Source organism: Euleptes europaea, chromosome 2 (genome assembly GCF_029931775.1).
Source record: "Euleptes europaea isolate rEulEur1 chromosome 2, rEulEur1.hap1, whole genome shotgun sequence".
Taxonomy (NCBI): Eukaryota; Metazoa; Chordata; class Lepidosauria; order Squamata; family Sphaerodactylidae; genus Euleptes; species Euleptes europaea.
In genome coordinates, this window is record NC_079313.1 from 78,094,371 (window position 1) to 78,635,336 (window position 540,966).

At 43.8% G+C, this 540,966-nt stretch overlaps 4 protein-coding genes across 6 annotated transcripts in view; 2 read left to right on the forward strand and 2 right to left on the reverse strand.

Moving 5' to 3' along the window:
• RNF220 (ring finger protein 220) overlaps nt 1–8,557 on the reverse strand; it is a 337,388-nt gene extending 328,831 nt beyond the window's left edge. For 2 of the 3 annotated variants that reach the window (XM_056845154.1, XM_056845153.1), the window contains exon 1: nt 7,882–8,557. In XM_056845154.1, the coding sequence (XP_056701132.1) occupies nt 7,882–8,506 (625 nt within the window). In that variant the 5' untranslated portion in view covers nt 8,507–8,557. The remainder of the gene's footprint in view (nt 1–7,881) is intronic. The other variant, XM_056845155.1, reaches the window with a different exon arrangement.
• Nucleotides 8,558–51,612: 43,055 nt separating this feature from the next.
• Nucleotides 51,613–317,157, forward strand: ERI3 (ERI1 exoribonuclease family member 3). The gene is made up of 9 exons (XM_056844793.1): nt 51,613–51,678; nt 56,293–56,365; nt 73,633–73,904; nt 88,513–88,629; nt 97,446–97,505; nt 112,047–112,138; nt 150,912–150,984; nt 225,698–225,797; nt 316,146–317,157. The coding sequence occupies exons 1-9, from the start codon at nt 51,613–51,615 to the stop codon at nt 316,226–316,228; spliced, it is 936 nt and encodes a 311-aa protein (XP_056700771.1). The 3' UTR covers nt 316,229–317,157.
• A 5,289-nt stretch (nt 317,158–322,446) lies between these two features.
• Nucleotides 322,447–363,955, reverse strand: DMAP1 (DNA methyltransferase 1 associated protein 1). The gene is made up of 10 exons (XM_056845378.1): nt 363,849–363,955; nt 362,127–362,218; nt 359,552–359,747; nt 357,974–358,132; nt 356,888–357,055; nt 350,940–351,125; nt 344,901–344,972; nt 329,049–329,121; nt 327,853–328,136; nt 322,447–322,521 (listed from the first exon to the last, which is right to left on the reverse strand). Exons 1-10 carry the CDS (start codon nt 363,948–363,950, stop codon nt 322,462–322,464), a joined length of 1,392 nt encoding a protein of 463 aa, XP_056701356.1. The 5' UTR covers nt 363,951–363,955; the 3' UTR covers nt 322,447–322,461.
• Nucleotides 363,956–487,726: 123,771 nt separating this feature from the next.
• KLF18 (KLF transcription factor 18) lies at nt 487,727–492,403 on the forward strand. Its single transcript, XM_056845260.1, has 3 exons — nt 487,727–487,819; nt 489,960–490,935; nt 492,203–492,403. Exons 1-3 carry the CDS (start codon nt 487,727–487,729, stop codon nt 492,376–492,378), a joined length of 1,245 nt encoding a protein of 414 aa, XP_056701238.1. The 3' UTR covers nt 492,379–492,403.
• Nucleotides 492,404–540,966: the final 48,563 nt, after the last annotated feature.

The following is a 540,966-nucleotide window of genomic DNA, read 5'->3' on the forward strand; positions in this document are numbered from 1 at the left end:
AAGTAGTCCAGACTGGGTATCAGTAACATGATATCCTGTCTCACACAACAGATTGGGGGTGGTATGTGGATATAACCATACTGCTACTTGTCATATATTTTTCAATGAGACTGATCATTTTTGCCAGTCATCACTAGGGCCATCAAGGGACGTCACTGGCACTGTCCAATAAGTGTCTATGACACTCATTCAGCCAACCATATTCCACGTAAAATATCCAATTGCAACAGATACCGTTTATGAGGAAAGGAATGTATTCTCCCAGTGACAAAACTGTGATTTCAGGCTGAGAACATTTACTATCCCCACAGCTGAAATGCTACATTGAGAGCAAGCATGTCTAAATCCCCTGCAACAGATATGCGACAAATGTAGCCAATCTTCTGAAAAGATTTCAACCAGCTATGTTACACTGATTTTATAGTATTATTATATTCACCAACAGCTTTTGAATTAAGTGGGCTAAAAATCAAATTAAAGGCAAAAACTCCTATAATTATTACAGTTCCTTGCTGAAGGTGGCAATGTCTTATATTTTAAATCAAAAACAGTAAATTAAATTTGAGGGGTTGGAGGCAAACTGTGTTCTAAGAATACCAATTTGCATGTCGCATTTGCTCATTTTATTTTATAATTGCATTGTGGATTTATTTATGTATTAGTATAATTACCTGTTGTGTGAATGTTTTTACATGTCAGGAGCATATGGCCTATTCGCAGCCCACCACTTCCCAGGAAACTTATGAAATCCTGGTGGACCAAGAAAATATAACAGTAAAATTAAATAACCCATGGTCAGACACAATCCTAGCTGCTTCTTTAACTCCTACTTTTCCATAATTCATAGCCATTCATAAATTTTTTTTAATGTACTGTTTAGGGATAACATCAAGGTGTCACCTGGAGTTCTCCTGGTATTGCAACTGCTCTCTAGACTACAGAGACCAGTTCCCCTGGAGGAAATGGCAGCTTCAGAAGGGGGACTCCATTGGCACCACATCCCTGCTGAGCTCCTTCCTCTCCACCTTCTCCAGACACCACCCTAAATATCCAGGAATTTGCCAAGCTGGAGCTTGACAACCCTATGTTAGCAATTATTTATCTTGTCCAGTAGTCACATCTGCCAGAGCTGACCAGTGAAGACAACCCAAGATATTTAGGTTGCCCGAGAAAGAAAATCCAAATGGTGTCCCCCATCCCATTACCATGGTCATAAAAATTAATTAGTTGATAATTTGCTACCCTTTAATGATACCTCAAAACCTTTTGCTTGGGATGGGTCCTTTCACCTGCTGGGTGATAGGGCTGGGCTGGCTGACCTTGTTGGAGGTCATTATCCCTGGTTTACATATGAAAAAACTGGGCCACACAAGATATGACTTTTGCTCTCTTGAGTCTAATTCATCTCTGGTGATTCTTCACTCCCAGTGCACTGAGGTCCCAAGAAAAAGTTTCCTTCCTGTGCTTTGAGAAATTAAACCTTAGTAACAGAAACTTCCAGCTGAACTCAGCAGGACGGCAGGACAGCACCAGGTTAGAGGGCATGTGTTTAGGGTGGCAAAAAAGGCAGGATTTGCTAATTAAACAAATGAGATTAAGAGTTCATCCTGCCCACAGATATTAAATCCATAAGCGTTCATGCAAATACAAACACAAACACACAGTGGAAAGAAGGACAATAAACGTTTAGTGCCCATATGTGCCCCCTTCCCAGTTGTGGACAAATAAACACAACGTTTAATTCTTGCTCAGTGCTCCTTGGAGCTGCAGTTATAAGCCCCTCAGAGTTCCCCATAAAACAGCAACAAGCAGGAGTCCAAAAGGAAAGCAAAGACACTGCTAAATCACTGGTATTTCCCAACAAATGAGAAATCTGGCCGGGTGGTAGAGGCTGTGTGGGGAAACATTTCAGAGGCTCAAACAACCTCGGCCCTCCCCCACAAATGATCAATTAAAAGCCGTCCTTCTGCCAAGAGCCAGGCGAAGACAGGCAAGCGACTGCCGCAAAAGAAAACGGTTGTCCCGATCGGTTCTGCATGACAATTGACGGGAAGGGGCAGGCAGCAAGGCCCATCCTCTCACCATGGTGATTAGGCATTCCAAGTGTGCAAGATAGCCCCAGCTAGCATAAAGGGAAAGAGAAGCTGGAGACCAGCGGATGCGAGCCAGGGCCAGATGGTCCTGCAGCCGGCAGAACAGGAGCAGCTCACACCCAGGCCCTCCGCCACTTTAACGGCCCAAACATTTCTTTATTCCAACAGGACAATTAAACAGAGCAACATGACAAGAAACCCCGGCAACAGTTTGCCGAGGGGGGAGGAAAGGAAAAGGGTAGCCAAAATGCAGAGATAAAGGTGTAGGAAACAGGCAGCCAATGTGCTTCAGGCTGAATCCGAGGCAAGGTCTGTCAAGCCAGTGCAAATCAGCAACGGCTCTGCTGAAATGGGGAGGGGGGGATTTCCACCAGCAAATTCTCAAAAGCTGACCCTTCAAAATTCTCAAAAGCTGACTATCTATTTCCATACCTTGCAATCTTGTTTTTATTAAGCCAAAACTCACCTTGCACATCCACACACGTACACACAGGTTATGCCCTGTGGAGCTCAGGTTGTTGAATCCATTACACATTTTTTGTTTTCCTTTAAGATGTATGCTGAGCAAAAAGCAAATACGTTAGCTCCACTTATGGCTATCTTTCCAACCCCGTCTGTGAATTATTATCTGTTTAAACCTCCTTTCGGGGTCTGACAACAGGACTACAGAGAAACAGTGGCAACATTCATTTCATGGGCACTAAAACATTGTTATGAAGTCCTGAAGCTACCCTGACTGAGTGGGTTCAAGAGGACTGATATAATTCTGATAGTGGCCTTATTAATTCACTAATTAACTTTTAAAATGTATTAGTTCCATCCTTTTATGATGTAAACTTTTGAAATTGAATTGTGCGTATGTACTTATTGTATTTTACTGAATGACTACATTAGGCCTAACCTGAGTAAGTCCAACAAGCTGTTGCGCTTTATGGGCTATTTTGTGTGTGTGTGTGTGTGTGTGTGTGTGTGTGTGGCTATTTCACTATGCCTGTAAATAATCCCGATTTTAGTGGTGTGTAATAGGTGTTAGCAAAATGGCCTTACTACCTTTCTAGCCCCTAACTGAGTATTTCTAGAAAGTGCCATGTTATCACAGCAAATGCGCTTGGCTTATAGCAGTGAACCAAAATCAAGCTTCACATGTACATTTTGTGCTGGAATAATTAACTCCCATACCCCAGTCATGCTACAGACTCATGTATAAACACCTGGACAGCATGTGCTCTGCTGAGGTAGCCAGAGCTGAGATTAAGCTTGAGCTCTGCTCTCTGTGTTATAGTTGTATAAAAAGCTAAGAAAAAACATGAATTTATACATTATTAATAATTCCTGCTTGGCACATAAACAGAACAGCACTTTGACTTGTTCTCAGATGTTTCCATTCATTAGTTTCAAAGCTACAAGTTGCTTAAGTGATTTTCAAAAGCAGCCCAAATTCGACAGCCAAACAAGTTAATCTCCTACTGTGATGCAAAATTGTGAGGAAAAACTGAAGTATAAACAAGTTGATGGTGCCTCATTCTCCAACCCTCTTACCTAGATTTGCCATTTGTGCACATGTCTCAGTACAGGGCCCTTAAAAACGATGTCCACAGTTTGTATATTGTGTTAAAAAACAAATAGACCAGATACCAGAAGAGGCTTTGGGAATGAATTCATACGATTCTCTAAGTAATGAATTTAAGGGTACTGTGAGCTGACTTTACATATTTGGAAAACAAAGCTCAGAAAACCTGGCTTTGATCATGAGACTCCACTTTTTCAACATCGTAACTTAAACAAGATAGACATCGAGACTGAAGTGACCCAGAGAAACAGGAAAAAGTGTTATTTGTAGACTAAAAATGAAGGCAAGAGAGTGTAACTAACTCTGGGCATACAGGAGAGAGCATGGTCTGGAGTTTCCCTAAACGAACAAAGGACAGAATGACAACGAGCAAGCAGCTTTGTCAAGCAAGAAAAATTTGTTCTGCACAATCCAGAAACTGCTGTGGGCCCATCTAGTGGTTCCCTAAGCTGAGAGGAAACACTGCAGAGACTGATCTGGCAGGAACAGCGGTCAGGGCAGTTTATTTTAGAAGGCAGAGAATAAGGGGATGGGTTGTTGTTTTAAGGTATCTGTCACACAGGAATGCAGCGTTTATATTGATTTCTGCTATAAATGTTCGTATTACTGAGGATATATTTATTGGAAGAGCCCCATGGAATGTGTTCACCGATGCTTGCGCAACACACATGCGGTGTAAGCAGTGTTCCATAAACGTCATTGGCTTTCTCAAATGAACATCTGAACAGAGACAGCCGCACAAAACATGTGTTTCAACAAATGATCCTGCATCTTCGCACCCAAATCTTGCAGTCTATGTTCTGAGTTCCCGGGAGCACAGGAACCAGAATCCAAAGGGAAAAGAAACATATGCTAGTGCACTGATAAACTCTCTCTAGGAAGATTTGTAAAATAACCACTAGCACAAATATGTTCTATTCCTGTAGCGTCTTCCCACAAAATAAAAATTATACCTATTCTTGAGGCAAATACTCATTTGGCGTACAATTGTAATTTGCTGACTCCAGTTTTAAATCTGCAGTTAATCCCAATAAATTATGAAATTTCTTGAGGATTAAAAACTCATGTTTTGGAGGGAGAACCCAAAACAGTTATACCAACGTAAATATTAAAACAACTTTTCAGGTAGGTAAGGAATCAATCCATATTTACTCCACTAGTTTAAAGATATGAGGATCAATCCCTGTGGGACTATACATAATCTTACCATTAGTAATTAACAAATGGAAGTAGATGCCTATATGTATATTGATATATTTCCCTTAACTTTATCCTCTTAGTACTGTAGAACTAACGTTGGACAGCATTTCTTCTAATAAGAAAAACACCCCTTTTCCAGGAGCTTTAAAACTCAGTTTTGCATTCTTTCTTAAAAATCAAAGGAACCAGCTAGTGAAAATTCCAACTTTGAAATTACAAGAAGTAAACAAAAAAATGAATACAGCTTGTTGGTGCCGGCACAAGGAATGTCATGTGTTGCAATTAAAGTTATTCACCCGTCATGTGGTCTGATTCCATTGCAGTATTTGGGAGAATACAAATAAACAGTAGAGCCCTGCAATTCTGTAGGGTGTCTATTAGAGGCATAAAGGCTGTGCTGATCAGATGAATTTTACTACCCCGTCGATACACTTTTGCCGACCAGCCTGTCTATACAACCATTTCTCTGCAATGTATGTTAGGAAGGTGGTGAAAGGATCCTTGTTTCACCGAAAGGTTTGTATATACTGTTTATGCAAGGAAAATGAGACAGCTTTTCAGGGGTCAGTGGCCAGGTATTTATAAAGGCCCAGAAAGACACATTTACATACATGCAAATATGCGTGCATGCCTCTGCTTCTGTAAAAAAAAAACATGGAACCACTCAAACGCAAGGTCAGCCCTTTGACCCATTCTATAAATTACCAAGAATCTTTTGCACATATTGAACCCATACTCTGTTCTTACCCTAGATACTGGAATGCCCTAAATATATGTTCAACAAAATCATGCCTAAGCATGTCAAGGGTATTTGAAGGTCATAATTAGGTTTAACCATGCAACCATACGTTCATGCCCCATAAGCACACAGATAATATTACATTAATACAGTATGTCTTCAACCCCTTTAACCAGGCAAGAGTAAAAATTCAGCCCCCTAAACTAAACCTAGTCCATCTCCAAAATTTTATACTTTATGCATGCTTGTTGCATGTAAAGTCTATTTTCATCTGGCTCCAGTTAAAGCATTATAAATTCAAACCAATTTCTATTTTTTTTCAAGGGAATGCAAGCAAAATCAAGAAATAAAACTTTCTAAACCGTGACATTCTTTTAGTACAATTTGCAATTTTTTTATCCTGTCTTTCATGCTATAAAGTCTGTTTCTATAATTCCTTCTTCAAGCCCTTGTTCTCTAAAGGGTTTTTACATGGTTTGCCTATATACTATCCAAAAATTCAAGACTTCTGACAACAAAATCAGTGAAAGAAAGATTTAGTTTTTTCTGAACAAAAGACATGAGACATGTGCATGTGTTGTACATAATGCACGTAAACATATGTCCTTGCCATTCCATCTCTTCTACATGTTGTCCAGTTACTAATGGAAGGGTTTACACTTCTTTATACCACTATCTGACAGATGTATGTTAGCAAGATGGAACGTTCCATCCACTCTCATGTATTTAATCAGGAGACCAGCTTTTTAAGTGTCATCTTCCAGTGTCCACGTTTCATATCTACAAGCAGATTACACTGATAGTGGAGAGCACCATAAGCTGTTACTATAAGTTCTTTTTTTACTAATGATAACCTCAACTCTTTCTTTTCGGCTCCTATTAATATCCTCACACACACACACACACACATTTAACTGTTGCACTCAAGTATTAAAGGCAAAAAAAAAGAATCCCCTCATGCAAGCCCTTCTCACACAGTTTAAGTCATACTAGGGAAAAAGAGAGCACGTTTGTAGGGCAACGTGTAGCTTCTGTCTTTAAGAGAGAATCATTCCACACTTACAAACGTTGACATAAAAGACACACTCATGGCATATTTCAAAACCAAAGAGCGATGGATTTACAAGGCAGGTTGATTTTATGGTGACTTTTATTGACAAGGTATGCGGGCTTTCAGCAGATGCCTCCTAGCACCGGGAAGTTAACACAGTGCCTAATTCAAGGAGACAGCCCGAGGAAGCAGCACCGACAGGGGAGAGAGCGCAACAACGTCTCTATTACTCTCCTCGGCATCATAAAGGAGAGGAAGAAAAATGGTATCCAAGGGGGAACTGGGAAGCTGCGTGCAGTTTTTTTGGGGGGGATCACTGCTTCTCCCTTTTCTCCGCCCCCCCCTCTGATAAGCTAAAGATGAGGGAGGGGGCAAGAGTCCACAAGAATGAACAAAGGGACCCACATGGAAAAACAACCTTTGCTCAGTATCTAAGCTGTACTTGCATGAGGAAACTAGTACCAGTCAAACTCTGCCTTATCTTCTGTTTCCTAGATGGGGTACCATTTGATCTACTTTCCACACAGCGAGGCATCTCACAGCAGTTAATGAGGAAGCGGGTCAGCTGGGAGGTTGGAGAGGCTGCTGCAACAGGCGCTGCTCTTATAATGAACCTTGTACAAGCTAGCTTTTGCAAGGCCCCTGGTCTGCAAAAGGTGCTTTCATTTCCAAAATTTAGACAATGCCTGAAAACACTGCAAACCGTTTTAGGAGGTATAAGAGCTTGGCGTTCCAAGGTCAAAGACCATGCCTTCTTTCTTTCTCTAACACAGGGTTTCAGCTTATGTTAAATATCTAATAATTATACTTACACACTGATATGAGGGGCAACGTCTGGGATGCTAGTTACAAGAAGCCAATGTGTGAGGAAAGGGTTAGGGGGATTTTTAACTGCAGAACAGTATTTTTCAAAGAAAACGTAAGCTCCCTAAAAGAAACGTTTCTGGGTAACTACAAAGGACAACTTTGAACACACTAGTAACACAAAATCTCTCTTCCTCCTCTGTAGCGCTGGCAATATTCGGCAGCACAGCACCCCAATCTAGGCTGAGGAGAACAGCTTCCTTTTACAGCTTCCCTTCAATCCGCCTCCCTCTGCAATCCATCAACATCCACTTAAAGAAAACAAGACCACAAATATCATGTGCTTCTTTAATGTATCCTGGTGTTAGAGAACACACCTGTTGATTATTTCAACAGCCCAGCTAAGCAAAGTTAAGGTACTTACATCTATCGTTTCGGTCCTCAGGGCTAGATGAGGTCTCCCGGTCTGAAATGAGGCCAGAGACGGCAAAGATCTTTTTCCCTGTGTCATCGACTTTGAGGGAGCCAGGGGAGCCTGATGGGAGCTGGGCTCCAAACTCATACTCCTTGCCATCAGCGTCTGAGAAGCGGAGGTGGGGAGAGTCAGTATCATGGCAGTTCTTCAGGCGTTTGGCAGGTGTAAAAGCTGACTGGTAACTCTCCCTGTCCTCAGTGGAGGCAAAGGGACGGAAGGCCCCAACACCACTGTGGTTCAGCATACTTATTGGGGTGCAGTCCAGATTGGGGGGAGCAAACTGAGGGTGGAGATGAAGCAAGGAGGGTGGAAAATCGCGGTTGGTGAATGCTGCTGGCACCCCACCTTGCCGGTGATACATGGAGGCGAAAGTATAGGAGCCATTGGTGAATGGGATGTGAACTTCCTTGTCCACTGACACAGGAACGCCGAAGGGCCTTGGCTGTTGGCAAGGGATGGAAGCATCGCGGCTGGCTTCAGCGGTGGAAGCAAGAACCATGAGGGCTGGAGATGCCAGAGGATTGGGAAGGTAGGAGGAGTTTTCCATCTTGAAGGCTGCCCGGTGTAAGTCCATCGGAGACTCTTTCTTTGACAGGGCCACACGGGATATGGTCTTCCCTGGATGGAAAGCAAAACAACGTCTGGGGTAGAGCTGAAGGATTTCACTGGGACCTCATCACCATCTCAAAGCTGTGGAGAAACAGGAGGAAAAGAGGGGGGGGAACAGAGGTTGTCATTCTTTGGTGGCCAGCTGTCCAGGATGAACAAGAAAACTGCTTGAACCAGAAGCAAACCTCCCTGTAATCTCTTGTAGGAAACTAGCAGGAAACTACAAATATCTAGAAGTGCCTCTGACTCCCTCTAAGGGTGTGTCTGCACAAACCTTTCTCTTGCTCCCGATTCAGCGCTTTCACACTAAACTTGAGTTCAAGAGAAGAGCTCTCAAAGGATGATTTCGCGTGGCATACCAACAGTATGCAACCTGGCCTCAGTATTGTCTTCTTCTGCCATACAGAAGAGCAGTGGACTGGGGCAAGTTCAGATTGAGGAACGTGTGTCTGGCAGGGATCAGAGGTTCTGACTAAGTCGCTTTAACCCCCTCTACACCCAAGACCCATTAAAAAAAAATAGCAGCCTCTGAAGAGCAGGAAAAGGGCAACCTACCTACCTCCAACCAAAGAAAAAGTCATGTGAAAAATAAATAATCTTGGAATGTGAAAATCAATGGTGGGAACTTCGGTGCCCCAATCCAAAAACTAATTTCTAATAAAATTCTTCAAAATTACTACAAATGAACATTCCTACAGATATTTATACAGCCTGCAATGCATAAACAATCTAAGTGTCATTTCTGTTTTTTGTTGTAGAAGCAATGGATACATAGATTTTAGATTATATGCTGGAATAAACAACATGCTCTCTGTACATATTTCTAAATACTCCCCCCATCCTTCCTTTGATCTTCTTTTTTGTAAAGCAAGCAATACAGAACTTCATCAATAAAGTGCCTGGCATCTCTGACAATATTTAAAATCATAATGGGTGCTTGTGCCATCTGATCTCTCGCAAGCATCTGCCTTTCAGGTCGAGGACAGCACAAAACGGATCAGTAATTTTACTTCCTAATGCGCTCGTGCTTAAGTAGATTTGCAAACAGCCCTGGATGTACCATTAACATTTAGAGGAAAAAATACTAACACAATTTCTGGGCATGCTTGTCCTTTGCAGCTTCTTACAAATTGCAAGGAACAAATCACAACACCAAACAAAACAACACCAGAACAAAAATATCAGTGCACTTGTACATGTCGGTTTGGGAGAAATAGTCTTTCCTCCCAAACCTTTGAGATGAAATCAGAATTATTTGTCTCCTACTTCATAGCAAGCCCATAATCCTTTTTTAAGCGTCTACTGCCAACTATTCAGGGTGGCACAATATGCTTTAATATATGAGGACTGTTACTCTAAAACAATATACTAGCCTTGCCGCACTCAAAAGGACACAAAAAATTCATATAATAAAAAAGCTGTTAGAAAATGTGGCTGTTAGTTCCAAGAAGGTCAGACACAGCAAATAAAACCTACTGAAAGAGTCCCTTTTCTAATGGAGTGGCTTTTGTATTCTGTGAATGAGCAAGCCTAGGTTAACAAACTCTATGGCATTCTGGCTGTGCCTTTCATGGAGTCCTTTTCTCCCATCCTGTACCAAGGCACTCAGCATACTGAAGATCAGTGGGCATCATTTCTTGCTTCTTCCTCATTTGGCTCTCCTGCCAGGACAAATCTGGGCTAAATCGCCAGATCACAGATCTCATCTCAACAAAGTTCAGTCTCTTCCAAATGTAAAATATCTTTTATGCCAAGTTTTAACCCAGGGGCAGCCTGGCCAGCGTTCATTCCGTTGCTGTTCTCTTGCTACTTTCTGCACAATTGGTTTCTCAAAAAAGCAAACAAATGTTAAGACCAACCATCGCAACAATTGCCCAATTGGGGTGGAGAAATTGTATAATTATGCCCAGCTATTTTGAAAGAGAAAAACAAACAATATATAGAAATGCACTATGAACTGGCCTATAACACCAGTACAAATTCTCCCCAATTTAAATGGGGGGGGGAGGGTCAAGAGTGCGCTGCTGATGCGTCGGTGCCTGCTTTTCTATTTTTACTTGCACTGTCACCTCATTACGTTAAATGTATTTCATAAATTAGTAATCTGGAAGCCACACTTGACACTCCTTGTAGGATACTGTGAATCACTCCAACCACCTTATTCATTTGCAAACTTCATTACATAGAGAATAAATCAACACACTGTAATATTGCGTCAGGCCAAGTTTAATTTTTTCTCTCTCCTGAAGACTCGCATTCTCTCCCATTTTCGCCTCATCTCTTACCTCCTTCCCGCCATCCTTTTGCCCCACCCTGTGATTCCCTACTGCCACCATCATTAGGAGCATGTACAGATGAGGCTGCGGCAAGGCCAGTCATTATGAAAATCTATAGTTAATACACTCCCAATGTCAAAATGTCATCGGTTTTTAAATATGCAACCCAAAATAAGAAAACTAACTGGCCTGCTTAATTAAAAAAATATGGATTGCAGAATAACCAGTCTGATGAAGCATTCAGATGACGGGAAGGGAATGGGCACAAGCAAAGTAAGTAACTGTTACTTTTCTGCCTCTATGCTGATTTTTTTAATTTAGCACCCTGTGCAAATCCAGATTAAAATAACTCTAGCTATTGATCCAAGCAGTGGAATTGACATTAATTTTAGTTCACTTCTCACTTTGCAAAGGGATCAATAGGAAGTAATAACAGCTGACATCCTCGCTGAAAGGAAGAGAAAAGACGGTCTAGCGACAGAAATCGAAAAGCAACCAAATAAATCAGCAGATACTTTTCCACGGCATCAGACAAACTCCAAACAGATTGCAAAAAGTCTTTGTTGAATTAACTAAACAAGGAGTGGGGGAGGCCGAGGGGGTGGAGATAAATCTATGAAGCTACATAAACTGTCCACTGGGTATCAGGTTAGACGAGTAGAGAAAAACCATATACTGATTTCTAATATTATTAAAATCACCACACACTTGATTTTTAAAAAATCTTTCTTTTTAAGGCACCCATATACCACCCATCATTCCCAACGATTGCTAAATGGAACATGAAGCGGCAAGACCAATAGGACCTGAATGAAAACCCTTCAGGCTTGATCTACAACAAAACTGCATCCAAGAGCAAAATCTCACAAGCAAAGTCCACTTGAGCTTTAGGTTTCTCTGCTTATTCGTTCTTATAATGCTATTTTAACTACCCAGGAAGAGAATCTGCTGAAAGGAAGCCAGTCTAAGGTCATTCAGAATTTACCAATTTTTCTCCTAGCCAGCAGGCAACTGGATAAAGCAGTGCTGGCCCACAGCTGCAGGTAGAAAACCTATTTTACAGTGTAAATTACATGTAATAACATAGAGCTTAAAATACTAAAAGCACTAGAGTTTATGTGCAACAAATGACTTGTGCATTGTTACTTTAAAAACTCATTCTCCCAGACAAACTGAAACAAGTAAAAAATTGTGTGGTCTTTATTTCAAAATTTTAAATTAATGGAATTAAAATCATCATTTTCTCTGCTGTCTGGAGAGGGGAAGGGGGAAAAGCTTTCAAAACGAACAGAACAAAATATTCTTTTTATAAAACAACCCACGACTTCTGGAAAGAGGGGATGAAGAAGGGATCTTTGGATACTCCGGGTTGTTATTACTTTTTCCATCTCATAATTTTAAAAGGAGGACTGTAGAAATATATTCCTAGTTAGAAAATCCCGATTTAAAAAACCCAAAAACAACTCAGTTGGGGGATTAAAGTGCTCAAATGGATTATGCGTTTGAACTAAACTGGATTTCCTATTCCAATGAAAACAAATGCATGATCGAGAACCAGAAGGAAGGGATCCCAGGACATCATCAAGAAATCACAGAAATTATATGCGTCTCTTGTAGATAAATACCAGGGGGATGCTGGCGCTGCGGACTGGCCAACGAGATTATGAGACCAACTGCCGTAGGTGGGGGTGGGAAAAGGGGACTGCCGGTTCGGGACCTAGGAATACCTATCCGGGAAGTACGAAGAGCAGCCACGAAAGCCACGGCGGATCAGGACCCCCTGGTGCAACAACAAAGCAACCGCCTTGCCTTCCCCAACTGGTTTGCAACTCCCCCCCCCCCCCGGCAACAAAAGCAAGCAAAGGCAAATAACCCATAGGGATGCCAAAGAGCAATAATCTGGGCTGCAAAGGACACTTTGAGGAGTTGCTGAGCCGTACACAGCTTTCCATCATACACTCCATCCCAACAAAACACAGATTTTTTACTCCCAATAAAAAAAAAACAGTTATAAAAGTCTACGCGCGTGAAAGGCGTTTTGGGGAAACTATTTGGGCGGATCAACAAAAAGTAACCAGCCTCGGATCTGAAGTGACCCTGCGTCCCACCCTCTACTCCCGGTCCGGAAAGGTCCCTCAAAAGGCGAGGTGTGGACTCCGAGGGCGTCTGCCGGATCCCCAGCTCAGGGAAAAGACTAAAGCAAACTATTCAAACTCCGCTTTCTTGACCTAGGATTGGTTTGGACATGGGATATTAGCCCCGCTTTCCGCTCCTGGCAAAAGGAAACAAACGCGGTTTTAATTGCAAGGCGAAAAAAATTAACCCGCACTTGTCTGACTTTCCGCAGTTGCAAAATTAGAACAGGTGTCTGTCCTTTCCAGCACGGAAGAAGAGGGGGATTTAGTAGAATTGCAAACAAGGGCACCCACACAAAAACGCGCTTCCCCACCTTTCCCGCTCCCTTCAACGAAAGGAGAAAAGCGGGACAAGACAAGAAAATCTCCGAAGTCCGTTTGGGAGCGAATTCCCGCATCCTTTCGCCCCCCGCAACGTGCCCGCCCTGCCATGCCCGGGCACTTCCCCACCGGCCACGCAAAGCTTCTGCACCGGCAAAACAATAATTGTGCGCAATCGGTTAACAACAGCCTGGCCAAGATGCCAAGATTTTCCCTCCCTCCCAGCAACGTGTGCGGGGAGGCCAGTAAAATCCCCCCCACCTCAATGTCCAGGGTCCGCTCGGGGCTCTTTTTCTCCCCTGAAACAGCAAACAAAAGCCCATCAAGCGCGAGGATGACTCGAGCCGTTTGCATTTATTGTTACGATCCCTTCCCTGTACATTTCCTGTCTGGAAGGCGAACGCCTTGAATGCAACCCTTGAATTGGACATTGCCTAATGATTGCATTGTGCCCTGGCAGATGGTTTGTGTGTGTGTGTGTGTGTGTGTGTGTATTTCGATCTGCAAGGTGAGGAATTATTTCCCCTTCCTCGCAACCTCTGTACCGACTGACTTCCTCGGCCGGCTGTTGCTTTATTTCAAAAGCTCGTCCTTTCTCGACTGCCGGCCTGAAAAGGTGCAGAAAGTTTTTCCGAAAGGTCCCCTGCTCTGTATGCATCGCCCACTTCCTCTCGCCAAGGACTTCCAGCCGGGTTTGCTGTTTGCGCGCTGCACCGACGCTTTGGCTCTACAGGGCAGCTTCGCCTCTGCTATTGCTTGCAAAAATAACCGCAAACATCCAAGCGGTAATTTATTTAGTTTTTGCATCTCGCAAAAAAAAATTAAAAAAATTGCAGGCGAGTGAGCTGCTTTGAAGGAAGGAAAGTTGTTCCATTGAACTTTAACCATGCCTCCCAATTACAAACATTTCAAATTCGGCGCACAGGAAGAAAAAAATCCCCCCCCCCACAACACAATAAAGGTGAAAAGTTCTTAACTGCAAATGTCTAATTTCGAATACGGTCAAATCAAAGTTCGCGCGCGCCCTGATTCCCTAGTAAAACTGAAAGCTAATGGAAAAGATTATCAGGGCTGCAGGCGGAGGTCATTGAGCACACGGTGAAATGGGGACTTTTTCGGAAACCCGTGGGCTTTCACCCCAAAAGTGTTGCTTTTTTTAAACGAAGCGGGAGACGAACCGGGTTTCCCCCCTCGACAAAAGTTGCGCTTTGGTTTTGTTTAGGGAAATTGCGTGGTTGCAGCCAGAGACTCTGGGACATGCGAGGGGAAAGCCGGGAAGGACCTCCGTGGCTGCGCATGCAACGCTCCCTCGCCCCCCCCGCCTCCCTTTTAATTTCTATATGTTGTTTGCGCTAATTGGAAGCGCGCGGATTTCGCTCTGCGTTTCGCAGGGCTTCTTCCCCCGGCACCTGATCTCTCCCCCCCCCCATCGCCCTCCCCCGTGTTGTCTGCTTCCCACCCCCTCCCCGGGAAAAATAAACAACAGGAGGAGGAGAGTCCCAGGATCTCAGCCACGCTTCGAGGGGGAGGGAGCACCGTATCGATCTGACTTTTAATACCCGCTCATTTAAGACACCCCCCCCCGCCCGGACCCCCGATAAGCAGCCGGCTCCGCTTGAACTTCGCGATGGGGCGCGGGGAGAAACACCGCCGCCAACTTGTCTCGCGGAAAGTTTTTGACTTTTCGAAACACCCGAGCCTGGATGGGCAGGGGGAGCGAAAAAAGAGCGCTCGGGGCCGATCCGGATCCCGGAGACCCGGGGCTGCAAAGTTCGCTCGACCCGAGCGCGGGCGAGCGCGCGCGCCCACGGCCACGCGCGCGCGCCCAGCCTCCCGGGCAGGCACCCCTGGGGTCTCCGATACTCACCGCGGGAATCCCTGGGGAGGCGGCTTCCCCGTTGCACTTCAGGCCGGGGCGGGCGCCTGAGCTCTTGCATGGGGCGGAGAGCCCGGCGCGTGTGGGCGAGGGCGGCGGGGAGCGAGCGAGCCTGACACGGCCGCCGGGAGCCAGGCGAGGCGCAGCGCTGCCTCTCCGAGCCGCCTCTAATCAGTGAATGAGCCTCCACTCGCCCGGGGACTCCGCGCTCCTCTCGCACACTCACACACGCGCGCGCTCGCTCTCAAACACACACGCACACACACACACACCCCGCCGGCGGGAGAACGGAATACATTAGGGCGAGGGGGAAGCCTGGGAAATGAAGTCCGCAGCTGGGGCGCACCGCTGCGCGGGGACGGGGCCTCCCTCGGTAGGGAGCGGCGCCCAAGTTTGGCGGGACCTTTGCCTGGGCGGTTTTCGGGGCTCTAAGCGATACGGGACTGGGCCCTCTGCACAAGCAGCGGCGAGCTGGTTTGGGGCCTTTCTCCTGCCTTCTCTTCCCCAGCAACCACTTTCACAAGTGAGACTTTGCACTCCGCTTGTGATGCCCTTTCAGCTCTAGGCTAGTGCGAATGTCTCCCGTTTCTCTTCCGTGCCTATCCCAGGTTTCACATTCGCGCATAGCACTATTAGGATGGGAAAGGTTCAGGGCATTTTTCACATGTGAGATGTATCAGTTATCGTTTAGATCTGCCAGTAATTCTCGAGTAGAACCTACTCCGTAGAGACTCTTATAATGCTTTGTGTGAAAAAGCTGTATGTATACCGTTTCTCTTCCATGCCTATCCCAGATTTCACATTCACACATAGCACTTTTAGGATGGGAAAGGTTCAGGGCATTTTTCACATGTGTTCACATGTGAGATGTATCGGTTATCGTTTAGATCTGCCAGTAATTCTCAAGTAGAACCTACTCTGTAGGCACTCTTATAATGCTTTGTGTGAAAAAGTTGTAAAGGCATTCCAGAGTAAAGACATTCCAGATCACCCACAAAGTTCTGGATTTTAATAATGAGAGAGAAAGACCTTTGAGCTACAGGGCCCTACTCAATAGGAGTGACTGCTGTTGGAATATTCTTTTTCTATAATGTCTGGACTAGATTTGCTAACTGTCTGGGGAGCGTAGACTAAATTATCCTTCCTGGCCACCTAACCTGTTCCAACACTGATAAAATTATAGATTGAAAAAGATACTAACATTGGTGCAATTCTCAGGACACTTATTCTAGAATAATCCTACTGAGAACTACTTGGAATGAGCAATCTGCATATCACAGCCTGAATGTCTTACAATGTAAACAAAGCATTATAGCCTTCTAAATCCATTGAAATCAATGGGTTTAGACTTCACTGAAGTCAATGGATTTAGAAAGGGGTAACTCTAACTATACTGAGAGTCATGGACATTGACTCAGCTTCTAATGATTTAAGGTAACTGAATGTGAGGATGCTGTCCTACCAACCTTATCTGGCAGCTGTTGACCCTTGATCGTTTTAAGTCTGGTTGTTTCATGCACCTGGTGGCAGTGAGTTCCACAGTCCTGCATAGAAAAATGTTTTCTTCCTTCACATAATGTGCATACTAATTTAATCTGGCACTTCTAGTTCTAGTGCAATGTATAATTGTTATTTTCTTTCACTGTATCTTTGTTTGACTTCTTCCTGAATTTGATTCATAACACAATCTCATACACAGAACAACCACCAGCTATCTGCCATCTAAATCTTAAAACACATACATAGAAATACTTACTGTGCCAGTTACAGTGCCATCCTAAGCATCCAAGTCCATTAACTCCAACGAGTTAAGAAGGGTGTAACTTTTAGGATTCCTCTGACAGTTCTCTGTGCTAAGCACTTCACACTTTTTTTTTCAATACCTGCTTTCCAGTGGTGTTCATCACTTTCTGTAAAAGTTTAATGCACCACCAGGATACAGGATACAGTGAGAGGCAAGAAAACAGATTTAGAAGAAGGCTAAACGCTATATTTCATTGCATGTACAAAAACTTCCTCAGTGTGTTTTATATTCACGCACATAAAGACTTCTGCCAAGACACAAATTAATAATTTAAACCACATCCTGATTCTTCTGTGCCAGTCTTGTAGATCAGTAACAGGATTTATCTGAACAGAAATGACTATTTGCATATACTGGCATTATAGGAGTGCAAACTACCTCCCTTCCCACTATGATCCTCATTCAGAGTTATGCTGCCACTAAACACTGGAGCCCATAAGCAGATATTAGGTTCAGCCACACAATATGTGTCATAATCTAATCAGTCTTCTTCTGAGCATGTACAGAGAGCCTTTTCTTCACTGATGAATAAGTGCAAGCTGTTCACACAGATGTGATTGGGATCTGACGTCCAGGTGTTTGGGCAGATTTCTCCGACATTCACGTTTTAGAAAGCAACTACTGTCATAAATAAAGCAAAGCAAACAGGAGAAAACTTAAAACTTAATTTTAGGTTTTTATCTTAGTTTTTCAGGGCTGCACTATTAAATTAAAAGGCATATTTTGTTTTGTTCTCATCGGATTGTGTACTAATGTGCATATATAAACTGTGCAGTACTTTACAGTGCTTCTGACCTGAAAAGAAAGGCTGTGTGTGTATATTCTTCAAAAGTGATCTAAAACTCTATAGAGCACATAAAGTAAATAAATCCATTTATATAAGAAAGTTGACTTCTTGACCTTCGAAGTACAATTCTAACTGTGTTTACTCATTGAATTCAGGAGGACTTATTGCCAGCTAAATATGCATAGGATTGCAGCACTAGAAACATCGTTTCTAAACTATACTTCTTGAACCAAAAGTATGGTATAATGCTATGTAAAGTGGTAAATGGAAGGTTGTGTCATTACAAGGTGTGAAAGGGTGATAAGGCCAAGTGGTTCCTTCACTAGAGCTCTTTTCCTGGGTCATGATAATAGGACCAGCCAAGCACTTGTGCTCAAAAAGCATGGCCTCTATTACGTTCCTCTATGATGAAAAGACTTTGCGAATTGTCAAATTAATGAAATAGCTGTTGGCAGGATTCGATACCTAGTTTTATGAGCAGTTTGTTTCTTTTATAAACTTATTAGTAACTTTTCAACTAACAAGGTTCTAAAAGCAACTTACAAAAAGGAAAAAAACACCATATTAAATCACGAAGAAGGTAAGCAACAAAAACACACACAATTAAAAAAATAAACATATCACTAGTAAATGACCAATTTAATAAAGTTATTGTCCATAAAATTTGTTTTCACCCACCAGCTATAACAAATAATAAAATTAGCAATTTTAGTTCGTTTGTTTTTTTGCCATTAAGCCACAGATGACTTTCGGTGAACCGTAGGGTTTTCAAGGTAAGAGACGTTCAGAGATGGTTTGCCATTGCCCTGCCTCCATGTCACACCATCCAAATACTTGCCAGGGCTGAAGCTGAGTGTGTGTGTCTGGTCCAAGGTCACTCAGCAAGTTTCCATGACAGAGTGGGATTTGAACCTGGGTTTCCCAGATCCTAGTCAGACACTTTAACCACTACACCAAAACTGTCTCTCTAATCTTAGTATCTGTCAATAAAAATAAGGTGTGTAAAGTGCCGTCAAGTCACAGCCGACTTATGGCGACCCCTTTTGGGGTTTTCATGACAAGAGACTGACAGAGATGGTTTGCCAGTGCCTTCCTCTGCACAGTAACCCTGTTATTCCTTGGTGGTCTCCCATCCAAATACTAAACAGGGCTGACCCTGCTTAGCTTCTGAGAACTGACGAGATCAGGCTAGCTTGGGCCATCCAGGTCAGGGCAAGAGGCTTATACCAGTGATATAAAACATTTTGCTACAGGAGAGAATACAAAGAAGGTCATTAACAAGCATAAGCAAATACATAGAACATTTGACATGTTAGGCAATTAATTTTCCTGCTTTTCATGTTTTAATTAGTTAAAATTCTATCAATATTGCTAAATATTAATATTTTAAGGAAATATAAGTATTACTAATTATTTATTGTCCATAAAATAATTTTAAAAGAACTAAAAGAAACATACCTAAATTAGTTTAAAACAATCGGACCCATGCTTAAACCCTTTCACAGGGAACACTTTAAATTAAAACGATACTTTCATCAGATATTAAGGAAGACAACTATCTCATTTATAAGGCCATGCATTTTTATCTACCTGTGTATCATTACAGCAGTTTTCTGTCACCTGTATATTGTACTATATTAATGTGTCATATACATTAACTGTACACACATTTTCTTCTTGTTTTCTCCATTTGTTCCTTAGCCTGAATCTTTCTTTCCAGAATGGAAATGTAGATCTTCCTCATTCAGATATTCTGAAATGTTAAGCATTTGTTATATTTTACAACTATGTACACATTTTATTCTTATTGAAGAAAAATACATTTATGGTTTCTAACAGAGACAGCATTTTAATAAAAGATATAAACTTGTGAAGCAAAATTACATTGACTTCCACAATCTCTTGTCACACAGGGTGCCCTCTTTTTAGGGAGGACATTTTCACTGTTTTTAAAGGTGAGGAACAATTTTCATGGTAAACAGCAAACTCTGGAGTACTTGAACCACCAGCCCTTTAGTCACTGCATCTTGTTGAAAAACCAAAGGCCCCACTGGGTAACGGTACTAGCTGTCTTTGCCTTGATTGCCACACTCCATTGTGATTGGTCATGGTTCTTTCCTGTTCCTATAAAACTCCCCCATCCTGTTAGCAAATTGTATTGGTGCACCAAAGCACTTCACAAACATAGCTTACAGATAGGGTTGCCAACTGACTGATAGCTGTAGATCTGCTATTACAACTGATCTCCAGGTGACGGAGATCAGTTCACCTGGAGAAAATGGCTGCTGTGGGAGGTGGACTGTATGGCAATATACCCCACTGAAGCCCCTCCCCAAACCCTGCCCTCCTTAGGCTCTACCCCAAAAATCTCCAGGTATTTCTCACCCTGGAGCTGGCAACCCTACTTACAGATGTCTACAGATGTTGCGGTTAAGAGCAGTGGACTATAATCTGGAAAACCAGGTTTGATTCCCAGCTTCTCCACATGAGCGGCAGACTCTAATCTGGTGAACTGGATCGGTTTCCCCACTCCTACACATGAAGCCTGCTGGGTGACCTTGGGCTAGTCACAGTTCTCTCAGAACTCTCTCAGCCCCACTTACCTCACAAGGTGTCTGCTGTAGGGAGAGGAAGGGAAGACAATTGTAAGCCAGTTTGAGTCTCCTTAAAAGGTAGAGAAAATTGGGGTATAAAAACCAACTACCTTTTTGATGTCCTGTTCCTGTAAGCTTTCTTCTATCTAGTTCCTTAGCTTCATCAGTTCCACTTTCTTCTCCCATGTCTGCACCAGCCTTGTCTGTCTCGGGGCCTAACTATCCTGGATCCCCTCAAGCAAACATGTGCTGGGAGTTTCTGGCTGAAACTTAGATTCTTAAGACTGGGACCATGGTGCATGGAGACAGAGGGTTTAAGCCTTTCCTCCATGCCATTTTCCTACCCTGAAATGACCCTACTGGGGAAACTTATGGGTAGCCTATTGATGGAGGTGTAGCCCATCAGTACACATAAGTTTCCCCAGGGAGTAAATAGTGGCACTGCAGGGCCATTTCAGATCAGGAAAATGGCACAAGGGGAAGGTTTAAGCCCACTTTCTCCATATAAACTCAGGCCCCCATGCCTGAAAAACTAAGGTTCAAATGGGAACTCGCAGAGTATGTATGCTTGACAGGCCCTGGGGTGGGCCACACACCTTATTTAAATACCTCATCCCAACTCACTCTGAGGAAAGGCCCAACCTTTCTTCTTTTCTTGAGCGCCCTAATAATGGGAGACCTCATCAGTGGATGATACTCCTCATCAAACTATCCACAGTTAGCTAGACTAGCATATCCTTTCTTGATATTCACCTGATCACTATTACTGCATTCATAGATTTTGCCATGGAAAATAATACTGGCCAGATACATGATCTGTTGAAATCAGCTATAATTATTTTGACTTCCACACACTTGGGATAAACCTGAAAACAAGTAGAATTTGGTGTGTGCAGGAAATACAATCTCAAATAAGATGATCTCAGCACGATTTACTCTTTACTTTGGGTTTGCCCATCTCTAGGGCCAATATGAACCACCCACTTTATATCACCTCAGAGACAGACTGCTTACTTCATCAATACCCTTCTCTGGCCTGTGTGTGATTCAGCTTTGGAATAATGGGAATAAAAGAAGTCAAGTAATGTGCTGTCTCCTATTACATACAATATTCCAAAATAAAAATGATACAGCATTCCAAACTTCTGAAATCAGTCAGATGCTTGTGGCTTTGGGGGGGGGGGAGACCTCTCCAGGCACTTTGCTTCTTCCTTGTTAACAGCAGCAGCTGCACCATTCCTAAAGGACACACTACTGCAAAGTCTCAGCACAGGCAATGTGACTCAAAACGTATCTGTGGAATTAGAACTCTGCATAGAAAGCCAAATTGCATGGTGTCTGCTACAATAATAAAGAACATTTTGGTTTCTTCTGCAAAAGACTTTTCAAAGTTGGCCCCAGTGAGTAATGTGCAAGTACCTTAAACTGCAGCATTGCTGAAGCAAATTGGGTGTTGTCCTGAGCAGTCCCCTGGGACACCATAGAAGAGCGGAATACAAATGTAATAACGCTTTTTGAATGAGAAGTCTCAGTCTATCATATAACGTCAAGTCACATAGCATTACAATAACATTTTGAAGTTGCCAAGCAATTTTTAAAAGTCCATTTATGGATATTTCAGAGGTAGGCATGTAAAATGGGGAAGGGGACCATGATCCGTGAGTTCCTTGGAGGAAGAGTAGAATAAAAATAAAATTAATAAACACTTGTGACCTAAGACTAGAGACATTCAGCCATCAAAACACTGTGCCATACTCCCTCATCCTCATTGATATTAGTATAAAAAGGTTGTGTATTCTCAAGACTAAAATTGTGAACAGTAGTAGACTAAAGTTGCCAGCAGCTCTTCCAACAAATTCAGGTAGGCAACATAGAACATGTTTTTGATTGTGTCCTCATTTTATTTGGAATATATTGGCAAGGGAAAAATGTTTAAGGTCTGATATACAGAATTATAGGGAACAACCACCATGACTGGCCTTACTACGATGCAAAGTGAAGTGGTTTCAGATTTCAGGCCCTGTGAGAATAATGAACTGGTGACTTCAGGAACATCCTGTGGTGATTCAGCCTGTGTGACAGCACTCAGCTCTGGTCAAAGGAGGGCACTGTAGCCAGGAAAATGAGGCACTCATTCAAGGAAGCCTTCATATACCAATATACCAGAGAAGGTCAGGTGAACCCCTCTAGCCCTGATAAAAGTTCCCACGTGAGGCTTGCTTGCTGGTCCAAACAAGTAAGAAAGTTGCCCTTACATGTTTGTTTATATTAAAATGTTCATTAGCTGCCTTTCTTCCTTACAAAGCAAAAGGTGGCTTATAGATAAAATATATACAGTAAAATACATTAAAAAAAACATAAAAACCAAAATTTAAAATCACAATTCAGGACTGCCAGTAAACTTAACCAAATATAGTCCTAAATAAAGTAGCATTACGAAGTTGCATACCTGGCTTTTTAAGGGGAAGTATAACCCCATTCAAGACAGGAGATACCTGAAGTCCCTAGTCTGCCTTTCTCCAAACCCAGAGAACCTCCGTCTTGTCAGGATTAAGTTTCAGCTTGTTCACCCTCATGCAGCCCATTACTGACTCCCAGCACAGGTTCAGAACATCAACAGCATCCTTGGAATTAGGGGGGAAAGAAAGGTATAGATTTGTATCATCCACATATTAGTGACACCACAGCCCAAACTTTCTGATGACCTCTCCCAGCAGCTTCACATAGATATTAAATATTATGGGGGATAAGATTTAACCCTGCAGAACCCCACAGGCCAACAGTTATGGGGCAGAGTAGGAATCCCCCATGACTACCTTCTGAGACTGACCCCTGGACTTAAATCACGCTTGCTCTTTAGAATCATAATCACAAATGATTCCTATGAGAAGAAAAATGGGAGGAGCCCAAAGAAGCCAGGCTGGCTTCATAAACAGCTTTCTAAAGATTTGAGAAATAAAAAAGACTCATTTAGGAAAGGGAAGGAGGGCCTTATAACCAAGAATGAATATAAACAAATAACTAGTGCTTGTAGGGAGAGTGATAGAAAAGCTAAAGCACAGTATGAGCTTATGCTAACGAGAGATGCTAAACACAGCAAAAAGGGTTATTTTGTTATGTTTAAAGTAAGAAAAAGAGCAAGGACATGGTAAGCCCATTGGGGGGACAGGAAAGTGAAATTGTAACAGGTGACGAAGAGAGGCAGAACTGCTCAATTCCTACTGTTCTTCAGTCTTCTCTTGCGAGGGGAATGGTGCTCAACATAGCAAAAAAGAACACATGATGAGGGAAGGGAGTTGAAACCTAGGACTGGCACAGGGGTAGAGTACATAAACACCTAGTTTCTTTAAATGAAACTAAGTCCTCAGGGCCAGATCAATTACATTGAAGGGTACTAAAAGAACTCACAGATGTAATTTCTGAGCCTCTGTCCATTATTTTGGAGAATTCTAGAACAGATGAGGTGCCAGAAGATTGGAGGTTTTCAAGAAGGAGGAAAAGGAGAATTCTGGTAACTACTGACCCATCAGCTTGACGTCAATGCCTGGAAAGGTTTTAGAACAAATCATCAGTCAGTCCTTGAGCATTTAGCAAGGATGGCTGTGATTAACTAACAGCCAGCATGGATTTCTCGAGAACAAGTCATGTCAGACTAATCTCATGTCTTTTTTTGAGAAGGTTACTACCTTGCTGGATCAGGGAATGCTGTAGACATCGTTTATATTGATTTCGGTAAGGCTTTTGATAAGGTTCCACATAGTATTCTTATGGACAAGTCGGTAATATGTGCTTTAGATCCTATTACTTTTAGGTAGATCTGTAACCGGTTGGCAGATCGCACCCTAACAGTGCATGTTAATGGTTCCTCTTGGAGAGGAATGACAAGTGGAGTGCCTCAGGGATCTGTCTTGGAACCTGTGTTGTTCAACATCTTTATATATGATTTGGATGAAGGAATAGAAGGGATGCTTATTAAATTTGCAGATGATACAAAAATTGGGAGGGGTAGCAAATATGGTAGAAGCCAGAGACAGGATACAGGATGATCTTGACAGGCTGGAAAACTGGGCTAAAACTAATAAAATGAATTTCAACAGAGATAAATGTGAAGTACTGCATTTAGGTAGAAAAAATCAAATGCATAAATATAGGATGAGGGAGACTTGTCTTGGCAGTAGTATGTGTGAAAGGGATCTAGGGGTCTTAGTAGTCCATACACTGAACATGAGTCAGAAGTGTGATGCTGTAGCTAAAAAGGCAAATGTGATGTTGGGCTGTATTAACAGAAGTATAGAGTCCCGATCATGCGAAGTGATGGTATCGTTTTATTCTGCTCTGATTAGACCTCACCTAGAGTATTGTGCTCAGTTTTGGACACCACAATTTAAGAAGGATTTATACAAGCTAGAATGTGTCCAGAGGAGGGCAACAAAGATGGTGAGGGGTTTGCAGACCAAGTCCTATGAGAAAAGGTTGAAGGAGCTCGGTAGGTCTAGACTGGAGACAACTGAGGTGATATGATAGTTGTCTACAAGTATTTGAGGGGCTGTCATATAGAGGATGGTGCAGAGTTGTTTTCTGTTGCCCCAGAAGGTTGGGCCAGAACCAACGGGTTGAAATTAAATCAAAAGAGTTTTCAGCCAAATATTAGGAAGAACTTTCTGACAGAGTGGTTCCTGAGTGGAACAGGCTTCTTCGGCAAATGGTGGGTTCTCCTTTTTTGGAGGTTTTTCAGCTGAGGCTAGAAAGTCATCTGACAACAATGCTGATTCTGTGAACTTAGGCAGATCATGAGAGGGAGGACAGGAAGAGTTGTGTTAGTGCTTGGATCTTGTGGCCCTTTCTTAAATGCCCAGGGTAATGCCAATTGCCACTTCGGGGTCAGGAAGCAATTTCCTCCAGGCCAGATTGGCCAGGGATCCTGGAGTTGTTGTTGTTGTTTTTTTTGGCCATCTTCTGGGCATGGAGCAGGGATCACTGGGGGTATGGGGGTAGTTGTGAATTTCCTGCATTGTGCAGGGGGTTGGACTAGATGACCCTTGAGGTCCCTTCCAACTCTATGTTTCTATAGTTCTGTGATTCTAGAATGGCCTCACTTAAGCAGGATTTGACATGCAGAGTTCTGGTACCACAAAAGACCACAAATTGCCAGACATGAAATTAAATATTATATTCACTGTTTGGATTTCTCATCTCAGATGTTGAAATATCTTAGGCCAGTCTTGACAATAATCCAACTTAACCTCACATGGGTCAGTTTACGCTGACTATACCATTCAGCACTGAGGTAAACCTGCTTATTTCTATTAATTTCAGAGGTCTTTAACATACTTAAGTCTGATGTATTGTGGCCTCTGTCTTTTATTCTCTATAACAGATATTTTTATTTGAATTTTTAATAACAATAAAAACAAAAAATGGTAGAATGGTTAACAGAACTGGGGAGCATTCCTCTGCTAGTTAGATATAAGTGCAAAGGTAAGCATTCACACATTCTATAAAAGTATTGCACTTGTAAAGTATCATATCACAAGCTGATCAAGCCAGAAAGATTTATATATCTGGGCATATAGAGATCTCTGTTGACATGGGCTATAAAAGTGCTCCATTTTATATAAGGGGTTTGAATATACCCCTTACAAGCTTTAGCTGGAAGGTCAATTTGCCATGTGTGCCAAGACCCATGCACAATTACACCATGAACTGAGCGTCGAGGAGTCTGAGGATCCCAATTGTTTAACAACTTAAAACCTGGCAGCTGTAATAAAACTGAGAATCATATATTTACACGGAATATTCCCAGTACTTCAGCTTGAAAAAGACCCCAGAAATGCTCAGATCTGAAAAGAGCCATTTGTTATTTTATTTATTTAAGGATAAGCCTTTGTCCAGAGTTAGACTGTTTTGTTGTATTTCTGCCACATGTGAGAATATTAGTAGAGGTCTCCTTTTAAATTATTGGATAATATCTGTGATTTTAATTAGTTAAGTTTGAATTTTTCATTGGATCCTACCTTGAACTATTTGTATCAGCCTGTGAAAATAAAAACTTTTAAACCTGTAATCTAAAGTCCAGTACTGAATAACTATATAATTTGTTTTCATGATTTAATTTTAAAAATCCATCCCCAATATGTAAATATTTATATTATAGTTTAGATCATACAAGTTATAGAAGTGTAATCATAGTTATGCTAACAAAATTCTCAGAAGCGTTCAGAATGACAATGTTTGATGACAACTGGAATACTCAGCATAGGACTGCAGAATGATTGGGCAAAACATGTCCACCATAGGTGAAGAAACAGGGCAGGGAGTGAGGGAATGTGGGTAAGGCTTTATTGACCTCTGTCCAGGGGAAATGTATTTATATTTCTCCTTTCCTGAGCTTTTGCAGTGTCTGCCAGGGCACCTATACGTCTTTCATACATTAGATGTCAGCAATATGACATAGAAACTCCTATGGACTGGTACATATATCAACACAAGTCCATTGACTGGAACAACATTAAAGAGTTATATCTAAAACATATAAAGCTTCAAATATAAGTCCCACTGAAATGCCATGAACCTTCTTTGAAGTACACATGCTTAGGATCACTATCTGTGGTTGTGTGTGTACATGGGTGAGATAATGAATCTCATTAATGGATTTTCTGAATCAAAATTTGTTACGCTTTCAAACTGTATGTGTCACTTAACTGAAATAAATAATCCTTTTGAGCATACGCTTGTGCAGTAGTGGTCAACAGAGTGACACAATTCTAAGTGCATTGATTTAACAGACAGAAGAATGTAACGGCTGAGGATTGCACTGTTACAGTACATTCCTAAGGAGAGTTACTCCAGTCTAAGCCTATTCATTTTGATGGGCTTAGACTGGAGTAACTCTCCTTAGGAATGCTACTTTGACATTCTACTATAGTAGTGACAAGTAATTTTGACTAAAAAGTATCACGGTTTAGGATTCTCTCATTCCTAGACATTATATAGATACTATGTTTATCATTTTATACTTTATTGTAATGTATTTTAAATGTTTTGAGCCACTCTGGGCCCAGCCTTGGCTGGGGTAAGAGCGGGGTACAAATTCAATAAAATATAAAATAAATAAAAATCAGAAATCTATAACCTCTTTACAGAATTCACTGCAAGAGTATATGCTTTGTAGATATATTGGGCTGAGAACTGAGAGATGCTGTGTTTTAGAAAATATATATATAAAGAATTTGTTATATATGTGTATATATATCTGTCCAAGGAAAGTTAGCCAAAGAGCAATGACCAGGGCTAGACAACCTTTTTGAAACCTACCTATGAAACTGAGTCGGTGGGAGGGTGGGTGAGAGAGAAACTGACTATATTTGGCCAGACAGAAGTATTTTATATTATTTTTATTTAGAAAATGTTAATGGCATCTCTCCAGACCTGCTTGAGGCAGCTCCCAACAATAAAACAAATACAAGCATAAAATAAAAATAAAACATAAAACAATCCAAGTAAATAATGAACAACTTACCAATAAATACCAGCACTAAAAGTAAGCCATGGAATAAAAGCACAAAATAAAAGAACAGTCTACAATTATATTGATAAAACACTCTTCAGGCTAAAAGCAGATTTGGAACCCCTTTGTTCAAAGCCTGGGTAAAGAGAAATACTTTGGTTTGGCCCTTAAAGGAAAGTGAAACAGACACCAGGTGAACTTCAAGAGGAAGGGCATTCCAAAGACTAAAGGAGGGCATTCCAAAGACCCTAACAGCACCGCCAGCATCTCAGCAGCCTTGGACTGTGCTGGTGGCTGTGCAAGTCTGTGAGGTGATAGACATAAGGTCTGGCCACTGTGGTTCATACCTTGGTAACATCTAGATTAGATTACTGCAGTGCACTGTACATGGAAAAGCATTCGAAAACCTCTGCTGGCACAGAAACCTTCAGCCAGGATGTTAACTGGTATGGGTTGTAGGGACCTTATCACTCCAGTTTGGGGCCATCTGGCCCCTGATTTGTTTCAGGGGCTCAATTTGGTGCTGACCTTTACAGCCCTACACAGTTTTGGACCAGCATACCCAAAGGACAGCCTACTCCCACATGAACCTACCTGACCACGATGTTCATCTTCTAAGGCCCTGCTTTGGGTGCCCTACCCACCAGGGCTGCCACCCTCCAAGTGGTGGCTGACGATCTCCCGCTATTACAACTGATCTACAGCTGATAGAGATCAGTTCACCTGGAGAAAATGGCCACTTTGGCAATTGGACTATGGCATTGAAACCCTCCCCTCTCTAAACCCCACCCTCCTCAGGCTCCATCCCCAAAATCTCCAGGTATTTCCCAACCCTAGTGCCCGCACCCAAGTATTTCCCAACCCTAGTGCCCACACCTTCATCTGTGGCCCCACTGGTTGGAATGGAATTATATTAACGTAAATATGCTTAGAAACATCCAAGTAACTACAGAAAAAGTAAAATTAATCAAGTTTTGCTTCAGAAAGAAAACAGATAGGAGGATGAGACATTTGTCTTCCTCACTCCCTTCACCCTCTCCTTCCCCATCCAGCCCCTTATGTTTGGCCTCTAATCATTCCCGAGCCATCACTCACTCCCAAATCATCCCACTTTTCCCCATAGCCCATGTACCTATTTTCCCACCTTCACATACTGAAGGAGACACCTGTTGTTCTTGTTCTACGTTTGAAAATAGAAATTGTTGTTAAAATAATGAATAACCTTTTTCTTCAGAAAATACTAGTTAAGTACATGCACATTTCTATTGATTCTATATTAATAATGTTCTGAAAGAAAAATCACCTCTGAAGAGCTTTGGGAAAACAATTTTCTCTCAGCCTTTGTTCCTTATCTGTGAAACAGGATAGACAGTGAACTGCTTCACAGAGTTGTCCTGAGGGCAAACAAGAAAAAGACTGTAAAGCACTTTGTGCATTAAAGTGCTATCAAATCATAAGGAACAATGCTTCACTCAGCAGAGCTTAACCTAATCTATAAAAAGGGCCATCTCAGTAATTGAGAATAGCTACCAAAAGAGAGAGGAATGAGAACAGAGATGACAAAAATGGAGGAGAGAAGAGACTAGTGTCAAATGACCTGGATAAGACCCAGAAATGTAAGGAAACTGAAGGAAAAGTAGTCAAGGATCAAACAAGTAAAGAGGAGGAGGAACATAACAGTTATCCATGGGGTAAATATAATTATTTGCATAACTGTTTAATATGGTCTGTAATCCTGCACTCCAGTCCAGAAACATGTCTTTTTGTGATTGCACAATGCAAGGGCCCCCTGGCAAACAAGTATATAACTGTATAGCTATAAATACTAGTGTGCATGTGAAGCCCAGAGTTGTAGTTATTAGAATATTTGAATTAAACTCACTTCGGGCCTGGCAGCTTCTTTCAGTCTAACGTACCTCACTAGATCACAATATCTGAAGAAGTGAGCTGTGACTCACGAGAGCTCATACTCTATCAGAAATTTTGTTAGTCTTCAAGGTGCTACTGGACTCTTGCTCTTTTGTTTTAATACCACACTAGGTTGTCCTAAGGATACTGTGAATAATGATAAAACTATATACACTGCCATGGGCTACTTCGAGCAAAGGTGGGGTGAAAACATAGATGGCTGGGGGTCATCCTGTATTTCTGTTAGGAAAAAAAAGGTAAAAATACTAAAAATAAAAACTTCTCTATTTTTTCTTTAGAGTTGTGTCTGGGGTTGGGGGGCCCACCCCTAAACTCACCTACATCAGAGGAGACTAGGGTTGCCACCTCCAGGTTGGGAAATACTTGGAGATTTTAAGGGTGGAGTCTAAGGAAGGTGAGGTTTGGGGAGGAGAGGGACCTCAGTGGGTTTAATGCCATTGAGCCCACCTTACAGAGTGGCCATTTTCTCCCGGTGAACTGCTCTCTGTCACCTGGAGATCAGTTGTAAGAGCGAGAGATCTCCAGCCACCACCTGGAGGTTGGAAGTCCTATAGGAGATGCTGTTGGGGGATGGCCCCATTCAGGCACCACTGAAGCAGGTAGCCCAACCAGAGGCTGTGGGGAAGGAAGCTATGGAGAGGTCATGCCTGCAGCAGTCTCAGAGCCTGGCAGGGCCAGCATAACCCTCAGAAGGGAGGTAGGGCTCAGGTAGCAGACTGCGCCTGGGAACAAGCCAGAGGAGAAGGCTGGCAGAAGCTTGGGCCTCCTGGGGCCTGTGCAGGAAGGAACACCAACCACTGAAAATCTCAGGGGCGGGAGGGCCACTGACCCTCCACTGACCATTAGTTTGCCCCTGAAGAGAGGGCAATGGAGGATTCCAAAGTCAGCCCACCCACCCCAGGCAATCCTTTATTAGGCCAGCCCAGGGAAGGCCAAGGAGGAAGGGCCAGGCCACTGCCAAGGTATTGTGGGAGACACGCTTGGCAAGAGAAAGAGAGGAAACAGGTTAAAAGCCCCCACCCCCAACTCTAGAATGAGCCTCTTCTCAGACTTGGCCAGAGAAAGGAAGCTGGAGGGTACTGCAGCCCCAGACTCCACCCCAGCACTGGAGGATTCTGACAATTTGGTGCACAAAGTAAAAAAAAAAAAAAAAAGTGGTATTTTTTCCTGCTTAACCATTTATTTTCTCCTAGCCCATTTTTGTCTCCTAGGTTGCATTAAAAAATGAGTGCTTAGTAAGTATGTAGACTTAGTTTGATCCTAAGAGGTTCACCACTGAGTTTGAAGCACAAATTTCAAGTTGGAGGGAGTTATTCTTGCCTTGATGAAAGCTTTTGTCAGTCTGCTTTTGAAGGCCTTCTGACTTATTAAAGATGTATCTTACATTATTTGGACACACCTGTAACACAAACACTAAACACATATTATAAGTACAAGTAATATTGTGCCAAAAGAAAATGTTTCTAGTGATTTTTTTTATTTCTTAATTTAAAAAAATATACTCTGTGGATGTATAACATCCCTTTGTGAAACAGTGGTTTCCGACGAGGGTCCCAAGAGTTTTGGACAAATGATTTCCATACACAGGAGGCAGCTGTCTAAATACATGGCAGGAACCAATATATGTACATCTGGATGTAAGATGGCTCCACTGTTGGTAGACCAAGTCTTTAACACACATCCTTCTCAAAATATAAGGCTTTGTCAGCAAATCTGGAATGTTAACAAAGTATCAGATCAAGTGAAAGAACACAAAAGAGGAGGTGATGCAGCATTTAATTCCTACTTAGAAGGCTGCTTTTAATAACAGTCTGCTGGTAATAACCCTGTGGTGAAAGAAGAACACTGCACATGCTCAGAGTCATTCTTCTCCAGGCACCCAGGATCAGGAATCAGTTATTGTCACATAAATTATGGGTGGTTTTGAATTATCCAAAGACAACATAAGTCCAAGATGCCAGTGATTTCATGCCAATCTGTATGATAGTAACTAAAATCTTATTGTTCCGCTTTTCAAAATAACACCCATAATTTTCTAGTCCAGGGTAGATTAAGGATCACTTCAAACATTAAATTTTTAATGTACAGATTAAAACAAAACAATAGCCTATTTTGTGGTTGGGTTCAGGATACCCCAGTGGAAAGACAAATAACAGAATTCAGAGGCAGAAATACTCACAGGTTATAGATTAAAGGATCTATTTGGGCTCATGACAGGTTTAGGAACAGACAATCTCAAGAAGTACTGTCATTGGTAAACGAGCTATCAAGACTAAAGTAAGGCAATGAAATAGGTGCTTCAAATACCAACAAAGACCATAAGACAAGAAAATTCCCTGTAAGGTAAGATGCGAACATCCATCTCTGTCTCCTCCCCATACCTTAGTTGTGACCTACAAAGGTAAACTGTAATAGGGTCTTACCTGTTGTATAGGCAAAATAGCAAAATAGCCTTACGGTGCATTCCTAAGGAGAGTTACTCCAGTCTAATCCCATTGAAATTAATGGGCTTAGACTAGAATAACTCTCCTGGTCTCTGTTTTCTGTGACTTGAGGAGACCAAGGATGAGTAGAACTCAAGGGACCAGGTGGAGCCTGATTCACACAACCAATTTGATAAAATGTTGAAGTGGTCATGTCAGTTAATTGCAATTTTTTCTCAGCCTGGTGACTGGAGGGATGACCAATCACATTGTATAAATTACCATAGATGTAGGTTGAGCCACCATATCAATAATGCTGGAGTATTCCCAAGACAGGTCACTATATATGAAAGTATAACATGTTGTCTTCAATGCTATGCCGAAGCAGTTCTGGGAACTGGGATTGAGTTTCTAGATATAGCAAATCCCTGGCACCTACATGTATAGACAAACGAATCTACTGCATAGCATAGATAACTCTCAGGTTCCAGTATCTAACACCCATTTCCAAATAACTTGCAAAAATGTGTAGTGCAATTTAAGCAATCAAGCTGATCGATCAAGTTTCTATTTGTGAGAATAATCTGGGTGCATTAAATGTATCTGTGGGAAACTATGCATAATAATAAGATGTTTTATATATCACTTTGGGACTGCAAGCTGAAGTTACTTACTTGAAAGTAAATAGAACTAATTCTTATGGATTTCAGTTACAAGTAAACATGAACAGCATTGGTCTGAAAGAGGGGAACCCTGGGTTTGGAGAAAGTGCTAGCTGGAACAGGGATCTTTGTTTTTAGCAAAATGCAAATACATTAATTATCCTCTTCATATGGCTTATAGCTGAGCACTAGCAAACAAAAAAAGCCAGTTTGGAGGTAAACACTGGTTCAAATCAAGTTCTGTCTTATGGACTGTTTTTAAAAGACCATTACTCACTAAAGTAATGTGTCTGCTCCATGCCCTCTGCTGGAAGGAATCAGAAGTTAGGAACCAGGGTGTGTAGTCTAAGTTCCAAAAATTAGGGATGGTATGGAGGTCTAAAACTTTAAAGATAGTATTCTTGATTCTCTGTGGGTCTCTGATGATCTGGTGCGCAAATCTTGCATGGGCACTGTCACAACAAAAAATGGCAGTGCCCAAGCTCTTGTAGTGATAGGGTGATCTGCAGTGGATGGGTAGGAATCCTGGAGAAAGGAGCTACTTGGTTTCCAACTTACAGCTCAATACCAGAGGTTGAGTAGATCCTGTTATCTTAACCTGTCCTCTTCCTCCCAGCCTCGCAGAACGGGCTTGCCAGGGGTAACATTTCATAGGTGGTGTGTGTCATAGAGTTTAAATGCCCATTCATAAATACATTAACAACTAAACTATAGGGAAAATAATATTTGAAGTCAATGGCTATGCTCATTTTGCATAACAGTTTCAACAACTTCATTTGTTTTAGTATAAACATACATTTGCAATCTTTCACATATAGAAATAAAGTCTTATTACTTAAATCTAACTGGTGCTCTTATAAGAACCTAAGAACAGAAGAAGTGCCCAGTGGATCAGAACAGTGGTCCATCTAGTCCAGCACCATGTTTCACAGAGTGGCCAACCTGTTACCCTGGAGGGCAAACACGGAATAAAGGCTAAGGCTTTCCCCTGCCTCCTAGCACTGGTATTCAGAGGTATGCTGCTTCTGAATATGGAGGCTCCCTTCAGTCACCATGGCTAGTGGCCATTGATGGACCTCTAACCCCTTTTTAAAGCTTTCTGTGCTCATGGCCATCACTACCTTCCCTAGTCAAAAAGGGCAAGAGTCCAGTAGCACCTTAAAGACTAACAAAAATATTTTCTGGTAGGGTATGAGCTTTCGTGAGCCACAGCTCACTTCTTCAGATACCTGTGAACTACCTTCTGTGAACTACCTTCCCTGGCAGTGAATGTCACAATTTAGTTACTCTGTGACCATTTATTCATGGTCAATTTTGATGCCCACTCAAAGCTCTTTCTTAAAATGCGATTTTAAAAATGCCTATTCCCGACACAAAAGGAGAAATTCCACCCCCAATACTCGCCTGCTCCTTTGTTCTTGATGGCTAACGCGCAGTCCCTTCCAGAATGCCGGTTCAGCATGTAAAATTCAAAAAAATATGCGGGGCAATTCAGCCTGGAATGCGCTGCTAATTACCATGAATAAATGGCCATTGAGTAAAGTATTTATTTTTGTCTGTAAACCTGTTTCATAACAATTTAATTGGATGCCCCCAAGTTCTAGTATTATCCACTTTCTCCACTCCATGTTTAATTTAATAAACTTATTTCATATCTCCTCTTAGCCATCTTTTTTTCTAGACTGAAAAGTCCCCAAGTTTCCTCATAGGAAATATTCTCCAACCCCCTAATAATCTTGGTTGCTCTCCTTTGTAGTTTTTCCAGTTCTGCAACATCCTGTTTGAGATAGTACGATCAGAACACACCCATTTCCTTTAAAACCAGCCATAGCTTTTCATGATCCACACAGTCAAAAGCTTTGCTGTAATCTATGAAACACAAGCTGATTTTCTTCTGAAATTCTCTCGTATGCTCCAGTAACCAGCGTATGTTTGCAATATGATCTCTAGTGCCTCTTCCTTTTCTGAAACCAGCTTGAACATCAGGCATTTCTCATTCCATATATGGTAACAGCCTTTGCTGTAAGATTTTGAGCATCACTTTATTTGCATGAGAAATTAATGCGATGGTCCGATAGTTGCTGCAATCTTTGATGTCTCCTTTCTTGGGAATTGGAATGTAAATGGATCGTTTCCAGTCTGTGGGCCATTGTTTTGTTTTCCATATCTGTGGGCATATTCTTGTCAAAATTTTGATGGAGTCAGTTTCTGTGGCTTGGAATAGCTCTATTGATATCCCATCTGTTCCTGGTGATTTGTTTCTCCCGATTGCTCTCAATGCAGCTTTCACTTCACTTTCTAAAACTATAGGTTCTTCTTCAAAAGAGTGCTAGTAAAGCTCAAAACTGATTGTTTATAGTTTAGCAAAGTAGCCTCCAGGAAAAGGATGTCCATATTTGGTAATGCAAAGAGAGGCCACTGAGCATGTGCAGTAAAAATGCTGACTGCTTGAAAAGTAAAACTGCTGACTGTATAAGAATTAGTTTCTTACTTAGTTGAAATTAAAGGTGCCTGAAATCGAATAAATACAGGCACAGAAAGGCTAGAAATTCAGACCTCTCTCAGAGGATCTCAAGAAGAGGCTGTTGGTATGTATGGCTTTACAAATATATTATTCTAGATATTGTGAATTAGATACTTTGAACTAAATCAGACTTATTTGACTGTTACATTTTAAGTATTGGATTTTAAAACAATAGTATGTAGAACTTGCTTGCTTTACAGTATACATTGTTACAATACATTGTTACTGAATATGAAGACTTTGTAATACTTGCATATACACATATACATTAAAGTATATCAATAAAAGACTTGCTTTTTTAAAGTAGGTAAAGTAGTTGAGTCCTGCTTAGTAGGTGACTAGCTGAATAAGATAACATACCACTTCTCAGGAAGGGGTCAATTCTAAGAGCTTAGTCACTCGAAAGGCACTGACCCGCTTCAACCAGTGTTTAGCTTCCAAGATCTGAAGATCGGGCTAGCCTGGACCACCCAGGTCAAGGCTGCCACTACGCTATTCAGCCCCAATTCCAAACCATTTATGAACAAATTAAATAGCACTGGTCCCAGTACTGATCATTTTGGGACCCCACTGCTCACTTCCCTCCATTGCAAGAACTGCCCATTTATTTCTACTCTGCTCTCTGCCGTTTAACCAATTTTTAATTCTTAAGAGGACATGTTATTCTATTCCATGTCTGCCAAGCTTACTGAAGAGTCTTTGGTGGAGTACCTTTTCAAAAGCCTTTTGAAAGTCCAAGTACATAATGTCTACCAGATTGCCCTTATCCACATGCTTGTTATTCTGCTCAAAAAACTCCAAGAAGTTCGGTGAGGCAGGACTTCCCTTTGCAGAAGCCATGTTGATTTCCCGTCAGTAGTTGTTCCTCAATATGCTTAATAATTCTCTTTAATAACAATTTCTACTAATTTACCCAGAATAGATGTTGGACTGACTAGCCCGTAACTAACTTACATTTCATCATGTATCAATCACATACAAATCTTGAGCCTTGCTTAAAACCAAGTACAGAGTTGCTACACTTCTAGTTGGTTCTGTGACCAACTGCTCCAGTGCAGTCATTTATGACTTCTAGAAAGCTTGTTTCTATGGCATGACTTAAGCACATATTTGTCCACTCAATGTGAGGGTAGTTGAAGTCACCACATTCTCCCCTTTAGTCATCACTGGCCCTTTCCATCTTAAGGAACCTGGTTTTGGTTAGGAGGATGATAGTACACTCCAATTTTAAGTGATCTTTAGGGCCTTGATATCTCTATCCATAGTGATTCTGTGGGGGAGTTTCTTCCACTAATGTTTTCTAGCTTACTTGATATATAGAGCAACACTACCTCCAGCATCCTTCCCTGTCACATGAACACACATGAAGCTGCCTTATACCGAATCAGACCCTTGGTCCATCGAAGTCAGTATTATCTACTCAGACTGGCAGCGGCTCTCCAGGGTCTCAGGCAGGGGTCTTTCACATCACCTACTTGCCTAGTCCCTTTAACTGGAGATGCCGGGGGATTGAACCTGGGATCTTCTGCATGCCAAGCAGATGCTTTACCACTGAGCCACAGCCCCTGTCCCGTCTATAGAATTTATATTCAGGGATAACAGAGTAGTGTTGATTTTCCCCATTCTACCAAGTTTCTGAAATGTCCAATATAACTACATTGTCATTTAGCACCAAGTACTCAAGCTCCCCAATCTTGGCTCGGGGGCTTCTAGCATTGGCATACAGATACCTGTATCTTATTTTCCTTTCTAAGGATCCCTGCCTCCCTCAGCCCTCTGGTTTCCTCAGATGGCCCTCCTTTACTGCCCCATTCTCATTCTCGAGTTCTAGTCCTCTCCTGACAATACTTTCCCAACAATTTTCCACACCATCCCTTAGGGATGATCATTCTAAACCAGAGGCTCTCCAGCTCATTTTGGCTTTCCCTCATAAGATAGTTTAAAAACTGCTCTGTCGCCTTTTTGATATTAGGTTCCAGCAGCCTGGTCCCCTTTTGGTTCAGGGAAGCCCATCGCTTCTGTACAGGTTAGGCTAACCTGGTAGGAACAGTGTGGTTTCTTTTGTGTTACTTTGGAGAGACTGGACTGTAGCTCAGATCATATGCTTTGCATGAAGAAAGTCAGACATTAGCATGCATCGTCTTTTATTTGTTCCATTATTTCCTTCTCCTTGCTCTCTCTGTATGCCCCTTCTTTTCCTTCCCCACCAATCTAGCTTTGTAATCTTCCCAGCATTGTATGTTTTTTTTTTAAATGGTAGCTCTGAAAAACCCAAATATAGGCCTTTTTCAGAGACCTGTTTCATCTCTAATTGGAAAACGCAGGCAAAACTCAGGGAAACGCAGGGGGAAAGAGAGGTGACTTCTGACGGTCGGAGATGACATGCATAATCAAAACAAAGACCTGAAGTCATCGGAGGGGTGACCGAGAGGGAACAGCCATGCATAAAAGCCAATAGACTTTTTTATACCTGAGACCCACATAGTATAAGGCAGCTTCATATATACACCTGATAATACTACTGTAGTTATCAGCACATATTAAGCAGTCAACATTTGTTTTAGAAAGGGGATTTGTGCATTTAGCATACATACTTAGTATATATAAACAATTAACATGGCCCTAACAATGGCTAGGTAGTGTGTGGAATCAGTGAGCTGGCCAGAGGTACTCTTAAGAAATAATCCCACATGATCTGAAACAGGGGCAGGGCTCCCTAAATTAAATCTCTACTGAGTATCTGGAGCAGGAATAGGTCAGTGAAAGGGATAAGAAAAAAGATCCTTCCTGCAAGAATAATCTTGAATATCCTTTAGTCTTGGTACACAGATCTTCATGTGCTGCAGAAAAATATATACACTCAGTTGCACACAAGAATCTTTGTACAGTCACCCACCAAACAGATGGGTGGAACTGGCAGACGTCTAGTAAGTTTCCAGGCCAAGCACAAAATGTTTGAGAAACACTACCTTAATGAAAACAAGTCCAGGTTTACTCTTCCATATGACACTGAATTGTCTGAAACCCAACTATAGCACAACCCTAAAGGCCTGAAAAGCACAAAGAAAATAAAACTATTACTTTAGTTAAAGCAAAGGTATAATCCTTTAGGAATTCCAGCTACTGACCTGTGCACGATTACATCCAAGAATGTGCAGAGGATAAAATGCTGCCTTGCTCAGAGCCTAAATACAGGAGAAAAGCAGGTGGAAAAAAATTACAGTTAATCTGAGGAAAGAGTGAAGCAATACAAGTCATCAGTGATCCTTTTTGACCTGCCACCCAATCTTTGTCCATTTTTATATAGGCATCATGGGAGCACTTGAAGGGAGGACAAAGAAGTGTTTCAATAAAGGAATTATTGTGATTTGATTTGGAGAGTGGGTATGATTTGTCATTTTTTTCATGTTTGGGAATGACAACCCCATGAAGTCAAGCATTTTATCTGTGCTTTTTGCAAGGGCACTAAGTTAACATGGGTGAGCTCATCCAAATCTCCAAATACTCCCACTTTAAGGAATCTCAAACCAGCTGTGTTGTGGGGGAGAAAGGGAAGGTGTTTGTAAGCTGCTTTGACACTCCTTACAGTAAAGTGGGATATAAAAATGAACTCTTCTTCTAGAACTGATTGTGATTTAAAAACATGAGGAAAACCCAACCTATACCCATTCAAAATACGAGTCTATGTATGGCAAACAGATTCTGGGATTAAGCCCTGATGAATTCTGGCTAATTCAGACCTGCATAGGACATGAAGATTGATAGGGCATGTCTTTGTCCACATGGGGTAGGCTTGTAAGTGACCCAGAAAGAGACTTGTGGCAAATCCCATTTCTGTCTCCTCCTCCAAAGGAATGTTCTAGCAGCCAGTCAGCAAGTGTCCCATATGGATCTATTGCAATGCACTAATTACAGATTCCATCCGTTGTGCATTAAGTGGATACAACGGGAGCCAGCCCAAGGGCACCAGACTCTTTGCCTTAATTTGTGCTATGTGCCACTCTCTCTTGCTGCAGGCAAAAGTAATTTCCCTAGCCTGGAAATGTGATTTAATTTGGCCTTGTTCACTCAGGATCAACTTTTCTTACATTTCCACTCCTAATTTCAGTGGGACTACAAGAAATTAGTTTGACTCACAATGATGGTCTTTCAGCTGTACTTTTCTAGTGCCCTCTGCATCTGCCAGTTGCTTCACCAATTGCATGTAGACTTCTGTTTTGCTTTCTTGCAAGCTGGGTGCCCAAAGATTGGGTGGAAAAGATCTTAATCATGTACAGAAAAATGTTTATTTTAAGGTGCTAATGTCATTATTAAAAACATTTAAAAAATTAGATTAAAAGCACAAATGGCAACTAATACATGTTTTTAATAATGGCATTAACACCTTAAAATAAACTTTTCTATACACAATTGAGTTTTTTTCCACCCAACCTTTGGGCACCCAGCTTTGTTTACAGGTTGGGTTTTTCTTTCCCCCGTTGTTTCTGTCCGTTGCTTTCTTGCAAGACACCATTGCCTAGGCACACAGATTATCAAGAATTATTTGAAGCAAACCTGACCTGGATAACTTCAGGAGTACAATGGGTTAAAGCAGCTGACAAGTGACATAAGAATTGTACTGTCTACAACACAGACCTTTTTTCCCCTGAAGCATTTTCAGAGGCGACTCGAACAGTTTACTTCCAATATGGTTTACATCACTAGAAAGGCATGTACAATAGACATAATTGTGCACCAACATAAGATAATCAAAAGGGAACTAAAATCCAGTGCTCCCCCAAATAAACCACATTTAAACATTTAGAGGAGGGAATCTCAGAATGCACCAAACACCCTATTGTCAAAAAGCAAGAAGATTAGGAGAAAGCTTTGATAAGACAACTTTCATAAAGAGTGTACTAAAAACTGAGCTCAGGGTGGTCAGGAATGTAATTTACTGGGGCTTATAACATGTGTGATGTCATGGTGGACAAAATATCTTTAACAGCAGCAATACTCTTTATAGGCAAAGGTATGTAAGCGGCACATACCAATATTTTGCAATAATGCTATAACAAAAATCCAGTAAAACTGAAGTAGGAACTGCTAACATGAACATACTTAATATTATATGGGGGGGGGGAGGATGAGGCTGTGATGCAGACCAGTCTGCAGCTGTGTAGAGGTCATGCTAGGGTTGCCAGGTCCCACTTTGCCACTGGCAGGAGGTTTTGGGGCGGAGCCTGAGGAAGGTGGGGTTTGGAGAGGGGAGGGACTTCAGTGCCATAGTCCAATTCTCAAAGCAGCCATTTTCTCCAGGTCGCGGGAGATCAGTTGTAATAGCAGGAGATCTCCAGCTAGTACCTGGAGTACCTAGGTCATGCATACATGATAATGTCCTGTTATCAGGGCTACCTCATTCTGAGAGATTGTTTCCTTGTGTCAGACCAGCTCACAGCAACCAAACACCCTAAGCCAGTGATGGCGAACCTTTTAGAGACCGAGTGCCCAAACTGCAACCAAAAACCCACTTATTTATCGCCGAGTGCCAATGCGGCAATTTAACCTGAATGCCACCCCCAGAGGGGGCCCAGAGGGAGAGGCTAGGGTTGCCAAGTTCCTCTTCACCATGAGTGGGAGGTTTTGGGGTGGCGCCTGAGGAGGGCGGGGTTTGGGGAAGGACTTCAGTGCCATAGAGTCCAATTGCCAAAGTGGCAATTTTTTCCAGGGGAACTAATCTCTATTGGTTGGAGATCACCTGTAATAGCAGATCTCCAGCTAGTACCTGGAGATTGGCAACTAGTTCCTTAGTGTTTTCTCTCTACATATCAAGACAAATGGAAAGGTGTTTGGAGGATAGCTTGTGGGCACTTCAAAGGTGGAATAGGACTGCACTCCCCTCCGCCCGCACAGACCCAGAGGGTGCCGGAGAAGCCGCTGGAGGGAAAGAAGGAAGGAAGGAAGGAAGGAAGGAAGGAAGGAAGGAAGGAAGGAAGGAAGGGAAGGGAGGGGGAAAGGGAAGGAAGGGAGGGAGAGAGAGAAAGAAAGAAAAAGAGAGAGAAAGGGAGAAAGAAATGGAGCAAGGGAGAGAAAGAAAAGGACAGAGGGAGACAGAAAAAGAAAGAGGCCATTTATGCATGGGAGGTTTTGCCTTGGATTTGCCACTCGGTGGGCCGCGGTGGCAGGCTTGTGAGAGGTGAGCAGGGTGGGGCAGAGGGCGCCTCCTTCGCACCCACCGACCAGCCATGCCCCTCCGCCCACACAGGCCCAGAGGGCGCCGGAGAAGCCGCCGGCCATGCCGAGTGTGAGCGCCCGGCTTCTGTTCCCCGCTCTCCCACCCGCCTGGCCGGCCGCGCACGCTCCAGCGGCGGCAATGGCGGCAGCTTCTGTGGGAGAGTCCGGGGGCCACCGCCAATGATGTCGGAGGTTCCCCACCCCTGGGCTACAGCCTCCCCCATCTGGGGCGGGGCAGAGCCGGAAAGGCCAGCGGCTTGGAGGAACCGTGCGTGCCGGCAGAAAGGGCTACGCGTGCCGGAAGTGGCACCCGTGCCATAGGTTCGCCAACACGGCCCTAAGCTAAAAAGGCTTAAAAATACAGTTCCAGTAAGGGTTCAAAGCACATAAAAACAAAACTAACTTCCTAGATACACTTACTGAAGGTACCTACAGCATAGATGTTAAGTTCTTGAAGCACTGACAAATTCAGTTCAAAATTAAGCAACCTAATCCAACAGATGTAATGGCAAAGTAACACTACAGAGGCAAAAATATCAGGTAAAGGTAAGAGGTAAAGGAAGTAATAGTCTATAAGGATAGTCTACATTTATAGGAAACATGGGCCACTGGTCTCCTGACCTTCTTCAACCAATCAGGATACTGTCCCGAGAGAGCTTTCTGGAAGATGAGCAGAACTCTCCACCCTAACTGTTACATATCAAATCAGTAAATGAATTAGCAGGGTTGTTGGACACCTGTAAATTGGCCTTCAGCTGGTAATGGTCAGCACTGATCTCACCAGTTGCTGACACCTGGTATCCACTGAGCTAAGAACAGAAAAAAATCTTGGGCATGGAATTTTACTCAAAGAAAGCTCATTCCCTTAACACCTTTATCCAGCCATGCATTCAGAAAACTAAGTGCCATTAAGTTTTCTTAAGAGGAAGTGGCAATTTCTACCAACTCCTACTGGGCTCCATTGACCCTCAGGAGTAAAATAGAGGGGAGGCTCAGGGGGCTGCAGTGGGAGAAACGAATCAGCTGAAATCACCCCCCCCCCAAGAAAACATACATGCCCAAGTTTTTGGAATATGTTTGGATACAACCCAATGGTACTAATAGCAATGTTGAGCTATGTGGAGCAAACCTTATAAGATTAGAATGTAGTCTTGAGCTGGATTTGTTTCTTGGGTTGTCCTGATTTATTCATTTGCTGATTTATTATTTTGATGCCAATGCTTAACAAACAATTCCTGAGGGAGAGTACAATAAAACCAAAGAAAAAATCACAATTAAGAATGGTAAAATCAACACCTTAAAACAAAAAATCAAACTAAATGATACAAAAACATTCAAGGCAACTTAAAAAAAATTATCCCTCACCAAATGGCCAATAATAAAATTGTAAAATATCATCTAAAACTCAACTGATGATGCACTAGGTGAACAAGTATGGGGAGATAATTCCACAGATGGAAGGACCTGTTTGTCAACCATATACCTTACTTCAGTTGACGAAGGCACATAATTGTCCAATAGTTAACATTGTCCAGATGCAAGGAGTATTTCTTCAGGAGAGGTCTCACAACCACCTTTTTCATAAGAATCCTTTTGTTCAAGAAAGCAGTCTCCCAGTTACTTTGTACTGTGTAGCTAGAATTTCAGAGCTATTGACAATGGGCGAAAACGCACGGGAGGTTTTGCCTTTGGGTTTGCAACTCTCTCAATGCACATTTCCCCCAGCCAGATTCTCAAAACTCAACAATAAGCCCCCAGGCAGAGTTTTGAGAATTCAGATGGGGAAAATGTGCATCGAGAGAGTGGCAAATCCAAGGCAAAACCTTCCGCCCAATGAGGTGACAAGCTCAATCAGGAAAACCACACGAGGAAACTCCTACTGAACTGTTGGATGTCCCATTCAGTTGTTGCCTGAATGTGTTGTCCCTCCCAACAGAAAACTGCCGCAGGCAAAAAAAAATTAATGTGTCAGGGAGAAAGGCCCCAGCATAGGTTCCCTCCCAACACACTGCTGTTGTAAGTATACAAAACTTTCTTATATGGTGGAAAGTTCAGACATGCAGCCTCCCAACCCACAGTCTGATGGTAAATGTGTTCTGTGTGACTGTTCTGATATATGTTTTGATTCTAGCAATGCTAAGCACATTGGCAACTTCTTAGTAAACATGTTTAGGATCACAGAGCACATATCTTGTATAAGGAAAGAAGGGTGAATTTGCGAAAACATAAACGCTTGCACTTGAACCAGAGTGTTCCAACACAGGTGCTTCTTCCGTTGTTAATAACTATTTTAATTAATCATTTATTACAATACTTATTAAAAGTTTTCATAAGGCTCAGAATGCTAGGCAATGTATTTGTGGGTCCTTTGAGACATTGAAAACTCTTCATTAATCCCCTTAGTCCCAGCAGAGTGGGATTCAGAGAGGCCACACACACACATATGACATTTGCCACAGAGAATTTTTCTTGTGTAAAATGGCCTTTAGAAAGAGTAAGAGGTCTTAAGCTATCACTCAGCTAGAATTTAGCAGCTAGTCCAGTTAAGGCAATCTTTTCAGGAGTTTCTTCTTAATACTGTGTGGCCTTTCCTGCCAGGATATGCTGGCAATTTCCATCTGTGTATCATTTGCAGGTTTATCTAAGGGGACTTTCTGCTTATTGTGGTGAACAGCAGTATGTTACTCTGAATGCAAAGAGAAAGACATAAATAGCAGTGAAGAAAGAGGGTAATAAGAAAAATATTAAACTGCACAGTGGAAATCCCAGGGGAATTACTATTGCAATAACTGACCTCCAATATAGTGCCATTTATTTCACGCCATGGCAGGTTTATAGGTGCTTGTAGGGCTGCAGACGAACACCAATTTGCTTCTGCAGTTTGTTTTGATAACTGAAACTTTCAATAAATCTGTATTAAAATCAAAGTGAAAATTAAATAGACCCAAGTTGGTGGCATGAGGGATAAGGTAGCATATTACTACATTGGCCTATTCAGTCAGAGACATCTGTCTCTTAGTTCAGTTGCAGGTCACAAAAGTGATGATTTTTAGGATCCAGGGTACATCCCTGGATGGCAGCCAGCCAGCAGAACTAAAGAATACAGTGGGGATACCTTGTTGCTTTATCAGCACAATAAACAACAGTGTTTCACCAACCAAAAAGCCCTGTCCCCTGGCAAGTTGTTCCTACTAAAGTCGCCTGTGTGGGCTGCCAACAGATGATACGATTAATCCAAATAGATTCAGTTCCGCTCCAAAAGCCAGGACTTTCGTTCTTCCATAGGAAGTATCCTAGGAGCTTAAAAGTAGCCTCCTCCATCTTTTCAAGAGTCCCTTTCTATAAATCCTGTTAGTCTACCAGGGCCAATTTGGGATTCAGACTGGATGCTAACTTTGTAAGGACTAACTCTGAACCATGGGAAATTAGGACCACCAGAGACATGGAGCTTTAGAAAAGAGAAGGTATATTGGTTAACTTAGGGAGGGCCAGCATGTTTTGACAGAGGCCCCTATATTCTCCATATAATAGTATAAACATAAGTTAATTTTTTTGTGCAACCTGACTCCTTCCAGGGTGATCAGCCTTTATCAAAGTCAGTTGCCAATAGCAGTAACTGTTTCACTGCTATGGAGATACATGTTCTGAGAATAAAAAACAAACACACAACAAAAAATATATAACATTCAGGTATGAGATGGTGTAGGTTCAGATGACTTGGATTTGTGATATCTAAAGAACCACCCCACCAATGTGTTCTTTTCTCTGCTCTGAGGCCATACAATGTGGCTCTATGCGATCCCACACTATCACAGGTCCATCTAGAGCAGGGGTTGGGAAACCTTTTTTCTGCCAAGGGCCATTTGGATATTTATAACATCATTCGTGGGCCATACAAAATCATCAACTTAAAAATTAGCCTGCTATATTTGGTCAAACAATTAACTCACCCCTAAAGAGCCAAGGTCATTCCCCCCAAACCCCCTTTTTAAACACAGGGAGGAGGGATTCGAGATCCATTTGCGCCGGTTTGCTTCATGGGTCAGTCACAAGGATCTCCAGGAGCATCCGGGAGGGAGACCAGCTGGCGAGCAGGCAGTGGTTCCTCTCCGCCTGGGAAGGGGAGGTAGGCAGGAATCCATCTGGTTTCAGGCTACAGGTTTGCTGGCTGCGGGTGCAGCACATGCCCCCCAGTGGCAGTGGTGGCGGTTTCCCGGCGCTTTGCCTCCCGGCCGGCTCTTTACAACACTTCCCCCCGACTGGAGAGCAAGAGGTTTCAGGAGCTCCCTTACAAAGCGGCACCACTGAAGGCTCGTCGCTAGGTGTGGAAGAAGGCGAGGAAATTTCTTTAAGGCCAACCCGCCGGAGCACGGCAGGTGGACCGGGTGGCCAGCGGCCAGGCCACCTTAAGAAGGAAGTGGGCTGAGAGCCCATGAGGCAACCTGAGGGAAGCTGTTTGACTCTTTTCCCATTGCTACAGAGAAACGTCTGTTTATGCATGGGAGGTTTTGCCTTGGATTTGCTGCTCTCTAGATGTTTGCCTTGGCAGGGCCAGGCCAAATGATTTTGCGGGCCTTAAATGGCCCGTGGGCCGGACGTTTCCCACCCCTGAAGGAACTTGCTTCAAGGTCTTCTTGGTGGGCATCTTTAAATTGTAGACCTCTGATCCTTAGAAGCTTTATTAGTTCCTTTGCTACAACCTGATGGCTTTTAAAGAGTGATTTGTTCTGGAGGGACTCCGAGTAGGATTGGTATTTGTTTTCATTTGGGTGTCAGGATTTTGTTTGTTAAGAACTATTCTCTGTTTTGCATGTGTAACTTTGTGAACTCTCTCGAGTATTTTAATGATCGGAAAGGGAACATAAAATCATCAAAACTGTTGAAAGCCAATTTTATTTTCCTTGCAACCTCACCTTGATAAAAATAATAGGGAGGCCTACCAGGGTCCTGAATATGTACATGTTCCAATCCACATGACACTAGTTGGCTATCCCTGAAATAAAGGACATATTTGCATAATTGTCCACTGCTACATTGTGCTGTCACCTCTGCATAGGGTTGCCAACCACCAGGTACTAGCTGGAGATCTCCTGTTATTACAACTGATCTCCAGCAGATACAGATCAGTCCGTCTGGAGAAAATGGCTGCTTTAGCAATTGGACTCTATGGTATTGAAGTCCCTCCCCTCCCTAAACCCTGCCCTCCTCAGGCTCTGCCCCAAAAATGGTGAGCAAGAAAGTCACACCAGAACCTGTTCATACATTTCTCTCTCCTTCTCACTGAAGGCAATTGTGTCTTGAGGCCTCCATTCCAGCACACTTACCAAATTAATTGCATTTGAAGCATTTGATGTAAACACATCTCTGTAGCAAGCCTGTTCAGTTTTACAACCAACCACTGCAAGTTTAGGAAACAAAGAATTAGAAAGCTCCGTGACTTGACTACTCTAATGCAGAGTTAAGAAAAACCTCTTGTGCGTAGACTCCTACATCCCTCAGCCTGAATCCACCGAGAAAGAGTTCTGCCGCAATGAAAACCCAACACGTATTTTGAGAAGTTAATACAAGTCCAACCTGGACTGAAAATCATATGACTCTGAACAGCTCAAATCCAGCTGTAACCAATTACCATAAATTTTAACTATTTGGATCTAAAACTAATAACTTCCAATAACTCATATGAAGACACACATCTACATAGTAGCTCAATGGCCTACTCATGGAGCTAACCATATATCTGCAGGATAGGGCTGCTAACCTCCAGGTAGGGCCTGGAGATCTCCCAGAATTACAACTGATATCCAGACAATAGAGATCAATTGCCTTGGAGAAAATGGCTGCTTTAGAGAGCAGACTGTATGGCATTATATCCTCCTAAGGTTCCTCCCCCCCAAACCCTCCCCACCAAGGCTCCACCTCCAAATCTCCAGGAATTTCCCCAATATGGAAATTAGCAACCTTACTCCAGCTCCTGGTTCTTATACTGTAATAGCTAATTCAATACCCACATTGTGTATGTATAACTGCAGCAACTATCTGACCATTACATTAATTTCTCATGTGAGTAAAGCATTGCTCAAAATCTTACAAGACTATTACCATATATGGAATGAGAAATTCCAGATGTTCAAGCTGCATTCAGAAAAGGAAGAAGCACTCGAGATCATCTAGCAAATTTACATTGGTTACTAGAGCATAATTTTAGAAGAAAATCAGCTTGTGTTTCATAGATTACAGCAAAGTGTTTGACTATGTGGATCATTAATAGCTATGGTTGGTTTTAAAAGAAATGGGTATGCCACAACATCTGAGTGTTTTGATGAACTACTTGTATTCTGGACAAGAGGCTACTGTTGGAAATTGTTCAAAATTTTCTATTCCGTGGCTCCATCATCAAGCAAAAGGGAGACTGAAACCAAGAAATTAAAAGGAGACTGAGATTGGGAAGAGCAGTCACGAAGAAGGTAGAAAATTTCCTTAAGTGTAAAGATGTGTCCCTGGTGACCAAGATCAAGATAATTCATACCATAATATTTCCCATTACTATGTATGGGTGTGAAAGTTGGACAATGAAGAAAGCTGACAGGAAGAAAGTTGATTCATTTGAAATGTGGTGTTGGGGGAGAGTTTTACAGATACCTTGGACCACCAAAAAGGCAAATAAGTGGGTTCTAAATCACATAAAGCCTGAACTCTCCCTAGAAGCTAAAATGAACAACAGAGGCTATCCTACTTTGGTCACATTATGAGAAGACCCTGGAAAAGACAATAGTGCTAGGAAAAGTTGAAGGCAGTAGGGAGGAATAAGTCCCAACATGAGATGGATTGACTCCATAAAGGAAGCCACAACCCTCAGTTTGCAAGACCTGAGCAAGGCTGTTAACGATAGGATGTTTCAGAGGCCATTATTTCATAGGGTTGCCATAAGTTGTAAGCGACTTAAAGGCACTTAACACACATACTGCAACTAAATGATGCAGGATGATCTTGACAGGCTGGAGAAATGGGCTAGAATAAAATGCACTTCAACAAAGACAAATGTAAAGTTCTGCATTTAGGTAGGAAAAAATCAAATGCATAATTATAGGAAGGGGGAGACTTGTTTGAGCAGTAGTGTGTGTGAAAAGGATCTTGGGGTCTTAGTAGACCAAACTCTGAACATGAGTCAGCAATGTGATGCTGTAACTAAAAAGGCAGATGCAGTCTTGGGCTGCATCAACAGAAGTATAGTGTACAGATCACGCGAAGTGATGGTATCGCTTTACTCTGCTCTGGTTAGACCTCAACTAGAGTACTGTGTTCAGTTTTGGGCACCACAATTTAAGAAAGATGTAGACAAGCTGGAACGTGTCCAGAGAAGGGTAACAAAGATGGTGAGGGGTCTGGAGACCAAGTCCTATGAGGAAAGGTTGAAGGAGCTGGGTATGTTTAGCCTGAAGAGGAGAAGACTAAGAGGGGATATGATAACCATGTTCAAGTACTTGAAGGGCTGTCATATAGAGGAGGGTGCCGACTTGTTTTCTGTTGCTCAAGAAGGTCGGACCAGAATCAACGGGTTGAAATTAAATCAAAAGAGTTTCCGTCTAGACATAAGAATTTTCTAACAGTTAGAGTGGTTCCTCAGTGGAACAGGCTTCCTCGGGAGGTGGTAAGCTCTCCTTCCCTGGAGGTTTTTAAGAAGAGGTTAGATGGCCATCTGTCAGCAATGCTGATTCTGTGACCTTAGGCAGATGATGAGAGGGAGGGCATCTTGGCCATCTTCTGGTCACTAGGGGTGTGGAGGGGGGAGGTAGTTGTGAATTTCCTGCATTATGCAGGGGGTTGGACTTGATGGCCCTGGTGGCCCCTTCCAACTCTATGATTCTAGGATTCTAAATGGTTATGCTGGGAAGCAAGGACCAATAGCGGCAGGTTGGTTCAGGTCACTGCTATTTTCTACTTCCTTCAGCCTTTGTAGCTTTCTGTTACCTATATAATGGTTCGGGTTTCAACTTTGTGTACAGTAGTGAGAATTTGTTGCTCAAGCAAAAATGGTGGGGCACGGGGCAAACTTTGCAAAGATACATTGCAAAGATCACACTAAAGATTCTGAACACAGCCACTTCGCCAATGCATTTCAAAGGAGGAGGATGGGGGTGACCCAGACCCCATAACTCCGGACCCCCTGACCCAGTCTTTACCAAATAATACAAGATTACTCCTTGTGGATATTGGAGGCATCACCACAGTATGGCCAGGGAGAGCGGGGTAACAAGTGGAAATAATAATAAATAAATATTTATCTTCAGCAAAAGAAGTTATACTGGCATGTTGAATCTGTTTTTAGAAACCAAATGGGGTAATTCATCTGCCTGACACATGGTTATTGCAGTACTCAGAGTTTAACTCTAGCTGGGAGAGACCTTAGGTGATAGGAGGCCTTTGACAGTGACATTCTGAGGCATTGGTAGCAATCTCCTCTGAAACAAAGATGCTACCTTTTCCTGGCAGGACTTGTTAATAACTTTTCTGGATGCATGACTCCCCATTATTCCTTGTTGCTCCATGACCCCCTTGTCTCCAAGTGTGTTTCTCCATTGTTCTCTGGCCTTTGATTTCCCCCCCCCCATACAAGAGGTCTTACATAGGCCACAGCTGAACCCAGACCCTGTGAAACTTCTAGTAAGAACTCTTGACTTCATTATGACAGCACCATGCAAGATACTTCATGATCCTATAAGACTTGTGTCTTACATGACATTGAGGTCCCAACATTCCACAAGAAATTGCAGTCTTCTACACATATGTAGGAATCCATGGCAGTGCCAAATATATGGATGCCTATCCTGTCTTATCTCAACGTAATTGAAGGCTGCTTGTCTGCTCCTCTTCAGCTGTTTACAAGCTGTAAGTCCATGGTGTCCTGAAGAAACACTAACTATTGCACTAGAATTAGTCAAATGCAGTAGGTAGCCAGAAAGTCAGTACTAATATCTGCCAGTTTGAAACAGCACACAGAGTTGCCTCACCCTGTACAATGTGCCTCACCCTGTACAATTTTCCTAACCACAGCCTGTTCTCCTCACTCCATTCATTAATGGCGCTGCAACTGGGAAAACCCTAGAGGAGGAATGCAGATCTTCTCCTATTAGAAGCAGCAAAGTAAAATTCTGCCTTAAGCAAAGTATCACTTGAACTGGCATAGTTCTGGAAAATATGAACAAAAAGCTGTTGGAGCAACAAGTCTAATTAATATATTTTGATTATGTAAGCTTTAATTAGTTTACAAATGGGAGACTCCATTATGAAAGTTTAACTGATGATGTGAGCAAGTCAGCTTTTCTGTGTGGTTCTCACCTACAATTGCCAGCTGTTGTTTATGCATTCCTAGACTTGCCTATACACTGGCAAGACTTGGAACAAATGAGTGACAGCCAGAGTATAAGACTATGCTAAGGACGTAATCATGCAATCTGGAGGTTCCCTTTAGTCAATATGGCTGGTACCCACTAATAGACTGATCCTCCATGAATCTGTATCATTCCCTTTTAAAGCTGTGTATGCCTGTGGCCATCATTACATCTGCCAAGGCTGACCCCCTCTTGGACTGAGAGAATTGTTTCCCTGTCTCGAACCTGAGACCCTGGAACAAGCCTCTCTGTTCATAATGTAATCAAGCTCAGCCTGGGTTTGGACAACTAGACTCACAGCAACACACCATAAAGCAAAAAGGCTTTATTGTAAAGAAAGTAAAGAAAAATATTTCAAAAACAATTTAGCTCCAGTGAAGGGTTCAAGCACTCAAAAATAACAAAGATATCTTCCTAAATATAATTACTGAATAGGATTTGTGCAGTGCAGGTCTTAACTTCTGAAAGCTTTATCAAATTCAGCCCAAAAGCAAGCAGCATAATCCATAAATGATGAGACAAAGGATGGGAAAGGGAATAGCTTGAGGGGAAAGAATAAGGCCTAGCATGATATAGTACATTTTATAGAAAACGTAGTCACTGATCTTCTGACATCTTTCAACCAATTACTATGGTGTCTCCAAAGGGTCTTCTGGAAGAGCAAGTTCCCCCTCTCACCTTGTTCCAGCTGAAACCAGTGAGCTAATTAGTAGGCCTGATAGGGGACGTACTAAAATGTATGCTTACCCATTGAGAATAGTGGAGACCACGCCTGCCATATTGGCAACTGTGATTTCATTGTTCCGTATTGGCGCGGGTGCTCGGTCTGCTCCCTGTTGGCATGGGTGTCCTCATTCGTTCCCCACAGGCACGGGTGTCCTCATTCATTCCCCATGGACACGTGTGGTTTCCACCATTTACAATGGGCAAGTATGCATTCTCTATGGGCAGTCATGTATTGTCTATGGGCAAGCGCTGTTCCTAGTTCTCTAAGGGCAGTCATGTATTGTGCATGGGCAAGAGCTGTTCTTAGTTTTAGTACATCCCTTTTTAAGGCCTAACAAAAGCCTAATCGGTACGAAACTGCAGCCCTAGAGCTATGGTTTAAGTCTGAGGGAAATGTAACCCATCAAGTTCCTAACAGGCCCTTATTAAAGCTAGTAGTCTCTCTAAAATGGCTGAACAACAAACCTTCCAGGAGAGTGCGTTAGACTCAATAAATCCACGAAAACCTTATGCAGACCAGAGAACATAAGAAAACACCAAACTGCCACAAAAAACCTCTCTCTAAAGACAACAATGAGAATGATGACAACAACAAAGCAGGTCCTCTCCCCAAGCAATCAAATCACCCCCTCCTTTCAGGTGAAAGCCAGCAATGAGGCAGAGAAACCCCCAAAATTCAAATAGAACCACCAAGCATTGGAGAAATGGAAGCAGGGCCCTCCAAAATAATAAAATAACCCCCTCAAACTAACAACCCCACCACTAAACCCCCACCAACCAACAGGCCAAGGTCTGTTGGCTTCTAGATAAATTCAGAAAATAAGCCCCACATACTACAACTTGCTTAAAAGGAAAATGATGATATCTCAAATCCTTTGATGCCTTCTTCTCCAGGCAGCAGGCAACCAATCCAAGCAGCAGGTTGTAATTCAGCAGGTCAGGACGAGGCACCAGGACACAGAGGGAGAATCAGGGAGCAAAAACTAAAGCCAAGCTTTGCCACCACACTCTCTCAAATCTCTGTAAGGAATGGCCTGGTTTGGGAACCAGACTGGCTTTTCTAGACTTCTGCCAAGCACAGAAAGGTTTGAAAATAATGCCAGCCAAAAAACACCTTCTGTGATTGGTGAAAGAACGCTGTTCTTCCTTACCTGGGTTCCTATTGGCCACTAAGAATTTCTGCCCCTCCTCTCTAGGTTGTCCTCTGTTGCAATCCAGGTAGATTGCACCAGCTGGCCACAGGGGAAGGGCCAATGAGCCAATGGAGGGAGCAGGCATCTTGGAGTGGCCAATAGCAAAGCTCACTGGAGCTTCCCATGTGGTCAATGGTATTGCTGCAAAGCCAGCTGGTGTAATTTACCTGGATTGCAACAGAGGGCAATTTAGAGAGGAGGAGGAGGAGGGCCAGGAATTCTTAGTGACCAATAGGAACCCTAGTAAGGAAGAACAGTGTTCTTTCACCTATCACAGAAGGTGTTTTTGGGCTGGCATTATTTTCAAACTTTTCTGTGCTTACTCAAAGTCTATAAAAGCAGGTCTAGTTTCTAGACCAGGCTGTTTGAAAGAGTTTGGTTGCATACCTTGGCTTTAGCTTCTGCTGCCTGATTCTTCTTCTGCAATCCTGGATCCTAGTGCCTCATCTGCTGGATTACAACCTGCTGTTTGGGTTGGATTCCTTCCTGCCTGGAGATGAAAACACTGAAGGGTTTGAGATATCATTCTTTTCCTTTTAAACATGGTGTTGTACTCTGGGCTTATTTTCTAAATTTTGCTAGAAGCCAGCAGGCCTTGGCCGGTTGGTGGTGGTGGGAGGGGGGTTACTAGTTTGAGGAGGTGACTTGATTATTTTGGGTGGGAGGCCCTGCTTTCATTTCTCCACTGCTTGCTATTTCAAAGTTGCATTGTTTGCATTTTGGGGTTTTCTCTGCTTCAGATCTTGCTGGCTTTCACCTGAAAGGAGGGGGTGATTTGATTGTTGGGGGGACACTGCTTTGTTGTTGAATTTAGAGAGAGGGGTTTCTGGTAGTTTGGTGCCTTCTGGTGTGAACTTTGAAATGTTTTCCTATGGGGAATGGGGACCCCATAAAATTGGACCCCCTGACCCAATCTTCACCAAACTTTGGGATTCATGCAAGGAGAGTTCCTTCAAGCTACCCTGAAAATTTGGGAACTCTACCTCCAAAAGTGGCCCCACAGGAGCTTCAAACAAAACCACGCTCGCCAATAGGGAACAGTGAGACCACGCTTGCCAATTATTCCCTATTGGCAAGTGTTCCCTCATGCATTCCCCGTTGGCCAGCGTGGTCTAAGGGTTCCCCGCTGGCTGGCGTGGTCTCCACTATTCCCAATGGGCAAGCATGCATTCTCTATGGGCAGTCAGGTATTGTCTATGTGCAAGCGCTGATCCTAGTTTTAGTACGTCCTGCTTGACAGAACGACTTTAGTGGACCAAAGGTCTGTGTATAGGGGTTGCCAACATCTGTTGTTAGCTGAACAGAGAAAATATCCTGCTTAGTCAGAGCTCTTTACCTTGATAACATCTCTTGGCAGCAAATTTCACATTTTAGTCACTCATTGTGTAAAGACATATTTCCTTTTGTCCATCCTGAACCTACTGCTCATAAGCTTCATTGAATGCCCTGGAATTCTAGCATGAGAGAGGGAGAAAAATTCTCTCCTTCCACTCTCTCTACCATGTGCATAATTTAATAAACTTCTATCATTCCTCCCCCCCCCCCATGGTTTCTCTTTTCTGAATTGAAAAATCCCAGACTCTTCAGCCTTTTCATATAGGAAAGTGCTCCAGCCCCTTAATCTTCTTGGTTGCCCTCTTCTGTACCTTTTCCAGCTCTACAATGTCCTTTTAGCCACACGGCGACCAGAACTGCACATAGTATTCCAAATGTGGCAGCACCCCCAATCTATACTAGGCCATTACAATTTTGGCTGTTTTATTTTCAGTCCCTTTCCTAATAATACCCAGCACACAGTTAACCTTTTTCTGTGTTGTGGCATACTGGCTTGACATTTCAATTGAGCTATCCACTACGATCCCAAGGTCTCTTTCCCTCTCAGACCCAGCAAGTTCAGACCACGTTAGCATTCACTTAAAGTTGTGATTTTTTTGCTCCAGTGTATATCGCCTTACACTTACCCATTACTGAACTGAACTTGCCACACTGTTGCCCACTCACCCAATTTGTGGAGATTGTCTTGGAGCTCTTCACAGTCAGCCCTGGTTTTTATCATCCTGAATATTTTTGTGTCATCTGAAAAATTGCTGATTACACTGCTCACCCCAGTTCCAGATCATTTATGAACAAAGTAATCAGCACCCGCCCTAATATTGACCCTTGTGAGACCCCACTGCTTACTTCCCTCTATTGTGAGCAGTCCATTTATTCCTACTTTCTGCTTCCTGTTGTTTAAGCAATTTTTAATTCATAAGACCCATCCTCTTATCCCATGATTGCTAAGCTACTGATGAGTCTTTGGTGAGGTACCTTGTCAAAAGCCTTTTGAAAGTCCAAGCGTATAATGCCTACGCACGTTACTGTTACCTACATGTTTGTTTGCTTTCTCAAAGAAAGCAGCTGCATTTTGCACTAACTGACGTTTTTTGGTTTTTTTCAAGGGCAGCCCTATGTAGAGCATACAACAATCCAGCCTCGAGGTTGCTTAAATGTGGATCAGGGTGCCTAGATTGGCCAGGTATACATTTTACATCCATGTGAGATGGAGGTGAAAGAAAGCACTTTTTTGCTACTACACCTATGATGTTCTCAAACAGGGGGTCTTCATCCAACAGAACAACCAGACTCTTAAATTCTGCAGAAAACAGAACACCTCATTCAAAGGAGATATTAGAATATCACTCAAACCATCACTATTGACAACCAGCATCAGGCTTATCTGGATTCTGTTTATGTTTGTTCTAAACCATTAGGTTAAGCAGACACTGACTTTTAAGTTATTTTTATATACATCTTTATATCACATTTTAAGTATAATGCTTTTGGAACAAAAATATGAATTTATCAAAACTGAAAATGCAAAGCAAACTATTTTAGATTTCAGTGGGGATAACTAACTTTTTAATAATTATAAAACTGTCTTAAAATTCTTAGATGTAGTTAAGTTCCTCCGAGTTTAGTGGGACTTTTTTCCAAAGAGGATTTTTATTGTTATGATTGATATCAAGAGGCTGTAGGCAAACAAGCGGGTCCACAGTTTTATAATTAACTTGATATTGAAATGTCCCCACCTAGCCCTACTTGGGATTCTAAAGCAAATTTATTTGGAAGTTTATTTATTTGGAAAACCAGTTCCAAATATTAAGGCGCATGCTGACATGAAACTTGCTATTCATAGGAAAATTTTAGACCATGACATCAGTCTGCATTCCTTCGGTGCGTCCCTCCTGCGCTTCCATGAGAGGGGAAACGAACTCTAATATGCTCCCACGGAGAACTATCCCCGCCTTCTCACCGGAGGGAAAACTACGTTTCCCATAATGCCACAGCGGCGAATGCCGCGCGGTGAGTTTACGACACGCATGTCCAAACCCAGGAAATCCGCCCACTAGGGCGGGAGCTGCAGCGCTGATTGGTCAGTACAGCTGTCGCTTACAGTGAGTTCGAGGGTCAGGGGGCGCGAAGGTGAGTGGCTGCTGTTGGGGACTCGTGGTGCTGAGGGATGGGGTGGCCGGGACTGTCCTGGGGGGCGGGGGTGTTGGGGGGTTGCTAAGAGGGGTGTGTCGGGTGTGTGAGGAGGGGAGGGTTATGCTGGATGGGCGTCCTGAAGCGGGGTTGGGGCCTAAGGCCAGTGCTGGGGGCGCGGTGCAGGATGTATTGGGGGGGGGGATGGGGCTCGGCCTTGAGCGATGGGCTGCAGGGATCGGAGCCGGATTGGGGATGTGAGGGCGCCAGTATCCCAGTCAGTGAGGGAGGGCGCGCCCGAGGCGCAGTGGGAGAGCGGGTTTGGTAAAGGATGCCTTGAGACAGAATGGAAAAGCTCAGTAAGGCCCACTTGACAAAGTGCATTGGTCTTGCACGGCGTGCACTAGCCCGGCATATGTGTGTATATATATTTCCGGGAGAATTCGGATAGGGAGTGGCAAGCACGGGTGATAACATTTGCTGCAGGATTCTCTCAGCCATAAGATCTCTATGTTGTTTTGGGCATGGGATTGTGTCAAAACTACTCTAAGAAATTACACTGAAGCAAGGTTTAAGTGGGTTATGGATAGCTGCTAGGATAGTCAGAAAGTATGTGTAGCTTTCCTGAGAGAGCGAATGGGGAGTGTGGACAGGTAACAGGAGGGATTGCAGGTGGTATAGGTGTAGGGTGTGCGGAGTTGTTGGTATGCGTAGCAGAGCAAGTTTCCAGTAATTTCAGGAAAAACTTGGAATTGGAAGGCACTTGCAGTGTACTCAAACCTCTCCACATATCAACTGTATATTTGAACTTGTTTATTTGGGAGTATAAATGTGTACCTGTTAAGATAGGTAGAAGCTGGCTATTTTTTAAAAGGTAGAAGCTGGCTATTTTTTAAAAGGTAAATATGTGTCTTGGGAAAAGCATGGATGAGGAGGCTGCTGCTGGGCACTTGGGGTACAATTCATTTAATTCAACAGGATTTTCTTCTGAGGAAATGTTCTTAGGATCTCATATGTGTTTGCTTCCATGGTATACTCCACTAGTGTGGTGGGGGAACAAAAAAAGGATCTTTTGGCAAGGCAACAAAGATACCCGCTTGATAATATGATAGTGATAGAGTCTAAAATACACAATTCCTTCACTCTGGCCAGTATTGATCAAGTGAAATCTAGATAGTTAAAATAATGTGTATGTATTGTTATGTCAATACAGGTTTTGGATCAGATTAAACAAACTTTCAGGGTATATTCTGCTTGCCCCAGGGAAATGTCTGTAAAAATTCAGGGATAAGGGTATGTTTTGAAACAAGGTGAGTACCCCCAAGTAAAATCATAGGCAATCTATCAGTCCTGGCAAATGGAATATACAAATTTGGTCATTCTGTTCATCCAAGAGTACAATCTAGCCACTTTTATTCAGGAAAATTTCTATATAAATGTGTACTTTTAGGGTATTCCCAGTTCACACCAAGGAAGGTTTCTGTCCAAAAATTCAGCAGTGGGAGGTTCTGAGAGAGGAGCTGGGTATCTTTGTGAAAGCTTCAGGTACTATTTCCCTTAGTGGCTAATTTCATGATAGGTAATGACTGCTAATTTTGCTTTGTGCATTTTGCAGATCTGGAACAATCCACTGAGAGAGATTACATTGAAGTTGAGTTGTCATCATCTATGATTCTGTCAGAAAGAAAGACATCATTGGCACTTCTGACTTTGCTGAGTCCTCTCCACTGCCACTGTTGAGATTTTTTGTTTGTTTGTATAAGGTGTCAAGAAGAAAAAGACCAGTTTCTTGTACCTTTTAATGAAAGCTGCATGCCAAAAATTTGGCCACCTTTACAGAATAGAATGCTGTGCCAAAGGAAATATGATGTATAGATCTCTTGGATGATGGAACCTGTACACTTTAATTATTAGGGAAGCAATTGGGAAAGTATCATGAAAAGTGCAAACAAATTATGATGCTCAAAAGTCTGTAAGGTCAGGTATAAAAAAGCAAACTGGCTGACCTGTGAGATTAGGTATGCTACCATTTAGTTCAAAATTGACCAGAACATCCTGGAATGATCCTGATGGGGGGGATCTCCCTTTTCTAATAAGGGGGAAGAAGAGAACATCTTGGCATCATCATTGATTCCTGGCACTGAACCCACTATTCACAGCCTTATACAACGACAGGATGATGTACCACTTGAAAACAGATGTGGTGGGGTTAAAAGCCAAGTACCAAAAAAAGTTACATAGAGAATTAGTGCAATACTTGCAGGACAAATATATATGCAGTGGAGTATCAGCTTCCTTTAAGGTAGCATATCTTGCAAAGGTTGTTCCTCTTGGTGTATCAACACAAGCGTGAGATGGGAATACAGGCAGAAAAAAAGGTATCAGGACACATAATTTGTCCCTGGACTCAGCACAGACAAATTGGGCCATTAAACTATTCTGAAGAAGATGTTCATGATAAGTTGAAGATGCTGTGCTATTGGTGGTTTCTCTGTTAGGCTGGGAGGCTGCTGTTTTGCATAGAGACCTTTTTAGTGAGTTCCTGAAATGCATATGTGCATCCTCCAAGTACTGTACCAATTCTGCCATAACATCATACACAGTTTGATTAATTTTGAACTAGATAATGATATTCCTCATTTTGCAGGTCAGCTAGTTTGAAGCTTTATGCTCAATCTCCCAGCTTTTTGAGCAATCGTTCTTGCACACTTTAGAATACTTTGCCAATGACAAACACTGTTTTCATCATCATAGTGTCCCCTTTGCTTGGCCAAAACACTGTGTCCTGCAAATGTAGCCAATTTTTTGGCATGTAGCTTTCATATTTAATGGTACAAATGGTTGATGGGTAACTTGCTGGCAGAGGTGGGGACTCATTAGGATCAGCAGTGCCAACATGTTCATGCTTTCTTTTTGACATCTCAAGTAATGACAACTTCAGTGTATCCTCTTTAGTGGTTTGTTTCAGATTTGCCGCTTTAAAGCAAAATTATTAGCCATTATCTATTATAAAATTATCTATCAAGGAAAACTTTACCCTTGACTTTCGCAGGGATACCCAGTTCCTCTTTCAGATCCTCCCACTGCTGAATGATTGGACAAAAATCTTTCTTGGTATAAACTGAACGTACCCTGAAAACCCCTATGTATAGACTAAGTAGGTAACTCTGTATGTGTAGAAAAAGTTTTACAGATTTTGCATCCTGAATTGTATTCTTTAATTAACTAAGCTAAAGAGGCTAAATTATGCTCTTGGATAGATAGCATGCCTATGTTTGTATGTTCTACTTACTGGGATTAATTTGCCTTATTCGTTGGTTTGCCCATGATTTTTCATGGGTGCTCCTCCACCATTTCAAAACACATCCTGAATTTTTAGACAGAAACCTTGCTTGGTCTAAGCCAAATGTACCCTGAAAATCAGGATAGAATCAGATTAACTGATTATTTTTCCTGTGTAGGTATAAGATGCAAGAAGTGATATTTCTCACATTTCTTTGTTGTTCTCCTATCCCACTACATTGGCAATATTTCCATTTATAGGATTAGGAAAGTTCAAATTATTTATCAGTATAATGTGAGTATGATGCCTAGCTTGCCAAACTAGATATGTGTTAAAGGTAAAGGACCCTGTGCAAGCACCCGGTCATTACTGACCCATGGGGTGACGTCACATCCTGACGTTTACTAGGCAGACTATGTTTACGGGGTGGTTTGCCGTTGCCTTCCCCAGTCATCTACACTTTACCCCCAGCAAACTGGGTACTCATTTTACCGACCTCAGAAGGATGGAAGGCTGAGTCAACCTTGAGCCGGCTACCTGAAACCGACTTCCGTAGGGATCGAACTCAGGTCATGAGCAGAGCTTTTGACTGCAGTACTGCAGCTTACCACTCTGCACCATGGCGCTCTCTAGATATGTGTCAGAGGTCTTTATATTAGCTTTTTTGGAGGGTGGTAACTTTCCTGATCAACATAAAGAAGTTTGTTAATTGATCTCCTGGCTTTTCAGGAAATGTCATTTGAATATGAAGCCAAGGCTTTGGTGGAATGGGTTTGGATTTAACATTTATGAAAGTCACTGTGGAGGAGGATGGAGTAGGTGGCTTTTAACAATGGAATTGCTTGTGATGGAAACATTTAGATCTGTAGTGAAAACCATGCATCCTATGGTCTGCATCCCACTTATATGAAGGTTTTGGCTTATTTAGATAATATCTCTATCTAAATCTTTTGAGTTAAATTTACAGAGATAAATCTGTATGTTTTGTCATAAGAATCTTGTTTCCCACTTCCATCATTATTCTTAATTTTAGATATATCAGAAACTCGTTGAGCATTGCCAGCCTTGTGAGATGTTTCTATTATTCTAAGGTGTTTCATAATTTCTGCTGTCAAGGCACATCTTGTACATTTATTTGTTTGCTGAAGAACTCCTGTATGGTTCAGAGGATTTTGGATAATGTTATAGGTCACACACTAGGTTCACTCAGGGTTCCGGCTAAACCTGTAAAGCCTTACTGCACCCCCACAAGTATTGAGACTATACCCCTGAATGTGCCCAACTCATAAAACATTGTTGATAATAGGTAAGACATGTTTCAAGTAATTTTGTCTACCATTACTGATCTTGTCAGTGAGGAACTTGTCCAGCAAGGAACAACTTGAGGAACTCATGTTCAGTTTCTAAGGATTCTTGAGGTTCCCTGGAGCACATGCTTAAATAACTCCACTAGCTTGTTCTTCAGGATCTGTTCTGAAAGTTGCACATGGCAAAAGCTAAGCTGATAAATAATGTCTGTCGAGTTTCTAAAAATAGTTACACTAAGGAACATTTTCCTGTTTTTGTAGTATTTTTCTTTTCAAGAACCCATTTAGTTTTTTTTTTTTAGGGATTCAACATGCTTGTGTGTAAATCTGGCATGTGAGATCTTGCTCATTAAGTTCTTTTAAAATAATCCATGTGCCAAAGATAGTTAACTGGATTGGTCGCTGAAGAATGGTAAAAATGTTTGGCTTTAGATATGCTTCAAAAAGTTCAGAATATTAGGCTGTTCTTTAAAAAACAACTCCGCCCCCCAACTCTTAAATTGTTGTGTGGAACAGCTACATTGCTGCACTGTTCTATAGAGAGGCTTCTTTATAGTAGGCATTGCTTTATAATGGGTCACCTCTACATTTCTTGTGTGTGAAATGTTTAATAAATGCCATACTTTGACCATTGTGGTTCACTCTTTCCAAAAAAGACTACAGCAGTAGTCAAGACTAGAGTCTGGAACCTCTTTTATTACAAATAAAAAATCATGATCTATTATTTTAAAAACCTCTTGGTAATCTGTGTGTATATTATGATTGTGTAGGTCCTTTCCTTTTCCTTATTTATGTGTCCTCCTCCCCTTTTTGGATCAGGGACATTGACTGTGCCAGCCTGTGAAGAGTTACACCCTTCTAAATCCATTGAAGTCATTGGGCTTAGACAAGTGTACTTAGGATTTTGTGAGTTGAAGTACTGTCTCAATAATGTGTATTTAAAATGCCGGCAGTAGTGCTAATTGTTTGCATGCAACACTGACAATGGAACATTTTAACATACTAATTTTTCTTGACAAATCAGTAGCAGAGCTAAGAATATGCCTGTGAACTAGGTAGATTGTGAGAATGTTAATGTTTTAAAAATATTGTTAGTTCAAATGGCTGCTTTGTTAAATGAAATTTACCTCTGTACCTCTGTACACATCTGTCCTTTCAAGAGCAAAAAAGTTCGACTGTTTCCTATTCTAACAGGATCTCTTAGAATTCTGGTTCTTAAAAGGAGTGCTTGAGAAGAGATTGTCAAAATGCACTGGACACTTTTCAAAACAATTTGGCCCCAATCTGAGGCTTTCTTTTCTCGTTGCCTTTTTTATAGATCTGTATGTTCCCACAGTAGTATAGGAGGTGCTTCTCGATGTTGTCTTTGAACATCACTTCAGTAATGTCTAGATGGGGGAACTGCATGGATAAGTAGAATATGGCTTATCCCCAAGGAGTGGGCTGACATTTCTGTAGGAGGCAGTCATGTCATTCATCTTGACATGCGATTCCTCCATGTAGATGTTACTGGTATGGCATGAGAAGATGATACAGGCTGACGTATTCCGCTTTGCATTCTGCCTTGGTAATATGTGGCTAGGCTTTGTGTTGTTCCTATATAAGGGTGTTATTTTTGTAGCAATCATATAATGATAATCAAGTGCACCTCATTCACATCTCTGGTTGCTTGTGCTAATAAAAATGTGTACGCAAATGGTCTTTTCTTCTCTGGTGTGTGTACAATATAGTAGAAAATTTTAAAATTATAAACCTTACATGCTGGAGTTCTTTGGAGAGTGTAGGCGTGGCCATTTGTTCTGATGACAAAGCAGTATCTTCGTAATATTTTGTACACTCACAGGGTTTGCTTACTGAAATCTTACCCTTAAACAATTTTAATTGTAAACAAATTTAATTATAGTCTATCTAGTTACAAACTCCATGGTTTGCACTACCTTGAACTGGTCTAATGACCATTAATGAGCTCCCAGTACATTAAAAGAGCTATGGGTACTCTAAAGATACTGTCTTGTTGGGTATTAGAACAGGTGAATTTAGAAATGGTAAAGTATAGTAACAGAACTATACTTAATAGTTCTTTGGTGGGTCCCCTTCAGATGTGTTCAGCCATAAAAAGGCTGTCTTCCTTCCCTGAGCCTGGCTTGTACTGGGAAAGGGTAGGGTAGACACAGAATAAAATAAAAATTAAAAAGATGGTTAGGTAGAGTGGTCTGCCCTTCCATATTGTACATTCCTACTGTAGATGAGAGCAGTGGTCCATGCAGCCCAGCATCTCTTTGTGAAAATGGTCAGTGTTTGGATTCTTCAGTGGAAGTGTAGAACAAAGAATGTAAACAAAGACCTGTTCCAGCCATCCTCGTTATACTTGGCCATTGATGTGTGTCTCTCCATCCATCCCTATTAGGGTATGATGCTTCCTCATGCCGGGTATGCCAATTATCTTCATTTTATAGCTGTGTTTACATCCTTCCTTAAAAATACTTATAATGGACATTAATATGATAAGCACATTATTCATATATACCCTACAAGAAAGATGCTCATGTGCATGAACTGGGCTGTTTAGTAATGAAAACAATCTAGTCCCACCCCCTGAGTTGAGGCTTGTTTACGCATAAATATTTTCCACTGTAGGACTGTTAGTCTATGGAAACAGACATGATCCTGCCATAAGCAGGGAACAGTGCAGGAGCTGGTGTCACTGTGCTTGGAGAGGCGCTTCCAGTAGTTGCAAGACACTGCTTTTGAGTGATGATCTCACATCCGAGTCCTCCATTCCTTGCCCTCTTCCTCTCAAATCTTTATATAAATTTTGGGTTGATCAAAATACTGTAGTCTAGAGGGATAGCACAGCAAAGCCTTTTGTGGCACCTTAGTAGCCGTACAGATTGGCCAGTTGTTTGAGGTGGTAGTGAAGCCACTTGTTCCTATTGGCTTGACGGATGTGACACCTTAGAAATTGCATAGTGGGCAGTGAAAGTGACACTGGGTTAGCAATCGAGGTGAGTCTCAGTGTTTTCTTTTCTTTTGTGGGCTGTGTCCAAAGCTGATGTGTCTAGGTTACACTCTCTCTACAAGGAAGATCTTGCACTAAGAAGAAATGGAGGTGATGCTCTTGGACTGGTTTGTATTGTGAAGATCTAAATATCTTGCCATTTGACTTAACACTTACTTAATGGTGACTGGAGCATAAAGGATGCAGGGGAAATAGATTTTGTCAAAAAACAAACAAACCATACAGCAACTAACTACAGGATGATGCCAGCAAAACCACTTCAGCTGACTGCTCTATGAATTTATCTGTTTTTTGCTGAACACCAGCTATTGGAATTATCTGCCTCAATTTTGTCGATGCATGGGTTTGATTTGTTTTAATTACACTTGCTTGTAAAATTTAAATATTCGTATTATGCACCAAGATCCCATAAACCTAAGATTCATAAGCTTGCTTGTCTCTGCAAAAATTAGTTGCATACCTATCAACTCCACCCCCCTTTCTTTCTTTTTGGGAGGGAACTACAAGGCAGATATTATACATTTCTCATCGGGCAGGCAGGGTCTCTCTTCTGCCATCAGTAGAGGAAGGGGCTTGGAGAGTCTTGATTTCTCTCTTTCCTGAAGTGGCAAGTTTTTTTCTCTCTTCCTTCTTTAAAAACACATGAACACACATGGTATTCCTCCTGTTTCCCTTACTTCAGGTATGTGCTGGTTCAAGCTTCAAGACAGTCTTGGTGCCAGTATCTCTTCAGTTGAAGCCTTGTATAATGGCAACATAGGGAGCAATCCTAAGAATGTCAACTGAGTAGTAAATCCCATTTTAATTAATGGCCCTTATTCTTTAAAAAGGGTTATCAGGATTGCAGCTGTAATGCTGTGTAAGAGATACCTTATTGAATCTAGCTCAATATTAGTGCTTAATTTGAACCAGAGTTTACCTGGGCTTAGCCCTGCAAATTAGCTTCTGTATGTGAAGCAGCTGATCTTGCCTTGCTGATGTGTTTGGGGTGTAGAGTAGTTCTTGGCCACCAGCAGCCACAAAGTAATGCCCTCAATAAGAAAGCTGAAGCTTGATTATCTCACTTTAATGGTCTTTGGTATTTCCATTTCTCCACAGGTTTGTGTAATCTCTTTTTAAAAACCAGTGTAGCATTGTTAGCTGTCCATATTTCCAGTGTCTGTGAATCCTACAAGTCGTCTGAGTGCTGTGCAGCTTTTTAATTTTATATGCAACAAATTTAAAACAATTTGGGGTGGATCATATCTAATGCAAGTGGAGCAGCACTTACGGAAGTGAACTTTCTTGCCTTTCTTTCCTGCTGCAGCTTGCTGTGCTCCCGGGGCTTGGCAGATGCCCAGGAACAGCATGGGGATGAAGAGGCAATACAGTGGGAGAAGGGAAAATCACCCCCTTTTTTTCTGCTGGCAGAAGTGGCTGGGACCAGACATATAGTGTCCAAATCATGTGAAGCGATAGTATCGCTTTACTTTGCTCTGGTTAGACCTCACCTAGAGTATTGTGTTCACTTTGGGGCACCACAGTTTAAGAAGGATGTAGACAAGATGGAACGTGTTTAGAGGAGGGCAACAAAGATGGTGAGGGGTCTGGAGACCAAGTCCTATGAGGAAAGGCTGAAAGAGCTGGGTATGTTTAGCCTGAAGAGGAGGTGACAGAGGGGATATGATAGCTATCTTCAAGTATTTGAAGGACTGTCATATAGAGGATGGTGCTGAGTTGTTTTCTGTTGCCCCAGAAGGTTGGACCAGAACCAACGGGTTGAAATTAAATCAAGAGTTTCCGGCTAAACATTAGGAAGAACGTTCTAACAGAGCAGTTCCTCAGTGGAACAGGCTTCCTCGGGAGGTGGTGGGCTCTCCTTTCCTGGAGGTTTTTAAGCAGAGGCTAATGGCCATCTGTCAGCAGTGCTGATTTTATTACCTTAGGCAGATCATGAGAGGGAGTGCAGGGAAGTTTGCATCTGTGTTTGGCTCTCATGGCCCTTTCTTGCATGCCCAGGGTAGTGCCGATCACCAGTTTAGGCACAGGAAGCAATTTTGCTCCAGGCCAGACTGGCCAGAGATCCTGGTTTGTTTTTTTGTTTTTTTTGGCCATCTGGGCATTGAGTAAGGGTCACTAGAGGTGTGGGGGGAGGTAGTTGTGAATTTCCTGCATTGTGCAGGGGATTGAACTAGATGACCCTGGTGGACCCTTCCAACTCTATGATTCTAAGACCAGCAATCCATAGTTAATTTTGCTGAGTTTTCTGTATCTGGTATTATAAACAGTCAATAAAAGTTTCCAAATTGTCATGTCGTGTTCAGAACCCTTAAAAAACCCATGGCTGTTTTTCTGAATTGTAAATGTTTTCCTTTTGTTAACCCCCCCCCCTCCCGGTATGGTAAGATTATTCATTAGGTAGTATTTCTGTTGTCCTCAGTTCATTTTTTTTCCATTTTCTGAGCTATGCATAAATAAGATGTGGATATGGCATTGATTAGGGACATTTGCCTTCATGTAAACAGAGCAGCAGAAGCACTTTTCTGATACACTAATGACCCAGATATCTGATTAGCTTGGCTTGGTTGCTAGACTGCCACAAGAAATCTAACCCACCATTTTTTGTTTCGCTTTCTAACATTTTGTAAGAAAAAGTTGATGATTACAGCAGACAAAGCTGCAAGCAAAATGCAACAATCTATAATAGTCTATGAAAATCTCATATCTCGTCCCTCCGGGTGGATACTGCCTGAGTTATTGGGTGTAGCTAGTTTGAATGTTGTATGTTTTCAATGTGACACCACTGAATCTGCAGAACTGCTTCAGGACATGTCAGCCACATTTCATAGCCATACGGAGCTGGAACAGTGGGCTATGTTGCAGGTTATAATCTGGCCCTGGACATGCAAGAAATACATTCACAGGGAGAATTATTTAACTGGTGAATACAACTGGAATGCAATAAATGTCTATGTAACTATTTGGCTGATACTCTTATGCACACTTTGTATGTAAGGTCAGACCGGTCCAGAAAGAAATATTTAGACTTTAAACATATTTTAATAACAATCTGATATAGCCACAGACTACGTTTGGAATTCATCTCTAAATGCATACCTGGGCTGTTACAAGATTGTTTTATCTGTTGATTCATGTGTATCTGTGCATAATATGTTTTACTAGATGACTGATGAAGGCCTGGGGGCCGAAATGCGTTTGGCATGTGGTTTTAGATATCACCCTTGTATTTGTTGCCATATGGGCTTGTTTTTAATATATGCACGAGCACTTTATAATAAATATATTTCATGGTTTAATTGAGTTCTTTTCCACCCAACCTTTGGGTACCCAGGTTCATTGGATGTTGCCCATCCAAATATTAACCAGGGCAGGCCTTGCTTAGCTTCTGAGATCTGATGAGATCAGACTAGCCTGCGGCTATCCTGGTCAGGTGAGCTGCTATGCCTGAGGATAAACAAAAGAAGCATCCTGTAGCACCTTATCTGGGGATTGGTCTCTGGCCAGTTTTGAGCCCCAGCATCTCTTTTTCAAGAAAACTGGCTCTGAGCTTAGGGGATCACAATGTGTTTCTCTTCTGTGTGTTTCTGTTATGACTTACATCACTTTATTTTATCTTTTTACATGACTACTTGTGGGACCAAATGCAATAACAGAATAATGAAACCACACAGTAAAACACATTAAAATAGCCAATCAAGTCCTAGAAAGGGCAGCCACATCATATGTCACATTGGGAGCTAGTTGTCGGTCTAGCAGGGTAAGCAGTGCTGGAGACTTGCTTTCTCTGTCTTCAAGAATGCAAGGGAACATGACAGTATGAACAAGCCTTAAATCTGGTTTGGAATACCTTCACTCCCACTTCAGTAAGAGAAGTATTGCTGTCTTGCTGATATTTATATGGAGAGCTGGGATATGAACATTTTAAATAAATAAGCATAATTTTACAGCTAATCTGGTTTAGCTGGAAGCAGGGAAAGGGTTGATATTCTCTTAGCCTCCATAACAATTTCAGTGTAAGATTCAGTGCAGCGGCTTCTACATTAAAACATATCGGCAAAACAGTGATTTTAAGTGGATGTGGATGGGTAAACTTGGATGTATTTATTGGATATATTAGCTATAATAGCTGTGTCCTTACCTTGTTGTTCTGTGTACTTTTCTGTATACTTGGTGAGGTCAGGTCTTTGCCACAATAAAATATTACGGAGTAGCTGCTTTCCTCCAGAACATTACATCTGCCTGATAGCCCCACAGCTACACAGCTTGGCAGCTTTGAAGATTTAAAAGGCATCTTTCTCAAATACATGTTACTCCATGATGGGTTGGAAGTGACTGTTACTAACTTCTATTTGGCTGTAATGCATTTATTAATGACAATAAAATGTGCTAGATGGCAAGATGGTAGTTATGGCAGGGAACCTTTAGGATAAATACAATGTTAGGCTAGAAGGGCAGCTGCTTATTATTTTTGTAGCTTGGCTTTCCAGTTTCTGAGACTTGATCTGTTGCTTTATAGAGCCAACATCCTTCTCTTCTGCTGTTCGTGCCCCCCCCCCCAGTGTTAACTCACCTCATTGTGAACCAGCTTATTCAGTAAGAATCTCAGCTTGCAAAGTGGTCCAGTCTTTAACCTTTCCTCATACAATGGGTGACTGTCTTCCTAACCAAAAATCCTTCTGCTGTAAGGTTGTAAAATGTGTATTTACTTGACCTGTTCATCTGCAATTATTTTCTAATCTAGTCCTTTGCTGGTCTCTCAGGTAAATAGAGCTTTAAATGTTCTTCAAGGCATATTATTTACCTCATTAAGTGGGCATTTTGGCGCGTGCATTATTTACCTGATGGAGTAGCAGCTATAGAGAAGCAGTTGCTATCTGTTGTGTAAATAACTCCTAATTTTCAGAGGCTGGTCCTCCTGTCTTTGTCCTTTGGTGTAAGTCTTTCCTACTCTGCATAATGTTCTTCAAAGGGTGCTTCCTGTCCTTCATTGCAGCAGGAAGGCATTAATAATGTGCATACCAAAGGAAGGGATGTCTAAGGTTCTTTACTTCTGCATTGCAGGCATCCTCTTTCTTTCAGGATAAACTTCATGGCCAGATAAAATCAAGTGTAAAGGTACTGCTATTGACACCTATTTGTACACGTGAATAATTCTATAGGCGAGCCACTATTATTGGGTCTAGTAAATACTTACAATTAACGTGTGTGCTTTCTTTAACATTTTACAGTGTTGAATAATCTGATCATATGTTTTCACTGTAGTAAGAAGATTCTTATAAGTTTTACAGTGCAATCTTCAACAGAGTGGCACTCATTGATATCAATGGGCTTAGAAGGGGGTAACTCTGTTTTTGTTCTTTATTTTGCCTTCAAATCACAGCTGACTTATGGTGACCCTGTAGGGTTTTCAAGGCAAGAGATGTTCAGAGGTGGTTTGCCTTTGCCTGACTCTGTGTAGCGACCTAGGACTTCCTTGGTGGTCTCCCATCCAAATAGTAACCAGGGCTAACCCTGCTTAGCTTCCAAGATCTGATGAGATCAGGCTAGCCTGGGCTATCCAAGTCAGGGCACCTCTGTTTAGTACTGTGCTTTTAATTTTTTTATAACCCATTTGAGATCATGATTTGTAAGGTCAAGCAATCTAAGCAAGCCCCTAATTCATGTCCAGCATCCCATTCACGTTACTATTGGGAACGGTATAGAATAGCAGCTTTGTTATTCCCAGCTTTAGGACCTGGGAATGGAAAGGTGCTCTGGATTGTGAATCTTAGGAAGAATATTGAAAAGATTTTCTTTTGGCAGGGAGAGTAAATTGTTGGTCAGAGTCTTGTTTGGCATTAGGTTTACTGGTGCCTTGTGGGTAGCATGAGTAGTTCATTTCATGAAGCCTGTCTTTAACCTGTTCTTGCCTTAGTCTTCTGTTGTATAAACTACTATTGTGGAGTTGTACCATATGTACAATTTGCTAGTGATAAAAGCATTAATTAATCAGTATTTGTTTTAGACAGGAGCTAATCCTGTGGAAAATAGTTCATAACAATGCCAATAGCAGTGACTATTTTTAATGAAAAAAGTTGTCCTTCTTCCCAGGAGTTAAGGGCAGCATACATAGACTGCCTGTATTGTATCTCACAACAAGTCTGTGAAGTAGTTTGCATTGACAAACAGTAACTGGCTCAACTTCCTGGCTGACTAGAGATATGAGCTTTGGTATCTTTAGCCTGTCCAACACTGCCAATTATTCCACATTGGTTGCTTGTGAACTTTTTGATTCAGATTATATTATAGTGATATTTTAAAAGTTATGAACGGTTATTGTGTTATTATTTAGTTAAGAACTTGCATTGGATTAGTGTGTCTGTGTGCATGTTCCTAGAGACTAGTGTGGGGATAAAACCAAGTGGAGCCCATCCGCGGTCCTTGAACAGTCTTCCCTGTTAATGTGTATGGAAGGAAATATCTGATTTATAGAGATTACAGTGGTCAGATCATTCTGGTTGGTGTCCTCCTTCCTCCCTGTGTGCAGAGCTGTGGCAGCCATATCTTTTCACTGTTCTTCACAGGAAAGTAGTGGTTAAGGTGTTGGATTAGGATCTGTGAAACCCAGGTTCAGCTCCCCACTTGACCCATGGAAACATGCTGGGTGACCTTGGGCCAGTCACACACTCAGTCTCGACCCTGGCAAGTATTTGGATGGGAGACCTCCAAGGAATACTAGGGTCGTGACATGGAGGCAGGCAATGGCAAACCACCTCTGAACATCTCTTGCCTTGAAAATCCTATGGGGTTACCATAAGTCAGCTGTGACTTTACAGTAAAAAAAAAAAAGGGTTAAGTGAAGAAGTTCATAGAGGTTTAGAGCCTAGGGCTATGTTATCCAATATGTAGATAACATTCAACTGTACTTAAAAAAAAAAAAACCTAAACCAATGCCTGGAAGTGGTGATCCATTGGTTAAGGTAGAACAAGCTGAAACTGAATCCAGGAATGATGGCAGTTATGCTGGTAGAGAAGGCTGATTGCCTGTGCTTTTCACCAATACATGTTGATGGTGTGATAGCCCTCTTCTCTGACTTGATGAACAGCCTAGGAGCAATATTAGATAGATAAATGCTCTTAGAAAAGGAGTTAACTAGGATTGCTGTCTGTTATCTGCACTGAGTGTGCCATCTGGCCCCAAATCTTGATTGTGTTAGCCTTTCCATTCTGATCCATGCTGCTGTAACCTCAAGGCTAGATTATAGTAATATGTTATATGTGGGGCTGCCCTTGAAAACTGTTCAGAAACTTCAGTTGGTTCAGAATGCTGCTGCTAGAATATTGACCGGTTTGCACTAGTATTGTACCTGTGCCCTGGTAGCTTTGTTGGGCACCAATTTGTTTCCTGGCACAATTCAAGTGGCTTGTTATCTTTAAAGCCCTTCATAGCCTGAGACCTATATATCTAGAGGACCGCCTTTCCCTTTATGATCCCATGCACTTCCTGATTACCTTAGTGAACTATTTGGGAGGTCTCCTCAATTACAGCCCATGCATGCTCATTGTCAGTGGCTGTGCCCACACTTCGGAATAGCCTGCCAGATATGGTATGGAAAGCTCCCATACTCATTCTCCTCTGTAAAACATTCAAGGTGGAATTATTTTGACATGTCTTTGGCAGAAGTAATAAATAAATGTCTCTCATTGGCAGTTGGTGGCGGTATGTATTGTAGGAGCTTCAATTTTAACTTGATGTACATTATTTTACATGTATTCAGCCCTCTTACTGCCTATGTACATAGTAGCGACCTCTTTGGATTTTATGTTTTTTATACCTTTTATACTTGTTTTAATGTATTTTATACCTTTATATTTGGAATTTCTGGTTTTAATATTGATAGGGTTTTAGTCAACTGTTGACAATTCTATTCTTCTGTATATGATTGGCTGTGCCATATTAATAAATGACTGACATGTGTTCAACTATATTTTTAACTGTATGCTTATATGTTGCATCTGCCTTGGACAATATAGAAAAGCAGGATATAAATACTTTAAATAAATAAATGTAGTGAATATTGATGTATATTCTGACAAAGGATTTTTTGAAGTGTTAACTTGAAAACACTGTAATCATGTGTAATATATACTCTATGGCCATTGCACAGCATCTGAATCTCAAATACTAATGTTGTAAGGATTATAAAAATTCAGTCCAGATTGGTATAACTATGAGATCAAGGTCCTTATCAGGACAGAGTCAAAGTTAAAAAGGATGAAAAGATAATTTTCCCTACCCAAAAGCACAACCATCCACCCCAAATCAGTTTATGCAATCCAGATCAGAGCATGAAATGAGCAGACAACAGGGTAGTAGAAAGCAGTAGCTACAGATCTTGTGCAACTGAGCCAAGCCATGGGGTGTCAAGGAAGGCAAACAGGTGTGACATGGGGGAAATTATTTCTTAATTGGAAGTGCAGCAGTTGGACAGTCACTGAATGCAAGGCTAGTATTGTGCCAGTGTAGCGGTGTGGTTAATACTGGAGTTTATACATCAAGAACCAAATATACATTAGACATTGATAGTATACAAAAGCAAGTATCTGTATTTAAGGACAGAGGCATATAGCATGGAGAAGAAAATTCTCCTAGGAGTAGTCAAAGGAGTGTATTCATAGTGTTCTCAAAAAGGCTTGTCCACATTGCTTTGCCTCTCAGCTGGTAACGTGGTTTGCTGTGGTTCCTGTGGATTCTTTTTGGGGTTTCTTTGGCTTACAGCCCTCCACATGGCTGCTCCAATGAGTGGCAGTTGAGTTTATACTGGCGATATAATTCCCCCTTCTTTTTCTGTATTCACTATCCTATATAGAAACTCAAAATATCCCCTCTGTTGTGCTACTCTAATTTGTATTTTAATAAGTTAAGACTGCTGATTAATTAGCAAACCTTTTGTTGATTCACAGCCTTAGATTAATCTCTTTGTCAACAGCTGAGTAGCTGCCAGCGCAAATCTTAATCTAGTTTGTAGTGGAATGTGAAACGAGCTTCTGGATTTCAGGGTTTGTACATGATTCTAGAATAGATGCTTCTGGATCTAGAATAGATGTTTCTGGATCTAGAATAGATGCTTCCGTTATTTTCCTATGCTAAAGTCTGCTTCCAGTATTGATATGTCCTTTAATTGCTAAACTTCCTTTGAGGTAATGTTGTTTTATATTCCTAATAATCTGCCATAGTATCTTCCAGTGGTTGCTTCTCATCCCTGTGGTGTTTACACGTTCTTTTGGTGGGAAGTTAAAACCGTTTTATTTTGCTGAGCACTAGGGAAGGCAGATGTATAAAGTGTTACAGCTTCGAACTCTGCTCCTGCTTTTACAGTTTTATTTAATACTTTAGTTTTTTAGGTTTATATTTTAAGTTATTTTTGTTACGGCCGTGGGTACGTTGTTAGAAAGGCAGGGTATAAATATATTGTAATGGCCTTTGGCCATATGCAATGAATTTTATTACTACCACAAAAGTATATTAAATATGTAAATACATGTTAAGTTAATAAGAGGTATTTTCTAGTTCTCTGTCCAAGTTCAAAAAGGAATTTGTAATTTTGTTTCCATGTTGGTAATGAAAGTAAAATATTGTGCTTATGGGAGTAACATCAGGTTCTCTTTTCTTTTGAAGTTCCAGATGCTGCTAGGTGTTCAATGATAGTACTTCTCCATACCACAGCAGGAAAGCTTCACCTGAAATTACTCTCTCGAGTGAGGAATACTCTGCACTCCCCTCTACTGCGTGGCATTTTCCAGGGGTGCGGCTCCACTACAACCGGGAAACTGGCGTCTCACGGCTTTGCTTCCATGGCAGCAATGTCATCCTTTCCCCCACAGAGGTATCACTACTTCCTAGTGCTGGATTTTGAGGCCACGTGTGACAAACCGCAGATCCACCCCCAGGTAATTGCTTGGTTCCACTTGGGCTTGCCTTAAAAGGGACACGCTTTGCAATCTGTATCTTGTCACCTCTGAAGGGTAGGTCATTATTACTTCCCTTTTGTAGATGAGTGTGACATCTGAGAACCCAAGATGATCTCGGAGTTGTGTGGCTGAGATGGAATTTGAACTCTGGTTTGACAAACTGACCTTTAAAAGGCTTGCTAAATTTTTATTTTTTCCAGGGGGAGCCACTAGTTTCCCACTGGATAGTGTTGAACCTGGACCTGAGAGAGCTCAGTTCTGTGCTGATTTGAGGGGTCAGTGTTAGCTTTGGGTGAGGTACTTTTGCACATTCTGTTCTTTAAGATTAGAAATCGCTTGCTTCACAAGAGTGGTATGAGGATAGATAAATGAAAATTGTATTTTGCAATTTAAAGTGCCAAATCTGTAACAATACATTTTCCTTTCTCTATTCACTTTTGCTACTGTTCTCTACCGTTCCTTCAATTTGAGGAATTGGGGAAGTTCTGAAGCATTCCTGCACTTCCCATGCTAAGAAAGAAAGCAAGGGCCCAGGAACTAAGCTAATCTCAGACCTGTGATAATGCATTGGTTATCCTCAGCCCTGGCTTTACACTTTTCTGTGTGGGTTGTTAACATTCCTGAAGTTGCAACATTGTAATGTAACTTCAGCTGGCTGGATTCTGCTGGGGTGGTAGAATTAACACCTCAAGGTGTTAACTCAGAAGACTGATATTTGTATCATGTCAAATATAACTTCTAACTATTATGGGGCTCTGGTACATCTTTTAAAATGCATTTATTTTTATTTAGGAGTTCTGTTGTACATAAGCTAAATGGTATATAAAGGGAAAGGAAAAACCCTTCTTAACACAGGCAGGAAAAGATTACATTGACAGTGACTGTCATAGGCCAAATGATTAGCTTAATTTAGAGTTAGAACATGCTGACAGTATATGAGCACCATAATAACATCTCTCCGGTGTGATTGCTGGGGAATAGGGTTTTGTGTGTATGTGTGTATATGAGACTATTACCAAAACAGAACTACGGTACTTGATAATACATACTTCTAGTTTGGATCAATCTCTTGACATCCTTTACCACCTGTAAAGCTGCTGCTGTGATTTGGGTTGCTCTCAGGAGCAATATGCCATGCAGCACAGGGTAGGGGAAGGTCCATTTCTGCCAACTCTGTAAATTTGTGGGAGCTTGAACCCAACACACAGTTTTGCTGTAACACGTTTTGATTTTCGGCATAGCCACCTCTAAGTGTTGAATTTGAATTAGGGGTCATCACAATCAGTTATTTTTTCCAATTTCTAGAAGTAGAGTCTAGAAATCCAGTTCAAGTTCACACTCTCATAATATGCTACTGAAAGAGCCCCTTTTCTGTAGTCTTTCCAGGAAAAAGAAGGGGGATAGGATGTGAAAATCACACTGTGATTTTCTTGATATGAGATACTATCTGTCTGTGGGCCATCTTGATTGCATAGCAGCTTCTACTATACTGCCCTCTTGGAACTGGCATTGTGCCATTCTTTGAAGCATGTTTTTGAAACCTCATAGGCCATATGCATGGGAGATTTTGCCTTGGATTTGCCGCTCAATAGGTGTACATTTTTCGCATTCCAATTCTCAAAACTCAGAAATATGCCCCCATGCAGAGTTTTGAGAATTCGGATGGGGAAAATGTGCAAATCCAAGGCAAAACCATCCATGCATAAATGGCCATAGTTTCAGACAAGTTTGGGTTCAAATTTTATAACAGAAAATTCTGCAAAATATTCTGCAACTAGAAAATCAAAATTCTGTGGCTAGAATATAGCTTAACAGCCAGACATGTTTATGCTTACTTTATTTTCTTAATTCCCACCATGGTATTTATACTTTGAAAGTTGCTCTGGCAGGAAGGTGGTGTGCTAGAAGGAAAAGGAAAGAAAACCTCTAAGGTTTTGGGAGGAAATGTGTGTGGAAGTCAAAGGTAAAATTGCTGGAGCCGTAGAAAGGTATGTCCATTCTTTCCTTTGTGAAATTTAGAAGCCCCAACAGAATGAACCTCTCTTGGCTTCACATTCTTCTTCTAAATGTGAATAACACATATGCATTTTAAAGATTCCTTCATAGCTACAAGTTTTACTTTAAAAAAATGAAAGGGGTGAATCTCAGGATATTGCATATGCCCGTTATATTATGCTGCTTAGATTTCTGTGCTGTTATGGCTAAGGAAACCTCTGTCCTTAATATTTTGGATCAGAAAATATTGCTAAATAAAAATGATTCTTCCCTATACTCAAGATAGTAATCAACATCTGCAGTTGTGGGTTTCAGTCAAACAGTGTAAGATGGTTGACTTAATTCAAGTTTGCACTTCAGAGCTTTGAGTCAATAAAGTTGATTAGTGCATTTTCTTTCACTGAAAAATAGGTTCATTCCCACATGTATTAAAATTAAAAAGATGTGATGTTGCCTGAGGTACTTTTCCTGAAATATTTTAAATTTCTAATAGGGGAAAAGTTGGCGGGATAGTTGCTCTTAATTTTGGGGCTATTTCCTGCTTCTAGTTCTGTCTATTGGCTTGGCTTAAAGAAAGCCCTTATAAGGACTGCAGCCAGGGGCACTGCAGCTCATTATGTAGCTGTCTTGAAGATGTGCCTTCCTTTGTTGCTTTGCCTTGTTGAGAGTCAATGGCCCAATTAACCTGAAATAAATTTGATTAAAAAACAAAAACACCTTTCCGATCTCCTGTAGTCCTGGGTTAGGGGAAGCACAGTTGATTAAAAAAAAGTAATTCTATGGAAATGCCTTAACAGCTCCCTGGGTGAGATGCCAGGCTATATCCTGTGCACCCAGCCTCCAGTGCAAAGACCTGTCAAAGCTGTAAATTGACTACTATGTCCCTTTGTATATGTGGTTGGCCTGTATGCATTTTGATGCAAAACCATGATGCATGTGGAGCTAGTTTACAGCTGGCAGTAAAAATGGAGCATGAGCGGAATATGATTACTACAGCTTTAAGGGGCTGTGTCCCCCAAGTCCTTGCTGTGGAATGTAACAATATGTGCGGTTGCAGCTTTGCTGTATATTTTGTGGGGAAGACAGTGCATTAAGGTGGGGTGTTATTCAGCTGGATTGTTTCATCAACTGTGTCTGTAGCTTGCCTGCTCTGTGCATGTCTGTGCTCTATCATGTAGAGGAACTAAAGGGACTATCCTCAAAACATCTTACTAAAAATTGAGAACTTGTTCCCTGTGTCAGAGTAATATTTCTTTACTGATGTGCATTTAATGCATGTCTGGAGACAGGCTTCTGGTGAGCAAGCTGGTGCATAGGTTGTCTCATGAATTATCTACCCTGTGCTTGCTGAATCCTTAGCTGGGAGCTGTGTAAGAACTAGAAGCAGAGCTGGACTTCAGAGCACAGGTTAAAAAGCTGAAACATCCAAGCTAACCAGCCTTTGATCCTATAAACCTGTAGATAAAGGTAAAACACCAGGATATGACAGGGTTTGGCCTTGGAAATCCTGATTTTTTTTTAAAGAAAGGAATAAATATTACAGCATCACATTTACTTGTATGAGAACATCAAGAATCATGCATTGGTCTGGCATACAGGATTAGGACCAGGTTTCAGAATAAGGGGGAATGTTGAGCAGAACATAAGTGAGATCTAGAGCATTTTGTCTAGAACCAGTTAAGTAGAACCATATATGATGAAAGTATCGATCCTCCTTTCCCTGCAGTCTCTCTCTTTTGTACCTTGGAGCATGTCTAGCAGTCGTGAAATTCACTTGTTCACTGGGCCAACTGAGACAGCTCAGTGTGGAGGATCCCAGTGAGAAATCCATCCTGTTTCTGTTTTGCGGTTCTTATTCTCTCACAAGAAGTCAGTTTCAATAATGCAGCAAGTTCTGTTTGAACTCTTATCTCCCTGTGGTCAAACTTGCTCTGAAGGTTCCTTAACTGATACTCACTGGACTATCTGATGATGCAAGTACATTCATGAGCTAGCCTAGTGAAGGACAATCTCCTTTTGTCCTCTGTGGTTGAGGGATGATTCATATGTTACATGTGTGGTTCCACATATACATGTGCCAAGAAGCCATAAAAACTCTGTGGTGGTTTGCATTCATACTTTACATTTTTAGGTGCACACGTAAAATATCTAAAAGAAGTAAGAAAACAGACCTTATTCATTATTGAGCTGTCCGGCTCGGTATTGAGGTTCCCACGATTATTAGTTTTGAGGGAACTTAATGTCCTTGTGGACACTTCCACAGTCGACTTTGGACTTCTTGGTCTCCATGGTGGCCTTGGGTCTCCCAAGTTGTATCTGGCCCTACACATTAAGTAGGCCACACACTGCATTTAATTTTAGGTGCAGGTGTAGATCCTGGGCCAATTCAGACCGAATTGGTGCCATGGTCGGATCAATTCATGCTGAATGCCCAATTGAGAATGCCAGTCCCTCCCTGTAAGTGCAGCAAGCTGATTTATGCTCACCTGTGGAGACTTATGGATCCAATTGGTTTTCAGAATGCTCTGAAGAAGTATAAATTAGCCAGTGATTCACTAGATGGCCTGGTTGAGGATTGGAACAATTGACTTTCAGAAGAGCTGAGGATACAAAAGTGGGTTCTTAGATGGCTAGAGCGATCTTGGCGATGCACTTGCAACAGGGACCTAAGAACATCTTATAGAGTGTTTATGAGAACCTATGAGATGGCAGTGAAGGCAGTGAAAAAGGTATACTTTTCTGCCTCCCTTGCATCCACTAGCTCTCGCCCAGTATGATTGTGTAGGGTGGTTTGGACACTGACTTCCCTACCTGGATAGTGCCAAAATAGTAGGAATTTGGCTTTTGCGAGTTTTTTAGCGGATAAAGTCTTATCTCTCAGCCATGACCACCCAACCAATACAGTAAATGAACTGGAGGCTCCGTGGCCATTTTCTGACCCAATTTTGGACCGCTTTAGCTGGCTCACGCAGTCTGATGTCAAAAGGATTCTTTCTGCTATGAAGCCTACCACATACACTCTGGACTATTGCCCGACCTGGTTGGTGAAGGCCAGTTCAGAGTTGGTACAAGACCCTCTCAGAAATATTATTAAATGTTCCTTCTCTGAGGGAGTTTTCTTCAGGTCACTTAAGGAGGCGGTTGTGAGGCCCCTCCTTAAAAATTGATCTGACCTGGCCAACTCCTCCCTGATCTCGAATCTTTCATTCCTGGGTAAGGTAGTGGAGAGAGCGGTGGCTGAGAATCTCCAGAAATTCCACATCAGCTCTTGATCCTTTCCAGTCGGGCTTCCAGCCTGGTCATGGGACTGAAACTACCCTGGTTGCCCTCACAGATGATCTCCACAGACAAATGAATCTAAGCGGGTTGGCGCTGTTGATTGTACTCAGTTTTTCAGTAGCATTCAATATGATCACCATCTGTTAAACCATCACCTCTTTGACCTTGGACTTTGGGTGAGGTGGCTTTACATTGGTTTTCCTCCTTTCTGCAGGGTCGGGAACAAAGGGTGGCACTTGTTGCCCGGGAGGCTGCTATTCCTCCCATACAGCTCCCCTTCTTTCACACGGAGCTCCTCCGTGTTACCGCTCCCGTTGCTTCCAACCCATGAGCCTAAATTTGGTATTTGCTTGAATAGTAACCTGCATGTGTCATGGAGATACTACATTTTGATGTTCCCTGTCTGAAATCTTGTCATTTTGCAAATGGCTATGAAATGTCTCTGATCTGATCCTGCAGTATAGGTTTAGCCAAGATATTATGACAAATGTAAGGGAACGAAGAATAAAGAGATGCTGTGGAATGGCCATTATTGGACTTCTAAAGAAGTGAGTATTAAGCACATGTTAGGGTGCCTCCTCTAGCATCTCTCAGAGTTAATGAATTGGATTAATGATCCCTGTGAAATAGTAAAGAGTGTGGTTGACTAAGTACAGACAAAAAGCATAGAATTAAAATCTTTTGCTGTAAACGTTAGCATCTAGTTGTTCTTGTTTATCTGGTTCTTTATCACATGGCACTTTGTTCCCAGTGCCAATTTGTGCAGCATTTTCCCTCCCTAACATTTTCTTATTTTGGTTCTTAGAATACATGGCATTTTCAATTTAATTGTGTGGGCAAATAGGTATGTGTGTGTGATTCCGTTGCATTTCTTTGACAAATGTAATTTGGTCTTGGATACTCTCTTGAAAGGTTTGTCAGTGGACCAGATTAACAAACCTCCTTTAGATGTGCAGAGCCAGACCATTGCATAGTGTATGTGTGTATGGGATACTTAGCCATCCGTCATTAAGCAAATGTAGCCAGTGGATTTTTTCTTCTATAACTGCTCTTTGGAGCAGTTACTATGGTCAGTTTTGCAGAAATGTTGAAGTTGGATGAGTAGGAACTGTCTAGCCATGTTGTCCATTACCCCTGGAGGCCAGTGTAGGACTGTTCAACTCAGCCAGTTCTCATTAAAATAATAATTAAAAACTCAGTAGGCCAGTTCTATCCACATGCTGTCCCTTCTTCTAATTGCCTTGGAAGAAAGTGTGGGGGAAAGAACTCAAGCCTTCTGCGAGCTCTGATTCTTCTGCTTTCCCCCTCCCCAAACTTGGAGGCATCAACTCTCATCTGTCAAAGTGTAAATCAGCAATTAAAACACAAACAGCGAAATGCCAAAGATGACCTGGAGCACAAAGCAACTGACAAACAAGTCCGGACAAATCGGCGGATAATTTATAAGCATTGCCCTAAAATCTAATTATTTGGCAATTCGAATTTGCAGCCAGCCAGGGCTGTGCAATAAATTTAACCCGCCATAAATTATTTAGGAGCAGCCCATGGTGTAAATCAAAAACACAAGTGTTTGTTTAAGAAACAAGCTCCTTGTGCATAAAATGACTTTTTTTTTGTCTTTTGAAAAGAAGAAAAATTGTTGAACAAAATGAGCTGCTGCCACAGACCCCTGCTTTCCTCTTAGAGGTGTAAACAGGCTGTCTTTTAAACAGAGGACAACACTGCCCTTTCTCTTATCAGACACATCTCTCAGTATCAGCAGCACTCGGCTCTTTCTTTATTGCACTGGGAACAGTCCACTTTGATTTTCCTGTAGCATCTTTCATCCCTTTATATTTATTAAAAATTTTTTTTGCAGGAATGGGAGAAAATAAATTATTCTCAATTGCAACTGAATGGGGTAATTTTATCCACCGCCAATAAACATATACTGGTCTTGGAGTGTGTCCTGCCCACTGCTCAAGCAGACTTTTGAGAGCCTGAATGTTCCTATGCGAATTTTATTTCTGTAATCTAATAAGGGTTCTAATATTATGGACACAGTGTTTCCCTGTGAATATTAGTGTGTTTCTTTTTGCTTTGTTCCCAACCAAGAGGTTTTTCAGGAGGGTCTCAAGTAGTTTATACTTGCATCCTTCCCTTTCTGGGGAATAAAGCTCACAATTTCTGGACCCTTAATTCACATTTTTCCTTTCCCTCATCTCAACAACATTGTGCATTGTGCCTGGAGTTTTTTGTTTAGGAGGGTGGAGTGAAACAGGTTGGGTTTATAGTAGTGAAATCACAGGCCCTCGTGAATTTTCCTGATCCCTTAGAAAGGGAAGTCCTTTTAAGTTTTCAACAGGCCAGTTGAGATTCAGTGTCCCATCTGTTTCTTGACAAGTTTTCCTTGCATAGGCAATTTGTACAAGGTGGCTACAGGCCTGTGTGTGTGTGTTTTCCTCTGAGGGTGGCAAGTCTGAAACTTCATGGGCTGCCAGCATTTTAGCATGCAAGTACTACAGGCTTTTATATACATAAAGATTTAAACCAGGCGTGTTGGCTAAAAGGTATTTATAATTTGAACTTTTTTATTTATACCTCTGTGTATTTACCTGGTTTGTGGTACTTTTGACAGGTTAAAATTGGTTTGAGAAACTGTCTTCCTACAATATAAATGCAAATGCCTGTGCCGATGAGCTGAAGCTATGTGCAGAATTCTTCAATACAAATCGGTATATACAAATTTCATGACAGTGGGCAGGGGAGTAAAAAGCTTATTATTTTACCACCAGCAATTTGAATATTTGCTTTCCTTTTTAGTTAGGCTTGCAGCAGTGCACATCAGGGGGCAGAAACAAGATTGGGTTTCTTTATTCTTAGGGAAGGTATGGATAATTTTTTAATGGTGTTTGTACTATTATCTGTTGTGGAGAGCTTACACTGGCATTTTGGTAAATTCCTAGAGTGGGCATAGACTAGGCTGACGAGAGTCTTAAATAGGAGAGTTAGGACATCCTACCGTTGGTAACTGGGAAGGTAACTGGGATTAGTATTAGAGATGTGTGCGGAATTCTTTACCCAGATGGTAGATTAGTAAAATGTGAGGGGAATCTTCTTTTTTTAAAGCATAAATGGTTAGCGGCTAAGAGAATGAGAGTTGGGTGTCTGTGTTTAAGGTGAAAGGGTAAAGGTGGAATGTACTTTCAGAGTACCACAGATTCAGGGTGTACATTGGTATCACCAAGCTAGTTCAGCCAGAAATGCTTTTAACTGCCTCTCATTTTGTGTCACTGTCGCAGCAACGTTTTCTGAGGTACTTTCCCTCTGGCCAGACTAACTTTTTGCAGCCATATCTTACCCTCTCTTCTAAAAACTCTTTCTTCCCTCCATTCTTTGAAATTAGATTGACAGTGAGCGTAGTATAGTACTTTAAGGCTGGCTAAGTTGCCAGTCTGTGTCTATGTGCTCTAAAAACCAGCCTGTTCAGTTGTTTGGTTAAGTGCTTACCATTTCATAACAGCGCCTAATGAAATTCTAGATCTGTAATAACATTTTGGATATCTAAAACAAACCATATGCTTGTAAAAAAGTGGAAACAGATCGGCTTTAAGCCATAAATTCTGGGTAATGGAGCGCTTTTTTTTCCTCTTTATGTTTGATAGATATTTTTGTTTCCGCAGGAATGTCAGCTCCTAATTTCATGATGTATCATGGGTTTAGAAAAATTGAATTTAATAAAGGCACAAGATGAATGGCAGCTTTAAAGGTCCCAACACTTGTCTTTATTAGCAGGACGGACGGCGGGCTCCCCAAATGCCGCCGCTCTCCAAATAGAAGTTTAAATGGAAAGTATCACAGAGTGTCGCAGGTTACATTTCATTGCAGGGCTGGTTAACGTTGCTAGTGAGCGCTAGTGCTGATTTCATAGGGCTGGTATCTGTTGCTGTAGATACCGGTGGAGCAAACATTGCCACTTTGCCAGAGCCTGGAAAAAGTCTCTGTCTCTCTTCCTCCCTCTCCCCGCCATTGGGATAACTTCCTTTTGGGAAGGTCTTTTTTGCTCATTTTGAGAACTGAACATGAAAGCGAAGAATAAAGAGGGTGGGGGTAGGAAAGTAAAGCCATTGATCTTTCCCCCAAGGCATCTGATTTCTTTGTCAGCCTTTTTTTGTAGTTTTCATAAGCCTGCAATCGTTTGAACAGTCATAAAATTTTCAGACTTGTTCGGTATTTTATTTCCTCTAGCTGTTTTAATCCTACCCTCCTCTTTGCCTGTTTCCCACCATCTCAGTGTATGGGATCATTTGGCACCTTGATACAATGAAGCTTGCCAGCAGGGTCATAGAACTGTTCTGTTAGGAGTAGGGGTAGATGGAGACTTAGGCAGGCCTGATATTGTTAAGAGGAAACTCTAGCACAGATAGGACTGTTCCACTGCATGAGTTATATCATTTGAAAATCCAGGGCAGGATGGAATTGAAGGGGCGAGTAGGTTTTTTGTTTTTATACGAGTGTCCATACATTTATTTAGAGCATTTCTATGTTGACTCTTCAGAGTCTTGCTCAAGATGGCTCACAATCAAAAACCACAATACAAACACAAGCCATTAAAAACAATACCCATACCCTGTTGTTCTTGGGAGCAGTTTCCTGAGCTGTAGCACAGGTAGTTGGGTGTTTTGTTTTCATGACTTCTGTTCTTCTCCCTGCTCTACCATAAACTTTACATAATTGTCAAAATAAGCTAATAAGAGGCTGCAACTGTGGATTATGACTAGGGCTGCCAACCTCCAGGTGGCACCTGCAGATCTCCTGCTATTACATTCGACCTCTGGACAACCAAGATCAGTTGCCCTGGAGGAAATGACTGCTTTGGAGAGTGGACGCTATGACATTATACGCTGCTGAGGTCCCTCCCCTCCTCAAACCCCACCCTTCTCCAAAATCTGTAGGTATTTCCCAGCCCAGAGCTGGCAACCCTATATGACGTATGGCTGAAGTATGTTGAAACTGAAGCTTATCTGTTGTATTGACCTGCTGTTCCCAGGCTTCAGCACTGCAAAAAAAATTCTCTCCACTGTATTGGGGATTATGTGAAATCTGAGAAGGAAGAAAAATAGTAAAAAGTTTTATCTTGGATTTTGTCATTGTCCTCATCTGGAATTATCAGGTACTAGAGTTTTAGTTGGTGAGTTATATTCTCCCTTCTTCTAAGGATGCCAGATAAAGATCAGGGAAAAAAGAAGGCAAGCTATCAACTGAGCTTGAGAACTAGGGAAAGATATACTATATATTTGTATTCCTTTACAAATGGAGACTAATTGTCTTTTTTTATATGCAGTTTGGTATGCAGCTGCTCTTGGGTGAGAAGGTACAAGCGTTTCAGTTTTCAGAGCAGTTATGTGAAAATGCCTGTTTATAGCAGCTTTTAGAGACAGAAATTTTAATTTTTTTCCTTTGTGTACCCCTGATAGTTGCCAAGTCTAGGCTGGGAAATACTTGGAGATTTTGAGAGTGAATGCAGGGATTTAGGGGGGGGAGGGACCTCATTGATATATAATGCCATGGAGTCCACCCTCCAAAGCCACCATTTTCTCCAGGAGAACTGATCTCCGTTGCCTGGGGATCAGTTGTAATAGTAGGAGACCTCCAGGCAGAACCTGGAGGTTAGCACCCTAACCACAGGGATGGAAAAGATTTGTAATTTACTGTTCCACTTTTCACTCAAAGATCCGCTAGTTAGGGAGGGTTCACATTCTACCTTAGATATAATGGTATAGAAGTCCATCTCTTTTCATTCTCCCTCCTTTTTTGCAACTCTGGTACATGAAGGAAAATAATCTCGTTTTTAAACCACTATAACTAGGACATTCTTCATCTGATTTCTCTGAAAATTTGATGGGTTCTACCTCTAATTTGAGATCCTTCATAAAAGATTTCATACTGATAGGAAGTCACAGCTTTGAGCTCAGTTTTTGTGGTTTTATCTCCCTCTGCTCCGATTTGAATGGCTGTAGATGACCTCTGTTCTATAACTTACCCATGCTGTGTAACTTTTACAACTATACAGTATATTTTTGCCAGGTGTATCCTCGTGGTATACCTGAATTTTGGGGATAATTCCTAGTCTTCTGCCAGAAAAAAGGGGCCAGAAAAACTGGCACGTAATTTTGCTGGCCTCTAGCTAAAACTTTTTAAAGTGCTATAATTCAACCATCTGATTTCCATGATAACTTTCGTATTCATAGGACAACCTCGTATCCGTTTTAGAAGGAATGTTTTTTTTCTTTATAATAGTTAGTACAGCCCTACCAACCACTTTCCAGTTTTCTAAGTGACAGTGCTCTGACTGCGGTCTCTGCTGGATGTGGTTGGTAGGGCAGCCGCCCTTTGTTTCTAATAGTACTGGTGTCATTTATTTTAGCCTACTGCCCTGCCAAGCAGGCTTTTGATTGAAGTATTTATGGGATTTTGTCATGGTTCCTTTTTTTCTTCAAATGGAGAAGTACATGTTTGATATACTAATATTGTTTTATCTTTTCAGTCTATTGTGCTGATGTCATTACCTCACATTAAATGGTAAAGGTAGTCCCTTGTGCAAGCACCGGGCCATTGCTGACCCATGGGGTGACGTTACATCCCGGCGTTTACTAGGCAGACTATGTTTACGGGGTGGTTTGCCATTACCTCACATCAGGACCTCAAAAATATTAATTACGTATTGGGCAGCAAAGTCAAGGTTAGGTTTTTGCTTCCCTCCGCAGCAGCAGTTGGATTCTTCGCAGGCAAATGTTGTTCAGTGGAGGGTTTTATTTATTTATTTCACTATGATTTTTTGTCTTCCAGATGTTTTCAGGCAGGTTTTTGTTGTTGTTTTTAAACTAATTCTATTCATGTTTTAAAAATTTATGGAAGCACTAATAAAAATGTCAAAGTGGTAAAAATGTTAGCTTTTGCTGTGCTTTGATTAAATTTTGCAAACTGTTTTTGAATATTAAAAAGCAATTTTTTTCATTCTCTCTTCTCTCCACAAGTGATTTGAGAGGCTCGATGCTTGGCTATCACTCAGTAGGCTCATTTGCACTCCAGAGCCCCAGCATCATGCTTCTCTATTAAATAACACAGACAAATTATCCTTTAAAGACACGAAACAAATTGTCACTCCTCTTACATTAAACTCGGGAGGAGGTGGAGAGGGGAGGAAAGAAACAAAGGATTTTATTGCTTGTATCCCTTGGTTGCTGTGGTTTTTTTTTAATTTCATGTGTATATTTTAATAATTGCCAGATCCATCGTAACAGGGCTTGCTTAAACTTTTTATTAACAAGCTCATGTAAATTTTTGATATCTGATCATTCATATAGTTGAACATTCTCTTGGTGTTTCTCTTTCCCTCTATCAGTATAAATTTGCCACAGAAAATAGTCATGGATATTACGCGTATGGTTATGTATGGGAGTGGAGCAGAAGCAGACTTTCCATGTTGTTGGAGTCACAAAGGCTTAAGTGAAATGAAGTACACGGCACCTTCAGTTTCTAGATTTTGGCACACGGAATTCAGTGTAATATGTAATGGGATGGCACTGGAATTTGAGAGTTGCAACTTGTTTGAAAAATAAATGTATACATATGTAACTTGTGTAGGTTCCATAAGAATATGGCGAATAAGCCCTGCTTTCCATAGCTCTGAGATGCTGTTTCAGATTAGACGTTTATAGTGCTATCTTAAACAGAGTTAACACATTTCTAAATCCATTGAAAGTGGGCTTAGATGGGTGTAACAGTTTAGGATTGTACTGTTAGGTTGTTTCTTACTACGGTTTGGATATTATTATTAGCTTATGAATTGGCGTGGTACTTACTTAAAATTCAGTGATCAGGATTGCTTTTGGAGGTATATATTGCCAGAGAGCAAAGCTGAAGTGCATATTATGTTAGCTGTACACATTTGGAACTCTGGTTCTAAATTCGTGTTCTTAGAAGTAAGCCTCATTGATTTCAGTAGAACTTTTTTCTATGTAAGAGCACTCAGAATTGCAGACATAAACCATCCAGTCGCCAGTAGAATTGTACCAGCGGCAGTTCTTTTTCTTTTTGTCAACAGCTTTGAAAATACAGGTCAGTTAACATGGTCTGTAGCTGTGATTCAGCATCCTCAAGTGACATGTCAAAAGGATCCATAAATCTTCGATAGTGGTGCCTGTCTCCTGTAAACTGGGAAAAACTTCCTGCAGAGACCATTGTTCAACATCACTTTGTAACCCTAGTTGTAATATTGTCAGGAGATAACCTCTAGCAAGTTATGATGTATTGCAAATAATTTCTTTTTCAGTAGGCTAAGGGAGAAGATGTTTCGGGTGGGTGGGTGATAGAGGAATAAACAGATCTGATATCGTAGACTCCCAAATCCTGACACTATCTTGCCAAAATTGTGAGATTAATTTAGCAGCCACCTGTAATCCTTGCAAGCTACATTTTTCAGGGCTTCTTAAACTTTTTCCACTCGTAACCTCTTTTCACCTGAGAAATTTTTACACGACTCCGTGTATATAGGTATATAAAATAGGTATACAAATCAAACATGTACTGATAATGAATCATAAATTTATTTTAAAACAATTCTTTGGTATACATATACTTTTACCATTTACCATTGCCAATTTTTTCGCGACCCCCACATTCAGGTACGCAACCCCATATGGGGTCGTGACCCACAGTTTAAGAAGCTTTGCAGCTCATTCCTGAAAGGAATGCCTGCACTGGGCTTAGGAGGCAAACTAGTGGCATTCTTCTTGTTACATAACTACATGTACTTCCATGGAGTTGTAGCTTGACTTTAGTGTTTTTGCATTTTTTAAAGATCTATTTGAAATTACAAGATAGGATAAGCTGGGGGCCTGAGAAGAATCATTGGAAGAGGAAACAATTTGGAACTGCTACTTATTACTCTCCTGTCTCGGATTTTTTAAGCTTTCAGGGACTTGAGATTGTTACCCCTCCCTATGTGAGGTTTATTGTTGTATGGTTTTTACTGGTCGGATTGACTGAACCAATAAATTATTATTATAAACCCCTCCCCTTTCTGTATAACTGACTCTTAACTGTTCTCCTGTGGTCCTTGAGCCAGATTAATTCTAGTCCTGCTATTTTAAGTGGTTTTTATGTCACATTTCCCTGTATTTCTAGGAGTCCCCTGAATATACTGACTCCTCTAGCTTGACTGTGGGTGGCTTGGTTTTATTTCCTTTGTGATTGATATGAGGCCAACCAATTTATTAAGTGTAGTGTTTTTTTCCATTGGACTCATTAACATTTCATCTTCTTATTCCAGGAGATCATTGAGTTCCCCATCCTGAAGCTAAATGGCAGGACAATGGAGATCGAATCCACCTTCCACATGTACGTGCAGCCAGTGGTCCATCCACAGCTTACACCCTTCTGCACAGAGGTAAATTTTCCTGGAGTTGAATGTTACCTCGTGGGGCATAGTACCTTCTCGAAACATTTACAATGCTAGGTTTTAGTTAAAGTTGCTGAAATATCTCTTAACCTGCTCCTCCTTTTAACTAGAACATTAGAATTCACTAGTCCAATGATTCTCAAATTTTAGTAAGTTGAGGAGCCCCAGTCTGATTAATATTTTTTCATGGATGGACGAGCCCTACCCTACTTTCTCACCAACACATACTACACATTGGGCATCCCCTTTTCAAAGTGTGTGCAGCATGCCTCATAAGACTTGTGAAGGCTTCTATCCTCTCAATAACGTAGTGAGACTGTTTATCAGTTACATTTGATAAGCAAGTTTAAGATAGTGTTTTTATCATTTATGTTTGGTCTACAAGGGATTTGCTGATTCTCTTCTCCCATCGCATACCCCCTTTCATCACCCACATTGTAAGTGCAGACTTGATGGGGGCAGGCACGTGGCATAATGCAGCAGGACAGAAGAGGGTAGATGATTCTATCACTGTGATGAGAAAGCAGAATTCTGTGATGAGAAAGCAGAATTTGCCCCAATTCCCCTTTCCATTCAACTTTTAACAGTGTCATTCTAAGCTGTGTTACACGCTTCTAAGTCCACTGAAGTCAATTGGCTAAGAAGAAGGTAACTGCTTAGGACAATACTGTAAATCTGTGAAAGTCCTTTACGGTAAGAAAGCTGGATAAGTTAGCAAAATCATAGTTGTGTGGTGAATGACTGCAGCAAGCAACATAATTCTTGGGGTCATATAATTAATTTCTCATTCTCCTAGCACTTACTTCCGCTGCATCCTCTGCCTCTGCCACATAACCAGCTTTTCTTACAAGCTTTTGTCTAAACAGCTGTAACAGCAGACCCCTTCTATTTATGTTTCTGCAAAAGCACTGATTTTGCTAAATACCAGTAAAAGGCTTTGTCTCTGCACCTCTACTTATAAATGGTATGCTTTATAGGCCTCTTTGTCTGCACATAAAGGCTAGGCCCGACTATCTGATGGTACGCCAGAGACAAGTGCTTATGTAATCAGCAAACTGTCTTGGGCTAGAAATACGATGGCGTATGAGATAAACGCCAGAGGAAAATCCATGTTGTTGACATTGCCTTGAAGCTTGTCCAGTGTGTTGCTTTCTTCTGTCTTTGCACTAGGGAAAGCAGTAGTGCTTGCTGTGGCCCAGGCAGTCATAAGTGGGAAATGGACTAATTGAATTCTTAACTTTCTGCAAACCTGTCTTGAAAATACATCCTTGATGACTGAAGCAAAGTAGCTTTTTAGAAATATATCTTGCTAGGGTGTGCTTGAGCTAGAATGTAGTTCCTTGCTTACATATTTTTTGACTGTTTTCCATCTAAATGTACAAGCTTCCTCAACAGGGAGAGCTAGGAGATATGGGTCACTATACCACAATATTCTCCTGTGGTAAAAGCCTTCTGGCTTACTTCCTCCCATCTGTTCTCAAAGCCAGGAAGGGAGACTTCAAATACTGTAGGCAGCTGGCTGATTTTTTGTCCCGCTACCTGATATTATAAAGTAGCTGTTTTCCCCACTTGGCAATAATTGTATTAAAAAGTTGTAGCTGGGTTATTTTCTATTCTTTGTGGTGCCATTCTAAGTCACCCCCTCCTTAAATCTTATTCTCAGTTCTAATTAGAGTAAAACAGCTTGTCAGCGCAGCTAAACCCCAAGGCGCCTGGCATCCTGGTCAAAGTCTGACCATTCTGATTACTGGACAGTTTAACAGTATGGTCGATGAACAGGTCTCTGCCCAACTTTCCATTGGACCAAGTAAAATGGAACGAACTCCAAATTCCTGCTGAAAAGTAAGCCAGTGGGATAACTTGGCCCAGGGTTAAATTTTTCTGTAAGAAGCTCCCCCCCCCCAAAAAAAACACTTTTTGCACTTTGTTCCTGAGCATTGTAGAAGTCATATGGAGGGGCAGGCACCCAGCCATTTCACTGGATACAAGGTATATAATGGTGAAATCCTATGTAGAGATACTCTAGTCTAAACCCATTGAAATACATAAGGTTGCACTGTTACATTATTGGACAGCACTAGCTAGTAGTTACACATTGTGGTTTTATTTTAACTGTTTTGCCTCTGGATATAAGACTTGAGGCAGTTGATTCTCATAATTAGATCTGTACTTATGCCAAACACCTATCCGTTTTATCCTTTCTCTACCTTGTACCAAAGTAAGCGTCTTACTTTTTATTGGGAATAACTCTGCTATGTTGACACAGGTCCTCTGGCACTGTTCTGGAGTGTCAGTAGGTGGCGGTATGGACACCTGATTCAATTAACTATTTCTGTACCTTGTGGCAGCTGACAAACACCTCCCTCCTCACGTTAGGTTTCCCTCCCAGCTTGTTTCATGTTTCACCCCAGCCTGAGGGAAGGGCTGTTCCTCCATGTCTTCACACTCTTATAAAATGTAAGCTTCATGTCAGGTCCCCTCCTTTTGAACTATAAAATAACCAATTTGGTTGTGAAATGTGCTTCATTTTGGACATAATAGGATTGCCAGCTGTCTAACAGCTTAAGAACATAAGAAGAGCTTGCTCAATAAGTCCAGTAGTTCATATAGTCCATCATCCTGTTTGACACAGCTGCCATCCAGTTGCCTTGCAGGGCAAAAAGGGCACAGAACTGGTATTCACAGGTGTGTTGCCTCTGGATATGGCGGTTTCCTTCTGTCACCATGACTAGTAGCCATTGATGGACTGCTCCTCCATGAATCTGTCTAATCTCCCTTTAGAGTGATCTGTGCTTATGGCCATCGCTACCTCCACTTGACAGTAAATTCCACAGTTGAATTAAAGTAAAGAAGTATTTCCTTTGTCTGTTCTGATTGTATTTCCCAACAATTTCACTGGGTGCCCCCAAGTTCTAGTATTATGGGAGAGGGAGAAGAAGTTTCCTTTATCCACTTTCTTCGTCCCATGAATAATTTTATAAACCTCTATCGTGTCTCCCTTTAGCCATATTTTTTTCTTGTCCTAGATTCTCCAGTCTTTGTAGGAAAGGCGCTCCAACCCACTGATCATCTTGGTTGCCCTCCTTTGTACTTTTTCTAGTTCTGGAATGTCCTTTTTGAGATACAGTGACCAGAACTGCACACAGTATTCCAAACAAGAGCCAAATGAGAGTCCATCGTGTGGCCACCACCATTTTAGAAACAGTTTTAAAAAATTGCTGCAAGGCCCCAATCCGAATTTGGTGTGTGGCATCCCTTGGAGCTCTTCTCTTCCGCCCCCTGCTTTTTCAAATGCCAAAGCAGCCATGGGGGGCGGGTAGGTTCATGTTTAGTTAGGCTCTAAGACCATGCCATAGCTTTATACAATGGGTGTTTTCTTTTCAGTCCCTGCCCTAATAATTTTTAGCATGGAGTTAGCCTTTTTCACTGGGTCAAGATTTTCAGTGAGTATTCCATAACAACCCCAACATCTCTTTCAGTCTCAATCCCAGCCACTTCAGACCTCATCAGCATATATTAAACTTATTTGTGTTCCAGTGTGCCTCACCTTACGCGTACTGATATTGAATTTCATTTGCCACATGGTTGCCCACTCACACAATTTAGAGAGATCTTCCCATAGTTGTTTACAATCTGCCTTGCTTTTTACAATCCTGAATAATTTGGTATCATCTGCAACTTGGCTACTATACTACTCAGCACCAATTCCAAATAACGTCTGAGCAAATCAAATAGTACTGGTCCAAATACCAATATTTGTGGGACCACACTACTCACTTTTCTCCATTTTGAGAACTGTCCATTTATTCCTACTCTCCGCTTTCTGCCTTTTAACCACTTCTAATCCATAAGAGGACATATTATCTTATCCCATGATTGCTAAGGTTACTTAGGAGCTTAATTTCAGGTATCCTGTTAATTTTATAACAGTTAACTTGATTGCAGTTTCCAGTTCCTTTTGCTGCTTTTCAACTGGCATCTTGCACAAGATAATGCACAATTATATAAGGCCTCCTACATATTTGTTTTGAACTTCTGTTTTTTGATGTTTGGCCCCTCAGAAAAACAATGACGATAACCTTTCCTTTTGTCTTGACTTCATACCAGGCCATTCCTGTTTAAATCTACATGGCACAGACTAGAAGTGTATTGTGTAGGTTAAACAGCTTGTGATGTGTAGATAATTAGTTTTGTGTTGTGTATGTGAAATAGCTGTTGATCTTGTCAAGATCCTGATGCTGGAGTGGCAGAAATAGTCCAAAAGTCAGAACGAGTATTATGCAGGGGACTCAATGACAGGCATCTTTCCCCCTCCAATAGCACTTCTATTGGCAGATTCTTGTTATTGAGTCAAGACACTTTGTAAACTTGTTCCTTTCATATACAAACTTCCTAGGTACAGGAGGTGGTTGGTAGAATAAATTCCCTGAATATAAGTGAGGAGAATGGGGGAAAGGGGGAGCATGGGTGTATGCATGATGTGTTCTCAGCAAGATTATCTTCTCTGAGTTTCAACTTGTGGACTGTTTTCTGTGATGGATAAGAGAGCTAAAGGGAAAGTACAAGTAGGACACAATCACACAGTTGTGTGTCTGTTGACAAAATCCTATGTCTCTGCTCAGCATTGTATATGAAACTTCTCCAGGTTTCAGAATAGAAAACACAACCCAGTTTGGTGGGTGTGACAAAAAGTGATGCCAAAAACCATTTACAAATTACTTACATAAACAAATGCTTAGGCTGTATCTGTTCATTGTGTGAGATCCAGAATGCTGTAACCACTCTGCTTGCCTGTGAGTGTTCCGCCCCTTTCTAAGGTAGCCCCTCTTGCTCCCTCAAAGCCCCCTCAAGGTTGGAGGGTTCGTTTACACACTATGTATTGTGTGATGGGCTGCTACCAGAAGGAAATATCTTTGCTTTCTCTAACATGCACAATAAAGTGATTTTCATTTGCACATCGAGGGGTGTGCATGTGTATGCTTGGATCCCAACATGTATGACTGGGTCCGTTCCACTCCAGTCTTCCTCTAAAGTAATTAATGGTAAATGGCAATGTGTTCTCAAGCAGAGTTACACTCTTCTAAGGCAATTAAAGTCAGTGGACTTAGAGTGCAATCCTACACAGAGTTACACTGTTCTAAGGGGACAAGCTTAAGCAGGTCTACATGGGAGTAAGTCCCATCTTAATCAAAGACACTTTCTCCCAGGAAGGTGTACTAACGATTGCAGTGTATGTTATCTACTTATACTTTCTATAGTCTAAAAAACTAATATAAAAGGGAGAAAGGAACCAAGGAGATAACAAAATAGTTGACTTCATAAATCTGTTTTCCGTTCCAGAGCATGGGAGCCCTGGGGGCAGCTGCTATTACCAAATTAAATTGTGGATTAATATAAAAACAGTTTAAAGAATGCAAAATCCAGTCTTTCTGCCCCCTTCTCTCTTTAAAATTTCACCTAATAATGACTTGATGAACTTCGGGAGTCCACCTAGAGAAACTCTGCATTCAGAAAATTAAAAATTTTCCCCTAAAAGGTGTATATTACCATTCTGTGTAAGTTACTGTGAGAAATTAATCTTCCCATTATAAGAAGCTTATTCAGCTAGTCAGGTATTTGGTATTCATTAAACGTAATTACAGTTTAATTGGAGTTTGATCTCCTCCCTCCCATTCCAATGCCAGCCATTCAAATGGGGAAGCCAGCTTGCAGGTGCATTGTGTTTTCTATATAAATGGCACCAACAGTGGTACTTTGCAAAGTAATTCAAGCAAAAGGCTGGTCTTTACCCCCAGGGAGTTAGTCTAAAATGAGAGGCAGGACCCTCTGTTGCCACTGTAGGGAGAGTGGCAGAGCTAAGCTCTTCTTTCAAACGGTGACAGCTCATTAACCCTAACTCTTTTGACCTTTTAAAACCCCCATCCTTCCTGCCAAGCTATCTTGTACTGCTGTAGCACAGCTCAGTAGTGAAAATGTGTGTGTGTGTGTGTGGGGGGGTTCTAGGCTGTGACAGTGTCTGGAGCAATTGCCATTGCACCTCTTCTATGCAGCTGCAGTGGTGAATAAGAGTGTGGACCAGGGTGGAGGTACAATAGTGGTAGAGAGCAGTGCAGGAACAGGGAGTGTGTGGATGCTGTTCCCATGCTGCTTGCTACCACTGCCACAGTGGGGACATGTTTTTATGCCCCTATCTGGAAGCAGACTTAGTTCTAATTTTGGATCAAGGATAACTTTTAAAGCCAAAATCTTCATGGAAAGGTAGGTTTTGAGCTGAGATATGAAAGAAGGGCGAGGTTGCCTTATATAGGAATTCTTGAAAGGATAGGGGTTTCTTATGATACATGATGGCTTTTAGCTAGTGTGAAAAAATGACTCTCAAGCCATGCTCCCTCGGGTCCCAGGAGGTCAGAAAAACCCACAGCTGTCCCAAGCCTGCTTGCGACACCACTCTTTCCCCTTACTCTGGGCTGGGGGAAACAGACCTCTCTGGGTGGAAACTGCTGCGACCAGCAAATATGAGAGTATCTCTGACTAGATGGATTTGCACATCTAGCACTCTGTAGCTGCATTACAGTTTAGAGACTCCATCTAGTTGCTGCATATCCTGTTTTGCTTGCACTAGCTAGTGCAGGGTTCATCTGTCACATTTTCACAATTTCAAGCTATTGGGCTTAAGGGACAGCGGGCTCACCTGCTGCCTCTCCCCTTTACCACTCTTTAGATAGCAAGACTGAATCGGTGTGGTTTGTTTACAGAGATGATGCTTAGAGTGTTGCAAATTTTTAAAAAGTTGAATAAACAAAAATAAAAAGAGTACACATGGTATCCTCAAGCACCAGGCTGAGCAAGGATACAAAGAAAAAGTGAAAACATGCAATCCTCTAAACCTCAATCTCTGTTCTTATCCTAAACAATGTTGCTGCTAGGGTAGGCATGTAAATATTGGAAGTTGCAGAATTCCATCATAACCTTAGTTTTCAGAGTTAGAATTTTCCCCAGTTGTCTCCTTAACACATAGTGATGATGGGATCCCTAGATAAAAGAGTCCGTTGGGGCTTGAAACTCCATGGCTACAAACCCAAAGATAAGAGAGCTTCTTCCTTGTGTCCTGAGAATTTATAATCTCCCCTTTGAAAGACCGCCCCACCTTGTCTTCCTGTGTTGAAAGGAAGAAATTCCTATATAGGCTTTTGGCTCTTCCAGTCTTGTTCCTGTTAGTTGTGACATTATAGCAAGGTGCAAGATGGTAAAACTTTTGTTCTTATTTTGGCCAGAGCTATTAGCATAACTAAGAGCTTGGTGAGCTTTGTGCTTGGGAGAGAGAGATGACTCATCTCTTGTAGCTTAAGGAGGGTAGCTATGTTGGTCTGCCATAGAAGAGCTAGATTAGAGTCCAGTCGCACCTCAAAGACCAACAAGATTTCCAGGGTATAAGCTTTTGAAAGTCAAAGCTCCCCTTGTCAGATACCTGAGTTTAGGCCTAATAGTAGGCACATAGGTGGTCTTTGAAATAAATAGGAACTCTTTTCTTTGACCCCGCCCCCATGCAAGTATTTGCAGAATACTGACAACACTCTCCTCTGTCCTTGTGGGATTTGTAATACAAAATGCACTAGCTTTTAAAAATGCAAAGGTTCTCTTAAAATAGAATTTGCAAATGTCTATAATGCAAGTATAGCTTTACACTTTATTCTGATGTTTTGATACTTGTTCCTGCATCCCTTGAGAAAATGCAGTGCCTGTGCCCTGAGCTTCTCTGTTTCTCAGAGAGATTTATTTTATTTATCTATTTATGGCCCTTTTCTCTCATATTAATCAGCATTGTATGGGACTGCCTGAAGACACCTTGGGCTGTAAAATGTAAATGAGGCATGCGGTGGAAAAGTGCATTGAAAAGAGTTGCACACTAAAACGGGAAGTATTTTACTTATTCTATTAGAGCACCAACTGCAGGGCTTGAGGTATAGATCTTGTTCTCCTAACTATGAATTGTCTGTTCTGGAGTCTGTGTCCATGAAGCACTCACTGTGTTGGGTCTGTGTTGGGTATCTGCACACCATATTGTCTTTCTCCTGTGGACAGCAGGTGGGTTACCTTCTGTTTTCCATTGTATGCATGAGGGAACTATATTGTAAGTAAGCAAAATAGTTTTGCCTGCTACCGTCACACATTGAGATTGCATAGTGTGGCTGAATCTGTGGGTCTTTTCTTACTGGCTTGGGACCAGAGTAATTGGTGGTATGGGTCATACTAAAAATGTAAGTCCAAGAAGCAAGCATGGAGGTTACTGAGTCCAACTTCTTGAATGGAAAGAGCAGGACCCTCCCTGTTCAATACCCTTAATAGATCAGTCCACATTAGATTATTGTGCGCAGCAAGAAGAAAGGCGTTGAGGACAAAGTAGACCATGCCTGGACAAAAATAAGAAAATAATGTTAGTAAAACAAATTTAGATGTCTCAGTCCAGAGAGCCACATCCCAGCTTACACAGCAGAAGGCTCAAGAGCCCAAATACAATGATCTATATTTGAATTCCATATGAAAGCTGAGCCCATATAGTTAAGGCCTTCAGGCTACTATTTCTCAAATGTTTCTTGCTTGGATGAATGTAAGATTTTGCTATTATTCTTTATTGTGAGCAGACCCCTCATCTAGATTTCTGTGATTGCCTGTGCTTGGGTTCTATTTATGTAGAGCACAAGTTTTGGAAAGTCAGTCAGAGGAACAGAAGGAAATGGTCCATTCTTTTTCTTGTAGTCCTTTCAGTATACTGATTTTCATTTTCTGCATTTCCTTTGTTTCAGCTGACTGGAATTATTCAAGCCATGGTGGATGGGCAGCCCAGTCTGCAGCAAGTGCTTGAGGTAAGTAGAATAACCTTTAGTTCCTGACCTCTGACACCTCCTCTCCCCTCCCCCTTCCTCTTCCTGTGTATTGAACTATGTAATTTGACTATGATTACAGCTTCATTAGAATAACATTTGCTGTCACATAAGTGACATGCTGCTGAAAATATTGAACCATTGATCTGTCATTTCCAGCTGTTCATGTCAAAGGTACAGACAGAATGTCCAGACTCCTGCCAGAAGTCATGATGGGAGGTGTGTGTGTGGGGGAACTCTCTCACTGGAGATGTTCTTCAGGGATCAGCAATGCTGCATGAAAGATGATAAATTAATGTACATATTTACTTAAATGCTCAGTAATAAAGCACAGTGGAAGGAATAATGTCCCTGAAATCTTATCTGTGAGGGTTTTGAATAGTGGAGATAGCCTTAATAGTGCCATCTGCTTAATGCTGAATTCCTGCAGCATTTAAGCCTTAATTAGCTGAAAGTACTTTTGCAATCAATAGCTTTTGTTATTTGGCAACTATGGATCTTCCAGGAGGAGATCCTATTGTGGCTTCACTTCAATGCATTGCTCCCATCTGGATTTGTTCCTAATAGTTCTTAATCAAAATAATTACAAGTAGGACTTGTGTAAGGAAATCTGATTAAAGGTTAAAGTTGCTGTTTTTTGCCTCAGGGACAGTTTGGAACCTCCTTTGAGGGGGAAGGGAGCAGCAGGATTTCTCTGAATGATGTTCTCTATATTGCTCAATTTAACACAAAAGACTGTTAATGACTAATGAAGAGAGTCTTAGTAGTTGTCCATGGGACCCCTCTTCCCGTGGTTATGTCCGCTGATGAGGTCGTAAGTACTGCCGAATCTGGTTGATTAGTTAGCACTCTTACTCTACAATAGCGCACTGGAAGATGGACATAGGAATTTGTGTATGGTGTCCAAAACAAAATGATTAAACTTCCATTCAAAAAGATGAGGCTACTGCATTAAGCTAGCACTTGGAAAATTACATCTCCATGGCAGAGTTGATGTTCAGTTTCACAAATGTCTCCTGAGTGATAACATCCCTATGTCCCCCTTTACATCAGTAGTTTCTAGTCTTGTACTGTACCGTGGTGTTACCCGAATTGCTCTTTAATTGGGGAAATTAGCTTAGCAATCGGTAACTATGTATTTTTATAGCGAGATCGCACTCAACTCTACCAGAATCCGTTTAATGAGACCTTGAATAAAGACAGAGACTAGGAAGTCCAAATTAAATAGTGTTTATATATTCAAGCATTCAGTTATGCATACACACATACAGAGAATCTAGGAAATAAACAGAGGAATAAAAGAGACTTTCGCCATGTGACAGGCCGAGGAGGAAATATACTGCACCTCTCTTGCAGATTAGTTGTCCGTCCTGAATTCCATGCAGCTTTGGGGGATAAAAAGGGGACAGGGGGGGCTAGGTGTCCAAGCATGAACACCCCCTCTGGCAGAGTGCCAGGCAGTATGGAGGGGAAGGCCCAAGGGAGAGAGAGAGTGGGCTGGGAGCATTGCAGTTATACTGTTTTTCTGGGGGCGGGGAGAACTCCTCCTAGGTTCCCAGGTGGCAAAAAGGTGACAAAGGATTAAGCTGTGGGGTAGTGAGAATTTGGAAATCTATTATAATTCCAATGGCTTTTGCAATCCCAGGAGAAGTCAGGAGTCTCACTGATTGGCTTAATGGCTTGAAACAAAAGGTGCGATCACTGCTAATGTCTGGAGATCGTTGCTGAAGAGCGAGTCATTGTTATCTTAATGTCTGCTGAATGGCTTTGCTGAACTAGTCCGATGTTGCAAGAGGGGGGGTGTGTGCTGGTGCAGGCTACATGCCTGGACATATTCCCTACCATATGGCTTTCACTAGAGCAGGATACACAGGAACATGGATGCCCTCTGGTTTGCTGGAGGGACTGCTTTGGCTGCTGCTCTTTGACTGCTGGTTTCGAGGGATGAAGAGAAGTCCTTTCCATGGCGGCACAGGCTTGCCACTTGGTCTGGAGAGGCTGCTGCACACATCTGCCGGGGTTGCCATGACCAGTCCAGGAGATTGGCAACCCGTTAGGCTACAGTTCCCCCCCTTGTTGACGTCGACACTTCTAGTGGAGATGTCAACACAACTGGAGAAGACGACCTGGATACTTGCTTGAAGACCTTGATTGAAAATGCATAAACCTGAGATGCACAAGCCAAAGGGGTCTGGGAACCATTTGACTAATCTAAAACCAGGCCAGATTAAAAAGGGGACTGCCTATGGAACTCAGTACACTTTAGAGAGGAATATGAATTCTTGAATTTGCAAGCCTATTTAAAACAACTACATTGGATGGCTCAATGCAGCAGGTTCAATTTTCAATACATTCAATACTGATAAACAGCAAATAAAGCAATGCTCTTACTAAACTCAAATTACATTTCTAAACTATGAAACTAAAATAGTGAGATAGACAGCTGGTGATTTGCTTAAGGTGCCTTGGAAAAGGAAAGAACAAACCAAAACATCACCCCCCCTGGAGTCCAAAAAGAGCTCAAAGTTCTACAGTCAGGGAAGGGTTAAACAAAATCTTAATGGTTGCTTTCAGCCAGCTGGAATTGGTTCTTCTTCTCGAGACAGATTGGCTCAGGCATTGCACATCTCATTTTCATTAATGATCATATGCCTTGCAAGAAAACGATTTTTTTTTGGAAAAAAAATAAAGACTTAAACCTCAAAGAAAATTCACACGGAAAGTGCATGTCTCTAGTTGTAGGGGACTAGGGTCTTATGCTTGAAAGGTTACTACACAATGATATAAAAACATATGGGAGATTCACAGACTTAAACTAGGCAAAACAAACATAGTGGCTCCAAGGGGCAATCCCTTGCAGCCTGTATTGTACACATTGAAGAATACACATATGAAATCACCCCTCTCCCTCCTTGGTGAGAGCAATCAAAGCAATGCCCGCTGGATCTTGGATGTTTTCTTTGGGGCATGTCCAGGTCTGTCCAGGAGGTTGGCACAAGAGGGAGCCCTGGATATTAATATCAGCGCAGGGTCCCACTTGAACCGGTTACAGCAATGCATAGATACGAGGGTTACACAGAAACTGACTGCTCCCCTGGCTATATGGAAGGAGGAGACACTTGGTTTTAAAGCAGAGATCCAGTTTTTAATCATGCCCTGTTAGCAAGGAAAGATTTCTTAGTTGTTCCCTTCCCTGTGCATTCTCGCAAGCCCATTGTTGATTACCCTCCCTCCTTTGGCGACCTTTGGGGCACCTTGCCAGCAGGCTGGCTTGCAGCAGGATTGTTGCTGACCAGGAGTCTCCTGCCTGGAGGTGGCATAGAGGAACAAAGGAGGAGCATACAGCAGGGAGTTCCAGTAGTAGTGGTGGGTGCTCGGGAGCAGAGGCTTGCATACTTAACAATATTACTTAGACACATTGATGGATTGGGGGGGGTGCTCTGCACTAGCATTGCACCTGAAAGCAGAGTCAATAAAACTTAAAAAAAAAATCATTGGAGCGGAGAGAGCTGAATGCAGTCAGCTCTTCCAGTAGAAGGGGCCCTTGCAGGGAGAAATCTAGTCAAAAGGGGCTAGCAGGCATCCATACCTAGCATTGGTTGCTGAGAGCAGAGTTGCAAAGCTAAAATAGAGCATGAAGACATTTTGTTCCTCTTTCCCTTGTTTCCCAAGGGGAGGGAGTACCTGGTTGCTTTTAGGTTTCTTACAAAGCAGGCAGGTATTCATATGATAGAGACAAGTGTTGTTAGGAACAGGTTAGAAAATATCAGGGAGCAGCCTTCTGTAGGCTGCCATTAATAACCAAAGACAGTACACACATTGTAGTAAGCATAAAGCATTGAGGTTTCTTAAAGGAGAGAAAGTTGAACACTGTAAACAGAACACAATTGGTGGGGGGTTACTCTTCTTCCCGGTTCTCCTGGTTGGTTGGCATGGACAAGACTGTTAATGAATACCAGGTAATTGTATTACAAGATCACAAGAGGGGAAGGAAGAGACCCTTCCAGTGGCGGTTTGCTTCTCCACCCCCCTTCATATCCCAGATAGCCTTGTTAGCATGCCAGGGAATGAAGAAGCTAGGTTGAAACAAACAAAAAGCAGGGCTTTTCAAAATTCTCAAAAATAACTTCAAAAACAGAAAAAAGACCAAAATCATACAACAATTCAAAAGAAAATGAACCCAGCTCAAAATCTGATATTTCTCTCTTCAAAAAAGTCCAAAGTCAAAAACTTCAAATCAACATCAAATCGAGTAAAAACTTCAACTCGACTTCAAATCAGGTATAAACTTCAAATATTTCTCAACTTTAAAGAGTTCCAAATTCAAAAATAAAAATGGTTCAAAAATAAAAAGTAGATTGGAGATCTTCTCCCCCCCTCCTTTCCTCTGAATGTATGAGGAGGAAAGGATTGTTTCCGTGAGGTGCACCCCGCGCCAGAAGGCTTTGCGGCACCACTGGACATGTGCAGAGTGTACTTTGAAAGCTGGGGTGGGTTCCAGTTTGTCTAAAGAGCGAGGGGAGGGAGAGCAATGGGGCTTCCCCTGTTCCTAATGAGATTTTGGTGAGTCTTGATACTCAGGGGTTATCCACACAAAAAATCGAATTCAAAACTGTTTACCAAATTAAAGCAAAAATCCATCTTTTAAAAATAGAGCACCTGGCTTTCTCGTTTAGTGAGGTCCTGGTGTGAGTTTGCTAAAACTGAGCAAATCACAAGGTTCCTGCAGGGGGAGGAATCCAAAAAAAGGGACACAAGGCGATGGTGCCTTGGTGCTTGTGCAGAGCGCACTATGTACATTGAGCTGCATTAATGGGATCTGCCATGACAGGCCAGAACCAAAACGTGCAACTAAAATGAGAGCTTGGGGGCTGCTTCAGGGGGCTAGAGAGAACCCGGGTTGCTGTTTTCCTGGAAACAACCCTAACATTTTAGAGGAACAAAAATAAAAATAAAATGGGGGGGGGGAATCCTATTGCTTGGATTACAGATTATTACCATGTTGGATGAACTCATTCAGCTGCTGCATCATTTAGGATTGCAGCCCCACCTTATTTGTAGTCACCACTGAGACCATCTTATTCATGTACACTTCAAAACTTTTCACTGACCTTATAACAATACAATCCTTTTTGGCCGCTGCTTATGGGCTGCAGTCCCAAAGCATTAGCCATACTTTTATCTATTATATTCTAAACACCTTCTTTCCTCACACCATGTCAACATACTTTCACCTTCATGTTTCTTCAACACAGTAATAATAGCTATAAAACCGAATGAAGTGGGGCTGGGAGCTGTGGGGGGAGGGGCGGAGCACGTGGGGCTCACCCCCCTTCATTATTCACTTTTCACATATTTACAAAAGGCAGAATCTAGGTTTACAAATATACTACCATTTACTAAACAAAAGATTTTTACTGCGCAGTAAAATTAACCTTATATTTATTCTACGAGCACATGGAAATAATTTTCTCTTTCTTTCCCAGGTACCTCGGGAAAGCATTCATACAGACACACATGCTAGTTTCACTTGCAAACATACAGGCACTTGGGGAGGCGCGCTCCCTTGCATATTTCCATTTGGTGCCCCATGCCAATTTTGCGCAAACCGCATTGTACTTTTGGGAAACCAAGGCAGATGTTTCTGTGAGATTGGCCGGATCTTCACAAAAGCATGTACCCTAAATATCGATTTATCATATTTACCACACACGCAACTCTATTTCCTGTAGGAGAAAAACACGTTACATAACTATCCTTTTCCTGTGCCAGATAGACTTCTCTGACCCATGGAGGTTTCATTACAACTGCACATCATGACATACAAGAAAACTGCAAACTCTTCAAATAGAAAAATCATTAAACTAAAGGTGATCACCATGGGGTACCGGATTATATCTGCAGATTGCTAGCAATAACACAACTAGATCGATTAGGTCAAGATAACACAGTCACACTTTCAAGAAAGGTACACACTTAAGAAAGAAACACAAAATTAGAGAAACCAAGAAGCTGTTCCACTAGGGTGCTTGTTTAGAACAGCTCTATAAATTTGTTTGCTGCAAAACAAAGTTGAAAACATTTGAACTATCAACAATAACTTAGAATGAATTTAAAACGTTAGACTCAAAGTAAAAGGATTAAAGCAAAATACAACACATGAGGTATTAGCTTCTTTCAGAACACCTATAAAATAAAAATCATGGCACACGAACTATATTCCTAATGAGGTTGCATCTCTGTGCCTACACAGAGTTCCTTTTAGAAGACAGGCAGAGGAGTCTGTGTATATCCAAGTGAATTCTGTAAAGCAAGGGTTAAATAAAACACAAATTCAAGACTTTGCCATGTTTGTGGTGGCTTCTTCCACCAGGGCTGTGGTCCTTTCCATGTATTGAGTGGGTCCAGTAAGAAAAAAGGTGTGTTCTGGACCCGTGCTTTCCAGCCTTTCTCTTGCACTAAGGGTGAATAGCTCTCCCAAATATGCTGCTTCAGTCCTGGGAGGCTCTGAGGCATAGTTTTTGTGTTGGTCCTTGAAGGTTCCACTTTGCATCCTCTCCCATTTAGGCTTGTAAGGTTGGGAAGAGGAAGAGGCTGACTTGAGTCAGAATTCTGGTCTGACTGAATGGCTGGTTTGCACTTAATTTTCTTTTCCAGGGCACTTGGAAGTGAGGAGCCTGCCTGAGATTTGGCAGGCAGTCCTGTTTCTTTCAGGACTACCTCTGCCACTGGAAATCCTGCTTTTGCTTTGCCACCTTGTAACATTTTTGACTCAATTTCCAAGTAGGATTTCTCTAGAGTTTGTAATCTAGCCTCTGTGGTTCTATGGCACTCCAGAACACTTTGCAGTTGTGATTTTAAATTGTTAGTCTCCACTCTGTTCCTTTCTAGTTGGAGATGTGTTGTATCAAAGTCAGTTTGGATTTGTTCTGTGGCTTTAAGAACATCGGAGTCCTGATTTTTCTTGGTGAGACTCTCAGTCTCCAAATCTCGTTCCTTGGTAAACTTTGTTAATTCCTGGATTTTATTTTCCCTATGGGCTAGTTCCAATTTAAGAGCCTTGTTCACTTCCGTTAAGGTTTTTAGCTGGTTCTGGGTTCGAATTAGTCTTTTGATTCTGTCCATTCCCTTAAGGGGAAGACCTTTAGTGGTAGGGTCAGTGGTTGGAGCGGGGCTGTCTAGATCAGCAAGAGCGCGGAGTAAGACCGCTGTGGGCTGCATGCAAAAGCTCTCCATGTTTGCCCCTCTGCTTCGCAAGCGACCCCATGCCATTGATCGAAGGGGATCCTGACCTGCAGCGGAGGAGGGCTTATACACAGAAGACCTGCGTTGCTGTGGGAATTCTGCTTTGTGCCCTGTCTCTGCAGGCAAGGAGGGAGCGTTTGGAAGGGAGTTGGCTGGGCGAGAGTCGCCTGTGGGGTAGGGTTTCCGAGAATGGAAGGAAGAAGGCTGCGAGTGTTTAAAACGCGAGCCTCTTTCTCTCCAGCCTCGGCTTGCCCCTTTTCCCTGAACTTGGTTCCAACCTCTCTTTTGTGAATGCTGTGGAGTCTGATGTGGGCTGAATTGAGAGTGGGGGCTGTCATTGGAATAGGTGACTACCTGGATTTGTTCTGGAGGGTGCTTTTCTCTCTCGGCACTTCGGGCTTGTTTTATTCTAAGAAGTCTAGCAGCCTCCCAAATTTTCCGTTTTACTCCTTCCCAGGGCGTGTCACCCACAGATATCAGGCCGGCAATAACTCTGGTGTCGGGGTCCAAATTGTCTACTAATGCCACTGTGAAGTTTTTATCATTGTAGTCCGGCTCCCCATGTTGATTGTTAATGACAATTTTAGCTAAGCGTGCCAGGAGCTGTTTGCGCATTACATATGCCTCAGGTTCCTCTTCTGGGTCTTGGTACTCCTTCCAAAAGAGGGCTGGGAGTGATTCTCCAGGTTTAATGAATTCCAGCACTTCCCTCATCCAGACCAGCACTGGTTTGTTACGCAATCCACGGAAGGCAATGAATGAGAAGAGCCGTGCCTGCTCCTGGAGAGGGGTGCATTGTAGAGCTAACGCTGTTAAGTCGGCCTCATGAGCCGTGGGGTATGAGGCGGAGACTATCGTGAACCAGGAGACTGCTGTATCTTGGTTAAAGGGGCCCACATAGGAGGCTATGGTTTCCAGCTCCTCCTTGGTCCACTGTCTTGTTTCCTTAACCTGCTTTTGGACATGCTCTTCCTCTCCGGTGGTGACTTGGACCACTCGGGACCTGATTGGGTTAACAGGGAGGGGACCCTCTATGGCGGCTTCTTGTGGGGCGTGCGCTAAAGTTTCCTGTGTCCCTGCCTCATGGATGATCGAGTGCATGGGGAGAGCGTTCAGTATTTGGGGGTGCACCGTGCTGATCAGTGAATGTTGGAGCTCCAGCTTTTGTTTTAGAGCGTGAATCTCCTTCTGGCATGCTTCATGGGAAGCAGCCTCAAAATTTTGGTTGGCTTGCTCTGCCAGGTACTTTGCGGCCTGGGCTGCACGGGCGTGCTTGTTTTTAATTTCTTCTACCTGGTTCTCCAACTCCCTAATTTGCGATATTAGAGCATCTTTTTCCTTGATGCGTTCTAACATGGCTACAGCTACTGTTTGGTTCTCAGTGGCTAATCTCTGGATTTTATCTTCTTTTTTCTGCAAGAGGACATCCTTTTGTTGTACTTGGGCAAAAACCTTCCTGGTTTCATTTAACATGGATATGCAGTCTTGGAGGGCTGTGTACAGTCCCCAAGCTATATATTTATCTTTCTGTGAAGAGGACGGCTTGTCCTTCTCGCAGAAGGCATTGATCGCGTTATGCAAGGTTGCAATTGGGTTCTCGGTGCAAAAGCTACTTTCTTCCCACGGACAATCACCCTTCTTAGCAAGCCACCTTGCCACACGTGGGAGGCTACTCTGCTGTTTGAACATCTTGTTCACTAGTTACTTTCTTCCCCGGGCGGAAGTGGCGTGAAAAGTTCAATCCTCTCCTTTCTTCACCCTTTAGGAGCTCTACTCCGGGTGGAGATGGTTCAAAAACAGTTCAGTCCCTTCCTCCTAACCCTTGACGGGGCTTAAAAATGCTCCCCGGGCGGAAATGGCGTAAAAAACCTAAGTCTCTCCTGGCTTTACCCTTAAGGAGCTCTACTCCAGGCGGAGAGTTTCAGGCAGTTTAATCCTTTCCTCCTAACCCTTGGTGGGGCTTAATTTCAAAAATGCACCTTCTGGAAAGCTGAGCCCTCGCTCGCCGGCTATACCCGTCACTTTCCAAGAAGAGGGGGGGGGGAGGAATCAGGTGACTCGCTTCTCCTGTCCTCGGCCGCAGTCAGGACTCTCCTGTCCGTCTGCTATTTAATTTCCCTTTCTGAGTCAGTGAGCGCAGGCAGTCTAGGTCGCCTGACCCCTCACGTCTTTGGGGAAGTTGGGGCGGTGAGCGCAGGCAGTCTAGGTCGCCTGACCCCTCACGTTTCTGGGGAAGTTGGGGCGGTGAGCGCAGGCAGTCTAGGTTGCCTGACCCCTCACGTTTCTGGGGAAGTTTGCTTTACTCACTCTCTGGAAAATCTTGCCACCCACCAGGATTCCTACCTGTGTCGGGCAAGGCTATTTTAGTTTGGGGGGGGGGCATAAGCTATGTCCTTTGCTTAGCCTTTTCTGCAAAGTCTCTGCAAAGGGGCTCAGCCCTAGAGACTATTTCCTTGGCACCTGGCCAGCACAAAACAGAACAACAACTACTCAGGCTCTCTGGCAGTTTAAAAGGGGTAGCCTTGCCTATCTCCTTCAGCTAAGGGTCCCTGACAATTCAAACTGCTCTCCTGGCTCTCCTGGCCAGTTTGAAATGGACTCCTGCTTTATTTACTAAGCAGGCTTCCACTGGGCAGATTCTGCAGTGTTTAGAATCTGGGCTCTCCTGGCCGCTTAAAAGAAACTGGGGGCAGGTATTTTAACCCTAGCAAAATGGGGGGGGGTTTTTCCTATCGAGCTATCTTCCAGAAAGGGGATATTATATTTGCCTACATGTAGGTGCAGGATGTCTACGTGCAAAACCTACTCTGCAGTAACCCATCCCAGATAGCCATTCAAAATGGGGAATCTCAAGAAAGAGATGCGGTTCCCAGGGCGACACACACCCGTCTCCCTTGCATTGCCGGGAAGGTGGCCCGGCGGGCGGCTGAGACGAGTGGTGGGCAGAGATGAAGGGGGGAAAAGCCAACCCACAAAACAGTGCTCTCTAGAGCCACACACACATACACACACACACTGTCATTTTACGTGACAATTGGTTTTTGGTGAAAAACTGGTCAAAATTCAAAGCGTCTCAAAAACTTTTTCCTACGTCTACACGCTAAATACACACGTGTCGACTCATGTGCACTCAGACGTGTAGGAGTGCCCGCATTCCTCCACCAGTAATCTGTTACCCGAATTGCTCTTTAATTGGGGAAATTAGCTTAGCAATCGGTAACTATGTATTTTTATAGCGAGATCGCACTCAACTCTACCAGAATCCGTTTAATGAGACCTTGAATAAAGACAGAGACTAGGAAGTCCAAATTAAATAGTGTTTATATATTCAAGCATTCAGTTATGCATACACACATACAGAGAATCTAGGAAATAAGCAGAGGAATAAAAGAGACTTTCGCCATGTGACAGGCCGAGGAGGAAATATACTGCACCTCTCTTGCAGATTAGTTGTCCGTCCTGAATTCCATGCAGCTTTGGGGGATAAAAAGGGGACAGGGGGGGCTAGGTGTCCAAGCATGAACACCCCCTCTGGCAGAGTGCCAGGCAGTATGGAGGGGAAGGCCCAAGGGAGAGAGAGAGTGGGCTGGGAGCATTGCAGTTATACTGTTTTTCTGGGGGCGGGGAGAACTCCTCCTAGGTTCCCAGGTGGCAAAAAGGTGACAAAGGATTAAGCTGTGGGGTAGTGAGAATTTGGAAATCTATTATAATTCCAATGGCTTTTGCAATCCCAGGAGAAGTCAGGAGTCTCACTGATTGGCTTAATGGCTTGAAACAAAAGGTGCGATCACTGCTAATGTCTGGAGATCGTTGCTGAAGAGCGAGTCATTGTTATCTTAATGTCTGCTGAATGGCTTTGCTGAACTAGTCCGATGTTGCAAGAGGGGGGGTGTGTGCTGGTGCAGGCTACATGCCTGGACATATTCCCTACCATATGGCTTTCACTAGAGCAGGATACACAGGAACATGGATGCCCTCTGGTTTGCTGGAGGGACTGCTTTGGCTGCTGCTCTTTGACTGCTGGTTTCGAGGGATGAAGAGAAGTCCTTTCCATGGCGGCACAGGCTTGCCACTTGGTCTGGAGAGGCTGCTGCACACATCTGCCGGGGTTGCCATGACCAGTCCAGGAGATTGGCAACCCGTTAGGCTACAGTGGGCATGAATGGCACAGATTAATTCCTATTTTCCAATTTTGCTGACTTTCCTGCTCCCCCTTTCTTTATGTAGTGACCTTCTTAGATAGAAGAGCCTCTCTGCTGTTTAAGTCATAACTAAGTACCCATGTGCTTAATGGAGAGTTTTGCTCTCTTTAGAGTTTTTAATTGTTCTCCTGCCAGTGCTGTTCTGGGTAAAAAAAATCTAGCCCTGATTGGCCCCATGCCAAATTTCCATGGGAAAATGAGCCCAGTCAGGGTCCAAGATGGGCACTGTTCAAAATTTATACACTGAATGCGCACAGTTCCTGAACTTGTTCAACAGGGGGCTGCTGGCAATTGAATTTTTAGTCCCATATAGGGAATGTGAGCCAGGACGATTGGATCCAGTGGATGGATCAGGAAACTTGTAAATGAACTAGGGACCTGTTCAGTTTTAGTTGTGTTAGGGAATTGTCTGTTGCTTTTCTTTTCTTGATTTCCTTTTAAGCCGTTTGCCCAGTGTTTTGGCCAAAGACTAATACGTTTCTTTTGATGAGCGAGCATGCAGCTTAAATTCCAGCCCGGCAAATGCAGTGCCCCAGCACCTTCCGTGCTAAACAACCAGCTGCCTTATGCCTCTTTGAATCTGTGCTGAGCTGCCCATCTCATTGCACTGGCTTTTGGGCAGACTCCGTTCGCTTTGTCCTGACTTGATTTTTATGCAAGCTTTCCGTCATTTTGAGATGCCTTTCTGTTAGACAAGCAGCGAACAACTTTTTTTGTACCTTTTGTTTTTTGTCTGTTGAATGCAATCTTGGCCTTATGATAATGGAGGAACTGAAGGGGAGTGATCTGGGCACTCTCCAGGGACCCCCAAATGAGATTGGTGGCAGCAAATTACTGTGCATGATCTGCTCTGATGGTAACAGGGAGAAGAAAGAGGCGAGATGGGAACGAGGGAGTGCAGATGTGTCTGTCAGCCAGGAAGGTGCTCCTCAACTAGTTGCCAACCATCACCAAGCATTGTGATTCTGTTAATGTGTTTTTAGGTTGCAGAGAAAATGAGTCGGCTTAAGGACTGAAAACTGATGTTCTGTATGACTTCTTGTGTGCCTGTTGTGTTCTCTTACTTTTTGAACTCTTTTGTTCTCTTTTCTTTTTTCTCTTTTACCACATTTCCTCTTAACATTATAATCAGAATTAATTACTTGCATTGAATAAGTGTGTACATATGTAGCACTGCATAAACAGTCCAGGTTCAAAGCTTGGACATACCCTGAAGGATTTATGACTTTTTCAGCATGGTGTAGGGGTTAAGACTGGTGGACTCTAATCTGGAGAATCGGTTTGATTTCCCTTCCCGCTCCTCTACATGAACAGTGGACTCAAATCTGGAGGATCGGGTTCGATTCCTCATTCCTCCACATGAAGCCTGCTGGGTGACCTTGGGCCAGTCACAGTTCTCTCAGAACTCTTTCACCCCACCTACCTCACAAGGTGTCTGTTGTGAGGAGGGGAAGGGAAGGTGATTGTAAGCCTCTTTAAGACTCCTTCAAGGTCGAGAAAAATGGGGTCTAAAAACCAACTCTTGTTTCCCTTTGAATGTGAAATTCTTGTGCTGTTATCACAGACTCCTTTTGAAATTCCTTTCAGTTTCATAAGAGGATTCTTATGCCTCATGGGAGAGGTAATGTTTGTGGTACCCATGTCCAGAATTCTGTTGCTGTTCAGAGCTAATCGTCAGAGGGTAGCCATGTTTGTCTGCAGTGGAATAGCTAGATTCGAGTCCAGTAGCACCTTAAAGACCAACAGGATTTTGTGGGGTATAAGCTTTTGAGAGTCAAAGCTCCTTTTGTCAGATAGGAAAATCTTGTTGGTCTCTTAGGTGCTAATGGACTCAAACCTAGCGAAACTAGGCATGCAGTTCTTTAGGTCCAGGCCACAATGAATAATTTGTTCTGGAATTGGAATGAAGGCTTACCCGATACGGTTTTTGAGGATTGATTCACATGTTAGCCTGAAGTGTTCTTCATCTTGGCATCTTCCTTGTGGGTTTGAAGGGATGTGTGGAAACAGATTTTACAAGCTAGAGATTTTGTAGTCTTTCATAGGAATAAGTTACCTGTTCTTTGTTGCAGGATGCCACTGTCTCATGTAGAATGTGGTCAGGGAATCGAATGTAATGTCCTGTGTCTGTGATGCTGGTTAGTTTCTTTAGTTTTTATGTGCAAAAGCTTGTCTTTCAAGCTTCTAGGAAGTGAAGAGAGGCAAGCTGCAAGTTAATGTATTTTAACACAGAGTGTCAGTCATAGTACATCTGTGTCTGAACAGGGATACTTACACAGATCTCCCTCATCTGAGAGATGGTCCATGTTTCACATCTATAAAATAGTTACAGCATTTGCCCTTAAATAAGCTTTGCAGGAATTGTAAAAACCCTTGAAGTAGTGATAAATCTGGTTGGGGAGACATGGGGAGGTAGATTTTTGGGTTGGTTGTTCCATTGAAAAGAGGGGTCTGGTGCCCATTAAAGGACATAAAGTGGTAGTTATGGTAATAATGAAGCAATGGGGGAATTGTAGAAAGGAAAGTATCTGCTTGGGTAGTCTTCTCACCACCATTATGTAGTTGGTTAGTATAGGAATCCCTGCTATGTTGTTCTTTTGTTCTCCACTTGATGACTGGTAGGACCCCTTTGTAAGCGTCTTACTTTATTCAGAATCTGAGCATGCTTTGATAAGCAACTGCTAGTTTGGGGGGGTAAGTTAAACTCAGACCTGCTTTACTTGTCTCTTGTATTTTGGAGGAGAGTCAGGGTGCACAGGAAATGGCCAAGCAATATTATTGTCCCATAAATACTGTGTGAGGGCCAATCTGTAAGCAGAAATGTTGTGACGCCTGATAAGATCTCCCCTTCTTTGGCTGTTTGATGTCTCCTATCAGAAATCTTCAAAGGTTCAAGCATACTTTCATAGAAGTGAGGAGGAGAACAGAACTGAGATGGAGGTGGGAGGGAGGAGAAGCCATGTCGGATAAGATCACAATTTTCTCCTTTTGTGATTGTGAAGCTTATCGGCATTTAACTGTTGCGTCTCTTTCCATGTTTCAGAAAGCTCATCTCCTTTCCATCTATTTATTTTAGAGGGTCGATGAGTGGATGGCAAAGGAAGGCCTCTTGGATCCCAGCGTCAAGTCGATTTTTGTAACCTGTGGAGACTGGGACTTGAAAGTAATGTGAGTATTGGATGGACTGCTGTGCATTTTTGGTGTGACCACTCTTACCCCTGGCAAGGTTTCCTTCTGCAGTTGGATATTAATGTGTCTCTTATTTTTGGGATACAGAGGATACAGTACAATACAATATCTTCATATCTTTTCAGCTGCTGTAGTGCTGTTTGGGATCAACCATCTTCAGACAGTGTCTTTCTAACACATTCAGCTGCTGTCATATAATTTCTGACTCCCGCTACATTGGTTTTCCCACTTGCTTGTGCATTAATGCTTGACAACCCCGGAGGCATAACTGTGGGGCATGCCAAGTGAAGAAAGAAAGGTGGCATCCATCTGTTGCTTGGTCAAGTACATAGTTGCTGAGTGCATTCCCAAAAAAGAATTTAAATTATGGGCTTTAATGCATTTCTGCTTTTAGCAACATTGTGAACATTCAGGGATGCAAGATAGAAAGAGAAGCATTTTCTCATAGGCTTGAATCAAATGTCTGTCAGTGAGACCTTTTCCTTCAGGAATGGTGACTATGTAAGTTTGAAGGCAAAGGAATGTTGCATTTCATACTAGAGAAGAGAGATATTTATAGGATAGATATGGTTTCTAAGTTCCTGAATAAGACTGCACTAGAGAAGTGGGCAGATGTGAGATGCAATTCAACAAGGACAAGTGCAGACGTCTACACCTAGGTAACAAAAATGAGAAATATACATACTGGATGGGGGATATACATCTGGGTAGAAGTGTGCGTGAACAAAATATAGGGTTACGGGTGGACAGTAAGCTGAATATGAGCAGTTAGTGTGATGCAATGGCAAAAAAGACTAATGCGGTCTTGGGGTGTATCAACAGGAGCATAACATCCAAATTGCAAGATGTCATAGTCCCGCTATATACTGCATTGGTCAGGCTGCACCTGGAATAGTGTGTGCAGTTTTGGAGGCCTCATTTCAAAAAGGATGTGGACAGAATGGAGCGGCTGCAAAGGAAAGCACCGAGGATGGTCAGGGGCCTGGAGACAAACCCTATGCAGAAAGGCTGAGGGACTTGGGAATGTTTCATCTGGAGAAGAGGAGGTGGGGGGACATGACTGCTCTCTTTAAGTATTTCAAAGGTTGTCACTTAGAGGAGGGTAAGGAGCTGTTTCAGTTGGCAGCAGAGGATAGGACTCGCAATAATGAGTATAAATTACAGGTGGAAAGGTACCGGCTGGACATTAGGAATTTTTTTTTTACAGTGAGTAGTTCAGCAGTGGAATCAACTGCCAAGGAAGGTGGCAGTCTTCAAGCAGTGGCTGGACGAATACTTGTTAGGGATACTCTAGGCCAGTGATGGCTAACCTTTTAGAGACCGAGTGCCCAAACTGCAACCCAAAACCCACTTATTTATCGCAAAGTGCCAGCACAGCTAGAAGTCCACATGGGGCTAGGGGTTGCCAGGTCCCTCTTTGCCACCTGCAGGAGGTTTTTGGGGCGGAGCCTGAGGGACTTCAATGCCATAGAGTCCAATTGCCAAAGCGGCCATTTTCTCCAGATGAACTGAAATAGCAAATCTCCTGCTACTACCTGGAGGTTGGCAACCCTGCATAAGTGGCCGAGTGGGGGAAGGAAAGCAGCTGGAGCATAGCCCCCACCCCTTCAGTTTGGTTCTTTTTCCAACTGTTATCTTCATACGAATTTTAAAAGACTGTTATGTGGGGGGGGGCTGATGGTGGGGACAGCCCTCTGCACATGCTCAGAGGCACCTTTGGTTGCATGAACGAGCAGAGTGGAAACCTGAGCTAAGCGAAGGCTCCAGCACAAACGCCAGGTGGGCCCCCGTTTGGCCCTCACCGCCAACCCCCCCGCTGCAGTCACCAACCAGCCCGCCGCAGACAGCCGCCCAGGCATCCCACTCCCGGTCCATCCCCATCCCGGCTCTGCATCTTCCAGTCCTTGGCAGAAAGCTCGTCGTTGTCTTCACTTCAGGAGCGCGCAGCCAGCAACTGGGAAGAAGGCGCTGGGAAGGAGCCCGGAGCTTCCCGGAGGAGCCGGGAAGGCACCGCTGGTCCCCAGCCTCCTCAGCCGGGGGAACGAACTCAGGCGAACTCTGTGCTGGGGCGACGGCGCGCGTGCCCACAGAGAGGGCTCTGAGTGTCACCTCTGGCACTCGTGCCATAGGTTCGCCACCACTGCTCTAGGCCAGGGGTGTTGAACTCATTTGTTATGAGGGCTGGATATGGCATAAATGTCACTTATGCCTGGCCATTTGTATCATAAAATTTAGTGCCAGGTACCGGAGATATAAACTTTATAGAAGACATAGGCAAAGCTAATTAATTATTGTTTCCTTAAAATACAAACAAGCTTAAAACAATAATACTGGTAAATAAAAGAAAATACTGTAAGAGTGTTATTATTTTATGCATGTTTGTATTTTAAGTAAAAAAATAATATCGTGAATTGGCTTTGCCTGTGTCTTCTATGAAGTTTGTATCTCAGGCCACTGGCATTAATTTTTTTAAAATTTTAAACTGGGATTGGGGTGGCTGCCTTGGCTGGCAAGCGTGCAGCGGACTCGCCAGTCCAGATCTGGACTAGGGGAGGGGTGGCTGCCTTGGCTGGTGAGCCCACAGCCCTCCCCCAGTCCAGATAGACAGGGAGAGACACAGAAAAAGAGAAAGAGAAAGAAAGAAAAAGAGGGAGAGAGAGAGACAGAAAGAGAAAGAAAAAGGGAGAAAGAGAGGGAGAGAAAGGGAAGAAGAGAGAGAAGGAGAGAGAGAAAGAGGGAGAGAGAGAAAGTGAGAAGAGAGAAAGAAAAAGAAAGATAGAGGGAGAGAAAGAGGGATGGGGGAGGTAGCTGGCTGGGCTCACATGGCCACTGCAGCCTTGCTTAGCCCAGAAAAGGATGGGGGAGGGTTGCTGGCTGGGTTTGTGGGGCTGCTTTGGCCCCAGAAAGCCCAGAACGGGATGGGGGATAGTTGCTGGCTGGGCTGGTGAAACTGCTGCGGCCTCGCTTAGCCCAGAAAAGGATGGGGGAAGGGTTGCTGGCTGGGCTTGTGGGGCTGCCCTGGCCCTGGGAAGCCCAAACAGGGATGAGGAAAGGTTGCAGGCTGGGCTTGCGAGACCGCTGCGGCCTCACGTAGCCCAAAAAGGGATGGGAGGGGGGAATGGGCTGGCTGCTTTGGCTCCACAGGCCAGAGAAAAGCCCTCGGCGGGTCGCATCTGACCTGTGGGCTGTTACCTTGACACCCCTGCTCTAGGCTGATCCTGTATTGAGCAGGTGGTTGTACTAGAATACTAGATGACCTGTATGGCCACTTCCAATTCTATGATTCCATGACTGTTCTTCTACAGTCAGATTTATAGGGAGAAGGAGGATTTTCACAAGCATCTTGAAGGGACATTGGCTACTGTACATTAATGTTAAATTAAAAGTTAAGTGAATCCAGATCATAGAACCTGACATGTCTTTAATCTAGAAAGCCCTTTATGTATAACAGACAGAATTTTTTTGAACATGCTAATAAATCGGGTAAATTATGAGCATGGCAAATTAAATCTAAGGAGAAGAAATTACCAATATTAAAAATCAAGAGGGATGGGAAAATAATAACTGATAAACAAAAAATTATGGACATATTTAGAGATTATTATGCGAATTTATATAAACAAAAAGTAGAGCTAGAGAGGGAAATGGATAGTTATTTAAATAAATTTAACTGGGATCAGATATCGCAAGAACATAAAGATTTATTGGATTCTGCTATAACTATGGAGGAATTAAAAACAGCTATTGGAAAAAGTAAACTAAATAAATCACCAGGAGAAGATGGTTTTACAGCAATTTATTATAAAACTTTTATAGAACAATTAGTTCCATATTTGTTAAAAGTGATGAATCAATGTTTGCAGACGGGGTCCATGCCACAAACCTGGAAACAAGCAAATATAGTGTTAATTCCAAAACCAAACTCAGATTTACTGGATGTTAAAAATTACAGACCAATTTCCTTATTAAACAATGATTATAAATTATTTGTAGCTATTTTGGCAAACAGACTTAAAACTGTATTGAATCAGGTTATACATGAAGATCAGGCTGGCTTTCTTCCAGGAAGACAAATTAATCAAAATGTTAGAACAGTGTTAGATATTTTGGAATATGCAGAATCTACTACTGAACCTATTGCAATGATTTTTTTAGATGCAGAAAAAGCATTTGATAATGTTAATTGGAAATTTATGAAAAAAGTAATAGAATATATGGGTTTTGGAAAAAAATTTCAAACAGCTATTGATAAAATTTATACTCATCAAACAGCTAGATTGTTAATTAATGGGAGTATGACGTCACAATTTGAAATCCAAAAGGGTACAAGACAAGGATGTCCGTTGTCCCCATTATTGTTTATATTAATATTAGAAGTATTATTGTGTAAGATTAGAAATAATATAGAATTAACTGGTTGTAAAGTTGGGAAAAATCATTTTAAGGTTAAAGCATATGCTGATGATTTAGTTTGTTTTTTATCTAATCCTAATGATCAAATTGAAGAATGGAATAAAACTTTGGAGGTTTATGGAAAACTTGCAGGTTTCAAAATAAATAAAAATAAAACGAAAATATTGGTGAAGAAACTGACGTTATTGCAGCAGCAAGAACTATCACAACATTCAGGATTTTCAATTGAATCGAAAATAAAGTATTTGGGTATATGGTTAACCCCTAATAATCTTAATTTATTTAAAAATAATTATGTTAAATTATGGCAAGAAATTAATAAAGACTTAGAAAATTGGAGCAAAATACCATTAACATTATGGGGAAGAATTGCCGTGGTAAAAATGATGGTTTTGCCTAAAATGCTTTTTCTGTTTCAAAATTTACCAATTATAAAAGGGGTTAAAATATTTAAAATTTGGAGAAGAGATATTTTAAATTTTTTATGGGGAAAGAAAAAGCATAGGATTGCATACAATAATTTAATTGAATCAAAAAAAACAGGAGGGTTAGGGTTACCGGATTTAAGAATGTATTATGAAGCAGCCTGTTTTACTTGGTTAAAGACTTGGATATTATTAGAAAATATTAAACTTTTAGAATTAGAAGGCTTTAATCTACGTTTTGGATGGCATGCATATATATGGTATGAAAAGGAAAAGGTAAATAAAGATTTTAATATTCATATTATTAGAAAAGGATTATTCCAAGTCTGGAAAAAATATAAAAGGACTTTGGAATTTAGGACTCCAGGATGGATTAACCCAATCGAAGCATTTATGAAAAGAGGAATCCATCTAAACTTAGACATAGAAAGATATAGTGAAATTATAAAATTTAATGAAGGAGGATGGGAGTTAAAAAGTAAGGAAGAACTTAATATTAAAGATTGGTTTATGTATTATAAATTAAAAGAGATATTTAATAAAGATAATCAATTGGGTTTTAATAAATCTAAATCTAACTTAGAAAAAATATTAATGAAAGGAAATAAAGGCTTGATTGGTAGAATATATAAAATATTAAGTGAAATTAATTTAGAACAGGAAAGAATTAAACCAGTAATGGTGAAATGGATGAGAGAATTAGGATATAATATAGATTTAGACATCTGGGAAAATTTATGGAAAAGAGAGTTTAAATTCACAATTACGAATGAAATTAGGGAAAACTTATATAAAATGTTTTATAGACGGTATATAACACCGGTGATAATAGCTAAAATGAAGAAAGGGGAGACGGATTTATGTTGGAAATGTGGAAAGGAAAGAGGTACCTTTATGCATGTATGGTGGACTTGTAAAAAAATTAAAAAATTTTGGAAAAAAGTTGTTAGGGAAACTAACAACTTGATTAATACTACAGTGAAAAGAAAACCGGCATTTTGTTTAATGGGAATCCCACAAGGAAATTTGAATAATAATGATAGAATTATATGTCAATATAGTTTTGCTGCTGCAAGAATTGTAATTGCAAAAATTTGGAAGCAAGTGAATAAACCTCTAATAATTGATTGGAGAGAGAAATTATGGACATATATGAGGATGGCCAAATTAACGGAATTCCTTCATGGAAAGGATATGGAAGAATTTAAAAACATGTGGAAAAAGGCCGCCTCATATTGGGATAAACTGGCAAAAACGGATTTTATTAAATTATTTAGTGAGTTATAGAAATTAGCAATTTTAAAATATTTTTATATTTTATAGTAATAAATAAGTTTGAAACTGTCATAGCACTTCTTCGGAAGTCAGGTGAAGGGTCACAAAAGGTGGTGGGTGGTGGGAAAAGGGGTATCTTAATAGAGTTAATAGTGATATTTTGAATTGTATTAATGAATATATACGGATACTCCTGGTTTTTTCTTACTGTTACTTTGGTTATTATAATTATTATTTTTGTTGTTGTAATTTTTTATGTTGTTAAAAAATTAATAAAAATTTATATATATATAAAAAAAAATCTAGAAAGCCCTGTATGGTTTGAGACTTGGCTAAGTATGAGATATACTTTCCCCCTAGGCATCTTTGTTGGGAGATAAGCTAGAATACTCCATTTAATGGCAATACAATTTAATGTCTGAGGAGCTGATGACAGGGTGCCTTCAAAAAGCCTAGCACCTATCACAATTGTGGGTTATTGATCTGCAAATAATGGTACAAGGCATGTCTATTTAGGCTGCCATATACTGATGGCATATGTTGGACTATTGAGACACGTGCTATACGTAGTTCCTTTGAAGGGATCCTGGAAACTTCAGTTTGTGTAGAATGTAGCAGCCTGCCTGCTGGGTGATAGTGAGTGGTATTTGCACAGGACCAATTTTACAATATCTGAATTGGTTCCTTATGTGTTGGATCCTTAGGGTTTAATGCTGACTAGCTTAGAAAAAAGGCAGGGGTAAGGGGAGGCATGATAGAGATTTATAAAATTATGCATGGTGTGGAGAGAGTGGGTGAAGGAAAGACACGGACGCTGTGTCTTGATTGGTGAGAGAACCAGCTCTGCCATCTGAGTGGAGCTCTCAGGTTTTTATTAAGAAAGACACATAATGAATAGCAAGGTTGATCAGTATTTTAGACAATGGAACTTAGGCAAGGCATACCACGATTAATGATTAATAAGATCAAGGCATAGAGAAGACAATGAAACATTCCTTTCTGAGGACAGCATTCCTCAAGCAAACACTGGCTGTCTGTTACATAGGATGATGAGCTTAGTAGACTTTAATCTCTTTAGAGTTGCTAATCCCTTTAAGGTTGCTCCACTGAGGTCATTATGCAGCTAGTGAACTTTGCACTGTACTATGTGACCAGTATTGAAAGTGGACTTTGGCCGGGAGCTTTCCAGAGACCTAGAGTTTGTTATAACCAATATTTCAATATGGCAAGAATCAGGGTTCTGAGGAACCAATATTAAAATGGCGAGGGTGTGCCCAACCGCCAATTAATTTGGCTTCAAAAATCCCTACAAGTGGGCAACGAGAAGCTTTTATCCCTCTCATAATACTAGAACGTGGAGTCATGTTCATGGAGGACAGGGCTATCCATGGCTACTAGTCAAAATGGCTACTAGTCATGATGCATACCTATTCTCTCCAGTATCAGAGGAGCATGCCCATTATATTAGGTGCTGTGGAACACAGGCAGGATAAAGCTGCTGCAGTTGTCTTGCTTGTGGGCTTCCTAGAGGCACGTGGTTGGCCACTGTGTAAACAGATGGCTGGACTTGATTGGCCTTAGTCTGATCCAGCATGGCCTTTCTTATGTTCTTATCCTTTGAATCACAAGCACAAGAGTGCTTGTGGATGTTACTCTTCCCAACTTCTTTTTTGTTGTAGCAGCCTCCTTAAACCTGTATACAGCTGATGCTCAGAGTCATGTAAGCCTTGTGAATAAAATGTGATGGGGCGTGGCGGGGGTAGGGTAACTGGATGACATTGCTTCTCCTTATGGTGGAGTTTCCATTGATATAAGAAGCATCATCCGTTCAAGAGAGAAGTTGGGGTGATGTTTTCTGATCTTCCGTCTTAATAGTAGCCCCCCCGCAATCCATGACATTTTGAAGGTCTCAGGTGACGTCTCTCCTGGGAGAAAGGGGAAGTGGGAAATATATATGACTGTGAATGCTTCTGCTTGAAGTTTAAAGACTCCAAGCCACTATGTTTCCAAGTGCAATTCAGGGCGCTGGGTTTTATCTAGGACCCACGCACTTAAAGGACCACTTCTACTTACATTGACCTGCTTGGCATATTAGGTTGTTCCAGCCCCTTCTTTTACAGATGTCCTCCTTTTGGAAGGTAAATTTGGTTTCCATAAGATCCTCTTCCTGTGACCCTCAGGGTTGCCCCACCTTCCCAAATAGATTGGCAGGAGGTGTTGCCAATCAAGTGTGACTGAGTGAGGTAAGCCTTCAGCCTTGCTCTCTACCTTCCTTAAATGGCTGCCCTGCCTCCCCCCAGCTGGCTCGTGCCAGCACATTAAATCTTAGGGCTGCCCCATGTGGCAGCTGTTCCTCCCTCACCTGGCCCTGCTGAGTTGGGCATGCTGCAGGCTTCATGGGCAGACCTGGCTTCAACAAGCCTACCACCTGGAGGGCACACTGCCCTGCTGTGTCAACTGTGCCCTACTGTAATCTTAAATAAATGAAAATAAAGTATGGAAGGTTTATATCTGTAGTAGTGTTACCAAATTATGATTTTTATGTTATTATTTTGTCTTATGACATGACTCGTAATTTCTTTTGCATGGGGTAGCCTCCTAATTTTCTTCTCCCCTCCTTCCTCCTTGTACACAAAAAATGTGCATGTCAATAAATACTCTTGTTAAAACTTTCAGTGGTCGCATGGTCAACCCTGAGATAGCTCAGAGCTAATGGTGTGAAGAAACTAAGCTTTCTAGTGTCACCTTTCTCTGATTCTTTTCTCCTTTCCAAGCAGTATTCAGTGGATGAATGTGCTTAGCTGTGTGAGAGTGCAGACACAGCCTCCCAGAAGCCTGATATCAGGGATTTTTTTTAGTCATCTTGAAACCATGTCAATCTATTCCAAACTTAAAAGGTAAAACTTACTTAATTCAATGTTGTGGCACATTTTATGTCTTGTTTAGATTGTGCCTGGCTTGTATTGAGGTCTGAGTATGGCCTTTTACGCATTCTCATTTTCTTCGTGTCTAACTTCCTATTTCTTCGGGGGGGGGGGTTCTTGTTATTCATGCATTTTGCTCCCTCTGATGGTCAATTTGACAACACACTGCTTTAAATGAAGCATTTTTCCCTGTAGTTTATATCAGCAGCTTTTTGTGCTTCATAAAAACAGGTGTTATATGGAATTAGCCTCTAGAGGGAGCAAAACATGTGCATAACTGAAAAAACTTCCCGAAGAAACAAAGTTAGATGCGAGGAAACTGAGAATGCATAAAAGGCCTGTGCTCATCATGTTTTGGCTTGGAGTGAAAGTTTCTCCCAAGTCAGTGAACCTGGAGGGTCCATTTCCCTCTTGTATAGTTGTAGTCTTGCAATGCACTTCCTTTTTCCTTCTAATACATTGTGGTCTGGACTGAGTGGGTTGATCTGTCAGGGACCAGTGAGTTGTTGATTTCACCTTAGGCAGAACATTTTACTACTAGATTACCTTTTGTATCATTCCATGCCCATTACAGCTGTGGTTTGCTGGGGTCTGATTTTCTTTCAAATGGGATGTTTGCATAGGTTGTTGAGTGCTGGATCCTGCATGTGTCTCCAGTTCCCAAGCAAGTTTTTTAGAACCTTCCAAGGGAAGCATATTTGGTTTTGAGCACACATGTTACTGTCAGTAATATCTGCCCTTACAGAAAGTAACTGGATTCCTATGACGCAGAATCGGTCTCTTCCAAGCAGAATGCTGATAGTTTTCTTACAAGGAAAATGTGTAGGCTTGACATATACAATGTTAACCAGACATCCACAACTTGTTAGCAGCTCAGCTTGGCTTTCAGTCTGATGTGATTTTCTCCCTATCTGAAGAGGCATATTGTCTGAGAAGGTACATGGGTATTCTGTTCTGCATTTAGAGGCTCTTCACCCTGTTACCTCCTTGACCTGATTCATGCAAACTTGAAAAATGGGGAGTGAGCTGGCAACAAGAATCCCAATGGAGTACAGAATAATTGCTTCCCTGTATCTCAGTCATATATAGGTACGGCTAGCTTTTACACCTCATAGTCTAACATTAATTGACTTTCTCCCTGATACTGTCTTCTGAACTTTTCAAGAAAACAGCTTGGAGAGTACACTTGGTGCCCAGGAGAATGATGGCACTTGCTGATATGTTTCCTGGCACTCTTTGCTGTTTGAGTCTTGGAGAGAAAAGGGTCTTGAATGAAACTGATAGAAAAAAGTCTCTTCTTACCAGTTGACTGACTAGCAAAAATGCTGGGTTCATCTCAGACAGGTGGGTCAGAGTCTTGCCCTTTTGGCTGGGCTAGAGTACGTCAGGGCATGGAATTCTCAAAGCACATACAATATAGCTCCCTTGCTGGAGTGAAGTTTGATAAGCGCCTGGATGGAAGGTCTCCTGGAAATCCTGTGTATTTGTCTTGAGATCATGATGGAAGAAAGGTGAGATATAAATGTAGTGAAGTAAAATAAAATCCCTCCATTCTTCATTGCTAGTACTGGAATTCAGATTTTCCCTGGGGACTGAATTAAGGCTCTGTACATAAGGACACATTTTGTTCTCTGCATGATATTCTATCAATTGTTGGTATTTCAATTCTTAGTGTCTGGCTTTAAATGTGCAGTGCATTATTGTATTACCTTGCTGGGCAGATTGAGGCTGTAGAAGGTGAAATTACATGTAATGCCTTGATAAGTAGCCAAATATATCTTAGTCTGAATCTCGGTGTGTGGTTTTTGGGGAAAGGGCAGGAGGGAGAATCAGAATGGCATTGGTGCTGGATTCTCTTTTGCCACAAGCAAAATAGTTTACACTTAATGAATGTCTTCTGCCCTTGTGTGCCTGTTGCCTCCTGCTGCACCTTTTCCTACCACTCCAGTGTTAAAGGCAAAAGCTGCACACCAGTTACAAGAGTAATTGTAAAAAATTAAATAAACATGCATACAGTTGTGTGATTTCCCATAATTGTTTGGAATTCTGTGATCTAGTTGGCCAGTTCCAAAGTTCTTCAGAAGGTCATTTAATTCTGTCCAGTGTGGACAGTAATGCTCAGCTGTAGTGGCTTATCCAGTTTCTGTCATCACATTTTAAGGATGACACTGCAAACTGGGCACAATTTGGAAAAGCACAACAAAGATGAAAAAATTTGGAATGCAAAGGCTGAGGAGCACTGTCATTGACATTTTTGGGGTAGATTTGCCATTTGCTAATAGAATGTGAGCCCTGACCAGGATAGGCCAGGCTAGCCAGAGCTCGTCAGATCTCAGAAGTCTGGTCGACCCTGGCAAGTATTTGGATGGGAGACCTCCAAGGAATACTAGGGTCGTGACATGGAGGCAGGCAATGGCAAGGCACCTCTGAAAGTCTCTTGCCTTGAAAACCCTACTGGGGTCGCCATAAGTGAGATGTGGCTTGACAGCAGAAAAGAAAAAAGGGGAAAAAAAGAATGTGGGAACGGCTGCCATAGAGAAGAGAGACCAGGATCATTAAATGTAGAGCAAGGACAAGAAATGGTGGGTTCAAGTGATAGCAAAGCAGTTTGTTAGCTAGCAGCAAAATGCCTTATTGTCCATAAGCCTTTAAGCATTTGTCTGTGTTCTTTATGTCCAGGAAATCCTGTCTAGTCTGCTTCTTGATAAAAGATTCCTGAGATCTTTGTATTTTGGGGGGGAAATACATGCTACATTATATTGTCGAAGGCTTTCACGGTCAGAGTTCATTGGTTCTTGTAGGTTATCTGGGCTGTGTAACCGTGGTCTTGGTATTTTCTTTCCTGACGTTTCGCCAGCAGCTGTGGCAGGCATCTTCAGAGGAGTAACACTGAAGTTACTTCTCTGAAAATGCCTGCCACAGCTGCTGGTGAAACGTCAGGAAAGAAAATACCAAGACCACGGTTACACAGCCCGGATAACCTACAAGAACCACATGATACATGATTTAAGTTTTGGTGCCCAGCCAGGGAATACCATGCCGTGGAGCCTTCTTGAGTGCGCTAACATGCTGTATGTTCATGTGGGTGTATTTTTCACATTTCTGCCCACGAAGATGCGATGAGAGACTCACTATTTTTTCCTTTCTAATTTCTTCCATTTTACAAAATAGTTTCAGAGGCTGATCCATAGTTATCTTATTGTACAAAGTGGGAAATGCATGAAATTGTGATTCCAGCTTTGCCAAAGCAGAGGCTTCAGTGGCAAGACGATAGCGAATAGCCCATCACTTCATCCCAGTTAAGATTTGCTGCAGCCGCGGAGTGGCATCACATCCGATTAGCTGCATGTCAGACAACACGGCTTGAGCTTGAGTGAGGGAGCGCTCCCTGCCAATCCTGACTCGTCTCATTTCCCCGTTACTTTTATCAATCACTACAAATGCCGAAGCTCCCCCCTGAACTAATTAAGTTTGCATGTGTTTAGACACATTGCCAAATAAGATTTAGCAAAGCAGAACTGAGCTACATCTCTTTTCAAATGGGAGGCTCGCTGAGCAGAAATGCTGCCTCAAGGACCAAAAGAGGTATAGTAGCTCAGGGATGTGCAGCATACCTAGAATGTATTGCTCTGTGTAGTTCAATTGTTCCCTAAGAGTACTCTGGTGGGGACAAACTAGTGCGCCATTATACTGTGCAAAGGATAAACAACCGTTTTGCTTATGACGAAGTGGTGTACGTGAGTTTACAGAAGGCATATTGGTTCAAAGCCAGATGTGATAAAAGTTAAAGGCCAGATTATTGAGTAAATTGCAAGCATACCATTGCAGGCTTAATGGGCATTAACCATCTGATTCTAGATAAATGTTGGGCATCTAGGTGATGTGCATCTGAAAATATTTGTGCAACACTACAAGGGAACCTTTTTATACCTGGCATCTGAAACAAACAGCAAAAACACATTTGGTGCCTAACTTTTTAGTTATTTCTATTCTTAGAATAACCTCGGGCTGTTACCTACCTGTATTAGCTTGAATTTTATTTAATCTCATCCATTTGATGGGAAGAACATAGCATACCTGGCATGTTTTTATTTGCTTTAATGGTAATTAAGCTTACCAGGGATCTGAGATGTCAGGGTACCTATTAAGAAGGAACAGGTATAGAGCACTCACAAAATGCCTTAAATGCTGATGAGACAGTTGCAGTGGGACTGGACTTCCTGCGGTGAATTTAGCTGCTTTGGGTGGGATTGAATGGGTATTGCGCAAGAATCTGATGGCTAGATGGAACTGTCTCAGATTGAGTTCTGGTAATGGCTTTCTGTAATAGGACTTGATGGAGGTCAGAGAGGAATAGGAGACAGGTTTGGAGGTGGAGCTTGGATGGGAAAGCAAAGAATCCTGATTGGTCCGACTCCTGACTGATTGAAGGTTGCAGGGGACAGGAAAAGGAAGATGAGGAGGGTATGTAAACAAATTTCCTTGTAAACGACGCCATAATAGTAAAGTGGAGGATGAGCTCTCACATTTAAATAAGCATCCACAATAGATGACTAGTTCTGAAAGTGTCAAGTGTCATATGTTTGTGTTTTCTTAGGAGTACCCCTTATTAGTGTGTGAATAGGAAGTTAAATGCTGGGGAGACTGTTGTTCTCCATAGTGTGCTTTGGAGGTTCTGGGGTGAGCCTACAGATAAAGAATGCTGTCCACAGTGGTCTGTGATTGGGAGAGTGAGTGTGTTACTGTTCTCAAGAGGATTGACTTGCTGAAGACGCAGTAATTCTGTACATTAGCAATGTCTTGTGATGCTTCAGGGATCATTAGTTGTTGCCATCAGATCCAATCAGCATGGTGTAGTGCAGAGGTGTCCAAACTTTTTTCAAAGAGGGCCAGATTTGATGAAGTGAACATGCGTGAGGGCTGACCATTTTGCCTGACATTCTTTGAACCATTAAAATTAAATGCAAATTAACTATTTTATGCAAGGTTTATTGCAAACGGCATACTTTTCATTTCGTCACATGGATGACAAATCTAAACAGGTGTTAAATCACTCTGCCTTTCATATCTGAAGGCCAGATGAAAAAAAATCCAGGAAGCTGAAATATATGTCAGGAACACTGTAAAGTACATTACATATTATTGGTAATAAAGGTTGTCTGTCAACTTTTAGGTTCAAAAAATATGACCAGGAACATAACACCAGGTATACACGTTGTGTCCAAATATATTTATACCTGATTTAGACCAACTGACATTAACTGAGATTTTACAATGTATTCATCCCAATTGGAAAAAAAACTTGCCCGCACTAATGTGAAGGGTGAAACTGAGATCTGGACTGCAGCACATAGGCTAGGTCTGGTTCAAAGGCAGTGGTTTTGATTCGCAAAATGTCACGCAGGTGAGAGTCACTTAGATCTTGTCCTCACGCGGTTCTTGTTAAAGTTCATAGCAGAGAATGTCTTCTCACACAAATATATTGAGCCAATGGGGCTCAATTTTCTTAGCCAATGGGGAGGGTCACAAACTATTGGAGTAGCACACCCATGTGCCCCTGCTCCCCCCCCCACCGGGTGTAGCCTCCTCCATAGTCAGAAGAGTGCATCTGCACACAGGCAGGAAGATCCACTCCCAGCTTACTCCCCCTCCGTCCCCTTGCCCGTGGCCCAGCTGCCAGCGACCCACCCCCGGTTCCTGCCTCCCACATTCTTCCCTTCGTCGCCTTCCTGCCCTCGGAGCATCTTTCCTCGCTGAGGCATCTTCCTACCTCACTCGCCTCGTCACTCCAGGCTTTTTTCTCCCAACAGAAAACGGACCTCCACAAATCCAATGGTGGAAAAGACGCGGGAACCCTCCTCATGCTTGTCAACCACAGCAAGGAATAGACTGGGGGTGCATCACAGAGGTGTCGGAGAGAACGGCTTCCTACTGGAAACCGGAAGTAAGGCGAGGGCCTAGCTCCTAAAATAAAGTAGCGTGGGGGCCCGTGGGTGGTGGTGGGGAGGGGCCTCCCGTCCTCCCGCCCACCAGCTGGCTGGCGGCATCCCAGCCGGCTCCTGGGGCGCATGGGCTCTGCGCCGGGCTCCCGCGGTGCTGGGCGGTGGCGGGTAGGGGCCTCCCGCCCCCCAGCTGGCTGACGCCTTTAAAGCTGGTTCCCCTGGCGCATCAGCTCCGCGCCCGGCTCCCGCTGCGCTGGGTGGCTGCTGGGAGGGGCCTCCCGCCCCCCAGCTGGCTGGCGGTGTCCCAGCCGGCTCCCGGGGTGGCCCTGCTCCGCGCCCTGCTGCCACTGCGCTGGGCGGCTGAGAGGGGCCTCCCGCCCCCAGCTGGCTGGCGACTTTAAAGCCGGCTCCCCTGGCGCGCTGGCTCCGCACCCGGCTCCCGCAGCGCTGGGGGGCAGAGGGGGGAGACCCCCGCCCCCCAGCTGGCTGCAGACTCCGCTCCGAGCTCCTGTGGCTGGGGGGGAGGGCCCCCGCCCCCCCAGGGTGGCCCGGCTCCGCGCCCCACTGCCGCTGCGCTGGGCAGCTGGGAGGGGCCTCCCACCCCCCCCAGCTGGCTGGCGGCTTTAAAGCTGGCTCCCTTGGCACGCCGGCTCCGCACCCGGCTCCCGCTGTGCTGGGCGGCTGCTGGGAGGGGCCTCCCGCCCCCCAGCTGGCTGGCGGCTTCCTAGCCGGCTCCCGGGGCGCACCGGCTCTGCGCTGGGCTGCCGCAGCCGGGGGTCGGCCGTGGCTCCCAGGGCCTCTCGGCAGCTTTGCCCTTCTCCCCGGGGGCCGGATTCAACCGGTCCGCGGGCCGGACTTTGGACATGCCTGGTGTAGTGGTTAAGAGCAGAAAGCTCTAATCTGGAGAACCGGGTTTGATTCCCCACCCCTCTACATGCAACTTTCTGGATGACCTTGGGCTAGTCACAGTTCTCTCAGAACTCTCAGTCCCACCTACCTCACAAGGTGTCTGTCGTGGGAAGGGGAAAGATAGGCGATTGTAAGCCGCTTTGAGACTCCTAAAGGTAGAGAAAAGCTTGGTATAAAAACCATATAGGCATTAGATAATGTCCAGCAGTGTTGTATGATGTCATCTTGTATGATGTCTGCCAAGGTATTATAAGCCTAGCTGCGATGGGATGTGCATTGTGATATACCCTGGAAGATGCTATTCTCTGTGGCTGTTATACTGTGGTGAGAAAGAAGTTGTTGCTTCTGTATCCAGTCTGTGTGCTTGGCTGGATCACCAGGTTTCTGGCCCCAGTTGGATAAGGACTAACAAAGAGATGGCTGTTCTCATCCTGCTCACTCTCCTTTCCTTGTTAAAATGCAATTTTTTTAACGAGGAAAAGGCTTCTGAGTGGGAACATCACCTTTCTGAAGGCTTGTCCTGACAAAAGCATTTCATGTCAACACAGTCTCATGTCAACTTTGGCAAATATGAGTCACTCATTCTAAAATCTTCCCCCACTAAGGAAAAGAAAAGAAGCCCATGCACCGAAGAGGAAATGAATCATACTCCACAGTGTGAATACATCATGACAGCAGTGGATCTAATGAGAGAGAGCCATTCATTCCAGGTGTAAAGCTTCCTCCATCGACACAGAATGATATTAATTAAAGAAAAGCTACCTGAACCTGAAGATAAGAGGCACAGGACCTGCCAGGCTGAAATGTGCATGGGGATTCAGCCTTATTAAGCTCATGGAACCTTAAGCCTGAGAGCAGGTGCTGTGGGAAGGGGGTTCTTTTGGTTTGTGCACAAGGCGTTGAGAATTAAAAACTCTGGGTCCAGGCTTGGACTAAGTAGGTTCCATTCTTGAAAACAAGTTATCTATGGGATTTGCAAAACTGTAATGTACATCAGTTGTCATGAGAGTGAGTTGTGTATCACATGATACTGTAACATCATTGCTTGGAGGACCAGATGGCAGAGTAGCTTCTAAATCTTCATACTTAGCTCACTGGGCCACAGTTGGACTTTGTGGCAGATTCTTCGCTGTCCCCATAGTATTGTGGGGCATAGTATTTTTTTCTGAAAGTAAAACAAGACCTTATGTAATACCTTCTATCTGCTATACCTTGATGCATTGTGCTGCTTCCTAGAGCACACACAAAATCTAACCAATCTCGCTTCATCATTATAAAGAACAAGAAGTGGAGGCTAGAGATTTCAACTTTGTTGAATTTTGTGAAAGTCCACATTGAGGTGTTAAGTGCCGTCAAGTCGCTTCCGACTCATGGCGACTCTATGAATGAAAGTCCTCCAAAATATCCTATCTTTGACAGCCTTGCTCAGATCTTGCAAATTGAGGGCCGTGGCTTCCTTTATTGAGTCAGTCCATCTCTTGTTGGGTCTTCCTCTTTTCCTGCTGCCCTCAACTTTTCCTAGCATGACTGTCTTTTCCAGTAACTCTTGTCATCTCATGATGTGACCAAAATATGATAGCCGCAGTTTAGTCATTTTAGCTTCTAGGGTCAGTTCAGGCTTGATTTGATCTATAACCCACTGATTTGTTTTTTGGTAGTCCACGGTATCCGTAACACTCTCCTCCAACACCACATTTCAAAAGAATCTATTTTCTTCCTATAGCTTTCTTCACTGTCCAGCTTTCACACCCATACACAGTAATAGGAAATACGATGGCATGAATTAATCTAGTCTTGGTGGCCAGTGACACATTCTTACACTTCAGAATCTTTTCTATCTCCTTCATGGCTGCCCTTCCTAGTCTCAATCTCCTTCTGATTTCTTGGCTGCAGTCTCCCTTTTGGTTGATGATGGAGCCAAGGAATAGGAAGTCTTCAACCATTTCAATTTCCTCATTGTCAACCTTAAAGTTGTGTACCGTATTTTTCGCTCCATAAGACGCGCTTTTTTCCTCCTCAAAAGTGAGGGGAAATGTCTGTGCGTCTTATGGAGTGAATGCCGGCTGGGCTCGTGTGCTTCGGGACGGCGCGAGCCTGCGTTCCCTGTCCCGACGGCCAGCTGGAAGGTGGGCGGGGCCGCACAGAGCCTCGCGTGTGCGTCGGCACGAGCGGGAATGCCGGCTTGCGCCGTCCCGACACGCATGCGCGGCTCTGTGCGGCACCGCCTGCCTCCCAGCTGGCCGTCGGGGCGGGGAACGCCAGCTCGCGCCGTCCCAACATGCACGCGCGGCTCTGTGTGGCCCCACCCGCCTCCCAGCTGGCCGTCAGGGTGGGGAAGGCCGTCTTGCGCTGTCCCGACGCGCACACGCCCAGTCAGCATTCACTCCATAAGACAAGTTTTTAGAGGAGGAAAACAAGATTTTTTCTTGTTTTCCTCCTCTAAAAACTAGGTGCGTCTTATGGTCAGGTGCGTCCTATGGAGCGAAAAATACGGTAATTCTCCTATAGTCATTACTTTTGTTTTCTTGATGTTCAGCTGTAGTCCTGCTTTGGCACTTTCTCTTTTAACTTTCAGCAGTAGTCGTTTCAAATCTTCACTATTTTCTGCCAATAATGTAGTGTCATCGGCATATCTCAAATTATTACTGTTCCTCCCTCCAATTTTCATTCCACCTTCATCTAAATCTAATCCAGCTTTCCTAATTATATGTTCTGCATATAGATTGAAGAGATAGGGAGATAAAATACATCCTTGTCTGACACCTTTGCCAATTGGAAACCATTCCGTTTCTCCATATTCTGTTCTAACTGTGGCCTCTTGTCCAGAGTACAGGTTGCGCATCAAAACAATAAGATGTAGAGGCACACCCATTTCCTTTAAAACCAGCCATAGCTTTTCGTGATCCACACAGTCAAAAGCTTTGCTGTAATCTATGAAACACAAGCTGATTTTCTTCTGAAATTCTCTCATATGCTCCAGTAAGCAGCGTATATTTGCAATATGATCTCTAGTGCCTCTTCCTTTTCTGAAACCAGCTTGAACATCAGGCGTTTCTTGTTCCATATATGGTAACAGCCTTTGCTGTAAGATTTTGAGCATCACTTTACTTGCGTGAGAAATTAATGTGATAGTCCGATAGTTGCTGCAATCTTTGATGTCTCCTTTCTTGGGAATTGGAATGTAAATGGGTCGTTTCCAGTCTGTGGGCCATTGTTTTGTTTTCCATATCTGTTGGCATATTCTTGTTTAAATTGGCATCTCCTTAATGAAGTGCTTGGGCCCCATATCTGTCAAACCCCCCCCCCCCCCCGGTTACAACTTGCATATTACCTTGAGAAGGTGTTCAGTACATGCAGGAAACTGGGTGACATGCTGAATCTGCCTGCATCATGGAGAACCTTTGGTTTATGTCAGTTTAATCTGATAGTTGCTATATTGGATCAACCAATTCAGATATGTAGGTACACAGAGCAAGATACCAACATATTCACAAGCCCAGAATGATGGTTATAACCACCTTCTGTTGATAATCCCCAGGATCTTGTGATCAGAAGGATACTTTCTCTGAAACTAGAGGTTGCACTTGTGGCTATTACAGCTAATAGGTGTATGAGTGATTTTTCTAGTTGTCTTCATGTTCTCCTTTGGCAATGAAGTTCGTAGTCTGATTGCATGTAGTGTGAAGAAATGCTTCTTTTGCCTTATCTGTTATCTTTCAACTCATCTCTCCCCACCCCCCCGGAACATCACATATTTTGTGTCCACTTTTCCTGAGGCAGGCGTCTCTTGTATTCTTCAGGAACATCCTTGAAGGCAATGCAAATCCCATTTGCAACTGACTGTATCTCCACTAGCTAGCTGCTAGAAAGGAATGTGGGACCTACCATAATGGTTCCTTCTATTTGAGGTAGAAGACATCCTGACATTTGGGTACTCTTTCTCCTACAAACCCTAGAGGCAAGATATTAGATCATTTTCTTCCTGCTCCTGAGTTGAGGAGTACCTCCTTCAGCTCAGAGGCTTCCAGAGCTTTCCATAGGAAAAACACAAAGCGTGCTGTCATCTGTTGCTGCAAATAGGACTTAACCTGAAGATTAAACAACTATAGGACAAACCCAAAGGGCCAACCCCATTGTAGAGAATAAACAACATTTAACAATAACAGTAACAAGCAGAGAAGAAGTTTAAGATAAATTGACAATTGAGTCAAGAGGGCTATTGTCCACCAGGGTGGGCCCAGGATGTTGTCCTCTACCTCAAATACAAGGAACCTTCACAGTAAGTCCCAAGTTTCTTCCTTTTTCATTTGAGGAGAGGAGGACATCCTGACATTTGGTATGTTACAAAGTTTCCCCTAAGATGGGAGGGCAGCCCTCTATCTCAGTTCTCCTCACTTCATCTGGTGAAAGACTTGCTGCAAATGAACCCCATTTGTAATGGCGTTTGAAGATATGAAAATGTATATCTGGTGAGATATGAGAGTGTGTGTCTGATGATTTTCATGGCAGGCAAGGCCTTTAATTCCAGGAAACTACTTGCTCAGAAGTTTTATTTTGATAAGTAAGTGGTAAAAAGCAAGTGCTTGCTTTTCTAATACGGTGATAAAACATACTGGAGTAGCTTGAAATGTTTATAGCTCTTGGTGCACTTCTTGGTATGCACATTAGTGAATTCTTAGTTTTGAATTATACCATTGCTTAATTTGATTTTACTATGTTTAATTATCCTTGCCCAAGTTTTTCAAGAGGAGTTGGTTCTGACATATTTAAAATAGATGGGGAATCATTGGGAGGGTGGAACTTTCCTGTTCAAGCTCGGAGGATGATCACCTTTCCTGTGTCCAGGATCTCAGATCCAACTATTTTTTACATTTGGCTCCACGTCACCTACTACCTGATACTTTTAACTGGAGATGCTGTGTCTTGAACGTGGGGCCTTCTACACACAAATCAGATGCTCTTTCATGGCCTTCCTCTTCAAAGTCCAGCATTATTCTAGAATCTGATCATTAACAGTAGTAGTAACTATCAGTTTGAGATGCCAGTCAGCATGATTCTAATGCTGGTGGATTTGTGATTCTTTGAGAATAATGCTAAAGTGATTATTGTCATGACATATCTTGAGAGTAGATATCTTTGCTCAAAAATCAAGGAAATTAAATTTAAAAAAACCCTGCAACCAGACTACACATTCATTGCTTTGAAAAAAAAAATGAGTTGGATACTGCAGAAGGAGTTGATGGATCTACCCTTCCATTTCTCCTAGCAGCTTGTTCTGAAAATCATCTTTGAGGTTTGAGAGATGCTTGTGAACAAAGTGCTCCACAGTATTGGATGGAGAGGACTGCAGTGAGGAAGAAAAATTAGGCAAGATTCCTCCAAGTTTTTTTTTTTTTGGTCTGTTTCCCCCTCCTTTTTTTAAATTATTTTTTTATTTATATACATAAACAAAAATATTTTCTTACAATCTTTCTTTGAATTTATATTTTTTCCCCTCCCTCCCCCCTCCCTTTTCCCGGACCACAAGTACGCCTCTAAATATTTAACCATGAGCACATTTTCCTTAGTTTGCGAATAGATTCATCATTGGCTTCACCCTTATTGATCCACTGCATATACGTTTTCCATTTCTCTTTAACTTCTCTTATTTTACTTTCCCATAATTTATCCTGTGTTATACTTGCTATAGTATCTGATTGGAAATAATCATAGAGATACTTGTTCCAATTTTCTAGAGTCCATTTCTTGTCCTCTTTCCATCCATACGCAATAACCGCATGGGCTGCGAGTACCATTGCCTTATATAATTCTTGCTTTTTTTAAAAAATTTTTATTACATCCTAATATTCCTGAGAGCATTAGATCCATGTTCACTTGTATTGGAATTCTAAATAATTTTTCCATATTCCCCTGGATCTCCCTCCAGAATTTAAGCACTTTTTCACATTCCCACCACATGTGCGCATACCAGCCCTTACTTATATTACAGTGCCAACAATTCAAACTTATTCCTCCCCACATATATGACAATTGGGTTGGAGTTCTGTACCATTAAAAAAAAAAATCCTTTCCAACTCTTTATATTTATCCATTTTTATATTTTTGATCCCCCTCATTAACACTTCTATTATTTGATGTGTTAGTTGTCCCTCTTTCTGCCATTTAGACTGAATAACCCTTAACATATACATTTTATCTTTAACCATCCTATTGTATTTCACCCCTATCATCCCTTTTTTGCTTTTTGTAGTTGTTTAAATATATCTTCCATCTTGTCTTCTGTATTAACTCTTTCTTCCCACTTTTCCCGTTTTAACCTATTCATTAAACCTAATATTTTAACCACTTGTTATCTCCAGTCTTACCTATTATTCTATTAATTGGAATTAGCTGTCCATGTGAGTACATCTCCTTAATTCTATAGTGCCCTTTGAGCTTCAATTCCTTCCACCATTTCAGGTCCGAATCTTTTTGATATAAACTAGCTAAGGGGGCCCATTTTGAATGTTCTGGCATCCATTTCATTTTCCATTTTTGCCAAATCCTTAATGCTACCTGTCTGGGACCTCTGGTTCTTTTGATTTCTTCTGTCACCTTCTCTGTAAATACTTCAAACCTTCCTGCCCCCTTATTAACTTCCTCTTCTATTCTCATCCATTTTTCTGTATTTGTCCCTTCTAATTCCATCAGTGGTTTCAATTTTCCCCTCCTTATATCAGCACCCCCCATACTCTGGTGCATTTACTCAGAAGAATCTCCTAACCCTCAGAGACAATTTTCAGGTCAAGCAATAGGTGGCTGAGAGAAGGTGAGGTAGGGGAGTATCTGCTCAGTTCCATCCATGAGTTTTATCATGGGATCCAACCCCATATCAAGCACCTAAAGTTTGACATTCATGTGATGACTTGTTCTGTGTGCTGAATTTGTCAGATTCCACCTTTTTTCTGCCTTTCCCAAATGTGATAGATGCTGGAACAGGAAATCAAGATTTTGCGAGGAGAGCATGTGTTCTGTACCCGTCCCATGCTGTGCAAGGGTCAAATTTTGTATGGAAGGTAGAATACACCTTCCTGAGAATCTTAGGAGGTATCAACATGCGGCATGCATTTATTTCTTTGGGAAAGTTTTAACATGGTTTGTATCTGGAATACCTGAATAACTGAAGAGTATAGGCATGCTGCTGTGTAGGCTAGTAGTCAGGGACAGAAGCCTTCTATGCAGCGAAGTTTCTAGTAGGTAGTGAACTGTGTATGGTAAAGTTTTACTCTTGATCACCAGAAATTATGAAGATTCCCCTGAGCTTCACAGTCTTAAACACAGACACTAACTATATCTTTTCAAGAGGAGATGCTATGTGTGCCACTGAATTGCATGCTGTGCAGTTGCATTACTGTCTTTGGAAGAAACACGTGCAGGGGCCATATGTATGCTGATTGCATAAGGCTGTTTCTTTTACAGATAGAAAATTCTTCATCCTGACTTGCATTCATTTACCCCAAATATCACATTCTTCAAGCCACAAAAAAATTATGCTAGGTTTGTAAACTAAGCGCTCTCCTTACTAGTCCTGCACTTTTCTCCCTTGTGTATCTAATTTGTTTATTCTGTATTCTTAGCCCCCTTTCTGTTCTGTTTCTTTAAGAATAGAGGGTTGTATGCAGAATCCAGCTAGTGTCTTCCTTCCCCTCCCTCTCCCTGTGGCTTCCAGGAATTGGATTTGGGTGAGATGCTTGTAACTAAGCTGTTCACGTAGGGATTACCTTGCTATGGACGGCAAACTTCAGCTTGTCTAATCTTCCACACACAAAGAGTAAGAGTCTCATCCCTGTATCTGAAGGGGTTGGTGGTGTGTTCACTGAAAGCATAATGAGCTTTGACACAGTCTAAAGTCGAGAGAGCACCGTGATGTCTGCTGTTTGGAAATTAAAACCATGGGAATGAAGCCAGACAAGGGTATTACAAAGGATAGCAAAGCTCTAAAGAGGGAGAAAAAAAGGGCTGAATATTTGGAACAACTCATTGAAGTTGTTGAGGCTGGGCATTCACCTGTTTCCTTGCAGGTGAGAGTGAAAAAAAGCATTGAAAGACTGGTGTTAAGCCATAAAGTAGTCCCCAGTCTTAGAAATACAAGAGTTAGTAGCACCTAAAATCTTTTTAAAGGCATTTTGAGTGTGCTTTCATAGTCAAACAATAAATAAAACACTAGTCTGTTAGTCCATGTCAGCTATTTTAGTACATTATTGGCCTGAGACAACTCAACTTCCTTCCAATTTAAAACCGTTTCCATACTTACTCACCAGAGCACACTGAAAAAGTGTTGATTTACAAGTTTGAGGGAGCATCAATAGGTGTTCCTAACCCTCTCTTCATCTGTGAATTTCCTTACATTCTCCAGTCACAGGCATAGATTGAACATATTGCCGACTGCAGAATTGAAGGGGCTCTTTGCTAAAATAAAAACTCAATTTTCAGATCATTTTTGTTGTTGTACATCTGGTATCATAGGGACTATAGACCATATCATGTTACTTTGCGATCAATGGACTGTACCTAGAGATCTTTGTTCCCCCCAAGACATTTTTTTTATAAATATGAACAGAACAGAGAAAAATAGAAGCCATATCACCGCAACAATGACAATTACATCAAAGAAAAATAAAAATAAACATATTATATTATAAACATGATATAAACAATAAATATATGATAGCAATAATTATTAACAGTAAATAGTGATATAATAGTTTGCATTAAATGGTTATTATCATAATATATCTTTGCATAAATCATAAGATACCCTATACAATACTTGATAAAAATAGATTTAAAAGCTTGCAATGTTGATTACTATTATATGTTTCCAAAAATACTTCCCGAATAATAAAAATTCTAGCTGTATCTGAAGAAGTGAGCTGTGATTCACGAAAGCTCATACCCTGCCTAACAGCAGCTCCTCCCCCAGCCCACCCTGGGAATGCCTCCCAGAACGCCCCCTGGAATGCTGGTGCGGGCCTTTATGCTGGTGGGATGCTGGCGGAAGGTCCTGCCGGTGTCCTGGGGGCGGTGCTGCCACGGCAGCGCCCGGAGACCAGCATCCAGGCCTCCCTGCTGGCATTGGGCCCACTAATGCCGGCGTAAGTAGCTCGGACGCCGGCACGGGAGAGAGGCTAATGCCAGCACAGCCACTTCCTGGCCTTCTAAGGGCTTTCACCCTCAAAGGTCAGGAATGCACTGATAGTTTGTTAGTTTTGCCATTAGTGCTTATTCAGCTAATTTGCATTACCAGTCCTCTCTGCATGGACACTCTTTTGCTTTCCATTTTGCTGCAAATGCTACTCTGGTCACCATCATCATATATCTGAACAATTTGTCCAAAATTTTCAGAATATTTGTTGGTAAAATGCCCAATAGCATATTCTTGGTTCACAGGCCAGATGGAAGATACAGCACACATTGTCAATCTGTATACATTAGTGTATGTACAGGAAGTGCTACACTATAGATTTCACAGGGTTTACCCTGCTTAGAAAGAGAAATTGGATAGCAAGTCTACATGAAAAAATACAGTTTGGAAGGAGCTAAAATTGTCACTAGCCAAATGTGTATGTGTGTGTATGTTCAGGCATCCAGCATATTAGTGACTTAGGAGATCTAACCCTAATGGGAACCCTCTGGATTTGTGGGCTTGTTCCAAGCTGGAGTGAGAGGGAGACTAATTAATTTCAGCCACTGTAGCCAAAGTTGCAAAACATTTCTGGCTTGCTGCTTCTGATGAGCCATTGATTCAGGGTGTTGTAAGGACTCTGGTTCGAAAGCTCCATTGAGCAAAAAGAGTCTTTGGGTACCTGACAGTCCCTTCCCCTCCCCTCCCTCAGTGTCTCTTGCAGGCAGCCTCAGGCTGTCTGTCTCTTTGTTAGCAGTGTGACAGCAATATGACACTGTGAAAATAATTACTAACAAATCATGGTGGTGACTACAAACAGCTCACCATCTTCAGAGACATGTCAGGGAGCATTAGAGCAAGACCAAAAGATGCACGGTGGCTGGGGTTCTGACTTTGTTTTGGGATATTCACAAAGCTCACCTCCTCAACACCTTCTTGATACAGCCAGTGTGGAAAAATGGGATGGCCAAATAAGCTTGATATCAAGCTAAGGGGTGCACAGGGAGTGTTAGATGCCACTGGGTGACAACTTATTTCTTTATTTATTTTCGATTTCGATTTAAACTTAGTGTTTAAATATGTGGAAGTATGGTGGAACATTTACAGACATGCCAGGTGAATGCCTGAGGGAGCCATGATTCTTCTCTATTGCCTTTCTGTGGTAGGCAACCTTAAAAATAAGTTTATGAGTGTGACAATTGATTCGCAAAAGAGCAGTAGAATTGAAATGAAGGTTTCTTTTATCTCTGCATCTGAACTGCTCCCCTTCCCTTTGTTGACTTCCTTGTCTCAAAATTTTGATGGTTAGCTCCTTAGGGTGGAGACCTGTTGCTTTCTATAGTGGCAAAGCACCTTGCACATTGATGGTGTCGTAAAAACAGTAATAACTAATGAAAGAAGCTAAGGTCTTATACAAAAAGGCTGAGGAAATTAGGTATGTGCTGCTTGGTGAAAGCTTGAGAGATAAGGGTGGCCATGAAAGCAGTAGTGAGTTATTTGAAAAGGATTCCATAAAGAATGGAAATGGTTTTTAGTGCAACTGAAGAAAAAGTATGCAAACCTGGGCTCATAAACAGGACTGGAAGAACAGCTAGTTAGTGGAAGTGTTACTCCAGCAAGTTTAAAATAAGACTTCTTTGAGTGATGTGAGGAAAGCAGAAGCTAGTGTTTGGTGCTGAAACAAATAATCCTGTAGCTCTGGAAAACAAGAGGAAAACTGGAATTGTTGCATCCACTATTCCTGTCTGAGTGGCCACCTTACCTGCAGGTGAGAAAGATACAAGAAAGTAGAGCCGCTCATGATATCTGGTGTTCCACGGTGATTGAATGCAATCACAGCCAGGTGGCAGTTGGTTCCATATCTTATACTTCCCCAAAACCGCTATATGTTCTGCATTTTGGTTATTATGTCTTGTGTTTTGATGGAAGTGATTGTGGTAGTTCTGGGCTGATGGTGGATGTAATGCAGAATTGTTTCACAGGGAAAATTTATGGGTGTTTGGGAATTTTTCTTACATTGCTGTATTGCTGGCATTGTTTTCCCTTCATTTAAACAAATTATTTTCTGGCTCTTGCAAGTATAAACAGTGTTCCTTCCATGTTGAGCTATATGCAGGATGTGGGAGTGGGAGGAAGGGTTGAGGGAGAAAACATTCAGGGTAGCTTAAAACATCTCCCCTCCTGCCAAACTCATGCAATATTTATGGAGGCTACAGGAGTCAGATGCACTGACCTCTGGGGTCGAGCTGTTAAACAGCTTCCATTCTAATTGCCGCACTTGTCATTTGGCTGTGGAGGATTCTCACTGGCAAAGCACATGCTAATGGCAGCCAGTTCTGGGAGGGGTGTTTTTTTCTTTTCCCATAACAAGAGCAAGAGCCCATCTCTAGTTGTGTGGATTCAGATGATGATGATGTCTGGTGAGATTCCATAATCTTGGGGAGATTTCAGTCTCTGCTGTCAGAACATGGGAGAAGAGACAAAAGGCTGTCTGCTGTGTCACTGGTAACCATGCAGTTTTCTTGCTTGGCAGCTGTGATTTAAGGGTGTGTTATTTTGACCATTAACATCCAAGTTCCACTTGATTTTGTTTTCTTTCCTATTCCCTTTTTGAAAGTCAATGTTCAAGTGTAGGAGGGCACTGACGTTGACTGGGAGAAGATTTGGTTCCCCAGAATTCTTTGTTAGTTGGAAAGGGACTTGCCAGTGGTTCTGGGTGAAACTGGAAAACCCCTAGTCTTCTGTATTTAATTAGCCCTGTAGAGCTGCACTGGAAATGGATGCTGTATATGTTCATGGCAGATTATATCGTTGGGAAGAACTATGTCTCTGCTCCTTGATGGCCACAAGCACTGAATTTGGTTATGAGTACAGGGCTCAACAGTTCTCTTGCTTACAAAGGAAAATGTGAAAATCTACTGGGTTGGTGAACGAGTAAGAAATTCCTTCATACACTTTCCATATTTCCCTATCCTTAACATGCCTAAATTGACAGTTGTACCAAAAAACTGTGTTCCATAATTATTACCTGGAGTTGCAGGTGTGCTGGAGCGGTGGACTCTGATCTGGAGAACCAGGTTTGATTCCCTATTCCTCCACATGAGTGGCAGAGGCTAATCTGGTAGACTGGATTTGTTTCCCCACTCCTACACATGAAACAAGCTGGGTGACCTTGGGCTAGTCACACTCTCTCAGCCCCACTTACCTCACAGGGTGTCTGTTGTGGGGAGGGGAAGGGAAGGTGATTGTAAGCTGATTTGATTCTTCCTTAAGTGGTAGTGAAAGTCAGCATATAAAAACCAACTCTTCTTCCTCTTCCTCCTCCTCCGGAGGTGCTTGTGGCACATAAAACTCTGGGCTATGTGAGTTGATGCAGGGAAGAATAGGTTTTTGGTTGGTGCACAGTCAGTATATTTGGGGGCAAGGGATTCAGACTAAGTGCCCTTCAGCCTCTACAGTTTAATTCAGGTGGTATGAAGGTTTATCAAGTGCACTTTGAAACATCCTACCCAAAGAATTTAAATGTCCCTGATGAAAACTGTAATTCTCTTTAAAAAGAGCTTGAACATTTAAGCAGAGGCTCGATCTCTAGTTATTTGGCAGTGCTTTTGATTTCTGTACTGTGTGAGGAAGAAGATGAAATTTAGATCTCTGTAGAACAAATCTCCGCTTCTACTATCTATGACCTCATATTCATTTTTATATTTATCTAATGCAGGTCTTGTCAAATAAGAATACTAGAAAGTTTACTATGTAGATAAAAATATAGTCCATAAAATATCGCTAAGTCAAGCAACTATTAGGAAATAGGCTTAAAAGCAACTCTTCAAACATTCAACCCACACCAAAAGCTCATTGTAGTAGGTATTTTTTTAATTTGGTGCATACTGTATCAATTCTGTGCATGGGCTTTTTTTGTGGGTTGTATGCTGAGTTTGCACTTCAACCCCCCCTTACTGCATCACGCATGGCCCTGGGTTTTGACTAGTGTCTGCTCCAGCCTTCTGGTATGCTTTTTCCTTTCTTGGTATATTGTGTCTGTCTTGTTCCTAATGGTGCATGGATGCATTCTTGCTTCTGGTGAGCCCTCATTAATATCTAGGGGTGACAGGTTGACATTTGCAGGGAAAACTTTCAATGACCTTCATGTTGTGCACTAGGGCTGCTGCCATTAATGGCTTTGTGGTGCCCAGCTCTGAATTCTTTATTTGGCTGTAGCCTCAGGAAGCAGGAGACAGTAAAGGGAAGAGTTGGTTCCTCACCTCCTTTACTGCTGGGGGTGGGGAGGGGGAAATATATCTGCACCCTGCCAGCCCCTCCATTCACAGTAGAATGGACTGGAATAGTATATGCTGTACAGGGTATATCCGTGAGGTGGAGAATGTTGTGTCATTGGGGAACTTTGCTGCTTGGGTGTCTGAAGTAAAGCCAAGTTCCATACTTAGAAACAGAAGGTGCGCTTATCAATATCTGCATTTATTTCTTAAATTAAGATTTGTATGCTGCCTTTCTATTAGTAACCAAACTCAATAAGGACAGGGGAGATAATGAAGGGGAGACTAGATGGAGATTTTGGAAATTGGAGTTCGTGAACACAGGGTTGAGGTTGGGAGAGAGGTGCAAAAAGAAACCCAGATAGATCAGGTGGGGTCATGGCTTAGCTTAGTGGCCATTGTTATTGGCATTTGTAATACAGAAAGATATGAACCTGAGTTTGCGCGTTTCAGGACAAGTGCCGCAGCCCTTGGTATTCCTACTGGGAATCATTGCTAGAAGTGTTCTATAGCACAAAGCTAAACAGCTTTCACAGGGTCTCTCTCTCTCCCCCCCTCCATCTTATTGCACAGATGACTCTTACAGTAGAATTTAGGCAGTAAGCTGCAGGAATTGGTGTTCCCACACAACCAGTAGAGGAAATGTGTGTTGCACGTTTCCATTTCCTTGTTTCTGCTTTGTGCACCCTGATGTGGGTGGCTGACAGGTGCTGCAGAGTCTGGCTATGCTGTGACATGTCTGAGGGTGGAGAAAAGAGATCTGTCTTTGGTTGGTATAAAAACTGAGTGCTGTACCATCCTAGCATTTCCCAGTGAGCTTCCTGCTTCCTGTAGTAGTCACTTGCAAATCTAAGGCATAGCCGTCTCTCTGGCTGTTTTCATACTACTAAGGTGACTCCAGGAAAGCAATTAGGCCTGCCATAGAGGTACAGGAGGAAAATGTAGGGAGTTCCTGGTGGAGTTTGGGTGACCCAGCAGAGCTCCTTAGTCCATTTAGTATGATTCAGAAGAGTTGCAAAGCCAGCTCATTTCCATACAACTGTTTAGTCTTGCAAAGCAGTATAGAGTTGTTGTCTTGTACAGTGGCAATGGGAATGCATAATTGAGAGTGATGTTGACCTGGCCTTCATATGTTATGGCATTTTGCTTATAGGAGGGCTAGAAACTTGCTTTAAATTAAGCTTAAATCAGATTATTATGATATAGAGGAATTGTGGATTGGCATATGGCTTTTTTGTGGGATGTAGGAATTTAGTAATATTTCCCCATCTTGCAGTATCCTCCTTCCTCATAGCGTTTATATGATTTGATAGTTTTCCTCATGAGGTTCTATTAGCTATTGGAAGAGGGTGCAGCCTTGTTCAAAATAGATTTTTGGGACTAGGCAGGAGTGGCTATCACTTCTGCTTCTTTCCCTTGACTAAAGGAAGGCCTTTACTGAAGCAATAGTGGCAGTGCCTTTTCTGTATTTTCAGAACACAAATGATAGCATGTGTGGTTCAATTAATGCCTCTGGGGTCTGTAAATACCAATATTTAAAGCCCTCTTATCTTTTCCAAAAGAGGACTTAAAAATGAGTTCAGTTTCAATGAATCCAGTGTGTAGGAAATGCCCTATTTTCTTGGGCTTCTGACATTCTGAACCTAGAAGCAGATGGACATTAACCATCTCTGATTAGTTGGGGACTTGCACATTAATTTTTTATATACTAGGACCACCTGAGTGACTGAATTCAATTACAGGCTCCCTCCCCTTCTCATTGCCCCCACTGCTCCGATGTTATTAATGTGGCTCTTCCACGGCAGAAACCAAGGAACCTGTTGAAACGTGAAACCCTTATTTCTTAGTGTGACCCCCTGGATAATTAGGGTTAAACTGATACGCTATCACACCAGTGACACATTTTATCTGCTTCTGTTTGTACAAGAGGACACAATGGTGGAGGAAGGACCAATTTGTGCCCTTCTCTCGCTAACCAGACTGAGATAAAAGGTGTCACTAGGACGATAACGTCCTGGCCGTGCACTCCTTTATTGTTGTTCAATTTGCTATTTTTTTAAAAAATTGTGTTCTTTCTTGTTTTCAATACCCTTGCCCATATTTTAACTCCATGCCATGGCCTAATGATGCCCTGCGAAATGTGTGTGTGATATCTGCAACTCTGGCTGACAGCCCTGCCTGATAACCAAATTCCTGCCCATCCATCACTAGCCGCCTCTTCTCAACTTAGGGAAAGTGATAACCAACACACAGCTGTTTATTACCACCAAGCCGGGCTTTTCTTCCCCAATTCATTATAAGAAAAAAGAGGCTTGAAAGGAGGAAAGGAAGTCATGTGACCTTGCCTCTCATTTGCATCTCTCTCTCTTCTCCAGCCTTTCAGAGTAGGAAGGCTGCTGTCAGGACTGTGTGCTTTCTACAAATCTTCTGTTACAGGCCTTGACAAATTTGAATGGTGTACAATCAAGTTTGCATATAAACAAACAATGACAAGAACTTCATATACACTTATTTTTGTCATACAACAAAACATTCTGATGTGTATTGTTGAGCTTTGGGTAGGATCCTGCCAGCTTTTTTGCTCAATCTCAGCTAATTCCCCTCCTTATTACAGCCCCTCTTCCCCATGATCCCAAACGTAGCCCTTTCGGTACTCATTCACCTCTTCTTTGCCAGTGGAAAAACTGGCAAACCTTTGTTACCTCCACTGAGGCTTGCTGAGAAGTGCTACAATAAAGCCATTACTGCAAATGGTGCCACAATAACATTTCTAGGCTCCATGGCATCCTGGTACCTGGGATTTGTCAAGACTTGTTGTATTGCATGATGCTGATAAGAACAGCCCTGCTGGCTCAGACCAATAGTTCAGGGTTCCCCAAAGTAGTGGGTGCCATGGCACCCACCACCACCTTTCATAGCTCCTGCCTAGTATTTTTGGAAAGTTGGAAGGGCTTTTTACTAGCAAGGCTTCTGATTGGCCATTGGAGATGTGGTTGGCTGTGCAGATTTTTAAAAACATTGCTTTGACAGCAGCTGCCACCACAGCACAAGGATCTCACTGTGTGACTGAATGTAAGCTGTCACAGCCATTTTGTAGCTGGCTCTGCCTCCAGCAGCCATTTTGTGTATACACCCTGCTGTAACAGAATTCCAAAGGTGCCCACAGGCTCAAAAAAGGTTGGGGACCCCTGATCTAGTCCATCATCCGTTTTCACACAGCAGCCTAATAGTTGCCCTGGAGGGCCAACAAACAGAGCACAGAGGCCAAGGCCTTCCCCTGATTTTGCCTCCTAGCACTGAGTTTCAGAGGATTACTGCCTCTGTATATGGAGGTCCTTTTTACTCACCATGGCTAGTAGCTATTGATGGACCTCTCCTCCGGGGAATCTGCCTAACCCCTTCTAAAGCTCGTTGCATTATTACCTCCACTGGCAGTGAATTCTACAATTTAATTATTTGTTGAGTAAAGAAGCATTGTTGTCTGTTTTGTACCTATTGCTCATCAACTACATTGGGTGCCCCGAGTGCTAGTATTATGGGAGGGGGGGGGGAAGCTTCTCCTGACCACTTTCTCCACCCCATACATAATTTTATAATCCTCTATCATGTTCCTCCTTAGATGTATTTTTTTATACTCAAAAGATTCTTGCTTCCTTGTTATCCTTGGCTTGAAAGAGACTTGAATCCTGAAAGAATGTATAGTTGAGAGCACTTTGCCTCAGTACTGTTATATTCAGATTCACGTTTGGCATGCATATTATACCTGTAAAAAGGTAAAGGTCCCCTGTGCAAGCACCGGGTCATTACTGACCCATGGGGTGACATCACCCCATCCCAACATTTGCTAGGCAGACTATGTTTACGGGGAGGTTTGCCAGTGCCTTCCCCTTTTACCCCCAGCAAGCTGGGTACTCATTTTACTGACCTCGGAAGGCTGGAAGGCTGAGTCAACCTTGAGCTGGCTACCTGAAACCAACTTCTGTTGGGATCGAACTCAGGTCGTGAGCAGAGCTTGGACTGCAGCTTACCACTCTGCACCACAGGGCTTCTAATATACCTGTGGGAATATTTTTTTAAAAGGCTGCCAATGTATGGCTAAGATTCTTGTTTCCAAATTGGTGGTGTTGTGATTGCGTAGGAAATAATCTATCCTGGAGAAGGATGCCCATTGGATGAAGTCTGGATAGTTGTGCATATGCAGAGCTTGGGTGGGGGCAGGAAAAAACTTTATCTACTCATATCTTTTCAAAGGAGCTTTAACCTCTAATGAAAAATTAGAATCCTAGGAACGTAACTTCCCCTGTTTATTGCCTTCCATCCTCCCCTTACTACTGTTAGCTCTATAGCATACTGCCTAGGATGTTCAGAAAGCCCAAATGTCAGTGTCTGCTTACCCATGGAGCAGAATATATGGAAACACAAACGCTAGCAGGAGAATATCTGTTTTCTCTGCTTCTAGCCAGGCCTTTGACTTCTGAAAACATAGCCTGCTCCCTTGGGTGGAGTGTTAATGACACCAGGTAACCAATACTGCCCTGCTCTGCTCTAGCCAATCCCCTTTGATTGTTTTGGGTGTTTTTAAAATACAAGCAGCTCAAGGAACACAGTTTACAACCAAGTGCTGGATACAAAGTGCATGCTTAATTTGCATATCCAATTGCTTGGATTGCAGTAATTACCATGGATAAATGGATCTATTAATCACGTATTTAATTAATATTTGGTTTTCCCTATGTTCTCCTAATTCATACCCATTTCAATGTTCAGGGTAACTCTAAAATCTTTAGCAAAGCTTTAATAAGCAAAATGACCTGTTAACTACCCTATAGCAATCAAATTGATTGGGGACAAATGAATCTACATTCCAAAATAAGGGATACAATTTCCATTCACATGCACACACCCCACCCAGTAGTAGAAGGTATGGATTTGAGGGATTAACCGATAACTAGAAAATCCTAGTTCCTACAACTAGGTGAAGACTACTCTTTAGGCTCTAAGCTTGTATATTGTACTCCCTTTTGCTTATGCTTTTACCATTATGCAGAAATGAGAAAGTCATTGTGATCTCCTAGTGCAGGGGTGGGGAACGTCAAGCCCGGGGGCCGTATAAGGCCCGCGAAATCATTTGGTCTGGCCCTTCATGGGTCCTGGCAGATCTCTAGCTTCGAAGGATGCTGCCCTGCCTGAATCTCTTGGGCCCAGCTGGGGACAGCAGAGCTCAAAAGCGAGTCGCTCTATGTGGCAGACACTCTAAGCCGTTTCTGGTCGGGCCTCTTGGCTAAACGTTTGACCAAATATAGCAGGCTAATTTTTAAGTTGATAATTTTGTATGGCCCGCGAATGATGTTATAAATATCCAAATGGCCCTTGGCAGAAAAAAGGTTCCCCTAGTGTGTTTGTGGCTAGTGTGTTTGTGGCTATTTAACAATTGCAGCTTGATTATCCTATTTATAACTAGTCCTGACAACCTCCTGGTGTGTGGTAGTGATCTTGTGAACCTTGCAACTTCTGCATGCCTACATTGGTACAGATTTTGTAGCTTTTGACATGAACTTTGAAAGGATACTTCACTTTCTTCTGTCTCTCCAAAAGCCTCTAAATTAGTTTTCAAAAAGTTGGCCCAAACACACTGTTCTGTATGCTGGACTGCAAAGAGTAGCTTTGGGCACTGATTGTCCACTTATGATGTTCTAATAAAAATATTATATACTTTTGTTATCTTCTGACTGTTGCATCAGATTCCAGTGGTCCATTCAGCCCAGTATCCCACCTTTAATGGTGGCCACATATATAACTCTGCAATGAGTTTGTAGGGACCATATCAATCTATACTGTCTCCCATTTGAATTTTCCTGACCATTACTGTCATCTTTGGGGGCACTGCTTTGGGTGCCCTTGGCATCTGAGGCTAGGTGAGTGGCAGCCTGAGAAAGGGTGTTCTCAGTCATGGTACCAGAACTGTGGAATTACCTCCTCAAGGAAATTCAAATGTTGTCGAAGGCTTTCACGGTCAGAGTTCATTGGTTCTTGTAGGTTATCCGGGCTGTGTAACAGTGTACCACGGTTACACAGCCCGGATAACCTACAAGAACCAAATTCAAATGTTGCTTATACATAAGATTGCCAACTCCTGCTTGAAATACCGGGAGATTTGGAGGTGGAGCCTGGGGGCAGGGTTTGGAGAAGAGAGGAACCTCACCAGGTATCATGACATAGTATTCTTCCTCCAAAGCAGCCATTTTCTCCAGGGAAACTGATCTCTATCATCTGGAGATCAGGTGCAATCCTGGGAGATCTCCATCTCCCATCTGGAGGTTGGCAACCCTATTACAACCAAAAAAGTTTAGATGTACACTTCTCTATTAACAAGAAAGATTGAGAGGCCACCTTTATTTCTGAAGCAATAAATCTGAGTCCAAATAAAGGAATATAAATGTAAGACAGTCATGTGTTTCTGCCTCGCTCCACAAAAATGAAGCACATTTTTTAAATAAACTTCCTCAGTACTTCTGGAGAGAGTGTAATGAAATTGGCACAGTATTTCATATGTGGTGGACTCATACTACAGTGAGTGTTTCAGGTAATTCATATTTACTGAGAAAAGTAGAACAGTAGGACATTTGGGTAATCCAGACCCACAGATAGCACTGTTGCCTTCCTGAATCTATGCCCTCTGGAATTTATTGCTCCCCACATAGAGAACGTATTGTCCATCAGCTCTTAGCAACTAGGAAGACTTTTGCTGCCCGATGGAAGAAGAGTTGGTTTTTATACCTGATTCTCTCTACCTTTAAGGCAGTGGTTCCCAACCTTTTTCGAGTCGTGACCCCCTTTAACAATTGCCAAGTAACCTGCGACCCCCGCCACATTTGTATAATAAAGCCATAAATGACATTTTCAATAGGATAAAGAAACCCCAATACAAATAGATTTTTCAGAATATAATTCCAACATAATATTTAATTAATTAATTTCATTAAATAATTAATATTTAATGTGATGGTTGTGCTTGCATCTGGGCAACCAGCTTCAAAATTGGTGGCTAAGTGTTTGTTAAAGCCAACCTCATGTCATCCTCAACATTTAGTCTGTTTCTTGTCTTTGTTTTGATATGAAGAAGCGTTGAAAATCCACTCTCGCAGAGATATGTAGAGGCAAATGGAATTAAAACTCAAAAGGCGAGCATGGTGACATTTTTATGCTTTGGGCTGGTTTTACCTGATTACATTAGGGCAGGGGTGGGGAACCTTTTTCCTGCCAAGGGCCATTTGCACATTTATAACATCATTCGGGGGCCATACCGGGCATTGATCTCCCGGCGTGGGGGGGGGGGAAGAGGCTAGGGTTGCCAGGTCTCCAGCCACCACCTGGAGGTTTGCAAACCTAGCAGAGGCTATGCAGGGGAGGGAGAGAAGGAAAGAAGGGAAAGAAAGAAATGAAGGAAGAAAAGGGAAAAAAGGAAAGAAGGGAAGGAAGGAAAGAAAGAAGGAAAGAAGAAAGGAAAGAAAGAAGGGAAAAAAAGAAGGAAGGAAAGAGAGGGAGGGAGGCTTCTTCCCCCCCACAAGCACTCGCCAGCGGCCTGGGGATCTCGAGCACACACACACATACACGGGGAGGGCTGGGGGGACCCGCCCGCCGCAGCGCAGCAAGCGCGCGGCTGGGAAATAGAGCACGAGGAGGACTGGGGGAAGACCCCCCCCGGCGGCAGCGCGACAAGCGCGCAGGCCGGGAAAATGGAGCACGTGGAGGGCTGGGGGGTGGATCCTCGGGCGGCAGCGCAGCAAGTGCTCAAGCCGGGGGAATGGAACACGTGGAGGGCTGGGGGGGACCCTCGGGCGGCAGCTCAGCAAGCGCCCAAGCCAGGGGAATGGAACACGTGGAGGGCTGGGGGGGACCCTCGGGCGGTCTAAAGGGGGACCGCCCTCTTCTCCTCCTTCGAGACCTAAACGGGCCGAGCCAGGGGAACTTCCTCGGCCTCCCACACATCCCGCTGCGTCATCCGCCTGGCGCAGGCGCAACCGTGCCCAGGGCGGGCCCGCCAGCCTCTCAGCTGGGTGGTGGGGCTACAGCTGGCATGCGGCGGCGCGGCATCGTGTCTCTGCAGCCCAGCTCCTTCTGGCTGTCGGTGGGCCGGTTCCTCACCTCTCTGCCTGGGGTCTTCCCTGCCCTCACGGATGGATCAGGGTTACGGGGTGTCTGGGTTAGTCCTGGACAGCCCGGGTTGGGGGCTGTCCCAGGACAGTGGCAGTGACCCCCCAGAAAACATGTTGCGACCCCCTTGGGGGTCGCAACCCACAGGTTGGGAACCACTGCTTTAAGGAGTTTCAGACCAGTATACAATCACCTTCCCTTTCTTTCCCCACAACAGAAACCTTGTGAGGTAGGTGGGGCTGAGAGAGTTCAATGAGAACAGTGGCTAGCCCAAGGTCACCCAGCAGGCTTCACGTGGAGGAGTGGGGAAACCAACCTGGTTCACCAGATTAGAGTCCACCACTCATGTGGAGGAGTGGGGAATCAAACCCAGTTCCTTAGATTAGAGTCCATTGCTCTTAACCACTACACCACATTGGAAGAATCATAGATACATTGATAAGAAAGCCTGGTTCAGTTACACCTGAAAAACTTTACTCATAGAAAAGCTAACAAGTATTTAAGCTAGCTAGAGGCCAAACAGACTGAGATAGTTTTGCTGCAACTTGATAGTATAATGGAATGGCTCAGGAGGCCTCTTCTATAAGGGATAATATTGAAGTCTATTGCAATGTTTATTGTGCATTTTGCCTCTCTTTCTGTACTGCAATGTCCTCTATATTTGTAACCCCCTTTTCCTTATTTTGGTATGCCATACCTTAGATAGTTTCTGTTGCCTTAGGTAGCTTTTCTTTAAATTGTTTTCCAGTCACTGTACTCTTAGGCCTACTGCATTGTTTATTGGAGGTCTTTGATGTCTGGTTTAATTGCTTTTCATATTTTGTAATCCGCTTGAGTCTCAGTGAGAAAGGAGGGATATAAATTAAAATAAAATGAGAAAAACTTTTCCTCCATATTACATTCTCAGAAAGCATGTTTGCACAGAGGTAGAACAAGATGACTGTTTGCCTCTAAATGGTGTTGCTTCCCTAAGCTGTAATATTTAATGGAGAAATGCCCCCCCCCCATTTCTTCAGAGCACCCCTTTGTTAAACAAGTCTCCCTTTGGGAATGTCTGGCATCCGTATAATGGCTTTCCAAGCTGGTCTCGGGGTTTGTGTTGAGTTTCTGTGTTTGAGTGGCCTTTGTCCAGTGCAAGGGATGCTTCTGAAATGCAGGCTATACGATCTGATTCTCTCCTCTTTATCAGAGCCAGCAGTGTTTAACAAAGATGATTTTGTGTTGTTAGGCTTGTTCTAATTGAATCTAACCTACTCTCTCTTCTCTCTTACAGGTTACCTGGACAATGCCAGTACTTAGGGCTTCCAGTTGCTGATTACTTCAAACAGTGGATTAATCTCAAAAAGGTACTTTGATTGCAAATACCCCCTACCCCCACCACAGGTTTCTCCTTCATTCCCCCTCCTTCTCCCATTCTCTCTTCCTATCCTCCTTCAAGGAGGTGTTTAATAAGCACTGCTGTTTTGCATTGAAATGAGGAGTTATTTTCTCAGAGGCTGGGTGAAGCGAAGTCCCTATTGTATCTCCCCTAATAGAGTCTTACTGTACTTGATGGAATATGGTCTGCATCTGAGGAGAATCCCATTGTGGCCAACCTAACGCAGCACCTCTATGCATAATAACTCGGCATTTCTCTAGCGAAGGCTGGGTCAGCTGGAGCACTTCCAACTCATCTCTTTCCCCCACCCCTTCTAAGTTCCTTCCAAGGTGAATATTAGCCAGCTGCTGCTCAGCACTGAAAACCTTGAAAAATAAAGGAAAAATAGCCTGCTTAAGGCCTTTTGCTTTATGCACATTTCTTTTTTTTTTTTTTTAAAGCACACACTGTTTCTCCCCAAGTGTGACTTAATGCTTTTTAGCATTATGCCTATGGGAGCATTATATGTGGATATCTCCCTTGTTTGTACAAACTAAATGGACCACATGGGCATTTTGTGTTACTCTGTAGAGCCCCCTCTGGTAGTTAAAAGAATTACATATTTGGAAATTTCTAACCCAGCCTTCTGTATTCAAAGGTAGTTAGGGTATGGAAACTGGCAATTGGTTCAAACTGGTTGAGGAGAGCCAGAACACTGCACAGAAATACGGTGCAATTGCTTGTGTTTTCTCTTAACAGTAGGCATCACAGTGCCACTGAATGCATCATTTTTGCATTTCCAGACTTTTTTCTGTTAAGTAGGTCTCTACCAGTCAAATATCTGCCTATAACTTGCCTTTTTCTTCCTTGTGTTTCGGCCATTTCTTTTCTGAGTTGAAAATGAGAGTGGCATATTGAACAGCAGTAGGACAAAAATTAGCATGATCTGTTCAGTCAAATCAGGGTAGTATACATGTATAAGAAGGACAAGACTGGCAGCTTATTCCTTGCTTTGCTTGATAAGGGTTCCCTTCATTCCCTGCTGTCAAAGTAAATCTTTTGTTTTATTGCTGGGCTTCTGCAAATCTAGTGTGAAAGCACATTGGGGCATTGTGCAGTTCAGTGACCATTAATGATTGCCATTTGAAGTTCACTAAACTTCTGGTGAATGGATAGGAGTGATATAACCAGCAGGTTGATGGACATACAAAAAAATAAAATAAAATAAAACCCCTTTGCATGGTGATGTTTGATATCAGCTGGCGGAAACCCTTGGTTGTGCTGTACCTCTGCCCTTGGGACAAATAAATTATGTCTTTTTGCTGGCTGTTTTGGACTGTCAGGTTCAGCCCATTAGAAGCCTAGGTTTTATCATGTGTAATGCATTTTGACATGCAAACAGAGGGGAATTTAATGTCTGTTTCAGGGTGTAGCATCATAGCTGCAGATGTCTGATCAAACTTTTGATGTTTCATTATCACAGGGATGATGGTAGCACACAGTGTCAGGGCAGGGTCAGAAGAGCAGTATTGGTCATATAGGTAAAACAGTAAAGATCAGGGTTAACATAATTTAGAAACAATTTTCTTATCAGGTGGCGCTGCCCACATTTAACTTTGTACAAAGGAACCTAGAGCAGGATTTGGCTGTGTGCCACAACACTCATGTTTCTGGACTGCCGAGTGGGAAGTGTTTCTCCTAAAGCTTGAAAGATCTCTCACTCTGTGAAGGAGTATTCTTGCACACCTCTGGCAATAATGTTTAATCCTTGATGCTGGGTTATTGCTACTGGATCTTCCAATAACAGATGGTTCATGCCTGTGACATGGTGAAATGGAAGGGGACTATCTAGTGATAGATATTATCAAGCTGCTTTCTCACTATGCAATTATCACTGGCTGGTTGTATTTGGATCAAGTACATGATTTTAATTCAGGTGTGGGTGGGTGTCTTTTTGTCACAGTCAACCCAAGCTATCCTACATGAATCCTTCCACAGGAAATTTTATCCTGCTGAAAGCTGCCTTAAATAATTAGTATAGAATTTAGCACAACCTCATTTATACCAAAATCAAAATTAATAACCAAAAATCAAAATTAATATATGTGTGTAGTACCATATCTTATATTCAAGATTTTATGCAAATATTATAAAAACATATTACTGAGAATTTCGTGTAGCCGAGGTTCTGATAAAAGAAAAATTCTTTTACAACAGCAGTCTTACTTTGCTGTTTAGTCTGGGGGACAACATATACAACAAATGGGACGAGTTGTCATGGTCTGTAAACATGCACAACAAAGTGCCCTTCATCAAACCAAAACCATCTTGATTGTTCCCCCAATCCAGTCCGAAGTGTTCTGCATTTAGGAGCCCTGTTTTCAATTAAAACCAGGTACCTGATTTTTGGGACTTCACTGTTTTCTGTGCTTTACAGTAGGGCAGGCAGGAAACTGGCTCATTCCTCAAACCTTGAAAGTCCTGCTAATGGCAATTGCTGTTATATCGGAAGGACTTGTTGGTGTTCCCTTAGCTGTCAGAACTGAGGTATTTCCAGTGGGACAGCTTTGGTGTGTAAGAGGGAATTGGTTTAAGTGGAAATAGGGTTCTTGGCCCTTGTTGTAAGTTAGTATAGAAAAAAAATTAAAAGTTAACATTTATTTCAGACAAAGATTAACAGCAGTTTTATGCAAGTGCAAGAACTGGATAAATGTAAGACCTTAGGATGGCAGAGGCCAGCAGCAATGAGAACCCCGCTCTTAGCTTGCTGTGTTGTCAGAAGTTTTGCTTTCCTCTGCCTGCAAATGTTTCTCCTCTGCCAAACCGCATCTGCTTCTTGCTGACATTTTTAATGTCACTGAGCGATCTTGTATAGTTTGTGAACTGTCAGCTTAGTGAGGACTTAGGGCAAGGAGTTTATCGTGCTCTTTGCCTTGACTAGATCGGTATTGGGGAGGGCTGCTGGGGAGATGGATTTTATTAGAACGTCCCTGCATATCAGATCTCCCCTTAAACCTTCTCAATGGGCAGCCATTGAGCTAGTTGCTGAGTGCTGTTGACTGGCTCCCCTTCTGCTGCTGTCAGAAGCTGTCTCTTTGATTAGCAGAGGTGCTGAGGGTCAGAATTAAGGTACATTAACAAAGTCATGTGCTCTTGGTTGGTGGTGCCCAAGCCTGGAAAAGCCAAGGGTCTTGCAGGTCAGGACTGAGAAAGCATGAGCAGAATGACAAATGGCTGAAATAGTAGAGACCAGTGAGTAGCAGCTGGAAGCTTGCAGATAGAATAGAGACACAAGGAAAGCCTGAGAGAGGAAGGCAAGTTACTGTGCATCAAGACTGTAGTGTATTATTTTCGTTCAGCTTTTCCTAGACATTGGCTGTGTCCACACACTGAGAATTCTGGGTTGTGCATTCATTGCTGCTGCAAATACAGAGGTATTTGCATTGGCAAAGGAGCATCTATACAGGGGTTTTCTACACGTTTTCCTCTGTCAGCCACTATTTCCCTTGCCCTTTACTAGTGAACTGTGTGCTGTAAATTCTTTAGACCAGCAGTCCACCTCTCTTGCTTTGATCCATAAAGTGCCAGGAACATTGATGGTGCTATATAAAGGATTGGTAGCAGTGGATGCCTTGCAAGAAGGTGCAGCTCCTTAGGCTAAATAATGAAACAACAGTTTTAATTAAGACTTCGTGGGAAGCAAAGGGGATATTCTCGTCCAAAAGAAAGTGATTTTGGTCCTCTCTTGGGGAATGTCTGCCCAGTGTTGCTATTGTAGCACCAAACATAATACCAGTTGCACATATAGCATGTGTGCTAGTCCAGCAGTCTTATTAATTAATGTATCAATAGGCTTTGCAAGATTGCATGGTTCATCGGCAAGTCAGAATACTCATGATCCCATAGAAGCATGCAGACTGCAAAACGTAGTTACACATAGGACATTTTTGGTGTAAAACTGGATTTATGCTTGTGTAAGGCCTTTCCATCTTAACTTGTTCTGCTGGAGATTCATTAGAAAATGCAATGAGAAAATGCAGTTGAGAAATGGGTTTAATACTACGGTACTGATCATGGGAACTATAGTTGCAATTCTGTGAAACCAGCAGCTCCCCTGCTCAAACAGAGTTGTTATACGGATTGTTTGTGTGTATTAAATTACTTATAAAATATATGTAGTAAAACTAGAAAAGCAGAAATCTTTAGAGATATGCAGTACCTTCCATATGTGAAAAGACTAAAGCTTAGCACTGTCCAATAATATCCCCTCTTATCTATTACCGTTCTAAGCAGAAGTATATAAAATCATGAGCAGAGTAGAAAAAGTAACCAGGAAACAGACTTTTTACCCTTTCAAACAGTTACTGCAGCCAGTGAACTGCCAATGAAATTAACAAGCTGCAGGTTTAAAACAAGCACATAAACTATTTTCACATAACCCACAGTTTATTTGTGGGACTCTTTGCTATCAGCAGTCCTGGACACTGATAATAAAACCCTCCAGACAAAGTAATGAAAGATAGGAATATCAATAGCTCTTTATTAGAATGCTTGGGGCATCTATCCTAATGACTGGGATGTCTCCAAACTTAAAAACTGTTGTGGTTGGGAGTGGATGACTCAAAATGGCTTATTGTTATATATTTCCTCAGCCATCTTTATTTGGCCTTTGTCAGGGATGGGACACAGGGATAGAAAGATCATTGGACTGGTCAAGGAGGGACTGGCATTAAGTTTATGTGAATGTACTGCAGTGAAAAAATTATGCAAACAATGTAGTTGATACATGCATGGAAGCTGCTAAACTCTGAGCTTTTGCTTTCAAGCAGTGGCTTAACTTTAAAGCATGTGTCTATTCCAGAGCTTTATCCTGACCTAAAGGATCTGCAGGAGTGGACCCCTAACTCAGCACTTCATGTTATTGCCATATGCCTGATTCGGCTTCTGTTGGAACCTCTCCCCTCCCAAAGCATTGATATTGCCAATCACCCCGTGTTGCCAGAGGCAAGGGCTTAGAAGCCAACTTCTGTCCAGAAGGCATGCAGGTCCCTGGTTGCCAGTGTAATTGTATCTAAACCATCCCCACATACATCATCAGCCACAGATTGGTTGCCCAAGCAGCAGGGATGACTGGGGTGGGGAGAAATGCCCCAGGTGCCTTACAAGAAGGGGGAACACAGGGAACCTATGCAGCCTGTTAGACCCTAGTTGAGTCTAAGCAGGTGAAAATGACTGAACCTGCACAGCAGAGCTGTTGCTCAGTTGAAAGCTAGCAATGGGAAAGGGACACAGGATGTGGCTAATAGCTCTCTCCTTCCTACCTGAAGCTCCAGCAAGGAAGACAGCAGAGAGTAGGAGGATTTGCCAATTTGTGAAACAAGAGGCTGGAGAATATGGATGCACCCTTCTCCCCAAGTGTTACGCTGGCCTCTGCAGGGAATGTGGAGTGTCTCAGAGTTGGTGTTTCTTGGTGGTTTTAGTATTCCATTTTGGTGGCTGCTCCTTCAATCCAGCAGCTTCCCAGAGCGCTTGAGATCAGCTTGGGCAACCTGTGACTGCTGAGATGATGTCAATAACTAGCCAGTCACAGACAGACATTGGGTGTGTTGATCTGATCCAGAGGGGCAGGTGTGCCTTTCTCTCTGGCCCCTTGGAAGGCAGAACAGGGACAGCTTTGTATCACTTTGCCTTTAAATCTGTCACACAGCTGTCTGAACTCTAGAAATCCTTTCACTCTCTCCCTTGCCTTGTTAACATGTGTTGCCTTTGGGGTAATCAGGGAAAAAATATTATGTCCTTTTACAATTACCGGGTTTTGGAATATTAAAATGTCTCGCTGCATCGGCAGTGTTATTTTGATTGGTATTCTAACCTTTGACTAGCCCATAAAGCGAGCCGCTCTTCGAGCCAATATTGCAGGACTGAAATTTAATTCCGAAATGATTCCAGATAATAGGGAGACAGATAATATATGCATGAAGGATATTATGTTTGGACTAAATGCAGCAGGGCCAGGGCTTGGGAGTTGAATAATAGCCCAGAGTGAGTTATAATCTGTGGGACAGAAATACCTTACTGTCAGGGCCAGGAGAGGAACTCTTAAATCAAAGGGGGAGAGCGCTAGCGGGTAGTCATCTGAGGCAGAAAGGGCATCCAGGAGAAGCCTTAAAGGAATGGGTCCTCTCTGCTCAGCTGCAGCATACAGCTGCAGCGAGGGGACCACTTGGACCTAGGGCTCACAAAGTTGAATGCCTAAATATACGTTTGCAGACAAAAGTTGGATTCCTAGCAGAGGAAGATGGCCTTTGAAGTCATATCTTGGTGTTGAGTCATATCCCTCCCTCTAACTCTGTTATTGGTTTGATTCTTAATGTAATGAAAAGCTAGAGTTTATTTATGATTTCTCTACATAAGGTTTGAGTCCTGGTTACTCTAAGGTATGCTGCTTCCCATATAAGCCCTCGGAATGGGATACGGAACTAAAAGCACCACCTGTGTACCAGGTAAGTTCAGGGTATCCTCAGAGTGTAGAATTCTCAGTGATAGCTCGATAGCCATTACCCTGAAAAAGGTAATGGCCTCCAGGGCCTTAATTTTTGAGGTTTTTTACAGACACTGTAATGCCACTTTGTTTGGAAAAGATTTTTATTGGCCATGGCAAAGCTGTTGGTTTTTTAAAATGACATTTGGTTTGAACTGATTTCTTTGGATGGTGTATCTGGTTTTTAAAATGTCTTTTATTCTGTATTTTATAGATACTGGTTATATTGTTGAGCGTGTTAAGTTACTCTTGGCTGTTTTGATCAGTTGTAAGACAGATCTTGGATCTAAAGAAATAATAATTGTATGGGCTTTGGTCATGTTGAAAAAAGAATTGTGTAGTGACGGTGAAAACTGTTCTTTCAAGCTAAACTAAGGCAGTACCAGTGTTCAGATAAGCTTTTGGAAGAAAGCACAGCTCAGTAACATACTAGCTCAGTGATGGCGAACCTTTTAGAGACCGAGTGCCCAAACTGCAACCCAAAACCCACTTATTTATCGCCAAGTGCCAATACGGCAATTTAACCTGAATACTGAGGTTTTAGTTTAGAAAAAACAACTCATACATTCACATATTTTGATTGATATTCCCTTCTTGGGGAATTTGCATAAATAAGAGGCTTAAAGCTGGGCTGGCTAAGGGCAAGGAAGACCATGATCATAGAATCATAGAGTTGGAAATTTCTTCTAGAAATGAGGCTTAGGGGAAGTTAGGTAGACACAGAGATACATCCTGGCATGACAGGAGGGTCAAAGATATGGCCCACGTCTGAGAACAAAGCCACTGTAGTACCAGCCACATGGGACACCTGAAGCTTCATGGACCTTTGTCTATCAAGGTCAGTACTGTCTAATCACTGCAAAGCATGTGTTTTACCATTGAACCATGTCCCCCACCCCCAGGTCCTCAAGTACTTCTGAATTCCATAGATTTTAAGGGGAGAAAAGTATTTTCTTCTATTTAGCTCTCAGACTGAAACCAGGAGGACTAAATGCCAAACCACACATTAGGTTGAAGATCAATTACTAGATCTCCACATGGTTTTTTCACCCTAAAATGCAGCCATAGGGACAGACCACACTGGGCTGGGAGGATATTAACTTTCTTCATTTTCCCAATTAAAAATGTCCTCCCTAACTGGGTGGCTATTGTTCCTGGTAGACAAATCTTTTTCTGTCATCTTTCCTTGCTATGAAATGATTGTACCTGGTGTGGAGGGGAGGGTTCAGCTGAGAAGTTAGTACCTTGTTGTCTCTGTAAAGGGCCTTTTTAAAACAGCTGCACCCTGGGACCAAGTTCAGAATTAGATATATAGGTGAGTCAGCACGGCGCTTAACATTCTGTAAGGGGGGGAAAAACAATGTTGATGTTTGAAAAGGCAGTTGGAATGGGGTGAAGAGAGTCAGTTGGATGGTAAGGGATGATGAGAAGCTGACAGAGTAAGCAGGGATAAAAAGAAAAAAGGCAGATCAATCAATGGGGTAATACCTACCTAGGAAAGCAGAATGGAAGAAACTGAAGACGGGCGGGGCCTCAGCTGAGAGGGGGGCGTGGCAAGGTGCTGGGCCACAGCCTCCCCGTCCAAACTGAAGAGGGGCGGGCCTGACAAACAGCTGAGCTGCAGCCACAGCTCAGCTGAGAGAGAGGGAGGGGCTTGCCCCGGTGCAAGGAGAGGAGGGTGCCAGCGCAGGCTTGGGGAGCATGGGCTTGGGGAGAAGGAGCACCGCACCACGGCAACATGGCACAGCCCTAGGCAGACGCGAGGGCTCCGCGCGTGCCCACAGAGAGGGCTTGGCGGCACGCGTGCCATAGGTTCGCCAACACGGCACTAGCTAGACAAGACAATGGCTGTAATTCTCACAGTGATTTCAGATGTTACTTCCAGTGGGAATATTCTGAATATTTCTAAGATCATTTATTGATAAATATTAGGAAGTACAAGCATACTGGGGAAACTTCGAGAGGAGAATTGGCAAAATTCAGCTGTTGGCTAGGTGAACTGAACCTTCATGGGGCTGAATGCATGATTGCTACTCCTTTTTAGAGCTGTTTATTGTCTTTAATAAAAATAATAATAGTAATAATAGTAATTTATATAGTGTTTCAGGGTATCCAAAGCCTGGCAAATACAGTTTTAAAATAATCCTTCAACAATCCTGTAACAAAGTCCAGCAGTAGTACTATCTGCATATTAGACAGGCAGCTGTGGCTGAGAGGGATTGGTTTGCCTAAGGCCAACTAGTGAGCACATGACAGAGGCAAGAGTCCGATCAAGGACTTCCCGACATATAGCTCAATCCTGATACCTAGCTGCATTGAGAGCTGATGTGGTATAGTGGTTAGAGCAGGGGTCCCCAGTATGATGCCTATGGGTGCCGTGGTGCCTACTGCACCTTTTGCTGGTGCCTGCTAAGTGTTTTAAGAAAGAGGGTGGGGCCAGGTGGGCTTTTGTCCTGCAGGTCTTCTGATTGTCCACTGAAAATCTGATTGGCTCTGCACATTTTTTTAAAGTTGCTTTGGCTGCAGTTGTCACCACAGCACAAGAGTCTTCATTGCACGACTGAAAGTAAATTGTCTGTACGCAAGAAAATATTTGAAGAGTTACTGTTAATAATTATGCATGACCTCATTCTCTGACATTTTGTGGTTGGCTCCACCTCTTGTGACAGACATTTTGTGGTTGCCCCCAACACATTTTGTGGCTGCCCCTGAATCAGAATTCCAAAAGCGCCTCAGGCTCAAAAAAGGTTGAGGACCCCTGGGTTAGACTGTTGGATGAGGATCTGGGAGGGTCAGGTTTGAATCCCTACTCTTCCATAGAAGCTCACTGGGTGACCTTGGACCAGTCACAAACTCTCAGCCTAACCTACCTTACAGGGTTGTTGTGAGGATAAAATGGAGGAGAGAACAATGGTGTGAACTGTCCCCATTGGGGAGAAAGGCAGGGTATAAATAAGGAACATAGTATTTTTCAAGGACCATGTCCTGGTTGATTTTGCTTAGATAAGCTTTTTTTTTTAGCATCATGCAATTTTTTTAAAGAACTTTAAGTAAAATATTGACAATTCATTTGTACCTTTTTAATTTTAATAACATCCAGTCCAATAAAGAGCTCTGGAGAACCTGAAAGTATGCTTAGTGGTTTGAGCCAGAAGTTGTGCTTGCACGCCATTTCCTTCACTCCAGATAACAAAGGCTAGCTACAGTCCAGCAGTGGTGGTGAGAGACAATGCTTTATGCTCAGAAGTACTCTGGTAATTAAAAATGTTACAGTTATACATTTAATATTAATAATAATAATATTTTTTGTATGTGTGTGTTTGGGGTGGTGTACTGGGCATACAGTAGTCATGTGGCTCTTTTGTTTGGAGGTAATTGTGAAAGTAGCTCTCCAAGAGCTTTAGAATGAGTCCATCTTGTTACAGTTATCACTAAAATGCTATTTGAATTTAGAAAGTAAAAGGAATTTCTTAAATAATCTCAGTGAGGTAAGGTGTATTTATTAACACCAGAGAAAGCAGATTCCTAGTTAACACGGGTTCCTTTCATGTATCAGCACAGTGTAGATTCCATTCAAACTGAGTCCGAAACAGCCCTTCTTGTAATGGCCACAGTCAAGCCTAGATTGCTAGTAGCAGCTCCGTGCTATCCTAATTCTAGTCTGAAATTTCATTTGGTTTGAGCCAACCAGTTCTGTGTGAATTTTTTATATAGTTTTAGTTCTCTCCGTAAGTCCCTACAGTGTTTTTCCCCCCATCCTGCATTCATTGTTACCTTACCTAAGCATTTGTGCTCTGTGCTTACAATCCTGCTACTTGCCATCTGGTCTTGTCTGTAATAGTTGATGTGCTGCTCCATAGGCTAATTGCTTGATGCAGACCTCTGCCTCTTATACTTGCCTGAGTGCTGCTGCTGTAGTCTGTGGCACAGTGCCTCTAGTAAGAGAAGCATTAGATTAGATAGAATTTTTTACTAGTTCTGAGTTTTAAAAGATCTGTTCTAGTGGTACTCTGCAGGATAGATGGTGTTGGCTATGCCATCAACCAAAAGCATGCCTCTCTGCAAGCAGCAGAGTCTTCTGTGACATCTTAACAGCAAGAGCCTAACCTGAAATCCAAAAAACAAGCCAACATATTTGGAAAAGGCACAGAATTCAAAACTAATACAAAGCGAATCACTATTCAAGTCAAATCAGAATTAAGAAGAAATTCCTCTATGGTTACCCAGCTCCCAGTACAGTATCAGGATAGCTTTTCTGCTGCTGGGGAAAACAGAGGAGACCGCTGAACCTGGGTAAGCTGGTTCTCTGTTGATTAGGCTGTATCACAGCAGTGAAAACAAATGCATTCCACTCAGCTTCTTGACATCCACGTTATACCCATTGTAATAATTCTTCTCAAGAAAAGGCAAAACATTCAAATAGTGAGCAAAATAGGCCATGTTAAAAGATTAATATTGACACGCCAAACTAAAAAAATTAGGACTGGTAATCCTATATAAAGGATGAAGCTGCCCACTCTGAAATGTAGTATATTGTATTCAGGGTTACAGATGGAAGCATACACCACAAAATACAAGAAGCCATACTGCTTCTGGAGCCTCTGGGTAGGAGGAGAGAAAAGAAAGAAAGTCATGCAGCAGCACTGTCGCGGGCTAACAAATAAATGGAAGAAAAATATAGAATTTTCCCATTTGAAATCCATATGAACTGCATATGTAAGGAGACACCAGGGTTTTCAGAAGCCTGATTTTCAAAGGCAATGACTTGGTTTAACTATTTTTAGTCAAGGACCTGCAGCTCCGCCATCTTAGAAAAGACGCTGAGGATATTCAGAGTGACCTTGAAGCCAGCGAGGAGGCTCCCAGGATATCCTCCACAAAGGCAGCAACGGGGTGTTTCTGACTTTTTCCTCTGTACTCTGATAACATTTGCTGACTGTGAGCAATGATGTAATGAAATGACACAATGTGATGTTATATGAAGTATTAAGTCCTTTTAAAGTTAAGAAAAGTCTTCTAAAAGTAAGACAGGTATCAAATTAACCGTAATCTTAACACAAGGAGAATGCTGGGAAAAGTTATATTTTAAGAAATATCATAAAGCCATAAACTGACTGTTTAGTATATGGCCAGGTCAGCAAAAGACCTGCTGAAGGAAGGAACTCCTAATAATGTAGTAGGAAGGAAATCCTTATAAGGTAAGAGCAACAAGGCTGCAGTCGAAGTTCCAAAAAGTACTGAAGCCCAGGAGCAATCTCAAGATCAAATCCTACCAAGCAGCGTCAAGGGCAAGGAAGGATACTGATCTCGGAAAGTATATAAGGAGGAACTTCCTAGCCAAGAGTTAGAGTTCCTAACAGGTTGATACCCATTGACCTGAATGGATCTCTCCATCCCTTACCTGGGATGTAAAAGCTTTGAACCTTGATTCTTGCGTGGATTAAGGCTCTCAGACTTTCCATATGCCTAAAGAGGTTTCTTTAAGTGTTCAGTCCTTGTGTGAACTGGATACTTACAGATTTCTCCAACATTTACAAGTCTTCCTGTGAGACTGGAGAACTCCCTAAAGGGGGATTCTTTTCAAGATAGCCAGCCCTCGCTAGGACTGGATATCTGAACTGAATGCCTGCAGACTTCTCCATCTTATGAATGAGATGGAGACTCTTAGAATCCATCAACCTTAGTATGGAGTCTAAGGGTTTAGATCTTTCCATATTTGAAATGGAAACACTGAAAACTCATTGATTCTAGCAGGGATTGATGAGTTCTAACTAAGATCTATTTAGCCTTGTATAGGCCTCCCAGTCCTGACAGATATAGAGATTGTAAAACCTATAGCTCCCTTAACACAGGTTTCTTCAACCCTTCAAAGAGTTGAAGAGATCAGGAGCTTATACTCTGAGCATGCATCAGAGATTTCTCTAGCTAACAGAGAGAATTCTGAGCATTCTCTAATTATGAGTCAGAGATCTCTGTAGCTGACAGAGAGACCTCTGAACTCAGTTCTTACACAGAACTCTGACATTCACATGGCTTAAAGCCTTGCATTGCTTTCTGGTTCTGACACATCTATAGATGGCATGCACATACATATAGATCTCCCTGATCTTAACATAGATCAGAGGCCTTTCATAGGCTTAAAACACTTGGAGATTTCTCTATGGTTTCATGAACTTAGTCCTGGCATGGACTGAAAATATGCTTTAAGGGCTCATGACTTCAGCTCTGACATGAACTCATGGAACCAGAGATTTCTCTTTGCATACACCAAAGACATTTAAATACTAAAATGACACATAGAAGACCAAAAAGGTTTAAAATCCTTAACATGAATTGGGAACTTTTCAGATCTCTCTAAGCCAGTGGTTCTCAACCTTTTTCAAGTCGCGACCCCCTTTTACAATTGCCAAGTAACCTGCGACCCTTGTCACATTTGCATAAATTTGCATAAATTTGCATAAATGACATTTTCAATAGGATAAAGAAAACACTTTTTTTTTGCAGTCCAGGCTATCCATATATATAATTACTTTAAATTTAAAAGTTTAAAACAAACAAGCAAACGGTACTACCACCTGTTGCGCAGCAGCTGTGACTGTGTGGCGCGGCAACCTTTCCTGGCACGGAGGAAAGAGTGCCTATGAGCATGCACTGCGTTCCTTGTCCTCCCCTCTCTCTCCAAAAACTCTTCCAAGCAGGCCGGGGCTCTCACGAGGAAACCCCCTCTCTTGTGACTGGGACACTGCTTGTGCACTGCTTGTGCACAGAACTGCAGTTATCCCTCAAAGCGGAGCTCCGCTTAATCACCTCACGAGAGCGAAGGGCCAGGAAAGAGCCGAGGGCCGCTTATCCCACTTGGACTTTTGGTGCCTTTTTCTCCCCTCCACCAGTCACCGCTCCTTCTGCGCCTCACCGAACCTGTGCTCTCGAGGGGGAAATCCCGAACTGCGCATGCACCTCGACTCTCTCCCCCTTGGCCTTGCCAGAGCGCAACTGATGACTCAGGGCAGAGCGGAACTGATGACTCAGGGCAGAAAAGCAAAGCCACACTACAGACATGCGCACTTGGATTCCAGGCTGAAGCTCCCGCCCCACCCGAGCACTGCTACAATGTGGCTGTAGCGGCCTCAAGGGGACCACCCTCTTCTCCTCCGAGACCTGAACTGGCCGAGCCAGGGGAGCTTCCTCAGCCTCCCACACATCCTGCCACATCATCTGCCCGGCGCAGGTTTGACTGCGCCCAGGGCTGGCCTGCCCGCCTCTCAGCTGGGCAGCGGGGCTACAGCTGGTGTGCAGTGGCATGCCGCCACGTCTCTGCAGCCCGGCTCCTTCTGGCTGTCGGTCGGCCAGTTCCTCACCTCTCTGCTTGGGGTCTTCCCTGCCCTAGCAGACGGATCAGGGTTACAGGGCGTCTGGGTTAGTCCTGGACAGCCCGGGATGGGGGCTGTCCCAGGACAGTGGCGGCGACCCCCCAGAAAACACTTCGCGACCCCCTTGGGGGTCCCGACCCCCAGGTTGAGAACCACTGCGCTAAGCCCTGCTGGGCTGGTGAGGTTTGCAAATGACATGACTAGGTAAAGTATGTCTTATGTTTTATGATGTTCTAGGTACTTTGAATTCAGATACTTTTAACTAAATCAGATCTAATTCATTGCACTAACCATATTTTACAAGATTTCTGTAACTGCTTTATTTTCTGAATGAAATATTATTACTGGTTTAAGGTTTGAACTCTCATATAGAGGAATAGAGATTGTTTAAGATTGCTTGCGTACATGAACATGTTTAAGACTCATAATGTCTGAACTTTATAACTTGTTAGACTTTTGTAACCATTTACATGCATATATATTATGTAAAATAAACTGTATATACATTCACATTCTTTTCATAATTTATTGGAGCACTTCAAGAGAAAGATTACTTCGGTTAGAAGCATTGAGTCCTGTCTAGTAGGTGTCTAACTGAATAAGATACTTCTTCTCAGGAAAGGGTCCATTCTAAGAGCATAGGCACTGAAAAGCATTGACCCGCTTCAGCACCAACCTACATCTACGTTGGTAGAGTTGGATAGATCCTTGGAGATGTAGTACACTAACCTATGTCTATAGTAAGCTTCCCCAAAACTGCTGAGATTTTGGATCAGAATCTTAAAATATATATACAGCAAATGGGATACAAAGTACCTATGGAGCTACAAACAATTTTGTTAAATTGCCTAGACATTAAAGTTTCTAGTTCTCATTGTAATTGGCAAACGGTGAAAATACGAAGATGGTAGAAGGCTTCTAAAAGACTATAGTTCAGGTTATGCAGTGCTATGTCCTGTGAAGATCCCAGCCCTTTTTCTTAACACAGAGCTGGCTGAGCTTTCTGAATTCTATTTTCCTTCACTGTTCCAGCCCTGGACAAAGTACCCATAAACTGAAGATATGACATAACTGGCAATAGAATAAGAGTTTACAGTTTTGCTAATTTGCTTATGTCATTCCAACTTTCTATGTTTTAGAGCAAGTTACAGTCTTCCTGCCAGTAGCTCCTCAAACCCACAAGGAAACTAGAATTTGGAATTTTGCAGAGCATCAGTAATGTAGTGCTCAACATATGGAGAGCTCTTAATACAGCTATGAGGTATAACCTGTATATTCATTTATTATGAAGGTAAGGGTCAGCCTCTGAAAGTTATGTGTGTGGATTTATAACTGTTTGAAAGTCATCAGTCAGAAGCAGTTTTTGCCTATACTTGCATTAGCAATATTTTGTTTATAGCTAGTTGGATAGATCTCGGGAAATATCATCCGGAGGCCACATCATCTCCAGGTAGATGCCAGTAGTCTTTGCTTCTCTTTCATCTCCCTGATGCCATACAAGCTCTTGTTTTTCTTGCTGCTGCTTTGCTGGATTTCGGTGTTATTTTGAAATCAACCGAGTGGCTGGAATGCTTGTCGCGTTCATCTGTTGAAAGAGAAAAGCTTGACCTCACACCTGACCCTTCCTCCCCCGCAGTCAATACTAGAGCAAGACTAGAGAAGAAGGGATTAAAGGCAGGGCATGTCTTACAATAATCCTCCAACGTGGGCTGCATTCCAGGCCAGGTGAGAGTGGAGAAGCTTTTACCATGTGCACGGGAAAGGTATGGGACGATCCTGACCTTTCCCCATTATAATTAGTCTTTAGAGTATGAACATTTTTTTATAATTAAACAAAAAATAAAACAAATATAAAATCATAATACAATAAAAAAGAACATAAAAAATACAAGTATGAACTTGAAGAGTTTCCTATCTGTACCTTAGCCTTATGGGAAGATGGTATGTTTTTAAGTTAGCCAGTCCAGTGCTATGAAGTGGGTAAATGAGAAGCTGTCAGGGCTAGGAAAGATGCTGAAAGTTAAATCATACACAAGCTCTTCTTTTGTTCACCTGCTAACTTCTGAAGAATTCTACTGGTGCTAATGTCCCATTAGCCCTTTGCTGTCCTTGTTCCCTTAGGGAGAGGGAAGAGGGCCTGAAGGTTAAATACAGCTTTTTGAGATTAAAGTATTAACAGTCTCTCCACGCCCCCCCTCCCAGTGGCTACACTGAGGAGAGTAGTATGCTCTTCCATCCATCCATTCTAGCAGTCATATTTCTGTATTGCAGTTTCAAGGCCATGAGGTCAGTGCTGTGTTTAGAACAGCCTTTCTTGACCATCCACACCTTAACTGAAGGGACAAGCGGCTTCTGCTTCCATGTACTCAAGGCCACAGTGGTGTCTGTCCTATCTGGAAATGGACTTAGATGAAAAAAAAAACCCTGCTGGATTCAGAGAAGAGTATAAAGTGGTAGTATCACAGACCTATTCTAAGCAGAGTCACATCCTTCTTAAGCCCATTGACTTCAAAGGACTTAGAAGGGTATAACTCTGCTTAGGATGATGCTGTTGGTCACTGTCATACTTGACTATCCCTTCTAGAGGCATGGTTCTTTGATTTTAACCCCAGGTGCAGAGATATAAGGAAACCCAGAGATAAAAACATAGACATTTCAAAAACATGGAGGAATGGAGAAAATCAATAGGAATACGATTTTCCCTGGATATGAACTGTATAGACAGGACAGGGAAGAACATATTTTGAGTGGTTTTCTCTGTATCTTAGAGAGGGAATACAGTCCAGTAAGTTAGAAGACATAAGAAGCATAAAGCTCCCCTATAGAATCAATATGGGTGGAGATTCTGGGCTGTAAAGGTAATTTAAATGTGGGCTGTAAAGGTAATTTAAAAGTGAGGATGTACTATCATCAACCCTAAGGGTGATCTTGAGATGGAGAAGGAAATAAGGGAGGCAACTAAAATACAGGGTGACTTCAAATACCTTTTTATTGACTGGGTAAATGTGAGATAAAATCAAGCCAGAGAGGCAAGGTTCTCAATATCATAAATGGAACTGTAAGTCACAGAACCTGCTAGAGGAGAAGTGACTCCGACTTGTTTCTGAGCAGAGCTGAAGACCTGGGGCAACATGTAGATATGGTTGCACTGATTGGGAACAGTTATCACCATTCTATTAACTTCAGCGTTTATGCCAATGGAAAGTTGCCCTCAAAGTCCGAAACAGTAATGTTTTCTTTCAAAAGAGGGAACACTGGAAAAATGAAGAAACTTAGTCAGAAGGAAGCTGAAAGAGAGAATCAAGAGAGTAAAATCCCTCCAGGAATCTTGGAAGCAATTTAAAACCATATTAATTGAAGCCTGGACAGAAAGCATACTCTGGGTTAGGAAAGGTACCACCAAGACTAAAAGGATTCCAGTGTGCTTAACAACCCCAGTCAAGGGAACCATGATCGGCAAGAAGGCATCCTTAAAAAGTAGAAGGCTTACCTGAATGAAGTTAACAAAAAGGAACATAGGTTTTTGAAAAATAAATGTAGGGTTAATGGGTAAATTGGGCAGCTAATTCCATTGCTGAACAACTCTTACTGTAAATTCCACCCCCACCCCCCAATATCCAGCCAGTACCTTTCTGCCCATAATTTATACCCATTATTGTAAAGCAGCCTACATTATTCTCCTCTCCTCCTTTTTATCTTCACAACAACACAGTAAGGTAGGACAGGCTGAAAGTATGTGACTGGTCCAAAATCACCCAGTGAGCTTCCACAGCAAAATGGGATTCAAACGTGGGTCTCCCAGACACCACTCTGGCTTTTGTCCGGTGGCTGCTATTGAAGAGTAAGCCAGGCCTAGTTAAATGATGCAAGTTGGGTGTTATCAAGTCGCCCAGAGTTTGCTTCCAGGCTGAGGGTTGTCAACCTCCATGTGGGACCTTGAAATCTCCCAGAATTACAATGGAGCTCCAAACAACAGAGATCTGCCCCCCTGGAGAAAATGTCTGCTTTAGAGGGTGGAATCTTATTCATCTGAGGCCTCTCCCCTCCCCAAACCTTGTCTACCTCAGACTTCACTGCAAAATTTCCAGGAAATTCCGAACCTAGAGCTGAAACCCCTATTTAGGCCTGGCCTCAGCGAGTCCTCTCTCAGAGGCAAAAAACGGGCCTGCCTTCTCCTCCTGCCTTTTTACTCACAGAATCCCAGCCTGGAATACTGTGATTGCCTAGCACTAAGGTAATCTGTTTGTTAAAGCTGCAGGCACTCCTTTTATCATTTTTGGGGTTTTTTCATCCCCCCTCTTTTAAAAAAATATTTCACATTTTTCTGCAAACTTGGGGCCCTTTGTAGAAATAACTTTCTCGCCCGTTCAAAGTTCCTGTCACTGGATTTAAAAGTACTCAGATTTGGCCAACTTCGATCCTGCTTTTTCCATTCCTTGTCCAAATCAAGTTAACCTTCCTGATCTGCCTGTTTAAACCAACTTTCTGTAGCTGCCTCTTCAGCATTACCACTGCTGTCTAAGCTGCAGATCCATTCATTTGTATATCATCTGTGCAAAAGCCAAAACTACTTTTCACTGTACAATGGGTTTTAAAACGCTTTCAGGTTTTTATTGCTATTAAATGTTGATATTGCAGTTGGTATGGGAGCCCCAAGAGTGTGTGGGCTTGCTTTTGAAAATGTGAGATGCTGAGGAGGCAGCTGTACTAATAAAGCATAGTGGAATCTGCTTTCAGACAAACCACGCTTGTGTCGTGTGTGTCAATGAGAGTGGTCCAAAGGCCAGGGTTGTAGCTTATACCTTTCTGAGGGTGTTAATACAACTGTCTGAAAGATCTTACAACTCTCGCTCTATGGAGGGCCGCTATTGTGCTGAGGCTTTATAGTATAGCAAGGAATAATGAGCCTGGTTTCCGAGAAATCTAGGTTTTAGCGGCAGTGTTCCAACGGCTATAGTATATAAATGTGAAGGTTCATGCCAAGCAGATTCTCTCCTGTGCACATGGGAAACTCCTCCAATTATTGAAAGCAAGGGAGCTCGTCCCTAAACTTCAGTTTAAGGACTTGTGCCTACTATAGAGACAGCGTCTACATGAGATCTGGATGCAATCTTGCAAAGCTTCTTCTGATTGGTTGAATTAATATTTTAACGATCATTTAGGAGTATTGGCTTGATTTATGCTTTCCACCTACAGACCGCAGCCGCATTATGTGAATGTTTGATATTGCTAACCTTTTCAGCAAAATTGTGTCACTTGTTGGCCTCATGGTTTTGTTACAACATTCCAACAGATGAGGGATGGTTCTTGTAGGTTATCCGGGCTGTGTAACCGTGGTCTTGGTATTTTATTTCCTGACGTTTCTCCAGCAGCTGTGGCAGGCATCTTCAGAGGAGTAACACTGAAGGACAGTGTCTCTCTTCAGTGTTACTCCTCTGAAGATGCCTGCCACAGCTGCTGGTGAAATGTCAGGAAAGAAAATACCAAGACCATGGTTACACAGCCCGGATAACCTACAAGAACCAATGAACTCTGACCGTGAAAGCCTTCGACAATAATATGAGGGATGGTTTGTGGCATAACGGGTATAGAAACCTCCAGGGCTACGACGGCTCACATGAAGCTGCCTTATACTGAATCAGACCTTTTGGTCCATCAAAGTCAGTATTGTCTACTCAGATGTATTTTTTTCCCTGTTCTTCAGCTTGTTTCAGTGGCAATAGGTTGGTCCTTCACCCCTCCAGATCCTAGGAGATCTTCCAGGGTCCTCAAACAACCTAGCTCTGAAAGATCCCATATAATTCTGATTTAACCCCAATTTCCTTCATTCAAGAAACAGCACAGTTCATGGGTGCAGTGGAAAGCTCTGCATTGGAATATACTCATACTGTGTTGTTCTGTAATCCATGCTGAAGTGGAAATATGTGTATATAGATCTAGACAAAAAGTTCATACCAGATATCAGTGCAGAGACCCAAGGCATTGCTGCTGATTACCTTCTAGGCCAGGGGGTCACCAACCATTTTGAGCCTGTGGGCACCTTTGGTATTTTTAGAGAGGGTATGGGTGTGCCATCACAAAACTCCTGTTGCAGGAGGCAGAGCCAGGTACAAAACAGTTGGCACAGGAGGTTGAGATAAGCACACACATATGTGCGTACACACACGAGCGGGAAGGGGGGCAGGAAATATAAAGTGAAGAAGCCCCAGGGGAAGGGAGACATAGAAGAAGTCCAAGGGGTGTAAAGGGGAATAAAACACCACCCCAAAGAAGACCAAGGGAACATAAACACAAACACACACAAAAAGCCCAAAGGGGTGGAAAGATGGGGATAACACACAGACACACACACACACACACAGAAGCTGCCCAAGGAGGGGGTCGGAGTGCACTGTTTCAACCCCTCCCTGGCATTTACTTTCTTGCTTGCTTGTGCCTCTACCCCCCCCCCCTCAGCTGGGGCACAGCAGAAGGAAACCAAGCACTTCTGCGCAAAGCCAGATAAGTATTTAACTAGTTGTGCTGCACCCAATGCCAGGACAGCAAGTGCAGTGTTCTACTTATTGCCCCAACATCTCTCCCTTTCCTCCCCTCCCCTCCAGCAGCCAACTGGGTGCAGCATAAGCAAGTGAAGCATTTCTCTGCTTTGCTCCTTGCCCTGACTTTGAAGAGAAGTGCTTTGCTCCTCCAGGCAGGGGGTGGGAGAAAGAGAGGCAGGGAGCAAAACACTGCCCTGGCCACACATCTGGATTGGGGCACCACAGCCCTGCCTGCTCTTGATCCCTCCTTTCCCGCTGCATAGCTGATTGTGGCTGGTCCCCCCCCCCACTCCAGGTTCCCTCCCAGGTGGGCGTCACAGCAAGTGTCAGCAGGCCTCATGGGGTTTGCGGGCAATGTGTTGGGGGACCCCTTTCTAGGCTGTGTATATGACTTTGAACTGATAAATGTTTTTAGCAGAACTAGAGCAGACTCACTGATTTGGATTGGCAGCATCTTGCCTGCTGAGACTGGGATGAGGGAGCAGTAACGGAGAAAGCCAGTCTTGCCCAGGAAAGGGTCAAGGAAGGTAAGCTTCCATACGGGACAGGCTTGGCCTGTTTTGGGAATTGGAGCTCAGACAAATCCAGGAGACCAAGTAAAACCATGCGATTGAATCCCAGACTGTTTGCTCTGCCTAATTATCAGAAGCTTTGCGTTCGTTCTGCTAGGTGCACATTATGCCTTTATTGTAGTGTAATTATGCCAGCTGCCTATGTTTAGTGCCATAAAAAGGAATAAAGTGCCCATTACCCGCCTAAGGAATTCTTCCTGTGGGTTTTTTATTTTTATTGCTCCGCAGTACACAGGGGGGATAGCTTTGATCGGCCATGCTCCATGTAAAATAGCTAGTGAAGCACAGGGCCATCCGTCAGGCGCTCTGCCGAGGACCTGCCTGCTGACGTGCTGGCCCCTTCAGGCTCTTGTGTCTCTTTAGGGGCCTTTTGCTGCCAGCCAGATTGCAAGGGTGATACTCCTTTTGTGGGAGCTTCACCCTCACAGGAACTTACTAGCCTGCTGCTTCACAGTAATGGTCTATATATGTGTTAGGTTATACTTTATCTCCCAAGTATTCTTTTCTATGGGCTTCCTCTCTGGAGAAGGGTGGGTCTTTTATTTCACTGTGCAGTGGGAAAATAGGACCCCCAGAGAATGGGGTGGGTGGGTTCCTGTGAAATAACAGCCTTGGGACTGAATTAGAAGAGAAAGAAGAGTTGGTTTTTATATGCCGACTTTCTCTGCCACTTAAGGAAGAATCAGACCTGCTTACAATCACCTTCCCTTCCCCTCCCCACAACAGACACCCTGTGAAGTAGGTGGGGCAGAGAGAGCTCTAAGAGAGCTGTGACTAGCCCAGGGTCATCCAGCTAGCTTCATGTGTAGGAGTGGGGAAACTAACCTGGTCCACCAGATTAAAGTCCGCCACTCATGTGGAGGTGTGGGGAATCAAATCCAGTTCTCCAGATTAGAGTTCACAGCTCCAAACCACCACTCTTAACCACTACACCACGCTGGCTCTCTATTCATAACCAGCTTTAGAAGTCATGCCTGAAATCTTGTATCGAGCTTCATACTGTTGCCCCAAATGAACATGTGAAGGGTACTTTGGAATATTCAAAACAGTTCACACATGTTACCTCAGTGATCCCTACAAACACCTTGAAAGGTGGGCAAATGTTATTACCCCCATATTACAGATGTGGAGCTGAGGCTGAAAGATGATGGTTTGCCTAAGGGCAAGTAGTGAGTTCACAGCTGAGGTGATATTTGGACTGGGGGCTTCTAGTTCAGACCTAAATCTGAGCTGATTCACTGCTGTAGCTTTGGTGGTTTCCTTGAAGTAATGACCTCGGTGTGATAGCTTGTTTCCCAATGAACAAGGAATTCTCTGTAAAGAGAATGCAGTGTCTGTTCAACAAAACAAATGAAGAGAGGGTGAAGGCCAAGGCAAACTGGAGTCTGTAATATATCTTCTCATTTACTCTTTCAAGTGTGGACCTTTATGGGTAGAAAGATCTCTTTCACAGAGAGCTCATATGTGAAGTGTGACATTAACACAAACAAACTTGCAAAATATTGAGGGGTGTTCCAGCTGTAGCAGATGTTATGAGCTCTTCCTTACTCTTCTACAAGACAGAAGAATCCCCATCAAATTGCACAAAAGGTGTAGGATTGTGCTTACTCAGCAAATCCTACTGCCTAAACTTGTCCTTTTCAGTCTTCAACTGAAAAGTTTGCAATAGAACATATTTTAGGACAGGCAGGCAAAGAGTTATTTGTGCAATTAGGTATCTGAATCCTTGAGAAAGCAGAATGTGGTGCACATATGTACATTTTAGGTGAGTGATAACTTTTGCCAAAGTGTGATTTAAGAGATTATTAGTTTGACATACATTTTCTAGCCAACAGAAGTATTGCAAACATGGAATTTTAGTTTGGTCATATACTTGGAAACCTAACTTGGTCAATTGTATTTTACTTCCAGGTAGGTGTATCATAGATGTAGGTCAAGAGAATCCGTGCTTTGTTGTATTGGACTTGCATTTCAAACAATGTCTACAGCATCACCACAAAGCTGTTGCAATTGGGTTGGTGGGAGTGAGGTTCATATGTGTTGTTGTGAGCTGGCCATGCATTGAGCATGCTCATGTCAAATTCTGCACAGAATTCAAGTGTGTGAGAACCAGTGGGTTAAAAATGGATTTAACAACAGGAAGCAGAGCGTAGGAATAAATGGACATGTCTATCAGTGGAGGGGTGAGCAGTAGGGTCTCACAAGGATCAATATTGGGGTCAGTGCTATTTAATTTATTAATGATCTGGAATTGGGGGTGTAGTATAGCAGCAAAGTTTTCAGATGACACAGAAGTATTCAGGGTGGTGAAAACCAAGGCAAACTGTGAAGAGCTGCAGGAGGATTTCTCCAAATTGGGTGAGTGAGCAACCGTATGGCAAAGGAAGTTCAATGTAGGTATGTGTAAAATGATGCACACGGAACAGAAAATCCCAGTTTTAAGTATATGCTGATGGGATCTGAACTTGCTGAAAAGGAGAGGGAAAGGGACTTTGGTGGTGTGGGGGATAGCTCAATGAAAATGTTGACTCAGTGTGCGGCAGTGGTGAAGAAGGCAAAAACCATACTGGGGATTATTAGGAAAGAGTGAAAATAAAAATGCCAATATTATATGTTCCTTGTGGAGGAGTTATCTGGTCATCACAAGACACCAAGCTCCTTTCTCCGCAAGGCACCAAGTTTGGAAGCTTCCAGGCTGCCCCAAATCATCGCTTGGAAACATACCTACTTCCCTCTACTCCCAAATTAACCCTTAGTTAATCCCTCTGTTCCTGAAATTAACCCTTAGTCACTGCCACCACCCACTCAATTTGTAGAGTGTAACCAGCTGTGGGAGTAGAAGCCCAATCCTCTAAGCCTCTGGAGCCTCATGCTGGCTCTACCTCTTTACTCCATTCTCAGCCTAACTTGGCTGAGCTTCCACAGCAATGAGCAGATGCCCTTTTGCACCCTTGGGGATGAAGGAGTCAACTTGCCCCCTCCCGTTAGGGGGCAGGAGTTCTAGCAATCAGTATAAAATGAATCATTTGCACACTCTGGATTACTTATGGGTAGCAGGACTGAGCAAAATATGGAAAATAAAATGGCAAACTGCAGTCCATCTCACCGTAGCTAGACGTGTCCCTAATAGATATACATAATGGAACAGGCACTTAATCCTTGGTGGTGTGAGACTGCAGAGAAGTTCTATTATGCTGAGTTTGAGTTTTGTGTTTCTTCCCATTGGGCAGCTGCATGTGGACAGAATGGAATCCAAGAGAGTCCTTCATGTTGCAAATTGTGAGAGCTTCTGTTTTCTTTCCAGAGAGTGTATAACCTGTGGACCCCTTAGTTAGAATGACTGTTTGTCTCTTCCTGTTTGACAGGGGATGGTGTACCTAGCTATTCTTTGGTTCCCGCCCCCTCCAGATTTCTTCCTTTTTTGACGTACACTGACAGAGTCCATCTGCATCTCCATTGGATTGTTTGGGAGTCAGTTTACAACCTGCTAGTTTGTTCCTACTATCTTATTAACCCTGAGGGATGGACAGTGCTTTCTTACAACAACCCCGCAAAGTATGCCAAGTGCAGTGAACTTTAACAGAAAATTGTGAACTGAAGGGCTATTTTCCACAACCTGGAATACTGTGTGCAGTTTTGGTCACCATATCTCAAAACATTTTTGTTTCATCTGGCATACCCCAAATACCATTATTGGCCCTCTTTCTGTGATATTTATGTTTTAATTGAATTTTATAATTATAATTTAAACTGCATTTCAATTGTTTAATTGTTTTTATGTTTTTATGTTCACTGCCTTGTGGACCCTGATTGGGTGGTGGGAGGAAAGGTGGCATAAAACTGTTTTAAATAAAATAATAAATAAATGTAGAACTGGAAAAAGGTACAGAAGAAGGCAACCAAAATGATTAAGGGGTTGGAGAACCTTTCCTATGAGGAAAGGCTAAAGAGAAGGGGACTTCTCAGTTCAGGAAAAAGGGAACAGCGTAGAGTTTTATAAAATTATGCACTAGGCTCAGAGAGCAGATAAAGAGAACTTTTTATCCCTCTCCCAGAATGCTAGAGTTTAGGGGTGCCTTATTGATAGGCAATAAATTCAGAATGAACACAAAAAAAGTACTTCTTTACTCAACAAGTTGTGGAATTCATTGCTGGTGGATGTAGTGATGGCCACAAGAATAGATGGCTTGAAAAGGGGATTAGACAAATTAATAAGAGGCCCATCAGGGCCTTTAGCCATGGTGACTAAAGGGAACCTACATGTTCAGAGGCAGAAAACTCCTGAATAACAGTGCTAACAGTCAACATTAGGGGAAGGCCTCGGCTTCTATGTTCTGTTGTTGGACCTCCAGAGGAACTGGTTGGCCACTGAGACAGGATGCTGGACTGGATGGACCACTGGTTGGATCCATCAGAGCTCTTCTTATGCTCAGTGTGGAGAGAACCATGTGTATGATCCTAAATTCCTTGGAATAACGCCCATTTATAAATCAATAAATCTGGCTGTATATTTATGGTGCCAGGCTTTAAGCAGTGTTTCAGCATGTAGCCTTTGTGGTGTACCATCAATTTGGCTGCATTAATTGGTTGGTTCTTCTGCTGGGTGCTTCTTGGACAGAATCTTTGTGCTTTACTTGTGCTCTGGTTGAGATTCCCCATGTACCGCATCCCTTCTGTAATGCTCCTACCTCCACCTGTTCATTTCTTTTAATCAGGTGTTCCTTGAAGTGGCCTTCACACTTTTCCAGCCGTGCAGCAGGCAGAAGATGATGAACTTACCTGAACTGGTGCTGCCCCTCAGCTTCATTGCCTATGCGTGTGCTGTCAGCACCAGTGCTGTGACCGCCTGGCCGAGGAAACTGAGGGGCTGATGATGGCAATAATTGATTAAGAGGGTAATTGCCCTGAAAATTCAGATTGATCAAAAGGGAAAAAATGATAACTGGTGTACTATTTAAAGCAATGTGCTGTCAATAAGGGGGTTATGACGGAACTTGTGGGCAACTGGAAGTATGCATGGTTGGGAGGGAGGGAGCCATGCTTCTTGGGGGATCTTTCTTAGGATGTTTCTTGTCACTGACCCTGGGCTGTTGGGGATTCAATCACTTTTATCTTTCTTCCCTCTTTCACTCCAAATGCCTTTTCATATTAGAAAATTACAATCTGCTCCGCTCATGCAAGATTTATTAGCTCTGCTGAGCAATAGCACAAGAGGTAAATGATGGCACGTTCCACTGGGGTTTTTTTTGAGACATTATGAATGCTTTGCAATGTTGTAAGTGTTCTTTCTTAGATGCTGTGGGCAGTGAGGGTCATTTTCCTAGGTCTTCCCTTCTAGTAAATTCTGAGATTTCGTTACTAATAGAGCTGCTCTGCTTTTTTTGTAATTGCCCCAGAAATTAAGCTCCATTCAGAATGTTCTATGTTACCTTCTTTGAAATACTGATCTGAATGCTCGCATTTTTGTGCTTTTGTATCGGAATGTCATCTTCTGGTATTAAAACCATACTATCTCATTGGCTGATTAAAAATAAAAGTATATGCGTGTTACCCAAACTGGACCCAGAGAAGGGGAGATTAGTTTTGAAAGGGTTCCAGAAAGGAATAAGGCAAGACCTTGGAGTCTCTGTATACCAGGGTGGGTCTCAGTAGGGGTACCCCAGAATAAAATTATGAAGAAAGAGGGCGAGTATATGTAATTATAAACACAAACAAATAATTTTATTGTATACAAAATAAAATAAAAAGAAATAAAAATGTAAAGAACCCATACTAAGCACCTGAGAACTGATTCGCTAAGCAGTCCCACATGCACGTACACGCACACCAACAAGAGGATGCACTTTATAGAAGGGAGAAAATTGGGAAGTTTTAGGGAAGGGACGTACAACCTTAAATCTGGGGCTTGAGGCTTGGAGAAGTCCGGGGGTAGATGCAGCGGAAATCCAAGCAGCAGAGTGAGGAGCTGGCAAAGCAAGGAGAAAAAGCCTGTGGAGTGCAGAAGGTGTTCTGAAAAAGACACCAGAGTTCTGACCAGCAGAGATCTGGACTGGAAATCTGAGGAACCCTTTGGTGGGACAGGAGGTCTGTCTTTTATGGGCAAAAGATCCCCAGAGTAAGTATCATGGGATAAGAGGACAAGTCCTCTTATGGATTGATTGCTGGCTGAAAAATAGTAAGCAGAGAGTAGGAATCAGTGGTCAGTTCTCACAATGGCGGGATGTGAGCAGTGGGGTGCCTCAGGGATCTGTGTTGGGACCGGTGCTCTTAAACCTGTTCATCAATGACCTGGAGTTGGGGTTAAACAGTGAAGTAGCCAAGTTTGCAGATGACACCAAATTATTTAGGGTGGTTAAAACAAAATCGGACTGTGAAGAGCTCCAGAAGGATCTCTGCATACTGGAAGAATGGGCATTAAAATGGCAAATGAGATTCAGTGTGAGTAAGTGTAAAGTGATGCATATTGGGGCAAAAAATCCCAACTTCACATATACACTGATGGGATCTGTGCTGGCAGCGACAGACCAAGAAAGGGATCTTGGGGTGGTAGTGAATAGCTCAATGAAGCTGTCAATCCAGTGTGCGGCTGCTGTAAAAAAGGCAAATTCTATGCTGGCCATAATTAGACGAGGAATAGAAAATAAAACTGCTGATATCATACTGCCCTTGTACAAATCTATGGGGAGACCACACATGGAATACTGTGTACAGTTCTGGTCACCACACCTAAAAAAGGATATTACAGAGCTTGAGAAGGTGCAGAGAAGAGCAACCAAAATGATTAGGGGACTAGAGCAACTGTCCTATGGAGAGCGGTTAGGACGCTTAGGGCTGTTTAGCTTGGAAAGAAGGTGGCTAAGGGGAGACATGCTAGAGGTCTATAAAATTATGCATGGTTTGGAGAGAGTGGACAGGGAGAAGTTTTTCTCCCTCTCCCATAATACTAGAACATGGGGTCATCTGCTAAAGCTGGAGGGCGAGAGATTCAAAACAGATAAAAGGAAGTATTTTTTCACACAACGCATAGTTAAATTGTGGAACTCCCTGCCCCAGGATGTGGTGGTGGCTCCCAGCTTGGAGGGCTTTAAGAGGAGAGTGGACATATTCATGGAGGAGAGGGGTATTCATGGCTATTCGTTAGAATGGATACTAGTCATGCTGCATACCTATTCTCTCTAGTATCAGAGGAGCATGCCTATTATTTTGGGTGCGGTGGAACACAGGCAGGATGGTGCTGCTGCAGTCGTCTTGTTTGTGGCTTCCTAGAGGCACCTGGTTGGCCACTGTGTGAACAGACTGCTGGACTTGATGGGCCTTGGTCTGATCCAGCAGGGCCTTTCTTATGTTCTTATGGGGGTTGACCCTTCTGACTTTGGATTGGGTCAAGATGAAAAGTTTAAATCTCACTGGATGGTTTAAAGTTAACTGTTGTCAGACTTCATCAGGAAAACTTGGGGGATATACCTTGATTAGGCTATTGTGAGCCAAATCTGCATGCGCATAACGAAACCTGGGCGAGGCAACATAGGCTGTTACCGCACTAGGTATTCCCAGCGATGTATTAAGAGTTTGAAAATGTTATAAAAAACATCGCTTTAAAAGGGCTTTTGGATGCCACGGCTAAAAAATGGTTGGAAGACATTTTCACAGCTAAAGGGGCCAAACAAAGTGTGAACAGTATTTTTTATAACAGTTTCAAACTCTTAATACATCGGTGGGAATACACAGAAAGTGCAAACAGTATTTTTTATAACATTTCCAAACTCTTAATACATTGCTGGGAATACCTAGTGTGGTAACAGCCATAGTTAAGAAACTTTAATGAGGTTGAAGTGGGCCCAATCTGCATGGACACAAAAGTCTGGGTGAGGCAGGATAGCTCCTGAAACAGGATGGAGGGCAAATTAATGACTGGAGTGTCTTTCTTGATTGAGTAAAAACAGGAAGAGGAACCTGAGTTGGTTAATGAAATAGCAAAGTCCTTGGGCTGGGCAGACACCTCTGGAGTATGTCAGGATATTGGGTGATGTCTCCAGTGTTGAAAACTCTTTTGTTGTTGAGAATGATATGCCACTGAGCTGGGGGAGATTGCACTTGTTGCAAACCCTTCCTGTTCATTCCTGGGAATTTCCAATGTGTTGGCTGAACCCTTTGTGAGACTCCCCAAGTTTCAGATCCCCTGGTACTTTTTAGGATGTATTCTGATTGTACTACTTTTTTGTGCAGAATTCAGAGGCTTTTGGCAGGAATGGGGTGGTTGAGAGTTAGAAAGGAGGGGAGGCAGTAGGGGTCATTTGGCAAGAAAGCATGGTCTTTAAAGCAGGAGGAAGAACAGAGAGATTTGACAGCACAGGATCTTTGCTTTCTTATTGTTGGGAGCCTTGCAATTCATTTCCTTTTGTCGTTTCTTTTGAGCCTTCAGCTACAGTGCTTGTGGGCAAAGTTCCCCCCTTTGACCCACGTGTACTGTCAGTTTGCTACTTTTAAAATGAACTTTGACCTTGCACCTGATTTCACGTTCTGTCAAGTGCTCTGTGTTTGTACATGCATAGAATAGATGCAGTGACTGCTCTTAGTAAGTTTCTCCTCATTCTAAATCTTCATTGAGGTCTGCCACCCATTATTTGCCTAGCTGTTATTACGTGCCACGTGAGGAGGAATCCACAAATACACTTGCCATGTTCCAGCAGTAACTATATTCAGTTTTGCCAAATTAGATTTTCTGTGGACTGTGGCCATGTGAATTTGGCTAGCATCTCTTCTGAAGGCTTAGGCATCCCTCCACTTGTTACTTTGCTAGCTCCACTCATACCAAGCACTAAGAAGCACTGGGGTGCATGGCACAGTATGGGTGGCAGCATTTTAAAATGAATGTGACTGTGGCAGTTGGCCCTAATTTCCATTTTCCTGGTTTGCTGAGTCTAAAGAACCAGTTAACAGCTTAGATTCTTCCTTGTCCATTCACTGGCCAGCTGAGATCAATTTTGGCTTACCTGCTGGATTGCAGTCCCACCACCTCCCTATGAGCAACTAGACAAATAAACAGTCAGCTGCCACTTAGGTAGATGACTCAGCCACTCTCCCCAATTCTTTTCATGTTCATTTTCTTCTTAATTTTGTGATTCTTGTTGCTTCCACTATCCCCCTCTTCTCATTCTTATTTTTGCCGTTCCTATCTTGACATCTCCCCACCCTCTTGGACTCCAACTTTCTCTTCTGAGGAAACGTCTTAGATTTCCTCTTCTACAGTAGTGTTCTTTTCCTTGTCCACTAAATAATCTAAATTGGACTACACCCACTTAGGTTGATTTGTGTTTTAGATACTTAATGCTTAGGTAACCGCCACACAATTTCCCTTAGATGTTCTTGGCCCCTCCCCCCTTGCCAATGCAAAGTAAAAAGAGGACCTGAGGGAAGAGTGGATCTGAAAGCCTTGCTTGCTAATACTGGAGGGGTGTGGTGTGCTACCTCTGAGGTGAAGGAAAGTCAACCAGAATGTGTTCAGAGACATTCTTATGGTTACTTTTGGTGCTCTGAATGGGGATCTTGGCCCTAAGTGGGGCAGGGACAACGAGGGCGAGTTGTGAGGTGCATACATAAGAGGGTAGAGCTCTTGGTCCCAAAAATGGCTAGCTGTTAAACCTAGTTGCAATTTGTGGATGCTTGAACATGTCTGAATACAGTATTATGTTGTGATATCATAAGCTTTCCTGCTGAAATGTCTTGCTTATTGAGCTTCACAAGGCAATTTCCTTCAGGTTCTGGTAGTTTTCTGACCACACTGAAGCCATGTTAGGATGTTTTCTCTCTCATAATTTCAGTTTGAAAATAAGTCTGAGCTCTGCTATTGAGTAGCAGGGGAAATGTCCCCAAAAACGAAGGATGGGATCCAGAACACCAGTGGATTTCAGAAGAGTCAGAGATGCACAATGTCACTTCAAGCAGGATTTTTGTGGAGATGGTCTCATTAAACTACAGGAAAGAGACAATGACTATGAAAATTTCTCTACCCTTCCCCATTTCAGCCAAGCATAATTAAAAGATTTTTATCAAAATAGATTTGCAGGGTTTCCTAGGACAAAAAGGATGTGCAAAACCATGCTTTACATGTATGTGAACAGCCTGTTGTATGGAAGATAGGCCCTGCTCCAGAATCATTTTTGGGATAAGCTGGGAAAATTTGGTTTACATTTGACATTCCTTCTTTCATATTTATTCTAGCATACCTTTCTTTTTATCATATTAAATATTTTAAATTCTTCTGAATCAGTGTTGAAGATTTAAATCACCTCTTCCTTTTATATTTGGTATCTCAGTTTCGTGTTAAAGAAGGCCAAGATAGGTGTTACAGGGAAACAGGGAATTTCCAGTCCCTGTTTCCTTTCATAACTCTAATGTGGGGGCTGGATGGTGGGAATTTTCAGAGAGATTCGGCAGGTAGAGGCGGGTGGTTTATTTATTTATTTATTTACATTTGCATCCTGCTCTCATTCCCAGCAAGCCGGGCGCAGAGCAGGTCACAATGTAATTAAAAACATCAATTAAAACATACTTTAAAATCATATTTCATATTACAATAAAAGATGGCATTTCGTTTTAATCGCGTCCGCTGGACTGGCCTGGTCAGCCTTGGAGCCCCAAACCAGGTTGGGGGTGGGGTATGGGAAGGCCAGTGATTGATGATAATGGAAATAACTCGTTTAGGTCCCACAGGGCCCTGATGTTTCTTGGTAGACTGTTCCACCAGGCCGGGACCAGGGACGAGAAAGCCCTGGCCCTTGTCGAGGACAGCCGCACACTTCACGGGCCAGGGACCACCAGCAAATTGTTGTTCCCTGAGCGTTAATCTTTCTGGGGGATGTACCAGGAGAGGCGGTCCTGTAGGTATGATGGTCCCAGACCGTGTAAGGCTTTAAAGGTAAAAACCAGCACTTTGAACCTGATCTGATCCTCCAGCTGGAGCCAGTGCAGTTGTTAAATAGGAGATGTGTGTAAAATACCATCACGTTGCAGGCGACTTACTTTGACCCAAGCAAGGGGCTTTCAAGGCAAGTAAAAAGCAGAGGTGGTTTGCCTTCCTCTGCAAGGTCTTCCTTGGTGGGCTTGCTTCCAAGTACTGACCCTGCTTAGCTTCCAAGATCTGTTGAAATCTGCTTGTACAATGAAGTGGTAATATAATATTTTTGCAGCTTCCAGCTGACTCTATATCATATTGTGAGGTGACTGAACAACTTTGCCTCATAGGATTTGGGATGTATGTGTAATTCTTTCTGTGATGGGGTTTGGGGGAAGGCAGAAGCAACAGATCTCTGTCTCACTCTGCTTTTGTTCATTCTGGCTGCCTGGGACAAAGTGAATGGTCAGCCACTCCTCTCCCCTAGTCCTCTGTACTAGAATGGTATTGAGGAGGGATGGCAAAAAATTGTCACAACTTCCGGACATCTCCCAGCCTGTTGGGACTGACGTCTCCTTTTTCTTAAATCCACTGCATGTGCCACAGAAAGGGAAGGGTTAGTGGTAGTGTTGTTGTACGGGACTACAAATAATGGCGGGCTTTCAAGGCTGGACAAATTTTGTAGACAACTGCTTGGGAGTTTCAACGAATCGAAGCCCATGCATGTGTTCCCATATTTGCCTGAGCTTGGAGTGAACAGGGGTTCTTGGCTTCCAATGAAACTTGATGACAACTTAGGATTTTGAGTGCTTTTCATCGAAAGAACAGTTTACATTATAATACAGCCACCAATGGTACTTTTCATTTTGATGCAGGTTTTCATCCAGAGCTGTCAGTAGCCACAGGGTAGCTTTGCTCATTCTTCTCAGGGTCTGTGTTGAGGCTTGCTTGCTCCCCCCACCTTTCCTAAGCACAGCCATGATTCTACTATCGTAGACAAAGCAGATAGGCTGACAGCGGCAAACACGTTCCAGGAATCACGTCAGCTGTCATTACTTACATTATCTTGATTGGGAACAGTCAGTTATGTCACCGTCCATCATCGCACCTCTCGTGGGAGACATTTGCGAAGGAGGAGAGGAAAAAGGAATTATAAAACATTTGTCTGGGTGCTGAGCCAATCCCTGTGCTCAGGTGGTAGAACATCTGTCATCAGGCAGCTTGAAGTGAGCGTACCTTGTTTGATGGATCATCCCATGTGACTCAGTGAGAGAGGAAGGCTTCAGAGATGATAGCCTGTTCCGTTGGAGATGACTCAGAGGAAGGCAATGAATTTTGTGCACTTTAGACCAATAATTCATATTTTGAATAAAACTTTAACGGAACACTAGTACTATTTGTAGGGTGTCTTATCCCTGGGCTAGTGACAATACACAGGCATGTTATACTGACTTTAAAAACAGGTGTAGTAGCTTTTGCATTTGTTTTGACTGACTGTTGACAGAGTGGTCATAGAGGCAGTATGCCAGCAAAGCAGCTGATTATTGGACTTGTTTCCTATGTTAGAAGTGGGTTACCATTGGGTTTTGGTGCCATGAATCAATGTCAGCTGAAGCATTATTGCTGACATTTTATCAGTTTATCTTAATAGGGATCCTGTGGAATCTAAAACCTACTATCCTCTTTCTAATAGAGTTGCAGGCCAGAATTGTTTTGTATGGGGAAAAACAATTGTGTGGTAGGTATACCTGGTAAGGGATAACTTTAAAATGGGTAGAAACCTCCAAAAGCAGGACACCTAGAGCTTTTGGACAGCTCACAGTGGTGGTCCGCACATATCGGCTGTGGGATGATGTCTTTGAAAATATCTTATGCCCGCAGCAGCTACATTTACTGGTGAGATATCGTTTCAGAGACCAAAATTCCTCTTCTGAGTGAAAAGGAGCGTTTCTGTTTAAGGAGTGTTTCTAGTGAGTAAATATGTTCTATAAAAATGTTCTGAATGCCTCTCTCTGTGAAGCAGGGGGGAGGTGGTGAGGATACGTGGAGTTAGCGTGGCCTTTGGAGTAAATGGAAGGTTTGGTGAGTGTGTCTGTGTGTTCCGTTCTTTTCTTCTCTTGGTCAACTGTGGCTGGAGATAAGAGTTTCCTATTTGAAGTTCAGAAGCAAAAAGAAATCTATTGTTAGAAGAGACTTTCTTTTTGACTTGATTATCTATCTCCAGTGATACAGAGGAGGAAAAGATTTATTCTGATAAAGGCAGCATTAAAAAAAAATTCAACCTGCATGAGAGTGTTGCTATTCTCTGTACTTCAAAGCCTGAAGTAATATAGAACAGTTTTTTTAAAAAGCTACCACGGCCTTCTCTTGGGCTGTGGGGGATTTTTGGAAGCGGCAGTATCTGAAAAGGGGCAGCATCCTTCCTCAGCATTTAACAAGGTATTAAAATATAGCCATAGTAGATATGATTTGGTGCATGCTGTGTTAGCCTGGAATCATATGGTGCATGAAGCAATCTATATCCAAGGTCCTTGCAAACTGAAGGAGGCTAGGCACAGGATTGTAGCAAGGTTTCTTGGGGGGGGTTTGCTGATGGATCTAAGGAGGAGCAGGGTGGTTAATGGGATGAGATATGAAAGATTATTAAAACATCAGTGCAGCAGCGTATAATATAACAACAGTCTTTTGGGGGTCAGACAAATGGTCCATCTAGTCCAGCATTATAGTTATATTGCTTCTAACAATGTCCAGTTCCAGATGCTTTAGAGCAGGCATATAACATCATAGGTTATTGCCTAGAGTACTCTAGTCAGTGTCAGTGGTTTACAACTTCTTGCTTGAGGAAAACATAGTTTGGGCTCTTCAGAAAGAAGGGTATAATTCCTCAACATTTTAGTTAATAGAAGGCGAGGAGAGGAACCAATAGCATAATGGTAATTCTGTTTGTATACCACATTAAACATGTGCAGTGCTTTACAATCTTTAATTTATTCTAACAATAATTTAAAAATGTAGTCCATTATCCCTTGTCTGTGCATTTGAAGAAAAGAAACTAGCTGAAAGGTGATAACCAAAGCTACTCATGGCAGAGCTGGGATTTGAAATCCTCTTCCAGTTCTAGTTATCATAATATATTTGGGGGGGTTCTCTGACTCACGACTACCGGGTTGTAAAAAGGAATACGAATCCAGTAAAGGCAGACAGTTTTATGAGGATGGCGTAACTGTGTAGATAACAGATCCAATAGGTACCAGATCTTCAAGATTCCAATTAGATAGGGCATATCTGTCTATCTGTCAAGTATTAAGGCAGATTAAGCCTCACACAAGCTATGTCACTTGCTTCTCAGTTGGCTACCTCTCTTTGCCATCTGTGGCATTTGCCCTGTTGCCCTCCCCTGTGTCCCTTGTATAAGCTGTGCAGTATTAAATCAGAGGGACTGTCAAATTCTTTTTTTTAAAAAATGAATTGACGGCATTCCATAGCTTGGATCCTGCAAACTGTAAAATACTGAAGCCCTACCTCCTGACCATTGCAAATTGGGTTCAGCTCTCCTGTTGCTTTTGCAGATTCACCGAACAGTACTCTCTACATTTTCTGGCAGGTGTCTGCTGCTCTAAGAAGGCCAGGAGCCGCTATGGTTCAAGAGGCTAGAGTGTTCAGTTTGCAGCATATAGTAGAACATCATTGACTGCTGGGACAACCCCTTTCATATTGAGCCTCCACAGAGTTGGTACTTCCTTTAGTATTTCATTAAGATGCCTTCTTAATAATTCATATCAGAATTCAGGGCAAAATTTAGGTAGCTTCCATATAGATCTGCTGCTTGGAAGAATTGGCTTTTCAACGTGTTGTCAGTCTTGCCCACCTGACAGAGCTAAGAAGGAGGAAGGTAACAGTCAGTGGTTGTGAATTAGAGGGCTGTAATAATTCTGGATGGAGCTAGCTGGGCTCCATGCAGGTTGACTCTCCTCTGTCAACACCCTTCTGTGTTGACCCTCAGCACACACACACCCCGGCTAATCTTGTCTGCTGTCCCCAGAGAGACTCAAGCCGAAACAGCAGCACCCCTTGCCACTCTAGCTCTAGGCTTCCACTGCATCTCCATCCTGACCTATAGCATCCCCTACTAGGCTACTGCAAGGCCACGGATGGCCAGTTGTGCAGAAGAAAAAGCAAGCGTACACTGGAAACTTCCCTTTAAAAGGAGCAGATTGGGAAGCTGCAGGAGAAACCAATGAACTTGTTATCACTTATGACCTAAAGCAATGCTGGGAGTGAAAAGGATTCCAAGCAAACATGCGGCTGGCAGAAGCTGCTAACGAGCCCTCTCTTTTGAGCAATGTTTTACATTCTCTAAAGCTCTGCCAAGCCGGCTCTTGTCGAGGTTCTGTTAAGGTAAATGGCAGAGTCAGGTCAGCTATCTTTTCTTTTCTTTTCTTCTTTCTTTTCTTCTTTTTTTTTCTCCTTTCCCCTTTCTTGGTTCTCTTTATTATCTGGAGTTGCTCTGGCTCTCTCCCTCACTTCTGTTTCTCCTTTTGTTCTCTCTTTGTCTATTTATCACACTGTGAAGGTTGAAAGAGATGTTATTAATCTGGGGGAATGAAGGCAGGATTAGTGGTATGAATCGGATTTTGAGAGGTGTAATGATAGAAAGACTCGCTCTGCTGGCGGGCTGCATGAGTTTGATAAATGGGGAGCACTCCAAACTGACTCTCGCATTCCTCCGCACTGCGCGCTTTGCCCGCTGGGGCGTGCCATGCTCTCAGATCTGCCAGCCATCCCACACCGTTCCTACCTGAACCAGAGCAAAAAGCCAAGGGTAAATCAGAGACAAATATCTCCCCATTGCACTTAAAGAGATCATTTCTTTCAACAGCTTTTTCTAACCGAGTCCTGTCATGTTCTTGGACAGCCTTGTGCATAGGTAGGATCCTTCCCGAGATTGTGGTTGTAGAGATGGCTGCCCCAGCTTTGTGGGCTTCATTGAAGAGATTGCCATAGTGTCTTCTGCGCAGAACAACTGCAATCAACCAAGGAAGACTGTTCTGTTAGTGCTCTGAGTTAGGGTGTTACCACTCAAAAGGGATCTGAAAGGGTTTGAGAGTCTGGGCCTGTAGGCTGTAAATTTCTGCCTTAAATTTCTGAACAGATAACAAGGAGAGAGGAAGAGGTCTTTCCCACAGGGGCTGAAAGCCATGCTACATGCTGGCTACACTGATGAATATACTCGCTACACTGATGAACATTTTAGTGTGGCTGCTAAGGAGACACGCACACTAGAGGCTGGATGGCCATCTGTCAGCAATGCTGATTCTATGAATTTAGGCAGTTCATGAGAGGGAGAGCATTTTGGCCATCTTCTGGACATTGAGTAGGGGTCACTGGAGGTGTGTGGGGGAGGTAGTTGTGAATTTCCTGCATTGTGCAGGGGGTTGGACTAGATGACCCTAACTAGATGATCCATAACATAGTAGAAAGTTTTCTGGTGCACTGCCAATTAATTTAAGCAGTAACCTATGGTCTGACCACAACTCTTGGCCACAGTGGCTATTCTGTTCCTGCTTGTTGCCCAGTGATGAGAGAATGCACCTTGGGCAAGTGGGTCCCATGTTGTTCTGTGCATGTGTGTGTGTGAGAGAGAGGAGGAGGTCTTTTACTACTCTTCTGAATAACATGAGTGTTTGAACTTGTGTGCTAGGGTGCTAGAAGAAAAGACATACTAAAGGGACTATTTCCCTTTATGTGCTGGACCCCTGTGCCCACGGCTATATGTCTTCTGCATGTCCATGGGCATACTATATAAACACAGAATTTGGTATGTAATGCAGAATTTAGCATTAGAGACCATGGCAGACATGGCAGATTCCTAGCCCTCATCTCTGGTTGAAAATGTATTGGCAAGGTTTTAGAAATTAGAGAGGAACTGGACTTCTACTGATCGGGGGTGAAGAGAATGGGTGGGAGATCGCAGAGCAGCATTCTTACATAGCTCCTTATAGTATCTCTATTTATACCAAGAGAGGAATAAATATGATTCTAAAAATCTTGCTTTGTATAAGAGGACACACGCTACTCATCTCTTACCTTGAAAAACCCATGATCTTGAAGTTGCCGTGAGTCGGTTGTGACTTGACAGCGCACAATTATTATTGATATAAACAGGGACTATGCTCCACTCTGTCATCTCTTACAAACACACCCCATGATCGACCATCTGACCAGCTCTTACTTTTGTGCTGACAATGAAACTGAGTGGGAAGGGAAAGTCTTTGTTTCTAAAGCTGTGAATTCAAAGACTCACCTAAGCACCAAGCCAATCAGGGTGAATATTAGTCCAGCTATTCTCATGAGCTTCGGATAGAAATTGAAACTCGTCTCTCAGGAACTTTGCCTGTGACTTCCAGTCCTGACTTGCTTCGTCATCATAACTTGTACACAAATGAGAAGTTGAGGATTGAGTTGATGTATGTGATGAGAAGCTTGTGGAAAGGAAAGTTGTTTCTCATAGGACCTGCCCTGAGAGTATCCCTCTAACTGCAAAGTAATAGACTTTCCCCCCTCCCCACTTGCATCACACCATTTTGTATTTACAGGGGTTCTAATTATTGTCAAGGCAGAGCTAATGAGTCATGCCCATCATTAAATAATTGTGCCTCAATGAAGCAAAATTTTACAGAAAATAAATAAAAGCTCCAGCAGCCTGACAAGTGTGGCATCCACACTGGGCTTTGTCTCGAGACGGTTCACAGTATGTGAACTTGCTGTGGAGCTTCTTGTATAACAGCCAGGCTATGGAATGTCTGAACAGCCAAAGGGGAAATCTCTATTCCACCTGATGGAGCTGAAGGCAATAAGTGATAAAGCATTTCTGGTGATCATTGAGGTCAAGTTCGTATTGTCATTTTCCCCTACTTATGAGCAGCTGCAGTTTCTCCTCAACTTTGTTCATACCCGTGATTTCAAAAGTACTGCTATGATCACAGGAATCACTATGGTTATATTTATAGAGCCTGGTTCACTATTATTACACATGAGCTGCTCAAGCTATGGCTGCCCACGTGTTGAGGGGAAACGGTGTCTATGGACCCAATAGAGTGTGGGTCTATAATTTGTTTACATAAACTGTTCAGGGACCATGGTGGTAAACCTTTTCTAAAAATGTGGTTGTTTAAAGTGCAGTCTAGTGGAGGGCAATTATTTAATTTAGGATATTTCATCATTAGTGCTTTTTGATTCATTCTTCAGAAGCTATGTTGGCTGAACAGAGACCAGTCATATCTGTCCTCTGCCAGCCATGGACTGCTGGCATATTCTGTAGATGACGTGGATGGTACATCCCTCTCATGCTGGTATCACCTCAGTTTTCACATGGTGAAATTCTTGTTTGAATCACCTCTCCTGTATGAAAATTACATCCATGTTGATTGATACGACCTCTGGCTAATTCTCTCAGTTGGTCATACAAGAAGTCTTTTGTGTAGGGCACTATTTTCATATTTGGGGGCATGTGTATTTTCAAACGAGGAATGTCTCAAGTGGAATGGAGGCAGTGAGGGCTGATGAGAGGGCCATACCTCTTCAACTCTGAATGGTTGAATTGGTCTTATATAGAATAGCAATGACGTTCCCAGCTGGCAACCCAGAATTCTAGGTGGTTTTATCACTTGGCACTGACATTAATGAACTAAGCTAGTAGTTTCCTAAGCCAGGTTATATCTTGAGCCTGACTTTGGTTAAACTGGGTTTTGTAGTCTAGAGGCATGGGAGAGGGCTTGTGGCTCACTGTACTGAGGCAAATGTCTTGCTAGCAATTTACAAGCTCCATGCTTTCTTTGGGAAGGATTCTGTGGTACTGCCCCAAGAAGTTCTCTTTCCTTCCCTGGCATTGGAGTGGGGCATGCTGGATTCTTTTGGTGTCACTGGGGCAGAGTAAGTGTAGCTCATTCCCTCTGCTGGGAAATAGTAAGGATTATTTGAAATATGGTACAAGAAGTCAAGAGCTGTACAGAATGTGGCAGGTGCTCTGCAAATATGTTCCAACTTATTCTCCCTCTTTCAACTTCACAGGTTGAATTGGTTCAGGGCAGCTGAAATAAATGAGGAGAGAAATGATCAGTCAGAAATTCCTGAAATCCCATTTTTAAAAGCTAAGTGCTTGGCTGCAACTTTAAGGCAGGTAATGAGGCTCTCTCAGATCAGCTCATGAGTGGAAACTGCTAGATTGATCAGGCTGCAAATGGGATGTGTGAAAGTTCTATTGCAGCCAGGGCGTAGCCTTCTTTCCCCCAGGTAACTTCAAATCCTTTATTCTTGGCATTCTTTCATTTTGGGGAGATTATGGCTAAAACCTCCCAGTTTAACAGTATTCTCCAAAAATCCCCACAGGAGAGTCCCTGAGTATAGAATAACCAAATCCCTTCACTTCCACAGATACTCCCTACAACCATTTTATCTTTAAGCAATTGACTCTGTGAACTCCAGGACACCCAGTTTGCTTCCAAAACGGCAGTTTCCTGCTTGCGATTTGGGTATATCTGTCAGTGGAATAGATAATCCCTCTGTAAGGCAGGTATAAATAGAGTGCTGAAGAGGGGATTAAGAACAAGTTCCTGATGAACGTTGCTAGAAGAAGCAATAGGTTGCTTTCTCCTGGAGGCTAAGATAGGCAGCAGTTAGGATATGGAGGGGAGGAATTGGTTCCATGCTTTTAGTCATTCAGTGGGTAATTCGTGAGCTGGCCCTCAGTTTAGCAGACTTGAATGAAATTGCATTTATTTCATTTTAAAATGCAATCTCTTATTCCATTTTAAATTATTACATTTCTAGATCTCATAGTTTTCGGTCAGATTTTAAAGAGTGGTATGTACAATGCCTGGTATTAGTCAAAAACTAGTACAGGCCTTGACCTGCTCTGTGTAGTAGTTTGCTCATCCATTTCAGTTCTAGCTCCTAACTCCTCTGCCATTATTGTCTCTTTCTGCCTTTCCCGTTTGCAGTGTGGTCCACTGAAGAGTTGAATGTGATTTTCATTTTCCCATCTGTAAAATGGAAACACTGCTGATTTGCTTCACAGTTTTCAAGGAATTGCTGCAAAAATGATCAAGAGTCAGAGCAGCTTTCTTTCACCATCCATCTCCATTTATATATAAATCCACAGTTAGAATACATTTTAAAATTATGACGAGCCCTGGACTTTGGTTGATATGGAGGCAGTACCAAAGGATGAGATGAAGGTGAAATGTGGGTGCCTGAAAATGGATACTGTTTATAGTGGTTTGCAAAAGAAATTCATCCTCAAAGATCTGAGTTCTGAAGGATGCATTTGTTTGAACAAAGACACGCCTGGCATCATTCCATGAATCAGTGGCATATAGTCTGGTGTAGAACTGTAATGTGGAAGCCCATTCCCTGTATTCAAATAAGCGTAGAACATGAGTAATCAGTATGTCTAATTCTCAGCGTGGCTGCATCTGTGGATACTTAAATCCAGAGATTGGTGCCATGAGCCAGCAAGATAGCTCTTTCTACAAATCTGGCAAAAACGCCAGAATCCTTTAAAAAAAAAAACTTTGCGAGGTTAAAACTCTCCAAAATGATAGAAGCAGTACCTGTAGCTTTAAGAAATGAATGAACTCAGTGGTTGTCACTAGGCAAGCACAATAGTATTGCCAGCCTTCAAGCCTTGGTTTCTGTCAGTAAAAGGCAGAAGGTGGGAGAAGGGTTTTCCCATTGTTGTTCTGGCCGTTGAGGGAAGACTCATTGGGGCCAGGCCTGTCAGCAACCACTGGGTGTCTTGCTACAACACGACATGCATGACTTGCTCAGGCCTGGCTGCTTGTTGCTGTTTGAGTGCAACTAAGGTCTGGGAGACCCAGGCTCAAATCTCAATTCTGCCACTTGATGACCTTGGGCCAGTCACACACTCCCAGCCTACCCTACCTCAAGGGTTGTTGTGAGGATAAAATGGAGGATTGAAGAGTGATGTAAGCTGCTTTGAGCCCCAATTGGGGAGAAACGTTGGATTATAAATTCAATAAATAAATAATAAATATATCTGAAGATGGGAAGCAGATAAAAGGTTGGTTGGTGGGTGGGAAGGACAGAAGGAAGTGGGGAAATATGAGGTTATGGGGGCTTCCAGGAGGATGCAAAAAGGAAATAGTGGGGAGGGGATACAGGGGAACTGGGCCCCTTCCCAACTGGGCCTGGCCCAGCCAGAACCACATAACTGGGACCACCCTGGCGTCTGGTGCTGCACAACTTGACCAGACTTCTTCTGGGGAGAGGCTGCCGGGGGAGGGAAGGAGGGAAAATTGAAGTCAGGGGGACAGGTAAACATAGGTTGGCTTTTGCGTATAAAGGAGAAAAGTAAGCAGAAACGGGGGAGAGGCTATAGGGGTGGGAGAGGGAAAAATTAGATGCCTCCTCACAAGTCCTTGCAGGATCCCTGCTTGTCCTTTGTGTTACCATTGCCAGAGGATAACCGTGGTTGTGTGAGCGTCCTCCGTTGTCTGCTGCATTTGCCTTCCACTCTGTCAGCTCAATGCAATCACTAGTGTTGACCACGGTTAAACATTGTTATGCCTTTATGCTTTAACCCTGGTTATGATTCCAAACATATGGTGAAACCATTGTCTGCTGCTGTTCCCCCTTCCACTACAAAATTGATTTGCTTAGTGTCTAGCCTGGGGTGCCAAGTTCCTGTTCTTCTTGGTAGGGTATGGGCATGTCTTATGCACCATGGGATACAGTGAGCTTGATAACTAAGGCCTTCTGTTGTTAATTATTGAGTTGTAATAACATGATTAGCCCATTAAAAAAAATCACAGATATGATTACCGTGGATTTAATATCACATGATATATCATTACATTGTGATGTGGTGACAGATGTAATTGAAATACACTTATTGGAGCTGAGGGTTGTATTTCATTCAGTCACTGGGGGACCTGAAGGGGCGAATCAGAGATGGTTAAATTTAAAGGGTAGGAGAAATTGTAATAACAACAAGGACATTTGCAACCTTGCCTGTATCCTGGGCAACTGGTCCTGTGTCCTTCAGTTTTTCCTTATTCTCTTAGCTCTGTTAAGAACCTATGAGCTCAGAAGCAACACAGTTGGGCTGTGAATTTAGTTCACCCGTTGCCAAGTGAGTATCAACTGTTGTGAAATTTTCCCCTCTACCATTTTTGAAAATAAAGAATGTGGTGCTCAGAGCAATGACTAACTGCTGTTAAATAATAGGATTAAAATATTAATATTAATAATATTTTTATTGTTGTTCTAATAGAATAATTAGCAGGTGGCAGAGAAAAACAATAGAATTGCCACACATGCATGCTAAGCGTTTTCTCTTGTCCCATAGGGGAATGTACAGGGACTTAGGTATGTTTTCTACTACTGCCATAAAGTAATTTGGGTTTCTTAGTGCTAAATGAGGTTTTGCATTACAGAATGAGAAAGGTCCTGGTTGGGACTTTCTTGCTTTTACTGTGTTTATTTTTATTGACGGAAAGGTAATGCCAGCTTTTTTGCTGTAGGTTTCTAGGCAGTGCTGGTGAAGTAGAATCTGAGGAGCTGCAGGGAAAGGCCTATGATTAAAACATAAGGCACATGTCTGGGGTAGCTTATGGATACCAAGGCAGTATCGCCTTCAGCTGCTCATGTAAATAATTCCACCAGGCTTGACTGCATCACTAAGCCTTGATGAAAATGATTCTGGGTAGTCATTTGGTTTCTAAATGATCAGCTAGGGCTGACTTACCTTGTGTTTCAAAAACAGTTAAGAATTAATTTGTTAGAATGCTAAGCTTTATTTTACCTTCTTCACCAAATTAAGCAGTTCAAAGTGCGGGGTGGGAGGCACTTTCCCTCCCAATTACACTTTGCAGGGATTTTTGGAACTTCTTCCTTCAAGGAAGCTGGTTTGTCCAGGTATAATGTTCTTCTTGCCACTGTTCAACCCCAAGACAATTTCAGACAGATTCAGAACATAAAAGCTGTGGAAACACCTTGACAAGGGAAAAAGAAATAATGTGAAAGCACATATCTTCCTTGCACATCTAAGCAGAATGAGCTGTCGATGTTTTATTAATAATTGAACCTTTATGCGTCCACTCCTTTTAAAGATACTATACAATCAAGCTTTAATCACTTTCTTCTTGAAGTCATAGTTTGACTCTTTGTAGATGTGAGCCCCGTGGCTCAGAGTGGTAAGCTGCAGTACTGCAGTCCAAGCTCTGCTCACGACCTGAGTTAGTTCCCAATGGGAGTCAGTTTCAGGTAGCCGGCTCAAGGTTGACTCAGCCTTCCATCCTTCCGAGGTGGGTAAAATGAGTACCCAGCTTTCTGGGGGTAAAGGGAAGATGACTGGGGAAGGCACTGGCAAATCACCCCGTAAAAAAAGTCTGCCTGGTAAATGTTGGGATGGGTTAGAATGATCCGGTGCTTGCACAGGGGACCTTTACCTTTAGATGTGAGTACTCTGGTTTGTGGCTTCAGCTATGGAGACCAGAACACAGCACCATTTAACTTCTTGTGGTTGGTTGAAATTAGGTAGGAACCTTCATTCACTGTAGGTGAAAACACAAATTCTAGAAGTTCACTGTGGAGCAGTGTAAGGATGAGGTTTGTGAACCTTGGTACATTAGATATTGTGTCCAAATAGTCCAACATTGCATAGTGGAACTGAGGAGGAGGCATGAGAATCGTGGGATAATTGGCAGCGGGGAATCGGGGCTAGGATTCAAAGGGAAGGGACTGGGAGCTTTAAAGAAAGTACCTTCCTATCTTTTGTTAGTCCCTGAACTTTAGAATGCCCCTTTCCCCACCCTAATCCAGCAAAGCCCATTCATGCACAGAAGCAAACTTTCACATATGGATCAGCCCTTCCAGATTTGGTACTTCTAGGGGTGAGGAAGCCATTTCACTCACCAAGAAAGTTTCTAGTGGGCTGCTGTTAGTCGGGAACAATCATAGCTAGGCCTCAGCAGTTCTGCCAGTGTTCCAAGGGCCGCTTGCCTCAGACCTTTAGTGGCAGCGATGGTTGTGGGTCAGCTCAACAGTTGCCTCCTCTTGAACCACCACTAGTTGGAGGAAAAGATGAACTGACACCCGTTGTCAATGATGCTGGCCATGTCTGAGCTGAGTGGCCCCAGCAGTGTTGGCTCACAGAGCCACAGGGGCCTTTCAGCTTGGTTTGCTCCTTGGCCATTCGACCATTCCAGCCTGCTTTGAGTACCACCTGAATCACGTCAATAGTTATAATTTTTGTTTTCTTTTGTTTTGTTTGTATGAAGGGCCTGGTTCTATTCTTTGGAGATAAGCAACCAGTGCTATAGTGAATTTTTAATCTAGTTTATTTTGGATTGTGACAGCTAGTCTTCTTTTCTCTCACTGAGAGTGACAAATGTCTACCTGCCAATGCATGAGAAACGTGTTTGGAATCTAATAACTAAGAATTCTGTTCTACTTCTTCCAAGTCAGAGTTGCCATTAAGTTTCCATGCCACTTCTGTGTATGACTTGACTTGTATACCTGATATTATACTCTGATTCATTTTCCCTAAACAAATCTTGTCATCGTTTATTCACTTTGTTCTGTGCTCAGGAGTTTTATTTTCAACTGTAGATTATTGTGGTGTAATGGTTAGAGGTCAGACAAGGAGCTACGAGACCCAAGTACAAGTCCCCATTATAGCACTGAATCTTTCTGGCTAACCTCGGGTCAGTCACTTACTTGTCACCTGACCTATAGGGTTGTTCATTGGGGAGAAAGGCTTAAATGTTGTAAAACAAAACAAACTTATTTTTTGTTCATAATGGCTTCCTAAGTATAGAATCTGGAGTATTTTAGGGTAGACACAAGATACTTGAGTCTTTTTGGTGAGGATGGAGCTTGGGAAGGGTATTTTTCGTTATTAGGTTAAAAATATAATTTGTTTCCGACCCCTGCCTTTCACTGTCTGTGTTGCTTTTTCCAACCTTCAACGGGTTTTGTACGATGTTTTAATTCCCTCCCTCTCTCGGTCTCTGAAGCTTGTGAATGCGTCTGCTCCTCATCCAAGGATTGTTGTGTTTTATTAACGCTGTTATTATTCCATTACTGTCATTGTGTTCTTTTATAGCGAATTGCCTAATTTAGTTGAGATGTGCAGATGTTGAGAGTTTAAGTGAAATCTTCATCACTCTGCAAGTGGAGAACACCCAGCAATTGCACCATAAACACTGCTGCTGGCATTTGCTTCAAATCCAGGCGGGGGCTGGGTGGCAACACAAAGCCGGGCAGTTTAGTTGTTGAACTTGGGGAACTCAGGATGAAATGCCAGATTAGATTGTTTTATTATATTCTTTGCAAGGAGGGGACGATATACGTGCACTCGTTTTACGTTTGCTGTAAAGGATTCATATTTCCCACCCATTTTCACAGCACTAAAAATTACAGTTATTTTGTTCATGGGAAAATATGAGTGTTCCCTTGGATTATGCAACTATTGCTATTGCAGTTGCGGTTTGAGATGTGGTCATGCAAGCATCGCAAACACCTAACTGAATATTGCCTGAGATCTGAATGGTGTCAAGTGCCCCAACATGGATTGTTATTTTTTCAGGCCCCAGCTACTGAGCCCCAGCTCGAAGGGGTTTAGGATTGATGAATAAGTGTTTGCCTGTGTATCTTGGAGTTATACCAGCAGCCAGCTCTGTTGGTGCAGCATTGGCATTATGCTGGTGTAACATCTACACTGGCATAGAATTGGGAGGTGTCAGAGGCATAACAAGGGTGGAGCTGGGTTTTAGCTGATTCCTTCAGGTTCTCCAGCCCTTGGCCTACCTCAGGGGTTGGCAAACTCATTAGTCAAAAGAGCCAAATATCAACAGTACAACGATTGAGATTTATTTTGAGAGCCAAATTTCTTAAACTTAAACTATATAAGTAGGTACACTGTTTATTAACTTAATAAACTTTAATTAAAGTTTTAAGTCTTAATTAAACTATAGGTACACTGAATAAAACTTGATATCATACTTAATAGTGATCTTATTTATTGATAAAAATTAAATTGTAAGTCCCTGCCATTTCCCCCTTCCCGTCCGGAGTCCTCGTCTGGAGGCCTGGTCTACCGCCATAAAAGCCTATTGGTAGACCTGGCCTCCGGCTGAGTCCCATTGGGAGGTCAGGTCTACCCACTGGCTTTCTTGGCAGTAGACTTGGCCTCCGGAGGCCCATAGAAGCCAATTGGTAGACCTGGCCTCTGAAGGGGGACTTTTTCCCCTCCTCGGTGTCCAGGTCTACCACCAAGAAAGCCAGTGGGTAGACATGGCCTCCCAATGGGACTCAGCCGGAGGCCAGGTCTACCAAAGGAAGCCCGCCCAACCCAACAGCTGATAGGCGGGGGGGGCAGGAACCACCGAGCCGCCCGCCCAGCAATCGCGCGGCTAGAGGGGAGGGGAGGCTTTAGCCTCCCAACCACTGAGGGCAAGGGAAAGGGGGACCCGGCCATTCTCCACAGTGTGGGGGGGGGGGGAGAGACAGCGCACCCGCTTGCCTGCTCTCAGGTGCGCCGGCTCCGCAGCCGTCTGCTGGCGCGAGCGGGCGCAAGAGCAGGGGCTCTGAACCAAGTTTGGAGAGCCGCACTCAAGTGGCCAAAGAGCCGCATGCGGCTCGGGAGCCGCAGACCCCTGGCCTACCTCAATACTGGTATAAAGTTATGCCACTAAAAACCTCTTGTGGCCCATAGAGTCCCATGAAGGGGAAAAAAAGAAGTGCCCACACATTTCCTCCACACCAGAGAACCGGTACAGCTTGGGATGTTGACTGAGTTTGCAGCTCATTGTATGTCCCTCATAGCAGTCACTCCCCCCGCCCCCAGTACAACATACACCTGAACCTGTTGCTCAGGTGATAGGGCAAACAGCATGGTTTGTATCTCTCAGTCCCACGTAGTGCACAGTTAGAGCACCAAACCTTGCACTTTGGTGGTGGGAACTGCATCTAAAGGGCTGTTAGCATAAACAGCTAAGGGAGAGGACAAATGTGGTATTTGTATTTTCCTAAACACTGCTCTGGTCAGAACCCTTACAGGTGCTCCATCTCAAAACCGTCACCAATGAGGATACCCTGCTTCCTCAATAGGAGTACAACAATGGCACATCCCAGACTGGTAAGCAAGAGAAGGAGAAGCTTGGCCTCAAGCTGGTAGTTCTGCAACCATCATCCCCTACCCCCTTGTATCTCCAGTAATCCTGGTCCCCACAACTGTGACAAGCAGTGATGATGCACAGTGCCAAGAGGTGGCGGTGCTGGCAGATATGCTGCTTACCCTAGTACCATGCTGTCAACACAGCACCATGCCAGAGTGACCTTCTCTCCTGCAGGAGGGGGACACAAGAAGCATAGCTACCAGCCACCCCACTCTTGTTCTGTGTTACTGTTGCCCAAACACCCACAATGCCTGTTGCCTTCCAAGAACGGAGCCCCGTGAAGCAGCCCCATGAAGCAGCCCCATGAAGCAGCCCCTGCTGACAGTGCAGACACATTTGCGTTGCAGCTCCCCATAAGGGCTGGCAAATTTTGGCGTCATAGTTACTCTGCATCCCCCCAGGTGGGGATCCCTTTCAGGGGGGAGGGGAACTGCAGGCCTTGCCTGAGCCCAATGTACAGAATTCTGGTGGCTCTTTGCTGACATCCTGGAACATTGCCCATTACTTCCCCTTTGTCTTTTTTGGTCTCTTTGCAGGCAGCCATCCAACAGGAGAAGAACCAGGCAAGGACCCCATTTCCAGTATGATACCAACTGCTTGGTGAGCCTACGGCAATACCAACAGTGAGCAGTGTGAATCTCGTTGCCCTGCTGTGGGGTTGCCAATTTTTTTGACACGGCCTAACTCCTGCACCATACAAGCCGTTCAGTCAGTTGTTTGGCTGGGCCAAACATCCTTCTCATGGGCCTTCATGGATTGGGAGAGCTGTATCTGTCACAGCAGTTTGCAAAGGCACAGGATCCATACCAATGAGGGAGTTGGCAACCTGACTAATCTAACTTGGTTCCAGTTTTGTGATGCTGTTCAATAAATGTGTGGCTTGCTCTACACATGTGTCTCTGTTTGATTGGGGGTCGACAGATTAGGCTCAGTTTCCACCCCTGCTCATTCCTTCCTTTTCTGTCTTCAGCATTCATGCTAGGAGGGGCTGAGAGGGTGGTCTGGCACAAGTAAGGGGAAGCAATGGCACACTCTCCCACCTTGCTGCTGGCATCTGATAAGCCAGCAGTACTCACTCCACAGCTCACGGAGAGCCACATTCGCAATTACCATCAACCCAAAGAGCCTGATGACTACTGTATGCCCTGTGTTCCACCTCATCATACACACATGCAATAAGATATAAATATTAATATTAACTATGTAACTATAATCTTGTTAATTACCACAGTACCTCCGAGCATGTCTCCCTCATCCTTGTTGAACCTTAAGCTGGTCTTTGGTTATCTGGCACAAAGGGAAGGGCTTGCAAGTCGGACTTATGACACAGAGCAGTGTGGATTCTTTCAGCTCTTCCAGAACTCTTCATTAGGCTGGATGTTAAAAGAGAAATGCTTCCATATGTTAAAACCACCCTTCAAGTTGAACTCTGGTGTTGCAAGAAAGAGGGTGGTTAGAATCTTTGTTTGTACTAATTGTGCTAATTCGGTATACTATCCCAATGCCTTTCCAGTGTGACATGCCTGTCCTTGAAGTCTTCCCTGCCCTGCATGCCTCGTGTTTATGGCAGGGCTGCTGAAGCCATGTCTAAACTTGTGACTTGTTCCTGTGTCCCCATTTGTGTCAGTGGTTGAGAACTGTTCTCTGGTGTTGGAGTTTGGATTGTGATCCAGCCTTTGTCTTCTGTTTTGCTGTTGCTTGGCCTGTAACTGGGCAAAAGATGAGCTTTGCCTTCTGGCCGGCATCCCTCTTACTGGGAATCAGCCCTTTACTTGCCACATAGGTGTCTTTTCCCAGTGAACTATTGGGGTAGGTGATAGGACTGCCTTTGGTGAGAATGCAGAAGTGTGTTCCCTTGTTGCTGCCCTAATGTCTCCGTTCCTCTTGCCTGGCAAAAGCCTTGTGCTCCTGTGTCGCACTAGACATAGGCAGGAGGAATTTCAGGTGTTCCATTGTGGTTGTCTGTGCTACGTGACCCATGGGGGCACGGGAACTCTTGCCTGTGGAGCTTGCTGGCTTATGTTAACTCCAAAGCTCCTGCTGCTGATGCTACTGGCATGCTTGAGAGTAGAGGTGCCAGCAGCTGTTCCCTCCATGCCTTCTGATGCCCCATTTGTAGCCAGTAGCTGTATGAGGTCAGAGGAGTGTGGCCACTGTGATGAATGGTGGTTGACTGCCTTGGTGTGCACCAATCACAGGGATGTCAGCAGCATGCTGCTCCGCAATTGGTGGTTGTTAGCCCCATTGAAATCTGGCCCTTTGGGTGAGGCTGCCTAAAGTAGTGTACTTCCCTGCTGTGTAAGAACAATGTGTGTATATGGGTGAGGGGGCATGTCCAGTGGCGGGGGGAAGTAACTGTCACTGGCAGGACTTCCCACTCTATTTATTTATCAGCCTGTAGTTTATTATGAATCTCTGACTTAATACTTATTGGGCTTGTTATCCTGTGCTGCTATCTCATCTGTTGCCCAATGAGGCTGTCTCCTGATTGCCTGAACTTTCCAAGCTGTTCTCTCTAACATGACTTTACTGAGCGGGAACCTCATATTTGGGGGCTATGAAACTCTGTAAAGTGCCAAGTATATTTATGGGGCCATGTAGTAATTATGATGATGATGATGATAATTTCATTGCTTTATTGCTTTATAGACATTTAGGAACTGAAGCACAGATGCTAGGACAGACCGCACTAGTTTCTCTGATGGTCAAACTATACATTTGAATCTGACCTATGATCAGATGTTTCTTTAACATTAAAATTTAGTTGCAGGAGGGCCTAATTTGGATCAGAGTTTGGGGCTAAGATGAATTCTTTCCCAATGCCCTTTCCCTGATGGAAGTTGCCCCTCCCCAATCTGCTGTTATTCCAGATGTGCGTGTATTTCAATCAGAGCAAGGGGAAGAATTTATTCCCTCTTCCTTAGTGCCAGGTTCTGGTCTCTCCCCGGCTATTTTTTAACATGAAACAATAAATCAAGAGATTTGATCATGGATTTTCCATGTAACTTAGTTTGACCTGAATCGTATATGGTACACCCACTATACGAGAAATGTATTCCAGTTTCTACTGACGTAAACTTTTAATATTTAAAGACTACTCTAAGAAGGGTAGCTTTGAGTCTACCTGGCTGGCTCTGTGAAGTTAGCTGCTAAACTCTTTTCCTCCTGGCTGGAAATGTGATATTTGGGCAGAATGGAGAGGATGCCTCCAGAATTGCCACACAGTGATTTATTGGGCTCTGTGAGTTGTTGGGCTCAATTTATCCCAGCTTTATTCAGAAACTTCATGGCTTGCTGCCTTGAAACAGTGACACTAGGGTAACTAACGGCACTTGCTGTCTGTCCTCTGAGGATAGTCTGGGTGGCAGTATTTTTCTTGGGGTCTGTTTTATCACTTAAGAGAAGTGAGTTAACCTCCCTTTGATCTCAGTTCACAACAAACCCTTTAACAAAGTTCTGCATGTGCGAGGAAATCAATACTCAAGGCATTGAATTTAACACCAGGCTTCTGCTCAAGCGGAACATGAATGTGTGTGCATCACACACACATACACACACACTCAGTCTTGCTCTGGTTGCAGGGAGCAGATTGGCTGCAGGCTTGTTTACTTGTTTCCCTAGGTAGCTGAAAAGGCATCCATGAATTCTTACCAGCTGTGCTGGATTTCTCTTCCAAACTTGGCATGACAAGGTCATGCCATGGTCTCCTCTCGCTCCCCCTCTAACATCTTTCATTTATGTTCCCCTGACTTTTTTGTTCACACTTGCAAAGTGATGGATCTCCAAGTGCTTGGATTCCATGTGTATAGTTACATCTTTAAGCTAGTCTCTCTCTCTACTAGTGCGTGCTGCACGTAATGAGCATCTGCCTACTGGAAGAGTGGCTGCTTGTATTTAGCATCTCTGATCATTCCCCCCCCCCCCAACTTCACCATTGTGCTTTTTCCCCTAGCTCTGCCAGGTACTTTTATTGTCTTACACTTTTGAGAGTCCCATTTTTTCAGGGCTGCTTCTTACTTTACCTTTAATCTTCTATTTCAAATATATGAATTCTACATTTTGGGGAATATTGGTTCCTCAGTTTCTTCCTGTGTTTGATTGCAGTTTCACCTGAAGCCACTTGAGCTTCTGTGTTTTTTTGGGGTGGAGTGGGAGTTATAGTCTTCCAGTAGTTTTGTATGCAAGCAAGCAAGAGGAGGCTGCTAGCCTGCTGACCAGCAGCTCCTATTTAGAGCTGTTTGCCTGTCTCTCAAGCTGCTAGCCAGATCTTTAGTTTTCCCTTAGCTGTCTGGAGATGTCCCAATAAGCTTCAATTAAGCCAGCATTGTGTACAATCCCCTGCCCCTGAGCATGATTAAGAATTCCTGGTGTCAGACAAACTATGGTTTACCATGGTTTATGAGTTCAGGCACCCAGGTGAATCAGAATTTATTCTCATATGCCAGGGTTCTTAACTGTGGTTTATTGCATGTACAAAAACTTGGCTTGTGGGGGGTAAATACGATTTACCATGGTGTTATATGTACATCACAGGCACCTGGAGCTTGTATCAAACTAGGGCTCCTTTACTCTGCTGTTTACAAGGGGGAAGAGAAGTGTTTGTATGACCACAAAATGCAGGCTATGAATGCAGCCTTTGTCTTACTTTACCCTGAATTCTGCTTGGGCTGTGTATCTGTTCCATGTGTCTGTACTTTTGGCATTCCCCTGATCCATCCATGTCCTGGCTTATTCCTGGCAAGATATTTGTGTTTTACGTTAGTTGGGAATAATGCATTTGGGTTTAAAATGCTGCTATTTGTAACACAATACATAGAGGTGGCAGCAGCTGCTGCTGCTTCCGTATATTCTTTTGCCCAGAAAAGTGGCGTTCAACATGCTGCAGTCTCAACACTAAGGTATGTATTTTTTGGACTTGGGTATCCATACCAGAATGAAAAAAGTGTAAAGTTTTAGATCTGACCTCCTTAACTGACTGTGCCCACCAGTCTTGCCTGGGTTTTCAGCACTTTGCTCCACGTTCGCATGCATCAGCGTTCTTAGTGCCATCACTTTTTTGACCTCACCTGCCTTAACTTTGACTTGAGTCAACAATCACAGCAAAGAGTGAGCGGCGAGATGGCCCAGTGTAAACGTCACCCCTACAAGTTGGCCGGCCTTCAGATTATTAATTTTTCTTGGTGTTTCATGTTGCATCCACTCAGGGACTCTTGGAAAGGTGAACAGGAACTGACTTGAGACACTGCTCTGATAATCTGTATTGATCCTTCTCTGTGTTGCATTCTTTATCCCCCCCTCCATTTCCCCCCCATTTACTTGATTTTCAGCACTCTCTCTGTCCTGTTTCATGAATACATTTGTTACTAGTTCTGGGTGGCTCTTAATGAATTTCAGAAATTCCAGCAAGCCTTTATTTAGTGTGTGACCAGTTCATGTGCATTGTGGAGAAAAGTAGCCTAAGCACAAACTCAGATTTGTGACATCTTACAAGTGTGTTTTACTGGTCTCTCTAGAATTGGAGGTCCATTTTGTTGTTGTGCTAAAACTCTCCCCCTCCTTCTCTCAATTAACTGTGGCTGATCTGTGCAAAGTAATTTACTCCTAATCTGTCATTACTTAACATACTTTTCTTTGGTGGGAAAAATGTGACAAAAGCTTTTTGAAAATCTATGCACCACATTATTATCTAGATCGCCTATTTGTTGCCACCCTCAAAGCACTGTAATAGATTGGTGAGGCATGACTTCCTGGCAGGGCAATTGTGTTGACTCCTTCTCAGCATATTGCATTTATGTGTCTAATAATTATGGCCTGTGAAGTCATTTCTTCCATGTTTGCTTGGTACTCATCACCTCACACTGTTTTATAGTTTTTAGAGTTGCCTGAAGTGCCAATTGAGAGATTTTTTTTTGTTTAAAATTTGGGATTGCATTTCCTGATTCTCTGTCAAGGGAGATAAATCTAATTAGTGATGATACCTGTTCATAAAATCCATGCAGAAATAAGAATTTGGGGTTTATTGTTGGGAGGGGGAGTCCTAAGCCTAATGGCATCCTAGGGATTTTAGCAAGTGATTTTAGTGGAGATGTTTTTTTTAAAAAAAGGCTTAGACTAGGTTCAGTTATTACCTTTTAACCAAAAACGTATTTATTTGCTTACAACATTTAGATCCTGCCTGTCTGCCCAGTCAGGGCTACCAAGCCCTCTCATATGGATGATACTAAAGTGTCTGTGCTCGTGTGATGTCCCCACGGTTCCTTACAAGAGAACCTTCCCCCCCCCTGACATGAATGTTAATACTTGTGTAAAGAAAAAAGTCATATTTCTTGGGCCCTTAGACATCTGTCCTTGATACATTAAGCTCTGGATTAACTGTTAGAGGAGGAAGGAGTATTTGTTTGACTGCAGGAATCTGTTCTGACTCAGTGCCTTAGGTTAAGGGGGGATCTGCTTTCTAAGTGAGTGTGTGTGGGGGCCCTCCACAGCCAGGCTGTTTAGGGATCCAGAAACTAACCAATAAAATGTTAATGCCTCTATAAACTGTCCTTAGTTTAGGGAGTGTGCCATAAGGGCAGAGATGACTTGGAATCCTTTCCTAGCCTTAGCATCAGCAAAAATGCCTTTTTATTATTTTCCTACCATCTGGGTGCGTTTTTCTTCTTACATATTCGTGGACTAGTGAATGGAGAGCCTGTACGATGCAGCAGGTAGTGTGTGTGACTAGGACCAGACACCAGGTTCAAATTTGCATTCATGCATGAGGCTCGCTCAGTGACCTTGGGGGAGTCTCCCTCAGCCTCACCTCCTTCACAGGTTCTTGTAAAGATAAAATGGGACAGGGTAGAACCATGCATGCTACCCTAAGCTCCTGGGTGAACAGGTGAGGTAAAAATGTCATTGATGATGGTGAGAGTCTGCTGTATTTGTGCCTGGTCTCATAGGCTCTCTGTGGCCTTAATGTGATACTAATATCTTTGACTCAGAGAACACTGACATTTCTGTGGCTTCAGACATGTAAATAGCAGTCTTAGGCAGAGTAATAATGAAATTGTTCTGGGCACCAATGATCCGCCAGTTCTGTATTTTTCTGCTACAATGGAAGTTTGTATTTGTTTGGGGTCTCCCCCCCCAACTTGCTGTCTGATTAGGGTTGCCAATCTCCAGGTACTAGCTGGAGATCTGCTATTACAAGTGATCTCCAGCTGATAGAGATCAGTTCACCTGGAGAAAATGGCTTCTTTGGAAATTAGACTCTATGGCATTGAAGTGCCTCCCCTCCCCAAACCCCGCCCTCCTCAGGCTCCGCCCCAAAAACCTCCCACCAGTGGTGAAAAGGGGCCTGGCAACCCTATGTCTGATGTGGCCGTTGTTCTCCTCCTTGGACCCTTTCCATTAGCTCCCTTCCAAGGTGAAAATCTCTGAGCTTGCCCATTGCCTTGAAGGTGCAATGTTATCCACCCCTGCACCCCCACCCCTACAAAACCACATGGTTATTTTTTTTTGCAGGAATAAACAATTCAAGGCTGTGTGTTTGGTAAACCTATTTGGACGTGGGCGTCATGTTTATGGCGGTGTAGTGCTACTATCCGGCAGCATCCAATGGCCCTAGCTAACTAGATCCCTGTAGAAAAGCACCACATTGTATGTTAACATTTGAGCAAGACACCTGTAAGATCAGCTAGGACTCCCTCCTCCTTGGAGTAAATAATGGGGCTTTTTATTTAGCTATTAATTCCTGGTGGCACATATCTCACTGGCTGTCTGTTTAACTACCTTTATCTCTCCCTCCTCCTTGCTGTGCGTGTGATATAGTTATAGATAAACAGATAGCCCTGTAGTAAATAACAGTTTTTTAAGAGACTGGCGGTATGTGCCGCAGCTTTTGATTTGTCTTTCCACCGTGTGTTTGTGTGTGTTCCCCCTTCTTCTTAAGGAAATGCTTTTAAATAAGGGATACTTCATCTATTAAAAAAATACACTTGTAGCAGCTGCTAAGCCCATCCATAAGCCTACTTTGCGTTGTATTTGTGATGGGACTGACAGCGCATGGAGCAGCCTGATTATACCCAATTCCATTTTAGCAAGCCTGGCAATGTAATTTCACAGGGCGATCTGTGTTTGAATGTAATAGCAGCCTGTGCTAAGGTGTCAGAATATTAAAGGCGCTAATGGAAAAGCTCCCTGATACACAGGGGGGAGAGCATTACAGGAGACGTCGCAGATGGCTGGGCACTAAACTAATGGGGCAGGATCCAAGGAGGGTGGCGGAGCCTGGGGGGGAAATGAGAGATGGGAGTGCTCACGGGAATGTGGGCACCTGCTTCCCTCTCGCGTGGAAATTAAAAAAGGGGATATGTGTGCATGCATGCATGCAGACATGCGCTTGCCTGCATGTGTGTTTTGTAAAATAGAACTTGGCTGGAAGGCTCAGCATTTTGATGGCATCCCCTGTCTTGAGAGGAATTGAGTGAAAATATGTCTTCATGTTGAGGGAGAGGGCATGCCTGAATGTTAAAGTCGGAAGTGAAAGTTCAGGCTGGAGAAGCATTGAGGATTCTGGGGCAGAGCAGCAGTGCCATGTCATAGGGCCTTGCCCCCTTAGCATTATAGCTAACAGTTGAGCATGCCCAGGGCACATGTGGCTTCTCAGATTGCTGTAGCCTTTGCCAGCAGCTGCAGCTATCTTGGCTTCATTTTTCAGGGCCACTTTGAGTTTCTTTCATTGAGAAGGAAACTGGCAAATTGGTGAATGGTCTTTCTTGACTGTAATTGCAGCAGCAGTGAAATTAAAGCCGTCTGTAAAAAAGAGTTACCTGCATTGGTACTTGGACCAGATAGTATCTCGCCCAAATCTAGCCAGTTGAAGCCAGTTTGAGTTGTAGCCATCACCGTCTCTGTCCTCTAAAAGCAATCTACGTTAAACAAGAAAACATAAAATGAGTTATACGATCTGAAGAGAAACCAGAGTATAAAATGAGTTATCAGGAATGCCATGATAACAAAAGAATCCCTCTCAGAGCTCTTCACTCTGCTGATCTTGGTGTCTGTTGCCCATTATGGGCATTATGTTTGTTGCCTAACATGTTGTGAACCTTTATTGTAATCTTTAGTGTGCTATATGTTTAATTTTATGGCTTGCTCTAGACTGTATTCTGACCTTTGGAATACAGAGGGATGGAAATCCAAACAATTTTTTAAAGAAATAACCCAAATCTTCTGCTTGTGTGACTCAATTCTGGCTTCTAAAAGACAACCAAAATCTGTTTCTCCCAGTTTTGTATTAACCACAAAATTTTGCAAATAGCAAATATTCAGTAATTGGGAATTAATGATCAAAATCTGCCAAATCACCATAACTCTCTGAATGGAGTTTAAAAGCACAATGCCAAAGTCAGTCTCTAAACTGCGAAACTAAAATGCAGATAAATCCACACTTGTGTATCCTGGAGATAAGCTGATGTACCACCTGACCCTGTGTGGATACACTGATATGGGGACCAGAAATTAATGGTGCCGGGGTATGCTGGGGAGGAGCAGGGTTTAGTTGATATCCTGTGTCCCCTCAGCCCGCATTCACCCCACATGCTGGTGTAACTTTACACTCTAGTTCAACTCAATAGTAATGAAAAATGGAGTCTTCCTGCCATATCTGTAAAAACACAGTGCAGCTTAGGGTACTGACTATGTCTGCAGCCTATCACAGCCTATAAATCCCAGCTTGGACATCTGTATCTCAAATAATAGAGTATGCAGCGTGGGTCTCTTATCTCTCTGGCATGTTGGGCACACTTAGATCACATGTGGGAGGGTTGTGGTGGTAGGAATTTTGGAGAGATCTATTTACACAAAAAGGGAGCACCTTGCGCAAATAATCAAGGAGGTGAACAAATGTTACCACATATTGCTAACACTGCTCTGCTCAGAGCCCTTACAGTTACTGCAACTTGGGACACAAGCACCGGCTTGGAGCCGCCGCTCTTCCAGCTGGAGATGCAAGGACAATGCACCGTACATAGGTAAGCAAAGAGGGGGCTCCTGTGCTTCAGACTTCACAGCAAAAGTCTACTGCCCCCAGGTATCTCCTGTGTATTGGCTCAGTAGTCTTTCCTCCCTCGATAGTTGCTAACAATGTCTCTCACATGAGAGGCGCAGGATAAATATGCACAGTGTAAGAAAGGGGCTTTTTTTGGCGGGGAGGCTTGAAGACATGCAATTGAAGGGAAGCACAGGGGGCAGTACAACCACTCTTCTGCAGTCTAACCTTTGCCACTGTCCAGACATTCATGACACCTTTTGCATTGCAGGATCAGAACCCCATGGAGCAGCCGAAACAGAAACTACAGGCAAATTTCCAGTGCAGCTCTTTATAAAGGATTGGTAAGTATTGGCCCAATCATTAAATTGTCTCTGCCAACAAGGAAATTTTACACTGTGGGAACAGAGGAGTGGGAGGGGTATTGGAACTGGAGGAGCACTTAGTCAATGCCACTCTGTCAAGCCCATAATTCACACTATATATGGAGTACTTGAGTTTGCATACTGTTTATTGCTGCTGTTGAGCATTACTTGTTGCTGTCCTTATGTCTCTTTTGTGTGTGTGTGTTTTTTTTACAGGTAGCCCTCCATCCTAGAGACCAGGATGGACCTCAATCCACAGTGCAGTTCCACAGCTGCACAGACCTGCTAAGTCTGCAACATGACCAATGGCTTCACTGACCAGTGTGCATCTTGCTGCTCTGCTATGTGGTTACCAATTTTCTTGTTCTAGCCTGGTCCCTGCACTAGTGTAAGCTGTCTAAGAGACACTTGCTTGATCCATGTAGTTTCTCCAATCCTGGGCATGGAGTGGTGGGATGTTTTCAAAGGCACAGGAGCCTTGCTAGACCAAAAGCTGGCAACCCCATTCATCTGACTTACATTGAGAACCCGATTCCTTATGCTGTTCAATAAATATGTGGATTATTTCACAGCTGTGTCTCTGTTTTAATGGGGTTTGGTACACAGAATCTCTGGCTACCCCCTGTTCATTATTTAACTCAGCTTTCTTCAGTATGGGGCTTACAATGGAATGGGCTGAATAGGTATCTAGAATCAGGCAGGGGCTTGAACTAGTGAACTCGGATGTGCTAAGCCCATGCTGTTCCACAATGCTATGCCTATATGGCCTTTCTTGTCCTGGTGTACATAGCTGGTTTTGACACCAGGACCACTTGGAGATTCCACATCCCATGATGTGTCTTTGTCTTGTGTATCCCTTTGGGGGCGTGGTTAGAGAAACAGTCTGCATTATATTGTGTGTGGATTATAGTCTTGCCTAATTTGATGCCAATCAACTTGTTGCTGGCCAGAAAGTAAATTTTGCCTTATAGCCAGCTTGCACCCCTCATTGGTGCCTCTGGCTTGAAGGTACAATGATGCCTTCTGTGATTGTGTAGTTCTGTGTTCTCTGCTTCAGTATTAGTGTCTGTATCCCCCTTGCCTTGCAAAATGCTGTTCCTTGGGGCAACACCCCCCCAATTTGAACCCTTGAGAATCTATGACCTTTCCATGGGGATTTCCTTTGCCAAATGAGTTGTAGAAGAATCTGGATGATATGGTTGGAGTGGCCATGCTTCCTTTAATGTGTGTTGGCTAGTCCAAAGGGCAAGAAGTAAGGAATTCAGACTCCCCCCCCCCTCCAGTCTGCGGAGCTCTCAGGTGTGATTGTTGCAGGGCTCCTACTGGGCATGTTATGATCATCCCTACAGTGGAGTGGGATATGTTTCCTGTATTCCTTCCATGATTGTGGTCTGTGGGTTGGTGTTGATGGGGGTGACATTAGGTGTGTCTCTGTGCATTTGGTGGCTGTTTCCAATTTTGGCTGACACATGCCACTCTATGATTATTGGGTCTGGGTAGTATCACTGTGGAATCCGGTGCAGTTGCTGTGCTCTCAGTTTTATTCTCTCTAATAAAAGAGCATGGAATACCAACCAGGTACGGTGATGCTGTTTTGACACCCACGGTTTAGGGTTGTGCTGTAATCCTGATAAGATATTATTTTTGTATACTTTGAAATTCTGTGGTGAAGATCTGAATGGAGGAGGTGAATAGAAGAAAACACAAGGAGCCACATCAGGAAGGGAGATATGATTCAAACATGTCCTGTACCTTGATCACTGAAAGCTATAGCCGGGCCCTGCTCTACTTTTGGAGCCCTTCACGAAAATGCCTACCTGTTTAAAATCCATCTCTGCAGTTATAAGTGTCCACACGTGAATTTTAAAAATGCGAATGGATGGTGCTTCTACACCGACAAAAGCAAAAGGTTTTGTAGTCGAAAGGTAGATTCTGCAAACAGCAGTTAGTTGGCAGGTGACCAGCGTTCTAGACCACTAGCCGTCCTCACATCGTTTGCAGTGACCTAATCCAGTTCTCACTCAGCGCCTTAGTCCACATTGTCAGCTAACTCCTAATAAGGAATTATTCAGATCCACTGAACTGTTGAGGACCCAGAGCCCTGGAGAGCGTGCTCTATGGAGTGTGTTTTTGATCATATGTATCCTAATGGCAGTGTCTAAATTGCTTGACAGGGTGTCCCTTTTAAGCAATTGGTTCTGTGGTTATCTTTTCATAATTCAGGCTATCTGCACTTCTAGAACACCCCATGCAGGCTATTCATGCCCTCGGGCCAGCGGGGCTCTTAGTATTTTAATATAGTCATTTAATTGTAGGCAGTTAAAAAGTATATCTCCTTCAAAGATCTTGCAGTTGTTTATTTTAATAGCATATGATTTATTCATCCTTGTGTGTGTTAATGGTGTGTGTGTGGGGGTTTCAAATAGACACTTTCAGTTAAGTGATAATTCAGGGGATTCTTATGATTTTATCCTAAAGAATATTTTGGTTTAAAATTTTATATTAGAAGATTATGTGAGATGCTCAGGTTTTTTTTCCTGAGTGGGAGATGTGTATGATGACAGAAAGTTTGAAAACATGCCGTAATTGTGTGGCATGAGAACTGAGAACTCAGGAGAGCACATTAATATGTTAAAATCCTAATTAGTCAGTTATCATCTTTATGTGTGGAAGCAGTTGAGGGAATGAATCATAATTTGTCAGGGCTTAATACTAGCAATGTTATCAAGGGTATTGACCAGGTCAATATGCTATGAGCTGTTATCCTTCCTCCATATGGGACATTTTCTCTGTCTTCACGGTAAAGTACATTTGAGGAATTCCTTTCTGTGTGAGATACTAGTGTTCTATTGGGCTGTGATAAGAAGGGGGGAAATGTCGCTTTTGTCCTTATTTTCTAGTCCTGCTGTAGTCCATACTATGCTCTTAAACCTGAGGACATAAACCTATCCAGGAAACAATGATCTCTGGACTGAGTGTCTAAAATACAGTACAAACATGGACAGGGGTGAGATTTTGTAATATTTATACTTTGTATAGTGTCCAGATCACACGAAGTGATGGTATCACTTTACTCTGCTCTGGCTAGATCTCATTTGGAGTATTATGTTCAGTTTTGGGCATCACAGTTTAAGAAGGATGTTGATAAGCTGGATCATGTCCAGAGGGGGGGCGGCAAAGATGATGAGGGGTCTGGAAACCCTATGAGGAAGGTTGAAATATGTTTAGCCTGAAGAGGAGACGACTGAGAGGTGATATGATAGCTGTCTTCAAGTATTTCATGAGCTGAAATATGGAGGATGGAGTGGTTTTCTGTGCTCCAGAAGAATGTCCTGACAGTTAGAGCAGTTTCTCAGTGGAACAGTCTTCCTTGGGAGGTGGTGGGCTTTCCTTCTTTGGAGGTTTTAAGTAGAGGCGAGATGGCCATCTGACAACAATGCTGATTCTGTGAACTTGGACAGATCATGAGAGGGAGATTAGGCTTGGCTCTCGTGACCCTTTCTTACATGCTGATCACCACGTTAGGGTCAGGAAGGAATTTCCCTCCAGGCCAGATTCGCCAGGGATCCTGGAAGTTTTTTGCCTTTCTCTGGGCATAAAGCAGGGCTCATAGAGTTAGTGGGGAAGGTAGTTGTGAATTTCCTGCATTGTGCAAGGGGTTGGACTAGATAACTGTTGAGGTCCCTTCCACCTCCATGTTTCTTTGTTTCTGTGAAAGAGAAAGACATGGTACCACATGAAAATAGCACAGCCTTGTATTAAAGAGAGTTGTGCTATGGAAACTGTGCATGGAAGGTTCTTTGTCTCCCTTTTGACTTTTAAAAGACCGTAGCTCTTCAAGGCTAGAAGAAGAATGGGAGATCCATGAGTGTAATTGTCACAGTGCAGCCTAGGCTCTATAGAGGTTGCGTATGTGGCTCTATCAACACATCGGTGGGGATTCGTCAGGTCACATGGAGACATTTATTACTCACTGCAGGTGACCACGTGAGTGGTTAATTACAAGCCTTGGTGCAGGAGATCCAAGTAGTTGGTAGCATTTTTTCTCTGTTGGAAAAATGATGTTGTTGGTTTAAATACTAAAGAGAGAGGGTTTGATCCCACCTGCCTACTATTACCTGCACATTTGGGGAAGATCTAGCAACTGCTTTCAGCCTGTCACTCTCAGTCATTCTCACAGTCATTCTCACTCCCTGTCATTCTCACAGTAATATTGAAGTCAGTGAGCTTAGAACTCTGTTTAGGATTGCAGTGTTAGTCTCTCTGCCATAACTTCTTTTAGGCTTCCGGACAATATATTGTCTGGCCTTTGTCAGCTTCTTCCCTGCTTGGTCCCAAGATCTCAATTTTTGCCATTTCTAAACATTCCAGGACATACTCTGATATCCAGAAAGTCTAACTATGCTCCTTGAATTAGCATAGGTTTCTACCAGACTGCTTTGTGTTTGTTCCATGCTGTGGGAAAGATACCTGTAGTGCTTTGCATGCACAACATGTACCTGTTTAGCATTATATGTGCATACAAAGGCAAGTGATTAATCATTAGCTGTTTAATAAGGTTTTGCAGGAGGGTCGTGTGTGTGCTCACGGAGTTTCTGGGATGTTTACAGGTACCTCTGACCCATGTATTTTTGTAAGAATGTCGCGCCTCTTATTAGCAGCTGAGCAGAGGGATGTGGTGCAAACTCATGTGCTCAGGAAGGTAAGGGATGGATGGAGCTGGTGTCAGGGCAGCAATTGCTTATCATGCCTTATCTTGGAATATGAAACTGTATTGCATGACATCCAGAGGCAGGCTGAATAGATATGCCAATTCATCTCCAGCCTGGGCTTTGACAAGCTAGACTGCCCTTGTTGAAAGGCATCCGTCAAACGAGAGCTGCTGGCTGCTTTTTCCCTTTCTTAGACTTTCTCTCGCTCTCCTGCTCCAGCTCTCCTCCCCAACCCCCCCTTTCCCCTCCCTTTGCTGCTTCTTCTTAAGCTTTTTCCACACAAAATTGAAAAGCTTTTGGAAATCAGAATAATACAGCCCCCTGCAACTAATACCATTTTAAGTACCCCTCCCTCCCCCAAATAGAATTGATAAGGAGCCTAGTGTATAGAAGGCATGTTTAGATAACATTGAAAATATTATAGTGAGTGAAGGAAAGAAGGGTTCCCCCCTTTCCCTCCCCCTCCTACGCCATGTCTGTAAGCCGAAGAAGGCGACAGCACCCTGGCTAATACGAGTGTTTAATATTTGATGTGTTGGGATAAAGCAGGATCACCTTCGAATTGAATTGAGTGTCAGAATGAGAATCTATTACTGAAATTTTTGTGTGATTTGACAGCAAAGCAGACGATGTTATTCTTCACTAGTTACTGCAATCTTCTCCCCTACATCACTTAAATATTTTTTTCTTTGCTTGAGTAAACACACATTATCCCCCCTTTTTTATCCCTCTCTTCCTTTTTTCCCCCCCTCTTTGCTTTGAAAAAAAAATCAAACCTGCCTTCCAGGGTCTGATAGAGTATATTGTTATTTCTTTATTTGTCCTATTAAATGGGATTTCTGATAGTTTAATCCTTCTTTTGTAAGTGATTTTAAAATACTTGAAAAGCCACAAATATGGCAGCATATGTCCAAACTGCTTAAAAAAGAGGACATGCTGTGGCTAGGTGCATGTAGCACTGGGCACAGACAACCTTTGATAATGGTGGATTGTATTAGGAATTCTGTTTGGTACAAAGTTTGCTAACATCTCTGAGATTAGGGCTGTAGGGGGTGTCATAGAACTCTTTTTATATCATCACCACACTGGCTGCATTTGTTACTGAGCTAAAAACATAGTGATGGGAATATTTGTTATTGGAATTGTTACTTGCACATAGTCAGTGTCTCTTTAACTGCCTTGCTTAAGAAAAATTTGGAATGAAACCTGTAAGCCAGACCTCCAGGCTCCTGTACACTAATGGCCCCCTCTCGGTTTGGTACCAGGTTTTGAAATGTCAGTGGAGTAGGCAATGTTTTTTTACAGTTATTCTGGTTTTACAACAACAGAAGCAGTCCCGTGAATCTCAGCTTGGGGTCAGTCTCCTTTGTGAAAAAAAATCCAGGAAAAAATAACCAGCAGCCCTGTCCTCTAAAAAAGAAGCAGTTGAGTTTTATTTAAAATATTTACAAATATGTGCTGAAAACCCAATTTTGTTGCACTTCACCTGTTTGATTTCTTTATACACGTATAACAAATTGAAAACTGGCGTGATTGTACTAGTGACACTAACTGAACACAGCAGTTGTTGAAGTGGCAAGCCAAGATTGTGTATTTTAAGGAAACTCTGTGTACATTCCCACAATTTTCAAGGTAACTTCAGTAATCCTGAGGTTAGTAGCCATCAGGATGTCAATCACATTCTTCTAACTGCCCTTATAATGGAGATCCCATTCCACCAGTTCCATAGAGCTCTAGGGAGTGCACCTAAAGACCATCTAGTGCAAACTGTTGCACTGAAACATACCTGTAAATATTCAGGTTTGAGACCACAGCAGCTTTGAAAGTTTCAGTAATGTTCATTATGCTAGATTCAACTAATACTTTCTGAAGATTATATTTGTGTACAGTTTCCAGTTCAGATCTAAGTCTGTGATCAGTGTTCTAGATTCTTTACTTGTCTCAGCATTTTCGTAGTTATTTCCAAACCTTTTCCATCCTGGCACCAATTTGTTTCTCTTTGTGGGGTGTATAGTCTGGGTCTCTTCTCAAGTGGGAGTTCCAAGCTCCCTTGGGAAGAAGATTTTGTGGTTGTTTTTTTTTATTATTATTATTATTTTTTTACAATTAAGGTCTGATTTAGAGCTGGGAAGACTTGTTCTCACAAGTCACGTTTCTGGAGATTTGCCATTCCCTTACTCATTCAGAACTGTTTACTGTGAAGGCACTTTTCTGCATTGTATTGGTGCTGTATGTTTTGCTGTGTTCTGGATTGAATGGGTCGGTGAGAGACGTATGGTCCTGCCTTGGGTAGGGGTTGGACTATATGGCTTTGGGGGTACCTTTAGTGTACTGAGTGTTGAAATAAACTGAATAAAGCTCTGTGAATGTTGCATCCAGCTTACGAAGGTGAAGGTGAAGCTCAGGAGATGTGTTACCAGGATGCAGAAGAGTCAGAAGAGCCAGGCAAGCAGGCAGTGGATGTATAGTAGCCTGGGATTGTTTGTGTCTTGAGCTTTTTATTTTAAATGAATTGTCCAATTCCTGGATTTCTTCTTGCAGTCTCAGCATTAGATTAGAACTATCATGCTACTTCTTAAACCCTCTTTGGAAGAGTGTTTTAAAAGGCTGTTAGTTCTAGAAGTGTAATCTGACAGTCTCTCTCTCTCTCTCTCTCTCTCTCTCTCTCTCTCTCTCGCTCTCTCTCTCTCTCTCAGTGTTGCTATAGAAGGCAAGATCCACCCCACCCCCAAGAATGCAAATATTGCACACTCATAAATAACACTGCTGGATTGGGTCCAAGATGTTTTAAGCACTGTAGCCTAGCCAGATTAGCATACTGGAAATGTGCAAATAGCGTCATCACCGCAAAGGATGTTTGGGCACTGTAAATAGCAGGCACTCACTTTTGTCAGTGTGCTTGCAGCTTTTCTGTTGGTAAGTGAGAGACCTATTGCCTCTGCAAGTCAAAAGACTCATTTGACACAGGCTTCAGCTTGAAATGTCTTTGCAGCTGTGCTGTCTACGAAATGCTGAGGGCTAAACCCAGATGCTCATTTCCTAGAGTGCTGAATCCTTCCTAAGTGCCTGTCTGTTGCTCCCTGCTTGCCCTGTGTCTGGGCTTTCACTAATGGAAAGGATTGGTTTGCATTTGCTGCGGTTATGCTGCCTCCCAGAGCTGCTGAGTAAATATTGGGCAGTGCTTCAGCAGAGTGCATAGGAACGTTCCTGATGGGATGCTGTGCAGGATCCCTTTCGTCTGCTATTCCCATCTGTCTTCAGGGGCTTCAATCCCATTTTGAAAGAAGAATGTCAGTAGACAAAAATAAGGTGATATTCCCCAAGGAACACATTCCCAAATCTGGCAGTGCTATTTATTCAACTGTGTCCCTTGTGATCTATTGAAGTAGCAAGTGGTCTCTGGCGAGTATGTTCTTCCAGCAAAACATCCCCATAACTAACCTCTGAAGGCTCTATTGCATCCTCATGGAATTGCCTGATGGATACATGAGCTCATAAAATAAAAGAAACCTGCAAAAGAATTTACAATTCCAAATCTAATGCAATGGAAGTGTTTGCATGACAATAAAACTCGAATCAAGAGAGACCTGTGTTGTATTTGAACTGCGTGCACAGAAGAAGACAGACACTGCCCTGCTCCATTTTGCTGGTGGAGTTGGAATGGAAACCAGAGCAGTCTAATTTTTATTCCCTGACACCATCTCTCTAAAAGAAAATTTAGGTGTTTAAACGTCATGATGCTTAAATTAAATGTGGGTGTTTGACGGTACATTCCCTTTGTCTCCCTCCCCCCAAAAAGGTTAGTTTAGATGGAATAAGTTTAAATTTCTCACAGTCATGGAACTCCAGGAATGAGGGCATAAATGGATGCATCCAATATATTTTGAAATTTGCAGTGCATTTGTGAAATATGCTGTTGCTGTAGCTCTGAAATCCCTTTTCATATTAGTGGCCATAGGTGAAACTAAGTAAACCGAGGAGGTCTCTTTATTCATTTTTTCTAAACCAAACATGTGCCTTTCTAGAGCCTGAATCATAAACAGTTACATAGGTTATTTGACTATCCTTCTCTTCCACCCCTAGTGCTTGGGATTACCTGGCACGGAATGTGTACCTGGAGAGAGAGCATTTTCTTCTTTTTACATCTCCCCCTTTCATCTATCTTGCCCCTTACCCTGATGGTCTGGGAGGTCCCAATGGCAGCCGCCGTGAAGCCCTTTCCATCCTGCTTTAATAGAGGCTTTAACAGTCAGAAGAAGAACTTTCCTGTTTAAAGATTAAACGTTATGTTTAAATATTAAACAGCCTTGCTCCTGTCTCCTGATTGCTTGGCCGCTGCCAGCAGGCGGCTCAGAATTGCCCATTTTAATTAAAAACTTTATTTTCAAATACAATTCACTGGTCACACATCTCCGAGCGCAGCTCCTGGCCCCCCTCCCTGCTCTCTACTCTGCGCAGGCTGGGGCAGCTTCCCTTCTCGAGTGGCATGTTTTGCTTTCTGTCTCATCTTAGCTCCTTCGTTTCTGTCTGCCTGCACCAAAGTGACAGTCTGTGCGAGGTCCCGAGTGCGAGTGGCTTCGTCAAGGGCTGATCAATGCCCCTGGCACTTCCTTCCAAAACCCCAGGAAAAACAATTAAAACCCAATCGATCCTGCAGGCAGCTGTGAATATGCATAAGGGCACACTTGACCTTCAGTGCTCAGGCCACCTTCCATGCTGCCTCTTTAACAAGTTTGCTCAGGTACTCTCTGCTGTTCGCAACGACCTTGATGAGCAAAGCAGAATGTGATAAAAAAAAAAAACCTTCTGGTCCCAATCCTGATTTAGGGGCTCAGATTAATGCCTTGGAAGAAGATCCAAAAGCCTTTCCATATTTAAGAGACCATAAAGTGAGGATTTGTTGCTTTTTCTGTATTTATTGGAATGCCCTGGCTCAGTCTCCAGCGTCCAGTGGTGGGTGGGTGGGTACATTTTAACCAGAGGTTCCATTGAGCCTGTGCAAGCAAGGTTTGTGATACCTTCTGGTGTCTGGGTGAGACTAACTTAGATAACAATTTTTGTTTGTTAAGATTTCAGGGCCATGAATGGGCCTGTTTCTTGGGCTACAAAGGAGTCTTTGTGTGTCCATTTGCCTATATGTATGTAACCACTGATGGACACAGTTTTCAATGAGTCGTTTGTCACTTTGGTGGCACAAGAGAGCGGGATTTGAGGAAATTACACCCCTCATAGCATGACAGCCCAGCAAAGTCCATGTATATACCAAGCTACACATGAGTAAAAGCCACATGATATTTTTCTTACATGGATATCAGTTAAGGGTTGGAATAAGTATATGCAATACATGTACATGAGCAAGTGTGAAGAACCCATATGAAGAGTATATGCAGCAGGAAAAGAGGTATGTTCTTTTAGGCACTGTATCTTAGATATGTTGCCCATGCCTGTTTGTACACACAAGTTGTTTCCATAATAAAGAAACTGTGATGAGTCAAGACTTCAGATTATTTGTAACATCTGTACAGTCAGCAGCAAGTGGAGTTTTATACCTTTCCTATTTCCGGAATGAACCTGAACAGGTATTACGGTTTCATTTCCTAGGCATGCCATTCCGCCTCTTATGTAAATGAGATTGTCTGAATATCTCCTGGTAAATTGCTTGCATAGCCTGCTCTTTTTGGCATCTCCAAATGTAAGTACAAACCAGGAGGGGGCACCACTGTGCCTATTTCAGAAGAGCTCGGCTGCCTTTCGGTTATGGTAGGGTAGATCAGGCTTCCTTCATCCCACAAGACTTTTGCCTTGGGGGGAAGGGGGAGGGGGGGCTGAAGTATTCTTCACCACAAGAGGAAGAAATCCAGAAGTTCCGCCTCCCTTGTGGGCAATAGACCAGACCCCAGGCCACAGTGATTTGAATGAGTAATAAAGATATCAGTGTGTATTTGTCAAAGGCAAAGGAAACCTCTCCATTGTGTACACAGGGTTGTAATTTCAGTGAATTATGCATAGACTTAATTAGGAGTTTTAATTGCTAATCATCTCCCAATAGGATTAGCAGTGTTGTCTATTAATTACCTGCGGAGCCCCTGTGTTTTGCTAAGGCAGGAGTAACAAAGCAGCATAAATGGCTACATACGTTGGCAATAAATTAACTACCCAAAACCCCATGATGGAACTCCAGGGACATCTTGGCAGTGGCACTGATTGGTGGGGAGGGGCTTTTAAGGCACTGACTTTGAAAGAGGGAGAGTTTACGGCTTAGTAAGGGCTGCAGGTGCTATGCATTTGTGTGTCTCCCAGCAATATCATTATGTTGTACCTGGTGTTGTGCATTCTGTTTGGGGAGGGGTCCACCCCTTGCTGAGCTCATTTGGCCAGGCCTTTTTCAAATACGTTCTTGTGATATAACTCTTGGGAAGTTAAGTGTGTTGGCCTTGAAAAGATGCCCTGGACTTTGCAGCAGGAACATTGTTTTAAAAAAGAGAGTTCGCTCTCTGCATTCTTCATTGCCTGGGAGTTGTTAATCCTCAACTATAGGATACCCCAAGCTTCTCAGGGTTAGGACCAAGCCTAATTTTGGCATGAAGCTTCCGTTGTAAGAGTGGTTGGGAATCAAAGAAAAAACATCCTTAAATTTGAAATTATTATTTGTAACTCGCAGCACTTATCTCTGGAAAAGCCAGTGAGATAGTAACAAGTAAGTATGCAGGGTCCTATGAGATAAGACAGAGAATTCATCTGATTTCACATCCTGTTTTCAGCAGTGGCAAGCTGAGGGCATGAAGGCAACATCCTTCCCCTAATATATGTCAGCATCTGGAATTCTGAGATACTGCCTCTGAATGTGGAGGTTCTTGTTGCTATTGTGGCCAGTAAGTGCTAATTTCTCCTCCTTGAGTCTAGCGCTCTCCTCATGATCCCTCCATGCATTGACCGAGCACAAGCTCTGTGCTCCCACCCGCCTCTGCACAATTGCCAGCTCATAAGCATGGCACCTATGCATGGATGAAGTGTCCATGCTTATGCTTCTTTCCTTTTATCAGGAGAATTTGGAAAACAGCATTCCTAGTTATGGAGAGGAACCATTCATGTAAGTGCCATGGTAACAAGCTGACAATCCCATGGATGGAGGGCAGGGCCTGTGCTAGCATGCTTGTTCCTGCTCTCCACGTATTCAGCCAACTCGCAGAGGGGTCATGTTTAGAGACCTAGTATCTAACAGTTTAGAAACCAGTCTAAGCTCATGGAAATGTTTTTTTTTTGCCTGTCCTCCATATGCTGCTGATCCGTTTCATTGGGTAATCTCAAATTGTAACGTGTGGTGGAGCAAAATCTATCCACTCATATTTTTGTATATTGCTATTATGTTTTATTCCTTAGTTGCCCCTTTTTTTTTCTCCGAAGAAGCCCCAAAAGCTTTGGTCTTTCCTCACAGGGTGGTACACCAAGCCCTTGAACATTTTAGTTGCTCTTTCCAGCAGCTTTTCCAGATCTACAAAATCCTTTAGAGATTGAACAACCAGAACTGTTTACAGTATTCCAAATTTAGCTGCTCCATAGGTCTATATGAAGGCATTATGATATTGACTTTTTTTTTAGTTTCAGTCCCTTTCCTAATAACACCTAACTTGAGCTTATTCTTTTCACTGCCACGGCACACCAAGTTGACTTATTTGGTGAGTGTGCAATATGATTCCAAGATTCTTTCCAGTTAATATCCCATCAATGTATATGTAACATTAAGATTTTTTTAATCTCAACATGTATCACTTGGCAATTCTTACATAGCATCTCATTTGCCATTTTATTGTACATTTGCCCAGAGCTCCTTTGGAATTCATGTCTGCTTTGGCTTTGAACCTCCTGAACACTTCACTGTTATCTCCAAACTTGGCTACCTCACTGTTAGCCGGTGGCTCCACTTAATCTATGAATAGCCTGGTCCCAATAGATATCCTCCGGAGGTCACAGTACTTATTCCCTTCTAGTATGAAAATGCCCCATTTGTAGTTAAGAGCATTTATAAGACAACTTTTCTTCCAAGTAACTATTTTGTATTCTTCACCGGTTAGTGACAATAAGAGGATCAGTCATTTTATCTTGTTGCTGCGGTGTTTCTTCAAAACATTTTAGTGGTAGACTTTGTCAAAAAGATTTTGGAAGTCCTGATCACCCTGTCTACACTTTTGTTGGCATCCTCAAAGGGTTGGTTGGAAGAGGAGAAGCTTCCAAAACCCATGCAGAGAACCTCTCAGCAAAGGTTATTCTTCCAAATGGGTGGCAATTCTAGCTTTGATAAAGCTTTCCATTAAGTTCCTTTGGACAGAAGACAGGTGGACGGGTCAGTAATTTTCTGGTCCCCCCCCCCCAGCTCTTTTTAAAAATTGGTGATCCACTGGATATTCTCCAATTCCTCTGGTAAGGAATTTGATTTTAATGGCATGTTGCATATTTTTGCTTTGATGAAAAGCTTCTCTGAAAGATTTACAGTAGAAGAAAATTCATGCTGAAGAAAATTTGTAAGTAAACAGTTAGGAAAATGTGGTCCCCAGTTCTGTATATTACAGGAAAATGTGGAACTTAAATAGCAAAGGTTGGGATGCTGTGGGTATTTTTGCACTAACAATGAAAGCAGGAGCATTTTAACTCAGTGTGGGAACTTTCTAAAGTGGTTTATAATAACCCGGTGAGTAATTTACATGTAGTAACAGAACCAAAGCTGGGACAGGTCTTCCAGTAAATATCACTGTGATTTTTGAAGTAATTTGCTCAACATCCTAAGAACAGTTTTCTGGGTGTAAGCCCCATTGAATAAAATGGAACTTGTGAATAGACCTGAGTAAGATTGCTTTCATATTGTCCTAAGAACATGGGCACAGAACCCACTAATATTTTCTGAAGGATATTGGGAATTGTGGAAGTGTCGTACATCACATTTATGGTCCTTAAAATGTTCTATGGTTTCTGGTTCTTACTGGCTAGGGCTTCAGAAGAAAAGGGGTCTTGTGGATGTGAGAACTTTTAGCCCAACCTGACACTGTTGGGGAATGGTGTTAATAACCTGGAGTAGGGTTCTCTCCTCTTTGAAAGCATGACTGCAGTGTGCTCACAGACCCACTAGACCTGATACAAGCAGCTCAGGCTTAGCCTGATATCCCCTTCCAATGTCAGAAGCAGCTCCCCCAATATTAAACCTTCTCGACTATTATCTTCCCTAAATTGAGATTAGGCGAGTAGGGAAAGGGATAGTTTCAATTCCACTGAGATCCCCATTGTGCCTCTTTCTGGGGTGAGTGACAGCCATGATCTCTGACATGAAGGGCACCTGGTGCTGATATATTTTCCTCTGGATTGACATGATCTCATCGGGGAACAATGGCTTGCATGGCAGCCTGGCTCTAAGTATTGCTAAGCCTTGCACCATTAATGTCACACAATGGCATAGCTGCTGTTATGTCACACAATGACATAGCTTTTGTAATACCTTGTGATGGAGAAGATATGCTGCTGTCAGATCATAATTATTGCAGTGTTTTGTGGCCCTGAAGATCTGTGCCGCTATTTAGTTCTTCCCTATGTTGCACACTAAATCTACTTGTTTCTCCACCATCTTTTCCTGTAAGAACAAGTCCAGGTTCCTTTTTCATTCCCAGTAGCAGGGAATGCCTTCCAGGGAAGTACTCTCCTTACTCTTAAAAACAGGCTGGGTGCTTGTAAACAAGGTGCCACCTGTTCTTCTGTAGTAGGTAAAGATAAAGGTCCCCTGTGCAAGCACCAGGTCATTCCTGACCCATGGGGTGACATCACATCCCAACATTTCCAAGGCAGACTTTGTGTACGGGGTGGTTTGCCAGTGCCTTCCCCAGTCATCTTCCCTTTACCCCCAGCAAGCTGGGTACTCATTGCACCGACCTCGGAAGGATGGAAAGCTGAGTCAACCTTGAGCCGGCTACCTGAAACCCACTTCCGTCGGGATCGAACTCAGGTCGTGAGCAGAGCTTTTGACTGCAGTACTGCAGCTTAACACTCTGCGCCATGGGGCTCCTTCTTCTGTAGTACAGGTAGCCAAACTATGACCTCTCAAGCCATTCAACTGCTGCTCCTGGGCAGTTCAAGAAAATGAATGGAAGGTAACGGGGAAACCTGTGGCTACGGGTGCAAGTCTTTTCTTTGTCTGTCTCTGCCGCATAAAGGGACGGAGATACTTGAAAGGAGAGGGAGGCGAGCTGTGTCATCTACTGGGCCTCAGAGAAGGGACTCTGTGGCTGTAGAGATGGAAGGAACAGTGCCTGTCACAGAACAAGACTAGGATTCTGAGTGCCTGGCTGACTTGTTAGTGGGAATATTCAACTAAAACCTGCGTAGCACACTTTTCATTATTTTGTTTGCACTAAATGTGGAGAATTTGGCATTCTCAGTTGTGCAACTTGGAATAACAGAGATCTCTGCCTACCCCCAAATCAACAACTTTTTCAACAAGCCATATTAAGGTCCAATTGAAACACAGTGCTAATGGGCACTTGTGCTATTCTGCACATGCCCACTGTCTCAGCTGGGCCTTCAGCTGCTGTGCATGCAGAGCCAATGCTGTATGGTGCTAATCATAAGAAACCAGTGCGACGTAGTGATTAGAATGCTGGACTTGGATCTGAGATCCAGGCTCGAATCCCCACACTGCCATGAAGCTTGGGTTATTTTGTGGTAGTCACTGTCACTCAGTCTTGCGTACCTCAGACAAAGGGTGCTTTGACCCTTAGAAGCTCATCCCCTGAAAATCCTGTTGGTTGCCATTAAAAAAAAAAATCCTGTTGGTCTTAAAGATGCTACTGGACTTGAATCTAACTGTTCTACTGCAGACCAACATGGCTACCCTCTGAAACTTCACCACAGAGTTTGTGAGGATGAAATAGGAAGAGGAGGAAACCATATGTGCTGCCCTGAAATCCTCGGAGGAAGGGAGAAACATCTTCTAGATAGATGGATGTGACATCACAGTTCCGTAGCCTGGACGGATGGTCAGCATTGCATACATAGTAGCCCAATTTAAACAAGACACTAGTTCTTTTTTGCTCCCCAGTATCATTAATCAGGCCTAAGTTGCTGTGGAAAGGGAAAGAGCTTGGAACATCTAATTTGTGTTTGCAGAATGGCATGGAGCTGGATGGGAAGCTTCTACTAAAGGACTTTTAGAAGTTTTCATAATGTTTTTTTTTTGGGGGGGAGCAGTCCAGTGGCACATTAAAGACTAATAATGTTTATTCCAGTGTGAGCTTTTATGAGATAGAGCTCACTTCTTCAGATACAATAAGAGAAAGAAATCCATTCATTTCAGTTTTATAGACAACTACAGAAAGGGAGGGGTAAAGAGAGAGGAGTTGAGCAGAGATGGGTCCAATATAAATTCGGGTGAGATTTGTGTTTTCTTGCGGCGCAGTTATCTAACGTATTTCTTTCCCTTTGTCTTTCTTTCCCAGGCATACAGCTTTGCAATGGGGAGCTGGCCAAAGAACGGACTCTTAGACATGAACAAAGGCCTGAACCTACAGCACATAGGAAGGCCTCACAGTGGGATAGGTCAGTAATATGTCTCTCTCCTAATTCATACCTGCCATTTCGGTTTTCCTCCTGTGTTCCTGTGGGAAGCTGCTCTGTCCTTGCTCAGCAGTGGTTCCCCGGACTGCATGGCTCTCTCTCAGGGGGAGCCAGTCAGTGACTGTCTTTGGGGTAGGTATTGAACCAAGAGTCAAGAGGTCAAGCATATGAGTAGGGATTCCTGCTGCCTCTTGAATGCAGAAGGTATAGCAGTCTCAAGCATCATTGGGGTGTAGAGGCTGGCTCAAGGTGGGACTGGTAGGGAGTAGGGTACATGTTGCTTGTTGGTACTCCTCATTGTTTTGCTTCAGTTGGTCATCTGGATCCATCACTTCTTCATAAGTCTCCGAGATGTTTAACTCCTTTTGGCTGCTTTTAAGATAGTGGTAGTGAGGGTGATGTCTCCAAAAAGCAGTGCCTTTCTCTTCCTAACCCCCAGGGTACTTGCATACCTTAGACCAGGGGTGTCAAACTCCATTGTTACAAGGGCCGGATATGACATAAATGTCACTTGGTCAGTCCAGGCCATGTCTCGCCAGCCCAGATCAGGAAGGGAGGGTTGCCTCGGCTGGCGAGACCGCAACAGACTCGCCAGCCCAGATAGAGTGTGTGTGTGTGTGTGGGAGGTGGCTGCCATGGTTGGCTCGCGGGCCAGTTAAGTGCTCTCAAGGGGCCAGATCTGGCCCTGGGGCCTTATGTTTGACATCCCTGCCTTAGACATTGTTAGAGAACCATGTCAGAGTCCTCCCTGATGTCATGCCTGAGCACCTCCCTCTCGGCACCTGATATTCTAATTGTGTTTCTTCTCAGGTGTATGGTTTTGACCATGCCATTTTGCGTATCCGGCTGTTTCAGGGATCTGGCTTTTTACTGATCCTGGTGCCTGCAGCTGCTGGAGGAAATAATCCTCCACTGTTTTGTGCCCATGTGTGTTAAAATCTGTAGCAGGTGTGGGTCATTATATGTCTGCCTGCCTGCTCACTCTGTGTACCATGGCTGTGTGCTATGGGGAATGGTGTACAATGCCAGTCCTGGGAGAATGCAGTTGAGGGGTGCTGATGGACACTGTTCATTGTCTTATCTTTACGCACACCCTTCAAGTGCTTGCCTGTGGCCCCCGCTGTCTGTGCATCTCCTTTTGTCTGCCACAGCAAAAATAACACCTTTTTTTTGCCTCTTGATCCTCAGTCTGCCTCTTTCTTCTGGGTGATTAAACGTTTGCTAGGGCATGAGACTAACCTGAGAAAGTCACCCGACACCTGAGCCTGAAGGAAGCAGTTTAATATTGTTTCAAGATCCTAACCACTAAACTACCAAATCAATATGAGTTAAGGAGATGAATTATTTAAAGCTCACCAGCTTTTAATTAGCAAGCTCCTTTTGAAGTATGGATCTGGTTGCATCACTGATGGGATGAAGCACTGAAATGTTGCTGATTTGCCTCGGTATAAGTATATTTAAGTGGCGTATGTACAGTGGGGGGAAAGTCCAGATGTTCTGGGGAGTGGGTGAATGAGAAGCCAGGGTCCCCTTCCAATCATCCATCTCCTCCCTTTGTTGCCAGGGTCCCTTTCCAATCGTCCATCTCCTCTGTGCTTTATAGGAGTGTTTACCACACTAAAGCAACAAACATCTCTAAAATATTGTCTGTCACTGCCTTTAATTTGTACCTTTATTGTGCTGTCATTAGCAGGCTTTAGGTTTTGCTTGCCCTGCTAGGTAGTTGTACATGATGGTGGTTTATTTTCTCCAGCCGTCTCAGCTTACTTTTCTTTCCAGGAGCTTTTACTCCTTCATTTCAGCCAAACAGCCTCAAGGTGGGAGCACATGCCTCTGCTGTTGCTGCTTCTACAGTATTGTTATCTGAGCCATAAACATGTTATCTGAGGGCACGGCGAGCTGAAGTTAAACATGTCTGATCTGAGCCCAGTGGGTTGGCCCTTTTGCAAGGGTGTCAAGCCTGACTCTCCCATTTAACAAGGGAAATTTCTTTTACTGCAGCAGTGTTGTGCCAGATGTATACCCTCTTAACATACCCCCCCAAAGGAGAAACAGCTTTGAAACTTGGGGTTTTCATAGTCTTTTTGTGAATCTTGTGATTTTTGTAGACTCTAACAAAGTACTTAAACAGGGATTCCTAAGTGTTGTCAGGACCTGTCAGTCACCTGTAGCCTTTCAGATAGGTTAAGTGAATCACTTGGCTACCATTATTATTTTTATTGTTGTTGTTATTTCTGTTGAGTTGCAGCTGACTTATGGTGACTTATGGTGTCAAGAGACATTCAGAGGTCGTTTGCCATTGCTTGCCTCTGCGTAGCAGCCCTGGACATCCTTGGTGGACTTCCATACTAACCTGGGCTGATCCTGCTTTGCTTCCAAGATCTGACAAGCTCAGCCTAGTCTGGGCTATCCTGATCAGCAGTATATTTAAGAGGAAGTACCAAGTATATGTACTGTGGAGGCTAGACTATTAGTTTTTGGATCTATTAGTAGTTGGACCTTGAAGAAAGAATTCCATTGGTGGCTCCTGTTGTGGCACACCTGTTTTGAAATGCACATATTACACTTCAGATCTGTATAGTATGCATGCACGTAGCATAAGTGTTAGCATATTGTGATTACTCCACATGCTCCTTGATAGTCCATACTTCAGAAAAGGCCATCCCAGTGTAAGCGCCAGTTATTGTGAAGGCAATGTTTCTTTCCTTTTCCTTTTACAGATTTCCTCTGTGCTTTTGTTATAGTGCAATATCAATAGTGTGGTGCCCCTAGTGAAGGTTTATGAAGCACAGGCCTAATTCCTAGGACATACACTGAGGATATAAACTGTTTCATTGGAAAGGGACTATTGTGAACGTGTATTTCAGTTAACAATGTGTGGAACATTTTAATATAGAAAGTTAACTGTCGATTTCCTGGCTGTGTGACATTTTAGTTCTAGATAGTCCTTTGGAGAATGTTTTTGAAGACTGCTTGTTTAAAATGTAAGCATTTCTTTTTTATATTTACCTTAGATTTGTTGGTTGCTTTAAAGTAATTATTTCATCAACTGGATTTTTTAAATTGCCCCTCTTTAGGAGCTGTGGCATACCTGTGTATGAAAATATTAATATTATATGTGCTTACAAATCGTGCATTTAGCAAGTGTGACTGTATATGGGGCAATGCTGTGTAATGTTGGTCCAGTTTTAAAGTAAGCGTATGTGTGGGGGGTGTCTGGGAGTTCTGACTATTTTTTGGGGACGCAGAAATGCAAAAGGAAGACTGGATGGCAAGTGTAGCAGATCAGGGGCTCTTGAGTAGTGGTTCAATCTGCTTTTGTTCTGGCATGATAGAGACAACTGTTGGTAGCCATGGGGCTTCTGAGGGGGTCCTTTTGGGTTGGTTAGTTGGAAACAGCAGTTATTCAAGCCAGGTGGGGAGGAGGGCCCTGGAGCTCAGCTCTGGCCCAGGTGTCCCATGATGAAGGAAGAAATATTGCAATCACTGCTATCTTTCTGTTCTGAGAGCACAAGAAAGTAATTCTTTCTAGCAGCCACCTGTAGTGCAGACAGCAACCTTTCCCCTCCATCTTCTCACAGCGTTTATATATGTTTAAAAATATTTATTTGGCAGCTGTTCAGTCTTGCTGCTTCTCACTGTGCTTGATGGGATTAATCAGCAGTTGAGCCTAAAGCTCTGTGCACAGCCCGTCTGTGAAATGCATAACCCTGATATGTATGACTGGGGCTCAGTCACAAGGATAAAGAAGAAAAATGGAGGATGCAGCTATCAACAGCTGTTAGTAATTACAACAGATGAGGAGCCAGTATGGTGTAATGGTCAGAGTGTTAAACTAGGATGAAGGTTTACCTGGGTTCAAGCCCTCACTGGCCATGAAACTTACTTGGACCAGTCATTTGGGATTTTTTGTTTGTTTGTTTGTTTGTATGGGGGTGCTGCCTAGTTTTGTAGTTAGTCTGCTGTACACTCCCTCCTTCCCCCACTTATTCTGTTGCTAACATCTGTGTGCTTGTGTCATCTGCTGATATCTTCGTTGCAGCATGAAACCCATGCACTGAGTTTGAGATCATGGGGGAAGGGGAGAGTCACTGGAGGAGCTTTGTTCAGTTTTGCCCGGGAAACGCCCACACAACCCACTTGCCACCCCCAGGATGAAGGGGGACGCTCAGAGACAGAGTGGGAATACTTTATAAACCGACCAACCAAAGCATGTAGAACAAATGGCAGCCTGATTGTGCTGCCCGGCTATGCAGAAGCAACCTTCCCCTTAACTCACACTAGCCTCATGGGAAAGCCTACCTATTTGAAAGGGTCAACCACCAATATGGTGAGAGGTGCAGGTGATGCATCTGTATCTTTCTGGCTTCCCCCTCTCTCTTTTCATTTACTGATTGGAAATCTAGGAAGGTTAGAGTGTTATATTGTTTCTGATCCTGAGCATTAATTAGGCCTGCAAGAGAAGAAGAGGGATTGTGTGTTTTTAACAGGGAGGTTAATGGGATGCTCACAGAGTAGACAGTTTTAATGAGCTTCAACTTGCTGTGCAGTGAGTTTACTCTTTGTGTTAAAAGGGTCATCGTACAGTAGCTTGATGTGGATTGTCTCCTGGCCCCCAGTGTCAGAGGGGAGCATCTGTCAGAGTCCAGGCAGGGCGCATTCACTTAGTGACAAGATTCTAATTAACTCCCACCAAGCCGTCCACCCGCCCGCCCCACAGGAAGCTTTCCAGAATGCAGTTTCTTCTCTTTACAAATCCCTTCATTCTGTGCATAGGGCTCCTTTTGGAGTGGTGTTGCCATCACTCTAATGACTGATGGTAAGGAACAGGTCTGCCTGTATGTACATGTGCTGGGCTGTTTGCTGTGTGTGTAAGCAGGCAGGGGCCTGCCTGTCAGGAGGGCTGACATCTTGTCATATAGTATGCTTTAGGAGTTGGCAGGCCTTGCCTTCATCTCAGCAGTTCATAACAGCTTTGTGGCTTCAGTTGATGCAGTGTTCTTATTCTTTCAGGTGTTTTCCACTGTGCATGTTCTCTTTTGTGCCCTGCGCACTCTCCTGGCCTCTCGGCTGCTGCGCTTCCATTCTTTTCAGTGCTGCTCGTATCAGGCAGCAGCTCTAGCGAAAAAGAGGTGAAGTCCTCTGAGAAAGAGGACTGTTCATCACCATGATTGGATTGCATATTGTGGAATGTGACTTTTTTTCTGGAAGGTTCCTCAAACCCATCAGAACCTGATTTTAATTAAAAAGAACATGACTTTCAAGCTATTGGTTTCTGACGAATTTCTGAATCTTTGATAGCATTTCAGGTGGTGGTCCATCTGACATCAGGAGAAGATCTTTGCAGCTACTTACATCCAAATGAATGGACTTTTTCACTTGGCCCAATAACCAGTCCCAAGGCTTCTGTTGCCTCTGTACCAGCTTTGTAGAGGTACAAAGTATGCTGGCCTACTGCCTGCCTGCATGTGTGTCTGTGTCACAGGATGGTTTGAGCAGTGGTCTAGTATTTGTCTTCCTTTTGGAAAGACTCTGTTCTGGATAGCCCAGGCTAGCCGAAACTCATCAGACCTCAGAAGCTAAGCAGGGTCAGTCCTGGTTAGTAGGAAGACCACCAAGGAAGTCCAGGGGCGCGCCGCAGAGGCAGGCAATGACCAACCACCTCTGAATGTCTCTTGCCTTGAAAACCCTACTGGGTGCCATAAATTGGCTGTGACTTGACAGCAACCCCCCTTCCAAACTGCAGGGCTGCTCAGCTCAATGTTTCTGTTGTCCACAAGTTCACAAGGTTGGAAGAGACCACAAGGGCCATCCAGTCCAACACCCTGCCATGCAGGATCCCACAATCAAAGCACTCCCAACAGATGGCCATCCAGCCTCCGCTACCCTCCGAGGCAGCGGGACTCCACTACCCTCCGAGGCAGCGCATTCCACCGTCGAAGAGCCCTCACCATCAGAAAGTTCTTCCTAATGTTTAAGTGGAATCGCTTTTCTCTTAGTTTAAATCCATTACTCCGTGTCCTAGTCTCTGGAGCAACAGAGAACAAGGATGCTATTTCCTTGTTAACATGAATAGAAAGGGATTTATGAGGGAAAGTGAAACATATGGCTTGCTGATCCAGTTTTCTTGCCTCTGTCAATAGCATGGGTGGGATAATCTGTCCCAGTAGCATATTTGTATCAACCTTGCCTTAGATTGGCTTAGCCCCACCTGTGGGTGGTTTAGAGTCCTTTATAGGCACTTGGTATCATTAACAGATAAAATTGTTCAGATCCTCTCATTTCCCTTATTCTCAGAGGGATGCTTTGGCAGGGCAGCTTAATTATACGTTGTGGTTTTAAATGGTTAGAGACTGAATACTGCTGTTCTCTACAAGTCTCTTGACATCCATGTGATTTTGCCATATCCCCTAGAGGATGTACTTGCATTTACTAGCTATTGTGTGGGCAGGGCTGCTGAGAGCCACCATGGGCCCCTGGACAAAGATTCCATCTCTCCCCCGCCCCCCAGTTCCAGATTCAAATCAAGTATCATATCAAAATAAATCTGGTACATGAGAAACAGTAAAGGAAAATGGACAGGATTATTAAATAATAGATGTAACGTAACTTATGGTTTACACACTGCAGATTGCAATAGGATATGGTGCCGAAATAAATAAAAAAGAGCAAGCAGAATCAGAAAGACTCCCCAGCCAAGGGACCTAGCCAGAATACTGATGTGTGCTATAAATTAAATACAGATAAGACACAAATTACCTGGGAATAAGCCCCTTGAATGAAGTGAGACACCAGTCTCTCTCAAAAAGGGCTCAATTGAAAAAAATACTTTAAAATATTTCTGCTCACCCAAACCGAAAAAGCAAGCTCAAAACAACATGAAGATGCTTAACTGGAGAGGGAAAATTAGGGAGATGTGAAAAGTCAGTCATAGCCTTCATGGAGAGGAAGAGTGTTATCCGAGTCCCCAGATGGTGGTTTTATTGTTTATGGTGGCACAAGATTTTGGTTTTGCCACAACAGATTTTGGTTTTGCCCCAACAGACATGACCACCCCTCTAGAATCTGTTTCTGCTTTTGTCAGCCGTCACAACTACTTACTCAGTTTATGCCAAGATTTAACTAGGGCTTAGCCCAAGAGTTTGTTTTCAGCACTGGTTGAGTCCTGGAAGAAAAATACATCTGTGTATGCACAGAATGCCTTCCCCTCAATACTGGAAAACTGTAGTCACCTTTCTTCCCATGCATTTAAATAATTCAGTAGGATATTTAGTGATGCAAAGGAAGCGGTGAAATCACTGAATTATATCTTTTCATTCCATTGTAAAAATGAGGATAAGGTAACTACGTGCACTGGAGCTTACATAAGAGTAAGAGGCTTGCTGGATCAAACCAAAGGTCTGTCGAGTCTAACACCTTGTTTCCTATACTGGCTAGCCAAATGCTTCTAGGAATCCCAGCAGGGAATAAAGGCAAGAGCCATCCCTTCACAATTGCCCCCAACAACTGGCATTCAGACATATACTGTCTCTGAACATGGGGGTTCTCTTTAGCCATCATAGATAATGGCCACTGATGGCCCTGTCCACCTTCATGAATCTGTCGAATCCCCTTTTAAAGTCTTCAAAACCAATGGATATCACCTGTTATGGTGATTTATTCAAAAAATTAATGCATATGATGTAACACTTCCTTTTGGCTGTCCAAAATCTACTGCCAGTTAAGTTCACTATGGAGTACCAGCCCCTAATGATTCCCACTATATTATCTACTCTGTTTGCTCGGCCTGTGCCTGTCAATATTTCTCTCTGTAGCCATGTGTTAAATTATGTAATTTTATATCTACGCATACATATGATTCACTTCTTACATCTGATGAAGTGGGCTCTAGTTCACAAAAACTTCATGTCACAGTAATCTTTAGTAAGTAAATCAGTAAGAAAGCTATTGCAGTTTACCCTTTGTACCTTTGGTGGTGGTGGATAGTGCCGACGTCACAGCTGATTTATGGCAATCCCGTCGGGTTTTCAAGGTAAGAGACGTTTAGAGGTCGTTTGCCACTGCCTGCCTCCCAGTGGGCTGAGAGAGTTCTGAGAGAACTGTGAGAGGCCTAAGGTCACCCAGCAGGCTTCATGTGGAGGACTGGAGAATTGAACCTGGTTCTCCAGATTAGAGTCCGCCGCTCTTAACCACTACACCACGCTGGCTCTCCCTTGTACCTTTACCTAGCAAAACGGGCAAAATAGAGTGCTGCTTGTATGAGAATGAGAAGCATTGGGATCACTGGGACAGATTTTACTGACATGTCTTTTGAAAAGATTGTTATTTGTCATATGGCATGAAGGTTAATGCCTGCTGTAGCAAAGTTGCATTTACAAAAGGCCAAGTATCAGATGTCTCACCAGTACAATAATGAAACAGATTTCTTGAACAGTGCTTAAAATGTAATTAAATCACTTCTAATTATTGGTGGAGGTATTTCTAACTACTAATCTCAGACTTCCTATATGCTTTAACTAAATCCGGAAAAAAATTATTAAAACCCACAAACACAAATTATAGTCATATATTTACGGTACAGTATTGTTTCTTCATGTTGTTTTATGCAAAGAAGGCTTTCACTATTTCACATTTATAACCACTAATACAGATCACCAGGGAGGGGGAAATCACCCTTTCACTACTTTGATAGATAGTTTGGAAATATTAACTTGACTGTTCATAATATTTTTCTGTTTGCGATATAAACAGAGGTTGGCTGTTCTACTGTTAAGTATGTTTTAATTTCCTAGCCAGGGTAAGGATGAGAAGGAATGAGACCAATACTTGAAAATAAGGGTGAGAGCGGGAATCTTTTCTTGCTCCAATGCTGGCTTGCTTGATGGACTTGGCATCATCTCTGGACAGTCCAGTATCCAGAGTAGCCAGCCTGGTGTAGTGGTTAAGAGCAGTGGTTTGGAGCAGTGGACTAATCTGGAGAACTGGGTTTGATTCCCCACTCCTCCACATGAGTGGCGGACGTTAATCTGGTGAATTGGGTTGGTTTCCCCACATGAAGGCAGTTGGGTGACCTTGGGCTAGTCACAGCTCTCTTAGAGCTCTCTGAGCCCCACCTACCTCACAGAGTGTCTGTTGTGGGGAGTGGAAGGGAAGGTGATTGTGAGCCAGTTTGATTCTTCCTTAAGTGGTAGAGAAAGTCGGCATATAAAAACCAACTCTTCTTCCTCTTCCTTCAGCCTCACCGTAGTAAAGTATCCCACCTATGATAACTTCCACATGCGTTATATTCATGCTTTTTGGAAGTACGCTACCATGCTTTTGGGAAGTGTGCTACCATGCTTCCCCACAGCATTATGGTGCATTTATGTACTTCCTGTGGTTTTGCTGGCTTTTCTCTGATCTTTCTGTAACCTGCTTTGCCCAGAAGTTTTGGGAAAGAGCACAATGAAGCCTGGATGGCTGCTGGGTGGGTGGGAAAGTTTGCCCACACAACCGCCATTTTACCTGTGATTGTCCCCACAGTGGCCAATTCCTCCCCCTGCCACAGTATTCTAGTACTTTATTGGTACTAGAATATCAGTATTATTGATATGATATAACAAATATGTGAACCTGTTCTCTCAATGTCCAGCTTTCTTTCTTTTTTGAAGTAAGTCTCTAACCCTTTCTGTGCCCAGATATAAGGGAAAGGCATATCTCTGCAATGGAAAGGGCTAGAAACTTACTTTTTTTAAAAATGGAAGCTGGGAATTCAGAGAACCTGATGCACATGGGCACCTGAAATCACCCCCCCACACACACACACATGGCCCTGTGTGTGTTCTAAAAATGCAGAGTTTGGTTAACCATTATGGGGCCTGTTGAAGTGTAGAGCACTGCTGTGTGGAGAATTGGCTTATCCTACTTGTTGTGATGCTCATGAACTACCCATCATGAAATTGTGTGATCTTTGCACTATAGCAGATTTAGGATTTGTGGGGGGAGAGAAGAGAAGGCGCTCGTTCTTGGAGTGCTTGTGTGATTTAAGACAGGGAAGATGACTGGGGAAGGCACTGGCAAAATCACCCCATAAACAAAGTCTGCCTAGTAAACGTCGGGATGTGACGTCACCCCGTGGGTCAGGAATGACCCGGTGCTTGCACAGGGGACCTTTGCATTTTTAAGGGGTCACATAAGATCTTGGCTACTAAGAAGCCTGTGCAAATCCTTGCAGTTTGACTGCTGTGTTGCTTTGAATATGAAAACCCTTTAGACCCCATATACTCATTGGTTTCCCTTAGAACAGAAGCCTTCAAGGTATAGCTAATGGGGGATTTAGAATGGTTGGGAATGTGATGTTGGTGGGGGGAGAGAAGATTTCCTTGATGCCTGCCTGCATGCTTCACATCAGCTCTCCAGCCCTTTCCCCTTCACCACTGATGCCACTACTGCTACTTCTGCAGCCCTTCTGTTCTCCTCCCTGCTGCAGATGACTGTCAGCTTCCTTGTAGTTACTTACTGTACATGTCATATATGCTCGAAATCCTGGGGATGCAAGTGCTGTCCACACAGCGGTTCTGGTGAAAGGCAGCAAGGCTCCTGATCTCTCTAGGGCTGCCCATGTGCTTGGAGGAATATCGCACCTAGGTACTCCCTAGACCCTCTCCGCTCCTCCTTTAACCTATCAGTCAGTCATCACAGCATTATTCTGGATTGAGGCCAAGGCCCACAAGGACCTTCCTACCAAGCTACATCTCATCTTTTCTCAGTAATGAAGAACCGGGATCCAGCTTTACTACTCCGACGCCCCTGCTTCACTCACGATTGGCAGAGGCAGGGCAGGCCTGAGTGTGGCCCAGACTGTCTTACGATCGAAGGCAACTCCTTCCCAGCCTTAGGGAGAGGGCCCAGGACTTCAGAGTTAAAATAATTAAAAGAGACTAACATAAAAATCATCAGAAATGTCATCAAATGAGCAGTGTCATTTTGAATTAGTGCTGCTAAAGGTCAGGCAGCTCAAAACAGGTGGAGCGGATGCTCAGTGAGTGAGGCAATATGGCAAATATTTCTGGCAAGGGGGGGAACATGGGCTGCCAGGGGGGTGGGTGAGAAGAGGCCTTTTCTGCCTGGGACACGAGGGAAAGGCTTTTGGAAGCAGCAAGGTGCTTTACATAGTTAGTGTTGGCCGAGGGAGGGGGATTGCAGCAGGATACAGGTCGAGCGTCTGTCAGCGTCCAGTCAGAGCACATTAACGTGGTGACATGATTCTAATTAACTACTGTGAGAGGTGTCACAGCGGGAAAGCCAGTGAGCACAGACACGCTTTTAGAAAGAGAAAAAAGCAATGTGACAGTCCTTTTTGTGCGTGTGCTCTCTCCCTTCCGAGTAGGAGTGTGTGTAAAGCTAATTAGGATGTCTGGGCCGGCTGGGAACCTTGAGCTGGTGCTCTTGTGCTTTCAGTCATTTAAGTTTTCAAAATCCCTCTGATGGGACTCGGTGGCACACTGTATTACTGCGCGCAAAAGTGACAGAACACTCTTGCCAGCGCTCAGCCCTTTTTAGCAAAGATTGAGCACTTTCTTTTTCCTGGCAGCAGCAGGGGGTATGTTCTTATCGCTGCCTCTCTATTGCTGGGCATGTTACAATGGGGAACTCAAGGTCTTTCACATGTTTCCTATAGTTAACAAAGAAGGGGTGGGGGGAGAGAGGCAGTAGCATGATATGGGGGTTTGTGTTGACCGCTTGTTCTTTTGTTTGTTTCTGTGCCAGTCTGCTATTTACTGACACGTACTTTCCAGGCAGAGCATTGGGTGGGGAGACCCAGCAGTTTTTGCAGGGGCTGTGCATAATGATGTATCCTGCTGGTTACAGGGACCATCTTGGCTGAATTCAGGTGATGTCATCCAATATTCATACTTCCTCTCGCTGAGCTGCTACATGCTGGCCCTAATGCAGTTCCTTTCTGCAAAGCCATGGAGATAGTGCTCTGAAACGACTAATTGTTTTCTGTGTATGGTACTTACAGGTATTTAGACAAGCTGGAGGATTTTCAGTTGGCATGAATGTGAATATATAATAATTATGTGGGGCTAGGGGCTGGAGTTTTAGCTGAAGCTTCCTTTTAAATGGGAGGTTAATATATAGATTACAGCGAGACTGGAGTTCATCGGTTTCAGTCTTGACATTTGTGTTTGTAGTATAAAAACTGCACTTTTGCATCAGTCATCATGGCTGCTCTAGGAACAGGTGGTCTTAACCATTTGCCATGTTACTTCTTCCTATTCATATAAAATGCATTTTAAGGGTGCCTTGCGTGGTTTCCCAGTCAGGCGTCCTCCATCGAACACATACCATGTACCGCCTGTCCTTACTGGTGTCGTCCTGCTCTTTCAGTGCATGCGTGGCTTCATATCATACTCTTTTACACTCATCACCAAATTCTAGAACAGCAGCAGGATTTTAGATAGACATATGTTCAAGAGATCAATTCTACACCTATTGGCATGTGTAAGAGGAGTTAGGAAGAGGGGAAGAGTGAGGTAGTCTCTTACTTTGTACTGAGCTGATATTAGGGTTGCCAGCCTCCAGATGGTGGCTGGAGATCTCCTGTTATTACAGCTGATCTCCAGGCAACAGAGATCAGTTCACCTGGAGAAAATGGCCACTTTGGAAGGTGAACTCTATGGCATTATACCCCATTGATGCCCCTCCCCTCCCAAAACCCTGTCCTCCTTCAGGTATTTTCCAACCCAGAACTGGCAATCCTAGCTGACGGAAACTCAAAGCATAGTGCAAGGTAAGGGAATTGACCCTCCCCCTTCTGCCAGGTTGCAGAGCTCTTGGGAAATGGAGTAGTTGCTCTCTTTGCTCATGCTGTCCTTTGGAGGCTGGCAGGGCTGGCAGAAGTGGCAAGTAAGACTTCTTCAGATGCCTGACACAAAGAGAGACAATGCCTTGTTATTGGGTTGCCGATGCTGAGTTGGGAAATTCCTGGAGAGGTGGAGCCTGGGGTGGGGTTTGGGGAGGGGAGGGACTTCAGCGGGATATAATACTGCAGATTCCACCCTCCCAAGTAGCCATTGTTTCCAAGGTAACTGATCTTTGTAATCTGGAGATCAGCCATATTTCCAGGAGAATGCCCAGGCCCAACCTGGAGGCTGACAACTCTAACTCCTTCTCTCCCCCAAATCACTTGGTATTTGCAGGTGATCATGAATAATGCCTGGCTATCAAGGCCAGCACAAAATTATGTGGATTCTCGTGTCTTGAACTTCGGGAAAAGTGCAGCCTAGAAATAGAGCTCAGTGAACAAAAATAATTTAATGTTCTAAATTGGTGCATCTAAGCTGCTAAATGAGAGCTGTGGTGAAACAGGAACGTTCTGCTGTGCTGTGCTTCTCCCACATTTTTCCTACCCATCAAAGGCTGACATAAAAACAGTAGTGTAGAAATGCTCATTTATTTGTATTTATATCCTTCCTTTTTGAAAAGAAATGTTTAGGGTCAAAAGACTGGTCAATTCAAGCCAGTGGAAATGAACAGTGATTGGCAGCTGATGAAGTCCACAAAGATCCGGGTTGGACTCCTCTATTACACTCCAGACGATGGGAGCATGCCATCAGGATTGCTCATTGCCAGCTTTGAGTGAGGCATTGTGGAGCAGTGTTGTTTTTGTCTTTAATAAGGCTCTTTGGAGAGGTATGGGGGCAAGGGTGTGCTGGTGGCCGGCACTGAGTGACTCCTGGCTGTACCCCATTCATCTAGTGAGAAACCATTGAGAGGTGTGGTATTGGGGGTGGGGGGAGAGGAATAGGAGCCAAACAGAGAGACTCCATTGCAATTTAACAAGTTTCCTTTCCTGTGAGTTTTATGACCAGACCCCCCTCTAAGTCTGTACAAGAATACCTGAGAACAAGGTAATTAGGATGTCTCTCAGCTGTGACCCTCAGCGGAGTCCTTGGCTTAATCTTTTTCTTCCCTTAAAGACATCTGTAACTACAATCTTTGTTTCTCTCCTTGCTTCTCCCCCCCCCCCGTTCCTTCCTCCCCCCCTTGTCTGTCTCTGTATCTCCTGTCAAACCGCTGCAGACGTAAATGACAAAGAAATCAGAAAGAGAGATCAATGCAGTCCAAATTAGCACACGGAGATAGACTGTGCTGGAGATGTCAGAGCCTGACCCCTGTTGATCCTGCAGCCTCTGCTGGTGATATTATGCAAATTGCATCTATCTGCCAGAGCAGGCTCAGGGAACGAGGGTGCCAGGCAAGCGGAGAAGGATCCAAAGAGGTGGTGGTCGGAGCTTTACTCGTAGGCGTTGGGGAGCAAAATTGTGACATCGAGAGTGACCACAAAGAGGGTGTGCCAGGTTAATTTGTTTCTGAGTGGCCATACAAACCTGATGCGTGGTAAACAAACCTCCTTTTGATTTAGCTTTAGTTTGCCCATTCTGAAACAAGACAAAACCCAGTACCCTCCCACGGTTGTGTTTAATCAATATGCACAAGTCATTATTGCCACTTCCAGCAGTTTGAGAGGAGAGGAAGAAATCAGAGGTGAGCATCGTCGTCCCCCCAACCCCAAAAGAGCAGGCTGCTTCCCAACCCAACTAAAATAGGAGCAGGGATAATAGAAACCTCAAATTACGATGATCGCCTTGTTAAGAAGTTTGAAAATACAGTCAGATTGTCTTTTAATGAGAGAAATATGGCTGTTAGTTAGTGAAGGAGGAGGGAATGGACCTTGTTTCAAGATCTGTAGTTCCTGCATCAAAGAGGAACTGGCTGTTTCATTTCAAAATCTTGCTCCTCAGTCACATATTAAAAATAGTTGTTAAAGGCTTTGAGTAGCAAGACAATTCTCTTTAACTTCCTACATTCCCTCCCCTTTTTCTCTAGCAAAAAGGACTGGCAGAGACTGGCAAGGACAGAAATGAGGCTTTTAGAGAAATTTCCTTTCCTTGGTATGTGTGTGTGTGTCTGTGGTGGTGGGGGGTGCCTTTAACTACCCAGGGTGAACGAATGCATGTGAGGTGTACAGTGACCTTTTAAACCCCATTCTCCTATGCAAAGCCAACAGTCTGGCAGGCAGCTATTGCCATCTCAGTAATGGACCAATAACTTATAATAGCCGTTGTGCCAAATGCACATAAGTTCTATTTTGTCTGTTTGGAGCCAGTTACCAATACTTCTCAATGGTGATAAAGGGTTCCTGTTGAAAAATAGCCACCCTGCCTGCCTCCCTGCCTGGAGTTTTTTCTTTGGAGTTTCAGCTGTATGTGTGTTAGTGTGTTTTTGTGTAATTGACAAATTTTAATTTCTTCACTGGAACTTTTGAGGACCAGGTAAGCCTAGACTGATCCTATCAACAGCTGTCCTACCTATCTTGAGATGACTGGAAGAGTGCAGTTGGAAAACTGAATTTGGAGACCTCTCCCTTTCATTGGAACTTACAGAATTCCTGTTTTCTGGGAGAGCCAGTTCAGTTGTGCTTTTTGGAAACCTGTGGAATTTTTTTTTCTCTGGAAGCCTTCAGTGACCTGAGTAGATCAGCCTTTCCCAACTAACATTAAGATCTAATATGCCCCTCTGTTCAGAGTTGCTGTGACCCGTGACATGTTTCTTCTTGTTGCACTGACATCCCTCCTTGAAAGCACCGTCTTACAGCTCCTTGCTTAAAACTAGAGGGTTCTCTTAATTGGTTTAAGCCTCACTGCCCCATGTCCTGGCTGGCCTAGGCAAAATAATGAACTTGAGGTCTTTTTAATAGCTGATAACAGTCATATTAGGCCCAGGATACAAGTAAGAGACTGACAAGGTGGGTCAGGTAGAATCTCTTACTGGGGTACCATTTGTTGGAGGATGAGATTAGCATTAAAACATCACAGAGCTCTCCTGCAAGGCTGGGGGTAGGGGAGATTCATCAGCTCATCAGCTTCCTAGCTCAAATACATGACTGTTGGGCTCTTTCAATGAAGAATGCCACTAACGTGACGAAATCCACGCTCTTCCACAACTTTCTGAGAGAAACTCTTGGACAGGGAGTTTTCCCTTCCATCTAGCCACCCCAAAAGTCCATTGTCTCAGTGTAATAAATATGATCAGGGTGCTTTTATAAATCATTTCATTGCTGGGACACAGGCAGCTAAGATAGCCAGCGTTCCATTGCCATGGTTTGTTTTTCCCCCCGTTAGTGACTGGAAAAAATTGTTGTATTCAGCTCAGTGTTTTTTATGTTGAAACTTGCAGCAGGCTCTTAAAGATCTAAAGGCCAAATATGCGTATAGTGGACATCTTGTTAAATAACCATTGATGCTCTTGAAGCTCAGTTGGGTGATGCTGGCTGACAGTGGTCAGGGATCTTGGTTATCATTTTGGATGAAAATTTGTTGCTTCATATGTCCGCTATAAGTGAGTTCTCACATGTACGTTCACATTAAATGAAGTATCTGGCAACAACTTGAATGTGTGAAACAACTGTGATGTGTCAAACATCAAAGACAAAATTCCTTTTTTTTTTGTAATTTCACATTACTTTCACACACAATACTTTCCAAGGGAAGAAGTCCATAATTCACCTGCAAATTGTGAAATATGATTGGATTATATGAATATATTGCGTGTAAATCAGTGTCCAATGGCCCACAAGTGGTTTGTGCTGGCTTTCTGGTTAGTACAGGCATTTGACTAAGGCTTTCTTTTGTGGCTGATATGGGTGGCTGATAACACTACTATTCACTGTGTGAATACTGTGAGTGTGTGTGTTAAGTGCCGTCAAGTCGCTTTCGACTCATAGCGACCCTATGAATCAATGTCCTCCAAAATGGCCAATCTTTGCCAGCCTTGCTAAGGTCTTGCAAATTGAGGGCTGTGGCTTCCTTTATTGAGTCAATCCATCTCTTGTTGGGTCTTCCTCTTTTCCTGCTGCCCTCAATTTTTTCTAGCATGACTGTCTTTCTAGTGACTCTTGCCTTCTCATACTGTGACCAAAATACGATAGCCTCAGTTTAGTCATTTTAGTTTCTAGGGTCAGTTCAGGCTTGATTTGATCTATAACCCACTGATTTGTTTTAGTTTTTAATACTGTCAGTGCCTATTTTATAACCTGTTCAGCTTTGTCATGCAGCTGTTCCTCCACCAATGGAATCAGCTCAGTTTACAGCAACATTGTTGGTCCAAAGCATAACTCATTAACTGAGACACTTTTCCTTGGGGCTGTTAGCTCCAAATTTGAAGGCAAAGTGGGAACCAGTGGATGTAAAGGCAGATTAACTGCCTCTTAGCTAGCACATTTATAGGGAGGGTATATGTCATGCTCAGAGCAGTTTGCAAGTGGTGTGGACTTTGACACTGAGGGACAAAGCATTGTCTACTCAGTACAGGGAATCACCAGTTCTCCTAAATGTACCAGGCTTTATCTTCCTGAGGGATGTGGGTGTCTACTGTAATTCAAACCTGCTTTCTGGTGTACAAATTATATGGGAATTGGATGCTTGCACAGTGGTACATGGGGTAGAACATGGAAGGATTGGAGATGGATCACTTGTATACATGGGTAGTTTATGGGTCCAGATGCTGAGGAGATTGAAAGTGAACCTTTTGTGCATGGAATGAGTCCACAAAATGAATAATCAGTTTGATATTCCTAATTGAGCTAGATTCAGTACCACGGATATGGATAGTTTGGTCTTATTCTAGACAATTTCTTATTCTAGAGAAATGTACTTCCGATGAACAAAGGCTGCCTGCTCTTGTGAGGTGTCATTGCCTTGGGAACACTGAATCCCAAAGTAAGGGCAGTCGTTTTGCATAAGCATATAATGCGGCCAGTGAATTTGTTTATTTACTTGCATAAGAGCAAGGTAAATTAGCAGCAGTTTTCTGGTAAATGCTTCAGGTCCCGGACGCTGCAAGTTGGCCTGTTTTGCAGGAGCCCAGGACTGCCCGATTTCACCCTCCTAAAAAAAAAAAAAAAAAAACCCTTTCTATATATAACTGCATTGAGAGAGACATTACGGATTTGTCTCTACTTGTCTGTAAAGCAAGAGCAGCCTCCATCCTAATGAGAAGAATATGGCTGCTAGTTAGCAGAGGGGTGGGTCCCGTAGGCTAAACGAGATAGTTAAATGGCACTGATTGAAGGTGGGGGTGAAAGGGCAGCACAATTATGTGCTGGAGAATCAAGGGCCTTGTTTGATTTGGGAGTTCTAAGCTCCCAGCCAGTGTCAGTAGTTTAGCTGAAGGTTTTTTTTTTTTTTTGTAGGCCAAAGACAGGAAGGATAAAAACTATGAGAATGAGTTGTTACTATTATTAAAGCTGATGGTACCCCATCCCCTTTGTGTTTTAACTATTTCCAGGCCTATATCTTTTAAGTATTCTTATAACCCAAGTTTCCATCCCAGTCTGCTTGAGTGCTTAGGGTTATGGATTTAAGCAGAAGTTGGTGACTTTAATTATGTCCAGGTAGGAATCTTTCAAAGGCAGAGTTCATACATGCAACATTGGCATGGTGGCTGATTGAAAAGGTGGCTGTCCCACATGGCAACGGTATGAATGTCAGTGAAGGCATGTTGTGCATGTTCTCTTTTAACTAGCTGCCACACTGCTGTTTTCACACATGAATCAGACTTTTGTCTTGGGAACACTGGGATTAAGAAACCAGTTGCTCATGATCAAATCTATGGCTGGTTCCTGCTGCTCAGGGTCTTTAGAGAGGAAAATCCTGCTTGGGTTTTCAGAACACTTTGGAGACATTTCCTGAGATGGTGGTGCTTTTCTTCAAAGGGGTTTATTGGCAATGGCAGCTGGGAGATTGATCCTAGTTTGTCTAAGAGTCTCATTTTCCTTTCATTTCCAGCTGGTTTTAGATTCTGGCTTTCCCCCCTCCTGTCAGCATCCAACGCTGATAAGTAGTATGAGGGCATGATAACATTCTGAGTCAGATCCTTGTTGCCCTAAACCCAATGATCAGTTTTATTATGTGGACATTCATGTGCAAGGGAAATATATTTTTCTAAGCTTTCATTTAGTGAACTCATGGCCTGATTCTCTTGGCCACTTGCGGTTGTTATTACTATTTCTCATGGACTGGACATAAGACCGTCTCAAACCTGCATCACAAAGGCCACTTGTCGCTATGCTTTGGACTATTTTGCACTGTTGCTGTGTCCCAGCCAAGAGTGCTAGCTACCCCCACACCAGTGCCAAAGGCTGCTTCCTCCCCCTTCAAAAGGCATATCTTCCTGAACAGAATTGTATCTAAGCCCGTGGTCTCTATCGCCTCCTGAGCCTAATGACTATCGCCTTTATTTACTCTAATAGGTCTCATTTGTAAATGTTAATTCCTCCCTGAAGAAAATGTCTTTTCAAGATGAGTTGGCTGTCACTGAGTCAAGTGCATCAGTATATGCGCATCAGTGTGTGTACAAGGTCTTACCCCACTCCTTTTGCTGGGAACATAGGCAGGCATCTTCCTCACTGAGCCAGTCAACTGCGTATCATTCTCTCCCTCTCCCTTCCTCAGTCTCTCTTGCTGCACCAACCAAGTCTGTCTGGATACATTCTTGATAAAGGCTATTAACAGAGCCATGGTCTATGCAACATGTACCAACTTGGAGAGGTTATTTCAGTGGCATGTGGGTGGATGGTTTCTTTCTGGGCTTTCTTCCTATGTTTTTTTTTTAACCATCATTTTTTGTAGTTCTTTGCTGATAGACCATAACGGTAGAATATAGAAGCAAAGCAATATTAATCATAGAACAAGTTCATAGGAGTATGCATATAAGACAAAGAAGCTGCAAGTAATATACCATCATCAAAACATTACACAGTGTGAGAACTAAAATGCTTAAAATAGGCCACCTCTCTTGGCAAAATACTTTCTTTTCAATGAACTTTTTTGACTTTGCTGTTGCTGCACCCAGTGCAAAATGTACTGCTTGTTGACATGGGCGCAAATAATCTAATAGGAAGACTGACTCATGAAAGGTTTTATTGTTGAATTATGGTAGGAAGGTGAGGATCAGGAGCTCCCTGCCTTTCCTATAGTATTTCCTACAGGGCACCTTAACTTCTGGGATACACTGCTTCTGATAGCTGTTGCAGCCATTATTACTTCTGTTTAAGAACAAAGCTTATGAGAAGCCATGTGGCATATTGGCAGGAATGTTGGGTTTAGCTGTGGAGAATGCAAGTTTAGCAAGGTCCTGAAGAAGTCGTTCTCTCTCAGCTTAGCCTACCTCAATTTATTTATTATTTATACCCCACCTTTCTCCCCAGTCACCCAAAGTGTATTACATCATTCTCCTCTGCTCCGTTTTATCCTCATAATACTGTAAGGTGGGCTAGGCTGAGAGTGTGTAACTGGCCCAAGGTCACCCAGCAAGCTTCCATGGCAGAGTGGGGATTCAAACCTGGGTCTCCCAGATCCTAGTCTGACCCTCGTTAGAGGGTCAGACTACACCATACTGGCTCCCATTTTGAAGCTAATATTCAGTTCTGAGTTCCTTAGTGGTGAAACTGGCTACAGATGAAATGAAATAAAATAAATGTTCATTGTATGTTTTGGCCTTGATCATGAGTTCATACGGGTAATAGCTGACATTTTAGGCATATCTCTTCCAAGCACAGCATGGCTGTTCACATGTGAGCATGCATGCTTTTCCAGCTCGGATCTTATTAGCAAAGCATAATGTTCAAGTGGCCTCACTCTAGATATTGTCCACAGTGGGTAGCCGTGTTAGTCTGTCTGCAGTAGTAGAAAAGGGCAAGAGTCCAGTAGCACCTTAAAGACTAACAAGCTCATACCCTACCAGAAAATATTTTTGTTAGATATTGTGTTTTTATCTTTCCTCCCCTTCTCCAATAATGAGAATGTGGGTTATAGAACTGCATCCTAAATGTGTACAGCACCTTTCATTTCAACATTTCAGTTTTCGAAGGTAATACTGCATTATAACATTTGTTTTTCCTTTTTACATCTTTCTTGGTTTCCTTGAAGACAGATGTGAGATTCAAGCTGGGGTTTGAACTTTAAATGCAGAATTGTTATTTGAACATGAACACCAGCTTTTGCTATGATACTTCAGTCCTTGAGGGAGAAATCACAATGGAAGAAATGCTTAACCTTAGAAGGGATTGCGCAAGAAGACTGTCACTGCCCTCTGTGACCAAATCAGGAAGGAGCAGTGTTCCTGGCTGCAGCCCAAACATATGTGATAGTTAACACCCCCATCACTACCCCCAAGTCCTCCCAGGGGAAGTAAAATGAACCATTGATTTTCCTCATTGCTTGTTCTGCCTAGTTCTGGATTACAGCAACAGGAATGCAAATACATATAGGAGGGAAGTACAGTGGCTAGCAGGGTGGGTAGAAGGTGTCAGTAAATACCGGGGTTGGACTGCAGATTTCACCAACAACAAGACATTTCCACTGCATTAGAAGAAGAAGAGTTGGTTTTTATATGCCGACTTTCTCTACCACTTAAGGGAGAATCAAACCGGCTTACAATCACCTTCCTTTCCCCTCCCCACAACAGGCACCCTGTGAGGTAGGTGAGGCTGAGAGAGTGTGACTAGCCCAAGATCACCCAGCTGGCTTCATGTGTAGCAGTCAAGAAACAAATCGGATTCACCAGATTAGCCTCCGCCGCTCATGTGGAGGAGTAGGGAATCAAACCCGGTTCTCCAAATCTGAGTCCACCGCTCCAAACCACCGCTCTTAACCAGTACACCCCTCTGGCTCATTAGGGTATTTTGAAAGCAGCACCTAAGGGATGGTTAACGATGGAGACTTGGGGGTGTTTGCAGAATCACAGGAAGCCCAGTTTGTAGATGACCTCTTCTGGACTGGAACAAACTAGCCTGCCTTCCCATGAAGAATTATATACTTCTTTGTCTCTGTGCCACAGTGGTAAGATGAGGGTGGGGGGGAGGTGAGGCCCACAGACATGCATTCACCTTGCCCCAACATGCTCCCCTCTACCTTCAAGGCTTAGAGTGAGAGCTGAGATGTTTGTTGGAAGTGACTGTGGTGGTCTCCTGCAATCCCAGTGGCAATTAGGGGCTGATTTATTGTGCTGGGACCGAGGCCCCCAAACTCTTTGCGGAAAGGGTATGTGTGCTCCATATGCAGAGGCTGCCAAGGGCCTCCAGCACCATCTCTGTTGAACAACAATCTAATCTTGATTGGAGAGGGGCGGAGGGAGCCGGATAAAGGGTAGAAGAATTGGAGATAAATGTTAGCTCATTTCTTAAGTAATTAGTTACCTCCTCATCCCCGTGTTGTAATTGTGAACAAGCTGTAATGTTTAATTAGTGTGTAAATGAAACCCCAATTTCATAATGGCTGCAGTGACAGCGCTAAGTGAGACAGGCACAGAAGGGGCCGCATTGTTTCAGCAGGAGATGAAGCTGTCGCCCAGCAAGCCGTGCGTCGCTGAGAGAAAATGGAAATGATAAACGAAGTGAGGCTAATTAGCAAAATCATACAGGCCCCACTGATGGTTCTCATCAAGGGGAGGTAATGAAGCGGGCAGGCCAAGCTGAGCGGGGATTAATTGGAACCGATTCCTGCTCACAGAGCACAGACTCACTGTCTTTCTCCACTGAGGCTGGGCCCTTCTCCCAGGGGCCCTTTGAGGAACCAGAGTGATCGGCTCACGCGCAGAATGCAAAGTAAAGCTGTAGCTGGCCTTATGAAGGCTGGAGCAGTTGGGAGTTTGGCCAGCCCCACAAAGCTGAGTCTTTTGTGGGTGTTTATTTACTGGAGAAGGTCTTTTCAGAGACCTGCCCTTTTCTGTTCATTGACTGATACCTTTCCAAATAGTAGATCTCTTTCTATGGAAGGTTTCTGGCAAGTTTGGGAAATGCACAGAACCCTAGTAATTCTGCCTGTGTTAGCTCTTGATGGTGTGGCTGGGCAGAAATATTACAGATAATACAATTTAAAGTTAAGAAGAGATGTGGAGACAATCTGGGCAAAGTTCATACTTAGGAACAGTACAGATGATCTACAATAACGGAAAAAGCATGTGGACCCTTCTGGGGTAGATCCAGTACCTGATCTAATGTAATGTGAGTAGCCAACTGCTGTGAGAGGTGACACCAACAATTCATTTTTTTCCTGAACTGTGGCTGCAAGCTCAGGAACAGGGCTAACAAATCATCTAGGAATATTCTATAGCAGGGGTGGGGAACGTCAGGCCTGGGGGCTGTATAAGGCCCGCAAAATCATTTGGTCTAGCCCTTCGTGGGTCCTGGCAGATCTCTAGCTCAGAAGGATCTAAGACTGGTGATCCACCCCCTTCCAGGGACAGGAATAGCCTCTATTCAAGGCGGGTGTGAGTTTGTTTTGCCGAGAAAAGTAACCTTCCCCCCCCCCCGAGTGCGCCACTGGTTGGCTGCCTGCCTGCTTGCCTGTGCCAGGGGGGGCGGTCATCTGGGGCAGCTTGGGGCTTGGTCGGCTAATTTTTAAGTTGATAATTTTGTATGGCCAGCGAATGATGTTATAAATATCCAAATGGCCCTTGGCGGAAAAAAGGTTCTCCACCCCTGTTCTATAGCAATGAAAGCCACAGCCCTAAATTTGCAAGACCTGAGCAAGGCTGTCAAAGATAGGACATTTTGGCGGACATTGATTCATAGTGTTGCCATGAGCCGGAAGCGACTTGACGGCACTTAACACACACACAATGAAATGGAAATGGGCAGTTGAATGGATGAATATGTTTATTTGACATGAAACTGGTATCGATAGTTCCCAGCCATTGTATATGATGGGATGTGGGTTAAAAAACATTAACGCACCAAATATTTCGAGGACGGTGGCCCTACTAGCACGAGACAACAGAGTCTGGTATAGCCTGAATGGTTGTCCAAGCTGAACTTGCTGCTGGAGAGTCTTCATTAGGTAGGCTAAGAAGGAGTAAAGCAGAGGTGGAAGACAAAGGCAGTAGGAATGGGAACTACAGCGCCGGAGCCATAGTAGCTGCAATAGGGTTCTAAGGGCTACATGTGCATGTGACATTGGAATTCCATTTGTGTAGTTTAGCGCTTTACAGCACACTCATGGTGGAACCCCTGTAATGTATTGAGGCTGTAGCACTGGGGAAGAGGGGTAGTGCTCCCCTTCTGCTGTCCCCCTGATTGAAAATTCCCCCCCTCGTCTTTAAGCAATTGTGGGGTGGGGGGGAGAAGGCAGCCATATTGTGCTTGTCTTTTTTCTCCTACCAGAAATGTTTGGATTGGGGGAGACTATGTGGGGACAGGGGGAATCAATCCCTTTTTGTTTGCATTGTGGCCCTGAACCTTATTGGCTGGTGTTTTTTTTTTTTTTTTTTTGGAGCTGAATAACATATTGAGAGTTCCAGTCACAGAATTCCAGCCTTACATGTAGTTTGGCCCAAAGACGGAGCTGTCCCTTTTTCTGGAGGCAGAAAGAAGCCAGAACACCCCAGATGTGGAATCTCTGCTATTCTTATATAACTCCTGGGGAACTACAAAACCTGAACATAGAATGTAAAAGGTATCAACAGTGGGGCCAAAGAATCAGATCTGTTCTTTCCTGTTAAGCTTAGTTTGTAAGACCAAGCAACTCATCATAGCCCAGGTTCCTGAACGAAGGAGAATTTCATCTCAGATTTTGTTCTGTTTGTGGTTCTTGCCTATTGTATTTCAATTTCTTCTTTTCTGTCATGCCATTGAACAATATAAAGGGGTAGGAACATCAAAAATGTTTGCAAAACTATGTAATTATTCAGTGCTATTAATGGAATCAGATTTCCAACAGCAATTAATTAAATGAAATTACTTTTGTTATTTCCACTCATATCTTCCCATATACATCATGGGGACTTCCCCCACTCAGAACCTGAAGCAGTGCTATTTCACCCTAAGGAAAAGAGGTGTTTTACTCCTTGTGAAAAAGCAGGCAGAGGAATGGTCTTCTCGTTGAGGTCTGGTAACTTGGGACCTTGTCCAGTCTGCTATTTTTATCATCTAGGTAAAATGGGAAGCCTGTGAATCCCATTTTACCACAGGGGGAATAAAGAATTGGGGTGATCCTTCTCCATCATCCCCCCCAGAAAGACTGCAGTTATCTGAAGAATGGCTAAGCCTTACATAGAAAATGCTGTCCCTAAACCCCTTTGGCTTCCTAAACTTGAGATGAAATCCAAACAGTATAGTAGGTTAGGCAAAGAAGGCTCTGACAGTAGCAGTGGAAAACCAGGGCTGTTCCGGAGCTGAACTTTATCCTTTTACATCCTTCAAGAGATGCCCTTTTTGCAGATGTTGGCGCATAACCCTCATCATGTTACATTAGTTATTGACATTTATGTGAGCGGAGAGCCTAGTCTCCCTCCGTACCCTCTAACTCCACATGGCCTGAGAGGCAGCTCTGATGTCTCTCAGGGGACAGTTTTCTATCCTGCTTGCACCTGCTGCTGAACCTGCCTATGAGCAGCCTCTCTCTCATTCTCCCCCCCCAATCATCCGTCTGTGTGATCTTTTTCATTTCCTTAGACAAACAACCAGATATGGATAAATACGTGTACCGTTCCTAGTTGGTTATCATCTCCTCTGAGGAGATTAGGTGTTCATTCTACTCTCTGCCACTGGCACGCTACGTTATCTTGACCATGTCCCTTCTGTACTGGCTGCCTCCTCCATAAAGAAGTAAAAGTTTTGAGAGCTCTAACTGATAGGAAATACACTAAACAGAGTCTCCACCATACTTCCAGTGCTGCATTTAATCGAATGCCCCAGTTCTCTCAAGCCCTCTGCTCTTTTTTGTTATTGTGCAATGAGCGATCTCCCCGGGCCCACGAGGGCTTCAAAGAGGGGATGAGAAATATTATTTATTCAGTTGTTTACAGAAGCGTTTGATCGGGAATAGTTCTTCACTGCCAGCCTGTTCTGTATTATTCATTGCAATAATCTCTGCAGATTGTGATAAACTGTAACAGCGCCGGGGCAGCGAGCAGCGGGGCTTTGCTGATGCCGGCTCCGGCACCCTGCTCTAAAATATCGGCAGCTGCAATCATAAATCTCAATTTACAAGTGTGACTATTGCACGGGGAGTTATAGTTATACTAATGATTGCTTCTCTGTCTTATTTTTCATGTTGCAACAGAGTAATAAATTTTTAAGAACAGCCTGGGCAGAGTGTTAGGGAAGGAAGCATGGTGTGTCCGCTTCCGACCCATTCTATGCCTGGTGAGAGCTCTTTTTCACTTTTTGCTTGAAGGTGGTTCGGGTAACAGGTTAGTGAATATCCCCACTTCCCATCCCAGGACAGGCACGGGATTCAGATCTTCAGGAGGAGTGGAGAGCATTGCCTGCTGGATGTAGACAAAAGTCAAGCAGTGATGTGGTTTTGGAGGAAATCTCATCCGCTCTCTGTGACTTAGTGTCTTCATCTTTGTGATGAGAATTACTTAAGGAGTCTACGAGATAAACAGAGTCATCACCGATGAGTTTACTACAGAAAGACCCGAAGCAGTTGATTTTTTAACTACCTGGCAGGTTGAGTAATTAGGTGGCATGGAATTCTGTATCCCATCTTTAGCACTTTGGGTGGGTGTTCTGACTTTTCCCGTTTGTGCCAGTGAATCTAGAACAGGGGTGGGGAACCTCAGACCCGGGGGCCGTTGAAAGCCCGCAAAATAATTTGGTCTGGCCCTTCGTGGGTCCTGACAGATCTCTAGCTCAGAAGGATCTAAGACTGGTGATACACCCCCTCCCGCGGACATAAATAGCCCCTATTCAAGGCAGATGTGAGTTTGTTTTGCCAAGAAAAGAAACCTTTTCCCCCCTTGCAGAAGAGTCATTAGCTATGGAGATGCTAGGATCACCCAAGAAACTGTATTAACCCTTTCCCACCTGGGCCACGGAGAAACTTATTCCCTCTGTACTAAAAAAGGGCTGGGGGGGGAAGTGGCAACAATGGAAAGGTTAAAGGGGGCAGGGCCAGAATGCGCGCCGGGGGGGGGGGGGTTCTTAGCCAGTGTGTCCTCATTTCATCCATGCAGGCAGAGGTAGCAGGAGCCGGCTGTAGAATCTGGCCCCGACCATGCGGAGCAGGAGCAACTCCGGCGTGTGGCTGGACAGCTATGCCTGGCTGGTGCAACAGACCATCCTGTGCCACCAGGTGGGCGAGTGCGCCACCGGTTGGATGCCTGCCTGCTTGCCGCACCGCAGGGGGTCATCTGGGGCAGCTTCCTGCTTGGGGCTTGGTTGGCTAATTTTTAAGTTGATAATTTTGTATGGCCCACGAATGATGTTATAAATATCCAAATGGCCCTTGGCGGAAAAAAGGTTCCACAGCCCTGATCTAGAAGAACAACATTAAAGTGATGTTCTATGTGGATTCTGGGACTAGAAGAGTAATTTTAGCCTGTGGTACGTATGTTGTATCCTGGTCTCAGACCAGGTTCAGATTACTGATCCTGAGCTTTACAGCATTTGCTACTGTGGCTGGGATGCCGTTCAGCATGTGTCCTGGCTGAGGTACCCTGCCTTGGACCGGAATGCCTTTCGAATGAAGATATGGGACCCAGGCGTTTCTAAGCATTTCCCAAGTGCTCACCAAGATCTATGGCGTGTGGTAGCTGATGGATGCCTCCGTTCAGAGAGTTGACATGGTGATGTACACAGAGCCTAGAGACATATAGATTTTTCAAAGTGGCCACTCTGAGCATAATTATAAATATCCAGCCCCTTCACATGGTAAATTGCTACTGATCAGAAGCAAAACTGTGCCGGCTGAGGGCATTCCATCTTTGCCTTTTGTGATATTATTGCAGGAGATCTGATTCCTCGCCCTGTCTCTGAAGGGATGGGAGCAGGGGTTGTCCCTCATGGGCTCTCTTTACCATAAGTGCATTCCACCCTGATGATAAGTCCTTCTGAATGAATGACTCATGTTGTAGTGTGTGGAGGGAAAGAGAAAGAAACTGACAAGCACGGGCGATGGGCTGGTGCAATAGGCCAGGACTTTGGGCACTGATGTAGAAAATTTCAGGCCTCAGACCTCTGCTAGGTTTGGATCTATTGGCGAGAATCAGGGTTAGGAAGCTTGGCTGAGGGCCAGCAGCATGGTACCACATAGTTTGGACAGGATTTGATGTGCATTGGGTTGTTTTGTGGCTTCACATCTGTGCACTGTGTTAACGGATTTGCTTCTATTGCCTAAGTAATGATGAATGTTGCTCTTTAAACTTCATATGCTACATACCAGTGTGGTGTGGTGGTTAAGAGCTGCGGACAATAATCTGGAGAACCGGGTTTGATTCCCCACTCCTCCATATAAACCCCGCTCCTCCCCTGCTCCTCCACATGAGTGGCGGACTCTAATCAAGAGCTGGGTTCAATTTCCCACTCCTCCACATGAAAACTGCTGGGTGACCCTGGGCCAGTCACAGTTCTCTTAGAACTTTCTCAGCCCCACCTACGTTACAAGGTGCCTGTTGTGGGGTGGTGGTGGTGGTTAAGAGAAAGTGATTGTAAGCCACTTTGAGACTCCTTACAGTAGAGAAAAGCAGGGTATAAAAACCAACTCTTCTTCCTCTTCTACGGTTAACCAATGGCAACTCCAGCTTTCCATACACAGATGTACAAAGTGTAAGACAGTCAGATGCTCCACCCCCCTGTTTCTCTTTCGTCATGTTGTCTTCTTCAGCACAGATGCCTTCTACATGCTCATGCTTCCAACAGTATACTATTTCTTACTACAAATGGTCTGTGGATTTTTGTTTATGCTCGGATGGGGATGGATTAGATGTAACCTGCTCTGCTGGGGCAGCATAAAAGAAATTGTGGAATGTACTGCAAGGATCCTGAGCAGCTTTTTTGTGACATCGCTGCTATGCTCCAAATGCAGTTCTGGATCTAGTGTGATTGCTACAACAGACCTGCTGCATTGTTTGGTGGCATGGCATTGAATAGTACCTTTGACTTCCTCTGTGGGAAACCTAATGAAAAACCTTTCATCTTACCCTTGGGGTGGAATGCAGATTCCTCTTTTCACTCACCACTCAAACTAAAACCTCTGTGTTAAACAGCCAGATAATAGAAACTAACCCTCCATACCCTTCTTCCTGACTAAAGCACTTCCTCTGTTCCAACACTTGTTGCTAGGCTGGCTGTGTCTGACAGCAGCCCCAAAGCCCTTCTATTGTTTATCTTCTACATCCGGGCAGATACTGCAGCATCCGTGGCCACACGATGAATGGAATAGTAATGAAGAGCCTTGGATGAGATCCAGCTTTGTTATCTGAACAATTTAGATAAAAACAAACATCATTACTTAGTCAGCGGTTGGGCAGTAGCAGTGGTTCATGACCTTTCTCACTCATGGGAACAGCAGAATCTTTCCAACACAATTATGAGCCATTAGGAACGCCCCTTTGCTCTACATCTAGGGAACAGCACAGTGGAGGCCAGCCCTACCGTAGTGCCCTGATTGTTAGGCTTGGGCACTCAAGAGAAGCTGCCCTCTCTTACCAAGCCTTCATTAGCCAGGGTTGTTGAAAGACACCCCACCTTTACTTTAAATGTCCTCCCATTGGCAGTATTTGGTGGCGGTTAAAGGAAATGGTTTATGAGCGTTGGACTGCATCTCAGAATCGCATGGACCCGGTCTAGTTAGAGATTTGTGCAAATCTGGCCAAGGATTAGCAGTGAATACCTTGCGGTAAAAAAAATACATTGTTCTGTATTTTCATCTTCCTCTTTGGATCACTTTTGCTCTAGAGGGCACATCATTTGGAATTCTGATTTTCAGAGCTTATGAGGGTTTTTTGTGTCTCTGTGCTTGTTGTTTTCAAGTGGTGTGTGGTTTATTTCTTTTCTGAAATTATGCTATATGTTATTTTCTCCAAGTTGTTATATTCTTGGCAGTGGTGGAAGCAGTAGACTAGTCCCCATGCTGGAACCTTGGAGGATGCCAGATATTTATTTGTAAGTATTCCTTAAAAAATGTGCATCACCACTCAGCTAATGGCTCTTGTGGTGGCTAGCACAGAAACATGCTGATTTAAAACTATCTCTACCTTTGCCAGAAGAGTGGTCTTCTCCATGGGTATTCTTTTTCATTATGCTCCAAGCAGTTGCTCCAAGACTGAACGTTGCACAGTATTTGCTGGTTTGATTTGGGAGCAAAGGTTGTAGAAGAAAAGGTCAAAGTAGAAAACTGAAGTTGAATTGAAATTAGTGACAGATTCACAGCTCCCTGAGTTGGCAGTCCCAACAGTTCAGTCATTGCTTTGGCTTTCTAGTAGGCAGCTTACTAGTCATTATAGAGTGGAGGAGAGAACAGCTTGATTTCATGTACCCTAGCAGGTACCAAGGTGTGATTATGGGGTTCATCTCATAGAACCACAGGTATACTACTGCCATTTAAGGTATGTAAGAAGGGCTGCTTCCCACAAGAAGTTAGAACACATGAACACAAGATGCTTGTCTTGGTCCATCAAAGTCAGTATTGTCTACTCAGACTGGCAGCAGCTCTCCAGGGTCCCAGGCAGAGATCTTTTGCATCATCTGCCACCTAATCCTTAACTGGAGATGCTAGGGACTGAACCTGGGACTTTCTGCATGCTAAGCAAAGGCTACCACTGAACCACAGCCCCTGCCCCAATTCCAAAAGCAGTAAACAAAAACAAGCAAAAAGTAGTCCTCTTACTCTTGGGAGTTGCCAGTGCTGTGTCTTTCATGGACATTTCTGCTGTCAGCCCCTCACCCAAAATATTTTGTCATGTTACAGCTCCCCAATCCCAATAAAACAAAACTATTACTTCTTGAAGATTATTGGATACACAAGAGGGAAAATGAAATAAATGGCACCGTTAAAATAAAATACAAACATGCTTTCTGTCCTACAGAATTCCTAATCTGAAGTTGCAGGAGTTCATTCCAAGTATGCCAGTTTGTCTCCCTTTTCATGATGAAGGTGTATATCCCATGTTAGTGAACATCTTACCTTTTCATAGACAGACTCTTGTTGGAGTGGGCAGACAAGAAGGTTGCTCAGGGAGAGAAAAACCCGTGTTACCCAGACACTAGTGACCTTGTTAATTCATATATGGGGTGGGGGTGAGGACAGAGATATGTATGAGATGCACTAAAAGGAGTTGTGTGTTCTAATCAGCCATGTTGATTTCTAGATTCTCTTGCCTGGTCTGATTCTTTCCTGTTGCAGTTGGTCACGTCTTCTTCCAAAATTCAGCTCCACTTGTAGCTCTGGCGTCTGTTGTTGATTCTGTGCTTTATGGCATTACACCTAAGAGATAGGAATTCACAGTTTTCACCAGTTGGAGGAAAAGAGCAGTTTGACTGATGAGGTACTTTCATCATCAGGAGACCTGGTTATTTCAGCTCGCAGACAGGGGGGATCCTGTTGGCTTTAAACCAAAAGCAGTGACAGATTTGTTGCTGCAGAAATGAGGTCATTAAGCCGGGAGTGGCGTGTTTGACCTGAAAGCGATTGAGTGATAGATGCAAGTAATTTTAAAGCTGCTGTCTCCTCCCCCTTGTAGGAGACTCCAAGAGAAGTTGCATATCTACACTTGAGCAGTGTAAATAATTTAGACAAACAGTGTCAGGTGAAATCGCAATCACTTACAGCTCAATAGTGTTACAGAAAGGAATGCAAAGCAGGGCCCGGCCTCTTCAGTCACAGATAGCAGGTTCTGTGCCCACAGCTCTTTGGGTCTCACCACTATAGAGTCATACAAGTAAGATCAAAATTGTGTTGTTTGGTGATTTCTCTGGCCAACCGGGGGGGTGGAGGGGGGATCTGTAAATGCAGAGACATTTCTGTGGTAGATTTCAGGTTCTTTGATTCAGGACTGGTAGGATTTCTGTCTCTTTCTAAGATCAGGCCGTTTAGGATTGCTTCACGTGTTATTTAGTAGACACATTTTATAGTCTGCATGGCAATGTGGATGCTTTGGGGAGAGACACATTTATTGGATTCCTGATCCATGTGCACGTGTCCAAAAAAGCACTTGCACTGTCATGACATACACTTTCTCCCTATGCTGATTTTATCGATTGATTGGTCTAGATTTAGATTCTGTGCCATTTCGCAGACTCCCAGTGGGTCACTATTTCTTAGATTTATCTCCCAGTGCTCAGCCCTCTGGACTCTCAAAGCAGCAAACGGCACGAAAAGCCGTACGGATTTAAGAACATTAAAACAGAATAAAATTCAACCCGATTAAAACGCTATTAAAAGTCCCTTGCCTCACAGCCTGATCCTTGAAAAAGCTGATTACTGCTTCTAAAGCTGCTCAAGTGGGACTTCAGTAAGGATACAGGATAGAAAGTTCCGTAGCTGGGGAGCCCTTCAGGGGACACCCTTCTGTCCAACAGCAGGTCGAGTACTAAATATTCTACAGGTTCCCCACATAAAATATTCTGTCTTTTTCTATTCCCCTCCCCTTTTAAAAAGATATCCATTTTAAACTTATGGACCCCTGAGCTGGTTGTAGTACCTAGTAGCCACTCCCCTGTATTATATTCCTGCCTCTGTTCCCCTTATCCTGGTTAGTAAACGAAGATCAACAGGTTTTTTCACCAGCTTTTATTGCAAGCAGAGATGTGGGCTCAGTTGTGTTTCTGCAGCAATTTCATCTCCCCAAAAGCTCTGTTGTGCCGTGTTCTGTGAATGGGCATTAAATAGCTCAGCCTCTCATGGGTCTGTAATTCCAACTGCAAAATTGGCAATGCTGGTAATGAGCTCTGGAGTTACTGTGCATTGGATGCAGCCACTGCTTAAACCTCAATATCTTGGCCATTTAATTTAATGGGGCTTTTTAAATACCCAAAGCGATTAAGTTCACATTGTGAGCTAATCGCCTACAAAATTTCATTTCTCAGAGATGCAGCCTGTTTAGGAGAGAATTGTTGGCAACAATGCTCACTCCTCTTCCTTCCCATCAAGCACTTTTACCCAGACAAGTGCTCATGTGTTAGTGGTCAAAATTGTCAGTGGAGATTCAGCTTCATCCATCATTGATGTGGGAATGACTCTAATTTCCCAGTCCACTCAACAATGCCAAAAGCTTTGTGGGCACGTGCGTATCTAGGCAGGAGGATGTGTGAAAGTATCTATGCTTATGCGAATACCTAGGAGTAACTGATTCTGTCTTGTTAACAATAATGTGAAAGCCACTTATTCTCCCATAAACTTGAAAGATAAACTGTGAGAACTCTGACATGTGACCTGATAAGGGAACTGCCTAGATCAGAGGTTCCCAAACTTTTTGAGTCATGGAGCACTTCTCAGGAGAGACATTTGTCATGGAACACTAATTTTCACCAAGCACCTATATACTAAACCGAATGACTGTAGTATTTTTCTTTCCGATCTCTTCATGGAGCACTAGGAGATGTTTCGTGGAGCACCAAGTGCTTCACGGCGTAGAGTTTGGGAACCTCTGGCCTAGACGATCCTGACATTTTCCTATGGAAGATACTGATTTCTGGAAGAAATTGCTAGATGGAGTATATGTGTTGCTGTTGTAATAGTCTCAGGAACAGAGTAGTGGCAGCAAGTTCCAAAAGTTGGAAGAAACTAACCCAAGCAGCTGCCTACCAGAGACCTAGGTTTGGCTTAGTCCTCTTTTGCACAGGAAATTTTGCTTTCAGATTTTATTCTCCATCCTTGGACTAAAGCGTTTTAATGTTGGTTAAAATGAATTTCCAAAAGCAAAAAAAAAAAAAAAAAAAAAAAAGGCCCTTGAGCATTGTGCTTTTATGGAGAGTCCTCCTCCTCTTCTTCAGTTCCTTTAGGATGCGAGGTCTGCCAACCTCTCTCCTAATTCTTTACTCAGATTGTAAAATAATGAAGTATATCTATGTACCTGTAGAGTGTCTGTTGGAGAACTGAAACTATCAAGCAGGAAACCTGTGGGATTAACTCTTTTGGGGCTTTACTATTTCAGACTGCAGTCAATGGAGCAAATGTTTGGGTTCTTCCTCATATAAGATACTCTATACACAGACAAACTAGCATGTCAGGGAGAAAGGGTCCAAGTTAGCCTTTTTCTCTAATAAATTAGTTTTCCAAGTATAAGGAGGAGAAACATGCAGTCTTATACCTGCAGTCTGAAATGGTAAAGCCCTGCAACAGTCCAACCTGTAGAGCAGGCTTGTCCAAACTGCAGCCCCCGGGCCGCATGCGGCCCAGGACGGCTATGAATGTGGCCCAACACAAAATTGTAAACGTACTTAAAACATTATGAATCAGCTATCATTAGTGTTAGCGTATTTTATGTGCGGTCCAAGACAATCCTTCTTCTTCCAATGTGGCCCAGGGAAGCCAAAAGATTGCACACTCCTGCTGTAGAGCCTTTGTCTGGCTGCTTTTAGGTACATGCTGGAATATAAAAAAGGGCACATTCGGCCAGATTTAGGAGTAGGAGTGGAAGAAATGTAGGCCAAGGAGAGCAACAGGCTATAGAATCTTTCTCTCATTTATGCTTTTTTTTTAAAACAGTGGTTTGGATCCAAAGATCCCTCTGTACAGGTGCAAAGTGCTTCTATTTGCACAGAATGTGTTTATTTACTTCATTTATACTCTGCTTTTCTTGCAGAGACTTAAGGCTTATTCCCATCCCAGCCAGCAACCTGTTCCCTGACAACCTTCTACATACTCTGAGAATTGGCTCTGAAGGACCGGGTTACCTCCAGGGTGGTTTTCTGGGGAATATCAAAGAGCCTTGTGATGCCTGCACGCTTTGAATGTAATGCCAGCCTATTCTAGAAAGAAATATTTAAATTGCATTTCTGGTATGTGTGCTTTTACAATTAAAAAAATATTTTAGTAATATTCTGGTACCATAGGCATGAAGTCCACTTGGAATACATCTTATAATACATACCCGGGCTGAAACAAAATCATTCTATTTGTTAATGAAGGTTTATGGTGTATAATATGTTTTACTAGATCACTGAAGAAGGCCTGGGGGCTGAAAAGCATTTGGCATGTGGTTTTAGATTATCAACCTTGTATTTGTTGCCATAAGGGCTTGTTTTTAATATATGCGTGAGCATTTTGTAATAAATATACTTCACTGTTTAATTGAATTTTATTTCAACCAACCTTTTGGGTACCCAACTTTGCTTTTATGTTGGGTCATTTTCTCCTCAGTTTTGTCCCGTCAGTCTCTTAGGTCATGAAATTATATGTTCTTTTGACTGCAATGGGCTAACAACTCTTCTGGAATTCATCTGTTTGGAGCATGTGCTTGGCTGGGTAGATTTGAATGGGGGAGGAAATCAACATCTCAGAGGGAGCAGAAGGACCTTCTGTTTGCACAGTGGGACTTTTGGATCAAGGCCATTTATCTCTTGTGTTTTCTCTGAAGCCTTGAGGAGCTGGGAACCTTAGGGTACCGCAGATCCAAGCCAGCACAAGCAAACTTCCACACCTTCCTCTGGGCATCAGACCAGATACAAGCAAGCTCCTTTCAGGTCTTTACCCTCTGGGGCCAGGGTGTATAATAAGAATTAGAAAAGGTGATAGTACATCTGCAAGGATTAGGGCACTATAACCACTTCAAGCCTAATTATTGTGAATCAAAGAGAGATTTTAATTAGGAATGTTGAAGCAAAATGAATAAGAAGAAATTAAGCCAGTAGTGCAAAATAAGCAAAAGACAATGCAGTGGCTTGATACTCCAGACTATGGGATTCCAAGTATCTTACAGCAGGCACAGTTGCAGAGGGCAAATGCAATCCTAATTGTATTTTTTCGGCTGCCTTTGATATCATTGGCACAGAGGTTGGAGCTTTTCTTTTCTGCCTATACTTTGAGGATGGTAGCTTGCTTCTGGCTGGCCACAGTTGTTTTGGCTTCCAGGTACCCCCAAGATAGATGTTTTGCTTGACCTGTTGAGATGGAAGGCAGACACAAACTTTCTGCTTCAGTTTTGGAAAGCAGGATTTCTCTTGAGCTGGCCATTATGGGCCCTACTTTGTGCTTATATGACAGTATCATCGATTGTGACAGCAGCATGATTTCCAGAGTTCAATGTGCTCCACCTGATCCACTGAGCTTGGAGGCCTGAAGACTTGATAACCTATCTCACTTATTAAACTCATTAAAAAAAAAACCCTAAGGGCTCATGAAGCTTGGGTCCAGAGTGCAGTGCATACAGATGCCTTTAATGAGATGTTCACCTGCAAGTCATCACAAGGCTCAGCTCCATCCTAGGTCTCTATAGCATGAAGGCTTGGCTGTAAACAGTGATCTGTTTTAATGGGCTGCCATGTAAAAACTTCCCTAGTCAATAAATCACAGGGCCATAATTTGTATCACATGCTGCCTGATCTACTGGGTGAACCTACTCACACATAGAACACCTCTCAACAGCCAGCTTTAATGGCCATTTCACTTGGCTCAATCCCTCTAGCAATCTTTGAAAGCTCACAAGAGGAACAGTTGGATGTGGCAACTGCTTTGTAAATAGGTTTGATTTCTGATCCGGTGATGGACTCCCCCATTCATCCCCCATTATTCCATTCTGGCTCAGTTCCCTGTCCTCAAATAAATAGTTCCCCATCAGGAAAAGCAAATGGTTAAATTCAGTCTCAAGGAGAGAGCCAGTGGGCCTATAAAATGTACCCCTTGTCTTACTGTGGGTGCCGGGTTCCAGTGTAACTTGGCATTAAGCCCAGGATAAGTTTGCAGTCTACAGTTGGCATTTGTTTTCTGTCTCTGTGCACAGGATACAACTCGGTACATGGAAATTGTACCAATCCACCAAGCAGTTTGTAAACTGGATGAATTAATTTTAAAAGTTGTGGAGGATCAACATGTGGACGGGAGTGGCAGATTATCAGGGAGTCACTCACTGCGGGGCAGCTAAAAGGTTGATTGCAGGAACCAGTTCTGAGATAAAAGCTGAATTGCACATGGAGCTGCCTTATACTGAATCCGTCCATTGGTCCAACAAAGTCAGTATTGTCTACTCTGACTGGCATTGGCTCTCCGGGCTCTCAGGTAGAGGTCTTGCACATCACTTTCCACCTGATCTTTTAAACTGGAGATACTGGGAGGTGTCTGCTTGCCAAGCAGATGCTGTGCTACTGAGCCACAGCGCCCCCCCCCCCAATTTTAGGTTAGGTTTGGATAGGAATGAGATTTAAGCACAGAACAAGAGAATAAGGAATGTAGGTCAAGACTGAGGGGTACCCATTTGCCTGGCAGGATGGGAGTTTTGCTCTGGCTGATAAACAGCCCGAGGTCCTGTCCAGCTTTCTTGCCCTCAGGTTCAATTTGAAAACGCTCCCTGTGTGAACGAAACCTTGGTCCACCGTCCCACTTTGTTCTTATCCATAGTGAGTCTGCTCATCTTGTTCCTCACCCAGCATCTACGTAGAATACGCTTTGGCGCTCTGTGAAATATTTCCTGCTTGCCTTTTGCAGCGGGCGCTCTCAAGTGGGTGATAAATAAGGGCCTTGGGGGCTGCTTGTTTCTCCCAGAGTGACAGGAGCCTGGGGCTTAGTGGCTGCTTGAGAAAGAGGAGCCCCATTTCCCTTATTTATTTCGAATCCTCCCCTGGCCCTGACTCTCTCCTTCCCCTGGAGGGGAGTTCCGCTTCAGCCGGTGTGCGAGGCAGGGATATTAGTCCTCATTACTAATTAAAGGAAGCAGGAGTAATTGACGGATGGCGGATGGCGGGGGAGCTGGGGTGATTAACGGCCCCTGTCCCTGTCCTGGGGGCGCACGCTGAGCAGTACCTGTTAGCTACAAATAAACAAACCTGATAAATAATAAAGAGTTTGGGGCGAGCACCAGCATTGCTTAAATTAATAGGGATTAGAGGAAGTGCCCTGACATGCAGCTGGGCAGGCAGTTGTTCAGGGAAAGGGGCTGGAGTAAACAAGAAGCAGAGAAGATTCATCACGCAAGGCCTTGCTGAGTTTCTTCAGCTGTGCGAGAGACAGGTGGATGCTTCCATCTACTCTGGCTCCCACACTTGCCATTTGCCTTGCTTTGTCTCTGGGGTGGCTCGCTCAAGGATGAATCGCGATAGCCTCCTGCCTGCTAGTGACGCTGAAGACAGTTGATCACGTGCCACTAATTGGGGCCAGCATTGGGGTGTTCTGAACTGATTTATCATATGAAAAGCACCAACCTCTTGATATTTTTAAAATGCTCCCGTTATGTACTTATTTAGAGAGATGATTTCTAGTCTGTATGTCGTAAGCTTTCTGATATCCTTGCACAAGAAGTTCCAAACTTAAATGGCAAATGTGTTGCCCTGGGCTCACTGATGTTTCTGACAGCAGACTTAATAAGGGCGAGAGGTTTTGTATATGCCCTTCGATAGTATGGGGAGCCATCTTCACCCAACCTGAACTCTCAGGTATGTTTTCCATAGGTGGTCAAGGATGTGTATCTTTAGTTTATACTTTGCTTTTTTTTTTTTTTTTTTTTTTACAATGGATAAGATTAACATGTCATCAATTGCTTGGAGCCATCTTCAGAGAGGAGTTACTGAAGGTTGGGTATGGTTAGTTAAACTGTATAGTTTAACTAAAGTGTATAGTTTAACTGTATAGTTAGTTGAAAATCCCACTTGGCAAAAATATAACATTTACAGCCTCATTTTACAGGTACACACAAAACTGGAATGAGTTGTGACTACCAGTTGGGAACTCCGTGCCCCAAGAAATTACAATCTAAATTTTTATAGTGAGGGAAATTAACATGGAGGGCAGAGCAATGGAGCGTGTGAGTAACAGATGAAGGCAAGCAATGCACTTGTGCATAGGCTCTGCTTTGATTAGGAATAAGGAGGAAGGGGTTAAGCCACATAGGCGCTTATCTGGATTTTTGCATATGTGTCCTTGAAAATGTGGTGTGGGAATTAATTTAGAGTAGCAGGAGAGACTAGGCAGCAAGTATCCTATGTTGCCATTACCAAAGTTCACATTGGAACAGAAGGTACAAACTAACCTTTGTTGTTTCTTTTATGTATCCTGTGTTGGTAGCTGAATTTTATTTATATGGTGACTACTCGCTTCTCCTGTCCTGCTGCTCCTCTGCATGTATCCTTTTTACTGGCCCCGGCTGAATTCTCGATAAAGAGAGTCTGGTGGATGTGCGAAAGTTCCTCTCTGCCCCATAAAGACCTCAGCAGAGCCCAGATAACTTGCTAACAGCCGCTTCCTTTGCCCAGGCGTTCGCTGTCATTTGCTGTTTGGCCTCAGCCAGTGAATGAGGCAGCCGCTGGGCATCTCTTCACCCCCTGATGACATTTGAATAAAACACTCTGCCTGATCCTGGTGCAGGCACGGTGCGTGATGCTGGGGCTGGGAAAAGGCAGTAAGGTTGGAAGGAGGCCCCCCCCCCTGCTTGCTATCACATCGAGTCATATCTTATCGCTGCAGTAATTTGATGATAAAAATAATCCGAGGCTGGAGAGGAAACATGTGTAGTGAAGTAAAGATTGAATGTAGGTGGAACGTACCCTAGGGCAGCAGCTCAGATAGAAGGGAAATGTCCTTCTGTTTGACATACTGCTTCAATGCCGCCCTGCGCCCACCCAGCTTTGTTGAGCATTATTTTACACGGAGGAAGGAGGGGGAGATGACACTTGGGTTAACTGATTGCCCGAGGGCATGAGATTCTGGAAAGAAAGATAGCTCTGTGCACTCCCATTCCTTCGCTTCCCAGCCACAGAAAAAGGCACAAAGAGACGCCAGAGGGCGTTGCAGTCTGGAGCTCAGGTGTGGCCCTCCTAGTCTGCCCCACCAAATCGGATTGCGCTCAGGAAAGAAGGTGGCACCTTCCAGATTAGCCTAGCAGCTACATACCATTAGTTATGGGCTGCTGGACCCTGAAGATTGGCAAATAACCCGGTAATTGTGCAGCTCTAAGGCTCCTTCTACATAGTGCATAGAGCAGGGGTGTCAAACCCAGTTGTTATGGGGGCCCGGATATGACATAAATGTCACTTGGTCGGGATGGGCCATGCCTCACCAGCCCAGAATGAGAGTGGGGTAGTGGTGGCTGCCTCGGCTGGCTCGTGGGCCAGATAAGAGCTCTCAAGGGGCTGGATCCGGCCCGCGGGCCTTATGTTTGACACCCCTGGCATAGAGGGCAAAGTGTGGTGACGTGGGAGGGAGTAGGTCTTCTTGTTCTGTCATTGCTGTCAAATGTCTCCCAAAGCAGAGATAACAAATGGCCATGGTGGAGAAATTACAGCATATCCAAAGTTCAGATCTGTCTGGGACCTTGCCTTCTAATCCCACAAGTTTTTTTGGGGTTGGGGGGTGGGGAGGTCATCCTTAATGGTGAGGAAGGGCACTCTGCACCTGCTCAAAGATTCATCTGAGCCTTAATGACAGGGAATGTAATAAATTGTTAGGGATGGTTGCCCAAAGAAGGATGCATTTTTCCACTGCCTGCAGATTGCACTCTGAGAAAGAAACCTGTCGGTGAGTAACAGATGGAAGTTATTTTTTAACCTCATTTATACCCCACCTTTCTCCCCAGTGGGGACTCAAAGTCGCTCACATCATTCTCCTTGCGCCTATTTTACCCTCACAACACCCCTGCGAGGTAGATTAGGTTGAGAGTGAGTGACTGGCTCAGCATCACTCAGCAAGCTTCCGTGGCAGAGTGGGGATTTGAACCAGGGGTCTCCCAGGTCCTAGTTTGATACTCTAACCACTATAACACACTGACTCTCACAGCCTAGGTAGAGATTATAAGCACAACTTTTAGGGACATAATTTCATCTCAGAATTGGCTGCCTTCATGAGCCAGATCAAAGTTTTTCAAAGCTCCTGATAATGAATTAAACCAATTTTCACTATGGCTGTTACCGCACTAGGTATTCCCAGCGATGTATCAAGAGTTTGGAAATGTTATAAAAAATTCTGTTCGCACTTTCAATGTATTCCCACCAATGTATTAAGAGTTTGAAACTGTTATAAAAAATACTGTTCGCACTTTGTTTGGCCCCATTAGTTGTGAAGACGTCTTTTAATCATTTTTTAGCCGTGGCATCCAAAACCCCTTTTAAAGCGATGTTTTTTATAACAATTCCAAACTCTTGATACATCGCTGGGAATACCTAGTGCGGTAACAGCTTCTGTTATGTTCTGTGATGTTTGGCCTGTAGGTGCTGCTAAGTCAAGCTGCCTTGTACAGAAAAGCGGGATGTGTCTTCCTGGCTGCCATCCGACCAACCTTAACCTAGGGTCATTTCCTGAAAGAGGCTTCTCAACCTGCCAGGGTCTTCTTCACATTTCCCTGATCGGGGGGGGGGGGGAATCCCCCATTCCTTGTTGCGCTAAATGCATTTGTTCAGTCCTTGCAACAAACAGATTAGCCAGGGCTTTATCTGAGGAGAAGAGGAGGGAGCGTGCGATGTGATAATGGTTTTCAGCAAATCCTCAGGCTGTCACAGATTAGAGTGGCCGTGGCAGGGAGTATTATCGGACCCCCCCCTCCTCGCTTTTGTCTTCCTTTTCCATCGGATTTTTCAAGCCAATCTATTGTAGAGAGAGCTGGTAAGATACAAGCAGAAGTCAGTTTCAATCTGATCTGCGATTGGTTTCCTGGCAGCTGATCTGTGCTGCCTTATCGATTCGCGTGCCCTCCACCTTGTTTGTCTGGAGAGGAAGGTGGGAAGGGGGGGTGTATAGTGGAATTGAAGTGCGTGAGCCCTTGGTGGAACAACTTTAAACTTGATACATCCAATTGATCTGGAGGCAGGGGCACAAAGAGGCCAGTGGGGCCAATACGAGAAGAGCAGGAGCCGCCAGCCCTAATCAAAGGGGTTTAAATGGTTGTGACCTTCTGATTAGAAGCAAGAAATCACGCCTGCCTGGAGGGGTAGCTGGGGGAGTGGAAGGTATTGGGTGGCCTGAAGCCTCCAAGCCCTCCGCACTGCTGTCTCTGAGGCCTTGGCACTGACTGGCTGCAGTTCACAGATTATACCCTCTGGCAGCTGCCTTGGGGATGCGTCGTGTAGTAGCTGAGCTGAATGGGTTTGTGTGCTGCAACGTGTGCCATGGCGTCTATTGGCTACTGCCGCCTTCTTCAGTCTAAGATAGTAGGTGAAATTACTTCTGGGCAGTCTTGTGCCTGACGGTTGTCATTGTAGAGATAAAAACGTTGCACTGGCAACACAGTGACAGAATCCCAGAAGGCCCGGGGCTTGTGTTACCTGGTCCCAAGTCATCAGTAAGCAGGGCTCGGTGGGCGGAAATGCCGGATATAACAAGTAATGGGCCCAAGTGTGGAAACAGTGTTAATAAAGTGTATTTCACTTTTAATTTTGACATCCAATGTAATGATCTTTTTAAGGCCCTATCATATTATCTGCATGACTAGATTATTGAGTCTTCATCGTCTCCAGATAAATTTATGGCTGGGATGAGGCTTGGAATTTATTATCAGTCAATAGAGCTCGATCCTCTAACAAGGCGTGTAATAAGATATACATATTTAATGATCCGGAGTGAAGCAGCCTGCTAATGGGGGCCGACACTTCTATTCTCTCCCCTTCTCAAAGGGAGCGCGCTCTGGCAGTCTGAACTGGCCTTTCCTCTGATCAGACCCCCTCAGACAGGGGCAGCTGGTGGTTGCTTCCCCGCAACCACCATTCTGAGCAGACTTCTATGAAAGCCCAGCTTGTAAGAGATGCTCTGTGCCCACAACTCCAACACCAGGGATGGCATTTCTGTGTGTGTGTGTGTGTTAAGTGCCGTCAAGTCGCTTCCGACCCATGGCGACCCCATGAATGAAAGTCCTCCAAAATGTCCTATCTTTGCCAGCCTTGCTCAGATGTTGCAAATTGAGGGCTCTGGCGTCCTTTATTGAGTCAGTCCATTTCTTGTTGGGTCTTCCTCTTTTCCTGCTGCCCTCAACTTTTCCTAGCATGACTGTCTTTTCCAGTGACTCCAGTGGCATTTCTAGACCTGATAATTCTCAGGAGCTTTACAAACTGGACAGTCTGAAGCTTGCCATTTGAGAAAAAGGCTTATAGTAGATTAGAAGGCCATAATTAAATGGCTCTGAATGCATAGCCTTGACCCTATTCTGAATCCCATGAAATCACAGTTGTTTTACACTGAGAATCTCCACGTGTGGCTGGCTGAATTAACTAGTTAAACAATTAAGCCATGAAGGAATTCTAAACCAATTCAGGCTTAAGAGTGAAGTGGTAGGCTTCACTTTGACTTCTATATGTCAGGCTTTAAATATTGTGACTCAGGCAGCTCTGTGGTCATCTGGTTCTAGATCTTGGGTCTAGTAGTGTAGTTGCAGCGTCTTCAGGAGTCAAGGTCAGATGGACTGGGCCGTTTGTCTGGCCAAATGGTGTTTTTCAGTGTATTCTTGCATTTCTTTCTATTGTCTTCTCGTCTTGCATCTATGCTCAGAAAAATGCATGCACACATATTTTGGTGAAGTTACTATCCCATTCCTGTGACTCTGTCTATGTATCTATGAGCTGGTGTTGCACAGTGGCTTAGAGACTGAGCTGCAGATCTTAAAGTCCCTGGTTCAAATCTCACTTCTGCCAAAAACTCAGTAAGTGGCTGAAAGCAAGCCATTCTCTCAGGCTCAGTTCCCCCTCTGCAGAGTGGCAATAATAATAAGGTTTGTAGCAGAATAATGTATGTGGCTCTATATGGTTTGGGACCCACATACTTGGAAGACTGCCAAATCCCTTATGAGCCTGCCCCACCATTATGGTAATCTTAGGAGGCCCTGCTTTGGGTACTCCCGCATTCTGAGATTAGATGGGTGGCAACCCAGGAGAGGGCCTTCTTGACCATGGCACCAAAGCTCTGGTACTCTCTCCTGAGGGTGATTTGATTGTCCCCTTCTGATGTCTTCTTCCACCAGTGGGTGAGGACTTTTTTGTTTCATGACATTCCCTCAATGGTCCCTCCTTCCTAACCAATGTTTTATGTTTTGTATGTATTTTAACTCTTTTATATGTGTTTTAACTCTGTTTTTAATTCTTTTTAAAGTTGTCTTCATGAGGTATGTTTGGGAGAGGGGTTTATTTTAACAGGTTTATAATGTATTTTAAGTTGTTAGCCACCTTGGCAGCCCTTGTAAGGACAGAAAGGTGGGGTATAAATTATGAAAATAAATAAGATATGTAAGCATTTGAATGCAGCATATATAAACACTATTAAAGATGTGCATGTGGTGAAAGGATGCAGGCTTCCACACCATATTTCCTTTATTCCTCAATAATCGAGTGGAAATTAATCTCATTTTTTCTTCAAAAATCAATCCGAACATTCTTGTCTAAAGTAACTTAATAATTATGTTGACACTAAATAATATTCCAAATAATAGCCTTCTTTTCTGGGACAGAATCTGTGTTTAAGTGTTAATAGAGATATGGAGTTTAAGAGAAACAATATTTTGCCCTCATATAGATTCTAGGAACATCATATCTGGACCCACCAATGTCAGCCATACTATCTCAGGTTCATACTCCTGCTCATCTTCTAATGTGATTTATGCCATCACATGCCAGCTATGCCCTTCCACAATCTACATTGGACACAGGTCAGTCTCTTAGACAAAGATTAAATGGACATAAGTCTGACATCAGAAACCACAATATTCCAAAACCAGTGGGAGAACATTTCAACCTTCCAGGACATTCTGTTGCAGATTTAAGAGTAGCAGTTCTCTTACAAAGGAATTTCAAACGGAGATTGGAAAGAGAAACTGCTGAATTACGGTTGATATTCAAACTAAAGACAATGCATTTACCTGGGCTGAATAAAGACCTTGCATTCATGGCTCATTACCAATGCTGATTTCTCCACACTCATCTCTCCCCTGGACATCACAGACTCTTCTGCATACCACACCTAATCCCATCACGCCTGCTATTCACATTTACATACTGTTAACATTTATATACTAATGCTTGTCTGAATTCACTCTCCTCTACTTAAAGACAGATGGATTCACATTCTAACTGTATCTGAAGAAGTGAGATGTGGCTCACGAAAGCTCATACCCTGCCAGAAAATATTTTTGTTAGTCTTTAAGGTGCTACTGGACTCTTGCTCTTTTCTAATATTTTGTTCTGTATACCATTTTAGATAACTTTCTTAGTTTTTGAAATGCCAGGAATGCTTGAGCCAAAGGTTAACTTCCAGAGTGAAGTGGTGTTTTGGGCTTGCATGATAATCCAGCTGATTTGTTACTACATGAACACTGTATTTCCACTTGAGCAGACAATTATCCCAAACCTACCTTCTGTTTGATTCTGTCTGCTTTTATTTGGGGCAAATGTTTTGAACAGTGACTGGATGCCCAAATTCTTGCAGGTAGCTTCTCCTAAGTAGGAGTTTAAGAATGGAGATGTGCATCCAAATGGCCTTTCCATTGAACGTAATTGACAGCATCCACATTTGGATGTACATCTAAATGCGCATCTGATTTACTCCTTCAGTTTCTAAAAGCACAAGGATATCCATGCATGTCTGAAACCATGGTGCAGAAAAGCAGAAAACTGAATGGAAATAAAGGTTTTGCACATCCCTATAATCTTTACTGTGGAATGTGTATGCAAATCATTCACTCCCAAACATTTGATCATGATACTATTCAGTGCAGCATTTCCTGGCAGATAAGACACGGTTGGGTGCTCCTGGATTCCCCACCACCACTTCCTCTTTCCAGGCTTGCAGTTGGGTAAAATCTACACGTTATATGTCCCATTTGAAATGGCAAAAACCAAGTGCTTTTTATCAGTTCAAAATCATCTGATCGTGGAGGTCAGTTCAGGGATTAAGGCCCCACGTCAACTTTGCTTCGGCTGGGGATTGAGGGCAGGATAAAAGTTGAAAAGTTGAAACAAATAAACTTTGCTACAGAAGGCCTCCACATCTCAGCACTTTACGCAAAAAAGATAGGGCTTACAATTTACCACATTCATAGAATCATACAGTTGGAAGGGACCACCAGGGCCATCAAGTCCAACCCCCTGCACAATGCAGGAAATTCACAACTACCTCCCCCCTCCACACCCCTAGTGACCAGAAGATGGCCAAGATGCCCTCCCTCTCATCATCTGCCTAAGGTCACAGAATCAGCATTGCTGACAGATGGCCATCTAACCTCTTCATAAAAACCTCCAGGGAAGGAGAGCTTACCACCTGTTCCACTGAGGAACCGCTCTGTTAGAAAATTCTTCCTAATGTCTAGACAGAAACTCTTTTGATTTAATTTTAACCCGTTGGTTCTGGTCCGACCTTCTTGAGCAACAGAAAGCAACTCGGCACCCTCCTCTATATGACAGCCCTTCAAGTACTTGAACATGGTTATCATATCCCCTCTCAGTCTTCTCCTCTTCAGGCTAAACATTCCCAGCTCCTTCAACCTTTCCTCATAGGACTTGGTCTCCAGACCTTTCACCATCTTTGTTGCCCTTCTCTGGACCCGTTCTAGCTTGTCTACATCTTTCTTAAATTGTGGTGCCCAAAACTGAACACAGTACTCTAGTTGAGGTCTAACCAGAGCAGAGTAAAGTGATACCATCACTTTGCGTGATCTGGACACTATACGTCTGTTGATGCAGCCCAAGACTGTGTTTGCCTTTTTAGTTACAGCATCACACTGCTGACTCATGTTCAGTGTTTGGTCTACTAAGACCCCAAGATCCTTTTCACACACACTACTGCTCAAACAAGTCTCCCCCATCCTATAATTATGCATTTGATTTTTCCTGCCTAAATGCAGAACTTTACATTTGTCTTTGTTGAAGTACATTTTATTAGTTCTAGCTCATTTCTCCAGCCTGTCAAGATCATCCTGCATCTTGGCTCTGTCTTCTACCGTATTTGCTACCCCTCCCAATTTAGTATCATCTGCAAATTTAATAAGCATCCCCTCTATTCCTTCATCCAAATCATTTATAAAGATGTTTTGTGACTCCTCATGCATTTCCATGAAGATGGTTCATATTACCGGTCTGAATCATGTGGTATGCTTGTTAATGTTGCGACACTTGTAAGTAGCAGTGTTTGAAACAGCCCATTCCCAGTTTCTGAAATACTGCCTGTTAACAGTAGGAAGGGAAAAAATTGTGTCTTTCCTTGCTGGGTAACTGCCTCAGACAAAGGGTTCCCTATAAAGTTCACTGGTAACCTGCTGCCACCACTCAGGGACCTCCTGAGAACCTCTAGACTGACCCACTTCGAAAGCACTCTTCCGGTGCAGAAGTAGAGCAATAACAAACTAACTTACAACCAACCTGGTAGCACCTGTGCAGTCTAGCACATGGTGAAGAGAGTAAGAGAAATATCCCAGAGAAATAGATTGTACTCAGTGAAGGCAAAAAAATGTCTTTATAAAAAGATTTATTGTAAAAGAGAGAGAGAAAAAAAGGAAAGGGTGGTTGGATTCCAAAAGGGATGGAAAAAGGCAAAACAAAATACAGGGGAAAGGCACACAGCAACAACCACACAGCGATATTCAAATAAAAAGCAATACAGTTGCACTAACTAATCTAAACACGTTACCTAGGCTGTACCTTGTTCCTCAAGGGATGTGCAGAGTTCCTTGTGGTATCAAGAGGTCGAAGGAGTTCTTAGCCCCTACCCAACTTAGCCCTTATACTGTTGACCCAGTTTCCACTGAAGATTGAAAACTGAAGACAAGGGAAAATCCCAAATGCCCATACATTTAAAGGGTGTTGGACCTAAGCCAGCTTCCTTTCTAAGAATGACAAGCGGGTTTCTCCAATCCCATTCAAATTCCCATCTCTGATGTCAGACGCTACTTTTACCAATCAGAGTAACATCCAATATAGTCCTACCTCCATCAAGCACTTGGTAATGGCTCTGCACTTCCGTGACAAATCGATAGTCTGGTCTAAACTGGATCGTCCTTTGTCCGAAAGGGATAAAGTCTGCCAGGATGGGCCAATGTGGAATGGAACTGAATTGTAATGTAATCTAAGGTTCCAGAATTCGTTCCAGAGTGGAATCTGGATGGACTAGCCTCTCAAAAGATAGCCGCTCCAGCATGCTTCTGAGAGTGATTGTTAAGTGCCGTTACCCAGAGCAGTCTTTGGTCTGATTGCAAATATGTAAAAAGCCTTACTCAGCAAGTAGAACAGATTATCTCCTGTAAATATTAATACTTGTATAAATGAGGAAAAATATGGCAAGTGCAATTTTTTGACACAACTATTAATGGTACAGAAGCCCTAATACTCAAAGTTTGCCCTTCCTTGTCCTAAGTGCTTACTCATTTGACTGTCTTTATCTCCCTTGGATGCCCTGTCTTTTATTCTGTCATATTTATCACTCTCTCCTTTTGGACATTCTCTGTAGGTTTATGTTGCATGGAATAGGCTGTTGCTGGGCTCATACAAATAGACCTTTACCAGGTGGCTATATGTGTAGAAGACTTCAGGCAGTTTTCGAGGAGTGTTGCACATTTGCAAGAATGATGAAAAAGGCAGAGCAGAGATGGCATTAGTTACTCCAATGAGCAGTTGCCACTTCCTTGATATATGCAACCTTTGATGCTAAGCACTTCAATTCTTTTACATCTTTTAGAATTTGGAGTGGAGGGCGAACCACACTGAAATGGTGTTAGTCATTTTTGTGTGATTGTATTCAAAGAATCATCATTGGGATCTTTCTTAATAATATTTTATTAATTTTTTAAGAGCACAAATACAACATAGACACAAATACATCACACATACAACTTACACTCCTCTTGCAATGCTTCTTGCTTGGAACAAGACCCCCTTCAGATATCAGGTATAAACGGAGCTGTTTCTTGCTGATCATTGGGATCTTTCTGACAGTGTTCTACATATTATTAGTGCTTTTAACCATTTATATTGGGACTGGTGAGATTGTCTGGAGTTTTGGGATTGATTGTCATCAATATGCTGATGACACTCAACTCTGTATTTCATTAACTAAACTACCTGAAGCAGCTGTCGCTGCCTTGGCTAGTGTCTGGATGCCAAGTGTCAAGTGTCGAAGGGGAAACATGCTAAAGACAACTCCAAATGAGATGGTGGTCATGCTTGTTGGGAAAGTTGGTGTTCTTAAAGGGAATGTGTGGCCAATTAATACAGGATAAATATTTTGTTAACTGACTTAGTATGAAGGGTTTATTGGATCTCTCATTGTTGATGGGGAAACGGGTTGGTGTGGTGGCACAAACTTTTTTTTAACAAATTTGTATGACCTAACTCTGCTGATCTGTTATATTTTAACTTTGAAACTTGAGTACTATATGATGTTGTATGTGGAGGTGACCTTCAAAGAGCAACTTGCCTTTTGGCTGGAACAGCTGATTTACCCATGTTATACTGACTTTGAGACAGCTTCATTACTTGTCTGTTTGTTTCTAGGCTCAATTCAAGGTGCTGCTTCTTATTTTTAAAGCCATGTCCCTGGCTTTAAAAACCCATGTGCCAGTTATGGTTCTCTGATCAGCTACTTATGCTACCCTGCATAGGGGTTAGGATGACCTCAGTACACTCTTGTGTCTTTTCAGTAACATCCCCAATGTCATCACATGGCCTGCCAATAGACAAGAATTTGGCCAGCTTGCTGACCTTGGCGACGACCTGTAAATCCATTCTTTTTAGGAGGCCCTGTTGGTAATAGGGGCTAGAGGCTTATTAGTGGGTTTTGTTTTAAATTGGGCATGGATTTGATTTATTGTTTTGTTGTTGATTTTATCGCAAGCCATGTCGGGGCCCTTTTGCAGGGGGTAAGGGGAAGGAGGATTATAAATAGTCAGATACCGTATATACTCGCATATAAGCCGAGTTTTTCAGCCCAAAAAAAGGGCTGAAAAAGCCGGCCTCAGCTTATACGCGGGTCAATATGGTAGAGGAGGGAGGGGGAGGAGGGAGGAGGGAGAGGAGGGAGGGGGGAACTTGCCGCCGCCGCCATTGCCGCCGCCACCATCGCCGCTGGGCCCGCGCGGCTTCCCCCGACCAGGAGCGCCCTGTGAGGGCCTCCTGCGGCCACGGGAAGGCCATGCCGCCACTGGGCGCGCCCGGCTCCCTCCGCCCAGGATGGGCCTGGGGGAGCCTCCTGCGGCCGCCGGAAGGCCGTGCCGCCACCGCTGCCGGGCACGCCCGGCTCCCTCTGCCCAGTCCCTCTGGGACTGACCACTGAGACCCAAAGAAAGACATGGCATCATTGTTGCTCTTTGTAATAAAAGTTTCGGAAAGGCCGCTGTTCTTGTTGGTCAGTTCATTAGCGTACCTGCAGGCTGATAGAGACCTGGGAGGGATATGAAGTTTTAGAAGTAGTTCGGGCAAAGAAGGATCAGTTGACAGAGTGCAGGAGAAATCATTTAAAGGTATAAAATAAACGTAGATTTTTTCCATGTAGAGATGGAAGATGCTCGCTCCTGAGCGCAGGAGGTTGTTGTGCGTCTGTGGCTAGATAAAATAGTCCCTCACCCCTGGCAATATTTTGAGCCTATGGTGCTGATATTTCTAGCCCTTTGGGATGTTATTAAATTAGTTTCCCAGGACTTTTAATAAGAACTTTTGATTCCTTTGAAGCATGTGGCTTTGTGGGAAGATTACAGCTCCGCATCCTTCTTGCTGGGAGAGAAACAATGGTGAGCGGCTGGTGTTTGATCTGTCCTTCCGAAAGGCAAGAGAGACAAAGGGCTGGACTGGGGATTGGGAGCTGATGTTTAAAAATAGGCAGGTCTCCCCCCAAGATAAAGAGACCTGCCCTTCTGCGTGCAATCAGTGTCTCTGCCTTGCTGGACCCGCCAAAATGAAGCTGGGCTTATTTGAAAGATTTGAGTGTCTCTCTGCAGTTTCATTCCAAAGCCTTTCAACGCAATAACTAGGCCATGTCGCCTGGCTTTAAAGCAGAGAACTTTATATTAGGACTCTTGGAAGCTCCGGAATTGCAACCCTTCCTTTTATTCCTTTTACTTGACATGGCGTGTCACTCGCACGGAGAAGTGGCTCTACTTAACAGATTCTCCCATTTTGGCTTTGAAGTCTCTCCCTAATTAGGGACCCAATCCCAGCAGCAGCAGCATTGAATTGGGAGGCGAAAAGGGGCTGGCTGCTGCTGATATGGACAGAGGGTGGTACGAGATTAGGAGGCAGTGCTGCAGCAGAGATGGAAGGGCAGCTGCTGTAACGCAAGTGAAACAACACATAGCGCAACCCTCCAGCCCAGTTCAGAATCCTATAGCCTTCCACAGCTGTAAAGTTAGTCCCACTCTGGCAGAATGAGCTGCAGTAGAATGGATCTACTAAATGCATTCCCTGACCCAAGAATGGGCCAGAGGACTAGCTGAAGGACCAGCCCTTCTGCACTGTCCAGCAGCACACCTTCTTTCTACCCTCTAGTGGTCATGATACAGGTAACAATTTGGGAAGGAAACCATGGGGGAAAGAAAAATCCATGCTTTTCTCCCTCTTCCAGTGCCAATTGTGCAGGGCCAGTGGTGGATCTACTTAAACTTAAGCTTCAAGGCCCCTAATCCCGGAGGGGCCCTGAAGCAATACTTTTTTTTAATGAGTGGATTTTTCAACAAAATCGATTGAGTTTTTAAAGTGTTATTAAAATAAGGCTATTTTAGTGATAGAATCATAAGCCAATGGGATGAAGTACTTAATATTGACATTAGAATATGCTCTAATACCCATTTCATATGGCATCAAAATGTCCCTGCAATTGGTCAAATTTCAAAATTTTCTCGGGGGCTTGCAGTGCCTGAACCCCCAGCTGAATGAGCTCGCTGAGTTCACCAGAATCTATTCACAGCCTCCATTTTGGCAGTTGGATCCTTGAATCCTTCGTTGGGGCATGGCTGAATAGTTCTATAGCTCAGCCCTTTGGCTAGAGCCAGTCAGAACCATAAAAAGACATCTGAATTCTCAATTCAGGCTGCACTCGTCTCTCTTGTGCACTTTAACACCAAAAATCAGATTTTCACCTCTTTATCCTAATGAGCCCCCTCTGATGACCTTCTGCCTCTCTATTAGAGAATGAACCAATACACCTGCCATAGAACAACCCCATTGAAGAAGATAACAGCGGTTACCCAGACCTTGTTGCTGGTTGCGAAGGGGCCCCCATAACAGTCCAAGCTTCAGGGACCCAAAAATGTAGGTCCGCCACTGTGCAGGGCATCACTTCTGCAAAAGTGAGAGCTTGTAACTGTTGTTGAACATCAGGAGCTGGTTCTCAGAAAGCAGTGGATTTCCACAAAAGATAGCAAGGCTGCAGTGGAATGGTGGCTATGACGTTTAACATCTTTTTATTCTAAAGGTGTACGGGAGTCCTGGCCATGGGTCTGTGGTACATGGAGGGCATGATGCCAACTGGGATTTACACAGCTGGTCCCTGCATTTAGCATCCTAAGCAGAGGACTAGAGACCCCAGATGTACGTACTTCTGAATCTGCAGGTTGGGGGTGACCCGGTTGCCTTGCTGTAGAAAATATCCTGCCATGGCCTGGCCTGGCAACCTGTGTGTGTTACACAGCTGGAGCAGCCGAGAGATGGCTAAGAGCAGTGCAGCAAGGGCATAAAGTTCCAGAGTACAGAGTCTTGCCTTTATCAGCAGTAACTACTGCTAACTTTAACAGCCAGACATAAACTGGCCATAAATATTGTGAGGATAAGTGCTAAGACATGACTACTTTACAGCGAGCAGAAGCCTGACCTTCCCTCAGAGACTATATGGCGGCATACCAGAAACAGCATTGCTTTAGTGGGTTTTCCCACTGAGAAATGAGGCTTGGCCTTGGGTGCTGCTCCCAGGTGTTCACCCTGGTCTGCGCCTTGCCAATTTTATTTTTAGAATAATGTTTTCAGCATGGGGATATGTGGGTGGTCAGGGAATGGAAACGAGGATCGCTCTCACATAGACACGCTTGTTGGATGCTGTTGTGCGAAAGCAAATGCAGTGTGGCGCTTGGTGCTAGCGCAGTCTCTGTACCTCCAACCCATTCCGTCACTAATCACACATTAATACAGGTAATTCCCCTGATGTTACCGTTTTATGCGCAGGAGAGCTCCAGGCACTACCTACCTGTCTCCCTTCCCGTAATGCTGGACATGCACAGCACACACACACACCCCACACACACACACACTCCAATCCTCTGCGCTCCCTTGCACATTTCTAGCTGCATGTAGAACAGCTTCTGTGCCGGAAATGGCAATCCATCCCCATTGCTGAGACAGTCACATACCTGGCTGGTTGATTTGGAGCAGTGAGGGGTGGAGACCCTTTCAGTTTAGTGTATTGGCTTTTGTTTCACCTTTGACCCTTACACTCTCTGCCTGTTGTGTGCGAATGCTCGGCGAACATCTGCCAGAACAAAACTGGGGAATAATAGCCAAAGGAAACCAGTTCATGGGCTCATCTAAACACACAAAGATGTTGACGTTCAAGTAGTTTTAAAAAACCAGACACTTTCTATCCAGTTTAAATCCCATTTTGTTTGCTTTCTGATTGTTAGATGTATGTTCAAGTTTTTCCTCCGACCTTACATAGTAACCAGATCATAAGCAGCTCCAGACATCTCCTTCTCTAGCCCCCATGAAGTGAGCTTGCTGAGAAGCATGGATATGCCCTTGCACGCTTGCTGTTCTTTTCAGGATGGTTTGCATAAAAAAGGTTTGTTTTTACTACTCGAAAGGGAGAGAGCTACTTGGATTTACACAGAATCGCAAAGCAGCAGTAGCTAGAGCTTTAAGAAGAACACCGAACAAAATTTTCAGTTGTTTGCTTCTTTACCCACAGAAATAATACTTTTTGTGACAGGGAAAGCGAAAGTCTTTTTGAGATGATGTAGTTACATGATATTTTTACACTATGGCTATTTTTTAATGGTAGGGAGGGTGGTGTTGCAGGAAGACTGCAGAAAGAGGCAATTCATTCCCCGGGCAGTCAGCACCAGGGCTTTTTAAGCGGCCGTTCTGTGGCCTGAGTGCATTAAAGCAGATCTTGACTCCCCCCCCCCATCCTCTAGACTTTCCCCACACTACCATTCTGAAGTGAGCAGTACCTATTTTTTTTCAGTAATAGAGTCTAGTGTAAATTTCAGACCGGAAAAGATGGTTGCGGGGTTATTGGCAGAATTAATGAAAGGCTGTGACTGAACAAAGCAGGATATGGACCAAATTAATCAATGGGCAAGTGTTTGAGGTTGGATTGGGACTGTTTAGTGATATGCTTGTCATCATGGTAGACTAATCTAGGCCCTAGAAAGAAGATTCCTCTTTGCTTTCTACCTCCTGGCAGAAATCCTGTTTGGCCTCCTTACTTTAGGGGAGCTTTATAAAAAAATATATATATATTTCGGAGATGTTCGTGTCTGTATATGGTTTCTGGACCAGAATAAGCATTGCTCAATATGTTGTATATTTTGTATGGGTGTGAAAGCTGGACAGTGAAGAAAGCTGATAGGAAGAAAATAGATTCCTTTGAAATGTGGTGTTGGAGGAGAGTGTTACGGATTCCGTGGACTGCCAAAAAAACAAATCAGTCGGTTATAGATCAAATAAAGCCTGAACTGACCCTAGAAGCTAAAATGACTAAACTGAGGCTATCGTATTTTGGTCACGTCATGAGACGACAAGAGTCACTGGAAAAGACAGTCATGCTAGGAAAAGTTGAGGGCAGCAGGAAAAGAGGAAGACCCAACAAGAGGTGGATTGACTCAATAAAGGAAGCCACGGCCTTCAATTTGCAGGATCTGAGCAGGGCTGTCAAAGATAGGACATTTTGGAGGACTTTCATTCATAGGGTCGCCATGAGTCGGAAGCGACTTGACGGCACTTAACACACACACACATGTGTTGGGTAGGATGTGGGTGGAGAAGTTCACAGTTTTGTTTGGAACCTGGACTTCTAGAATATTCTGCATTTGCCATGTAGAAACATTTCAAACAATTCTTAGCAAGTATTTAATTCACCCTAGGCCTGGATTGATAACTGTTCCAAAATTTCACAGAGCACTCTTAGAGGATTGGCATGTATCACTCTGGATTGCCAAGGATATTGGGCAGCTGGAAAGCTTAGAGCACGGTCCAGGCATCTAACTTTATTGCAGAGGGAGTTGTGAATCATGATTGTCTCTCTGTTATGATGCATGTTGACTTTCTGAGCTGTTGTAGCTGCTATAAAAGCTGTATAGGGTAGGTAGGCTTCCGTGCAGAGTGGTGTATTGGCTCTCAGAGAAGAGAGATTAGGTACATGTTGTACCAAAAAAAAAAAAAAGTCACTATAGTGACCTTGCAAAACTTGCAGATTTTTTGCTTCCATTGTAAAACTGGGGTAAAAACCTGAGGAGGGTGGGGTTTGGGAGGGGAGGGACTTCAGTGCAGTATAATGCCATAGAGTTCACTTTCCAGAGCAGCCATTTTCTCCAGGCGACCTGATCTCTGTTGCCTGGAGATCAGTTGTAATAGCAGGAGATCTCCAGCTACCACTTGGAGGTTGGCAACCCTACTCCCTAGGCTTTGGCTGAGGGCACTGCTGGCTGCAAGGGTCTCTGGCTAGTCCTGTGCAAACCCAGCTGCGGTGAGACAAGGCAAGGCAAGGCTTAAGTGATGAACTGGGGTCAGAGAAGGGAGGAGCAGAGCTGGGCTTGGCCAGCATGGGCAGAGCCCCAGGGATAAAAAGGGAAGATGTCAAGGGAGACCGAGCAGGAAAGGAAGGCAAGCTGGCTGGGAAAAGCTAAGGAGGCACAGAGAAGGGGGAAGAAGGAACCGAGAAGAGGAACGGTAGCCTTGGGCAAAATACCGTATATACCCATGTATAAGCCGACCCGCGTATAAGCCGAGGTGCCTAATTTCTCCCCCAAAATGGGGAAAAATTAGGCACCCGCGTATAAGCCGAGGGTCGGCTTATAACCCCTCCCCCCCCGCAGGCTTACCTGACGGCTCCCGGCGAAGGCGGTGGTGGCGGCGGCGGGCCCCCCTTCTAGAGGCCGCCGCCGGCTTCCCCTGGCCCTTCCAGGGCGGGGGGAGCCAGGCGCGCCCGGCGGCGGCGGCCTCGCAGCCTTGCAGCGGCTGCAGGAGGCCCTCACAGGGCGCTCCTGGCCGGGAGAAGCTGCATGGGCCAGGCAACGGTGGCGGCGGCGATGGCAGCGGCGGTAAGTTGCCCCCTCCCTCCTCCCCCCTCCCCTCCCCTACCGTATTGACCCACGTATAAGCCGAGGCCGGCTTTTTCAGCCCTTTTTTTGGGCTGAAAAACTCGGCTTATACGCAAGTATATACGGTATGACAGTCAGATCTGGTCAGGCCTGGCGGAACCAACCCATGGCAGAGGCAAACAGCTCAGCCCCCCTAAGGTTTTAAAGGGGCAAGCGGGGGGATGAAGGAAACCATGCATGGTTGGAGACCTGTTTGGACTTGGTTCATGGCAATAAAGGGAGCCTTAATGAGCACCACTGAGCCTGGGAGAGTCTCTGCCCTCCTTGGAAGACTCTTATGATTCCTGCTTCCCCCAACTGGGCCATGCTCTGACATTGCAAGGAAAATAAATCTGTTTAACCCATGGCTTTTTAGTACAAGGTTACCTGCTACCCCTAACTTAACCCTGGCCCCAATTCCCAGCCGTCACCAGCTCAGTGTCAGGCTTTGGTGAAGAGGTCATAAAGAAGAGAGCTTTGCTAAGTGAGTTTTGTAAAATTGGTATCCTTCTCTACTGACAGCCCCCTCCCTCTTTTAGATTAAGGACAGGCATTGATGTCTGAAGTTAAGGCTTCCAAGTGCTTGTGAACCCAAGGGCCTTCTTGTTGGAAGAAATCTGCCGCTGCTGATATTCCTTCTCTAGTTTCAGCCATTTGGAGGGAAAGGTCCCCCGATCTGTCCGAGACAACTCAGAGTGGAGAATGAATCTGATACCGAATGACATGCTGTTGGTGTCTGTCTGTCATTTGGTGTGGTTTTTTTTATGAGTGGCGAGCATAATGCAGGAGTGTATGAATAGGATTGTCTAGCTGATGGTGATGTATCGTTTTTCATTACCGCCTCTCAAGTCCTCTCTGCTCCACGTGTGGAAATCCTATTTATTCCCTAATTTGTAAAAATTCCCTTCTTATCTGATACCAATCAGGGAGGGGTAATTGCCTCTCAGGGCCAGTGGCTGGGGGCCTGATGAAGAGATATGTGCGCTGGCACTGTCTGTCCAGGCGCTGTGGCCTGCTGCACCATGCGCGTGGGCCACAATTAATAATGATTTGCAAATGGCAGACAAGCAATAACGCAGAAAGATGTCCAGCCAGCCTCCTGCCCGCCCCTTAATTTCCTCCGGTAATATAAATGGCATGGGGACGAAAATCCAGCACTATAAATTCTGAAATTAGTTATTCACCATAATAAATGGATCCCTTATCAGCTCTCTCCCTCCTCCCCCTTCCAGCCCACTTTCCCCTCTCTCCCAGCCCCCCCTCCTTGTCCTGCCAAACCACAGACTTCATTTGAGCCCTAATATGCAAATACTGTAATTTAACGGGATGGTGAAGTTGATTTTGTGTTAACTTAATTATTGTGATTTATGAAACCCTGATCCACGAGACACCACTACATCACTGTCCCTCCTTTTTCTGTGTGCCTGTCATCCTGGCGACCCACCTCCGTACGCCGTCACCTTTCCTTTTCCTTTCCTTTTCCTTTCTTTCTTTGCATCTTCTTCCAAGTTTAGTGTTTTATTAGCCAGCTTTAAGTGGGCATAAGTCCTCAGCACAAACAGGCACTGGGGCGGACAGCCTCTCGTCCTGCCGTGTTTAATCGTGCCTGGATAATGGATGTCTAATTGACTCATTTGAATGCTTTTGCCTACAGGAGTGCATAGCATTAAATGTTTGATTGCCTTAATTTCCAAACACATCATTATCCCCTTCTTACCCGCTCTTAATAAACACTTTATGAGGAATTTTTTTTGCGCAAAGGAGGAGAAAAAAACCTCTACTCCTCGTACTTCTGTGAAGTGATAAACTCTAATTAAGTCTAATATTTAAAAATATGGTAATGGTGACTTGTTTGAATAAGTGGAGTGCATTTCCATAATTTCATTATTACGTAAAACACGCTAATTATTTGAAGTGTGCTTATTACTAAAAGAGAAATCTCCCACTAATAAAGATGAAATTGCCTTTTCCCCCTTATTGCCAAGCCGGCTGCTATCCTTCAATATCAGCCTGGTCGTTATCTTGCGGATTGGGAGGGGGCACGGGGGGTACAGTTTTATCTTTGCTTTGTCTGACCGTGCTGCTCCTTGTGGCATTGAGCCTGTCTTCTCTGGCTTTGTGCAAAGGAGCAGGCAATGCACGTTGGCGATGCACTCTTCCCAGAATGGCCAGAGGTCTCTGCTCTTACGTTGGAGAAGTTCTCAGAGCTTTCTGGTAGATGGGGGCGGGGGCAGTCTGCGTTCCTGGTCAGTGTTTTTCTCCTCCATCTTTGGGAGCGTGGACTTGCTGTTCATGTTTCATATCAGCGCTGTCTAGAGTCTTGCTTGTATGAATCAGAATCAGAAGGAGAGAAGAGACAACACAGGGCATCTAAATTAGCGGTATACAGGCTCGGCCTCAGCATGGGGACTGTCCCTCCCCGCTTCCTCCCAGTGGAGGTGACTCTGAGGTTGAGGATAGGTTGGAAGATGAAGCCCCAGAGTTTCCATATAACTGGCTGGGAAGGACTTTCCCCCAAGTCTAGCTAGACTAGTTATTTCCACATTGACTAATCTTCTAATTCTTAGCCTAACTGGATGCCTGTCTAGATCCCGCTTAGAAATCTGCAACGATGAAGCTTCCACAAGTAGGTAACTTGTCCCTTTGCAGAACAATTCTGACAGCTGGGAAATGTTGTTACTTCTATCTTGATAGCTTTATGAAAAAAGAGAAAGAGCATTTCTAAGGAAATGGCCCTGTTAGCACTTCATTACCCGTCAGCATTACTGAGCAGCATTATCTATGAATTGGTGCAAGGAGGCGGAGGGACTCTTTTTTCCCATTGCAGTCTGTAGGCCTGTTACCAAGTCCCCAGGTAACAATTACCTGCATTTATGTATTTGTTTGCTTATAAATTTTTGTCAGTTGATTTGTTACGCAAGACAACGTGCGACAAAAAGTAAAAGCTGCAAGAGTAGCAGTAGCAGCAGCAGTGCACACACCCAAGCACACACCATAAGTCAGTGTATCCAACAAACAATTATGTTAATCAACCAACCGAAACCATCTATGGAGGCAGCCAGTCTGAGCTTGTGAGAAGAGGAAGTTCCAGTACAGGAGGCTTTACAAATAGGTAAATTGTACATGTCTCAAATAGTGGCTGAGAATAATGAGGAATGAGGATTGCTTTGCTAACTTCATCTCAGGACAATTTGTTATATATGAACAAATTTGAAAGAGGAGAGAAAGAATTCACCTCATATATCCCAAGGTGTTCCAAGCATAGGAAGCTTTGGTTAGTATCAGCATGATGAGGAGTATGAAGGAGGAGGATACGTCGTCTTTCCTTGGAGGAAGAAATCTTCTCTCCACAGTGTACAGTGGCCTCCTGCAACCTTTAGTGCTAGAAAGGTCTCTCCCTTGAAGTTTTCTCAGTTAACTTGTAAATATGGGATAAGATGTTCTAAAGAAATAATCTTCTGAACATGAAATTTTATTTTACGTAGTTATGACTATCTATCTGTCTGTCTAGTAGAAAAGGGCAAGAGTCCAGTAGCACCTTAAAGACTAACAAAAATATTTTCTTCAGGTATCTGAAGAAGTGAGCTGTGGCTCACGAAAACTCATACCCTACCAGAAAATAATTTTGTTAGTCTTTAAGGTGCTACTGGACTCTTGCCCTTTTCTACTACTGCAGACAGACTAACACGGCTACCCACTGTGAATTATCTGTCTGTCTGTCTGTCTATCTAGTTGTAGAAAGATATTGAGAAAGGGGCTACACAGAGTTGGAATGATAACACAGAATTACTTTGGTAGTGACATTCATTCTGGATAGAGAGAAGAGGAAGATGTAATATAAGGGAAGCCTGGACAGTGAGTTGCAGCAGCCAAGTTAAGAGGCCCAGGTCACAGCCGTGGCCCAGTCGGCTTTTTTCCATCTCCACCGGGCCCAGCAGTTGGTGCCTTACCTCTCCCGCTCCAACTTAGTTGCAGTGATCCACGCAACGGTCACCTCCAGGCTATTGTAACTCACTCTACATAGGACTGCCCTTGAGGCTGGCTCGAAAGCTCCAGCTGGTACAAAATGCCACAGCGAGGCTTCTTACGGCGACCTCGTCACAGTTTCATATCACGCCAGTGCTTAAACAGCGGCACTGGCTCCAGCTGGAATATCGGGTCAGATTCAAGGTGCTGGTGGTCTGGGACCTTCGTATCTACAGGACTGCTCCTCTGGTATGTTTCCCGGAGGACTCTTTGTTCAGCTAATACCAACCTTTCGGTGTCCCCTGCCCGAGGAGTGTCCGGCTGGCCTCGACCAGGGCCAGGGCTTTCTCTGCCCTGGCCCCTGCCTGGTGGAATAGCCTCTCTAGTGAGACCAGGGCCCTGCAGGACCTCAAAGAGTTGCGCAGGGCCTGTAAAACAGAGCTATTCCGCCAGGCTTATGGTTGAGGCCAGCTACGGTTTCCTTCTCTATAAATGCTGCCCCCCTAACCCCCCACTGTGGTTATATTTTCCCTATTCAATCTGGGATTTATTCCATCTGCTTGCCTAGTTGAAGTTTTGTGTTCTGTGTTTTACACTCTAGAGGTGCCTTAGGTAAACTAGGATAATGTTTTATATGATTTTTATAGGGCTATTTTAAATGTTGTTTTAAAGATTTTACTGATAGGATATTTATATTCTTGTAAGCCACTCTGAGCCCGGTTCTTGGCCGGGGAGAGCAGGGTAGTAAGTGGAAATAAATAAATAAAGAGAGGACCAATGCATGAACTAAAATGTTGACTGAGGGTAAACATATAATAAGAACATAAGAACAGTCCTGTTGGATCAGACCATCTAGCCAGCATCCTGTCTCACACAGTAGCCAACTAGTTCCTCTGGAAATCCAACAACAGGTCATAGACACCGAGGCTTTCCCCTGATGTTGCCTCCTGGCACTGGTATTCAGAGGTTGATTGCCTCTGAATGTGGAGGTTCCCTTTAGTCACCATGTCTAGTAGCCGCTGATAGACCTCTCCTCCATATATCTGCCTAATCTCCTTTTAAAGCCATGTGTGCCTGTGCCCTCTGGTAGCAAATTCCATTTGCTTGATTTGCACGCTGCCCCCAATTCACATAATATAATCTGAGTTTAGTCATTTTTTTAATATAATTTTTTATTGGTTTTTTAAAACTATAAATTCTTCATAATTTTAACAACAATGTAAAAATAATATCACAATCACAATTACATTAATTGTTGTCTCGATTACCATTAAACATTAAAAATAAATCGACTTCCCCATCACCTCCATCTACCTCTTAATGAAGTGTTATTATCCTTCGTTAACATATTCTGATCCTAGTATTAATCTCATTCTAAAGTTTCATGTTATATAAAATTTTACATTCTGGATCAGAGTAAAAAGTAACCTTCCATTTTTCCCAGATCTTATACATTATCACAATGATTCCTTCAATTCTCCCCCTTTCCCTAGTTTCTCCAACTCCACCAGTTCTAACATTTAAATGATTTAATCCCTTTATTCTGAAACCTTTGTCCCTTTCCATTTGGCTGCATAAGATTGCAGCCAGTATAACATAAATTTAATCATACTAAACAACATCCTCTCCAATATTTTAGGGATATTTCCTGTTTAATCGATCTTATTTCAGTGTAAATCATATCCCAAATCCATATCATAAGTCCACCCCTTATAAAAAAAGGAGAAAAAACCAATATCCTTAGTACATTCCAACATTTTCCTTAAAGTAATAATCACATATTCCAGTATACCTTTATATCAATTGATAGTCTATATAAGGAGGACTTGTTTACATAATCCCAAAATGATGTCTAAATCTTAATTCCACTACATTGTTAATAGCCATGCCACCCATCCACACTGTCAAAGCCTTCCAATCCAGCAATCATATTCAAATCAGTCCTTTAACCATGGTCTAATACTTCCTTCTGCAACTGAAATAAGTCAGTCAGGTATGGGAACAGGATTTGTTTATTCTCTCTCATTTCCTCAGACAGGGTGCGTATCCAAAAATAATTCTTTCTGGGCTTCATTTCCATCATGGCTTCAATCTGTGTTCCTTGACCTGCTCTCTTCTTCCTTATATCCACACGTCCTTCCATGACTTTTTTAGATGAAAAGTCCATTTCTTGTATGTCTGATCTCTTTGTCACCAGCTGGTTACCTTCTTGGACTTCTGTCTTCTTCTTTGTATCCTTGTATTCTTCCATGACTTTTTGGACAGAAGAATCCATTACTTGTATGTCTGTATTTGTGGCCATCATTTGAGTTTTCATGACTTTTATGTCTTCTGTAACCAGATCCAACTTCTGATTACATACCTGTGATGATTGGTCAAGAGTCATCATCATTGAAATCAGTTGAGCCATCTGTGTTGATATCTGTTTTAATTGTTTAATTGTCGCCTCAGAATGTTTAGCAAGCATGTCCTGTACTTTTTTTTCCATGGTTAAATTCTGTAAAGTTTCCTTTAATTTCATAAGGGCAGGGCTATGAATTTAGCCAGATCAGGGAGAGGTTCCAGACATTTACATATGTAACTTAGTTAAAAAATTGATGGTCATCTAGCAGGAGTCCATTACATGTAGTTGATAGAGAATATTTCATTGACCAGCTTAATATCTTTTTCGGGTTGAAGAAGTGAGTATTTAAGCTTAAAATAACTTTTTAAAGTTGAAAATACCAACGAGTTTTACCAGACGCTCTAGATCGGCAGAACCAGGAAGTATTCCAGGAGTTGCCTCATCGCGGACCTTCTATCGTCTCTTCTCTATGGTTGTTACCTTCAGGAATGGTTTTGGTGTAACACGAGTAAGACGAATTTCCGGTCCTACGACCTTCTTCCTGTTGATTTGCTTGTAGAACAATAGAGAGGGATATTGAATGAAGCACAGAGTCTTCCGGTCAAGAAATCCTCTTTGTTGTAAAACGTGGCTGGAGGACCTTTTTTACCCCAAGCAAATTCTCAAAGGTTTCTCCCTCCCCTTCCTTTAAGAACGCGTCGGATTGGCAGATCTTACGTCAATCATTCAAGCTCGTTGTTTTAGTTTAAGTTGATCAGTTTGATAAGGCTCCTGCTGCTTTGTCTGATGGATCTCATGCAGCAAAATCATCCAGTTCAATTAAGGGAGGGAAACGGTTACCAGGAATGTTTTCTTCAACCCCCTGTTATTCGATAACGCCAGTGAAAAGCGAAGGATTCTTATCTACTCACTTGGGCGTCTGGAGGTGAGGTTTTAATCTTGATGTAGTCCTTATGATGTTTATAAGGTGCTGGAGGGTAGATTCTAAAGCCGAAGTTGCGCGCTGGCGATTTCAATCCCTTCGTGCCCATGGGATCAAACGTCTGAAACTCCGGGGGACTTAATAAGTCTCTGCAAGGTAAAGGCCTTTCCCAGTCCTACCACCTGCAGCTGTTTTATCTGGGGACAGAACTGGGGTCTTGTGCATGCAGATCTTTTCCCACTATTGAGTGTTTGGCTCATTCCCAGTAAATGAATACATGAAGCTGCCTTATACTGAATCAGACCATTGGTCTATCAAAGTCAACATTGCCTACTCAGATTGGCAGCAGCTCATCTATCATGTTACTTAATCCTTAACTGGAGATGCCGGGGATTGAACCTAGGCTGTTTCAAGAATGTAACAAAAGCTGCTGATGGCCTAACAGTTGTGTCTTTGGCTGGACAACCAAGATCCATTCCTGTCAATTACAAAACCCATTGTGAAGATGATTGATTGTTGTAGTTGCTGCTTGTATTTTCTCCATAGGGCGATGTAGCATAGTGATGTGTCATGGTGTTGGGGTTCAAATGTCAGACTACGATCTAGGAGATACAGATACTCTGCCATAGGAACTTGCTGGGTGACCTTGTACATGTCAGCCTAACCTCCCAAAATGGAGGAGCTGAGAACAGTGGTTAAAGTTGCTTTGGGTCCCCATTGGGGAGAAAGGTGGGATATAAACAAACAAATACATTCATACTGCTGTAAGAGTTGTTCGACAGTGGAATCATCTACCTAGGGAGGTGGTGAGCTACCCCTCACTGGCAATCTTTAAGCAGAGGCTGGACAAGCACTTGTCAGGGATGCTGTAGACTGATCCTGCATTGAGCAGTGGGTTGGACTAGATGGCCTGTATGGCCTCTTCCAACTCTATGATATGATTCTAGGTACCTTATGCCAGAAGGTGGTTGGTAGTGGGACTCCTGGTACAATGTGCTTCACCATGTGCTTTATCACCTTCCCACACGAGCCTGATAGTCCATTTGCAGGCCATCTCATAGGCTGCATTATAGAGTTACAAGATACCAGAAGATATTTTAGTATCACACACAGTCCTAGAACACACATATTTAGTCTGTGTCATAAAAGAGCGCAACATCTGGTCTTCCAGCTTATAGCAGGGTTGGCAGAAATAGTCATGGCTTCAAGTGTGTTGTTGAGTGCAAGATATTGGGCATTTAAAAAAAACAAGCTTCTGTACATATGATTGAAGGGAAAAACCTGAAAATATGATAGATATATTTTTTAAAAAATAAAAGAGGTCTTGGGAGGGTTTGCATTCCTGTGAAGTGTTCATTTTTCCTTTGGATGTTGGCCAGGGAGAAGGAAGGCTGATGAGGAATACAGTTCCCAGGTTGTAGAGAGGAAGCTGCCCTTCCAGGCTGGAAAGGAAGGATGCAAACGCTGGAGTGAGCAAGTGCCTGAGCTGCTTAGATGCTCATCTGTCCACAGGTGTATCCTGAGACCCAAGCCAGCAGTGGCCAGTCTCATCACACAGTCACAAATGCCATGAGAGGAAGCATGGGAAGGGCCGTAGTTTAGAGCCAGAGCTTAAGTTCTGCTCAGGTTAAATATGGTATCTCAAGTAGTAGGTCTGGGAAAAATCTCTGCACAGGCCTAGCTGCCAATATCCCTGCGCGTCTGCATTTATCAGGCATGCTCTAAGCCTTAGCATTAGGGCTGCTAACTCCATAGTGTTATCAACGATTCCTAAATCTATCCTATGTCACTTAACAGTTTTTTTTACTGAAAGTGATGTAGTACTTCACATGGTGCTGTGGGGTTTAAAACATTTTTTTTTCTTGTGCCATTGATTGGAGCAGTGGTGGCCAACCGGAGCAGGAAGCAGGGGACTTCCTGCCCCCGCTGGAGGAATGGGACCCCTGCCTACAAGGCCTGGCCCGTTTCTGCGAAACAGCCTGATTTGCCTCATTGACTAAAGCCTGTGAGGTTCAGATGTTGCCATTCTGACTCTTTAAATAGCAAAATATAAACATAAATAAAAAACCCAGGTGGTGTCTGATGTTCATTTATATATTTATTTAAACCGTCTGTAACATTTAAATCTCAGAAATCTTCTACGTCACTGCATATAAGCCTCACTGAGTACACCAAGTACCTGCCCCAACAATACTCTGGCAAGCCCCCAATGCATCTGAATGCCACCGTTGAGAGGAAACGCTGACTATGCCTAAGTACCCTCACTATAGAGGCTTTGGGCATGATTGGCATAGGAAATCAGAGACCGATTGGATGCAAGGAGAAAGGTAAGGAGGGCCCAAGAGAAGAATGGGAAAGCTGGTGGGAAAAGGAGCTCAGAGCTACCTTCACTCCCATGTAGGTGGTTCTATAGGATGTGAAGGTAGCCCTTCTACTTTTAGCTTGATTTACATGAGATTTCTGACTCTCATTTTTATCCTACCCTTCCTTGGTAGGAACTCAGGGAGCTTACATAGTTCTTCCCTCCTCCATTTTGGTATCACGGGCTAGCAACACTATGATATAGGTCCTAACCTATGTCATGAGACAGAATGATGGCCCAAGGCCGCCCATGAGCTTCATGGCTAAGTGGGGGATTTGAACCTGGGTTTTCTCCATTCCAGTCTGATCACTGCATCACACTGGTTGTGATTGAATCGGTCTTCTTCCAAAGGCCATCTGAGTGTGGTGTAGCCTTATCCAATGGTTGCCTCGCATTGAAATACTGGTGCAAATCAGTCTCAGCTTCTCTTGATTGGGCACAACTTATTTCACTGAAAGCTAGGCATGGATTCCACCCATTATATTGCTCCTGCATCTGAGTATTCCTTTTGTGTGCAGGTCCCCTGATGAGCTCATGCTGCTGAGTTACTGAGCAAAATGAATGTGTGTGGGCCCCAATGATGCTCTGTCTGCCCTTCCTCCTGACAGATTGAAGCCTGGATTTGCACCTTGAGGCAGGGAGCGTGTCCTTTTTTCGCCCCCCCCCCTCAGAGCAAAGCTCTGCTTTTAAAGACACTTGTTATTCTTTTGGCAGCAATTATGGCTAATGGATAGAGAGGTTGCAGAACACTGATACAGAGGAAAACATCTCCACTGTAACCTGCTGCCCTTTCGTGCATACTTCCTCTGTTTCTGTACTTGTGCATCCTGGCCCATAAGGACAGGCTATAGTTTGGGGTCTACACTGAAAAGGTGACATCTCACGGCAGGGGACAGTCAGGGTGGGGAGAAGAAGCACACGACATATAGCTTGTCAGAGATATGTGTAAGTCCTGAGAAGTGCTCACCTCAACACTGAGGTATCCACCAACTACTGGAGGGAAGATTTGTGAATGGAAGTTATCACTTCAGGGTATAATTTAAAATCAAACCCCAGGAAGTTGGTATCTTTCCCCCAAACCATATATGCAGCCCCTTCCATGCATCTTTGTGACCCCCATGCATGGGTGTGTGTGTTTCACCTCTAGGCAACAAGTTAAGAGAAATGGTTATTAATTACAGAATCGAAGCCCAGCCATCATCACATCTCCAGCCCCCGCCTTGGAACATTGAGCGGTTTATCCAGCGGCCGGTTGGGAAAAGTGCTAGGACGAAGTCAATATAAAACTAATTCTCTTTTCTTTGCAAAGAAATGAGGTGTGTGGCAGTAATGTAATTGCAGATAATGAGGTAAGTTATTCTTAATGTTCTGTCCACCCGCTGTCAGCACAATCTGAGATACCTGTCGGCAATGTCAGAGACCTCCCCACTTTGGCCATATGGGAGGGTATTGGGGAAGAGGGATGTAACTCAAAAACTGGGAGTGGTGCAAAATGGAGCTGCCCCCTCTTGATAGGTGTCAGGTGTATATTACTTTAACCTTGCAAAAGATACTTTGGCTGTTTAATTGTTTCTGGGCACAATTCAAGATGCTAGTTTCAGACTTTGATGACTTGGGGCTTGCGTATTTGAAGGATTGCCTCTCCTTATATAGACCTGCTTCCATCTTAAGTCTGCCCCACATAGCCTGTTGGTGATTCTTTTCTTTTTTTCCCCCTGGAGGTGCATTTGACCTCCACAACACTGAGAACCTATTTTGTTTCTGCTGGATTCAAGTCCAGTGGCACATTAGAGACCAACAAGATTTTTTGGGGGTAAACTCTCTCAAATCTTATACTCCAAAAATCTTGTTGGTTCTAAGGTGCTACTGGACTCGAATCTAGCTGTTCTACTTCAGACTGATGCAGCTACCCTCTGAAACTATCTTTTTGGTTTCAGCAATTGTACCCACCCTGTGGAATGGCCTTCTGGAAGAGGTTTGTGGTGTACCTTCCCTGGCTAGGTTAATGAAACTTTATAAAGCAGACCTATTTCAGCAGGTTTGGGGTAATTAAGATGTCTTCTTTGTGCTGTTTTTCTGTACAGTACAGACCCCTATACAGTTTCTGGATTTTATTTTAAGTGGACTGGTTTACCTAGTGATTCTTGGAGCACAATGGTCCCCCCTTTAGAGGTTAAGCGGTATTTAGGGCAACTTCTCTGGGTGCCTGTGATGTTGTATTGCAGTTATTGTAGTTTTATTTTGTAAGATACTTTGTTCAAAGATGAAGCAAACCATAACACCTCAATTTATCCTCCATTCTGGATATATATGTTTTCATGTATCCAACTAGCATTTTGTCTTTCAGGCTTGGAAGGGAACTGTTAGTTTATCATCACTTTTTTGTTTTACTGGGATTGTGCTAAGGGACTATTTTTTTAAACTAAATGTGGTATTGTACTGTAGAACTGATTGCCACAGGATGCTATGTGAGCATGCACACACATCTCTGTACGTTAAGGGGCTTTACCTGGTTGGTGATCCACATTAATGCGCTATTTCCCCCAATCCCCCTTTCCCACAGCAGACTCTTCCCAAGCTGTTCCCCAGGGTCCCCCAGGAGCACCATTTCATGGAGATCAGTGGGCTGCAGTAGGAGGCAGGAGGCAGGAAAGTTCTGTTCTGCTAGTGGAAAATGTAGTCTGGATCCAACCCTAAAATTCTGAGCGGTAACTGCAATAAAGTTGGGCCTGATTCTTATCAATAATCAGCCACGTGGTGACTCTTTAAAAGCAACAACAAAGCTTCAGTTGTCTATGTGGAAAATCGTTCGTTCACCCTAAAAATCCCCCCAAAATGGGGTGAATAGCCTCTTTAGAAAAGCATCTTTGCACATTGGTGCAGCTGGGGATGAAGGCCTGACATGTGAGAGACAGGAGGGGGAGCTTGCTTGGGCCAGTTTTGCATCTGACTTGTCCCTGGGCTGCCAGAGGGTGAATGATAACTTGCCAATCCATCCGAGTTTTCTTGGTTGTAAATGGCACAAATGCTTCCATATTTGAATAGGGTGTCTTAATCTGCCATGCTTTATGCTGCTTGCCATTTTCGCACAACATGTGATATGCTAATTAAGGGAAAGGGATTGAGTTGTGGCAGGAAGGCATGGAGCCATGAATAGGTAACGACACGTCATAAAGGACATGAAGCAGCATGCAGCAAAGAAAACCCCAGTGATTAGGAAGCACCCCTCCTAAATATCCCCTGTGCTTTTTATGGCTGTATTATTAACTGCTAATACAGGATTTTTAGGTGACAGTCCCACACGCAAATGCACATGCATATGTCCTCTTGAAAAATGAAATGACGTTTGCCAATGTGCAACTCTTCACCACTGGACTGCAGTGTTAGTGAGCAAAATGCTTTATCATATTTTCTCATTTATCCTCAAAACAACCCTGAGAGATTCATTTCAGTTTTGTAGCTCACTGTCCCGTTACATATCATCGTATGTTTCCTGAACATACATACTCCTCCCAGAACTCCAGGCCAGGTTTTTTAATGCATTTTTCTTCAGAAACACTGAATTTATGCAGATGCACCCTGCATAATGATGCACTTTGCTGAAAAATGCACTTTGCTGCATTTTGATGCACTTTGCTGGGTGTGGGGCTGTCATCAGTCAGGGTCACGGAATAGCTGGGTTCCAAGATTGTGATTAGGCTTAGTCCTGCTAAAAGAAATTGCCAACAAAGTTAATATGACAGTGTGAATAGGTACAAGACTACAAACTCATCCTTAGACTCTTTTAGAAGTCAAAAGCTTGGATGATGAAGGGGGAGTGGTGGGAAAGACAGCAGAGAAATCTAGGCAACGGGGCTACTGTTCAGATCAGACCAGTTGTTTCTTTTATTAAAATATTTGTACATAAAAGTAAGTCTTTAGTCACTTCCCTTGTGGAGTTATGCCTTTTTCCTTTATATCTCCACAAAGGAGGTGCTAGAGCCTTTTTTTTAAACGAAAGCTGGGAATTCAGAGAACCTGCTAAAACTATCAGATAATGATATATCAGTATAATGCTATTCTAGTGCTATTTAAAAAAAATGCAGCCACAATTTCAATATATTGATATAAGCAATTGGCAAAAAATAAAAGTGGGCGGATGCTGTGATGACACCAATGAGGCTGGCACCCTACCTTAAAAATCCTGATTATTTAAGGCATGTGTGGAATAAACTGACTCCACAACTCTGAGCATGGTTACTCTGCACTTCTTCCATCCCTATGCAGTTTCAAACTAATTCCAATGGCTGTGGATTGACAGCCAAGAAAATCAGGAATAAATTGAGCATGCGGAAAAGCCCTTTGTGTAGGAGTTAATACCAGACCAATTCCAGAAAGTAGTTTATTCTAATAATCTTTTCTATTGTGGCTATGAGTAGTAGTAAGAATAATCTTTTGAGACTTAGGGCCAAACTAGACGTCATGGCCGCCATTTTGAAGCGATTTAAAAATGCCGTGAGGGCCTGATCCTGATTGGGCCCACAGCACAACAGGCCAAGGCACTCTCATACCCCCTCGTACGCACCTTTTCAAATGCTGAAACAGCCTGAGGGGGTTAATGTGTGTGGCCGTTTCAGTGCTTGAAAAGGCGGCTGGGAGGGGGACAAGCGCCTCAGACCCATCTACTTTGGCCCTTAGGGACACTCATGAAAGAAACCTGACATGAAGGTGGCCAGTGGAAAGGAAGGAGCCTGAGACTGATCAGAGGTACAAGATAATGGTACAAACGCCCCATCCCGTGGGCCGTGGAGGGATGCTCCTGGGAACATTTATGCTTCCTCAGCTATGTAGGCAACACCCAGTAACTCATCATTTGCCAAGCTGGGGCAGGATAATGGATTTCACTCTGCCACTGATTATTAGCAAATAGCGAAGCAGCAAAGGTAGGAGACCTATGACAAGACAGAAAACATTTTCCTTTTTTTGTAGTTGTAACTGCATAGCTTTGAGTTGCTGCTAGTGGCACTGAGAGGGTGATGCTTCGTGGAGTGTTCGGACAGAGCCTTGCATTGGCAACAAAGAGACGCTGGATACACGGCAGCCCGCCCAGTGAATGTCCTCCCCCCACCCCCCAGTGCTGGGAGCTGTTGTACAAAGAGAGCGGTGATATTATTCATTAACAGGAATCTGCCATTCCAGCAGTGACAAATGGCCTCTCGCTGCCTCTGCATCAGCTCCTGTACAGACCATAAAGCATGGGGACAGCTTAAATATGGACCTGCTCAGCGCAGGCCACCGGGTGATCTGTCTTGGTGGCTATAATGCAGGTGCAACCAGATTCCTTCCAAATGAGCACGTTTCCCAAGGCCAGGCGTGTACGCTAGTTGCTTCCAACCTCATTGGGATTTCAAGGTATATTGTTTCAACAAGTATAACTAGCCTCACTACCCCGTGTCATCTCTTACACAGGGCCTCGCCGTTCTGACTTGTTTCTGCGTGTGCTGAGATCAGAATCTACATCCTTCGTTGTATGTGGGCAGAGCTGGCTGTACCTTTTATACACCCAAGAGAGGGCCAGGTTGCTGCTTCTCCCAGATAGCCTTATTGTCCTTTGCCCCTCACAGGCAGCTGCTGGCATAGAGATGATTGAACCCTCAGCCTTGTCTTCACTGGAAGAAGCTGTAGCTAGTTGTTAGAGCACAGGGGTGTCATCATTTGGCTAAAATATATTTGTTGCTCCTAAATAGTATCTGAACTTTACCACCTGACCATTGCATGAGTCTTACATTAGGGTCAGTACAAGGGTCAGATCACACTGCAGGAAACGGCCCCTGATTTTGATGGAGTTCGGCAACAAGTCTTCAGCCCAAATCAAAAAATGGGCCCTAGCTTTAAGAAACACCTGAAGTGTTTGTCCTTTCTCTCTGCTCCCCTTTCGAAAGGTGCCTTGAGTCCCAGAATCCAGGGCTATCTACCTCCAGATCTTGCTTTTTGGTTGACCCTTCTTTTTGGATGACTGTCCATGCTGTGCTACAGTTTTGGGAACATTTTTCTTTGGGAACCAAAAATGAGCAAGCTTAGGGTTTGAAAGGGGAAATGGGTTGCCTGAAACAAATGGGCCAGTGGTAGATATGGGATCACTCTCCAGGCAAAGTAACCCTGGGTTGACCCCATCCTTACGCACCCCTAAATCAATTGCATCTTATTATTACAATATCAATATACAATATTCCAACAATAACAACATTGATTTTCCACACAGAGACCACCTCAACCCGTTTTAAAGAGGAGAGAGTAAATAGCAGCCCTCATTAAAAATCTATAGATTGCCCCCTCCCACCAGCTGCCTTCCCCTCCCAAAAAGAGAAAAAGCAGTTTATATTCATTAGAGCTATTGAATATAAAGTAATATGTTTGTGTTGGACATTGGGGTAATGTGATAATCTGTCCGCATATCAGAGAGAAATCCACTTAGCAGCGCTGTCAGCTTGACAAGAAAAATGGGCCCATAAAGCCGGCGAATATATCGGAGGGAAAGAGCTAAGCGTGTGCATGTTGTGTGTTTCAAGGGGTGATTTTGTGCCAGTGGGCAGGCCTGCGAAGGGTGTGTTTGTGTGTATTGAGCTAAACATATGATACTCTTTAAGCCTGGGGTGTTCAGACATTCGGGAACAAAGTTCTATTACACAGGCTTTTGGGCCAGTATCTTTCTGATTACGAATATTCACCACTGGGCAGGCCCACAAAGGCTTTTAAAAGGGTTGCTGCTAAATAGCATTTCTTGTCTTGCATCATTACATATTTACACAGATTCGACTAAGATGATCGGGTGCCAAGTTGTCCTTTTCCTGCCTTCTGCTCAGAGCAGCAAAATCCACCCATCAGGTCGTATCAGTGCCAGAAGAATCATTGCCATGAAAGAAAAGACAGAAATATTGACTAGTTGTGACCTGTTCCAGTATCAGATGGCTCAGAACTATTTACTAGGCTCCACTGAGGTGGTCGAGGTGTTCAACACGGTCCCAGAACCTTGGAATCATTATACTTGCTCTAGTATATTTTCTCATGTAATCTTGTTCTGGTTGGCATTGTGGGAATCATCCGTGATGATGTAGTCTGTAAGTTGGGAGGGATAGGCGTGGTGAAGTATAGCCTCAGCCTGACTACCATGGACATATAAGCGGGATGGGTTGTCTTCATTCCTTCAGTGGGAATAATTAAGACATTTTGAAGATGCTGGAACAGCTTGGCAAATGGCGCGTGCTCAAAAAAGACTCTTAAGTCTTTAATTTGTCCAAGAGAACTTCAAAAAAAAAAAAAAAAAAACACAGGGGAAAGGAATTTTTGGTAATGGCCAGAAACTCTTCATCCCACCATACAAAGGTCAAGCATAAGTAATATATAGAAAATAAAGTCATCTCAGTTGGGATGATAGGGTAGGGAGCCCAAAACTAAGCTGAAGCAGATCAGGGACACAAGAAGTCAAAATTGGGTAGTTGAAGGTGGGCCAATTTGGCTGGAAAGTTTCTGTGCGTTTGTGTCAGCCCACCCTTCAAATAGTCCCAGATGGTCAATCTGTCTTCTCTGACCATTTGGGCATGAATGCTCAAGTAGGCAGGGGATCTGTTCTTTTCCCTTTGTCATAGACCTGACCAGAAAGCAGAGACCCCTGGCATCGTTGCCCCACCATGAAACAGATTAATGGGTTAGCAAAGCCTCCAAAGCTGTTTGGTCAGTGGCCTCTCATTCTCAGTTGCCATTTTTGTAACATAAAATCCTTTTTCAAGGTAACAACGTTGAGATTTAGTAGATTTCATATGGCTAATAATTCCCCAAACAGCTATCTGACGGCGTTGTTTTAAAAGCCGCTTAGTTTTTTGCTTTGGAGTTTATGAAAATCTCCCGCGCTAATATCCCGGGAGCCAGCCTATAATTGTGTTATTAAATCAATCGGAGCGGATTACATTGTAAAATCAATAAGCGGCTGTAATTGCATATTAGAAAGTTGTTCGGCTGTTGTTGATTTTTTTGTACACGGATAATTGTAATAAGCGTGTTTACCTTCGTGCTGGTTTGAAGTCAGTCTTGCTAAATGACTTGTGGCAAGTGAGCTTGGCAATGGCTTGTTAATGTATGTTTCAGGAGCCACCTGAACCAAGTGGCTGGGAGACACCTGGCATAGCCTAGGTGTAAATTGGAGACACACAAACCAAAGTCTGTGAGTGATAGGAGGCTAGCAGCTTGATTTTCTTTGGGCTGGTAGGACTAGGAGGGACAGAACATGGTCATGGTCTAAGTCAAATGTGCCCAGAAAGAACCGACCATAGATTGTGAGATCAGATGGCAAATGTTGAGTCAGATGAGTGGTTCCTCTGGCCTTTGCCAGACTCAGAACACTGAGCTAAAGACTAACTTATGTATCTATGTGCTTTGTTCAGTATCTTATCACTCAATGACATATCAATCATAGTTAACATGTGAACTGTCTACATATGACATGTAAGAGTATGGAAGCTCTGATTGTTCCACATCGATTGTGATGGCTGTTGCATACACTCAAGTCATCACTGGATATTCCAATAAACCTGAAGTGTGAGTTCATCTGAATTCTGGATCATTTAAAGGAAATGTATTCCACCACAGGGCCCCCAATAGAATATTCCACTACCCTCATATAATTTATATCCTCTGAAAACAATGTCATTCTTTCTGTATGAGGATGTGTATACTGAATATCTCAGAGCCAATTAAAACTGTCACCCATTTTAGGATCCTGTCTGTAAAAAATGATGATGGAATTTATGTAACAGGCTTCCAAGTATTAAAAGTCGTTCACATATATTATCTCACTATTTTTACAATATAGCAGTGATGGCGAACCTTTTAGAGACCGAGTGCCCAAACTGCAACCCAAAACCCACTTATTTATCGCAAATTGCCAACACAGCAATTTAACCTGAATTCTGAGGTTTTAGTTTAGAAAAAACAACTCATACATTAACATGCCCACTTCATCCCAGGCTAGCGGAGTCGCTCTGCACAGGATCGTGCGGCTGGACGGGGGGGGGGGGCTCACCTTATAGAGCACATAGGGCAGGTACAGGTAAGGGGTGCGTCGCTGGAAGTCGCGCAGGGTCTCGGCCGGCGGGTAGCAGAGCTGGAAGATGGGCAGGCCGCGCTTGCAGGAGGCACGCCACAGGATGCACCCAAAGAGCTCCAGCTCATCCAGCCCCTTGTCCGGCGTGGCGCCAGGGCCTGACTCTCCAAAGGCCGGCTCCCCAAGCCAGGGCTCCCCCGGCGCCCCGCCACCATCGCCGCACTCCTGGTGGCAGTGCGCCTCGCTGTCGCGCAGCAGGCTGGCCTCCAGGGTGCGGATGCTCTCCTTCCAGCCCTTGCCCTCGTACTGCTCCAGCGCATAGGCGTAGTCGCGCTGCAGCGGCAGCACTTCGGCTGCCGGGAAGTCGCAGAAGCTGTACTTCTCCTACTGCGTGCTGGCCAGGGCGGTCAGCAGCAGTGGAAGCAGCAGCCCCCAACTTCGCCGCTCCATGCCCACCCCACCGCTGCCACCGCCACCTGCTGCTGCTGCTCCGGAGCCGCTCAGCCGCTTGGAGGCCCATCGGGAGGCTCCGAGGAGCAAGGGGAAAGGAAGGCGGGAGGCAGGCCTGGGCAGATCCCATAGGGTCTTAGCGCAGCCAGCAGGCGAGGGGAGGGACCAAATGGCCAAAACGCACGGGCGGTTTTGCCTTGGATTTGCAACTCTCTAGATGTGCTGGGGCGATGGCCCACAGAGAGGGCTCTGCATGCCATCTCTGGCACACGTGCCATAGGTTCACCACCACTGCAATATAGCCTAGTAAAATGGGGTAGTATTGTTATCCCCATGAGGCAGCTGAGGGGGTGCAGCTGAATGAAGTGTGGCTGCCTATATCACCCAATGAGTTAAAAGCTGAGATCTGAGCGGGTTCTCTTTCTAACCCCTGTGCAGTACCAGCTTTTAAGAAATGAACAGATTCCTTCAGTTATAACTCCTGGGACCCGGGAGAAAAGTTTTCAGCCTGCTTAGTATAGATCATTAGGTTCAGTCAGAGGCCGTAGAACAACCTGGAAACAGTCCAACGGGGAGAGACCAAAATAATAATCAAGAATTTTAAAAGCAGGAGCCATCAAGGAAAGGATGCTTTCAGAATAGGGATGTAAAGAGCAATCCTAAGGAGGTTTGCTCAGAAGTAAAGCCCGTTTTATTAAATTGGGCCTGTTCCTAGGGATATGTTCTTAGGATTGCAGTCTAAGAGGAGGCTGTACATTGTCTCTAGCCACTGAGGAAAGGAGAAGTGAATGAGCAGATCTAAATCACTTTAGGCCCTCCAATTAAGTCTCCTCTGAGAGGAGGGGCTACTAGATATATAGACTGATCCTGTTTCAGTCATATAATTAGCAGGATTTTTGAGATGCTCCAAATAAAGGTACTTCCATGTGTTTTGTGTTTTTTTAAAAGGAAATAAAATAAGTGTTACTTGATTTTTGGAAGTGTTTTCTCACTTCCAGCAACCCTAGTCAGATCTTAGAGCCTTCCCATCCAACCTTATCACCAGAGATGGACCTGCTTCTTATGTATTTTGTCCGGGGAGGCAGTAAATAAACCTGTAAAGATTCAGGATGGGTCCATTCCCTCAACGTTTAAGATGTGGACTTGCATGGGATACCCATGTGGCCCAAGAATCAGTAAACTGCTCTTATTCCCATTCCAAAAATGGAAGGTTCTAGTTCCATAGCCATTCTAAGCACAAGTAGAAAGTTAGATTTGAGTCTCACAGCAGGGTTAGATCTAACCCTGAGGATGTAGCTTTTCCTATGAAGGGGGGGATTCAGAGTTGCCATCTGCTGTTCTCACCAAGACAAAACTCTCAAACTCCAACAGCTGCCTGTTGGGAGGAGTAGGAGTAGGAGTTGGTTTTTATCTACCACTTATGGAAGAATCAAACCAGCTTACAATCACCTTCCCCTCTCTACAACCCTGTGAGGTAGGTGGGGCTGAGAGAGCTCTAAGAGAGCTGTGACTAGCCCAAGGTCACTCAGCTGGCTTCATGTGTAGGAGTGGGGAAACCAACCCTGTTCACCAGATTAGCATCCGCCACTCATATGGAGGAGTGGGGAATCAAATCCGGGTCTCCAGATTAGAGTCCACCACTCAAAACCACCACTCTTTAGAGGCTTCCGGTGGTGCCGTTGGAGAGAGCACTCCATTTCCCCAGGTTGTCCTGGGAGAAATCCAAGTTTGCGTTATTTTTGGGGTACATAGATACCCCAATCCGACCCTTGCAAGTGGGTTGGAAAGCAGGAACTCCCTGCAGCCCGCAAACGCGGTTTGACCTCCTAGGTACTCTGAGGGGGCTTTTTTAAGCCCCTCGGAGTCCTAGACGCCGGTCCTGCGAGGGCACTAGGGAAGGACATCGCCAAAACGCAACTTTGGCAGCAAGCTCTACCCTCCACCGCCTTAATACCAACATAAGGACTACATAAAGAAAAGAACCTCACCTCTTGACACCCAAGTGAGTACAAAAGAACTCTTCGTCTACTTACTAGAAATTTGAACAGACGGGAGGCTGATAAGAATATTTCTGGGACCCCCACCCCTCCATAATCCGAACTGAAAAAGTTTGATCTGAGTTAGTCATCGGGATTAGCGACAGGAGCCTTATCGGATCGATCAGCCTAAACCATAACAAAGAGTCGGAAGGATACCTTTTAGACTGACAAGAATTATCACCAATGAGAAGGTCCGAAGGAAGGGGAGGGTGATCTCTCTTCCTGATTTTCCGGCGAATTCCTGCCACGTTTGCAGTAAGGGAGTGCCTGGAACGGAAGACTCTCTATAACACCCTCTCTATCATTGGAACTAAAACAACAGGAAGTAGCCGCGGGACTGAATATCCGTCGCACTCGAGTTACTTTCAAATCATTCCTGAAGGAATAACCATTGAGAAGAGGCGATAGAAGGTCTGCAGCACTAGTAACTTCCTGTTTACTTCCTGATTAATCCGATCTAGAGCGACCGAAAAAACTCACTGGTATTTTAAAACTTTAAAATGCAATTTTAAAGCCAATTTCGACTCTTTTCAACCCGAAAAAATTATTAGGCTGATCTTTGAACTATCATCTTTTAACCAGCACCTTAAAGGCCCTGTCGGTGGACATGTATTTTACCAGCTTTTTTTGAATGTAAATGTCTCGACCCCGCTCTGGCTCACTACACAGCCCTGCCTATACTAAACTAAGGGACTCTTTACAAACCTCGACCATGGAAAAAAAGTTACAGGATATGCTAACTAAACAAACTGAGGCAACAAATAAACAGTTTGAACAGATGTCTACACAGATGGCACAGTTGACTTCTATGATGACAAATCTTGGTCAAGCATCCCAAGCTATTAATCAGAAGTTGGATGTGGTCACTGGAGACTTGAAAGAAGTAAAAACTCAAATGATTGTTATGAAGACAGATATGCAAGCGATGGATGTATCAATTAAGAAAGTGATGGATGAGCACAAGGACACAAAGAAAAAATTAACAAGCCAAGAAAAACAGATTGAAACAATACAAGCGGATCAGATGGCGGCAAAAAATCAAATGGCAATGATGGAGATGAGAGTGAAAGAGACCAACCTTCGTATACGCAATTTTCCAGATATGATGGGAGATAATAAAGAATCTGCAATACCAAATTTGGCCTACTTATTTCAGATAGATGAACAAGAATTAAAACAAGCCATTAATAGAATATACAGGATACCACTACCTGCTAGAATGAGAAGATCTAAGCCAAGAGATTTGATGATAGTGTTCTATGACACCAGAGTTAAAGACAAGATTATGAAGATTCATTATGAAAATCCAGTGTCAGCAGGAGATTCCTCTCTTATACTACTGAAGGATATTCCAAGGCATCTACTTTCACAGAGGAATAACTACAAAGACTTTGTGTCTATACTGAAAGCTAATGGCATCAAATACCGTTGGATTATGCCACAAGGTTTGGCTTTCACCTATAAGGAAGTGAAAACGACAATTCTATCCCAAGCAGATGTGGGGAAATTTTTGAGAAAATATAAAATGGACCTTAAAGAATTACCTGGAGAGAAGGAGGAAGAAGAAGAGGAAGAAGAAGAGGTACAGGGTGCAGAAGGTGGTACCAAACTATAGACTTTTTATTTTGCTAAAAAATACTACATTATGGCAAAAGCAATTTCTTGGAATGTAAATGGACTGAATGAGAAAACTAAAAGGGCCAGAATCTTCAAATATCTACAGAAATATAAATACTCCCTAATTTGCCTACAAGAAACCCATATAGCTTCAAAGCATAAAAAATACTTGGAGAAACAGGTGCTTGGACAAGCATTTATTGCTTCTGCTAAAACTAAAACAAAGGGAGTGGTAATCTATGCCCACCCCAGTCTCTGTCCAGAACTAGTATATAAAGACAATGAAGGAAGAATTGTAATTATCAGAACTAAAATATTGGGACAAAGGACAATAGTGGTTGGAATCTATGCACCCAATGAAGGGAAAAAATCCTTCTATGAAAAATTACATGACCTGATAACCCAGTACGCACAAGACCAAATTTTATTGATGGGCGACTTCAATGGAATTATTCTCCCATCTCTGGACAAAAAATCAAAAGCAAAAGATATCAATGATGGATGCTTGCCTAAAACTTTCTTTGCCATGGCTTCAGAATTAGAATTACAAGACATTTGGAGAACAATGAATACAACAGCTAAAGAATACACCTTTTATTCAGCAAGACATGATTCACACTCCAGAATCGATATGATATGGGCCAGTAAATCAATTTTCACGCAACTACGTAAAATTCATATTTTACCTAGAACTTTTTCTGATCACAATCCTGTTACCTTTGATTGGAACAATAAACAAGCATTTAGATGGCGAATGAACGATAAACTTTTAAAAGACAATAAGATACAAAAGGAATTACAGGTTTTAATGAAAGACTTTTTTGAAATTAACCTTAATGGGTTTAAATACAGTTTGGGACGCATTCAAAGCTGTTCTGAGAGGTTTTATGATACAGAAACACTCGGCCTGGAAGAAGACTCAATTGCAATTTACAAACAACATACTTTGGAATTTACAAAATTTGGAGCAGAAATTGGTAATGGTAACACAGGAAGAGGAGAGAAGAGAAATTCAAATACAGATTTCTGCATCTAAACACCAATTAAATTTGGTAATAATGGAGGAAATGAATAAAAATCTGAAACTTGCTAAACAAAAGTATTTTGAATATGCAAATAAACCAGGAAAATTTTTAGCAACACAACTGAAGGACTCATTTCAAAAGAAGATTATAACAAAAATCCAAACTGCTAAAGGACCAGTTTATTCAACTTCAGAAATTCAGAAAGAATTTGTTTCATTTTACTCTAAGTTATATCAGAAAGAAAATACTCCAAAACAGAAAATAGATAAATTTCTAAACTCAATACAGATGAAAGCTTTGTCAATGACCCAGAGAGAATGTATTGAAGCTCCAGTAACAAGGGAAGAAATACAAGAAGCAATACTGAGACAAAAAACGGATAAAACACCTGGACCAGATGGAATTACTGCACTATTTTATAGAACATTTAATGACAATTTAGTTGGATTTTTTGGTTCACTTTACAATGCAATTTTGGACGAGGGAACATCCCCGGAGACTTGGTCACACGCATTTATATCACTGATACCCAAAGAAGGAAGAGATCCAGAAAAAACATCTAATTACAGACCTATATCGCTCTTAAATGTGGATTACAAAATTTTTGCTTCGGTTTTGGCATGTAGGATAAAGCAATTTATTAAGGATCTTATACATGAGGACCAAGCAGGTTTTATACCAGGAAGGCAAATAAAAGACAATGTAAGAATTTTACTAAATTCACTGGAATATTATGACCATAATATTCAACAAACTGCGGCTTTTGTATTTTTGGATGCAGAAAAAGCCTTTGATATGGTCTCTTGGAACTTTTTGAAACGGATTTTGGATAAATTGAATTTTGGAGATCGCTTTCAGAAAGGTATATCGGCTATTTATACCTCCCAACAAGCTAAAATTTTGGTTAATGAATCAATGTCAGATAACTGCCAAATCACGAAAGGGACTAGACAGGGATGTCCCTTGTCTCCACTTTTATTTTTGTTGGTGTTGGAACCGCTATGTGTGAAACTAAGAAGTATGGAGGACATCCGCGGGCTAAGAATTAAAAAACATGAATTTAAGTTGAGAGCATTCGCGGATGACCTACTGCTAATTTTGGAAAACCCAACACAGTCAATGAATATACTTCAGGAGACTTTGGATGATTTTGGAAAAGTATCAGGCTTTAAAGTGAATCAAGAAAAAACAAAGATAATATTTAAAAATTTATCGGAAATACAACAACAGGAATTTATATCATATACTGGCTGGGAGAAAGCTAACAAAGTTAAATACCTGGGAATTTGGATCACTGCAAAGAATAAAGATTTGTTAACCAACAATTACCTCAAGTTATGGGGTAAGATTAAAACTGATATGATTATATGGTCAAACAAAAAATTGTCATTAATGGGACGTATCTCAACGATCCAAATGAATGTCTTACCGAGGATGCTCTTCTTATTCCAAAATTTACCAATAATATCACAAACAAAATATTTTGAAACTTGGAGGAAAGACATTTCAAACTTCATCTGGCAAGGAAAAAAACCAAGGACTGCTTATAAATACTTGGTGGATCTAAAAACTAGAGGAGGGTTAGCACTGCCTAACTTTCAACTCTATGCTGAAGCGGTAGCTTTAGTATGGCTAAAAGACTGGATGAATTTGTCAAATGTACGTTTGCTAGACTTGGAAGGTTATAATAACTTAAGTGGATGGCATGGTTATTTGTGGTATGATAAAATTAAATTACAAGCAACATTTTGTAATCATATAATCAGGTCCTCTCTACTTCGTATTTGGATGAGATATAAACACATTTTGGAACCAGAAACACCGATGTGGATATCGCCCCAAGAAATGCTAACTTTGCGCCCACTTAGACCAGACAAATTTATTACTTATCAAGATCTAATTAATTGGGAAGGAAAGAAATGCTCACTAAAAGACTTTCAACTGCTTAAGGATGATTTACAATGGCTTCAATATTACCAAATCAAATCAGTTTTTGTACAAGATGCAAAAAAAGGTTTCTCTAAAGAAAAATCTCCTTTTCAAAGGATTCTACTAGACAATAATACAAAGCTGATTTCTAAAATGTATAATCTCCTTTTAACAATATACTGTGAGCAGGACACGATTAAACCAACTATGATCGATTGGGCTCAAAATGTGGGACATGATATTGTTTTAAATAAATGGGAAAGATTATGGTCTAAAGATTTAAAAGGAATAAAAGCACAGTCAGTGCGAGAAAACATCTACAAAATGATGTATAGATGGTATCTAACACCCAAGAAAATTGCAAAGATTTATAAAACGATGTCCCCTACTTGTTGGAAATGTAACAAAGAAATTGGTTCCTTTTATCACATGTGGTGGACCTGTGACAAAGCCAAAGACTTCTGGGACATGATTTATAACGAACTGAGATTAATACTACAAAAGAATATATCCAAAACACCAGAAATGATGTTATTGAGTATGATTCCAGACGACTTAGCAACACAAAGAACCTTTTTGATATATGCCACAACAGCTGCGAGACTGCTTTATGCAGCGAAATGGAAAGGGCTAGAAACTCCAGAGAAAAAAGACTGGATTGTTAAAATGTTTGAAGTGGCAGAAATGGCAAAACTCACAGCTATTCTAAATGAAGAAAATGACGTTCAGTTTTTGGGGGAATGGGGGGCGTGGATGCATTATTGTGAATATGAGTTAAAATTGGGAAGAATGGAAGAATATTTTCTAATCTGATCCAGAGGATTATTTTTGATTTTTTTTTAATATTGAATAAGCATAATTATATTTACTAACAGATTATGGTTTTTATATATGGTATTGATATTTTATCAAGATTAGATTACCTATGACGGGATGAACTTTTTATTAAGAGGCAGATAGAGGTGATGGGGAAGTCAAAAAATTTTCCATTTCTTTTTTTCTTTTTTCTTTTCTCTTTTTTATTATATGATATGGAATTATAACAACTTTAGGTTAGAATTGAAATTCGATATTGTTATAGATGTTGTTTAATGCAATGGAAAATTTCTATCATAAAACCCAATAAAATTTATATATATAAAAAAAAAAAACCACCACTCTTAACCACTACACCATGCTAGACCCAACCACAAAAGAGCAGATCCCTCAGGAAGTAAGGAACACTCTCAGTTCCAAAAGCCTGGATTAATATGATTTAGCTCCAGCACAGAGAAGCAAGGAGCTGACACCAAAACTTCCTGCTTAGATAAGATATATAGAGAGTTGTCTAGGGAAGAAGTGCCATGCTAGAACCAGGGAAGGCTGTTAGCAAACCAATATTATGCCAAACTCCTAACAAAGGCACTGAGAGATCTTCAGCTAGAACCACACAGTGGTGTCTTGAGTTCATTACCAGGCTTTCAGTTCAAGGGACTTGCCCTGGTCTCCCTAATCAGCCAGTGGTGCCCATTCTGGAATTTTAACCAATATTATCAAGGTAGAATAACCTGGCTGGGGCAACAATACCTGCTCCACTGATTGATCAATTTACAGTACTGTTTGCTTATGGAGGTTCCGGAACATCTGCAGGTCCCATTAATTAATATCTCAGTAGCAGCTCTAACCTCAAACACAGTACTTCTGATCAAGGGCAGCAGTCTTCCTATTGGTCAGGAGGATTGAGGTGGCTGTACATAAAAGCTTAAGGATACCTCCCAAAATCTCAGTTACTTAATAATCTTTTCCAGGGCTGTCAAACCACCCATTTCTACAAAATCCAGATAAACTTTGCAAGATCTCTCTGATGACTGCTCTTCTTGAATATTCTTCCCTACATGCAATCCAATTCTATACCCAGTGGTCACTCGCAGGAATATCTGGCTTGGCGAGCCAGGTTTCCATAGTAAGCAGCCTAATGAACAATTTTCCATAGGCAAGTTATTTGTAGAGCAACTGGATGATATCCTCATTGAGACCAAAGATGATAATAAAGCTGTTCCAGCTTCTCACACTTGACGGGGTTCAGCTGGAACCAGCTTCCTCCATCAAGAGCCTGGGAGTGACTCTGGATGCCTCCCTTTCTTTGGAGGCCCAGGTCACACATTCTGCCAGGCTTCAGATTGAATACCAGATCAGGTTCAAGGTTTTGGTGTTAACTTTGAAAGCCCTAAACAGTCTGGGACCATTGTATCTTTGGGACCGCCTCTCCCAATATACCCCTCAGAGAGTGTTACGCTCTGCGGGAAACAACCTTTTGGTGATCCCTCACCCTAGGATAATTCAGCTGGCCTCAACTAGAGCCAGGGCATTTTTGGCCCTGGCCCCAGCCCGGTGGAATTCTCTGTCAAGTGAGACTCGTTGTTAATGGCATGTGAAGAAACACGCATCATTCAAACACACCTGGTTATTTCGTCTTCCCAAACCAATTAGCAGTCTAGGATTCTAAAACATACAAGCCCACCTGGAACAGAAACAAATTGACGTCTTGTTTGAGACCTCAGCCTCCAACACTTTCAAGAGAACCAAGACATCTCCCCCCGTCTTTTGTGCCGTCAAGTCACAGCTGACTTATGGTGACCCCATCGAGGTTTCAAGGCAAGAGACGTTCGGGGGTGGTTTGCCATTGCCTGCCTCTGCCTCACAACCCTGGTATTCCTTGGAGGTTGCCTATCCAAATCCTAACCAGGTCCAACCCTGCTTAGCTTCTGAGATCTGACAAGATCAGGCTAGCCTGGGCTATCCAGGTATGATGTTAACTGACCAGCTCTGCCCATTCCTGTCAGGTGGTAGGTGAACTTGATACATGATCTATAGAAAATCTGGTCCAGGATAATGCCTTGGAGCTCAAAAAGCTTTCAGGTCCTTTCAATGCCAAATCCTCAGAGAACCACTTATGCATGTTAGCTGCAATATAACCTCTCTTGGACATTATGTCCATCAAGCATATTTCTGTATCCTTAAAGCACTGTGGCATATATTCAGTTGTCTTTGAAGTTCTAAGGGGAAATGGAAATGTTCATACCAGTCTAAATAAATACATAAAAATAAGCAATTCTGGATGGAAACTATTTGTCCATACTAGCGGCCATTTTGAAGAAAGCTGTGTTGGCATTGATGGATTTGACTGAGGTACACCACAAATTCCTCACATTTCCCTACAAACACTATCAATGCTGGGCTCTGCCATTTGGGCTTACCTTGGCTCCCATGATCTTCATGAATTCCTTGGTAGCTCTTATTAGAAGTACAGGAATCATAATTTTTTGTACTTGATCTGAACAAGATGTCACACATCAACCCAGTGTAGTCAAAGTGGTAAAGAGGGATGAGGGCATGGGTCTCTGAAGATAGTGCTACTAGGTAAGTCTTCCCACATCAGGGAAAGGGCACAGATTTAGATGTATGCTAAACTCTGAAGTTCTGACTAGGTAAGATACAGTACTTGTTTCCTTTAATAATATCTTTTTAGTCAAGAAGAGCTCTAATATCATTTAGCTAGGTGATTCAATGTGTGTATCCTACTAATTTGTGTCTGAGCAAGCAGCCCTAGCAGGGTAGTACAGCGTATTCCCTGAGAGCTGTGTTATGGCTGCTTTATAGGTTTTGTAGGTGTATAGGTTTGGTCAGCCATGTGGTTAGTTCTTATGTTTGCAAGGCATTGTAAAACTGATACCTGTTCATGGGCAGATGCCACCTGCATAATACTGCAGAGTATTATGGGAGACTGAAGTTTTGAGAAGAAATCCTACCTAGGACTGTTCTTGTGCATCCCCATGGGCCACCAAGGAGAGAAAACAGATATTTTGCCTGGCCTATAGATTTTCTGTTCTTCCTGGTAGATGTATGACCCCAAAAGTCCCTCTTTGTTGTCTGACTTAGGCATGTTTATCGTCTCTTCTCACTGTCCTTAGTTACATGTTCAATTAACTTGTCGGCTGAGTTGCTGTTAGTTTGGAGAACACTAGGCATTGCATAAGGACATATTTGTGGGGAGCCTTTCTTCCCAGAGAATGCTTTCAGTGGCACACTACTCTTGTCCCAACTAACATTTGCAGCTATTAACCACATAAATGTTCCATCGTGTTGTCTCCCTGCCCCATTCTCAGTTACCCTCAGTTTTCTTTGACCAACAGCTTTCTCCTTCTCTTGTATTACCCTCAGTGGTTCATTTGCAGAGAACTTATCATCCTGCTCTGTCTTCTATTTCTAGACAGGCCAAGCTCTGATCTTTAGATAATCCTACCCCTATAATCATTCTAGTTACTCTTTTTTTGCACCTCATCTCAAACAGAACAAATGATAAAAATCAGCAGATATGCTGATTTACATATTTTATCACAGAATTTGAATATTCTGGGTTTTGCTGTAGGCAACTGCAGTGAGTTGTACACAAATCAGAATTCAGCAAAATACCATCTGCTTACCCACAGCTGTGTTACCATCACCCAATAGGTTAATCACTGTGATGGCTGTGCAAGTGTGTGTTTTGTATATCTGTTGACACCCTTTCCAAATGCTTAAGTGCCTGCACTTTTGGGCCAAGACTGGTTAGGTGGTAGTTTCCTGCTCCGTTCGGCCCCTGGTGTTCATTCCTCAGTCAGTGTGCCTGTCTTTTAGACAGTGAAATATGGCCACAATTAGCCTGGATACAGTTCAATTATGATAAACAGCGCTTGCACCCTTTAAGCCGTGATTAAAAGGCCTCCCCCTTTGATAGAGAGACCTAATTTCACATTATTATCGCTGCCGCTTGATTATAAAGCACTCCTTGGATTTACAGTTAAGAGATGGATGTGGAGGCGCTGCTTTATCATTTACACATCAGTAATGATGCAGCTGTCCCTCTGCCACAACATCCATTTACTAGCGGCAGTATGTGCGTGTGTGTTCTGCTTCCCTCCCCCGCCAGAGTGGCAGCACCACCCCATGTCATCCAGGCCCTGCCTGCCACATGCAAGTGGGCAAAGTCACCCTTACGGTAACAGCGTGATGAATGGGCGCACACTAATGAAATGGAGACATCAAGGCGTGGGGCGAGGAAGAAAGAGTGCTGATGGGAGGCAGCGGAGCTGTCCCGAGTCGGAGGGGAGCGGGAAGAAGGATCGCCTCGCCACCGTGTGCTGTCAAGGGAGAAATTACACATTTACTCTTGCTTTTTCTTAAGGAGACGGCCACCATAGATCAAAACATGGATTTACAAGCCAATTTTCAACATGAAATATAGACACCAGGAATCAATTTAAGCCCTGCTTCTATTTTAGCAAACTCTGCCTGCGTTTAGTCCCAGGTAAATAATGTGAACCAGCCCAGCCCTGAATTCTTCTTCATTCAGCAGCGAATGGAACTCGCTGTTTGTCCATCCGGTCTTTCCTCCACCCTAATTATTTTGCTTTAACTACTAAATCATCCTTCCAGCATAAAGTGTGAGGAAAAGAGTCAGAGTTAAACTAGAGCTAATGGGGATGCAATAAAAGTCCAAACCAAAACTGTACAGGAAAGAAACATCTGGAGGCAATTACCCTAATCAGAACTAAGTTTCTTACATGTCACATGGCACATAATCTGAGACCTTAAAAGTATGTATGTTTCTAGCCCTCATTGTTAGTTTGGGGGGAGGGAGGGGGGAGGAATTTCTTGTCCTGTTTCGGGAACCAGAACTCAAAGGAGAGAAGGGTGACAGGAAGCCTGAAAGTGACTTTTTATTCCAAACACTTGGTGCTTTGAGGGGGACTTGTTTGCTATCTCTCTACCCTTCCATATGGAACCAAACTTCAGACTCCTTGGCCTTGCCACAAGTATGCAGATTTCTTTAATCAGCATGAGTTAGGGACATGGGGGTCACTTAAACCAGCATAAATTATTCTGCGCACAAACCTTAGAATATTTTTACAGAACAATACACATAGCCCCAGTCCTGACTGAGACTTTCCCTCCTTTCCTGCTTCATGCGGGTTGCTCTGATGCCAGCCTTGCGCTGTATCTATATTAAAGATTTTTCACAGGCCAGAGCTAGTGTAGAGGGCATCCACCACTCAGTGTCTGCTCTGTGCTGTTGGTCACCTGGAATCCATCTGAGTCACATTAAGATTAATCCAATGTAAGGCATGGCATTAGTCAGGAATGAAATCTTAGGATTGTCTTGTGCCACATTGTTCCGGTGGTTTGGAGCAGTGGATTCTGAACTGGACAACTGGGCTTGATTCCCCACTCCTACACATGAGTGGCAGACGCTCATCTGGTGAACAGGATTTGTTTCCCCACTCCTAAACATGAAGCCAGCTGGGTGACCTTGGGCTAGTCACAGCTGTGTTAGAGCTCTCAGCCTCCCCTACTTGTTGTGGGGAGGGGGAGGGAAGGAGATTGTAAGCCAGTTTGAGTCTTCCTTAAATGGTAGAGAAAGTTGGCATATAAAAACCAACTTTTCTTCTTCCTGTTTGAAGAGGACGTGGTTGTGCTTCTGAAACTGAACCAAGACTGACCTGGCATGCAGAGCATTAAACTGGGTCTCAGCTCTTGGCCACAGAAGCTAGTGAGGTCTTACTGTGTTGAAGAGAAGAGTCTTAAATATCAGCCAACTAAATGTAAAGGCACAGACAGACTTGAGAATTCCCTGCCATAAGTGTGCTCCTAAAGGGCCTTATTAGTGATGTGGATTTTGTGAGGCAGTGTGCAGCAATCACAATTTTGCCAGTTACAGTCCAGATAACATTGTATAGCATTTCTACCAAGAAACGGCCTGCGGGCCGGACATTCCCCACCCGTCATACACCACAAAGGAAGACAAAAGTTATGGTTTCTTCACAGTTGACCTTTTTGCTATGGTTGATTGGGCTACCCAGCAACAGCTCACAGGACAGCGCCCACTGTAACTTGGCCAGCACTACTACATGGTGGCCATAGAGGGGGTGGGCAGACTTAGCCTGTATGCTGTAGTTGCCGTTTAGCATCTTGTAGCATGAATTGATGACCTCATCAGGCAGTGCAAGCTATTAGACTTTTGCACAGGTTGGGTGTTGCAACAAGTGCTTGGTATCTTATGTGCATACCATGTGGATTTGCTAGCCAACCGCTTGTCATTGTTTGGTGAAGTAATCAAACTCCTTTAATTCAAAATTTTAGGGGAATTCCAGAAGGAACAAGGATCCATTCACGTACAATGGCAAATATGGCCATTATTAGCACAGTGAATTTTCTCTCACAGATAGTGGGTTTGGGGAATGCTACTGGACTACAAATATATGTATCTCTGATTGCAATAGTGTTGTGTTCAGTATATAATCTCACTTGTCTTTTCATGTATGTAAATATGCATTGTAAAAGCGTTTTGTATAGAATACACTTTCACACATTAGTATTTTCAGAGCCCATCGTGCTGTCATTTGTGAAGTATATATATTATATTAGCACAGGTTTGCCTTTTGTATTGACCGGGCTAAATATGGCATTTGCTGCCTTGAAAATACACATCATTCACAGAATGGAACACAACATTTGCCTTTTGAATTTGGGGATTTAAAAGTGCCTGTACCATGCCAAAAGGGTTCTCTTAGGTGTACAGCTTTGGGATCTGTTCCAGAGTTTTACATACAAACCAGCTCTTCGTATCTTAACAGGAGGTGGCTACTTCAACTGTATAGGGGACCTTCCCTAGGAGCCACCAGTCAAAGCCCATTTGATCTACAGCTTTTATGATACTCGCTCTGGCCTGGGTCTTCAGTAGATAGGCAGTAACTGCAGGACTTCTTGCTGCTGAATTGTATGAAATTTGAGTCAGCAGCGTTGTGTCTTTGCTGAAATAAACTTATGGCACCTGGTTCTAAATTGCTCAGCCTTTGAGCACTAGTCTGTTCGGTTATTAGGGATGCAGAAGGGCTAATGTAGCTCTGCTCTGGCACTTGTGGGCAGAGGGCCTGGCACCATACAGTTCTCAGTTGCGGTGGGTTGGGCGGGCACAGCAAAGAGCAGGTCCATAAGCGATGTGACTCGTTCACAGCATCCAACAAGAGGCCTGCGTAATCCATGAAAAAAATGCATTCATACCATTGCTGTTGTACTACTGATTTCAAATATGATCCACTGAGTTAGAAATGGGAGCGGGTAAACTTGTATCACTCGTAACGATCCAAATGATCTCACAGCAACAGTTAATAAACCTTGAATTGGACAGAGAGAACGGCAATCCAGTGGCATCGCAAGCGGTGCCATGGCACATGTAAAGCGTGCCTGTGTTATAGAGATTCTGTGTGTACATGCCTGAGAGATGTCAGTAGTCCTGTATAGACTGTTGTATGCATGTAACAAGAGGTTTTTGTGTGATTCCCCCCCACCCCCACCCCCAGTTGTTTTCTTACCTGTGCGCAATATTCAATGTGACCTCTCTCCCTTTTATTTCCCTGACTGGCAGATGACTGCAAGAACATTGCCAACATCATGAAGACACTGGCCCACAGAGGGTTCATCTTCAAGCAGACCTCCAAGCCCTTTTGATCTCCGGGGCCGGCCGGACAGGGCTGCATGCGGCTGGCTCCTGCTACATGGGTGTGATGGGCTGGAGTGTTCGAACGACAGAAAGAGGACAGAGGAACGAGCAACCCCACGACTCCGTCAGTTTTGCTGTTCTGCCAGTAGAGGCTGTATATATGGGACTGGAATCTCTGTGTAGGCCTGACGTGACTCCCTCTCTGGGGCCGGCTGCCTGCCCGGCCTCGCCTGGCCTAGCCTGCAGCCCCCTAGGGTGCTTGCTCCACATGGTTAGAGATGTAGATTGTTTTCCCTTTTGTTGGCTTCTGATTTCCATTGGCGTCTTTCTCTTTCTCTCTCTTTCTCCGCTCACGTTTGCGCCTGTAGCAAGACCATGGCGCAATGTTTGGGGCATTTGCCCTTATTATTTCAAGTCCAATATCACAACAGCTGCCGTCAAGCCCCCCCCTTTTCCCGTGTGAATCTGTTACTGTGTCTTCTGCGTGTCAGCTAAATATTGACTGAGCAGCATTCAGACAGCCCCCCCTCTTTCTTCAGCAGGCTCGCTCTCCCCAGCCCACCCCCCTCTGTTTTAAGCAAACACTAACCCTCTTATTCGTCCTGTATGTGACTAAGGAAGCTCGGCTCTTTCTGTTCAAGGTGAAGTGCCTGTATTCCCCGCCCACCAGAGGCCACCTATCTCCCTGGGACTCTGTTCAGCAGGGGCTGTCATAGGCTGGAGCATCCTGGTTGATGCTTGCCACCGTGTACAGCATTCCTTGCTCCTTCCGTCTTCGCTCATGCCTCCTCCAGGCATGATGTCCCTTGCTGTGCATCCATCCAGCGCTTGCGCATGGCCCTCATCGAGCATGCAGTCCATTGCAGGCAGTGGACATACCCATCACTGCTAGCCTGGTAGTGGCTATGTATTCCCAGCCTCGGTTCCTGGCAGGGCTCTACAAAACTGACTAAAATCATAGCCCTTTTATTAAACAGACATCCTCCCCCGCCCCTCCCACAGTGGCACATGGCAGCAACTGGTTTGTTGCTTCTTAAGATCTGCAGCCTGTTCTTCCCATTGCCTTGTACCAGTGTGGGAGGAGGATGTAGGACGGTTCTTCTGTCCCCAACTCGGTGGTTTCCTGAAATGCCCCACCTCGCCCCTTGCCTTTGCTGAATGGATCCCCAGATGGATAGGTCCCAGCTGCTGCCTTCCTGGGAGCTATACTAAGAGGGCTCTGCCCATGCAGCAGTCAGGTTGTGAGCTGATACAGGCACTGGGCCTTCCCAGTAAATAATGCATGGTGTGTGGATGTTCCAGCTGAACCCAACTGACCTCCTCATCAGCTCGTTACTCCCATCCTTGCTGTAAATGTGCCACATGAATAAAGTTTGGGGGAAAGGAATATGACTTCTTGTGTGCTGCACAGGGGGCGGGGGGGCTTTCCCCAATAGCTACATTAGCTCCCCATTTCCCTTGTATTCCTACACACAAGAGCTGGCAGCCCCTGTACATAGTTCTCACTACCTTGCATGCTTTCATGTCACTGGTCTTCTATATATGCTTCTAAAATGCACCCAGGCATTCTCACCTGTAGCTCAGCAAACACAGTACCCAAAGCAAATTCCTGGCTGCTTTCCTAGCTCTGTTCACGTGAACACATGTACACACGTACATCTCTTTGTAAGAAAGAGCCAATGTGTGTCCACTTTACAACTGACAGCAAGGACTAGTACCTAAATAAATCTGGGGTTTAAATCACACACTGAGATGTAGGTTTACTGAACGCAACATGAGAATTACTCAACTCACACAAAGAAAAATCGACTGTACACTGTACATATGCATTGAATGCTGTGTTCACTGTAACTTGTGAACAGGGCTCCTGTGGCAGGCTGTTGAGAAAAGGCCTTACTTAGCCCAGTGCTGCCTTGCCTTGTACTGCACCCCACCCTCAGTTGGAGTACGGGTAGACGCTCTTGAAGGAGGACATCAGAGAACTATTAGGAAAGGCTAGGAGAAGATGAAACCATACTTGTGGGCACCACTAAGATTTTCCATGTCTTCAATTTTAAATATCTGAAAGATATTTCTACACATCGGATTCCCACTATTCACTGCACCATCAGGGATGAATCACACTGAGGCAGGTTAGTAGACTGACCGAACTGCCAGCTAGTTGGCGAGACGGTTGGGTTCATGCGCCTCCCCGGCATCTTGTATAACTTCGAACTAGAATTGGAGCTTAATCAGGGCAAGAGAAATGTGTAGTTATTAGTTCCCCCTCTCTACTGGCCCTGAAACTACACCAAGTAGTGCTAAACCGAGATTGGAGGTACAACTTAAAAACGTCACAATTCATATTAGGAATGTTAAAAAAAAAACTTGACCAATGAAGGCCAATGTCTAATTAACAAATGTTCATTTAGGTGCTACATGACCTAAAATGGCTTATGCACCAAGGCGAACCATCTCTTACAATGCAGAGAACAATGACAAACAAGACTAAAAATTGCATAAGCTACATAGCTGTCATTCCACATATTGAACACATGAAGCTGCCTTATACTGAATCAGACCCTTGGCCCATCAAAGTCAGTCTACTCAGAGCGGCAGCGGCTCTCCAGGATCTCAGGCAGGGGTCTTTCACATCACCTACTTGCCTAGTCCCTTTAACTCGAGATGCTGGGGATTTAACCTGGGACCTTCTGCATGCCAAGCAGATGCTCTACCACTGAGCCACAGGTAAGAAAAGCCAAAAGTAATCCCTTTCAATTTTTCTGTCTACTCTTCCCTGCCCATTGTAGCAGCACCAGGTTTTCTGGTGTTCTCCTAATGGGACCCCCTGCCTTTGGTAGAGTCCCAGAGGCCTTGGTCTGCCCTATATCACAATCCAGCAGGTGTGGGTGTCAGTGAGCACAACTCACGAAGCATGCACGCCAAATTACAGTGCAGGCTCAGTAAAGCCTGTGTTGATTTCCACATGGGGCCAGGCTTGTGTGGGTTCCCTTTTGGTGGTGCAGCTGGCACTAGTGCGCCCACATGGCCACTACGCTGCTATAACAATATGTGTAACAGGTTGTCTGAATTCTCAGGTGGATTTTTTAAAGTAAGGGTGTAGTACATTCCATTGTAGAGATAAGCTTTTTCCCTTTTTTCTCTGCAACAAAAAGGGGCAGAGCCTTTTTTTAAAAAAGCAAGCAAGCTAGGAATTCAAGCAAACTGTTACACTCATAGTTCTACTGATTTAAAAAAAACAGCAATTGAATATTGTTATAAGACCCACCCATCCCCACACTGGCAGGGGGAGGAAATGGGACACTGCTGGGATAAAGTGTCAGGGAAAATGGCTGCCATGTGGATGGGGAAAAATCCAGTGTTTTTCACCCACCATCCAAGCTTTACTGTGATCATTCTCAGAACTGCGCAAAGCAGTTTTGAGAAAACTTGGGGGAATAGCTGGTGAAATCCCAGGTGCGCAAATGTACGATAACCCATGTGTAAATGTCCTGTGTTAGCCCCCCCCCCACACTTCTCAGGCCAGTCTAGTCTTACTTGGGGGAGGGGGTTGTCCTCTAAGACACTAGAAAATGCAACTGAGTCTCTCCTACCTCAGGTTAGGACTTGGGATCAAAGGTCACAGGGATTTTAATGGCTCCCTCTGTGTAATCACCTGATCAGTTTTTATTGATTCAGTGTCGATGGAGTAGTCTAATTAGTTTTCTATGAAAACGAAGAACTTGGCCTTTGACCTTTTTTCTGCCAGCAAGAATGTAAATCAAAGGACGTTGTCATGCGCTATCAATTCCCAGTTGCACTTGAAGGGGGAAGTGGAGGGTAAAGCATGAGTCAGGTCTGATAGCTCCACGCAAGAGTGTTGCATCCCCTCTGCCAACATGAACCTGATGGAAGGCGTGTGTGTGTGTGTGTGTGTGTGTGTGTGTGTGTGTTAAGGGATGGAAAGGAAGGGGCATTCTGGTCATTCAGGGCAAGCACAATTCAATGGTGAACAAGCCAAGGAGCCAGGGGAAGAGCCTTCCAGCGCAGAGTATTTGAAGGACTCTTCTCATAAGTTAGTACTAGAATTCCAAGTTTCAGCTCCCAAGGTATTCACAGAACTAAGAACTCAGGAGCTGCAGGGGTTATTACAGCCCATTACATGTGTTGCTGGAGTCAGACACTGCCTACCTATACCTTCCAGCTCAGGGTAAGGATTACGCCTAGGGCTATGTTTATGCTGCAAAAAGCCCCTGTGGCTTTGGAAATCTCACCAAACATTGTTCATACATTATCAAACCCACTTTTGTGCCATCCTCTAGAATGTTACATATGTGTGTGTGTGTCAAATACTGTGATTTTTTTCTGTGCTTGTATGGCATACAAGAGTTACAGTAATTGCCAACTATATATACAAGCTTCCAAAAGTTTTATACCTCAAACAGGGTCTAAATCATGTGCTAATGACATTCATTGGCCTTGAAAACAAAGTGAATATAGCTGACTCCTTCACTGACCCAGAAGCAAGACAACTGTCCTATTCCAAAGCACCTCTGGCTGGCATAGATGGTACTGGTGTACCTTGATAGGCTGTATTGAAAGGAAACTCAGGCCTGGTCTACATGATACAATTTACCATGTTCCTGGTACATCTGGTGTGCTTGCCATGAGCATGACAACATACTAGTGTGGTATAAAGGATTTTTAAATGAATGCCCCTTGCAATGTATTCTCTGCCCCTGCTGTTGGAGGTTTCAAATTCTATGAGTCATTGCTAACTGTCTAAAGGAAGTTATAGAAGCTATATCCAAAGCCATTATTTTGATGAAGAATCACAGATGGCTAGATAGCCTCCATTCTTTGGAATCAAAACTCAATGATTGGCAAATATCAGAAGCCTCATTCCTTGGAAGCATAACAAACATTTAGAATGCCAGTTGCTACAAATATTAAATCATTAAAGAGTTCTTGAGTTGGATTCCCCAGAGGGCAAACAACCAACTCGACTAGCCAAATCCATGTGATAACCCCTACAAATGTGCTAAGCTGTATCATTTAGCCTAGGCCTCAGAGGCAGAACACATTATATGTTAACACAAAACTCATTACACTACAGCTGAGTATTTAGGCACAGTCACACATTAGTACAAGGCTGCTTTTGGTTAGTTGTAAGAGACCGGCAGCGGGGTACCTTATCCACTTGAGAGGTAAGAAGGGTGGTGCAATGTTTGCACTAATTAACAGGGCAGACTGGCTAATTTTAAAAAAAGTTTAGGTCCAGCGCAAAGAAAAACACCAAGTTACAGACACCATCCTGGAAGAGGCATTCCCCCTTCTCTTTCACACAGCACAGCACAGAATTCCTCTTCTAAGATGGCACCTTTGCAACAGATGTGTGTGTCTGCTAAAAACAAAGAGTTTTTTACAATTCAGATTTCATATGCAAATTCAATCAATTCATTAAAAAAGTACTAAGATTTCTTTAATTGGGCGACAACCCTCCATCATGCCAGAAACAAGCGCACATGTCTTAAATGGCGAAGTGGGTGTTATTACAGTGTTCAGTGGATGGCTAAGACAGGCTGCACTGAGCCAAGAACACAGAAGACACTGCCTCACTGGCAGCAGGAAGCAGGAGACTCCAAGGATCCCACACAAAGGAAACGTCACTGATGTCTCTCCCTGCAAGCCTCATTTTCCGCAGAACGGTTCAGCCACACAGATCTTCCTTACAGCTTCTCCAACTGCACTATTATTTTAAAGACCCAAAGCCCAGTCTTCTCCTCCCACTGTTATGAGATAAAATAATTACGGTAACATGAACTACTCATTTGCAGCATCCTACCAAGGAATTGTAGACAGACTGAAGTCCTGGAGGTCTGAGTGATCATCCTGCTCCTGCATGTGCCAATTTATGGAACAATCCAGACAAAAGAAACCTCCTACGGGTGACCTCATTCTGTCCTCCTGCCTCCTGTCTGCTGATTCCAATTGTGGGACTAAAGGTAATGGATTCTGTACCTACAAGGAAGTTCACAAAAGCAAGGGTACGAAAGACAATGCAGTCACCACAGCACCAACCAACAGGAAACTGTGATGTGAACAAGTCCAGCCCCTTTATCTGGCACAGCCAAACCCCTTTTGGGCAAAGCCACTGCAGGGATCTTCCAGCATAAAAGTCACTGCTGTAGCACAGGGCAAACACAGCCTCCTTGACGCTGCAGCCAGTGTTCTTCTCCTTCAACTGGGGACCTTACGTGACTCAAGGCTTCTTCACCTTTTTGACAGAAGAAGAGCTGGAAGCAGATTCTCTGCGTTTTCTCTGTTCAAAAAGAGAGGTCACAAGGGTTAGGTGATTATCAGGAAAAGATGAGCCTGATTTAGTACTGCATGAGACACAAACACTCTTTCCTAAAAACCCTGCCAATTCTAAGACACCAGGCTGGTAGCTTAGAAGGGAGATCACTGCACAAATTACTTGTTTCCAAAAAAAGTCAGGCCCAGCTCTGGGTCCCTGGAGACATGGCAGTGAGGGAGGAAGAAACTTTAAGGTACAACCTGCAGTTTGCTTGCTTTTGTCTACAAAGACAGGGAGACAAGGGGTCTTGCAAAACATTACAGTGCCAGAAAGGAGCCAAATACTGATAACAACCCCATGGTGCCAGACTGCTGGCTGCAAAGGATATATCTTCAGACATTATTTGGGTGGTGGAGGGGACACAGCACAGGTTAGCCTGAAGCCTGCCCCAAGGAGGCTGTGCAGTAGACTCCCAGGCCCCTCCATCAGATGCCTGTTCCTCAAGGTAGTAACAGGCTGTTTGGGATAAAAGTCTTTGCTCCTTCACATATCCTTAAACACCTCCCTTCCTGGGGCCACAGCCAGAGGAGGGAAAAAGTTCAAGCCCAAATGAGCACTCTTGGGGTATGAACTCCCGTCTACCAACTTCCTTTGCTTGCTTTAAATGTTTCTGAGTCATAAACTATCCAGAGCCTGCATTAGTAATGAAGCCCCCACGCTTCTTGCCGCCGCACCCATCCTCCGCGGTCGAGAACGCAACGAGCATGACTGGTTCAGTGGCCCACTGTGGGATTCAGAGGAGCCGCCTTCCGTGGGTTTTGATCAGTGGAGAATCCGCATGACTTTGTTAGCAGCCATGAAAACAAAGTCTAGTGTTTGGGAACTGAAGACCAAAAAGATACAATTTGAGCAGCCAAGTCCAACCTGGAAACAAAGAAGTACGGGCTTGAGAGCTTCCCAGCGAGGCTGTCGAATTAATGGGGATGAGTGCATGTGTTTGATAATCTTTATATGGAAAAAGAGCCATCTTTCAAATATGTCACAAATTCATATTAATCACCTTCCCTGGCTTGGCTCTGTCCATCGCCGTGGGCAAAAACGAAAAGTGTCTGGTTTGAAAAAAAAAAACCCGTTCCACATTATAATTTACAAGAGCCTGGGAACGTAGTGCTCTGCTAATGGGAACGAATGATTTTAAAATGAGAGTATTTTTATATTATGCACACACACACACAACTGTACCCCCTCAAATCCTGGTACAGACACACATTTATAGATATGTGCACACAAGCTTTCTAACTCCATCTGGAAGGAACGATGTTTGAAGTTAACAATGTAACTTCTCACTTTCAAGCAGGCTCAGAAAACAAGGAGCTGGCAGGAGTTCAGATAAAGGCAGCTTAAAAGTCAAATGATTCTGACTCTGAACCTGAGACTTCTTAGAGGCGAGGTCTTTTCCTTTCCCCATTAATGGGCTGACTTGTGAGCCCAGGAACAAAGTGTGCTGATGTGAGGAATTCTGAGGAGAGTCAACTCATTACGGATTGGGCGAGTGGAGTCTGAGTCGAGCAAATCAAAGGCTCTAATCTGGAGTAACTGGCTGCACTTCTGCTTGGAACTAATTTGTTCTGAGCTGCACTCACCTTTCACCCCCCCCCAAAGACCCGGAGTAGCGTCCCTCCTGGGTCAGCCGAGCAGTGCTCTGGGGTGGAGGGGGAAAGATGCCTTCGCTGTGGGCTCCGCCAGCAGTGGACACGGCTCAACTGTGAGGACCCCAGCTTGGGATAAAAGATGGGGCTGGATAGGAGGGGGGGGGGCGGTGATAGAATGGCCAGCAGCCAAACTCATGGAGGTGGCCTTTCCGAACAAGGAAGTGTTCCCTTCTAGTTTTTGCCTTGCGAGAGCAACGTGGACCTTACAGATAGGGTCGTTGGTGGATGCATGCCAAGTGCTCTCGCTCGCTCCAAGAATTACGCATAAGGTCAGTATCCACCTCACCCTTGCTGACAGAGAAAGTAAAAGATATGAAGAGTAAGGGGGAGGAGATCAGCTGCCTTCCTTGGTGCCAGGGTAGTCCTACAGGTTCACACCACTGCCGAGTTATGGTAACCGTACTACACGCAGCTTATGTACACGTAACTTAAGCTGAGAGAGCGTGAGGTGGGCAGAGCTGTTACAAGGGCAGGTGGCAAGCGCTGGTGGATTTCAAACTTTGCTTTGGGATGAATCATAGAGTTGGAAGGGACCACCAGGGTCATCTAGTCCAACCCCCTGCACAATGCAGGAAATTCACAACTACCTCCCCCCCACACCCCTAGTGACCCCTACTCCAAGCCCAGAAGATGCCCAAGATGCCCTCCCTTTCATCATCTGCTTAAGGTCATAGAATCAGCATTGCTGACAGATGGCCATCTAACCTCTGCTTAAAAACCTCCAGGGGAGGAGAGCTTGTCAGGTGCACAGTGAAGCTGAGAATGGAAGCCACAGCTTTGGGAGGATACCACTGGGGGCCAATTCATATGTTAGGGCAGAAGGCATGTTTATCACATTCTCTGCAAAATATAAAAAAGGGGCATGAAACTCCAAACAGAGATACCAACCACACAAGTGAAGGGATAGAATGGGCTGGACTCTGGAACTCCCACAACTGCAGGACGGGCTCCCTAAAATGCCAGAGAAACAGTCCCTCGAAACCAGGCAGGTTATCCAAACATTAATCTTACAGCCTCCTTCTCAGCCGTACCTCCAAACTGGGCACCGCTTTCGTGGAAACGGGCATGCCCTACAAGCACTCCTTACTCTCACAAAGTGCTCAAGTGGCAAGGAACGCACAGACATGGCGCAACAGAATCCTCTGCAAGATCCTGACGAGGCAGAACAAGTCTTCCATGTCTCCCTTACCCAAACAGGCAGAAGAATGACCCCAAACTCTGCTCCCAAGTATCAATCACACAACCCCTAAGCCTGTGACTGGCAGCAGGGTCTCCTTCCTGCAATACCACTTCCAACACATGTATGCCCCCCACCATCTTGACGGTGCCAGTGTGCCTCCCTGAGCTGGCCCCCTCCCACTGTGTGGAATTTCCTTCCCTTCCAAAGGCAGCATAAAGTGGCTGCAGTGTGAATGCATTTGACCTTTTGTCTTGGACTAATCTAATTGTGTCGTCTTTGTGTAACCAGCCGGTAAAGGTCAGAGCTGTATTTAACAGGGGGGCCCTTTAGGTACCAAATTTGCCTTGCAGTGAATTAACTTGATTATATTTCTTTCAAATATGTCAGGGTCCAGGTCACGTTAACCCTCTTGACGCTGCCTACATTCGTCTTTGTTCCCATCCTAAGCACAGCATTGGGGGAGAACAGGACGAGGGGACATACGAGCGCAACATCTGCAAACAGGCACCTGCCAGCAAAGTGTTGAGCAAAGGGCCATGAACTGATTGTAAACGCTGCTGAATCTTGAGATTTCGCCCCCTCTACAGAAGCTGAGGGAGCTTGACAGCATGCGCCACCCCATCCCATTGGAGACACCTCCACCTGGCTCTCAAAAAACCCACGAATGCCACTCTGGCCTCCTCGGAGGGTGGGATAAAGATTCGGATCGTTAACAGCAGTTATGGAATGAGTCAGGGCGGCTGTGGTCCCAGCCCCCTATGGGCCTGATTACAACTGCACCGAGCAAGAATAATGAGACATGAGTTCATTATTCCCTCGGACTCCACTGGCACTAAGTTCCCATCTACAAATTTTAACTGGGCTGTCTGGACTCAGCTGCAGATAATGGGGTAGGTGAGGAAGCCCCAGAGCGTGACGGGAGGGAGAGAGAAATGGCTCGCCCAGGCCCCGTGCAAGATCGAGCTGGTGAAACAAAAGAGGGAGCGCTTCAGAGGAATCTGCTTTCAGGCTATACGCTGACTTCCAGCCACTAGATTGGGCTTGTGCCTTCCAGCAGTCCTGTTCTACCTGGGAAGGCTGTGGCCTGTGGAACTGCATGCATGCAAACACCACAAGGAGAGCAACCACAACTTCCTGAGCATGTGGGAACACACAAGGATGTTCCTTCGCTACCCTTTCTGCCCTGACATGCAGCATTTGAATTTCCAGGAGTCGTTGAGATTGCTGGCTTTCCACATGCCTCCTCTAAGTAAGCAGTCTGCAGAGCTGATCTTCTAGAGCAGTGGTTCTCAACCTTTTTCGAGTCGCGACCCCCTTTTACAATTTTCAAGTAACCTGTGACCCTCGTCACATTTGCATAAATTTGCATAAATGACATTTTCAATAGGATAAAGAAAACACATTTGTTTTTTTGGCAGTCCAGGGTATCCATATATATAATTACTTTAAATTTTAAAGTTTAAAACAAACAAGCAAACGGTACTATTACCTGTTGCGCAGAGGCTGTGACTGTGTGGCGAGGCAACCTTTCCTAGCACGGAGGAAAGAGTGCCTCTGAGCATGCACTGCGTTCCTTGCCCTCCCCTCTCTCCCCAAAAACTCTTCCAAGCAGGCCGGGGCTCTTGCGAGGAAACCCCCTCTCGTGATTGGGACACTGCTTGTGCACAGAACTGCAGTTATCCCTCAAAGCGGAGCTCCGTTTAATCACCTCACGAGAGCAAAGGGCCAGGAAAGAGCCGAGGGCCGCTTATCCCGCTCAGACTTTTCGTGCCTTTTTCTCCCCTCCGCCAGTCACTGCTCCTTCTGCGCCTCACCGAACCTGCGCACTCAAGGGGGAAATCCCGAACTGCGCATGCACCTTGACTCTCTCCCCCTTGGCCTTGCCAGAGCGGAACCGATTACTCAGGGCAGAGCGGAACTGATGACTCGGGGCAGAAAAGTGAAGCCACACTACAGACATGCGCACTTGGATTCCAGGCTGAAGCTCCCGCCCCACCTGAGTGCGGCTAAAAGTAAAAACAACGTGGCTGTAGCGGCCTCAAGGGGGACCGCCCTCTTCTCCTCCGAGACCTGAACTGGCCGAGCCAGGGGAGCTTCCTTGGCCTCCCACACATCCTGCCATGTCATCCTCCTGGCGCAGGTGTGACCACGCCCAGGGCTGGCCCGCCCGCTGGTGTGCGCCGCCGCCGCATCTCTGCAGCCCGGCACCTTCCGGCTGTCGGTTGGCCAGTTCCTCGCCTCTCTGCTTGGGGTTTTCCCTGCCCTCGCGGACGGATCAGGGTTACAGGGCGTCTGGGTTAGTCCTGGACAGCCTGGGATGGGGGCTGTCCCAGGACAATGGCGGCGACCCCCCAGAAAACACTTCGCAACCCCCTTGGGGGTCCCGACCCCCAGGTTGAGAACCACTGTTCTAGAGAAAGAAGCCTGATGACTGTGAGCTCCCCAGCACCAACGCCCACTCACCGAATTGGGTGTGAGAGGTGCCCCCACCACATCGATGATCTGATCCTTGAGGTCGCTCTTGCCCTCGTCTGCACAGGGGCCTGGCTGCCCGTCGGCATGGGAGCCACCCTCAGCACTGGGCCCCGTGCCCCCTGCTTTGGCCAGCGCCTCGTAGCGGTGCCGCAGCATCTGCAGCTCGTACTCGCAGTTCGCAAAGGCTTGCTTGAGCTCATAAAGCAGCACCAGGTCGCTGCGCAACTCGTTGAACATCTGGACAATCTCTTCTGTCGGCATTGGGTTTAGGTCTGTTGGAGGCAAGAGAAGGAAAGGTAAGAAAGGAAGCTCCACTGCATGCTTTTTTGTCCCCTCTGAGCTGTGGGGTTGCTCTGGCACAATCGTCTAAGGTGAAGACTTGCTTCATTCCCAACTGGATGTAGCAGCAGGAGCTCTATTGCCCCAGACACAGGACAATGAGACTGCCTGTCTGGCCCCAACACACAGCTCCTTCAGGCTGGGCAAGATGAAGCAGAACCTACATGCCAGTGCATCGTGAAGGGAAGGTACATGCTCCAGAAGTCCATCTGTCATCAGGCCCCAGCTGGAGCAGAACATCTCTATACTCACTGGGTCAGGAAGTCTGCTGCCCTCTCAACAGGGGCCTGGGCACAGCGGGATTGGATTTTGCAATCGGAAGACATTAACGGCATGCCAGGCATATCCCCATATAGGGAGGGCACGGCTCGGCCAAGTCACAGCAAAAAAGCCTACGAGCCAGGCAGAGCCCTCCAAACAACGATTGCTCTTCCCCCACCCCACCCTTAGCAGCGCCTGTCCCTGCACAGAGAGAGAGAGCGAGACAGAGAGAGCGAGAGAGCGAGAGAGCGAGACAGAGAGACAGAGAGACAGAGAGAGAGAGAGAGAGAGAGAGAGAGAGAGAGAGAGAGAGAGAGAGAGACAAAGACTCTGTTCAAATACTTTTCTACCAGGAGGAATTCTTTTTTTAAAAAAAATCTTGAGCATCATCTGCTGGCTTTAACCCCCCCTCCTTTTTTTTTTTTTTTTTTTAACAAAACACACAAGATATTATTCTCAAACCCATTCACATAGTGTTATTCAAGGAACTGGCTGTATTACTAGGGGGAAAAAATAGCCCCTCTCGACTACAAAGGCTTTGCTCCATGGGTCTCTCTCTCTCTCTACCTGCCCTCTTTACTCACCTACTCCGAGTTCCATCAGCATCTGCTCCAAGGCTTTAATCTTCTTCTGTCCCACGGAGCTCGGCAGTTTCATCTGGAATACAAAGGTAACAGCCACACAGCTCTGAGCTAGCCCTCACTCACAGCCGCCTAGTTCAAACGGCAAGGGAGCTTTGCTTTTTATAGTGCAGGGGGAAAAAAGCGAACCAAAGAAAGAAAAAGGGAAATCAAGTGCTGGGAGAGGGAGGCAGAGAGAAGGCCTGAAAGTTTGCAGACTAGGGCCAAGGGCAGGGACTGAAAAGCCTGGTCGCGAGGGCTTTTCAGTTCTCCCAGTGCCAAGATGCGGAGATGCGCAGCTTTACAGCTTCCGTGTGCAACTGAATTAACAACAAAAGTTCTGCTCTGCTTCGAACCCTCTCCTGCGGTGCTCTGCCCATCAAAGAGCTCAATTACATGGCAGCTAATGTGCGATGCTGCCCTACTTTACTTGCTCTTGCCAGCCTGATTAGACTCATGCACTAACAGACTTCCTTCTCCGTTTACCTGCCGAGCCCAGAGCCATGGGATTCATTTACAGAGCCAGCTTTTTAACAAAGGATGCGAAGAGGCATAAAGAGCACACGAGCTTACTCAATCGGCAGAAGTGTGCGTTCACATCACAGCTGGGGGGGGGTGGAGGAGGAGGGAAGGAGCTGGTAAGGAATGCAAGCTGGGCATGAGATCATACTTAGCAGGACCTTGCTCACTCCAGCCCCGTGGGCATAAGTGGCTCAGGACAAGGGAACGAGGACAAAGCCAGCGGTAGAAAAACATCATGCACAACGCAACATGGAAAACAGGTCCCTGCACATACAAGGGAAACCTGCGGAGCTAACATTTCCTCAACGCTCCCCTGGGCTTTCAAGGAAGACTGCCTGCAAGTTTCCTCTGCCACTCCGCCTTGCCTCGGGCCTTACTCTCATATGGGCACAGAAATCAACTTTTTGACCTATACTATGAGAGATTCCAGGATAAGGATGGTGCTCCTTGGTACTGCCATATGGAATATAGATACCACCCTCACTCAAGCCCCTTCCACTTGAAGATTTTTTGAGCAGGAAGCTGGGACACTAAGCTGCTTTTTTTATCCACAGCAGCTTCATAGGACCAATGCACAGGTGAGGTACTAGCATGAACACATGAAGCTGCCTTCTACTGAATCAGACCCTTGGTCCATCAAAGTCAGTATTGTCTACTCAGACCAGCAGCAGCTCTCCAGGGTCTCAGGCAGAGGTCTTTCACATCACCTACTTGCCTAGTCCCTTTAACTGGAGATGCCAGGGATTGAACCTGGGACCTTCTGCACGCCAAGCAGATGCTCTACCATTGAACCACAGCCCCTCCCCAATGATCTGTCCATGGGAGGAGCGCTCAACAGCAGCTAAATTTATGACAGCCCCAACACTTGCCATCTTCCTGTGAATAGCGAGGCTGTGTGAAATCTACACAATCAGGCTGAAACAGGGAAAGGCAGCTCATACACACTCACACCTGGAACCTGGGCAATAAGGAAATGTACTTCAGCTGGCTGCCAAAATAACGAAAGACTTTTAGGTGTGCCCACAAAAGGTTGACTCGCACAAGGCAGCAATGACTTGTGACTACTCCCGAGGAAACCCCACAGGGGCCAGATCTTTGCAGTTCTCTCCCATGCCCAGCACTCTTTCAGTCATGGTGGGAGCACCTGGCTCTGGCAGCAATTTCTGGATGGAAATAGGGGAATTGGGTGGGGCTCGCAGGTCTGCAATAAGTGGGCAAAGGTTACCATTTGACATTGATCTGAATCATGCAGGTCTGCTGCAGAAACCTGGGGGAAGATATCCAGCAATGGAGTGCTGAAAAGAGGCCAGAAGGGGACAGCAATGAAATAAGAGATTCCTCTTCAAATGAAAGAAGAACATGCTGTTGAGTGGCAAGCGTCTCATGGCAACCCCAATCCCATTCCAGGCAAGAGAGGAGCACCTCCCATTCTGCTTCAAAGAACAGCTTCTCCACACATCAGGGCCATCCAGTGGTGAGTCTCATCCCGCACTGCTCAAAGTTCTCCCATTCGCCTCCCTATTTCATTCTCCCTCTTGGCTCCAGCTTCATCATTCAGCTCCCTGGCTCTCACCAGAGTTCATTCTAGGTCAAAGCAGCCATCAATTTGTTTATTGCATTGTGCTGCATGGCAACTATATTAAAAACTGCTTTATCTACATACAACACTCTGAGCTATTACTTATGCTGGGCAAAAACTGCATATTAACAAAGCTGTTCTTTGTTGTTAGAAGCAATCAGAGGCTGCTCCCACTTAAAGAGTCTAAGGGCCAAAGATGTTGAGAATTCTATGTAGGCACTCCCAAATGCTCTGGTGTGGGCCATGCTAATTCAGACAGGAACCATGAAGTGTGGGCAGGCATGGTTCAACCCCCCGACCATGTTATGTGTGTTAAGTGCCGTCAATTCACTTCTGACTTATGGTGACCCTATGAATTAATGTCCTCCAAAACATCCTATGAAGCTGCTATTTTCCCCAAAGGGTCTTTACGGTTTATCCCAACAGGGCAAATTGCAACTCCACAAGGTTGGGTCATAAAAATGGCATGGGGTGTGTGTCAGGGAACGGAGGCACAACAGTCCTGACACAAATTGTACTCCTGCACGCCAGCTGTGAAGAAGAAGACACACACACACTTGGTTGTGCCATATACAGAACTCAGAACTCCCAATGTTGGCCCCAACAGTTAAAATGGCAGCCCTTCCATCACTAAGACCACTGCCTACCTGCTGCCTCTCTAACAAAACCCTATTTCGTCCATGGTTCTGTACAACAGAACAATCACCAGTTATATGAGATACTTGCAAAATTCAACCTCTTATTAAGACATAATGCCTATACGGATCCTCCAAGTCTAGAAGCAGTCAGTCTCTGAATATTAGTTGCTAAGGAACAGAGAACAGGGGAAGGCTTTTGCCTTCATGCCTGGCTTGCGAGCTTCTCAAAAGAGTCTGGTTGATCAAGGTTAAAACACTGAATTATTAAGATAATCTGTTTTACCCAACAGGGTTTTCCGAAATGATCTACTCACTCCACAAACCGCATGTCTGTCTAGACAAGTACACGGCACTCTTGTGGATGGAATGTGGGGGGGGGGGGAACCGTGTGGAACTTTCTGCCTCAGACTAACAGCCAAGCCACCTTTCTAATCCCAAAGAGCATCTCTCACATTCTGGCCAGTGTTTTAAATTATCATTTCCCTTCTAGTCACAGCTCCAGCTTCTTATGTGGTTTCTATAACTTCTTGTATCACCATCAAGATAAACCAGCAGCAAAGAAGAGGGTCCGACACATGAACACATGAAGCTGCCTTATACTGAATCAGACCCTTGGTCCATCAAAGTCAGTATTGTCTACTCAGACTGGCAGCGACTCTCCAGGGTCTCAGGCAAGGGCCTTTCACATCACCTACTTCAATGCCATGCCAATCCCTCACATGCCATGCTGATCAAGGGGCAGTCACTGGCCAGCGAGGAAAATGTTTCCTTTTATCTAGCCAGTAGCAGGAAACGACGACAGCCAGCCAAACAGTTTGGAAATACTCAGCATTACACTTTGCTAAGTTATAATGCAACTTATTGGTGGCACAGAGGGTGGGAAGCGGCAGAAGCAGTCTGGATGGATTTAGATCTACCAACAGAGCGCAGAAGAAATACGAGGCCAACCCAGGAGAAGCGAGGCTGTTTGAGTTTACTCGGCTTTAGAGAACATCAATTAAGCTTCCCTTTAATTTTGGGGGAGGATTTGGCCTGTGAACATGAAAGCTCCATTGGCTTCTTCAAGCAAGAGTATATTTTAATTTTACCGTCATTAAGAAAACGTTATGATTTATGCGGCTGCTGTCGGACTAATATCTTTAAAATTTAGCTGGCTAAGCCAATTCATCTTTAAGACTGATGAAGGTTGATTGCTCTCTATGCAAAATGTATTAAAACTAAATGAGGAGTCTATTACTCACAGGGCGCTGATAATCTGTTAGGTAGGCTCCGTTAGCCTGGCGGTCTCAATGGCAGGGGACGGCCCGCGCTCCACGAGCCCCAGCCACAGAAAGCACAAGGCGGCCAGCACAGAGCCTCCCTCAGGAGCAGCGGCAGGTTTCTGGAACAGTCAGCTTTGATGGAACAGCAAAGGCTAAGATTACATGTCATATGGAGGATGGCGTCGAGTTGTTTTCTGTTGCCCCAGAAGGTCGGACCAGAACCAATAGGTTGAAATTAAATCAAAAGAGTTTCCATCTAGACATTAGGAAGAATTTTCTAACAGAGCAGTTCCTCAGTGGAACAGGCTTCCTCAGGAGGTAGTAAGCTCTCCTTCCCTGGAGGTTTTTAAGCAGAGACTAGATGGTCATCTGTCAGCAATGCTGATTCTATGACCTTAAGCAGATCATGAGAGGGAGGGAATCTTGGTCATCTTCTGGGCATGGAGTAGAGGTCACTGGGGGTGTGTGGGGGGGAGGTAGTTGTGAATTTCCTGCATTGTGCAGGTGGTTGGACTAGATGACCCTGGTGGTCCCTTCCAACTCTATGATTCTATGTCTGAAACTGCATTGAATTGTGCTGTAGGCACAACCTAACAGCATAACAAAGTGCTAATGTTTGCTTGATGGGAGTTGTCATCGCCGAAGTTTTTCCATCTCCCACTGTATTAGACTAGAGGTAGCCAACAGCAACCTATCTTTCCGTATTAGGCAGCAAATCACTTTTCTAACTACCAGCAAGACCCAAATTAGCCAGTTTCGGATCACAGCTCAATGCACTACAGGAGAAAGTTTTGTTCCTAAGCGAGTGCCAACGGAACAGAGAGTAACAGGCCTTCCTCTCTGTAGCAGTCTACCAGAATTATTTATTATCACTAAAGTCCCCACGTAATAATATCTCAAAGAATGGATTGCTCAAGTTGAAGAACTGATTAGCCGGGATTTTTGAGGTTAGTATATTTTGGATGCTCTCTTCCTCTGACAGCCTCTCCCTACAGCCCTCTTTGCAACTCCAGATTGTGCTTATAATTATGCCAGCATTGCTTTTGATTTAGGGACTCTGTGCTTTTGTCCTTGCCATAAACAACCTGGAAATACATGAACTGTGCAGCAAGAGAAAAATAAATAAAAGGGCTACACACCAATGTATGAATCACAGCCACGTGGTGAGAGGACGAGGAGAGCAGGTGTGCCCAGTGACAAATGGGAACAACTGTTCAGGCTGTCCAGAGTTCCTTGCAGGAAGGGGAGGGATGAAAGTGGACTAAATAAAGCAAACTAGCAAATGGGAAGGAGTCTCTTGCTTCATCCCCCCAACCAATGGACAGGGGAAGGCGAACAAGCAAGACACCTAGCTGCCAAGGTGGGCCATTGATATCAGTTTGACCAGAGCCAATAAAGCATGTACCAATCTCTCTTGCAAGCCCTCCTTCCTCTCTCATCACAGACAATGAAAATCCTTGCAGCATCACCTGAGCGTTAAAGCTCCAGCCACAGCCTCTCTGGCTCCTGCCAGTGACGGATCTCAAAGGCCAGAACAGGTTCTCTTTTCTACCATTCAAAGTTGAAGGAGGAGTTTGTTTCCTAATGGCAGGTGCCAATTATCACATCTTGTGAATTAGCGTTTAAAAATCTGTAAACCTACCTAGGCTTAAGAAAAGGAAACGAACCTTTCAATAGGACCCTGTTCGTATGGTTCCCCTACTGAGACAGTCATGCTGACATTCCACACCACAGTGGAAGAGCAGACACCCAGTGTCAAGAACTCCCCACAGAATCTCCCAGGACTGCTGCATCACCCACAAAGGCCAGTAAGAAGGACTGGGGGGGGGGGAGGGGGGAACTGCAGGGAGACTACTATTATGAGCTTATTGCTCTAATACAGAATGCTCAATTGGAGCCTGCTATGTAGTTTGGTTGCAATGAACAATGCTGCTTGCTTCACGCTTAAGGCTGATAAGCGTGTGAATCCTTCACTTGGGTACTCCTTCCTCAGTGGGCAGAATCACTACTTGTGGTCCAGCAGTCACGTATTCACACGGAGGTGATGAAGTCTAGCACTGGTTAATATGGGATATTCTGCCCCTTCATGTGAACCTTCTAGTCAGAAACTGGCAACATCCCTGGTGTTGTTACCTGTTCAAGACCCAAATTACTTTGGCATCCCCGTAACTGCCCAGCCAGTCTTTCAATTTCGTATTGTGGCCTCAGCCCCATCCTGGAGGCTTCAGTCACACTTTCTATTTAACCTAGCCAGCGTGGTGTAGTGGTTAAGAGTGGTGGTTTGGAGCGGTGGACTCTAATCTGGAGAACCAGGTTTGATTCCCCACCCCTACACATGAAGCCAGCTGGGTGGCCTTGGGCTAGTCACAGCTCTCTTAGAGTTCTCTCAGTCCCACCCCACCTACCTCACAGGGTGTCTGTCGTGGGGAGGGGAAGGTGATTGTAAGCCAATTTGATTCTTCCTTAAGTGCTAAAGAAAGTCAGCATATAAAAACCAACTCTTCTTCTTGATCAAAGGAAGCATTCCAAAAATCCTTTCCCCTCTTCAAATAGTGGATGCCATCCCAGAGCTGGCTTAACAAAACCTACTGCATTAAGAACTACCATTTTTTACCACTGAGATTTATTTATTATTTATTTACAACATTTTTATGGCACCTGTCCACCCAATCAGTGTCTCCAGGGTGGCGCACACAAACACATTAAAACAGCATTAGAAATTATAAAATAATTCAATAAAAATACCTAAAGCATACATACAACACCAGAACCCGGGAGGAGGCCCATAACCATTACTGGGGGGTACGCCAAACGAAACAAAAGAGTCTTCAACCACTAGTGGAAGTAACCGATAGGCGGAGACAGACGAATCTACCTGGGGAGGGAGCTCCAAAGTTGTGGAACTCATTCAGTCAAAACAGCCTCTAAAAAGGCTCACTCAAGACATGACCCGTTCAAATGGTGTCCTCAGTAAACTCAGAGGAATGGGCGTTGCACATAAATACTTTACTTGAGCAACCTCACAGAATTTCAGTGGGGGCTGCACAGGAGGCAATTTTTAGGGGCTTCCCTCCTGTAAGGTGACAAAAATATTTGTTCCACCTGCCCATGGAGCAAAAGGTTTCAGTTAAAAGCATGGAGATTCACACCACCCATTAGGAAAGCTTTCAAGCCAAATCAGCGCCTCAGTTGAACAGACTGCCTGGGAAGGTTGTGGAATCCCCAAACCCCCAACTGGGTCATTTCCTCTGAAGGATGAAATAAGCGATGTTGCAGACATTACCAAAATACAAGAGAACCACCCAGTGATCCAACAGCATTAGCCTATTTCCCTTATGGATTTCCTCTCCTTTATGCAGCCCTGCATCCTGTTCATATTGTCGGCTGCAGCTGCAAGGAGAGTTCCTCCTTTAAGGTTTGATTGTTCACAACTATGCAAAGTATTTACCATTTTCAGAGGTTCATTCCTGTATCTAGCGCCTATGTTATTTTTGCCATGACAAGTCACTTTTAAGGAAATTCCTTCATTCACAGCTGCAACTGGGAATCCATGGCACGGGTCACTCTTTGAGAATCAAATTCTTGGCGTATCCCCAGGAGTAATTCCGACTACTAACAGTGCAAACACCCTAATATCAGGGGAAATGGCCAGAACGCCAAATCCTGCAGCATCTAAAGGAGCCAGAAACATTCCAGGTACAAACTCTTGCCTAACAGCCAAATCTCACAAGTATACTGTAAGAATTATTAAATACATTTATGCAGATGTTATTTTCACCTAACAATTAGAAAATGCAATCAGACAAATTCCACCCAGGTACGAGCAAAGCACCTTACTGGTGACAGTAGGGTTTATAAGAAACTATCCAAATGAAACCCCACTGAACAACACAGTTCTTAAGCATTCACTGTGCACTTAGGTCTCGTGCCTACATTCCATTAGGTCTGTGCCAAAGGCCATTGATGATGCAGCAAGTACTCTGTCCTAAATGTAAAAGACTGCAACAAGAAAAAGGGAGAGAGGAAATGGGATGTACTGGACATTGGCATGCAGATGGCAGGGAGACGGGACTGCAGTCCACAAGGAGCAGTGGCCAGAGAATCTCAGCTCCAAACTCCCTTTAGCCTTAGCAGAGACCACCTTCAATTTTTAGAAAAAAAATATCTATGTTGACAGATGCTTTAAAAAGTGCTCTTTTTTATTCTAAAGTTGACAACCACTCTATCCCCAGTGGTTGGGAGTGGGTACCAACTGGTATAAAACAGGACTGGGGGGGTCCCCAAAGTGTGGTTTGGGCCTGCCAGCTAGTGAGTGCCCCACAGGTCTCGTCTCTGATGCCGCCCTGATCTTTGCAGGTGCTTGGAGCGCCCAGCAGGACTACAAGGACAAGGTCCTCTCTTTCCCTAATTCCAAACTGTGAGGGGATACTCATCCCTATTGTATCAGCTTCGGAAGTGTGTGGAACACCTCCAAAAATTGTGCAGTTGTGGGAGGTAAGCCCCACCTTCCTCCCCAGCTCCAAAATACAGGGGTGGGGGCAGAGGGAGGCTTTCCCCTGTCAGGCCAGCTTCAGAGAGGCTGGTAAAGCAGCAGGAGGTCTCTGTGTTTTCCTTGCGCCTCCAAGACTCAGCACTTCACCCTGGAGAGCCCCTTGTCTTCTCCAGACTCAAGAGAAAGGCAGAAACTCTCACCAGTGGCAAACAGAACTGTGGACTTATGAATGTGGAATGGATGTCAATACTTTAAAATTAACATATTTAATTATATCAATAAAATACCCTCTTGCTTCACCTCAGGCACTTTTTCGTCCCCTCTAAAGGACACTCTGGAGGCTTTGCCAAGCCTAGAAGATGAGGCATTTCAGAGCAAGGAGACAATCCGTGAGAACACCTCTCTACACAACGGGTGCAGAGTTGCTATATTTGAGAGTCCTTGCAGTTAGCCTTAGGGACCATGACAGGATCTAGCAAAGGTGGCCCTCCAGCTAACTAGGAGTAGGCATTTAACCCTGCCCAGATAAACCAGAAATTCTCAGGAACATGACCCATGAGAGAAACATCAGACCTTCTGGTTATGCAGCCAATGACTTCCTGCATAACAGCAGGAAATCAATTAAGTGAACTGGAGGCCTCGTTTGTGCTTTGCATCTGTGTTTGTAGCTCAAGAACACCCTTCACAGAACACCCTTCAAAGACAGCTTTCTCACATTGCTCAAAGTCCTTCCAGGTCTTCAAAAAAAGCTAGGAAGCAGCTTGGGAGAGTACCAAGAATTCAGAATGGCACTTGGCACCAACAGTCTCCGCCAGTCTAGATTAGGAAGAACAGTTCTTCTCAGGGGCAAGACTAAACTCAGGCAACAGGCAACTCTTATCCGTGGCCTGCAAGTCTGAGTAGGAAGAGTAGCCTGCAAGCCTAAGAGGAGGTCTTAGAAGGACCTTTAGCCCAACAGAAGTCTTCAAAAATTGTCTGGGAATGGAGTCTAAAAACTGAAAGTGTAGTCTCTGTCCTGCCCCCGCAGCCTTTATCATTCCATTGAGTCAGACAGATGTTCTCATATAAATGCTCTTCCTCACAAACGTGGCTCTGGGTGAAGAAGAAGACTTGGTGTTTATATGCCGACTTTCTCTACCACTTAAGGAAGAATCAAACTGGCTTACAATCACCTTCCCTTCCCCTTCCCACAACAGACGCCCTGTGAGGTAGGTCAGGCTGAGAGAGCTCCAAGACAGCTATGACTAGCCCAAGGTTACCCAGCTGGCTTCATGTGGAGGAGCGGGGAAACCAACCCAGTTCACCAGATTAGCCTCCACTGCTCATGTGGAGGAGTGGGGAATCAAAACTGGTTCTTCAGATTAGAATCCACCGTTCCAAACCACCTCTCTTAACCACTACACCAAGGTGCAGAACTATAACGACACAGCATTTTACCCTGATGATGTGCACTAAGAATGGCTCTTCCATGTGCACAACTGAAATGAACATGAGGTCACAGAAGACATTCCCAGGGACAAGGGCCCAAGTCGCCATTTGCAAACACACTGTTTGCATCCCACTCCCAGGATATGTTGCCTTATCTTTTAACCTCACCTGGTGAAATATTTTCCTGATACTGGATGAGATTCTATGGGTGTGTATATATCCAGCATTGTGCACTTCACACATTTGACATTGTGTGGACTTGCTTAAGAAAGCTCATGCTGCCATATGGATTATGTCTTCAAGGGGTCTATGGCTCCGCACTTGGAAACCTAATCCTGAGACTCGCAAAGCTGTGATGCACACATGTTTTATATACTTATTTCATTTATACCCTGCCTGCTGACCCAATGGGGACCCAAAGCAACATACACTATTCTCCTCTCCGCCCATTTCATCTTCACAGCAACCCTGCGAGGTAGGTTAGGCTGACAGTGTGAGACTGGCTCAGTCACCCAGCAAGCTTCCATGGCAGAGCGGGGATCTGAACACGGGTCTCCAGATTCTCATCCAACAGTGTAACCACTACACCACCTTGGTTCACAATATGGCAGGTATTTATTTAATTTAACATAAAAATTTATATACTGCATTTTCCAGTTTTGAGAGCTGGCATAAGCCAGGGCTTCTTCATTCATACCAGTATCAGGAAGTCCACCCAGTCATTCCCTACATACACAGGGATTAACCAGCATCCTGATAAGTATGGAAGCCCCTGCTCAAATGGGACTAGATGGGGAGCTTTACAGGTGATGTGCTATAAAGAGCCATGGCGGGGGTCTTATTCATTTTAAATGCTTTTATTCAGCTTTTCCCTCAAATAAGACCCGAACTGGCAAATGTGCAAGACTCATGCAAAACCAGCATCCCAGTGGCTGATCTCAGCCTGGGTACAAGGTTGAGACCTGTGCCTTAACAGACCTGCTGATGAGATGCCAAGAGAACGCCTCTCAGCTTCGCCTTCTTCGGGGCTCACCACTTGTGAGTAAATCAGAGATGACATCCGAATCACAGATACCTCCCTGCCCACCCACCTTGCCACATGCTCTGTCCCTGGCTATTATCTGCGTAGCGGAGTCAGGCTCTGCATGTGAATGCCATGTGTCATGTCACTAAAATCAACACTTCATCTTTCTAACCATAGGAAGTTCTCTCGTCGTAGCAACATACAATTTCCGGCTAATAAGGAGGCGCTGATTACCATCCTCTTATCTCACCAAGATGCCTCGCAGCACAGTCAATACTAAGGAGATAAATTATTAATTGTTCCAAGTAATTAAATTTATCAAATCCAAATAAATATTACTGGTATTTTATGTAGCTGCTTTCAAGGCTTGGCCTCTGAAGGGACAGTATTGATCAAGCGCGGAAAGACAGATGCTTCCCCCGTTAGCAGCTGATGAGTTCTGGCTTTGCATTAATGTCAGAGAGAAGGCGCATGGCCAAGGGCCGCTGGTGAAGAGTAAACAGGCGGCACGAGCAACTGTTTCATAGCGGAACAAATCAAAGACTGAGAATGCACATTTAATGCACACGCATACCTAAGGCAACCCCTCCCTCATGCCAAGCTTTGACCAAAATACTCGTTTATCTTGAACGCACAGCGCAATCCAGACCCCCACCCTGTCGCTGCACTCCACGAAAGCGAGCATCTCAGTGGATTGTACCTCATTAATCAGTGCTAAAAAAGTGCTCAGTTGGCTAGTAAATATTTAAAAGCCAGTAAGGGTGGATGTTGTGAATCAATGGGAACGAAAGCTCCCTCTCCCCACATTTCTTTTTAATTGGTCTGACCACCAATTTGTCTACAAGATCCTAGTTAGCAGGTAACAAGTAAAACTGCCAGCTGGAAGCCTTTCTTGGTAGAAGGTGCCCAGCTGTGAACGAAACAATTGCGCCACAGAATCCCCCAGCGCGCTCCGTGGCTCCGAGGTTGCTAAGAACTTGCTTTCATCCTAGTGTTTTTGCCTCATTATCAAAGTCTTAGCAGTCTGGAGTCCAGACTACTTGCTTCATCTCAGAGCGACAGCCTCAGATCAGATCCCCACCTATACTTCAATGGTATTCTCTCTCACAACAGGAACCAGGTAGTGGCGGAACACATCTGCAACATTCCCTAACAAAATGGGTATTAGTACAGAGAGGATCACATATTACTAACATTAAATATAAGGGTAACTTGAACACTTCATGAGAACTGCCATCCTTTCAGTTCAAACTGGCAGAGTGTAGGAGCACAATTTAAATTTAAATTTTTTAAAGAAGTTGAACTCCCCCCCCCCCCAAATCCATGCTTTCCAAGAACAAAATCAGGATACCTTGAGGCCTTAAACAAAACTCAAGAAGGAGCCATGCTTTGGTCACCAGCCTCCAGAAATTCCTTCACAGACATTTCTAACTACTGCTCATTGCTGAAACTTACCGGTTGTTGCAAATAAAAACTGATGGCTATTTTTCTATTCCAATGTCCCGCACATGGCTACTGTGGAAGTTTGAGAAGCCTGTATTATTCCATTAAGGAAGTTATTGGGGCCCACATAGGACATTGTTAAGGCATTTCCATAGAGAGTTTGGGAATTACAAGCACACTGAATATAATACCTCTGGTGCATACAAGTAATGTGCTGATCTCTATACTGTCCTCTGCTAGTGGTATATTAACATGAATTACAAAGCACATCTTTAAAAGATAAACTATGGGTTATATTAAATTAGCTGGTGTATCTATAAGAATAGAAGTGGGAAAACACTGGTTGTTTTGCTATATTCAAGCAAGCATTCCACTTCTCCATTAAGCAGAAAGCATCACATTGATCTCAGATATGAGTCTGCTCTGGCTTCACCATTACAACTGACTGCAAGAGAGAATCTGAACAGGCAGTTTAGAAAGAGGAGTTAATCCAGGCAGTCAACAAATCCTCTCCTGATTTCTCCCCAAGGCTTCCATGTCTATTCACCTTTGCATATGTCACACTGCATACCATCTCCAAACACTGTCAATCAGAAACAGAGGCGGGGGGGGGAGGAGGGGCTGGCACAAAGGGCAGCGTATTGGCAGAAAGAGCACCCCACCGTAGCTGGGATTCTCAGATCTAGGCCAACACTTAGAATACAGTCACACGGGAAAGCTCTTGAAACACCACACAAATGCTGATCAAGGCTTCCAGCTTTGAACGTTCCAGCAGTGCATATAAGACTACTAAACTTATTGCATACACAGAGGCCTGATTCAGGCATTTCTGGTACAGTGGTAGTATGCAGTGGCATTTCAGAAATGGCAAGATTCTAGTGGAACCAAAAGCAACCTTCCACACGATATTTCCCATTCCATGAAATTACACTCTGTAAATGTTACTACCAAGGTCTAAGATCTAGCCAGAGAGGCACAGCAACCAGAAAGAAGGGTGTGAAGTAGGCCTCAGACAAAGTCAAGTGAAAGACCAAGGGTAAATTCTGCTGTACAGAAGATTATTTTTCTAATTTATACTTCCTTCTCAATACTTCCATGTGTCCTAACAATGAGACCAGTACATGTTTAGGGCCTCAACTTTTGTAGGGGCCTTCAAAATCTGAAAGAATAAAAATAGGCCCTGTGCAAAAGGTCAGCTGAGACAGTTCCCTTTAATAAATGAAATGTTCATAACACAGAATGCCAAGTCCTTACTGGTAGATGGTGTTTTCAGTCCACAGCTGTATAATGGCATTGCGATAATCCAAGCTAAATTAAGAAGTGCATCCTTTTAACCCAAGCCAGATTCCAGGCCTAAATCTTTTTGTTTTGTTTTTGTGCAAGCAGACATGCCTGTGTGCGCACATACACAAACACAAATCTGATTCTTAAACATTAATCAAATTGAGATACTAAACAGATATGTTCTGGTTTGAGTTTGGAATGAGGGCTACAATTATTATTATTTTTATTGTTAGTTATTAAATTTCTAGCCAGCCCTCCCTGGCCAAACCAAGCTCAGGGCGGGAAACAATAAAATCACAAATTATATATTTATATAAATAAAAACATCTAAAACAATAAAATACATACTCACAAATTATTAAAACAGATGGTGCACAAATTACTATAATACCCACTGCAGCATAATAAATGTCATAGCCAAGCAGGCAGGCTACCCCCTTATAACAATACACCAGTTATACAAGAAAAAAAGGGGGGTAGGGAGGCCAGCATTGATAACCACCTGTGGCTGCCCTCAACTGTAGGCCTGGTGGAATAGCTCTGTCTTCACAGGCCCTGCGCATCTTTTTTAAGTCCCGCAGGGCCCTAATGGCACTAGGCAGAGCATTCCACCAGGCCGGAGCCAGGGCCGAAATAGCCCTGGCTCTTGTTGAGGACAGCCGCACACTCCTAGGAACGGGACTACCAACGAGTTATTATCAGCGGAACGTAATGTCCTTCAAGGGGTGTACCAGGAGAGGCTAAACAGGACATCCACAAACCTAAACCTTGGTCTGCCAAATAAATCCCCACCACTGCTGGAATAGGAATGGGGGAAAGCTGGGGACTTCCCTTTGCTAAGACATCGTTTCTCTCCTTCTGCAACAGTAAGAACCACAACCTGAACCAGCAGCTCAAAGTGGCATTCCCAATCATGTTCTATAATTACAGCGCTTAGCCTTCTGTCAGGGAAAGATCTATCATATATTCATAAATCCTAACATGAGCCACAGCCAACTAGCATTTCGTGCTTTATCAGAGACTGTGAGCCAACATGTCACATAGCAAAACCACACCCAAGACGATCCATCAATAATCAGCATGCTTAGAATAGAAAGCATGGAGGAAGAGCATTACAGACTACCCCTCCACTAACCAGTCATGTGCTTTCCATCCATTTCAAAAGAACTTTGGAACCTCCAAATCTTTTCCTGTGTTTTATCTCAGCCACCTGCACAAGATTCCTATGGGGTCAGCCACTATTATTTTAATTTTAGTAAGTGGAACTGAGGCTAAGAGCAATGAGCCATCCAGGTAACTCCCTTGGTTGAACTGGTATTTCAGTTTTATCTATCACACTGTCATCTCGCCCTTCCTCCTAGGAGCTAAAAGGGTCTCCCCTCCTTCATTCTGTTCAGATACAAATTCAGAATTCTATCCCCTGGAACACAATGGTTTGAGCGTTCGCTAAACTGTACCTTACAGATCTGCCTGGAAAGACAATTTAGCTAATAAACAGAAAGGAAAGGGAATAGGAAAACAAAACACTATTTACCCAGTTATCATAGTGACATTAAAGTGCCCTTTGAGAAAATTCAAGGTAACCAATTTCATCTCCCAACAACTTGTTCTCCCAAAGAATTTGGCTCTCGTGTTCTGATGCATCATGATCATTATGAAATTCAGAAATTTAGGAGTTTGCAATTTGTGGTCAGAACTTCTCCTCTTTAATGTGGGTAGCCATATTATTTGTATGCGCTACACATTATGGAAATCAAGTCCTAAGAGGCACCGCTGCCCTGTGATCCATTTCCCACTGTATTTTCCATGGCTGTGCTCCCGGCTACCGAATGTGCCCCCATCATCTCCACTTAAGTGCAGACAGGATGGCTTGGTTCACATGGAAGCGTAAGAGCTAAGAGACGGGTTCAGAACAGCGGCGGCTTAAGAGCAAAAAGGCAAATCCCAGCGTGTAGAACTGGCAGCTCGAATGAGCCTCTACAGTAGACACACAGCGAGCATTCCACAGACTAGTTACAGCCCACTGCAGCTCAGGCTCTCTGCATATGTTCAGCACTGGACCCTGAGTAGTTCTAAGAGAAGAAGGGACAGGAAATGAAAGCAAGCATCTACGCAGGCCCTCCGAGACCAGTACAGAAACTTACCCTCTGACTCCGCAGTGTGACACCTGCAGACTTGAAATCCGGAAACTTGATGCCAGCAGTCTCTGGGACAGCCTAAAAGGGAAGAGAGAGAATGTGTTGAAGCGGAGTGGATGCAAAAGACAACCCCAAAAGGGAAGCACCACTTCCTGACTGAGAGCCTCCTCTCTGAGGCACCTGGGTGAGACAAGGAAAAAAGAGGAAACCACCCTCTTTTACTTTTAACAGTGCTGCGTGGACTTGATAACCAGGGCTGGTTAAACCATGAATTCAGAACACTGCAGCAGAATTAACCCACTTATTCAGATACCGTTCAAACTGAATAAAGTGACTTTGGTACATTTGCACGTGCGTCGTCAAGTCACAGCTGACTTATGGCAACCCCGGAGGTAGGGTTTTCAAGGCAAGAGATGTTTGGAGGTGGTTTGCCACTGCCTGCCTCCGTGTGGGCTGAGAGAGTTCTGAGAGAACGGTGACTGGCCCAAGGTCACCCAGCAGGCTTCATGTGGAGGAGTGGGGAATCTAAGCCGGTTGTCCAGATTAGAGTCCACCACTCTTAGCCATTACACCACACTGGCTCTCTTGGTACATTTAGTTTACAATGAATATGAACTTAAAATCCTCATGATGTTATGAGACCATTCAATGACAGATGTCATTTTCCTGAACAATTCTGGGCAGAAATAGTTATCAGTATGAAAGGGATGCATGTTGCAACAGAATAGCTTCAGCTGTACATACACTATATCTGGTTCTGAACTAACATACAGTTTAAAAAACAATAAAGGGGTAAATTTCTTACAGAACAAAGCTGTCTTTTGAATTCTTTACTACAGGGTGTGCATTTCATATAGAAGTGTTAAAGAAACAAGTTAATGGAATCTGTGGGTGCTAACAAATAATGCACAAGGATGTCAAGCTCCAACCCTCTTGACCCAGCACATTTCCAAGAAATGGAAGCAAACAGTATGGACTAGAGGACTTGATTCAAGCCCCAGACTTCCTCTTAAAGGTGGACAAAATGGGTAAATCTTTTGTGCCAAAAGCTTAAATGTTTAAAACAAACTAGCAACTCAGGCAGGAACTATAAAAGATGGAATACTGATATGACATGCAAGACTGTCTGTAAATTATTCATTCCAAAGCCTGCACTAACCTAACTGAATTCTCTCCCAGATTAACCATCAGGACTCAGCTAAGCTAAAATCCATTTCTTTCTAACTAGGACTACAAGAAAGCTGTCCAGGCTGCCAGGTCTTTAAACTCTTGATTGACTCCCACATCTCTGGCTCTGCTCAATCATCTGAAAAATGGCCTCTAACTCCAATACAGACACAAAGTTCCTTTCAAGCATCACTTTATGCAAAACCGACGTGCTAATTTGCTTCCTCGCCTAATCAACTGTATTTATTTTGACCCATTTCAAAATGTCTACATTTTGCCTCAACCCAACCATAGTGCATAAGTAGAAAACCCACTGTGACTTGAAGGGTATGACCTTCTGGCCTCCATCCTATGGCATGATGGCCTAGTCTAACTCTTGGAATACATGGCTAACTGCATACATAAGCCACCTGAATCACCTCAACTGGGCATTTCATTGCAAAAGGCTATTTATTCCTCCAGGGCTGCCAGAGAAACTAAAAACATGTAAACAACCAATTGATGCCTTTGTCCCTACAATAACTATGCCACAATCTGTTCCATAAACCATTTCCCTTTTGTACAGTTTGTGCTTTACTATTCCTGTTCTACTCACTTGCTCCCAGCTTGCACTTCACGAAAAGGGAAATAGCTGCCCATCTCAAAGTCTCTCGTAATTTTCACTAGGAATGCCTTTCCCCTTTAGCCAAATATTTCCCCATTACAAGCAAAGCATACAATTTATTTTCTTTCTAACCACTGCAGATTCACAAGTATTTCAATACTATCAATTCTTGGACAATTAAGGTATAACTTTTAAACTCTCTCTCTCTCTGTGTGTGTGTGTTTCCTCAGAAGAGAAAGGAAGAAACCCAGCAGAAAAATCTCCACTGCAGGTTCTTCCATCTTCCCCTCCTCGCAATGGATTCCAGTTCTACAGAACACAACAAAGTGCAGCAGCAAGAGACTGCAGAAGATGCCACAAATGTTTCTACTTAGGTAAACAAAAGTTGTAAATCCTTTGTGCCAAAAGCTCTGCGTAGATATTTCGCACTGATTTAAAACAAGGTGTTAAAAAAAGCTAGCATTATTTATCCCTTATAGCACTGAACTTGTTATCACAATATTAGCAACCTGCAGTGAGACAAGTTACTATGTAAAACACTACAGCAAGTTAGTATATTAAAACTATAAAATTGGAAAACCCAAACAGCTTCAGTTATAGAGCACATTTGCCTTACAGGTCCCATCTTGAGAATCTCCCAATCAGTATTACAAGTAGGATTTTCATTGGCACAGAGCTCTAGATGCATACATCCACACACACACAACGCATGTACATGCTTCAATCATCTACACAATATCACCATCCTTTTTTTCAGCTTCTCCACTGCCTCTCTTTGCTTCTGCTTACTCTCTCAATGGCACCTTCCTGCTACCCTGAACAATACAAAAAGAGGAAAATGGTGGCGTTTCCACATGGTGGGAGCCTTATTCACCAGAACAAACAAGTGGGGAATCTCCATTTTTAGTCTAGACTAGAGATTGGCCCAACAAGTCTTAAGGACACAAAGGCTACCAAATTCTGTGGGGCCAGCCAAGTTAAAAGGGAGCTAAAGAAACCCAAGACGCTGCAGGAGCTCACTGAAAGATGGATCTGGGCTGAATAATCCACACATGCTTCTGATGAGGAAAAAAAATGTCCCCAGCCCCTCACCACTTACATTTGTGTTTATTCCTACTGAACTCAGACAAAATGGAGACCAGTCTTTTCTGGAAAGGCCAAGTACATAAAGGGCTATACTGTGAATCATAAATACAACCATTCGGGTATGCTATAGCCAGGGGTGCTTGCATGGGTCAGAATCAACCTTGACTGGCACTAAGTGGGCCGCACTGCAAAAGTATAGGACGTCACCAGGCCCCTGCCCTGCCTCAAGGTTTGGGAGGCTGACAATCTGGTGACACTTAAGGCGCTTTCCCACATGCTGAAAAATGCACTTTCAATCCACTTTCAAGATTGTTTGCAAGGGGATTTTGCCATTTCACACAGTAAAATCCAGCTGCAAATTGCATTGAAAGTGGATTGAAAGTGTGTTATTAGGCATGTGTGCAAGCGCCCTTTAAACATGATTATTTTGTCACTGCAGCACAAGAAAGTCAGCCTTAGTGCATCTCAGCCAGAAGCAGAATAAGAAAGAGATGGCAAACATTACCCAGCTTTCGGGGCCCGCTCTGCCATTCCTTCCTCTCACTCCATGCAACCATGACCACTGCCACCCTTCTCTATGCTCCCACCCACTAGATCACAGCAAGAGGTCAAATGTGTGCCTATTGGTCACCTCCTGGGCCTCCTTTAAATAATGTACCGCAAGCCACACATGTTCTACTGGAGCTCTTGTGAAAGAGCTCTTGACCACCATCCCAGGCATCTGTACCTCATGACAGCTCACCCAAGACCTGCCACCCATCTTTCTTGCAGCACTTCACTGGCACCCAACAGCCACAACACCGCTGAGCTGGCCCTATTCAAAACGGAAGCTAATTGGAGTTATGGAGTCCAGAGACACCTGTGGAATCAGCAGGGGGGGCTGCGGGTTGAAGCATGTGTGTTGGTGGGCTGCACGTGGCCCCTGGGGCATTATGTTGCACACCTCTGTCTTAGCCAGAAGACTCCACTAAGGTCAAATAGAACAATCTCGGTGACAATAATGATATCGGTCACTTGGTACCCAGTGCTTGTGCTTGGCCAAGACAACTCTGTTGAAGGAATCCAATTTTGTCTCAAATCTACAAGCAAAGGAAAGTCTCACCTGCTATCCAGGCAGCTTGTGTCAAATACATCAAATTATTCTGCTCTTCAGGACTCTTGAGAGTGGTGAAAATTATCGCAATTCCTTTACTGCGTAGACCCACACTAATGGGTAAGATCCTGTTGTGTTATTGCAAACCCTAATTAATAAGTTTCACCTAATACCTACCATAACCTTTAGAGGGACAAACTACTGTGAAGGTAGCAAAAAGGGGCAAAATCAACCCTGCAGCTATTGGATCAACATTAATACATGCTGGGATCTGTAGACTCTACCACAGAGTAAAGGCCAGGAGGGAGAAGTACAAGAGAGCGGTTTGGAAGTGCCCCCTGCTACCTTCCTGCAGCAACTCTCTGCTTCGCCCCCAATGAAAATGGACACGCACTCACCCTTACGGCACAGACAGTCAGTCTTCACCCTATCAGCGCAATTAAACAGGTTGCTCTCCCTCATACGCCAGAATTAGCTATAAATGCTTCAACCTCAATTGACTCCTTGGTAAATGACTTCCCTTTGTTGAGATGATGCTGATACAGCCCTCGATTCAAATTCTTAGTTAAAATGCAATTGGGGGGGGGACCCGTTTCCCTGCTACAGTTGGTAATTGACTCCTAATGGAGTCTGTCATGGTTGAAACTGCACTAGTACAACAACAGAAGCTGCCTTCAGATGCCCCGAGGTGCTTGCCTACGGCAGACACAAGGGCCCCAGGCAATGCTGGGGGAGACAGCCAAGCAAGCCTCAAGCATTTTGAATGGCTATTTAAGCCTGGATCCTACTGGCATGAAACAGTCTACAAATCAGGCTATGATGACTAACAGTCAAGGGGGAACACAAATGGAAACCACAGTCCTGGGCCCTCTGGGACATCCCAACCCACATCTGCAAGGTAACCTTTCCCAGAGAAAGCCTGCTTGACACACAAAACGGTGCATAATACAACAAAAGTTTAGCAGCTCTTTCCTTCCCCTTCAAAACCAGCTGAAGGGAAGAGTCTTCAGCAGAAACGACACGTGGCCAATGCTGTCAGTCTCAAAACACACCATTCACTACATCTTGAGCTACTTTGTTGTCCTACCACCCACAGCCTGTAGATTATATTGTGGCCTCCTGTGCCAACAGAACCACAGAGAAGGAACCACGTGCACAAGAATGAACATAAGATAAGCCAGACGGGCGCTGCAAGGCCAATACGGCTTCCTCAGCTAGCCAGCCCTGCCTCCCATCTGCAGCCTATCAAGAGAACTAGAAAAGGCCATTCTAAGCAGGGATGGGATAATCAGCCCCTGAAACCCCTTGCTTAATGTTTCCAAAGGCCTCTCTTCACCCTGGAAAGAGACAGTTTCAACTCCTTTATCAATCATGCTAGACAGCCAGGGTGGCATTGTGGTTAATGTCAGACTATGATCTGGGAGACCCAGGTTCGAATCCCAACTTGGCCATGGAATCTCCCTGGGTAACCTTGGGCCACTCACTTTCAGCCTCATCTGCCTCACATAGTTGTAGTAAATTATGTAAACTGCTTTGGGTTCTTATGGGAGAGAAAGGTGAGGTACAAATGAATAAAATAAAATAACCACAACAAACAGATCGCTTTTAGAAACCAGGAAAAGGAGTTTGACCCCTCTATCATTCTCCACCCCATCATACTGCAGCCAATTTCACAGAGTAACTACATTTCCTGGAGCAAACCATCTTAAAATGTGCCTTTTTCAAATTTCACTGGGCTGAACTACATGCCAAAGAGTACAGCCAGTTCCTGGCTGCCTCTGGCCTTTAAATAAGTCCAGTTTGCCTCCTTCCCAGTGCAGCAGTTTCAGTTCCTTCCAGTGTAAAACTGACCCCCCCTTCCAAGCTTTGGAGAGAGACGTGACCCCTCTCTCATCCAAGCTGTGCCGTGCCACAGAGAGGCAGCAGGCTTTCAAAAGAAACAAAACAGCCCACAGAGATTATTCCTGTGGCTAGGACTGGCCAGCCATCCTTCAGTCACCACTCCAGATCCTGGCAGGCAAACTCTGGCCAAAGACACAGCAAGGCAGTAGTGTAATAGCAAACAAGGGCAACAGGATAAACACAAGATTTTTACAGGCTTCTCTGTCTCTTTCTTCTGTGGCAGCTTCTTCTTGGGTGCCTTGCGCTCCGCGCGCCTTTGTTCAGTGGTTGTGTCGGCAGCCGTAATGAGTTTCTGCAAGTCCTGCGTTCGCTTCTCCCTCTCCTTCTTCCTGGCTTCGATTTTTCGCAACTCTTGGATTAGATATTCCTCTTCTGCCACCTACAGGTGAGAAAGCAGCAAATCAGATAGGAAACATGAGTGGTAAAGCAGTACGAGAGAGACACCTAGTGTCAATTTACGGACTGCTCATCCGAGTTTCTGCTGTCATATAGACCAGAGTGGAGGAACAGACAGAAGGAGACATACTTGGCAGAATTTTCTCTCTATGGCACCGGAACCTCCAAGGGCGCACAAACAAAACTATTATACTCCCTAGGTTCCCTGACCAATCATCATCTCCCAGCTTCCAACCTTCCTTTCTTACTCCGTTCATCCCAGCAGCTCAATGCCACTGCACATGGGTTCTCAACAGCCCTGCTTTCTTCAACTTCATGCCTTCACTACCCATCATTCCCTGGTTATTGCCTTTCCCATCTGCTATCTTGTCCTTAGCTTCCCTTCTGACTGAGTTTTCCAATATCTCTGACCCACAGTATCAAGAGCTCATACAGCCTGTGTAAGTATTTTGCTTAGCAAAGCTGACTTTTCATTTTTTTGACAAATTCATTCGTTTTAATATTTGCAAGCATTCCATGACATCACATAAGCTCAGTCAACTGCTGCCAGAGGTTTAACCACCACCAGCATTACAATTCAGATCATAGTACCCCCTGAAAGGAGAACACTGAATGGAGGGCACAGTATTTCACCATTCAATAATGCAAGAACCCATCTACTGATTTAAAGCGGGAGGAAACGGAGCCTTGGCTTACCTGTGAGGGCTCCTTTTCTCTGAGCGAAAAGGACATCTGATCAGCGGGTTATTCTGTTCCTATGCTCAGGGAGAGGCAGGATTCACAGACCTTTACTTCCTGTCCCTGTGCTAGGACCGCCCCCAAACTTCCAGTTCGAGGACTTCCCAAGCAGTATTGTAAACAGGAAGAATATAAACTTGTAATAGAAAAAACAGTTAACTAGTTCTTCAGAAGTCTGAAGACAGAGAAGACATTAACTTAGTCAACAACAGACTAATAACATTGAACACCATGGTAAGTAGGGATAAGAATAGGTACCATCATGTTTGTTGTTGTTGTTGTTTTTGTAGTTGTTGCGGCTCTTCGCCCTGGGTGGGCCAGATGTCCTTTTCGCTCAGAGAAGAAGGAGCCCTCACAGGTAAGCCAAGGCTCCATTCTCTCTCTGAGCTGCAAGGACATCTGATCAGTGGGATCTTTAAAAGCTGTAACGATTTGGGTGGGATCAGACTTCAGTCGCTACATGTTGCAGTACTCTTCTTCCGAAAGCTGCATCCGCTGAAGAGTAGGTGTTAATTTTGTAAAAAAAACTTGGAAAATACCTAGTGGATGAAGACATGACCCCAGTAAGGGAACCTGAATATCAAAGGTGGACTGGCCTGAGATTTTGGCCACTATGTCCTGCTAAACCAGGAGTTAATGCGGCAGTGGTTGTCACTTGTCTGCACAAGGTGGAGAACTGGACACCCTGGCATACGCCGTCTTACAAGGCCCCAAAGTAACTGCCAAACCTAATAACTTAGGGTTCCATATGCTTATGCATGCGCTAAAGGACACACATTTTTTATGAGTGAGAGCATATGCTCAAGGGTTAGAAGCATTTTCCATGACCGGAGAAGCTTCCTCAAGTCACTTCCAGTGTCTTTCGATAACCCAGTAGTTGGTAGCAGTCAGTGCAGATCCATGGAATGAAAGTAGGCCATGTGGACTAATCCTGGCATACCAGGGGCCTCCACAGTTCCTATATAGCCCGATTTTCCCCGAATGGAAACCATATTGTTACCTTATCCCACATAGGTACACAAATACAGCTACTGCTGGTTCCTGTCATAACCTTCTCAGGTTCATGGAATGCTCTATAGAGGAAAAAGGCAATTATTAGACCTTAAACCAAGGAAAAAACCGGTGGGCAACCATCCCTTCCATTCCACCCTTGTGAGGTGATACCGGGAAAACTTTTGGGCCATAGAGACTAGAAGCTAGCGTGGATAGTTCCACCTGTGGAAGCCCATTCTGAGCACTGACTGTTGGAGGGAACTCGATTTACTACTCATTTATCTGTGAACTGATGGCCTAGTCATTAAACTTTATTATGGGAAGGAGGTTACCCCGGTGTTTGTACATTTTTTGATCCTCCAGCAAAAGAAGATATCTGTGTCATTCTAGTTTATTATGTGGACTTATCAGAGAGTAGTCTATTCTGATGAGGGTGGAAAATCACAAGGGCACAATCCTGCTTAGCTCCAAGGATGTGAGGGACTCAAGCTAGCCTGGTCCACCTATGCCTGGCCTTGACAGGAAAGAAGCACCTGTGTAGTGTTCTAGGGATGGCCCTAAGTTCCAGTATGTTCAGACTCCCATAACAAACCATGAACCTTGAACTGATTGGCCGGGGAAGGGGTCCCTACACCTGGTCACCTTGGTTACCAAGAGATTTGAAATAAAGAGTAATGGGAGTGCTGCTAACAGGAGTGCTGTTGACCCCTGACCAGGTTGCTGGAATGGCCCACCAGAACAGGATCTGTTTTAACAGGAGTGGTCTGGTGTGCAATAGAGACATAATGAATCAACCCTATGTACATATAACAGGTAAGTCCATAGCAATTTTCTGGAGATCCACTAGGATCTGGGTGAGCTGGATTGAAGCTCAGAGCTCAGCCCACTGGGCTACTATAGACATAAACGCCTTGGGAAAAATCCTGGATACTAAGGAGGCCAAAGTTAGGGCCCAAAACTGAAGGGCTGGTCCCAGGGATTGAACCATGAAAAAACTGCTGTGGTTGCTGCAAACCGCTTTATGTAAACAAGATATCTGAGAGGATGAGGGAGGCCAAGACTACACTAGGGCAAGGTCTGTAGTGATCAAACCACCAAGTCTCCCTGTGAAGGATTTCTGCACTATAGCACGTTGTGCAGATGGGGTCTGGTACATTATCTCATCCCCTTTGTCTTAATAACAGAGAGAAAACAGGAATAAGGCTGTGGCTAATGTGCGTCCAACTGCGCACTGTTTTGCTAACTCCATATAGAATTAAGCCAAGGGCAGCCTCCAGCATTTGCATGACCACCCGGATCAAGATATCCCAAGAAGGGCTTTCTTTTATCCCTGGTTTCTGCCAGGATGCTGTCTAATTTCACCCAAACTTTTCCCCTTGGGAAGGATATCCCTTTAGAACAGTTTTGGGATGGGAATCCACCTGCCAGGATCTGAGCCAAAGGGCACGTCTAATGGCTGAGCCTGCTGACATGGCCCTGGAGGCAAAGGATGTCCAGGGCAGAGTAAGCCAGAAGGGTGGTAGCTTTTAAGGCTTTTATTATTATTATTATTTTTAATCTCAGGAGGGATAAACTGAGAAGCTACGAGTCGACAGTATAATGGCCCTAGAAAAAAGAGCGGAGGTTGCTGACGCACTGACTGCAAGAGCAGAGAACTCCTGGTGTTTCTAGCTGCAAGGTCAGCCTTTCTATCTATTGCGTCCCAACAAGGTCTAGGCTGTCCTCTGAGAAGAGATCTGAGGACTGTAGTGTGGCTACCTGAGTATCCATCAGGGGGAGCTGTAGCAACTCCGAGGCTTTAGTCATCATGTTAAAAACTTTAAATAACTTTTCCCACTCAGCCCTAAAAGGGGGTCTTGAAGTAACCAGGGAAAGCACCCCCTGAGAAGGGGTGGCATGCCTATGGCATAATTGCTTAGTCCAGTCTGGCTTTTTAAAAATTATTTTGGTGACCCATCGGGATCATCATTTAAATCTAGAGCTGTAATGGTCAGCACACTGATAGTCTTTGCTGCTAAATAGCCTGGTGGGTTTCTTTTGTGGTTCTTCCTCATCCGAGGAAAAATTCTCCTTCTTCTCTATGTTCCTCAATGGAGGAGCGAGGGGAAGGCTGTGCAGAATGCACTCATTAGTCTGAGGCAGGGGGCCTTCCTTGCGGCTTTAGTGGGCCAACTAAAAAAAGGACACAAGATTGTGGGGTGTCCCTACAATATATACGGCCCTTGCCTGGGGATCCAAGCATGCAGGCACTGGCACCAACCCCTGGGATCCTCCGATTGAGGGAGGGGGAGAAGGCAGCTGCAATGAATGATTGAGGGAGGGGGAGAAACCATCTAGGAGGCTCCTCTCTTAAGTAGGCCAGTTCTGCACAGAGGACTTGGAGACCACCCACCAGTTGGCTCGGGGGGGGGGGGCTACATTACCAGCCACAGGCAAGGTGCAAGACTCAAGCAGAGGAGGAGACATCCTTCCTGAAGTGCCTGGAGCAAGAGCCATTTTCCATGCCTCCTTATGAGAGGCCTTTTTCCCGCTCTTTTTTGGCTGGGGGTAAATGAGGAAAAGGCTACATTACCAGTTGCAGGCAAGCTGCACGACTCAGGCAGAGGAGCATAAATCCTGAAGTGCCTGAAGCAAGAACCATTTTTGATGCCTCCTTCTTATGGGAGGCCTTTTTCCCGCTATTTTTTTGCTCGGGGGACGGGAGGAAAAGGCTATATTACCAGTTGCAGGCAAAGGAGGATAAATCCTTCCTGTAGTGCCTGGAGCAAGAGCCATTTTTGATGCCTTCTTCTTATGTGAGGCCTTTTTGCTGCAGCAATATGCTGGCACTTAGAGGCAATCAGTTCTTTCCCCTCTTTCAACTCCGTGAGACCACAACAGTGGCTGTTGGAGGACTGGCCCAAGGAGGGATGATCCGAAGTGCTCGGCAATGCCAAGAGCAATCCCACGATGAGGTCTTCTGGTAAAACAAGGAGAGGTTCTGGAAAGAAAGTGAAAGTAGCAGAGCTCTGCTGAAAAGAAGAAGGCTGCCTTCTCTTCGGCGCGACTGGTGACTTTGTGGGCACTTTTTCCTCCGCGGTGGTTTTCTGGCGAGGCAGGAGCCCCGCTACCTGCTCCTCATCTCTGGACATGAGCTCTTCCCCGGATAGCTCTCCACCCACCGCCATACTACTCGGAGAGTAAGGAAAAGGTGGGAGACAAACGCAGACCGGGAAAAAGAACCGAGGAAAACGTTTTTTGACGAGGACAAAGGTTAGGATGTTAAGTGAACACACTTGGATTGTAGATGTAGGTAAAAGTAGAAATAGAGGAGAAGGCCTAGCTGTGGAGCTCTCTCTAACGCTGCTTCTCCCTCTGAAGGCAGGAGTAGAACTGGAAGTTTGGGGGCGGTCCTAGCACAGGGACAGGAAGTAAAGGTCTGTGAATCCTGCCTCTCCCTGGGCATAGGAACAGAATAACCCGCTGATCAGATGTCCTTGCAGCTCAGAGAGAGAACTGCTTAAATACCTTGTCTGAAACCAAGGGGTAAATGTTGATAAGTGCCAGCAGCTGTAGACACCTATTCAGAGGCCTTTAAAAAAAAAAATCTAATAAAACTGTACATTTACACATCATGTTCATTTATTATTTACACTCATCAACGAACGCATCCAGGCCCATTATTTGGTGTGCCCAAGAACACTCCCTTGAACTGCCCCAGAGGGAATGGGGCTGCAATTAGAAAAGATCAATTTTCTGCAGAGATGGTACATAAAGGAATGTGTGGCCTTTGTGCCTTCCAATGGTCTCTAACTAACTAATGTATTTTTATCCCACCTGTCCACTGAGCTCAGAGAAGCGTACATTACTCCTCTTTTGTCATTTTATTCTACCAACCTGTGAGGTTGGATTACACAAACAGAGAATGACTGGCTCTCTGAATGCCATGGGCCAATGAAGGATGTCAACCCATTTCTCCCAGATCCTAAACCAACACTCTAATCATTACACCACACTGGTTCTCCCTAACATTACCTGTTCCGGCGTCCGGTTATATAGCCTCTCCAGCTGTTCCTTCCTGCGCCTTTCATGGCCAGCATCAAACACAGGGATTTTCAGATCAGTGCCTGGAGCAGCCCGAACATTGGCCAGCTTGGCACAGATGTGATAATAGCGCTCTTTTAAATCTTCCACTGACCGTTTCTAAGGATACAAGGATACAAATGTGTTAGGACCCTAAGCAAAGAACTAAGACACACAAGTGAGGCTGGAAAGCAGATGCAATATCTTTTCGCATCTTAAAGAGTATTTGAGGCACACACCAGCACTGGGCCCACTTCCACGACACTGCCCAGGGCAGTTTTTCAGACGTTTATCAAGCTCATTTCCCCCAGTGCCCATCAATGTCACTTAGCCATTGCAGAGGGTAAGAATTCATACCAAACTGCAGTGGCAGAACTAGGAAAAGAACCCAGGGATGCATTCTGGAGACAAAACAAGCTGCAGTTGAACTCCAGTTGGGAACAAACACTGTTGGCAAATACCCTCTACTCTTCCCACTTTCCTTCTCTTCTATCATGGAGCTTGACTGAACACTGTACTGCAAGATCAAGCTCCAGTTCACTATGATGTTCAAATGCAGGTGCCTCAATAAACTGGAGTTTGTTTACTCCACAAAGGACAGAATTCTATATCCCAGGTAAATCCGTTTACAATTTTGGCAGGTGTGGAGTAAGCCAACCCCAATTCAGCAATGTGCCTGTTTTCGGACATCATGGTGAACTGAAGCCTGAACAAACTGGGAAGCATTCAACACTCAAAGGGAAATGGGAAAAGCAAGGGATGTGTATGAGCGTGAACCATGTTTGTACCAGTCTGAGGTTTAACCGCAGCTTGTTGTGATGTCTGAATGTTGCCCAAGAGTTCCCACCTGTGAGTGTGCGTAACAGAGAAAGGAGGACAGACAGGCTTTAACTGGCCCTCTGTGCAGAGTTTACTTCTTCTATACTATGACCTTTCGTCAAGTAGTAAAAAATGGTTTCATAAAGCCAGAACTTCAGCTGTGCAACAAATGCCCCGCTGCAACTTATGTATGTCAGACACTAGTGAACCGACACTCGCCTTGAACTGCTGGTGGTCATAGCGATCATGAATGACCACGAAGCGAAGATCAAAACGGCGTGACAAGTCAAAGAGGTGGTCAGTTTCAGCTTTGGTCCAGGCATCGTCATGAAGGTACATCTGATATTCCTGCTCTGAATAAACAGGAACTTGTACTGCCTGCAGCAAGAAGAGAAAGGATTGGGAGAGATGGCTCATGCAGTGGACCGCCATGCACAATACACAAGACTTTGTACTAGCAGGAAGACTTTGAGGCAGACAACCCCAAGTTTCCAAGGCACACGAAGAGAAGAAACCCCTAGCTGTCCTCCTCTATGCTCCCCAACACACGCCTTCAGAGCCTGAGACATATTATCTGCATACCAACTTTGCTACTCCCCAAGGGTCAAAGCCATGGGGACCCCAAACCCCCTCTACAAATTTTATCTGCAGTTCTACGCCAGCCGTTCAGCATAAGAGGGTGCACACTAATATGATTGAAGTGCTGCCAGGTGGCTGTGCATAGGCTCTGCACTTCTCCTTTTTGAGCTTTCAGAGTAACAACCAAAGGGGAAGTTTCAGGAGGAAGGTGTGGTAGTTTTAAGTGTATCAGAACCACGTGTGCCTCACCTACATAAACTTCCCTCTAGATGCTGCAGTGGAAGCCTTTAAAGCCAAAGTGCCACATATAGTTCAGTTGCTGGTAATGTTCAAAGCTGAACTGAGGATGCAAACTCTGCTGAAAACAGTTCCAGATCCAACTTTCCAGGCCATACAGAACTGAAGCTTGAATCCTCTTGGACCATCCCCACCACTCACAGAGTTCCAGAAGCGTCCAGAAAACAGCTTGCTGATTTGACAACCTCCAAATGAGAAGTCACTGTGGAGGTTAAATTATGACTTGGAGCCTTCCCGGCTTCCTCAGATGCCTTTTCTAGCCAGAGCTTTTATACGGGCGAGAGTGCTAAATAACTTTGCATTTCAAGAATGCAGCTTGGTATAGCATCTGTGGTTTCAGAAACACAGTCTTTTACATTGAAAGCTTATATAGAAATTAAACAAGAGATGGGCATCCCAATCCTGAAGGGCGGGCAAATCAGCGGAGGAGCTGGAGTGACCCCTGCACCGGCATATGTCACTTACGCCGTCCCAAATGGCACCTATGCAGGCACAGGGCCACTTACAACGGCGGTGGGAAGCGGTGCGGCAGCACCTTACCTGGGCTCCGACGCAGCCACCGTGGCAGTGTAGCTCTGGCACAGGGGTCACACCGGTGCCAAAGGGGACATTCCCTAAGGCCTTTTGCCCTGGGAACGCTCCCTTTTGCAGGCGCCAACTTGTGCCTGCAAAATTGATGGCGCAGCCCCGTGAAACCCTATGGAACAGTTTCAGTTTCCCCCCCGAAAAGTAGCATTTTTAGCTTGTTGAGCCTGGAAGCAAGCTATTCAGGAGGCAACATGGCTGCGTCGTCCCTGAGCCCGCCGCAACAACCCCCCCTTAGGATTGCACTCAGTAACTAGTAGAAAAAGGCTATTTGGGGAAGATCCTTTGTGTTACCCAAACGCAAGTTTTAGCTAAGCCCTCCTCCAGCCTCCGTACTTTGTTGAATCTGGCAAAGGGGTAGTCCTTGCCCTCTTCCGCTGCCCTCCTCCAGTGGTAGAACATAGCTCCATCCTTCCTAGCAGGGTTGGTGAAGGGCATCCACTTCCAAGGGCGCACCTTCTTGGAGCCCAGCTTTGCCTTGACTGTGCGGTAGCCCTGCGTCGTGTCGCTTGGCAGCAAAGGAGGTGCATCCCTGAAAAAAGATGAGGCACGAGTCAATGAGTCTGCTCCTGGCACGGGGCTCCTTCCACATACTCACCCTCAATTCCATGATCTTTGCGGAAGACTGAACGCTTCAGCCAATTTGCTCTCGCGTGCTCCGGACCCAGAGATTATATACTTGGCTCAAAACCAACCTTCAGACAAACACAGGTCAGCTTTTACAGGTTTCATATGTAATCTCAGCCCAAAAAGGCCTAAAGGGCAGGAAACTATCAATGAGACACACTGAGGCTGTTACCACACTAGGTATTCCCAGCGATGTATGAAGAGTTTGGAAATTTATAAAAAACATCGCTTTAAAAGGGTTTTTGGATGCCACGGCCAAAAAATGGTTGGAGGACGTCTTCACAGCTAAAGGGGCCAAACAAAGTGCGAACAGTATTTTTTATAACAGTTTCAAACTCTTAATACATCGCTGGGAATACCTAGTGCAGTAACAGCCTGAGTCTCTCACTCAGTCCCCAAGACTAAATAACCAAAGAAAGCAACAGTCTGGAAGCAAGGACAAAATTGAACTTGGGGAGCACCCTAGTTAATGCAAACCATCTTTACCTTACATGACAGATCTGTAATAATCACAGTTATTTATGTTGAAATGCAAAACACACATCAAATTTCAGAAAAGATTTGCAAACAGATTCCTGACTGTTCCTTACATCTTCCTTGAAACATCTGTGGACTGAGCACCATGGCACAACACTTTTATTTTAAATGTCAGTATTTCAGTGTCACAATCCTACTGATACATGCAGGAAGTAAAGGTAGCCGGCTGTTTGAGAAGCATAACCCCAAAGTTTCCTTGGGAATGTAAAGCAAGTTGCACGGTTATCTGGCTCCAGGCTGCAAGTCCACAAAACAAAAGCGTCATTTTGTATACTACAATATTGATAGTTTTGGCTTATTCTTATATTCTTAGCTGGCAAAATTTAAGATATGTTTAGGTATTTTAGGGTATAGTAACTTAAGGAACTAGACTTTTATTTCACAAAATATAATCAATGACCACTATTTTATTTGCCAAGCAAGTCATATATTTTACATTCAAACAGCAATGAATAAGTTTTGATTTTGTAAGAAAGGATTGCATATATGTGTTTTAAAAACTATAAAATTTCAGTTTTTCCCCAAAACATAAAAAGAAAACGAAGTGTTATTTCCCTCCCATGCCTTCAAAATGTTTAGAAGAGTTCTATTTTAGAAGTGCCTCAGACATCCAGATCGTGGAAATCAGAAACACTCAAACAGCACTTCTATTCGCGCAATTAGAGCTACCTGGAAGGATCCAAAGCTAATGGAACTATATTAAAAGCTGCAGGAAGGCCTTTAAGAACTCAGTAAAGGGATGGATAGGGGAAAAAGAATTCAAACAGGAGACATGTACTGTAGATGAGGGGAAAGCTGGTCTGGGATTAAATATATAACCAGTTCTTAATGGGATCAGAAGGATAAGGTTTGGATTTGGGGGAGGGATGACGATGACCCTGGATCTGGCTCTGCTGCTGGAGAAACATATTGCTGGCCAGGAGTGCATTTTTACCAGTTCAGGCTGCTTTATCAGCTACAGCTATTTCTAGACAGAAAGAAGCTGGCCACATTTCCACATGCCTTGGTTATATCCAGATAGATTACCAGAATGTGTTCTATATTGGTTTGCATTTGAAGAAGGTCTGGAAACTTTGGCTGGTTAAGAATGTGGCTGCAGGGGTCGTAACTAGGACCCACCACAAAATGCATATGACGTCAGCACATTTTCAGCTTCACTTGTAACCAATTTGTTTCTAGGCCTGTCTCATAGTGCTGGTGATGACTTTTAAAACCCTATATGGGATTCAGGTATTTGAAGGTTCATAATTTGAGATTCACCAACGGTACCCTGGTTTACATTTCCACACAATGGAGGTCAAATTAGTGAGTACCTGGGACAGAGTTTTTCAGCCACGGCTCCCAGACTTTGAAACCTCCTTCTCCCAAGGGCCTTCTGGTGTGCCATAAACACTATTTTATTCTGGAGAACTTCAGATAATTACAATGTGTTGCTATTTTATGGCTGTTGCCAATTACTTTTTGCTGCTTTATTTGTAATTTTACCACCAACTATCTTAATTTTTTTTGTTTCAGCTGTGTTTAAACTGTGCTACATTTTATTTTATTTTATTTATTGTTTCATTTGTTCTGACACGTTGAAGTTTTGTTAGCTACTTTGAGTGCTACACTGTAGTTGACGGGCAGGATATAAAGCTTCAAAATAAATAAGAAGCGAAGTGTCGAGACTCTCACATGCATAAAGCTGAAGGCATGAGAGGAAGTCACCCACCACCTCCTAGGACCAAAGCTGTGCTAATGCTCTTACTTTTTATCCGAGTACAGCAGGGCATAGACCTCCCGGTGCATTCCTTCCGGCCTCTTAAAGGTCAGGGTCTCCGAAGACTTTTTGGATTTTTTCTGAAACAGAAGATCCTTATTAGAGGCACTGGAAAAAATCATTATCAGCTATGTTGCTGTAAGGCCGATGCTTTCTGGTAGAATGAAAGGTCATTGTTGGGAAGAATGTGTCTCCTTTTGATGCCCAGACAATCCAGTTTAATTGATCCCTAATTAAAACTTGGCTTTAGTTAAATTCAAGTCTGCTCATTGTCTGAAAAGGAGGTGTACTATTGTTATGGAGCATTCCTAAAATATATATATTGAGGAATTAAGTGATTATAGTCATCATCATTTTTTAGCTGGTGCAGGGGCAGAAGGCTTCTTTATTAAATGGCCATTTCCCCAAGGACCATTTCATCAGTGGCTTTCAAAATGTGGTGCTATCCTGGGCATGGGGGATGAGATAGGGCTGTAGAGGCTTTCTACTTACAGCTGACTGAGGCAGACCATTCCTACAGTATCAGCCAGACCTCCCTTCCTACAGTATCAGCCAGTCCTCCTTCCATTCTCATTCTCCCATCGTCCCATGTTGCTGACACACCACTTCACTGCTATCTGTCTCTTTTCTCCCCAACAAGACAAGAGGTGCAAAGCAAAACAGAAAACGGCAAGAGTGGGTGATCACAGCTTTGGGGGAGTTCTGTGAACTCCAACGTCATGGTACAGAAAAACCTTATTATTCAATTTAAGTGTTATAAAGAGTAGAATACGTTGATATTTGAGTTGTAGTAATAAACCAGAAGGAGGGCGTTCAATTATACATCCCAGCGTAATGTACTCAGAACATTTCACTGAGTGGCCAAAACTAAATGGAGTGACCACATTCCTTTCAGGGAGTAAAGAGTTGCAAGAGGGCAAAGAGCTGGGGATGTTTAAGCTCTTTCAATTTCATGGAACACAAAGGCTAACACACTCCCTGGAGGAGAGAGCTGTGAAATTCCTCTTTGAGGGAAAATTCTAGCAAGATACAAAGCAACAGTAAGATCTTTTTATGTGCTTGCGAGACACTTCAATGCTTACAAACATCACAGCAGTGTCTCTGCCAGCACCACCCCACCTGGACCACTGTTTAAGCGGTAAAACAAGGAGAACGCCCTCGCCTCATCACTAAGAAAAAGCCTCAGGCTCAGAATTAAGTTCCTGGCACTGGACAATAACGAAGACTCTGCCTCCCTACACCATATCCTATACATTCCTTCCCATAGATGTGGATGGCTCTCTAACATCCAGATAACCATTTTACAAGAATATTGGCAGATTTTTGTTGTTGTTGTTGACAAGTCACAGCTGCTTTATGGCAATCCCATAGGGTTTTTAAGGCAAGAGACATTCAGAGGTGGTTTGCCATTGCCTGCCTCCGCCTCACGACCCTGGTATACCTTGGAGGTCTCCCACCCAAATACCAGCCAGGGTCAGGGCTGAGAGTGTGTGGCTGGCCCAAAGTCACCCAGCAAGCTTCCATGGTGTGAGTGGTGATTTTCCCAAGCCCTAGTCCGACAGCTTAACTAGTACACTACTCTGGCTCTCATTGGCAGATATATCCCCAAGAACACCTGGGAAGGAAGAATGGAAATAGACGAAAGGAAACCAAAAGTGAAATCTATTACTGAAGATTCAAACAACCCATTTAACCACCCCCAAACTGTACCTTATCGGAATTGATGATGTCTTTTTTATTTATAGTTCCTATGTTCTCGTTCTCTGTGCCCCCCAGTTCCAATATATCCCGGACATCTGCTCCTGTGGCCATATTGTTGCCTGAGACCAGGGGGGAAAAAAGCATGGTTAAAACCCCAATATTGCTTCTCAGCCTTTTGGCTAATGTTGATGTACTAGCACTGAACTACAGCTGGACTCCTAAAGAAGACAGACTACTAAATTAACTGATGTTCTCCCTTTAAAGAACACAAACTCCTCACTTCACAGTAACTTTATATTCTAATCCAGAATTGATACTGGTTTCCATGTGCCTAGCCTAGAAAATGCAAGCAGCTACAATACAACAGTCTCAGCAGACACCTGAAAGTTCACTATCAAGAGGAATAAAGATCAAAGCTTTGTTATCTTATGCCAGGGTCCCCAACGCGAAGCTCATGGGCACCATGGTGCCTACTGACAACTTTTCTGACGTCCAAAAAGTTTTCTTAGAAAGCAGGCGGGGCCAGTTGGGCTTTTGCCCTGCAGGACTTCTAGTTGGCCATTGGAGATTGGTTGTGCAGATTTTTTAAACATTGCTTCAGCAACATTTGCCATCACAGCACAAAGATCTCCACTGCATTACTTTGTGTGTATTGAAGAAAATATTTTTTAACAATATGTCCATTTTTAAATTAATCCTGTTAAAGAGAGCTGCTGCCTGAAATGGTGTTGAAGAGTTACTGTTAGAGTTATACATGACCTCATTCCCTGGCATTTTGTAGTTGGCTTCACCTCTTGCAGCAGCCATTTGGTACTTGACTCGGTTTCCTGTGGCAGCCATTTTGTCAGGTGGCCACAGGCGCAGAGATTGGGGACACCTGTCCTATGCATCCACAGTTTTGCCACTCAATTGCTGAATCTACTATATGGCCTTTGAAAGATTTTTCAGGATGGAGTTTAACAAATGCAAAATTCCAATAAATCTGCATATAGTATCTGACCAAGGCTTTGAACTTGAGTGACAAAATGCTTCCAATAGTCAGAGGATGGAGCTGCCATTTCTAACTGACTGCTTTGGCTAATCCAACCCATCCTAGCCATTAGAAGTCCATCCATGCCCACTCCTCATGTCTACCTCTCCCCACAACCATTTATTTTAAAAGTCCCTCATTCGTTGAAAACCTCAGTCTCTAAGTGAGAGTAAGAACAAACAAAACAAATCTGCATGATCTAGGCTGAACTCCAAAATTTCAGCACACACTTCACACAGGCTTGATGCCGAAGCATGGTAGCAAGAACTCCAAAAGCAAGACAGCTACCTTTGAATCCAGTGTCAACCTCAAAAGCATTACCAAATATAATACAAAAGGCCTTGTTACTATGTCTAAATTGAAATTTCTGATAAGCTCCAATTCTGGTATGGGAGAGAGAGAAGAAGAGTTGGTTTTTATATGCCAACTTTCTCTACCACTTAAGGAAGAATCAAACCGGCTTACAATCACCTTCCCCTCCCCACAACAGACACCTGGTGAGGTAGGTGGGGCTGAGGGAGTGTGACTAGCCCAAGGTCACCCAGCTGGCTTCATGTGTAGGAGTGGGGAAACAAATCAAGTTCACCACATTAGCCTCTGCCGCTCATGTGGAGTGGGGAATCAAACCCGGTTCTCCAGCTCAGAGTCCACCGCTCCAAACCACTGCTCTTAACCACTACACCACGCTGGCTCTCATTTCATATATTTTTCAATATATGGTGTAAACAAGCATTAGGAAGAAGACACTGCAATGGAATATATGATAAAATACACACATTGATGCTTGTTATTAGCAAAAGGCGTGTGTGTGTGTGTGTCTGTGTGTGTGTGAAGTGCTGTCAAGTCATAGTTGACTTATGGCATCCCCAACAAGGGGTCTTCAAGACAAGTTAGAAACAGAAGGGGTTTGCCATTACCTTCCTAGGTGGTCTCTCTTCTAAGTACCGACTCTGCTTAACTTTCAAGATCTGACAACACTGAGGTATATCATGCCACCTTCCCTTCCCAACAAAAGGCTTGAGGGGATCCCAAAGTATAACACAGAAAGCCTGTTTTAAAATTATACCAAAAGATATATGCATACATAATGCATTATGCTTGGTTGGGGATTGTCAGAATTCAAATCACAAACTAACACTCTCAAATATGACAATTTTACTTTGCTGCTTTGTTCAGACATTGCCATGTTTTAAGCAGAGAATGGTTTTTCCAAACCTTCTCCCACAACTCCCATGCAGTAAGTGATGTAGTTACACCTGTGCACATATAACAATTACTCTGAAAGCAATTGGTCTGGGTAAACCCATGTAAAACGTGTGTACCAGATTTAATCTGTAAATTGTTTACATTACTGAACATATAAAAATTGTTGCGGCTGAAACAAAACAAAACAAACTAAAACAACCTCTGCAATCCTGAGCACATAAAGCAGCAGTGGGGGGAAAATCTGTCCTTGCCCACTCTTAGTAGTTGATGAACAGGGATAGCCTCTTACCTGTTAGTGTCACGATCACCCACTTATGAATATCCTGCCACTGGAGCTTGAGGCATCAAATGTACCTAAGAATCAATATAGTACTTGGTAAAGAAATCCACCCACCAAACAGAAAAAGGGAAGAAGAGGAAAGATATATCAAAAAGAATAAGCAGTTCTGCTAAGTAAATACAACAAATGGTATGATTTCTGTAAAAAGTACAGATGTACAATAGAGTAAGTATTGGAACATATCTCGACTGTGCAAGGATGTTTAACCTACTGCTGTTGCATTGTTGCTGTTATTATTATAAGCTAAACTTAAAATAAAGAGTTATTTAAAAAAGCAAAGAAAATATTGCAATGGTGTTCCATGCAGAACTGATCCAGTTTCTGATTGGCTGAGTTTTTCCATCAGCAACATAGGTCATTTATTGTCATTTGCTTTACTCTACCACACTGGATCCTTGGGCTAGATTCAGATGTCACAAAGAAACCACAGTTTGTCTGTGATGAGAATGAACCTGAACTCCTTGGGCTTACACATTACCTCCCTCATCCCCTCATGCACCTCACTGAGACTGAAGAAGAGATGCCATGTCTTCTGCTTTGGTAGGAGACCACCTGCTCTGCACCCCCAGACTCCTGCTGCTGTTCCGTGGAGAAACGGGACCAAAACGGAGGGGGGACAACAGCGATTTTATTGCCTCCAACCCCCAGTGTTTTCCGCTAGTTGCCAGCTCTTGGCTGAAAACCCTGGACTGGCAACCCTAACTCAATTTACCTATAACATGAAGACTGAATTCAAGTGCTTAACAGATTGCTGTTTGTTACTTGCCTATAAATCAAGATAAAACTGAGTTTAAGACCTCAGCTTTGTAGGCAAGCAACAAATTTCAAGTTGAAGTCAATGGGCTTAGAAAGGTATAATTTTGCTTAGGATGGCATTGTTAATTTGATATTGCAATAAATGGCAGTTAGAAGGTTGCCTGCACAAAGAAATTGCTGATCACAGCACAACGCACAAGTGGAGGAGGCATATGAGCCCAAGAATTTCCAGTTTGTTCTTATCATGAACAAACTGCAGTTTCTCCCACCTTCATTGTCATCTTCAATTGGTACATTTGAAATGCCATTCTAAGATTCTTAAACACCGTTTGGTTTTCGCATGATGATAAAAATCTCTTTTACTAAATCATAATTATTGATTGTAATGTTTTATCATTTGCTTATAATTCTGGGGAGGGGGTGAATAAGGCATTCACCAGAAAGGTGACTGATCGATGTCCCATCAGAGTGAACTGTTATAAAATATAATTTCTTAAGTTAATTATGCTGTCCCTTTGATACACGGTAAACCTTGTATTCCTATTGCTAAGTAAGATCTGCTGAACTGTCATATCATCACTGGATTTCATTGGAATTTTTGGGGGGAATAACGTTGTTTTTGTTACATTTTGGCAGACATACAGTATAGACATATTTTTCATACCAATTACAGTGCATTGTTTTCAAGTCACCATTTTCTTGTGGTAGCTCTCAAATACAGATTAATGCTGAAGGAGATGACAGAGCAAAGTGTGTGAACCTATAGCACACAAATCTGGATAAATAATCACTTCAAGTCTACTCTCAACTTTGTCCATACAACTTATTGATCTTACAGCAAGGTAAGACCATTCCACTTGGATGTAGCTAACCGTGAGAACAAATCTGAGAGCAGACCCAAGGTGGTTTCTTTAATTCAGGCTTGTTTACTGTAGCTTAATCTGATATCCCCTTTGCTCGTCCGTTCTTCTGCTCCACCTTTACTAAGAATTCGTACAAGAAAAGGGCAAACTGAAAACAGAACACTGTAAAATGAGAATATACATTAAAGGACGTCCATACAGTCACAGCACTGTTCCAAAGTGTTCTCAGGCTTTTCTAGCACAGCTTTCTACATCCAGAGGCCCAATTCCCACATTCTGTTCTTCACCCAAATCGTACAGACCCCCTCCCCGTTCCTAAACCCTTTAAAAGTATGCCATCAACTCCAAGCCTCATCTGCCTGCAGTTTCCTGACACGACTCCCCATTTCCCTGAGCCCTACCTGCACTTTTAATCCAGAATTCCCAGATCCCAGTACTCTTCTCGCCGCCCTCCCCGGCACTCCAGGGACAAACTTTTTTTCCCTTCTTAAACCCCCCCCCCCCCCGCTGTACCACGTACTTCTTCTCTGACACCATCCACACCATCGCAGCTTCTCCTACTACACGTACTAGACCCGGACCGGCTGAAGCGCGCGGTTGTGCATCATCGATATCGTTCCCTCCAACGATCACTTCCGGTTTCCCCTACTCAAGGCACCGCCTTTCCACAGAGCCAAAACGTGTAAAATAACGCGCGCCCCCTAGCGTTGGGTACGAGTTAGAAAGCGAGCACAACTCGTCTGCATTAGGTGATCTCTAGGGTTTGAAGAAGCTCGTTTGCATTGGCCTGAGGGTTTTGTTTGTTTGTTTTGCTGGAAATCCCAAAAAAAAAAAGGAGGTAGAGTATGAATTAGGAGGGGAGGAGGGTTATAACTGCCACAGCGGAATTATAAAACTTTAAATAATGAAATGGACTTTATTCTCCCCTCCCAAGCTAGCTGGGAGGGGTAGCAGTGTTAGCTTATTGTAGTTAATCTCTCTCTCTCTCTCTCAACGCAATAACACGACTATATTCTGGAAGCATTACAATGACCGTGTTAGTGGAAAAGAGCAAGAGTCCAGTAGCACCTTAAAGACTAACACAAATATTTTCTAAAAAATATTTTAAAAATAAAAACATATTTAGCACCTTAGACCTAAACAAAAATTAGCACCTTAAAGACTAAAAAATATTTTAAAGACTAACAAAAATATTTTCGTGAGCTGTGGCTCACGAAAGCTCATACCCTACCAGAAAATATTTTTGTTAGTCTTTAAGGTGCTACTGGACTCTTGCTGTGGCTCACGAAAGCTCATACCCTGCCAGAAAATATTTTTGTTAGTCTTTCAGGTGCTACTGGACTCTTGCCCTTTTCTACTACTGCAGACAGACTAACACGGCTACCCACTGCGAATGACCGTGTTAGACTTTAAGCGGCCACCCAATACTGAACATCACAGAGTACTCTCAGCTCCCATCCCCTACAATAGGGGGATAATCCCACCCCCATCAAATGGTCATACAAAATAAGACCAGTCAGAAAAAGCACAAAGAGGATGCCGTTGCGCGAGGTTGGATAGAAGTCAGTGCGCGGCCCGCATCATTTCCAACGTGCAACTTTCACTTTTATCCCGCCAATAAAAACTAAAAAGGCGTGAAAAGTCACCAGGAGCCTCCTCCTCCGGTGAATGGCATTGTGAGCCTTGTTTTGAGCTTGTCACGCTGGTCGGCGCGTGCAGCACTAATGACTGTTTGGGAAGCGTCTATTTCTGAAACTTGCTTAGGGAGCGACCGTTTGTACGTATGTCCATAAATGTATATACTGACACAAATACTGCACCTACCATCAAAGTTCAACGTTCATAATCGTATTAGGGTGCTTCTCTAAGGTCTCACCAAAACTGCTGCTCCCTAGAATTCTATTAAGAATACGATTACGACGGCACACAAAAGCACTCCCCCAACACCAACCGGACTAAGCTCTTCTTAAAGTGACTGCAAGCGTCCTCGAAGGTAGACATCAAAGTTAGGTGACCTTTATTTTGGAGATTTTCTTGTTGCATGATCCCGACTTCAGAGGACAGGATGCTTTATAGAACAGATAATATATGTCAGCTCCAATTATCACATATTAGGAAAAAAAGTTGCCAACATGCTCTGGCACCCCCACCCTACTTATAGACAGAGAATACTTGCAATGCGGTTAGCTGCACCCTACAATTCACTCTTATTGCTGCACATAATAAATGTTTTTTTTCTTTGGTCCCTATCAGCCCACCAACAGGTCAAGAATTCCACTGGTTAGCTTTGAATCGACTTGCAGCACATGTTTCTCGATGTCTGTAAATTGTATATGGTTCTCCACTACTCCATAATATTGCAGTCACAAATAACATAATGAGCAACCTTTATTTAGAATCCCAGTGTTGGATGTGGCTTCCCAATGAAAAACACAGAATGTTCTATGTAGAGATTTTGCAGCAACTGAAGTGGCCCTAATTTTTTTTTGCCTGAGAGTCTTGAAGCCTGAAAAGTCAGTAACCATGACTGTGTTATTAATTTTATTACTTTTATATTTTTTTAAATTCACTGTTGCTTACATTGTGTGTTTAAAGTGCCTTGAAGCCACAGCCGACTTATGGGTTTTCAAGAAAAGAGACTAACAGAGGTAGTTTGCCATTGCCTTCCTCTGCAAAACAACCCTGGTATTCCTTGGTGGTCTCCCATCCAATTACTAACCAGGGATGACCCTGGGATCTGACAACGAGATCAGGCTAGCCTGGGCCATCCAGGTCAGGGCGTTGCTTATATTACATACACATAAAAAAGAAAAAAATATCTAAACAAAAGGGGGGGGGGGAGAGAGGAAGATTCATAACAAGAAACAGAATAATCCACACCAAATCATAAAAGACAAATGTAAACCCCACCTTTATCGTTTTATCTTCACAACAACGCTGTGAGATAGGTCAGGCTGAGAGTGTGTAACTGGCCCATGGTCACCCAGCAAGCTTCCATGGTAGAGTGGGGATCTGACTGGAACCTGGGCCTCCCAGGTCCTAGGCTATTCACTAGACCACACTGGCTCCATTAACACTGGAGTTACTAATTCTTATATTAAATAACCATGAGATGTCCCCACACCACCCTCTAATGTCGATCAAACATCCATGAACAATAGGGTTGCCAGGTCCCTCTTCACTACCGGTGGGAGGTTTTTGGGGCAGAGCCCAAGGAGAGTGGGGTTTGGGGAGGGGGAGCGACTTCAATGCCATAGAGTCCAACTGCCAAAGCAGCCATTTTCTCCAGGTGAACTGATCTCTATCGGCTGGAGATCAGTTGTAATAGCAGGAGATCTCCAGCTAGTACCTGGAGGTTGGCAATCCTCATGAACAGATCCAACCCTGGATACAATTTGCAGTCCTACAAACCCCAGGCAGGGGGCTTCCAGATTTGCCCCAAAATCCAATTTGGTAAAAAAAAAAAAAAAAAAGCGGGGGGAGGAATACCTAAAAAACAGTAAGAACAATATATTGTCTAAGGCTTTCACGGTCAGAGTTCATTGGTTCTTGTAGGTTATCCGGGCTGTGTGACCGTGGTCTTGGAATTTTCTTTCCTGACGTTTCGCCAGCAACTGTGGCAGGCATCTTCAGAGTAGTAACACTGAAGGACAGTGTCTCTCAGTGTCAAGTGTGTAGGAAGAGTAATATATAGTCAGAAAGGGTCTTATTCCAAGACACAGGGTCTTATTCCAAGACACTGAAAGACTGGACAATTCTACCAACTATTTTGTCAGATTGCACAGAGAAGCCATTGAAATTCATAAACATCAGCACAACTTTAACAGAAAAGAGGAGAGTTTAAGAATGAATAAGGCTTGGCTTCCTGTTCTAAAAAACCTCCAGACTAACAAAGACAACATTCAACAATAGCCATGCAGATTAGCTTTGGATTACACACATTAACAGATCACTTCAGGATACAATGGTTCCATATTAACATACCATATCCTCATTAGCACATTATCTTGATACTTACAGGACAATGATTAGCACATTACTTTTGCAGGACAATACTCAGCTCAAACCCAACCCCTTTCTGACTATATATTACTCTTCCTACACACTTGACACTGAGAGACACTGTCCTTCAGTGTTACTACTCTGAAGATGCCTGCCACAGTTGCTGGCGAAACGTCAGGAAAGAAAATTCCAAGACCACGGTTACACAGCCCGGATAACCTACAAGAACCAGTAAGAACAATGTTTGCACATGTACTGGCATGGGGAAAAACAGAATTTGGTAGCACAAATTAACTGTAGCCTTACTAGGTCCTTAGGATAGCTTTTTCATAAGGATAACAACTCTGTTTTGGAAAATTCTTGCAGATTTGGGGGTGGAGTCAGTGGACGGCAGGGTTGGGGGAAAAGGGGGGATGTCAGCAGAGTATAATGCCTTACAGTCTACTCTCCAAAACAGCCATTTTCTCCAGGGGAACTGAGCTCTATAGTTTGGAGATCAGTTGTAATTTTGGGAGATCTCCAGGCTCCACCTGCAGATTGGCAACCATACCTATAGGTATTTACTTAATGGTCTAAGGATTGGCCCTTGCCTGTTTTGGGGTGAAAGGGTAGCCAGTCCTAAGTAAAGGGACGGGGATCTGTGCAGAACTGAACATAAGAACATAAACCCTGCTGGATCAAACAAGTGGTCCATCTAGTCCAGCATCCTGTCAAACAGTGGCCAATGAGTTCCACTAGAGGTCCAACAACAGGGCATAGAGGCTGAGGCCTTCCCCTGAGTTTGACTCCTGGCATTGGTATTCAGAAGTTGACTGCCTCTGAATGTGGAGGTTCCCTTTAGTCACCATGGCTAGTAGCCACTGATAGACCTACCCTCCATGAATCTGACTATCCCGTTAAAACTGTCTATGCCTCTGAGCATTACCACATCCTCCGGCAGCAAATTCCACATGTTAATCCCTTGCTGTGTAAAGAAGTAGTTCCTTTTGTCCATCCTGAATCTACTGCTTGACTGGATGCCCCAAGTTCCAGTTTTTTGGGAGAGGGAGAAAAAATTATTTGTCAATTCTCTCCTTCCCATGCATAATTTTATAAATCTCTATCATGTCCCCCCTTAGTCATCTCTTTTCTAAACTGAAAAGTCCCAAACTCTTCAACCTTTCCTCATTCTCCAACCCCCTAATTATGTTGATTATCCTAATAAACAGATAGCACTCTCTCTCTCCAATGCTCTGGGAGTGATTCCCTGGGATTGGTTAGTGGGGTAACCAGCCACTATCTGTGATACATGTATCCTCATGCTGAGCGAGCATGGGCCATGCCAATCTGTCCTAGAGAGGTACTAAAAGGTCATGTAAGTTCTGTCAAGGAAAAAGTTAAGTTCATGTGTATTAGGGAACCTTTTATTCCTTTTCTTTGCCTGATAATCTTCAACCTGTTAAGAGTATTAGTTTTTTGTACCTTTTGACTTTTTCTATTTTGAATATCTTTAAATAAAAACCCTTTTAAAATTGTTGGGATTCTGTGTACACCTACAACTTGGTGGGTGATCCAGGCAGCTCCACCTTACAACAAAAGGGATACTGCCACGGGAATGCAAGAGGGAGGGGGGTAACCTGGGCCCTTCTTAGTAAAGGAAAGCCATCAAAAACTGGGCAGGTGGCCATAGTCTACCAAACCCCCACCACCCAGTGGTTAAGTGGGGCAGGTGGGAATGAAGCAGAAAGAGGCTGAGGGGGGCAGGACAGCCTGCTGCCAAAGAATGGGGCTCTGCTGTTGATCCTTCCCACTCTAGGGCGCCCCCATTCCTGCAACAGGGAGGCATGTTGGGTTGTTACACCATCCCCAAATGGTACCTGGGGAGGAGGAGGTGAGGGGGGAGGGAAGTGGGGAATTGACAGCAGGGGAAGCAAAGCCAGATCCGGGGTGGGGGGAGCAGGGTTGAGTGGGTGAATGTAGGGTTGCCAACCTCTAGGTACTGAATCAAAATAATATCCCAATACGCAGCCACTTCCAATTCTTTTGTTATTTTTATATTTTTCCCATGCTTAGTATCTCTTTAAATACCAGTTCACAAAGTTTTCATAACACGATTTACAATACTAAACCACCATAGTCAAGATAGATAAATTGTCCACAATGTCCTGCAATCCAAGTCCTCAAAGAGAAATTACAGATGTCTTGCTGCACAGTGTCGTCTTGCAATATGTCTTCTAAAAGTCAGCTGACAAGCTGACCAATAGGATTCCTCTTTTGCACAGCCGTTTAACAATCCATACTCAGTATCCACCGGTAGTGAATATATGCAGGCTAATGCAATGATAATATGACAAGCAACTGGTTATGCCTTGTTTCGCTGGATTTCCGCTTCTTCAGATAATTACAATTTCATCTATAAATACATAATGGTATAGGTAATATAATGCTCCTTACATTTATCAATTATAAAAAATATAATTATATGCAAGTATTATTTTACCAATATTAATATCCTCTTACCCGATCACAATTTTGCGATTCAAAGTTCCATACTCATGAGCCTTATAGGCACCTTAGATTCCTAAGCTTAACTATTTTATTTTAAAGATCTCACAGCAAACGACAGGTGTATGCATTCAACTTCCTTGTAAAAGGTAAGTATTCTGTTGTACTTAACATTCACTACAGCCCTAAACTATGACCTACCCCATGGGATTCACAATTATAACTATGGATATGTCCTATAATATCTAGAACTCATTTACAAAGATGTCTCCATATCACTTATAATGTCAGGCCTCTTTTACATTGTATAAATTCATACAGGTGATATCATTTCATTTCACAGCTACAACAAGGGATAATTCCATCTTAATTGTGATTTTTCAAGGTTAACAACTATAATTCACTCCCCTTTGAATTACAACCTGTTACGTAATTTCATACATGTACTATCATTTCATTCTACAGGTACATCAAGGGATAAATCTTACAGTCAACTCTTTTACAAAAGGTACTCTATATGATCTACTCCCTTTGAATTACTGCCTGTTGTACACATTCATAGTGCAGGTAAATCAAAGGATAACTCTTACATTCTACTACTCTTGCACAAGAATAGTACTCTATTGGTATTGTAATTCCCTATAGCTACCTATAGCACTCATTTACAAAGATGTCTCCATATCACTTATAATGTCAGGCCATTTCTCTTTTACATTGTATAAATTCATACAGGTGATATCATTCCATTTCACAGGTACAACAAGGGATAATTCCATCTTAATTATGATTTTTCAAGGTTAACAACTATAATTCACTCCCTTTGAATTACAACCTGTTATATAATTTCATACATGTAATATCATTTCATTCTACAGGTACATCAAGGAATAAATCTTACAGTCAACTCTTTTACAAAAGGTAAGTACTTTATATGATCTTCTCCCTTTGAATTACTGCCTGTTATACACATTCATTATACACATGGGATATTTTTCCTTAACAGGAGATTAGCCAGCCTCTATATACAACAACCTCTAGGTACTAGCTAGATCTCCAGCCGACAGAGATCAGTTCACTTGGAGAAATTGCCGCTTTGGCAATTAGACTCTATGGCATTGAAGTCCCCCCCTCCCCAAACCCCGCCCTCCTCCCCAACCCCCCCCCCTCCCCATACCCCGCTCCGCCCCAAAAACCTCCCGTCAGTGGCAAAGAGGGATTTCCCATCCCCCATGAGTCCTCATGGGTCCCATCTTGTTTCTGCTAATTTCCACAATGGTTGCCACCCTCCAGATGGTGGCTAGAGATCTCCTGGGATAACAACTGATCTTCAGGTGACACAGATCAGTTCACCTGGAGAAATGGCCACTTCGGAAGGTGGACTCTATGGCATTATACCCCACGGAAGTCACTCTCCTCTCCAAACCCCGCCTTCCTCTGTCTCTACCTCTGAAACCTCCAGGTATTTCCTAATCTGGAGCTGGCAGCCCTAGGTCCTAACACACTTATTATTTGTTTTGGATATTTATACCCTGCTTTTCTCCCCAATGGAGACCCAAAGTGGCTGGAAACATCACTCTCTGTTCTCTACTTAATCCACTTAACAAAAGCCCTTTCAAGCAGGTTAGGTTGAGAGAGTGTGACTGGTCTAAGGACTGGTCCATGGACATCTACCAAGCTTCCATGGCAATGTGGGGTTTTAAACCTGGGTCTCCCAGACTGTAGTCCTTCACTGTAACTATAACTACACGGGCTCCAGCCCAACCAACGTGCAGCTTATGCTGCAATTCACAAGTGGCGGCTAGCCAACTTCAGAGATTCCAGAATAAATTGGATGGTTTAGATCCATTCCAGTTTGGTTTCTGACCTGGTTATGGGACATAAATGGCCTTGGTCACCCTGGTGGATGACATATGGCAAGAGATGGACAGGACAAGTCTGACCCTGTTCATTCTCAGGACTGGGATACCATTGACCGGGTCTGGGAGGCACTGTTCTGTGGTGGTTCTGGTCCTACCTCAAGGGTAGGTTTCTGAGTGTGGTGCTGGGGGACTGGTGCTTTGCTCCTTGGCCTTTTGCCTACAGGGTTCCCCAAGGTTCCATCTTGTTCCCCATGCTTTTCAACATCTATGTAAAGCCGCTGGGAGAGGTCATCCAGAGATTGGGCTGAGTTGCCACCAATATTCAGATGACACTCAGCTTTATTTCGCGCTACCAGCTGATCCCAGAGAGGCTGTGGAAACCATGAATAGGTGCCTGGAGGCAGTTCTGGAATGGATGAAGGCTAACAAATTGAATCTTAATCGCAACAAAATTGAGGTGCTACTGATGGGAGGAAGGTCTGACCTAAGAAATGGGTTATCCCCTATTCTGGACGGGGTTGCATTCCCCCTAAAGGAGTAGGTTTGTAGCTTGGGGTGCTCCTGGAGCCAGCCCTCCTGTTGGATAAACAGGTAGCAGTGGTGGCTAGGGGTGCCTTTCATCAGTTCTGGCTGGTGACCCAGCTGCATTCCTTCCTAGGCAGAAAAGATCTTGCCACTGTGGTACATACCCAGGTAACTAGATTAGATTACTGCAATGTGCTCTACATGGGACTGCTCTTAAAGACTGTCCAGAAGCTACAGTTCATACAGAATGCTTCATCCAGAGTGTTGACTGGTCATAGGGACCATATCATTCCAGTCATGTTCCACCTATGCTGGCTTCCAATTTGCTTCCAGGCTCAATTTAATTGACCTTTAAAGCCCTGTGTGGCCTGGGACCAACATCCCTGAAGGACTGCCTTCTCTCAAACAAACCTACCCACTCATACCGGTCATCCTCAGAGGCCCTGCTTCGGTTGCCCCCACCGTCTTGGTCTAGATGGGTAGTGACCTGAGAAAGGGCCTTCTCCATTGTGGCACCAAAACCACTGAACTCCCTCCCCAGGGAGATTCATCAGTCTCCCTCTATTGTTGTTATTTGTCAGCAGGTGAAGACCTTTTTGTTTCATCTGGCATACCCCCAATAATGGTATTGGCTCTCCTTCTAGGGCTGTGTATTTACTTGTTTTTAATTGCATTTTATAATTATAATTTAATTGCATTTTATAACTGTATTTTTAATTGTTTAAATGTTTTAATGTTCACCACCTTGCAGACCCTGATTGGGTGGAAAGGTGGCATTAAAATGTTTTAAATGAATAAATAATGTTTAAAGTGCCATAACAGTATAGTTTTTACTTCAACAAAATCTGGAACCAGCCATTCGAGGTTCACCTGCTATTCTCTCACAATCTTTTAAACTTTCTTAGTGGTTTATTAATAGTGATACTTATTACTTGCACGTAACAATATTATTCCTTTTTGCTTGGATAGAAGTTCAGGCAGAATGTTCTCTGTTTCACTTTGAAGAAAGGACCTCTATAAAGCTGGTAAAGCCATAACACCTTTTATTGGAGTCTCTGACTTTTGCCTTCCTGACTGTTTCTCATCATAGGAAAGCTGGTCTTCTCCCAGGTATAGAGCCCAAAGCAGACAGGTGTTACCTGTCCCCCTCCCAGCAGCCACTTCAGGGTCACCAGGAGAGGGCAACATCCACCACAAGAGGGAACCCTTGATCTTTCCATTCCACTCTTGCATGTATCAAAACACAAGATGTGGCTGCCAGCTCTCATCAGGTGAGTCATTAGATGTACCTTATGCAGGACTTCATTCTTGCCACAGTCTTTCCAAATATGCTCTCATGTTTAATTGCTGGAATGGAGAGTAGGCTTCTTGGAACCATTTACATCTGATAAATGCACATGTGGAATTATATTTCCTTAGCAATAGATGTTCCATGAACAGAGCAGAGGGCACATATAGGAAGTGAAATGAGAGGCACTCAGGTTTCTCCAGGTTTTATACCAGCCACATACAATTAAGGGCTTTTGTTGCTGTCACCAATGTACCATTCTACACGGAACTGGTATAATATGGTGATAAAAATGAATTTTGATCCAGGTGCGATTCAGACCTCAGCTAAGCCATAAACCCATGAGGAGGCAAGCTGTTCTTTCTCTCTCTTGAGCTCAGCCCTCCATCTGTAATATGGAGATAAATAATTCTAGCCTACCCTATAGTACTGTTGTAAAGATGATGGTGATAATATACGCAGAGTGCTTTGACCCCTGAAGTCTCTATTCAAATGTTAAGTATTATTCCTTGTCCAATATTTATCTTTGGTTAATCCTTAATACAACTTACAAAATGATTCTAAGCAGTCAGGCATTCAGGAGTTCAGTAGGTTTAGGAACGCCTGGGTCTGAGTAGAACTTGTCTGCCTGTATTAGTAAAGAATAGCCTTGAACTGTGTCATCACTGAGATCTTTTCCACTCCTTAATTTGTGTCAACACTGGGAAATCCCTCCAGATTTAACCTCAATTTGCCTTTTCTTAGGGCCTTTCTAAATCTGGACAACAGAAGGGAAAAACACACACATTTAAAATATATTCTGTATTTAGTGCTAGTCTTGATCCAGGACCAGGACCATGATATCCCATTCCCAACATGACATACAGTTTACACCTTTGCCTTGGAAAGGGTGTGTTTGTGTGACAGACTCTTGTTATTTGGAGTAGCCTCTCTGCTGCATTTAATTTTTAAAAAGGGGTAGGGGTGCAAGACATTTGCTTTTATACCAGAGAGAGAGGAATCATAAAACTTGAAAAGTTGTAAGGGAAAAACACCCCCCCAAAAAGTTTCTCAAGTTTGTGGTATGTTGACCCAGGAGGGGTGTAGCTTTGCTGCCATTAGGCTCATTGTTGAAAATTCAATTTTAAAGGGCTTCATGGGCATGGCTATAATTAAATGATACAGCAAGCGATTACTCACTCTCTAAAATAACAAAAATGAACTCAAAATGAAATATAAGTATATGAAAGTAGAGAATGACATGTTTAAGAATGTTGACTCTCACCAACACTGGTATCACAGGCACTAGCCAGTAAGCAATCAACACTGTGATAGCTTGTGTGCAGATGGAGAAGAATGTTTTTCCATAATAAAACATTGCATTTGGAATGCAGGAAAATAGTAATTTTGCCATAACATTTCATTGAAGGGAAGACATTTGGATTCTTCCCAACAAATTAGTAAAGACTACACAGTTACACAATTTTGTTTGTTTCTGTAGTGGCTATCTAATACTGTCTGAATGGTTTTCTATATTTTGTAATCCACCTTGAGTCTCAGTGAGAAAGGTGGGCTATAAATTAAGGGAAATAATAAATAAATAAATAAATTTAGGACCCAATTCAAGAAAGATTATTGCACAAAAGTACTATTGAAAGAAGTGAGACATTTTAAGTTAGTAATGGCTAATGTGTCTCATTTATTTCAATAGAACTTATGCATAGCTAACTTTATTATATAAAGATTTGCTTCTGTACTCTGAAAAGACTTTAGCCATCCAGTGTCAGTTGGATTTCTAGTTGGATTTCCAGAATTTCTCTGGTAACTTCTCAGCCATTAAAAGTATTCTTATGCTATTTGTGTACAGCTGTTAATGTGTTTAATGCAGGACAGAAAGGAGAGATTTAAAAATTGGATGCAAAATTTTAAAATAAGCTGAAGTGAGATAATTTCTAAAGCGGACTGCCTTGCTCTTAGTGTCTTCAGGTCCCTCTTCACCACGGGCGGGAGGTTTTTGGGGTGGAGCCTGAGGAGGGTGGGGTTTGGGGAGGGACTTCAATGGCAAAGCGGCCATTTTCTCCAGGTGAACTGATCTCTATCAGCTGGAGATCATTTGTAATAGTAGGAGATCTCCAGCTAGTACCTGGAGGTTTGCATCCCTACTTGCACTCCACCTATCTGAACTTTTGTTTCTAAAGTAGTGAACTGTGGCTCACAAAAGCTCATACCCTGCCAGAAATTTTGTTAGTTTTTAAGATGTTCCTAGATTCTTGCTCTTTTCTACTGCTACAGAAAGACTAACACAGCTACCCATTGTGATCTAACTTTTGTTCAGTCTTCAACATTCCATTCTGTATGGGAAATGAGTAGTTGGTGGGCAATACAGTTCTGGGGAGTTTTGATGGATACTGTTTTTCTAGATCCTTTTCAGTCTGGCTTCCAACTTGACTTTGGGACTGGTTACTTTCATGGACATCTAATGCAAGGAGCTGGATGGGGAATGCATCCTTGTTGGTCCTCCAGGATATCTCAGTAGCTTTTGATACATTTGACTATGGCATCCTTCTAGATACCCTTGTCAAGATGGGATGGGAGCTTACTACGTTACAATGGTTCTGGTTCTTTCTGGTAAGTGCCACATGGTTAGAGTTGCTAAGTGTCAGGTTGTGGCGGGCAAACCCCCGCCAATCCACCTGGCTGCCCGCCGACCAGCTGAGGGTCGGCGGGCAACATGTGCACGTGCGCTTGCCTGCGGTGACACGTCACTTCCAGTTTACACCCGGAAGTGCCGAATCGCAAGGGGCTGGGAGTTTGAGTGGTAAACGGCCCCTTGTGATGCGTTTTACACCCGGGAGTGCTGCATCGCAACGGGCCTTTTACCACTCAAACTCCCAGTAAAGGCCCCTTGCGATGCAGCACTTCCGGGTGTAAAACGGAAGTGATGCTGCACTTCAGGGCGCGCGCGACCACCACTCCCCCATTCCAAGAAACTCCCGCCGAAGGAGAAGGGGGACCTGGTAAGACTACACATGGTACCACGTGTTTCTCTATTTGGTGTAACATTTACATGAATCCAGTGTTTCAGTATGTTCAAGGATTTGGTGGACCGTGTTATCAGTTATCTTTCCTTCCCATTTGATTCTAGGCAGTCACTAAAGGTTCTGAATAAGTGTCTGAAATAAGGTTCTAAAATAAGCTTAATTCTGTCAAGACTAAGGCACTGTTGACTGGAAAGTGATCTGATATGAGAATAGGTGTTCATATGGTGTAAGAAGAATGAACTAGCCACATTAATTCGTATCTTAGGTTCAAACAGACAAATGATCCATGATTGGCTATTCCCTATCTTTTTGAAAAAGCTAATTGCTGTGTGAGGGCCCAGGTTTGGAGTGGAGTGGTAAGAAGGCAGGAATACCAGCCTCCAGGTGGGACCTGGGGATCCCTCAAAATTACAGCTCATCTCTAGTCTACAGAGATCAGTTCCCTTGGAGAAAATGGATGCATTGGAGGGTGGACTCTATGGCATTGTACCCTTATGAGGTCCCTGTCCTTTCCAGTCTCCATCCCCAAATCTCCAGGAATTTCCCAGTCTGGATCTGGCAACCTTACCCCCCTCCCATCCCCTGCTGGTGGGCAGGGGGGACCTGGTAACCCTATAAGTAGGAGTTAACCTACAGCAACACAATTTCACATCTGAAGAAGAGTAGGTTTTTATTTCTCTACCTTGGCTTGAATTGTAATACTGTGGTTTATAATTGTAAGCTGCCCCAAGCAGGACTCTAAAGATGCAAGAGAGAACTATTCTAAATAAATAATACATATGATAACCATCTTCAAGTACTTGAAGGGCTGTCATATAGAGGATGGTGCCGAGTTGTTTTCTGTTGCCCCAGAAGGTCGGACCAGAACCAATGGGTTAAAATTAAATCAAGAGTTTCCATCTAGACATTAGGAAGAATTTTCTAACAGAGCAGTTCCTCAGTGGAACAGGCTTCCTTAGGAGGTGGTAAGTGCTCCTTCCCTGGAGGTTTTTAAGCAGAGGCTAGATGGCCATCTGTCAGCAATGCTGATTCTATGACCTTAGGTAGTTCATGAGAGGGAGGGCATCTTGGCCATCTTCTGGGCATGGAGTAGGGGTCACTGGGGGTGTGGAGGAGGGGAGGTAGTTGTGAAATTCCTGCATTGTGCAGGGGGTTGGACTAGATGACCCTGGTGGTCCCTTCCAGCTCTGATTCTGTGATTCTATTCTATATATAAATTCATCTTGCCTTTTCTTTGATGATATGCTAGGAAAGGAGAAAACAGGGGCCACACTGAGATGTCGCAACAAACCTTGGTTAGTTCATAATGGACACAAACTCTGCTTATTTGCCATGCTTCCACACTCCTTCCCTTCTCGGATTGCACATGGAAGCAGAATCTGGACACGGTGGAGTTGTTTAACCAAAAAGCTTTCAATTTGTGCTCTGGAAGCAAGAGGAGAGGAGGTAGAAAGGAAGAATGCAAACAGAACAAGCTGCGTTCACATTCTTCAAGGACAAACATAAGTTTGTCATGACATCTTAATACAGCCAGGGCTTGTTGTGAGAAGTCTGTGGCTGTCTAGTTTATACTGGTTGTTTGTGCCTCTGCTGCTTCCAAGTTTATACAGCAGATTAGTTGTATTGTCATTGATTATTTATACTGGATTTTGTTGCTATTTACTTTTGTTTTTTTGTACTTAAGATACTAACTTATCATTTGGTAGTTGTTAGCTGTTTTGTTAACTGTTCAAGTTGAAAGAAAAAGGATACATATTTTAATAAAATAAATTATTGCCAATGTTGCCATCACATTTGAAGTATTTATGTGAACATTTTTAAAACTAATGATCAGATTGCACTTGGTAATCTATCAGTATCAGAATATAAAAACAGAATCCTGTTCTCAGGTAATTATCAAGCCACATCCACAAGTTTTTACTTAGAGAATCTCATCAAGCACTCATGCAGGTATGTCAGCTATCAGTTGTGGAACCAATTCAACCTGGGCAGTTTGCTTCATGTTGCAAGTAATGGAGTGACTGGGAGGGGAGGGGGACCCTTTTAGATGAGTGCTATAGTATCTAGTGTACCCCAAGTATAGTCAACCCAGGGTGGGGGGCAGACACTCAAAAGCTTAGGAGAAAAAATATGGAAGTGTCAGATACACTTCCTGTAAAGAATTATTCAACTACACCCCGCTGAGTTTTAAAATGAACAAGATCCTTGGTTTTGACAAATTTTCTATGGAAGATATTTCAGAATTTCACCCTTTGGATTATTATAAAGTTTCTTTTTATCTGTAACGCAAATTCAGTATAGATTCCAACGGGAGGATCTTTCCAGCTGGGGTACTTTGTGTGTGCAAGAGCGTTTTTGCTGCTCAAGAGCCTTTGAGTTTTCCACTCTGAGCTTCTTTCCTTACCCTTCTTCATCGCTTTTTGCATGCCTCCGCCCCCTTCTCTTATACACATTTGCTCCAAGTTGGGAGTATCCAAGGCTCTGTCTCTGGTATAAATACACTGTATACATAAAAATAAAAATGGGTAGATACTTCCTGTGAACCACTAAGCAAAGTCCATCCTGTGGATTGAACCTAAGACAAACCCTTCACTGGAGATCGTCTTCCACCAAGGCAGTGGATTTGAGTTGTAGAGTCCATTATACTTTTATCCTGACCCTCCTTTAAGGTGTTCTAGGTAGCATACTTGGTTCTCTTTTTCTCCTCATAATAACTCTGTGGGAAAGGCTAAGCAGACTGATTGTGACTGCCCCTCACCCCAATATGCTCCATGGCTTGGTGGGATCTGAATCTGGATCTCCCAGACCTAGTCTGGCACTCTAACCACTGCACCACACTAGCTCTCCCGCTTAATCCTTTTTTTCTTAGATCTCTTAGCAGTGTTTTCCCCTGGCTCCATTATCCTATTCAGCACTTCAAGTTTCTCAAGGTGTTGTTTATTGGGCCAAAATGTTGACTCTGGCTATTTGCTCTACAGTACCTACCACCTTTCCCACATCCACCCCTCCCGTCAGCACTAATTCCTGCTTAAACATCTTTAAAAAGAACTCCATATTCCTTCTTGAAATGGGAACCTGCCAAACCTTGACTTGTTCCTGATATTCTGTATGTGTGTGTGTGTGTGGGGGGGGGTTATACGTGGCAGTAATAGTACTCTGAATATGAATCAGTAGCAAGATGTTGGAGGAAGAGGACATGTTGTGCTGAAGCAATGAAATCAAGATACAGGAAGTAATAGTTCTTCTATGCTCAGACCTGTTATTATATCTAGGTCAAAAGAATATAAGAGCTGAGTTTCTTGAGTCAGATCACATGTTCATCTAACCCGGCACTCTGTTTCCAACAGTATGCAGCCGCCTGCACTTACAAAGATAACAATCTGATGGCAATAGTCATTCCCTGTTGTTTGTCCCCAGCATCTGGTAATCAAAGTTATGCTGTTTCTTTTATATGCTAGAATTTTTATTTCAATACATAAACATAGACATACATTAAAAAAGCAAAAAACAAAAGAAAACCGCACACACACACACACATATATATACACATACATACATATACATAAGACTTCCGCTTTTAATTGCAAAGGCTATATCTATAATAACAAAATTCTTGCTAGTTCTCTAGTTACCTTTTATACTCTATACCTTACTTATTGTCTTTATTGTCATCATAGATTATCTTCTTTCCTCTATTATTCTTAAATTCTTATTCTTTTAATCTTCAAACCCACATATCGTCAAGTCATTTTTTTTCTGATTTCCGTTATGAAGTCCATCAGGGGATTCCAGTTTTCAATGCTTCTTAACACGGAGGTCCAATTCTTAAATATAATGGCTAATAGTCATTGAACAATTACACACTACATGAATGTGTTTAATGCTTAATTAAAGCCATCTTTTGAGTTGCCATCACAGCATCTTGTAATGAATTCCAAAAGCTGATTATGGAAGTACAGTGCTTTGTTTGTCCTTTACCTATTGCCAATCAGTTTCACTGGGTAATAACAAGTTCTAGCATTTCCATCTACTCTTTCTGTACTGTTTATACTTTTGCAAACTTCTACTGCATCTTTTTCTAAACTAAACATTCAATTTCTTACATTATAAGGAAGATCTCCTGATCAATTCAGTTGCTTGTTTTTGTACCTGCTTGAGCTGTGAAGTATATTTTGCAGGTGGGATTATCAGAATTGCACAATTCTGTATTCCAAATATGGATTCACAGACGTTAACAGCATTCTGCTGCAGTTTTTAGCCCCTTTCCTGATAATGCTTAATACTGAATTTACTTTTCTATTGCCTAAGCATACTTGGGAACAGCATTTTAAAGATAATTCAAATATGCTGGAGAAGATTCAGAGAAGAGCAAGATATATGGGTTTGGGTTGACTGATATATCAGGAAAGTCTGAAGAACTGGGAAGTGTTTGATTTGGGGAAAAGAGGACAGGAGGATATATATTTGGAAAGTTGTACTATGCCAATAAAGGTATTTGAAATTTGAAATTTTATATTTGGAAAGTTGCTTTAATGAGTCCCATAATCACAGAGCTGGAAGAAACAAAACGCTATCCACTTCAACCCTGGCTGTAAAGTGAAATCATCTCCCCACGATCCAGGGAGCAATTCTAAGCACGTCTACTTAGAAATGCCCTATGTTATTGAGTGGGGCTTATTCTGAGGAAAGTGTCTTCAGGATTGCAGCCTCAAAGAGACTGCAAGCAAAGCTGCAATGCACTGTAAAATACTGGTTGCAGAGCAAACAGCTTCAGATGTTTAAAACGAGCTAAAACCAGGGGCATCAGTTAAGGAGGGGGAAAGCGCTCCATCCTGTGCTGCAGACCATTACGTGATTGTGCATGAGGAGCACACATATCTCTAGCCAACTTTCTGCCTTTGCACCCTGCTTGTCTATTATTTTAAAACAATTAAACAAGCCTATCTACTAGCTGTGCATGCCAAAAGCACAAACGGCTTTGTTCCTAAGAAGATTGACTGTTTGTTCTTTGCTGATAGCATAGCTATATTTAGAGGAATAAGACTGGAGAACAGATATTTTTCCAGTGCAGCAGTAGGCATGTAAGGAGCAACTGAAAGCATCAGATCTCTATGCTAAATATGCACTGAACTGACATCAGTACATGAACACATGAAACTGCCTTATACTGAATCAGACCCTTGGTCCATCAAAGTCAGTATTGTCTACTCAGATTGGGAGCGGCTCTCCAGGGTCTCAGGCAGAGGTCTTTCACATCACCTACTTGCCTAATTCCTTTAACTGGAGATGCCGGGGATTGAACCTGGGACCTTCTGCATGCTCTACCACTGAGCCAAGCTCCCCTATATTTAGCATAGAGATGTAAATCTGCTGTGATTTTTTCAGTGAAGTCTCATTGATTTCAAAAAGGTATCTTCCAAGAAAGAATGCTTAGATGATTGCACTTTATTAAGATTATCCTAGATGAGCATCTGAAGGGAATGGCTGCCCTGGCCACTAGGCAGAAAGCTAGTGCCATTAACCACAGGGTCCGACAGCAGGGGTTCTCAGGTCACAGTCCAGGGTCCAACAACACTGTCAAAAGGAAAGGCAGAAGGCAGTCCAAGGTCTCAGTCCAGAGTCAGGTCACGTATTCCAAAGGCAGAGTCCAAAAGCAGTCCAAGGGGCAGGCAACTAGAACGACTAGAGAACAGGTCCAGTAGCTGGTGGGATAGTCAGCAAGACTGCCAAGAAGTTGATCCCACACTGGCTGCAGCCTTACATATGGAGTTTCCCCCCAGATGCCGCTGGTTCCCACATTATGCTCTTCCCTACCAGCAGTCAGCTCCTCTACTCATGAGGAGTACTGTGGCCCAGATCCTGTGGTGTCTCTTCTAGCACATCCTGAGCAGAGGGGAGGCTGAGGGCTGCCAGGCATGCATTGCTCTGCCTTGTCCATGCTTCAGTCCTGGCCCTTCGCCTCCTCTGCTCCTGGGATGTGTCAGGAGACTGTGGTGGGCCTGGTTGTGGGAGGGTCCATGCTGGGGCCCTTCTGGCTCAGGGATGTGATCAGCACTGGCTTGGAGTCCTTTTGGGGAGGCCCTGAGACCTCATGGGAAGGGCTTGCCAAGGTGGGGCTTGGGGACAGGTTTTCCTCTTCCTCCCATGAGGACTCATCCTCCCATGGTGTATGACAATGATTTAGGTTGAGGATATTGTACCAGAGCCGCTGCCTGTCTGAGTAGGCAATACTGACCATGATGGACCTATGGTCTGATTCAGTATAAGGCAGCTTCATGTGTGTTCATGTGTGTACTAGCCTTATGATGGACTAGGTTGTTCCCTACCTCATCCGAGTATTTGAAGCATTTAGATCAAAGTTGCTGATGAATGAATAGTAAGTGGTTCTTATTACTGGGTGCCCAGTTGGAGGGAGAAAAGAAACTGTAGAGAAGAGTTTGAAGTCCTGGAGAGCAAGGAAGTCACCTTCCTCCCAGCAGCTAAGCTGTTTAACAGCCATCAAAATTGCTATCCATAGAAGTTCCTGAGAGGTGGGGAATATGTAAAAGCTTCCTCTTCAGGGCTGAAAACACCTGCCCTTCATGCTTCTTTTCATTACCTTCCCTACACATTACTGCATCTCATGTGAACCAGTGAAACTCTGCAAGCGTGTGTAGGTCCCACCTCTCTCTGTGTGCTGCCAGTTTCCTTGATAGTACTTATGGATGTCTTCTCATTTGCATCTGCTTGCTGTCAGGCAACAGGGTCATTATCTCCCCTTCCTGCTAATGAAGGATCAATTAGTCTGGTGCCATTGCCTGGGTGGAGAACTCCGGCTTATCAGAAAACCATTTCATAGCTGGATCTTTGGCTGATATATCTGCTGTCATCCACACCCATTTGCATTGCAAGAGCAGGGAATGGTTTGGTGCCCAGTTGCACATGGCTTAGACTGTGTGCAGCATGTAAAGCGAGGCATGTAGAGAACAGAAATCCTTGGAGCTCTGTGCCAAGTAAAGCTGAATTCTACAATTATGTAAATCAAACCACTTCAGGTATATCAGCTGTTTTTACATCACACTTTCTCTTTTGTTATGCATGGGGGAGGCAAAGAGCTAAGCAAAGCACAGACCCCCCCCAGGGTTGCCAACCTCCACATAATAGCAGAAGATCTCCTGCTATTACAACAGATCTCCAGCCAATAGAGATCAGTTCCCCTGGAGAAAATGGCCGCTTTGGCCATTGGATTCTATGGCATTGAAGTCCCTCCCCTCCCCAAACCCCGCCCTCCTCAGGCTCTGCCCCCAAAATCTCCTGCCGATGGCGGGACCTGGCAACTCTACTCCCCCCACACACACACTCACCACTGGAAATCTTACTTAGCTTCACATATCTTCTGAGATGAGTTGCTCTTTGCAATCTTCCAAGCACAGCCATAAGGACTACAACCTTGTTTGTCTTCTCTTTTTAAAAAAAATATGAGATTTTCAGCGTGCTAAATTCAGTATTTTTGCAGTATGGCTATTTCATAGACTATACATGACTCCAGCCATGCTGGGTCCCCATCCTAATTCCACATCAGAGCCACTGATCACCAGGATACCAAGGCTCATTTCATGACATGGCAAGAGCAAGTGATGTGTAGTAGGGCTGTCAAAAAATAATAATTCGGTACAGTTCGGATTCGACCGAATTTGACCCTAGTGGGTTCGGTACGTGCCGAAGTCCGAACTCCCCCGCTTCAGATCCCTGGTAATTCGGGGGGATCCGGAGTTCGGGGGAAAATTCGGCCCCAGCGCGCCTTCAGAGGGATTCCCTGAAGGCGCGCGGGGACCCTTTAAACTGATCTGAGCCTCCCAGCTGGGAGGCGCAGATCAGTTTAAAGGGCAGCCCGCCCCCCTTCAGCAGGCTCCGCTGGAGAGGCTCGGGCTGCCCTTTAAACTGATCTGAGCCTCCCAGCTGGGAGGCGCAGGTCAGTTTAAAGGGCAGCCCGCGCCTCTCCAGCGGAGCCCGTTGAAGGGGGGCGGGCTGCCCTTTAAACTCATCTGTGCCTCCCGGCCGGGAGGCGCAGATGAGTTTAAAGGACAGCTCGCCCCCCTTCAGCGGGCTCCGCTGGAGAGGCGCGGGCTGTCATTTAAAATCATCTGCGCCTCCCAGCTGGGAGGCTCAGATGAGCCCGCTGAAGGGGGGCGGGCTGCCCTTTAAACTCATCTGTGCCTCCCGGCCGGGAGGCACAGATGAGTTTAAATGACAGCCCGCCCCCCTTCAGCGGGCTCCGCTGGAGAGGCGCGGGCTGTCATTTAAACTCATCTGTGCCTCCCGGCCGGGAGGCTCAGATGAGTTTAAATGACAGCCCGCCCCCCTTCAGCGGGCTCCGCTGGAGAGGCGCGGGCTGTCATTTAAACTCATCTGCGCCTCCCAGCTGGGAGGCTCAGATGAGTTTAAAGGGCAGCCCGCCCCCCTTCAGCGGGCTCCGCTGAAGGGGGGCGGGCTGCCCTTTAAACTCCTCTGTGCCTCCCGGCCGGAAGGCACAGATGAGTTTAAATGACAGCCCGCGCCTCTCAAGCGGAGCCCGCTGGAGAGGCGCGGGCTGCCCTTTAAACTGACCTGCGCCTCCCAGCTGGGAGGCTCAGATCAGTTTAAAGGGCAGCCCGAGCCTCTCCAGCGGGCTCCGCTGAAGGGGGGCGGGCTGCCCTTTAAACTCATGTGCGCCTCCCGGCCGGGAGGCACAAATGAGTTTAAAGGGCAGCCCGCCCCCCTTCAGCGGGCTCCGCTGGAGAGGCTCGGGCTGTCCTTTAAACTGATCTGAGCCTCCCAGCTGGGAGGCGCAGGTCAGTTTAAAGGGCAGCCCGCGCCTCTCCAGCGGAGCCCGCTGAAGGGGGGCGGGCTGCCCTTTAAACTGACCTGCGCCTCCCAGCTGGGAGGCTCAGATCAGTTTAAAGGGCAGCCCGCGCCTTTTAGCGGGCTCCCCTGAAGGGGGGCCGAATTTGCCGAATTTATTCGCGAACTCCCGAACTCGCTGAATTCGGCCCCCCCGGTTGCCCGCCAGTTTTGAGTTCGGATCCGTCCGAACAGAAAATCACCGAATCAGGGGAAATTCGGTTGATTTTCAGTTCGGACCGAACTGAATTGACAGCCCTAATGTGTAGTGAAGAGTGTTGGAATAGGAGCTGGGAGACCAAGGTTCAAATCCCCACTCTGCCATGGAAGCTGGCTGAGGGACCTTGGGCCACTCGCACACCCTCAGCCTAACCTACCTCACAGGGTTGTTGTGAGGATAAAATGGAGGAGGGGAGATATAAGCCGCTTTGGGTCCCCATTGGGGAGAAGGCGGGGTATAAATGAAGAAAATATATCAATACCACATATATCAGTGCTGCTAGTCTGGCACCAAAGTCCAACTCAGCCCGCAACTTAACACTGTTGCTGAACATTACAGGGCAAAGACCCCTCCCACACTATAAGATATCATACACATACGTTCAGCTGAATACAGAGAATCAGCTCACTCCATACAATATATTGATGGTCTTGTACAACACAGTGCTGATATAGTTTGGCATTCAGGAACAGAATAGAGATGGAGGTGCTTCCCATGGAGTACACTTAAAAATCTCTTTGGGATCATGAGAAAAATGGGGGATTCTAAGAAAATTGTGGAGAAGCAGGAAGGAAACCAGAAGGCAGGGCATCCCCTAAATGTAGGGTTGCCAGGTCCCTCTTTGACACCGGCGGGAGGTTTTTGGGGCAAAGCCTGAGGAGGGCGGGGTTTGGGGAGGGGAGGGACTTCAGTGCCATAGAGTCCAATTGCCAAAGTGGCCATTTTCTCCAGAGGCCTGATCTCTATCGGCTGGAGTTCAGTTGTAATAGCAGGAGATTACCTGGAGGTTGGCAACCCTACTTAAATGGTCATATGAAATTCTCTACACATCTGAAGTCCTCTGGCTCTCAGATAGCCTGGTGTAAAGGTTGCTGTCAGCTCCTGGCTAGCATTGGCAAACTGTTCCCATTGGCATAGAGCCAGCTCCTCACCATCTGTGGTTAGAGGTTAATGAACAGCCTACGGTACACAGCAAGAGGGTCATTAAACAGCAGCCTGACAAGCTGGGCCTGTGGAACAAAAGCGGCTGATTCACACTGTATTTGCCCAGCAATAATATTTACCGGAGACAGAAGGAATGTTTGTGGAGGGTGACTGTGGCAGAGCGGGCTGTGTGGCCAAGTCCAGGTCAAAGAGGATATAGATATAGACCCACTCCTGTTGCTTCTGGGGTACCCTGCCACCATCTTTCAGTTGAAGGAATAATGGTTTCTTGGTGGGTGCAAGTAAATGGGACAGGGAAGCAAAAAACAAACAAACAAAAACATATATGAGTTGGGGAATGACCCAAGGAGGGATTTAAACATAAGTCGCTCAAGTCCAAACACTCACTCTGTCATTGTACCACGTGATTCTGCTAACATTAGGGTTGTCATCCTCCAGGTACTAGGCGGAGATCTCCTGCTATTAAAACTGATCTCCAGCAGATAGAGATCAATTCCCCTGGAGAAAATGGCCACTTTGGAAGGTGGATTCGATGGCATTATACCTAGGGTTGCCAGTCCCTCTTCACAACTGGCAGGAGGTTTTGGGGGCAGAGCCTGAAGAGGGCAGGGTTTGGGGAGGGGAGGGACTTCAATGCCATAGAGTCCAATTGCCAAAGTCAGCCATTTTCTCCAGGTGAACTGATCTCTATTGGCTGGAGATCAGTTGAATTAGCAGGAGATTACTTCGAAGAATACTGACTTCTGAATGGGTTGATTACTCTTTCTAGATCCCTTTCATATGGGGAAAAAACTGTTCCCATTAATTTCCTTTTGAAGATTCTTTGGACTTTTTGAAAAGCAGTGAAGCCATTATTATTGGTCTCTTTAAACATCGTTATGGTCGCCAAGCTGAGGAAGGATTAGATTCTGAAACGCGTACTTGTGATAGACCCACCTTGGACCTTTCTTCGTCTCTTCGTGATTTTCCATGGACTATAATTCTTGAGTATACATGAGCCTTTGTTAAGGCCACAGAAATAATTCTTGAATTTGTTTTGTTGATAAAAGCAATCTGTATATATACATTTTTTGTTATTTCAGACCCAGTGAGGTTTCTGTGTGGCTTTCAACACAGTGTTTATGAACATATGTTGTGTTTTGGATTTTCCAAAAAATAGAATGATTATATTCTATAATATTGTTTTCTTTTCCAGTTGGTATATTTCACATTATATTACCTTTGAAGCCATTATAGTTCCTACCTGGAGGATGGCAACCCTAATTATACCCCATTGAAGTCCCTCCCCTCCCCAAACTCTGCCCTCCTGAGACTCCGCCCCAAAAATCAACAGGTATTTCTCAACCCAAAGTTGGCAAGCCTAACTAACATGAATGTTCAGAAGAGAAAGCCCCTAATCAAAGGCCCACAGGGACTGCCTGAATCCCAAGGACATACAATTTTTCCAGCCCAGGTCCCAGATAGGCTCACTGGAAATAACAGTTGAAATGTAAAGGTATCCCTGTTATTATGGAGCCCAATTGCACCCCATTTTTGTAGCACTTTCATTTCCAGGGCAGTCCTGGCTCTATATGACGGCAACTGCTGCTCATTATTTCTCTTCTTGAGAACCTGCCATGTAATAAAACAAATAAAGTCATGCATCGCAATAAAGTAAAGAGAAGATCCCATCACAGAGGAGCTCACGCTGGTTTTGGTGCAGTTTGTTTCAGCCATGGGTGCTAGGCTGGTGACATGTAGTTGAAGCTGTTTATTTTCTCATGACTGGTTGAACAGGTGTGATGATGAGAACAGACCAGGAGAAGCAGCTAAGCGACATTGTATTGTTTAAAACAAGTCATGGTTTAGGCTCACAAATATAAGTGTGTGTTTCTTAATCCCACAAGGATTGTTTTGTTGTTTTTTAATCTGGGGGAAGGCAGTTTTGTTCACTAAAACTTTACCCAGGCCTTCCAACTTCCCCATCACACACGTAAAAATAACATTTTTTTCCTTTTTAAACACAAAACAACATTTTATGCAGAAATCACAAGTCTCCAGTATTCAGAAGCTCAAAAAACTGTTGCCCAAACTGCATTGGAGAGCCAGCGTGGTGTAGCGGTTAAGAGCGGTGGTTTGGAGCGGTGGATTCTGATCTGGAGAACCAGGTTTGATTCCCCACTACTCCACATGAGCGGCAGAGGCTAATTTGGTGAACTGGATTTGTTTCGCCAGTCCTACACACGCAGCCAGCTGGGTGACCTTGGGCAAGTCACAGTTCTCTTAGAGCTCTCTCAGCCTCACCTACCTCACAGGGTGTCTGTTGTGGGGAGAGGAAGGGAAGGTGATTGTAAGCCGTTTTGAGTCTCCCTTAAGTGGTAGAGAAAGTTGGCATATAAAAACCAACTCTTCTTCTTTTTAAGCCATAGCACAAGCACTAACACTAGTCACTTCTAGAGGTATCCAGTTGAAATACACCATATTGCTGTGCATAGGGCATCTCATGAGTGCACCTGGAAATAAGCAGTTTTCTAAATATACCAGCATTCAAAGCCAGGTATATGTGGCAACGTCAGTTTTTGCCGGAACAGCATTTTATTATAATGGTACAAATGGTTACTATTACAATATTTGTAGATAGAAGCTGTTGATGTTATGGAGATACTTGGTAACCTGTTAGCAAAACCCGAAGGGCTTTGCCATCTAGGGCAGCGGCCATGGCAGCTACGGTTGCCTCACTGCTGCAGCCCTTGCCCAGAAGCTGGAGGAGATGACCCTCGTTTCTTCTTGGTGACCCCAGCACTCTTTAAAAATAGCACGGTGAGCTGCCTGAATTCTCAGGAGAGCTCTTCTTGTTAGAGTTTAGCCATCATCCCTGGTCCTAAGAGTGTGTGGCTGTCCTTGACAAGAGCCAGGGCCTTTTCAGCCCTGGCTCCGGCCTGGTGGAATGCTCTGCCAAGGAACATCAGGGTCCTGCGGGACCTAAGGGAGTTCCGCAGGACCTGTAAGGAAGAGCTTTTCCACCAGGCCTACAATTGAGGGCAGCTGCGAAGACCATCTGTACTGGTCTCCCCCAGCCCTCTCCCTTCATGTAGTTGAAATGGTATGGTTGAGGGTCAACCGCCTGTGTGGGCTCTTGCAGTAGAGTGGAATGTATATGCCATCTCTGATTATTATTTTAAGGCTTGGTTTTTAGGGTTGCCAGGTCCCCCTTTGCCACCAGCGGGAGGTTTTTTGGGGGTGGAGCCTGAGGAGGGCAGGGTTTGGGGAGGGGAGGACTTCAATGCTATAGAGTCTAATTGCCAAACCAGCCATTTTCTCCTGGTGAACTGATCTCTATCAGCTGGAGATCAATTGTAATAGCGGGAGATCTCCAGCTAGTACCTGGAGGTTGGCAACCCTATCAGTTTTATTGTTATTATTATATGTTTGTAAAGTTTTTAAAATGATGTTATCTGCCCTGAGCCGGCTTGCTGGGGAGTAGGGTTGCCAGGTCCCTCTTTGCTACCGGCGATAGGTTTTTGGGGCGGAGCCTGAGGAAGGTGGGGTTTGAGAAGGGGAGGGACTTCAATGCCATAGAGTCCAATTGCCAAAGTGGCCATTTTCTCCAGGTGAACTGATCTCTATCAGCTGGAAATCAGTTGAAATAGTAGGAGATCTCCAGCTACTACCTGGAGGTTGGCAACCCTACTGGGGAGGGCAGACTTAGGGTTGCCAGGTCCCTCTTTGCCACTGGCGGGAGGTTTTGGGGTGGAACCTGAGGAAGGCGGGGTTTGGGGAGGGGAGGGACTTCAATGCCACAGAGTCCGATTGCCAAAGTGGCCATTTTCTTCAGGTGAACTGACCTCTTTCAGCTGAAGATCAGTTGTAATAGCAGGAGATCTCCAGCTATTATCTGGAGGTTTTCAAAAATAGTAATTTCAACTGTACAGTATAGTTGTATTCAAAAACACAGTTATAGGCTATTTAGGGTATATATAGAAATTATATTATATTGTTTGTACAATTTATAACATGTGGTATGAAAGAAAAAAATGATAACAATGCTTCTTGTTATATATACATTATTAAGAGCATAATGTATTTCATCAGTACAAATAAAATTTCTTTACAAAAGGCGTAAGTATAATAATTTTCCAAGTAAGTATCATCAATATTTGTCTTGGTATTAAGGGTGTAATCCGTTTGGTAGTGGTACAGGATGCCGGTAAATGCCTATTTCAATTCTTCATCAGCCACCCCAATATTTCACGGAAACCACGTGTTATAAATTGTACAAACAATATAATATAATTTTTATATATACTCTAAATAGCCTACAACTGTGTTTTTGAATACAATTATCTGGAGGTTGGCAACCCTAGGCTCACTTCTGAATATGTATGTAGGATTGGAGCCTATTTGTCCTCTTTCATGTCCCACATTTAAACAATAGATTGGGCAGGTCTGTCTCAAACTGGAGTGGGAGCACAAGGGGAGAAATTGGAGGGACTCTATATTTTGGCCTCCCACATTCCCCAGCTTTCACCAGTCAATGTGTGCAAAGCCTCCCTCTTGTGCCCCTGCTGTTCAGCGGCCCTTCAGCTCTGTAGTACAAGTAGTCTGTTCCTAATACTGGCCTGACTGGCAATATTGTAAATCTTCTTGCAGCTGAGAAGAGAACCTGGTCTATGCTCATTTTTCCTGTAATCCAGGAAACAGCCACCATTTTCTGCGATTCAACTAATTTGAATATATAGGTCAGCTACGCATGGTCGCTGTAGCCTCCTTTATTCCCCGTTTCAGCCAGGATCAAAGTAACCCGGGTTGGGGGAAACTGTATGCACTGGCTGGCATGATCAGGGATGAAACTGTGTGCTAATGGAGGCATGAATACAGAAAAGCAGTCTCCCAAGTTCAAATCAAGTCCCACCCCTTTAAATGCTGCTCTGTAATTGGCTTACCTCACGAGAGAAGATTTCCTTCCCCCAAAACCCAACTGCCGCATAAAAAAGCATTTTAAGAACAAAAAACAAAAAATGGAGTAATCTGAAAGAAGGGGGGGAATCCAAGCCTCGTTTTAAAAAAGCCTTTCTTTTGCTCAGAAAGAGCTCCGAGGTAGCAGGAAGCACTTGAATCCCTGCCTCTTTACACACTGCTTTGTGATTGGCTGTGAGAGAAGCCAATCTTCTGTGCTTCCCTTGTTTGGCTTTCTTCATACTGCCTTGAAGAGGGGTTTGGAAAAGGGTGAGGCAAAGCTCAACTCGAGAAAGTTGTACGCTCACCCAGTGATTCTGGAATGAGCCAGGAGGAACAGTTTAATTCTGGCCAGAATGGGAAAAGCCGGGTTCATTTTGCGTTGAATTAGGGTTGAGCCGACAAGGAATGATATAACGTGTGTTCAGAAAAATTTGCTCCTGGCTGAAACAGGGAATAAAGGAGGCTACAGCGACCATGTGTAAATTATCATAGATGCTGAAAAGAATACAGGAATGTACTTCACACCAGCAAACTCAAAGACAGCTGTACTATAGCTAGGGCCTTACTTTCTGAAATATTTAGCAGAATGGTTAATCTTGTCGTGAGATTGGACAGACAGTACCAAGTGCTTCCAGAGTTCACTCGCGTACATACATGTACGTAAATATACTCTCTTTCACACACACACACACACACACATACATCCTATGGCATCAGAAGTCAAGTTCATCTGCCTATGTCCATGACATGTGGGCTTTGCAATGGTTTCTGCAGCCCTAACCTTGGGCCAGGCGTTGTTCTCCTCTTGGGAAAAAAGGTTTTCCTATTGTTGGAAAATGCATTGTGCTGGCAATGACCTCAGTATAGTTTGCCCTTCTCCCACTATGAAGCCCTGGCAGCAGTCCTGTTCCTTGTAGGATCATTTTCAGAAAAATAAACAGACACCACCCAGGGAGACTGGGAGAGCATGTGGGGTTTATTTTTGGCCAGTGGCTGAAGACGTACAGGAAGGCTGCCCTCCAACTCACCCCTCTGCTTGTCATTGTGTTCCTGTTCGGCCAGTGATGCCCCTGCTTGGTGCACAAACCACACATTTAAACCCAGCGTAAAAGCTGGATGGCAAGGCTGCAGAATATTGCTTTGGTGAATGAGCCCAGGGAGAAGGATATGTCCCCTGCAGAAGGCTGCAGCTACAAGTTCAGAGTTCTGGAAGAGCTCTGATGATGGATAGTATGATGTTCGGAAAACCTGTCCTTCAGTAGTTGTCAACAGAAAATGTGCCAGAATACACAGGGTGATGCTTGTGTATTTTGCTAGATGAATGCAATCTGCTGTTATACTGCTTTTTACACAATACTTTTAAAATAACACTGGAAGTAGGTGTAACATTGGGTGCTGTGCATAAAGTAGGAAATATGATCCCCATAATATTATTAAGCAGAAACTTGAACTTTTCATACAAAGCCTATGGTCTCTCTATAATAGTAGCTGAAAGCAGAGAATATCTGTTTACAAAAATTAAAGAATACACAAAATGTCTCTGATAACAGTCCCTTTCATTGTGCATAACTATCTGTGACCCAGGTCTGAAATTCTATCCTTTAGTCTAGTCTCTATGGCTTAGATCCTAGGAATGAGTTCCATGAGCACCAGGTAGTCTCTGTCACAGAGCCAAGCTTTCTCATCTGCTAAAACCTTAATTTGCACAAGATCAGTGGTTTTCAATTGGCCTATGTGCAAACAGATGTTTTAGCAGAAGGGGGAGCACACCACATGGCAAAGACTATCTACCATGAATAGAACTAGTTCATAGAATCCAAGCCTATATTTCTTTCTTTCTTTTTTATATTTTTTTATTAAAAAATTTATAATAATAATTAAAAAAACCTAACAAGACAAATAAAAATAAAATACAAAAGAGCACTAACAAAACAGTTAAAACTACATAATATAGTAAAAAATTACAAAGTTCACAATGCCCTGAAAACCCACCACCCACCTTAATACAGTGTCCCATCACCACGATGAACTTCTGGAGAAGTGTTATAACAGTTTTAAAATTAGTATAGTAACAACATTATAAAAAATATTAACCAATTATCTATAACTCTAACTAAATTAGTAAAATTCATTTTCGCCAGTTTGTCCCAAAATGCGACGGCCTTTAACCATTTTTTCTTAAATTCTTCCATATCCTTTCCATGTAAGGAATCTGTTAATTTGGCCATCCGCATATACATCCATAATTTCTCTCTCCAGTCAATAATTGAAGGTTTATTTACTTGCTTCCAGGTTTTAGCTATTGTAATTCTTGCTGCTGGAAAGTATATTGACATATGACTCTATCACTTCTATCCATTTTATCTTTAGGTATTCCCAATAAACAAAAGGAAGGATCCTTTTTTACTTTGAAGTTAATCAAATTATTAGTTTCTTTTAATACTTTTCTCCAAAATCTTTTAATTTTTACACGTCCACCATGCATGCATAAATGTTCCTTTTTCATTTCCACATTTCCAACATAGATCCGAATCGCCTTTTTTCATTTTACTAATCATAACAGGGATAATATACCATCTATAGAACATTTTATATACATTCTCTCTTATTTAATTAGTTATTGTAAATGTATATTCTTTTTTCCACAAATTTTCCCATAATTCCAAATCAATATTATATCCTATATTTCTGGCACTCCTACCACATATACCGGGTAAGCGCACTATGCATGATCATCTCCATTCACTTGATTGCCATGTTGTCTGAATCAGCCAACACATGCAAATAATCTTTGGTATGTACCAACAGGTACTCTGAAAAATCAGGGTTTCTGATCATGCATACTAGTGTTGTCCTATTCAGACAAAATTGTTTTTACACGTATTGAGATGATCATGCATACTATGCTCTTTAAGTACACGTGATAGAAGTACTGAAAAATTAACAACTGAAAAGGCCAGTTCATATCTGCCTTCCAGGACACTAGAGGTACATTTTGCTTAAGTTTGTTCAGAATATTTCTTTAAAAAACTTAGCAAGTGAAAAACCCTGCAACATGATGAGAATTATTTTGGGACGCTTTAATGTCCTGGATACAATACAAGATCTGCCATTCTAATAGTGTATCCTTGTATACTCACGTATATAACGTCTCACTATAATCGGCTGGGTCAAAATTAGTGCTGGTTGAAATATTCAGTAATGTTAAACAACTCACACTTCCCAGTGGTTAGAAGTTTCAGGGCAATGCTACAAGGTTTAGTTTCTTGTAGGTGAAGGAACACTGGAGGCTTATGATATTATTGTAATATTTGTTTTATTTACAAATGCATAATTGGGACATAGTGAAGATAAGCAGGCACTTCAGTCATTCACTCCCAATGATGAAATGTCAACAATCATCCAGGGCTATTATCAGCATCCCCCATTAAAAGGGTAGTCGTTCAGCAATTCTGCAGTAATAATGCTGAAGTTCCTAAATAGTTTCTGAAAGGAAAAATGAAAATAATTTTGCCAGATTTTCATTCCATTAAAGTTCTGCAAATACATTAATCAAATTAATAAAAAATGAAAGGGGAATTTAAAGCACGGTTAGACATGCTGAAAGATCAACAAGAAAATACATTAACTGAACAGGACCAAAAAAAAAGATAGGAAAAATACACCAAAAGAAAAGATGAAAAGATGACAGATTCTTTCCTAGAAGAAATTTTTGAAGAAGAACTTAAGCTTTAAAAAGTGAAGTGAAAGATGCACTGAGAGCAGTTGGGAGAAAGAAATTACCAGGAGTAGATGGGAGATCAATAAAGCTATTCTAAGCCACAGAAATGGAGTCCAACAAAATATTAACAAGAATATGCAAAAAAATATGGAAAACAAAACAATGGCCCACAAACTGGAAACACTCAGTTTACATTCCAATTGTGAAAAAAGGAGATGTCAAAGACTGCAGCAACTATTGGACCATCGAATTAATTTCTCATGCAAGTAAAGTTATGCTCAAAATCTTACAACAAAGACTATTACCATATATGGAATGAAAAATTTCAGATGTTCAAGCTGGATTCAGAAAAAGAAGAGGCACTAGAGATCATATAGCAAATTTACATTGGTTACTGAAGCATACAAGAGAATTTCAGAAGAAAATCAGCTTGTGTTTCATTTATTACAGCAAAGCTTTAGACTGTGTGTATCATGAAAAGCTATGGTTGGTGTTAAAACAACTGGCAGTGCCAAAAGATCTGATTGTTTTGATGCACAGCCTATACTCTGGACAAGTGGCTATTGTTAGGACAGAATATGGAGAAACAGAATGGTTTCCAACTGGCAAGGATGTATTTTATCTCCCTATCTCTTCAATCTATATGTAGAACGTATCATAAGGAAAGCTGCATTAGATTTAGATGAAGGTGGAATGGAAATTGGCGGAAGAAACATTAATAATTTGAGATATGCAGATGATGCTTCATTACAGGCAGAAAATAGTGAACACTTGAAATGACTACTGATTAAGTTTAAAGCAGAAAGTGCCAAAGCAGGATTACAGCTGAACATGAAGACAAAAGTAATGACTATCGGGGAACTACACAAGTTTAAGGTTGATGAAAAAATTGAAATTGTTAAAGCTTTTCTGTTCCTGGCTCCATCATCAAGCAAAAGGGAGATTGCAACCAAGAAATCAGAAGGAGATTGAGACTGGGAAGAGCAGCTCTGAGGGAGCTAAAAAAGATATTGGTCACTGGCAACCAAGATCAAGTTAATTCATGCCATAGTATTCCCTGTTACTATGTATGGGTGTGAAAGTTGGACAATGAAAAAAGCTGACAAGAAAAAAGTCAATTTATTTGAAATGGGGTGTTGGAGGAGAGTTTTACGGATACCGTGGACTGCCAAAAACAAAAAAATAAGTGGGTTCTACATCAAATCAAACATGAACTCTCCCAAGAAGCCAAAATGACTAAGCTGAGGTTATCAAGCTGTACCCAACATAGAGGGATACTTCACTTGAGACCTCCCAATCTTCTATAATTGCACACCCCTTGGCAACCATTTTGTGATTGGTCCTACCTCCCAGGACAGCCATTTTGTGGAGTTAAGACATTGCATGTTTCTCACCATGCTGCATCTAGTTTGGCCTTTATATTCCCATGAAAAGTATGACTTTTATGAATACAAGGGCAATTGAAACATGTTGTGTCTACCAGTCCACTAGTCCACAGTGCTCAGAAGGGCAAAATTGCTGACTATAATATATGTTTAATTGTATATCTCTGTTAATTCTTGAAGTTCATTGAGTGATCTTGGGTGAGACAATACCTATTTATCTGGCAAATCTACTTTGCATGGCTGCTGTGAACTGTAAATGGTACAAAGGCCACATATACCACCCTGGCCTTCTTGGAGGAAAAGTAGGATACAAATATGATTAAATCTGCTGGGGTTGGGACAGGAATGGGAAATATAATGGCACATAACTCACTCCTGCCCAAGGAAGTTCTGGTTCACTCTGTTCACTTGACTATTTCTTGAACCTTTGCTCCAATCCCAAATGGGTTTGGCTGGTGCAACTAAGAGGTCGCTGTCCCTCCATTTGCACTTAGCTGATGTTGTTTCCTCCCTTCCCCACTCCATGTTAATTTATCTCCACTCCCCTCCTTCCCCACACTCAAGGGTGAAGATGGGGGAAAGAAGCACATTATCTTCAGCAAATCAAAATCCATTTGCCATTGCATCCACCTGTTTGTGTAGCAGGTACTCCAAAGGGACTTGTTAAGATCCTAAGTTTAATTAAAGTTGTCCCCTCACCGGTTTCAAGTTGGGCCTAATCATTTTTTAACTACCCAAAGCATGAGGCAATTACTTCTTGATACCTCCTACCCACATTCTGTCACTTCCACAGACCATTGTTCTGGTGCCAAGCATTGCCAAAATGTAACAGGAGAATCATGCTAAAAATGCAACATCCCATGCTGAGTCTTGACAGTTAGGTGGGCTCCCAGCCAAAGGCAGCCATGTATTTGATTGGAATGGAGACATTATTGCCTAGAGCTGAAACCAGAATAATTACCTAGGCCCTCAATACATACAGCTACGTGCAATTCATGCAGAATGAAGACAGCGGGGCAAAGCGATCTGATTGCTGATTCAAGTCAGTCCTCTGAACCCAGATATTTTGTGTTGTGCTGCCATGTGAGGCTCGCCTGTACTGGTAGTCCTCTAAATATCCAGGGGTCTTGCCAGTTCTCAGGTGAGAGCAGCTGGCGCCACCAACTAGAAAAAGCAACCAACTAACCAACAGTTTGCATAACAAGAATCTGTCCCCAAAATCCTTGGAGGTCTAGGTGCAATGGGGATGTTACTCTCTTTTCTGATGTTCATCCAAGCTCACAGAAGACTTTTCTTAAATAAAGACATTGACTTTCTTCACTTTCATGTCCCAGCTATACACAACCCAGATAATCCATGATTCTGAGAGAAGAATGCTCCAGTTTCGATGTGGTAATTAATGTTCCAGTTGTAAAGAAGAGCTGCTCAATAAGGATAGAATGTTATAGCAGCATGTAGTGGTTTCATGTGTAGTGTGCAGTAACTAAAAAAAAAAACAACCTTGGATTTTTTGGATAATGTTTCTCTAATTCTGCTGCAGGAACAGCTGGATTCTACAACCACTGTGTATTATGAAAAATTGAACATGTGTTTATTCTACATATATGTTATTCAGCTTCTGTTTCTCATGAAGAATATCATGCAAGATGGAGAAGGCTACCCACTGATTGGGCACTCATCTGAATTTTTTCAAATGCCCCAAGGGACCTAGGAATCTACTGCCTCCCTTAACCTGTTGCAGTTTGTGCTACCTTTGTGAAAACAAGGGAGGAATGAATTGGATGATTGAAACAACTACCTGACTATTGCTCTCTGCACACTCTATGCTAATCAAGCTACTGCTCCTTAATGACTCCCTTCTGGCTAATCCTCACTTCAAAGGTCTGGCTAGGGTGGAGATAGTACAGGTGGAAGAGGGGAACTGACAGGATTTTGTTATATGGAGACAAAATTGCAGGTTCACCACTCTATGGGATGCTGTAACAGCTTTGTGCTCAGGAAAGGGGTTATGAAAAACCCTCTTCTGCTGAACTAGACTTCTGCCCTGTGGCTGTACCCATGCTGAGGCCTAGGAGGCCCCACCAACCTAAGGCAGCATCCTTAATCCAGCAGTGCCTCCTGCTACACCACAGGCACAGCTAAGGTTGCCAACAAACCAGAGAAAAAAATGTCTTGCCCTTCAACAGAGGCTTAATGTGTGGACATGGGCCAGTGAAGCCTTTCATGGCATGGGAGTAAGTAACATCACCAGCCTTTTTATCTCCAGTGGCTTGAACTTCTAATTTCTGCTTGATATCTAATGCAGTTGCTTCAAATTTAAATGTCACCCCTCATTTATAACCTACATAGGGCTGCCAACCTCCAGGTACTAGCTGGATATCTCCTGCTATTACAACTGATCTCCAGCCGATAGAGATCAGTTCACCTGGAGAAAATGGCCACTTTGGCAATTGGACTCTATGGCATTGAAGTCCCTCCCCTTCCCAAACCTCTCCCTCCTCAGGCTACATCCCCAAAACCTCCCACTGGTGGCAAAGAGGGACCTGGCAACCCTACCTACAAAGCAATTCTAAGCACCATTGCACACTTCTAAGTTAATTGAAGTCGGTAAAGTAATTTAGGAATTCCCCCAAAGCATAACTGAAACCACCTAAGTAGGGCTGTCAATAGGATTGCCAACCTCCTGGTGGAAATCTCCCGCTGTTATAACTGATTTCCAGGCAACAGAGATCAGTTCACCTGGAGAAAATGGCCACTTTGGAAGGTGGATTCAATGCCTACCCCATTGAAGCCCCTCCCCTCCCCAAACCCCACCCTCTTCAGGCTCCACCCCCAAAATCTCCAGGTATTTCCCAACCCAGAGCTGGCAACTCTAGTTATCAGTAACCTGGAGAATAAATGTACTGCCCCTTCAATAGAGGCCTCTTGTGTGGAAATGGGCAGTAGATACTTTTCATGGCTTGAATATAAATAACATCCCATTAAGCCTCTTTTGAAGGGGTAGGTCATTTTTCCCCCCTCCAGGTTGCTGGCAACCCTATCAACAGCTGTCTGTCTCTAAGGGTTTCATAGTGTTCCCTATTACTATGTACGGGTGTGAAAGCTGGACAATGAAGAAAGCTGACAGGAAGAAAGTGGATTTCTTTGAAATGTGTTGTTGGAGGAGAGTTTTATGGATACTGTGGACTGCCAAAAACAAACAAATAAGTGGGTTTTACATCAAATCAAGCCTGAACTCTCCCTAAAAGCTAAAATGACTAAACTGAGGCTATCTTACTTTGAACACATTTATTAGAAAACAAGAGTCACTGGAAAAGACAATAAAGCTAAGAAAAGTTGAAGGCAGCAGGTAAAGAGGATGACCCAGTATGAGATGGATTGACTCAGTCAAGGAAGCCACAGCCCTCAGTTTGCAAGACCTGAACAAAGCTGTCAACAATAGGACATTTTGGAGGACATTGATTTATAGGGTTGCCATGAGTCAGAAGCGACTCTTTGCCACTGGCAGGAGGTTTTTGGGGCAGAGCCTGAGGAGGGCGGGGTTTGGGGAGGGACTTCGATGCCATAGAGTCCAATTGCCAAAGTGGCCATTTTCTCCAGGTGAACTGATCTCTATCGGCTGGAGATCAGTTGTAATAGCAGGTTTTCAGCTAGTACCTGGAGGTTGGCAACCCTAAATTGATGGTACTTAACACACACACACACACACACACACACACACAAACAAGTTTCCTGCTTTCACTCATCAGGCTGTGCTGTGAAGGAAGAGCTGTTCCTCATGTTAATATTCTTTACACAACATAACTTGCCAAGAACTGGCTGGAGCCAGCTGCACCTTTGAAATACTAGGGCCTTATAGGCAACCATTATTCCCTGCTGCCTCTATTGTCCAGCCTGATTCAGTCCCTGCAGGAGCTCCTTTGTGGTCCTCTCTGAACCCCTCCCCCTTTCTGGTCATCCCCAGAAGCAAGGCAGGGCTGGTATGCTTGTAGCCTACCGGGGGTTGCTGCTACCCTGGCCTGTGGCCTACATAGTGGGGGCTGCTATGTCTTGACAAAGGCCTATCCACAAGGCTGCAATAAGGCCCAGCAGGAGGCAGACCTTTAATTGTCCTGCACCTGAGTACAAGGCAGGTAACCCAGGACCTGCCATTGCTGGGAACCTGTAATTTTCTTCCGAAGAAATTGAATCCCTCACAATTCTTTTTCCACCTGTGCAATTCCCTATCAGGACTTTGAAGCAAGAAACTGGCCAGAGGGGCATCATTAGCAAGGTGTTGTAGTTTGATTTGCAGAGACCCCATGGGGAGCTGGCCCTGCCAATTTGACTAGTGGGGCTTAGGCAAATAGGCCATGTCCAGATGAAGGACCTGATTGTTCATTGGTGTGCTGGGTTTCCAAATCAAGATTTTAAAAAGAAGGGACACTCTGGAGTCATACTGCTGAAATAAAGTATACTGAAATAAAGTTTTCTGGCACTATGATGTTCTGGATAATATCTGGCAGCAACTTTTGCTATTTTTGCATAAATGAAAGGCACACTCTGCAGGCTTTCTTGCATGGCTATATTCCACCCACCCACCTCTGCTGTTACCTGTATTAGATGATGTCTAGGGAGCTATATTCAGAGCTAGTTCAGGGTGACATAGGCTCGCCAGCCTCCAGCTGGTGGCTGGAAATCTCCTGCTATTACAACTGATTTCCAGGCGACAAAGATCAGTTCCCCTGGAGAATGGCTGCTTTGGCAATTGAACTCTATGGCATTGAAGTCCCTCCCCCGGAGCTGGCATCTCTAGGGTGACAAGCTCATACATGTCCTGTGGGGGAAAGTTGCATCTGCCAAAATTCTCTGTTCTGCACAGTTATTAAAGGTTCAGCAGCCCTGTCCTTTGCATGAGATCATAGCAACTATATTGTGTGATCCTGTATGTGTTATTCCTCTCCTTCATGCCCCATATTTTAAACCAGACATCTTGTCTCTTTCTTGACATTCTCATATATTCTAAAATCCCTCATACTGAGTGGCCTTATACCTTGCTTGGAGGAAACTGGAACAAAAATTACACTGCTCTTTTTTTCGTAGTAACTGGAAATCGGGTTGCACGAGGTGACAGTTAGCAATTATGCCATTTTCTTGTCTCTTATTCACAACTCACTTTCCCCATTGATCAATGGAAATGAAAATGTTAAGCATAGTAATGGGACCTTTTAGAAATAACCCACTATGTCATCTTTTTAGTGCTCTTTTATGTTACTCCCAGGGATATACTGCTTTCTTCACAGAAAACACCTCTTTCACTTCAGATATCTTTTTTTAAAAACTTTCTCCTCAAAACTTTCTCTCTCTCTTCTCTACTTTTCTTTTTCTCAGCAACTTCCAACAGCGTCCCTTTCAGGGACAGAAATAATTTCTGTGCTGAAATTCACATGAGAGACAAACCCATGTGTATTTATTTTAATTATTTATTTACATTATTTATAGTCTGCCCTTCTCACTGGGACTCAAGACACATAGTGAGTCAGTACACTCAACAAAACAGGACATTCAATAAACAATGCATTAGTGTATAACCTGAAATATTGGAGGATTTTTTAAAGAAAAAAACTTTCCATAACACTACCTCAAATTCATCCCCCCCATAGGATTCTCTTTTTGCTGCCATAACACTCCTTTTCCTCCACAGTATCTTCACCATGCCCTTAAATGTATTAGAAAAACCCAAGGATCCTATCCTGTTGTAATACCAGCCCAAAACTGAAGCCCTTCAACACCTTGAGCTGTGGGAATGGGACTACTAAAAAGATGGCTTAGTGGGTTATTATTCTATTATTTCTATTATTATTAGTTCTATTATTTCTCAGTCTTGTCTTCTATCAAAGAAATAATATTGGCTATTATGAATCATAGTTGTCATCATAATTTGTATCCCACCCAAGAAGACCAGTGCAGCAGTCGTGGGGTTATTCCATTATTTTTCTTTTCAGCAACACTGTGAAGGTAGGTTAGAATGAGACACAGTCACTAGTTCCCATTCACCCAAGTTTCATAGTTGAGTAGGGACTTGAACCCACATATAATACTCTATCCAGGATGGAACTTTTTTATGCCACAGTATCACATTGTTGACTATTTGTCCACCATAGTTTCTAAGGGGCAAAAATATACACTACTTGCAAATGCATGTAATGAAACTCTAATGAGATTGTTATTTTAATGAAAAGCAGCCTCAGGAGGCTGCAATGCAGAGCAGAGGAGGGGCAGGCAGGCAGGTATTTTTCCCTGCTAGCTATTTTCCAGTAGAAATTTGCTTGCCCCCAGGATGGGAAATGTATTGTACTTTTCCCCCAGGAGGAGATGGCTAGCATATTAGGGAGGGAGATTTTATGAGGAAGATGGAAGGCACGGGAAAGATTAATAACCACCACCACCCCTCCTACCATTCCTTGGCGCAGCATCCCAGCCCCTCAAGGCTCCTTTCATTCAAAGGCAAACCCATTCGGGCTTCATTACACAAACAGATTTGACCTGAAATCTGTTCCAGATGTGAGTGCTGTTTCCATGAGAATTATTTTTTGATAAAGCAGATACAGCAAGAAATACTGAGTGAGTGCTGCATAATTATTAATCATTATCTCTCTGTCTTGGGTTCTTCTTTCGATGTGTAACATTTTACATCCATTCTTGTTCAATCTCATTTTATTAATCTCAGTGCCTCTCTCCAACTATGTGGAGATACGTTTGAATTTTTCCTGCCCTTTACATTGCCAAGGCCCTGCAAAGTGCATTGTTAACACAGTCTAGAGATTAAAGGTATTTGTTTTTTCAAGCTAGCTGTCGTGACAACATAGTAGAGAAACACCAATTTCAACCCTGCATCTCATTGCAAAAACAACCCCCACAATGTCGACAGCATCTGCCCACAGCAACACTTGCTTAACATGCACACAGAGACAACACATTCAGGTCTGTCCACTTGTGCTCATGCAAACATGTTCCCACACATACTTGCACTGTCACATGGGGCAGGTGCTGACACCGTAGACATGTACTCAAAATATCGGCATCTATTCAGGCCAGAATCATCTGATCTAACCTAACCTGTTGGAGTTGGGATTCTTGCCAAAGGGTTATGAGGTTCAACAGTGCAGCATCAGCAGGGTGTGGCCCTAAATCCATAAGTCATGTCAGAAGAACAGAATGTAAGGCACTACAATAAAAGTAATAAAATATAATGGCATCCCCTTAGCATATTAATGATAAACAGCTCCTGAGCCCCACAAATCTTCAGCAGAATGTTCAGAGGGCACATAGTCAAGATCATTTAATGTAGATCTATACAATAGAGTACCTTTTTGTCCTGCCCTTCCTCTAAGGATCTTAGGGTGACACATCTTTCCTCATTTTACCCTCACAACTCTATGAAGTGGGATTCTCATTACACTACTCTTGTCAGGCTTAGTGAGATTGGCCAAGGTTACCCAGTGAACTTCGTGGCGGAGTAGGGATTTAAACCTGGCTCTCCCAGATCCTAAAGTGACACTTTACCCACATTACACCTACAGCACACTTTAACTTCTTCGTTATCATAATAATTGGGATGGATTAAACAGGTGAAAGAAAGGATTTCCCCTCACACTTGCAATTTATAAAATGGTGGTTCTGAGCCTTTTTGACTATAAGAACAGTCAAGAAGGTGGTAGTAACTTTGCATGTATTCATTATTTAACTAATTAAACATTATAGGATTGAATCCTATGAATCTCTTCTGATAAATTGCCCTCCAAGGCAGAAAGACTTCCTCTAATGGATTATGACTTTTTCTGATGTAGAAAAGTTTCCTGTCATGGAGAAAAATCTTTCACTGTAGAAGGAAGTCTTTCTCTGTTAAAGGGAGGTTTGGTGGAAGAGATCCAACCGTCTTTATTGTGCTTCTTCCCTAAGGATATTAGTAGTACAGGTATAATGTAAGATTCTTCCATGTGGTAGTCTCCAGACTCCAACTGTGAAAGGGTGAGGAAAGCGTGATTGGCTGAGTTATTATCAGAGTAACAATCTTTGCTTGCAATGCCAGTTCTTCTGATAATTCATGTGTTAATTAATGCAAACACTTATTGGGCTGATTTCTCAATGCAGGCAGATGTTTCTGGTGAATGATTTGCATAAATTTGCCCTCTACAATTTGCCACAAACATAAGTTGCTGCCTTGCTCATGATGGCCAATATGGCATAGCCCATTATGGGTTTAGCAGTATTTTCTGTTTTGAATGGCTCAGGTCAGAATCATGCTATTTTTCCATAAAATCATTCAATCTGATCCAGATTAGAAAATTCTTTTGAATTAAAAAACAGGCTCCAAGTGACTGTGTAGAAAAGCCCAGTAATATAATGCCCAAATGAGAAATGTTGACAACAGGGACAAAGGAAGAAATAATAAAGAAAACAAGTTAGATATAAGAGATGTAACAAATTAATTTATGTAAAAATGTATCAAGGTATTCCAATAAAATATAACACCACCAAACAGGCAAGCTTGCTGTTTGGCATTGGATGCATTATAAATGATGGTACCGCTGGGGGTCCTGGATTTAACTCAGCCTGGAGTCACTGGTGGAGTCTAACATATGGTTTGATGTGTCTGTACAGAGTAATGTAAATGGCCCTCTGCAGAATTGTTCACTGTTAGACTGTGACTTGGCTCATGTGGGCCAATATGATGAACATTATAGTGGATATGTGATTATTGATGTGCACTTAAATAAAAATCACAGGGCTATCTGTGACCATAAGAATAACAGAGTGATCTATGAATGATAAGTGATGAAGAGCATAAAGTGTGTAGTAGAAGGGGTGTTGTAAAAATTACTGAGATAACATATGTGTCCCTCCCCTCCCCAAACCCCACCCACCTCAAGCTCCAGCCCAAAAATCTCTGTGTATTCCCCAACCTGGAGATGGCAACCCTATACAACACTCACTAAAAAAAGCTAGAAGATCAACATGGCTAATTGAAGAATGCTAGAAATGATGCACAAGTTACCACTAACTGGTTGTACATGTTGTTTAGGTTATGTTATGTTTGCGTACTGGAACTTCCTTCTCTCCCCTAACAGATCTGCTAAGAGATTGTGTGATTTTAAAACAGTTCCCCTGATGTATGCCTGATTATGGCTGGGCACCCATGAACAGACATATGTTGGTTGTATCATGTAGTTTGTCCCTTGCTCTCCATCATTTCCCACTGACGTTTGCTCATCTTTAATCTCAAACATGTCTTTCAGTCCAGTGCTTTTTTCTGCACAAAAATACTTATTTATAGACTACCAAGAAGTTACATTGTCATGGTCTTTCATAGGTATTTCAATTTCTTATTGTGGGCTTTTTCTAACCACTTTCTTAAAATTCCTAATTTCCATGTATCTCTTGCATGTTCTACCCTCTGTGAATTTTCCACAATTTATTTGACAAGTGCGAGAATGACTGTGCAGAACACATTATTGCAATGCTGACCCAACCTCCATGAATCAGGAATGAGAGAGACAGCTCAGCAAAATTGAACCTAGTAAAATGAGACTATTGACCAGATTGTCATGGTGTTATTCATGTATTAGTGTTACAGAAGGATAGACAGATATCTTTTATTGTATTTGCTCTAAGATGAGCAATAGAAGTATGAAAGAAGACGATATTATTTCAGTTTCAGGATACTGGACTTTCTTGACTCCATGTCAGGAAAAGGTCAAACAGCAGATGAGTAAGGGTCTGTTCTTAGGTGCTTTGGGAGGAAAATGTGTTACAAGATTGAATAGTAATAGACTACTTCAGCTGTAGGGCCAGAGGAGGAAATGGGCATGCCTTGTACCTGTTGTCCTCAGACATGTGATGCTACTGCTTGGGTTCAAGGGGAACAAGGTGTCTGTCTTTCACAGTCATGCTGGTGGCGGCAGTGGATCTAAGACTGAAGAAATTTACTGTAGGTTCCAACTAGGGATTCCAAATGATGCACTCTAAACAAAACAGATGTTAAAGCAATCTTTTATTAAAAGCATGATCTGAGAAGTTCACCCAATCTAAGTAGCAACTTGAAGACAAGGCAAGTTTTGCTAAGTTCATTATGTATAGAACTTCTGTAGTTTTAATGAAATCACAGCTTTAGTAGGGAAGAAAAATTATATCATTCAATTAGACATAAGCAAGTATTGATGTATACATGCAGCTTTGTAACTATATCTAGCTTCTTGAAGCTGCAGGGAGGGTTAGGCAAATTTCTACTCTGTACCCCCTTATCAGCACTTAAGGACAGATGCCCTGTCTGCTTTAGTAATTAATCTTTTTAGAAAGACAGCAGAAACACAATCAGGGTAAAAAGGTTCATTTTTAGCCAGAGAGGAACCCTGCAGAAAATAAAGATGGCTTCACTTCTGCTAACTTAAAATTCACTTACAGGTGACACAGGAGGAGACACCCCACACTCATAACTTGTGCTGCTGCCTCCAGGTTGGCAAAATGTGTTGAGCCGCCGTCAGTAATATCCAATTCCTGGCAGCATAATATTTTGGGCCTTGACTGTCTTTCAAACTATATGTGCCCTAAAATTAGCTAAATGCAATTTATTTTACAACATTTGTGAAAAATAAGGAAAGAAATCTGTGACAAATAGAACAATGATAATTACCACAGTAATGCAGGAACCAGTGAGAATAGTGCTCTGAAACAACCAGTCACAAGCTGAGTGCTGGGAAAGAGAGATAAGATAGCTGAAAGTTGGAAATCTGGCATGAGAAAGAAGAGTTGCTGGGGGGTAGGGTTGCCAGGTCCCTCTTCGCCACTGGTGGGAGGTTTTTGGGGTGGAGCCAGAGGAGGGAGGGGTTGGACTTCAATGCCATAGAGTCCAGTTGCCAAAGCGGTAGGGTTGCCAACCTCCAGGTAGTTCTAGTTAATAATATTATAGTGTCCTTATAGGACTAATCTTTTAATTGTTCTTTTCATAGATGTCAGACAGAAGAGGAAGATGGACATTTCTGTTCTTCTTCAGTTCCTCTTCTGACACCTTATTTCTCCAGTTGGTATAAATTCTTTATGTTACTCAAAATCATTCAACAAACTCCCCATGGGTAGTACTAAATTTCTTCTGCCTTCTAGAGGCTAGTGTATCTTTCTAAGCTTCATGAGGTATCCCTGAGGGGAAAGCTAGAGACATGTAAAAAGTTGAAATTCTGTGATCAAGTGTTTGGCAGGGAAGGGGGAACAGAGGGGAACAGAATCCAGTTCCCTGTTCTTGCTCCTGAATATGTGGGATTTAATCTTTTAAAAGGGGGATTCTGCAGGAACAGCTCTGCAGGTGGATCAATGTGTGTTTTCCACAAGGGTTCTTTACCCATAGGGTTGCCAACCTTCAGGTGGTAGCTGGAGATCTCCCACTATGACAACTGATCTCCAGGTGACAGAGATCAGTTCACCTGGAGAAAATGGCCACTTTGGAAGGTGGACTCAATGACATTATACCCCATTGTAGTCCCTCCTCTCCCCAAACCCCACCCTACTCAGGCTCCACCTCCAAAATCTCCAGGTATTTCTCATCCTGGAGCTGGCAACCCTATTTACTTAGCTAGGTATACATCTGCATTTGGACCCTTGCTGAATTGAGGCAAAATTGTGTACTATGGTGTGCACTAATGAGACTGGGGTGCTTTTTAATTCTGGTGTTATATGAAATAATATACAATTTATTTCTGTAGAGTCACTGTAGGGTAAAGAGATATAGCTTTGGCTATGTACTAGGAAGACCTGGGTTCAAATTATATATACCGAGCTCACTAAATGGGCCCAGTGTAAGTTATGTATACCATCCTGAGCTTCTTGGAGAAAGGTTAGGATATATGTTTATTTGATTTATTTAAAGTTCTTCTATACCTTTCCCCTTAGTTAAGGTCCCAAGCCAGCTAACAAAATATTCAACAAAGCAAATAAAAATTTATAAAATAATTACCAATAGTACACCTAGAAACACTTTCAGAATCGAAAAAAGCCCCACAGCCTTCAACCAATGTACATATTACTAGTTTTAACAAAAAGCCCTCTCAAAGAAAATTGCTTTGCAACATGTTCTAAACAACAGTAAAGATGGTACTCTTCTCACTTCCTCTGGCAGACCATTCTAAAGGGGTGATGATTGAGAAAGCCCACATACAGGTTTGAAGAAGATCACACCATCCTATGAGTCAACCTGCATTGCTGGGAGGAGTGGAGCTGGGTTCATAACCAGAACATGCCCAATTTTTTCCTATTTGCTTCTTTGAAAGGAGTAGCGATTTTATATATCACAATGGCATTGCTCTTTAGTTGTCTCTTTTCTATACTGAAGAATCCTACTAATTTTGATCTCTTCGCATATTGAGAGGTGTTCTATCACTTTGTATCTCTGATATGATGAACTCAAGAAGTCTGCTTCAAGTGCTTATAAAATGTATTTGCATGCCTAGCGAACAGGTCGGCCATTTAAAAATCCCCCTGAAAAAGGGATGAAGCTCAAAGCATGTTGTAAATATTGGTTTTCCATACCTGGTATGCCCCCTCCCCTGGTTTTGTAACTGTTCCATCGATATATGCACCTTCCTGTGTTACATCATAAATTAAGTTGACATCATTGTATGTTTATCAATGGTAAATTTCACATTATGGAACATCACCGTTGCTATTAATGTGGTGGCTTCCCAGTAGTGTAATGTCAACCCTGCACCTTCCCCAATAATTGGATGTGTTGCCATTTTTGCCTCATTTTTTGCAGAGGTACTTTGTATGTTCTGGTCCACCTGCCTTCACCCAAGATGTATGCTGTAGGCCCCAGGCCACAGACAGAGAGTCAAGAGCACACTGACACTTTGACTCCCATTAACTCTGATGCTGTATGCCCCAGGGAATAAAACAATGTGGCTGGGGTTACGGAAGGGCCTAACACAGACAACAAGAACTTTTGTACAACACTCCCTGGGTCTAATTTTGTCCCTGAAATTTGTAGAACCTTCCTGGTTCTTTAGTAGCTTTTCTATGGTCGTGCCAGAGTGTCTGAATCGTGCCCTAGCTGAGTGTTGTGCTAGATGACGACAGTCCCACTTAAATTAGGTGCTAACTTTCCACTGAAACCACTGATTGCTCATTAGGGTTGCCAACCTCCAGGTAGTAGCTGGAGATCTCCTGCTATTACAACTGATCTCCAGTCGATAGAAATAAGTTCACCTGGAGAAAATGGCTGCTTTCGTAATTGGACTCTATGGCATTGAAGTCCCTCCCCAAACCCCGCCCTCTTCAGGCTCTGCCCCCAAAACCTCTTGCTGATGGCGAAGAGGGACCAGGCAACCCGATTGCTCATGGATCCATCTTCCTTTGTTAAATTAAAGAATCCTAATCTTTTTAACATCTCCTCCTATGTTGATGAATCTGCTCATCTTTTAGAATTTACACAAAACTAAACACTCTGCTTAAATGTCCCTTGAAGCTCAGCTTATGTAATCTTATATTATGTGAAGCTAGACCAATAAAAAGGTACCATCGTGCCTATGTTCTAGCCCTCCTAGGTTTCAAGGCTTAGTCGTGCATCAATGATTTAAGCACTAGTTAGATTAATTTTTCTGTTTTATTTTCTATCCCAACCCTTCCTTAATAATTTTTAACAAGGAGGAAGAGGTAATCCCTGCTATGTCTTTGTGCCTGAAGCATGGAACACAGCCAGCATGAGATGAGGACAAGAGAGACTCTCAATGAATAATATAATTGGATGCCAACCCTGGCTGAACCAGTGGAGCCGGTCTGGCTGCTCATTATGGCAAGGAGGCAGGCTTCTTTTTGACATGACTAAGAGAGTGGTTGGTGATGCTCATGCAGATGCTGGTTCATCCCCTTCACCACTAATTCTCTGTACACATGCCAGAGAGCAGGGCTTTGTAGGGAATTAGGATGGGCTGTTGGCAGCCTTCACCTAGAACAACTGACAGTAAGGCAGTGCCACCTACAGGCTGTTTGCATTCTGGGCCAATAGGTGCTCCTATGTGGTAGTTCTGGGAACAGGAAGCAGGGACTGTAGGTACATAAAGTATTCTTTAAATTCTGAAATAATCTCACATTTGGGGGCCATCGCGAAAGTTGCCCAGATGATCACGGATGTTGGTGTGAAACTCAGAGTAATCTACTACAAGATCCAACATGACTTGTTCAGCAGGCATGGCAGGTGAGCAGGGTTGTCTGCCTACGAGAAATACCAAAAACATCCTGCAAGTATTACTGGGGGCAGGAGGAAGGAGTTTTAACTTAAAGGAGTTTGACATAGATTTGGGTTACCAAGCTCCCGGTGGAGCCCGGAGTTTTCCCAGAATCAAAACTGATTTCCAGATTACAGCGACCAATTGCCCCTGGAGAAAATGGCAGTTTTGGAGGGAAGTCTCTATGGCAGGGGTGTCAAACATAAGGCCAGCGAGCCGGATCTGGAACCCTTGAGAGCTCTTATCTGGCCCGTGAGCCAGCCGAGGCAGCCACCCCACCCCACCCCCCACTCTCAATCTGGGCTGGGGAGGCCTGGCCCCTGCGCCAACCAAGTGACATTTACCGTATGTCATATCCAGCCCTCCTAACAATGGACTTCGACACTCCTGCTCTATGGCGTCACATCCCCACTGAGTTCCCACCTCCCTCCCTATACTTCACCCTCCCCAGGCACCTCTCATAGATCTCCATTAATTTCCCGACCTGAAGTTGGCAAGCCTAGCATGGATTCCAACATATTTTTGTCCTCCACTTGCTTCTTTACATCCCACAGACTTCCTATTAGTGCTAAAGGCAGAAAGAACTGGAAGTAGAAATGGGTCTCTCACCTCGCCCTGGTATGATCCCCTTAGTTGTTAAGCAACGTAATTGTCTATTTACATCCACAGCGGGCTAACGGGATAGGGTTGCCAACCGCCATGTACTAGCTGGAGATCTCCTGCTATTACAACTGATCTCAAGCCAATAGAGATCTGTTCACCTGGGGAAAATGGCTGCTTTGGCAATTGGACTCTATGGCATTGAAGTCCCTCCCCTCCCCAAACCCCGCCCTCCTCAGGCTCCACCCCCAAAACCTCCTGCTGGTGGTGAAGAGGGACTTAGCAACCCTCTAATAGGAGCATTAACGAGTCAATCTTTTCAAACTGTGTACAATTTAGGGTTGCCAACCTCCAGGTGGGGCCTGGTGATAGCCCAGGATTAAAAGTGATCAACAGAGATCAGTTCCCCTGGAGAAAATGGCTGCTTTGAAGGGTGGACTGAATGACATTATATCCCACTGAGGTCCCTCCTTTCCCTAAACTTTGCCCTCCTGTGGCCTCCATCCCCAATCTCCAGGAATTTCCCAACCTGGAGTTGGCAAACCTAGAAACAGGTGAAGCTGAAATAGTGATCTGTGGAATATGAGGGAAATACTAGTTGCTTCTTGGAATTCATATTCTTATACTGTTGGACTACCAGCAAGGCTGCTTTCCAATAAGCAGACTTCACAATGCTGCTCCATGTATTTTCTTTTTATCACTCACCCACACACGTATGCCCTGACCTGAACAGGCCAGACTAGACTGATCTCATCAGATCTTGGAAGCTAAGCAGGGTTGGCCCTGATTAGTATTTGGATGGAAAACCACCAAGGAGGGTTGCCAACCTCCAGGTGGTGGCTGGAGATTTCCCGCTATTACAACTGATCTCCAGGCAACAGAGATCAGTTCTGCTGGAGAAAATGGTGCTTTGGCCATTGGACTTTATGGCATTGAAGTCCCTCCCCTCCCCTCTCCAAACCCTACCCTCCTCAGGCTCCACCCCCAAAATCTCCTGGTAATTCCCAGCCCGGAGCTGGCAACCCTACCACCAAGGAAGTCCAGGGTCACGTCACAGAAACAAACAATGGCAAACCACCTCTGGGGTCACCATAAATCAGTTGTGACTTGACAGCAGAAATCCCCCACCATGTTTGGAGGCTCTTCTGTCCACCACCACACACACATATACAGCCTTTTAAAGTCAGAAACTGTGCAGGCTGAAGCATAGAGATGTTGCTGTTCATGGTCTTATGGAGAGAGCCTACTCTTTGAATATAGAACCATGGAGTGTGTGAGGATCAAGGGCAGGGACAGTGCGTCCCCCCTACATGTATTCAGTTTACATGGTTTATGGTATGCTCAAAAGACTTAGGTCCTGGGGAAAACCAGAAGGGGCCCACAAAATATTTGCCCAGCCTGTTGACTGCAGAGCCATAAACCATTAAGATGCAGGGTTTCCCAAAGTGTGGGTGTCAGACCCACTAAAAGGGAAAGGAATGCTGTGAGGGATGAGTTATCTTAGGTGGAGATCAAAAGTAGTTCCAGAGATTGATAAATAGGGATTACAGGAAGGGCAGGTGAGAGTGTGTTTCCTGTTTTTACCTTCCCATGTAATGTCCAAAATGGAGGTTTGCATAGCTCCACTACGGGAAGACACTTGAGCCCCAGTTGCACAGTCATGTACAAGCCTCTACTTTAGATGTTACTCTGTTGTGCAGTCCCACCTGGGCTTTCAATAACCTCTTCTTTTTGGATGTCTTCAACCAATTTAACTAGTGTAGGGAAAGGGATTAAATAACAGAGTGGTAAAGGTATACAAAGTAATGTCAGTGCTGTGGAGGTAAAATAGCTGAGCTACTGTATAGGATCAGGGTGGATAGGGACAAAGCATGAGAGGTAGTGATAGGGACTGGACATTTACCCAGTGGGGTTTTTCAGTGGATGGCCCTGACCTGGATGGTCCAGGCTAGCCTGATCTTGTCAGATCTCAAAAGATAAGCAGGGTCAGTCCTGGCTAGTACTTATATAGAAAACCACCAAGGAAGTCCAGGGTCACTATGCAGAGGAAGGCAATGCCAAATCACCTCTGTTAGTCTCCTGGGTTGCCATAAATTGGCTGGCACTTGACGGCACTTTACACACACAACATGAATGGCTAGTCTGGTGAGTAGAAGTAGGGCATAGTTTTATAAAGTTTGCCAAACATTGCCATATCTGAATTCAGTAGCTGCACTTGTATGCATGGTCATTTGCAGACATAGCTGTATTGTCTCATTTGATGACTATCTGCCATAAATCATAAAGTCTGGACATTTGTGGTGTTGTCCCTAGATCCTCACAATTGTATTGATTTATTTTATTTATGTTGTTTATAGTCTATAGACAGATTACACAGAGTGAGTCAATACAATCAACAGGATGGGACATTTGATAAACAATGTAATAGGATTTGGGTTGTAAAACCAACCTGAAATCTAAAAACAGAGCTGAAGCACAGCATAAGTATTAACATGACACATTAAAGCCCTCCCCCATCTCCTGCCCCCCCCTCTGCCTGTCACTCAGGGCACCTATCCCCCGCTTCCCCCTAGATCCGTCACTCAGGTCACCTATCCCCCGCTCCCCCCTAGATCCGGCCCTGAGGGTCAGCTGAGCTCCATCAAAAGTTGGGAGCACAATGTCCTTTCAGTTTGTTCACTCTTAGCCAGTTTACCACAGCAGCCAGACAGCTATTCAGGACCTCTATCGCATCGCCAGGACATACGCCACACAAATAGCTTGCAGCTGTAACAGGTTTTCACATACTATTTTGAAAGGCGTGAAGTAACACCATTGTAATTAAAATATAAGTTGTGTTTTGTATTTTTAATGGTTTTGTAATATTGTACGACTTTCTGAAGAAGGGACTGTGGGACTTGGAACAAGTTGGATGTTTCTGGATATTTCTATTAAAGATCATTTTTATTTGTTTAAGAATTAAAATACTTGTACCCTGCCTTTCATTTGTGGCTCAAAGTGGATTCCCATTCTAAATTAAAAAAAACATGCATAGTGCAGTAAAAGCCCAAGTAATCCCTGCCCCCAAATGCCCGCAGCCTATGCCCCCTTAAAACCCCTGTGCATAAAATAGCCTCCTAAAAAGTTGTCCAGATGATGCTCCCCTCCCCATTTCAAGGAGCAACATCCACAGGGTGCAAACTACTATAGAAAAGCAGGGGGCTCTCACTGATGCCATGTGAGCTAAGCAGGGAAACAGCCAGTAGGTAGCAAGCTGAATACTGTAGTTGGAGCATGGGGACGTATGGGAAGAGATGGTCATTTAGTAGGGTTGCCAGGTCCCTCTTCACCACCAGCGGGAGGCTTTTGGGGCAGAGCCTGAAGGTGGGGTTTGGGGGGGGGGAGGGACTTCAATGCCATGGAGCCCAATTGCCAAAGCTGCCATTTTCTCCAGGTGAACTGATCTCTATCGTTTGGAGATTAGTTGTAGTAGCAGGAGATCTCCAGCTAGTACCTGGAGGTTGGCAACTCTGTCATTTAGATATGTACGTCCTAGGACATGGAGGCTTTAAAGGGCATAGCCAGAACCTCAGAGACACACTCCCAGCTGTATAGCTGTCTTAAAATAGGCAAGATGTGAGTGGTAAGCTCTTAACCTGCCCTGCAAATACCAACTCTACTTCATCCACTAAAGTGGATCCAGTCCCTCCAAAGCATCAGCCTTCCCAATCAGCATTTTATGTACCTTTGGGACAGTCCCTTTTAGTTTTTGAACTGTAATATGTAAATCAGCTGAGTCTGCCAGAGAACAGGAAGGGAAGATCATATGCTGTGCCCCAAGGGTGCCCTCTTAAAGAATTGCTTGCTGTGCCATCATTACTCGCAGCTTCTCTGGGCACAGACTGTGCCAGTTGCTCCCTTGGTGAAGCCACATGAGGCATGGCAGTTAGCTTGTTTGTTTTGTTAAGTCACACATACTCAGTGGTGGGTTGCAGTCTCTCTCTCCCATGTCGCAAATATACAGGCACATTAATTTGACACAAATATACTTGCTTCACACACGCATGGCCCAGGTGTGACTCACCTGTTGTGCTCAGATCTGGATTTAGTACTGGGCACCCAGCCAAAACCAAACCTGGGCAGGTTTTGCTCAGCCCAGAGGGATGTTGGCCCTGTCAAAGAATTCAGCATGCAAGAGCAAACAAGATCCTGCCAATCATGGCAGGAATATTGTGGGCTCAGTTTCCACTTGGAAATACTTCAGGAAACCACTAGTGAAATGGTCGTAGATCTTACTCTTCATGTTGATCCAATGCTCATACCTGAAATCTACAGCTTTTGTCCCAAAACCTGTTTAGAGAGCCAGGACTCAGCCTTGAAATACCTGGGTGAAAGCACCAATACAAAGGATAATGCTTTTAAGCATGTGCAGAGTGTTTTTCCTTCTCGGCTGAGAAAGAGTTCAGGTGGGTGGCTCCAAGGCAAAGTTCAGCCTCCCGAAAGAGAGATGCTATTAATAATCACTAACCCTTGACTCACAGAAATGAGAAGACAGGGAAAGGAAATCTAAAAGGGAATCTGGGATGAGGAAAAATGGGTGAAAAGGCCAGGGATGGTTCTTAGGAATGGATGGGGGCTTCCGTATAAGTTCTCCCTATCAAACGCTCTCCTTTATTCTCTCCATAGCACCCTGTTTCTGGCAAAGTGCCCAGGGTGAGGTTGCTTGCATGCCATATCATGGAATGACTAATCCCTTTCTCCCCCGCCCCCAAGACTGATGTGGCTGAAATCAACTCTCATACCTGAAAAACCTTCAGTGTCGCAGATCAGGTGTGCAGAGGGGTGTGAGACCTCGGGGTCAGCACTAAAGATATTGATTCTAAATTGAACGGTGTAGTGGGGTTTATGTAACTGAAAGCACTGATCAGTCCAGAAAATATTCTGCCAACACCAATCCCGGAGGATTCTATGTATAGTTTAGTCCTCTGGACTGTATACATTTCAAGATGACTCTCTTGGGTTGATTTTGAATCATCCTACCTACCCTTCCCTTTGTTTAGCTTAAAGGGAAGAAACTAGGTAATATAAATGAATTGTATATTCCTTTCTCAAAGATTTTAAACCTATCCTCATCAAGAAACTTGGCACAAATCAGGAACTCCATTGACTTCTCACAGATACAGATTAAAAAAGAAAATGAAAGAAACGGAGGGTGCTCAGTATCTTGTTCATGCTTTTGAAAGGTTTAGCCAGACTATCCCACCCTCGAGCACTTTTTCTGTGGCTGAAGCACCTTCAAAAGGAATGATATTCAACCAAACCACCCACATACTATGGTTGGCGCAGGACAGAATCCCTAAATTTGCCAAGCACACATCCAGAGACATTGCCTATGACTTTAAGAGCTCAGAAGCAGAAAGAAAGCACACAATTCTCACCCCTCATTATTAATGGTCCGTTCGCCCACACTTCACCCGCCTGCTACAGCAAGAAGGATTTGAGCTGCACTGCATGGTAGGTAGGAGAAAAAAGGTGAGTCAAAGACCTGTTGGATCTGCAAGGTGGGTGGTGGTGCTGGTGCTGAAGCAGCAGTCTATCTGAGTTGTTAATGTGGCGGGTAGTATTATCAAGTGAGAGCACCTGGAGTAACTCTGTATAGGCTTGCACTGTGTCCGTCTACAGAATGTGAGAAGCTCAGAGGAAGCCAACGCAGAAAGATGAGAAGGCCTTGAGGGGAAACCAGAATGAAAACAGAGAGTTACACAAGGCTATGTGGTATATATTGCTGAAAAAGAGCTAGAATGGACATTTGGAAAAAAGGAAGGTAGCAGGTGAGATAAAGGTGTATAAGAGGAGAGATTAGGGGATCTAGGTGGGATCTGGGGATCCCCTAGAATTACAGCTCATCCCCAGCCTACAGAGACCAATTCCCCTGGGGAAAATGGATGCTTTGGAGGATGGACTGTATAGCATTGTACCCCACTGAGATCCCTGCGATCTCCAGACTCCATCCCCAAATCTCCAGGAGTTTCCCAGCCTGGATCTGCCAACCGAAACCCCTCATCCCCTGCCAGTGGCCAGGGGGGAACCTGGCAACCCTAGATGAGATGGTAAGCCTGTGTCTATTATTACTTCAAACTGCATATGACAACTGCTATAAACAAATGCTCTTCCACATACAAAAAAACTCTTCACACACAAACTAAATATAAGGGAGAAAGTTTCCAGCCTGGTAAGGCTGAGATACAGGTTTGCCACATCATCTTCTGTTTATGAGAACTAGGCCAAACAAACCGGCATAAGGTATAATGTGTGGCTCCTTCAGGAAGCAATATTTTGTCCCACCAACATTTGAATGTGTATGTCGCCTTGCCATTAGGTACACTGGTACGGTGGTATGCCAATATCTCAAAATGCAGGGGGGGTGAGGAGGAAGTAGTAGAGTAAAACTTGTTGGAGTGAGAAACACTAAACCTCCTAGAACAGGTGATCCTGGTAAATAAGCACGTATGTCATGCTCAGCAGGAATGTGGAAAATGCAGTGAGGCTAATTCTGCCACGTGAGGCCCAGACAGGACAGAGCATGCCACAGCAATTGGAGCACTTACTCCTCATGCGAACGAGCCTGCTAGGTAGGAACAAGACCTTGGAAGAACAAAGGAAGATTGCAGGGTGATTGAATACCCAAGGGTGCTCATTAGTGGTGTAGGCAGGAGAGTTCCAAGCAAAGAGAACAGGTTCATAGCTCCCAACGCCTTCTTACAGCTTCTGGAATGCTATAGTAGGAGCTTAGGGAACCGTAGAAGCAACATATGCAGTGCATTCTGGGAACGGTGGGGAGTCTGATCAGTGCTTGTCTTCCCATCAGTGCTGCGTCCTCCAGTGAAAATAGGAATACTGTGTGAGAAACTAGCTTCTAGCAGTACACATACACATGAACACATGAACAACCTTATACTGAATCAAACCCTTTGTCCATCAAAGTCAGTATTGTCTACCGGCAGCAGCTCTCCAGGGTCTCAGGCAGAGGTCTTTCACATCACCTACTTGCCTAGTCTCTTTAACTGGAGATGCTGGGGATTGAACCTGGGACCTTCTGCATGCCAAACAAATGCTCTACCATTGAGCCACAGCCCCTCCCCTTTGACAGACATAGCTTAATTTGTACCAGTGCTAAGCCCCTGAAACTGTTTTCCCTTCCAGGGCTCAGCTCTGAAAAACATATGAAGGCAATAATAAGAGATTGCATGCCTTTCCATCACCACTGAGACATTGTAGGTGGCTTATTCTCTCCTGAGAGGAAAAAGGACATTTTGGAACAGTTTGTTTTAGCCAAGTATTGATGGCTATAGAATAAAAACTGAGAATATTGAATAACGTGGTATTGAAATGAATAAAGATTTTACAAAATGTTCCTACAAAAAATAGGCAAATGTTTTCTGATGCCATTTAGCAAGTTGCAAAAACTGTGAATACACCAGACAATTCAGATTTTAGGAAGTTTACATTCCACATAAATTTGTGTATTTCATCTGTATTTTAGATGTTAAGCCTCCTCATATGGGATGAAGAAGAAGAGTGGGTTTTTATATGCCGACTTTCTCTACCACTTAAGGGAGACTCAAACTGGCTTACAATCACCTTCCCTTCCCCTCCCCACAACAGACACCCTGTGAGGTGGGTGGGGCTGAGAGAATGTGACTAGCCCAAGGTCACCCAGCTGGTTTCATGTGCAGGAGTGGGGAAACCATCCCGCTCATGTGGAGGAGTGGGGAATCAAACCCGGTTCTCCAGATCAGACTCCACCGCTCCAAACCACCACTCTTAACCACACCACCACGCTGGGATGGCCAACTCTCCATCATTTTACTGGTTTATATTCTAAAACTGTGTTATAGCAGGTAACAAATTGTGTGTGTGTGTGTGTGTTAGTGATCTCTACAAAGCTATTAGGCTCTGCCCATGACCTACAAAATTCTGACTTGGCTCTGTATTCTGACCTGCCCAATTCTGTCTCCAGACAGAATTTTTGAAATCCAAAGTTGGTAACCTTACTGACACACTTTCTGTTTCGGCAATGAACCAAACAGTCTGATAAGAAATGGGGAGGGGGATCTGGTAACAAAATGTTGTGGGGGTTTTCTTCCCCTTAATTTAGACCTAATATGACTTCTTAGAAGCAAATCTTTAAGGCCTGTCCTCTTGAGCTGCGTATCTATGGAAACCAAACAGTGCAAAAGAAACCGTGGGTGTGCTATCAGCCTTTCTTATGTCCATGCTGACTCAGTGGTAGTAGTGGTCCACCTGAGAAGGGTGCGGTTAGGAGTGCCGGGGGTGTGGCTGGACCAAGGGGACTGTGACAGAGGTTATTGGTTGCTGTACGGCAGCAAAGCAAACATGAAATTTATTTCCACAGCTTACGATGCACACAGGCCGTATCTCTCTCCATTGATAATTTCTTCGGACGTGGGCGCTAGTCCAGCAGAAGATTAGGTGGCAGCCAGAACCTTAACCATTTATATGAATTGCGGAGCAGCTGAGAGACCAAGCTGCTTGTTTGCAAGCATGTATAGTGCCTTCAGTTCTAACTACAGGAAACAATAATGCATCTGAACAGCAAAGGCATTCACAGAACAAACTTGGCCTATTTTATAACTATCTATCTGTCTGACTCTGACTGGAGTTCGGATCTAATATAGGAGAGGGGAACTTTTTTTGCAACAAGCAAGCAAAATAACTAAAGTTTCACAAAATGGCAGGACATTTGGTGCAGTGGGGAAGAGAATAAGTAGTTGTGACGGGGGGGGGGGAATCTCTCCCATGTCACCTACTTCGCTTTACCTCAGAGACACTCAGTTCAACAATAAAATTACAGAATTTTATTATATTTTACAGGGAAAGGTATGGGAGGGAAAACTAGTATTAAGGAAATGTACAATGCTTCTATAGATATAATGAGTTGCTCAACACATACAGCACAAATGGTATTTTATCTAACTTAGGTTTCCAACACTTTAAGGAAGATAAGTCCCATAACCTGCACACAAAGGTTTATGTGTATACTCTGGTACCTTAAAATAGGAAACGTGGAGATTCTCCCTTCTCCTTTCCTTTATCTCTCAGTGGAATTATTTCACAGCACTTAAAGTAATTTTCACACAACCAGGGCTGGTATTACCTAGGCGGTTGCCTAGGGCACAGAACTGGCCTGAGGGGCACAGTTTTAAACAGATTAGTTTTTGGGGGGGACAATTTATATTTTTTATTTTAAGATAAAACAGTTCTATGGAATATAATTATTAAAAGTTTTGTGCTTTTATTTTTTCTACAAGACATCTGTTTTTGAAAATTAGTTAGCAATTGGGGGGGGCACAAGAAGTCCTTGCCTAGGGCGCAAAAATGACTGGCACCATCCCTGCACACAATACTTGGGCCAGGAATACCTCCTTCCCCAGAGACCATCCCTCCCCTCAGTGACTAGAGAAGGGACCTTTCTCCCCAAACTCTCTCTTTCGTCACCCTTCAGGTTTTGCCCAGTCACACTAGGCACAACCTATCACACTGGCACCCAGAGTAAAAACCCCTTCTCTTCCAGCAGCTCAGTCTCTTCCCTTAAGCTCTGCCCACCTACAGTCATTGACAGATATTAACCCTTAGCTTAGTCCATTACAGTAGTCTTTCCAGTGCTCACCACTTTTACACATGGTTAGATTACCATTTCCAGTCTGGAACTGCATGACAAGAGCATGCATATAAAAAATGTAAAACAAGGTCAATGCAAACTGTTCATACAGTGAAAAGGGCAAGAGTCCAGTAGCACCTTAAAGACTAACAAAAAATTTTGTTAGTCTTTAAGGTGCTACTGGACTCTTGCCCTTTTCTACTACTGCAGACAGACTAACACGGCTACCCACTGTGAATTATGTTCATACAGTGAGTATGAGTGTGTTATTCTACTATTTATCACTAACTATACCACAAAAGTATCTGGTAGAGGTTCATCATAACACTCAGTGGAGACATTTCCAAGATTCACAATACTGTATGCTAGTAAAATAGATTTCTTTACACCAGAAGCATATGCGTGAAGTAGGGTTACCAAACTCCATGGTGGGGCCTGGAGTTCTCCTGGAATCACAACTGATCTCCAGCCTACACAGATCAGTTCCTCTGGAGAACATGGCAGTGTTGGAGGGTGGACTCTTTGGCATGACCTCTGTGCTGAGCTCCCTCTCCTCTCCAAACTCCACCTCCCCCAGACTCTGCCCCCAAATCTCCAGGAATTTCCTAACCCCTAGTTGGCATCCCTAGGTAAAACATTTGTGGGCTGCAAATGATGGAAATAATTGCAAATGTGTTGCACAATAAGCTGGCTGTGCAGAAATATCTACATTTTGACATTCAACAAAATGCTGTAATATTTTGCTGTCTAATGGGTTGCTAGCTTCTGGTTTCAATAAAGAAATATGTCCTCAAAGTACAGTTCGGTTGAGACATTGCACAAAACTATGGTTTCTTTTATCTATTTTAGATTGTGAATTCGGTCTACAGATGCCTTGCCAAATCTGATTTTGTTCTGTAACCTGGAGAGATGGTGCCAGAGAACAAAACCAAGATTGAGCCAGAATTAAATCAGGATGTCTGCATTCACAAATCATGAGAAATCACAGTTATGACTTAACTGTGGCTAATAAACCAACTTCAAATCATGGTTTCAGCTTCTAGTCTGATGGAACCTAACTAAGAATAGCTGATGGAGTGGCCCACATTCAGATAATCACACGAACTTAATTAAACCGTGGTTTCACATGATTCCTGAAGCAGAGCCCTTATGAACTCAGCGTCCTTCCTACAGAGCCCGTCGGCATCATCCACCTTCCTTTGTATTTTGACAGCACTTGCATCACTTGCTTTTCTAATCTTAATAGGGACAATAGAGTCATGCTGCTTTAGGCTCTTCCTAAGGTTTTAATGGTCGTAATTTTTAACAATTTTTATGCTACTGCATATTTTTAATATATTTTATTTTGTAAGCCACCTTGAGCAGGTTCTCTGGAGAAGGGACAGAAATTTTGTAAATACATGAATAAATATTGATCTGCAACGAAAATTAGACTGAATTGTACATGTGAGTAATGGAAGAGATGTTATATTTGTCCTGAAAACACTGGAATGTCTAGTCCTGACATACCTGGTGGAATACATCAACCAGGAATTGTTGAATTGCAGAAAAATTTCCCTTAGATGTTTTACATAAGTAAAGTAATTACAACATACTTTGCTACAGGTGTAGAACCAGGAGTTTTTAAAAGTGTGTAAACATAAATATGTGAATTGTCTTAAGGGAATGGGGCAAGGAGGAGACTGAATATTTCAGCGCTGAGACTGAGCTACATATTACAGATCCTTTCCAAGAATCTAGAGGACATGCAGGTACTTTCTGTCTAAGTCTGAGCATGTAAAGTCTCTTGAGCAGGAAGAGACTGTACCACTGTGCCAGAGAAAATTAAGCCATTGATACCTGATAAGAGTGAATTGGATTATTTATTTAGGACACTGAATCAGTAGTAAACTGGTTTGGCTGCCCCAAAGAAGGGATGAGGCAATTATTTGGAGGGGAAGAATGCCCCCAAACAAAGACCATTTGGAGATTAGAACATAGAGCAAAACTATCCCTCATTCAGTTGAGGCTTTAGAGGAGGGAGAGGATCTAGGAAGAGAGATCAGATCTAGGAAGAGAGATCTACTTGCCAGTGATGGAAAACATATGGAAGCATCCTTGAAGCCTATTAATTGCAAGCAAAACACCTATCATGATGACAGTTGGGGGGTGCATACAGAGGGCTTTTGTGTTGTAAGGACCCAAGTGCAATATAGATATAACTAGCTAATAAATATACATCAGATGATGTGGGGCTCTACTCTATGAAAGTTTTTAATACAATAGCTGTGCAATCCTAAACAGTTACATTGTCCATTGGCTGTTACCGCACTAGGTATTCCCAGCGATGTATTAAGAGTTTGAAACTGTTATAAAAAATACTGTCCACACTTTGTTTGGCCCCTTTAGCTGTGAAGACGTCTTCCAACCATTTTTTAGCCGTGGCATCCAAAAACCCTTTTAAAGCGATGTTTTTTATAACATTTCCAAACTCTTGATACATCGCTGGGAATACCTAGTGCGGTAACAGCCATTGATTGTTAGCCCTTTACGAGCCAAAATATTCTTTGTAGGTTTTGTTGCAACAGTCTGACATAGCCACCCACTCCCCTATAACCCACTAATAAAGAGACTTTCGACTACTGCGTTTTAGTATCAGCAGATAGTGTCTTGTATGATACTTGGTGTATAGTGTATTATTGAATTTTACCACATTTTGCTATCATTTGTATGGATACATTAGATTTCATTTGCCATGTATTATTTTGGTTGTTCATGAGGGAATATTCATATTTATTCTGAAAATGGTGATATAGTTCTCTTACATAAAACTGCATCTGATTTACTGCATTCACAGCGCATTCCTGAGAGGAATGCCTGCGCCGGGCTTAGGAGGCAAACTAGTGGCATATCTCAACAAAAAAAGGGGGCGTTCCTGAGCTGAAACGGCTCAGGAGGCCAACTAACGTCGCCCCCGCTCCCGCCCGGTGCCGTTACACCCCGGGAACGCCTCCCGGGGCACCGTCACGCCTCCTGGGGTGCCGATGTGGCCTGTGCCGGCGGCTGGGGACCGGTGGCCGGGCCTACATGCTGGCGTTGGGGCCACTCATTTCCGGCGTACGGCTTCGTCGGCCTCCTAAGGGCTTTCAGCACGGCCGCCGCACAGCTCAGGAATGCGCTGTCGATCTACTTCTACAAGTCAACTGACTGACAGTTGTCTGTTCAATTATATGAGATCTAATACAATCCTTTAGAATAAGACATTGGGTGGCACAACTTCATTCGGTATCCCACACAAATTATTTCATATCAGATCTCCCAGTTATACCCATGACAGTTTTAACCAGAGGGCTGTGTGAATGTTTCAGAGTTTAACTAAAAATAAGTAGAGGGAAAGCACAATAATTGCACAAAGTCAGTGGCTATGTGTAATATTTCTTCAAGGTTATGTTTATGAATAGTATCTGCCTGTGACATTTGTATTGACAAGCAAAACTGATCCTTTCCTCATGCCTACACTATTTTATGACTTATTAAATAGTGGAATTTTTTAGAAATAGAGCATTTCTTTGTTGTACCATTCACACTTGGGGGGGGGAAAGAAAGTTCTCTAGTAAACGCTCCACAATTTTGCGGAATGTTTGTTTCTTCTGTTTTCGTTTTTAAATTTATTTTAGTTCTTTGGGAACTGGGTGTTCTTCTCCATTTATAAAGCATATATCTGCCCTAATTTTGTTTTAAAATTTATGAAACATCTGTACAGTCTGTCCCTCCTGTCTTCCACAGCAAGGTAATTCCTCCATCTATTACACACAGTCAGAACAGAAGGCCACTGACAGTGAATCAGGGTTGGCATAAGTATCATATTAAGGAAAAAAAACTTGAACCATGAGTTAAACAAATTCAAGCACTTTTAAAGTCCCATTGATTCTAGTGGAAGAGATTTAAGCACAGGCTTAACTCTCTTATTGAGGACAGTGATCACATATACACTTGACTTTTGCTGGATTGTAAATCATTGGGACAGGTATCCATAAATTTCTAGTTCTGGAAGCAGATCCGTATGTGAATCCTATCTAATTCAACAACAAACCAGGAAAATGAATAATCACAGAATTAATTTAAAGTTAGTTTAGAACTGTATGAAGACTTCAATCTTCCCTCGAACAGGCCATAAACCCGGGGCATTTATTTTGCCCCAGACCTGGGCAATGGAAAGGGATGAGCGCTAGTAAAATTTGTTTGAAAATGGAAGACAGATGTCGGCAAAAGTGACAAGACTGTTCATTTGAATTGATACACAGAGGACATTAGCTTGCCACTGTGTGTTGTGCATACTAGCCAAACTTGGGGTAAACTCATCTTAAAAATAACAGTTGTGTGATGACACCAAGAAGAGACAAAGCAATTTGAAAGTTGAGGAACAAGAATGGAGGGAGCATTATAAGCACCCAGTGCTGTAAGAAGTATTGGTAGAGAAACAATTGCTAACAATTGCTTCTCAGCAGTGAAAGCCAGAGGGTGTGGGTCTGACATCCCAATGACTCACGCATTCCCTGCTTGTGCTTGAGTGTGCAGCCCAAGCCCAACAGCCTCACAATAACTTGAGAAGGTGGCTCTGGTGGTAGCAGAAACACTGATGAAAAGAACCAGGACAGAGAGTTCAGAACCAGAAAAGTACCACAAAGGTCACAGAGTGCAAAGACTGGCCAAGAAAAGATAATTGAGATAGCTTAATCGTAGACATTATGAAGTGCCTGGTGATTAATATACCTCCACCCCCAGCCCCTTAGCAAGGCAATCCTTGCTGTAATCAGTGGCTTGGGAATGCATCATTATTTGATACTAATGTGTGTGTGTGTGTGTGTGTGTACGTAAGTGTGTACTTTATATATTCACACACATATATAAAGACGGATGCCGGCAAACAGCCTTAGAAAGTATTGTCGAAGGCTTTCACGGTCAGAGTTCATTGGTTCTTCCGGCTCCTGGTCCCGAAGGTAGAACGGCCGATGGCGAGCGAGGCGCTTGGGCTTGGGCGTAAAATGGTTGCCCAGTGCGGCCATTATGTCCTTAAATGGCGCCTCGATCACCTTAGCGGGTGCCAGCAGGGATTGAGTGAGCTGGAACGTTTTGGCCCCGCATACGCTGAGGAACGTGTACCGCATCTTGTCCTCGTCGTCAATGTCGTTGGCATTGAGGAAGCAGGTAACGTGGTCTGCGTAGCTCTCCCAGTCGCTAGGGATGGCGGGGTTGAATTCTTCCAGCGAACCCCGGGTGGCCATTTCAGCGAAGTGAAGCGTCTCAGGTAGGTCGAGTGAATTCAGCAAGGCAAGCCGGATTGCCTACCGGGCACTGCGAAGTCATGGAGAATCACAGGAGATTCCAGCGAGAGTGATTTCGGTAGCAAGCCGGACTGCCTACCAGCCTTCGTCGCCACTGTTAAGTCCGCGTGGGGAGGACACACGAGGTCGAGATGGAGTTCCAACAACAACGCAGCTTTATTGATTTCAGCAATGAACAGAACTGAACTAAAAACAGAACGACCTGGCCCTGCTTATATGTCCCCCTGGTCACCCGCGGCCACGCCCCCTGATCTGTGATAGGGGGAACAACCCCGGAGTACCAATGGCGTGTCCTGGCTTAGGGCCAATAGCATTCGCCCGTGATGGCCAGTGGTGGCCAATAGGGCATGCAGGCTTAGGAGCCTTCGTCAGGGACTCAAGCTCCTAAGGTTCCTCCTGCAGATCCACCCAACTATGTACATACATAACACCAAGCATGAATTCTGCCTCCAAAAAACAAGAAGCCTCTGAATGTGAAATCTAATAATCAGCACAGGAGGCAGAATGTGAGAAACAGCAGTCAGAGAATACAAAACTATGCTATGAGACTAGCATAGGAAGAGTTTGACCATCAGGAAACAGGAGAGAGAGTTCCCCTTATTGGTGAACTGCTTAATCACACACTTTCTTGAAGGGACCGGGTGTGCTATATACTGAGTAAGAGTGTGACAAAGAAACAGGAAAGTTTACTGTCTGTGGGATTGGAGAAGTTAATAACAGACCATCTGTGACTTGTAAGTGGACTAGTTCAGCATGTCCCTTCTGCATCTCTGAATGAGCCTGGTCAAGGTTAAGACAAGTGACTGGTAGAAGGGAGAAGGTGGTATAGAAGACAACTTACTTCTGAATGAACATGCATAGTATGGTGCTGCATGGAATTTTTGTATTTCAAATCATTTTTTGTTCTTTAACTCTAGCCTTAATGGAGCTGTAGTTGATCTGTTACAAAACTTTGACTGCCTGTGAGGTGGAAACATAAAGCAGCTTCCAAAAGTACATATAGCAGCTTCCAAAAGTACAGAAGTTGAGAGCCAGCTTGGTGTAGTGGTTGAGAGTGGTGGTTTGGAGCAGTGGAGTCTGATCTGGAGAACTGGGTTTGATTCCCCACTCCTCCACATGAGCAGCGGAGGCTAATCTGGTGAACTGGATTTGTTTCCCCACTCCTACACGTCAAGCCAGCTGGGTGACCTTGGGCAAGTCACACACTCTCAGCCTCACCCACCTCACAGGGTGTCTGTTGTGGGGAGGGGAAGGTGGTTGTAAGCCGGTTTGAGTCTCCCTTAAGTGGCAGAGAAAGTCAGCATATAAAAACCAACTCCTCCTCCTCTTCTTCTTCTTCTTCTTCTATCTCTCATCTATTGCAAACAGACTTGAGCGACAATGAAAAGTGGCACAGAAACACACGAAAATAAACAAACTGAAAAGCAGTACAAATTTTCTTCTTTAACTCGAAGGCCTTGATCCAACCAGGTCATGGATCTGACCTTTTTCCTGAGTCTATGAATGACCTTAAGCTGGTGGTTGGTTTAGGTCAGGGGTCGGCAAACTCATTAGTCAAAAGAGCCAAATATCAACAGTACAACGATTGAGATTTCTTTTGAGAGCCAAATTTCTTAAACTTAAACTATATAGGTAGGTACACTGTTTATTAACTTAATAAACTTTAATTAAAGTTTTAAGTCTTTATTAAACTATAGGTACACTGAATAAAACTTGATATCATACTTAATGGTGATCTTATTTATTGATAAAAATTAAATTGTAAGTCCCTGCCATATCCCCCTCCCTGTCCGGAGTCCTTGTCTGGAGGCCTGGTCTACCGCCATAAAAGCCTATTGGTAGACCTGGCCTCCGGCTGAGTCCCATTGGGAGGCCAGGTCTGCCCATTGGCTTTCTTGGCAGTAGACCTGGCCTCCGGAGGCCCATCGAAGACAATTGGTAGACCTGGCCTCTGAAGGGGGACTTTTTCCCCTCCTCGGAGTCCAGTGGGTAGCCATGGCCTCCCGATGGGAGTCAGCCGGAGGCCAGGTCTACCAAAGGAAGCCCGCCCTGCCCAACAGCTGATAGGCGGGGGGGCAGGAACCGCCGAGCCGCCCGCCCAGCAATCGCGCGGCTAGAGGGGAGGGGAGGCTTTAGCCTCCCAACCATTGAGGGCAAGGGAAAGGGGGACCCGGCCATTCTCCACGGCGGGGGGGGGGGAGAGACAGCGCGCCCGCTCGCCTGCTCTCTCTCTCTCTCAGGCGCGCTGGCTCCGCAGCCCGGCTGCGGGCGCGAGCGGGCGCAAGAGCAGGGGCTCCGAACCAAGTTCGGAGAGCCGCACTCAACAGGCCAAAGAGCCGCATGCGGCTCGGGAGCCACAGTTTGCAGACCCCTGGTTTAGGTTGCCCAGGGCTACATCTCAGACCAAGTATAAGAGCTGGGGTTTCAGCCGAGGAAGGAAGAAAAAGAGCAAGTGAAAGGTAGCTTAGCTCCTGGGACAGGCAGTTATTGGGGCCACACATTGCTCCTTCACGTGCAGGAGCCAGTGAGCAGTACCAGCCCAAGACCTGTTCTTTCAGCTTAGGTTTGAGTCACCGTATAGCCTGACAACCTTTTGCTGACTAGGTCTGTCTCTGCTCTTAAATTTCCAGAGAACTTGCAGTCATGGCAGACAGACACACACGGAAAGTTACTAGGAAAGGGCAAGCTTGGAGAAGGTGCTACCACATTTTTACCAGGTTACAAGCTACATCTCACGCCTACCATCTTGCATTTAGGATCTATTCACTGAGAGCCCTGGAGTCTCACTATGGGCCAGACAACATTGCAGGAAAGTGGATTCCAGAGATCTTTTGGGGACAGATGAGCAATGGGATGGAATGATGCATGTGGTACGAATGGGCTCCCTAAGGCCAGATTTGGCATCCGTGGGATGGAAGAGTTCATGCTAAACACAAAGGGTTTGGTCCAGGAACTCTCACACCCTTCTGGGCTTACAAGCTGGCACACATGGCAGTAAAATACCCCAAAGGAATAACAACATGGAGACTGATGCTCACACAAAGTTCTAAATATCCTAGACAGCAGTAAAAATTGATCTAGTTTGATGGATAGGCAAAATACTTCTGGTCTAGTTCAATTAGCTGCATCCAAGTTTCTGTTTGGTCGCTGGAGGCTGAAGCTGATGCCATTATATGAAAATACACGGAGGTCACGGAACTAAAAAGCAGGAAGAACCAACAGCATGTTGCCTGTGGTACTCATGTGGCTCTCATTTTGTGCTTGAAATATCTTGCCATGTCCATCAACTGAATTCTCATTTATTCCTCTAGGGCTATCAGAAGACTACACACTCTTCTAGACAAGTTGTTTAACATGACCTTTTGCAGCTGTTCTCACTAGGATGATCGGAGGCTTCATACGCAACAGCGCTGTAAGGCAGGCATTAAGGCAGAATATTTAGGTTTCAGTCCTGAGGCCACTTTCCTGGGAGTAAGCACCACTGAATAAACCAGGAATTACTTATGAGTAGACCTGCTTCGGCTTGCTTTATCAATTTTGCAGTGGATCTAATTGTTGTTGTTATAGTATAGCTGCAACTCATTCAGCATAATTTGTGGGATGGAAAGGAAGCAAGACACTGGTGTTTTGCATTGCATCATGTTATGCATAAGTGCTGGAGTTAAGAAGAAGATTGGTTTTTTAATATGCCTATTTCCTTTACCTTTTAAGGCAGGGGAGGGGAACCTTTTGTCTGCCAAGGGCCATTTTGATATTTATAAAATCATTCGGGGGCTGTACAAAATTATCAACTTAAAAATTAGTTTGCTATATTTAATTAATTATTAAACATCCCCCCCCACTAACAAGACGTCAGCAACATTCTGCCTGTGTTCCATGGCACCTAATATCACAAGCATGAGATTGGAGAGAATAAACATGCATCATGACTGGAATCCATTTTGACTAGCAGCCATGGATAGCCCTCTCCTCCATGTCCATTCCCCTCTTAAAACTTCCCTTCCAAATCTCTCTGCCATTTCCCCACACACACACACACATAAGAACATTAGAAAAGCCCTTGGGTCTGAGGTCCCCCACCCTGTTTTCAGGAGAATCAAGCCGGCTTACAAACTCCTTCCCTTCCTCTCCCCACAACAGACACCTTGTGATAGGGTTGCCAGGTCCCTCTTCGCCTCCGGCAGGAGGTTTTTGGGGTAGAGCCTGAGGAAGCTGGGGTTTGGAGAGGGGAGGGACTTCAACGGCATACAGTCCAATAGCCAAAGCGGCCATTTTCTCCAGGTGAACATCTCTATTGGCTAGAGATTAGTTGTAATAGCGGGAGATCTCCAGCTAGTACCTGGAGGTTAAATGGTCAAATACAATAATCACCTGTACTGTATGGAAAATAATGCTAAAGAAAAGACAGCACTTCGGACTACATTTTTCATCTTATCACCCACAACATTTAAAAAGGAACTTACCCTATAGTCAGTTTATTCACCTAAAACACAATGCCACCCTTCCCCAGGATTACAACAAAGGAAAATTACCCGCAGGAAGTAGTAACACAGGCTAAAATTAGAGCTGACCTAACAGATCATGGTAGTTTATTACAACATCAAAAAAGCAGAACACTAATGACAAAATCTTTTGTTCATTAGCCTATAGCCAACATTCTACAGCCGTACAAAATATTGTTAAAAAACATTGACATATTATTTCTGCACTACCGGGTTGTTCTCAAACCCCTGTTTTTGGCTTAAGAAGATCCTGTTCTTTCAGGGATCGACTAGTTTACTCAGACATCCTTCCACCTGCCTCTAAACCCTCAGTTGTAGGACACCATCAATGCGGAACATGTAGCATCTGTTCCTTAAGCCTGCCTGGTAAGGAATTCAGTTCTGCTACTTCTACATTTAAGTTTAAGCTAAAACATTTTTCCAACTGTGGAACTAGTAATGTTATTTACATTATTACATGTGCGTGTTCGAAATTATACGTGGGCAGCACCACGAGACCAGTAAGACTTCAAATTGGTGAGCATCTCTCTTGAATTTGCAATAAAGTGCTTGATGCCCCCCTGGTGTCACATTTTACTGGAAAAAAAACATAATGACAATGACCTACGTTTTTTTGTCATCTGGGTCTACAAAAATCATCCTTTTAATGCTTCCAACATTCAACAAACCTTACTGAGACAAGAATGTAAATTTATACATCTTCTGAACACGCTAACACCATATGGTTTGAAAACTGAATTAGATTTATCATGTTATATTTGAATTATCTAGCAGCCAAGACCTTTTTCCTTTCTTTTTTAGTTATCAAACAGGACCCTTTAGTTAATTTTTAGGTATCTGTTAGGACCTTTCCCCTATCTACTAGCTCACATTTTGAGCCCAGTAAAACAAATCACCTGTGAGCTTGCTAATCAGATAGTATTTGTACTGAACCATGTATTAACAGTTACTAAGAAAACCTTGGAAGGAAAAGAAGCAGCCCAACTTGCGGCACCTATGAACTTCATTATTACAGGTATCATTGTATAGCCTATGTCAATTACATGCTTGCAAGTTAACTATGATGCTGTAGCATGCACCTCTTATTTGTATAACCAATATTGTTAAACAACACTCTGTAAATAGAAGCTTATATTCATTTATTGTCAGGCTGAAGAAGCGGAACCCCATGAAAAACGTTTATAAATTCCGGAAGACGTTTCCATCTCATCTATAACATCAATCATCTTATCAAAAAACACGGGATTTTTTCCTTTTGAAAGCGCCAAGACACAACTCAGTCTTTTCAGACATTTTTAAAGACCTTCTTAAGTGTAACCTTTAAAAGTCTTTGTTTGGACTCACTAAGAAGAGTTACCAATATTGTGTGTATACAGACTTTATGTTTAGCTGTGGTTAAGTTTCCGTTTGCACTTCACTATTGTCTTCACTTTATTGTAATACACTGTTTTGATACATTTGCATACAGAGCTACGTGCTGTCTTTTCTTTAGCAGTACCTGGAGGTTGGCAACCCTACCTTGTGAGATAGGTGAGGCTGAGAGAGCTTGAAGAGAACTATGACTAGCCAGTTATAAGTAAACCTTCCCCCCCCTTCCCACTTGTTTTGTCCAAGTTGAATAAACAACCCTCAAAAGGACAATGAAGGACTGGACCTTGATTGTATCTGAAGGGTGTAGAGCACAACTAATAAATAACAAACCTGTATAACAACATTACTTACTATTGCCAGTAATTGCCACTAGGGATTCATGGGTGAATTGGGAAATCAAATATGTTGTTTAATCCAATCCGGAGGGAAGAAAGGTGGGAGGGAGCAGAGACAGCTCCACCTCCGGCTCCTGCCCAAAGGAGACATGACATCCAATGTCAATAGAAACCCATCAAAACAGCATGGGGCTGGCCTCTCTGTTGCCTAATGTAATTCCATCTACCAAAGCCAAGTAACCTTTTCTTGAAAGTCATTTAGGTTTCCTCTTGATGAAAACTAGACTTGTTCATCTCCAGTACTGCACTAAACAGCTGGGAAAAGCTGTGTAAATGGACATATATGGTGGACAGGCCCCAATGAGGTGGTGTAATTCACATTAAATTGTTTAGGGTTCCCATCTTTCCACCACCTCACAGTTTTGCCTATAACTAAGGCCTGAAGGCATAAATTGTCTTCTCGTGTGGAGATGCAGTGATTGGGAGATCTGAACCGATTGACTTTCTGCTTGTCATTCAACTGTTTAATAGCTCCTTTCTTCCCCAGGGAAGAACTACAAAAAGGGGAAAGTTTTGCTGGAAGAAGAAACTGAATTTCCTTTTAAATCAGATTGTGATCAATGGACATCTGGTGGTAGGTGGGTTTGTGTTAATGTTTGAGTTGCCAGTTTAGGAGAACTAAGAGAAAGGACATAACATGGCTAAACTACATTCTAGAAGACTGGCCTGTTTTATGAAGTGGCTAGGGTGATACGGAAAGAATGCCTGCTAATTGGCATTTTAATTTTTGGAGAGCTTGTATTCATGATTGCACACCCCATTAAAACTCCAGTAGTGTATTATTCTGGTTGACAGGTATTCATGATTCAGTGTTTTGACATTCCCTAATCACATCTACCATAGTGCATTCTCTCTTTATACTTATCAGTATCTGTGTCATTTTTTTTTTTTTTTTTTTGCTGCGTGGTTACTAGAGTCTCCCACCTCCCCACTGTCCTCTCGGTTACTCTTCAGGTCTTGCTCTACAGCTGTTCTCTCCAGGGGTAATTTTGAGGAAGAATGTGGCGGAGAGCGCTCTTAGCCTCCTGAGGTTTGGATCATACCCACTGCAGTGAGTTTTCTTTTCAGATGCTGTTATTACCCAACTATGTTGCTCATTCAGTTGAGTGGGAGCAGCCTTGCTCTGGCTGCCAGCTCCCATACTGTCTCCTCTGCTAATGGGCAGGTGTCACTGGAGATTGTTTATGGCTCTGCAGTAGGCTGACAGCTCTTTTCTTTGCCCTTGCCTATGAGTATGCAGATCTCAGCTTGGCATTTGATGCCTGCGCCCATCGCTGCTCACCTCGAATGCCAGAGCACATGGTCTCGAAAGTAGGAAGCGGCCACAGTTCATAGAGCAAGACAGCTGGGTGAACTGGGTGTCATAAACTGGCATAAAGCAATACTGAACAAGTTCTGTTGACACTGTTGCTTACAATGGCACAGCGTTTCCTGCAACAGCTGGCAACTGTTCAGAAAAGATGACTGAAAAGCCAGGAAGGATTGAAAAGAAACCTACAAAGCCCCAAATAATGCAGTTAGTCAGTCTGGGAACATGCTCAAGGCATGGTTTATTGTTGCTCAGCATCAGGAAGCCCAAGCTTTCATTCAGCAGAAACGAAGAGTCATTTAAGAGCCATCCCTTGTACAAACTGAGTGGCTCACACAGCAAAGCAAACAAATATAACCTGTTTATAACCACCATGTAGGCGTTCTACAGAATTCCCTATAAAGGGAATGTAAACTTTCTAAGGCCAAGTCTTCCATGGCTTCAGACCTCAGCTGTACAATGAGAGGAAAGAGAATCACTGAGTAGTATCCTTTTTTAAAGGCATTGCTGAACACTTGACTTCCTCTCATTGGTGCCTTTTCCTCCGTAAGGCAGTTGATGCAGAGTAGAGGCATCTCCTGGTGAACAGCTTTGCTGATGGTTCGGACAAATGAAGGAATCCAGTGTGTTGGCCTCCTTTTACAGCCAGACGGTGTTCTTTCTTTTGTGCACTAGGCCGTCACAGCAGCAAAAAATGAGAAATCTTATTGCTTCTGCATGGATAATGATGTACAGGCATGTGTTGAGTGACATATGTCATGCTCCAACCCCCCAATGTCTCTTGAGAGCCTTGTACTACTGGATCTATGTTTGTGTACCCAAAATTATATGGGATATTTAGAACGTTTTGCTGTACCTATTTGTTTCTTTCAACTCCAGATCCTTGTAGTAGTCTGATCCCTGATTCTTTCAGATGAGACTGGCAAATTTTAAATAACACATGGTATATGCCTTTAAATTTTCCAACACCAATTACAAAATACAAATCAGCACTACATTATACACATTAATAAAGATTCAAAATATAATTACATGTATCCAAAGAAAAACACAAAGACAAAATGTACAGTTGCAATTGATATATATTTACCGATAAGGTATTATAAAATATGCTGTTTACACAGCCATACAAATCCATTACACAACAGAGAATACAACAACCAACAAGAATCCGGTATTATATCCTGTTTCAAGAGTTTCTTCATCAGAAAAGTGCAAGTTGATGAGTTTCTGGTAGGTAAATTTCCTATAAAGTTAAAACAAATAATACATACTGTTCATTACATGAAAGCTTATTTACTAAAAAGCTGCTGGGTAATAGGCAGTGGAAGGATGGGATGAATGGTTTAAAAACGAATGGTTTAAATGAATGGTTTTTAAATATACAGTCCATTTCTGGGTTAAAGATGCATATTTATGGCTCCTTGGTACCTGGTCATTAAAATCCTAAATGGACATGTCCCTGGACCTTGGTGGTATGGCCGCACCTCCACACCAGGATGCAACTGGGACTAGTAAAAGTGCCCTGCACAAAATTTACATCAGCCTCCTGTGGCTGGGAGTTGACCATCTATAGGAAGTGTTACCAGTCAGCTGGGGAAAGTCTGTTTGTTTTGCAACTGGCATCTTCAGTGCCCTGAATGCAAGTCTGAATTCATGACACAGGAATTTTCTGATTACGACACTGGACAACATCGCTGATCTTCATGAGATGCAACTGCCTGAAGAGGGACATGTGGAAAACAGAAACAGCCAGTGAACTTTTCACCATGTTGCTCAAAATGAAGCCTTGAGATACAGAACTGCTGTCAGGTCTGGCATTTGCAAAATAGTGGTAGGCCAAGATCCAATCACAGAAACTTCCATGCTAACTTAATTTTTATACATAACTGCACATTCGGTTTTGCTTTGCGTTTGAGTCCTTTAAGTGACCAAAAAAGGATGTTTCCTTCTTAGCTTCAAAATCTTCTGCTGGCCTTACCTTATGGCAGACTAGAGACGTCTCAGGATGTGCGGGATCAGATGTCTGGTGCTGCAGAAAAGCACTGGAACAAGCCTGATCTATAGTAAGAAATAGGGTTGCCAGGTCCCTCTTCTCCACCGGAGGGAGGTTTTTGGGGCGGAGCCCGAGGAGGGCGGGGTTTGGGGAGGGGACGGACTTCAATGCCATAGAGTCCAATTGCCAAAGCGGCCATTTTCTCCAGGTGAACTGATCTCTATCGGCTGGAGATCAGTAATAGCAGGAGATCTCCAGCTTGTACCTGGAGGTTGGCAACCCTATCCATTGAAGGCAAGTGTGCCATATTTCTGTTGCTTTCAGACACCCACTTTTTTTTTTTTTGCTGTCAAGTCAGAGCTGACTTATGGCGACCTGTAGGGTTTTCAAGGCAAGCTACGTTTGCAGGTCGTTTGCCTTGTCTGCCTCTGCGTCATGACCGTACTATTCCTTGGAGGTCTCCCATTCAACTACTAGCGAGGGTCAGTACTGAGAGTATGTGACTGGCCCATGATCACCCAGCAAGCTTCCATAGCCTGAGTGGGGATTTGAATCTGGGTTTCCCACCACCTGGCTCTCTTCAGATCCATTACTCGTAAATATTCCTTGTTTTTTCAACACATTATCAGATCAAGGGGAAAGCATGCAGACCCTTTGCATGCAGACCCAGAATAAGGAGAACTGACACCTTCTGTTGGGTACCTTTCAGATTTGTTTCACTTCAGTTTTCCTGCTCTTGGTTTTGAACTTACCCTTTCACCATAGGAAACAAGCAATTGCTTGCTTTGTTTTGTTTAATTTTTCTTATCTGTTTAGCTTTTATTATTTGCCCTTTCCCTGTACAACATTTGTAAAATTAATTTATGCAGCTCTACCTTGTCCAAATTTATACAGAAATAATCCTATGTATGCACATCTACTGGTGAGGAAATTCAATTAAACTCACTGAAACCCCCTTTTGAATAAACATGTACAGGGTTGGGTTAGGGGCTCATTCAGTTCAATGGAACTAATTCCCAAATAGGTGTGCACTGGATTACTTGATCCTTTCTTGGAAGTAAGTCTCTTTTTTTAAAGTAGTTTTTTTTATTTCATTAACAAACATGAAATACAAAACAAAACATAAACAACGCATTACAAGCATGTATTCTACAACATTTAAAAATAAGCTTTCCCTGGGTGAGCATAACAAAATGTTGTTCCCCTCTTGTAATCTTCCCTATATTATACTATTTCTAACTTTATAACATTGGATATATTGCTTGATATAACACCATTCACTCTCATGATATATGTACTTTGCACTGACAAAATAAAACTAGCCTTCATTGAATCATACTATCTCATTTATAATTGCTTATTCACTTATTAATAGTGATCACTAAGTTTCATTATATACTTTTTCAGTATGACATTATAACTAAGCTTTTTCATTTCTATTTGTACATATTTTAAGAGAAATATGTAAGGTATAGTCTCCAATTTATTTTAAAACATTGCTGGATTGTTTATAATTTGTCTTAGCCATCACTGCATACTCTGCTAGTTTATCTTTCCAATCTTCTAAATCTGGCAATCTTCTGACTTCCACTTTGTGGCAGCCATCACTCTTGCAGGCGTGGTCATGTATCTGAACAGTTCTTCCACAGGATTTGCAATAGTTGAAGGTAAAATTCATAGCAACATAGTTTTGGAATCCATTACAAATTTAACTTAAAAATTTTCGCATTTCATAATAGACTTCACTCCAGAATTTTTTTTAATCTTGCATGACTACCATGTGTGAAAGATAGTTCCATCAATCTCCTTACATTTCCAGCAGTGTCCACTTGCATTCTTCTTCATCTTCCGGATATAATTTGGTGTAATACACCAGCGAAAATTTTTTTTGTACCAATTAATCGCTTTAGTCCATAACTGTTCCCATTGTTGCATCATAATCTCCTCTCCAAAGTTCTGCATCCATTTCACCATGCATAGTTTAATTTGTTCAGATTCAGTGTCATATTTGAGTGACAATTTATATACCTTGCCCAGGAGATTATCTTTATTTTTTCATAATCAAGCTTTCAAATTGTTGTTAGGCAACAATTTTCTTAATCTTGAGACCAACTGACATTTTATATATATTTTCTCCTCTTTAATTGTCTGCCATGTTTTGATTTCTCCTTGGGTACTGATCATATCTTGCTATGATATATGGTCATTAAGTTTCCTTTCTGCACCATCATAATATACTTCTGTTGGAAACATTAGTGGTGACTGTGTTGGACTGAGCCTCTCTTTATCATCCATAAATTCAATAGGCTATCTTTGATTACATGTTGTGTTTCCTGCCTTGCCAGAAATCTAGATTTTTTTTCATCCAAAGATGATAATGCAGTCCTTCATTCATGCCAGCTTTCTCCAACTTTATTAAACTTGCTTGTGGGTTTTTAATCCCCTCTGAGATCCAGACTAGACCGACTGCCTGATGATATAATTTCAAATTCGGTAAAGCCAGGCCACCTCTTGCTTTTTCATCCTACAATATTTTAAATCTGATTCTAGGTTTCTTGCCGTTCCACACAAATTTATTTAATTCTTGTTTCCAACATTTCAAAGTCTTATCTTCCAGGTGAATCGACAACATTTGGAATATAAAATTAAGTTTGGGCAGGACATTCATTTTAATTGTAGAAATTCTTCCCAGCCACAAGATTTATCAGTTTTGACCATCTCGTCAAGTCCTTTTCAGTTTTCTCCCACTTTGTTTTGTAGTTATCTAGACACTTGTTCTGTCCTGATATTTTTATTCCCAAATATTTTACAACTTCCTCTGTCACCTTACATCCCATGATGGATTCTATCAAATTTTCTTCTTGCCTTGAAAGGTACTTTAAGATTATTTTAGTCTTGAGTTTATTAATTTTATAGCCTGAGTATTATCCAAATTTTTCTATTTATGCCATGAGATGTCCCATTGATTCCTGGGGATGCAGTGGTCAACACTACAACATCGATGTAACATTTCATTTTGAATTCTTCTCCCTCCACCTGCAGTTCTTTTATTATAGGATCTCGTCTTGTTCTGTTTGCAAGCACTTCCAGTACAATATTGAACAAAAATGGTGATAATGGACATCCTTGTCTTGTGCCTTTGTCAATCTGCAATCCTTCCACCAGTTTCCCATTAATCAGAATCCTTGCTTTTTGATTTGTGTAGATACTCTGGATCCACTTTAAAAATCTGTCGACACAATTTTAAGATTTTCAATGTTTTCAGTAAAAACATCCAGGAAATATTATCAAAAGCTTTCTCAGCATCAAGAAATATAAATGGTGCTTTCTTGCCCTTATTTTTTACATATTCTATTCTATTCAATACAAAACTAACATTGTCTTTCATTTGCCTTTTAGGTATACATCCTGTTGGATCTGGATGTATAACTTTAGTTATTTTCTTCTTAAGTCATTCCACCATGATAGCTGCAAAACGTTCATTCAAAAAGTTCACATTCAAAAGTGAAATAGGTCAGTAGGATTGTGGTAATAAAGGATTGTTTCCTTCTTTATATATCAATGAAATATACGTTTCCTGCCTCAATGTGTGAATCTTTTCTGTCCTGGTTATATTGTTCATTACTTTTTGTAGATTCAGTGCTGTTTCTTCTTTGAGGCATTTATAATACTTAGATGTAAGACCCCCTGGGCCTATTGCCTTCTCTATTTTTAGATTGCCAATAACTTGTGTAATTTCTTGTATCGATATACATAGATTGAACAACTCCTTTTCTTCTGATGTAAAGGACTCCATTTGGCTATCATTGATATATTCCTCAATTCCTTCTTGGGTAGTTATGTTACTTTTATACAGTTTAGAAAAAAATGAATGAAATTGTTCCTTAATATCTTTCTCCCTATAGCTTGTACCATTATTTTTCTTAACTCAATTATTGATCTTTTCTTGGATTCTTTTCTTAAACAATATGTGAGATATCTGCCTGGCTTATTAGCAAGTTCAAAAAACTTCTGTTTTGCAAATTTGATCTTATTTTGCATTTCCTCTGTATCCAACATATCCAGCATGTTTTTCAGCTTTTTGATTTCCTTCAGTATTGTCTTTTTATGTGTTTTATGGTGTTGTTCCTCTAAGCTCTTCATCTTCTCTGTTAATTTCTTTCTTTGTTCTTGTCTCTCCTTCTTCTTTTTGGCATTTATGGCTATTCGTTTGCCTCTCATAAAAGCTTTGCTAGCATCCCATATCATTATGCTGGAAATGTCTGAAGTATTATTTACAATGAAAAATTATGTTATTTCTACCCAACATTTTTGAACGATTTCTTCCTGCTGCAACAAGTTGTCGTTAAGCCTCCATCTTCTCAGTCCCTGATTTCCATATAGCCATACCATTTCTAACAGGTTATGATCAGCAAATGTTTTTGATAATATTTTGACAATTTCGAGGTTATTTAACAGTGTCTTGGAAATCCAGCACATATCTATCCTAGAATATGAGTTGTGTCTGTCTGAAAAAAAAGTGTAGTCTTGAGTCCCTGAATTCTTGCTTCTCCAAGCATCTTGCAACTATAACATTTCCATATAGTTAAAAACATTCTTTGGGAGTTTTCCTCCTTTGTGATGTTTAGACCTGTCCAGTGTAGGGTCTAAGACCCCATTCATGTCCCCTAAGATGAACATCACCTTGTTGAAAGTCTAAAATTGTTTGAAAAAGCTTCTCAAATAATTTTCTCTTGCACTGCTGGGGGCATAAATTACTGCCATAGTAAAAACCTTCCCCTCACATCCTTGTAATTTTAAAATCAGAAATCTTCCATCTGTGTCCTTTATTTCTTCCAATACCTTTATTTGTGGGTTTTTAACATAGATTGTCACTCTTCTTTTTTTCTTTTGCCAATGAAGAATATAGCTTTCCAAGCTTCTTATTATCTAGCATGTGTTCATGTTTTTTTTTTGTATGAGTTTCTTGAAGACATATGGTATCTGCCACCAATTTTCTTACAGCATGGAAGGTCTTGTTGCGTTTATACATTGAGTTTAATCTGTTAATGTTTAGTGAAATTATTTTTAATTTCTCCATTTTGGATCTTTATTCTCAAAATGCAGTAGCTTCACCAAGTTTTTCTTCTTCCTTCTCCAAATGTTCATCCTCTACTAGGTCTGAAGGTTTGCTGTCCTCTTTTTCTCCAGGTGGAGTTGGATCCTTTTGCTTCTGCTTTTCTTCCGATCCCCTTTGGTTGATTTGGTGTTCTTTTCCATTCCATCTTCTCCCAGCTTGGAAGAAAGTTCAATAGAGGGATTTAATCTCAGCTGAATGTGTACAGAGCCACAGTTTCAAAAACACCAATTTTTCACTTAGATCCTCTCTTTACTTTTTGAAATTCTTTCCCAGCTCTTCATTGATTTAACTCACATGGTTATTTAACACTTTGCATGCACACAAAGTCAGGGGAGAGCTATCTGGCAACAAAACACAGAATTCCTATGTAAATTCTAGCTGCAAATATGTAAACTACAGACTGTAAGAATGCTGACAGTAGCAATAGAAATCAGATTATCTAAGGCAATTTATGCAGGGGAAATTTTCGCTTGGTTTGCAACTCTCTTTGATGCGGTTTTCTAATGCGAGGTTTCAAATCCCTATGCATGGTGGGCAGCATTTTTGTAATTTGCTGCAATGAAGAAGTCATGGCAAAATGTGTATTGTCAGAGTTTCTCCCAAACCCCCGCTCTCTTTCATTGGTGGGGGTTTTTTCCCATGGAAAATCACGTCATCAGCCCTGCTAAGCACCACCCTGGTGGTGGGGGCATTTTAAAAAAAACTGGCGAGAGCAATGTTTGGGAGTGGGGTGGGGAGAAGCTGCTCCATGACCAGAGATATGCAAACTCTTCTTAAAGGGGACAGATCAGCATTTCAGGGTGGGGGGAAGCTGCTCCATGGCCAGAGATATGCAAACTCTTCTTAAAGGGGAAATATGAGCATTGGGGGGGTGGAGAGGAAGTTGTGAAGTTCTTGAGCTGCCCTCAGCAATCCCAAAAAGTCACTTGCTCAGACAGGTAGAAGTGAGCAGTGGGGACAAAGTGATGCTATATACTTAAAGATACAAACATGAAAAATACCATATACAGTGAGGGAAAACAGTATTTGATCCCCTGCTAAATTTGCCCGTTTGCCCTCTGACGAAGAAATGACCAGTCCATAATTGTAATGGTAGGTCTATTGAAGCTGTGAGAGACAGAATAACAACAGGAAAACCCCCAGAAACCCAGAAGACAAAAGTCCGAGTTTGATGTGCATTATAATGAGTGAAATAAGTATTTGATCCCCTATCAACCAGCCAGATTAGGCTTAGGGTTCTTCTGTCGACAGAAGCAATCAATCCATCAGATTCCAAACTAGCCACCATGACCAAGACCAAAGAGCTGTCCAAGGATGTCAGGGACAAGATTGTAGACCTGCATAAGGCTGGACTGGGCTACAAGACTATTGCCAAGCAGCTTGGTGAGAAGGTGACAACCCTAACCCTAACCCTGTCAACCTCCCTTGGTCTGGGGCTCCATGCAAGATCTCATCTCGTGGAGTTGCAATGATCATGAGAACGGTGATGAAGCAGCCCAGAACGGGGGGAACTTGTCAATAATCTCAGGGCAGCTGGGACCATAGTCACCATGAAAACAGTTGGTAACACACTATGCCGTGAAGGACTGAGATCTTGCAGAGCCCGCAAGGTCCCCTTGCTCAAGACAGCACATGTACAGGCCCGTCTGCAGTTTGCCAATGCACATCTGAATGACCCAGAGGAGAACTGGGTGAAAGTGTTGTGGTCAGATGAGACCAAAATCGAGCTCTTTGGCATCAACTCAACTCGCCGTGTTGGAGGAGGAGGAATGCTGCCTACGACTAGGGCTGTTGAAAAAAAAAATTCGGTATAGTTCGGCTTTGGCAAAATTTGGCCTGTTTTTATTTGGGCTGTGCTGAAGTCCAAACTCCCCCGCTTCGGATCCCCGGAAATTCGGGGGGATCCGGAGTTCGGGGGAAAATTCGGCCCCCGGTCGCCTTCAGGGGGATTCCCTGAAGGCGCGCGGGGGGCCCTTTAAACAGAGCCTGGGAGGTGCAGATCTGTTTAAATGGCTCCCCACGCGCCTTCAGGGGGCCCTTTAAACAAGCCCCTCTGCGCTGTCTGCGCAGGCAGCGCAGAGGGTTTCCAGACCCCTGCCGGGAGTCCTGGCAGGGCTGGGAGGGGGGCTTTAAATAGATCTGTTCCTCCCGGCCGGGAGGCACAGATCTATTTAAAGCCTCCCCCCAGCCCTGCCGGGAGGCGCAGAATCTATTTAAAGGGCCTACCGGCCGGGAGGCACAAATCTATTTAAAGGGCCCACCGCGCGCCTCCAGGGAAGCTCCCTGGAGGTGCGCGCGGGGGGGGGGGGGGAACAGATCTGCGCCTTCCAGCTGGAAGGTGCAAATCTGTTTAAAGGGGCCAAATTTGCCGAATTTATTTGGGAACACCCCGAACTCGGCGAATTCGGCTCCCCGGTTTCCCCCCCTTTTTGAGTTCGGTTCGTCCGAACTGAAAAACTGCCGAATTGCGGGAAATTCGGCTGATTTTCGGTTCGGACCAAACCGAATCAACAGCCCTACCTATGACCCCAAGAACACCATCCTCACCGTCAAACATGGAGGGGGACATATTATGCTTTGGGGGTGTTTTTCTGCTAAGGGGACAGGACACCTTCACTGCATCGAAGGGACGATGGACGGGACCATGTATCGTCAACTCTTAGGTGAGCACCTTCTTCCCTCAGCCAGGGCATTGAAAATGGGTCGAGGATGGGTATTCCAGCATGACAATGACCCAAGACACATGGCCAAGGCAACAAAGGAGTGGCTCAAGAAGAAGCACATTAAAGTCCTGGAGTGGCCTAGCCAGTCTCCAGACCTTAATCCCATTGAAAATCTGTGAAGGGAGCTGAAGGTTCGAGTAGCTACACATCAGCCTCGAAATTTTACTGACTTGGCGAGGATCTGCAAAGAGGAGTGGGACAAAATATTTCCTGAGATGTGTGCAAACCTGGTGGCCACCTACAAGAAACATCTGACCTCTGTAATTGCCAACAAGGATTTTGCCACCAAGTACTAAGTCATCTTTTGCAAAGGGATCAAATACTTATTTCCCTCATTATAATGCACATCAATCTCTGACTTTTGTCTTCTGGGTTTCTGGGGGTTTTCCTGTTGTTATTCTGTCTCTCACAGCTACAATAGACCTACCATTACAATTATGGACTGGTCATTTCTTCGTCAGAGGGCAAACGGGCAAATTCAGCAGGGGATCAAATACTTTTTCCCCTCACTGTAAATTTGTTCAGTGTTAACTTGCTTACAGATATGAGATTCTTGTTTTGGGGATGGGTGGGTAGCATGAAGTTATTTTGCACCTGAGTTCCAAAAATAGTACAGAAGCCCTACAAAATATTGTCGAAGGCTTTCACGGTCAGAGTTCATTGGTTCTTGTAGGTTATCCGGGCTGTGTAACCGTGGTCTTGGAATTTTCTTTCCTGACGTTTCGCCAGCAACTGTGGCAGGCATCTTCAGAGTAGTAACACTGAAGGACAGTGTCTCTCAGTGTCAAGGGTGTAGAAAGAGTAATATATAGTCAGAAAGGGGTTGGGTTTGAGCTGAGTATTGTCCTGCAAAAGTATTGTCCTGTAAGTATCAAGATAATGTGCTAATGAGGGTATGGTATGTTAATATGGAACCATTGTATCCTGAAGTGATCTGTTAATGTGTGTAATCCAAAACTAATCTGTATGGCTATTGTTGAATGTTGTCTTTGTCTGGAGGTGTTTCAGGGCAGGAAGCCAAGCCTTATTCATTCTTAAACTCTCCTTTTTTCTGTTAAAGTTGTGCTGATGTTTGTGAATTTCAATGGCTTCTCTGTGCAATCTGACAAAATAGTTGGTAGAATTGTCCAGTCTTTCAGTGTCTTGGAATAAGACCCTGTGTCCTGTTTGTGTCAGTCCATGTTCAGCCACTGCTGATTTCTCAGGTTGGCCAAGTCTGCAGTATCTTTCATGTTCTTTTATCCTTGTTTGTATGCTGCGTTTTGTGGTCCCGATGTAAACTTCTCCACAGCTGCAAGGTATACGATATACTCCTGCAGAGGTGAGGGGGTCTCTTTTGTCTTTTGCTGATCGTAGCATTTGTTGTATTTTCTTGGTGGGTTTAAACACTGTTTGTAGGTTATGTTTTTTCAAAAGTTTCTCCATCCTATCAGTGACTCCTTTAATAAATGGCAAGAATACCTTTCCTATGGGAGACTGTTTTTCTTGAGTTTTCTGATTTTTGTTTGGTTCAATGGCCCTTCTGATTTCATTCTTGGAGTAGCCGTTTGCTAGCAGTGCGTGATTTAGATGGTTAGTTTCTTCCTTGAGAAACTGTGGTTCACAGATCCGTCTTGCACGGTCCATTAATGTTTTGATTATTCCTCTTTTCTGTCGGGGGTGGTGGTTGGAGTTTTTGTGTAAGTAGCGATCTGTGTGAGTTGGTTTCCGGTAGACCTTGTGACCTAACTGAAGGTTTGATTTACGGATGACAAGGGTATCAAGAAATGGGAGTTTACCCTCAATTTCCTTTTCCATGGTAAACTGAATGTTTGGATGGATATTATTAAGATGGTTTAGAAAGTCCATTAATTTTTCTTCACCATGGCTCCAAATGGTAAATGTATCATCTACGAACCTGAACCAGACTGTAGGTTTGTAAGGTGCTGATTCTAATGCTGTCTTTTCAAAATATTCCATGTAAAAGTTTGCTATTACTGGACTGAGTGGACTTCCCATAGCTACTCCATCAATCTGTTCATAAAATTCTTGATCCCATAGGAAATAACTTGTTGTCAAACAATGGTGAAAACTAAAACGAGATCCAACTTGCAAAATTACCAGGAAAACTAGCATTCTGATCAAGAATTCCACTCTTCATCCCGACACACACAGAAAACTATGCAAGACTGAAGCACAACCACCACGATTATATGGACTACCTAAAATTCATAAGGATTCCGTTCCACTCCGACCCATCGTGAGTGCCATTGGTTCCCCAACATACGAATTAGCTAAATATTTGACCACCCTCCTACAGGACCACATTGGAAAAACCACTTCTTACATCAAAGATTCAACTCACTTCATCAACAAAATCAGTCCGTTAAGACTCAATCCAAAGGATATATTAATCAGTTTTGATGTTGTATCCCTCTTTACCAAGGTTCCAGTTAAAGACACAATCTCATTGATTAACCAGATTTTTCCAGAAGATATAACAGCCTTATTTCACCATTGTTTGACAACAAGTTATTTCCTATGGGATCAAGAATTTTATGAACAGATTGATGGAGTAGCTATGGGAAGTCCACTCAGTCCAGTAATAGCAAACTTTTACATGGAATATTTTGAAAAGACAGCATTAGAATCAGCACCTTACAAACCTACAGTCTGGTTCAGGTTCGTAGATGATACATTTACCATTTGGAGCCATGGTGAAGAAAAATTAATGGACTTTCTAAACCATCTTAATAATATCCATCCAAACATTCAGTTTACCATGGAAAAGGAAATTGAGGGTAAACTCCCATTTCTTGATACCCTTGTCATCCGTAAATCAAACCTTCAGTTAGGTCACAAGGTCTACCGGAAACCAACTCACACAGATCGCTACTTACACAAAAACTCCAACCACCACCCCCGACAGAAAAGAGGAATAATCAAAACATTAATGGACCGTGCAAGACGGATCTGTGAACCACAGTTTCTCAAGGAAGAAACTAACCATCTAAATCACGCACTGCTAGCAAACGGCTACTCCAAGAATGAAATCAGAAGGGCCATTGAACCAAACAAAAATCAGAAAACTCAAGAAAAACAGTCTCCCATAGGAAAGGTATTCTTGCCATTTATTAAAGGAGTCACTGATAGGATGGAGAAACTTTTGAAAAAACATAACCTACAAACAGTGTTTAAACCCACCAAGAAAATACAACAAATGCTACGATCAGCAAAAGACAAAAGAGACCCCCTCACCTCTGCAGGAGTATATCGTATACCTTGCAGCTGTGGAGAAGTTTACATCGGGACCACAAAACGCAGCATACAAACAAGGATAAAAGAACATGAAAGATACTGCAGACTTGGCCAACCTGAGAAATCAGCAGTGGCTGAACATGGACTGACACAAACAGGACACAGGGTCTTATTCCAAGACACTGAAAGACTGGACAATTCTACCAACTATTTTGTCAGATTGCACAGAGAAGCCATTGAAATTCACAAACATCAGCACAACTTTAACAGAAAAGAGGAGAGTTTAAGAATGAATAAGGCTTGGCTTCCTGCCCTGAAACACCTCCAGACAAAGACAACATTCAACAATAGCCATACAGATTAGTTTTGGATTACACACATTAACAGATCACTTCAGGATACAATGGTTCCATATTAACATACCATACCCTCATTAGCACATTATCTTGATACTTACAGGACAATACTTTTGCAGGACAATACTCAGCTCAAACCCAACCCCTTTCTGACTATATATTACTCTTTCTACACCCTTGACACTGAGAGACACTGTCCTTCAGTGTTACTACTCTGAAGATGCCTGCCACAGTTGCTGGCGAAACGTCAGGAAAGAAAATTCCAAGACCACGGTTACACAGCCCGGATAACCTACAAGAACCCTACAAAATAGTTTGAAGATCATTGGTTTAATGGCCATAGAGTGAGCCTGGGAAACTTTGGTTCAAATCCCTGATTATAATTGGATGCCTTTTGGAAAATTGTTCCTAAGTGTCCTATCTGTAAAATGGGGATAATGGTAATTTACTTCATAAGGTTGTTTTGAATACAAGTCATAATAAAGATTGTAAGGATCCATACACATGGCATGACTATACTTAACCTAAATCTACTATTCGGTATTAAAATATAGCAATATGAAATGTCTCAAAACAGCTCCCATTGGACAAAAAGTCGTCTAAGCAATCACATGTTCTTTTCTTCCTGGTTTCTTTGCTGCAGGGTTTGTGAAACCCTGTCATATTCTTATTATTTATAGGGCTCATTTCCACTAGCAATTAGGGCTGTCTCAGCCACAGGCTCAGAGCATTAATTTGCTGTTGATACTGATAATGTGTCACTCCTAGGAGGGACTCTCACATGGCTGCTTGCTATGTTTTCCCCCTCACAGGCAGGGTTGCCACTTATTATTTTTAACTAGTGGTGCTCCTTTGCCAGTAAAAGCAACCTGGCTTACAGAAGTTCAACAGGTGAGATATGTTGTGGGTGGGAAAAACTTAACCTGTTTTCTGTGTGTCAGTTGAAAGGGCACAAATGCAGCTCCCGTAAGAAGGTGGCAACTTTAAGCCCGCTGCTGGAAAGGATCCAGTCCAAATACATCCAAACTGAAGGGGTGAATATGTGTTTGTATAGAAAAATATGTAAGAAAACCACAGAAAGACCTAATTGTAGGCCAGGTTAGGATGAAGAGCTAAGAGAATAAATAAACACTGTTGCCTAATTTTCTTTCCTTTAGGGCTATGGTGTTTTTCCAGAGTGGCATTGTAGGAAAAAACTAGCAGTTGAGCTATCTCACAGCAGAAATTCAGTGATTTTTAATTTTTAAATTTTTAAATTTATTCGCCCCACAGGGAAAAGCGAGGCTGCGCCTGCTAAAAAGCAGGTGCAGCAGCGCCATTCCCGGCGCCGGCAGAAGTGGCCGAAAGGGGATAGGGAGCCACCTAATCGGCGGCTCCTCCCCCCGCCCTTCCCCCGGAACGTCCCCCTGGGTGGAGAGGCCGCCCCGGCAGAGAAGGGAGGCGGGGTCCTGCTGTGCTCGGCCGCCCCTGAGACTGGCCTCGCCGCCGGCGTGAATGCTTGTAAACACATGATTACATGCATTTACGCCGGCAGCAAGATCATGCCGGCTCCTAACAACTTTCATCCCCATTCTCAGGAATGGGCTGAAAATGCTGATTAACAGCCAACTAGCATTGTTGATGCTGAGGCATCTATCAGCATTCATGTGCCTGTACTCCAGTTTTTCCCTGTGTGATCCCCTGAACTGTGCAAATCCCTTTTTCAAGATGGTGCATAGCTTCCAAATGACTCAAATCATCACAGTGAAAAAAAATCACATGACTTGCTCAGCTCCATGGCCCTAGAATTACCAGGGCCCCCAAAGGTTTGCCTCTCTCAGCAGCCCAGATTACAGGCAGAACATTATAGGTTCCTCTGAGACACTAGTTCTCTTCCCAGCACACTACCCACGCCAAGCATTCCCACTGGGCTGAGTCACAACTCAGTTGTTATCAAGAGATGTTCCCTTAATTGTCCACTAACACCGCCTCGCATACTTTGTCTCACATTCAGGTTGATCACAGTCAGAAAGCAGCCATCATGCCCCAGGTCTCTGTGTTGCATGCACAGGGCCTTTGCATAGGGTTGCCAGGTCCCTCTTTGCCACCGGCGGGAGGTTTTGGGGGTGGAGCCTGAGGAGGGTGGGGTTTGGGGAGGGGAGGGACTTCAATGCCATAGAGTCCAATTGCCAAAGTAGTCATTTTCTCCAGGTGAACTGATCTCTCTCAGCTTGAGATCAGTTGTAATAGCAGATCTCCAGCTAGTACCTGGAGGTTGGCAATCCTAACTTTGCAGTATGCTGTTTATAACCTGTCTTGATTTGTGACCACAGGAAATTCAAACATCTGGTTACATTCCTGACAAAAGAGTAGAAGTCCTTTCAGATTACACGTGTATCTTGGCCCTCTTAGTATGGGGATATACCATGTGGAGCAAAAGGCTTCATTGCCACTATGACATCTAGACCATGGTTAGAAGCTTAGATTCCTTTATGGTACCAGATTCAGTTCTTTTGAGAAAGCTCAGGAAGGAGAAGCTGATTTCTAATATGTGGAAATCCATCCTGTTTCTTAAAGAATGTAATTGGGCCTCTCTTAGGAGCTCAGATGCTAAGTTAAGCAGATGCTCTTCTCTGATTCCTGCTGTCTAGTGTGTGTGTTGTTTATTTTGGGACTGAACACAGAATTTCGCAAGGCATCTAAATAATCTGAACTGCTACATCTGCCTACCCTTTGGTTTCTTGATTGTGCAGAGGGCCTATAGAACACTCTGCCCCAGTTTTACACTGAACTTTAAAAAATTCTTCGGGAACCTTTATGAATGCTGCATTCCTTTGATATGTACCTGAAACAGTCTGAAGCCCTTTTAATTATTTGTTTTTTTCCCCTAGCCAGCTTGTCTTAAAAAACAAAAACAAAAAAATGGCACATAGGAACCAACAATACTCAAATCTTTGAAAGCAAAATGTAATTAAAATCAGAATATTCAAACAACTTTATTGAAAATCTAATACTTAAAAGTGGTCTTGAAAATGCAGATTCTTATAAAGTCAAAACATAGGAATGGCATGCACATTATTTAGATAGTAAGAAATGCTGTATTACTGATACTTGGGAAAGCAAGAATTATTCTGTATGTCGGCACAGCGTGTGCATATATCCAGTATGGTCATGATTCTCATCTTTTTTGCACAAATGCAGTTTGTGGGGCTGCATAACTAAACCCCATTATCTGCACGCTACAGCTCAATTGTACAACTGCTTGTACACCAGTGTGCAGTAGAACTATGGATGATCTGTACTGTCCATCACATACAGGACAAAATGGAAGATTCTTGCAGAAGTATTGTCAAGAATGATGTTGGCACCAGCGCCCCCCCCCCCATGTAACACTATCCTGGATTTCAAAGCTGCCATGTGTATTTGGGGACCCTTCTTGCTACTTTCAGCTATGTGGTAGCCACTGCTTTGTACTGGCTACAAGAAAATACAGAGGAAAAGCAATAAAAATGGGTAGGAATGCCCTCAAGTCTTGCCTAAGGCCCTCTAGTGAATTTATAGAAGAGAGGTAAAGTTCCGAGCAGGGACTTCATCTTGTCAGCTACTTAGAGTTGCCAGGTCTCTCATAGCCACCGGCAGGAGGTTTTGGGGGGGGGCGGAGCCTGAGGAGGGCAAGGTTTAGAGAGGGGATGGACTTCAATGCCATAGAGTCCGATTGCCAAAGCAGCCATTTTCTCCAGGTGAACTGATCTCTATTGGCTGGAGATCAGTTATAATAGCAGAAGATCTCCAGCTAGTACCTGGAGGTTGGAAAAAAACAAAGACACCACTGTACGTGTACCATAGGGTTTGGAAATCAGCACAGGAGCGAATAAGCATCACAAAGTGCAAATGTTTATATAAATTGCTACAAATTATAACATGAAATCATGTTATAATTTGTAGCAATTTATATAAACATTTGCACTTTGTGATACTTATTCGCTCCTGTGCTGAGTACCTGGAGGTTGGCAACCCTACAGCTACTCTATACCAGTAAACAATCTTGGGACAGGCTGTGTTTCAGGAATTGTGGTTGAGGGATTGAAGTCCCAGCTTCAATCTTCATCTTCTCCATGTAAAGGATCTTTGGAAGCAGGTGCTAGGAAAGATTCCTGCTTGAGGTCTAGAGTGCTGCTGCTAGTCAGAGAGACAATGAGGGTTGCCAGCCTCCAGGTGGGGCCTAGAGATCTCCCAGAACTGATCTCAGGAGAACAGAGATCAGTTCCCCTGGTGAAAATGGCTGCTTTGGAGGGTGGACTCTGGGGCATCATACCCTGCTGATGCCCTCCCCATGCTCTACCCCCAAATATCTAGGAATTTCCCAACCCAGCATCGGCAGCCCTAAAGGCAACACTGAGCAAGATGGATTACATGAGTGGAGAAAATGAAGAAATAATTAGTTATCATCAAAACAGAAGGTACACACACACCAAAACTGTTTTTAAAAATCAGGTAACTGCTGAAGGGCCCTCTTCACCACTAGCAGGAGGCTTTTGGGGTGGAGCCTGAGGAAGGCGGGGTTTGGGGAGGGGAAGGACATCAATGCCATAGAGTCCAATTGCCAAAGCGGCTATTTTCTCCAGGAGAACTGATCTCTATCGGCAGGAGATTAGTTGTAATAGCAGGAGATCGCCAGCTAGTACCTGGAGATTGGCAACCCTAGTAATCCAGGGTCTCAAGCAGAGATTTTTCACATCACCTACTACCAAATCCTTTTGACCAGATATGCAGAGGATTGCCCCTGGGATTTTCTGCATGCAATGTAGATGCTCTACTACTGAGCCATGCACCTGCCCTGAGATGCTGGATGCAGCCTCAGGCTTTTGTTCTCTGCAGGGATAGAATCCAGGATCTGGTAATAGATCATTGCTTGCTCACATTTTTCAGTAGCATTTTGGACTGCCTGTTTGTGGACAAAGGGTATCAGGTTGTGTGACCCATTGGTCTATCTCAGTCTGGCAATAGACATGGTATACTATTCCACAGCAGAATGGAAAACCTCTCTCCCCCAATTCTATTTGAAAGTGCTACTCCTGAAATGTCAACAAATATCTGACTTCCTCTGCATTGCAGGCTGTATGATTTTTCCAAACAATTCCATTTTTAATGGGCAAATGGAATTGTGTGTGTGTGTGTGTGTGTAGAGGACAGCATGTGCCCATATTGTTCCAAAACAATGAGGCATGAAGAAGGCAGATGTCCAGGCAAAATACCTCATAATTGTGTTGTGATATTGGCAGAAAATTTCTCTTTTTGTTTGGATGCTGATCTGGGAAAGTAAGAGGAGGATGTTCCAGTCCTGTGACATTTGAGATTGAAGGGGGAAAAAATGCCCGTCATGTGTTGTTGGAGAGATTTTGCTTTTCCAGCTGCAAAGGCAACAAGCTATATTTTTTTCCATACTGGAAAAGTTCCAGCAGGTTGCAGAGCTCTCCTCACCCCAGGAGAAGATGGTGGCAGCTAGAGTTGCCAACCTCCAGATAGAGCCTGGAGATCTCCTACAATTACAATTGCTCTCCAGATGACCAAGATCAGTTACCCTGGAGAAAATGGCTGCTTTGGAGGGTGGACTTTATGGCATTATACCCTGCTGACGTCCCTCCCCTCCCCAGGCTCCACCCCCAACTTCTCCAGGTATTTTCCAGCCCAGAGTTGGCAACTCTAGTGGCAGCTCCTGATTTAATTAGTTTTTTCCCTTGAGTGTGTGTACTATGGATGTGTGTGTAGATATTTTAGAATATAAGATGGTCCTTTTAAAAGATGGCATCTGACAGGTATAACGGCACTTGGGAGTCTAAATAAATGTCATCTATTTTACTGAAATATGTGGAATGTCCCATATGGGTAGCCATGTTAGTCAGTAGCAGCACAATAAAACAGCAGTCCAGCGGCTGGATCATGCTGGATCATACCAAGGTCCATCAAGTCCAGCAGTCTGTTCACACAGTGGCCAACCAGGTGCTTCTAGGAAGCCCACAAACAAGACAACTGAAGCAGCATTGTCCTGCCTGTGTTCTAAAGCACTTAATATAATAGGCATGCTCATCTGATCCTGCAGAGAATAGGTATGCAACATGACTAGCATCCATTTTTACTAGTAGCCCTCTCCTCCATGAACATGTCCACTCCCCTATTAAAGCCTTCCAAGTTGGCAGCCATCACCACAGGGAGTTCCACAATTTAACTATGCGTTGTGTGAATAAATACTTCTTTTTATCTAAGAACATAAGAAAAGCCATGCTGGATCAGACCAAGGCCCATCAAGCCCAGCAGTCTGTTCACACAGTGACCAACCAAGTGCCTCTAGGAAGCCCTAGAATCTTTGAATCTCTCACCCTCCAGCTTCAGCAGATGACCCCACATTCTAGTATTATGAGAGAGGGAGAAAAATTTCTCCCTGTCCACTCTCTCCATGTGTGTGTGTGTGTGAAGTGCCGTCAAGTCACGGCTGACTTATGGCAACCCCTTATGGGGTTTTCAAGGCAAGAGACTAACAGAGGTGGTTTGCCAGTGCCTTCCTCTGCACAGCATCCCTGGTATTCCTTGGTGGTCTCCCATCCAAATACTAACCAGGGCTGACCCTGCTTAGCTTCTGAGATCTGACGAGATAAGACTAGCCTGGGCCATCCAGGTCAGGGCACTCTCTCCATACAAGGCATAATTTTATAGACCACTATCATGTCTCCCCTTAACTGCCTTCTTTCCAAGCTAAATAGCCCTAAGTGTTTTAACTGCTCTTCATAGGGCAGTTGCTCTAGTTCCCTGATCATTTTCTACAGCTTCTTAAGCTCTGCAATATCCTTTTTTAGGTGTGGTGACCACAACTGTGCACAGTATTCCAAGGGTGGTCTCACCATAGATTTATATAGCAGCAGTTTTATTCTCTATTCCTTGTCTAATTATGGCCAGCATGGAATTTGCCTTTTTCACAGCAACCGCACACTGGGTTGACATCTTCACTGAGCTATCCACTACCACCCCAAGATCCCTTTCTTGGTCTGTCACTGCCAGCCCAGTTCCCATCAGTGTATATGTGAAGTTGGGATTTTTGCCCCAATATGCATCACTTTGCACTTGCTCACATTGAATCTCATTTGCCATTTTAATACCCATTCCTCCAGTTTGAAGAGATCTTTTGGGAGCTCTTCACAGTCTGATATTGTTTTAACCACCCTAAATAATTCGGTGTCATCTGCACTTCATCAGATGTAGGAGGTATACATCATTCGTGCTGATTTCTATACACAACAGAAAAGTGGGGTAGGGTGTGTTACAAAGAGAAGACAGGTCATAATAAGATCCAGTCCCAAGCAAGATCCCTTAGAGTGGGCATGAGTCACTCCCAACCATAGGCAAAACATAAAACCTAGAGTTGTTTGCACGTTCTTTTCAAAGGGCCTTGGGACAGAACTGCATGAGTTGCTGTAGCTCATACATATGACATTTCTCTTCTCATCCCACCCCCTACATTGCGCTGATAGAATCGGGATCTGTGCTAGTTCACACCCTGGAAATATCTGGATTGACTGGTTTTAAACTGTACCTCACAAATGTGTCCCGAGGTCTGTTTTATGGATTTTTTTAGGCTGCTCGATAATTGCTCTTTATGCTGTTTTTAATTACTTGTTTTCAATAGCTTTTGTTTTTATATTGATATTTTATATTGATAATCACAATATTTATATATTGTGATGATTTTATGGCATTGTTTTTACTTCTAAGCCTCATCAAGCAGGACCCTGGAGAGGCGGCATATAAATTCTCCTAAACAAATACAGTGAATTCTAGTCCCTTCATCAAATTCTCTCTTTTCTCTCAGCATCTCAGTAGTGGTCCATGACAATAAGCTTACTAGAACATGCTTCTCTCATGGCTGGGTTGCCAACCTCCAGGTAATAGCTGGAGATCTCCTGCTAATTCAACTGATCTCCAGCTGAGAGAGATCAGTTCACCTGGAGAAAATGGCCGCTTTGGCAATTGGACTCTATGGCATTGAAGTCCCTCCCCTCCCCAAACCCCACCCTCCTCAGGCTCCTCCCCAAAAACTTCTCGCTGGCGGCAAAGAGGAGCCTGGCAACCCTACCTCTGGGGCAGAGCTGAGGCTGTGCTTTCTGGCATTCAGATGAATCACAGACTCCAGCAAGAAGCGCAGAGACCACAGCACTACTCCAAAGTCAGCAAAAGCTTAAAAGTCAGCCCCTCCCTAGGCCCTGGACTGCTCCATGAATCCATGGGTAAGAAATTTCAGAATGGCATCACTTGCTATCAAGGCCTTTCCTGCACTAATGAGGCCAGGGTGCCTCCCTGCCAGCTACAGGTAGTTCTTTTTCATCAGCCTTTTGGGGCTGGGAGGGGTAGACTGCACTGCCTGTCTGCCACACCCCCTGGGTGTTCTGCGGCACGAGACTCACCTCTGAGTGACTCGAGGAGCATGACCAGAGGAAAGCACTGCCCTGCCCACCTGGACCTGGGAACTACCCAACAGCTTGGCAGGCTGTGCACCATGACTTGAGGGTTTTTATGATTTGCCAGAGGATAGAGGCAAGTTTTCTATTTATGGGTGTGATGATGGTATGATTCTCGGGATGAATATAAAACAGGAAAGGTATGGATACCGTGCCTTCTGGGTAGCCTCTTGCTGAAGAGACCAGCAAATGGCGATGGTTCACAAGTCAAGTGGCACTCAGCCGCTTTGGGGCCCTGGGCCTGAGTGAAGAAAACAAACTTCAGACTGACTGAGAGCCAGCACTTGGCGTTTTAGAAGGGCAGAACATTATCAAGGAGTGGGCTCTTCCACACATTGAGGAGGGGTAAAAAGTAGGGTTACCAACTCTGGGTTGATAAATTTCTGGAGATATGGGGGTGGGGTCTGGGGAAGGTGGGGGTTGGGAGGTTGAGGGACTGCAGCTGGGTATGATGTCATAGGTCTTTTATGCATGGGAATTTTATCTTGGGTTTGATGCTCCCTCAACCCACACTTTTCTGATCACAATTCTCAAAATCCTATGCATGGTGGTTGTTTGCCCAGAAGAATGTCCTGCAGTATCTGGAATAAGTTTTTGTAAGTTTTGTAATGCAGAATCACCAGCACAAATCTGAGTCCCTGCCCCTTGAGAACGCTGCTTTGTAATTGGCTGTAGTCTGCAAAGGGATTAAAAGAATGACAGGATTGCCCGCTGGAAACAATGGGAGAGGCTGGAAGGCCCACTGAAGATCACGGGAGCCAGTGTTGCCACCAGGAGCTCAGCCCTACATGGGTGAGGGTGGCCATGATGGGTATAAATCATACCCTTCATCTTCTCCCACTCTGCTGGGCGCAGCAGTGCTACCATCACCCCCATGGCACATCTCACCCATTAAGTGAAGAATTGTCCCTGCATGCACATGCACCAGGGGTTGCTTAGCCCTGGTCAGATCCAATTACCTTGCTGTGAAGCAGGGGAAGTGACCTGCTGTCAATTCGCTGCAGGTGCAATGACACCCTCAACTAATCCACAGGTTTCTGCAAACAAAGCAGACATGGTATATATGGTTGCCAGGTCCCTCTTCGCCACCGGTGGGAGGTTTTGGGGGCAGAGCCTGAGGAGGGCGGGATTGGGGGAGGGGAGGGACTTCTGTGCCACAGAGTCCAATTGCCAAAGCGGCCATTTTCTCCAGATGAACTGATCCCTATCGGCTGGGGATCAGTTGTAATAGTGGGAGATCTCCAGCTACCACCTGGAGGCTGGCAACGCTAATGGTATAGAATGGCAAAATGGTGCCTGTACAGTAGATGACTCTTGACGCCAGCAGAGGCATGTGTGGTAGTGGAAGGCAGATCTTGCCGATAGACAAAGTGATGGGTGAAACCCATAGATTTATGCTGCAGACTATTTTTAAAGTTGTTGCTGGTGATTTAGATTCATTCTTGTTTATAATTACTTTTCTATGTTTTAATTCTTGTTGTTGTAAGCTGCTTCCCCTTGCACTAATCTTTGGTAAAGAACCCTGGTTACAAATATTTTCAATAAGTCTTTCCTGACTATATGACTTAGTGATCATTGGTGGCTTGGTATGTTCCTCTTTGCCATTTCTAAACCCAGCCTGAGATTCATGTCCTCTGACCTAGAAGCATTCCGCACTAACCCTAGTTGTGGAGAATTGGTGTAGTTCACTCAGTAATTAGGAAGCAGTTCTTTGAGAGTCAGTGTGGTGTAGTGGTTAAGAGCGGCGGACTCTAAACTGGTGAACCGGGTTTGTTTCCCCACTCCTCCACATGAAGCCTGCTGGGTGACCTTGGACTAGTCACAACTCTTTCAGAACTTTCTCAGCCCCACCTACCTTACAATGAGCCTGTTGGAGGGGGGAAGGTGATTGAAAGTTGCTTCGAGACTCCGTACGGTAGAGAAAAGCAGGGTATAAAAACCAACTCTTCTTCTTCTTCTTTGTACATAGTCAGAGATACTCTCATATGTGCCTTGACGCAGAAAACGTATGATTTCACTCTCTCAAAATTAGTAGGTTAGTCTCATTCTGTTCAGGGCATCATTGAGCAAATACACCCTTCCTAAATCTGCATTCCATGTATTTTCAGAGAAAGCGCATGCGTCTCAGCCAGTCAAAGCCATTTTAGGCAGTGAACTTCTGTCACGCTACTTCTCCCCGGCTGGCAGTTTGCCACACCTGAGGACTATATTTACATGCCTGGGACTCCCCAGATGTAATCTGTTTGCTTGCTTGTGGCAGGGTGTGCAGTTCCCTTGGCAAATACCAGGAGAGGAGCAACTATGGATGTGCTTATAACGAACAGAGTACATTGAGGATACTCTTTATAAGCACATCTACCCCTTTGCCATGAGCATTTCTGACTATGATAATTCTTCTTAATGTGCAGTCCCTTTCCACCTCTTTTTCTAAGGAATCTGCAAAGGTGTGATATAGATTCAGGCAAACACAAGCCTTGAAAATGGCTTCTTTGGGGGGAAAATACTGTGCTTGGAGAAGCACTAACCTGCCTGGCCACACCCCATTCCTGAAGCCCCCCCAAAAAAACTCATAAGGAGCTGGCTTGACCCTGAACTGGCATAGGTGCCACCTTATCACACAATATGGTGGGACCTACACCAGTGAGGGGGCAAACACGCTGGCGTGTGGGAACAACAGAGCTCCGCCGGCCCACCACCAGCGCAACCACGCCACTGGGGATTTTCCAGAAGGGAAAGCCCGTGCCGGTGGGTGGGGGGCATTCCCGGGGTGTTCCAAGGGGCAGGGTGATCCTGACTCCTTTCACCCTGGAATGCCCCTTGAGCAGTGGTGTTACTATACCACCTTTTTGTGTGGCATACCCCACTGCTTTCTATGGGGGAATTTCCTCCTTTTTAGCTGCTACCTAACTGCCCCCCTTCAGTAATGGGCCGCCCATGTGGATGTGAGTTACACCAAAATCTGTGGAATTCATCTAAACATACACACACAAGGACTAACCAACTAAAATGTCTACACAACGAGTGATAAAAATGAGACCTGGAGATGTTGCAAAGTAAATTAAAATACAGAACAACATGGCGCTGGCCCCCAACACCATGTATTCTAATTTAGTCACATCCCCTGGTCTCAATTTTTAAGAAAACTACACAGTGAAGAATTTGGACCCTTTCATCATGCCCTGAGATATGTTTTGTCTTTTCTCTACCCACCCCATTCTTCTACTTAAAACAAATTGATGAAGAGTTCTGGAGGACTTGAAAGCTTGCGCTCACTATCTTATGATATTGTGGTTGGTCCTAATGAACATTATGGTTCTCTTTTTTACTGTCTGTGAACCCCTGTGTTCAGCAAATGCTTCATCTTTTTTTTAAAAAAGTAACAACCCATGCCATCTGGGGCCTACCATTCACAAAGCCCACCCACCCCCGAAGTGTGGTCTATTTGTTTGGCATGGACAGCTACAATGGAAAGTTACCACCAGCAGCATGGCTGCAGATAATATTCACATGTTATTACTAGAAATGTAAACCTCATGTATAGGCTGCAAAAATCTAGCCAAACTGCATCTGCTTTGAGGTCAATGGAAAGGATTCTGCTGTTCCTGTCTGGCTATGGAAGAGCTGGTGACAACGGATGAAAAAGGAATGTGGAATATTCCAAGTTGATCGGTCTGTTATGTTCATACTTCTGATAATCAGCCTGCATATCTTATTGTCAAACAGAAAGCCAGAGTAAAGGCAGAGTTATTTGAGCACACTGCAGTTCTACAGAACCACACAGAACAGCTGGCAACCTGACGCACGAGATATTGGGCACTTTCACACAGCCCAACTAATGCACTTTCAATGCACTTTGAAGGTGGATTTTACTGTGTGAACTGGCAAAATCCACTTGCAAACCATCGTTAAGGTTTACTGAAAGTGGATTGAAAGTGCATTATTTGGGCTGTGTAAATCTCCACAACATCTAGAGACATTCTGAAACATACACAGAACCAACATGGTGTGGTGGTTAGAGTGTTGGTCTAGGCCGGGTCTGGGAAAACTTTGTTCAAATCCCCACTCTGCCATGAAAACATACTGGATAGCCTTGGGCTAGTCATTGTGTCTCAGCCTACCCTACCTCACAGGGTTGTGGTTGTGAGGATTAAATAGAAGAGAGGAGAACAGTGTTTAAGGTGCTTTGGGTCTCTGTTGGGAGGGGGAAATGGGGACATGTCTAAATAAATACAGTACAAACCCATGGAAGAGGTGGTTCACCTTCAGGTCTAGGACAATCCCATATACCTGGGCCTTCTTGGAGGCTTTTGGTCCTACAGTGAGGGGAAAAAGTGTTTGATCCCCTGCTAAATTTGCCCATTTGCCCTCTGACAAAGAAATGACCAGTCCATAATTTTAATGGTAGGTTTATTGTAGCTGTGAGAGACAGAATAACAACAGGAAAAACCCCAGAAACCCAGAAGACAAAAGTCAGAGATTGATGTGCATTATAATGAGTGAAATAAGTATTTGATTCCCTATCAACCAGCCAGATTAGGTTTAGGGTTAGGGTTCTGCTGTCAACAGAAGCAATCAATCCATCAGATTCCAAACTAGCCACCATGACCAAGACCAAAGAGCTGTCTAAGGATGTCAGGGACAAGATTGTAGACCTGCACAAGGCTGGACTGGGCTACAAGACTATTGCCAAGCAGCTTGGTGAAAAGGTGACAACCCTAACCCTAACCTAACTGTCAACCTCCCTCGGTCTGGGGCTCCATGCAAGATTTCATCTCGTGGAGTTGCAATGATCATGAGAATGGTGATAAAGCAGCCCAGAACGGGGGGAACTTGTCAATGATCTCAGGGCAGCTGGGACCATAGTCACCATGAAAACAGTTGGTAACACACTACGCCATGAAGGACTGAGATCTTGCAGAGCCCGCAACGTCCCCTTGCTCAAGACAGCACATGTACAGGCCCGTCTGCAGTTTGCCAATGCACATCTGAATGACCCAGAGGAGAACTGGGTGAAAGTGTTGTGGTCAGATGAGACCAAAATCGAGCTCTTTGCATCAACTCAACTCGCCGTGTTGGAGGAGGAGGAATGCTGCCTACGACTAGGGCTGTTGAAAAAAAAAATTCGGTATAGTTCGGCTTTGGCAAAATTTGGCCCGTTTTTATTTGGGCTGTGCTGAAGTCCAAACTCCCCCGCTTCGGATCCCTGGAAATTCGGGGGGATCCGGAGTTCGGGGGAAAATTCGGCCCCCGGGCGCCTTCAGGGGGATTCCCTGAAGGCGCGCGGGGGGCCCTTTAAACAGAGTCTGGGAGGTGCAGATCTGTTTAAATGGCTCCCCACACGTCTTCAGGGAAGCCCCCTGAAGGCACACGGGGGGCCCTTTAAACAAGCCCCTCTGCGCTGTCTGCGCAGGCAGTGCAGAGGGTTTCCAGACCCCCCCCCAGCCCTGCCGGGAGTCCTGGCAGGGCTGGGAGGGGGGCTTTAAATAGATCTGTTCCTCCCGGCCGGGAGGCACAGATCTATTTAAAGCCCCCCCCCCAGCCCTGCCGGGAGGCGCAGGATCTATTTAAAGGGCCTACCGGCCGGGAGGCACAAATCTATTTAAAGGGCCCACCGCACGCCTCCAGGGAAGCTCCCTGGAGGTGCGCGGGGGAGGGGGGGAACAGATCTGCGCCTTCCAGCTGGAAGGCGCAGATCTGTTTAAAGGGGCCAAATTTGCCGAATTTATTTGGGAACACCCCGAACTCGGCGAATTCGGCTCCCCGGTTTCCCCCCCTTTTTGAGTTCGGTTCGTCCGAACTGAAAAACTGCCGAATTGCGGGAAATTCGGCTGATTTTCGGTTCGGACCAAACCGAATCAACAGCCCTACCTATGACCCCAAGAACACCATCCCCACCGTCAAACATGGAGGGGGACATATTATGCTTTGGGGGTGTTTTTCTGCTAAGGGGACAGGACACCTTCACTGCATCGAAGGGACGATGGACGGGACCATGTATCGTCAAATCTTAGGTGAGCACCTTCTTCCCTCAGCCAGGGCATTGAAAATGGGTCGAGGATGGGTATTCCAGCATGACGATGACCCAAGACACATGGCCAAGGCAACAAAGGAGTGGCTCAAGAAGAAGCACATTAAAGTCCTGGAGTGGCCTAGCCAGTCTCCAGACCTTAATCCCATTGAAAATCTGTGAAGGGAGCTGAAGGTTCGAGTAGCTACACATCAGCCTCGAAATTTTACTGACTTGGCGAGGATCTGCAAAGAGGAGTGGGACAAAATATTTCCTGAGATGTGTGCAAACCTGGTGGCCACCTACAAGAAACGTCTGACCTCTGTAATTGCCAACAAGGATTTTGCCACCAAGTACTAAGTCATCTTTTGCAAAGGAATCAAATACTTATTTCCCTCATTATAATGCACATCAGTCTCTGACTTTTGTCTTCTGGGTTTCTGGGGGTTTTCCTGTTGTTATTCTGTCTCTCACAGCTACAATAGACCTACCATTACAATTATGGACTGGTCATTTCTTCGTCAGAGGGCAAACGGGCAAATTCAGCAGGGGATCAAATGCTTTTCCCCCTCACTGTACATCTCCCTTGTGCAACAATCAGACCCTTCACTCCCCAGTTGTGGTTCTGGCCAGTGCTGAGGATGGAGCTCGAGACAGGATAAATCCCTGAGCATTAGCTTGCCTAACCTTGTCCTCTTGCCTCAGTCTGAAACATCCCATTTTTTTTATTTGGCACTGATCTTTTTCTCCCTGTGTCTGTCCACTCAGACTAGGGTTGCCAGGTCCCTCTTCACCACTGGCAGGAGGTTTTTGGGGTGGAGCCTGAGGAGGGCGGAGTTTGGGGAAGGGAGGGACTTCAGTGCCATAGAGTCCAATGGCCAAAGTGGCCATTTTCTCCAGGTGAACTGATCTCTTTCAGCTGGAGATTAGTTATAATAGCAGGAGATCTCCAGCTAGTACCTGGAGGTTGGCAACCCTAACTTAGACTCAGGATCACAGAGCAGGTTAGATACCTCTTACTGATAATCATAACAACACAGGACGAGCCCAGATGGTTCAGACTGTTGGCACAGTATCCTGTTTTCTCTCAGTGGCTAACTAGATGTCCCTAGAGGGCCCAGAGCAGGGGAACAGAGTCTAAAACCTTCCTCTAGTGTTGCCCCAAGCAATCAGTATGCAGAAGTATACTGCCTTCAGCTATGGAAGTTCTCTTGAGCTGCCATGGTTAACAGTCATTGTCATTGATAGACCATGAATGTTCTCTGATTGCCATAATCATCTCTTTAATGGCCATCACTACATCCAGTGGCAGAACTTCCCCTCCCATAATTTAATTAAGTGTTGTATAGAAAGGTACTTTCTTTTGTCTGTCCTCTATCTACTGGCCATCAGCTTTATTGGGTGTCCTCAAATTCTAGTATTTTGGGAGAGTGGGAAAAGTTTTAACTTTTTCCACACTATGCATAATTTAAAAAAAACCTCTGTCATGCTCTCTTATTTCTTTCTTCTAAAGTGAAAAGCCCCAAACTCTTCGGCCTTTCTTTTTAGGGAACATATTCTACTACCTCTCCTTGATCATTCTTCTCAGTTCTGCAATATCCGTTATAATTACCCAATTGTCCTCACAACCAGGGTGGGAAAACGTTTTTCCCCCTCCTTTTTCTCCATTGCTTGCACATTGATGGATGAATTGGAGAGTCCCATGTTTTTTACTCATCTTGAGTATAGAATCTGGGCTGACAACCACTCGGAGTTAATTAGCACAGCATACAAGGATGTGCTTTTGTTGACATGGAGGACACATTAGATCAGGAGGTACTCTATATGTGTTTGGAAAGCACCAGTAGTAGCCTGGACATTTCTTTATCTTGATGTTAATGAATGGGTGATTCTGATGGAAAGAAGAACTGAGCACCCTGGCAAAGCACTTCCATTTTCTTGGTTTCATCTAAATTGCTACTAAAAACAACAACAACAACAATACCTCTTTTGCTGTAAGAGTATTATTATCTAAAGTTGTCCAGGACAGATGTTTCCAACCCTGAACTTCATTATGTAAGATTCTTCTGTCCACATTTTTGCTTCCTACTTGTGTTCCATCTCCAGATGGACTGTTGAAGGCACAGAAATGTCTCACAGCTCAGAGAGTCATTCTTAGGAAGCCTGCCTGCCTCCCGCTCTGGCTGCTATCTCCCTGATGGCTCCCCCCTCCCTTTCTTTTTTGGCTCACAGGGTTATCTGCTACACCACAACTGTTGGTTTTGGCATGGAATGAGGACCACACCTGCTATTCAACAGCCAAGGGTTTTTTTTAAATTAAAAAAAACCCTAATGCAATATTTGTTGTGGTTTTAAGATACATATAACATGTACACACACAACACATCCAAGCAACCTGAATGTGAGGGTGATGGGAAACATTCTGAGAAAGCAAACTGTGAAGAAGAGGTGTGTGTGTGACAAAGGGGGGGGGAGTAAGAGACCTGGGAGGCTTCTTTTAGGAACTACTTCTAAGAGAAGCATGCTTACTGAAACTAGTGACCTTTGGATCCTATGTAGGGTTGCCAGGTCCCTCTTCGCCACCAGCGGGAGGTTTTGGGGGCAGAGCTTGAGGAGGGCAGGGTTTGGGGAGGGGAGGGACTTCAGTGCCATAAAGTTCAATTTCCAAAGTGACCATTTTCTCCAGATGAACTGATCTCTATCGGCTGGAGATCAGTTGTAATAGCAGGAGATCTCCCCCTAGTACCTGGAGGTTGGCTCTAATCCTATGGCAGCAGACACACATGAGTTCCTACCCCCACAGGAATTCTGACACTCATGGAATTTTACTTTCATGTAAAAGCCTCTCTCCCAAGCATCTCTCCCTTCTTCATGCTGTTCTCAAGAGATGAGGGTTACCAGCCTCAAGGTGTGGGCTGGAATTCTCCCAGAACTACGAGTTACCTCCAGACTACAGAGGTCAGCTCCCCTGAAGGAAATGGGAGCTTCAGAGGGTGAACTCTATAGCATCCCATCCCTGCTGAGCTCTGTCCCCTCCTTACACTCTGCCCTTCCCAGGTACCTTTCCCAAATCTCCAGGAATTCCCCAAACTGGAGTTGGCAATCCTACATGACATATGCCCTAGGATGAGGCGAGCCTTCTTAAGAGCTGTGGGTAGTAGATTCTGCTCTTCCTATCTCTATGTGACTCTGTCCCACCAATTTAGGTTGATGACATCCCAAAGAAAGTAAAGCGGGATGGATACTGAGGTGATCTCCTGTATTAGACACAGAACAGCTGTGGTTGCTAGATTTACTAATGGGGCCAACACAGAGCAGAACACAGTGGTAGAGGTTATCACTCCTGCTTCCTGATTTGCAGTAGCCCAGGAGCTTGATCATAGCTGCCTGTGGCTAAAGGCTTCACACTGACATACTTCTTTTACCAGAGGACAGGAAACATGTGGACAGTGACTGTATCTTGCTGGTGTTCCCCTTCCTCTTGGTGGCAGTTAGAAAGCTGGCTGAAGCAAAAGGACTTCTTTTACCTCCTCCAAGGTCAAAAGTGAGGAATGGGGCGAATGCTTGCTTCCATAGACTGGATTTGTTCCATAGGGCAGCCAGATGTCTGTCACTACATTAATGTTACATGATTAAGTGCATGGGTATTATGCCTGGTATTAAAACAACACTAAGGATACTGGTTGGGCTTTTGTTTTGTTTATTTTGTGGACAGGACACTTTTATAATTACTGCCATGTCAGTTTGACAAACCCAGCAAGAATGCGAGTTTGTTTAAGACAGAAACTGGATGCTAGAGAGCAAATTGACCAGAAAGTAGAAGTCAGTAACCACGTTCACCTTGGCAGGAATCAGCATTCAAGTGGCAAAAAGGCAACTTGGCTTTAGAAAGAAATATGGAACAGATAGCCTACTAAAGGCTACCATCTTGTGCTACCCACCATCATCCTCAGGTGGTCCAAGAAATGCATCACTGTAGGGTTGCCAGCTGCCTGAAGAAAAAGTGTCCTGTCCTTTTAATAGAGGCTTAATGGGATGTTACTTCCCAGGTGATGCTATGCCATGAAAAACTTCAGCTGCCCATTTCCACACATGAAGCCTCTACTAAAAGGATGGAATCTAATATAACCCCATTTCTCCATTTTGGGTCAGTAGATTTTGGTCCTCAGAAAGTCAGAAAAGAGTATTAGAGCTTGACAAGGAAAGATGAGACCAGTTCTCCTGCCATTGTGCAAAAGTGAAGCCTGCTTGTTTTAAACCTGTGCCAAAATGTGCTCACGATTGGCGAACTGTTTGTATGAACAATTTGAGCCCAAGTCTACACCACAATTCTGCATACTGCTGGAAACCTCTCTCACTTAGGCTGTGTCATCTTGGAATTTCTGTTTCCATCAACCCGCTTACATTGACCACAATCATATTTTCAGAATAGACTGGAGACAAGCAATCCCCAAAGTGGGCATGTGATGGGCAAAAAGGGCTTGTGTGCATATGTTCAGAGTTGCTCTTACAGGACATCAGGCAGATAGCTCGAGGGTGACAGAAGCAGGAGGCACACCTGCTCCGCTTTCCTTCCAAAGCCCTCTCCTTGCTTCTAAAGGAGCTACAGGTGATGAGCTTACTGATGAGCATTCCTGCATTGTTTACTGCTAGACTCATCAGAAACTGTTGAGGACAAAGACACAAATGTTGCTGCTAAACACTTGGAAGAGGATGGTAGGGATGATGGAAAAGGTAGCAATGAGATCACTTTTTAAATGGAAAAAAAATGGAGTGTCCTGTAGTTATTCCCGCGTAATTATTTTTCTTGCTAATTAGCGACCGAAACTGTTTTGGAACTTTAGCCCCAAGAGATTAGCTAATCTGAACAGTGAACAAACCTGCTTCCCAAAATTGCAACCCTTTTGTGATGTGTAGCAAACCTATTTACTAATATGAAAGCTGGATAATTAAATGACACTTCCTGGAACACAGGGAGGAAGCTTTATGTAATGCAACATGAAAGAGGCTTGCTCCTCAATCAAGAGAAGGATATTGTTCCTTCTAGACTTCGGGTGCCTGAGCAAGGCTGTCTATTGTGTGTGCATGTGTGTGATATGAATACAGAATGCCTGAGTGTATGTTATACCTCTGATATTAAGTTTGGGGACTTTTCCTCATAGTTATCAAAAAGTCCTGACTTGTATGTAGTGTGTTTGTGCAGTGTGGGTGTGTGCTTGCATATCTTGCTCTGTAGGAGTATTGCGAATTCAGCAGATAATGCTATATGATTGTTTAATCTTTATGTGCCACATGGACTTTCAAAAGACTGAAGAAATGAAGAGGAATAAAGGTTTCATATAGCATCTCTATATGCAAGGTTTTATATATCATCTCTATATGCAATCCAACACAGCTGACATCTCCAGTAGTTGTGAAGCCAGATGTTACAGAGTTGGGAAGTCAGTGTGCTTTATTTTAAGGAAACAAAGGGAGGAAGCTACAAACGCGAGAACCCCCCCTTTTTGCATTGCCTTGGATTGAATGCAGAAAGGTGGGGGATTCTTGTGTTCATGCAGCATGCAATCCAGCAGCTTCAAACAAGCAAAGCTTCACTTAAAAATAATAATAATCAGAGTTCACGAAGCACCAGCACCTCACCACAAATCCCCTTCCTTTTCCCTTGGGGGAGTATTCTAATGTTCCTTCGCTGATCTAGGCATAAAAAGGGAAAAAAGTTAGGGGAGAAATGGATGGTGGGAGGAGAAGAGAGGGGAAACGAGCAAAACAGTGGGCGTGAACAAATGAAGGGTGTTTGGTGGGGCGGAGACAAAGAATGTTTCAGGAAGTTCGCACTCTGGAAGACATCTGGCTTGGAAACGGAGGGAAAATTATATTGCAGTATAAGTGGTTGTGGAAGAAATGGGTAATAAACAATGGGAAAACTTTTCCAATACAAAACAGAGGAAAAAACGTGCGGACAGGAAAATACAACGTAGCTTTTTGACGGCATGAAACGTTGTAAACAATTTGTGCGGAAACGGCTGTAGTGGTGTGTGTGTGTTAAATGCTGTCAAGTCACTTCTGACTCATGGTGACCCCATGAATCAATGTCCTCCAGAACGTCCTATCCTTAACAGCCTTGCTCAGGTTTTGAAAATGGAGGGCCGTGGCTTCCTTGACAGAGTCAATCCATCTCATGTTGGCTCTTCCTCTTTTCCTGCTGCCTTCAACTTTTCATAGCATTATTGCCTTTCCCAGAGACTCTTGTCTTCTCATATTATGCCTGAAGCACAATAGCTTTAGTTTAGTCATTTTAGCTTCCAGGGACAATTCAGGCTTGATTTGATATAGAACCAACTTATTTGTCTTTTTGGCGGTCCATGGTATCTGTAAAACTCCTTCAATACCACGTTTCAAAGGAATCTACTTTCTTCCTGTCAGCATTCTTCATTGTCAAACTTTCACACCTATACATAGGGAATGCTATGGCATGACTTACCTTGATCTTGGTGGCCAGTGACACATCCTTACACTTAAGAATCTTTTCCAGCTCCTTCATGGCTGCCCTTCCCAGTCTCAATCTCCTTCTGATTTCTTGGTTGCAGTCATGGCCCAATAATCCAATTTCAATTTTTTTTAAAAACTGTTCCAGTAGATTTGGCTACATTACTTCTTAATTCTGTGTTTTAAAAAATATGTGTGTTTTTAAATTGTGTCATTTGAATTATGTGCATTTTTAAATGCTGTGCACTTTTTCATAGAATCATAGCATTGGAAGGGACCACCAGGGTCATCTAGTCCAACCCCCTGCACAATGCAGGAAATTCCCAACTACCTCCCCCACACAGCCCCAGTGCCCAGAAGATGGCCAAGATGCCCTCACGTACTGCCTAAATTCATAGAACCAGCATTCCTGTAATTTTGTATTTTCACTGTACATTTTTAATCTGTACATTTTCAAAATCTTGTTAGTTGGACTGTTATGTTTCGTGTCCATGCAACCTGGTATTGCATAGTGCCTTTATTCTGAGAAGATGAAGTGGGATATAAATGTTTTAAAAAATAAAATAAAAGTGGCAGTCTTAGTTAGGCTATGGTGAACTTCGTACCTTTAGTTCTCAACCTTTCCTGTCACCTTCCATTGAAACACAGCCCACACCTATGCATGTTTACTCATAACTACTCCAAAGTTAAGTGCACACAGTAGGGTTGAAACCTTCCTCCCATGCTTGTGAGCAAGATTGCCAACATCCAGGTGGTGCCTGGAGTTCTGGAATTAAAACTGATCAGACTTCAGAGACATTGCAGGGGCAGAAGGTGGAATAGCCCTGACCAGCCTGTTCTCGTCAGAGCTTGGAAGCTCAGGAGGGTCGGCCAGAGTTAGTACTTGGATGGGAGATCACCAAGGAAGAGTGGGATTGCTATGCAGAGGAAGGCAGTGGCAAACCACATCTGCTCATCTCTTGCCTTGAAAACTCCACAGTTGTGACCTGACAGCACCCAATTATTATTATTACAGAGTGGGCTCTATGGCACCACATCCCCACTGAGCTCTCTTCCCAGACTCCACCTCCCCAAGCACCACTGCCAAATCTGCAGGAATTTGCCAAGCTGGGGTTGGCAACCTGATTTACCTGAAGGCATACCTTCATCTTGGCCTTATTCCTCCTGTTGTTGTAAAGCTGCAACACTTTATCATTGCTTGTCTGCTCAAGGTCACACACGTTATCACAGCACTGGATAAGATCACTGGAGATAGTCTGGCACAAAGGTTTTGAGATACCAGGAGAACATCACTGGTTCAAGTAAAAGGGTTAAGAGGACACAGGAATGTAGGTACTGCAAGAATACATATTGCTCAGCATGACAATGATGAAACCTTCCTATTATAGGAGGAACCTACTCTATAAGGTTGCCAACTCCAGGTTGGGAAATACCTGGAGATTTTGGAGGTGGAGCCTGAAGAGGGTGGGGTTTGGAGAGGGGAGGAACTTCAATGCTATAGAGTCCAATTGCCAAAGCGGCCATTTTCTCCAGGGGAACTGATTTCTATCACCTGGAGATCAGTTGTAATAGCGGTAGATCTCCAGCCACCACCTGGAGGTTGGCAACCCTACTACTGTAGGTTCCTCAAAAGCATGGCAGATATTTCACTAGTGGACAAGACGCCCCAGTGTAATGATGAGAATAATAATGTTGTCCTACCATAAAGAGTGTTTGTAAGTTTTAGAGAGATAATTTGAAGGGAATGTTTTGAATGTGGGAAATGCTTTATGTAAATCATATGTTATTTTTTAGTGACCAGGGGAGTAAGAAAATTAGTGACCAGGGGAGGGGGGTGGGATTAACAGTTCTGGCCTTAGGTCCTTAGAAGGTATTACTGGATGAAGTCTGCAATTGCCTTTTCCTTGCTCACTACATCAGACTACTTGTAAACGTGAATGTGTATTGAAAATCATAGGAACGTTTGTGTATGTTGATCCTTAGATTCCTAGAGCTTATCTCCTCTCTGCATTAAGGAGAAATCTTGTCTGCTTCTGGGAAAACATTCACGATGACATAGCTATCATTGTCATTACAGCCTCACCTCCTACTCACTCAAGAAGAACAGCTCAGATGTCAAATGGGCCTGGGCAGGGCTGGATAGCCACACAAAGGTTTGTACAGGGCAAAGCACACCTTTGTTAGACACCAGTGTGCGCATGTCGGTTTGCCTTCCTATGTAGTCCACACTTGACTGGCCTAGAGATGGGAGCTGGTGCATGTGCAGGTTGTACCTGTTACTTCAATGGCTGGCCTTTCAGCCTGAGGGGGTCTCCTGTCTCTGCTTGTCAAACATCCCCCCCCCCCAAAAAACACACTAAAATCATAGTCTGGCTGGTCTAATCTGTCCTCCACCTGTGCAACTCAGACCTGAGGGCTGCTCCCTTACAACTTCACTTGGCAGACTTTCCTGTAACAGTGAAAGTTAAGAGGGGGAGAAAATAAAGTTGTCGTTAGCAAGTTATAGAGGAAGAGAGGTAAAAAGGGCAGGAAATTTGTGCCGCGTCCATTTCCTTTGGCCCTGAGCCGCTGCTCATTCCGGATTTGGGATTTGCGTAGGCAGAGTTAAAAATAACAAGGGTATATAAAGAGAAATGCAGAGAGCCAGTGAAATCCATACAAAGGGTCTAAGGCCTGTGGCAGCGAAGTGACCAGAACTAGCACTGCATCGAGTGATATGATCAAAGAGTGTTCCAAAACAGAAAGGTCCAGTAAATTACAAAGAGAGAGAGAGAAAGTTCAGATCTGTGGCAAAGGGACCTAAATTCTATTGAAGTCAATGGCAACTTTGCAGTTAGTTTCAGTGGGACATGGAGAGTCCCAATCAGTTCAATAGAATTAGGATTAGAATTACATACAACTGCAGTCTCAATCGTATGTTTGACAATTATGTTCAGTTCATAACGCCAGAAGGTCAAGTTACACTGAACTGCAACCGAACATGCTCTCTCTCACACACATGCTTGTACACAGACACAAGAAGTATCCCTGCCCTTCTAACCTTTTTAGTCTGTTTCTCTTTTATGTCCTGGAAAATAACTATACCTATAAATCTTCTTCCTAATGACAGGTGATGATGCATTTGCTAGCATGGAAATACTTAATTGATATTTTGCATTCTATGATTATTAAAGCTTTCAAGGGAGATTCATGTTAGTAACAGGTGTAGAAGGTACAACTCTCTACAGCAGGGCAAACAGTGATTATTAACTGTGCGTCAGGTTCATTTCAGTTTTATGAAGGCAAACCGAAGGAAAGAGAAAGGTGGCACAGTGTCTCCAGAATATGGGATACGGAAATTAGCTTTTTGAAATAGTTGCTTTTACAAAACACTGGTGTAACCAGTCCTAAGCTGAAAGCACAGAGTGGATTCTAATTCGCTAGTGGGTAGGGTTGCCAGGTCCCTCTTAGCCACCAACGGTTTTTGGGGCAGAGCCTGAGGAGGGCGGGGTTTGGGCAGGGGAGGGACTTCAATGCCATAGAGCCCAATTGCCAAAACGGCCATTTTCTCCACGTGAACTGATCTCTATCGGCTGGAGATCAGTTGTAATAGCAGGAGATCTCCACCTAGTACCTGGAGACTGGCAACCCTATTAGTGAGGCAAAACTGAGCAAAATATCAGGCTTTTCTCCCCATTGCCTACAATTGCAAAGACTGGGCCTTGTTTGCTCACTGTTCTTGTGCCATTGGAATATAAATTGATAGAAGCAAATTCTCTGGATTACAAGGTTGGTTTCATTTAATTTCATCTCTATTATGAGTGGCGCCATATACAAATCCCTTTAATGGAAGTCTAATAGCCACACAAGTCCTATTGAAGTCAAGGGATAAAATGAAGTAATTAGGAAAACTCCTATTCGTTTTTAAATTATCCTGGATTGCACCAAATGCAGTAACTTTAAATTTAAGAACACATTTGCATGAACATGACTAGGGATGGACTGCAAACCTTTGAACTGAGGACAAAGGGAAATTTATTAGTTTTTCCCCATAGCATGGCTCCTGAGTTTCTCAAAGACTGTGAAAAGCTTTTTCAAAGACTGTGGAAAGTTTCTCAAAGATTGTGAAAAGCTAATCAGTGCAAGTAAATGCTATCAGAATTACTATTGAATACAATGACATGGTTAGTTCTCTAGAACAAAAGCCTAATTTGTCATTTTACAACTTCCAGCTGTTTTCTACAAGATTTGCATTGCTGATAGTAGGATTGCCAGCTCCAGGTTGGGAAATACCTGGAGATTTTTGGTGTGGAGCCTGAGAAGGGCGGGATTTGGGGAGGGGAGGGACTTCAATGCCATAGAGTCCAATTGCCAAAGCAGCCATTTTCTCCAGATGAACTGATCGCTATCGGCTGGAGATCAGTTGTAATAGCAGGAGATCTCCACCTAGTACCTGGAGGCTGGCAACCCTAGCTGGTAGGCTTATTGTAAAGTATTGTGACTAAAGGTAGATCCTAAAGCTTACATTTGGAAATAAACCATATGTGGCCTGAAACAGAAGGGACTCTTTGCCCCTCCAGTTCTCCTGGAAATAATCTCAAAAGCCTAAAGTTTCCAAAGTGGGGTGCCAGTATGATAGGAAAGGAATAACAAATATCTTCAGGATTCCAACTGTGGCTGCCCTCCATGTGTCTGCATACAATATACTTGGGGAAAGGGTGCCATCTGCAATGCCTGAGCTTATTAATTAGAATTCAGGTCTAATGGAAGGGTGGAGTTGGACTCAGACCGCTGTCTGGTCCTGATTGTAACATAGGGTTGTCAGCTACGGGTTGGGAAATACCTGGAGATTTTGGGGGTGGAGTCTGAGGAGGGTAGGGTTTGGGGAAGGGAGGGTATAATGCCATGGGGTATAATGCCATGGAGTCTACCTTCCAAAGTGGCCATTTTCTTCAGCTGAACTGATCACTATTGCCTGGAGAACAGTTGTGATCCCAGGAGATCTCCAGCCACCACCTGGAGTTTGGCAACCCTATCATAGCAATATCTGGAGTTCCCCAACTGCTTTTGCCACAACTCTAGAAAGACAGACGTTATTCCTGATAACATTGTTTTCTTTCCATCTGCAGGGGGAAAAGCTGCCAAATGATGATAAGGGGAACTGCCATTAATCTGTGGTCACTCCAGATTGAATTTCTAGTTCATTTCATTTTCAGTTGTTCTCAGCCCTCTGAGAGGACTGGTTGTAGAACTCAGTCTCCAGTTGTACCTGTTGAATTGGCTGAGGACTTATGCTGTGCATTGTCTATACTTGGGAACTGATTAGTGCAACCTCTGCACAAGTCTTGTAATATATTGGATGATAGTATTTACAAATATCAATTTATGCCATGAATATGTGCTTTCATCATGGTGGCCAACTTTCAGGATGTCTTCCTTTGGCTACCCTTTGGCTGCTCTGACTCAAAGCCTGGATAATGTTCATATAAAGTCCTGGCATGCTTTCAAGCAGAAGGTTCAGTCCATGCTGCTGGGCCGAAAACAAACTTGCTATTAGCTTCCCCCACTTTTTTGCTGTAAAGTCACAACTGACAACTGACTTACAGCAACCCCATAGCATTTTCAAGGCAAGAGACATTCAGAGGTGGTTTGCCATTGCCTGCCTCTGCGTAGCAACCCTGGACTTCTGTGGTGGTCTCCCATCCAAGTACCAGCCAGGGCCAACCATGCTTAGTTTTTGAGATCTGATGAGTTCAGGCTTGCCTGGGCTATCCAGGTCAGGGCTTAGCTCTTTAGAAAGCTAAAATTATAAATGAACATCTGCCTCCTGTTTGGATGATGAGAGATGTTTTGGAAGGGTATGGATCACCAGTGTGCATAGATAGCCATCCCTACCAAAGATTAGGGGAGTGGATTAAAAAATGGAGGCCAAATAAATTAAAAACAGCAGTTGGGCAAACACTTCCTTTGGAGAAACCCGAAAGAAGGTTGACCATGTGCAATTCTGAACCTCTTTTCAACTGCCAAAACTACCATTCCCTGTAATTAATTTCCAAGGGGGATAATGGTTATGAGCTCCTTCTAGTGTATGAAAAGATTCCTAGCCAGGATATGTAAACTCAGATTTTTTCTGTAAAACTAGTTTTGAAATATAAAGATTCTATATCACTTTCCACAGACCTAGGCTATTCCAAAATAGGAGACTTCTTTAAATATGCAAGAGACATATGAACCCAAAATTGTGTGTGTCTATGGGTTGTACTTCCCATTAAGCTCTTGCACCAAGGTTTACAAACTCTAAACTATTGAGTTGCAGAATGCACTTTATTCTTAATTTTGTGATTTATATGCAATGGCTCTCTTTTGTAGCGCCTAAACTGTACATAAAGTAGGGACTTGATCATAATTTTCATGAAGACTGGTGCGAATGTTCTAATCCTGTTTAACCCTGGGAACTCATTGCCTTAGAACGGTAAGAAGACCAAAGTCAGGATCAGTTCCCATGTAATGGTAGCCTCTATGGATATGTCTTTGGAATTATCCCCCTGGAATGTTTGCCATTTGAAACTGACCATCCATGTGAATTTGTCAGGAGAGAACTATGAGCATGCCACTAGATGTCTAGAGGCCAGCTCTTTTCTGAAAAACCCACATAGATGGTGGATCCAAACACATTTTTTTCTCATGTATCCCTTCAATAGAGTAATTGCAAATCCAACATTATTTTTGGCAAATAATATCAAAAGTGAGGGCTCCATATGGGTTACTGCATATGTGACTTCACTGCAGGAACATCTGTGTGGATCACCTAGTATGATGTCTGCATTTCATGTGCACAGCTCCATGTATAATTGAAGCGAAATAAGTGTATGTGCTATAGCTACAGGTGACAGTTTACACATAAGTGTATATTATGTCCTGCTATATACCCTCTAAGATAGACCCACCTATGCAAGGGACACTCTATAACCATACTTAGCAGTTATATAGCACTTTAAGTAGTAGTAGAAGAGTTGTTCATACCCCGCTCTTCTCTACCGTAAGGAGTCTCGAAGCGGCTTACAATAATCTTCCCTCCCCACCCCCCACCCCCACACAGAATAGGTACCTTGTGAGGAAGATGGGGATGAGAGAGTTCTAAGAGAACTGTGGCTGGCCCAAGGTCACCCAGTAGGCTTCATGTGAAGGAGTGGGGAGTCAAACCCGGTTCTCCAGATTAGAGTCCACCCCTCTAGTCTTAACCACTATACCATGCTAGTGTATTCAAAGAGTTTCAAAGAAATAACTTTAGTAAACCTTACAAAACCACTCCATAATGTGAGTTGGCAGTACTATCTCCATACAGCAGATGGACAAGAAGGGCTGAAGCTAAGAGATAGCTGATTGCCCCTAAAACCATCAAATGAGTTCATGGTGGAGGCAAGAATTAAACCGGAGAGCTCACATACCAAAGTCCAGTCCCTAACGATACATCTTTGGCAATATCGATTTGATTTCACTGGAACTTATTTCCAAGAATGTACAATTAGGATTGCCACCTCAAGTTTTTACCACATCTGTTTTTGAAAGTTCCCATTTTCTAAACCTGATTGTCAGTCTCTTGGCTATCCAAATTCACTTTTCCCCATGAAACTTTATGTCAGGGTACCCATACACAGCATTCTCATTTATCCAAACATCTGCTCGCCCAGATGTTCTGACTGATCCCTGGGCCATTCAAATAAAGGAGTTGTCCAGGACTGCATTTCTGCTTACCGGAAAAGACACTGAGTGGCAGCCCCAACTTTCTGCATATTCATCCTTGAATACCGGGACAGAAATATGCTTGCATCTTATGCAAGAAAACTTGATGATAATGTTGAGAATTAGCTTAGGCTTTGCCGGCCTTGCACCCACTGAGCATCTGGAGTTATGCCAAGGAATAATTCTGATCCTGAAAGAGAGATGAGCAACACAGACAGCGTAGGGAAAACTTCCTAGCAGAGACCAGCATGTGCTTAGGGAACAGAGCGCCAGGGCTCTTGGGAGAAGGGAGAGATTTGCATAGCTGCTACTCTTCTGGATTACAGCAACAATTTATTGTGCTGCTCCACCCTGATAATTAAGGTCTGGTGAGGAGAGTAACTGGAAGAGTAGCTTTTGATTCACGCTCAAAGGAACCCAGTGTGCCTTTGCTGTGACGGTTGCTGCTCTTCACCTTGACATTTTTTGTAATGGTCTTCTGTGCTTCTGGAGTAGTAAAGTTCTTAGAAAGGTAACTGGCTATGGAAAGCCTCTTATGAGCAAGAGGCTTGGGGAGATAAAGCCTATCTCTCCTGGACAAACTCAACAGCTATGGAGCCTTCCTGGTACTGACTGGCTAGAGGCCAAGTCACAATGAAGGTTGCAAATGCTGTCTTTTCCTCAAAGGCATAGTGGTTCTCCTAGAGACTGCAAACATCTCTCAGTAGCCCTTTTTAGGATCTTGTCAAAAAATCTTTCCAACAGCATATCTTTTTTCCAGCTGTCCTGCATCTTGATAGTGAAGCATATTGGAGAAAAAGCCTTTGTTTTGTGCCAAACCCTGAAAAATTCAAGTTTCACACAACTAATATGTCCCACGGTGGACGAACAGAAGTAGATCAGCACTGTGTATCCCACCTGTCATCAGGGCTCTGCCTGGTATGTAAGCCAAGCTGTATTTGAGAAGTAGAAAAGAGCAAGAGTCCAGTAGAACCTTAAAAACTAACAAAATTTCTGGCAGGGTATGAGCTTTTGTGAGTCACAGCTCACTTCTTCAGAATTTGGGAAGTACTTTCTGTATGTAGGAAAGGAATGCAGAGGGTTCTCCTATTCTGAGGTGAATTACTCATTTTGCAGCATACTTTGTACCTGTGCAAATTTCCCTCTATCATTCAAAAAGAGAGACCCAGAAGACAATTATCTCTCTTCTGCAACCCATACAGTAATTTATACCTCATAGAGCAGGGGTGGGGAACCTTTTTTCCGCCAAGGGCCATTTGGATATTTATAACATCATTCGCGGGCCATACAAAATTATCAACTTAAAAATTAGTCGACCAAGCCCCAAGCAGGCAGCTGCCCCAGATGACACCCCCTCCCGTGTGGGCAAAGGGTTAACACAAAGGGTTAACACAGTTTCTTGGGCGGTCCTAGCAGCTCCATAGCTGATGACTCTTCTGCAAGGGGGAAAGAAGGTTCCTTTTCTCGGCAAAACAAACTCACATCTGCCTTGAATAGGCTATTCCTGTCCACGGGAGGGGGCGGATCACCAGTCTTAGATCCTTCTGAGCTAGAGATCTGCCAGGACCCACGAAGGGCCAGACCAAATAATTTCACGGGCCTTAAACGGCCCCCGGGCGTGACGTTCCCCACCCCTGTCATAGAGGATACAGCTGAGACCCCCCCCCCACAAGCGATGAAAACATCCTTGCTTGGAATACACAGCAAACATCACAAGTAGCCATTCTCATTAGCTGAAAAAGAAAATTGGCCTTGGAAGAAAACTGCCATGTACTACCGTTGTTAATAGGCATAGAACTCTAAGATCAGGTCAAGTGTACAACACGCACGCTGCTCTTACACTTAGAATGTTTGAAGCATTTCTTATGCAATTGCAAATATGTCTACAGACAAACAGTCCACTCCTGAAACCTGCAGCGGCTGGTGGATGGAGTGGTCACAGCACCACCACCACACCTCCACAGAGGTTTCCTGGCCACTACAAAGGGGGGGGGGAGGGCATTTCCCCAAAAAAAATCTAAAAAGGGGGGGAAGCCCCATAGAGAACAGCGATGCTGCACCAACAGAAACTGGCGCAGCACTGCTGTTACAAATGGGGGCATGCCTGGGATGAAAGGGATTCGGAGTCTGCCTACCGGCAGCCCTGTCCCCCAGAATGCCCCAGGAACGCCTCCCAGGATGCCGGCACGAGCACTTGCACCAGCGGGAGTCCAAGCCGGCATCCGAGGGCCGTGCCACCACGGCTGACTAGGGGGGCTGGTGCAAGTGGCACAATGCCGGCGTCTGTGCCAGTTTACATGGCGCAAGAGGCATGGATGCCGATGTAGGGATCATGTCACCTTCTAAGGTGATTCGACCGCTGCCGGTCTGGGAAGATGGTGCTGACTTTGATGGACCGAGGGTCTGGTTTGGTATAAGGCTGCTTCATGTTTATTGAAGGTAGAATCTACCTATGCGTTTGAAATGGTTTTGGGGTGACGGGTGGTGACTCAGTGGTGGAGCATCTGCTTGGCATGCAGAGGGTCCCGGGTTCGGTCCTCAGCATTTTCAGTTGGGGGGAACAGGCAAGTGGGTGATGGGGGGGCCCTGCCTGGGACCCTGGAGAGCTGCTGCCGGTCTGGGCGGACAGTGCTGACTTTGATGGACCAAGGGTCTGGTTCAGCATAGGGCAGCTTCATGTGTTCATGTGACCCCCTATCTCAGGAATGCACTCAAAGGGTTCCTTTTTATTTATTTAAATGCTGTTTGGCATTTTAGTGCATTCCTTAAGCATACACAATCTACATTCCTAAACTCATTTTACTCCAAAAAGAAATCCTGTTAATATAATGAGAGAAGGAACAGCGAAGAATCCCGTACCTGCAATGACTTGGAAGTCAATTCTACTGAATCAATGAGACTTAAAAATGTATTCAGGTTCAGAGTGACCAGCTATCTCTACTCCCTGTCTGACACAAACAGAGGGGGTACCTGGGGCCAACAGGTTGTTTTCCCTTGTCATCCCTTTATTGAAAGTCAGTAGCCATCTGTGCAGATTGCACACTGCTGTTCTCAGTTTCCCTCATCAGTTGAGATTGAGCAAGGAATCAAGACAGCATGATGCCCCTTGTACATCAGAGGAAGGCTTTGACCTCTATGCCCTGTTTGTTAGCCCTCCAGGGCAATTGTTTGGCCACTGTGTGAAACGGGATGCTGGATTGGATGGACCATTGGTCTGATCTAGTAGGGCTGTTCTTATGCCCTTATGGACATGTAGATTCAAGAATTGGATGAGTACATCTGATTGTCAAAATATGCAATATGTGACAATGTCCTGACTGAAAACAGAAGGCACATACATCCATGGGGGATCCATCTGTACATAGATATGAGCATTCATGTGACCAGATAATCCAGCTTTCTTCTTGCTGTATGCATGGAGACTCAAAAGGGGCTTTGGATATTTAAAACCTTTGGAGGGTTGGGGGAGAAGCAGCATGTGGGCTCTAACAAACTTGTTTTAATTATGTAAAACTGAGCCCAAATGCACATGGCTGTCTCCAAATCTCATAGAGTGTGAGCATCTTGATGTGGGTGAGGATGCAAGGGCCATTCTGAACAAGCTGCAGAAAAGAACTGATAGGTTTTTGAGACCAGCTTTCATGTAACAGTGGGGTTAGGACTGTATTCCCTTATCTACTAAACCTGCTACTTTAGCAAAGGGGTAGGACAGGAAGAGTAAGTAGTTGGTTGAACATTTAAAAAATGGGGGTGCATCAGGCATCTGAAACACTCTCTTTTTGCAGTTGAGAAGGCTACAGAGGTCTCTCCTCTGAAGCTTCAGGAGAACATTTATTTACATCTGCTCCCTACCATCACTTTTCCCTGTCTGAGACAGCCAGAGGTTCGGGCTTCAAAGGACCCAGAAGAGTACATCAATTGCTCTGCTGCTGGCCACACCACTTTTCTTGCCCTTTTATCCTGGCACGCCTCAAGCATATTCATTCTCATGGCAGCCATACATTTGCATTCTGTCTGGCATTACAGTCCAACTGGTGGTGTTTACCTTGCCCTGAGGACCCTAACCCAGCCTGCATGGCACAAAACCACTTGTTCCATCCCAAATGAATGAGAGAAATGGAAACCTCATATTTCCCCTCAAGTTAAATATTCAGAATGCACCAAAAATTGGGGGAATAAAGCAAGGGAAAAATGATAATCAGAATAGGCTGAAGCTTCAGGACTAAGGAATAACCACTAAGGAATTGTCTTGCAACATACATGGGAGTAAATGGATGGGTTATAATACTGCAGAAAAAGATTAGACATTACAGTGGATGTGAACATAAGCCAGCAATGTGGTTCTGTGACAATTAAGGCAAGTGTCCATTTCTACTGTGTCAGCAAGAGCTTTCCAGACTTGCAGTGCAATCCTATGTAGTGTTACTTTATTATAAGACCACTTATTTCAGCGGACTTAGACTGGAATAACTCTCCACAGTATTGCACTGATAGGGTGCTTTATTTTTAGGTCCCAGAAAGTGCTGAACAGTATTGCTGAACAGTAGGAAATACTTCACAGACAGCTACACAGATGATAAAGAATCAAGAAGGAAAATCTGGTCTGGAAAGGCTAAAGAAATGGGCATCATCCCAGCTCAGAAAAATAACATCAGGGTTTTCAAATATTTACACATATCTTAGAAGGAAAAGGGATATATTTTACCTACTGAGGATAACATAACAGAGGTTTTCTATGAAAGAGAAGTAGCTTTATTTTTTAAAACACAGTAAATTGAAATTAAAGAATCAAGATCAAATCAACATCCAGATATAACAGTGACAAAAAAAGAGGCTCAACGTTAGAAAGAACTTCCTAACTATAAAAGCAGCAACGGAACGTACTGTTGAAGGAAGCTGTAGAGCCCCCTTCTTGTGAGGCTATTACAAATTAGCATCTGCAATGATATCTTGGTGGTCAAAACTGCTGGTAGGTCATAACTGACCTATGGCGATCCCAGGGTTTTCAAGGGAAGAGATGACCAGAGGTACTATCTATAGGATATTCAATCTGGAGCAGCTCCATTGGCTCCCATCTACATTGTAAGTCTATTATTTTACTCTTTTCATGGTATACCTCCTGCTAGGGATGCAATATCAGTTATAGCAGTATAAAAGTGCTGATTTAGTGGCTCCTGGTTGTCTAGAAAACGCCCACAGTCCTCAAAGTCCAGAACTTTGTTAATACCCTCACACAAGAACATGCCCTTTTTACTCCTGATGAATTACAGCACCTTCAACTCTGGTTTCATACTTACAATGCAATCATAAGAACACTTTCCTGGGAGTAATCCCCACTTAGCAGACTTGAGTTGGATTCTGAGTAGACCTGATTAGGATGACACAGATAATAGTGAAACAGCTCAAATTCCATCGAGTGCTTTGAATGACTGGGGGAAATCCACTTTCCCTATATTTTAAAAATGTGAATTTACAAATAAATGGTGATTAATATGTCAAAAGGAGAATGTTGCCCTATTAAGGTAGCAGCCCACTGTGCGTCTACTTATAGTGAACTTAGAGAGTTGTATTTGTGGGTAATTTGACCAATTTGCACATATGCAACTCACAGCTAGGGACCCACTTTCCTGCTCTCTTTGGTTGGGGGAGGTGGCAACTGAGGTGGCTCAGACCTGATTTCTTCTTCAGTCGTAAATTATTATCTTGACACGGTATTTGTGTGGCAATGCACATGAAACCCACAGTATAAGATCTGTAATCATGTAACATAATATCTATCTTCTTCCACAGGAAAAACAGAGGAACAAATCACTGTGTTAAGCTCATAAGCCATGGAGATGCAGTTTGCCTGGACAGATTGCTGACAACAAGGACCAGCCACACTGAAGCAACCATCCCTGCGTTTCTGAACAGAATACAGGGAGGGTGAGAGACTTCTTTCTTTGGAGGCTTTCAAGAATGAGTAAAGGATTCTGGGGAAAGTTGAGGTATAGGCAATCATATGTCCACTTCAAAATACTTAGTTTCATCTGCCTTTCCCATTTCCTGCCCTGTGTCCACCACAACTAAAACAACATGGGTCCCACAGCAGCCGCAGACAGTGGTCCCCCCTGAATGTTTTAGATATATGGAACATCTACCCAAGGAACCCACCGGCAGCCTTCTCTCCTTTCTGCTTCATGAGGTAATGGGGAGCAATAACCATTGTTCATCTCCTTTGAGAATGGGTCTTGCAACCAACGTTGACTGGGCAAAACCCCCTAAGTCTTTCAGGGTCTAAGGTTGGAGTCCTGGGCACATTGGCTGCGCTAAACTCAGCCAGACTGAGGACTGGACCCGAGGACAGAGCTGCAGCTTCCCCCAGGGGCTGTATCCTGTCGCTGACTAAAAGCCCTGACTCTCAGGAGGGGGTTGTAATCCTGAAATCACTCGCTGTGAAGTAGCCATAGGGAAGCGCTACTGAGGATTTTGACCAGGTTGGTCTGCGGTAACCTAGGCGTGCTATCAGGACGACAACGATCGGGAAGGAAAGGGATGCCCCTTTGCTATTTGTACATTGCACGAATAGGCTGCCGATCCATTAACCCAAGTTTCCTTCCGTTCCACTTGCCTGGCGAAGGGATTGTGGTGGTGGGGGGGGGGGCGGGCGTGGCCGTCCCTTTTGTAGCCAAATCAGAAGATGAGGCTCATGAATATATACAGTTTCCCTCAGCCAATTGGCGCACACGACGGCTCTTAACAGTTTCGAAAGCTCCTGCTCAGCTGATTTGCTCGTTGGACGGGAGGAAACTTTTTCCTGCTTGGGGAAGGAGTCGGGCGCTCGCTCGCTCGCTGCCTGGAGGGGAGTCGCCGGACTTGGGGCAGGTGCCGAGCTCTTTCTCGGCCGGGCCAGCGTGCGAGATGAGCGCGGCCGTGGAGGACGCCGTCTTGCCGTCCATCGCCACCTTTGCCGGCTTAGTGCCGGTGGGTGAGAGGCCGCCCGAGATGGTCCAGGTGAGACGCCGCCCTGCCCGGCCGCTCCGGAGGATCGCGACTCGGCTTTCGCTTGTCCGCCGGCGCGCCGTGCCGGAGCGGGGAGCTTGACGAGGGGCCCTTCGAGTCGTAGGGGTGGGCGGCTTTTTTGCGCATTAACATCAGCTTCGGGCTTCAGAACAGCTGGGGTAACATCTGGCTGCCTGGGTTCCACCTTGCTCCCGAGGAGCTCAGGGTGATAAGCGTGTGCCCCCCCCCCCAGAATTACAACAACCCTAGGAGGTAGTTAGACCGAGAGGTTTCATAGCACAGTGACCGTCAACCTGGGTTTTCCCCACTCCGACGGGGCATCACTGTGGCTTACGATGGTCTTGCCTTGAAAGGGCTGCGCCTCTTTGAAAGAACTCCGTCTAAGAACTAGTTTGCCTGAGCTGGGGTCTGTTCCTGGCCTCATACAATGTAAAAGTCCCAGATAGGCCAGTAATTCATTTACAGTTCTAAAGTTTATTCGGAGTACAATTCCGTGGATTTTTTAAAAGTCCCGGTTGCAATTGCGAAGGAGAACGTCCCTGGCATTCATATCATAGAGTTGTCCTGAGATTAAAACCCTGCTGTAAACACTGAAGGATACCTAGAATACAGGTACAGCATAAATAACTCGGCCCAATCCTATCTATGCTTACTCCAAAAAACGTCCTACTGATTTCAGTGACTTGTTCCCAAGTAAAGTGTGCCTAGGGTTTCCACCTGACGGTTTGATCCAAGGTATGCAACTAGAGGGAATGTGGTGGCGTTTAGCTAGTCGAGCCGTTTTTGATGTGGCAGTGCTTGGGCACAAAGGTTTGCTGGAGTTCTTCTTCAGTTTTGCAGTCGGACCCTAAGCCTCAGATCTGAACAGCACGTTGCATAAATGGTGTAAGGAATTCCGGCCAGCAGGTTCCACGTTTTTAAAGCAGACCCGCTGGGGGAGGTGGCAATTTTGAGTGGGGGGGATGGTGGTCCGACGGTGTATCTGGAAGCGGGGCGGACGGGGCCTGCAGAGTGCTGGGGCGGTCCCGATCCGGAGCAGCACAACAGCCAGCGAGGGGTTAGTGTACTTGGCCCTTCTTTCCCCCCTCCCCCCCAAACTGCTCTTCCCTGTAGAGGCGTTGGCCTCAGCCGCTGCGCGCAATTCGCCCCCCGACGTTTTCTTCACGTGGAGCGTGAATCGTGTCTTGGCCCCGGGGGTGGGGTGGGGGGATCCTCTAGGCGGCTTGGAAGGGATCCCCTCTCAGCATCTAGGGAACAGGGAAGTCGGCGCCTGGGGTGTTTAGCTGGCCGGCCCGGCGTTTGGGATGCGGTCTGGGAGTCTGCCCATTCAGGAGTCGCAGCGTGGTGCGAGGGGCTGCGGGGCTTCCGTTCCTTACAAATAAACAGCAGAAGCCCAAAAGGTGCAATGTATGTATATATCAAAAAGTATCACAACCACAAAGTGTATGGTCAATAACACATATCCACAGACAGAGCCATACACAAATATACATCACATACTACAGCAGGAAAAGAGGAAGACCCAACAAGAGATGGATGGACTCAATAAAGGAAGCCACGGCCTTCAATTTGAAAATCTGAACAAGGCTGTCAAAGATAGGACATTTTGGAGGACTTTCATTCATAGGGTCGCCACGAGTCGGAAGCGACTTGACGGCACTTAACACACACAACTACAGAAATATTGAAAAGTTCCATAGTATGTGGTGTATATTTGTGATAGAGACATACGTCGCACCTTTTGGGCTTATGCTGCTTATTTGGAGTTGGTTGGTTTTGTAGCATAAGGGCTGGAGTGGCTGCCTGCTCCCCAAAGTTGCGAAATTCCGGTGGGGCAGGCCTGATTTCGGGGGAGCGGGGCAGGGACCCCAGCGGATTCCTTCCCGGCCCCCTTAAGGCCGACGTTGGGGGCCCTGAACTCGAGAGGGGGCTCGGGGCAGCCGAGCCAAGCGGGAGCGGAGCTGAACGCCGGGCGCGCCCTGCCCGTCGAGAGGCGCGCGGAACCCGTTTTTCAGGTCCGGGGGGGCCGGGAGCCGCGTGGGGCTCGGGCTCCCCCCGCGGAGCGCGCCGCCTCCGCCCGCCCCGCGCCCTGACCCCGCTCTTCTTCTTCTCCTCCTCCTCCTCCCGGCAGAGGCTGACGGCGCCTCACTTGGAGGCCATCAAGAGGGAAGCCGAGGAGCTGGGCCACTTCGTGGACTTGGACTTCATCTTGGCCCACACCACCACCCCCAGCAACGGGGGCCCGCCCGGCGGCGGCGGCGGCGGCGCGGCCCCCCACCCCAACTACCCCCTGCCCGAGACGCCCGAGAGCTGCGGCACCACCTACGACAGCGACGGCTCCAGCTACCCGCCCGCCGGCAAGTTCGCGGCGCCCTACGCGCCCAGCCCCGGCCACAGCTACATGGCCGAGCTCTTCACGCCGGACCTGCAGCAGCAGCAGCAGCAGGCGTCGTCGTCGTCGTCGCGGCCCTGCGACCTCCAGCCGCGCGAGTACACCGAGCTGCGCGCCCCGGCCTTGGCCCACCACTCTCGGGCCCTGCCCCTCGAGCACCTGCGCGTCAAGCAGGAGCCCGTGGACGGCCACGCCTGCATGCTGCGCGGGCCCCGCGACTGCCTGGGGCCCGCCCCCCTGGACCACAAGCCGCCCCTGGGCCAGCTCCACCCCCACCCCCAGCAGCAGCCCCAGCAGCTGGCCCACGGGCCCCTGGCCGCCTTCCCCGCCGAGCCGCTGGCCGACGTCCTGCACGCGCACCTGGGGGGCCCCCCGCCGGCCTTCGCGCGCCCGCCCCACCCCTTCCCGCCCCACTTCGGCGGCGGGCAGCTGCAGCCCCAGTTCCATGGACACTTCAGCGTCTTCCGGGAGCCCCTGGGCGGCCCCCCCCACCAGGGCCTGCACGGCCTGCTGGTCACGCCGCCCAACTCGCCCGTCTTGGATTACTACCCCCCCGGGGGGGGCCCCGAGGGCGGCGGCGGCAGTGGCAAGGCCAAGCGGGGCCGGCGCTCCTGGGCTCGCAAGCGCACCGCCACCCACAACTGCGAGTACCCGGGCTGCGGCAAGACCTACACCAAAAGCTCCCACCTCAAGGCCCACATGCGGACGCACACCGGTGAGAGGGGCGGGCGGGCGGGGCGGGGCGGGGGGCCAGGTCTCCCTTCATAACCGGCGGGAGGTTGGGGGGGCGGAGCCTGAGGAGGGCGGGGTTGGGGAGGGGAGGGGCTTCGATGCCATAAAGCCCAATGGCCAAAGCGGCCGTTTGCTCCAGGGGAACTGATCTCTGGTTGTCAAAAAGGGCCAGAGTCCAGGAGCACCTGAAAGACTCACAAAAATATTTTCTCAGAAGCTGTGGCTCATGAAAGCTCCTACCCTACCAGAAAATATTTTTGTGAGTCTTGAAGGTGCTCCTGGACTCTGGCCCTTTTTGACTACTGCAAACAGACTAACACGGCTACCCACTGTGAATGATCTCTGGTTGGCAACCCTAGCAGTGGGTCAATGAGGCAACGTAGGGAGGGGGGCCCCTCTCCCTGCCGGAGCCTGCAAGAATAAGCCACAAGAAACGCAGAGAGGTTTTCAGGCGTGTCCCAAATGGAGAAAGGGCGCACTCCCCACGGCGCCAGACGTGTACATGGCGGAGTAGTTGCTGCCAATAAGAATTGTACCATCTGTACATTTGCTGTCTGGTTGATATTAGTGGCCTTGGAGTTATTAGACGTGGCCAGCTGATACAGTATAGCCTAGGGTCGCCAACCTCCAGGTACTAGGTGGAGCTCTCCTGCCATTGCAACTGATCTCCAGCCGATAGAGATCAGTTCATTGGACTCTGTGGCATCGAAGTCCCTCCCCTCCCCAAACCCCACCCTCCTCAGGCTCTGCCTTAAAAATCTCTGGCAAAGAGGGAAGCTGCTTGGATGGGAGACCACCAAGGAAGACTTTGTAGAGGAAGGCAGTGGCAAACCACCTCGGCTTAATCATTTGCCTTGAAAACCTCTTGTTGGGGTCGCCATAAGTTGGCTGCGTCTTCAGGGCACTTTACGCATGCAGCTAGGAGACAGCAGCTGCACTGATATGCGTGGCTTGTTGGTAGACAAGGGGTAGGGGAACGTGCCAGCTGAGAGTACGCAGCTGGTTATTGCTTTTATTGCACGAGTTGAATGTTTTCTCAAAAGACCGGATCTGGTAATGTTAAATTTGGTTGTAAAGCTATTACATGGAGTCATTTCAGTGCAGGGAAATAGGTGAGGGCGGATCTCATCAAGGGAAGGGTGACAGGGAGAGTGCATTTTTTAAAAGTGAGTAGTCTCTAGTGGGCTTGGGCTCCGAGAGCGAATTTGCAATGCTTTTTGTCAGGCTAAAATTTCACTTTTCTTTCCCAGGTGAGAAGCCTTATCACTGTAACTGGGAAGGCTGTGGCTGGAAATTTGCAAGATCTGATGAACTAACACGCCATTACCGGAAACATACCGGCCACCGGCCTTTCCAGTGCCATCTCTGTGAGCGTGCCTTCTCCCGATCAGATCATCTGGCTCTGCACATGAAGAGGCATATGTGAAGCTTGGCTCGTTTCCAGAGTCACGGGGGAGGGGATGTGCGAGAGTTGGAGAAGAGAGGGGTGGGGGGGAATGCAAAGAGACTGAGAACTCTATTTATGAAGGCATGGATTATTTTCTTATTGGAGTAGCTGATTTTTGTATATATTAGTGAAGCATTTAAAAAAGAAGCCCATATTTAAAGAAGAAGCCCACATAGCTCTTCCATAGCAATATGGGAAAGTTTACATATTTAAGAGTGAATAGTTACACAGATCTGGCTGTAGCATGGCCCAAGGGTATACGGAAAACGGCCCTGAAGACTTGGTGTGTGGGCAGTATGGTGGTTGGTAGTATGTCCCTGCTGCTCCCTTCCAAGTCTTTGGTCTGCGTGCAGCCATTGTGTGTACATGATTTTGACTGTCTTGAGCTGTTTGTAAGATTTTAACTTTTGTATTTTTACTCTGTGGTGATCTTCTCTTGTAATGTACAAAGGCTCTGACTTTAACTACCTTTAAATTAGATATCCTTGATAGGGTGAGGACTAATGAAATCTGATGGAAATATACCACAGACAAAGAAGGCTTCCTGCAGAGGCCCGTGCCCCAGTATACTGGTTTGTCTTTATGGTGCTGCAACACTTTTTTTTTTGGCTGCAACACTCTTTTTGGCTGCAGCAAGACTTAACACCGCTACCCCTCTGAGAATGGCTGCTTTGGGCCTTCCATGACCAAGGGCCCAACACAAAAAAAGGTTCAGTGACGTGTTGGACCTGAAGTGAATTATGTGCATTTAAACACTGGCTTCTGCATACCCTTTAACATACTGTGGGGATGGAGATTCAAAGACAAATATTTGAGGTGACTTAACCTTTTAATTATGACATGACATTTGATATGTGTTTTATGGAACTATTCGTTGTTTGCTAGTACTCGGTTCCCATTTGCCAAAATAATTGCTGACGACTTGAAGGTTGAATTTGGAATAATACCACAAGATGCATTATTTGTGAGAGAGGCTGTATAACCAAACACACAAGGACCAAGTTCTGTTGGTGGGATGTAGAAGTCAGATCTGGTGACCAATATCCTACAGTTCAGTCCAAAGCATATTTACTCAGGCACAAGACTCACTTGAGTTTAATGGGGTTTAATCTAAAGTAAGTGTGCCTAGGAGTCTCTGTGCTTCCCCCCCTTCCTACTCAGGGATGCTGCCAAACCAGGACTAACAAATTCCTTAGTGCCTTGTGATTAATTCTGTAAATTAGCAAGACTTCTGTGCTATCAGGTTTGCAGCAAAAGCTGTGCCAAAGAGCCTTATGAAAGTAAAATGGAAACCAGTTGCTGGGGTGCCAGTCAACTGGAATTCTTGTGCAGTGTAATCCTATGTGTGGTTAAGGAAGCCACTGGCACTGAACTCAGAGGGACCTACTCCCAAATAAGTGTGTCAAGGATGGCAGCTATAGCTGATTGACTGTTTTATTTTTTGATCAGTTGACTGCGTTTGCTTAATTGCAATACCTCAAGGTGCTATTTAATATGCATGTAATTAAAAAAAGTCTTTGTTTTGGGGAAAGAGTCATCTTATCGAATCTGAGGTGCAGGGAATCTCTAGGACCCTCCCAGGTTCAGGAATCTAAGTGGTGATGTTTTATTTAGAGAGAGAGAGAGAGATGTGCCTGTTCTGTTCTTGCAGTCAGTTGGTGTTACACTTTCATGCTCCAGAAGTCTCCAGATAAAGTCTTTTCCACAATTAGTAACTTGGCTGATGGACTGCAATTTTTAATCTGATGAAAAGTATAGATGATCAGTTTCCTTGATTAAAGCTGTATGGTAGGACCTGACAAATCGAATGAGGTGTGGGTGGGAGCTAGGCATCCATTTCAGTCTCCTGTGGCAATGAGTTATGTGGAGTAATTTGTGAGTCTCAATTTGTGAGTCTTTCTGTGATTGTAGGGTCTCCTCCAAAGATGATCACTAAGCCAGGTACTGCTGCAGCTGCAAATTTTTTTCTAGGCAGCCTTTGAGTTATTTTTATAAAGGGCATTTTGTCCATTTCTGCTATACTTGAAACTTTCTTTCTGAAGAGAAAAGGACTCTCTCAATATGTAGCTTATGCAAAGCAAGTTGTAATTCTTTTAAAAATTCTGTAAATGTTTTTAAAATTCTCTTTTGCAGCTTGGGTCTGTTAGTGAATGACCTCAGCTTCGGTATGTGCACTGCACCGTCTTGTATATATTGTTAATTAACATTTCTTCGCTTGGGCCCCTCAGATATCTCCCATGCGAAATGTTAGTTCTCTATATGCATACCTCTGAGATGTTGTTGATCCAATTTAAAGCAAATAAATGAAATAAAGTTTGTTTCCAACTTTCCTCCCTGAAGAGGGACAGGCTCTGCAAATCAGGATGGGCTGGAGGGAGGCTTGGTTTATCCTACTCAGTAGCTGTCTGGTGGTGGTGGGAAGTGCCGTCAAGTTGAGGCCAACTTATGGCAACCCCATAGGGTTTAAAAGGCAAGAGACATTCAAAGATGGTTTGCCGCTGCCTGCTTCAGTGTAGCGACCCTGGACGTCTTGGTGGTCTCTCATCCAAGTACAAGCCAGGGCTGACTTTGCTTAGCTTCCGAGATCTGATGAGATCAGGCTACCCTGGGCTAGCTGATTTTAATTTCCAGTCTTAAGTGGATATAAAGAAAAATGTAGAAGTAGTGCTGGCTTCAGTTGGGTGTATTTCATCCATAACCTGCATTTCTGCTCAAAAAGAACCCGCAAACAGTCCCAGGTTTCAAGGTTAAAACAGTTTCACAAATGGTGTGCTGTTTTCCCCTTGCCCTCCCTGTTTACATGCAGATAATAACTTGGGAATTAGGTTTGCATTTTCAGCCACAAAAGAATGTGAACCAAGACTTCTGGGTTCTGTTGTTTCTATTGTTAGAGGGGGTACCTAGAGTACAGGTTCCCCAACAACCTCTTCTGCCAAGGCCAGGCGTGGCCCATCCCTTTGTGGCTCAGCCAAGCTCCTCCACTGGATCTACTGGTAGTTTCACTCCTTACAAAACATCGAGGCTTCCTCTTAAATTAACAAGGGATGACTAAGCTCTGGCAAGTCCCAAGCCCGGCAAGCAGGTCTGTCTCCATCCCTCCCACAGGCACACATAAGGGCTGGGCATGTGCAGACTCGATGTGGAGCTACCAGCAGAGCCAAAACTACTGTCCCAAATAGTATAGGTTTTGTGAGCTGTGGCTGGAACTCTGGCGATTCTGCGAGAGTAACGGGCAATGATTAGCTTCGTCTGCCCAATTAATCGTGGCAGAGAAACAGCCTTTTCTATTGTGGCTTTCTTGGCTAGCGTGAGGAATGAGAGAGTCCATCTTCTGCTTCCCCATACTTTTGGCAGGTTTGCAAGGGGTTCTCAGTCCTTAGTTGGAATGAAGTTGAGGCAGCTAGATACACTTGGGCCCCTGGAGGTGGTGGTGGTGGAGAAGAGGGTTGAGCAAAGAGGCAAAAGGACAAATGTGGCATGCTTGGTTACACACACAGTGTATACCAGTGCACTTGTGTCTGCTGCCAGCAAGGATTACTTTTAATCACTTTCCTGCTGTAGCACGGGAACAAGGTTCTCTACACATTGACAGAGAAATAATTGCATTTATACTGGAAGATTGAGATATGACTCAATCTAGTGCAGGCATTATTTTGCTTTTAGGTAACTCCTAACTTGATACCTGGGTTGCCCCAGGCTAGCCTGATCTCCTCAGAACTCAGAAGCTAATCAGGATTGGCCCAAGTTAGAATTTGGATGGGTGGCCTCCAAGGACTACCAGGATTATGATGCGAAGGCAGGCAATGGCAAGCCACCTCTGAACATCTATTGCCTTGAAAACCTTACAGATTTTCTGCTGTGACATGACAGCACAAACACAACTTGATACCAGGTTAATACTACTGAATAACAAAGCTCCTAGGCAAAAGTGTGCACACCTTCACTTGGGTAGCGGTATAGTAAACTGGGTTCACTGCTGTAGGAAAGTTTTCTTCCATGTGCCCAACTGGTTAGACATTCTAACCACGAATCACAAGTCATAAATCTGGGTTTTGACTTCTCCAAAGACTTGTTCAAAAAATGCCTTGTTTACAGAGAGAAAAGAAACGTGTGGGTTAATTAAATACCTGATTCATGAGGCAGGTTGTGCTACATCAGCTGTGTGAGATTTCTTTGATTTCATTATATTTCCAGGCTCTTGCAAACATCCTGTAACACTGGAAAAGCTGGCTCCGGAGCATGTTTTCCCTGTAGTTTTGGAGCAAAAGTTTTGAGGCATGAGATGGTTTGAATCTTCTGTGGGATGGAACAGGATGCTTCAGCCTACGTTCCACAGCTTCCACCACCTGCCACTTAAACCATATGATTACATATTTTCTGTTTAAGATAGCATTTTGTGTACTGTGGCAATGGATTTGTTTCTAATAGTGATTTTATAACACAGTACAAAACAGAATCTTCTGTGAGAGAAAAGGTGTTAGGCAGGCCAAATCAGACAAAGTCTACGGAGGAGACAAATAGTGACAGCTGCTGGGCAAGGTGATCGCTTGTTTTGTCAAAGCGCCTAACCTTAGTCTTGTTGGAAGCTGCTGCTGTCCTCATTCTCTTTCACTACTGTTAACATCCCCCCTACACACACTTTTATTATTATTCTGTCATTCAAGGGCAGCCCACGTGGTTTTATCCTCACAACAGCCCTCTAAGGTAGGTTAGGCATTAGGGTGACTGGCCCAAGGATGTCAAGCAGATCCCCACTCAGTGCAAAGCTTGGACCACATCTCCGGAGTCCGTTGCTGAATAGGTCACCACTACACTAAAGGTAAAGGTCCCCTGTGCAAGCACCGGGTCATTCCTGACCCATGGGGTGACGTCACATCCTGACGTTTCCAAGGCAGACTTTGTTTGCTGGGTGGTTTGACAGTGCCTTCCCCAGTAATCTTCCCTTTACCCCCAGCAAACTGGGTACTCATTTGACCGACCTCAGAACGATGGAAGGCTGAGTCAACCTTGAGCCGGCTACCAGAAACCGACTTCTGTCGGGATCGAACTCAGGTCATGACTGCAGTACTGCAGCTTAACACTCTGCTCCATGGGGCTCCTCACCACTACACTGGTTTTACTAAAACTAACATCCGTCTGAAATATTGCCTAGGATGTCTGGAGGAATTGGTACTCATGGGGAGGGCAGTATGGGGAGCTTGGCTGTTGAATGTGGGAAGGGAGGGAAAATATTGCCAAGAAGAATAAGTTCTATGGGCTCTTCATCCCCCAGATCTCTCTTAGCCGGGTGTCAATCTGACGTTGCTCCACAGCTTTCTGGGGAAAGAATGAGGTGATGCATTAAAACCCTGATAGGTCAGGCAGTGTGAGTCACTCAGGCACTTGATGCAGCCCTGGTTTTTCCACAGTAGATTGTGACCAGCCTTTGCTCTGTGATTTTGCTTGCTGGGCTGCCAGGAGGGAGTGTAAAGTGAATGGGACTAAGTTTCCCCACCTTGTCTGTGTGGGCCAATGGATGGTCCAGCCAGACTTGAACACTGGGGTGGGTGAAGCAATTGAGACAAACAATAACTCCCATCAGATGAGGTGAATTCTGACTCATGGAAGCTTAGGCTGGAATAAATTTTGTTAGTCTTCAAGATGCCACTGGACTCCTCTTTTGCTTTACAAAAAACAACAACGATCTGCTCCAGGTAGTGTTGGTGCAGTAGATCGGAGTGTGAGCTTAGCATAGTATTCAGAACGTGGCAATTGTTAACAGCGCTTCTCAAAACATGGTTGCTAGTAGATTTTTCTTCAAAAAATGCTTCAACATTGCCATAGTAAAGTTTTGCCCTCTTGTGATAGCTTTTTGTAATGTACAAACACCCCTTGGTAACAGATCTAGAATGCTCTTCTGTTGCTTCTTTCCAAAATGGAGTTACTGTTTGAATGGACGTGGCCTAAAATGAGCAGGAAGTTAGAGCAAAACAGATTAGGAAAATAGTCTGCACTGATCAATGGGCGCCACTGCGTTAGTCGCTGTTTTATGTGAAATCTCAAGAAATCTCAAAGAGAGAACATTATCAAATTGCTTCTCTGTTTCCTTTAATGGTCTTCCCATACTAACCTAAAAAGGTATAACTTTTTTGGCAGTGAGATCAGATCACATATCTCTATCGGTTCAGGTGGTAGTTATTCTAGACATGGCTTTATCTCCCCCCTCCACACACACACACCCCAGCACTGATGCAGTCCTTCCATCTTTTCCTGTTGGGTCTTCTGTGTAGTCTCCATCAACCATCCTGCTAGCTGGCCTGGTACAAAGTGATGGTATCAAGGCAGAGGAAGGTTATCAGGGAGTGATCCACAGGAAAGTCTCAATCTGAGGGTGACTAAGATCTGATAGTACCAGACACAAACATCAGGCCACAAGAGAAAGGTGAGAGATGTTGCTGCCCTGTAGACTCAGGTGCCCAAAGGTCAATATTTCCTAAGGGTGGGGCCTATGCGTACGTGCATGCATGCGTGATAACTGGTTTAATAATCAGTGTTCAACTAGAAATTTAATCGGTCCTAAAGAACAGGCAGGCAATGCTGGATCAACTGCCAAGGCAACCCCACACACTAAAATTACACAACTGTAACACCTGTTCTACAGGAGATTAGGGTTGTTACATGGAATTTCTGATGCAGATGCCTGAGAACTGGGTACCTTAGTATATGGGTGAGCTAAGAAAGGTCTGGAATCTAGATAAATCAGTCTGGCAGTACCAATTCATTTGAGCCAGCATCTACCTTTAGTATGGTACCCTTAAGAATGATGAGTTAGTTCTTTGTGTGACTCCAAGTGCTATGTTCAGACTGTGGGTATTTCAATATTTTTTACTGTCTGTAAGTTAAGGCCATTTCAAACATGAATGTTCTACATAGGAAGATAAAACAGAAATCCAGCGGCATCTTAACATTAACAACAATTATTCCAGTATGAGTTTTCGTAAGTCAGAGCTCGCTTCTTTGGATGCAATGTAATGTATAGTGGATCGCCTGTTCAACTCTTATTTCTGCATGTGAACACACTGACACTTAGTGGTAGAAAGCTGCAGCCAATAGGAACTTCCTGACATTGAATATGGACAGTGAAACAGAAGTCAGGTGTAATGCCCCTGGACACTGTCTTCGTGCCTCTTCCTACAGAGAAATGTTCCCCATGTTTCCCATTTGCAACTTTTGTCAATGCTAATGGCATAGTGGTTAGGATGTCAGACTAGGATCTGGGAGACCCAGGTTTGAATCCCCACTCTGCTGTGAAAACTTGCTGGATGACTGGACCAGTCACACAGTCTCAGCCTAACCTACCTCACAGGTAGATCACGATGGGTAGCCTTGTTAGTCTGTCAATAGCAGTAGAAAAGAGCCAAGAGTCCAGCAGCACCTTAATATCTAACACAATTTCTGGGAGGGTATGAGCTGAAAAAGTGAGCTGTGGCTGACGAAATCTCATACCCTGCCAGAAATTGTGTTAGTCTTTAAGGTGCTACTGGACTCTTGTTCTTTTCTGCTACCTCACAGGGTTGTTGTGGGGATAAAATGGAGGAGAGGAGACAATGTAAACCGCTTTGGGTCCCCACTGGGGAGAGGGTGTGGATATATGTGAAGTAAATTAAAGGAGTTAACATTCAGTTTCATAATTTCTGTTAACCACACAAATAACTGAAGTCATTTGGATGGAAGAATGTTGGAAGTATTGAAATGGGGGGGGGGAAGAGATCAGCAGGGGACGATCGCTCCTTGCATTTCTTGTCTTACATAGAAACAGCTGCTGGCAAGGCAACTCTGCCTAATATGTTCTCTCTCTGCCCATTAAACTTGCTTCTCTCCCTAGTGGCTGTAAGGCGAAGGTTCTTCAGGAGTTTCGGGGTAATATTAATGCCGCAACTGGAGCTTTTAATGCACATTTCAAAGGGTGGTCATATTAGTCTTCTGCATCCAGAACAAAGAAGTCTCCAAACTGGCTTTAAGTAGAGAAGGTGGGTTTTTTTTACAAACAGAAGTCAGAAAGGACAGTTCCCCAGAACAAACTGTGACATTACATGGCAGAGCACGCACAGAAACATAGCGGCTGATTTAGAACACGTTGTCAGAACATGGCCCCCAAGTGCTTCTCCTCTGACATTTATTGATAGCATTGTAACTCACCTGGCCCCAAGGGACACTTGTACAGGATTGACACCAAGCCTTCCTGAAACTCATCTAGAGAGCTGAAGAGAGAGACTGATGGGGCTCGCCAGGTAGCTAGGAGTCGCCTCATGCAGGGCACGCCCAGAAGGAAGAATCACAATAAACAGACAACAAATCAGAAATTAAAAACCAAAACACTTACAAAGCAGAGAAGGAACACTTTAACTCCCCTAAATAGTCAGAACTAGACTTAAAGGTCACAGTACTTTAGCAGGAAAAGTGAGAAGCTGCTAAACTGGAGTTTGATGAAGATTTGATATTATGAGACTTGGATTCAATAGGGAGTTGGGCTAGTTAGCTCTCCACAGAGAGAAAGGGGTCTGATAGTAGTTAGCTTAGAGACTATTCCTCTATACACTTTTTTGAGTCACCACATCATGTCTCTGATGAGGTGAGCATTGGTTCATGAAAGCTTATTTTGGAAAAAAATTCTGGTAAGTCTCTGAAGTGCCACTGGACTCCTGTTTTGTTTTGCTGCTACAGATTAAACTACCCATCTGGAATGATCACTACAAAAAGTAATTGTTCCTTCTTGCAGGTCTGTATACACCATTCAGATTCACCCTCCCTTGCAAATTCATCAACAGCTGGGAGTGGTCCACACCCACTCGGAGTGAATTGTTTACTCTTTTGACTGGATCCTGTTTTCATGTGTGCTCTGTAATGTACTGTCACACACTCCGTCCTGGGAAAATGGGCCTCCTGGCCTCTCTTTGTAATCAGTCTTCACATCCCCTCCCATCTTTCTGCTTTTTGTAGCTTTGGGTATAAATCTCTCTCTGCCAACTACATGTATCTGGAAAAGTGAGCTACGATTCTCAATAGTGTACGCCACAATAAAATTCCACAAAACTCTTTTTGATGTTTCTTTTTCATTCAGATCTTGAATCCCCCTGTTGGGCTTACTACATAGTATTGTAGATCCATGACTGAATCCCCTGATGTGTAATTTAGCTCTAGAAAGGGGGAGGGGAATATGGAGTAGGGCCACAGCCCTGGGGAAGGGGATTAAGCTTCAGTACAAGTGATTATAAGCACAGGAGTGGGACTAATTCAGGATCAATTAACATGGGGCACAAAGGAGTGACCCCATGTATGTGACTTCACAAGGACTGACTGAGCCCTGTGCTGGACCAGAGAGTTATCAACTCAAGCTGGGGTCTGCAGTTCTTCTGGAATTATGACTGATTGCCGGGCTACAGAGATCAGTTCCTCCGGAGGAAATGGCAGCTTTGGAGGATGGACTCTATGGCATCCCATCTCTGCTGATTTCCTTCCCCTCCCAAACTCAGCCCTCCCCAGGCTTGGCCCCAAAATCTCCAGGAATTTCCAGAGCTGGCAACCCAAGGGCCACAGCCAGTCCTGTTCAGCATTAAGACTAGAGGCTATTTGCCAACGAGATGCCTGTGGGTGCCACGGGCCACGGCACCTGCCGACACCTTTCTTAGTGCCTGCCAAGAGCTTTTAGCAAGTGGGAGGGGCTAGGTGGGGTGTTTGCCCAGCAGGGCTTCTGATTGGCTGTGCCGTCTGGTAAGCAGCGCTCCTCCCTGAAATATCGAATTGTTGCTATTAGAGTTATGTATAATCTCACACCCCTGTATTTTGTAGTTCTTTTGTAGTTTTTTTGTGGCAGCCAATTTGTGTTTGGCCCCACCTCCTGCAGCACCCTATGTCAGAATTCCAAAGGTGCACACAGGCTCAAAAAAGGTGGGGGACCCCTGTGTTAGAAAGACAAAACAGAGCCCTATTCAGTAGCATAAGCCTTTTTCATGCTACTGAGCACAAAGGGTTTACATGAGCGTGTGTGCAGCAGGTGTATATTGGGATGCATGTTTCAGGCCACATCCCCAGTCTCTCCTTGGAATGTGGGGACAGGAAAGAAAAGAGATGGCATGAAGCATCGTTTCTTTTTAAAATGCGCAATGAGCCCAAGTAACCACCAGAGAGCGCTGTGCTTCCTTTGAGCCACGCAGATGGGTAAACTTGCTGGACAGCGGAGCGAAGGAGTTATGTAATTTGGAGCCAGTGCTGCCCTCTCCACTTAGCTTTCACTGCCTGCCATGAAATGCCAGCAGCCAGTAAAGTTCATGTGCTTTGCATAAGGAACCTTTCTACTTTTCAGTTTAATTATTAAAAAATATTTGTTAAAATATTGCTTTTAACCTCATAGTAATAGAAGCATGTGAAATAAACATAAAGGGACAATAGAAGCATGTGAAATAAACATAAAGGGACAAAATAAACATAAAGGGACAATTGCACAATGAAGTCACAACATTTATTTGTTTGTTTGTTTAGATTTAATAATTTTGCATTTGAGACTTAATCCAAAAGATCTACTTAAAACCAAATATGTCCACGAAGCCTGTTCATGTTTCTGAAAGTGATCCATTTTGTCTTTTAGCTACAGACTGCTTTAATGCTGTGACGCCAGATGTTTTGCAACCATTGCAGCCCTGTGGTTCCATTTTGACTTCCTTCTCAGGAAGTGTCTATGTTTACAGGCACGTTATCTCCAAATCAGTATCCAAACAAGCATTTGGCACCTATGTATCTACTGTGCTAGCCTTGTTGTTCAGTTATCGCTGTTGTCCAGAGCAACCTGTGCATAATCTTTTTGTTAAAACAAAGGTTCTGAATATATTTGGTGGGGTATTTTTAAACTGAATCTTTCTCAGCTGATTTGTGTCCCAGCACTTAATATCCTGTAACATTTGGTTCAAAATTCTGTGAAAGCATGGGTGGATCTCACCACTTTTCTAAGCTGAACTGAAAAAATGGCTGCTCAACCACCGTTAGCATCAGGACTCCAGATGGTCCTTCCATGGTATATTTTGACTGAATATGTGCTGCACGGCATGTGTGCTGCTAGGCTATACTCCCTCCTGACTTCCCTAAAATTATAAAAATGATCACAAGGTCCAGTAAATTGCTCCAGTATGTGGATTCCATTGGTAAGTCAATGTTTGCATTTTGGAATGACTGGATTACATACACACAAGTTTCCTATTTGCTCTGCAAGAGTGCAACACAGCTGTTGTGAGGATATCACATTCTCAAAACATTAAAAGTTTAGTAATTTGCCATTAGGAAAATATATTTCTTCCTCCAGCTACTGCATATATTGTTGTTACCAGAGCTGTGTGGAATGTGGACAGTGCAAATGTCAAAGGTACCTATAGGATAGTGCCAATAGTGTCGATTTATTGCTGCTTACACACACGTAGTCACAGCAGCAGACGATCCCACTTCCTGGAGCTCTGGTGGGGTGGAGCATGTCTTTGCATGTGTTAAAAGTCTAGCTTCTGCCCTGTACATTTCACCCCTTGGGAAACACAGCTTAAGGAATGGTGCCAACCAAAAGAGTGGGAAACACTCTTGCCATGGGTTAACCCTGTGATTGCTGAATTACACCTTTGTGCAGAAGGAAAGAAGGTAGAGGATTCAGAAATTTTTCAGAGATGGCAATGGAGATTGGGTTTTTTGGGGGGTCGGGGATCCTTTGTTTCATAGAGAAAACAATTGAAATGATATAGACTAGACTGTGTTCTGTCCAGACCAGTAAAGCCAATTGCTTCTGGTTAGTATTGAGTCAATTCCACTTGTGCACAGCTGATCAATTAATATCTTTTATAAAACATGCAGTTTGGATGCAGAAGCTGTACACAACCAAGAATCTACCCCCACTGTAGACCATTTGCCCTGAGTTTAAAAACATCTCAGTTCAGATTTTAAAAAATGTTTCTATAGTCTTTTCTCATATCTTGCCTTTTTCTATCACATAACTCAAGGCAGTTTATACAGAACTCCTAGGAGATTGTCTGCCTAGATACTGATCAGTTCTAGACCTGCTGAGCTTTAGCAGAGTTACTGTATTATGTGCCTTCCAACTATTTCCTGGGATCCACCTTGGGATATTGCTAAAATATTCCCAGTAATAAATTGTTGTAATGCCTTTTAATGTTTTAGTGCCCAATCATTTGCAGCACCCAACATTGTAGTTCTCTGGTCAAATTTCTAAAAGGCTAACCCTGGTCGGTGATCAAATGTAAGAACAGGGCTCTTGTACCTTTAATAGTTGTGTGGAGATAAGCAGATTTTTGCACCCCTGCATGATAAGCTGCTGAACTTCCCGCTATTACACAACTATTAAAGTTAAGGAATTCTGTCTTCTTTTGCATTTGGTCACCCATTTTCCTGCAATGAAAGGTTTGTGGCTATTGTGATCAGTACCAACTACACAGGTCATTAGGGTTGGCAAATGCTTCCCCCTACTGGAGCACTGTGGTACTTCTAAATCTAACTACATCAGAACCTCTACAGATGTAAGATTCCACAGTACTGAAGCCCATAACAGCAATGGGGAAACCACCTAAGAGACAAAGACATCCTTCAGCAATATTCACAGGATACATTAATATGAGAGCCAGCATGGTATAGTGGTTAAGAGCAGTGGTTTGAGCGGTGGAGTCTGATCTGGAGAACCGGGTTTGATTCCCCACTCCTCCATATGAGCTGCGGAGGCTAATCTGGTGAACTGGATTTGTTTCCCTTCTCCTACAAACGAAGCCAGCTGGGTGACCTTGGACAAGTCACAGCTGTCTTGGAGCTCTCTCAGCCCCACCTACCTCACAGGGTGTCTGTTGTGGGAAGAGGAAGGGAAGGTGATTGTAAGCCGGTTTGATTCTGCCTTAAGTGGTAGAGAAAGTCGGCATATAAAAACCAACTCTTCTTCTTCTTCTTCTTCTTCTTCTTCTAATATAATGATCATCCCTTCACACAGTCAGAATAGTTGGGTACTTTCCCAAAAATACTTAAAATGATGGGAATTATTCTAAACCAGTGCTTTTGGGAATACAGCAACATTTTCAAGAACATTCTTGAAAACAATTCAGGTTCACTAACTTATCATTGCAACCTCTTATAGAATTCTGAGAATAATTCAATAGCATTCTTTGAAAGGGTAACAGGGTAGTCCACTCTAATTGTTTAAGAGCTGGTATCATGGGGTGGCTAGAATGTTTGACTTCAAGCAGGGAGACCTGGACAATTCTCTATGAGTTGGTCTCTGTCTCTCTCTCTGCTTGGCCTACCTCACAGGATTCTTGTGACTATGTAAAAAGGGGGGCACAAATGTCACCCTGAGCTTCTTACAGGAATAAAAATATAATAATACAAAATTTGTTAGAAACTACCTAATTTATGTCAAATTATCTTAAGAACGGGTACTTACATGTGGGGTATGTGTGACTATTTTAACCCAAGTAAAGAGAGAAAGAAAATGTTCTGAATCCAACTGTGGGCTCTGGTATTCCTCCCTTTACTTGGCCCAAGGGGCTTCACAACCATAAATCCATCAAGGTAATTTGGCTCCAGCTGCTGACCGATCTCAGATGCCTTGCCCCAGCTGCTGTGACCCCTTCTGAGGCCCTGTCACAGGATAGCACTGTACTGGCTGGAGGTTATTTTGGGTGCCTACAGACAACTCAGCTGTTGTGCTTCCCACAGCAGGCAGGACAAGAATATAAGCTTCTTGATTATGAGGCCTTTCCCTTTGCAGGGGGACATTTCCAGTCATAAGAAAGGGCAATAAGGTGAAGGCCAAGCCTTTGAGAAACAGAGGGCTAGTCTCTTCCCCCCCCACACACAAAAAAACCCACCAGGGCTGCCAAGAGCCATTGGGACTCCTACACAAAGATCCCATCTGACTTCCCTTCCATACAGGGGTGCCAACCTGTAGGTAGTGGCTGCAATAACTACTGGATAACAATCTAGTAAACAAGTGTATTAAAGTGCATAAAGTGAAATAAAAAAATAAATATATACAACAATATCTTAGACAGTCCAAATTGTACTATTTTCAAATATTCAATGTAGATCAAGCTGGAACATTTCTTCAAAGATGAATGATGAGGGGGACGATCGTTTCATTTCTTCTTCAGCTCCGTTTTTATTAGAATCATTTCACATGCATATATCCATATACAGGAATTCAATTATTTTCACTTCTCCCATGGGGATGAAAGTAGCAACTTATGTATAATGGCAATATCAAGTTCCATGCAGGATACAACAGCTCAGAAACATAGTTGCACAGACGACTTCAGCTGCCCCAAAAATCTCCCACTGGTTGCGAAGAGGGACCTGGAAACCCTGCTTCCATACCTCTCAGCCCAGACATTGTATAACAGCAAGTCATGTGACTTGCCCAGCTCTATGGGCCCTGGCATTTTGTGCTCGTAGACCCATCTCTAGCAACTCCTTGTCAGTGATAACGCAACTCTAATCCTACTTCCCACATAAATCTCAGACGCTGGAAGTTCTTCTTCACATTCATTAGCTTGGTAATCCTTAGAGCTGCCTTGTGTCCTGGTTATCCTCGTAAGGCAGGAGAAGGACAACAGAGGCTAAGAGGCTTGTCTGCGACCCCTTAGTAAGTTTGTGGCTGAAGTTAGATTTGAACCTGGGACGTGTCAGCTCATCCTATGCTGTGCCAGCTCATGAGATCAGGGAGTGGCTGATGTGTCAATGCAGCAGTGCCCAGGAACTGTCCCACGGGACCAGCTCCCCGTGGCACCTTCAAAGATTACGGTCACTTTCTACATCCACAGTCTTGCGTCTTTTTCACCCTGCTTCTCCGCCAAACAAGGTCCACCTCTCTGGCCTCCAAAATGCCCCCCCCCCCTGCATTCCATGGAGCCCTTGAAATTCCTGCATAGTCAAAGATTGTCAGCCTGGGTGGCAGAGAGGCTTTCCTGTCATGCACACTGATGTTGTTTTGCAAACAGAAGAAAACAGCGGCTCTGTTCTAGGTGCTGCCAATGCCCAAATTTTTTTACCACTGGGATAAGAAGGTTGTTGGTCTTTAACAGCTGCACGACACCAGGAATCAGCAGGTGATGCTTTCCTACATCATCACTGAATCTCTGTGCCAGAAAAAGGTTTGTGGTGTCCTCAAATTTCAGCCACCTTCCCAGTCAGCCTAGGGTCTTATATATGAACTGTCCTCCTTGTACTTAATCTCAGTTACTTAATCTTGTTGACCTGTACACACAGCCATTCTCTTCTTTCTTTGCAGTAGTTTGTGGTGTACACTCCACTCAATTCATATTTAGACAGTGCCATCCAAACCTGTAACATCCACTGGTAGTGAAACCCTCATGAGCAAAAACTAAAAATGCCAGTAGTTGAGTTGTCATATTCCTCCAGAAAGGGTCCTATGCCTTTAATAGCCTCCAAGTTGAAGTTCAACAAGTGCATCTTTCCATGGTGTGGAGAAGTTGAGAGGGGTAGCTACATCTATGGATTTTCTTCCCATGGTGTAGCTATTACAAATGAAGGAGCCTTGAGAGAAAACAACACCCCTGCAAATCCTAGTCATCCTATGGTAGGCTTTAACCCTCTTTGTTGTCCAATGCAGTGCAAGGAATTTGATTTGGGTTATGACATCTTTAATGGATGACTGTTGTCTTTTGGGTAGAATAAACATGGTTTCTAATAGAACAGCCACAAATTGTGCTTTTCGTACTTTGTCAGCAGAGGGCACCAGAGAACATCAAGCCAGGATAAACCTCTACCTGGGATCAAGAGGTAAAGAGGAGAAGCGTTTTAGCACTTAAAAGCAATGGGAGCTGCAAGAGCCAGATTTCCTCAAAGATTGTGTAGACTTATGCCTGCACCATGCAAAGAAAACAGAACTGTGAAGCTGCTGTGTAGTGGTGTGTTCAATAGCCATCTGCACTGAGCATCTCCACTCAGGTTCTAGGATTGTATTGAGGAGAGGCAGTATGAGCTCCCAATTCAGAATGCTTCTGGGGTAAAATACAGTACCAGGGTAACCCTCCCGGCCCTTCAAAGAAGCATTCTGCCCTTAATATGTCTGTATCAAATATGGTTTGATACATGCATGCATGCATACATACGTATAAATGTGCCTGACACTTTACTGAGCAATGACAAAAAGCCAGGTCCCTAACCCAAGAAGCTGACCATCTCAGCACAGAAGAGCCCATAGAGGGAGGGAGGGAGAAGGGGGCAAGGATAAACAGGGGAAGGCTATGTATTAATGTCAGTTCCATGTGCTTAGGTTTGATCTCACTAGGGGGTGAAGTCTAAGGGGTCTGGACAAAAGTTTCACAGAATGTGGGTAGAGGTTAAGGTAGAGAAAGAGGCAACATTACTTTGGTAGGGAGTTCCAGGCATAATACAGCATGGGATAAAGGGTGGAGTCATTGAAGGGAGCAGCAAGCCTTCCAACGGAAGAGGGGGGTGGACCTGTAGGAGTGAAGAAAGCTCCTGGGCAGAGACGATCAGGGTATGAAAAGAGGTCAGACCCCTGGAGGGTTTTGAAAGTGAGAACGAGGAATGTCTATGTTGTATCCAGAGGTGGCGATGCCAGGAATTAAGGATGCCCCTCATTTGGGCCTCATATAAACATGAATGACTTTGGTGCCAAAGGATGGAGTGAGACGCTTGAGATATGACAATGGCAGGCCCGAGAAGAGAAGGCTGCAGTAGTCAAGTCGAGGGATATCCAGAACATGAACTAGAGTTCTTGCTTGCCCCTTGTCCTCGCCGATGGGACAGATGAGCCATTCAGCACCTTACTCACCCAAATCCTTCAAAGAACCAAGAGAGGCCACTAGCTCTGCTAAAAGAGACAAGTCTGAGACAGAGGAGGCTTGTTGAGTATGCATGTGTATTAAGTGCCGTCAAATTGCTTCTGACTTATGGTGACTTTGTGAATGAAAGACCTCCAAAATATCCTATCATTTACAGCCATGCTCAGATCTTGCAAAATGGAGGTCCGGGGCTTCCTTGACTGAGTCAATCCATCTCATGTTCCTGCTGTCTTCAACTTTTCCTAGCACTGTTGTCTTTTCCGGTGACACTTGTCTTCTCATAATGTGACCAAAGTACAATAGCCTCAGTTTAGTCATTTTAGCTTATAGGGTCAGTTCAGGCTTGATTTGATTTAGAACCCACTTCTTTTTGGTGGTCCAGGGTATCTATTAAACTCTTCTCTAACACCACATTTCAAATGAATCAACTTTCTTCCCATCAGCTTTCTTCATTGTCTAACTTTCATACCCATACATAGTAATGGGGAATACTATAGTATGAATTATCTTGATTTTGGTCCCCAGTGAAACATCCTTTCTCTTAAGAATCTTTTTTATGGCTTCATGGCTACCCTTCCCAGTCTCAATCTCCTTCTTGGTTGCAGTCTCCCTTTTGGTTGATGATGAAGCCAAGGAATACAAAATTCTGAACAATTTTAATTTCTTCATCGCCCACCTTAAAGGTTATAATTCCCCAATAGTCATTACTTTTGTCTTCTTGATGTTCAGCTGTAATCCTGCTTTGGTTCTTTCTACTTTAACCTTCATTATGAGTCGTTGCAAGTCTTCACTATCTTCTGTCAGTATGTGATGTCATCTGCATACCTCAAATTGTTAATGTTTCTTCCACCAATTTTCACCCCACCTTCATCTAAATCTAAGCCAGTTTTCCTTATATGTTTTGCATATAGACTGAAGAGATAGAGAGATAAAATATATCCTTGTGTGATACCTTTGCCAACTGGAAACCATTGTTGAGTATACATAAAAGGGGTTGGAGGGATATTTGGCCAACCCATTGTTAGGGGGTGAGGAAGACATAAGGTTAATCAGGTCCTCCTGCCTGACTCTGGGGACTGCACTGAAAATCCTTTCCCCTTAACCCTGTCAAGTTTCAGGGGCATTGCTCTGGCATCTCTAGTAGAGCTGGCGCTTTAGGGTTACCAACCTCCAGGTGGTGGCTGGAGATCTCCCGTTATTACAACCGATCTCCAGGTGACGGAGATCAGTTCACCTGGAGAAAATGGCTGCTTCGGAAGGTGAACTGTATGGCATTATATCCCATTGAAGTCCCTCTCCTCTCCAAACCCCACGCTCTTTAGGCTCCATCCTCAAAATCTCCAGGTATTTTCCAACCCAGAGCTGGCAACCCTAGCTTAAGCACACACCCATGTGGCAATAGCATTTTATGCTTCCCTCTTTCAGGGCTATGCTGGGTCAATTTGCAAAGATTTCCACTTCTAAATTGCTCTGCATTGTATAATGCAAGTGCTGTACTGTAATCACTGATTTTATCTCCTCTTGGCTCGCCACATCCCATGCTGCTTCCCTAGTGGGATGAAGCCAGCAAGTTTTCTACTGAGCTAACTTGGTTTGCAATATGAAGACTTTGCTTGGCTCCCTCTTATTCCCATTGTCTGGTGCTGACCAGGACCCTGCATTGGCACAACACTCCTCATGCTGCTCAGACTCACGGTCTTGAATAGGAGTAAACTTCTGTTTTTCTGACCCAAACTGGGAAATGGCTGTTTCTGTGTCATTGACTGGATGGACCAATCACCTTTGTTTTTCCCCAGATACTTTGTATGACATATTTCGGTCAGTTGTAAACATTCACAGTTACCACCATGGAGGGAAGTATATGAGGAGAGACCATCAGTGAAGGTACTGAAGTTTGCAATTTCCATTAAAACCAGCAGCCTATCAATCGGCAGAATTTCCCCTAGATTTGCAGAATAAACGGAATCGGACTGATCCAGACTGCTTCCGAAAATTCTGTAGAGTCCCAGTGGGCAAGGAGCATCACCATAGCCTCACAGTTAGTGACTGCTCTGTCCTGCTGTTCAAGTTACAGTTACAAATAAAAGAGCCAAAGAATTCCACGTGAAAAAAAATTATAAAAGCACACAGGACTTTAAAAAGGGGAAATCTGGAACTGCACAGTATTATGTGCTAATAATTTTCTGCATTGTTCATGCTGTTACCGATGCATTTTCTTGTGTGCATGCGCATGTTTTGTTGCTTACAGTCACATTCCCAAACAGATGCTTATGCAGGTTGGGGAAAAAATCTTCTGAACTAGGAATGTAACAGCAACAATGCAGAAGATTTGCATTTTTGAACTTTTTAGAACACTCCCCCGTGCCGGAACTGCACATTTTGTGTTTGATGATTGCACATTTTTAAAATCCTGAGAGGGCTTACTAGCTCTGGAAGTGCAGAATAAATTGTTATGCAACTGCATTTAAGCCAGCAGCAACATTGAAAGTTTTGGAGTAGATGAAGGCTAATAAATGGAAACTTAAACCCAACAAAACTGAGGTGCTACTGGTAGAGGGGTGTGTGTCTGCCCTGGGAAATGGGTTGTCCCCTGTTCTAAATGGGGTTGCACTCCCCTTAAAAGAGTAGGATCATAGCTTGGGGTGCTCCTGGACCCAGGCCTCCTCCTTTCATCAGCTTTGGCTGGTGAGCCAACTGAGACCCTTTCTGAATGGCAAAGATCTTGCCACTGTGGTGCGTGCCCTGCTGACATCTAGATTAGATGACTGCAATGCACTCTACATGGAGTTACTCTTGAGGACTGCCCACAAGCTGTGGTTGGTACAGAATGCTGTGGCCAGAGTGTTGGCTGACGTGGGCCATAGAGAGCATATCGCTCTAGTCTTGTTCCATCTACGCTGGCTTCCAATTTGCTTCTGGGCTCAATTCAAGGTGCTGGTATTGAATGTTAAAGCCCTATACAGTTAGGGGCCAGCATATCTGAAGGACCTTCTTCTCCTATATGAACCTACCCACTCACTCTGGTCATCTTTAGAGGCCCTGCTTCAGTTGCCCCTACCAACTGGAGCTAGATGGGTGGCAACATGAGAAAGGACCTTCTCCACTAAAACTTTGGAACTCCCTCCCCAGGGAGATTAATCTGTCTCCCTCTATTGGTGTCTTCTGCCATTGGGGAAATACATTTTTGTTTCATTTGGCATACCCTCAATAATGGTAATTGTCCCTCCTCCCTTGTCTAGCGTTGTTTTTTATCTATTTTCACCTGAATTATTGTATAATTTTAATGTTGTTTTTAATTTTTCTAATGTTTTGTGTGTGCTGCCTTGGAGACTCTGATCAGGTGGAAAGGCAGCATAAAAACATTTAAAACAAATAAATAAAATTGAAATGAAAAGGTTTATCTTCTTCTTGAAACCAGCTTATATTGGTATGTGAAAATTATATATCATAGAGTCCTAAATTTAGGAATCTGGGTAAAACCAGGGATCATAGATACTCTGATGACCAGGATGGGTAATGGGCACTGGCCAATATGACCTTTGCATGAAACATTGTGACTGAGAGAGCAGTAGAATCCTTTCTTGCGGGATCACCAAAAGTAATGTGGTGTTAGCTAGATTGTTATTTACAGAATTATTCCCAAGGAGCTAGGGAACATTGGGGAAATATATTAGCATAGATCCTTTCAAGTTGCAAGAGGGCAGGACCATTTTCATGGGTGACTGAGTGAAACTAGACAGTTTTGAAACTGGGCAATATTGTGATCCAGAAATGAGTTCGACCAAGCTGGGCAGATAATGAAAAAGAGCTGAACGAAATCAAGCAGGGACGCAGCTTCTGTGAGGGCATTTCAGAGGAGCTTAACCCAGCTCAACGAATGAACTACATGCTGACAAATGCAGTTCAGTGTTAACATACACAGAGTAAATGCACATTTGGAGAGCATAATCGGAACCACTCGTGCGCATCACTGGGTCCTAAATTAATCAGAGCCAATCAGCAGGAAAGACCTGAGCATCTTTGTAGGCAATTCGGTAATATGAATATTAAACCAAAAATATAAAAAAAGCAATAAGAGACAGGAGGCAGTGGGAATGCTTGTTAAGCCTAGAAGGGTCACTGTCTTTGGCCCTGCAGAAGAACAGGGGAGTAGACAAAATGGTGATTCCCCAGCAGTGTGGGATAAACCAGCACAACTAGGTGCTGTTTTAGTAAATTTACTGCCTATTCACCAGGGAGGCTTAAAGTCCATTGGCATCAATAACCTGGGCAGGATGTGATGGGGAGAGCATGAGCAAGCAACATCAGGGGACAGCCTTAGGCTCCATGTCCTGTTTGGCCACTGTGTGAGACAGGATGCTGGACTAGATAGGCCACTGGTCTGATTTTGAGGAGATTCCCCATAACTGTGCTCATAGTTCTAGGCCAGGGCTCTGGTAAGAGACACTGGCCAAAAGAAGATAACCTGGTTTAATCCAGGGCCATCAGAAAGTAGTTACCGTATCAGTACGTGGCATAGAAAATGAAGAAGAAGAGTTGATTTTTATATGCTGACTTTCTCTACCGCTTAAGGAAGAATCAAACCGGCTTATAATCACCTTCCCTTCCCCTCCCCAGAACAGACACCCTGTGCGGTAGGTGGGGCTGAGAGAGTGTGACTAGCCCAAGGTTACCCAGCTGGCTACATGTGTAGGAGTGGGGAAATAAATCCAGCACCAGATTAGCCTCTGTCGCTCATGCGGAGGAGTGGGGAATCAAACCCTGTTCTCCAGATCAGAGTCCACTGCTCTAAACCACCGCTTTTAACCACTGCACCATGCTGGCTCCCAAAGTGGCAAAGTGGGCTTCTACTGAAGTGTGCTGGATGAACCAACCTGGGTGTGAAAGTTGCCAAGCCAAAGAACTGGGTGATAAAGAATGACAAAGATCAGGCTAAAGAGGGCAATATCCAGTGATAACTTACATGTATAAGGGAGCTCCAATTCCCAAAAGCTTATACCTTGAAAATCTTGTTGGTCTCTAAGGCGCTACTGGATTCAAATCTAGCTGATGTGTGTATAAAACGGGTATCACAGTTCAAAGATTTCTTGAGTATCTGTTTTGCAGACAAAGATGGGGTATAACTAGTCTAAACAAATAAAATTATCACTAAACATTATCTCAGTCCCAGTGCTGTTCAATGAAGGCAGTTGATATAATCAAGAGATAAATTGTCAAGCCCCATCAAACAACTAGACCATGATGTTCTACAATGCGCTCCAGAGCCCTAATATGTTTTTGTCATCCCCAACTGCTACTGTTCTAGATTTATCCTAGTATTGGGACAAACCAATATTTCATTCTTCTCTCCCAGGAAAGCAAGTAACCCCTGAAAAAGCCCAAGCCGTTCTATTTATCAGAGGCCAGTTGGGTATATCAAGGTGAGTAGAAGACTGGGCTGTGCTGGATAGATCAACCTGAATGTCAAAGTTTCCAAGCTAAAGATAGTTTGTCAAAGTTAGGTTTTTTTTTAATGTAAAAACTTGAGAAAAATTATCCCCTTATTTGGGAATAATTTTTGGTATCCACTCACCCCAGCTGATATACTAGACTAGGAATCAAGAGTACACTAGAAGAACTACCAGAATATGTTTTGCTTTATTATTGTAATTTAATAAGTACATATTAAATCATCCCCTCCCTCCAAGGAGCTCAGGGTGGTGTATATTGTTCTCCCACCTTCATTTTATCCTCACAACAACCCTGTGAGATAGGTTAGGCTGAAGGTAGTGAGTGGCACAAGAAGTCACCCAGTGAGCATGTGGGGATTTGGACCTGGGTCTCCTAGATCAAAGTCTGACACCCTAACCACAGCATCATACTGGCTTTAATTCATCCCATTTTCTGTACAATCTTTAGTTAACTAGAATTGGACATGAAATGGTGTACTTTCAACAGAGGGGTCTTATCCATAAATCCTTCTTGCTGGACAAATAGGAGAGCTAACAAATGACCATGTGCCCATGGAACATAAACATGTGTGTAAAATACCGTCAAGTCACCACTGACTTAGGGCCACCCCATAGGGTTTTCAAGGGAATAGGCTTACAGAGTTGGTTTGCCATTGCCTGCCTCTTCATAGAGACCCTTGTATTCCTTGGTGGTCTCCCATCCAAGTACTAGTCAGGACCGACCCTGCTTAGCTTCTGAGATCTGGTGAGATAAGGCTAGCCAGGACCATCCAGGTCAGGGCTACATAAACATACACCAACATATTTTTACAAGTGTAGCAGTAGCTGTGTTTTTGGTGATGTGCTGTGCTGACAGAACCTCTGTGCCAGTGACATCACCCCAGCAAAAAAAGAGAGAAAATGTGTGGCACAGGAGGTTCAGCGAGGGAGGAGTGGAGCGTATTAAATCCTTTGCTCATTCAAGGGTCATTGTTGCTCTCTCTGTGCCGGCATAATAGTATACCAACAAAATAGCTGATGTAAGTAAGAACATTCCCACTGGAGACAATGGAGAGCCCAAAATACCAGCTCTCTAGTCTTGTGGAAGAACATGGTTCTGATTAACTCTCTGCTAAATCATAACCCCGTGGTGCAGAGTGGTAAGCTGCAGTACTGCAGTCTAAGCTCTGCTCACGACCTGAGTTTGATCCCAACAGAAGTCAGTTTCAGGTAGCCGGTTCAAGGTTGCCTTGGCCTTCCATCCTTCCGAGGTCGGTAAAATGAGTACCACAGCTTGCTGTGGGTAAAGTGTAAATGGCCAGGGAAGGCAATGGCAAACCACCCCGTAAACAAAGTCTGCCTAGTTAATGTAGGGATGTGACGTCACCCCATGGGTCAGGAATGACCCGGTGCTTGCACAGGGGACCTTTACCTCTTAAAATCATAACAGCAGAAAGTGGTATGAAGTTTAGACATATTTCTAAGGGTCTGAAAAATGGATCAAAGTTAAGAACCAGTTAACATGTTTTGGGTATGCTGATTCTGAAAAAGTTGAATACTTCATCTATGGGTATGTCAAGCCTTTTCTGCGGCACCCCCATCATCATCCAGAGGCTTCTACAATGTGCAGACACAATGATTGTATTGAACTGGCTCTCTATAACATGCAACCCCAGTCTTCTCTCTGTCTCCTCATATGTTAATTTGAAAAGGGTGATATCAGTTGACATTAGATAACTTCTACTATCATGCTCTTGGCAAAATATATACTGAAGCTTCAGATGGAATGCAGGTTGCTAACATTTTATCAACCTTTATTAGACTATATTTGTTTTCATTAGGCGGACGGGGGGGTTGGGGGTTTTATTGTTGTTTGATGGTTTAATTACATATTGTAAGCTCCCTTGAGCCATGGGGTAAGGCCGGATATACATGTTGTGATGAAAAGTACAAATAAGCAATGAAGAGGCTATAATCCATTGCAGATTACTTTAGGTGAAATACTGGATCCATTGTTATCTGGACTATATGATATCCTGTGTGAACAATTACCCCTCATTGGTTCTTGTAGGTTATCCGGGCTGTGTGACCATGGTCTTGGTATTTTCTTTCCTGACGTTTCACCAGCAGCTGTGGCAGGCATCTTCAGAGGAGTAACAATAAAGGATAGTGTCTCACTCAGACCCCTCAGTCCATATGGAAACATTAATATGTAAAGCAGAACTGGTACAATAATTCTAAAATGACTCTGGGAGCCATCCAAGGCCCATCTAGTAGCCTCTTCCCTCATTTCTGCTGCCATGATAAACCAAGCAGTAGGGCTGGATGAAACAGAGGGGAAAGTGTCAGCAGCAAAGCTTGGTAGGAAAGCTTTGAGCAGCGGGCATGAGCAAGCATCAGAAATGAGCATGAGAGCAGAGCCTGGCACAATGACCAGCATCCAGCATGGTGTCCGAATTAAGATAGTTATCTGAATGAGACTACTGGTCCATATTCAGATCGCTCTGTTATCCATGGCTCTTCTAGTCTTTTCTCATAGAAGTTTATAAACAGGAATTGCATTACGAACCTCTTGTATGGTAAGGTGGCGTTGTCCCACAGCAAGACCTTTCGGTGCGGACTGATTTTAGGGAGCAATAAGAGAAACTTAAACCAGAGACACCAAAAGAGGATGTAACATCTGACATTTGATGATGTTTAAGTTTTAATCACCCTGAAGGTGCTTCTGCATGGATCTTTCTCCAGGGATCAGAAGCACTCTGTGAACAGAACACACTTTATGCATGGGAGGTTTTGCCTTAGATGTGCCGCTCTCTAGATGCACATTTTTCCCATCCAAATTCTCAAAACTCTGCATGGCGGCTTATTGTTGAGTTTTGAGAATTTCGATGTGAAAAATGTGAATCTGGAGAGCGGCAAATCCAAGGCAAAACCTCCCGTGCATAAATGGCCTCTACATTAGCAAACTTGAGAGGAGTGCTGCAATGCATCCTCTACCCAACGACTCTTCTGTAATATTGTTGTTGTTCACAGCTGAACCTTTGACCATTATTCTATTCAATCTAGTATTTCCTGTCACCTAGGGTTTTGTGGGAATCTTGTGGAACCAACCTGTTTGTCTCTTGTCTGGCTGCTGGTTGGAATCAAATCAAATCTTGATATTAAAAAACATTTTTGTTCCAGTTTGAAATAACGGAAACATTTTTAATTGGCTCATGACCTTATAGTTTATTATGTTATCTTACCCTAAATCTCTCTCTTTTTAAAAACAAATTAATTAAAAGACATGCTTCTGGCTACTTTTTGAGTTCCACCTTGCATACCTGGTTGATTCTACAGATCCTGAAGTTTGCTTTATTTTTCAGGATGTAAATAACTAAGCATGCCTGGATATGCTTTAGTATGTTTTAATTGGTAACTGTTTCCCAAATATTGCCTTGTTCTTTAGCCTTCAGCATCTAAACTAGATTAGGAAAATGTCTTTATGCTTCCTTTATTTCTTGTGTACCTAATTTTGACAGATCGTCTGTTTTTCCTGAATACTGCCCCCCTTGTTTAAGATTACCCTGTTCGCTCTGAATTGTTCAGAAGCTTTAGCTTTATCCCAATTTAAGCCTCAATTTTCCTCATTTCTACAGGAATATTGGTCACTGGAAGTATAGACATTGCAATTGGAGAGCCTTGTGTTACGTAAAAGTGGGGAATATTGAGCTCTGTGCTCTCAGTTCCAGTATTATATACCTGTATCCTTGGGAGCCAGTGTTCTGTAGTGGTTAACCGTGGCGGACTCTAATCTAGAGAACTGGGTTCGATTCCCTGCTCCTCTACATGAAGCCTGCTGGGCGACCTTGGGCCAGGCACAGTTCTCTACGAATTCTCTCAGCCAGTGAGGAGGCAGGCAATGTCAAACCACCTCTAAACTTCCCCTGCCTTGAAAACCCAACAGGGTCACCACAAGTCAGCTGGGACTTGACAGCACTTTCCACCACCACCACCACCATCCTTAGCTGCCTGGAATTATGTGTGCAGTAAATTGGTGGCCGTTACCTGAGTAAGGAGCCAGTGTGAAAGTTGGTTAGCATACTCTTGGTGTGCTAAACATCACCTCATGACTGTTTGCTTCAAAGAAGAGAGCTGGTAAAATCAGACCAATCCTTGATACATCCATTCACTACAGAGGAACCTTGCAATCAGCATTCATACTGAGTCAAATCCAGGCCAGTTGTTTGCCTATAAAAAGTGGACCAAAGCAGGCAGTGACGTCTACACAGCTCAAAATCAGATGTTGTCTGCAGTGCCACATGACATTATATTATAGGGGGTGGGATCTCTCATGCACAACGTATTTGGCTCAAAGGCATCCCACCAGGGTAAGATAAATCCCCAGGTAGACAAAATTTTCTGCTATATTGGATAAACATTTGAGATCTTGCTCATCTCTACGCACATTCTACAATGCACTCTTCTTATACCAGGGTTCTTGATGGTGCAAACTCATTTTGACTAGTGGTGAAGCATATGAATGACACTTAATCAAGCATTTCACTCATTACTATTTATAACTGAATTAGAACGTGAAGCTGTCCTCTGTAGGCATGTATAGTACAAGTGCAGGTAACTTTTATATGCTGGTCCAAATTTTGCAAGTTGGGATCTGCAGCAGCCCAGTTTGCTATTCTGTTCCAGTTGGCTTCTCCATGTTAGTGTCTCTCCAGCTTACTTTATTTGCCCTGTGGTTGCGGCAGGTTGGTAGTGCTCAGGTTCACTAGAATGGGGGGATTTAACTGTCCTCCAAGCTCATCTCTGCTGGTCTCAGGAGAGACAGCTGGGCATTGGGCTTGAAATGGTTCACTGTCCCCATCCAGTAAGCATAAAGGGAAGAAAGCCATAAGCCCTGCATTCATCAAAGAGCCAGAAAAAACTTGTTCTTCTGCATTCAGATTCTGGCAACCGGCATGTGAGGATTGGGTTACACTGAGTTGGGGAAATTGCTCATGCACTGGCATAGCAGTCAACAAACTAAAGGGCTGGATGTGATCCTCACCTGGCAGCCAATTTACCAAACCACAGGAAGATGAAAATTTAGTTCCATCTAACACCCCTGGGGGAAAACATTCTAGCAAGGGTGAGGCACATCCAGCAGCTGTGACCTGCTCCAAGCTATTGCAGTTCTGGGCACTTGGAAGCCAGCCTATACACCCATCCACCTCTTCCATAGTGTCAGTGTTTGGGGTGCAAGAAATCAGACTGGAGATGCAGGAGCTGGAACGTATGCTAGCTTTGGGTCCACATAAGTGTCCTGAAATTACTGCACTGAGAAAATGCTGCAGTATCTGGGAAGCAAAGAACTACAGAGAGAGTGGAGATGTAGTAACATCCCCCTTGCCGTGCTTTCTTTGCTCACGAGGCCAATCTTTTCAGAAATGTTCCCCTTTGGTCTGGTGATGTTCACTTTGCAGAGCAATTATATGATCTAAGAAGAGGGACACACATTATGCTATATGGACAATGTAGATTCTGACTAAAGGTGCCTCCTGAAAATTGAAGGACATCAGGCAATCCTAACATGCATGTTGCCAGTTGTGATTTATGTGATGGGAAGTCAGATGTTGTAAAGCTGTGCCTGCTGTATTGCAAAATAAGGAGTTGACTTTACACTGTAGGCATGCCTGTGTTCAATCAACCCATGCAATCCCCACTGGATGCCTTTGCTGATTACCTGAGTTATGGATGACAGCAATAGCCAGTCAATCTGTATCAAACAGTACCTGATTTATGATCTACAACATGCCTTGTGACCCTTCCTTCCTAATTTTCGTATTGTTTTTACAAGCACAAATAGCTGGAATTGGCACAAAGCCTATACACCCCTTGCTGTCAGCATGGGACTTTCAAATCTCACAATTCAGTCCTAATTGAAAATAGATAGCATGCAATTAAGAAACAGAGGCCTATGTGCCCCGAGTAACTGAGTTCCTAAGCAAAACTAAAGTATATAGTCTTAAGAGAAAAACAATTTATTTAGAGGCAACAAAAATGAAAAATAAAAAGACAAAAAACAACAACAACCAGCAGATAAATAGGATCTATATAGAACAAAGGAAAATGTTCTCTGTTTATCAAGGGTTCACTTTTCTATGTAAAAAACCTCCATTTAACACAGGATCTTGTGAATCCATGTGGTCTAGAACCAATCGGAAGAAAGAATTACAAGCCTGAGTTGTAATTTAAAGAAAGGATTTAAAAATAGTATTAGGCAGAATCTGCATATACCCCAGGCTAGCCGGATCTCATCAGATCTCAGAAGCTAAGCAGGGTTGACCCCGGCTAGTATTTAGACAAGAGACCTCCAAGGAATACCAGGGTTGTGACGCAGAGGCAGACAATGGCACACCACCTCCAAATGTCTCTTGCCTTGAAAACCGTAGAAGGTATGTGCTGGTCTATGACTGCAACAACAATAAACTAAAACTAAACTAAAACTCTAGAAGGTTGCCATAAGTCAGCTGTGACTTGATGACAAAAAAGCCACACATATGTTAATATGATCAATATAATGGATATGGAATTTATGCAAAGACATGTAAACAAAAAAGATAGTTCAGTTTGGCATAATTCCCTTCTTCATCTATAGAAATGTGCTGAGCACTGTATACAGTAACTCAGAGCTAAGATTCTTTGTGTAGTGTCAAAAGAATCCAGATCACGTGTACTTGACTGTTAGTGATAAAAGCACATCTTCCTATATTTTTTGCTACAGATGGAGATAAAAACATGCACTAGAGGAAGCATATAAATACATAATCTTCCTACGTGTTCACTTACCTACCTCCCTTGCTCATCCATCATGCAAAACAGAGTACTGGGAAGTCTGGCCCAGCCATTCTGCAAACTGCCTGTGAACTGCAGTGATAATGACATTGATTGTTTTTGCAGAAACCATTATGCAGAACGACCTACTACAAGAGGTTAGTCCTATTGGTCCTGATGCAACAAAAACAACACTGTGGCCATTTAAACACTAACAGGTTTATTGAGATATAGGCGTTCATGGACCTACACACCTGATAACATAGGCTGTGCTCAGCCAAACAGTAATGGAACATCTGTTAGCCTTTCAGGTATCACAACTTTTCTGCTTACACAGAATAAGTTCATTATCGAGGAAACAGCTGCTTCTGGATCTCTCTTTTCTTGAGCTCACTAATGCAGTTCTGCATATAGAGCCTTTTTACGAGCCAGATGGGGCTGGACTTCCTGCAGCGGCTGCCTGGTTGTAACTATCACTGTATTGCCTGGCAAGAAGAACACCGAACATTTGTCTGGATCTGCTGCAGCCGAAGTAGCCTTATAGCTCAGACCATGAGTTCACCTAGCGCAGTGTTGCCTGCTGGAGCAGGGACAGAAGGCAGGGAGGGACGTTGCTCTCCCCTGTAACATCAGAGCTGAGCTTTTGTTTTCTCTTCCTTTTCCCCAGGTATAAAGCTGGGCAGGGGCAGAGAAGTGAGCTGGAGGTCTCATGCCCTGTGACCTTGCATGAGCTGCCTCATCGAGTCTATGACCAGCCTAAGATATAGATGGGTATTTTGACTGATTGATTGCATGATCTTTTTTCTTTTGCCCCTCTTCCACCAGGGGGTGGGGCCCATGGGTGGTTGGGGCAGCTGCTCCCATTGCCCATTGGCTACGACCGTCCCTGGATCTAGTGCAAAAAGGCTGCCGACTTTGATCTGTGATCTCATTTTGCTCACTTTCTTCTGTTTCCAAGAATGGCCAGATGATCGACATGATCAGCAGTACCAACTGAGCCCTTGAAGGTTCAGTGCAGAGCATTCAATGGATGCCCATATAGCTTTCCTGTTTTTTCTAGCAAGTGCTATTAAATTGTTTCTGTGTTGTTGTTTTTTAAATGAAAGCTGAAATTCTTCCAGGGCCAAATTACTAGACTCCATGCCTATATGCTGCAGGAATATTGGTGTGAAATAGACATGATCTTGATTTGAAATATTGAGTGTTTTATTTTAGTGCCTTTGGAGAAGAGAGAAGCAAAAATAAGCAAAATTAAATCAACAGTGGGGGTGGAGGGAAGGAAGGAAGAAGAAGGTTGGTTTTTATATGACGACTTTCTCTACCACTTAAGGGAGAACCGGCTTACAATCACCTTCCCTTGCCCTCCCCACAACAGACACCCTGTGAGGTAGGTGGGGCTGAGAGAGTGTGACTAGCTCAAGATCACCCAGTTGGCTTTGTGTGGAGTGGGGAAACCAACCTGGTTCACCAGATTAGCGTCCGCTGCTCATGTGTAGGAGTGAGGAATCAAACCCGGTTCTCCAGATTAGAGTCCACTGCTGTAAACCATCGCTCTTAACCACTACCCCACGCTGGCTCAAGACATATGCAAGCACAGTGCAGTAGTGCTTAGTCTTAGTGATTCTGGGGGCTCTGGTCAGAAGTCCAAGATGTGGCCCCAGAATCACTGTTGCCCCCCCTGCTGGGATCACACCCGTACCGAGGCAAAGCAAGGGTTGCCCTTGCCTCCTGTGATGGGGGCAGGAGCTTCCTGTCCAAGCCCCAAATGGGGCAGTCGCAAGTGGCCCCCACTGCCCAAGACCCAGACTGTCAGGGCAGATGTGAATAGACTGCCCTGGAGCTAGCTGCCTGAGCCTCGGATAAGGCAGGTGTGACTGGCAGTGGTAGAAGAAAGCTGCTCTTCTTCTTTCCCCAATCTTTTGCCTTCCCCATTGTGGGGCCCAGGGTAGCTGCCCCTTTTCCCCATTGGCTAAAACCACCCCTAGTGATTAGATGAGGACCAGGGAAAAAGACACAGGTTCAGCCAGCGTGCTGTAGTGGTTAAGAGCGGTGGTTTGGAACGGTGGAGTCTGATCTGGAGAACCGAGTTTGGTTCCCCACTCCTCCACTTGAGCAGTGGAGGCTAATCTGGGGAACTGGATTTGTTTCCCCACTCCTTCACATGCAGCCAGATGGGTGACCTTGGGCTAGTCACTCTCTCTCAGCCCTAGCTACCTCACAGGTGTCTGTTGTGGGGAGGGGAAGGGAAGGCGATTGTAAGCCAGTTTGATTCTTCCTTAAGTGGTAGAGAAAGCCGACATATAAAAATCAACTCTTCTTCTTCTTCAAATCACCTTGACCCAATTATTAATGCTCAACCTAACTTATTGCAAAGGGTTGTTGTGAGGATAAAATGGGAGGCAGGCGCAGGGGCACATGCAGGCTGTCCTGAGCAGGAGGGATAGGATAAAAATCAAATCAATGTCAGCATTTATATTTTGCAGAGACAGAGAGAAACCCCGGGTGCACATGGCTTGTGGCAAAGGCTTCCCATGTCTTTATTACCTCTGTATGGGCACAGCCAGGCATCACTTCTGGCCCTGGGCCTAAATTTCACCTTCTGCGTGACAAACAGCACTGGCTTGTGGTCATCGACAAAAAGGGTGTTTCCCTAGATGCGTGAGGAGATTTTTAAACACTCGCATCGAGAAAGAATCTCCCCTTTCTACTGGAGTTTCCCCTCTCAGAGATTAATCATCCTGATCACGCCTTCCCTTCTGAATCCTTCCCTTTGAGGTGGTGACAATCGATCCATCCTAAGGACCAAACCTGCCACCCAGTTTCCTAAGCAACCAGCACTGGCGTAATAGACGAGCAAGCAAGAGCTCTGCAGCAGCTGCTCTTTCCCTGGGAAACACGTCTGCCTGCCTATGCTGCCGTCACCTGCACAGCACCCCCTCCAAGCAAGTGGATATGCTGAGAAGGAATTTGGCTGGGAAGGCAGCAGCCCCCTTTCCGTCCCCTTCTCCCTCCAAGGCCCACTGCAAAGTTGATATTGTGTTGTGTCTTTCCTTCGCTATGTTGGTTGCCTGCAGAAATGGGGAGATTAGCATTCTTTGGACTTAACACTGCAACAAACATTCCTGGAATATGGCATGCAACTATCTTCTGCCCTGAAAGTCTTGTGGAATCACTTAGCCTCAGGCCAGCTCCAATCTCCTATACCCTGAACACTCCAGTAGAATAAATCTATGAAATGAGGCCAGGAGTAACTTCCATCACCTTCTACCAGTGACAAGTTTGCACCGTGATGCTTTTATTGTTGTTGTAAACTACAGGACTCTACCTACAATGCAGCTTTAAAGGGCCAGTGTGGAGTAGTGGTTGGAATATCATCTGGAAGACTCAGGTTCAAATCCTCCCTCTGCCATAGAAGCTTACTGGGTGACCTTGGCTCAGTCACACTCTCTCAGCCTAACCTACCTCACAGGGTTGTTGTGAGGATAAAGGGGAGGAAAGGAGAACAATGCAAGCCACTGTGGGTCCCCATTGGGTAGAATGGTGGGATAGAAGTGAAGCAAGTAAATACATTTAGACCAGGATTTCTGGTCTATGGGATGTCACTCCTCATTGTCTTTATCAATTCGAAAATGGTCTTGGAGCAAAAGATGTGTGTGGGGGGGGACTTGACCCAGACTAAAGTGAATGGGGCAGGTAGTCTACCAACGTCCAGAGTAGCTGGTGGCCTTGCTTTTGATTCATTGCTGTTTAATGGGAAGGAGAGGGGGAGTATACCTCATTCATTTACAGACATTTCCCTTCCTGCTGCACTCATTGTTATTTAAAGCACACGCGAATGCACAGCATTTGGGCTCTGCTGCAACAGAGAGGAGACGATCATCAGAGGAAAGGGCTCCCGAGTCCTAATCCTTTCTCTTGGGAGGTGGACACATGGCAGTGCTCCTGGGTTTTATGCCTGCAGTGGAGAATGTGCCACGGCTCTCCGTGCGCCGTCTGTCATCCCCAACAGGCAGCGCTGGGCTCTGTGCAGCCTTGGCAGTGGGTTGGGTGAGATGTGGCCTGGAGAACATTGCTATGACAGGCCAGCCAAGGGGCATCTATGGCCAGTCCTGAAAGCCTGCTCAGTGCGGGAGGAACCTTAAGCTATACAGGCCTGGACTGTTTTGCATGGGAAGGCCAGAAAAAGGGGAGACGAGGACCAAGGGGGTGGTCCAGATGATGCTATAATTAGATGAAGTAAGCCAAGTACTTTTATCGGGTCAGCTTCCAAGAGCGAGTGTTTACAAACAAACCTCACAGGGTGCTTCTTCACCCAGAATGGGAAGCCCAAAGGTAGTTTTGGCCTTCCCTGTGAAGCACAGTCGATCCTTTAGTGATCCTGCACCCTTTAATTCTGTCAGGCAAATGAGATGGTTAGAGCAAGCTCTGAAAGTAACAAACCAGTGGTTGGCCAGGAAAGAAATACTAAATAGTAATGGCTTGTCTTTTTCATCTTACTACCTCTTCCTAACCAAAGTGGACTCAGCCGCCAAAATGAAATTCATTCACTCTGGGGGGACCTTCAGGGCTGCTTCATACTTCATGTGAAACATTCATTGGGTGCAAAAGTGGTTAGGTGGATTCATAGAGGCCTGAGCCATATTGTGACAGCAGCCTGGAAAGCTAATCATATTAATGCAACATGGTCAGTTTCCCGTCCTAGCCATAGGATCCTGGTTCTCTTTTTTAAAATACACAATTTTTAGAACTGGCGTAATATAGACAAGAGGAATTATGAGCTGGAATCATGACTCAGCCATAGAGCTCAGGTGCAGCTGCAAAACTAAAACACCTTCTCATCTCTACAATAAGTTGAAATGGTACAGTGCTTTTCCTAAGTGAGATTGTTACAACAACCCTGCACAGTAGGCCAATACTATTATTCCCACATTAAAGACAGGAGAGAGAAATTAGAAGAAATGCAGTGTTCTACCAACCTGTTCCATTCCTAGTGTTCTGATCCATGAGTCCAAATGATTAACATGCATTTGCACATGTTTGTAAATATCAAATATGCACACTTATTGAAGTGAAATATTGTGCTCTTTTTTGTCAAATGATTTGTGGTATTTGTGTATTATGTATTTATTGTATTGTTGTGTGAGCCACCCTGATCCTGGCCCTGGCTTGGAAAGGGCGGGATAGAAATCTAATGAATAAATAAATATCACATGCTTTCTGCTTGAAATGTGAAGAAAGAGCCTGGAATCTTACAAAAGCATTTTTTAACTGTTCTTGATGGAGTTGCATTATCCGATCACAAAAGATATTTAAAATGTCTACCCATTTAAGCTGTAATTTTTATTTTTATGTGTTAGATGTTCTATGGGGGGGGAACATGAGCGCAAGAGTTCTCTCTTTCCCTTTGCCAATACAGCGCTGTTCACAGAGAGAGCCTTGTGTTTCTTCCCTTCCACTTAGCATGCGTTCACACACAACAAGGGCACAGCCAGGCAGCACTCTGGGAGGGGGGAGTATCTGGGAAAGGGGAGGTCTGTGCCACATCTCTTCTAGCCGCACCACTTTGCTTTGTCAGGATCTTCCCATGCTTAGAAGCTGTGCTTGAATGGGGCAAGATTGTATCTCTATAATGTAAATAATTGTTTAGACAAAAGGGGGGGAAGTTGAATGAGAGCAGAGGAACAAAGATGAATAGAATCAATGGGGCTTTTAATTTGGTTAAGTTTGGATGGATCATGCTCCTTGTTTTTTGAACTTTAAAAAAAATGCCATGTTGCTTTAGGGTTCGTAAAGGCAAAAAGCTGTTAACTGTCATTACCCTCTTCTCAGAAATAATTGTGTTCACTGTTCTGCCCCATCACTTTGTATCTCTCCAGACTCAAGTACAGTCATATGCTGGGCTGTTAGTTGTCTCTGCCCTGCTATTTTGCACATCTTTGCCATGTATATTCAACCTGCTGAAATGCTGCTCCAGCCTTCTCTTGCAAGGAGGGAGACTGGAGGGATCTGAGGCTTTTATTTTCTGAAGTTTGGCTCATGGGTTGAATCCACACTAAATTTTCCTCTAACAGAAGGCACATCTGTCAGCGGAATGGAACTTTCCTGCCTCCCCTCGTCTTGCTGCAGCCCATCGATCTCCCTAGAATGCTGCTCTGAGGGGGACACGGGACCCTCAGGAATAGCATGAAGGTCAAACTGGGGGTCTGAAGCAGGAAGGGAGCAATGGCAGAAATTACACCCTCCTGTTAACAGAAAATTGAGTCTGGATTAGGGTTGCCAACCTCTTGGTGGGGCCTGATGATCTCATGGGATTACAACCGATCTCCAGACAACAGAGATCAGTTCCCCTGGAGCAAATGGCAGCTCTGGAAGGTGGACTCTATGGCGTTATACCCTCCTGAGGTCTTCTCCTCCCCAACCTCCAGGAATTTCCCAACCCAGAGTTGATAACCCTAATCCAACCAAATGAGTGTACATTTGCTAAAGTTTGGAAAGTTAATTTGTTTCCAGAGTGGCAGACATATCAGCCAATTGCAGCAAAAATGAGCACAAACTTTATGGTATTTTAAAGACAAACTAATTTTTAACACAGCATAAGCTAGAGCCACCAGCTCTAGTCCATGATTGCTTATGCCAAATTAAAAAAATTGTTAGTTTTTGAGGTGCTATAAGGCTCCGGTTGCATTTCATTTCTTCCAGCTTTTCCATCTTACACTGTCCATACACTGCCCAGACAAATTCTTCAGTAACAGACGATTATTTACATGAGACTGCACTGTTTTCTCCAAACACAGGGAATACCAAGAGAAACTTTCCTTTCTTCGACTTTATCATACAGGGTGCATCTTAGTTTGGGCAATGCATTACAAGTACAGAACAGAATTTTACCATGAACAGAATGGCAAGATCTGTCAAATAATAGGTAAAGCCCAACCATATGAATCAGCACTGTGTATTTTGTAGACATACTCCTTAAGTATAGATTGTATTTCTCCATCAGCACATGGAACTGTCTTGATCTTTTAATTTAGATCATGTATATTGATTAGGCTGCTCATCAATCAGTTTAAGAAAGTTAACAAATCCAGCTTAAATTTTATTCTTCCTGAGTAAAAAAAAACCAACCTTAATATTTGCATTGCTTTTGCTAACAAGTGGATTCTCTTGTAGTGGGTCCAAGTGTTTTCCAGAGAAGAACCCATCAATGGAGGCTGTTGCTAGGATTTCTCAGGGACACAATATATCATGTTCTTCTGAAGATTAAAAGAATAAAGTGAGCCAAAGTATACCATTTGACTATAAACGGAGCTAAAACGCGAATGCATCAGCAAAATTATATTTGCAATGCAGCTTTTCCAATGGTGAACAGCGTTTTTCTTTACATGTGTTTGAGGTATTTTCAGGGTTTCTTGAATGATATCAAGTCTGTTTGGGGGTAACTCTTAGATTCTCCATGTACCCCTTTGCTAACGAGGTAGTCAATCACATCAGATTTTACCCCAACCCACACAGAGCACTCATGGGCTAGACAGATCACAGCACATTGCCATCAAATGAAACATTTTATACATTTAATGTGGCTTTGCTGAGAAATGGTTGAAAACCTTTTTTAATGAGGGTCTAATTCTGTATGGTTGCATGTCCATGCTAGGAGGTACGTCTGTCTAAATCGATCATGTTTATCCTTCTTCCTAAGGGTAATATGGCAATGTACACTGCTCTTCTCATACTCTGTTCTTACAACCATCCTGTGAGGTAAATTAGGCTGAGAGAGTATAACTGGCCCAAGGTCACCCAGAGTAAGGATCTGAATCTGGGTGATTTCAGCCCTAATCCAACATGCTAGCTACTATACTGCTTGGTACTATTTCTTTAAAGGTTGTTTGCAAAGGTTGTATTTTGACTTCTTTGCTGCTTACATTCTGATAACAAATTGCCACCATGCAGTGTCCCCTCCAGATAGCTTGCAGTAAATTATCAAGTAGTATAAATGGCTCAATTATATTATGTATTATAGCTCAATACTTTAACATCCTTTCCTCAACCTATGAAAATAAAAAGAACTGAATTTTTTTGACTCTCAAAAGGAAAGATCCTGATGCATTCCTCAGACAGTGGTCCTGGTGATGTTCAAGTTTAACATTAAAAATTGTCCACACTTCATTTCTATCGCCATGTATAGCTTTGTGCTACACCACCAGACATACTTTAGAAGTGCCTCACCCTATGTCCCAGAGGTTGTTCTTTCAAACCCATCCCTCCAAACAAATGGTGCTTTCTGGCAAATACATAGCTCTAGGATTATCTGCTCTGTCATCAACTCAAGCGTGCACCGGATTGAGAGAGCCCAGACCACCACACTGATTGCTGCACACGATCTTGAAAAATGACGCCAATCTGTCAACCCACTCCTGAATTCCAGGAACTACACAGGGGCAGGGAATGCATCCTGTAGATAGAAAAGCTGCCCCCCCATCTTAAAAGACAGTTGCATTGCATCTGAAGAAGTTAGCTCTGACTCACAAATGCTTATGCAAGAATAAGGTGCCGTTGAGTCCGTTTTGTCTTTTCACTGTTGCTGCCACTCCTGTTAGTGGAAGCTTTAAACAAATATGGTGAGCAAAATGAAACAAGTAGCGATAATTCACTGACTGTTATTAATTCCCCAAATTGTCCCTGTTATCACTAGCCCTTCAGATTGCTTGCCTGCATGACATTCCTCCTGGGTGTCTGAGGGCGAAAACGCATGGTCGCTTTAGCCTCTGTTATTCTGTTTCAGCCAGGATTCAGCCAGGATCGAACGCATGCGTTTCGCCGAACGTGCGTTCAATCCTGGCTGAATCCTGGCTGAAACAGGGAATAAAGGAGGCTAAAGCGACCATGCGTTTTCGCCCTGAGTCTCCACGTGGTGAATATTGTATCATCCACTGGCGAGATGTGTCTGCAAACATGCCTCGCTTTCAAACACTCTGGCATTCACCACAATGTGGACTCCCAGGAAACATGTCTGCTGGATCAAGAATGACATGATCCTCAGTCTCTTAACACCCTGGTAAGTCCTTCTCCATGGACCACCTTGCCGAGTCATTCCTTGCTGGAGAGCTCTGAGGCTGCAGTGAATATCTGGTCTTGCCATTTGGAGCTACAAGGATTGTTTTGTGTCACTGCCTGTATTTTGCCTTCTAACACACAAGCCACTCACTAATAAAAACATAGCAAAAAGCCATGTGGCACCATAAGTACTAACAAATGTATTCTGGCATGAGCAAGGGCCCACCTCATCATACAGAAATATGTGTTATGAAGGTGCATGTTTGGTAAGAAAGAAGTACTTTCTGGCTATGAAACCTAGCAGGCATTTCCCACGAAGAAAACTGGATGCTCCTTTTTTGTTGAACAAGTGTCAAGGGCAGATTATTGAGACCAACTTAGATCCCTACCACAGGCCCTGTTGGCTGGACTCTCCATCTGCTGAGTTCATTCTTCACTGAGAAGACCTTGTGCCTTTTCCTTGGTGGTGCCAGTCCTTAGGAATAGATTGCCGGCTGAAGCTTACAAGGCAACTTCCTTAGAAGTGTTTCAGAATGCCTATAAAATGTGTGCTTTTTCACAGAGCTTCACTGATCTCACCGATAGTATTTATTCTGGGCAATGGATTTTAGTATGCTGTATTGGTTGGTTTCCCCACTCCTACACATGAAGCCTGCTGGGTGACCTTGCGCTAGTCACAGTTATCTCTGAACTCCCTCAGCCTCACCTACCTCACAAGGTGTCTGTTGTGGGGAGAGGAAGGCAAGGCAATTGTAAGCTGGTTTGAGTCTCCTTAAAAAGGGTAGAGAAAACTGGGTATAAAAACCAACTCCTCCTCCTCTTCTTCACTGATATTTTAAAATGATAAGATTGTAATTACTGTAGTTATTGTTGATGGTTGAGCATGGGCTACTTTGGTTGCTAGTCCTGTGTATTGTTGTTGGTAAGGTGGGGTATCAAGAGCCAGTGTGCTGTAGTGGTTAAGGTGTCAGACTAGGATCTGGGAAACCCAGGTTTGAATCCCTACTCACGCCATGGAAACTTGCTGGGTGACCTTGGGCCAGTCACACACAGTCTCGACCCTGGCAAGTATTTGGATGGGAGATCTCCAAGGAATACCAGCGGCATGACATGGAGGCAGGCAATGGCAAACCACTTCCGAACGTCTCTTGCCTTGAAAACCCTATGGGGTTGCCATAAGTCAGCTGTGACTTGATGACAAAAAAAAGTGGGATATAAATTTTTAAATAAATAATAACTTGATGCTGCTATGAGAAGGAGGAGAAAAGACTGTCAAAAACTCTTGCAGCCTCACCGTTTTTCAGGTTTCATCTTCTAGGTGTACTTATTTATGTTTAACGTTTTTATTCTTTCTCCCTCCCTTCAAACTCAAGGCAGCATCCATAGGGTTCCAGGCGGTCTCCATCCAGGCACTGACCAGACACAGACATGCATTCAATGAGGATGCTGTTTCTGATGCCTTCAGGCCATTCCCTAGAGTTGTTCTCTTTGTAACCAAGGGAAACAGTCAAAGACATTTCCATCTCCTGTCACAAGCATCTCCTGTCACAAGCATTTGTCATTTTCTGTTCCTGACACATACAATCCTTGCTAGGAATGGGCTCCTTCAACAGCAGTAAAGATGTCCAGATGAAGACCATTCCAGACTATACTGTACAATAAGCTTCAATATGTGTCCCTTTAAAAAATTTAATCCCTCCTGCTTAGATATCCTCTGTAAAAAGACAATTTCCCCAAGCAATAAACTGCACTTAGAAATTGCTAACATGTCCACAGCTATTTGTAATGTCATGTGTTAGTGGTACGTACCTGTTGACTAGTATCCTTGGCATCACTGATGACAATGAACACACTTCCCCTACCATACCCATGCTACTTTGTTTTATTTGTCCTGGTCGTCTAATTTGTGTCTGTATTGCAATCTTTTGATTTCTGTGGGGCGGGGGTGGAATGGGGGGCTCCTCTGGTAAGAATCAACAGGGCAATTACCTCCTCTGCATCAATGCCCCACCAACTCTTGTGAAGCTTTTCCCCTGTATCTTTTAAATTTTACATTTAGGCTGTGACTCCTTGTCTCCAGTGCTGGAGTATAGTACCTGTTTAGAGGCAAGCGTTTATTTCCTTAGCACCCTGCCTTTCTCCCCAGTGGGGAACCAAAGCAACTTAGGTTGCTGTCCTCTCTTCTATTTTATCTTCGCAAACAGCCTGTGAAATAGGTTAGGCGGAGAGTGTGTGACCAGGCCAAAGAGCACCCAGCAAGGTTCCATGACAGAGCAGGGGTTTGAACCTGGGACTCCCAAATCCTAGTCCAACACTCAAAACTCTACACCACGCTGTCACTCAATGAAATGGTGAAAAGGGAATCTTACAGGAGAATGGCTAGAGCCCCACCTAAATCCTCAATTTGTTGCTCTGAGAATAAGATATTCCAGGTCAACACTTCTGGTTTAAAGCTAATACTGGACTTGTTTTTGTCATCATTTGGAAAAGCTCCAAGACTAATCTTGGCTTTTAGATAACTTCAGGAGCATGATAACAGAACCATGGCAATATTTATTCCTACTTCTTTGCCTGGTGGATTTAATTACTAGTACTGCTAAAGTACTCCAAGCACCTGGTTAAACAATTCCCTGAGATTAAGATCTTATCTTTTTCATTCATGCAAACAGTCATTATACATCCCATATGTTATTCTGGAAACTCTAGAGCATTATTTGCAATGCAGGGAGGAAGGTCAGCATTAGAACTGAATCCCTTAGGAAAGGAGGGGAATCTGCTAGCAGGTTGGGAGATCACCTCATGGATAGGAGCCAATTATACTGAAGAACCACCAAATCTTAACCTTCCCAATGTTATGTAAATTCAGAGCAGTCACATGTTGGCATCCTGGACAGGGTATTGTGAAATAGGCCCCAGAAAAGAAATGGCTGACATGGGATTTAGTCAGAAATATGGACTGGATGCTGACCAATGAAAATTGTCTGTCCAGTGTGCGACTTACAGACTCCCGACCCTTAGGCACATAGGCCAGAGACCCCCCCCCCCTTCCAGTCTGCCTGTAACTTCTCTCACTTTCAACAGCTGTCATTTTGAAAAAGGCTAAAAGGTACTAGACTGCAAATGGCAAAGGGGATAAATTATTCCCCTTCACACACAATAAGAGCCTGGCGTGGAGGGAGGACCTGGCACCTGCATGTTAAATTGAAATTTAGGGTGGTGCCTCTTCCTCCTCACCTTTGTGTTGATTAAGAAGTGCTTGTGAGCATACCCGACTTCTCTTCCACAGACAGCCAGGCAAACAAGCAGCTGCTACAAGCCTGTACGTGTAACATGTTACAGAAAAAAACAGGACATGCACGTGGAGCTATTTTTTTAAAAACCACAAGTGATTGTGCAGTGCTGGGTTTTATTTTGGTGCTGCCTGTACAGGAGAGCAGACTTAAGGGCATATATGCATGTTTATGCTGGGCCATTATCTGGTTAATCAAATATATGTCATTATATACATGTGTGTATGTATATATACACGTGCATACACTGCTCATTCTGAAACCACAACACAAAAGTGTACTACTTCTAAACTTATTGTGGCTAATAGCCATTAGCCTTGATAATTAAATGGGATTTATAGGTTCTAAACTGGGGTTGGAAGTCTTCACACAGAATCAGTTTGTGGACCTTGGATAAAACAACAAATTTCACTCCCTTTACGGTTGTCTTTACGGACAGCCAGCATAGTGTAGTGGTAAGAGTGTTGGATCTGGGAGACTCAGGTTCAAATCCCTGCTCTGCCATGAAAGCTTGCTGGGTGACCTTGGGCCAGTCACACACTGTCAGTCTAACCTACCTCACAGGGTTGTTGCCAAAAATGTAGGAGAATATTGTAAACCACTTTTGATCCCCATTGCGGAGAATAGAGGGGTATAAATGAAGTAAGTAAGCAAGTAATAAATAGTCTTCATCCCACCATTATTCAGCTTCCCTCCTTCCTTTACAGCTTAAGCCATCTTCATCTTCCTTCTCCCTCTCACTCTATTCTTCCGACAACTGAGTTCAATAACAGGGACACAAAATTGATAATGGGTGCCTAAGAACTGGCTATTTGCTGTTCCCCGCAAAGCCCTTCTCTGGGACAATTGCCATATTGCTAGTCTGGCCTTCAAGCACACCTGGATTCGTCACAGGAGCCTTCTTCTTCTTCCTCAAAGCTACCAGAATCCAACAAGAGGCACGCTTTCAGCAGCAGCAAGTACTAAGAACGGGTGCTCTTTTCTTGGTCAATCTTTTCTTTACAGTAATGTTAAAGACATTCGGAACATAATCCTCTTTGGAAAAAACAATGCCCAGCAGGAGTTGGCTGCTACTGTCCACATTCCAAACTACATTACTGCAGTAGCATGTGGAAAGCTGATGCAGGTTCTCCCTCAGTTCAAACCACTGACTAAAGGTTGGATCTGGAAAGAAAAAATGTTTGTTCTTCACCCAAGTGTAATGACTCTGCAGCCCACTCATAGGAGGGGGAGAGAGTCGTCTACTTCCTACTCCAGGACTCTGAAATGAAGAAATATGGGGGGGGGGGGGATTCTACCATATTGGTCATACTCATTATGGTTGGAGTCTAGTGGGGAAGAGAGAGGGATTGAGACTGCAATCCTGGGCACTATTTGATCTCATTCGGTCTTACTTCTGAGTAAGCATGAGCAGAATCTACCTGCAAGTGCGACACAGACTGCATTACATTACAGAGCCACCTGCCCTTAGAACAGGTGTGAGCTGTGTCAGTGTCTGTTGTATTCTTTGTCACATGTCCTATAAAAGTGCTGTCAACTGGTGTTTGTAGTTGGTGGGGGGAGTCCTGAATTCTTGCCTCAGGGCAAAATGCCACTTGTGTTTTGGAGAAACACAGGACTAAATTGCATTTTCTTTGGATAAAGAGATTACTTGCAGACAGGTGGACACAGACAGTCAACCATAAGCACATTCTGGAAACTTTTGAATCTTCAACATTTACAGATGGGCAGAAAGTGAAAGAGTCGGTGGTGCAATTTAGGCAAGTATTGACAAAGTCTCCTCCTCTGTCCCAAGCCTTCCACCCTGCTACTAGGACTAAGGTGTGCCAGCAGGGGGCGGCAGTGTACAAAATCCTCGCGTTCACGGGCATAGATGAAACCAACGCCACGTCGCCCTTCCCAAATTTTGAGTAAATTCTGTAGATCAAGGCTAAAGGGGTGGTTGGTTAGGGGTGAGCTCTGTCCAACCCGGGGCAAAACCAGAAATGCCAGGCTGGGGCTGAGGAGGGTTTTCCTCTTCTTTCCCTCCTTTGGCTTCATCATGTGGGTGATTAACAACATCTGGGGTTGGGAGAATATTGATGGTGGAAATTGTAATGGGATTTCAGAAAATAATTTTAGTGGGTATTTATGCAACCAATATAAATAAAAAATCATTTTATACTAACCTAGCATCGATATTAGCAGAATATGCCAATGAAAAAATGATTTGGATGAGAGATTTTAATGGGGTTATAGAACCAAGATTGGATAGGTCAACAAAGAAGAAAAATAGTAAATTTGAAGGTAAATTACCTGGTATTTTTAATCACATAACAGATTAATGGGAAATGTTTGATATATGGAGATTAATGAATGGTAACAAAAAAGGGTATACTTTTTATTCATCGAGACATTGTTCCCATTCAAGAATAGATATATTTTGGCTGTCTAACAACATCTGGGGCAAATTTGAGTTAAGGAGGAGGGATGGCGGGAGGCCGGTGTGTCTCTGAGATGCAAAGCAAGAGTGGAAATGTGATCCCGTCCTTACAAGCCACAGTGAGCCAGATGCACTCGGGCTCACGCGTGCAGAGGACTGAACAATTCCAGGGGAGGGGATCTAGGGTGGAAAAAGGGGGGGCACACCAAGGCGAGCAGAGGCCAGGCCGGGCATCAGTCACGGTGACGATCAGGTGCGATGTCCGCAAAGAGAAGGAGTCCTGGACACCTCCAAGCCTAACAGGCATGTGTCACGAGCAGTGGCGGACTGGCTATTGTGTCAGCTTGCCCAATGGCAAGTGGGTCCTGATGAAGTAGGCCCACATTAGACAATATGTTAGAAATAAACATTAATAAAAATTAAATGATAGCGTTATCACCGATCTCTCTCTCTCTCCCCCCCCCCCCAGATTGTATTGAAAGATTGATGGGTACAGAGAAAGGGGAGGAAGGGGAGGGGGCAAGATCTTCCAAATTATATCTTCCGAGCCTTAGCATGAGCAACACATGTTGGATCAAGCAATGTTTTTAGACCCAGTCCACCACTGGTCGCGGGTGGCAAAGAGCCCTGCAGGTACGACACGCGTCTGCAGGGGAGCATCCCTAGCCGCGGGCTGTCCTACCCGAGCATGTGGCTGGTGTGTGTGTGTGCGTGCGTGCGCGCGCGCGCTCCGGGGTGTGCCTGTCCATGGTGCTGCTGGACGGCTTGCGGTTTTGCGACGTGTCCCCGCTGGGTCGCGAGCCCTGGCGGTGGCGCATCGGCGTGCTGAAGGCACCGCACGTCCCCACGACGAAAACGCGCCGGGCGCGCGGCGCCTGTTGCCCGGAGCGAGCGAGCGAGCGCGCGCGGCCCCGGCCCTCTTCCCTCCCGGCGCGGTCCCTCCGCGCGTCCACGCCCCCCTCCTCGTGCCCGTCCTGCGCGCGCTCAGCCTTCCCCTCCGGCCCGGCGCCTGCACGCCCCGGGGGGGTGGGCGCGCGCCCCCTTCCACGTGGGTGGCGGCCGCGGCCCCCGACAGGCCGAGCGGGCGGCGCGCTGCAGTCGCGCTCCGCCGCAGCCCCCCCCCGGTCCCTCCCCAGAGCCCCAGCGGCCAGACGGCGGCAGGGCGGGCAGGGGGGGCCGCCGGCGCGTCCCAATCAACGCGGGGGGCGGGGCCGGCGGGGCGGGGCGGAGCCGACGCGGGGCGGGGCCGGCTCTCCCCGCCGAGCGACCCAAACTTTCATTAAAGTCGGCCACCCCGCGAGCCCGCGGCGGAGAGTCGGGGTCGGCTGCCGCGGAGACGCCCCCCCTCCGCCCTACCTTCGTCTCCCCGGACGCGCCGCCGGAGCTGATGCCATTGTCTCCTTGAGGCGGGCCGGACACCTCGACAGAGCGCCCGCGAAGCCCCGGCCGGGCAGGGCAGGGCAGGCGGCCTCGGAGGGCGTGGGCATGGAGAAGGTAAAGGGGCCGGCGGGGCGAGGGGGGGCGCGCCTGCCGGGCCGTGCCGGGGACCCCCGCCCGGACCAAGAGGCCAGGCGCGGCGTCCGTCCGTCCGCCCGCCCGCGCGCGCCAGCTCGGAGCTGTCACCTGGGGAAGGCCGGCAGGGGCCCCGGGGGGACGCGATCCCCGGGCGGGGGCGGGCGGGCGCTCCCCCGGGGCCGGCGCGAGGGGTCCGCGCGCTGGAATTTTCCACCCCGGCATGTGCAGGGGAGGAGCGCGGCGCGGCTCCCACGTGGCGGCTGATGCAACCCCCCCTTTTCTTGCCCGGACGGCGGCTGTTAAAGGGGCCGCGCGCCTTCCTGGGCCAGGTGGCCCCGGGGGTGGGGCGGGGCGCGGCTGTGCGGCGCTGTCTGTGGGGGGATTCACCCCACCGGTGCAAAGGACGGCCCGGCTTCCTGGAGTACCTGCAGGGCCCTGGCGCAGTGGTCTGGGGAGGGGTGGCGTCTTGTGCCAACTCTTGCCAGTCTCGGAGTCCTGCTTCTACGAATCCCAGGTCATAGGCATTCGCACACACCTCAGCACACCCCTCTCCAGGCTCGCCGTCGTAGAGACAGGATTGGGAACCAGCTCCTGCTTCTGTAGCTCAGGGCGAAGGGAATCGCTTTTCTGCTGCCGGTTTCACTAGTGCTTCGCTATGGCACTGCTCTGGATCCTGGCCGCCACAAAGCGGACGGGCACATCGCAGGTACACAGCCTGGATGCGTTCACAGCGGCTGGGTGGACTTGGAAGGCGTTGGAGCTGTGGAGGGGCAATGAACACAACAGTGTCCGGGAGGAATACAGACCCGTAAGCAACAAGTTGGGAGGCTGCAGACCTCTTCACCTGCAGGAGCCGGGTCTCTTGCTGTGAAGTCATGTGCAGCATGAAATCAGGTTCGGGGTCATAGACTCACTAAAGTGCATGCTGAAGGGGCACGTCGCTCACTTCAGATCCAGGAAATGACATCCCTGGGTTGCAAAGGAAAAATGGAAGGGAGCAGCAGCATTCAATTCGTGAAGTATGTATTCTTCCTCCAAATAGTGAAACAACGATCTTTGGCCACCTTAAAGACAAAATACATTTATTGTGGTTTCAGTTTCCATGAGATGCGCCCACTTCATTAGATGCATTAAATGGCAAACATGAGTTGCACATACAGAAGAGGTGTGTGTGTGCATGAGGGGGGGAAGCAGTTTTTTGCCACAAGACTTTATTGGTTTTGCTGCAACAATCTGACCCCCAAATAACCAGTTTGGCGTTCCAAATTGTACAGTTTTATTTCCAAGGTCTGGAGGGGAGGGGAGCAAGGCAGCAGACATGAGCTGGGATGAAGAAGGTGGCTGTGGTTAGTCCCCAGATCAACCCCTGCACTCATTCTATAAAAGGGTCAGATCCAGACCGGTAGGGATCACCCTATTGTATACAAGCAAACTGCAGAAACATGTTTCAGCAGCAGACAGTTTCCATGACTGGAATATGGATTCTGCCGGGGTGAGCTTCTCAGTTTCTGAGCTCAGCTGCTTAAAGAACCAGAAAGACTCTGACTAGGGCAGCATTCCTTGCATTGTTCTAACTTCGAGTGGTGAACCAGTAGCAAACATAGCAGAAGATCTGCCTCCTGCTAATGTAACACTATGGCAGAGGGGGCTGGATTTTTCAAGGTGCAGTATATTCCCACCCCCTCTTAACAGGCTCCGGCACCCTCCTCGGCGTCATCATACACTCTCCCAAGATAACTTTACTGGATTTCCCCACAGGACTTCTGATCCCTTTACAGTTTTGATGTGCGGCTGCCAAAGTCTATTCAGTTGGCTGAGAGACTGTTGGCAGGGGAGCTCCCTGAACTGTGCCAAAATGGGGGGGGGTTGTTCCTCCTTTCTCTGTCACATGGACAAGGTAGGCATTCCACTCTTGAGAGAGTGTGTATGGGGGGGGGGGTCTGTGACAAGTGGCTCCGAGACACAGTGCCATCCCTGGGCATAGCTCCTTCAGGTCCCTTTGTGAGATGTACCCAGCTCTCTTTTTGGGATTCTTCTTGCGCTTCCTTGTTTTTGGCATGGCTAAGCAGAAAACCTTCCTGCATCCCAATTCACCAGGAGTTTGTTGGCAGGACAAGGGCTGCTTGAGAATAAAAAAAGGGAAACATCATTCCGGTCTCTGTCTTGAGTGGGGGTAGTTTGCTCCAGCCTAGGGGTGGGGTTAGATGTGGTATCACATAATGGCTTCTGTGTCACCCAGTCCCTGCCTCCCAATTGAGGATGCAGCTTTTCCTCCTCTGATGCCTGACAGCTTGAGGGAGTCTCTTTCATGTCCTTCCTCCTACGTGGGACACCGGTGCAGAAAAGGGCCTCTGTTCCATCCTCCCCTCAATGGCCTTCTGGTTGCACAACCTCTTCTCCGGCCTCAGATGATTCTTTGTGGGGCCGCACAGCCACCTCTGTTCCCTGGCCACTCACTCTGCTGCACAAGAGTCTGCATCAGTTGTCCTTTCATGAAGTGAAATGGGCTTTTATTTTTATTTTTTTTACAAGGCTGAAGTTGGTTCCTAGAGCCTTATTTACAGAATAAGGAACCAGGAACTGCAAAGAGGTCCCTGGAAAGCAATTTCGGCCTTGTCTTTTCTTGTTCCTTTGCTCTGGGCAGGATCCTGAGCTACTTGGATTTTTACTGGGGTGGTGCATTTGTTGCATTTTTGAACTCCCTTTTGTAAGTAAAAACTGAGCTACGGCACTAGCAGAGAGATTGTAATTGCATAGGGTTTATGACAGGGCCTGTTTCCTGGTAGAAAAGTTGCAGCGGCTTCACCTTTTACCTTCAATGTGTGTGTGTAAAGTGCTGTCAAGTCGCAGCCGACTTATGGCAACCCCTTTTTTGGGGGGGTTTTCATGGCAAGAGACTAACAGGTGGCAAAAATTCCAATGCTTAGCAATTTATACACCCGGAGCTATGCTCTGCACTTGACACACACACCACCATGCCAAGGTTGTCCAGATTTTCTGCTAAGGATTGATTTTGAAGTATCTAAATCAGACTATTTTGCTTATATTTTTTTCCTGTTTTTCATGGGGTGGCATCAGAACTCTACCTTCTGCCCAGAGAAAATCCTACTTATTTTTCTCTTTTGGCTTCTGGGATTTACCAAGTTCTTTCTAGCTTACCTTTGAATTCACAAGTACTAGGAATTTGCTTTTTAACAAAATGGCTACAA

Coding starts and splice junctions, on each gene's coding strand:
- KLF18 (XM_056845260.1), top strand. CDS start 487,727: ATGAGCGCGGCCGTGGAGGACGCCGTCTTGCCGTCCATCGCCACCTTT. Junction 487,820..489,959: donor GGCCGCCCGAGATGGTCCAG/GTGAGACGCCGC, acceptor TCCTCCCGGCAG/AGGCTGACGGCGCCTCACTT. Junction 490,936..492,202: donor CCACATGCGGACGCACACCG/GTGAGAGGGGCG, acceptor TTTCTTTCCCAG/GTGAGAAGCCTTATCACTGT.
- ERI3 (XM_056844793.1), top strand. CDS start 51,613: ATGGTGTCTCCAAAGGGTCTTCTGGAAGAGCAAGTTCCCCCTCTCACC. Junction 51,679..56,292: donor CCTTGTTCCAGCTGAAACCA/GTGAGCTAATTA, acceptor TCCGCCCACTAG/GGCGGGAGCTGCAGCGCTGA. Junction 88,630..97,445: donor TTACACCCTTCTGCACAGAG/GTAAATTTTCCT, acceptor CCTTTGTTTCAG/CTGACTGGAATTATTCAAGC.
- DMAP1 (XM_056845378.1), bottom strand. CDS start 363,950: ATGGCCACAGGAGCAGATGTCCGGGATATATTGGAACTGGGGGGCACA. Junction 359,748..362,126: donor CTGCTGTACTCGGATAAAAA/GTAAGAGCATTA, acceptor ATCTTTTTTCAG/GGATGCACCTCCTTTGCTGC. Junction 322,522..327,852: donor CACCTCTCACACCCAATTCG/GTGAGTGGGCGT, acceptor CTTTTTGAACAG/AGAAAACGCAGAGAATCTGC.